The sequence below is a fragment of the Eulemur rufifrons genome, chromosome 19, assembly GCF_041146395.1.
Source record: "Eulemur rufifrons isolate Redbay chromosome 19, OSU_ERuf_1, whole genome shotgun sequence".
Taxonomy (NCBI): Eukaryota; Metazoa; Chordata; class Mammalia; order Primates; family Lemuridae; genus Eulemur; species Eulemur rufifrons.
Genome location: NC_091001.1, coordinates 113,628,153 through 114,203,478, shown reverse-complemented (window position 1 = coordinate 114,203,478; position 575,326 = coordinate 113,628,153). Strand labels below are relative to the sequence as shown.

The 575,326-nt window shown below is 51.9% G+C and overlaps 6 protein-coding genes and 1 pseudogene across 11 annotated transcripts in view; 2 read left to right on the top strand and 5 right to left on the bottom strand.

Annotated features, from left to right (window-relative positions):
- Nucleotides 1–134,517: 134,517 nt before the first annotated feature.
- Nucleotides 134,518–519,778, top strand: TRAPPC12 (trafficking protein particle complex subunit 12). 2 transcript variants are annotated; one of them, XM_069494185.1, is made up of 14 exons: nt 134,518–134,524; nt 448,120–448,224; nt 455,734–456,501; nt 456,784–456,965; nt 463,325–463,441; nt 479,661–479,774; nt 480,982–481,120; nt 491,800–491,912; nt 504,466–504,538; nt 508,426–508,499; nt 513,324–513,422; nt 518,346–518,446; nt 519,112–519,199; nt 519,418–519,778. In XM_069494185.1, the coding sequence occupies exons 3-14, from the start codon at nt 455,739–455,741 to the stop codon at nt 519,658–519,660; spliced, it is 2,106 nt and encodes a 701-aa protein (XP_069350286.1). In that variant the 5' UTR covers nt 134,518–134,524; nt 448,120–448,224; nt 455,734–455,738; the 3' UTR covers nt 519,661–519,778. The 2 variants fall into 2 exon arrangements, with proteins under 2 accessions (XP_069350286.1, XP_069350285.1); XM_069494184.1 differs by having other exon boundaries at nt 455,734–456,965.
- On the bottom strand, nt 236,702–236,789 carry LOC138400484 (small nucleolar RNA U13; annotated as a pseudogene).
- Nucleotides 324,379–445,852, bottom strand: EIPR1 (EARP complex and GARP complex interacting protein 1). Its single transcript, XM_069494059.1, has 9 exons — nt 445,678–445,852; nt 433,552–433,635; nt 423,794–423,926; nt 365,613–365,769; nt 343,442–343,541; nt 329,474–329,610; nt 326,833–327,000; nt 325,314–325,481; nt 324,379–324,876 (listed from the first exon to the last, which is right to left on the bottom strand). The coding sequence occupies exons 1-9, from the start codon at nt 445,717–445,719 to the stop codon at nt 324,702–324,704; spliced, it is 1,164 nt and encodes a 387-aa protein (XP_069350160.1). The 5' UTR covers nt 445,720–445,852; the 3' UTR covers nt 324,379–324,701.
- On the bottom strand, nt 504,905–506,524 carry LOC138400076 (mucin-6-like). Its single transcript, XM_069494881.1, has 3 exons — nt 506,489–506,524; nt 506,004–506,369; nt 504,905–505,894 (listed from the first exon to the last, which is right to left on the bottom strand). The coding sequence occupies exons 1-3, from the start codon at nt 506,522–506,524 to the stop codon at nt 504,998–505,000; spliced, it is 1,299 nt and encodes a 432-aa protein (XP_069350982.1). The 3' UTR covers nt 504,905–504,997.
- Nucleotides 519,779–528,831: 9,053 nt separating the features above from the next.
- On the bottom strand, nt 528,832–538,321 carry ADI1 (acireductone dioxygenase 1). 2 transcript variants are annotated; one of them, XM_069495135.1, is made up of 4 exons: nt 538,100–538,321; nt 534,160–534,279; nt 530,821–531,000; nt 528,832–529,461 (listed from the first exon to the last, which is right to left on the bottom strand). In XM_069495135.1, exons 1-4 carry the CDS (start codon nt 538,217–538,219, stop codon nt 529,345–529,347), a joined length of 537 nt encoding a protein of 178 aa, XP_069351236.1. In that variant the 5' UTR covers nt 538,220–538,321; the 3' UTR covers nt 528,832–529,344. The 2 variants fall into 2 exon arrangements, with proteins under 2 accessions (XP_069351236.1, XP_069351237.1); XM_069495136.1 differs by lacking the exon at nt 538,100–538,321 and adding an exon at nt 535,495–535,548.
- A 15,018-nt stretch (nt 538,322–553,339) lies between these two features.
- Nucleotides 553,340–562,961, bottom strand: RNASEH1 (ribonuclease H1). Of its 4 annotated transcripts, none has more exons than XM_069494538.1 (8): nt 562,757–562,961; nt 560,976–561,091; nt 559,572–559,736; nt 557,802–557,901; nt 556,000–556,039; nt 555,409–555,493; nt 554,732–554,856; nt 553,340–553,772 (listed from the first exon to the last, which is right to left on the bottom strand). In XM_069494538.1, the coding sequence occupies exons 1-8, from the start codon at nt 562,882–562,884 to the stop codon at nt 553,677–553,679; spliced, it is 855 nt and encodes a 284-aa protein (XP_069350639.1). In that variant the 5' UTR covers nt 562,885–562,961; the 3' UTR covers nt 553,340–553,676. The 4 variants fall into 4 exon arrangements, with proteins under 4 accessions (XP_069350639.1, XP_069350637.1, XP_069350638.1 ...); XM_069494536.1 differs by having other exon boundaries at nt 553,341–553,772; nt 556,000–556,054; XM_069494537.1 differs by having other exon boundaries at nt 553,341–553,772; nt 556,000–556,054; nt 557,802–557,898.
- A 10,827-nt stretch (nt 562,962–573,788) lies between these two features.
- RPS7 (ribosomal protein S7) overlaps nt 573,789–575,326 on the top strand; it is a 5,127-nt gene continuing 3,589 nt past the window's right edge. The window contains exons 1-4 of the mRNA XM_069494006.1: nt 573,789–573,837; nt 574,037–574,120; nt 574,290–574,361; nt 574,624–574,767. Coding sequence (XP_069350107.1) covers nt 574,046–574,120; nt 574,290–574,361; nt 574,624–574,767 — 291 coding nt within the window. The 5' untranslated portion in view covers nt 573,789–573,837; nt 574,037–574,045. The remainder of the gene's footprint in view (nt 573,838–574,036; nt 574,121–574,289; nt 574,362–574,623; nt 574,768–575,326) is intronic.

Below are 575,326 nucleotides of genomic sequence, written 5' to 3'. Positions count from 1 at the left end.
CACGTCTTTTCAGCTCATGGACCCCCCAGCGCTGTGCAGAGTCAGCGCAGTGACGGGCTGTGGACAAAGTGAATGTGCCGGATACACGGACGCCTGCCCGAGGGGAAGACGGACTTCGACTGTTCAGAGGACAGGCAGCAGCTGTAGCGTTTGGAAGACTCCTCTTCCCTTCGTACTGGCAAACACAGAACGGAGAAATGGCTAGAGCGAAAGCAGAGGGTGGGAAGGCGATTCTGACGTCCGGGAGGGGTAGAGACCACCAGGACCTTGGTGAGCTCTCGGCCCAGGCTCTGTTGCGGACGTGAGAAAATGGAGGCCCCTCCGGGGGGGGAGAGAGCAGGAGAGAAGGGGAATGGGACGGAGGTTTGCCAAGCCCTTGCGTTTTTCCCGAAGTCTCGTGGGATCTTCCCGCTAGCTCGGGGCCCGGGCAGGCACTGCCACGCGTGGTGCGGTGGCGCAGCTGGGCTGGAGCTGACCCGAGCCCCTCCCGGGGGGACCCCAGCAGCCGCCCTGGACTTCACGCCCCAGCAGCGGCCTCTGCGAGTCCAGGCCCGGGACTCTGGCCGTGGCAGCAGGATGCCGTGGGGACAGACCCCCGTGCTGGGAAGGGGGTCTCAGAGGCCGTCCCTGACCCTGAGGGGCTCATCCCAAGGCTGACACCTGGCTGGAGTAGAAGACGTGCCCCCACCACACGGCCAGGGGGACGGGCTGCTGCTCCTCCCTCTGTCTGCGGACACCGGCTGCCTCCCGATGAGCTCGGGCTGCCCCGGCTTTGCCGCACTGCACCTCGCGGTCTGTCTCCACCATCTGACCTTAGCTCCCATTGCGAGGTGTCTGCCTGACTGCAAACTGTCACTGCCCCAGACCCTTCGCCCTGTGTCAGCGTGGCCAGCGGCCTCCTGGTCATCCGCTCGATGTTGAAGACACAGGTGAAGTTGTGGCCTCTGCCCAGCACGGCTTGTGGACGTGGTTGGCCGGGAGGTTTGGCCCCTAGAACTCACTCCAAAACCCATGCAAGAAGCTAAGCAAAGCAAGAAAATCGGATGATACTTCTTTATAACTTAAATTTTAGAGAGTTAGGTCGTAGCTCGAATCTCCTGACTGCACTGATGATGCTTATTTCCTGTGATACAAAATCGGGAAACTGGAGTCTACGTCTCCCAAACCGCAGAGCCATCAGCAAAGCCTCATGCCACGGAACACGTCTGCAGACGCGCTTGAACCAGCCTGGCACGCGCTGCCCACTTCTCACCAGTGCTCGGAGCCACTGGTTTAAATAAGAGACCCAGACACTGAAGCAGTTCTGGGGAGACATTTGAAAGGGTTAGGCGAGGAGAGGCCGCCTGGTAAGGAGCAGGGACTCTGCATTCTCCTCCCTCTGCAGGGAGCTCGGAGCCACACGCTGGAGTCTCCCCTTGATGTCCAGGGACGACCCCCGTCAAAGCCGGGATCAGCCCGGGCTCGGCTCTCTCCGGAGGGAGAACGGGAGCTGGCAAGTGGAGTCTTGGCCCTACGTCACGCGTGTTCTGTCAAGACGGTTCTGGCGGGACCCTCTGCCTTTCGGCCCCTCTGCCTCCCCCGCAGCGGTCCCAGCCACTCTGTGTCAAATTACACATTCAGGGCTCTGGAAATTGCCAGATCTTACCAGAGTGAGACCCGGGTACGATATAAACGTGGGGGAGACACGGTCCGTTGGAAGACATCTCTTTTTATTTCACCTGTGTGAAATAATGAGGCTTTTAAAAATTGCTGTAATTTTCTTGAAAAATAATAGAGTTTCGGGTGATACCAGTAGAGGGATTAATAAGGACGATAAAGCATATTTTGTGGGCCGGAGTGAAGGGATGGAGGCCCGAGGGCTGTGCGGGCGCCGGGAGGTGCGGCGGGCCGGGCCGCGCTGGAGGTGATGAACATATGGAATAAATGAACAGACAAGGCAAATGTAGCAAGAAATTAATTCAAGCCCCGGACTTATTTCCAGGGAGGGAAGGCACGTCGACAGATGGCAAAACATCAGGAACGTGAGATTAAGATAAATTTTAAGAGGACAGGTGTGCAGGACAGAATGGCCTTCTCTGTTCTGAGATGCTCTCCCCGCTTAATGTTTCATTGCCGGTTGGCTCCCGAGACCCGGCGCCCACCCGCGCCCACCGAACGCGCCCGGAGGGAATCACGAGTGTCTTGTCCCGCTACGAGGCCGGACTTCCTCCATTCCGACAGGGATGGACGGCTCCCCCCTTCCGCAGGGCAGCTCAGGACCCTAACTTCGTGGAGGAGCCCCTCATTTAAAGAGAGCCCTGCTGTCACAGCTGGCTTCCATTAGAAGTCGGGACAATGTTTTGTGCACAAATGCCAGTAGTCATAAAGAGAGAGACGACTGGACTATATACAAATGTAATAATTTTATACATCAAAAACATCCCGACCAAATTAAATGACCGGTGGCAAATGAAAAATATCTGCTACATGTGACAGATCAGTATCCTTAAATTATAAAGAAATCTAACAAAGAAACAAGAAAAAATAACGCAAAGAAAATGAAAGGGAAATGGAAATACAAATGATCCATAAATATGTGAAAATATTTTAATTCATTAGAATCATAATTCCAGTGAAAAGTTATATGCTGTTTGTACCTATCAAACTGACAGACATGAAAATAAATTCAGATGAGTATTTTGGAAGAAGTGGGAAAATCAATGTCGTTCTCCCATACGTTGGTGGTAACAATACAAGTTAGTGCAGCATTTCTGGGTGATAATTTGTCAGTTTTTATGAAAAGCCATATACATGTCCACACCTTTTGACCTGGAAACACTGCAGGGAAGATTTGCTCTAAAAATACACCCAGAGATTTATGTCTAGTGCAGTTTACTGCACGGTCACTTAAAGTGCCCGCCAGCGGAAGACGGTTAAATCCACTTCTTCATCCAGCAGGCATTTGCTGACCGTCTGCCAGGTGCCACTTACTACTCTGCGTCCTTTGAACACAGCAGTGAAAACACTGGTGCGTCCCCTTCCTCTTGGAGCCTCTAATGTAGAGGAGGAAACAGACAAGAAACCACCAAATACATTACCCAAGGGCAGACGGCAATGCCTGCCGTAAGGAGAAGTTTAAAAAGGGAAGAAGTGGAGAGCGGTAGAGACTGTTCTTTTAGCAGAAATGCTCAGCAGCCACTAAAATAATGTCATGGAGAATATTTAACAAATTGGAAAAAAGCCTGGGATGGTTTAAAATACAAATGGATTTTATAAAGCAGTAAATACAATACAATTCTATTCAAGCACATGTAGAAGATAAATATATGCACAGGGAAAGAGGTGTGCTCTGAAATGCTGACACTAGTTATCTCTGGGTGATGAGATTACACATGGTTTTTTAAAGTATTTCTTATATTTTCTAAAATTTCAACTTAATTGTGGATTTTTTAAAAAATAAACACATAAAAAGGCTTAGGTTCTTTTTAAAAAATAGCAATAGAGCTCTCTAGTAAGTAGCTTGTTTTATGCATGGAATGATCTGATATGGGTGTAAGCAGAAATGTGCAAAAAGACCAGGGGTGAGGAGGAGTTGGGGGCACATCGTGCTCATCCTCACAGGTCTGGGGTGTTTGCTGTCCAGGGGTGCAGCCCCGCTGCGTGGTGTTGGGGTGAGGCAGAGACCTCGGGTGGCAGTGAGGTTTGAACCAAGGGGCCCCCAGCAATGTGTGGGTACCGGTACAGGTGGGACCCCCAAGATCACAAACTCCGGGACACAGGAGGATGATTCTCATTGTTTTATCCGTGTCTCTGTGCCTCAGCTCAGAACGGTCTCATCCAAAGAACCTTCACCTCTTGGTTTCGGAGAGCATTCTTCAAACCTAGACGTACGGCACCATCACACAGGTGAGCAATGTTCAGGCTGTGGGAAAAGTTAAACTAAAGACTTGTGGATGGAGCCAAGACCAGCTTTTAAAGAAACGCACCTGTGCAGGGACCGTCTGAATCCGACAGCAGACTCCACGCCCCAACGTGCGGCGTTAGCAACGCCTTGGTTACGATTTATAGGACATTCACATTCACAATTGTGTTCATCTTTCAGTCTCCCCGAGTGGAGCAGGTGTGTCTGTCCTTCTCTGTCCTTGACAGGGAGGGAAAATGCCCCTCAGAGAGGCAGCTGCCGCCCGGGCCCGACCCCTGCACCTGAGCCGTGCAGGTGGCCGACACAGCCCCGCACGCGGCCGCCGGCGCTAGCTTAACGCTAGAACAGGCGGCAGAATGACCGGGGGCTCTTCCAGATTCCAGACCAGAGAGCTGTTCATCTTGCACTTTTGTGCCCTGCAGGATTGGGGTTGGCATTTTTAATCCTTTAGATGCAGCCTCGCAGGGCTCAGCCTGAGGTCTACGGGAGAAGGATGTGCGGTCGGCAGCCTGGGCAGGGGAGGAACCACCCAGAAGGGGCTTCCTCCCATGCCGTACCCAGCACCCAGGCTGCAAATGCGTCCCCTGGCGGGACGGCCAGCCTGCCACCACGGTGCCTTGGAAAACCGCCAGCCCCTGCTGCCCGCTGACGCTTTGTGGGAGGTGACTCCTAGCAGTGGCTGCGGCGCTTTGGAGGAAGAGGAATAATCGACAGACTGCAAAGCCGGGAGGGGAACCGCAGGATGCAGTCGGCCCTGCAGGCAAGGACACGTGCGTCGGGACATGCAGGGACCTCTGACTGACCGCAGTGTCTGGCCCTGTCCCACCCTGCTGGCAGCTGTCCCCAGACTGCCACCGCCTGGCCCCCGACCCTCCCTGGATTCCTGGCTCTGGGCTCGGCGTGGGCGACGCCTCCTGGAGCCCGTCCCTCCGTGTTTGCTGCTCACCCGGCGCAGAGTGACGTGTCTGCTCCGTTTTACTCAGTTTCCTCTTCTTTCCTGCATTAATTTATCCTCAAATGGCAAAAAGCCCCTGGCGTATTTTAGACAGTGCAAGGCCACAAGGAGGCTACTGCTATTTATCTTGAGAGAAATAAGCTCAAAGTCCTCTCCATAGCCAGATGTGGGACGTATTTATAGCACAACACTGAACTTCTTGAATTTCAAGAGGAAAATAGGCAAACTGAGTGACCGTGCCCCTCCTGAGCGGGGAGGCTGCGGTGCCCGGGCGGGAGCTCCAGCCTGTGCCGGACGGAGAGGACCTCGCTGCCGTCCTGAATGTGGGCTATTTCCGTCACCCCTCGACGTCCGTCGTGGCGCTTTAGGGACCCCCTGATGTTTGGGTGCTGAGGTGACGATAGACGATTACCTGAACCTAAGGGAAAGCAGAGCGCACAGACACGCTGTGTTTGCTAGTTCTGTGACTACCTGAACACACCTGGGGACAGGTGCTCTGACAAGGCTCCCCTTCCTGGGTGGCTGTGGGTGGCCTTGGCACTCACATGCACAATCTGGCACAGTGAGGACCCCGAGCGCTCGGGACAAGCCCTCCCGGTGGGACGGGGGCACAGACCTGAGTTCTCCAGGCCCGTGCTGAGGTCTGTGGTCGAAGGCAAAGGAGGGCGGCCACGAGCCCACCGTGGGGCAGAGGGGACCCCGCTGGAGCCCGTCAGCGCTGGCCCGGTAAGCGGAGAGGACGCCTCAAGGCAGCAGACGGGTTGTGGGTGTCGAGTCCAGGCTCAAAGGCAGGGACGTCCCACCCCAAGCGAGGGCTCAGGGCCGTGGGCCTTGGGAACCGAGGGCGGGTCGGGAAGCCGGCTCTGCAGCAGCTGGGGTGGTGGCGTGTCGGCAAGGGGACGCTGCTACCCAGTGGGAACACACACGAGTCATAATAGGAACATGTTTGTAACCTTGAGAAGAACATAGCAGGATGAAATCCACTTGCCAGATCTCAAAGCATCCATTAGGCAGGTCAAGATAACCTAGAACTTTCTGAATGGTCTTTCCTGGGTTGGGCAAAAAGAATGCAACCATTAGCAGCCCAATAAGATTGTTTTTTCTGTGGTGATCAAAACCAAGCATCTTTAACATCATGTAAATCCTCCTTTGGAAAATAATAGAAATAAGGTTTTCAACCTCAGTGGAATTCAAGACAGCTGATTTTGCTGCCCGATAAGCCAAGCTGTTTCTTTGGCCTCCTCGACGCCAATTTTGAGTGCCCAGAAATTCTGATCACAGCCAAGGCAGATGGAAGTAGAATTGAATTCAATACATTAGTGACAAAAGTTCCCTTTTCCATTTGGTTCCCTCCAGAGGTTGAAAATCCTTAGGCACAGAGATCCGCTTGCTGGGTCAGCAGCCGTCGGTGTCAGGCCGCTGCACTGTCCCCGACAGCGGTGGTGGCACACCCTGCGTGACTCCCCTCCGCTGTCCACCGCAGGTGTGGCGTCAGCAACCCACGGACCCTGCCTTTGATCCGGGATGGTCGTCAGCCAACTCCAGGTGTCAGAGCTGGTCAGCTGGACTTGGACGGCCCCGAGGCTCCTTGTCCCCAGGTAGGGCAGGTAGGGTTCTGGGCTAAGACTGTTGCCCAGGAAGGAGCAGTATGAGACGCCCACAGCGAGATCTGGTGAGCCGTGCGTCTGCTCGGGGGAAGATGCCGCGTGGAGCTTCCGCGGCAGGAGGAGGGTGGGCGGGGGGAGGAGGGCCCGTGGCTGTCTCTCTGGAAACGTGTCACAGCCACCGTGGCCGGTGCAGGCCGGGTGGGCGTCCCTGAGCGACCGGATCTAACTGGTGACTCTGCTAGCCCAGAGGTCTGTGTGAGCTCCGTGTTTGGGGGTGAGGACCCAGCACACTTCCCTCTCTTTCATGCACAGAACGGAAGAAGGGAAGCTGGCAATCGGGGTGCCCTAAGGCAGGAGGACTTAGACGTTCTTCCTTCAGTTGACAGAAGGCCACATTCTCTTCCCAGCCCAGGGGTCTGGTTTGCTAGATTTTAGAGCCCTGAGCTGGCAAAGACACATCTCCGTCCTCACCACGGATTTCCTCACGGGCCGGCCGGGGGGTTGCAGAGGCTGGGCCGAGGCGCTGTGAGAGTCTCAGCTTTACCTTATTTCATAACTGGTTTAATCCATGAAGGAGCTTCAGGGCTCGGGGCACTGCCCAGCATTAGGAAGCAGCTTGTTTGGGTCAGTCAAATCTTTATTGGGGAACCAAATGGATCTATGCAATGTCTAGTACGGATTTAGCCCAAAGTTCCTCAGGAACCTCTTTTAAAAGAGCTAAACTCTCAGCATTTTTGTAATTTAGGTTAAGGGAACAAATGGGCAATGTTGAAGAATTTTTGCTGTTGTCAGTTGTAGCTATTTCAAGAATTAAGTCAATTTCAAGAATTATCCGCCCCTTTTGGGAAGAGGAACGGCAGCAGGTGGGTGTTTTCCTAAGAAGCCCCTTCCAGGGGAGTGAACTGGGCTGAGGTAGCTATTAAAGGAGAGAGGCTGTCCCAGACCTGATTGAAAAAGCCAGCGTAGAGGTTTGGAAACTGCTAGAAGCATATTAGAAACTCCCACCGTTTGAATTTTTCCAGTTCTCCGAGGAGGAGGCGGCGGTGGCGGTGGCAGGTGGGAGGGTTGCCGTGGTGTCGCTAAGGGCAGCACGAACCTCCTCTCCAATCGTCGGAGACGTTCCTCCCAAATGACTAAGGGTCAGGACCGCAAAGATCCCCTGTGGTTCCTGGGAGCACCGTCGGTCCGTAAGAGACACAGAAGGTGGTTTATTTAGGAGTCGTGCAGCACATTTTAACTATATACATTTTCTCCCAGTGTCCAGGCTTTTTGCAGCAGTAGCAGACCCCGTTAGATTGGGTTTTATGGTGTTAGACTAGCTCGTTGTGTTTTAGGGGTAGAAAGTTGTCGAAATTGTAGATTCATTATTTTCCCCACCCTTGCTTTACTGCTCTTAGAAATTGTCAGGCTAATCGGTTGGCCAGATTAACCAAATCACAGATGGACAATGATTCCCAATTAAGTGAAGCCTGTTTAACTAGAATTGCAAAATCTTCTTCTAAGCCATTTATGAACATGAATTAAAACCCACTTTGGTACATTTGGCATCTAAGGAGAGTCTAGAGTTTTCCTTGAAAACTATTTCCAGTATTTATTGTAAATCATCATGTACTGCCTCACCTTCCATTTGGGTACGATCTTGTTAAAATCCACTGGTTTAGAGGATGCTAAGGGAAGGTCTCTGTGCAAAGTTTACGCTCTTTGGGGGGCTTTTTCCTACTGGGAGACATGTTACGTTGAAGTCTGTCAGAGGCTTGCTCCAACCTGCTTTTGCCATCCGAGGTTGGGCCAGACTTCTCCAGGGAGCACGTGTACTAACTGGCAAAGGTGAGGGAGACGAGGCTCCTAAGTCTGGGCAACAATGTGACGTCCTTTGGCATGTCCTTGAGAGTCCTAGGTGTCCCCCGGGAGCTCTTTGGCTACAGCCCCATTCGGCTTTTGTCCAGGGTGTGCAGGACGTGTTTAAGAGACACCCCCACTATTTGGATGCAACTTGAAAGGGAGAATTTGAACAGGTTTAGCAGAAACAAGGGAATCAAGGACGTTTTGGGTCAGAAGGCAGAAGGGCGGGTCGGCAAGTGTAGGACGTGGAGGAAGAGGAGCCGACAGAGGGGACGTGAGAGTCGGGGAAGAAACCCGGGCCTGGGGGGCTTTCCCTTTTATCGTTTATTAGCCTCTGTGAGTTCAGAGACTGTGTTTCGGGGAGGGGCAATTTTAGAGCCCTGAAGGCATCTGGGTGCCTCTAAATGCCAACTAGAATGTGCACCCCACGCAGGCTGTTTTGTTTCATAACCAAGGTCTTCTAATTTAATTTGGAGAAAGCCTAGTTTTGACATATCAAAGAAACCACCATTCCATATAAACACAGGTGGAGGGCTCATGATTTTTAAACACATCAGCATCGATAGTACTCACTAACGGGAAAACTAACAAACTGAGAAAACCTCTTCACAGGCCAAAAGCCTGTGTCGACACAAATGGCACAACCATCCCCAAATTCCCAGAAGGGTGTCGACCTCACCCACAGGTCGGAGGCCGAGAGGACGCCAGAACGAGGCGTCTGCAGTGTGAGGCTCTTGCCGCGGGACCTCCCCAGTTCTGGAGAATTCTGGCCCGGTCCCAGCTAAGACAGCCTGCGTCTCACTTCTGACGTCAGCTAAGTAAAAAAAAAAAATAAAATAAAAACGCTTTACAGGGAGGTCAGAGGAAACAGCATTTATTTGGAAACGGAATGTAATCTGTGCACACGTGTCGGGTGGCCCCGAATGGCGCCCCGTACGGCAGGCGCAGGAAAGGGTTTTGGGGGGATTTTCATGGACAGTTGTTTTCAGAGCAGTTCACCGGCTGGGCAGAAATCCTACATCGCAAACCTACGCTGATTGGTTAGTTAGGGGTCTCCCGCTGAGAGATGGTGACTTGGGCTGTTTGTCCAAGCCTGTTGGAACCTTCTGGGTTTGGCCTCCGGCAGGTGTGAGCACAGCCCTCCCCCAATCTCCCGACTCCACTTTGGGGAGCCTGAGCCTTGGTTGCTCCAGTTTCGTTCACAACACACACAGACACACACACAGACACACACACCACACGTGCTCTCTGCCCGTCTGTGTGCGATGGGAGTGATCTGGCGCAAGGCAAAGGTCATGACTGAGAAGGAAGAGATGGTGGCTGGGAGGGTGTGTCTGAAGGTCCCTCCGCAGTGGGTGTCAGCGGCACATTTTCTGTTGTAACCTTCTCAGGGCTGCGGCAGCAAAGTCATCATCCAAGATGAGACGAGAAGATGTAGTGGTGTGTGCGGGAAGGCATGGGGGAGGGGGAGGGGAGAGGGAGGGGGAGGGGAGGGGGAAGGGGAGGGGGAGTGTGACCAGACACCGCAGGCAGCAGCTGTCAAGGCCGTGCAGGTTCACGGCTGTGACTCTAAAGGGGGCCGGTCAGCGTGTCTTGTGTGTTTCTTCAGACTCAATCGGCTGAAAGGATTCAGGCTGAGCGTAGACAGAAAACCAGGTTTGCCCAGCGCTGTGGCTCTGCCAGGGGAGTCCTGTGAAGTGACAGAACAGCAGGAGATCGGGCAGGTTTGCGAGGAGTGATAATAGCTCCTGGCTGGGGAGCTGATCTGGTCAGAGGAGAAGAGACGGCAGAGGGAAGGGTTGGCTGCACCGGCAGCTGGGAGTTCCCGGCAAAGTCAAACAATTTTAGGGTTAAATCCTGGAAGAAGTGAGCTGTGAAGTGGGAGATAGCAATGCCAGCGTGGGGTGCAGGGCGCTGGGCTCGGGGGGTGGAGTGACTGGCAGTGGAAGGAAGGAAAGCCGAGTCTGCGGCCGGCACGGGAGGGGACACAGCCGTTGGAGAAGAGTTCGAAGAACCGAGGGTCTAGATTGTTAGAGTCACCATCCACCGAGCGCTGAATCTCCGAGAGATTCGAGACAAGAGGGTGCTGGGGAGATGGGCTATGAGTCGGGGTCCAGGAGCATTCGGGAACGAGGAGCAGGGGTGGGACCATGTGTGTCACAGTCACAACGGGGACCCAACACCAGCAGCTGATGACAAGAGCGACACAGAGGGGTCTGGGAAGAGGGGCTGGCAATGGGCTGGGAGTGGCAGTGAGGATCCCAGTCGCCGACTCTGCTCCCAAGCCCAGGCTGGGTGGAGAGGAAAAGCAGAGAGAGACAGAGAATCCTCCACCATTGGGGACGGCTGCAGGTGCAGCAGGGCCTGGGGGAGAAGCAGGTTTCTGCCAGCACAGGGGGGTACAGGGACCACTTGGAGTGGAAGGCGAGGAAGGAAAGATGCCCCCCAGAGGGGCCTGTCCATGGCAGAGGGCACCTGGGACAGAAGCTGGCGGGGCCAGAACCGTGCAGAGATGACAGCGTGGATAGCAGGGGTCCTGCCAGGGTCTTGTGGAGCACGGGTGCTGGTGAGGTGCCGGTGTTAGGGGTAGGGGTACCGGCAGGTGGGGTAGAAGGGCAGGGGGCCAGGGGAGGTGTGGAGTGTCCGGGTCCTGTGCGGGGGACTCACTCCCACTGCGACAAGCTCCTCCTGTGGTTCTCGGTGCCAATGGGAACATCGGGAAGCTGGGGTTGCCCTGGCAGGGATCACGGAGCCCCCGAGGATGTGTAACCCCTGCCCTGAAGCCAAACCCTGGGCTGAGCCCCCTGACTGTGCTGGAGCTGCATCTACTGGTGTCTCCACCCCTCCCTTGGCCAAGTCCTCCCGGAGGTTTCACTGTGGGCGGTGCCCACGGCAGTGTGTCTTTGACTCAGGGATGTCCTCTCACGTCCCACAGGTACCTGTCTCTTCCCCCTGTGGATTCCCCTTAGTCTCCCAGAACCTCGCCTCGGTGCCAGTAGGTGGCCAGAAATAGGTGAGAAGAACAATCCGACCAAGCTGCCACCCAGCCCAGCCCCTTGCTTCGACGTCCGACGGGACAAGAACTGCACCCTGGGGGCGGGGGGGACGCAGGGCTCTGACCTCCCCCTCAGCCCGACAGCTCCCACGTGGTCTCCAGGCTCTCAACTCCGACTTGCCTTTGGCTGTGTGCCAGCTGCTCTAAGGGGATGTCCCTCTGCCACCTCCCCAGCCAGCGGGCGAGGCTGGACAGAGGCGGGCCTGGCTGCTGTCTCTGCACTGCACGGCGCAGACTTCCTTGAACTGTCTTCTGCTCTCCGTCTGCTTTGTCTGTGTTTACTCCTCGGCGTCCTCTGCGGCCAGCCGGCTGCCTCGAGCTCATCTTTAGCTTGCAAGAGGCACCCTCCCTCCCCCACCCTGCGTGGCCTCTGCAAGACTGTTATCTTTGCAACAATCAATGTCTGGCAACAGCCCAGGTGCAGGGCGGCTAGGTCTAGAGACCATCCCTCAGCTCAGAGCCCAGGATACTATTTTAAATAAATGTGCAGATTTAGAAAAAAGACAAATATCAACTAAATCTTGTCTATGATGGCCCATCAAGTAATACCTGCGAAGATTAGCTGCTGGAACCTATGAATCTCAGGACCTATAAATAACCCTGCTTTTGACAGGCAACACATATACATTTTCTGTAAGAGCTAAATGTCAGGAAATTCATTTCTGGAAATCTACAAGGAGACATGCACATCAACATGCTGCTACCTCTGTAATAAATTTGGAGATGTAAAATACAGATCGTATCTTTGAATTTTTCACATCCTCATCAGCAACCTCAAAGAATCCAAAGATTGGGAAGTCCTCACTTAAATCAATGATTGCAACATTCTCTAGAAGCAATTTCCATTCTGATGTTTTCTCTCCCCAACCCCGACTATTAAAATTGGAAGAGGAATACGGAATGAAAAATCAGGCTCGAACATTTCACAGATGAGCATGTGACAAGAATGGAGTTGGATGACAGTTTGCATTGATTACGAACGGCGGTATCTATAGATATATCGATAAGTTCCCACAGGAGAAGCAACTGGGTCGTGTGGCCGTGGTGATGTGAGTATTTTTACATCCGCCCTGTTACCAAGTGCACAGGAAGTGGATGTCCTGAGAAAATGCAAAGCACGAATCATTTCACTCAACACCATTCTCAAGTCCAGACTTGAGTCTAAATCCAGAGAGATAAAAATAATTCTCAACCTAAAAATTTGGGTAATTTCTAATTCTTATTTAAAGGCTCTAAGACTTCTGACACCTGCCCTCAAAAGCCTTGACCCTCCCCTGTGTCTCGCCCGGGCAGAGGAGAAGATACGGAGCGCTAAGGAGCTCTCTGGAAGGACTGTTGAAGGTGTCCATCTCCGCCTGGTGCCGCTGGAACAAAACACGCAGACAAGGAAATTGGCGAAGAAAAGGCACTGATTTCCCACCGTTCCGGGGGCCGAGCAGCCCAGGTCAGGGCCGGCGTCTGGCGAAGGAGGGGAAGGGGCGGAAGTGGGGGCAGACGGGTGCTGGGAGAGCCGGAGCGGGGAGGGCGGCCGGGCCCCCCTGCATCAGGCCCACTCCCAGGACCACACCCTAGTCCCTTCCCGAGGGCGGCCCCTCACGGTCCCACCTCTGACACTGTCACAACCGCAGTTAGATTTCACGTTGGGGGGGGACATTCAAACCACGGCGCAGGGACTCCCTGATGAGCTCACGTGAGATACATTTGCTTTAATACAGACACACTTTCAAGAGTTGCTGCCGTGGGGCCGAAGTCATAGAACCACAGGAAGTTAATTGGCCTATCGGCTGGCTACTTTGGGGGTTGTTTACGTACTTTGCTGTGTGTGTTTGTTTTTTCCTATGTTAAGGAATTTCCTCATACATTTGTGCACCACCCACCCTTCCTTTTGTCCATTTAACACATGTTGTTACCTGCCGTTGCTAGTGACAATAACAGCAGTTGCTGCGTTTATGGAATTCTCACAGCGTGCCCGACATTGTGCTGGTGGGTCTATGCGTGTGCTGGTGAGTCTATGCGTGTGCTGGTGGGTCTATGCGTGTGCTGGTGAGTCTATGCGTGTGCTGGTGGGTCTATGCGTGTGCTGGTGAGTCTATGCGTGTGCTGGTGAGTCTATGGGTGTGCTGGTGAGTCTATGCGTGTGCTGTCTCGTTACATCAGACCTGAACGTGCTTGTTACGTTTCCCTTGTACCCGGGGGGAGACTGAGGGTCGGGCCTGGGCAGGTGTTGGCTGCAGGGCTGAAGGGGGGGCGGAGGGCCTCCCCCTCACGCGTCTTCCTGGACTTTAGTGGGACCACAAAGATGAATGCGTCTTGTGCTGCCTCTGAGACGCGTATGCAGATGGAGATAACCTGTCACTTACAAGTGATAAATGACATAAGAGAGTCTGATAAAAAGGTCAAGGAAATTCAGAAGAGAAAAGATCATTTTCTACGGGGGGCATTAGGGAAGGTTTTCAAGAAGGGAGATTTGGATAAAAGGGAGGGGCAGAGCAGAGGCCGACAGCAGAGAATACAGACGAATTTCTCCTGACCAGGTACTCAGAGGTGCGCGCGCAGGTGTACATGCGCACGATGCTACGGGTCAGCAGAACGTAATTAAACAGCTAAATCGTCATCACAGGAGAGGCGCTGAAAGCCGTAGCAGGTTTATACAGACAGATCACGACGCTGCACGTAGAGGCCAAGTGAGGAAGGGCCTTTGCTGGAGCCAGAGAGGAGGAGGACGGCCGGGACGTCTCAAGGTCGCCCGGGTCAAGTGCAGAGGACGTCAGCACATCTAAGACCAGGGCACGTCCGCTGCCGTTGCCATCAGAGAGATGCCAGTGGGCTTGGCAAGCGCTGTGCTGACGGAGGCTGGAGGAGGAGGGCAGAGGGGACAGGTGAGGACCTCGTGGGAGGGAGGTGACGAAGGTGAAGACAGCAGGTGCTGCCGCCCGGAAAGACGGCTGTGAAGGAAGAAACAGGCTGCGCTTGGCCGGGGCGTGGGAACCAAGACGAGCTCTTGCCTTCGCAGGTGTTGTGTAAGTGGGGAGACCTGGGCATGCGCGGTGCCTGCGGGGTGGGCCGTGGAGACAGGGCTGCAGGTGCGGAGGGGCTGGACCCTGGAGCAGGCGGGACCCACGGGGGCAGGAGCTGCCAGCAGGGGCCTGGCCTCATGGGGGCCCCCCAGTAACGTGGGTTTGGCAAGGAGAAGATGGGTGTCCTTGTGACGTGCCTGATTTCACCTGCGTTTGCCGACGTAGTCAGTACAGACCGTGCACTATCCCGAGTTTGCGTCTCTGTCCCACGTCCCCGGCCACTCTGGCCTGCAGACCGCCTCCCTCCTCCACCAGGACAGGCCCCGCCCGCCTGCTCCCGGGACAGAAGGGACAGAAACTCTCTGGGGCTGGAGCAGCGGTGGCTCCTCACCCGCCTCCAGGAGCTGCCAGGGCGCAGAGTCCTCTTCCTGAACTGTCTTCACCGAGTGGACAAAAAATACTATTAGAGGCATTTTATTTAACGGTAAATAAAACTAACAGCTAGCAAGGATGGACTGTTTAGATTAAAAGAGGCTTTTTTTAAGGAGTAAAACTCAAGAGAAACTAGAAAATTTAAAACATACGATTGCATCTCAAAACATAACCGTGGGATTCAGCTTGCCCGGGAGACGTCAGAATCGCACGTCCTGAGGATGGACACCATGCCGAGACTGGGCACAGGCCAGGTGGCCCCCCTGAGCCCACCCCCTGGTGCTCCCGCCCGGGAGGGTCGCCTCCCCTCAGCCTGGGTGGGAGCTGTGGCTCACTCCCAGCCCCCAGAACGTGCCGGGTCGGGGCATCACCGCCTAGTTAGGAGACGCGCAGGAGAGGCTGTCCTGGGGCTTGATGAAGTGCCAGAGCCCTGCTGGGAAAGCCGCGTGGCAAGGAACTGCGGTGGCCTCTAGGAGCTGAGGGTTCCTGGAGCGCAGCTCGGGGCTGGGTGGAGGGTGATTCCCACAGGGGCAGCGAGCTGGGTCTGCCCCTAGGCCGTGCCGGCCCCCGTGCGGGGTCCCTGGCTGGAGCCCTGAGGAAGCAACCGGGGCCTCAGACGGGCTCTGGGCCAGGGCTGTGTGGCCCTGGGGTCCGTCCTGCCTGGCTGGGGCAGATGTGCGTTCACGGTCACCTCCGGCAGCCGCCCCCTGACAACCCACCTGGCCACCAGCTCCGGGGAGGGCCACTCCGACGCCAAGAGGACACACTCTGGGAGGAGAAGGTGGGCGGAGGGAAGGGGGTGGACCTGAGGCCCAGCCCCCTCTGAAAAGGACAGGCTGTCACCGCAGAGCCACAGGGCAGGCAGGTCAGCCGGGGCAAGATGTTGCCGGTAGGGCCTGTGCCCACCAGACTCTCTGGGTCCGTGCTCCGGGCTGAGAGGGCCACGTGGGGGACCCCTGGGCCCACAGGCCAAGGCCTGGCACCGCCCAGCTCCCCCCGGCACCCCAGCCGAGCTGCCACTGTCCCGTGTGCTGCCTGGGCTGCCGTGCAGGGCACGCCCCGGGCCCTGCTTCCTGGGCCTGCGGTCACCCCACAACGGACCCTTCCTTCTTGCTGTCCTCCCCACGGCCCCCGAGCACAGAACTAAACCTGCTATTCTGAAATCTACGCTGGGCTTGGCAATTGAGATGTTTCTGTGTTCTGAGGTGTCAGATAATTAACATCTCTCTCAGGAGAGAGGACGTGTTTTATCCAAGGACAAGAAAAGAAGCAGCTGTGTGCTGGTGCCAGCACAGGGCCTGGCGTCACACACAGCTGTGCGACCCGAGGACAGTCACTCAGGGCCCAGCTCTGCCTCTCAGCACAAAAGAGCCCCGACCCCTGCCTGTGAGAGCCACTGCAACCCCGGCCTGCATGTCCCCAGCTCTGAGTGTCCCCAGCCCTGAGTGTCCCCAGCATGAGTATCCCCAGCCCAGAATGTCCCAGCCCTGAACGTCCCCAGCCCAGAGTGTCCCCAACCCTGAATATCCCCAGCCCTGAATGCCCCAGTCCTAAATGTCCCCAGCCCGGAGTGTCCCCAGGTCAGAGTGTCCCCAGCCCTGAGTGTGCCCTGCCTGAGTGTCCCCAGCCCTCCCCACCAGGAGACCCAGCCGGGACCTCCCCAGCACAGAGGCTGCTGTCACTGTGCCCAGGACTGGCTCTCACGGGTGCCCAGGGGACGTGCAGTCAGTCGAGGCCCGAGACGCCTGCCTCAGCCGACCATTCCCCAAGGTGCGGAGGCGCCGGCTCCCCGGGGCCAGAGCACCCAGGGCCAGGACTGGAAAGCTCCTCCCTCCGCTCTGCCTGTCCCGGGACTCAGGGGAGACGCAGAGGCGCTGGCCTGCTGGGTCAGAGCCCGGCAGCGGCCACGGGACCTGCTCCAAGTCTGCAGCCCACGTGACCACGGGGCCCGGTAGGAAGGCCCGGGTCTGCCACCGCGTTGCTTAGCGACCTGGATGGAGGACGCCCCTCCACCCCCCTCCCCTGTGAAATCGGGGTGGACTCTCGACTGGACCCGTGGGCGGGGCTCTGGGGCCCAACCCGCTTCTGTGCATGGCCCGGTTGCCCAATTGTATCTATTGGGCTCCACTGTTTACATTGTTTGATCACCGTCGGACCACACTGTCCTGAGGTGTCTTGGAAGGGCGGCCTTCACAGGCTCCAGCTCCAGGCCCTTCCAGGACGCAGTCGCCTCCCGCTTCCTGGGCCAGGTCTGACGCTGCCTTCCCTGGGCATCCTGACGACTCGCACGCTCCTCCTTCCCGGCCCTGCACACTCTGCTCCCCCGTCCCTCTGCAGAGCTGCCTCAGTGTCTGCGACGAAGCAGGCGCTCACAGGCGCTCATGGACAAGGTGCCGGGAGGACAGCCAGGACCGTTCTCGGTGGTCTCTGACCCCAGACATGACCGTGGAGGGATCCGAGCAGTGGCCAAGGGCCCACCTGAGGCGCCTTCTGTAAAGACCTTTCCTGTTCTTCTTCTCAGCAGCATCTTCTGGACAGAGCGGGGAACAGTCTGGGGTGTCACCAGCCCTGACACCACTTCCCTTTCTTGGTGGACCCAGATCTGCGGGGCAGGTTCTCAGGGAGGTTCCAGGTGTGTCTCCTGCATCCTCCCCTCTGGCTGGAGAGCACAGCCAACCAGCCGTCTCGAAAATACCCCGGGCTGGGTGATGGGACCTCAACGCCCTTCTGGTGCATGGTTAGAGCTTTGGAGACTAAGACCCACCTGTTTTAACCTCCCTTCCCAAGCACAGGCCCTTCCGCTGAAGGAAGCTGGGCAACTGCTACATTCGCATTCCTTTTCTAACAAACCTAAATAGCGACCTCCTCCCCCAGCGCAGAGGAAGATGAGAGCATCACAGAGCAATTGGCTTTTACTTCTCAGATTATATTCCCCGGGCCTTGGCTGCTGGTGGGAAATGGTCCGATAAAGAACCATCCAGGCAGGACACAAGGGCAAGGCCCAGCGTCCCCTCCTCGGACCCAGGTCAGCACAGTCCCACCCACAGCTGCTCTGCACGGGCGCAGGCTCCTGGGGGATTTGCCGACCAAATTCGCTGCCCTCGACTCTTCCTTCAACTTGTGTTTCTCATCCTTAAAACAGGACTCCTTCCTTGCTCCCTATAGTTTTCCTGGAAGGAGAGATTATGTAACAGAAAACAAAGGAGGAACAGGGAGGAAAGAGGGACTCGGAAGGGGGCAATGGAGCAGAAAACGTGAGTGAGGTGCACCAGGAAATTCTAATTGAAGGGAGGTTGTCTCCATGGCAACAGGACCACGGGCTCGTTCCCAGCCTGGTGGGTGCAGGGAGCACCCTGAGCAGCAGCTTCTCTGCAAAACCCCCTCCTCCTCCTCCCGGCTGCAGGTGCTCCCTAGGCCTGTGCTCTGCTAGCCTGGGCCTCCCAAGACGGTGACACCCAGCCCAGCACATGTCTACGCAAGCACGGCTGACCGGGTGCAGACTCGCTCCGCAGAGCAGAACTGAAACACAGATCAGGTGCCACCTCGGCCTTCACGCTCTTCCCCTGCAAAGCGCGAAGCCGATTCCATCCAGTTCGGGAGGTCCGGGAGGCTCTTTCCTATTCCAGGTCCACTCTCCCACCATTGCTCTTCCCAACACACCGGGAGAGTCAGCAGCAGTAGGAAGCCCTCTTGGGCAGATTCTGCCAGTTCTTCAGCTTTTGTGAAGTTTCCTGCAAAGTCATTGGCCCCTCACAGCCACCCGTCTTCCAAACCTGCCCCGTAGGTCTGGACACGGTTTCTGCCTGGAACACCCAGCCCGGGCAGGCGGAGGCCGGAGGATCACCCGCTCACCGCAGCCCGGTGTGGGCGAAGGCCACGGTGAATGTCCCCTCCCGGGGCTGCCACGTGTCGCCCTGACTGTACCTTCCAGAAGCTCCATAATGCAGTACGCTGATTGCAACACTCTGGCGCTGCCGCGGTTTGCCTCACAAAGAAATCTCTTCTGTCATATAAAAGTGAAACGGCATTCACAGAATGAAACCAATCCTCCCACGCACTTGTCAGCAAATCAGTACACTTTCCAGCGGGCAGTTTGACCTTCCGTGTAAAATATGCATGACCTTTGACCTAGCAATCCCACTCGGGGAAGGTGTCCTGGGGGAATCAGAGACGGTGGTTAGAGGAGGTGGATCACAGGGCGTTAATCTCTGCTCTCTCCTCAGCCCTCTCTGGCATAGTGACTGAAGGAATAAAGCGCTATACATAAGAACAAAGAAAATTAGACAAAATGAGAAACTATGACACCAGGTGAAGCTGTCAGCCGTTTCCGAAAGACGAGAGTGGGGAAGGCTGAAGCCCAGTGCCCGGGAGGGGGACGTGGTGGAGAATCCACCCTGGGGGACCAGGGCTGGGGGCGCTCAGGCCGCACGGCGGGGACCTGGGTCAGGGTCTGCATGAGGCCGCCTACGCCCCGCCTGGGTCCTTCCGTCTCCCTGCCCAGCCACACAGTAGGTCGCCTCCCGCCCCAGGCTGCTGCTGCTGACCTACACGGCCCAGACACGGAAGCCCGAGTTCAGGAACAGCCCAGGCGGGGCTGAGGGGCCCAGGTGCGCAATAAACATCCACGAGACAGACGTGGAGCCCCCAGGTCGCCCTGCTGCTCAGGTCCCAGTCTCACCCTGAGCACCGGGGAGAAGGCCTGGCCTGTTCAGAGCAAAGATGCATAAAACAGGCAGCTCGCTCCGGCCCCCCCCACCCCGCACCGCAGAGGCGCCGCCCGGGGCCCAGACGGAGGCCGGAGGCCGGAGGCCGGTGTGGGCCCGCCCGATGCAGACAGGGGGCGCGGGGACGGCGAGGACGCCGCAGAGGAGACCAGTTTAGAGGCAAAAACAAGAGAACGCCCGGAAGAGTGGAAGAGAAAGCACCAAGTGGAGACGGAGCGGGACCTGAGCTGCCCGGGAGACGCCGAGGGAGGACGCGGGGGCACCTGCTCCTTCCTTCTCCCGCAGTCACGGTCACGCAGGCCGCGCGGGGGGTGCGGGGCGGGGCCACGGCGAATGCCCCGCAAACTCTAGCGAACCCCAGCGCACGCATTTTCACGACTTTCCACTAAAACCCAGCGACAGCCACCTGCGTGAATCACCTAGGAGCCCAGGACGGATGCCCAGCCCAGAGCCAGGAAGGTGGGAACCCGCTTCCGAAAGCCGCGCTGCTGGGCGGCTGGCGCAGGGGACAGACGGCCGCACTCCCGGAGGCCAGCGGGGATGCCGGCCGGCCCCACGGAGCCAGTGTGCGTGTGACGGGGCCGGGACGGGCAGGCGCGGGCTCCCGGCAGCGGCACCGAGCGCAGAGCACCAAGCCAGAGCTCAGGCTTGACCCCCGGGCCGGGGGCGTGACCCGGGAGAGTCACGCCGGAGCTCTGCCGTCACCGAGCGGACTCCTGGTAACTCACGGGGCTGCGGCCCTCGGGCCAGCGTCTCCAGAGAGGGTTTATATGTTTCACCACGAAGAAACGGTGCTAGAGAGATGCACGTGCTGGGTAGCCTGATTCCATCATTCCACAGTGTACACGTGGGGGAAACACCACCTTGTGCCCATAAAGGTATAATTATTGTTTGTCAGTTAAAAAACTTTAAATAAAAATAAATTAAAAAATAAATATTTATACCGGGAAGGTCTTTGACTCTACCTGTGATAGATTTGAGGAAACTGGAACTTGAGGAGGGTCCTGGGGGGGCTGTTGCGGTTCTCTTTTCTTTTCTTCTGTTTTATTATTATTTTTTAATTCTGCTTCTCAATGGTGAGGGGCACGTTAGAAAGACAGTGGGGGGATTTAAAAGGGAAGGAAAGGATGCCGGTTCTGTCGGGAGAGGGTGGCTCCCCCCACACCCCGAGGTGCCCGCCCGGCCTGCTGAGGGTGCAGGGTGAAATCTCGGGCTGGGGACAGGGAGGGCCGCTGGGGACAGCAGCAGACAGGGTGTAAAGACCCTGCCCCGCCACGGCTGCGGGAGAGCCCGGCGGGGGCCCGCGGCTGGCGTCCCGCCTTCTCCAGGGCACAGGCTGCGGCTGCTCCGGTGACAAAGGAGGCTCCTCCAGGACCAGCCTCCCTGCTTTCCCCGCTGGAGACCCCTGCCGGGTCGATTGCAGGTTGTGCATCCCCACACCTGTGCGCAAAGCCGGTGCAGGGTAGGGAGAGGCCGGGGCGAGGGCAGGGCCAGAGCGGAACCGAGGTCCCTCGGCACAGAGCGCGGGCAGCGCTGTCAGCTCATCTCTTCCAGGCTCATTCCCTTCCGCCTTAGAGCTCATCTCTTGCTGTCCTTAGAAATGCAAAAAGGACAATTAATAATTAATGGAGTGAGAGCCTCTCGCCTGCATTATTAAATGCCCAGATGCTGGGGCCGACCAGCCCGGGTGGCGGGAACCGTATAGATCCTGCAGCTGCACTTAGAGGCGTCGCCATCTCCTGTCTTCCCCTTCCCTGGGAACAAGGGCAGGTCCAGATGCCCCTCGGGGACACGCCAGGGGGTAGCATGTGCTGTGCTGCCAGGGCGCAGCCGGGCCCTGGTGACCCAGTGGCCTGGCATCTGTGGACAGTGGCGACAGCTGCAGCTGGCCCTGAGCTTCCAGAGGGTGCACTGAGGGTTGCAGACGGGAGCCCTTGTGCCCTTGGACACCGTGTCACAGCTCCTGTGACGCACACGGGCCAGTATGCGTCCATCTCTCCCATTTAACAGACAGCTAAAGTGAGGCACAGCAGGGTTTGCCCAAAAGGCACTGATTTACCCCAAAGTCACCCTGCTAACAAGATATCCCATCGACTCCAAGGTGTGCATTTTCTTTTTTATATTTTGACATCAGTGGCGTGTCAAATCCAGTTGGCGCCATCCTCCCAGAGTGACATAAAACAAGTATCTCACAACTAACAGAATCGACTGAGCAGATCCGGGCTTAGCACCCCCCACACACACCGTGCCGAATTCCTAGGCCGGGCTCCATTCACTGCGAACACAAGCAAACAGGCAAATGTGGCCTGGCAGTTTTCCCTGCCGTTCTCTCTGTGGGGTCACCTTCTCCCTGCAGCGCTCGCTCCCTCTCAAGAGGAAGAGGAAGGTGGGCACCGGAGGGGGCGGGAGGCAAACTCTGCAGCCCACAGGAGGGGCTGGCTCCCCACTTCCCCTGGCTGCTCTGTGCCTGGGGGCTTCCTTTGCAGTGGGATTAGTGACAGTGCCTCCCGGAGGGGGCGTTGCAGATGAAAATTTCTCCAAACCTTTGTCCCCATGCAGAGCGGCCCCTCCCCTCCCAGCCCCCCTCACACTGTCCCAGGCACTCAGCAGAGCAGGCCGCGAGGTCCCCACCTTGCTGTGAGCACCCCCAGGGCGGGGCCTTTGTCCCTCACCAAGCCTGGAAGACACTGGCGACACGTCTTTCCTTGCGATTAAAGAAAGGGAGTTTTCACATCCGTTGTTTCGTTTCCCTCCTGGCCTTCTCCGACTAACTGGGCTGTGACGTTCGTTCGCGTGTCCGGGAGGGACCAGGCCCCGGCGGCTCAGGTATCTCAGAGCACACAGCACTGGGCCCAGCCGACCCTCCGGCCAGACCGGCCCTGCCCTGCCGGGCACAGGTGAGGTCCGTGGGGTGGTTGTCACTGTCAACGTGGCCAGTGGAGGGCCCTTGGTGGCCCAGGTGCCAGCCCCTCTCAGTCGTGGTCGGGGCGCACAGGTGGTTTTAGAGGAAATGACGTGGAACTGCCTGTGACGACCTTTCCATCAGAGAGGAGCAGGGAAGCTGCGGGCCCCTCGGGGCTGCCGCTCGGCCCAGAGTGTGACGGGCGGGAGGAGTCTCGCAGCTCATCCAGCACACCACGGTCTAACGCCAAGGCCCACGCCTGCCTTCTGGGTGCAGCTGGCTCTGAGCTCAAGTCACACCAGACCTGGCACCGAGGCTGTGGGGGCCGCGCTCTCCCCCTGCACGGTCCCCAGGGCACCTCCTGGCTGGAGGATTAAAACGCCAACTCGCTGGGGTGCTGCGAGGTTGCGCAGGGCGCTGAGTCAGGGTGGCAGGCGGCAGGGAGCTTGGGAAGGTTCTCCCGGTGGTGGCCTGTGTCCCAAGGGGCAGGGAGGGGCCGTGGCCCTGGGAGCGGCTGGGCTGCAGTTTCCCAGCCTGGGCCTCAGCCAACGCCTCAGACTCCATCCTGCCGGCGACCAGAGAGGCTCCGCCTGGCTCCTGCCGGGGCTCTCAGCCCAGCTGCTATCGATCATGAGAGGCTTTGAAGGAGGCAGTTAAGACAGGAGGGGAGAAAACGCAGCAGCTACCCAGAAATAATGAGGAAGACAACGCCCCGACCATCTCCTCTCCAGAAAGCCAAACCAGCCCTCCCGCCTCCGCCCCCCGCGTTCTCTCCTCTCTGTCTCTCTCACACGCCTGGTCACGCACACACACCCAAACACACACACACACACCCACCCACAATGACTGAGAAATGCGTGTTTACAAGTCAGGTTAGCCGTGGGGCTGGACCCCGACTTCCAGCGTCTCTTTGGAAGGGCCCTGCGGGTCCAGGTGTTTCCAAGTGCTTGTGCAAAGCACAGCGGAGTCGGGAGCCACAGGGAAGTGGCCCTGGGAGCAGGGGAGTGGCCCTGGGAGCACAGGGCCTGCAGGAGAGGGTGGAGGCTGGGCAGGAAGAACGAGGCTCCTGCAGGTGTCTGCGCCCCACCCTGGGGCCTGTGACTATGTTACTTTCGGTGGCAACAGGGAATTTGCAGATGTGATTAAATTAAGGGTTTGAGATTGCGGGTGACCCTGGACAACCCCGGGGCCCTCGGCAGGCCCGAGTCGTTGTACGAATCAGAGAAGGAGGTGAGGACAGGGCAGAGGTCGGGGGAGATTGGAAGATGCTCCACGCGGGCGATGGAGGGAGGAGCCTGAGCGTGGCGTGCGGTGGCACTTGGATCGGGACGGGTGCAGACACCCCAGAACCTCCGGGGGAGCATGGCCCGGCTGACGAGCTGCCATCAGGAGCCTGATGCCCAGGCCCGGAGACAAACTGGTGTCGTTTCATCTACTCCACTGCGGTTCCTGCTGTGGCGGCCGTAGGACACTCACGCAGGGGCCGTCAGAGCGTCTGCCGTGGGCGGGGCCGCAGGTGTGGTCACACACAGCCGGGGCAGGGAGGACGTCCCACTCTCCACACCCCAGATGCCCAGCCTGGGCTCCCTAGTGCTGTCCATGGTGAACCAGCCAGGAGCCAGAGCCCAGGGGTCCCTGGACGCAGAGCAGGGGGAAGGGGCAGAGGGGGCCGGGCCCAGGGCCGGTGGGGCGTGCGGAAGCCCCAGTAGGGTGGAGTCACACGCACAAACACACTTGCGGGAGACAGCGCTGGCCTGCGGAGGTTCCTGACACTGGAGCAACATCGGTTTGGAAACCGTGTCTGAGTGTCAGGACGGAACGCCTTTCCTCCCCGGAGGGGGTCATCCCCGTCACTGTCCCCGCTGCCCAGGCCTGGGGGCCCAGCTCCCATGTCAAGGAGCTGTGCCTGCCGTGTGCGTGGCCCTCACTGTTGCAGCGATGGGGAGTCGGCCTCTTCCTGTGTTTGCACAGCCACCGACATCCAAGGCAGGTCCGGGAATCTGTGCTTGTCTCTGGCAAAGCCGTCGGCTGCGCATTCTAGAGCTGAGGGAAGAGCCTGCAGGCGCAAAGGCGCCCACCACAGACGGGGCCGGGGATGGTGGGGGCCGACCGGCTGGTCCTCGGCCGGCAGAGCAGCTCCAGGGGGTGGGCAGACACGGGGCTTCCTCCAGCCGTGGCTCCTCTGAGATCAGAAGACCTGGGTCCTAAGCCCATCTCTGCCCCGCGGTGACCTCGGACCCATCTCCTGAGTCTGGGATCGAGGGGCACCTCTTACACACTCCATGCCTGGCCCACACTCGCCAGGGGAGAACAGACAGGGGTCCGCAGCAGAGAAGACGAGGGTCTCAGGGCTGAGGAAAGCAGAGGTGCTAAGTGGGAAATCTCTCTCTCACACATGCACACAGGTGTGCACATGTGCACACACATGCACATGCACACACACGCACACATGCACTCACACGCACATGCACACATGTGCACACACATGCGCACACGTGCATACATGTGCACACATGCATGCACACACAAACATGCACATGTGCACACACATACATACACAGGCACACACATGCACGTGTGCACACACTCACACACACTCACACACACATGCACACACACACACCAGGGCCACCCTCATGGTGGGCTCCCTCGCTCTGCCATAGCGCCCACCCTTGCTGCTGCGGCGTCCCTATCAATTACTTATGTTCACAGATGTGATCTCAGTAAACTCACCCCTTATTCGTCCCGTGGAGAGAACGGCTCAGGGAGCCCGGGCGGCTCAGCGGGACGAGGGGTGCGTTCAGAACGAGCTCATTTGCATGAGCAGACGTGTCCGTGTCTGCGGAGGATGAAAGTCTGCCTGGCGCCTCTGATGCCCCCTCCCAGGCATCAGCCCAGGCGCTCGCTCTTATCAAAAGGGAAAAGGCGACATCAGCAAACCCGCTCGCTCCCCCTCTCGCCCAGAGACTCTTTGACTGCATAATTGAAACCGGGGAACACAAACGCACAAAAGCAAGTGGCACAGATGTTCTCATCACAGGTACCTCAAATAACTCCAAAGGGCCCTCGCTGCGCGGTGCCTGTGCGTGCACTTCACGCCTGGCTCGCGGGGAATTGGCACTGGAAACCGTCGCCGCGAGCTCAGGGAGCTGGACGAGTTTCAACCCAGCGCAGGAACCAGCCGCTCTGTCGCCGGGTGTCAGCGTCCGTCACATCGCGCGCAGCTCTTCTGCAAGACCAGCAGAAGCCGGCGTGTCATTTCTGACAGGGCAGCGTGTCCCTTTCCGCTGCTCCGCTGACAGCACGCCCGGCGCCCGCCTGTTGCTCCGCGTGGAACAGACCCAGGCGCCCAGGCGGCTCTCTGGGTTCTCGGGAAGTTGTCAGCCCGGCTCCGAGCTGCGGACGGCACAGCTGCCCGACTGTCTGACGGCCTGCCAGCCGCGCCCGCGTCCAGGAGGGGAGAGTGCTGGGCGCAGCGTGGAAGCGCAGGCATCTTTCCAGGACAGCGGCTCTGACTCTGGAGAGGAAGTCTCGAGGAGGCCTGGCCTCGCCAACGCCGAGACTGTGCCCCTGTGGGGAGCCCCACGCTCAGCCTGGAGCCGCAGGTACACCCGGAAACCGGACCGGTGTCCCTGTGGCTGTGACCTCATGCAGGGCTGGTCACCTCACTACCTACCTTCGCCTGCTGATTTATTCGCCATTTTTAATCACACGGGGGAACTCCAGGGTGGAGGGAGGAAAAGTATCCACAAACAAGCTCACACGTGTCTCCTCTCTTTCTGTGTTTCCACTGGTCAGATGAGACGACTCCGCCTCGCCTCGAACAGGCCCCAGACAGTGTGGGCCGGGACAGCCTGGCAGGGCACCCACCGCATGCTCACGCTGCTGGAGACACGGGCGGGCGGGGCAGGAGGCCTGTCCTCAGGGGTAGCCGTGCGCAGGGCGGACTGAGCACACAGACAGACGTGCACGCTCTGTGCGCACGAAGTGCATGCACTGGTGTGTGCCTGTGCAGGCTGCTCAGACTGCTCAGACTGCTCAGACTGCGTCACGCCCGACGGCCTGTGTGGCCCGTGGACGGGTCTGGACTCAGGCCAGGGCTGATGGTGCCCAGCGTGGGTGCCCTGTGTGGCCTTGGGCCTTCCTCTGCCTGCACAGCTGGGACAGCCCTGTGGCCTTGGGCAGGGCTGCCGCCTCTGTGAGCCTCCCTTCCTCTGCCCGCAGTTCACACTGCGGCTGCACCGCCTGGGCAGCCTCTGGGGACGGGGCGCTGGGCGTGGGTCTGCAGCCAGGCCGGGCAGGCCAAGGCGGCCTTTGGAGAGAGGAGGTGACTTCTCAGCCCGGGCAAGGAGAGCAGGGCCAGCACCGACCCAGCTGGCCCTGGTGGCAGCAGGTGCTCTCAGGGTGGGTCTGAGCTGGGGTCCTCGTAGCTAGCAGGGCCGTGCCCAGCCCGCCTGGCCCTGCCTGAAGCCAACCGCACAGATGTGCATGGTGTCAGTGGGCTCCTTCCCTGTCCCTGGGGTTGGGTTTGGGCAACAGGGAGTCCTGGAAGGAGGCTGGGGAGGGAGCAGTGCGGACGGGCTGTCCTCCCGGTCCACCACTGCACCGTCTGGGTGGGCTGCTTCTCACCCGGAGGTCATTGCCCCACTCCAGGAGCCCCTGCATGACCCCGGGGTCTCCGTCCCGGCCAGGCAGTGGTGCCGACTGTCTGCTCGGCCAGCCCTGTGGCTGGTGACCCGCACTCGCCCCACACCACCTTCCTAAACAGACCTGGACTGAGCGTCCTCAAAGCTCTTGACCTCCGTGTTCCCCTGTTGCCTTTGGGCCCCTAAGGACGTGAGCTGGGAGCCAGGGAGCAGCACCTGGCTGTGGGGACACCAGCTGGCCGGGGAGCCCAGGGAAGCCCGGTGTCACCGTCGGGGCCATGAGGGGTCAACGTGATGCCGGAGCAGGAACGGAGCTTGGACTCACCGAGTCCCGGACAAGCCAGGGCAGCTTCTGGCCCTTCCCCTCACCCACCTTCCTCCCAAGTCCTCCCTTCCTCCTGACCCTTCCTCGTTGCTGGGCCGGCCCTCAGCACGGACTCTGCTCTCCCCAGCGCTGCCTGCGGGGTCCGGCCTGCCGTGGGGTGAGGGACGCAGCTCCGCGGCCGGCTCGGGGCACAGGTCTCCGCCGTGTGCTGAGCTGACCCGGAGGCTCCTCCTCCTGCATCCTGTGAGGCTCCCACCTCCCCTCCGCCTGCCTGGCTCTCCCAGCTGTCCTGGGGACAGGGCGGCTCTCTGCCGCCGCAGGGGACACAGCTTGACACGGCTCCTCAGATCAGGAGCCCGGCGCAGAGAACGGGATTTGCGTGGATTTCTTCTCTTGGCTGGAAGCGGCTGCCGGTTTCCCCAGAGTCGTGCTTGAGGATGTAAATAGAACTCGGGAGCGAGAAGAGGGACGCTGTCGGAAGATGATTCGTTCTGTCGCGTTCATTAACGAAGAGAGTTTGGACGGGGTCGAGGCGGGAGGGGGAGGCGGGAACATGACTCTCCACACAGGAACGTACTGTTACGGTGAATGTCCACCTGCCCCTCGGAGGGCTGAGGACAGTCCTTAGCAAATAAATATTTAAAAAAATAAATATAGTCCAGTTGCCTGTTGGAAGGGAGGCGTCTTGGCCCCTGGGGCCGGGGCTGCGGTGAACACCTGCCTGTCTGCGCCGGGACCCCTGAGCCCCTTCCCGGGCAGGGGCTGTCCGCACAGCGCAGGGCCTTGCAATCTCCCAGGGCAAAACGGAGATTGCATTTTGACAGAAGGAGGTCTTGCAATAATAGGAATAAGAGCCTCTATCCTCAAACCATCCCTCTCTACGAGCTCTGGACGGCGTCCTAAGAGCATGTGTCTGTCTTTCTCATCACGCAAACACAGGAACAAAACAACCCACTTCGCGGGGATCTCCGTTATTCCTGGCAGCCGTTCGTGTCTCTTTGTGCTTTCAGCTGAGCGTCTCAGGCCACGCCTACCGCGGCACCCTAAGTGTGAGAAGCCACCTCTGATCCTGCGAATCCAACAGCCACTGGGACTTCCAGACCCCTCAGAGTCCACCCTCCCTCGTGGCCTTGTCTCCCCGGGCTCCTGTGTTTAGGGCACCGAGGGAACCCAGTGGCACCTGCAGCCCGTCCCTTCCCTGGCCTCCTAAAGAGAACGTGTAACCAAGAGAGAGACCTTGTTCTCCCTCCTGAGTAGGGAACAGTCTCTGTCGGTGGAGAGCCCGGGGCAGTCACAGCAGAGGATCAGAGACTGGCAGGGAAAACGGTAGAAGGCCCGAGATGAACCTGGGGATGTCAAGGAACTGGGGACGCTGGGAAAGGAAATGCTGTGGAGTGCAAAACGGGTTATAACGTGGGCTGAACTTCGCTGGAAAACTCAGGCACGGGATCTGAGTAACTTCCAGCGACTTGATGTCATTAGGTTCATTCCTGGGGCTTTTCATCTGCATGAGACTGGGACAAAGCGGTCTCTGATCTGCGGGGATTATGCCCAGCAATGCCCCCCAGTGGATCCCTCTCTTCTTGTCCCCTGCCTCTGCGCACCGTCATGCGGTTCCCCATGCTGTTCCCGGGGCACTGAGGCCTCTCTCCATGCTCTCATCTTGCCTCGTTGGTTTAACTGCACCTCCATGCTGGCCACGCCTGTGCTCTGGCGGATGCAAAGCACAACCGTACCCCAAGGCGCTTCCAAACCCTGCAGCCTGTCCCACCTTCCGTTTTTATTTCCCTAAAGACTGACTTCTAATGCTGTTTAGCCAACTTAAGGATCATGCTTTTTGCTCATTGTCTGTTTCCCCCCCTGGATTGTAAATGTTTGAAGAACAGGAAACTTTATCTCTGTTTTGTTTTTGTAACTTATCCCCGACCGCCAGGAATATTGCCTGAGGTGCTCAGTGGGGCTCTTTGGAAAGTTGACCTAGTGCATCGCGGCTGGCACCTGCCTGGGGAAGGTGCCGGCAGCCCCCGCGTGCTCCCTGTGGGAGGGGACGGGTGCGCTGAGACCCGAAGCGTCCACGGGAGGACGGCCACGGCTCCACGCTCCATGGAGAAGCTTCGCCCCTGATAAGCCATTTCTTACTGCTCCGAGGGTGGCCTAACATTAGAAAGTCAGACAACGCGAATGACATCCTGGTTGGGGTCATCTGTGAACCACCAGCTTCTCTTCGGCCAGAAACTGGAACCAAGAGCAAGAAATCTGGAACGTTCCTTTGTGGGGGGAGAGAGCAACATTCGGCTGAACTGAGGACTAGGCCAGTCCCAGGAGCACGGAGCTCAGATGACAATGTGGAGGCCACAGGGGGATGCGGAGGGCCATTGCGAGGGGACAGTCAGGACAGAGCCCACGCGAGGGCCTGGAGTGCTGAGGGACAGAGACGCTGAGGGACGGAGATGCTCAGGTCCCAGCCCAGGCGGCCAGGGAGGCCCCACCCGAGGGGCCAGGGTGGCATCCAGGCGGGAGGAAGAAGGACGTGGTGGTGGCCTGTGAGGCCTGCGCGGCCTGCTCGAGGGGGGGGCCTGTCCCTCAGTAAAGGTGCCTGCGGGAGGGGCAGTGGCTGCCAGAAACGCTGTCAGGAGAAGAGGGAGGAGGGCCCGGCTGTCCCTGGAGTCCTCACCACCTGCCACCAGGGCCCCCTGTGCGGGGCCTCCCAGGAGGGGGGCAGCTGGGGGCCAGGGAATCCCCCCAGGGAGGGAGGGGCCACGGCCCTGGGGCAGCAGGACCCGCCAGGCAGGGCTGGGGCGGACCCGCCAGTGCACACGGAAGGAACACGGACTGGGACAGGCAGGGCTGGGGCGGACCCGCCAGTGCACACGGAGGGAACACGGACTGGGACAGGCAGGGCTGGGGCGGACCCGCCAGTGCACACGGAGGGAACACGGACTGGGACAGGCAGGGCTGGGGCGGACCCGCCAGTGCACACGGCGGGAACACGGACCCGCCAGTGCACACGGAGGGAACACGGACTGCCAGGCCGCCCAGACACCGCGGGACCTTGGAAGTGCAGTCAGCTTAGGTCGAAACCCAGCGCTTTGGAAACTAGACTATTTTTAACCTATAATCTTTCCCTCCGGCTTCCCCTTGGAATTTGTCAAGCAGTTTAAAAATGTCACCCTGTCACCTCAGTGATAAGGAGAACCAAGAAAATGGGATTTTGAGGGAGCAGCAGGGCCCTCCCGGGGCGGGGGGAGCTGGCGGGAGAACAGCCCTGGGCGGGGGTCTCGGCGGCTGCCTCGCGGCTCCGTCTCTTTGCACCGGGAGTTTTCTTACCCTGCTGAGTCCTTCCTTCTGTGCTCAACATGGAAGCGTTTAGTGCCTGTCTGTCCTTCGTGCCTGTGGCCGTGGCCCTTTCTCCAAGGCCGGTGGTCCTGCGCCCCCTCCGATGCCTTCCTTAGCCGAAAGCGCCGCTGCCAGGCGAGGTCGCTGAAGCATCGGATGCCGGCCCTGAGCCTGCGGCTGCGTCCAGCTGAGACCAGTTTTCGCAGCAAGAGTGTACGGAGTAGGTTGAACACAAGTCCCCCTGTGAGGAGATCCTCTGGCTCTGGTCACTGGACATAGGAAAATTGTGGCCTTGAAACCTCAGGAGCCAAAGGAAAAGAGTTAAAGGGTGTTCCAGCTTCAACACCCCCCGCACCCGCACCGTTCCTGGGACCTGAGCTCACGGGTGACTCCCACTAAACTCGCTTTACTGGAAGCTTTGCCAGGCTGTGGAGTCTCTCACGGTGGAGCCCTGAGTCATCTGGGCCCCGTCCCCAATCTGGGGAAGCTTCACAGCACAGCAGAGCTCCTTGGCATTGGTGACGATTTACGAGTGAGGCAGGAGGTCTTCTCGGTTCTAGGAGCCTCACAAATGTGACCTGCATTTGTAATCACGTCGTCCCCTCTTAAACGGATTCACCCCTAGATTCGCACCTGTCGACACCTTGCCTTCCTTTCAGAGACGTTTCTCCATGGAAGTCGCTCCTGCTCCAGGCTCCCCCACGGCACTGTGTGGCCCCCCTCCCCCGAAACTGTCATTCCTCTGTCTTCCAGGAGGGTGTCGCCCTTTAAGATAAATATTTACCACTAAAGGACAGTGCGTAAACTACATCTTTTACTTAAAAATCAGAAAAGTAGAAAGAATAAAATAAACCACCCCTAAACCTACCTTTAAAAAGTTGCCAACAGCTTGTCACGAGAGAAGAAGGAGAAACTTCGATGAAACTCAGACGTCATTCGCTGTTTCGGTCGTTCAGTGCGTGGAAAAACGGCCTCACCAGTTCCAGAGCCACCGAGGGTGACTGTTTCATGGGATTTGGTCGACATTTGTGACATCATCAATGAATGATTCAATTCAATTTCTCCTGTTATGTGTACAAGAAAGTGTGTAATCTGTTTTAGAAATATTTCAATTCAAAACGATTTGTGTGTGTTTAAGTTTTGCTGCTGGGACCGGTGAGCTTCAGTCATCTGCAAACTGCACCTGAGCGCGGCGTCGGGTCACCCCGCAGGGCCGGGCAGTGGGGCAGCCCCAGAACGGGGACAGCAACAGCAAAGAGAACGTGTCTGGGCTCTAACGCAGGTCGGTCATAGAGCTCCTCGGAGTTTCCTCGGTCGATGGTGACTGCATTTATAACAAATACAGTGTGATGAACCGGGAACCGGCCACCGTGCCGAGCGGGTGACACAGTCACACCTGAGTGGCAAAGGCCCTCGTGGCACAGCAGGCTGCAGCTGCCATTTTCACTCATGATTTGGAAGGAAGAGCGAAGACACAATTAATTTCAAACCTAGATTTCGAGATGATCCAAGAGCCAGTGTACTGAAGTGACACACCCTTACGTTTGTAGGGGGTTCCCAGTGTCCCCAGGTACGCTGTCATCCTCTTCCCACCCCACGATTCGAATGTCTCACTCCTCTGCCCCCGTGCACCGCACCAGGCACCTGAACGCAAGGACGCAGCTCCTGCGATGGCTCCCTCTGCGGAGGGGACTTAAAACAGGCAATTAAGATGCGGAGTCAGGGAGAACGTCTGGCAGAGCAAACGGCGAGCTCCGAGCTGGAGCTGAGCGGGGACACGGCACACTTCATTAACTGGGCGCGATCGGCGTGGCTTTAGCAGCGCATACAGGGGCCTGGGAGTGGGAAGCCGGGAGGGACGTGGCTGGCACGTGAGGCTCAGGGCAGGGAGGGCGCTCGTCCTCAGGCCATGCGAGACCCAGGACTCGATCCCGAGGGCAGCGGGGTGGTGCTCAGCTGGAGAGTGGCCTGCGGAGGGGCCGCTCCGGCTCCAGGGTGCTTAACGGCTGAACAGTGACAATGGAGACAGAAGACCCTACGTGGAAGCTATTGCAACAGGGCAGACAAAGGAGTGTGTGGTTGGCCAGGCGCGGTGGCTCAGGCCTCTAATCCCAGCACTCTGGGAGGCCGAGGCGGGAGGGTCGCTTGAGGTTGGGAGATGGAGACCGGCCTGAGCAGGAGCCAGACTCACCTCTACTGAAAATACGAAATGTGGCCAGGAGAGCTGCCCAGTGCCTGCAGTCCCAGCTACTCGGGAGGCTGAAGCAGAGGGCTGGCTTGAGCCCAGGAGTTCAAGCCTGCAGTGAGCTACATGATGCCACTGCATTCCAGCTTGGGCGACAGAGTGAGACTCGGTCTCAAAAAAAAAAAAAAAGAAGAAAAATGCTGTGGACCCTTGGTCACACTACATGTAACCCACGCCATGCCAACATCGGGGGCTCTGATGGCTTCATTTTACTTCTTTGAAAATAAAATATCAACATACCATGTGAAAGCCAGTTTTTTAAAAAATTCTCTTTTTAAGGTTTATTTGCTTTAGTAATCTTTTTTTTATTTTCAAGTACCTTTAGATTTACAGAAAAGTCGTGAGGACACTCTCCTTGCGTGCAGCTTCCCATCACTGACACCCTACGTGAGCATAGCACGGCTGCCACAATTAATGAACCAATATTGGCACCCTGTCAGCTCATCCAGGTGCACTTAGTTTCCACCTGGCGTCTCTCTCCGAGCCAGGTCACCGGGATCCCCCGTGAGCTGCGTCCTCACGTCTCCTTGGGCCACGTGGCCGCGGCAGTTTCCCAGACCCCCTGGACTGCCGACCTTGACAGTGAGGGCAGCGCTGCTCAGGCCTGTGCAGAACGTTCCTCCACGGGGATCTTTCTGAGGTTTATGCTGCTGACTGGACGGGGCTTACGGGCCTGGGAGGGAGGAAGGTCACAGGGTTGAGGTGCCCGTCTCCCCACGTCCCGCAGAAGGTATTTGCCACCAACAGGACCTGCCTCTGTCCCTGTGGCCTGACTCCCTGGTGACGTTTGCCCGGTGCCTGCCCTGGGAAGCCACTGTCCCTCCCTTTCCACACTGCGCTCCTCGAAGGAGGTCACCTCTCAGCCCCGGGCAGCCCACAGTCGGGGTGGGGGGGCCTCCACCTCCTCGAGGGTGGGGCAGCTTCAGCAACCAGAGCTCTTCTGCATGAGGGATGTGTCCGTTCTCCTCCGTGCATTTATTCCACCATTTATTTGTATCCGTATGAACTCATGGATACATTTTGTATACTGTGGCTTATAATCCAATACTACAGTATTTATTTTGTGGCCCTTGGCGGGCTCCTTCAGTCGGCTCCTGTGTCCCTGTGACATGCCCAGCTTTCATGGATTTTGTTCTGACCCTGTTCCAACCCCTCCTCGCTCTCTGGCGTCGTAAGATGCTCTGGGCTCATCTCACACATTTCCTGCCTCAGCCCTAGAGTCAACCATTTCCTCAAGAAGTTCAATTTCCTTATAAAGTACGAATTTCCTTGAGATTCTCTAAGGGGGCATAAACTCTGAAAATGCATACGTGATTGGTAGTTTCAGGAGGGACACCCTAGGTTTATTAGCAGGGCAGCTCTGCGTAGGAAAGCTCCGAGCACAGCCTTGGCCAGAGCTGGCCTGTCCTCTGCCAGCCCCTGGGCTCCACGGAGACGCTCGGGGCGATATGTCTTCATTTGGAAGAAAGCACAGGACTGCTGCTTGCTAGCAAAGAGGTGTGGTTTGCACTTAGTCTACTCCAGGGTTTTCTACTCCGCTGGTTTCTTGGAAGAATCGGTGAATAAATAAAGCTGACCAGGAATTGAGTAAGTCTTTTAGTAAAACAGGTCTCCTTTTGAGTTATGACTCTGCCATTGACTAGCTATGAGATTTGGAATATCACCAAACTTCCCAAACTGCAATTCCTTCATCCTAACGCAGGGACAGCCATGCCTGCCCCATGGATGTTACGACGGATAAACTGGAAAAAGTGACCAAGGCACCTAGCTGCTCACTGAACAGCCGGCAGTTCTCCCGTTCCCCACTTCAATGAGCACTGATCCAACACCGTTGGCAGGAGCCACGCTGGGAGCACCGGCCCTGCAGCAAGAGTCGGGGGGCAGCTGCAGACTGTGGGAGCAGCCTGGGCTTCCCATGGACGTCCTGGGCCTTCCAGGGAACTGGATGCAGGGACACTCATCTCAGGAGGGCGGTCACGCCAGAGAACATGTCCCCTTCGCTTACCCTGGGTGGGGCGTGGCGCCGTGGCTGGGTCCATGCACGTCCCAAGGGTCAGCCTGTCCTGGTGGACAGCCCGGGCGTGGGGGCCACAGCCTGTAGCCAGCCCGGCTCTGCACGTCCTCGGCTCATGGAATCTCTCCGAGACTCCGTTTGCTCATTTGCAAGTGGAGCAATTGGTGGGATTTGTGTTAAAGTTAAGTCAGGCCGTGGGCACAGTGTGTGGCAGAGGACAGAGCTTCCTGAGGGCGCCAGTGCCTCTCCCACTGCGCCGCGCACGCCTGGACGCCCGACTCCTTCCTTCAGAACCAGAGCGGCCGCACCGCCCCGGAGCCTGTTCCACCCGAGGCTGGGCCACCTGCCCGGCCCTTGCCCGGATGACAGCTGTTTAATGAGAGCCTCTGTGTGAGGAACCAGCCCAGGTGGCTGAAGTTTGCAGAAGCCAGGTCCACTTCGCCGTAGGCAGGGCCGTTCTGTACGTCTTTCTCCTTGTGGTGAATCTTCAAGGACAGCTGTCATCCCCCAAGGAAGCAAAGCCCGGCCCCTGCAGAGCCGCCTCCTGCCCTGGCTCTGGGCTGCAGGGGCAGCTGGCCGGGCGTGCGGGAGCCCTGAGGCCGGAGTCGCGGGGGCAGCGGGGCTGGAGGAGACCTTGGCTGCAGGAGGCTCCACCCAGGCCTGAGGGCGGGTGTGGGCACCACCGCTCAGAACCAGGGGCAGCCAGGGAAAAGCCACTCATCGCCACCTGGGCAGAGGTGAGCGCCAAGCACGTGGCCCTGGACCCTGCAGCGCCAGTCTGGGACTCTGGTCCTGGCACAGCTCGGAGGACACAGAGTCCCCAACTTGCTGTGACGTTCGTGCTAAGCTTAAGGGCTGGAGGCGGCTTCCCTGTCTGCAAAATCGGACCGGCTCTCCCTCAGGGCTGGGATTAAGTGGGATAATCTGTGAACAGCCTGGTGTCCCTGGCACCTTGTAAGTACTCAGGAGAGGAGAGCCAGCCTGGAACGCTGCTTCTCAGCCAGGCTGGGGCGTCCCGAGGATGCAAAGCCCCCGCGGCCGGGCGTGAGGTCTTAGGCTGCTCCTCTCCTCCCGTCCTGGCCAATCGCCAGCAGTCGCAGCACCGCTTGGGACTCTGAGCCAGGAGCCAACGGGTGTTGGGCGACTCTGGGAGTCCAGGAGCCCCGTGAGTCTGTGCCCTGGCCACCCTGCCTCCAGCTCCACGCAGTCCTGCCAGTGACCCCACCCTCCAGCCCCGTCCCTGCACCGTGGAGACAAACCGGATACACCTGTCGGCCTGCTCAGCCTGCAGTCGGGGGCTCTGAGATGCTTCCCTGCAGCTCTGTTGTGGCCTCATAAATTCTGATTCCTGGAAATTTAATAGGTTTTTGACTTTACTAGTGAATGTATGTGTGTATATGTGTGGTGTGTGTATGTGGAGGACTGCAGGTATCTGTATACATGTATGAGCATGTGTGTGTGGGGTGTGTATGTGGGGGTATGCAGCTGCCTGTGCACATGTATGAGCATGTGTGTGTGGGGTGTGCATGTGGGGGTATGCAGGTGCCTGTGTACACGCGTGAGCAGGTGAGTGGGGTGTGCATGTGGGGGTATGCAGGTGCCTGTGCACACGCGTGAGCAGGTGTGTGGGGTGTGCATGTGGGGGTATGCAGGTGCCTGTGCACACGCGTGAGCAGGTGTGTGGGGTGTGCATGTGGGGGTATGCAGGTGCCTGTGCACACGCGTGAGCAGGTGTGTGGGGTGTGCATGTGGGGGTATGCAGGTGCCTGTGCACACGTGTGAGCAGGTGTGTGGGGTGTGCATGTGGGGGTATGCAGGTGCCTGTGCACACGCGTGAGCAGGTGTGTGGGGTGTGCATGTGGGGGTATGCAGGTGCCTGTGCACACGTGTGAGCTGGTGTGTGGGGTGTGCATGTGGGGGTATGCAGGTGCCTGTGCACACGTGTGAGCAGGTGTGTGGGGTGTGTATGTGGGGGTATGCAGGTGCCTGTGTACACGTGTGAGCAGGTGTGTGGGGTGTGCATGTGGGGGTATGCAGGTGCCTGTGCACACGTGTGAGCTGGTGTGTGGGGTGTGCATGTGGGGGTATGCAGGTGCCTGTGCACACGCGTGAGCAGGTGTGTGGGGTGTGCATGTGGGGGTATGCAGGTGCCTGTGCACACGCGTGAGCAGGTGTGTGGGGTGTGCATGTGGGGGTATGCAGGTGCCTGTGCACACGCGTGAGCAGGTGTGTGGGGTGTGCATGTGGGGGTATGCAGGTGCCTGTGCACACGTGTGAGCAGGTGTGTGGGGTGTGCATGTGGGGGTATGCAGGTGCCTGTGTACACGTGTGAGCTGGTGTGTGGGTGTGCATGTGGGGGTATGCAGGTGCCTGTGTACACGTGTGAGCTGGTGTGTGGGGTGTGCATGTTGGGGTATGCAGGTGCCTGTGTACACGTGTGAGCAGGTGTGTGGGGTGTGCATGTGGGGGTATGCAGGTGCCTGTGTACACGTGTGAGCAGGTGTGTGGGTGTGCATGTGGGGGTATGCAGGTGCCTGTGCACACGTGTGAGCTGGTGTGTGGGGTGTGTATGTGGGGGTATGCAGGTGCCTGTGTACACGTGTGAGCAGGTGTGTGGGGTGTGTATGTGGGGGTATGCAGGTGCCTGTGTACACGTGTGAGCAGGTGTGTGGGGTGTGCATGTGGGGGTATGCAGGTGCCTGTGCACACGTGTGAGCAGGTGTGTGGGGTGTGCATGTGGGGGTATGCAGGTGCCTGTGCACACGTGTGAGCAGGTGTGTGGGGTGTGTATGTGGGGGTATGCAGGTGCCTGTGCACATGCATGAGCAGGTGTGTGGGGTGTGCATGTGGGGGTATGCAGGTGCCTGTGCACACGTGTGAGCAGGTGTGTGGGGTGTGCATGTGGGGGTATGCAGGTGCCACAGGAAAGATCAGAGCACCTGGGCCTCAGGGGCAGAGGCGGCAGCTGGAGGCAGAGGTGAGCCCAGGGACGCCCGGCCCCTTTCAGAGCCCCCACAATGGCAGCCTGGGTCTCAGGGCCCTTTCAGCCCCCAGCGCACGGTTTGTGGTTTTCCTGGCGGGGGCTCCACCCATCAGCTGGTGTGAGGGGTCTGGTCTGCCCCAGCCTGACCCCTGCGCACGCTGTCTGGCCGTGCTCTGGAGCACGGAGGATGCCCTGAGGCCCCACAGACAGAACTCGGGCGCCCCAGGGTCTCCGTGTCACTGGCCTGATACGGCCTCCGGCACTCCTGCGTCAGCCCCAGCCAAGCGCAGCGACCGCAGCGGCCCAGGCCTGCACACCCACAGCCTCGCTGAGGCCCCGCCTGAGACCTCCTGGGGCGGCTTCAGACGGACGCCGCCTCCCCGGCCCTGCCATGGAGAGGGGCTCCCAGGCAGGTGGGGCCGGTCACCTTTCATCCTTCCGGCGATCAAAGCCGGAGGCCCCTCTTAGAGACTTTCCCCGTCTTCCTCTGCTCTACGAGGATGCCAATACCGGGGTGACATGATGCATTGACCTATTTCTCTCGGAGGCGTGGGCCATTTATCAGACCCACTCCCCTCCGCGCAGCAGCGCCCGGCTGCCAGATGCACGCTGCTCCCCTCAGCCACCGGCGCGGGCGGGCGGGGCGGCAGGCGACTGTTTCTGGGCAATGGCCCCCACGGAGCCTCAGGGCAGCAGCTGACGGAAGGGGTGCCCGAGCCCCAGCCCTGCCTTGGGTGCATTCTCTGTCTCCGAAAAGGGCCGCTGGCCTCTGCCTTTCCTCCCGACAACCCCAGGCTGGGATTTTGTGCTTGACGCAAAATGAATTCAAGCCAGACAGGAAGGTGCCAGCCGCTCTGTGGGGTTTTTCCACTGGTGGTTTCTGCTCTGTGCTCGGAGAGTCCTCTCCTTAAATCCAAATCACCAGTGCTGAGAAGGCCAAGTAAGCCGCGGTGGGAGACCCTGTCCAGTCCGGCCTGGCCACCTTCGACGTGCTTCTTGACAGTGTAGACACAGGCAGAGGGAGGCGCGTGAGGGACCCCAGGGCTTGGGAGGGGCTGCCCCACCCCCGCCCGGGCCCCGCTCAGCGTCACGCACTGTAGAGAGGAGGATGCCACTGACAGACAGTGATGACGGATCCCTCTGGTGACACTCTGGGAGCTCTGAGAGCGAGTGACTCACAGTCCCCTGGCAGCGTGTCCGGGCCGGGTGTGCAGTGGGTGACTTCCCCCAGGGAAAAACACGGGCATATGGGACTGTCTCAGGCAGGAACACGGCTCGGCTGCGTCGTGCGGGGGCGGCCGGGAAGCCAAGCGTCTCTGCCGGTGACAGGCTGGGAACGCCAGTCCCGCAGACGTCCGAGCCGGCGCTGGGCTCTCTGCGGTCACTCGCCCCCTCCCCGCAGGGAGCATATGGTGCCCCGGCTGCCCCTGCCTTCCAGGGAAGGCTCTGGAAAGGCTCACACAGCTCACACAGAAGGGGGCCGGGCCTCACCAGCAGTGCTGTGACGCCTGCTGAATACCTCCCTGCCGGGAGTCAGCATTTACTGAGTGCCCGGGGTTGGCCCTTTTTATTCTACCCTTAAAGTCACCCTGAAAAGCTGCACTTGCTCATTTGATCCCCCACCCCATTTTACAGATAGGGAAACTGAGGCTTCAAATGGCCGGCTCTCCTCACCAGAATCTCAGCGCCCAGCGGGGTGGGCATAGCCAGGGTTGCAGGTTCCAGCCCAGGGAACTTGACATCGGCTGAAACGACCTTTCTGCCCTGGTTCGGGTTTCGTCTTCTCACCCGGTTCCTGGTACAGTGAGGGCCCTGGGGCGGGGGGGGGGTCTTCACATTTTCCTACAAACCACTCCTTCAAAGTGACAGTGCTCCTCGGGGACGGAGGAGGCACAGGTGCCCCCGGCAGGACCCCGTTGTGGACGCTGACCCCAGACCCACCCACATTTACTGAGCGGCGGCCCCAGAACATGTGGCTCCCCCGATCTTCCACTGGCAGCTTCGTGGGCCTCTGTGGCCTCCTGAGCTCCCGCAGCCAGCGCCCTGCTCTCCCCACCTGACTGTCCCCCCTTCTCCCCACTTCTTATTGAGGACCAGGAATCCCCCAGAGCCTCGACACCGTGACCAGCCGGAACCCGCCCGTGCTGGTGTCCTGCGGCCCTCTCTGAGCCGGCCAGACCAGCACGAGGAATGGCCACTCCCAGTCGGTGCCCTGGGGACACTCCCCACGCTCCTGGGGGGGCCGAGGATCCTGCCCAGATTCCTGAGTTCCCAGGCACAGAGTCTGGCGGGCCCAGCTCCCGTCCCGGCTTCTGCTCTGGGGACGACAGCTCGTTTCCTGCTCCTGGCCCAGCCCGGACCAGGGTCTGCTTCCCAGGGCAGAGCTGCACGGAAGGGTCTCCCACCGGACTAGGGGCTCCTGTTGGAGCTCTGGCGCCCGCTCTGCCTGGCCTGAGCCACGTGCTTCTTCCTGGACCCTCCGGTGGACGACTGTCTTCCCCAACTCATGGCCCAGCTGCACCTGTGACCCGAGACAAGTCAGTTATCACTGCTGAGCCTCAGTTTCCCCTGCTGGGACAATGCTGCCCTAGCAGGAATTGTGTGAAGACTAAATGGGTCATGAGACGCGTGTGGCGCCTTCCTGGCCTGTGGGAGTGTTGGTTTCATTCCCTCCCGGCTCTCCTGGCTGAGTCTCCGGGGCCAGCGGCCAGCACACGGCTCGCCCCTCCAGCTGGGCCCGCGCCAGCTCTGACTCCCCAGCCAGCCTGTCCGCGAGGGAGGCTGCGCTTGCCGGGAGAGATGCTCCTTTGACCTCTGACGGGCCCAGCCCGGCGCCCTCCGCCCTCCTGGCCTGTGCCCCTCCCTAGGGCCCTGCCGAGGGGCTCCCCACATAGCTCTGCAGTCCCGGCTGTGCCCGTCGGTCCCAGCCAGGCGCAGACGCCTCCTCCCACCCTTCTCCTCCAGCCTCCTTCACCTCAGTGCCGGACACTGCTCCCTACAGATGGTCCCAAATACTGAGGCCACCTTCCAGGCCCTGTCCCCTCCCTCGCTGAGAGTGCCACGTCTGCGGGGACCGCGTCTCGTGTGCTCCGGTGTCCCAGCCTGTCTCACAGCACATGACGTGGCCCGTGACAAATGGACGTCTGTGCGAAGAACGGATGAGCAAACACGCATGGTGGGAATCTCGGTCTCCAGCAAGGCGGTGGGAGATGACTGGAGCCCCTTGTGTGTCCTCAAGGACGCAAGTGACAGTGGGGACAACGTGGAGGGCGGGCTCTGCAGGGGCCCTGGGCCTCGTCTTTCTGACCACACTGTGGAGGGATCAGCGTAGACCCTCGTGCCGAGCAGGTTCTCAGCATTGGCTCACAGGGCACAGGAGGGGAATGTCACACCTGCCCACGCCGGGTTCCTGCCCCCGGAGACCCCGAGGCCTCTGGACCAGGTGTGGCCTGGGAGCTCCCCGCGGTGCCTGACCTGCAGCCGTGTGACCCGCCCAGGTCCTCAGTGGCTCTGACAGCAGACTCTTGTCCCTCCTGCCGGGCCTGTGCTCCCTCCACGCCCCGGCTCCCCTCCAGCTCCCCCTCCTGCGCCTACGCCCCTCCCCCCACAGGCCACCCCTATGTCTCCCTCCCCCAAGCCCCTCTCCCTGTGCAGAGAAGCCCCACACCTGCCCCTGCCCTCACCGCCCCGGAGAGAAGCAAGAACAGCCGCTGGGTCAGGACCCCGGCTCGGCTGCGAGGAGGCGCCAGGCCCGGCCGCAGGCAGATGGCGCCGGGGCGGGGCGGGCAGTGCGGCCCTGGCACCCCTGAGCTCGCCTCCCCCCGCCCCGCAGGGCAGCTCCGATCAGCTCCGACAATGAATCCCAGACTTCCCGACTTGGCTTCCAGCCACGTCCCTGATGCCGGGAATACAGCGAGCTAATTAACGGCTCTCATTAATCAGGGCTCAAACTGGGCAGAACTGGAGACCCAGACCGGCGGGAGCGGAGTGTTTGCTGCGCTGACAAAGGCGGCAACTGCCCCGACTGAGGGTCCACCCTGAGCTCAGGCCCTCGCAGGCTGAGACCTGGGGTTTGGCCGGAGGAACGGGCGGCACAGAGCCCCTGGCCTGGGAGAAGCCCGACGCGTTCCCGCAGGAAGGCTGGCAGGCGCGGGACACAGTGACCTTCCATTGCTTCGCTGCCCAGAACCTCCCAGCAGGATGGCACAGCCCCCAGAACCAGACCCAGGCTCCCGGCTGCGCACGGCGCACGTGGCCCAGGACAAGCACAGCTCCGCCCCGCGGCCCTACTGGGCATCGCACCATGTGCCTGTGGGGCTGGCTGTGACCCCTGCGTGTGCCGCCTGCCCACCTGGCCTGGGTCATTGCTAACGTTCCGCCCCAGCTGCTGCTCCTCACGCCCAGGGGCTCTGAGCTCAGGCTGCCCCTTGGGCTGCCCAGGCGGGCATAGGTTTTGGAAATTCAACCTCGTCTCTTGAAATGTGGCTTCTGCCAGGCCCTGAAGGCTCCAGGCCCAGAGCCGCCTCCCCCGGCTCCCCACAGTCCCTGCGCCAGCCCTGCACCTGCACGGTGGCCTCCACGTCGGGAATGCCACCTCAGGAATGCCACCTCCGTCCTGCAGCTGGCCAGCCCCAGGCTCCTTCTCAGGCAGGATTATCACTGTGGCTCTGTGATCCCAGAGACCATGTCTCACGGTGCTGGCAGGTCTGAGCCGTGTAGCCGGGCCTCTGTGGGCAGAGCATCCCGCTGCGTCGGGAGCTCCGGTTCTGAGCACCTCGGCCCCCGGGCGTCTGGCAGAGAGGAGAATGGGCTCGTACAACACTGAGGTTGCCACCAGGACCAAATCAACTCGGGACTGGATACAAATCCATGCTCACGTGGTGTGCCGCTTTCCCCAACAAGCAGCGGCAGCCTAAAATACAGGCTGCTTGAAACGTCTCCTGACACGTCTCTGGGTGCTACGTGTTTGCCCAGCAACACCAGAGAATCTGCATGGATGCAACCACAGGCGTGTCTCACCTGTGGAGTCACAGAGCCACATGGAATGTGAGGGTGGACATCAGTGTGGTCCTGGCTCTGCCATTCTATTGGTTGGAAGACTTTGGGGAAGAACCAACCTCTTTGAGCCTCATTTTGCCCATCTGGCAATGGGTTTGAAGACGTCCATTCTGCCTATCCCAGATTCGCTGCAAATGTCAAGACAGGATAAGGGAAGCAGTACTCAAGCAGCCCTCTGCAAGGAGCAGAAGACAGAATCTAACCAAAGACCGCGTAGCAAACAGTGGGTTCCAGAATGTCAGTTCTTCCCGTTATCCCCATGGAAACCGTACGTGACTGGCGCAGGCAGTAGAGTGGAGCCTCGGATCCGGCGGGATCCATGGGCGGACGCAGGGCTGGAGGCATCGAGGAAGCTCCCAGACGCTCCTCAGAGGTGCTGCTCCTCCCTCGGTTGGTTGCTGAGCCAGAAACAAGTTTCTCTGGGCACAGAGAGCAGATGGGGAGCATGTGACACAGGAAGAAGACACCCCACGTCACACACAGGGACACGCGGCCCTGGCAGAAGTCTCCGGACTCCCCGTCCCACCCTGGTCCTCGCAGCAAGCACCCTGCCGGTGGCGAGCGTGGGACTGCCCGTGCGCTGCACCTGCGTCACTGTTCTGTCTTCCGGGAGGTGGTCGCGAGGTCTCTCCTCATTGCCCGTTTCCACTCTAACGCCGGGTCATTGGCTCGTGGACCCCCCTCAAAAAGAAAAGCATCGCGGGCTGTCGATCAGCTCAGGTGCACTGAGCTTGAGACCACCACTGCCCTAAGTGGAGGAACAGGTGTCTTGCCTTTCTATCCCCAAATGGCGGTTTGAGTTTCCTCCCAACCCAGCCGTTGGCCCAGGCATTTTCCAAAGGTTGTTTGCTGCCTCCAGCCGAGCTCAGCCCGGGGCTCCGGAGAGAACTCTGGCCGCCTGTGCTTCTGTCAACCTGGCCCGCCTGCGACTCAGTGACAACACAGTCTCTCCCGGTTCCCTGGCACAGACCTCTCAGACACGTGGGTTTCCTGAGTGGGAGGAGCCCCTGTCCACCACGCGTGAGTTTGTGCCAATGAGGTGACGTCAGGGGGCAGAGACCGAGCACTCAGCCCCACCCACACCCGCCTGCAGGGAGGAAGGACGGACAGTCGAGTCCCGTCACCAGTCGCCAGTGACGCAGTCACCACGTCTGCACAAGGGAGCCCGCGTGCGAGTATCGGAGCCATGAGGCTTGGGGGCTGCTGGCGTGGCGGACACACGCGGGTGCCGTGAGGGGGCACCCAGAGAGGGCGCGGCTGCCCTGCGCCTCCTCCAGGCCCTCCCGCCTCGCCTGTGCACCCCTGCCTGGCTGTTCCCTCGCACCCCCTGTAATGAACTGGTAACCACGGCTGCCATGCTTTCCTGAGCTCTGTGAATGGTTCTAGCAAGTTGTCAAGCCCGGGGACGCCACGGCAACCCCAGACTTCACAGACGCTTGGTCAGAAGCGCTGGTGGTCCCCGGGACTGGCAGCCAGGACCTGAAGTGAGTGCTGTCTTCCAGGCCTGACCCTTAAACCTGGGGCTCAGCGCTAACTCCTGGTGTTGGGAGCTAGTCTCGGAATTAACTGACGGTGGACATGGCTGGTGTCCGAGGACGACGGCTGGAAAACGTACCCCACACCTGGTTCAGAGCCCACCCCCAGCCGCCAGCTGTGAGCGCCTGCCCAGCCCCCGCGTCGCCCAGGGTGGACCCTCGCCACCTGCCCACCACCCCCCACCCCGGCCTTGGCAGAGACCCCAGGACACAACTGCCCTGCTGGCCTTGTCCCTGTCCCTGTCCTTCCCGTAGTTCATGGTGCCTGTCACCTGGAAGACGAAGGCCAGCAGAAGACCCCTTGTCTCAGACTGCAGGGGTACCTCACAGCTCTCGCCCGGGGGGTAGGAGGGAGCACAGGGAGCCTCTGCCACCCACCCTAGACCACGTGGTCTAGGCAGCCACGTGCTCCCTGGGAGGCTGGGCCGTGCCACGGTAAACCTTCCAGAAGAGTTCCAGTGGCCAATCCCAGCCACCCAGTGTGAGTGCTGGGCAGATGGCCTAGGAGGGCAGGGTGACGTGTCCTCAGCCAGCTCGGGGCCTGGGAAAGGAGGACGTGTCCCCAGCCAGCAACCTTGACCCCGTGCTATTGACTCCACAACCTTGACTCAGCACGCAGTGGGAGGAGAAAGGGTTACTGAAATCATCTATTCTTCTCAGAGCTTGTTTTTTTTCTCTTTTATTGTTCTCCAATGTCTTAACAACAAGAACAGAATATTCATCTCAAATGGAGAGAATCATTTTTTTCTACAGCCCAAACTGCTTCCCTCTGGACTGAAATACACTAAATTAAGCCTTATATGACCTTGGGGTGCATTGTGACACCATGGCCTGGTGACAACACTGGAGGGAACAGCTCCAAGCGTCCCTCCCCAGGTCCTGGGCATCCCCAGAGGTCAGGGGTCGGGGTGGATGCTCAGCTCGGGCCCTCCCCAGCCCCCTGTCTCAGCCCGTGGGTGTGTCCCTGACACACCTGCCCTGGCCACCAGCAGGGCTCACCCAGCCTCCTGCACCCCATTCCCGGGGGTTCCCCCAGGCCAGCGCGCACCAAACATGGCCTTTATCTTTTCAACTGAAGGTTTCCCTCTCGGCTGTAGCTCTTTGGGGACAGAGACCACACTCTCTTTGTGCCACCAACAGTAACGTTTAACTGGTGTTCCCTAAGTGAGTTTTACCACCAAGCATTCAACATCTACCTCACAACAACCTTCATTTTACAGATGAGGAATCCAAGAAAGAAAGAAAGTGACTTCCCCCGGGCCACACAGTCAGGAAGTGACCCAGCCGGAGTTTGAGCCCAGGTAGCATCTTGCCCTGGGCAGCAGGTGACTTGGAGCACTGGGCCTTGGTGCCAGATGCCCTTGCAGTCGTGATGTCCACACACTGGTGACCTTGGCACTCTGTCATCAGAGCTGGTGTCCGAGCAGAGAGCTGGCTCACACACGCTGCTGTCTGCCTCCCACGGTATTGTCATGCGTCATGCTCTCCAGTGGACTCCTGGCAGACTCACAGGACGCTCTGGGGGGTGACTAATGGAGGTCCAGTCCCCGGAGCCGGGCTAGGGGTGGAGGAAGAGGAGCCCAGAGGGCTAACCCCAGACAGTGTATGAAATAGAAAGAGCCTGGGATTTGGAGCCAGACAAAGGCTAAAACAGAGTTTAAAATCTGATCTGCAGGCCACAGAGCGAACCCTGCCTGTACTTGTGCGTAATGAAGGCGCGGCCATCCTCGTGTCAACTCCGAGAGCTGCTCCGAGTCATTGCTGTGCAAGAGAGAACAGGCCTGGGAGGTGATGGGCACCATGAATGAGCTCTTCTCACTTCTAAAATTACTCTTTCATTGGGTTTATTTTCACATGCAAGCAAATCATCACCTGTGGATGAAGTCAAGCTGCATGGACCAGTCATGACACACAGACCAGTTATGATATAACACATGGAAGTCATGATACATGGGCCAGCCATGATGCATGGAAGTCAAGATGCATGGACCAGTCATGATATTAATACATGGACCAGTCAAGATGCATGGGCCAGTGATGACACATGGAAGTCACGATGCATGGACCAGCCGTGATGCATTGACTTCATAACCTGGCCATACCCGTCCCTTTAGAGCCACCTTCCTTGGTCTCAAGCCCGCAGTTGCCCCTGGACCCTGACGTGTTACAGTCCCACAATACTGAGTGCTTGGAGTTCTTCCAGCTCACCGTGTTTCATGTCTCTTTACCTTTTCAATGGAAGTTTCCTCTACCAGGAGTTCCCTCTGCTTCTTCCATTACCTCTGATCCTGCTTACTTTCCAGGTTAAGCCTGAATTTCAAAGTCCTTCCCGGGTCCTCCCAGACCCATTCCTTCACCCTCTCAAAGCTCCTTGAACCTACTTCCCACTTGGTACCTACGGGGCTTAGGGACAGGGGCACCTCTTCCCCGTGTGTTGACCTGCTGCACATATGAGATCCTTGAGCGCGGACACAGGCCTCGTACACCTGTGAACACCTGTGTTGAGAAGTGAATGCTACTTTGTTTCCTGGCAGCTTTCTCTGAGGGTGGACATGGAAGCCACTGGGCTCAGGGACTGTCCACACGAGCCTTGCTGCGGGGTGTCCAGGTTTTGTTCCAGGAAACGCCACAGGGGGAAGAGATGTAAGGAAGAGTGGGAGGTGGGTGGGCTCTGGAGACCAGAATTATGAGCTCACAGAATAGGTTTAAAGCATGGGGCCACCTGACCAGGTGCTCGCAAAGGAGCTCACTGTCAACAGAGAAACCCAGAAAAGCACGTTGGAAATAGGAACCCGCTGTGAGCACCAGCACCCGGGCAGGACAGCCACACCTGCCACTCCTGAGAGACAGGACCCGCTGTGAGCACCAGCACCCGGGCAGGACAGCCTCACCTGCCACTCCTGAGAGACAGGACCCAGATGTGAGCACCAGCACCCGGGCAGGACAGCCACACCTGCCACTCCTGAGAGACAGGACCCGCTGTGAGCACCAGCACCTGGGCAGGACAGCCACACCTGCCACTCCTGAGAGACAGGACCCCGCTGTGAGCACCAGCACCCGGGCAGGACAGCCACACCTGCCACTCCTGAGACAGGACCCGGCCGTGAGCACCAGCAACCGGGCAGGACAGCCACACCTGCCACTCCTGAGAGACAGGACCCGCTGTGAGCACCAGCACCCGGGCAGGACAGCCACACCTGCCACTCCTGAGAGACAGGACCCGCTGTGAGCACCAGCACCCGGGCAGGACAGCCACACCTGCCACTCCTGAGAGACAGGACTCGCTGTGAGCACCAGCACCCGGGCAGGACAGCCACACCTGCCACTCCTGAGAGACAGGACCCGCTGTGAGCACCAGCACCCGGGCAGGACAGCCACACCTGCCACTCCTGAGCGATCCTCGGCTCTGCCTTCAGCTGCAGAGCAAAGTGTGGGCAAGAAGCCACCTGACTTAAGGTCAGAGACCGGGGTGCAAGTCCCAGCTGGGCACCTGCCGACAGGGGACCCAGAGAAAGCCACTCAGCCTGTCTGAATCTCCGTCTCCCTCTGTCGCCCCCCACGCAAGCTGCCATGGGCTGCAGCCACCTGAGCCACGGTGCTCTGCAGGTCACTCCAGGCTCTGCCAGGGAACCGAGTCCCTGCCATCGATCAGAGGAAGAATCACGTCCAGCGTCAGCGACATCTGGTCTGGGAGCTGCCCTCGGTCCGGCGGCGGGTTTGTGTTCTCGCTCCGGGTGAGCAGGGCCGGGCGCTGGCGTTCCCGGCAGGGGCCCAGGTTCCGATCACAGCACAGCCCTGCAGGGGTCAAGCGCGCGGCTCGAGTGACGGCCTCGCCTGACACGAGGCCCGGTTACTTCTCTGCGCTGCACCCACCATGATCACGTAATTAATATCCGAGCACAGTTCACTCACCGACACGCAATATGCTACGATGCCAGACGTTGCCACTTACGGCTCGATCTTTGCAGGATTCATTAGGCTTGGTTGTTCATAGAATCTGCTTAATTTCCAGCTATGCCCTGTCCTGTTGAAAAGAAATTATCATCTGTAACAATTACACAGTTCACTTGTTTAATGGAAAATAGATTTGTCATAATTCTCTTGCTAAAAATGGCTTCACCTCCAGAGAAAGCTTTGAACACCCCCGGCGGGGCCTGGGGGGCTCTCACTGTCCCGGGGAGGGTCCCGCCCAGCGGCACTCGCCAAACCCAACTCCCCCTCCCCCGTGGGGGTCCACCTCCAAGCCCCTTTCAGAGAGCGTTTCACGTGGAAAGTCACCTACGACGAACATTAAACAGGTCTGTGAAGAAAGGACTCCAAGGCCAAATAAGTTTGGGAGAGACTGATTTGAAATCACGTACGTGTATTTAGAGCAACGCTTATCAGAGATCTCACTCGCAGTCTCAGTGCTCGGCCCTACCAGGGTGGGGACACAGGATGCAGCGGTTGCCAAGCCCCCCACCCTCCTAGGGGCCCAGGGGTGGCACGGTGACCTGCCAGCGTCCCCTCGGGAGCAGGGCTCCAGATGCTGCAGAAGGGAACTCAAGGTCACCGCGGGGCATCTGCCTCCACCCGACGGCTGGTTCTTTCCACAAAAGGAAGCGTCCCGTTCATTCATTCACCCCCCACTTCCCGAGCGGCTTCCCCGTGCCCACGGGAGGCTTGCTGGGGTCAGGGTCTCCAGCAGCTGCCCCTGAAGGACAGGTGTGTGCGAGAGCCTCCAGGGAAACGTGTCGAAAGGGGACCAAGGACGCCACACAGGGACACTGGGCCAGGCCCCTCGGGGGGAGCCCAGGTTCCTCCGAGGCAGGGAGACGGGCACCCATTCTGCCCCAGGGGTCTCTGGGGAACCTGCCGGTCGGGGGTGTGACGTCTCCGGGGCGCTCAGCTCTGTGCCAGCCAGAGGCCAGCAGGCTTCCAGGCCGAGCGCCAGCACTGGGGTCACCTTCCTCCAGGGGGCAGAGGGCACAGGAAGCCCCTCCCAGGCCTGAGGCCACATGTCTGCCCCACCCCTGCCCCCAACTGCCACGCTAGAGCCCTGTCGCCAGCCTGCAGTGCCCTGGGCTCCTCCCCTGCCCGCCCTCTGTCCTCTCCCAGGACAGCGGGGCCCCCAGGGCTCACCCCGCGCCCACGACGCCTCATCCCGATCAGTCCTGACCTCGGCGTCAGCGCAGACCCCGGCGCACGGCAGGCGAGGCACCAGCGTGGCGAGGGAATGGGTGGGTGGACGAGTGTTTCGTGTTGCGCCCTCTGCAAACACCTCCGATAACTCCCGCCGAGAGAGGAAACAGAGCCGGCCCTGGGACGGCTTCAGACCCCAGGTCCCCGTGCACGCGTGACCTCCAGCAAAACCGCGGTTCAGCAGCCGTGTGCCGCGGACAGGGAAAGGGGGAGACACAGCCAAGGATTCTGCAGTGGGTTAGATTCGTCGTAATTACACAGTCCCCTCCCCTGCCCCGGGGACCTCTGGGTGTGACGGGAAGGCGACTTGGCTCCACTAGCGGAGGGGCTCGGGGAGACTGGGGACATCACGGACAGAGGGAGAAAGGACAGACGCGGTAGGACGAGGAGCAATGGATGGAAAACAAAGAACCACGGAGTGGGGAAAGGTCGGATCTGCTCGGCAAATGCCGCAGAGAGAGTCGTCTAAGTGGGAAAAAGTCAAAGTACAGTTTCCCTTCATTTTATGCCAAAACCTAAATTCCAGAAAGTACAATAGAAAAATATAGAAACAAATGAAAACCCTAAAAACTGCAAGTAGTTTGCACACGTTTCCTGAACAGCCTCTAAGGTACAGAGTGAGGTGGGAGGCTGGGCGCTGGGCCAGGCGACTTCGGGTTCAATTCCAGGGTCCCCGACATGAGCTGATGTCAGGTGAGCCACGGAGCCTCTTTCTAGCTTAGCCTTCTCGTGTGCAAGGAGAAGAGAAAAATGCCATGAAAACTAAATTAAATGTTGCACCCACAGCATTGAGCCTGGCACGTAGAAGCACCCAGGTTATGTCAGCTGCTTTACTGTAATTTATGGATTTTATTACAAAAGGGTTTTGATACTAGTGAAGAAATGCTTTTTTTCTTTTCCTGACCTCAGACTTTCAGAACATTCCATCTCTCAGGATGTCCCCTGGGTCGTAGGCACCCAATGCCCCGCAGGGTCGCAGTAAACAGGTAAGAGCCCAACCCCCCCCCCCCCGGGAGGGGTGCAGGGCCTGTGTGGCGTGAATGGCGGATGGGAGCCGGGGCAATGGTGGCTCCACACGAACACGGATGTCCCCGAGGACGCCTGGTCAGGGGACTTCTCATACCACTGGACATGGGGCCGTGGGCGGTCCCTGAGGCCGTGACCTGCAGGCCAAACGAAGCTAAATCCCCACGACAACCAGCCAGGTGGGGAATATGATCTCCCTTTCACAGATGAGGATGCTGAGATCGAGGTCGGTAACCCACGCAGAGCCAGAATCTGGCAGGCGGAGCCCAGGGCTGAGTCAGCGAGGCTGGCCTGGCTGTCCAGGGAGTTCTCTTCTGTTTGACACACGGCTCTCATCCGTCGGTGGAACTAACACTCTGGCCGGGCACAGAGCCAGTGGCGTGGCGGCTCACAGAGCCCGGACTCCGGCAGGGACAGTCGGCCAAGCAGACGCCGCACCACGTTTGGTAAGTGACGAGCCGCGGTCAGGGAGAACTGAGTCTCAGGGAGGGGGCGGTGCAGGGAAGGCTTCCTCTCCAAGGGGATTTAAAAAAAGAAAAAGCTAAGCTTCTTTTAAATAGAAAGATTGTGTAGTGCATACAACAGGCCTGGAAACACGTCAGTGATGTGCAGACGCAAGACGGCTTTATTTGCCCAAGAGGAGCAACTTGAGCGCTAGTGGCCCCCGGTGGGGCCTGACTCATCCTGCCTCCGAGCTCAGCTGCCGCAGGTGAGAAGACGGGGACACGGTCTCCAGGTGCACCCCGATTCTAAGCCCGAGCTGAAAATGAAATGAATCGAAGGCCCACACCAGGCATCTCAGTGCATAGTTCTTATTTCCCAGCTGCAGGGGCGACAAGAAACACAGCACAACCGCTGCAGGTAGGAGCCGAGGGACACAGCCGGTGTGGCTGGGAGCACGGCTGCCCGGTCCCGCTGCCCTGCCCTGACACTTAATTAGAAAGACAACTCGTCACCGCGGAAGAAAGGCAATTGTCTGAGCCGCTGGGATTCTGAGACTTTCACACCTGCGTCTGAGCCATCAGGCCCAGGTGGATGTCACCTTGATCAACCGAAACTCCACCCCGCCGGGCACAAGCCACCGGAGGGGGCACAGCAGGTCCCCACTGAGGCCCCAGACGGTGACTTCACCCTAATCTGCTTTCCAGACTCCCTGTGCCGGGGCCGCGTGCGCAAGCCCGCGTCCTATCGGGTGCGTTATCAGCCTCCCGCACGCCTGCGCCGGCGCCCAGGTTCCGAGCAGCCGCGCTCGGCTGACCCGGCGCCCGCGCAATCTCCCCCACAGGACTGACCTTATTTAGGTGATAGAATCTCATGACTTAAATAGCCGGAGGATGTCCTATCTGAACATGACAGATAACACACTTCCTGTCAACGACACCATAAACCAGTTTTCCACCTCATTTTTTTTAGATCAGAAATAAATGAAAAAGTGGACGATTCGGTAAGATATTCTGTAAGTGGTGCCGAGTGTGTGCTCCGTGGGAGGCAGGCGGCTCCCGGCGCCCTGAGCGTGCGGAGGAGCCGGATCCAGGCGCAAAGAGTGAGGCTCGGGCAGAGCCCACGGCGCGGGGTGGGCTCCTCCGGGGCTGGAGAGAGGCCCGGGATGCTGACCTGAGCAAGGTGAGAAACAGCATCTGCGGCTGGAGGCTAAGGACAGACACGCTGTGGGCACTCAGGCAATGTGACACTGACGGGGATTGAACAGCCTCGGTTGAGTTTCACTGTGAGTTTACCGAGGAGTGTACCCGGCCACGCCAGGTGGTGAGGAGTGCGCCCGGCCACACCAGGTGGTGAGGAGTGTACCCGGCCATGCCAGGTGAGGAGCGTGCCCGGCCATGCCAGGTGGTGAGGAGTGTACCCGGCCATGCCAGGTGGTGAGGAGTGTACCCGGCCATGCCAGGTGAGGAGCGTGCCCGGCCATGCCAGGTGGTGAGGAGTGTGCCCGGCCATGCCAGGTGAGGAGCGTGCCCGGCCATGCCAGGTGAGGAGTGTGCCCGGCTATGCCCGGTGATGAGGAGTGTGCCCGGCCACACCAGGTGGTGAGGAGCGTGCCCGGCCACGCCAGGTGAGGAGCGTGCCCGGCCACGCCAGGTAAGGAGTGTGCCCGGCCATGCCCGGTGATGAGGAGTGTGCCCGGCCACACCAGGTGGTGAGGAGCGTGCCCGGCTATGCCCGGTGATGAGGAGTGTGCCCGGCCACACCAGGTGGTGAGGAGTGTGCCCGGCCACGCCAGGTAAGGAGTGTGCCCGGCCATGCCAGGTGAGGAGTGTGCCCGGCTATGCCCGGTGATGAGGAGTGTGCCCGGCCACGCCAGGTGAGGAGTGCGCCCGGCTATGCCCGGTGGTGAGGAGTGTGCCCAGCCATGCCAGGTGAGGAGCGTGCCCGGCCACGCCAGGTGAGGAGTGTGCCCAGCTATGCCCGATGGTGAGGAGCATGCCCGGCCACGCCAGGTGAGGAGTGTGCCCGGCCACGCCAGGCGGTGAGGAGTGTGCCCGGCTATGGCCGGTGGTGAGGAGTGTGCCCGGCCACACCAGGTGAGGAGTGTGCCCGGCTATGCCCGATGGTGAGGAGCGTGCCCAGCCATGCCAGGCGGTGAGGAGTGTGCCCGGCTATGGCCGGTGGTGAGGAGTGTGCCCAGCCACGCCAGGTGGTGAGGAGCGTGCCCGGCCACGCCAGGTGAGGAGTGTGCCCGGCCACGCCAGGTGAGGAGCGTGCCCAGCCACGCCAGGTGAGGAGCATGCCCGGCTATGCCCGATGGTGAGAAGCGTGCCCGGCCACGCCAGGTGGTGAGGAGCAGGTGTCTGAAGACAGTGTACTCAGAAGTGGCCTGAGACCAAACCCCAGCCCTGCCGGACACGGGCTTGCTCTGCTCCCGCGAGAAACGAAAGGCTCCTCTCACCAGCAGCTCCTCTGGGGCTGTCACCAAGTCACCAGCCCTTGGACTAATGTCCCATCGGAGCAATGAATGGGCAAGTGGCCTCTGAACGCCAGGGACCAAAGCTTCACGTGTGACCCTGGACCCGGCACCCTGAGACGGCGCTGAGGTCCTCCGTGGTGCTCACTGGTGGGAGACGGCTCTGCCTCGATGCAGGAACCCTGACAGGGACTGGGATGGATTAAAATAGCTCCGTGCGTTGCCGTGGAGAGCGCGGCGGCGAGGAGTGGTTCCCGGCGCCTGCTGGCTCCGTCCTGAGCGTTTGTGGCTCCTGTGCGCACAGGGAAGGAAGTGGCGCCTTTCCGCCAGGAGCGCGGCTGGCGAGAGCGCGAGTGCCAGGAGGCTCTTCCTTTGCTCGGAGGACAGACGTCTTCTCGCCACCAGCTCGTCTCTGCCGCCGCTCACGGCAGCCTCCCCTGTGCCCTGCCCTGGGCCGCGAGGGGCTCTCTTGGCCTCTCCTCTGTCTTCCTGCTCTGCTCTGACCAAACGGGGCACGTCCTCGTCCTCGCACCGCAGCGACTCACCGCCTGCTGGAGACTCTGCTGCCAGAGCCGCCGCAGGGCTCCCCTCGCCTGAGCTAGCCAGGCCGCTGGGCTGCACCGGCCTCACGCAGCCACCTCCACCCGGACGCAGATGGCTGTTTCTAGAGGTTTCTAGAAGGAAGCATGGTTTTAAAAGCATTTGGCGCTTTATGGAAGACTGTCCGGCTTTCCGGAAGTGGCTGCTTCTAGCTGGGGGAGGGGCGGCGAGCACTGAGCACCCACCCGGCGTTTGACATGCAAAGGGACCCCGTCTGGGACGCTGCTCCGTCAGGGCTGCCCCTGTCCGTGCTGTTGGCCATCAGCACCTCTCGGTTTCAGACCTGGCGTCTCACCCGACCGTCGCAGCCCCCGAGTGGCAGGTGAGGCACACGCTGTTGTCCTCATTTGCACACGGGGCACGCGGTTCCCTCAGGGTCACGCACTGGGGCACACACACGCTGGACTCTGGTTCTGGTCCCTCCCGGTGGCCTCCTAATTCCACGCCAGCTCTGCTCGCGCTCAGGCTGGGCTGGGCCTGCTGGCGTCTGCTTCTAAGCCAGGCGGCTGATGCCCCTCAAAATGGCTCCATAATTATTTTCTGATTAATTAGTTCACGTTAGTGAGAGGCCTCATATGCACAGGGAACTACCACAAAGAGAAACACGAATGACGAACCGGCATCCACCAAGTCCGCCCGGTGACCGTGAACTCCACGGCTGAGTGAGAGGAGGCGCCGGGGCCGTCCCTTCCCCTGCAGACACCAGGCCTGCCGTGAGGCCGGGGAGCAGGTGCGCGTCCCAGCACGGCCTTTCCACGGCAGGAGGGGGACGAGAAAAGGGTTTGTAATGGACCCGGGTTGTGTCGTGGCTGGAGAGCTGCCACCTCTGCTCAGCGTCACACGAAGCTGTGGGGACATCCCGCCGAACACGCGAGGGCAGCCCTGGTGTGTGATGGGGGACGTCACCTCCTCAGCACGGGGACCGACAATCGCAGGATTCTCAAGCGGATGGGCCAGGGCTCCTCTGCCAACCACGTCACCGCCTCGGCTCACCGTGGGGGACAGGAGGCGGGACGGAGGGTGGTGGCCGTGGCCCCCGGGGGGGCCGGGCCTGCGGGTCCCCATGTACCTCCTCGGCCAGGGCCAGGACCCAGAACCTGGCCGGAAAGGCGTCTACTGGATCTTCCTTTCCACCTTCACGTCCTTATTCGACCGAGAAGGACTCGGAGGGACCGTGACCCACAAGCAGGGCCTGGGCCCCCCGCTCAGCTCCCGCCGTCCAGCGTCTGGGCAGCCGGGCGTCTCGCGGGCCCAGATCAGAACAGACGGTGGCACCTGGTTTCCCTGCACGGCCACAGACGCCACGCAAAGTCTCTGACGTTCTGTACCCTGAAAGTAAAATTCGGAATAGTGCGGCAGCCCCGTTACCATTGAACCGCACCCACTCTCCCATCCCCCGCCCCCCACTGAGCCCGAGCGGGCAGGGACCCCTCTCATCACCCAGGGTCGCCTGCCTGGGCCCTCTGAAGGCCACCCCTGAGGGGGGGCGGGGGGGTGAAGTGGCACCAGAGCCACAGGCTGGGACTCAGACCAGCCTGCAAGGTCGGGCGCTGTCCTGCCCAGCACGGCCCACCACGGCCCCGGCCAGCCAGCGCTGCGTCCCCCAGAGCCTCCTCCATCCCCCAGAGCCTCCTCCGTCCCACAGAGCCTCCTCCGTCCCACAGAGCCTCCTCCGTCCCACAGAGCCTCCTCCGTCCCACAGAGGCCCCTCCGTCCCCCAGAGCCTCCTCCGTCCCCCAGAGCCTCCTCCGTCCCCCAGAGCCTCCTCCGTCCCCCAGAGCCTCCTCCGTCAGGTGTTGTCCAGGACGCTCTGATTGGACTCAGACAACAGCTGATTCTGGATGAAAACATTCTCGCATTTTCAGATGAAATGATATTAATTTGGATAGTGAGCATCTGATCAGAATTCCTTGTCAATATTTATGTCGAGTGCCCGGGGAAGAGAGAGGCCAGTTAATTGTGATTAATCGGGGGTGATTCATCGCTTGCAGTACACAGTACACACCGCGGCCGCAGCTCCACGGGCTCCTGGCCGGGCCTGGCGTGCAGAAGGCGGTGCCTCCCCGGGGCTGTCTGACCACGACAAGCGGACATGTGGGCACCCCCTGCCAGCCGAGGGTGAAAGGGGCACAGTCATGGCCGTGGGTGGGCTGTGATCACTCTGAGACTCAGCGCGGCTCAAGCTCAGGGGCGCAGAGGCCGGGGCTGCACTGCCAGGGCCTCTCCTGGGACACCCCCTTCGGCGGGGCCTTCAGGGGCAAAGGGTCACTTCACCTGGAGCCCCCGGACAGTGACAAGGCTGGGCCTCTCCAAGGAGCACACCCACTGCTAGGAGGGGACACTCCAGGTCCTCCGGGCTGACGCGGCAGAGCCCGTGCCGACTGCGGGCAGACACAGGGCCGCGCGGAGCTGAGCCTCAGGCGCAGCAGGAGGCGGCTCCCGCAGTCCCCACGGGACCCGAGTGCCAAGGACGCCCGGCCTTCAGATCCCTCTTTCCATCCCTCAGTCTCGGGGACCAGGAGCTGAAACTCCAGCTCTTAGACGGTCTTAATGAGTAAGTCCAATTATCACATTAACACTTACCACTTTTTAAAAAATTTAGTTTTTATCTTCTATCATGTCGTAATTCCAATTAATGGTGTTGGAAAACACTGGGCCTGAGCTTCAAAGAATAAGGTGCTAGTTTTTGAAGCATGATGCTGTTTGATAACAGGAACTTCTCAAGCCTTTGGCCTCTGAACACGGGCTGGGATATTACATGATCGTTTAGATCCGGGCATTACTGATAATGTCGGCCCGTACGTACAAGCAAGTGGGTAGACATGTTGTACCGTCTTATTTCTCGTTGGACAACCATTGGTATATATTTCCATATTTCTGTTCATTTGGCTGGCCTCTAAGCACCACTGGCAAATATACATTAAAAGGTGATCATTTTGTCATTTATCTCTACCAAAAATCATAATATTGGGATTCCCCTGGAGTCTCCTTCAGCGACCTCTCAGCATCACGGAGTGGAGTCAGCACCATGTGACTGAACAAGCGGCCACTTTCAAATCGTGGTGACGATGTCGCCTTCCAGTGTTGGCACCTGGTGCTCCCATTCCTCATTGCTGACAGTGGCGGCCACCCTGTCCACTGGACAGCCGTCACCACCCTCGCTCACGCCTGTGGGGATGGCGGGAGGACGGCTGACACTCACCTCTGTTCCTGGCACTGGCGCCACGGTGGCGCGAGGGTTCTGTGCAGGGGGGGAGGGGGCAGAGCAAGGCTGGGGCTGGGGGTGGCTCGGCCGGGTGCTGTCCAGACCACACCCTTGGCAGTGTCCAGACCACACCTGCCTCTGGACGGCAGGGACAGAGCAGGTCACCCGAAGTGTGAGCAGTGAGAAAGGCCCAAAGCAGGTTCCCTGTGGGAGAGAAACCCCCCGTCCAAGTCCCCCCAGCGCCCCCCTACAAACACCACATCCTGCGTTCGACGCCTTCCTGTGTCCCTGTGGACTCTGCTCCCGCTCAGTCACTTGCCACAGCGTATCACGCTTGCCTCGCTTGTTACTTCTCTCCCCAGGAGGCTATGGCTTATTTGAGGAAACTATGGCTTGTAGTCATCACCTATGTCCTCCTCAGCCCCCAAATTATCTGAGGCGACTTACAGGTCTCCACGCGGCTGAGAAGTCTCCAAGTAAATCAAGGTGAAAAAAATAATGGTAAAAAAATAAGAAGCCAAAGGTAATGTTCTTACACAAACTCATTTGAAGATGAATGACATTAAGTTGCCAACATTTGACCATTCTCTAAACCTATAAATGTCATATTTTCCTATGTTTCAATGCAATACTTTACCTCTGCTTCCTCAATGTCTAATGACGTATCCCACATCCAGTAGGTCCTCAGCACAGCTGGAAGGAAAGGAGGGAGGAAAGGAAACAGGGAGGAAGGAGGGAAGGAGGGAAGGAAGGAAGAAAGGAAGAAGGGAAGGAAAGAGGGAAGGAAGGAATAGATTAACACGGTGGTTTTCCATGCCGACAGGGAGAGCGAGTCTTTGAAGCCCAGCTAATCCCTGGGCCCGCGGTCCTGTCTCTGTGCTGTGCTGGGAAAGGCGTCCTGAGCAGGGAAAAGCCGTTGTGTCTATTCACTTCCCCACCAAGAGGAAGAGCTGCATCGCACAAAGGAAAGATACAAAGAAACAGCAAATTCGGCCAGTCAGATTCTGACAGACACACATACAATCAAGTGAAAATAACTGCAGTGTAATACAAAGATAAGAAAACAATACTTGGTATTTTGCTGTACTGAGCAGGGTCGTCTTACTGTTTAACATGCAAAGCACCGGAAGTGCCCTGGCTAAAGCAAGGTGGCAGTTCATTTCTCACCCGCATGTTAGAACTTGGACGGTCATCAGACCGGCAGGGGACTGCCACTCAGGGGCTCAGGCTGAAGAGACCCTGCCATGTTCAACAGGTGGCTCCCAGCATTGCCCAGGGGCCTGTCCCCAAGTCACTGGGGGGCGGGGGACAGGCGTGGAACTTACCCAGAAGTTGTCCACAGCACTTCTGCTCACGTTCCATGAGCCAGTGTGAGGTCACCCTGTCCCCCCTCATTGCACAGGGGGCTGGAAAACCTCGTTCCACTGTGTGCCTTAGAAGAAGAAAACATGCATTTTGATGAGCAACCAGAAACCTCTGCCTGTTGCCCAGCCGGACTAGAGAGACCGGAGTCCTCCTTTGATTGAATCACAGGTAGTAAATGCACATTTTCATGACGTAGAGAACCACTTAGTGAACCTTCAAGCAGCCTTACGAGACAGCTAAATCACATAAGTATTTGCCAGCAGTAAATGGAGACTCAGTAAGTGAATGTAAGAGCTCTATGGTGCATTAAGGCATCACTGCAGAGAACGACGGGACTAAAACCTCCCGGGTTTAACTCGTTACTTCCTCAGACATGGACTAGCAACTTCCATGCTGACAATGTCCTATGTGGCAAGGACAGAGGGAACCAGCTTACAGTGGAAAAGGGCTTGAGTCACAGTGGCTGACAAACCCGTAGCAAGCCTGGGTCACTAAGGCCGTGCAGCTTTCCTTGGAGACATCTCGAGTCCGGTTCCAGACCATCTCTGTAGAGTGAATACGGGAATAACCTCACACAAATTTTCTTGTTTCACAGAATGGATAAAAATTATGTTCACTACACTGTAGTCCATTGAGTGTGCAGTAGCATTTATCTAAAAAACCAGTGTGCATTCCTTAATTAAAAAAGTTTATTGCTAAAAGTGTTAATGATCATCTGAGACTTCAGGCTGTCAGCTTGTTGCTGGTGGAGGGTCTTGTCTCCATGTTGTGGCTGCTGACTGATCAGGGTGGTGGTCACTGAAGGCTGGGGAGGCTGTGACAATTTCTTAAAATAAGATGATGAAGTTTGCCACAGCAGTTGACTTTTCCTTTCATGGAAGCTTTCTCTGGAGCACCTGATGCAGGTCGATAGCCTTTTACCCACAGTAGAACTTCTTCCAGAATGGGAGTCAGTCCTCTCAAACCCTGCAGCTGCTTCATTGACTGAGTTTATGGAATATTCTAAATCCTTGGTTGCATTTCGGCAATGTTCACAGTATCTTCACAAGGAGCAGATTCCACCTCAAGAAACCACTTTCTTTGCTCACCTATAGGAAGCAACTCCTCATCCATTCAAGTTTTATCATGAGACTGCAGCAATTCAGTCTCATCTTCAGGCCCCACTTCTAACTCTAGTTCTCTTGCTGTTTCCACCACATCTGCAGTGATTTCCTGCACTGAAGTCTTGAACCCCTCAAAGTCATCCCTGAGGGTTGGAATCAACTTCTTCCAAACTCTGGTTAATATTGATTTTTTTTTTAACCTCCTCCCATGAATCACAAATGTTCTTAATGGCATCTAGAATGGTGAATCCTTTCCAGAAGGTTTTTAATGTACTTTTCCCAGATCCATCAAAGAAATCACTGTCTACGGCAGCTATAGTTTTGCAAAGTGTATTTCTTCAATAACAGGTCTTGAGAGTTGAAATGACTCCTTGACCCGTGGGCTGCAGAATGAGTGTTGTGTTAGCAGCCATGAAAACAGCATTAATCTCCTTGTACACTCCATCAGAGCTCTTGGGAGACTAGGTGCCTTGGCAATGAGCAGTAATATTTTGAAAGGAATCTTTTTTTCTGAGCAGTAGGTCTCAACTATGGGCTTAAAATATTCAGTGAACCCTATAAACAGATGTGCTGTCATCCAGGCTTTGTGTTCCATTTAGGATGTGTTTCCATCCAGGCAGAGTAGGTTTAGAATCATTCTTAAGGGCCCTGGGGTTTTGGGAATGGTACATGAGCAGTGGCTTCAACTTAAGGTCACCAGTTACATTAGGCCCTAACAAGAGAGTCAGCCTGTGCTTCTAAGCTTTAAAGCCAAGCACTGACTTCTCTCCAGAAATAAAAGCCCTAGATGGCATCTTCTTCCAATAGAAAGCTGTTTAGTCCACTGGGGAAGCCTTCATTGATTATGTTAGTTAGATCTGGGTAACTTGCTAGCACCTTTTATGTCAGCACTTGCTACTTCGCCTTGCGTGGTTATGTTACAGAGACAGCTTCTTCCCTTAAACCTCATGAACCAACCTCTGCTGGCTTCAAACTTTCATTCTGCAGCTCCCTCACCTCCCCCAGCCTTCAGAGAATTGAAGAGAGTGATGAGGGCCTTGCCCTGGATTAGGCTTTGACTTAAGGGACTATCATGGCTGGTTTGATCTTCTGTCTGGACCACTCAAACTTTCTCCACATCAGCAGTAAGTCTGCTTCACTTCCTTTACCGTTTGTGTGTTCACTTTTAATCTCCCTCGAGAGCTCTCCTTTTATGTTTACAACTTGGCGAACTGCTTGGTGCACGAGGCCTAGCTTTGAGCCTGTCTTAGCTTTCGACTTGCCTTCCTAACTAAGCTTAGTCATTTCTAGCTTTTGATTTAAAGTGAGAAATCTGCAACTCTTCTTTTCAGTGAACTCATAGAAGCCATTGTAGGGTAATTAATCGGCCTAATTTGAATATCCGTTGCATCTCAGAGAACAGGGAGGCCTGAGGACAGGGAGAGAAATGAGGGAACGGCCAGTGAGTAGAGTAGTCAGAATACTTTAAACACTTATGGATTAAATCTGTTTTCTTCCATGGGTAGTTTGTGCTTCCCTGAAACAATCAGAATAGTAACATCAAAGGTCACTGATCACAAATCACCATAACAGATATAATAATAATGAAAAGGTTTGAAATATTGCAGGAAGTACCAAACTGAGACACAGACACTCAAAGTGAACACATGCTATTGGCAAGTGGCACAATGCAGGATTGCCACAAACCTTCAACTTGTAAAAAAAAAAATACAATAGAATGAAACACAATAAGCAAGGTGTGCGTGTGCTTGCGAAGCTACCTGCAGGGAGCTTGGAAGCCTTGGCGGGTTTAAGAACAGAGAAGTGAGCTGCGGTGGAGGGAGGAGCATATTTGGGGTCAAAGAACTGGTTTCAATCTGGTTCTGCCGCTTTGTTTCTTCCATCATTCATTCACTCAACAAGCATTTGTTGTCAGCCATATTCTCGATCTTGAAATAAAAGCAAGACCCCTGTTCTATTGAGCTTAGATTCTAGTGGGAGATAGACAGCAAACAACACGCAAACACACACACACACATATGCACATACACACACACATGCATCCATGCACACACACACACAGGGAAAGAGATGGACCGTCATGTCTCCTGGGGAACATAAATAGGGCCTGTGTGGGGTCTGTACCCAGGTCCTGCCAGCCCAGAACCAAGTCTTCAATCTCATCATTCTCCCTCTGAAGACCCGTCCTGCGGCACCCTCAGTCCTCATGGATCAGGAGCTGCCCACGCTCTCGGCCCTGCGGGAGGCATGAGGCCTGGTCCTGGCCAGTGAGAGCTCAGCATCACTTCAGCCACTTAGCTCCATGCTGGACAACTGAGGCCACAGGCCAGGCCCGTGACATTCCTGCCCAGGGCCTTCTCTGAGGCACCAGGAAGAGTCACTTTCCATACGGTTTGCTAATCAGGGTGGGTGTAAACCTGAGGCTGCCGACAGCCACTGACTCCGAGCACAGGAAGGAAGCCCCCCTGCAACAGGAGAAGACGTGGCCAGTGCCCAGGCGTCCAGAGGAGAGATGGAGAAGGCAGCCTTCTGGGGCCACACACAAGCCCCGTTTGCTGTGTTGCACAGTCTGTCTCTGACTCCCCAGACACAGGAGCCAGAGGGTTCCCATCTTCCCCGGGCCACTTCAGGTTGTATGTTTGTCATTTGCAAGCAAAAAGCTGCTTTTTTTTTAATTTCAAAATATTAAGGGGGTACAAATGTTTTTGATTACATGGATCGCTTTTGTAATGCTTGAGGCCCAGCTATAGGTGTGCTGATCACCCAAATAGTGCTCACTGTACTCATTAGGTACATTTTGCCCCTCCCCTCCTCCTACCTCCCCCTGCTTGATTTCCACTGAGTTTTACTTCCCTCTGTGCACATGTGTGCTCATCAGTTAGCTCCAATTTAATAGCGAGTGCATGTGGTGTTTGTTTTTCATTCTTAAGATACTTCCCTTAGGAGAATGCTTTCCAGTTCCACCCAGATTGTTGCAAAAGGTATTAATTTATCATTTTTATGGTACACATACACCACATTTTGTTAATCCACTCATGAAATGATGGGCACTTGGGTTGATTCCACATCTTTGCAATTGTGCATTGTGCTGCAATACACATTCAAGTGCAGGTGTCTTTTTGAGGAAAAGTTCACTTTTCCTTTGGGAAGATACCCAGTAGTGGGATTTCTGGATCAAATGGTGGGTCTGCTTTTAGTTCTTTGAGGAATCTCCATACCATTGTCTATAGAGGTTGTACTAATTTGCAGTCCCACCAACAGTGTATAAATGTTCCTTTCTCTCTCCATCCATGCCAGCACCTATTGTTTTTTGAACTTTTTAACAAAAGCCATTCTAACTGGGGTAAAGTGATATCTCATTGTGGTCTTAACTTGCATTTCCCTGATGATTACTGATGTTGAGCATTTTTTCATATGTTTATTGGCCATTTGTCTTTCTTCTTTTGAGATGCTTCTGTTCATGTCTTTTGCCCACTTTTTAATGGAGTTGTTTGTTTGTTTGTTTGTTTTTCCTTGCTAATTTGCTTGAGTGCTTTATAGATTCTGGACATTAGCCCTTTATTGGATGTATAGCTTGCAAATATTTTCTCCCATTCTGTAGGTTGTGTATTTGTTCTGTTTATTGTTTCCTTAACTGTGCAGAAGCTTTTTAGTTTACTCAAATCACATTTATTAATTTTTATTGTTCCCAAGATTGCATTCTTTGCCTAGGCCGATATCTAAAAGAGTTTTTCCTACATTTTCCTCTAGAATGCTTATGGTTTCATGCCTTAGATTTAAGTATTTTATCTATTTTGAATTAATTTTTGTGAGAGTTGAGAGGTAGGGGTCCTGTTTCATTTTTCTGCATGTGGCTATCTGATTTTCTCAGAACCATTTACTGAATACAGTTTCTTTTCCCCAGTGTGCATTATTGTCTGCTTAATCGAAGATCAGTGGTTGTAGGTAGCTGGTTTTATATCTGGGTTCTCTGTTCTGTTCCATTGGTCTATGTCTCTATTTTTGTACCAATAACATGCTGTTTTGGTTATTATAGCCTTGTAATGTAGTCTTCTGAAGACTTGTAATGTGATACCTCTAGTTTTGCTTAAGCTTGCGTTGGCTATTCGGGCTCTTTTCTGGTTCCAAACAAAGCATATAATTATCTTTTCTAGGTCTGTGGAGTATGCCATTGGTAATTTGATGGGGATTGCATTGAATTTTTAAATCAATTTTTCTATTTGTTTTTGTCCTCTGCAATTTCTTTCCTTGGAGTTTCATAGTTATCCTTGAAGAGATCTTTCATATTCTTAATTAAGTATATTCCTAGGTATTTTGTTTTCTTTGTAGCTATTATGAATGATATTGAGTCTTTGATTTGATTCTCGGCCTGACCATTATTGGTATATAGAAATGCTACTGATTTACGTACATTGATTGAGACTTTACTGAATTTATTTAACAATTCCAAGAGACTTCGTGGAATCTTTGGCATTTTGTAGATACAAAAACATATCGTCAGCGAAGAGTGATAGTTTGACCTCCACCAGGACCAAGTAGGCTTCATCCCAAGGGATACAAGGATGGTTCAACATATGTAAATCAACAAATGTGATTCAGCACATAAACAAAAGCAAAAACAAAGACCAAATGATCATCTCAATAGATGCAGAAAAAGCATCTGACAAAATCAAGCACCCTTTCATGATAAAAACCCTAACAAACTAGGAATAGAAGGAACATATCTCAGAATTATAAAAGGCACATATGACAAACCCACAGCCAACATCATACCGAATGGGGAAAAGTTGAAAACCTCTGCCTAAGAACTGGAACAAGACAAGGATACCCAATGTCACCACTTCTATTCAACATAGTGCTGGAAGTCCTAGCCAGAGCAATCAGGCAAGAGAAAGACATAGAGGATATCCAAATCAGGACAGAGGAGGACAAACTATCACTCTTCACTGATGACGTGATCTTATATCAAGAAGTTTCCAATGTACCAGCCATCGGGGGAGGGCAGGCAGCCAAGAATAACGTGGTCAGGGAAGGCCATCTAGGGGTGATATGGGCTCTGGGGCATAAAGATAATAATGAAATAGCCCTGTGATAAGCTGGAAAGAGAAAATTCAAGGAGAAAAGCAAGGAGCAACAAGGGCAATCCTAAAAATTGGGAGAAAGCTAGGGACATTTGAGCAACAGAGAGTCCTAAGCAATGGACACAATCTGGAGGGGGCGGGCAAGACAGACTGGAGCTGGAGGAGGCAGACAGAGCAGGTGTAAGAGCTGACACTTCACCAGAGTTGTAGGCAGAGGATGGACATGGGCTCATTTATGCTTTTAAATGAGCAGAAGCAGAAAAATCACTTCAAAGACTATAGCAATACTGGGCAAAGATGGATCCTGAATTGGGTTGGGTTAGGAGGGAGGAAGGGGAGTTGGGTGGATTCCGGGAAGCTGGGAGGCAGAGCCAATGCCCCTGTTGGTGGTCTCGAGGAGACACAGGAACCAAGGGGATGCCAGGCTTCTGCCTTGAGGACCTGGGTGGTGCCACAGCTGAGAACGGTGCGGCATCACCCCACACGGCGCCGCCTGGCACGTCAGCCTCAGATCCTGCCAATCTGTCCATCGTCACAGTATTTGTCACTCAGTCCACAAATCTGATACCTTATTAATCGCTCTGAATCTTGTTTCCCCAGTAATAAAAGTGTAAGCTCTCTTATGATAAGGTTGAGTAGAAAATATAAGAGTGACAAATCAGAGCCCGGAATACTGCTGATGCAACACTCAGTCGGCCTTGGCTTGAACGTGACCCCAGCTTGCAGGAGGGCAGGCTCACGCCTGTACTCCATGTCTCGGCTGCCATCAGAGGCTGCAGACACAGGGCACAGAGGCCAGGGTGAGTCAGCGCTGCTTTGGCCCCTGGGTCGTGGACACATCTGGCAGGCGGAGCAGGCCTGCCTCGTGCTGTTTGCGTGAGGGGTTGCGCAGCCTCTGGGGAGAGAATTCACTGAGAGAAGAGGGAGTTCGGGCAGACAAGTTGTATGATATTGTTGCTTAGATTCATCTCCAGGGATAAAGTCTCACAGACCAAAATATCAAAATACGGGTCCTATGGTGGAAAGAGACAATATAAGCAAAAACCAAACAAACTTATTCCTCTCCCGTAAGCCCTAGGTGGGGAATGCCCGCCCCTCTATCAGCAAACGTCCTCGGCTCCCCCAGCCTGCGTGGCCAGCTTCAGCAGGATGCCAGGCAGCACCACAGCCGCTCTCAGGGTCCAGCGCAATCCAGGTGGAGGAGCAGGGGTGGCCAGAGAAGGTGCGGAGGTCTCAGAGCAGCCAGAGTAAGTGGAGGGCGCCCGTGAAGGCGGGGAGGTGGGGGAAGCAGCCCCTGCCGATGTGTGTTTCCTGGAGACCTGTGCTTCCAGGTGGGACACCTCTGGGAACTCCAGAGAAAACACGCCCGGGGGAGACTATGCAGGGAGCAGGGTTCCCACACCAGGAGGTGCGGCTGGAGCCCGAGATCCAGAGGCCACGGACACGGTGGTGGCACCCTGTGGCCAAGTTCCACCCCTCAGTAACCCTCCAGCACAGGCCCTGCCCCAGGACCCCCCGGCATCCTCACCTCTTCCTCTTTCTCAAAAGGTCGTTTCCTTCCGTTCGTGCTGACTGCTTTCCTGATGACTTGTCAGTTGCCATCGCTCTCTGCCAAGAATTTCACATCTAATTCCAAAAACAAGATAATCACGTCCCAACAGCTTTGCAGAAGTACATAACTAACCACTTCTGCAAGTGTCTTCCCTTTATATATATTTTTAAAACTTTCAGGGATTTTATTTTTAAGTTCTTTTGTAATAAAAAAGCTATTTTTAACCAAATGTGAATACTGGACATTTCATTGTCCAAATAGTGTCTTTTTAAGCAGGTTGCAATGCTTCCCCACAGCAACGCCTCAGCTGAATGCTGCGACCCGGCGCTCCCCGAGGGCGCTGACTCGCGCTCAGCTCAGCGGGGCCACCCACCCGCCGCCCCACCGCACAACACTCTCCAGAGCCGCAGGTGCAGTTTGTGTCTCCAAAGCATCAACCCCAGAAGCTCCTGAAGGAGATGTAGCAGAGAAACTCCCTGATAGAGTCTTGCTTTTATAAAGGCCACATTTGCTCACAGCAGAAAGTTTAGGAAATAAAGAAAGAAGCATAAGCAAAAAAACACAAGTTATCCCTGACCTCGGCATCCCAAAGTAACAGTGAACCTCTAAGAGCCTTGCTCTCCCTGACTCAAAATGGAACGATGAGTCACGAAGGGCTATGGCAGATCCCGTAGCAACGTCGGGGGCGCAGACCCAGCTCACCACGGCGCATCCTGAGAGCTGCTCGTCCCCTCGCAGAGGTGGGTCTCAGGGCTTCTCTGTGCTGGGGACTCGTGGCCCCGGCCGTGCCGACTGGACGACCCAAGAGGGCCACACCCTGTTCTGTCTCTCCAGTGGCTCCTGGCAGGGCCTGGGCATCTCAGGGTGGGAGCTGCCTTCTCTTGCCACGCATGCAGGGCGTCGGAGAGCCGGTCTCCTGGGAGGACCCCGCAGACACGAAGGAGGCCAGGAGGGACGGTGTGGCCAGGAGGCCACCTGCCAGCCTCCTGTCTCTTCCCAGGCCCAGCCCTGCGTTTGCTGCTGCCGGGGACGCCGTGTGTGCTTAAGTCAACTCGAGTTGGCTTCTCCGAAGACTCCGCAGCCAGGCGAGGGTTCACGTACACGCTGGGTAATGCCCGGCGCAGTGACGGTGCCGGCACCACCAGGAACCTCTGTGCACCTGGCGCTGACCCGAGCTCCACGGCAAGTGCCGGCCACGCCCTCGAGCACGTTCCGCTTCCTCCCTTTCTCCCCACTGCAGAATCGAGTCCAAGCATGATGGAACCACTCGCCCAGGGGCAAAAATCCAGACGGCGATGGGTCTGGGATTCAAACCTAGTCCCATCCCAGAGCCTGTCCTCAAAGCTGCAGCTGCCCCACTGCTGCTCGCAGCAATGACGCCAGCACACAGAGGATGTACGTAAACGTCTTTCTTCTCCCTTTTCTAGGGTTGAAATGAGCTCCAGCTTCTGTGCCCAACCAAAACCATTGAACTCCGGTAATTAGATGAAATTATGCAGCCTGGGCGCCAGGCAACAGGGCCGGGGCAGGGGCAGGCTCGTGTCACCCACGGTGTGAGGGCCGGGGGAGCGGAGGCTGGGGCGGGGGTCCAGGGGCCGAAGGCTGGGGCCCTGCGAGCGCCGCAAGCCCACCTCCCGGGAGCCCACCCCCAGGGCCGTGTCACAGCTGGACACCGCGGGCCTCAGTCTGTCAACACGTCCCCACGTCAAACGGGAGATTCTTCAGATCCCTCAGTGACACCCCAGAGAGTCAGCCAGTCCCAGGGGAATGATCACTCCAACAGCTTTTTCCCACCACGTCAATATTTTCAATAAACAGCCCTTTTGCTTGAGTGCTCTTAGGAATACGATTAACATAATTTCCTTCACTTTCTCAAAATTTGATGTTTATAGGCTATTTTGGCAAAAGCCTCATGCAGGCTGACGGGACGTGGGGTTGGACTGACGCTGGGATTTGCCCTTGCTGCTGGCCGGGAGCGTGGTGCTCTCTCGCCAGCCCTCGGCCTCCTCCTTGGGGCATCCAGATGAGAAACGCGGACATTTCCTGGAGGAAAGAGCCCAGTAAACTCTGCAGTTTGGTCCTAGTAAGCTCCGCCCAGGATTGGGGTTAGCTTATTTATTTTGCAAATATCAGTTCAAATTTCACCTCCTCCAGGAAGTCTTCTCTGCTTTCTCTGGCCCCACCCTTTGGCAACAGAATTGAAAATTCTTTCTCTGAGCTAACATTATACCTTTTATACATTTGTGGTATTGAGCTTATAATACTGTATGTTAATAAAAATGATTTTTTTGTTGTACCTGCTTCTCATACTAAATTATTACTAAATTACTTGAGGCTGGAACAAATTCATACTCATCTCTGCAATGCCAGCTGCCGGGACACAGCAGGTGCCTCGGTCACCGTCTGCACGCCCCTGTGCAGTCCCCTAGCCTTGCCTGGGGGCTCAACCTAGTGCCTCTTTTCCCATAAATGGAATAGAGCAAAGAGCGGCTGGATGGCACTTCTGAGACTAAGTCACAGAGAGGTGAGGACTGGTCCTTCTCACTTGCTCACGGCTCTCGGAGCCTCGCTCTGGGGAAGCTGCCATCTCCTGAACAGCCTCGCGGAGACGTGACGCAGCAAGAGACCCTCCTTCCTCCAGCAGCCAGCCAGGACCCGCGCCTGCCAAGCGCCGGGGGCTGAGTCTGAAGGAGGCTCCTCCCTCGGTGCCACCCGGCTGACACCCTGGACGCAGCCTGCAGGACCCTGGACCAGAGGACCCAGCTGAGCTGTGTTGGGGTTTCTGGGCTGCAGAGACTGCGAGACGCTATGTGCTTTTTGCTTTAAGCCATTAAGCTCTGGAATGATTTGTTATACAGCAATAATAATACAGTGCTTAACTGTTCATTTGAATGGAATGAAATTGGAGGGAATCCACTCCTTATGTGAGGTCTGGAGATCACTAGGCAGACAGAGGGTGAGAGGGAGATGTCCAAGTCGACTAAATTCCCAAGACTGCCAGACACCAGAACCCGAAAGCATTCTTTAAAACCCAAAGGAGGTTGTTTTAGGACAAAGAAAATCTCATTATATGGAGACCAGCCCGATAAGCTGGAAAAGGTCCTAACATAGGGTTAAGCACCACTGGGTTCAAGCCCAAGTCCTGTCCCGTGGGCCTGTGACTCTGAGGACGGCACCTGCTCAAATCCGCTGAGTCTCAGGGCAGCCCACAGCCTTCTTGGCCCAGGGACCATTTTCATGGAAGACAATTTTTCCACGGACCAGAGAGGGGGACATGCTTTGGGATGATTCAAGCACATTACATCCATTGTACACTTTATTTCTATTATTATTACATTGTAATATATCATGAAATAATTACAATTATACCATAGGTTGGGGACCCCTGTTTTAGAGGCATCTGTAAAATCCAAAACCTCAGATTATAGTAACAATTGCTCAGTCGATACTGAAGAAATTTGCTCATAAACATCAGTTACAGATCCTCTATTAAGAGCTCAGTAACGAACAACATACACCATCTCTATCCCCAAGGACCTCAGAGGACCAGAATGACAAAGATGTCACCTGGTCTCTAAGACCCCCAAATGATCAATAAACCCCAGCTCACTTTATATTCCCTTTTTGGCACAAAACATTCATCAGAGATTATATGGGCCAAAAATGAAAATTAAAATAAATAAAGTAAACTTCTGTTTACCAAGGTTTTTAATAAATTTGAGGGTGAGAGGCCTAAACAATGTTATTAATTACCCAACCCTCCGAGGAAACACGGGTGAGGAGACTGTATTCTCTTGGCCCTGCCCTGGGAGATGAGGAAGTGAGCGGGTATTCTGTGCGTCTAACTTAGGGCGCAGTTTCAGGGGGTTCTGTCTGCGTGAATTTCAGGGTTCAGATGGACTCTGGAAACCATCTCACCAACCTCCCTTCTGAGACCCACTGTCTGCTGCTGTGGCTTGAAGTGCACCCCCAACTTCCGCCCACCGGGCCCCCTGGGACGGCCCCTCCTCTGCAGTCTGGCAGCTCCCTGTCCTCCCGGCTGAGGGAACCAGCCTTCCACGCACCCCCACGTGCCCCCACGCACCCCCATACACCCCCACACGCCCCCGCACACCCTGCTGGCCTCCGTCCTCTCCTGGGAGACGCAGCCCAGCGCTCTCCCTCGGGCAGCCTTGCGGAAAGACCCCTTCCGCGACCCCCACCCACGTCTAATCTCTGCATGAAACATCCTTCCTTCAAATATTTTCACTGATTTAAACATCAGAGACGGAACATGCTCCAGCGAAGAACAACGGCGCGTGCGTTTCAGATCCTTCGGCTCAACTGACGGCACCACCCTGGCGACGGAAGATCTGGGTATGGCTGATTCCACAGAAGAGTGGAATGAACCCGCCCCAGGTCTTCAAATATGCCTTTGCCACATTCAACTTCAATTACGTACTGAATTTTATACCTAAGAAGGTTTTTGATTATTTTGTCTACAATCATAGGATATCTTGGAACAATGCCTTTCTTTTTTATGTCCAAGTAAGACTTGAGAGCCAACTTCCACCCCAATCTAAGCCAAGTGGAGGGGACCCGGGGGGCCTACGTAGATTAAGACCTCCCCACAGTGTAGGAAAGAGATTACTCACCACGTAGAATTCAGCATGGTGTCGGCAAAGTGGCTTCTTGATTCTTCTCGGGAGCTGTTAGCCAAGTCCCCTTGGATACAGATTTCCAGGACAACCTCAACCCCTTGGTCAGGGCGGAGGGTGAGTGTGCACAGGGCTCCGGACAGGTCAGTAGCAAAGCAGAGCTCGCACGCACCGGGCTGGCCTTGGCCTCCTGCTGCAGCTGGACTCTCCCCTGAGACCGTGGGCAGCAAACGTTCAGGCCGTGCCTCCTACCTCTGCGGGTGGCTGCAGCCGCCTGGAGACAGCGTGGAGGACAGAGGCTCCCGCCGTCTCTAGGACAGCTGAGAACCAGCTGCGTCAGGGGCAGGAAGTGGGGAGGGAGTGCTGCCCACCAGGGGCCCAGATGATGCCCCAGCACCCCAGATCCTAAAGGCAGGTGACTGAGGACGTTGGGAGAGGAATCGCACCACTGGTGACCCGTCCCGTGGCCACAGGGCTGCAGGCATCGCACTGCACTCCCGGACAGTCGGGCTGGCAGTAGGTTTCTAACATAGAGTCTTGGGGAGTGAAAACTCTTCCAATGCTTCCTGTCATCCCAACACGCACAGTTCGTAATCAAATCGTGACAATGACACTTCAATACCTCCAAAGCGTATTTGACCGCAGGTCTCATTTTCACGTACCTAGTGAGTGGGAGAGTCAGGACTCGAAAGCCCATGAGAAGGGGGCGTGGCGGGGCCGCTCCTGTGTGCTCCGTGGCCGCCCTCTCACCCCACAGCGCCCACCGCTAAGTGTAGCAGCCTCGCAGGGAGGAAGTGACGACACTGCCCAGGAAGTGGCTCTCGCGCCGTCCACGGCCTCCCCACACGTGGTGCTGGAGACTCAGCTGAGGTGGGAGCACAGAATGGTGGAGGGATGAGCCTGGGACTGGGGACCCGAGACTCCATCCTGCTCCGACCATGTGACTTTGAAGCCTTCACTTTCTGCCTCTGAACTTGTTTCCCACTCTGTGAAACAAAGTTGTTGAAACTCCAGTTTGACAAGAAAGAGGGCCACACGCTTTTATCTCTTCTCTTCCTCAAAACCTCACTGAAACCATAAAGAAAGTTTTTAAAAAGTTGAAAATTATAACACAAAAATAAGGGAGGAAGAGAGAGACATCAGTGGGAAAGAGACTTCAAGGAAGTTTTGGAAGACACAGACCAGTGGAGGAGGTCTAGGAGAGAGAACATCAAGCCCCTCTAGACAGACAGAGATAGAAAGTGATCCACGCCCGTCTCCCCCCAGGAAGGCCACAGGGGCTGAGCTCGTGGTGGCACCGGGTGCCAGGGCAGCAGGGATGAGGCTGGGGGAAGCTGGAGGGTCCCTGAGGGAGCCACACCTGCTGCCTTCCAGGCAGTGTCCCCTGGACGGACAACGCCGCTGTGAGCACAGAAAGTCCCTGCTATCCCCGAGCTTATATCCTAGGTGGAAAATCAGTCCACAGGCAAACCCAAACTTCCATCAATAAGAGTAAGAAAAACAAAGATAGTGTTAAAGTACTAAAGGCAGAGAATTTAGAGAGGGTTCTGAGTGGGAATCGGGTTCAGAGGCAGAAAGCTGACATCCCAAGACCAGCGAGAGCAGGACTCGACTCGGGCCTTAAAGACAGCATCTTGGGGCTTATGCTAGATCAATAGTCAGAGAACCCGTCTCTGAGGAGGTGACATTAGGCCAAGGTCGGCTGGAAGGAAGAAATCAGCTGTGTGGCAGTCAGGGGGAACAATCGTGCAGGGGGTAGGAACACCCAGCAAAGACCCCACACAGGGAATGTGCCCAGTATATTCAGGGACCTAACGCAGGGCCAGCACCCGTAGGACCTCAACACATTTCTGTTAAATGAATAAATAACTCTCCAGAAATTTCAAGAAGGTGAGTGGCATCAGTGTCATGGCCAAGGCCAGGCCATGCAGTGATGTAAGCCAGAGTACGTAGGCTGAATTTTATACTACATGGGAGAGGAAAACAGTGATGATGGGGGTCTCATTACGTTCCTAAAAGACGCCTTTGCCCGTTGCCTGAGAATGGAGTGTGAGAGATAAAAGTGCAAACAGGAGCATCAGGATAGCTCAGGGTTCCTACTGTGGAACAATCTAGAAACTCCAGCTACTGGAATCTGAAAAAGTACTTACTGAAAGGATAAGGGTAACTAATTATTGCCAGCAGCCTCCAGAACACCCAGGTTCAGAAGCAACAAAGCCAGGGACAAAGCAACAAAGCCAGTCATGCCCCCGGCCTGGTGGAGTAGCAATCCTGCCACACAGCTGGACACTGGACTGCAGGACCCCAGGAGCCCCACCATCCACAGCAGGAAGGACATTCCTCCCTCACCCTCCGTCCTGCCCTGGAGGTGCAGCGCATGCCTCTGACTGTCAAGACCCGCGGTGTGCCTCCAGGGGAACTGCCACAGTCATCGCCATTCTTGGCCTCTGGAGTGGGAGCCTGGGCCCTAAGGTGGGGTCACCTCAGTCAGAAGAGTAAAAAAGAAGAAAGCAGAGTGAAAAAATCTGAAGAAACTTATGAAATCCCATCAAGGGGATCCATATACACATTAGGGAAGTTCAAGAAAGAGGAGAGAAAGAAGGAGAGAGAACCAAAAATCTTATTCAAAGACATTAACTGAAAAGTTCCCAAATATAAGGAAGGAAAAAGACATCCAGATCCACAAAGCTCAGAAAAACCCAAAATAAGATGAACCCAAAGAAAGCCACACCAAGACATGCTGTAATCAAATTGTCAAAAGTCAAAGACAAAACAGAAAAAGAAAAGCAACTCCTCACATAAAAGGTAAGCTCCACAAGAGCATTAGAGGATTTTTTTCAGTAGAAGCCTTATGAGCAAGAAGGGAGTGGGATGATATAGTGAAAGTGCTGAGAGAAAGAATTGGCAACCTAGGGTACTATACCTGGCAAAACTCTCCTTCAAAAATGCGGAGACATAATGATTCTCAGATAAATGAAAGCTGAGGGAGTTCATCACCACTAGATGTGCATTAAAGAGAGGTCCAAAAAGATGCTAAAAAGAAACATGATAGCATGAGAAAGTATGAAACTCATTAATAAAGCTATGTGTGTGTGTGTATATATATATATATATACACATATGGAGAGAGAGAGAGAGAACACCATAGTGCTATGATAGAGGTGGGTAAATCACATTTAATTCTAATGCAAAAGTTAGTAGAAAAATCTGTTAAAAATAACTATGACTTATAAATATGTAAAAACATACAAATAATAATAGATATAAATTATGACAATAACAGGGAAGTGTGGGATGTGGAGAAGTTAAAGTGTAGAGATTTTGTATACAATTTAACTTCTAATACTCTATGCTTAAAATATAATTCTGTAATTATAGGATATTTTATGTAAGCCCCAAGGTAATCATAACACACACACACACACACACACACACACACACAAAACTATAGAAGTTACAAAAAGAAAAAGAGAAAGGAATCAAAATATATAATACAAAAAAGTCAACAGAACACATAGGACGGCCATAATAGAGGAAAAGACAAAGAAAAGAACTATTAATATAAGACTAACAGAAAGCAAATTTAAAACTGGCAGTTATAAATCCTTCCCTATCAGTGATTACTTTAAGTATAAATGATTTAAATATAGAGTGGTTGAATGCATAAAAAAAGAAAACCCAACTATATTATGTCTACAAGAAACTCACTTTAGATTTAAGGACATACATGGCTAAAAGGAAGGGATCGAAAAAGATATTCCATTCAACTGCTAACCAAAAGAGAGCACACATGGCTATATTTATCTTAGACAAAATCAGCATTACATGAAAAACTGTCACAAGAGGCAAACAATGACATCTTATAATAATAAAAGGGTCAATCCACCAGGAAGGTAGTACAATTACAAATATGCATGTGCTCAACATCAGAGCACTTAAATATATAAAGCAAACATTGAAAAAAAATGAAGATAAAATTAAACAACAATACAATAATTCTAGGAGACTTTAATGCCCCACTCTCAATAATGGATAGAACATCCAGACAGAAGATCAATAAAGACACAGAAGACTTGAGCCACCCACACTATAAAACAAATGAGCCTAACAGACTTATACAGAACCTTCCACCCAACAGCAGCAGAATGCACATTCTTCTCAACTGTACTGGATCTTTTTCCAGAAGAGATTACATATTAGGTCACAAAACAAGTCTTAACAAATTTAAGAAGACTGTAATCAAACCAATTATCTTTTTCTAACCACAATGAAATGAAATTAGAAATCAATAGCAGAACAAAACTGGAAAATTCACAAATATGTGGAAATTAACACACTCCTGAAGGAGCATTGGGTCAAAGAAGTGATAAAAGGAAAATCAAAAAAATTCTTGAGACAAAAATGAAAACACAACTTACCAAAACTTATGAAATGCAGAAAAAGCAGTACTAAGAGGGAAGTTCATAATGATAGCTACTTGCATTAAAAAATAACAAAGATCTCAAATAAACAACTTAACTTTACATCTCAGGGAACAAGAAAAAGAAGAACAAACTGAGTCCAAAGATAACAGAAGGAAAGAAATAACAAAGATTAGAGCAGAAATAATCAGAATAGAAAATAAAATAACAGTGGTGAAAAAATAAACAAACCAAAAAAGTTTTTTGAAAAGATAAATAAAATTGACAAACCCTTAGCTAGACTAAGAAAAAGAAAGAGAAGACTCAAATATGTAAAATCAGAAATGAAAACAGAGACATTACAACTGATACCACACAATTAAAGAGGATCAGAGAGGCTTCTATGAACAATTGTACACCAACAAACTAGACAGCCTAGTAGAAATGGGTAAATTTCTAGAAATATACAGCCCACAAAGACTAAATCATGAAAGAACAAAAGTTAGAACAGACCTATAACTAGTGTGGAGATTGAATTAATAATCAAAAATCTTCCAGCAAGAAAAATCCAAGGCCAGATGGCTTTACTGGAGAATTCCACCAAACAGTTAAAGAAGAATTAATGCCAGCCCTTCTCAAACTCTAACAAAAAAATTGAAGAGGAGGGAGCCCTTCCAAACCCATTTTATGAAGCCAAACAAAGACATCACAAGATAAAAAAACTAGAGGCAAATATCCCTGATGAATGTAGATGAAAAATTCCTCAACAAAATGCCAGCAAAGTAAATCTAACTGCACATTAAAAGGATCGTATACCATGATCAAATGGAATTTACCCCGGGATGCAAGTATAGTTTAAGATATGAAAATCAATTATTGAGATACACCACATTAATCTAATAAGAATAAAAATCACATAATCATCTGAACAGATGCAGAAAAGTGTTTGAAAATTTCAATACTCTTTCATGATAAAAAAAACTATCAACAAACTAAAAATAGAATTAAATTACTTCAATGTAATAAAGGCCATATATAAAAATCCCACACCCAACATCATACTCAATGGTGAAAACTTTTCCTGTAATATCAGGAACAAGGCAAGAATGCTAACTCTCATCACTTCTATTCAACATGGTACTGGAATATCCAGATAATTAGACAAGAAAAAGAAATAAAAGGCATCCCAAATCAGAAAGAATGAAGTAAAATTTTCCTTGTTTGCAGACAACATGATCTAACATAGAGAAAACCCTAAAGACTCTGCTAGAACTAAGAAACAAATTCAGCAAAATTATAGGATACAAAATCAACATACAAAAATCAGTTGTATTTCTATAAACTAAAAACAAAATATTTGAAAAAGAAATTAGGAAAATATTCCATTTACAAAAGCAACAAAAAATAAATAAAATACATGACATAAACATAATTAAGGAGAAGAAAGACTTGGATACTAAAAACTGCAGTTTTCAGTAAATGAAGTAAATTAAACAAGACACAGACAAGTGGAGACACCTCGTGTGCGTGGACTGGAGGCTTAGCACTGTTAACATGTCCTTCCTATCCACGATAATCCACAGATTCAGTGCAATTGCTACCAAAATTTCCATGGCATATTTTACAAAAATAGATGAAAAATAATTCTAAAATTGACATAGAACCATAAAAGACCACCAATAATTAAATCAATTTTTAGAAAGAAGAACAAAGCTGAAGGCATCATACTTCCTCGTTTAGAATCTGCTGCAATGCTACAATAATCAAAACAGTATGTAACTGGCATAAAAACAGACACATACGCTAACAGAACAGAGAGTGTGGAAATAAGTGCACATGTATATAGTCAGCAGACCTTCGACATGGAGACCAAGGACACCCATGAGGAAAGGACAGTCTCTTCAACCAATGGTGTGGGGAAAACTGGGTATGTACATGAAAAGACAAATAATTAGACCCTTATCTTATACCATAAACAGAAATAAACTCCAAATGGATTAAAGACGTAAATGTAAGATCCAAATCTGTAAAACTCCTAGAAGAAAACATAGGGGGAAGCTTCATGATACACATCTTAGATATTATTTAATAGATATGACATCAAAAATGCAAAACAAAACCAAAAATAAACAAGCAGGACTACTTCAAACAGAAAAGCTTCTGCATAACAAAGGAAATAACCGACAGGGTGAAGAGGCAACTTGGACAATGGGAGAACATGTCTGCAAACCATGTGTGTGGTAAGGTTACCTACCATGTATCTACGAAATATTAATATATAAGGAACTCCTACAATTCAATATATTTTTTAAAAAATCTAATAACCTGATTTAAAAATTGGCTAAGAACTTGAACAGACATTTCTCCAAGGAAGAGAGACAGATGGCCACCGGGTATATGAAAGGATAGTCAACATCGCCAATCGTCGTGGAAATGCTGATCAGAACCACAGCACGCTGTCACCTCGCACCAGGCAGGATAACTGTTGTCAGGAAAAACAACCAAGTGCTGGTGAGGATGTGGCAGAAAGAGAGTCCTTGCACACTGTGCCAGTCCACTTGCATTGCCATAAAGGAAATGCCTGGGCTGGGTAATTTGTAAAGGCTTATTTGGCTAACAGCTCTGCAGACAGTACAGGAGGCTTGGAGCCTCTGCTTCCGGGGAGGGTCTCGGGGCGCTTCTGCTCAGGGCAGAAGGGGAAGGGGGGGCAGGGGTCACACGGCGGCGAGGGAGGGGGCAGGAGAGACCCCACCCTCTCTCAAGCAGCCAGTTCAGAGCGTGCACTAGCACAGTGCGAACTCACTCGTCACTGTGGGGAGGGCACTGCGCCACTCAGGAGGGATCTGCCCCGTGACCCAGACACATCCCATCTCCGACACTGGGGACCACATTTTAACATGGGATTTGGAGGAAGCGTATACGCAAACCCACTGTTGGTGGGGGCGCAAAACGGTGCAGTCCCCGAAGAAAACAACGTGGGTGTTTCTGCACAAGGAAAAAATAGAGTATGTCTCAGCAACCCAACTTGTGAGCACTGAGTCAAAGGGATGGAGATCAGGATCTCTGAGGGACATTAGCTGTACTAATGCTGTTCACAACAGCTGAGACGTGGACACAACCCAATGTCCATGGACGGATGGATGGAGAAAGAAAATATGGCACACATGTATACACACATATACATTATATACACGATGAAATAACGTTCAGCATTATTAGAAGGCAGTTCTGCAACACGTGACAGCATGGGTAGACCTTGCGGGCACGAGGACATTATGCCAAGTGAAATAAGCCAGTCACAGAAACACAAAGGCTGCGTGGTTCCACTTCAGCCATCTAAAATGGTCAAATTTACAGAATGGGAGGGTGAGACGGTGGCTTTAGGGTCTGAGGGAGGGAAGATGGGAGACACTACTCAACAGGCGTAATATTCAGTCGAGCAATGGTCTATACAACATGGTGCCCGCAGTCAGCAACAGTGCAGGGCACACTTAAAAATTTGTCCAGAGGGCATATTTCACGTTAAGTGTTCTTAACACAGTAAGATATTTTAAAAATACTTAAAAATTATCTAAATCATGTGTGGATGATCCTCAAGACACAATTCATCCCAAGGCAAAAACCGTGTCCAGCGAGAACCTGTGAAACCGGATAAGCCGTGTGCTTCCAAACCTGGTGACAGGGCAGGAGGAGGACAGACGTCCCCACCCCACGAGGGAGGAGCAGGGGACGAGGGGAGGCGGTGGCCCCAGGCAAGCGCCAGCCCAGCAAGGCAAATTCCCTGGATCTTCAGTCTCGGGGGCTGTCCTCCTGGCACACGCTCCGCACTCCGGGCCATCGCCCTGCCTGGGCCCCCCACCCCCCCCAACGCCCCCCCCCCCGCCACCATGTCTGTGGGGCGGAACCCCCACCCCACCCCTCGGCAGCTGAGGGGAACAGACCGGGCTGCGGTGGACGGGCAGCCCCAGTGCTCTCCGAGGGGCCTCTGAGTCATCCTTCCCCTTCCTGAAAGGATAAGGGACGCTGCAGCTCTGTCGTTCCGTCCTGCAGAGCCCAAAGCCAGCCTTCCTTCATCCTGCCTCCTCCTCCTCTGCTCTCTTGGGTTAGACTGGCGTGTTTCTGCCAGCGCGGTCTGCCCCTGCCCTGGACTGCGGGGACCGCCAACTGCGCGGCGGAGGCTCTTCCTGGGCGGGTGTCCCACCACTCGTGCTCTCCTTTCTGCAAGGTGCACAGGCTGGGAATTTTCCAAATCTTCAAACTTGGGCTCCTTTTTGTCAACAATTCCTTCAATCTCTCTCTCTCCTCTCATACTTAGCAATAAGCTGTGAGGAACTACCAGGCCACACCTCAGCATTTTGCCTAGAAATCTCCTCTGCTATGTACGCCAGGCTGCGACGCACAGTTCCACCTCCCACAGGACACAACACACGAGCCAGCCAAGTCCTCTGCCCTTACAGAGGGGCGGCCTCACCTCTGTCACCCGCTAACCTGCTCCTCGTTTCCTCTGGGGACCTCACCGGAAGTTCTTCTAACATTCGCGTTTCTGCTGACACCCTGCTTGTGATGGATCATGTGTTCTCTGAGACCACAGAAGTTTTCTCTCCTGTGCTGCCGTCTTCTTTTAAGTCCTCCCCTAAGTCCTCCCCACCATCCCCTGGGCATCGCATGTCCGCCAGCGCCCCTCACGGCTGTCCCCGCTTTCCCAGCCAGCGCCCCAAACCCTCCCGCCAGCGCCTGGCCCCAAAGCATGTCCATGTTTCCAGGGCTTGGCGACCGCAGCGCCCTAATGGCGGTACCCAAATCCGTGTCAGTCTTTCGGGCTGCCTTAGCCAAACAGCCAGACCGGGTAACCTGAGCACAGAGATGGATCTCCGCATCGTTCGGAGGCTGGACGTCTGAGACGGCGGTCGGGGCAGGGCTGGGTCCTCCTGACCCGCAGTCAGCCGCCGTCTCACTGGGTCCTCACGCGGCCTTTCCTGAGTGCACACGCTCCTGTGTCTCCTCTTCTTATAAGGACACCATCCTATGGGATGGGGGCCCCACCCCACCCCATTTAACCTTAATTACCTCCTTTAAAGTCCTGTCTGCAAAAGCAGTCATGCTGGGGACTAGGGATTCAACATACGAATTTTGGGAGCACAATTCAGCCCACGCCCCTGCTCCGCCGTGTACGTGCGTCATGCAGAGGGTGTGTTACAGAACTGTCAGGGAAGAGCAAAGACACGAACACTGGGATCAATGACATGCAGGTCCGTGGCGTGTGCACAGGCTCAGTCTCGGGGGAAAGCTGGGGTCAGGGCTGCAGTGAGGTGGGCTGAGGAGAGAACGTGAGGTGAGGAGGCAGAGATGATGGTGCCAGAGCAGAAATCTCAACCCTCAGGTCCTTTTCAAGGTCAGACAGGGACTCGCTCTCCCCCTCCCCCTGCCAGTGCTGCTCGCCCAGAGACGCCTGCCGTGGATCCTCCGAGTGGGTGGCAGGAGCTCTGGTCGGAGGAGCACAGAGGAGGCTGCTGGGACGAGAGTCAGGGCCGGGGGAGGCGGGAACGGTGCCCCACCTGGCACTGCCCACCCTGGCGAGACCCCCTCCACCGAGTCCAACCCGCCCACGTGTCCTCTCTGCTGTGCTCACACGGTTCTGAGAGCCGGCACGCCACGTGGTGGGGAGAGGCCGCAGTTGGGCTCGTGGGCCTCTGTCCGACATGTGAAACCCCGGGATTGGCATGTCACCGGCCCAGCGAGCAGGGGGAGACCCAAGACTGCCTTGTTCTCGGCTGCCCGCTGGCGTCCCTCGGTCCCTGTGACGGAAGTGCCTTCCGCTCACGGAGAAAGGCACTCACTGCACCAAACTGAGATTGATGAGCAATTAACGTGAAAATCTTGGAGGAATCTCCACTAATTAAAAAGCAGATGGAGTTTTAAGAAAAATCTACCCGGGCTTCAGGCTTCAAATTATTGCAAACTCAGATTCATTTCGTGACAAAGAGGCAGCCTGGAAATGCAGCATAGAATGAGACCTGCTTTAAAATAAGGCAGGATGGAGCACTGTGCACAGGCCCAGCACGAGGCGCTCTGCTCACCTGCGCCCTCTCTCCCTGCCCCCGCGGCTCCCGCACCCAGCCCCGACTGGGCCCTGCGGCCCACAGGCTGGGCGTGGTCTCTGGCACAGCTGGTGCCCAGCAGCCGTTAGCAGGAGCTGCTGGAGCGTGGGCTTGGCTGGGGTGGCCGCCACGCCAGGAGGGGCCGCTGGAATGCTCAGGCGGCACGCAGGTTTCAGCCAGGTATTAAATACAACTTTCTAAAACTGACGCTGACCAGGGAAGGTACTGCCTCACCACTGAATGGCTACAGCCCTTGAACGTTCAAGGAGTAGCGGACGGCACTTTCCAGAAACATCGCAGGGTGACGCTTGAGCCACCTGGGAGGGCGGGAGGGTGCCCCATGGTGTGTTGCCATCAGACTCTACAGTCTGTGTCTCCCTGGTCACGACGTCTCACGTCCCGGGGCCGCCTTTTCCTGCAGTGAGGCCTCTGTGTTACCCTGGAGCCCACGTCCCACACCTGAGCCTCTCGGCCCAGCCCCCAGTTCTGGGTTACCTTGTGCCCGAGGGGTGAGTCGGACACCCCTAAAGCCCCAGACCTTGCCGTCGGCCCCTGAACGGAGGCCCCGGGGGACACGGAACCATGCGGTGGCTGCTGCTCCGTGGAAGAGGGAAACCGTCTTCCTGTGGAGCCCAGATGAGCAAATGAAGGCGCAAAGTGCAAAAAGCCAGTTTGAGAGTCAACCGCAGAGCCCTTGCTGGAGTGAAAGCCGCCCAGTCACAGGACAGTCCCCTTGTCAACCGCGAGCAACTACCACGGAGTGGGGACTGGGCCGCGGGGTTCTGACTAGGCCAAGGGCCTCTGCCTGCAGGCCCCTGAGTCTGTTTCCGGCACCTTTCCTCTCCCTCCCCCTCCCTGTGATAAAGATTTGCTACGTGGGAGAGTTTGAAAATGCTCTTGAACAAAGCATTTGCACACTTCAACAGCTGCTTAAAGATTTGCTGGTGGACCCCAAAACGCACGCAGGGTGGGCAGATGTCCTTATAATCCTGGTTTCCCGACATTGTGCAGAGCCCGTACTTGTTCTGCGGTACCGGACTGACGGCCGGTCTGCCCGTGGTGTGAGCAAGGCCTCTCGGTAAATCCAACCCGAATCAAACCGGGAGGGGGAGCAGGAGGACCCCTCGAGGCACATGAAGGGGTCCCTGAAGGCAGGTCACCTCCACCCCCGTCAGAGGCCCAGGTTTCCGTCCCCCCACGTCGCCAATCCACGCGCTGTGTGCCTGAGCAAGTGACGCTGCCCCTCTGTTTCGTCTCCTCCCCTAACGCCAGGCGGAGTGGGACGGGCGTGCAGCATCGCGGGAGCTCCCCTGTGGCTGTGAAGGCACGTCGCTAGCACCGGCCTGGGATCAGAGCTGCTGCCTGCAGACAGCCTCGCCCACGCTGCTCCCGCGGAGATGGCCACCTCCGGCCCCCTCTCCCTCGTTGCCATGGAAAGATGAGAGCAGAAAGCCAAGCTCAGCATGCGGGCGGATTCCGCCGCTCTGTCCCTGCAGAGCAGAACCTGCAGCCGCTGGGCCGGGTCTGTGGCGCTGCAGGCCCCATGCAGACTCACCGCGGAGGAGGCGGCAGGTGGCCGCCCCACAGCGTCTCAGCACACGCGGCCCCAGCTCCCACCCCCGCCTCGCCCGGAGGTCACCTGACACGCCGGGTGGGCTTGCAGTCATTGCAAGTTCCATGTTGCCATGTAAGCCCTTCCCCCCCAGATCCCAGCCTGAGTGCCAGGGTGATGTGAGACAAGCTCTGGGGGCGATGACAGGGCACCTCGCCAGCCCCTCAGTCCCAGCCGGGGCCAGGAAAGGAGCTGATGTTCTCCAGGGCTCAGCGTGGCAGCGGCTGCACCACATGCTGGGCTCACGTGATCTCGCGAAACCCACAACCAGCCTGAGAACAGGGCAGACCATGAGCTCCACTCTATGGGCGAACAAATCAAAGTTCTGACAACCGAGACACGGCCCTGGTCGGACAGCCAGGGGTGTCCCGCTCGACCCCGTTAGCCTGGGAACGCGATTCCAAGGCTGCGCTCACCACGCGCCAGCTTTTCCTTGGCACGCAGCGCCTCCCCGAGCGTTCCTTATGCAGCCGCCTGAACAGCAGCCCCGGTTAGCGGGTCCCAACCCTGGAGCCGTGAAGAAGGGTCTCTACAAGACTGTCCTAGGATATCTGGGTTCCTTAGAAAAGAGGCCGAGATGGATTCCACACACGCAGGTGCAGGGTCACGGAGGGAGACACGCCGCGCAGCCACGGTCCAGCGCTGCCTGCATGGACCAGACGCTGGAAGGGGTGGGGACAGTCTGACCTGGAGCCCTCGGAGAGAGCCTGGCCCTGCAGACATGTGGATTGGGGCCCCGGAAACTGATCTGGGACCTGTGGCCCCCAGAGCTGTAAGAGAATAACTTCTTGCTGTTCTAAGCCGGCAGGTCTGTGGTCGCTCGTTAGAGCAGCCACGGGACACAGACCAGAGGATAAAGGGGACCATCGAGTCCTATGGGCCCCCAGCCTTCATTGCCACCTCCCCAAAATGACTCTCATCCTCCACCCTGTGTCCTAACCCCACCCAAGCCAATGACACCTGCTTTCTCCAGCCTGGGACGTTCCTCTGAGCTCCAGACGCCCCACAGCCAACTTCCTGTTCCCGATCAGCTGTCCCAGCGCATCTACATGACGAGACAAAAGGAGCCCTCTGCTCCCCACACCTCACGAGCCACGCGGCACTCAGGTTTCTCCACGCCTCCCATAGTGTGGGTTTGTTTCTTACTCCTGCACTCTCCTCAGACCCAACAGCTGCTCCAGGGACAACTGTGATGGTCCCCCTCTTCCTGCCATGGTCCAGCCACACCACCCTGAGCAGGACACTGTACCCCTGAGACCCACGTGGTCCAGCCCCACCACCCTGAGCAGGACACTGTACCCCTGAGACCCACGTGGTCCAGCCCCACCACCCTGAGCAGGACACTGTACCCCTGAGACCCACGTGGTCCAGACCCACTCCCTGAGCAGGATATTGTACCCCTGAGACCGACATGGCCCAGCCACACCACCCTGAGCAGGACACTGTACCCCTGAGACCCACGTGGTCCAGCCCCACCACCCTGAGCAGGACACTGTACCCCTGAGACCCACGTGGTCCAGCCACAGCACCCTGAGCAGGACACTGCAGCCTCCTGATGCCACTTCTGGCCGCATCCTCCGCAGGGCAGCTGGGAGGATCACCCCCAAATAGAGATCCGAGCGTGCCACTTCTTTGTACCCAGAATGATACCAAATTCTTCACCAGGGACTATGACCCTGCCTGTCACCCCTGAGCCAGTCCCCGAGCTCTGTGGCTCCCACACTCCCCTCCCGGCCCTCAGACTCCTCGAGCTCTGCAGGGCTCCTGGCTTTGCACGGCTTGTCCCGCAAATGGAGATGCTGTCACCCAGATCCCCACATCAGCCCCGTCTCAGCCTCCAGGTCCCCAGGCTCTGCCTGCACAGAGACCTCCCCGTGTCCTACGTCGAGGCCTGTGCACCCCACTGTTCTCTAACACCATCCTCAGTTTCTCATCTCGTAATGACGGTCACAGTTAGTGCACTAGTCGTTTATTTATGCTAATCCTATGCCGTGGTTTGAATGTGTCCCCAAAATTTCGTGAGCTGGAAACTTAATCCCGAGGCAGCAATGTTGGGAGGGGGGCCCAGTGAGTGAGACGGTCAGGCGGGCGCTGGTTATCGCGAGAGCAGGTTGTCAGGAAGCGAGCCCGGCGCCTGGGGCCCCTCTGTCTCACGTGCTCAGGTCCACCCTCTGCCCCTCCGCCATGGGGGGGGGGGGGCCTGTGACGCTGAGACCACCCGGTGAGTGTGCACAGGGTGCAGAGAGCCAGGAACGGGGCTGTGGGGAGCAAGCGGGGAGAGGTTGGGAAGGGGGTGGGCTGGTGGGAGTGGTCGTGACGGCCCCAGGAGAGTGGGCTGACCCCGACACTGTTGGGAGGTCCCCAGGAGGAAGCGTCGGCCCCAGGGCAGCCTTCGATGCTCCTTCCCGTCTGGGCACCGTTACCCCCGACTTCCAGCAGCTCCGCCTCCTCTCTCCATCTTCTTCAGCACCCGCCGCAGTCTGCAGACCTGACACCCAGGAAGTCACGCTTCGAGAGTCAGGAGCGAGGGAGTGGGTGGTTGGCCGTGTGCACTGCCCCTTGCCCTCGGCTGAGAACCCCAGGGCAAAGGTCACCTCCTCTGCCGGGCACCAGCCAGCCTGCAGCTGGGACTGTCCACAGAGTCCAAGGTGACGGGCACAGCTCCCCGACCATGGCGATAGCAGGGCCTGGAGCTGTTGGCACACGCCAAGGTGAAGGTAGAGACACCTGCAGACTCCAGACAGCCAGGGACAGTTTAATGCCATCCTAGGATGTGCACACGCATGCACATGCCCACACACGTGTACATGCACACACACACACATACACAGCCCGAGGTGCAGTGTCTCCAGGAGCAGAGCGTCCTCCCCGCCCCTCCTCTGCAGCCTGCAGAACCTTCTGGCCTCCCCACCTCCGAGCTAAGCTCGCTCTGCACGCGGGGACGTTCCAGCCTTCCCGGCTGCGCGCTGCTCTCCTGTCATCTGGTCACAGAGGCTGACAAGCGTGGGCAGGTCGCCAACTTGGCCCCGACTCCACTTGGAGGCTGGACTGGCAGATAAATTGGTCCTGGAGGGGGACGAGGAGGGGGGACAGAGAGAGGGGGGCCCAGAGGGAAGATTCCAAATTCGCTCCCTGCTGCTCCGGCTCCAGCTTCCCGAGGCTCCCGGCTGTGCTGCCAAGGCTGGCAGAGCGCCGGCCGGAGCAGGCAGATGGCGCCAGGGGGGAGTGCGGCCACGCAGGGTGGGCAGGGGCCCGTCAGAGCCCGGACAAAGCAGCGGCTCTGGGAGGGACGGCCCAGCCTGCCGACCTCAGAGCAGCCCTAGAGGCCACTCTGGCTCATTCCAGCTCATTCTGGCTCATTCCGGTGCTGTGAGAGCCAGAGGCCGGAGGGGGACCCTGTCGGAGAGGGCCTGGCCTGCATCCTGAGCGCTGCTTCCAAGAGGCCGTGGTCCATGCCACGTGCTCAGCCAGTGACCCCGCCTTCGCCCTTCACACGCATGGCCGTCAGCGTGTGGCCAGCACAGTTCAGAGCACGCTTGCCACTGTCGTGCCAGGGCTCGGGTGGAGCAGTGGGGACTGTGTCACAGGTGTCAGCAGCGTCACCCTCATGACTCAAGGCTGCGTAGTGACATGCACGTGGCTCTCACCCCGTGCAGCGAGTTCCATCACCCATCAGTCTGTTGTCACTTCCCTGAAGCCCTAAGAGGAAAGAAGGGCACTGTGGGAACTGCTGCGTCCGGCTCTCGGCACGTGGAGGGCAGGGGCGACAGCCGCCAGCCCCATTGCTGGGTCTCGCGTGAGCGAACCAGGCAGACGCCGCTCGCCTCCGGAGAAGGCGGCCTGGGTTCCTGCCCCACCTACCTCCCCCTTCTCCGAGGGCACTGCTCGCTGAGGTCTCCTGCGAATCACAGGGCCGTGGATTTGGGGGTGCTACCGCAGAGCCGCCGGAGCCCCCCGCAAGGTCTGTCCTGCGTGGGCAGGTGCAGCCATGTGTCCCTGAAACCTGCGTTGGGCACTCAGAGAAGGCACGTCAGGGGGGACCCGGCAGGAGTCAGGAACGTCTGCATCAGCGTGCATTACAGCACGTGCAATATCACCTGTTCTGAGACCTGATTTTCCCCGTTCTCGGCCTGACACGCTGTGAAATGCAAACGGCCTCATGCCCTTTAGTGGCTTCCTGGACGCCAGACAGTCTCCACACGTAGCAATTTACTGAACAGAACCAAACTGAACAAACACAGGCCACCTGGATTCCCTTCGATCCAGGCGTGTCAGGCAGATTGAAGAGGCCAACGTTTCACAGAAGGTGTTTCAAGTCTGCGTGAACAAAACCGTCTGAAAATTAGTACGATAACATGCCAAGGCCAAACACCACGGCCGACACCCTGCACCTCTCCCGGAGCAAACTTCACAGGGAAGTTAGATGCTTGCAAGGACAGCAGCAATTGCACATCAAATTCGACCCTCAGAAAACGGTGAAAGTGAATTTTTAAAGATGCTCTAATTCAAATGTCCTTGGAGGCACAGTACGTATTGGAAGAGTATAAAGATACCACTGGCTCCAAACAGACTCGCCTGCAAAGGTGGTTGCTGTGGTCTAGGAGCGTGCACCTGCCCCAGATTCCTGCCTTGAGCCCCTGACACCCCAGGTGAGAGTGTTTGGAAACCTGGGAAGTCGATGGCGGCCGCGGAGCAGTGTGCTGGGACACAGGGCCACACCCTCGAGGGACAAGCCCGAGAGCTCCCGTCCCCTCTGCACGGAGGACACAGCAGGACGACGCAGACACGCCTCACCTGGACCTGCCGGCTCCTTATCCTGGGACCCTCCGGCCTCCAGAACTGCGGGAGATGCATTTCTGCCGCGTCTGGAGTGAGCGGAGGCTTTGGGGTGGTGAGAACGCCAGGCCCACCCACGTGGAGGGGGTCGGCGCCCTCCTGGAAGAGGCTCCGGGGGGCTTCCCGGTCACTGCTCCTCGCCTGCCGTGTGAGGACCGTGCTCAGCACTCTGCCACTCCGCCTGCGGCCACGTGTGGGCACAGCCACAGATGCCACCTCGGAGCAGGGAGCAGCCCTCGCCAGACACCGAACCTGCCGGCACCTGACCCTCGGCCTCCCGGCATCTGCTACTGTCGAGATGAACTTCTGTTATTTATGAATCACAGGTCTGGGATACCTTGTCAGAGCAGCACGGTCGGACTGAGCCAGTTACTTTTATGTGTTTGTGAAAACACAATGTTGCACGGGGGTCCCCAAGGGTGACGACATAATCCCACACCAACCGTGGGAGGGGGCAGACAAGCAGGTGCCTCCCCGGGCTTTTAAAGAAGCTTGAAGCCTGGTCATTGCTGTCCTGGCCACCCTAATTAAGACCCTAAAATCACTCTAGCCCGGGCAACAGAGCGAGACTCTGTTTCAAAAAAAAAAAAACCCTAAAATCACAGGCTGAGGAGAGCACGCCAAGGGCCACTTCTTCCACAAGGGCTCTGTGCTCGGGGGGGCAGGGGGGGGAAGTCACGCTATGTAGATGTGTCCTCAGGTCTGTGTAGATGTGTCCTCAGGCCTATGGACACGTGCCCTCAGGTCTGTGTAAATGTGTCCTCAGTCTGTGTAGATGTGTCTTCGTATCTCTGTAGATGTGGCCTTGGGTCTGTGTAGATGTGGTCTCAGGTCCCAGAGCAGAGAGGACCTCTCTTCCCCTTGGTCTGCCCATAAAAATGAAACAGAATGTCCTACTTCTGGAAACGTCAGAGACCCGATAAGGCTGCCAAGCCTTCCACAGCCAGGGCGGGAGCCTCTGTGGGAAACGGAGCTCTCTGAGTTTCCCCAGAGCAGTGCGAGGGTCGGTGCCGCACGGACGCGCCGAGGAAAGCAGGTGCGTGCTTGCTGACGCCTCTCTGCAAGCGCACAGACGCGTGGAGCAGATGCGCACGGCCACTGCACGCTAAGGCAACTTCCAGAGGCCCCCAGTGTGCCACTGGGCCTTACCCAGGGACCACGCGTCAGGGCTCCCAGGAAGCACCCGGCCTCAATGACGTACGTACTCACCTGGCCGAAAGCTGCCACCAAGGGGCAAGACCTACTCTGCAATCAATGCGGAGACAGGGCACAGCATGATCCCTCACCTCCCGTGGGGACGTGCAGGCGTCAGGGTGGACCCTCTCCTTGCTGGGAGCAGGAGAGAGGTGAGGGCAGGAGTCCCGGGAAGGAGAGGCAGGCAGGGGCGGCCAGGCAGGGTGTGGCAGGGCCTGCGCCCAAATTGAGGTTCCTGGACTTCAGGAGTTGTCCAAGTCTTGCCTCGGCTACAGATAAAAAACTGTACTTCAAACCCCAAATACGCTGAGACCCTCCTTGTCTCTGCGTCGCACAGCCTTTAGACTAGGTCTAGGGTGTCGGGAAGCACATCAGGGTGGCTCACAGCCGGCACCAGCCTGGCGGGGAGGGCACACGAGCACCAGCCTGGCAGGGAGGGCACACGAGCACCAGCCTGGCAGGGAGGGCACACGAACACCAGCCTGGCAGTAGGGGCACACGAGCGCCAGCCTGGCAGGGAGGGCACACGGGTGCCAGTCTGGCGGGGAGGGCACACGAGCACCAGCCTGGCGGGGAGGGCACACGAACACCAGCCTGGCAGTAGGGGCACACGAACACCAGCCTGGCAGGGAGGGCACACGAACACCAGCCTGGCAGGGAGGGCACACGAACACCAGCCTGGCAGTAGGGGCACACGAACACCAGCCTGGCAGGGAGAGCACACGAGCACCAGCCTGGCAGGGAGGGCACACGAGCACCAGCCTGGCAGGGAGAGCACACGAGCACCAGCCTGGCAGGGAGGGCACACGAGCACCAGCCTGGCAGGGAGAGCACACGAGCACCAGCCTGGCAGGGAGGGCACACGAGCACCAGCCTGGCAGGGAGAGCACACGAGCACCAGCCTGGCAGGGAGGGCACACGAACACCAGCCTGGCAGGGAGGGCACACGAGCACCAGCCTGGCAGGGAGGGCACACGAGCACCAGCCTGGCAGTAGGGGCACACGAACACCAGCCTGGCAGGGAGGGCACACGAGCACCAGCCTGGCAGGGAGGGCACACGAACACCAGCCTGGCAGGGAGGGCACACGAGCACCAGCCTGGCGGGGAGGGCACACGAGCACCAGCCTGGCGGGGAGGGCACACGAACACCAGCCTGGCGGGGAGGGCACACGAGCGCCAGCCTGGTGGGGAGAGCACACGAGCACCAGCCTGGCGGGGAGGGCACACGAACACCAGCCTGGCGGGGAGGGCACACGAGCGCCAGCCTGGCGGGGAGGGCACACGAGCGCCAGCCTGGCGGGGAGGGCACACGAACACCAGCCTGGCGGGGAGGGCACACGAGCGCCAGCCTGGCGGGGAGGGCACACGAACACCAGCCTGGCGGGGAGGGCACACGAACACCAGCCTGGCGGGGAGGGCACACGAACACCAGCCTGGCAGGGAGGGCACACGAACACCAGCCTGGCGGGGAGGGCACACGAGCGCCAGCCTGGCGGGGAGGGCACACGAGCGCCAGCCTGGCAGGGAGGGCACACGAACACCAGCCTGGCAGGGAGGGCACACGAACACCAGCCTGGCAGTAGGGGCACACGAGCACCAGCCTGGCGGGGAGGGCACACGAACACCAGCCTGGCGGGGAGGGCACACGAGCGCCAGCCTGGCAGTAGGGGCACACGAACACCAGCCTGGCAGGGAGGGCACACGAACACCAGCCTGGCGGGGAGGGCACACGAGCGCCAGCCTGGCGGGGAGGGCACACGAACACCAGCCTGGCAGTAGGGGCACACGAGCACCAGCCTGGCAGGGAGGGCACACGAACACCAGCCTGGCAGGGAGGGCACACGAACACCAGCCTGGCAGGGAGGGCACACGAACACCAGCCTGGCGGGGAGGGCACACGAGCGCCAGCCTGGCAGGGAGGGCACACGAGCACCAGCCTGGCAGTAGGGGCACACGAGCACCAGCCTGGCAGGGAGGGCACACGAGCGCCAGCCTGGCGGGGAGGGCACACGAGCGCCAGCCTGGCGGGGAGGGCACACGAACACCAGCCTGGCGGGGAGGGCACACGAACACCAGCCTGGCAGGGAGGGCACACGAGCACCAGCCTGGCAGTAGGGGCACACGAGCACCAGCCTGGCGGGGAGGGCACACGAGCACCAGCCTGGCAGTAGGGGCACACGAGTACTGTGCCCGGTTCTTTCAAACTCTCCTCCTCCATATCTGAGATTCACACGGCACCGGTGAAGTCACGTCAGTCCACGGACACAGGCGCAGAGGCCCAGGGAGTGGGAGACTTGTCCCAGGAAGACACCGCAGTGACCTGCAGGCAGAGCAGAGCTGGGCGAGGGCCAGGCCTCTGCCCTGACCCCTAGCCGTGTGGACGGCAGGCCCAGCTGTCCCTGTCGCCTGAGCCATGGGAGAGTCGCCCAGGTGCTGAGGATGAGTCTGGCTGTGGATTGTGCTCTGTCCCCCGCTACCCCTCACCCAGCACTCAGGGTTGGGCCGGGACCTCTCCTGCACCCCTGTGCATGGCACCAGCCAGCCGGGTCCCCTGGCCTGGCTCGGTCCAGGCAATGGAACAGACACATCAGGAGGACCCACAGCAGGAGGGCTGGGGTCACCTTGCCAGCTCCCTCCCTGCGGGGCCAGCCCTGGCCCTGCCTTAGGCCAAAGGACACAGGTCCCAGCGATGTCTCTCCCAGCCCCGGGATCTGGTGCTCACGGCAGCCGCCCTGCAGCCCAGGCTCCTGCGCCTTGGGCAGCAGACCCTCACATACCTCCCACGGCCAGGCCGAGCCTGCCCCCACCCCTGTGTGACCCAATGACACTCCCGGCTCGCCCAGCTTCTTTCTGCACCTTGGACCTGAGGTCCTAGAGAGGGAGAAAGGTGTGCCCAATGTCCCAAAGCGAGACAGTGAGCAGGCTGTCCCCATCCTCAGCATGATTTGGGGGTGGCATTTGTGCAGGAAAAATCTGTGCCCACTCCCCACATTGCTGAGATAGCACGTGTGGTGTGTGTGTGTGTGTTTGTGCGTGTGCAGGTGTACAGATGTGCATACACCTGTGTACACATACAATTATGTGTTGTCTGTGTTTACGTGTGTGTGTTCATGTGTGGGTGACTGTTCACATGTGTGTTGTGCACATGTGTGAACACATATGTGCCCGTGAGTGTGCATGTTTGTTCATATGTGCACATGTGTGGGCATGTGTTTGCATTGTACATAGGAGTATGTGTTTTGTGTGTGCCGGTAGGTGGGCACATGTGCATGTGTTGTGTGCATGTGTGCACATGTGTGTGCGTGTGCATGTGCGTGTGAGTCGGAGGAGGCAGGGTGCTGGGCCCGGCTTCCCCAGGAGCAGGAATTCTGGGCCTAGAGCAGGGGTGTCTGAGGGCCCAGCACCCACCCACGGGTGAAGATGGGAGCCCACCCTGCTGCAGGTGCCTTCCACCTGCAGGGCACCTCTGCCACCTCCATGCAGCCCGTCACCGTCACCAGCTCTGCAAAGGTGGAAAGAGAAGTGCTACTGACCGTTCCGAGGACGGTAAAACCGAGGCCCAGACGGCATTTCCCTCACGTCACCAGCACGTGAACAGGGAAGCCAGGAACAGAGCTGTGCTGGCTGCTGCCTGCCCTGGATACGACTCTCCCGGCACCCAGGTCTGTGGGGGGGTATCGGCAGCTATCGCCTCTGCCTCAGTTTCCTCATGTGTCAAAGGCAGGGACAGATTGTTTCATGTCTAAGGCCTCTTCCAGGTCACAGTACCCTGGAGCTGACCTAGCAGGAGGCCAGTGGCTAGAGACAGAGGGAAAGACTCCCGGACGTCTGTCTTTGTCACACACAGGAAGGCCAGCGTCAGCTCCGGGGTCGCCTCTTCTGCCCGGAACCGGTGCCCAGGGAAGAGCGTCACCACGGCCCGTGGGGTGCAGTGCGGACGGCTCCCCGGCCACGGCTGCGTGTCGCCTGTGCCCCATGCTGCCGTCTCCGAGACGTGCTGCGTTCTGGGGTCTGTCCTCCCCGCCTCCCGGGCAGAGCACAGAAATGCCATACGGAAGCCTGAGACAGGGGCATCTGGGACGTGTCCTTGTCCTCACTTCACTGTGGAAAGGACTCTGAGGAGCAGAAGGCACAGAGCCCCACGCGTGGTGGTAAAGCCAAGGCAGACAGAACCCAGGGCCCGAGATAAGAACTGATTTCTGTCTCCGCCCATGGCCCCCCGACCCTCCGTCCGCATGACTCCCGGCTACGGCCCCCGCAGAACCCAGGTAGAAAACAGAAAGCCAAGGCCAAACGTCAGCAGCAACACCCCAACATGTCTCAGAGCCACTAAAAAGAGAAAAGACACAAAACAGCCCCCGACCGCTCAGGGCCAGGCCCCGCAGACATACTCAGCCTCCTTCCCACATACCTTGCGTAAACTGACCATTAACTCTTGACTAAGCACGACGTGTCTGAGAGTGAGCAGAAGGGCAGGCTGCCGTCGGCAACTGCGCTGGGACAGCAGACCCGGCTCAGGACGGCCCCGGCAAGCAGGACACAGGGTGCCCTGCACGGACACCCACACACAGCACATGCACCCCAATGTGTCCCCAGCTCATGATGCCCACACACAGCACATGCACCCCAACACATCCTCAGCACATGCACCCCAACACATCCCCAGCTCATGACACCCACACAGCTCTGCACCCTCAGTGTGGGCTGTGCTCCCCTCTCCAGGCTGGTGCCACGCGTGGGCAGCGCACAGGCACACGGTCAGTAGCTCCCACACGCGTGGGAGGGTCAGTCCCTGCCACTGACATCCGCATCCTGTGCGACCCCTTGTCTGCACCCCGCCCCCGCCCTTGCAGACTGGGAGGCGGTGAGGCCCCTAGTCCTGCAGCGGCCAGCACGTTTGGTCGTGCACCCCCTCCCCCGCTGCTGGGTGCTGGCAGGCAGTGGGGCCCGTCCACACTGGTTTACGGGCTGCTCGTCCTGCTGCCCTTTCTAGCACGGGGAGCCCGACAACCTTGCTGCCCAGCAGAAGTGTCCCTGGTGCAAGGGGGACCTGGGATCTTGCCTGCTGGCGCTGGAGCCAGGGCCTCTGCCAGCCCCTCCCCAGGTGAGGAAATCACCGAGAAGCACAGGTGAGCTGGACCCTGCGCCCTGCCAAGGTCACAGTGCACGGTGGCACCTCAGGGGTGGCCCTGCTCCAGCTGGTGCTCCCCACCCACCGCTGTCCTGTCACAACACAGACCTCCCCAGTGGAGGGGCCCCGGGGCTGGCTGGCGCCTTTGTCCTTGTTCTGAGAGGCGGGTCCAGCTGCTGACACTCTGGAGCGCATTTCAGAACAAGCACTGACAGCAGCGTCTGAGCCAGACACGCCAGGCCCCTCGCGTGACTCCTGGCACTGGGAAGACTTCCTCACCGTCATCCCGCAGGGGTGGCCGGCGTGGGGGCGCTCTGTCCCAGCCTTCCTCACCATCATCCCGCAGGGGCGGCCGGCGTGGGGGGGCTCTGTCCCAGCACCCGCCAGTGCCCCAGCTGGCACCGCCCCCATCCCCGGGGTGGCTCTTGCCCCTGCCATGGAGATACACATGGTGTCTCATGCCTGCGTCACGGCACTGCATGGCTGGGACCAAGTCTGTGCCGCCCCAGAGGCTGGCACTGCTCCTCCGCCCGCGCTCCCTCGGCCGTGCCCCACAGAACCAGGTACCCCGTTTGTTTTCTGGGGTCACTGGAGATATTAGAGGGGCTTCTCACAAGACGGTCATGATGTCAGGGTGGATGGAGCTCGGGGACCGTCCCCCACCACCCCTCTTGTCACGCCCAGCCTGAGTCACTGCTGACAGCCACGGCTGCCGCCGCAGGGGACCAGCATGTCACAGCTAGGCCCATCCTGGTAATAAGACTCCATCTGTGTGAGGGCTTCGCGGCCCCAAGGGCGACGCTGCCATCGTCCTCTGCGGAAAGGGAGTTCGAAGGGGCCGCGTCGCCCCCGTCACTGTCGTCAGGCGGCTGCTCCAGCAGGGAGGTGCCGGCCCCCGGGCAGATGTGGCCCCTTCTTCCCTCCCGGCATCTTGTCACATTAACCCTGTGATGGCCCCGCACAGACACACGTGCTCTCCTCTCATAAGAGTGTGTGTCTGGGCCACCGTGAGAAGGTGCGGTCACATCTCCTGTCAACAGGGGACGGCCTCCTGAGCTTGGTGTCACCTATCGTCACCACCCACAGAGCTGCCTGTCCACACGGACGCCTGCGTGTGCTGTGTGGCCTCTCCAGACCAGCTCTCCCTGGGGTCTCAGCCTCCTCGCCCCCCCGCCCCCCTGCACGGCCACAGCTGCCGCCGGACCACGTGCCCAGACCAGGCATGTGAACGCGCCGTGCGGGCTCGGCAGGCAGCTCTGCTCCGTGTTCCCGTCCTCCCGAGCCAGCGCTGGCCATTACGGGGTGAAGTGTGTCCCCAGAAGGGACGTGTCGAAGCCCGAACCCCAGTGTCTGCACACAGGACTACACAGAAGTAGGGTCTTTGCGGGTGTGACCAAGCTACGAGGTCCCTGGGGGGGGTCACCCCAAACCCCTGGTGTCCTTGGGAGAGGAGACGCGCAGGGAGGCGGGCACCGTGGCACGGAGAGGACGCGCCCTGCACGAGGGCTGGGCTGCCCGCCGGGACCGCAGACGTGGCCACCAGCCAGCCGTGCTGCACCCAGGCACAGGCGGGGCCCAGGGAGCGGCCTGAACACAGAGCCTCGACCCCGGCACCGGGCAAGGCCGGGGGCACCTGCGTCTCCTCCCTCTGCGCAGTGAGCCCAGCGCGGGGCCCGCGGCCACCAGCGCATCTCCCAGCCTGTCACGGCGCCGCGGTCAGCTGAGAGGCCGTTCACAGAGGGGTCTCCTCCCCGACTGCCACACACACACCACGGCGCGCACACACAGCCACACACACACACAGAACAGCACACACTCACACATACCACACATACCACACACACACACACACACAGAGAACACCACACACACACACACATATCCCGCACACACCCACAGACACCACATACATAAACACATCCCACGCACACCTCAAACACACCCCCCACACACTGCACCACACGCCCCGCGTAGGCTCCGGTTACACAGAAGGGACTGTCCATGCACGTCCAGGCACTGCCTTCTCTGTGCAGAGAACGTTCTCCAAGGCCACCTGGGACGCGGCCAGGCGGCCCCTGCTCATCTTTCCTGTCTGATTTTGGGGCTTTCTTTGTCTCCACAGCTTTGAGCACCGTCCGTCTCCGACCCTGCCCGTAACTCCAGCAGATCTGACGCGGGGGCCTCCCGGGCTTCACTGCGACACACGTGTTCCGTCGCAGCTCTCTGTGCAGCGTGGTCTCCCAGCGGCACGATGACGCCAAAGGCCACGGCGGGGCTCTCTCGTCTGTCTTCCCAGCAGATACACACAATAGGGCCCAAAATAGTAAGTCAGTGAAACACCGGATAAATAAGATAGAGAATGAACACCCGGACAAATACATGAGTTAGACGCAAAATGAGACCGTATCATAGCAGAGGGTAAAAGGCAGCTTTGTACGTTAAGGAATTTTAGAAATAGATAATTTACAACAGACTAGAAACAGATCTTTGAAAAGGGGCAAGGTTTGCAGAAAGAGGGGGGATAGACGAGTTCTAAGGGAAACATCTGTCCTCGTGAGGACCGCGGACGACCTGCAGTGGACAGGACCTTTTGGCCGTCGAGCTCAGCAGGGCGAACCGGAGTCCTGGATCCGGTAACAGGTCACGGCAGAGCCCTCGCCTGGCAGGCTGCTCCCTGGAGCTCAGAGCTGGCTGCCTGTGCAGCCTTGAGCTGGTCACTCTGCCCCTCCCAGTCTAGAGTCACCTCCCGAAAACACAGTTGTCACAAGCAAAGGGAGACAGCAGTCAAAAGCCCCAAGTCCACGCCCGTCGTGGAGCTGATCCCAGGGTTGCAGGACCCCTTGCTCCCCCGCCCCCCGGCACACTCCCTGCAGCTCCAGGCAGCTCAGCGTCTGTGCCCTCACTCCGACTGAATGAATGAAGGGCAATCATACCTTCCACATCCCTCTCCTGGTACCAGTCCCGGAGGTGGAGGACGGGACCGGCTGGACCTCATGCTGACTTTGGGATGCACTTTTGCAGTTTATACTTTTAGGACTTCATTTAACCCTCCAGCCACAGGGCAGACTCTGGGATTTTGTCAGACATTGCAAAGAAGTTTTTGAGAATTTCAAATTCTCAGTGACTGCAACTGAAGACAGGTTAAGCTGCAGTCCCACGCGGGGGCCGTGGACTGGTACCGGTCCTGTTAGGAACAGGGCCACACAGCAGGCGAGCGAGCGAAGCTTCGTCTGTATTTACAGCCGCTCCCCACCGCTCACATCGCCGCCTCCTGCCAGATCAGGGCACCATCAGATTCTCACAGGAGCACGAACCCTACTGTGAACTGCACAGGGAGGGACCCAGGCTGTGCTCCTTCTGAGGCTCTAGTGCCTGATGGCCTGAGGTGGAGCTGAGGCTGTGATGCTAGTGCTGGGGAGCGGCTGCAAATGCAGAGAGGTGTGACTGCACAGTAAACATAACACGCCTGAATCATCCCGAAACCAACCGCCCCCCCAATCTGTGGAAAATTATCTTCCATGAAACTGTCCCTGGTGCCAAGAAGGTTGGGGACTGCTGTGCTAAAGGGTAAAGGTCAGCAACACAGAGGCAGACGGGGTGGATTGTGACACCCGCAGTCTATATAGTTGCTTTTCAGTTTTATTTCTTAGATCCCGTCGTGTTGTCCGAACTACAGCTAAAACAATGACTTTGAAAACTACGAAAACTTAAGAAATCCACATGCTTCTCTTTGCATGAAGACCCAGCTATGTTAATTCCCAACATTTTCCACTTTCACACGACAAAACCAATTTTCAATTATTTTAAACACACAATTCATGCTATTGCTAATATTGCTGTAATTAGCTCTTGGCACGTTCAATTTTCACCCTACGAACATCAATGAAGCTGGAGATGCTTTATCTTGAGAAAGCGGAGAACGACTTTCCTGTTATTGTCACAATTGTGCAGAGCGATTATAAAGTAAGTCTGGGAGGCGTAACCCCTTAGAGCCACCCGAGAACGCGGCTGTGGGACAGGGAGGCCGTGGCGGGATTTGGGAAGAGAGGGAGGAGGGGGACCCGGATGCAGCCACCCTGGCATTTACTGTCTGTCTGACCCATATCCTCTGAGCCTCGGTTTCCTCACCTGCAACACAGGTGAGACCTTCACAGGCGGCAGGTAGACAGCATGTGCAACAGCACTTTGTAAGGAGCTGACTGTGGAGACGGATGAGCCATCGTGGTGAAATTTAGGGGAGCACAAAGCCCCTTGTTCAGTGAGCACCACGCTTGTCGTCCCCGGGCCCAGCTCAGTGGATTCTGCACCAGACCCCACATTCTCCTGCCCCTGGCTGGTCTCACTGCCCTCGCGATTCACCTCCACACACGTGCCGAAGATGACACGTTCCGTTGCCAAAGTCCTACTGCCGCCCCGAACTTGAGACTCGACAGTGATGGGTCAAGTCACTGGAACGCCCCACAAACACTTCCGGGTCCACAAGTCCCAAACCCAAGTCGTCGTCTTTCCCAAAAGCCTGATCCTTCTTTCATTTATTCCAAGTTAATGGCGCCACGTGGGTTCATCCGAGCCAACCACCGAGGGTCCACGGCAAACTCCTCCCTCTCCCGCCTCCCTGCCCAGCCCGTCAGTTTGGACACCAAGCCCGGCCATTGGCCCCCAAAGTGCTTGTGAGACGTGTCCCCGTCTCCACGCTGCCGGCCCCCATCATGGTTCGCGAGGACGGCTGGTTCCCGTAGCTCCGGTCTCGTCCCGCTTGCTGCCGGCTCTCCCAGGAAAGCAGCCACAGGCACCTCCAGGAAAAGCCAGATCTCCCTTCATGTCCACCCAAGCAGTCCCGTCTGGTTTCCGGATCCGAAGTCCAGCGCCCTGTCAGACTCCAGGCAGCTGAACTCTCAGATCACACTTCACCCCTCCGGGAAGCTCCCAGGTCAAATGGCCGCGGACCCGGGAGGGCGGAGGAAGCCCCACCCCCGACTGTCACACCACAGCGATGACTTCTGTCACCTCGGCCAACGCCACCACGCTGTCAGACCTACTTAGGTTAAAAATAGATAAAATAACCCCTTGAAGGACCAACCCCACATACGTAGGCTGCTCTGTGCTCTAAAATAGAAACACCGAGGGGAGAAATAGCCGTCGGGATGGATGCTGAGCCATGTCAGCAGGACGTCCCTGGCGTCACGTCCCGCAGCTCAGCTCCGACTCGGAAGACTGAGCCCCGGGCCCCCCGCAGCCAGGTGCAGACCCCGGTAGACCGCAGACCACTGGGTGTGCGAGGCCTGGGGTCCCCGCCCCTCTGCAAGGGGGGACCACAGACCACCCAGAAAACCTGACGGACGTCACCACCCTGCCCACCCTCGAAATCCACATTCGTACCAACACAGCTTTTCACTGAATATTGGGGTCACACGGACGCCCTGTGGCCCCAGAGTGGACTCCCTCGGGAGAAGGACAGAACTGAGTCCGGGGCGTTGAGCCTCACAGGCGGTGCTGCCTGCTGGGGCTGCGTCCCCCAGGCTCTGACTGTGCTGTCCAGCTCAGGAGGAATTTAAATGTCCAAACAGGAGAGAACAGCACAGCTAAGGCAGGTCAAAGTTTACTGTTTTTGCAGGAGTGAGACTGTCGTGCAGGCCGCCCACCAAGGCAGCCAAAGCGGAGCAGGTCTTGGCAGCAGGAGGGGCCACAAGGGACCCCAGCCGACACTACCTTTCCCAAAGCCTCAGTGCTGGTGCCAGGGCTGGTCACTCAACCCGCAGAGTGTTGGAAAACCGCTCTGCAATTCAGAAAGTCAGGCAGCAAAATAAAACCAACGCGCCGACAGCCCCAGCGCAGTGAAGGATGGCCACACCGCCCAAGACTGGGCAAAGCCATGATCACCTGACTGCAGTCGCACCGTGAAACACGGCAGCATCACAGAGGCCAGCAGGGAACAGGAGCCTCGAGGCCCGGCTCTCGGTGCCCATCCTCAAGCAGGGACAGTGGACGTATTTTTCTCAGCAAAATCAATGCAAACTTGATCTCTTTTTTCCCAACCAACGGAAACTTAAGGAACAGCGTGCTAGTAACAGACGCAAAGCTGAAGTAGTGACATCTTTAGGTAGCAAGGAAAAATTTCCTCCTTAAAACCAATTCTCCCTCATAATAGAATTATGTACAGAGAATGATAAAATCACAGACTTTCCCACAAAAGGGACCTGGGAATCCATCTTCACAGGCCTCTCGTGGTGCAGATGAGGAAGCCGACATCCGGGGAGACGGATCTGCCCACGGCCACGTAACCACTCCGTGGCTCAGCTCAGACACAGCACCTTCGAGTCCTGGGCTAACCGGGAGTGGAGGCAGCAGGAGGATGGAATTTTCTGGTGGGATGCAGAGCACATGGACATGAAGCAGAGGGTGTTTACATTTCATAAAAGTACTCACATCTGCTGGGCACGGCGGCTCACACCTGTAGTCCCAGCCACTCCGGAAGCCCAAGGTGGGAGGATCACTTGAGGCCAGGAGTTCCAGACCAAGCTGGGCATCACAGTGAAACCCCATCTCTAAAAAATTCTTTTAAATTACCCGGGCTTGGTGCACACCTGTAGTGCCAGCTACTCGGGAGGCTGAGGCGGGAGGATCGCCTGAGCCCAGGAGTTCGAGGATGCAGTGGGCTGTGATTGTGCCACTGCACTCCAGCCTGGGCAAGAATAGTAAAAATACTCATATCTGTAATAACCAGTGCATAGTGTGTGCTATTGTGTGCCAGTGCTGCGATAAGCATTCCTAATTATCTCATTCAGTTCCCGGCAACCGCACAGAGAAGGCGCTATTACTCATGCTATTGCACAGCCAAGGAAACCGGCGCCGTATGCAGGCCACACGGGTAGGAAAGGGCTGAGTGAGCACTCAGACCCTGGCTCCCTGCTGCCCAGCCCGACCCCCAGAGACGATGCTGCCATAGCACTAAGCATCGGTGCCCAGACCGACGGGATTGTCACCAGGACCTACACTTGCGGATCATGCACCAGCCTGGGTTCTGAGCCTGCGTGCAGCCACGCAGAGGTCCGCGCCAGCCCTCCCTTGATGGGCTGCGCTGGCGGTCTGCCCAGCACCTTTTCCTAGCTCAAAATAGCACTGCACCAAAAGGGACGGTGTTGGGTGCCGTGAGCAAACCTGAAAGTCACACAGTTTACTTTGCACACTGGAGGAAACCCCGAGACAGCCCATCTGGGATGGCGTGGGGTCCCCTGGTGCCGTCAGGGTCCCGGGCCCTCCCCTCCCTTTCTCCCTGCAGCTGCATTTTTTTTAGCTGTAATCAAATAAAGCAGCATTAAAGAAATTTCAATTCGATATACTTAAAACCGTACATTATTTTGTAAAAATCTAAGTACTATGTACTTAATAATTTCAAAAAATGAAAACTATTTGTTAATTTTAAAGTTAACTAACCTTCTAATGACTTTGTTGTATCTGCTTTCTGTTGGAAAAGCGCTTGAATATTTGGTCGCAGCCGGAGGTCTGAAGGTTCAGTGGCTCCTCTACACGGTATCAGTCACTTGTGACTTTAACGGCATCTTGATTTGGGTTAGGTAGGAGAATGTAGATTTGCAGCAATAGATGTTGAAAAGCAAGAAAGCATTTTTCGGTCAGGTTGCCAGTGGCTTGGGTGTTCTACTACATTTTTCCGTCTTTCAATTGGATCTTTTTTAGCATCAAACAATGACTTTAAAATGTCATCTACTGAGAGCTCAATCAATTCCATCGGTAGTTCCTCAGGTGCCTTGGTGATATCAACTAGGTGAGGCTGAAATGCTAATTTGAATGTGATGTCATGATTCTCAAAGTCAGTGAACCTTTTACTGTGTTCTCCAATTAATAGGTTATTAAGTATGAAATGTCCAATTTCTTTAAGTACTAAGTTTGATAGCTGGTATCTCTGACATTTCACTTTGACACTTCTTGTTTTGTTTTTATTATGAAGGTACATCCTCAGTCTTTCAAACACATGTTTTGGCTTGTGATTATCTTTCAAATTTTTCAGAGGAATTTTTTTGAAACCATGGATAAGTCAAAAATTCGCATTACTTTTTAATATGAGTTCTGTCCTGGAACCAACACAGCACAGACAGCTCAAAATATCAACAAAGTATTGGGGAAGGATGTGGCTAATGAATGCACAGTACGTCTATGATTTGAGAAGTTCCGTTCTGGTGATTTTAATCTTGAAAATGAGCCACGTGGGCGACCTGAGACCAAGGTGGATAATGATGAGCTGAAAGCTGTAGTGGAAGCGAATCCATCTCAACCTAGGCGTGAATTAGCAGCAAGGTTTGACATTGCTATTCCAACAACATCAGGCCATTTGAAACAGATGGGCAAGGTAAAGAAGCTGGATAGATGGCTTCTGCAAGAATTAAATGAGCGTCAGAAGAGAAATCATCTTGAAGCTTGCCTTTCTTTGCTGTCACAACACAAAGGCGAACATTTCTATACTGTATTGTTACATGTGATGAAAAATGGATTCTTTTGACAATCACAAGCGTCTGGCACAATGATTGGTTAAAGATGAAGTGCCAAAACACAATCCAAAACAATATTCATCAACAATGCTAATGGTGTCTGGTGGTCCATTGCTGGTATCATCCCCTACAGCTTCATGAAATCTGATCAGTCAATCACAGCTGGTGTCTACTGCAACCAACTGGATGAAATGATGAGGATGCTTGCGATTAAGCAGCTGAGATTGGTCAACGGTGACAGGCCAATCCTCTTGCAAGACAACGCTCGACCACATGTCACACAAACAATGCTGCTCAAACTACAGAGGCTGGACTTGGAAACTCTCTGTCATCCACCGTATTCACCAGACCTTGCACCAACTGACTCCCACTTCTTCCAGGTTTTGGACCACTTCTTTCGAGGAAAAATATTCAATTCCCAACAAGCTGTGGAAAAGGCCTTTCACGATTTCATCGCCACTTGCTCTCCAGGCTTCTTTGCTGCTGATATAAAGAAGCTACCGTTAAGATGGCAAAACCGTGTCAATAGTTTAGGCGCATAATTTGATTAACTGTACTGCTTGTTTGAAATATAATAAACTACACTTTTGATTCCAAATCAGACATTTCATATTTAATGACTTAATATTAGGTCTGTAATAGCAGCATATTCTTCAAATGATTCTCATATGTCATCCTGCTCATCAAGAACCTTTGCTAACTGGGGAAAATGTTCACCTGAAATTTGCTTTTGAAGAAGAAGTATTTTGAAAAAAGATAGCTTTTTTCAAAAAGATAGATTTTTTTCAAAATGCCTGGATTTTTTGCCACATATTATATACAGATTTAGTTTCACCTTGCAAAGTAATATTTAAGTCATTTTGATTTGACATGATATCACACAGAAATGCTGCATTCCTATAGCAATCTTCTTTCAATAATTCACATTGCTGATTCTGTTCTTCATAAAATGTAACTAGCTGTTCTCACAGAAATAAAATTTTGGCTAACACCTGTCGCTGTGATAACCAATGCACTTCAGAATGATACAGCAAATCCATACTGAATACCTCATCATTCAACTTTAGCATGTTATGAAACAGACAATGCTGTGTTGCATTTGCGGGAATATAGTTAACAATACTTAACAACTTGTTGCAAAGTGTCACTTAAAATAGTAGCTTTAGCACAGAGATTTTGCTGATGCAAGATACAATGAAAAGAAATGAGAACATCTGGATGTGTTAATATTCTTTTTATGTGTGCAATAAACCCTTCATGTTTTCCTGTCATGGAAGGTGCACCGTCTGTACATACACTCACTAAATTTACCAAATTCAGTCCAACTTCATGACATTCATCTTGAAAGTTGTTGAAGATATCTATTCCCTGTGTTCTCTTAGCAAGAGTGCCCAAAGCACCTGGGTTATCTCAAGATGCACCTTTCCTCTAAGCCCATGTGCTCTCTGCCCTGCAACCTGCTTGGGGGTGGAGTGGATGTCTCCTTTGCATCCCTATCCCAGAAGCTTTGAGCAAGGACAAGGACTCTCACACCCAGAAGGAGCTATGCCCTCCTGTGATGGTGGCTGATTGGACCCCAGGGGCTGAATGAAACGGCATCAATGATGGAATGAACAGAACCGTCGTGGGTCCCCACATGGCAGGAACACACTCTCTGTGGCCCTGCTGCCACGAAGATGAGCTGGTGCAAGAAGAACGTGATGTGGCCAGGGCTTCCCCAAAGTTTCTCCCACTCTAAAATCAGTCAAGGAGCTAGAGCTTCCTCTGTTCCATGGAAGACTCATTTTATCATTCAAAGCAGTGCTTATATACTTCTACCCACTCACAGGATACGTACCCAGAAGGTTAACCCAGCACAAGCCTTCTCCATCCATTCCTTTTACTGAGAAGAACTCGGATAACAAGGCAGCTCCAGGCAGCAGGGAGCAGGTTCGGGGGACCCAGACTCCACGCTGTGGGGCAAAGTCCAGAGTCGTACCCAGAATGAAATACGTCTCTGTATTTGTTAAATGAGATTTTTAAAAAAAAAAAATGAGAAGGAACCTGGTGTTGCCTGTGATTTTTATCACTAAATAAGGGCATCAAAAAATTATAATAGTATCCACTAGCATAATCACTTCATAGAAAGGACACTTCATGCCCACAAGGAATCGGGAGAACATACTCTCAAAACGCCCTCTGGATGTACACTTCTGCACCATGAAGAACACGGCTTGTCCACACCTTCAGCGGGGGCTGCATCAAACAACACCAAGCACTTTCTCCGGTCCCTGCATCCTGTAAACTCGATTACATATTATCTCATTTAATCCTACAAGACGGTGGTGCAAGTACTAACAAGCCCAATGCACAGAGGTGGGACTCGGGGAGAGTCTCGTGGCTGGCAGAGGGTGGGCTGGACTGTGCTCTCTTTAGCATCGCAGGGCAATGCGGGCGCTGGGCCACCAGCACTCAGAAGGGAAAAGCCCTACCCAGCCAGCATCCTGTAGGGTAGAGCTCAGGTCCCTAACTGCTGTGATTCCCGAGTCTGTTTGGGTTAAATTGTTCCCATAACTCTTGTTCCCCTGGTACCACGCGACACTATATTGCAAATGCTGGCTTCAGATCTGCATTATTTGCATTGCTACAGAGACGAGAGTCTTTTTTTGTTTTAAAGCAAACTGGCTTTGCAGACTTTTGAACTTGTGGAAGGGGCAGCAGGGTGGGCAGAGAGGTAGCCCCACCTGGAGTTCCTGCTGTGCGCTAATCACTAAGCTAACTTCGTCTCGTGTCCGGGCCTCTGGCTCTGCAGCCCAACCTGGTGGACGGGACATGCAGAAACGGTAATGACCTTATTTCTCTGGTTTGGCCCAAACCTTCCCAACCTCGGGGAGTCCAGGGCCCTGAAGTCTTTCTCCAGCATCCTGGGGCTCCCTGAGCATCTCATACTTGTGGAACTTGTCCCTGCTGCCACGGCAGTGAGCCCTCCCACAGGCTCTGAGTCTGTGGCATGTGCCATGGAGGATGTGGCCACAGTGCCAGAAATGCCACGCAAGGCCCCGACCTCGGTCCCTCCGTGAGCAGAAGGTCACTCCGGACTAGGCCTGGGGTCTCTTGACTCCTGCAGTAGATTTTCTTCCACCCGCCCTCACTGTGTCATTTGTGGGACTTAAACCCAAATACTCCACAATGGGATTTTAAAATGTCACCAGCTTCCCAAAAACAAAGTGACCTTTCATTAATGATCTTGGTGACCGCTGGTAGAACCTCTATTTCTGGGAAATGGCGCTGAACGGGGAAATGGAAACCGTCTGGGTGTGACTGGACACTTCCTAGTGCACAGCGCAAGGCCGGGAGCAGTGGGAGGAGCAGGCCCCCTGCGGCGCTGCCTCCTGGGGGCCCCAGCAGGGCAGAGCGATGTGAGCTAAAGTAAGACCTTAAGGCTCCCCCACCGGCTGACTGTGTGGACCCCCTTCTGGCCAAGAGAACACCCTAAAACCGAACTGGCAGCCAAGACAGGGAGGTCAGCCCTGCCCCATCACGCCCCTCCCTTCTTGCACACATCCTCTCCTCCCTGCGCCTGCGCCGCCCTCTGGCTCCTGGACCGCGTGGCCCAGTGCACCTGTGAGGCCCCAACACCGTGGGTGTGATTCTCCCCGTTCTGGAAGGATGAGGCTCCCCTCCATGGCCTGTCTCTCTGTGGCAGCCCCACCTTTCTCTGGGCTCATGACCCAGCAGAGCAGTGCTCATCACGGGCATGACTCCCAGGGGGTCTTTTGGACCCCTACTCCATGCCCCTAAGGAACATGGAAGCGCTGGCTAAGGTGGACTGGCATTGGATAAGCCTGCTCTGTTGGTGCCGTGCACTGGGGCCAGCCCCGCCCTGGCACACAGTAGGTGCTCAGCGTGTGCTGGGGGAAGGGACAGATCTGGGTTCGGGCCCAGACGAGCGTCGCAGCTGAGAGACTGCCGGGGCCCCTGGGCTGAGGTGCAGGGTCCCTGGGGGGAGACCGTGCGCAGCCTGGGGCAGCGTCTGCGAGGCTGGAGCGCACGGTGGGAACTGAGTCAGCGCTTGTCATCATCTGCACCGCACCCCCGCGGAGCCAGGCTTCTGGAACACACACAGGAACAAGAAAACAACCTCCGTCCCAGGGAGCGACAGAGCGTGGGAACATGGACCAAGGGACAGAGGGGAGGACGAGGGGCTGGCCTGGGAGAGGGTTCCACCCAGCCGGGCCGGGAGGCTCATTTCGCAGCGGTGCGTGGTGTTCACGGGGCACAGTTTGCGTTTGATGCACAGATGTGTCGTATAATGATCAAGTTAGGCTGGTGCTCGCCCATCGCCTCGTGCAGGTATCACTGCCCTGGGTTCAAAAGCCTCTCTTCTGGTCACTGTGTCCTCTGTGATACCTCACTGCTAACCACCCTCTCCTGACTGCAGTAGAACTCCAGAACTTACTGGAACTTTCTGTGTCTTAAAGTGGACTGAGACGGGGAAGAAGGGGCAAGGAGCCCCTGGCAGCCAGGGCGCAAAGCAATGGCCGGAAGGTGTGAAGCTCCACACCTGACCCATGGGGCGGGGGATGGGTTCCAGACCCTGTTCGTCATCGGCAATTGCTTCATGTCTGGGGGGACAATGGAACCTTCCAGAGAAGTGAACTAGCGAGAGAGGTTAGCTCAGTCCAAATGCACCCAGAGGTGCGGAGTGGCCCAGGGAAGAGAGTGGCACCTGCACAGAGCAAGTGTCCCTGACAAGGACGCCCGGTGACACACCAGCCAGCCGTTAACCAAGCGGGATGGTCGGATAACCCGAGGCAAAGGGCTGACGGGCACCGGCCCCCATCACGGCTGGGTCCTAGGTCCAGGCTGGGGTCTTCGTGCTCTCTGTGCCCCTTGCTGTGCCGGGCTGAGCCAATGAAGCAGCGGGCACCTTCGCTCGTGAGTGGGTTTTCTCAGCGGCAAAAAGGTCTGGGGAGAGGCCTCAGGCTCCTTCAGAACTCACACCCCAGGGTCCCCCCACCTTCACCACCTGCTCTGGTCCCCCCTGCCTGGAAGGGGCTAGACCACACAGGCGGGAGAAGGAGAGAATGTCTTTTCCTCCGGAACTCGAGTCCTCAATCAATGCACAGGCTTGAGCTCTTTGCAGCACGGTGATTGAAGACCTTAAAAAATCCAATAAAACATTGCCGTTCCTCGGAGAGGGAGCGAGCCCGATGCGTCTGTCCTCACCTCTGCTGTGCACAGTCTGAGAGCCAGACAGGAGAGGACTGACCTGTGGGCTGACCCGCCTGGACAGCCCCGAGTCACGGGTCCCAGCAGAAACCCCGGTGGCCTCGCCTGGTCCTTCTCCCACCCTCCCTCCCTGAAAAAAAGTAAAAGCATCCCTTGACTGGGTATGGAATAGGCTTCTTTCTGTGATAATTTTCCCTTTTCCTACTAAAAGGGGTTCAAAAGTTGAGAGCTGATTTGTATTCCAAGCACCAGGCAGGCTGCCGCAAGCCCGGCTCAGCGGGGGGCCGCTACTGAAGGCTCAGCCGGGCCCTCCGGCCCAGAAAGACCCACTCCAGGAGCCGGGCGCTTCCTGGGTGGAGCCGCCGCCTCCCCTCCCCCAGCCCCCTTTTAGCCTCCATGACAATCACGTCCCTGTCCCTGCTGTCCGCAGTTCCTCTTCGTGCTAATAAGGCCAATCCACAGGCAGCCTGGAATTCACGGGATCTCCAAGGAATTTCATTCTGGGGCCTTCCAGAGGAGCAGCGGGCACCTCATTTGCATACATTTGTATAAGTTATGCATCAGTATACACTTCTCTTTAACATTGCAACCTAATGAAATCACTCAGACAGGCACATTAAAAACACGATTTACTCTGGGAAGTCTGACCCTTTTCACGCTAAATCATTTGAATGATCATTTGAATATATTTGCACAAGTGGCACATTAAAAGGGCCCTCACCATGTTTTCGGAATTAATGAAACAATCGTGCTACCTCCAGGGAGGGGTGGGGGGACATATTTCATCAGCAGTTTGCCTGCCGGAAGCCGTCCGAGGCGCGTAGAACCTGGTCTGGCACAGGACAGCCCGGCAGGAACACCCAGCCGCGGTGCCCGGCATCCTCAGGCATCAGGAGACTGGCTCAGAAATTATGAAACACAAATTAATTTCACTGGCTCTCAGGGTAGAAGACCAGATCTGTCCCTTTGTGGAGACATGAGGGAGTCGGGAAGGACGGAAGCAGCAGCAGAAGAGGCCACTGCTTCTGAGCTGAGGGTCGTCCCAGCATAGAAGATTCTCTCCGGAGAGCTGATCCCAGCCCTGCAGTGAGCGCCGGTGGGGGGCTGAGACACCTGGGCTGGACGGGCAGGTGCCGGGCTCATCATGCAGGAAGAACTGGGAGCCGGCCAGCAGCTCTCCTCCATGATTTAGGTGCAGCCCGGTGGCTTTGCAAGGTCACGCAGCCCCGGCTGTCCACACTGCGAGGAGCAGATGGGATTCACACTGTGCCGTGAGGGGCAGCAGCGCTGAGACAGGGTCTTCGCAGGAGACCCCAGGGCAAAGGGGCCTAAGACCCATCTTCTCACTTCACATTTTACAAACTGCATCTTTTGCATACATTTTTTTCCTCAGTCTTCTCTGCGTGTGTCTTGTCCAGAGTGGGAGCTGCGCGGTTTGCACCCACCACCTGGTGAGAATAATGTCTTTCCCGGGAGCACGACCTGGAATTGGCCCCAAAGAGCGATGCTCCCTCAGACCACCGGCCTCTGGGAAGGCCCAGCCCTCGGCCTCCCCCTCCACGCCCAGCCAGCTTCCCTCTCAGGGCATGGAGGGCACCTCCAGCTGCCAAGCTCGTGGAAGTTCCCTGGATCAGATTTAGGAGAAGAGCAAGCCGACAGCCTGTGTCTGCCCAGAGTTAGAATGAATTTCTCGGACCTCTGACCTCCCCAGCCCTGAGCCTGGATGGCCGGATCTCAGAGCAGCCTCCTGAGCCATCAGTCCGACCAGGTCTTCGCAGATGCACCAACATCTTGGAAATAGCACCTCTTCCCTCCTCGTCCGACCCCAGCATCCTGCATGGCCCCTGCCCAGCCTGTCCTCGGGGAGTCCCACCATGGCCCACTCTGATCTCACGCGACCCAGCAGAGACCGATGGGCCTTGCGATGCACAAGGTGCCTTAGCCTGGGACCGAGCTGGCCAGGTGAGAGCGATGCAGATTGTGGCTGTGCAGCCGTCGGGGGGCGGGGGGCTGGGTCTCCCTCAGGAGGCTCCTGCCTTGACGGACAGGTGTTTCCCGGCAGCTCCAGCCCTAAGGGAGCATTTCCTCTGGCAAAGTCTCCTCCTCGCCGCTCTGTCACTCACCCAAGCTGGCTTCAAGGAAGAACGTGAAATTGTTCCTTTCATTCTCCGCTCACCTGTCAGCTAGGATTTCATTTCGCCTTTTTTCTAACACAAAGTGACGACATGTTTTGGGTTAAAATCATTCATTCTCCTTTCCAACCAAAAGACCTGAGTGTGGGGAGATGAGGTCAGAGGCCACCAGGACCGCCTTGTCCCCCAGACTTACGGAGTCACTGTCCCAGAAATGCACCCTGGATGCCACCCAGTCCCCTAGCCTGATGGAGCCGGGCGCAGAGTGCAGGGGCTGCCTGCGGCAGGAGGGGCAGCTTTGCCCGGCTGCGGGGCTCTTGTATTCCTGCCAGCCCCCATCCCAGAACACAGGCCTGGCTAAACTGAACCCATAGTTCTGTGTGCAATTAAGTGTTTTTATTTACCATGTGGAAATGCAACCATTGTGCCAATTTCAACTGCTGCACGGGCGCTGTAGGAGTGTAGCACGGACAGCACTTTTGCAGGAGCAACAAATACTAGAGTGTCGCACCAAAGAGATAGCTCTGGTCGCAGATGAAATGATAAGAACCGGTTTTCACTATTGGGTTGGAAGTTTATTTCCTCCATATAAACTGAGCTGTGATTCCACACGAGTGAATTCTGATGCGGTCTCCACATGTGGGCTATTCAGCGCCACCTCCAAACGCAGGTGCCGTTCGGGGGAGAGACAGGGTCACTCTGGCGGAATCGTCATCAGACACGGCGGAAAGACTGTGGGGTCAGAGGGAGGTGGCCTGGCCCAGGCTGAACGCTGTCACCGCTTGACCTGTGCACTCCTTGGGCCTCATCCGTGGGTAGCACCCTGGGTCAAGGCGCCCAGAGGCCCAGGGACCTGGGCGCAGTCCTCACCGCTTTCCTGAGAGCCGCTGCATGGTTAACTCTGGGGTGTGTGGGCTCCGTGAGGATTTCATTTGAAATCACCAATTTCGAGTTGTTTCGGGAAAACCTCTCACTTACATAAGATTTCTAGGGTCCTTCTGAGCTCTGACAAGGCGTGACGTGTCCACACCACACTTTCTCACGTAGAGCACGACCTAGATTAAATTCTCACCCCCCGGATTCAGCATCTCATTATGGAAAACGAGCTCCCAGTTATGGAAGGAGAGAAATGTAAACAGAAGACAGCTCTCCTCCTCTCCCCTCAGTCCCCTAATCTAATCGCCCAGTGTGCACAGGCTGCCTGCAGACGTCTCTTCAGCCACCCAGACGGCCATTCCCACCACCGCCACCCCGCCCGGACTCCCCCTCCCACTTGGATTATCCACACCCTCCGTCCGTGGTTACCTTCCTGCCCGGTTCACATGGGCTGTCACTGCCCTCTCCCCTTGGACAGCCCCGACCATGCCACCAAACCGTCCTCCTAAAACGCAGACAGATCACACTTGCCTGTTCAAGGACCATCGGTGCTGTCTGACCCCCACCCCACCTGCTGCACGGGGTCAGGACAATGCACCCGCCCCCAGGCATCCTCCCACCCCCTCCCAACTGTCTTTGCAGCCTCCGCCCTCCCCACACTGTGCTGCTGTTTCCCAGCTCACCGCCTCCTTCCCCACTCGCAGGGCCTCGCCAAGGCCTTCTCTCCACAGCCAAGGCCTTCTCTCCACAGCCAAGGCCTTCTCTCCATAGCCAAGGCCTTCTCTCCATAGCCAAGGCCTTCTCTCCACAGCCAAGGCCTTCTCTCCACAGCCAAGGCCTTCTCTCCATAGCCGAGGCCTTCTCTCCACAGCGCAGGCCTTTGAAAATCCCACGTAGCCACTCAAGGCCCACGTTCACACCCTGCCTCGCACAAGCATTGATGACCTCTTCCTCTGAGCTACCACCCGTGACTCATCCTTCTCTTGATCTCTCCAGTTTTTGCTTTGTTTACATTATAATCGTAGATTCATATCTGGCGTAGCTGAAGAACAGTGAATTTTAGAGCTCTCAGATCTGGCCAACACCCATGGCCATGGTGTGCAGTGCGGCTGGGCTGCCGGCCACAGGGAAGCAGGGACCCAGTCTCCCTGGATGACAAAGCCACGCCCAGCGTTTAGCACATTTGTTCAGCTGTCACTGTGTGCCTCTCACTGTCCCACGTGCTTTGCGGGAATTCTTTTATCCCGTGCACACAGCAACCATCATAGAACGATACACACAGCACAAGGATGACATGCAAATTCCTGTAGTGTTTCAGATTAAAAAGATAAAAAAAGGAACTATGCAAACACCTTGCCTTGTTTTGTTCTATTTTATCTTTCCACCTCCTCCTCTATGTCCACCCCAAAGTCCTTTCCTACCTGCTGCCCACCTCCAGAGCCCTTTCCTGTGTCTTTCATCGTGTGGTGTGTGTTTGAAGAATATAGAACGGTTTGTCTACTCATGTCTGCAGTTGCCTGCGAGTATCGGGCTGGAGCCCTCCCGCGTTCCGTGGGCAGTTGGCTGAGTAGGGCTTGCGTGTCTGTCACGTGTAGGCTGGTCTGCTTGCTGCTGACACGGTGTCCCCGAGTAAGCCTGGTGCCAGCAGGCTGGTGGTTCCATGCTGGCTTTTGTCTCAGGGATACTAAAGCTTCTCCACTTGCGTAAAAACAGTAAAAATAATTTAAACCAGGAACGACCAACTAAGAAATAAAATAGAAAGTAAAATTCCATTCACAATAACAGGCATAGCTACAAATGATGAAGCAACTAACATTAAATGTCTAAGATCTTTACGAAAATAATTTTCTAAAATCTATTAAAGGACATGAAATTATATATGGAAAAAAAGCCAAGATATATACCATATTCATGGATAAAGCAACCTGGCCTTGTGAAGTCCATTTCCCTCCAACAAATCTACCCATGCACTGCTCTTCTAATAAAAATCATAGCATAATTATTTTTAAAACCAAACTATTTCTTTTAAAAACATTTAGAACGGCTCAATGGAACTAATTAACATATGCATTACTTCACATACTTATTTTTTGTGATGAGAACACTTAAAATCTATTCTCTTAGCAATTTTCAAGGTACAACACATTGTTAACCACCTAGACCAGGGACAGCAAGGCTGTTAGGGGCAGTACTGACCCTGCTGTAGTAACACAACAAAAAGGTCATGATGGTTACACGTGACCGTTTAATAACTATACAGCAGACGGTATCACACTGCAGCCAAGAACCCAGACCTTGTGCTTGGACTACCTGAGCCACCCACTTGTGGTTGTATCTCCCGGAGAGAGCATTTCTTTCTCTTTGAGAGCTTCAGTCTCCTCCTCCGTAAAATGGGAAAACTAGTACAGTCATGAGTCACTTGACGATGGGGACACATTCTGGGAAAGGCACTGTTAGGTGCTTTGTTGCCGTGTGAGCATCGTAGGGTGAACTCACACAGACCTAGATGCCGTAGCAACACCTGGGCTATATGGTGTGGCCTGCTGCTCCTAGTGCAGGTGTTACTGTACTGAATACCGTAGACAGCTGTGACACAATGGTGCCATTTGTGTATCTACACACATCTGAACAGAAAAGGCACAGTAAAAATACAGCATTGTCATGTTATGAGCCACCACTGCGGATGCAGTTCATCCATGACTGAAACGTCACTCTCTGGCACATGACAGCGTAACTAGTCCCATAAGGTTGACTTGGTGGTACCTTTGTTGGGACTCAGAAACTGATATCCCAAAATACAGTCCTCAGACACGCCGAACGGAAGCAGCCTCCCTCTCCATTCCCCGTCTGTCCCAAAGCACACGATGGAGCTGTTCCCTGAAGTTCCCTCGTCTGCCTAAAGTGCAGACCCACCAAAGGGGGAACGATGCCCTCCGGCCCCCGCAGGCTCCCGCACAGCCTGTCCCCACCACCGTCGGCTCTGCGGCCCAACAGCCTTCATCCCAGGCCATCGTGTGTGCTTCAAGCCCATCAAATTCTCCTGCAAATCATTTATTATCGCCCAAACTGCCAGATTTCTCCCATCTCCCCCCTTCCCCTATGAAGAAGGGCACGTAAGCATCCGCACCCCAACCCCGTTCTCCCGCCATCCTCCCGAGCTAGGCATGTAAGACAGGTTTGATGCCGCCTCTCCCACCAGGCTGCCTGTCGTCAGCTGGTTCCAGTGAAGCTTCAGAGGGGGGAGGGGAGGCCCCTGGGCCTGGCACTGTCTAGTGACCCGATGTCCGTTTCTCTCCGGACGTCGTGTGAGCTGCCTGGTGCACACTATTTCCTTGCCATCCTCACGGCCACCCGGCAACACAGCTGCTGACGTCTCCCCTGACAGCGGGCACAGGCTGAGGCCCAGGAGGGTCGGGGACTGGCTGAAGGTGGCAGATTTAGGAGGTGAGGAGCTACATTTCAATCTCGGGTCTGCTTTACTCCATGGACAGAGTCCTCGTCTGGTGCTACCTGACGTTTCCATCAAGGTGAGACACTCGGGGCTCCCGTGGCCCTGTCTGGCACTCCCTCTCCTCTCATCCTCATTCCCAGCCACCCTGCCCCACGACACCATCCCAACCTGCCTCCTGGACACCGGCAAGGCCACGCTCCTGCCATCCCCGGAGAGGGACATGGGGCTGGGCTGTCCCACTAATCATCAGTCAAAGTAGTGCTGTCGTCACCAGGTGGGTCCTTTCTAGACCAGACGTCCCCTCCCAGTCCCGCTGGGCCCTCGGAGAGCTGGTTCGCCCTGTCATCCCTTCCAGCCACAGCCTCTCAGCGTCGCGGCCTGAACTACAGTGGAGTCAGAGCCTGAGCGCAGCGCGAGAACCAGCAAGGGAACGAGAGAGGAACAGCGGCGGTTCGGTCCTTAGAGACCGATTTGCGGCCAGACGGAGGCGATATTTGAACTCTCAGAACTCTCAGAACACACGATCCAGATGGATCACTGAGGCCCAGCAAGTCCCTTCTGTTTTTATGCAAAAACTCAAAATATCAGATGAGTTTGTGGATAGCATCTAGAAGCAATACAGATCTGGAATCATAACAGGGGAAGAAAGTCAACTGATTTTACTTCCTACTTTTGCTTAAAAAGATCTACCCCTTCTCAATGCGCCCTGACCCCAGATTCTAGACCGGTACCCTCCACCCTCCTGACGAGCAAAGGACGTAACGGGTCTTGGTGAACAGGAGCATGAAAGAGGAGTGAAAGAGAGAACATTCTGAAAGGTGCTTTTAGAAACACTTATGCTAATTTTATAGGTTATTTAGGCCAGTAATTACAGAAATAATTTTGACAATTAAAATTCAGGTAAAGTAAAAATGACACGAAGTACATGCTCAGCATAGAAAAACGAGCGGGCCACAGGTGCTGGTGCGGTGCCATGTCCCTCCGGCAACCGGCGGGTCGTGTTTTGACTTGTGCACCTGGGATGTGATGAGCGTGTGCCGGAGAGGGGGGCCCATAAGTGCGTTTTTTGGTCGTTGGAATCAAGTGTGCAAGGTGTGAAGGCGTCTTCTCTTCACTGTATTTCAGTAACCTACCCTGTTATTGGCAACAAACACCTGAACCGTGTTTTTTTCTTTTTTTCATGTTCCAGATCTAAGAGAAAAGTGAAGGTTTGCATTGCAAAGGTGCCTCAGCGAAGAGACCCCCATAAGAAAAGGAAAGTCAAGTGCTTCCATTTCGAGGTTTAATTACAAAGAATATTGGGATAAAAAATAGCATCAGAACAAATGCGACTCATCTTTGTACAGTGCAGTGATTCACGGGGCATAAAACTAATCACGTCCGAGTTTCGTTCCATCCTCACAACCGCCTGAGGGGGGGATCACGGTGAGGCCAGGTCCACACCCAGGTCCCCGCCTGGACTCTGCCTCCCTCCCTCTGCGAGTTAGTGCCCACTTCCTCCTTCCTTGTCCTGCCATCTGTCGGCACCCGTCTCAAAGGGGCCTTGTCTTCACTTGCAACAGACCAATCTGACCAGGATTCCTTTGCAAATGCAAAAATAAAGCACACTCCGAATGACAGAATCCTATTTTTAACATTGTGTGTATGTGCAGACATTCTGCCGGATATGCAGCCTCCCATGGCTTCCCTTCCTAAGCCCTGGTCTGAGCACCCTGCAGGGGGAACTGAGCTCAGGAAGAGGAGCTGCTGCACAAGCCCCTGAGGACAAGGAATGCCCTGGCTCTGAGCAGGGAGGGGCCCCTGGAGCCAGGCCCCGGGAACCTGGTCTCCGGGAGGTTCTCCCTCTGTAGCTGACTGCCCCCAGAGCGAGACGCCAGGCTGGCAGGAAATGCTTATCAGAAGGAATGTTCCCCCAGCTGATCATAATTGATGCAATGTGCTGTGGCAAATCACTTCCTGTTTCCTGATTGCAGATAAGAAGAACCTGATTGAATCAGAGCGTTTGCAGCAGTTCTGAGCCCGGGCAGCGCCAGGCAGCTGCAGCTTCCCCTCCCTGGCTCCTGCCAGCCCGGCGACCCTCCCCTGCCAGCCTGGGCTGGTCTGGGCGCAGCAGCACCATCGCAGGAAGCAGCGCAGCGGTTTGGGGAGAAACTGACAAGGAGTCCACGGCAAACACTCGACCTGTCTGCATCAGCCCATCAAACCCCGGCTTCTAGAAGATGCTGGAATCTATTCTTCTACGGAGACTGCACAAAGAGCTATAACTTCTAACAAAGCACCTTGTTCTCACCCCCCAAGGGTGACCCCATCTGTGTCCCGTCGACCCCCTACCTTTGCTCCTAAACACTCATCACCATCCACACTGGTTCCCTGAAAGCTGCCTGGCACCCAGGTGCTCACACGCTGCTTATGTCACCTCCGTGTCCCATGTAAACAAAACGGGACTCAGAGAAGGGGCTTGTGAAGTTGCACAGCTGAGAGCCGGGAGGCCGGCCTGGGAACCCCCCCCTCCATCTGCCCCGCGCGCCCACCAGCCCCCCACTGCGGTCAGAGAGGGGCTCAGAGGTAGAAACCAAGAGAGGATCCCTCCACCCAAAGCACTTTCCTGGGAGACTCGAGCGTCCTCTGTCCCTTCACAATGTTCCCCGAGCCCCTCATATGTCCTGGGCATCGTCACAAGCGCTAAAGATGCAGCCGTTTTTGAAAGGATGAACAAAATCTCTGCCTCATAGGAACAGACATAAACAGTAAACCGGTAGCGGAGGGGTCGTGGTGGGAGCAAAGCCGCAGTGTCGGGGGAGGACCGAGCGCGCAGGCACCTGGCAGGAGAGCAGAGCCCGGCGGGGCCCATGGCGGGGTACCCGCGGCCAGCGAGGAAGCCGAGTGGGCCCAGGGCCAGACCCCGGGAACTGGCAGCGCGGAGGACCCCGGCTTTTACCTGAGTGCTCAGGGGCCCTGGAAGGCCTTGCGCAGGAAGGGGACCCCCTGACTCACCTCCCAGGGGATCCGTCTGGTCTGCAGGGGCCGCAGAGGGACCTCCGGGGGCTCTGGCCACGGTCCGGGTGAGGCCGGACTGAGGCTGGACGGGGCGGGGGAAGCGCATCTGGGGGCCGCCCTGCGGGACGTGCCAGGGCCGACGTGGGTGAGAGGAGGAAGCTGGAGGACGGCTGCGGGGCTTTGACCTAAGCAAGGGGAAGGGTGGAGCTGGCGTTGACTAGATCGGGAAGGGCCGTGGGACGCCCGTTCCCCGCAGGCGCGCATGGTCCCCGTGTCCCGGCCTCCGGTCCACGCCCACCGCGGCGCGGCTACTGCACACAGCCGGTTCTCCGCCAGCACCACGCACAACACAGTAACGGCTTTTTAAAAGTCTAAGTTGTTCCATTAGAAACAGAAACGGCATCTTTTGGTTGAAAAATAACCCATAGTTATTTAACATTTATATGGTGATGGTTTTCAAGTGGAGATCATCATGCAATATCATGAAAACAAAATGTGCATGTGGAAAAAACTGTCAACCGTGCAATCTCCTCTCAATAGAAGTTAGAAAGAAAAATTATTTGATTCTACCAATCTTCATAAATTCTACTTATTTTTCCTGTGTAAGCATGATAAGGGCTAGAAGCCCGCGGTTCGGACAGAGAGGCTGATTCAACAAAAACAAAACTCAGAGCCCTGGGGGGGTGGGGAGGCCCATTCCCCGCCCGCCCTCACCTCCCACACCCACGCGAGGTTCCCTGCAGTCCTGACCCCGGCTGGCCTCCCTCGGCCCCACTGTTCTCCCCGGCCCACTGCAGTAATCGGCCCAGTTCACTCCCTTCCCGCTTTAATCCAGCCTATATGATGCCACCAAGTGTGACTTCCCAAAGTGCAAATGACTCTCCCCTGATTGGTTAGGACGCTTGATCACTTCTTATGGCTGCAAAATAAAGTCCAGACACGAGTCCCTCATGGGCCTCAGCCGACTGTATTCTGCCCCTAAATACAGCTGGTCAGCTCATCCCTCGGAGCCCTGATTCAGCTGCACCTGGCGGCTGCTCCCCCGTCCCTCGCTAAGCCCATCCTCGACCTTCGAGGCCCCTCCAACAGACGGCCCTGGGAAGCCCTGGAGACACGCGTGAGAGTCAGACGCCCCCGCAGCCGCCCTGCCTCTGTGTCACACTCGCCGCCTGCAGCCGTCTGCGTCCTTGTCTCTGACGCATCCTAGAAGCACCACTTCTCCCGAGGTCCAGACGGACACACCTCGCTGCCACGCAGGTAACGATTGTGTAAATGCCAGCAGAGGAAACAAAGCCTCAGGCCCAGACACCGCCGGTGTTACGCAACCCTCTCAACGCAACACCCGTGTTTCCTGAGCCCTGAGCTAGGACACGTGTTCTGAAGTTTCCCTGACGGAAAGACCAGAGCTTGCCAGGAAAGCTGTGCTTGAACAGCTAAGAACACAGCTCCGGAGCTGCTCCAGCACCTTCGCTCTTAGCAGAGGTGGGTGACCGACAAAGAAGCCTGTACCGCTACAATTTATCACTGTAACAAGTATCTTTCGGTTACAGATGCAATTTTCCAGGGAAAAATATCTACAGACTCCTGAACCTCTTTTCCAGAATGCACAAATGCTTACACCGGTAAGGATTTTAAGCATTTCAAAGATCATTCATTAATGAAGCCATTTATTCGTTCTGGCATTCAAAAAGTTTGTCGTGTGCCAATTACTCGTCAAACCCTTACTACAGTTTATGTTCACAAGATAAATAAGAGCCCCCCGCCCATCATACCTGGTATGTTAAGTGCCAAGACAGGGGACAAGGCCCATCCGTGCGATCGGTGGGCGGAGATCCTGACCTAGCCTGGTTTCCCTGCAGAGAACGCGCCGTCGCGGTGGGTGAGATTCTGTCTACACAAGTGGGCTCCTTTTAAACCAGATGAAGAGTCAACACACTGGAAATGCAACTTAAGTGAAATTCAAATATCTGTTTGCAAAACAACTAACTTTATTAAGCACTTACGTGTTTACTACCCATCATTCCTGTCCCGGTAACAAAATACCTAAGATGGGGTAATTTATAAAGAACAGACATTATTTCACATAGTTCCAGAGGCTGAAAATCCAAGGTAAAGGCTCCGGTGGATTTGGTGTCTGGCGAGAGCTGGGTCTCTGCTTCCAAGACAGCACTTTGTTTCTGTGTCCTGTGGAGCGGGGACCACTGTGTCATCGCAGGGCATGGGGGCCTGGCTGTGTTCTCCAGCCCTTGCGTAAAGCACTGATCCATGTGTGAGGGTGAAGCCCTCGTCACCTAACCACTGCCCAAGGCCACACCACTTAATACTGTCATTGCATTAGGAATTAAATTTCAACCAGAGTTTTGGAGGAGACAAATATTCCAACCCTAGCAGAACCTTTAATGCTTTGTCATTTTTAGCCCTCACTACACTCTCGTGATGTAAATTCCCTAAATTGTTGTCTTCCTTCTGCAGATAAGGAAACTGATGCTTCAGAGAAGTTCAGTCTTGCTCCCAAGGTCTCACGGTGTCAGCACTGAGCCGGGTAAATGATGATTTCCTCCCAAAGAAACGCAGGAGATAAGCATGTTTTGGTGGCTCTCAAAGGCAAGTTTTCTATTCTGCTATCAAAGCAAAGCTAATAATTCCAAATCATCTCGTCTTGATTTCAGTAGGGTTCCACTAGCTGCAAAAAGGTGTAATTCTGAGAATAAGCAAAGTATATCAAAAATATACTGATATGCATGCAATGAAACATGCATATGAAACCTTTTGACACCCAGAACATGTATATTGACATTGGAATTTGTTCTTGAAAACCCCTAGACACGAAGAACATGTTTCTCAGTAACTCCACTTGGCAGCCCCCATATTATAGGCATCTTAAATCCCTCCTTCTACAAAAAAATGTACTGGCTTCAGCATTGGCCCCACTGCTGGAGAGCTCCCAGAGCTCCAGGCAGGGCCAAGTGGCCTCATACAGTGTGATCACTGATGTACCCTGAGTCTATTACACAGATATTATATCCTGGTCAAGCTATGGGATGTCATTTTATAATGTCATATGAATGAAATATGAAAGTCTTTTCCATTTATTCCCCAAACTCTCGTTTTATAAAGCTCCAATAATTGTCAGCGTCCATCCAACCATGGCGGAGCTCAGGGGGCTGGCTAAGCGCAGAGGAGGGAGCCCGGCCCTGCAGTTCAGCCTGGCACACAGCTGTCTCTGGGAAGAAGGTCAATTAGAGCCCGAGAAGAACCGCACAGTCCCTGAGGCTAAGAGGCCTCATAAAGCTAATGGATGGGCGGGAAACTCCCTCAACTAGAGGCGAGGCGCAGAGGGCCGGATCCAGAAGGCCCCCAGCCCATCAGCCGGGCCCTGAGGACGAGCTTTGGTGGCTAAGTCCCCTCTGCTCCCCAGCACGGAACAGGGTGCCGCACCTACCCGAGATGCAGGAGGCACTTTCAGAGGTGGCCTATTTTTGTTTTAATATAAGGACTTATTTTAGCACAGAAACATCTAAGTAACAAAATATCAAACACCGTTCCACACCACCACCAAGGACTAACGATCTCTAAGAACCGGGCAAAATGTAACAATTTTCAGTGTTGTCACAGTGGACTTCATTTCCTCTGTGATGCCTATTCCAAACTTAACAGAACCATGAATTTGGGACCTGGCCTTCCCTCTGTTTTTCTCCTTATACTGAACTGACTATGTATGTACAAAGATGTCTATGTTTGGGCAGGGTTTTTTTTAATCTAAGAAAATGGCAATATAGTCTGTATACCTTTCTGCATTTGCTTTTTTTTTCACTTGTAATTATATTTCAAGATTAGCCACTGGTCCAGTTCTCTAGCTTTTTACCATTAACACTGTGTGTTATCCATTCTGTGCATGGACAACTTGTCCATGTCCCCACTGGTAAACACTTAGGTCATCCCAGTGAGTCACAGAGATACAAAGCAGTGATGAGCATTTTTGTATATGTGTCCTTATTTATTTTATAAGAATTTATTATCATTATGAACCAAGAAGAATCATTTCTGGTCAGCGGTTCTGCATACACTTTCCCAGTTATTGCCAGAGTCCGCACCAGTGTGGTGGGACTCTGTCACTCTCGCTGGCAATGAAACTTCTGCTTCCTCTTATTCTTTCTAGTATTTACATATTAAAAATTTTGTAAATCTGATTATAAAATATATCTCATTGTTTCATTTTTAAATTTGCCTGCTTACTAGGGAAGTTGTGTGCATGGTATGAGGCTCTAATTGCATTATTTCTCAAATAGATTCCCAATTTTTCCAGTAGCATTCAATGACTTGTTCTTTCTCTCCAATCTTTGCAGCTGTTTATTTTTCTTGTCTTATCATATTGGCTAAAGTCTCCAGGACAACGTTCAACAGTACAGGAGACCATCATGTTGTTTGTTACTTTAATTTGAATGCATTTAAAGATCTGTCATCAGATATCATATTTCTTATAAATTTTTGGTAGTTTTTATTAAATGAATGAAGTATTACACTCTTCCTAGTGTGCTAAATGGTTCCATAATTAAGTGGTATTAAATTTCATTGAACACATTAACTATATCTATTAAAACATCAAAAACATTTTCAATATTATGAAAACTTATATCAAATTATTTTCTGATGTTAAATCACCTTTCCATTGAGGGGATAGATTTTACTTTGTATTAATGTAGAATTACTTTTTACACACTAAATTCATTTTGCAAAATTTTAACATATAGTTTATTCATCCATATAAATGAGTAATATTGGTCTAACCAGTTATTTTTTTCATGGACATTTCTAGTTTATTATAAAGGTTATACTAGTCTCAGAAAGTGATTTAGTTACCTTTCTTTTTCTGTCACGTGAGACATTTTTAGGTGGTAAAGATTTTCTACTTGAAAAAAAAACTGCATAGAGCTATTGGCTTTTTCAAAATTTTGTCAACTACAGTTTCCATTTCTTTAATGAGTATTGATCTATCTTTCTATTTTCAAGTAATTTTGATTACTTATATTTTTCTTAAAGACTGTCCATTTCATCTATTTTTCAAAAATCTTGGCATGTTCCGCATAATTTTGATTCTTTGGAATTTGTGACCTTGTTCAAGATCAATTTTTACAATGTTTCTTGTGTGCTTGAAAAGAATGTGTACTCGTGACTTATCTGATACTGTATTATGTACGTATTTATAAGATCAAGTTTCTTGAACATGTTCTTCAAATCGTCTACAGCTTTTTTAATGTTGTGTCTACTTGATCTGCCAGTTTCCATGGAAACCATTTTGAATTCTCTCACTGTGGTTGTATTTGTACATATTATATATGTGTTTAAATACCCATGTAGTACATGAACACACACATATGCACACTGTGGCACATACTGTAGCGTGTGTGGGCGAGTGGAGAGAGAGAGTGCACACGCTGTGTTGAAAGATGCACGCAGCTCATGATTATTATAGATTCATTAAGAGTTTTTCTCTTTAGCATTTAATAATGGCCCATTATCATTTAATAATATTCTCACCTTACATCATATTTTTCTTGATATTAATGCCACTAAACCTCTCGGGACACAGTCTGTCATGGAAAGGACACGGCACCAACATGCAGCGTGCTCTCACGCTGAACACACACTTCCGTGTGCAACAAGGAGGTCAGTGGAAAAGACGGGTGACAAACAGTGGGGATGGGACGATGCCACCTGCGTAACAAACACAGGTGCCCAAGAAATAATCGCCATGAATTTACCTCCTCACACCTACCTCTTTAGAGGACAAGTAAGGAATTTTTTAGTTGTGTTTTTGGGCCACTTTTTCCTAATTTTCTACAATGTATATTAATAATTTGCAGTCCTACTGGTGCATGGTTATGGAACCCAAATAGAACAACTTGACTCAAGCTGGTATTTCCCGCACCCTCTTCCATACCCAGCTCTACTCCAGCCTCTCAGGAAACAGCCGGAGAGAACAGGAGGGGTTCCGCGTGCGCGTGGTCCAGTGGCTCCTTCGCGCGTGAGAAACGAGAGCCTCAGGGAAGGCGAGTGACTCCACCAGGCGCAGGCAGCGCGTTCAGGACTGCACCGGGTTTGCACCTCCACCTGCAGACTTACCCGGCCTGGCCAGGCCTCCGCCCCAGAGCGCACGCGCTCCCGCGGTGTGATTAGACAGCAGGAGAGCAAACCTGAGTGGCCCTGGTCTCGCTGGAACCCTCTCTGGTCCAACCCCCCACTCCCGTGAGTGACATATGACAGGGGGAAGGACCGTCCTGAATTGTCTCTGCAGGAGAAAGGGGTTCTGGAGCCGGCAGGGGCAGCAGCCCGGGGCGTGTCCCCTCTGGCTCGCGAGCGGGGCGCTCTCCGCCCGTCTCACCTCCCGCCCACGGAGGCAGCGGCTTCAGCCCGGTCTGCAGGCCCGGCTCCGTGCTCCAGCTGCGGGTCCAGCCGCCGCGTCCCCCAGGGTGGGGGTGGGCGCAGCGGGCCACACACGCGCCAGGCGGCCGAGCGACTCTGCGCTCCGGGAAGCTGCGTTGCCATCACCAGATAAAGGACGGTATTTGCTGTTTTTTTCATGACACTTCTCCCCATTTGTTGAGTTTTGAAAGTCATTATGAAAAGAGGGGCCTTGAAAAAGAAAAAAAAGTAAAACTTCACGGAACAGCCTTTGTGGCGGCTCTTGTTGCGAGCGGGTCTCCATGGCGACCAAGGTCTGCTCCGAGTGCGGGAGAGGCCGGCCCCGCATGCTCCCGGTCGGAGGAGATGCACGTTGCCAATGTTAACACGAAAGACAAAGACTTTCAAAAACTTTTGTGGGTGTCGCCCTTCACTCTAAAGCCACAGCCAGGCTGCTCGCCCCTGACAGGCAGCATGAGACTCAACCCCTGAGACCCGCGTCGTTCAAGTGGGATGTCACGAGCGCCTCCTCAGGGGGCCGGCGAGGTTCTCTGAGGATCAAGGCTGCAGAAGTGTCTCTCCAAGAGCTGTCAGTGCTGGGAAGTTCAAAGGCACCCACACATTCAATATTTATCCAACAAATACACAGAAACAAGAATCAGACCAGGCCCTGGTCTGGCAAGCTGGGGGGGGGGTGGACAGGGAGGATGGGGTGGGGGGGTGTCCGAACAGGTGGCCAACATCAAACGGGAGGGGAAGGATCAGGCGTCAGCACTCAGGAGCCCAGAGCCCAGGGAGCAAAGGAGACCTGGGTCCTGGTGCCTGAGGCTGGAATTCTGTGCTCCCTGGGCAGGTCCCAGGCAAGCCAGGAGGGGCCCCAGGTGCAGGAGGAGGGAAGGGGCCAGCCAGAGCCCTCCTGGGGGCAGGGCCTGTGCTCTTTCTCTCTGTGCCCCAAAACCTTCACCTGGCCTGTGGGAGGTGCTTGGCAACCTGGGTCTAGATCCGCTGCAGCCCTGACTGAGTCATGTCCCAAGATACCCGCCGTCGGCCTGGCTTCTCTTGCCCCCGCCCAGGGACACCTCAGTTTCCACAGGGGCGGGGGGGGGGGGGGCAGAGCCTCAGCACAGCCTGTGCCCACCACATGCCCCGCTCGCTCGGTCCTGCACGTGTGTGCGCTGCAGGCCACACTCCAGCAGCGAGACCGCTTAGTTCCGGGGCAGGCCAGTGTCCGGCGCTGGCTGACTTCCGAGCGGTTCCCACGCACCAGGGCGTGTGCGAGGCGGGTGCTCGAGGAGTGTGTGTCCACTGAACAGCGGGTGACGTGTGGGTGACCCTCCGACCAGCCGTCAGAAGGAAGCAGGAGCCCTGCCGCTGGCCGGCCCTGTGCTCCCAACTGGGGCTGATGACACAGGGCAAGTCAGTCCCCATTTCCATGTCTCAGTTTTCTCAATAAACTTGGAATAATAACCAACCCACACTCCTCTGGGGTTCCGTGTGGATTTCAAGGTAAGGCCACATACGTGAACAGCTTTACACGCACTAGAGCCCTGTCCTTCCCGTGTTCAACAAATGATGTCCACGTACCACGTGTGCCGGCACTGTTCTAAGCAACGGAAGCACAGCTGTTTCTATACAGTCCCCAGACATCCCTTCCCTCTGAGCTTCTACACAATGCAAACCTGCTCAAGGCCTGGACTGCTTTATGATGAACACGTAGAATATGTTCATTAAACATGTGCTGAGAAATCAATGGGTACTTGCAACAAATTCTTTTACAGTGAATACATCTTCTCAACAAAAGCTTTTTTCCTTATCTGAGGTCACAAAGAACTCACTTGCTGTACTCACTCGGCAGGTGTATGCTGAGTGCCCACTGTTTGTCAAGCGCTCTGCCAGCACTGGAGGGAAAATGAAAAGGGGGAGCATTCCCTACTTTCGAAGACCACACGGTCTGTCCGGGAGATGGACAAGCGCTCAGAAAGTAATCCCAGCACACAACGACCCTGGACACGTTCATCAGGGCCCGGGGCCAGGGGCGTCTTCTGAGTGGAGATGGTCCCTGAGCTGAGCCTTAGGGGATGGACTTGGAGGGAGAGTCGGTCAGTGTGGACAACAGTGTGAGGCAGGCACAGAGGAACCGATGACAGTGGCCACTGTGCCTGCAGACGCCCCACGAGGACAGGACGAGGTCGGCGGAGAAGCAGCCCACAGCCGTGAACCACCGAAGGACTCTCGCATCACCTGGCGGCCATGGGAGCTGCAGGAGGGTCCGAGCAGGGGAGAGACCGTCCAACCTACAGACCAGGGCAGTGTCTCTGCCGTGTGAGGAAGGGTGGTCGGTGTCCTACGGGTAGGCCGAGGAGAGACGTCTGGAGCAAAGAGGTCAGAAATGAAATGATTTGGGAAGAGCCAGATGCTTTTAGACTGACCAACTGGGGGCTAAACTCAGCTGCTCACGTTTACTCTCCTGTCTTCAAGAGAAGATCAAAGAAATCTCTATTCAGCTTCTCCTTCCCATCTTAAACAGCCCGACCACTTCAGCTCTAGAACCCCCAAATCATCCTCAGGCCAGAATAAATTCATGTGGGAGGTCTGGGACTCCCAGCACGGGGCGAGGGCACACAGAGTCCCGGCCTCCCTCCCCTGCATCTGCGGCTGTTCTGCGGTGGAGGAGCTGGACCGTGGCTGGGCCCTGGGCCCTGGGTCCCGGGTGTCCCCCCTGCGTGCTGCCACCCCGCGTGCAGCCTGAGGCCGCCCCGTGCCGTCTGTTACTAGCATGATCAACCAGGATGCAAAAGCAGGTTCATTAGGGCTTGTAAGAAGGTTCCAAGCCCAGCACCAAACCCTCCTCAGCATGCGTGGAAGAGAACAGGTGACCACAGGGAGCCAGACACCTCCTCCCGTGGGCTGGACACGCAGTCATCCACGGGTTCCCAGACTCTGTCCCCACGGAACACCTGTGCTCCGAGCCTGGCCTGGCCAAGGCACAGTGGAATCGAAAGCCCTGGGGCTTGCACCCCGCCTCCACCTCTTTCTTTAGGGCAAATTATTTAACCTCTCTGAGCCTCAGGTTTCTCATACAGAAAGGAGGGATAAAATCACCTTTCAGGGACATTAGAAAGATCAGTTGTAAAAGAAGTGAAAACCCAGAAGGGTCCCGGAATATAGCAGATGATTGATAAAGTGCACTTGAGTTAATCTTTCATCTTAAATCTTACAATGATGCCTTTTATCTAGTTAATACAACATAATTAGTAAATGGAACATTCTAATGGAAAGTTTTATGATTTCTTTTTTAATTTTAGAGCCTGCTACCATTTTTCCTGGTAGAAGTTAGTACAAGGTGGTGTTTGGTTCAGCACAGAACTACAGACTGTAGTCACCCTGGGTGTCCTGTGTCACCCCGCGTGAGGTGAGCTCCACCAAGGGGAGCACCACGGCTTCAGTGCTCCGCTTCCTGGACAGGTGGGAAACCTCACCCTGAACGAGAAAAACACAAAGGTGCAGGATAACACGGTTGAACTTCGCTCTCTGCTACAGATTCGTTTCAGGAAAACTGTACGAGATGCCTTTGTGTGACTCCAAACCCACTTCTGAACAGTGCAGTGCGGGACGCATCCGGCCTCAGCCCTGGCGTCACCGAGAAGGTGCTGGGGACACCTTGTGTCCTGCTCTTCCTCACAGCGGATCCCTCTGTCCCCTGGACTAGAACGTGCACCTGTTCCCCGGGCCCATCCATCCGCAGCCCACCTGTCCCTCCGACTCAACCCACAGGCCGCCCAGCCCTGGACTTCCTTGCTCATGTCTTCCATCCACCACGAGACTGGGTACAAGTGACTTTCCCACCAGTGAGCTCCCAAAGTGCCTATCGTGTGAGTTGTGATCTGAGTATGCAGGTCTGTTTAATGCAGTCATTTGTAGCACGTTGTTTTTTAATTACTGGTTTCCAAAAAGAAATTGTGTAGTTGAAAACAAAAATGCACACTCATGAGAAATGTGGACCAGCTATGTAGGCCAACGCCTTGGAACTTCTTCCCAGACAACCAGGAAAACACAGGGTGACTTTGTGGGCCTTGAAAGGCAGTCAAAGCTGCCACCTCCGGCTCTCTTGACAACCCCACACACCCACCCACGGCAAGAGCCCCCGGTTGCACCACCCCCACCCAGCCATGGTCAGAGCCACTCGGAGACCACCCCTTTATCTGCCGGTGCCTGAACTGAACCTCAGCCCTTTCTGCTGGACCTTCTCAACGACCGTGGAGAAGACTTCAGAGTCTTCCAGAAATGTGCCTGCCAGGCCCAGCCAGCCCGTCTTGAAGACTATTCCCGATATAACTCAGAAACCAACTTTGAGGTGGTGCAAACACTGAGGCCCCCGTGCTGAGGAGCCCTGGGCAAACCAGGAGGGGCTGCCTGTGTCACAAGCTCCAACACTCTCACGTTATAGCCCAGAAAAACGAGGCCCAGAGAAGTGAAATCGCCTCCCCAAAGCCAAATTCACACTCAGCCGACTTTGGTTACAGAAGGGCTGGACACAGCAGGCAGATTTCCAGCCTCACCCCTGACTAGCCGTGAGGGCTCTGAAAGCTACTCAGGTGCTCTGGGCTTCCACTTCATGGTCATGAAAGGCAGTTAATCCCCTGCCCCGTCGTGGTGGCGGTGGGCGCTGGCCGTGCATCGCGGGCTCAGATCCGGAAAGCGCCGTTACTCCTGTAAAACCGAGTCTCCTTTGGCTCAAGTGTGCAGGGCTGTCGGGACCGGCTCTCCCCACCCCCGCCACCTTCCTCACTCAGGGGCTGGTCTGAGGCTGTGGCCGGGGTGCACGTGGAGAGGACAGGTTCCACATCTGCTATCAACCTGCCCGGGTGACGGAAGATGCGCAGGAGGAGTGGCGGGTTCCAGTCTGCCCGGCCTTCAGGGGCGGCCATGAGACACCCCAGTGTGGCAGAAGGCGGGGGCTGAGTCCCAGGTGACCTCTCGCTGTCCGGGATGCCTGGAGGTGCCATCAGCGCCTCACTCTTGCCGTCAGCCATTCTTCTGTGCAACGCACCTCTCGTTTGCTTTTCTTTTTTCCTCCATTGCTTTTATACCCAAGGTGCTTGGTTTCTAACAGGACTCTGTAGATTTGAGGGGGGATGGGCTCTGAGTTAAAAGTGCAGTCAATGCTTGTGAGGATGAGGAATGACTTTTGTCCTTCCTCCCACCCGAGTAGGCCCCGGCCAGCCATCTCCGTAGATGAGCCGGCGGTGAGTGCCGTGAACACACGAATGTGCCGTGCACTCCCGGCCATGCCTCCTTTGCTCAAATAAGCCCCTGCAGAGACTGTTTGCAGCCCGCACAGAAAAGAGTTAAAGTTCCACAGGGGAAACTCCATCCTCCTCCTTCCCAGCTCTGCAGGGTGAGCGCTTATTTGGCTATTACTTTAATTACAGCCCCTCAGCCACAGCCGAGAGCAGCAGACACGGTGGCTGCCTGGCAACATCGCACGATGGGAAGCCACAGCCTGCAGCCTCCTCCTGCACCAGTGAAAGGCCCGGCGGGAGCTGCAGGCAGAGCCTTTCCAGAGCTGGGGCGGGGCGGCCGTGGCAGGGCGCCGAGCAGGCCCTGGCAGAAACAGATCCCCCAGCTGAGGACAGCGTGAAAACTGGATGCCCACCCTGCAATCCATTTCTCTACCGTTCAACACATTTTTCTTGAGTACTCGTGTTTGCAAGAGACACAGTGTTCCAGACACTTCCGGGGGACGCTGGGAGGAAGGCAAGGACGTGACCTCAACGAGGTTCCTGCTCACAAAATAAATACTCATGCCCCGGGAGGGAGATGCCACACGTCACGGCACACACACCGCAGGGCTAACCATGACGCGTGTGCTGGACATGCCAAGGAGGACTCCGTACACAGGAGAGCTCGCTGGACATCGTCTCAGAGAGTGGGCAGGTTTTGAAAGGCAGCACTCTGGGCAAGAGTGCCGATGGGCGTTGGAGGAAGTGGGCGCACAGTAAGTCAAGAGCCGGGGCAGGAACGGGCAAGGCGAGTGTGGGTCCCATCGTGAGGCTGGGGGAAGGGCAAGAGCGAGGGAGGGCATGCCCGAAAGGGGGTTGAGGCCAGCCTGGCGGGACTAGCAGGCTGAGGGCTGCTGGTCGTTGAGGGTTTGGGCCGTGGTATGAAATGATCAAGACTATTTTTAAAAGATTCATTCCCATAGCAAGATGCAGAATGGATTGGAGGGGGCAGTCGTCAGGGTCTCTTATGAGACCAAAGGACTGAAGCGTTGAGTCCCAGAGTCGAGGCCGTGGCCTCGGTGAGCAGGGGACCACAGCAGACCACAGCCAGAGTCCTGGTCTCGGCTCCACCCTGCAGCTGGCCGGAGACCTGGCCCTGCAGGAAGCTCGAGACGGCACTCAAGGCTCACACTTGAGAGGGAGCAAAGTGGAAGCACCTACCAGCACAGAAGATGCTCGTGCCACGTGCTATCCATGCAGAAATCAGAAAAATCATGCAAAATGGCTTTTCTGCTGAGCTTTAATCACTGTCTCCTGAAGGACTAAATGGAGGGAAAACTCACTATGCATAAAAGACACCACCATCTTCTATATGATTAAATGGTACAAAGATGGAAAATTTATGGCCCTGAATCTTCATATCTGTGAATTTTTAAACTTGATGTGAGAAAGCACTTCGAGGTTACAAATGCTGCCTTGGCTGTTTTTATGCCCCCAGCACCTGGCTGTCCCTGGAACCTACTAAGCGCTGAATAAATGGTCGATGAACAGATGGAAATGCCTCGAACTCTAATTATATGACGCTATAGCTGCCATTCACTGACCACTTACTCTGCACCAGGCATATGTCTTAGTCTGTTTTGTGTTGCTGTAACAGAATCCTTGAGAGCCGCTAATTTACTGAAAAATGCAGTTTATTTGGCTCACAATTCCAGAGGCTGGGAATTCCAAGAGTGTGGCGCTGGCGTCTGCGCGGCCTCACACACGGCTGCGCGAGAAGGACCAACACGAGAGGCAGCCCGGCTTCGAAACAACCCACGCTGGAGGAAACCAGTCCATTCTGGAGAGAACCCATCCCTTCCCACAGGAACTGGCCCAGGCTTGAGAAAGAGCGGATAATGCATATTCATGACCTAATCCCTGTTTCGAGGCACCACCTCCCAGCACCACTGCATCTCAGACCAAGCCTCAGCGTCTGTTTTGGGGGAGACAAACCATGTTCAAACCACAGCGGCATGTAAGTTATTTCTAACCTCCAAGACAGTCGAACAGGGTAAATATTATTCCAGTTGTGCAAAGAGGAAAAATAAGTCTCTGAGAATTAAACAGATCACCCAAGATCACACAGCTGTGGAGTGGCTGAGCCGAGACTCACAGAACCTGGTTTGGACGAACCCAGCACCCTCGCCCACTTTGCTGAGCCAGGCTGCTCCGGTGCGCTGATTCGAAACATGGGTCTGCAATGACAGGGCTAACGACGGAACGAAGACAAACTTCAGGAACTATGAAGAGTGTCAAGGCCTATGCACTTGCCCTTGTCAGGGCAAATCACCTATTTCTTTTAGGCAGAACTAGGTCCTCATTCAAACCACACATAGCGGGGCTGTGTCTAAGTCTCTTCATCCTCTGAATATCCCGAGAGGAGCTTCATCCAGCCAGACGTCCAAGACAAAGATTTTGACGTCCTCACCTGTACCAAGTAGCACCCTTTAAATAAATCTCAAGTAAAAGCCTGGTGTTTTCATGGGCCTGTCTCCACCCAAACATCCTCATTAAATCTTTAAATTTCCCCTTTTAGAAGTAAAGTGCAAATCCCCAGATGTCGCTGGCGTCATGCTTGGCTTGGAGGTCATGAAACTCAAGGGATTCCTGAGGACAGAGACCCCGAAAGCTGCCCTCCCTGGACTTGCATGGAGGCCTGTTTGCTGCTCTCCTGCCTCTGCTGGGTGGGGCCTCTGGCCTCCTGGGAGACGGACACCTCACCTCACTGGTCCCTGAAGCCCTCAGCGTTCACCGGGGGAAGTTCCAGGGGCCAAATGTATCTTCACCCTCAGCTTGCAAAGATCCAGTGAGGCACAAGAATAGAATGTCATAGTGATTAACTGTCTGGAAACAAGTTTAATTCATATCTGTTGTTAGGATTGGTTTGCACGTGAGTACATAATCTATTGCAATGGTCAACAGACACATTCTAGAAAAAATAGGCCCCCTCCCCTAACACATGTCTAATACAAGGCAGGCAGAGTGGGAATGAAAAATTCCTTTTCTTCAAGCCCCAAATTCCAATTCTGTGCAGTGGTCTTTTCTCAAACATCAGCTGTTTTGCTCTGTTCTTTCAAATGAGCCACCATGACCAGCGTGCCAGGGCCGGGAGAGCAGGTCCCTGTGCAAATGGGAAGCTTCGCCAGAGTCCGAGAGCGAGGCCTGGTCCCACTGGCATCCCGGGAACGCAGCATCCACCGAAGTAAAAAAAATTAACCTTGCGGATGTAAATAGGATTGAAATGCATCTCACCAGTCCATTAGCTGGTGACTTGAGAACGTGCAAACTTTTGAAAATAAATCGTGTTCGTGTTATTATGGGCCAGAATGCTGCCCTGTGCAGGGCAGCACTCAGGGACACCGGCCTCCAGCCCGGAGGTGTGCACGGCCGCCTGTCCTCAGCAGACGGCCACAGGCCTTCGCGCTGTCGAGCTGGCGCCTGTGCTCCCCTCACTAGCAGAGACCACCTGCTGGTGCTGCCGCAGTCTTGCCTCCAGAAGCCTCTCCTCGTGCCCTGGCTTAGTCGCTCCCGCTCTGCTGGGCGGACAGGGAGCCAAGGCCCGGTGGGGCAAGTGACAGAGACGTAGAGAGCTAGAGGTGGATCCCGCCCCGCAGGGCCCTGTGCCTGGGCCTCAGCCTCCTCCCAGCCTCGCTAGAGCGTGTCCGTGTGTTTCTGCTTTTGCACATACCTCCACCCACCTGCAGTCATCTCGTGTGATCCAGAGCCAAGAAAAGTTAGCAAATATGCAAATTCTGAAATACAATATTCTAAATAACATTTTCACCTGTTCTTCTATTCATATATCAAAACTTGATAATTATTGTCAAATTCCAATTGATATCCTTAAACAAAACAATCAGAAGATTATCTTTTGATGTGTATTTTACAAGCAAGTCATTTTTCTTTACTACTGTTCTCAGTAAGTCAAAGTATGCAGATATTTAGGTCATTAAATATGAAATGTCCGATTTCAAATCAAAAGTTTAGTTTGTTGTATCTCAAACAAGAAGCAGTACGAGTAATCAAAGGATGCGCCTAAACTGTGTTCATTAGCCACGTCCTTCCCAAACACTGCGTTGATATCTCGAGCTGTCTGCACTGCATTGGTTCCACAAGGGAACTCATATTCAAAAATAACACGAATTTTTGTAGTATCCATGGTTTCACAAAAATTGCTCTAAGAAAAATTTGAAAGACAATCACAAGCCAAACCATGCATTTGAAAGAATGAGGATGTATCGTCACAATAAACACAAAACAAGAAGTGTCACAGTGAAATGTCAGAGAGAGTAACTGTCAACTTAGTACTTACGGAAATCAGACATTTCATACTTAATAACCCTTATACTTTGCAATGCATTGGGATGCCTGCTTTGTGTTCTATTTTTTTTTTTTTTTGTACTAGAAAGTTATTAGTTAGATGATATTAATGAAAACCATAAATGAGGCATATAATTTAAAAATACATAAATAGTTAAATATACAAAGAGATTGATGAACAGAAAGCCGATGCACGTGTTTGATCATCGATATTTCCCCCAATTAGGGTCTCGGCGTAGAGTTCAGTCATTAGCCAAGATAACACAGCTGAGAAGACACAATTACTAAAATGCCACATTACAAAACAGACGTGCTGAGTGCTGTGGGGACAGGTCCCGGGTGCTCCCCCAGCCGGGCACGGGCACGTGGAGGCAGGAGGGGGCAGTGGTCAGGGAGGGGTCCTTGGAGGTCAGCACCGGCCGAGCCGGGCGGGGGAGTGCAGGCAGGGCAGAAGGGACGTCCGGGCTGGAAGGGAGGGGATGTCTAGACCGGAAGGAAAGGGCCGTCAGGGCGGAAAAAGGGGACGTTTGGAGAAGCCGCCGGGCACAGGCTCAGTCCTTCGGGGCCCCCCACTGCCCAGCAGGAGTGGACGGGGGTGCGGCGCTGGGGTCAGGAGGGTGAAGCCACGGGGAAACTGAGGCCGCAGGCAGAGTCAGGTGCGTTCTGAGTAGCGCCGGGAGGGTTTTGGGGCAAGACGGACTGAACGCATCTGGTGAAGAAACAGCCCCGCGCTGACGCCAGGTGCGCGGCGTGGGGGGCCCCGGTGCGCGGCAGGTGCAGCTCCGAGCACGCGCCCGAGTGGCCCCAGCGTGGCTCCGCGGGGCGACAGTCTCGCCACCCGGGAGGTGCGGGTGCCCCTGGGGTTCATCGTCCCGGTAGTTTTCCCTCCGTGAATTCCCCGGGGACGCGCTCGTTCTGCGTCCCCGCGACCTGCGGCCGGCGCTGGGTCCGGGCCGGGCTGGGGGCACCCGCCGGCCCCTCCGCGCCCCCCAGGCCAGGTGGCCCCGGCGCTGCGCGTCTCCATCTCTCAGCGCCTCCGGCAGCTCAAGTCCCACCTGCCTCCCCTTTCTCGGTTGCTCTTTTCCAGCCATTCCATTCTGAACTAATGACTTCATGCATTCACTTGTTCATTCAGGACATGCTCCCTGAGCCCCGACAAGTGTCTGGAACTGGGATTAGGTGCCAGGAGTCAGCATTTTAAACAGGCACCGTTTCTGTCTTCGCAGAGCCCAGGCAGGGCAGCGATTGTAAGGTAGGACTGTTCCCTGGTATTTCAGACCTAGGTTGTGTGTCCCGACAGCTGAGTGGTTTTCACTCTGTGGTTACAGGACCACTGATAGTATAGATCCCTTTTCTAAGGACCTGTCTCTCTCACCGGTCAGAATCAGGAACCGGCTCACACACTCCCCTCCCTCCCAGCAGGGAGCCCCGGGCTGGGGAGTCAGAGGCCGGGGCTGTGGGGCTCCAGATAAACAGCTTCCTCTCTCAGGACCCCAGTTTTCTCACTTGTAAATTAAGGTGACCAGGCTGGATGATGTCTAAGATTCATTCTAGCACCTTCCATGAGCCTTCTATGAGCCCGAGGGCAAGCCACAATGCTAATTGCTGTAAGAGGTTAAAGAAACAAAAACAAAACAGACAGAAGAAAACCAGCAAGGCTTCCTTTAGAGGCCGTGCAGAGGGTCCCTGTAGCTCGCACTCCCTTTTGATGCTGAGACAGCTCAAGGCTCCGCCTGCTACATGAGCTGGAATAGGAGCCGCAGAGAGCTAAAGAAAGTTAAAGAACAGAAGGGTCCTCCTTCAGCACCAGTTGAACACACTGCCATAAAGAGGCATATTTAAAAAGCATCTCAGAGGAGAGCTGGACTTTTACAGCCCAGATGGTCAGGAGAGAGCAGGGGCACAGGAACCAGATGAGCAAAGCCACGGACGCAAGGAGGAACCAGCTCTGCTCAGGAACCTCAGTGGGTTCCGTCGGCTAGAATGGCGCCTCGACTGAGCTCTTGCTCTGTGTCAAGCTGGAAGCCATAAGCTGGCAATAGTCAGATAAAAGAAACATAGTCAGTAGGATTTTAAGGGCAGCTGATAATAGCAGCTTACCAAGGGAGACAATGCAGAAATAAACAAAAGCCCCTCTGTCCGTATGGAGTGGGCATGTAAATCACTAATATTTCCAAAATACTCTCCTTTTCTTTCAGTAAGCATCAGGTGACTGCCAGGCACAGGGCAGGTGTTAGGGACACAGAGCTGACTCAGATGTGGGGTGCTGGGGACCCCGGGTTTCCAGTCGGGCCCCACTGGGAAGGGTCTGTCATGACCAAAGAGAAGTTTCTGCCTAACTCCAAGGGCAGCAGGGAGCCACGGACGATTTCTGAGCAAAAGCATCACAGGAGCGAGGCCGGAGGGTGGGCCAGGAGTGGAGACAGTGGCAACAATTCAGAGGAGACGAAATTCAGGGGAGAAAACGAGGAGGGTGGATTGAACGCTGGCGTGGTCAAATTCGTCATCCTGAATCCTCCCAGCTGATGGACTCCCTGGGCAGGCCAAGGCCCCTCCGCGGGGGGGGGGGGGGGGCGGGGACGGGAGGCGCACAGGTGCATGGTCACACGGAGGAGGTTTCGGAGACGCGCTGAAACCCCTACATTCATCCCTGCACTCCCAGACTTAGCGTCTTTGACTGTGCTGGATTCGGCTCAAAGTACAATCAATCCTGTTTTCAAGTACTCAGAAAATACAATAAATGCACATAAACTGGCCACCGTATCCGGGGGGAGGGAACAGAGCAAACAGCACCGACACCCTTGTTCTTCCCACTGGCATTCGTGTCTCTCCAGATGGGAGCCCCGAGCATCGATGTTTCAAAAACCCCAGTCCCTGAGTGAGACGCCCACAGCGTGGCCTTGGCGTCACCTGGGCAGCAGTGCACAGCCCAGGACAGCCCCTGCCGGCCTGCTCGCGCGCGACAGAGCAGGGCTCGCCCGCCACTGCCCGGGGAGACGGCGTTAAGGCTGATGCACGAGAACGCGGAGCCTGTCGGCGTCTCTCACAGCTGCCTGCAGCTCCACTAAGGAAAGGCCTCCATTGTAAGAGGGAAAAACCCAATAGCCTCACTTTTCCCCCTTTAAAATACATTACACTTTTTTCTTTGGTAAATGACAAGCTTTACCAATTATCTTTCCTTTATCTACAGGTAGATTGTTCCTTTCAGGGTGAAACACTGTCATATTTTTAGATGTTTGCTTTTAAGTTGTTAGCTACACAGACATCTTTCCTGAGGGTCCGGCAGTAGTACATTTGTGACACTAAAACTCACGTGCAGAAACCCCCAGACGTGCCAAGTGGTGACTGCATTGGGCTGGCACAGCTGGCCAGCTGTCACCAGAGCAGGGGAAGGTGACCCTCTGCACATTCTTCTGGTAGTGTGACTGCTCAGTGAGGAGAAAATTGTTTTTTTAATAGCAACCAGAAAGCAATCTGAAATCAGCAAGCAAAGGAACAAAATGAGGAAGTTGTGTGGCGTTTTGGTGAGGTTTCTTGTTGCCACTTTCCTTTGCCAGAATTTCAGAGATGGAGTTCAGTACGCCGGCGAGGCCGCCAGCCCTCCCGCTCCACAATGGGAAGGAGAACCGCCAGTTTGCTCGAGTCTCAGATGCACCATCTATTAACAGCTTTTCAGGAAAAAAAAAGACCACGTTAAAAGCATCCATCAATTACAAGCTGTATTCAGCTTTCAGAAACACTCACAGGTGAAAAATATGCATCTCAGAATCAAGAAATATGGTGTTTTAATTCAAAGGTCGCCATTAATTAATCATTTTAAAGGACTTAAGCAAAAGGAGCTCCCTGGAATACAGGTCATCAGGAACAAACAATGGCAGGGCCCTACTAGAAACAGAATTTAAATATTTGTCAGGTAAGCCAAGGAAAACAAAGGATCCAGAGAAGAAAACTGCAAACACTTTTAATCCTGTCTCTTACACATATTTAGATTTGCTCTAGTTTATAACTTACTATGAACAGCCATGACTATAAAAGGTGAATTCACATCCAGGCGTTCAAGGAGGGAAAGAAACAGCGTCGGTCCCGATCGCTGTTCTGTCTCCCACGTCTGGCTCCTACCAGGTGACCCGCGGTATTTGTTGAATGAAGATGTATTTGCAGAGCAAATGGCAAAATCAAGCATTGGAGTGATCATCAAGGCCAGTGATTTTACATCCTATGTATTTTAGGGTTTGTTCTTCCCTAGGGCAGGCCAGAGCCTCAGCGTCCTCTCCTGGGTGTGACCGCTCGGCCCCTCCCCGCCCCCTGGTGCTCCAGCCCCTCCCACCTGGCCGCAGGGCCCCGCCCACACAACATGAATCTGCTTCAGTCAGGTGCAGTTTTTGAACCTCCCATGAATTCCCATGAAAACAGAGTAACTTGCACAGCAAAACAGGAAACCCTCAGTCAGCATCTTCAACAAGGCTGGCTAACAAAGAGGTCCCTGAGGACCCCAATGGGGCAGGGCCGAATGGATGTGCTGAGCCCTTGGGCCTCTCCCAGGGGTGGGAGCTGGTGGCTGGGAGGGCAGAGGGGAAGGCACTGCGGCCCACCGAGGACAGCAGCCCGCACCTGGCAGGTGAGGTGGGGGGCATGAGCAGGGCTGGGCCTGAGACCCCCACGGTGCCCACACCCTCCCTGGAGCAGAATCACAGGCCAGGGCAGGGGGACCTGGGACAGGGGAAGGTTTGGCTCGAAGTGCAGGGGAAGGACCAAAGCAGGTGTTTGGACCTCCTCGGTACCTGGCCCAAACGAGCCAATTGTTACACAAGTACACTATATAAATTTGAAGTGTGAACTAGATATTTGATAAAAGAAATTATTGTCAGTCCTGTCAGGTGTGATTATGGTATTGTGGTTTTGGTTTTCTTTTATTAAAAACATGCGTATCTGACAGAGCGCCAGGGACGTCTGGGACGTGCTGTGAAACCATGGCTGCGGGGACAGAAGCAGGGAAGGGAACAGCCCAGTGGGATGCCTGGGGCTGGGTGTGAGTACCTGGGAATGCAACTTTCTGTTCTTCTGGATGTGTTTGAAATTTTCCAAACAAAAGGTTTAAAAAAATGAGTCACAATTTCGGCCATGTCATTTATTTACTAAAACCACTTTATAAACCCCCGAATTCCCCAACTATTTTGCACCCTACAGAAAGTCTTACCCAGGCTCTGCCCCCAGCCTCACTGCGGGCCACTGCCTCGCCCTGAACCTACATGACACACTCAGGGCTGTATCTGACACTCTGCCCTTGCCCACCTGTCCCCGCCACCTGGAACGCCCAGCCAGCCTAAGCCCTTCCCCCAAGTCTGGCTCAGACCACAGCTCTGCGGAAGCCCCCCAAGCCCCGGGCTGGCTGCCCCCCGTCCCCGGGGGCGGGGGCAGGGGGGCCACACCTGTATGCATCTGCCCACCACTGGGCAGCGCAAGGACGCAAGTCTTCTGCTCATTTTCAGATCTCTGCACTTAGCAGCACCTCAGCAAATCATAGCTGCTCGGTTACTGTCTGTTAAACTGAGAGAAGTTTTTGTTGGCGTATTTTTTAATAACTGTGTCTAACTCACTGTGCTCTTTAAAGCTCACAACTTAGAGGGAGTGTGAGTTGGTAAAAATGAAGGCAAAACAGCAACATGGATCAAAAGCCCTAAAAATTTTTATTCCTTTTGATCCAGAAATTCCACTCCTAGGAATTTATTTAAAGGAAATTATCAGGCCGGGCACGGTGGCCCATGCCTGTAATCTCAGCACATTGAGTCCAGGAGTTTGAAACCAGCCTGGACAACATAGCAAGACTCTGTCTCTACAAAAAAATTTAAAATTAGCCAGGCATGGTGGTGCACACCTGCAGTCCCAGCTACTCGGGAGGCTGAGGCAGGAGGATCGCTTGAGCCCAGGAGTTCGAGGTTACAGTGAACTATGATCGCAGCACTGAACTCCAGCCTGGGCAACAGAGTGAAACTCTATCTCTAAAAAAAGAAAAATACTAACAAATTTTTTTTATCAACATTTTATATGCTTTATCGAAAGTTGACAAGTGCAACAGTTAAATACAGTGACACCTTGCAACTGTGTAGAGAACATGCACAGACACATATGCAAATAACTACTGTACAGGTAATACGCAGAAACCCCTACTGGGAAAATCCATTTCATTAGCTAGAACTGATCATTTTTCAAAGTATTCAACCAGCTCAATAGAAAGACTTCAGTAAACAGGGCTTTACTTCAGGATATTCAGCAGCTAGAAGATGTCGGATTACACAGTGTGAGTAACTGTGCCAAATTCTTACAATTTCTCTAGGTGTGGTTTTTGTCATGTAGCAGTTTTTATGTGGATTGGTATAGAAAAGACAGCCCACACCTCTTCAGACAGCCAATGAACATCTAAATTTCAATCTGTACAACCTAAATAGTAGTTACAGTCCTCTATTGTACAAAAATTATCAGAAACATACAGAAATTATCAGAAACATATAAAAGAATGTTCAGTAACAAAAGCATCCTAGACTTCAGTCTATAAAAATCATTCATATAATGGAATATCAGGCAACCATTAATAACCATGTCTTAATAGAATATTTAGTGGCTAAAGGGAATACTTAATATTTATTATAAGGATTTATATAAAGCAATAACATTAGATTATGAATCAACATATTCAATACCGATACAATTGAATCATAAAAAATTCACCTATAAACATACTTGAAAAAAAGATACCTAAATATTCAGAGCTTTATCCTGAGGTTTTTAAAATAGAAGGGGTTTTTTTAAGTTAATAAATCTTATATATTTAGAGCAGTTTTAGGTTTACAGAAAAATTGAGCTGAAAGTACCGGCAGTCCCACCCCCTCTCCCCACCGCACGGTGCTCCGTGTCCTGCACACCTGCCATGAGTGCCATGGGCGAGCCAGCGTTCACACGTACGATTAGCTGAAGTCCTTGGTTTACATGAGGGCTCACGCTTTGTGTTGTATTAATGCAAATCTGTGGGTTTTGACAAGTACGTGATGTCAGGTACCCGCCGTCACAGTGTCCTACAGGGTAGCGTCTGCCCTAGAGACCCCTGCGCTCCTGCTCCCACACCACCCCCTGTGCACACACGGAACCTCCACGCTTTTTGCAGTCTGCATAGTTTTGCCTTTTCCAGACTGTCGTATAGCTGGAATTGCACAGTGTGCGGCCTGCTCACCCTGCCTCTCCTGCTTAGCAACGCACTCACTGCTCCTCCTTGTCTCCCTGTGGCCTGCTGGCTCCTTCTTGTATCGCGGGGTAATATTACATTGTGTGGAAGTACCGGTGTGTTTATCAATTCACCCACTTAAGCATATTTCTCCCCTCAGTTTTTGCTTTCACTTTTTGGTAATTATGAATCAAGCCATGTACAGGTTTTTGTGTGGACGTAAGTTTTCAGCTCATTTGGTAAATACCAAGGATCACACATAAGAACATGTTTACTTTGGTAAAAAAAAATTGCCAAACTGTCTTCCAAAGAGGCTGCACCATTTTGCATTCCCTCCAGCAAAGACTGAGAGTTCCTGTTGCTCTAAGTCCTTGTCGGTGTTTGGTGTCGTCAGTAGTGTGGATTTCAGCCATTCTAATAGATGTGTGTAGTGGTACCACTGTTTTAGTTTCCAGTTCCCTAACGGCATGTGATGTTGAGCGTCTTTTCATGCTTGTCATCTGCACATCTTCTTCTATGGGGTATCCGTTCAGATCCTTTGCCCACTTTTGAATTGGGTTGGTTGTTTTCTTATTGTTGAGTTTTAAGTTTTATATATTTTGGATACAAGCCCAAAAAGACATCATAACACATGTCTTTTGCAAATATTTGCTCCTACTCTGTGGTTTGTCTTTTCATCCTCTTAACACAGTCTTTCATGGAGCAGAAGTTTAAATTTTAACAAAATCCAACTTATCATTTTCTCTTTCATGGATGAAGCTTTTGGTACTACATCTAAAACTCATCACCAAACCTATTTTCACATAGATTTTTCCCTATGTTATTTTCTAAAAATTGTTTTAGGTCTGCATTTTACTGATAGAGCTATGATCCACTGTGAGTTAAGTTTTGTGAAGGATGTAAGGGCTGTGTCTAGATTTATTTGTGTATTTATTGCCTACAGATATCCGTTTGTTTCAGCACCATTTGTTGGTAAGGTTAAACTTTCCCCATTGAACTGCTTTTCCTCCTTTGTCAAAATCCGTTGACTGCACACGTGTGGGTGTGTTTCCAGGCGCTCCGTCCTGTCCCATTGATACACTTGCTGTTGGTTTGCAGACCTGCACTGTCCCGCTCGCTGGGCTTCACAGTAAGACCTGCAGTCAGGTCTTCTGACCTGGGGTCAGTCTTCCAGCCTGGTTCCCCCGACTGCCGTATCGGCTATTCTGAGCCTTTTGCCTTTGCACACAAAGTTAAAACCAATTTGTTGATATCCACAAAGCTACTTGCTGGGATTTTGATTGAAATTGCATTGAATTTGTAGATCAAGCTAGCGGAAAACCAGTATCTCAACAATCTTGAGTATTCCAATACATTAACATGGATTTCTTCACTTATTTAGCTCTTTGATTTCTTTCGTCAGAGTTTTATAGTTTTCCTCATATAGATATTGCACATATTTTGTTAGGTTTATACATAAATATTTCTCTTTTGGTATTAATGTAAATAGTGTTTTTATTTCAAATTATAATTGTTTATTGATGATCTACAAGTGCTATAGACTGAATGTTTGTGTCCTTCCTCCCAAAATGCACATGTTAAAACCTAATCCCCAATGTGAGGGTGTGTGGAGATGGGGCATTTGGGAGGTGCTGAAGTCATGAGGGCAGAGCCTTTGGGAACGGGATTTTTGCCCTTATAAAGGAAGCGCCAGCGAGCTCCCTTGCCCCTTCCATGGTGTGAGGACACAGCAAGATGATGGCCATCCATGAACCAGAGCGTAGTTTCTTATAAGACATCAAATATGTTCATACTAGTGCCTGAACTTGGATTTTTGAGCCAACAGAATGATAAGAAATAAATGTTTGTCGTTTATAAACATTCAATCTATGGTAATTGGTTACAGCAGCCCAAATGGACTAAAACAATAAGAAAATAATCAACTTTTGTATATTAACCTTGTGTCTGGCAATCTTGCTATAATTGCTTATTAATTCCAGTTTTTTTGTTTTTGTTGATTCTTTGAGATTTTCTATTAAATATATAGACAATTATGTCATCTGCAAAAACAAATAGTTCTATTTCTTCCTGTCCAGTACGTACGCCTTTCATTTCCTTCCCTTCTCTTGTCTTACTGCGTGGTTAGGATGGCAAGTCCATGCTCTGAGGGAGTGGTGAGAAGGGACAGTCTTGCCTTTTTCCTGAGTTAGGGAAAAAGTATCTAATTTCTCATTATGAGGCGTGATGTTAGCCATAGCTCGTTGTTATTGCCGTTGTTGTAAATGCTCTTTATCAAGCTGAGGAAGTTCCCCTTTGTTATGGACTGAATTATGTCTCCTTAACGTTCATATGTTGATGTCCTAACTCCCAATATCTTAGAATGTGACTATATTTGGAGATAGGCTCTTTAAAGAGGTAATTAAGTTAAAGAGGGCCCTGATCCAACACGAGAAGAGGAAATCTGGACATAGACACATGTAGAGGAAAGTCCATGTGAAAATACAGGGAGAAGACAACCATCTTCAAGCCAAGGAGAAAGACCTCGGAAGACAACAGCCTTTATCAACACCTTGATCTCAGCCTTCTGGCCTCTGGATTTGTGAGAAAATAAATTTCTATTGTTCAAGTCACCCAGCCTTTGTTGTGGTGCTTTGCCACAGCATCTCTAGCAAACAAATATATCCTCTATTCCAGTTTGCTGAAGACTTTTTACCATGAACTGGTGTTGGATTTAATCAGCGATTGTTCTATACCTATTGATATGATCGTGTGATTTTTCCTCTTTAGCCTTAACATTAACCAATGTGATGTATTACACTGGTTAGTTTCTGAATGTGAAATAAGCCTTGCACACCTGAAATAAATCCCTCTTGGTCATGGTATATAATATTTTTATACATTAGACTCAATATGCTAATATTTTGTTGGGGATTTTTTTGCATCCATGTTCAAGAGAGATACGAGTCTGTGTCTTTCCTGTCTTGTAATGATTGTCTGATTTTGCTCTTAGGTATGTAAGGGGTTATATTTCACTCATATAACGGGTTATGAAGTGTTCTCTCTGCCCCAATATTGTAGAGAATTGGTATTTCTTCCTTAAATGTTTGGTAGAACTCACAGCGAACGCATCTGGGCCTGGTGCTGTTTTGGAAAGTTATTAATTATTGATTCAAGTTCTTTAATAGATATAGGCCTATTCGTGTTGTCTATTTCTTCTAGTGTGAGTTTGTCAGATTGTGCCTTTAAAAGAATTGGTCCACCTCATCTAGGCCTTCAAATTTGTAGGCATAGAGTTGCTTATAATAGTCCTTTATTATCCTTTTAATGTACATAGAATCAGTAGTGATGGCCTCTCCTTCATTTCTGATATTAGTAATTTGTGGTTTCTCTCTCTCTTTTTGTTTTTGTTGTTGTTTTCTCTGTCGTTTTCCTGCTTTCAATTTCACTTACAGTAAGTCCTCCCTTAACAGCATGGACAGATTCTTGGAAACTGACTTTAAGCAAAACAATGTAAAACAAAGCCAAGTTTTTCTCATCAACATTATAGAAAAATGATGTTGCACGAAACAACATTATTTGATGACCTGCTGTATTTTTCCTTAGTCACGGTTTCCAAGAACCTATTGATGAAGTTAAGTGAGGACTTACTGCATATCTGCTCTAATTTTTAGTATTTCTTTACTTTTGCTTTCTTTAGATTTAATTTCTTCTTCTTTTTAATTTCCTAAGTTAGAAGCTTAGATTACCGATTTTAGATCTTTATTCTTTTTTGATATAGACCTTAAGTGGTATAAATTTACCTCTAAACACTGTTTTCACTGTATCCCACACATTTTGATAGATTGTATTTTCACTTTCATTTTGTTCAAAACATTTAAAATTAATTTTGCGACTTCTTCTTTGCCTCATGTGCTATTTAGAAGTGTATTTTTAAATTTCCAAATATTTTTGAATTTTCCAGCTTTTTCTGCTATTGAATTTGGTTTAATTCCATTAATTCCATTCCACCTCAGAAAAGTTACCTACTAAGATGCTACTAAATTCCCATCTAATAATAAGATCAGATACACTCTATCCCTTACAAATCCATTGTGTGTGTATTGTCTTACTGAGCTTCACAACCCTGCAGTATGACAGCCAGGAATGTTGTAAATTTTGCAGATTCCTAAGACACCACAGCCTGGGGGTGAGGAGCTTGCCAAAGGTCACCAACCCATGACAAGTGTCCTGGACTTTCAGGCTCTTGAATCCAGACCCTTGCTGTGCACACAGAGCGAGAAACTGTGCACAAAGTAAGTGAGGTTCTCGTTGGGCTTCACCCAAGGAAATTTACCAGTGAAAGCCCAGGCGGGCCTCAGCGGACCATTTCTGCCTCTCCAGTGTGACCCGATTTGGGGAATTCAATAGAGAATCAGGGCAGTCTGTTTCTCCCACTGGGATACGTTTTTTGGGGTCAAGGAAGTAGAGATGCCATTTAGTGTTGTTAAATATCCAGATGGCCCCATGTAACTAATCACCAACCATTTCTATTTTAAACTTGGGCAAGATATCTTGGCAAAGCACCATCGGTTCTATTGGCAGACAAAGTAAATTATTCCTTGCTATATCAACATCACTCTTTTGTTATTAAAATTCTTATTTTTATTACAGGAGATGGGTAAGTTATTAAAAGCCACTTGTCCCTTTCCCATTTCCTCTGACTGCATGCTTCCCCGGGGGCCAAGCCGGCCAGGGCCAACTCATCACCTCAGCACGGCAGACACAGCGCCTGGAGCCACAATACTTGTTAAATCAGAAAATTAAAAAATGAACTTTTAGGTTGGAGAAAATGTTTTAATGTATAACACGAATATGTTCATCTTTATGCCAATAAAGTCATAAAATACAGTTTTGACTACTGTTATTTTTATTGAAAGTCCTACTGCATCCTTGAAGACAGCATCTCCCTGGTGTCTGATGCTTTGGGGGGTAACTATGGGCTCCCTGAGTCCCACACTGCCAGGCAGTGACAGGGACGGCATGCCCCTTCTCACCCTCACCCCGGGAGGCCTCGGTTTCCCTGCTCAGTGACAGCCTGCCCTGCCCTCTCTATCGCCACGTAAATGGTGACCTGCTAATATTTCGCTGCGCGCTCCCCTGGCCACCTGGGAGCCCTGCTCTGTGCCTGCCACTCATTATCGATGGCGGGTTGGCTGGGGTTGGCGGGGAGAAGGGAAGGGCAGTCCTGATAGTAGGAGATGACTGTTTCCACGTTTCTGTGCGGCATTCTACGGAGACCTTTGAAGTCAGAGCTGAGCCTGTTCATGTGCTCCCGGGAGGTTCAGGGCGAGCACAGTAGCCTCACGTAATTATGCAGCAGGTGAAGGCAAGAACTCTAGTTGCGCCTTCACTGCTAGACACTCCAGGGGTACAGAACTCAGGCGATTACACACTGGATAATCCCAAAGAAAAATAGTGAAATGAGATCAGGCAATAGTAGCACTAATCCCTCCAGCACCCGGAATCCAGCTCTGGCTGCTGGGACAGGTGCCGTCTGCAACAGGGGAGTAGGAATTCCCACCTGCAGAGCCGCGTTGCACAGGAGGGCCTGAGCCCTGACGCACAAATTGCATCACTTGATCTAGGAATCCCCCAAACTTCCCACAATACCCAGAAAAATGTGTGAAATCAACCAGCGTGTCAGTGGGAGGAGGGGGTCAGTGCGGCAGATGATACGGAGCGAGAGATGCGGCCTGCGCAGCCTGGGTCTTGTTCTCATCTTGGCAAAGCCACATGATTAACAAATCGGGCTGTCCCTCGGGGTCCACTGCTGTAGACAAGCAGGTCCCAGCATCACCCCCTCGGCAGACACCACCCGGCCCTTGAACTCAGGCCTTGAGGACGAGGTGGGGGGATTTCTCCTCTGGGACCCACCACTCCACATGCTTCCGGGTCACCGCCCACCCCACCTCTGGACGGCTCTGTGCAAACACACGGCAAAAGCCGCCAAATCAAAGTGCTAAGGTCACTGCTTCACCCAGAGCTGCACGTTTACATATGCAAGGACCTTGTATACATGTGTGTGCACACGTGTGTGCACCTGGGTGGCCACACGTATGTACTTGCACACGTGAGTGTGCATGTATTCGACTCGTTTCCACAGCAACACTAAAATGTCAATATTCTGATGGTGCTTAACCACACATGCACTGCCACACCGGGGACGGCATCCTGGCGGAATCTGAACCCAGACCCCCTGCCACAGCCCTGCAGCACCCGCCGCCCCGGCTCCCGCCGCCCCAGTGCCGTGGCCGGCTCACCGCTCTGCCCTGAGCATTTTTGCTTCCTCGGCCCCTTCCTCCACATGAAGATGACAACTATATTTTATGACCTCATTGTTATTAATATATATTATTAAATATACTAATATCATCAGCTTAAATATTTTATTCAAATTAAAACTTCATTTTTTAACTTTTGCCCCTGGAAATAAGCCTGTTAAAGAACACTAATCATCTATGTAAAACAACAGCAACAGCCTTATACAGCAGAGCCTGAACCTAAACCACCATCCAGCTTGGGAAAAAATTCCAGACATCAGGCTGCAGGGGGGAGACCTGTGTAGGCTCAGCACCCACGCAGGGCCCTGCCCAGAGGGGTGAAGGGGTGACTGCCGGGCTGTCCCCAGTGTGAATTCTTAATAAAGCTGCCTTTGCACTTGTGTCTCATGAGAAAAACCAACCAGACAACGGAGGCCTGGAGGCCGGACCCACTGTGTCCCTCCATCCCTCCCTGGCGTGAGTTCCTGGCCCCCAGCTCCCCAGCCCCGGCGTCCCGGCCTCGCTGCCCGCTCCTGCCCGTCCCCACCCCTGGGAGCTGCTGTGCGGGAGCCTGTGCGTGGGGTGTACAGCACGGGGGGGGAGGGGGCAGTGACACCTACACCCCTTGGCAGCAGTGCCCCAACATGTGCAGAGGGAGCTACATCCTGTCACCCCTGACCCAAGTCCCGAGCATGTCCCCACACGGAGGTTTGAAGACCCTGGGGCCGCCTGTGTGCTCCACGGTGCAGTGGGCCAGGGAAGGGGAATGCCTGGCTGGACGTGCCCAGAGCCTGTCCCTGACGGGGATGCAGGTGTCCAGGTGGGCGCGGGGCACCTGTCAGGGTTCACAAGCACCTGGGCAGTGTCCCTTGCCAAGCAGTGCTGGGGCAACGCCCCTCACTGGCTCTGCCCCTGGGGACTGTCCCTCCTCCAGCCTTCCTGGCCAGCGTATGTTGATCCTTCTGGCCGGCTGGAGGCACCCACCGGGGACAAGCTGAGAAATACAAACTGTATAGTTTCATGATTCTCCATGTGAGTTAAAGTCTCTTATATTTGCATCTAAAACTAGCACTGCATAGTATAAATATGAAAAAGAAAACTTATGCCAATAATTCAAAATTTTAATTTTCTTTATGTAGAATTGTGTTAAGTATCAAATCAAAGCAAGTTGACGAGTCAAGAGCAAGACCATGGAGGAAAGGAAAGGGTTACCTTCAATGTCCCTCTGTCCTGCTTTTTGAACAAGGGCCCCAAAATTTCATTTTGTGCGGGGCCCTGCAAATCACGTAGCCAGCCCTGCTAAGTCTCCCCCCACGCCAAGTGGCCGGTGACCACCTGCCCCAGCCTCCCAGCGGATGAGGATCAGCGCCAATGCGTCTCGCACCAACCTGGTCCTCAGGCCCCAAAGTCGTCAGGTCAGGGAGCACCAGCTCAGAGCAGACTCCGCATCACAATGGCCCCAGGGCTCACAGACGGACGGCTCTGCGGCCTGATTAGATTGGCCCAGACACTTTAAACATCAAGCGAGCTGACCCTCAACGTGAGACAGGTTGATTTATTATCCTTCGGGCGCTGCTGACAGCCAGCACGGGGAGCGGGCTCTGTCTGGTCATTTTTCAAGCTCTGTGCACACTCATGGCACCTGCGTCCTCCGGCACATTACCGCAGACAGCCTGCTGGAATGCTAAGAGGCTCCTATCAAGACTTTTTTAAGAGACTGAAATGAGGAGTCTAATCGAGGGCAACCAAAAAGTCTGCTGTGTGTGCAGATAAATACATGCTGCATTTTTAAGAAGCGAGCAACCCTCAGCCAGGACGTGGGGGCGTGGAGGCCACAAGGTGCCGAAGCCCGAAGAGGAGCACCTGTCCAAGGTCGCCCCGTTTCTGCAGCTCCCTGCCCAGCACACTGTGCTGCTCCAAACAGACCGAATGCCTCGCACTGAAAACATCCTAAATACCTCCCACAGTTGATGACTATTTCAGCCATTTCCATCTCACATATTTTACAATAAGAATCTATTCATTTAAACATCACTAGTTCAGAATTTATGTGAATGCAGAGTGGAGGACAAGTTTATCTGCAGCCTTCACGACGAAGATATCAATAACACAGACCACACTGCAGAGGACACATGTCACCCGCGCGCCACGGAGGGTGGGAACTGCTCACATGTACCGCAGGACCCGGTACTGCCAGGTAAGCCACATCCGTGTGCTCACTGTATCATTTCTCCACTCATTAAACCAGGGCCCCAGGGATTCCTTATTGTTAACTCCACACCAGCCTATTCCGCGTCTTCCTACGCGCCTGATGTTAAGGAAACTGCCTTTCGTTAATTCCGGTGAGTCTAACCCAGGCTGCAGTGCCAGATCCCTCCTGTGCCACTTGCAAGTATTTTTATTAAAAAAAAAAACTCCCTTAATCTCTTGAGCCTCAAAGTGCCCAACATCCAAATGAGGGTCACAAAATACATTGTTTCTGGCTCACAAGCCACTGGGGAGGATTCACAAGATGACGGATCTCCAAGAGCTTGGCAAAGTGCCAGGCCCTGTGCAAACACAGATGGTGGGAGGAAGAGGAGAGCTCCTTCTTCCTTGCTGCTCGGCCGCACCTACGTCTCCCCAACACGGATGCCTTTTCCCTCTGACCATTTTTCATCACTTGCTGTGGGTACAGACGAGCTCTCTGTGTCTAGAGGAGAGTCTAAGCCTTAAGCCACGTTGGCACAAGCACACATGCAAAAGCAAAGCAGGGACTACTGCACACTCGCCAGGGGGAAGGTCGGGGCTGAGGCTTCGGCAGAGCGACCTCTTCATACCTGCTATTGCTTCATAAACCCGGAGCAATTGTGAGCCTGCACTCGGTCTCGGGGCTTGAAAGAAGAAACATATAAAAAGCTTTTGCTCTAAGATTGAAAGTGCAATATTTGCACTCCTAGGAAGCTGATGGGAAAGTAGGAACAAGGCCACACTGCAGAGCTTAATAAATCTTTTAAGTCTATTTGGGCATTTTAAGTAAGTACCAATGTTCCTATTTGGGAAAGGAGCAATAAAGAAAGAGAGAGGAATAATATTCCAGAAAGACATTCATAATGTCCCCATATAATTTAAATGAAATACTCTGGAATAGGCATACTCAGCTTCCAGGAGGCTGCCAGACCTGTTTTTTCCACACGGGAGGCTGGAGGAATCTCCTCTGGGGACTCTGATCACCACAGAGGAAAGAATCAAGAGACTGACATCAGAGGCTCATATCAACCCCCCGACCACTCATCACAAAGCCACAGTTGACCGGCTCTACTTGAGCTTTCAGAGCTGCTGGACTGACTGCTGGCCTGTCACTCTTAATCATGAGCAATGGTCAAGGAGGACCAGACATCTGAGACGTGCTCTAACAAGAAAGCCAGTGACCAGAACAATCAAACAGAACAAAAGCAATTTGTAGGAAGCAGAGACTACGTGGGAAAAAGGAAACTTAAGAAGGAGACACTATCATTAGTATTCACAGATAGGAGAAGACGCTGCATCCATGTTACAAGAACAGGATGCTCAGAAAGAAAAAATTTAGAGAACAAAAAGAGCTATTAGAAATTTAAAATATGAGGGCAGACTTCCGGCTTCCACTTAAAATGTAGAAGGCTAGATAGCATCATGCCCCCCCTTGCAACGATACAAAAAAGGATGTAGAATCTATGAAATAATAACTTTCCTTGAAGCCAATAGAGAGCTGAAGTCAGAGAGAAACCAATTAACCCAGATCCTAAGGAAGCACAGCCCTAGGGGAGCGATGGAACGAAGGATTTGCTTATGGTGGCGGCATAGAAACCAGCAAGGATTCAGCTGAAATTCTGAACAAGTTGCTAGAGAGAGGTGCGGGCTAAAGTGAGAGTATGGAACCCCGGAAGCCAGAAAGCAGCAGAGGAATCTACACCAATTTGCAGGCTTTATTTTCCAGCCTTGGCAGATGGCCTGAGGAGGGGGGACAGAAGCCCCTGTGGGTGAGGCAGGAAGTGCCCACAGAACAAGAGCCCCACAGCCTGACACTTTGAGATGTTAGGGGAGAGCCCTGCACCTGGGAGAGGAGCAGGAAATGCCTGTTAGATACCCTTATGGTGGGAAGGGGCAGTACCACTGTGAGGACCCCACCCCTTAGATGCAAGGACACAGGGCCCACCAGAGACTGACACTAACCCAGAAGGGAGAGAATACCATCACCTTCCTCACCCCAACACCGGGCCGGGGGCATCCAGTAATGAGAAAATGCAGTTCACTGCTAGGGAGGGACAAGGTCATGGAGAGGGCTCTCTCTGAGGTGCAGATGTAAAGGGAAGATCTCAAGCTCAAGACAGCACAGACACTGACAAAAATCTCCCAGTAAATCCTCCAGAAAATCCTCCCTAAACAAAGTGACCAGTGCAAGCCTGAGGAACACCAACAGTGACCATATCAACAAGAAAATCCAAACCAAATGCTACTATTGACCGGATTAGCTCAACTCCCCACAGTAAAGGCATAGCAAAGGAAATTGTATGTTCATTTCCCAGCATAAATTCTGTTTCCTCAGACTCTACTATTCTATGAAAGATGTCCAAAAATTATAAGCTATACAAAGAAGCAAGGAAAACATACACATACAGTCAAGAGACAAAGTATACAATAGAACCAGACATAGATATGACCTGGTGCTGAAACTATCACATAGGAATTCAAAATAATGATGAATAATATGTTTAAGACTCTGATGTAAAAAGTGGACAACATGCATGAAGAGGTGGGAAATTTCAGTAGAGAGATGGAAACTCTAAGAAAGAATCAAATACAAATGCTAGAAATAGTGGGGGAGGGGCAGACACAAAAATGAAGAATGATTCTGATGGGCTCATCAGTAACCTGAGGCATCTCAGTAAAGAATCAGTGAGTTGAATGTCAACAGCAACCAGACAAATTAAAACAAAAGGATAAAACAGTGACAAAATAGAAAACAGCATCCAAGAGTCATGGAATAATAGAAAATGGCCTAGTAGAGACAAATCAGAATCCTAAATGAAAAAAAATGGTGACAGTATGGAAGAGAAGAATTATTTTAATAGATAATGACTAAGTATTTCTCAAAATTAGTGAAACATACCAAAGCACACAACCAAGGAGCTCAAAGAAAACCCACCAGGACAAATATCAACAGAATGAAATAAAAAGCACACATATTCAAACTACTGATAACTAAAAGTAAGAAAAATACCAAAGAATTCTGAAAAAAAGGCAGAGAAAAAAAACACATAGCATGTACAAAAAAAAAATCAAAATGCAAAGAATTACAACAGACTTCTGCTCAAAAACTATGCAATACAGAGACAAGAGAGTATAATCCTTAAATTGCTGAGAGTACAAAGAAAACCCGTCAACCTGGAATTCTGTACTAAGTAAAACATTTCCTTCAAAAGGAAAGAGAAATAAGGATTTTTTTGAGACAAATAAAAACTGAGAATTAATTGCCACAAGAATTGATCTATGAGAAATACTCAAGAGTGTTCTTCAGACAGACTTGGATTTAAACAAAGAAGTAGAAGACAACTTAAAATGACACAAATGTAAGTAAATAGAAAAATATTTTTTATTTTAATTATTCTAAAAGGCAGTTGTCTAAAGCAAACATAGTACCCATGTTTTGTGGGTTTGTAACGGAGGTAAAAATAAAATATAAGTCAATAACAAAAAGGATAAGAAGAAACCAGGAGTGCCGTGTTACAAACTCACTATAAACAGAGTGGTGTTATGTAATTCTAGGGTAGACCATGATTAATGAAGGTGTGCATTGTAAACTCGGGGGAAAACACCATGCAACATCGTAAAGAGGCACAAACGATAAACCAGTGAGGGATTCCCTCTCTTAGCCAAGGTGGGCAGGTAGGAACTGGATTTACCCCCCTGCCTGAAACAGCCAATGAACGGGCAAAATATTTGAAGGAGTAAAACACTGGACGTTGGACAAGTGCCACATTCCACAGGGACTGCGGGCTGTCTGCAGGGATCCGTGGTCACCTTCCACAGTGGAAGGTTGTCACTGAAAAACAGCTGTTGAGCAGGGACTATGTTTTCAGGCCTCCTTGTGTCCAGGTACGGCCATGTGACCACACTCTGGCCAAGAGAAGTGGGCAGAAGGGATATACTCTGCTTCCGGGACTAGTCCGGAGAAAACACCCACAGAATGCTCGATACTTCCTCCCTCCTTTGCAGATGCATAGCGGTGCCTGTGGCTGTGGGAGCCACATGTGGCATTGGTGGAGCTTCCGTGGGCTGGTTCTGCAGGGACCAGAAGGGTGGTGCTAGCCCTTCCCTCCTCCATCTTCCACCCCCTCAACCCAGCACGCAGCACATAAGGCAAATGGACACGTGGTCGCCATGGCAGCCCGCGGCTAAGCACCAAAGCCTTGCTGAAGGAGAAGCCAGCAACGGCAGGGGAAAGTGCCCGGTCCAGAGGTTAAGGCACACAGGACAGGGCTGCCATTGGCTTTGTCCCAGGAACCGGGGTTGACTCGAGGGAACACAAGTCAGTTACCATACCCTGCCCAGGGAGGAGGTGAGCGGCCATGCTGAGGAGCCGTGTTCTGGGGAGCACACACCTAGCAAGAAATGGGGATGAAGCCGAAACAGCAGAAGCCACTGACTCAGATGCATCCAAAGGCTAAGGTGAGAGAAGGAGGTGACAGAGGTTGTGTGACACCCACACTGCTGGTGACTGCCGCAGCAGCAAGGCCCGGGGTCGGCCAGTCCTGCAGAGACCGGGAATGAATTGCTTGTCTTTGTGGCCCAGAATGCACGCTGAATGAACAGATGGTGAGGAGGATGAAGAGTAATGATCATACATGGTAGCTAGACTATTGATCGCTGATAGATAGGTAGACAGATGATTGGTATAGATAATTTATGGATGATGGATGGATGGATAGAGAATTGATAAATAGATGATGGATGAATGGATAGATAGCTAGATTACAGGTCGATGACTGATAGATAAATAGATAGATAATAGATGATTTATAGATGATGGATGGATGAATGGATAGGTAGATAATTGATAGATAAACATATAATAGATAGATAGATAGATACTAGATGATTGATAGGTAGGTGATAGATACGTGGATAAACAAGTAGGAATGCGTGCGGAACACAGGATAAAAGACGGATTTTGGAAGAAAGGTATGAGGTTCCAGTTCTAGTGCCTGCCCTGCCCTGCCTGGCTGTATGATCTTACAGTCATTTCCCACAGAGAGTCATTTCCTCCCCTGTAATCTACGGTGTCAGGTTAGATCTGCATTTCCAGACCACTGATCAGGGTGACCAGGGTGGGAGATGTACAGTGTGTGGGAGTTTAAGACCCTCCCCCAATTTTAGCCAGATGAGTTTAGTGTTTTGGCTCTTTTATCAAGTTGTATGTATGATGCCATTTTAAGACTTGGTTCCACTGCTAAAATAGTAACTAAAATCACACATCAGATCATCTTAAGGCTTTTCCAGGACTGAGTTTAAGGATTGTCTGCTTGGCCATGTCTGGGTACCCCGTACCTTAAAAGAACCTGAGACAGAGACCCCAGGGATGGGGGTTTTCCCTCACCACTGCCATGAGCCACCAGAGTCTCGTTAATGTCGTGGCTGCACCTGGTGCCTGCAACACCCAGTAACCTGGTGCCTGGCACATGGTAGTTGCCCAGCAACTGTCAGATGAACAAAGACAAGAAATGCCACAAAAGAGCGTCTGTTCCTTCAGCAGTTCTTGAGGATCTATTATGTACCAGGCAGTCTGGTACATGCTGGAGTTGGAGGAAAGATAATTCCTGCCCCAAATGGAGTCCAATAACCTGGGTGCTTACAATATGGTGTGATGAATTCAAGCTAAAAACAGCGTGTGCAGGAGCAAACAGGAGTGACACCCGATCCTGGCGGAAGAGGTGGTCAGGAAGCCATCCCGGAGTGAGGCTTCCTGGACCCTGCATCGGCCTGATCCTGGAGGGAGCTGGGGAGGGGCTGGGGCGGCGGGGAGTGGAGACGAGGTGGCACAAAGGACGCAGGCGCCAGGCGGGGCAGAGGCGGCACAGCTCCCGCAGACCAGGAAGGGCTCCCAGGGCTGGAGCAGAGTGGGGAGGCGAGCTGGGGGTGGGCCAAGCCCAGAGCCTGGAGTGTTAGGCCAGGAGGGGACTTCACTCCGCAGGGGGTGGGCCCGGAGGGAGGGCGGAGAACAGCGCAGGGACAGGTTCGGGTAGCCAGTGCTCACCCAGCTCCACCGTGCAGTCTGGGTCAGACAAAAGGCTGGGCAACTCCAGTGAGAGACGACAGTGGCCCCAGCAGTGGAGAAAAAAGGGTGGATTCAGGAGATATGAGGGGGAAAATGTATTGCTCAATCGTTTATACTGAGATAGAACTGATTCTGGTTCTAAGACCAGCCTGTGTGTTTATGGAGCTATCACCAACTACTCTCTTTAAACTTAAGTTGATATCTCTTTAAATAGAGAGAATAAGCCTTTATCAACCACAGGACAACAACAAAAAAAGCAGTTTCCTTTGTTTTTTGATGCTGCTGTTTTCTTTTAGGCAGAAGCTCTACTCTAACTAAGCTGATTGAAAACCTGGGGCCATGTGTTACACATGAATAATAAACAGGTATCTGGCCCCTGTGGATACGCCAGCGCCGTGCTCAAACTGTAGTCTGCAGTGAAGACGGTGTAGCTGACAAAAAAAGAGAAAAAGGAAAAAAGAGGAATTATCGCTGCTTAACGCTGTTCAAAGAGCCGCGCTGACATGAGCCGCGCGGTGCAGCAGAGTAAGACCGCACAGCGGGAAACGGAATAGAAGCACCTCCCGTTCTCCTTTGCTCTGACAAGGCAGGACCCTGGTGGGAGAGCACAGACCTGGTGCCGTTCCAGTCCCAGGGCTCCCTCGCATCCCCATCCGTGACGGGCACCCAGTTCGCGGCGTTGTCTGAAAACGCGAATCCAGTGGGTTGCGAAGCAGAGAGCAGAAAGCGCCTGCCAGACACTAAAGCTCGGCAGACGGAGTCCAGATTTCCCGCCTGGATGCGGAAGGGGCTCCTCTGCGCGTCCTGAAGGATTGGAGATGCCCGCCCTGCACGCGATTTCCGGGACCGTCCTCCCGTGCCCGGGGAAGCGGCATGAAATCCAGACCCAAATCATTTCCCTCCCCTGTGGCACCGACGAAGACAGCTTTCCACCCTGAACAGGGCGGCAACGCGCTCCAGGCACAACTGGATTCCCGCACCTCGTGAACCCACCGCGACTCCTGCACCCGCCGCGGAATCTCTGCTCTGCAGCGAGGCCGAGTCACCGCAGGAGGCCGCGGTGTGGCTGGTCCTCCTGGGAGCACGACGGAGCCACCTGACGTGCAATGCCAGGAGCACCGAGGGTCTCGCAACCAGCGCGTTGGAGAACACACAAAATAACAGAAGTGTCAGTCCTGACCGCCTTCCAAAACCATGGCCAAGAAGCCGGGCTCCCTGTGGCCATCACATGCGATGACTTTTCCGGGCGCAGTTGTGTTCCCCGCCACCACTGGTCGGTTTTCTCCTGGAGCCTGTGCCTCCTCCCCCCCTCCCCCAGCAAGCAAAGACAGCATCAGTGGAACTTCTGAATATTTCCCAGCGACATTCAGCTCAGCAGACATTTGCCAAGCACCTGCCACGCTCGGGGACCTGGTGCCAGGTCAGTCCTGCAGACACGGGGACTGGTGAACACACCTTTGGCCTGGGGCACTAGGAGCTGCCTGGCAGTGCTTTACCCGCCCCGCACTCCCGCCAAGAGTGCGCTGTTTTCTCAACACACAGAGGAGGAAACGGAAGCTCTGAAGGTTAAACCAGGAGCCAACGCCAATAAAGCAGCCACGTCCGACTTGAGCCTGCGCGGCTGCCCCGTGACCGCGGTGGCCCCACGCAGACGCCCTGCCTGCCCCGCAAGCAAGGGGGGTCTCACGGGTCCCTCTGCTGATCGACGAGGATGCTGGAGCACCCTCTACATCCGACTGTTACCAACTGTGACTGTCACTGTGGTCACCATGCAGAGGGGCTGCGTGGGGACTCAGATTCCCGGAGGAACGGAGGAGGGTGGCAGTCCGTGCCCGGGGCTCCGGCAGGTGGGGAGAAGGACCCCCTGCGGGTCCCGGCCCACCCCAGGGCTGCAGGACCTGCGAGAGCAATTCCACCTCTCCACATGTTCCTGGCCGATTAAAACGGGACAGTGACCGGGAGAGATCCCGCCCCCTTTTGGGTTCCCCGATTCTGTCGCTACTGATGCAGAGAAGGGAGATTAATAATTACGCCAGGGGAGGGGCCCGGGAGCAAAGAGCTGGGCCCGCCCTCTCCTCCCAGACACCTCGAGGGTAGCCCCACTCTGGCCTTTGCCCTTGACCTCAGGTCAGCGGGCACTGAGGGCACGTAGGCCTGGCGCGCAGGTGTAGGGAAGGCCCGCGATGGAAGCCGGCGCCATCCTCTCCACCTGTCGCCTGAAGTGGCACCTCCCCACCTGGGCCCCGTCCTCCCAGCCACCGTGTCCTTTTGCCTACAGCCCGTCTGCCAGCTTGGAGCCCACACGGATGTGCCTGTGCGGAGCCAGACTAATTCTGTCGGGAAAAGTTTCCGGAGGCTTCAGCAGGAGTTTTCCAGAGTCTGGACACACATCTCTGCTCACTGTGCACAGTCCCGGGACATACAGGAAGGAGAGGGGGAATTTGAGGGAAAACCCGGCTTCCCCCAGCCTGACTCTCGCCCCAAGCCCCAGCCTGCTGCCTTGTTGAGCCCCAGACACAGTGGGGTCCTCGCCGCGTCCCTGGCACTGTGGTCAGGTTGGGACGGCCGCGTGGTAAGCTGAGGGTCACACTGTGCTTTTCTCTAACAGCCGCAACCACTGTCCTTCATAATAACAATTAAGATAAATTGTAAAAGCACACATCCCTGTTCAGTAACAACAGCACTCGCACTTTGAAAGCCGAAGGTGTGGAGGTTTCGTGAGTGAACTGTCTTGGGATTCCCTGGGGACAATACCTGCTGGTGAAAGCTGTCATCACTACGATGTCCCCTCGTCTGCTGTCAGCCTGCCTCTCTCCCCAGCTTGGGTCCCCACGCTCTGGCCCTCCAGCCCCTCCCGGTTCCACGGACAGTCGAGCAGAGCGGCTCTGCCCGGCCTGTACGGAGCTCCCGGAAGGCAATGCCCTGTTCTCTCCTTCCCCACACAGGCTCTGGCGTGGCCCCGCCTCAGAGCTCTGCACCACGTGTGCACTTCGCAGTCACCTCATCATGACGGGGCCTCCGCAGACCTGCCCCGTGCGCCACTGACATCGCGCCCACAGTGGTCCCATAATTGCATCATCGCAGGGTCTGCACAGACGGGTGATCCTTCTGCCACCACTTCTGCTGGGCTAGAAATAGCTGCGTCCTCCTCTCTCACTTCCAGGGCCGTGCTGACCCTCTTGGCTGGGGGGGATAATGAACGCCGCCTTGCTCGCACACGGAGCGCAGGCTGCAGGGCTCATTGGAATTGCAGTGGAGTGGGGGTCCCCACAGCGTAGATTCCCCTGCCCACCCCTTCCTAACCAGCCTTCCCCAGCATGCACACACACACACAGGCCACACACCCCACAGACTGCAAAAAAAGTCACTGAAGCCAAGTGGGTGTAAGAAATAAGCGACAGAGTGGCATCAATACATGATAATCCCATGAACCTGAGAATATGATGCTAAAAGGAAGAGAGAGAAAAGGGCAGACCTTACTGATCGCTTATGGGTGTACAGGTAGGTGACAGTGTACTACGCTAATTGTCAGAACAACCTTCATTTCACAGACTGGGAAGCTGAGACCGAGAATCTGAGTGGTTTGTCCACGACAGGAGGTGGTGGGTAAACCAGTGTTCTGAGCCCGTTTCACGTGACTCCCACAGCCATGTGTGTTAGCTGCACCTGCTCTACGAAATTCTCCACTGAAGCTGGGCGTGGCCCCAAGGCATGCGGGCAGGATGGACAGCAGAGCAGTTTCCCAAAGGAACCTCGGTGCCCAAAGCTCAGTAAGATGCAGGTAGGTCACGCACGGCACTGACCGCCCAGGGGCAGGTGACAGGGCTTTGGGTCTAAGCCCCTGAATGGAACCTACACTTTCTTCACTATTTTTAACATCAGTAGCTTTCATCTGCACCTTTTTAGTCATTTCAAAGTATTTGTATTTTCAGTCTTTTTAGGGACCTGTTGAACCATGAATATGTTCCAACCATAAATCATGAACATGCTTCATGTTAACAGTGAGCACATTTCTCATTCCTTTCAGGTCTAACTGATCTCATTAGTTCATTCTCAAGCAGCCTTTGAAGAGTATTTGGCATTGCTTTTTGATAAATGAAAATTCACCTAGAGTATGTCTGCTACCTTGTTTTGACTACTTAAGTGGTCTTGCTCTAGCTGAAATCGCATAGCTGGTATGGGAAGAATCTTCCCATGGAGAACAACATAAAAAGCTGAATAATTTTTAAAGTGTGGAAATAAGGGAAACATGGAGAACCGAATCCAATTTCCTGCATGCAATTTCCTCTTCAAGCATTTGACCCACTTTTAAACCGAGCGTGCACAGTGCAATTGGCCAAGAAACAAACACAAAGAGTCTGCTAAGACGCTAAAAGGCTCTATAGAAGTTTCAGAAACGCCATAGTGCTGGAGAGACGAAAATGAGAGTATAAGTCCCACTAAGGTGGAGACAGAGTCTGATGGGTGCTCCGAGCTTTGATTGAAATACCTAAAAATCTACATTCTCAGAATAGAACGCTTGAGGCATAAATACATACAATGCACAAGACACCAGGAAGCTGTCTAACACACAGGTTCTTGGAAACTCAGAAAGATAGGAGAGAATGGATGCAATATTTGAAGACATACTGGCCAAACATTTTTCCAAAACACATGAGACATGGATCTACAAATTTGAAAAGGTATGTGAACTCTCTGCAAGATTTAAAAAAAAAAAAAAAAACAGCAAGCACAATTTAAAAACACAAATAGTTTTCTTTTGCTGTGTAAGAAACCACCACAAACTTAGAGGCATAAACAACAGGTACTGTAATCTCACAGTTCTGTAGGACAGAACCCAGGCAGGCTCCAGGGGGCTCTGAGCCCGGTATTCACGAGTCTCCAATCAAGGTGTCACCCAGGCTGGGGTTCTCATCTGAAGCGTGGGGTCCTCTTTCGAGCTCTTTTGGGGTGTGACAGAACTGAGTCCCTCACGGTCACGTGGCTGAGGTCCCATTTTCTCCCCAGCTGCTGGCAGAGGACCACTCTAAGCCACCAATCCACAAGCAGTTCCCAGCATAGCTGTTTGTGTCCTTCCTCCAAGGCCAGTGAGGAAAACTCTCTGCCTTTAAAAACTTCACCTGGTGGGCCGGACCCACGTGGGGTGATCTACCCCTTGACTAACTCAATGCCAACCAACTTGGGGCCCTGATGACAGTGCGAGAACCCCCTTATCTACAACATGACAGAACCCCAGGAGTGCATCTCATCCCATGCCTAGGGCCCGCCACACTGGGGGAGAGGGGATTCCACAGGGGTGAGGACCGTTTCAGAATCCACCTGCCACACAACTATTCACATCAGAGCAAAGCTGCTGAAAAACAAAGAAAAAATTTAAAATCTTAAAAGCAGTCAAAATAAACCTTTCCTTCAAAAAAGCCACAATAAGACTGACAGCAATTTTTGTAGCATAAACAATAGAAACCAAGAGACAATTAGATGACAGTTTTAGATGCTGAAAGAAAATATTTCCAAACTAGAATTGAATACGTAATAAAAATAGTTTTTAAACATTAAAGTGAAATGAATACGTTTTAGACAAACAAAAAATTGAGAATTCATTATGAGTAGGACAATATTAAAAGAAATGAAGAAACAAAAAGGAGTTTTTCAACAGAAAGGAAAATAATCCCATAAAGAAGCTCAGAAATACAGGAAGAAATGAAAAACACTAGAAAGGGTAAATATGTGGTTGACTCTAGTTGAATATAGAATATCACCAATATGATTAAAAATTCTTTTGAGATTTAAATTATATGAAGAATTGAAATACAACAATTGCACAAAAAAACTGGAGTCAAAGTATTGCAATGTCATTGTATTAAGCAAGAAATAGTAAAAGAAGTATTTTAGTATACACTCAAGTCAGTTAAGGATACATGTCACCATCTCTACTAGAGTCACTACAAGAACAGTGAAGGCATGTATAACCAATGAGGTAATAAATATTAACTGTAAAATTAAAAATTGTTGCAATCAATCAAAAACAAAGCTAGAAAGAAGAAAAAGAGAAAAAAGAACAGATGGTACAAATAGGAAAAATTAGTAAAATGCTAGATTTAAATACTAGAATATAAGTAATTACATTACATGAAAATTTAAATAATACAAATAAAAGACAAAAGGTTTATAATTGGTACCTTACAATCCAAGTATATGTTGCCTACAATAAATATGTTTTAAATACAAGAATATAGAAAGTTTAAAATAAGGGAATTAAAAAGATATAAATTAAAAATATTAACCATAGTATAGCTCAACTTAGATAAAGTAGACTTAAAACCAATAAGTATTTTTAGAGACAAAGGGGAACATTTCAAAGTTAAAAAAAAGTACAACTTAGCAGAAAGGTTAAATCCTAAATTTGTATGCACCTAATAACACAATTTCAAAACATATAAAGCAAAAACTAAAAATTGACTGAAAAGAAAACTAGAGAAATCCACAATCACAGAAAAATTTAAAACAATAAAAATGAAAACAAACAAATAGTATTAATGTGTGAAAAACACAGTTATCAAAGTGGACTTAACTTTTCAAGTTCACGTGGAATAGTTACAAAAATTGTTTATATTATGGGCCAAAAAGCAACTCGAAGGACATCTTATTTAACATGTTTTCTAGCCACAGTGAGATCAAACAAGAAATTAGTAATAAAAAAATAACTAAAAAATTTCCAGAGTTTTAGAGATTAAGCAATACATTATAAAATAAATCATGAGAAGAGAATAAATGACAAAGGAAATGAGGATATATTTTTATCTGAACGGTAAGAAAAATGCAATGTATCAAACTTTTGCCGTACAGCCAACGAAGTGCTGGAGAAAAACATGTCAGCGTAAATGCACGTGCTGTCACGGACGTAACGCTGACATCAGTGAGCGAGGAACCCAGCCAAGGTGTTGTCTGATTAAAGTGAAAACCACACTCAAAAAAAAGTAGAGATGAAGAAATAATAAAAATAAGAAAAAAATATAATAAATTCAAAAATATAAAAGTTAATTTTTTAAAAAGGCAAATAAGATTAATCCCTAGAAAGCCTTGCAGTGGATAACAGAGAGCAGACACACACCACCAACGTGAGAAATAAAAAGTCAGATGTTCACGTAGATATGAATCTTCATGACCTTGGAGGTTAACAGTTTCTTAAGAATAACATCAAAAGCACAAGGAACAACACTGCCAAGGAAATGAAAAGATAACCCCCCAGAACGTGAGAACATGTTTGCAAGTCATGTATCTGACAAGAATCTAGTGTTCCAAATATATAAAAGACTCATGTCAATCAACAAACTAAAGACAAACAACTCATGTAAAAAATAGGCAAAGTATTTGAATAGGCATTTCCCTACAGAGGATATGCAAATGACCAATAAGTACATGAAAATATGCTCAATATCATCAGTCAAACAGAAAAACACAAATTAAAACCACAATGACATACCAGCTCATTAGGCTATAAACCAAAGAAACAGAAAATAGCAATTGTTCAAGAGAGTGTGTAGATTTTAGAAACCTCATGCGTATTCATTGCCAGTGGGGATGTATAGTGTAACTGTGGAAAACAGTTTCTCAAAAAGTAAAACACAGAGTTGTCATCCGACTCAGTAATTCCATCCCTAGGTATATACCCAAGAGTAATGAAATCATATGTCCATACAAAAACGTGTACGCAAATGTTCCTAGCAGTATGGCACAATAGCCAAAAAGTGGAAACAGCCCAAATGTCCGTCAATTGATGATTAGATAAACAAACAGTGGCATACACATGCAATGGAATATTATTCAGCCATAAAAAGGGATGAAATACTTACACATGCTACAATATGGAAGAACACTGGGAACATGCAAAGTAAAAGAAGCCGGACACAAAGCCCACGTGTTGTAGGATTCCACTGATGTGAAATGTCCAGAAGAGGCAAATCCTGTAGACAGCAAGGAGATCTGTGGTTCCCAGGGGCTGGAGGCAGGAGGAAATGAGGAAGGGCTGCTTAGTGGGTCTGGGGTGATGACAGTGTTCTGGAATTAGGTAGCAGGATGCTTGTGCAACATTGTAAATATACCAAAAAACAATGAATTGTATACTTTAAAGTAATTAAATGGTTAAAATGGTGAATTTTATGTTATGTAAATTTGATCTCAAAAAAATTAAGACCTATATACATGGCAAAATATATTAGGTTTATGGATTTAAAGATACAATATTTTAAATCTATTAATCTTCCCCAATTTAATGTATAGGTTCAATGTAATCTCAACAAAAATTCCAGCAGGAGAGTTTACAATCCCTGATTTCGGCCCTATTATAAAGATACAATAATTAATCTAATGTAGTTTTGGTGTAAGGATAGACAAATTGACCAAAGGAACAGAATAGAAATTCCTAAACAGACTCTCACATATGTAGCCACCTCATGTACCACGAAGGTAACACTATGATATGATGGACAGGACAGGAAAATAATAATAATGCCATTAAGTGACCACCCATGTGTTACAGATCCACAGAAGCAAACAGTGAATCTCGGTCCCCACCTGACACCATTTGCAGGGTATCGATGCGTGTGCATTGCGGGCCTAACGTGAACAGTGAAACAGCACCGTATCTGGAACATACAATATCTTCATAACCTTTGCATATGCAAAGGTTTCTTAAGCAGAACACAGAAATAACATTAAACTTAAGCTAGAATATTGATTAATTCTACTTCTTGGAAATTAACAAGTTCTGTTGATCCTAAGACGACGTTAGGAAGCAAGCCACAGTGAGAAAGATCTTTGCAGTACAAATGTCCCAAAAAAGGCCTGTATCCATGATACTACAGAACTCGCACAAGTGGTGAACATGAACTATGGCCTTGATCAGGCCCCTTGCAAGGTGCTCCGGCAGCAATGAAAAGCCGCCCGCAGCCGCAGCCATCCTAAACACGCACATTTGAATTGCAGGTCTGCGCTGCTCCACAGCCACCAGAACGGCTGCAGTGAAAACGAGAGACCACAGCAAGTGTTGGCAAGGACACGCAGCAACCAGAGTGTTCATGCACTGCTGGTGGACGAGGAAATCGGTACAGCCGTTCTGGAAAACCCTTCGGCAGTGTCTACAGAAACGCAATGCGTGCACACCCAGCGGGCGTTGCGGCTCCTCTCCTGGGTATGCGTCCAACACACAGGCATCAGCGCACTGAAAATGCCTCCCAGATTTCCACAGCAGCAGAACTGCTAATGCCCAAAAACCAAGAAAACAGTTCATCAACCACAGAACAGATAAATTGCAGTATTAATAAATTCAAACAGTAATTCTTCATGATGATGGCAAGAGCACGCCACTGCCACGTATGTACATGATACAGATGACTGTCACAGATGTCACCGGAGGGAAGGAAGTCAGGTATGTAAGAATACACACTACATAACTTCATGCGACTTAAGACGGCAAACTAATCCGTGATGCTGGAAACCAGGACAATGGGTGTCCGGGTGGGGGTGTCAGGTGGGACCAGAGGGAGCCTGAGGCCAGCGTGGGGGGACGGGGGGGTCACAGTGTCTTATATCTCGACCCGGGCTGTGGCATGTGGATATGGTCACTTGTAAAAAAGTTCACTGGGCTGCATACCAAGGTTTATGCACTTTACTAAATGTATGTTATATTTTATATAAAAAAAACTTTACCATGTAAATATTTTGGAGGAGGGAAACCTAACTTTCACTGGGAAAAAATAAAGGCCTCCTTCAAAAAATAATCTTCATGCGTCGGAGCTGCTGCTAATATAACAAACTACCAGAGGCTGGATGGTTATAAAGCACAGAAATGGATCTTGCACAGTTTTGGAGGCTGGAGGTCCACAGTCAAGGCACCAGAGCGTCGAGCGTTTGCTGAGGACCCGCTTCCTGGTTTATACAGGTGGCGCCTCCGGATGTGTCCTCACAGGCAGAAGGGGCAGGGCTCCCTTTAATTAACGTGACGGCACTAATCCCGGCGTGAAGGCTCTGCCCGCACAACCTCACTGCCTCCCAGAGGCCCTGCTTCCTCCCACCACCACCGTGGGGGGCAGGATTTCAGCATTGAATTCTGGGAAACACAAACCTTCAGACCCGTCACCTGCCTCCCCCTGACGGATGAAACGTGATCATCACAACGCAGGTCATTGCTGAGGCCGAGTTTGGATATATGAACTATTGATTATTGATTATTTAAAATTTAATCTGTCTACTTTGTGCATGTTTAAATTTTTCATAGTATTTTTAAGCTATATCAATTATTTAGAAAATAAAAAAAATCCCTCCCTAATCATTAAAATTAACAAATCCAAAGTCATTTGTTATCTGCAGACAGAAACCTTTAATATCTTCATCTGAAACCTCATGGAAGAAACTAAACATGAAACCCCGCCAGAGCCAAATCCACTTGTGAGCCATCTGAGCTCCCCGAGTCCGAGCGAGCAAGTCTGGAGTGGTGTTCCTGGAAACATATGGCCCCGTTCCCTGACCGAGCGTGTCACAGCAGTCCCCTGATTGCTGCGTGTGGAAGGCCAGACGCGTAATGGCAGAGAGAGGCAGAAACAGCACGAGGCGGCCCCAAGAAGGCAGCGTGAGTCATCGGCACAGTCGGGCAGAGACTCCCGGCTCGGGGCCGATTTCCAGGGTCTCCTGGCATCTCTGAGTGCCCTGAACACAGACGTGCCCCGCTGGCACCTGCGGGCGCTCTGTGCAGTGTCATTTCTGCCCTTACAAATGTCAGACGGCTTGGGATGAGGGCGGGAGCAGAAAGATGTGGTCACCCGTCAACCTCAGGTGAACACTTTCCCAAAGCCGGAATGCGAGAGACCAGCAGCTGTAACTGGGAGGTGGTGGCCGGCAGCTCCCGACACCTGCGTGCTGGCCGGTTCCCGCAGTGGCAGGAGGCAAGCTGGTGGCTCTGTGGGACAGAGAAGTGACGCAGCAGTGACAAAGCCTCACGGCCCTCCCAGGACACCCTCCTTAGTCGTCGTCATCCTCAGGAAGAAAGACGAGTTTCCTGAGTGTTAAAGGGTGGCAAAAAATAGCTCTTGGGGATGAGTGGCTGGTTTTGCGCGTCTTGTCTGAATTAGAACCTGCCGCTGCGTCACTGTGAGGACCAGAACTTTGACCCCAGCTGACCGCTGGGGGTGCTGGGCCCACTGGGACCCCTGGGGCCATGCGGGGTGGATGCCGTCCCCCCTGCTGATTACTGGGGGTGCCGGGGGTACCAGGGCCACGTGGGATGGATGCCGTCCCCCCCTGCTGATTACTGGGGGTGCCAGGGGTACCAGGGCCATGCGGGGTGGATGTCGTCCCCCCCTGCTGATTACTGGGGGTGCCAGGGGTACCAGGGCCATGCGGGGTGGATGCCATCCCCCCTGCTGATTACTGGGGGTACCGGGGGTACCAGGGCCATGCTGGGTAGATGCCATCCCCCTGCTAATTACTGGGGGTGCCGGGGGTACCAGGGCCATGCTGGGTGGATGCCATCCCCCTCCTGATTACTGGGGGTGCCGGGGGTACCGGGGCCATGCTGGGTGGATGCCATCCCCCTGCTGATTACTGGGGGTACTGGGGGTACCAGGGCCATGCTGGGTGGATGCCGTCCCCCTGCTAATTACTGGGGGTGCCGGGGGTACCAGGGCCATGCTGGGTGGATGCCATCCCCCTGCTGATTACTGGGGGTGCCGGGGGTACCAGGGCCATGCTGGGTGGATGCCATCCCCCTGCTGATTACTGGGGGTGCCGGGGGTACCAGGGCCGTGCTGGGTGGATGCCATCCCCCTGCTGATTACTGGGGGTGCCGGGGGTACCAGGGCCATGCTGGGTGGATGCCATCCCCCTGCTAATTACTGGGGGTGCCGGGGGTACCAGGGCCATGCTGGGTGGATGCCATCCCCCTGCTGATTACTGGGGGTGCCGGGGGTACCAGGGCCGTGCTGGGTGGATGCCGTCCCCCTGCTGATTACTGGGGGTGCCGGGGGTACCAGGGCCATGCTGGGTGGATGCCATCCCCCTGCTGATTACTGGGGGTGCCGGGGGTACCAGGGCCATGCTGGGTGGATGCCATCCCCCTGCTGATTACTGGGGGTACTGGGGGTACCAGGGCCATGCTGGGTGGATGCCGTCCCCCTGCTAATTACTGGGGGTGCTGGGGGTACCAGGGCCATGCTGGGTGGATGCCGTCCCCCTGCTGATTACTGGTCACAACCCGTTCCTGCCAGCACTGAGGCAGTTGTCAGCAAGGGTCTCATCTTTGAATATTTTTCTTCACTGTTTTACTGGATAATTTTACTTCCTCCCACGGTTCCAGACCAGAAAGATGCGAGGAGGCCGCGTGTCCTCAGATGCGATAAAACCAGGCCAAGCCCGTGACCTCATCTCACCAGCTGACATGAAGCTGGGCCCAAACGCCTGAAGCTTTGAATGTGGTTTGTTATTAATTCCTGTCAGAAATACATACCTGCCCTTTTGGGGGAGAACTTGTTGACTTTGTAGATTGCAGCTTTTACTTAGATAATACCGTGAGTGCAGGAAAGTTCATTAACAGCTTTTCCAGACGCTTGTTAAGTGAGCAAACCTTCCCCAGGCCCTACTGTGGGGAAGCCAGCCCGGCTGGCAGAGCCTGTTCCCTGGCGACCTCAGGATCTGAACGTCCAGGGGGTGAGCAGACGCTCAGACAGACAGGTCGGTGTGGTGAGCCGTCTCAGGGACGCTGAGAGGGGACCACGTTGCTGTTTCCAGGTTCCTCGTGAATTACCAAGTGCCACTGGGAGAGTTGGCTTCAGCGACACCATCTCGCTTCGTTTTCGCCGGGGAGAACTGCTGGTGAGGCATAAACCGTGGCCCCCACTCCCACCGCAGGGCACAGTCCAAATCTTTCGGGTTTTGTGTGTTTCCCCCAAGGTAAGTAACATTCTGACTCTATGTGATTTCACGTGTTCCTGAATGCGCAGCACTAAGGACCCCACAAAGAAGAACGAACGCTGAGTATCTCGGTTCAGAACATGCCTGGGCAGGGGACACCTCTCCCACGGCGCACGCACAGACACGACACGCACACGCACAGACAGGACACGCACACGCACAGACAGGACACGCACACGCACAGACAGGACACGCACACGCCACGGCCTGACTCCAGGCTGGACCCCACGCCCACTCCCGCCATAGCCACCGTGGAGTCGGGAGTGGAGGCTCTAAAACTAAAACACAGTCGTGAAGACCTACGGCTGTACATGAGTGAAAACTTGCCGATATCCGTGGACTCGCGTGGCGGGCGCTGGACGAGGAGGGGAGGCACATCCTTCCGCGTCCGGCTGGGTTTGTCTTTGTCGGCGCGAGAAACACACGCTCTGGATTCAGCGAACTGGCCCAGGGGGCTGAGTGCTTCCAATAGTTTGATCAGCAGTTAATTGAAACATGAATTAAATTATAGTCCTCATTTAAAAAAAAAAAAAAGAAGTTGAGGTCCCAGTAATGCCTTGAAATGAGTGGAATACATAGAATGAGGAGCCCAAATATGTGTAAGATGTGCTGGTTTTGGTTAACTTTACAGTTCTGTCCTACGTTGAAGAACTGTGAGGGGATGAGTCTGAGCTGGAAGGACAGACAGGGCAGATCACGCACCGAGAGTGGTGCCGTGACGGGTGCTCGCGTGGAGGACACGGGGGGAGCACAGTGGCCCTGTGTCCACATGGGGGGGCCGGGGGGACATGGGTGCTCCTCTTTTGTTTTTTGCTCTTCAACCTCCAGTCCTCTCTCCCTTTAGATAATATTCTCACATTTAATATATTAAAGCCCAATTAATATATATTAGTTATACAATTGTATAAAATATACAAGATGATGGAATTGTATAACTATTATATAAAAACAGGATTAGGCAGTAATATACATGTCTGCACTCTCCGCCTCCACAACTGATGAGGGGCCACCTTCTCCGACCGCCCGAGCCAGGCTGGGAGCAGCGGCCTGTGCTCACGGCGTGGGTGCTCCGGCCGGGTACTCTGCACCTGGAGAGGGGGCTCTGGATTCTCCAGGGCAGCAGGTGCTGGCCTCCCAGTCTGCCCGGCCAGCCGTACGGCTCCGGCACCCCTGCAGTCTGCTGTCTCCACTCGTCTCCTGTGGGTTTTGTGGGCCCCTTGTATCATTCTAATAAACTTCCTCTGTGTTTAAGTTATACAGAGTTGGCTTTTATTTCTTGCAATCAAGAAATGTTGTCTAACAGACATTGAAGAACCATCAAGAAAGATCTGGGGCGTCAAGCTGTACGCCCTGCTTCCTGTGTGTCCCTGGGTACATTACTGAGCCTCTCTGGGTCCCGGCCCCCTGGCTTTAACACAAGGAGCTGTGAATTGGTCTCTCTAGTTCTTCACCACCTCTAAGACCACGTGAGCCCACGATTCTGAGCTGACAGATTGTATAATAAAATTTCAAAGGTATGATTTAAAGAAGGAAAATACAGAACAGTGATCTTTGGTGAAGCCTCATCCGTGTGGTCCTTGTTTCTTCTGACAGCAGTGTAGACGCTGTCTACACTACCAGCTTCTAGCAGACTCACCAGGAGTCATGAGATGCTCTTGGTTCTTGGAAAGTGCACAGAGTTGAGCCTGTGACGGGGGAGTGCTTGACACTACAGGCAGGAGTTTGTTATTAAAAATACAGCAATGGTCAAAACAGCAGAAAGCCCTCACGTTTGTGTGACGCTTTCAGTTTCCGAGACCACCTCCCATCCATTATCTAGTTTGATTCTCACAATAACCCTGTAAATTATTATCCCCATTTCACAGCTGAGAAACCAAGACTCTAAAGGTTAATTTGCTTGTCCAGGGTCACCTCACTAGTAATTGGCAGACCCTCGACCAGGACCTAAATCTTCTGGTTCCGGAAGTGGTGGCCTTTCCCCTGCACCTGCTGCCCCTGGGCGGGGTCTCCGAGAGGAGGGACCGCAGAGCTCTCCCCTCCCTGTCACTGCGGGGGTCACGCGTTGCCGGCTTCCATGCTGCGCCTGCCGTGACCTTCCTGTGATTCAGACTACCACGAGTTCTACGTTCCTCTCCAAACACAGTCCAGTTCCTGCCCAACAATGCTTTGCTTAATCAGTCTGGATTACAGAAGGAATTAAAACCAATATTTCCTTTCTGATTTAATACAATCTATTTTATCCTTTTTTAAAAAGAGATTATTTTGTAGAAATGGCATGTAAATCCACAAAATAAACACAGTCACCTTCCTTTAGACAGTAGACAAATAACCTGAAAATAGTCCTGACCAGATTGTGTTTGCAGAGCCGAGCAAGTTCTGAGCAACGTAAATAAATAAATAAAAAAATGGCTCCCAGCCTCTGGGGCAGTTCTCCTCCTCCTCCTCCTCCTCCTCCTCCCCCCCCACCCCCTCCTCCTCCTCCTCACACATATGAGAATTTATGACTTTCTTCCCAGGTCAAAGTGGAATGAATTCATGAGTGGAACCTATAATTAGTGTGAGTGGCCAATTCTAAAGACTTCACTGCACAATCTCAAAGACATTTTGCAGCACCGAGGGTGGCCGTTGCGAGGAGGTGCGCTCAGCAGTGAGGCTGCGCTGAAATGAGCGCTCGAGCCTTGCCGCCCCATGTCACATGCGATTCCGCCTGAGAAGATGACAAATGGTAGGACGGACACTGCAAATTCCACCGCAATGCAAGCGTGTCTGGGCTTTGTGGAATATTCATGTTTCACCCCCCTTTAAAAATGTTCAATATATAAATTATCTCCAAATAGAGAAATTAAGGATGCATTGTTCATATGACAATGAATTTCATTACACAAATATTCCAAATAGCAAGTTACTTATTTCCAAATTTTTAAAAAAGCACTCTGATTTGTATCCATCTATTAAGGAATAAAGATAATACAGTAGCACAAGGGAGAAAACAAGGCAACTAAGTATCATTCAACACAACAAACAACAATATATCACATATTAACACCAACATTGAACATAAATGGTCTTAATGCTCCATTTAAAAGATACAGACTGGCTGAATGGATGAAAAAAACACAACCCAAGTGTCTTCTGTGTCCAAGAAAGCCATCTAACTCATGAAGATACTCGTGGACTCAAGGTAAATGGATAGAAAAAAATATTACACACAAATGGAAACCAAAAGCAAGCAGGAATAGCTATTGATTGGCATATCAGATAAAACAGACCTTAAATCAACAATGGTTAAAAAAAGAGACAAATTCTGTCATTATATAATGATAAAGAGAGCAATTCAGCAAGAAGATATAACAATACAAAATATATATGCACCTAACATAAGAGGTCCTAGATTCATAAATCAAATTCTACTAGATATAAGCAAAGAAGTAAATGGCAACACCATAATTGCTGGGAATTCAATACTCCACTGACAGAACTGGACAGATCATCAAGGCAGAAGATCAACAAGGAAACACGGAACCTAAACAAGACTCTGAACAAATTGCTTCAGCTTCCTGATAAAGGTCTTCCTGTTTAGAACATTGGCATAATAAACAATTGACACATCTACGCTCATAACTCTCTTCTCTCTACCACCTTTCCAGCTAGGAATAAGCCAGGACTAAGGCCTCAAGGCACCATTCTGGACAAAGCAAAATGACACAAATTGGCTGACTGGGGCTTTTGCTTTCCTGAGAAGGGGAATATCCCCCGGAAGACCCCTCTGGTCCCTGGGCGTTACCATCTCATTCCTCCCTGGAACGCAGACAAGATGGCTGAGGTTGCAGCAACCAAGTTGAGACCATGAGGCAGCAAACATGAGGACAAGGGAGACATGACGATAGGAAAGCCCTAGATCCAGGAAGGCATCGCACAGTAGCTGCAGGAGCCGCATGTGGGCTGCCTGCAACCTGCTTCTCTATGGGAAAAGCCATCCGTTTCCGTATGCCACCGTCACTGTGTTCCCTGCAGTAGGACTGTTTCCTAACCAGTAAAATAAGAGCTACACTTCCAGGTTGTTACAAAATTTAGAAATAGCCAGCTTAAATCTTGTTATGTCCTTAAGATGTATTTTAACCTACATTTTAGTATTTCTCTTAAAATTAAGAAGTAAAATTTCATTTGTGTCCTTTAATGATTCCCAGCAAAAATATTAACAGAAGTTTCGTTACTAGTCAGTTACAGCTGAAGTTAACATTTGCTTAGGTTATTTCTCTCCAAATAACTATAAAGGCTCCAAAAGTTTGACAGATGTGCTTGCTATGGCAACCTGCACCCCAAGAAAGGATAGAGCAAAACAGAAAAGTTAGTGAACTCTGAGGGAATCACCTGGGTTTGGCAAAGGGCTTCAGAGGCAATAACAAATATGTATATTAACATATATGAGACATAGTCACCTTAGGCATGTCTTGCCCCTGAAACTCAACCGTAAGAAGTAAACTCCTTTCAAATTAAAATTAAAATACAAACAAAAAAATCAATTGCCCTGAAAATTAAGATGAAATTACTATATACACAATGCTTGAAAAGCTCATAAAATTATGTGAATTTATAATGTTGCTTTTATCACCTCTATGATTAATGATATGATATTAAATGTGAAAATTCTGCAAATGTTGGAAACTTTAGCAGTGCTAAAACAATAACACTAATATTGCAAACATAAAAATCAGAGGGAAAGGAAGGAATTTGGCAGTAAGAATACTGATTCTCTCACCCTTCATAGCTAGAAGTTGTTGATATCTCACATTAAAACATGGAGTTAAGAATATAATAATTCCAATCTCTTGTTGAATGTCTCATAATATTTTTTCTTAGCTTTACATTAATATTTTAGGATATGTAGGATATTAAGCAAGGTTTCTGGATCTCATTTCTTTTCTCATCCATGTTTCTTGATTATTTTTATAATGTGCACAGTATTTATATAAAAGCAATAAAGTCATTAAAATTTTTAAATAGGAAATTAACACTTCTGGTTAATCTGGGTTCTCCAGAGAAACAGATCAATAGGAAATAAGTGTGTGTGTGTGTGTGTGTGTGTGTGTGTATGCATAGACAGAGAGATTTACTATGAAGAACTGACGTGCACGATTATGGAATCTGAGAAGGCCAAGTCCTGAAGTCATGAGCAAACACTCAGGACAGCTGACGGTGTAAGTTCCAGGCCAGGCCTGAGTCGGGAGGCAGGAGAAAACCAGTGTCCCAGCTCAAAGACCGGCAGGCAGAGAGAGAGAATTCTTTCTTCCTCAGCCTTTTGCTCCAGGCAGATCTTCCACGGACTGGGTGAGGCCCACCGTCATGGGGCGGGGCCGACCGCCTGACTCAGTCTACTGACTCCCACGTCAATCCCATCCAGAAGCTCCGCCCAGAACAATGTTTAACCAGCCAAGTTGACACAAGTTTGACCATCACAACTTCAAAACAACAGAACTCTCCCCTGCGCTCTGGCAAATTACAAAGAGAGTGCTTTGGGGCTGCCCCTCCCTAGGGGACCCCTGTCCAGACCCTGGAAGGAGCACCAGGAGGGGCTCCCAGTTCTTTGGGAAATGCTGAGCATTTCACTGCCTGTCAGAACCAGAACGTGTCCTCGACGTTCTTGTCTGTGTCCTCTTTCTTTGGTTGGTTGGAACTCTGCTTTGTAAGGACCAGGGCTGTGAGCGCCTTTGTCTTTAATCGAGGTCAGGGACTGCAGGAGGGCCAGTTTCTATATTAAGACGGGATTGTCTGGAAACACCCATCAGCCTCTCTGTCTCAGCCTGAGGATCCACCAGCAGCGGCGACTGACCTGACCCGAGGAAGAGCAAGAAAGGGACCTAGTCCAGGTGCACAGCCTCCTGCAGGGCCACTGCGAGACACCCTGACCAATTCTCCTGCCGCCATCCCCGCTACAGCACAGCGACAGGCTGTCTGCCCAAATCACAGAGCAGTTCACGCACTTCCTCCACCCAAACCTGCGATGACTCCCCTCATCGCCACCAGAAAATGTAGTTACAGAGCTGTGGTGTCCTGTGCACTGTGACCCACTCTACCTTTGCAGCCACCTCCTCACTGGGTCCCTGCTCAGGCCCCGCCCTCCAGCACCTGGCACAGAGCTGTCGTCCAGGTACACCACGCGGTCCTGGGCGGCCACGCCTTTGCTCAGCCCGACGGCCGCTTGCCCCAATCCCTCCCCTATTAGAGTTATCCTCACACGAGAGACCAGCTTGGTCTTCCCCTTGGAATCCCGTTTTCCCAATCAGAGTGAGCCCATCCTGCCTCTGCGCTGGCAGGGTCCCACCCGGAGCCCGGTCAGTGCTGACACCCCTGCCTCGGTTTACCCGCATGTCTCCGCGCCTCCCTGAGGACAAAGGCCGAGTCTTCTCTACGTGTGGCTCCCAACGTCACCCCAGTTCCTGGGACAGACCAGGTAACCACAGAATGCTGATCTGCTAAACTCAACTCTCAGAAAGAGAATTTTTATTTGGTATATGAGCATCTATATAAAGTACCTAAAAATCTAAATTATATTCTTTTTCCTGTCATTTTAATCACATTATTTTAGACATGGCATTTACTAGTTGATTTTCAGGTAAATATGAAAAAGTGTCCTCTTGTCAATGTAGTTCATAAGTATGATGGGAAAAAATCTATTAGATTAGCAGAATAACCTTCAAAGTCCTCAAAATCCCTTAATAAAACAATAGCTATAAAAGCAAAGGAAATGCACATTTCTTTTTTATTCTAACAAAGTAACCAACTCTTCGATCGGGGGTGTGGGGAAGGGCGGGGTAAATACCCGGGCACCCCCGTCACGCGCCGCTGTCCGACTGCGGGTGCGGAACGAGGCCCTGCTCGGCGGGTCCCCGCGAGCCTCCGCCCACCCCTCCCCAACGCACTGCGGGAGGGGGCTGGGCTCTAATTGCAGCCGTATCAATCAAAGGGATTTCAGACTGCAGCACAACCTTCCCTGGCTGGAGTTAATTAGAACGCTGACATTTCCCAGACTGTCAGCTAAATGAACGCTTAGGAAGATGTGCGTGTGTGTCCAATGGGTAAATACAGGCTGTCAGAGACTCCTCCACAAAACACACCCCAGCCCTGTCTGATTCTGTCACCGTACACGACCAGTACTCGACTCATAACCTCCGGATATGCAAACACAAGGACCCGGGATGTCCTGTGGCTTCCCCGGCAGTCTATTTGAGATGTGGTCAATGGGTGGACTCGCCCACATAATACGAAGCCGTGTTTTGGACAGTCGTGTTCTTTGCGATGCAATGAAAATATGTCCTGATTCTCATTAATATGTATGCTTTAAACACAATAACCATAATACATTAATTACAAGGTTACTAAATTAATATTCTTTTCTTTTTGTTAGAATCGCATCACGGGAAGATAGTGAACGGGTAGACGTCGCTGCAGCTGTACCACGAGAAGAGGAAGGACGAAGGGACAGGTGGGCAAATGCAGGCAGGGTTCCAGTACCACAGCTGATCTCACCGTGCCAGGATTGAGGACCAAACTCCAGACTTCTAGTCTTTCAAACTCTCAGTGGAGGAATGCACTTGAAAGCGAAAATTTTATAACAGCTAATGAAAGAAATAAATGCTTTATTCTATAGAAGAAAAAACCTAAACCCTATTTAAGTTCACATGTTCATCTCAGCATTATTCACAATAGCCTAGATGTGGAAACAACCTAAGTGTCATCCATGGATGAATAAAGAACTTGTCTCTCTCACACACGCATGCACACACATGCACACACACAGAGGAATATTATCCAGCCATTAAAAGGAGATCTTGCCATTTGTGACAACATGGATGGACCTAGCAGACATTATGCTCAGTTAAATAAGCCAGATAGAAAAAGAAAAATACTGCCTGATCCCACTTACATATGGAATCTCTAAAAGAAAAAAAAAAATACGTAAAAACAGAGTATAAAAGTGGTTAGCAGAGGTGGAAGAAATGAGGAGATACAGGTCAAAGGGTACAAAAATGCAGTTATCTTGGGTGAATAAGTCTGGAAATGTAATGTACAGCATGGGCACTATAGATACTGAAATTGTAGTGTACACTAGAAATTTGCTAAGAAAGTAGGTTTTAGGTACTTGTTCCACGCACACGCAGGTAACTGTGAGACGATGGACTTGACCTCAGTAGTCACTTCACTCTGTGTATGTGTATCAAAACATCGTGTTGTTACATCTTAACCATATACAATAGAAAATAAGGGGGACAAGTGAATAATGCAATTTTTGTGGTATATTTACCAGGTTGTGCAACCATCACCGTGATCTAATTTTAGAACATTTCATCTCTCTGCAAAGAAATCTCTGCACCTGTTGTCAGTCACCCCCCTTCCCACCTCCACACTTTCTCCAGCCGTGGCAACCACCCAGCTGCTTTGCCTGTTCTTGACATTTCAAATAAATTGTTTCACACATTATGTGTCCTTTTGTGACGGGCTTCTTTCACTGAGCATGACGTTTTCAAGGTTCGTCCATGTTGTAGCAGGAATCAGTGCTGCGTTTCCTTTTATTGCCAAGTAGGATCCCACCGTAAGGCTGATGTGTGTTCATCCCTCACCGGGGAGTATTTAGGGTGTTTCCTCATATTGGCTGTTATGAATAAACTTCTATGAACATTAACATATTAGTTTTTGTGTGGGTACATGTTTTCATTTCTCTTGGATATATACCTAGGAGTGGAATTCCTAAGTCATATGGTAACTTTAACCTTTTGAGGAACTGCCAAACTATTTTCCAAAGTAACTGCACAATGGACATTCCCATAAGCAGTGTCTGAGGGTCCCACATTCTCCACATCCTTGCTGACACTTGTTCTTATCTTTCTTTCATTACAGCCATCTTAGTAAATGTGAGTGGCATCTCATTGTGGGTTTTGTTTGCATTTTCCTAATTACTAATGATATCGATCACCTTTCATATGTTTATTGGCCATTTTTATATCTTCTTTGGAGAAATATCTATTTAAATATTTGCTCTTTTTTTGTTGAATTGCTTGTCTTTTTGTTATTATTTTAGGAGTTCTTTATATAATCTAAGTCTCTTATCAGATACATGATTGCAAATATGTTCTCCCATTCTGTGTGTTGTCTTTTTGCTGTTTTGATGAAATCATTTTCAACAGAAATTTTTGTTTAATTTTGGTGCCATCAAATGCATTTATAATGCATTTCTTTTGTTGCTTATGCTTTTTGTGTAATATCTAAAAAACTACTGCCTAACCCAAGGCCATGAAGATTTATTCCAAAGTTTTTCTTTAAGAGTTTTATAAATGTAAGTTCAGTGCTTACATTTAGTTTTATGATCCATTTTGGGTTAGTTCTTTTATATGGTGTGAGGTAGGGGTTCAGCTTCATTTTTTTCATGACTACATCCAGTTGTCGCAATACCATTCATTGAGACTATTCTTACCCCCCATTAAATTTTTTTGGCATCTTGTTGAAAATCAAGTGATCATAAACATAGGGTTTATTTCTGGACTATAAATTCTATTCCATTAATCTATATGTCTATTCTTATGCTAGAACCATGCTTTGAAGTTAGTTTTGGAATTGGGAATTGTCAGTCCTCCAACTTTGTTCATCTTCTCCGAGATTATTTTAGCTCTTCTGAGTTTCTTACATTTTCATATGGACTTTAATACCTGCTTGTCAATTTCTCAAAAAATAAAGCTGGCTGGGATTTTGATAGGGACTGGACTGAATTTGTAGATCAATTCATAGAGTATCGTTGTCTTATGAAAGTTAAGCCTTCCAGTCCATACCCATGGTGTATCTTTCCATTTATTTAGAACGTTAATTTTTTAAGTAATATCTTGTAGTTTTCATTGTATAAGTCTTCATTTCTTTTGTTAAATTTATATGTAAGTATTTTATCCTTTATGATGCTATGGAATTGTGTTTTTAATTTTCATTCCAAAAAGTTGGTTGCCAGTGTATAAAAATATAATTGACTTTGTCTACTGGTTTTCTATTCTCTATTTTATTTATTGACTTTCTAATCTTCATTATTCTTTTTCTTCTGGCTTTTGGTTTAGTTTTCTCTCTTTTTCTTTTTTTCTTTTTTTATTTCTATAGTATCCTAATGTGGAAAGCTAGGTTACTGATCTGAAATCTTTCTTCCTTTTTAATGTAGGTATTCTGCATCCATAAGTTTGAACATGTTGTGTCTTTATTTTTTCTTATCTCAAGGCATTTTCTAATTTCTCTTGTGATTTTCTTCTCTGATCTATGTTGTTTACACATATATTGTTTAATTTTCACATATGTGTGAATTTTCATAATTTCCCTTTGTTATTGCTTTCTAATTTTATTCCATTGTAGTCAGAAAGTATATTTTGTATTATTTCATCTTTTCAAGGTATTGAGGCTTATTTCATGGCATAGAGTATAAATGATCCATTGTGAAGGTTATTCCACGTGCGCTTGAGAAAAGCACATATTCTCTTGCCGTTGGGTAGGTGTTCCTTGGATATCCATTAGGTGTAATTAGTTTGTAGTGTCGCTCAAATCTTCTATTTCATCACTTATCTTCTGCTAGATATTCTATCCATTATGGACAGTGGGTGCTGACGTCTCCAAAAACTATTGTTTTTGGTTTGTTTGTTTTGCTTTTTTTTTTTTTTTTTTTTTTTGAGACAGAGTCTCACTCTGTTGCCCGGGCTAGAGTGAGTGCCGTGGCATCAGCCTAGCTCACAGCAACCTCAAACTCCTGGGCTTAAGCAATCCTTCTGCCTCAGCCTCCCGAGTATCTGGGACTACAGGCATGTGCCACCATGCCTGGCCTGGCTAATTTTTTCTATATATTTTTAGTTGGCCAGATAATTTCTTTCTATTTTTAGTAGAGACAGGGTCTTGCTCTTGCTCAGGCTGGTCTTGAACTCCTGACCTTGAGCGATCCACCCACCTCGGCCTCCCAGAGTGCTAGGATTACAAAAAACTATTGTTGAATTGTCTTTCTCCCTTTAATTCTTCCAAGTTTTACTTCATGTATTTCAGAGCTCTGTGGATATACATAAAAATAATATATGCTATGTATATTTTATAACATTAAATTTATGTATATTTATATGGTATATCCTCCCAAACAAATGACTCTTTTATCACTACAAAATGCCCCTGTTTTACTATGTCTGGCATCATTTTTTGTTTAAGTCTATTTTTTTCTGGTAGTACAGCTACTCCAGCAATTTTATAGCTGTTTGTTATATGGTTGTTTTTTTTAATCCATTTACTTTCAATCTATTTGTACCTTTGAAGTGTGTCTCCTGTAGACAGAATGTATTTGGATCTTTTTTTATTTATTTTTTATTTTATTTTTTATATTTGGATCTTTTTTAATCCAACCTCATCATCTCTACCTTTTGTCTGGATTGTTGAAAACATTTACATTTAATGCTGTTATGAGATGGTGGGATTCATGTACGCATATTTCTTTTTTCTATATATCTTGTGTCTTTTTTGTTCCTCTATTCCTTGTTTAATATCTTCTTTTGAATAAAGTGATATTTACTAGTTTACCCTTTTAATTCCTTTTCTGATTTTTAATTACATTTTTGAGTTATTTTCTCAGTGATTGCTCTAGAGTTTACAATATACATCTTATTAGCACATACTTCAGATTAGCATGGACTTGCTTATGTCAAGCTTTTATCATGGAGTCACTCGCCATCCCATAACCTCTCCCACACTCTGTCCCTGTTCGTCCTGGAGTAGAGATTCTGCACACAGGCGGACTCTGTGTGGGGAAGAGGGACTGGTCCTCCCTGCTGTGCCCACGAGTACCTCTTCCCCAGCTCGGTCTGGGGAGCCGAGCAACCGCAGCCTGCCCCTCCCAGAGCAAGACCACTGGCCCAGACGTGAAGCCGGAGGGAGAGAGGGTCCCTTCTCTGCATGTGCTTGGGATGGGGGCTGGGGGAGGTCGTGGCACAAATGTCACCAGCTCTCCCTGTTCCTGCTGAGACTTAGTAGTTTTTCTTCAATGAATGTTTCTCCATTTGCTGTAGCCCTCAGGACAATTTCCAGAGACTCATATTGTTTTTTTATGATTTTCGCCAGTTGAATAATCGTTTTGCCGGGGAGAGGGTTTGCCAGATCCTTCGCTAAAGAGCTCCTTAAACTTCCACTAGTATTTGGAATGACAGTTAAGTAGTGTTAGCACCATGTACACCTGTCTGGCACTGGGCACACCTGGTTTTGGATTCCTAGGTGTGGGCAGTGAGACGACAACCCACACAAGGTGGTCTCTGACGCTTATGCTTCCCCCAGCTCCATTCCCTACCGCGTGACCGACACCCTGCGTGGCAAGAAGGGATGGTGCAGACAGAAAGGGAGTCTGAGCCGTGTGGGACCCTAGGGAGGAGAGCAGAGGTGCAGGCTGGGCGGCCAGGGGAGGCGGCAGGCGGGACAGAGACAGAGGGGTGGGAACAGGGAGGCCGAGGACAGGAGGAGCCAGCATGTGCGAGTCACACCCCCGTCACTCCGGGCACCTGTGCTGGGCTTGAGGCAGCAGGGATGCCCAGCCGCACTGGACACGCAGCGCCGAGGAAGGGGAACTCCAAATGGGGATCTGCGGTGTTCCGGAGGGACGCGGAGCAGGGAGCCCACGGGCGCCTTTTCTCCAGGTGATTTCCCTGAGAATCATCTCGTCCAGTCTCGTTTCTCCCCAGACTGTTCCATCCTCCTCCGCTTCCCCGGGCAAACCCCCTCATGCCCGGCGCTGGTCTGCACACCCCGTTCCTGAAACCCCGCAGGGCCTCTGCGCTCACACCGCTCTCGCCCTGCAGCCCCCCTCCTCAGAGGAAGGACTGCCACCTGCCCTCCACGTCCCTCCTCCAACCATGGGGCAGCGCAGAGACCCAGAAAAGGCCTTGGGTGACAATCCAGACCTGCCACTCCAGCCGCGTGAGCTCCAAGTGGCAGTCAAGACCACCTTCTCACCCGGAACACCGAGATGGGACCTCTCTCATGGACTTGAGAAGACTGGAAAAGACGCCTCACGGGGAGGACCCAGCCCAGAGGTGGGACGAGATCAAGGCAGCCGGACGGCAGCCGCGCACTCCCAGATCCGGAGGGGCTCACCCCGACTCTGGTTCCTTTCCTCTCCTCACGCCCACCAGTTACGTTTCCTTTGCCAATAAACATGTCTAAATAACCTTTTCTTAAGAACAAACAAAACCTTATTGCTTGCTTTTTTTTATTAGAAGAAATTGAGCGTGCAGAAATTCGGGAACTCCCATGATAATTTCCCTTTCTGTTAAGATGAGATTTTTTTTAAGATGGTGGATGCACCACCTGCCAGAGCCTTCTCCATTGTCATTTGTTGATGAAACACAAGGAAGGGAGGGAGGGAGAGAGGGTGAAAGAAAAGGAAAGGCAAGAGGAGGGACAGAAGGGGAGGGGAGGGAGGTAGAGGGAAGGGGAAGGGACACAGTGGCGCAGAGCAGAGCAGGAGGGACCTCCCACCGCTGCCACCTGCTGTGGGGCCCACCCCTCCAGCAGCCCGTGGGCCCATCCCAGGATGTGTGCAAGAAACAGTTGCCTGCCGAACCCCCACTCCCCAATACTGCCAGGCCCACCCTTTCTCCAGATGTCAACACGTGTGTTTCTAAAGAGGGGTGAGTAACAAATCAGTTTCAAAAATGCTCAGTTAAATGAAGGCAAATAGCTTACTTTGCTGCAGAACTCAAAGTCCTCCGTCCTTGCTGGCACTGGGAGTGACACAGAGGCCAATGTGCTCTCTGCTTCCTGAACTGACCTGGCTGTGGGGTCATTTGCTGTGGGACATCTCTTGGTGCACGTGTTCTCTGGAATGTTTTGGAAAACACAGGTCCCCATGCAAGGGGTTACTCGACAGCACGCCCGCCTTGCGCATTCGCCGCGTTTTCACAGATTCCAGAACGACTCCGGCCCAGGGGCAGGCTGCTAAGACCGTCCCCCACACTCCCGCCTCTCGCACCTGCCTCGCCAGGTGCCAAGGAAAAGGCGGACTGTGCACCGACCAGCGCCAGGCGGGCCGGGCGCTCTCCTCTCCTAAGAACACTCTTACTCCTCCCAGCCCCGGTGGGGCCACCCTGGGCGTGAGGGCAGCGCACTCCCTGGTGCAGGACCAGCCGCCAAGGCCCTGCAGAGGTGAGGAGATCCTCGTGGCCGGGACGATGACGGCGCTGGCCCTGGAGGAGGGAAATCTGCACACACGTTCCCCCGACCCTGACGCGCCTTCCAGCACACAGAGACGGCTCTGGGATCCGAGACAAGCTGGTTGGACAGGAACTCACACAGAGGTGACTCGGTGAGGTGACCGTGTCAGATCTGACCCTCCTTAGAGGAGAACTCAGAACCACCCCCCGTTATCCAAACCCCTTGCTGTTTCCTCAAAGGCACGTGGGTTCCATGTTCATCCGGGTGAACTTCGTGCCCCGCAGGCTTCTCCCGGCAGCAGACACGTCCCCACACACCCTCCACGCACCACACTCCTCCTCTGTGACCCCAACACACCCAGAGCTCAAACCTTCCACGCTAAGTGAGGGAGAGGGGACCCTCCGCCGGCGCCACACATGAGAACACAGAAACGCAAGCGACATCTTCCCAGCCCGTCGGCCGTGTATTCACCTTCCACCTCCTTGTGTCACCAGCAGGGTCACGAACTCTCGCGATGTGACCCACTTGGAGTTATTCCTGCAGAATCCAACTTTTCACACCCAACAGCCACGTAGCTTCCCGGCTCTCACGTTCCACATTTACCTGCAGCCACGAGAAGAACCACCTTGGCTGGCAACAGGCAGAGCTAGAGCTACAGAGGAGCACAGCCCCAGCCATGTGGATTAACTCACCGTCCTCACCCCGATCTTGCTCCCCTTGGGGGTGAGCTGGTCCCCCGCTTGGATCTGCGGGCCAGTGCTAATGCGCTGGGATCCGATTAAGGGCAGGATTTACTTTTCTATCAGAGATAAAAGCTTAAGTCTCCCAACCTCATACCTGAAGGTGCCTTGTCCTCAATTTCCCATAAGCTCTTTCAGCTGAAACCCCATCATTCAACAACCTTTCTGCAAAAAAACATCTTTTGGACTTCTGTTAAATTTAAAGAGCTGAGAACATAAATTTATATCTTCTCCCTCCTGTGACCCCACCTCCAAAAATGTAAAGGAATAAAGTAGCGTAAACCCTCAGTCACGTGGGAAAGGAGACTATTGGCAGACAAGCGGTTTCCGTTGGCCTGTGGCGGGCAGGTGGATGAGGACGAGGGGCTCAGCACAGGGAGAGCCACAGAGGAAGTGCTGGCAGAGAGAACACCAGGGCCCCTAGAGCCACTCACACCAAGCTCAGGGTGACAGCCAGGGGTGGCTGGAAACCCAAGCCCTGCTTGCCCCAGGGCAGCAGCTGGACGGCGACCACTGGCCGGGAGCCCAGACCCTCATTTTCTAGAGAATGTGAATGGGACATGCATGGCACTGGTGGCTGTCGTGGGCAGGACAGCCAGACACCCAGACCACCTCACGTGCGACCACAGTAGGTGGTCCCACCATGTCCCACTGGAGGAAGTGAAAAGGCTCAGGGGGAAACAATCTCCAGCCACTGATGTCGAGGGTCTCCTGACGCAATGACCAGCCACAAACTGTCAACCAGAGCGACACGCAGGACATCATGCCACCACCTGTGGGCACACAGAAGACCCCGCATGTCAGTAGGCAGTGGATGGACAGACGATGGATGGATGGGTGGATGGATATGGAGATAGAGAGAGAGAGAGAGGGAGGGAGGGAGAGGTAGGTAGGTAAATGAATAGATAGATAGAACCTTGGCATACCAGAGTTTAAGAAAAGTCTCTAACACAAAAGACAGAAAAATCAAAGAATAAGGAAGGAGACCCAATGTAGAGAACAGAAGAAAACCTGAAAAACATCTTAATGTCTTCAGTGTTACAACTAAATATTTCCTCCACAAAGCATCCAGGTCCTGAACACTGGAGAAAAGAAAGAAACATCAGAAACCAAAATATGATAGCATAAATGTAAAAATTTAATAAATAGTTGAAAGATAAAATTGAAGAAATCTCTCAGAAAATAAGACCAAAAAAATGGAATTATGTGAGAATATGTTAGAGACTTAAACAATTAATCCGGGAGATTTAACATCTTACCAAAAGATTTGTAAAAAAGAGAGAAAGCAAGAGGAAGTAATTATGGAAAAAATAATTCAAGAAAAGTTCCCATATTTAAAAAATATAAATCATGAGCTGGCATGGGCCGGCTGAATGCCCAGCAAAAGGATTAGAGAGAGTCTACAAGCCTGGACACCTTAATTAAATTCAGAACATGAGAAGTAAAGACAAAAAAAGTTTAAAGAATTCCGGAGAACATGGAGGAGGTGGGGAAGTGTCCTCAATACATGGGGAAGAATGAGAATCGTGGTGAGATGCGATCTCTCCACAGCAACTCTGAATTACAAATGCAAACTGAGGCTGTACTTCTTTAAAGCAAATGCTGAATTAAAAACCCTAAGGGAATTCTCTGCCTGCCAAGCTCCCAACCAAGGGTGCAAGCTGATTAAAGATATTTTGAGGCGGGGAAGAATGCAAAGGGTTTACCTTCAACACGCCTTTTCTTTGGGAGCTGCTGGAGGGTGTGATCCAGCAAAACAAGAAAATAAATCAAGTAAGAGCTCCAGAGAACGGAGCGAGTGTGGAGAGCAGAGAAGTCCTAGAGAGACAGCGCGGCCCTGATGCCCGAGGGCTGCGGGGAGCCGCTGGGCAGAGCGGACGCCCCGGGAGCTGAGGCCGCAGCTCGCCCGGAGTGAAAGAGGGCATTTGTTCAGGAATTAAACACAACGGGGGAAACGAGGCAATCGTTAAATCAAGGAAAAACACAACATGTGACAGAAAGAACATAATCCTGGTTCACCACCTGGTTGCACCCAGAACAGTACTTACACAGTTGAATAATACAGTAAGTGATGAGACAGGGCATCTGGAAGAACAAGCAGCAGAGTGACCGGGCCAGCGCAGGACAGAGCAGCTGTGGTCACAGCGTCAGGTCCTCCCAGCGCAGCATCTACGCGGTCCAGTGCTGCAAACGCTCATCGCTGGTTTAACCACAACAGTGACTTGATAATATGGGAGTTCGGGGCCAGGAAGGGGGGCTGAGAGCTAAACCTTGCACAGGGACAGGGCGGGCCACACCAATGCCTGCAGCGGGGGCCAGTCACGCAGCTCAAGCACGCCCCTGAGGGACACCGGGACAACTCCAGAAAAGGCAGAAATAGTCTCTTCTTGGGGGCGTAACTGAGCTAAGCAAATAGTGCCACCGAGGTCATTGAAGTCTTGTCTGGTTATCCGATATTAAAGTATTGTTTTATTTCTCGAACGGTGTGCAAGTATTGTTTTTACCGAACATTAGATTCAAAAAGAGAGAAGCCACGAAGCCTCGGAACAGCGGGGCCACAGCCGGGCCGTGCGGGGCTTTCTGCATGTTCACTCCTTTCCGATTCACAGACGCTCTGGGATCTACTCACTTTCTCGATTCTCACAACGACCCCCGAGGTGGCCACTACTTTCTTACGTCCGAACCAGGCCAACGAGCTCGGAAGGACGAAGGACAAAGGACGGGTCCAGGCTGTGTAAGGGAGCTGGGACTTTGCCTCCAGTGCGCGGCTTCCGTCCTGCCTCCCTGGGACAGACACGCAGCAACCCACCCCGCAGCAACCCACCCCGCTGCAGCCCACCCCGCTGGAACCAAAGGATCCGCCTGGGAAACGTCTTTGCTCTTCCGAGAAACAGGTGCTCAGAAAATTTCTCAAATTTCAATTGTCTCGACGGCCCGTATTTCATGCCACTGGGCCTTACTCCATTCCCCAGAAACCGTTTTCTCCGCAAGTTGCCCTCCGGGACTCTGCGTGACCATGCCCAAGTCACCACGCCGAGGACAGGGTCCCCCACCACGGCCCACTTCTGAAGAGCTTTGCGGGGGCTGCGCCGGTCCTCCCGCATCCTCACACGTACTCCACTTCCTTCCGCAGGATTTGCTCCCGCGTCCCCTGCCTCAGCCACCACCCGCCCCCGACGGCTCGAGCGGTTAACACGGTCAGACCGCCCGCCTGCGCCCACACCGCCTCCTGTTTACCTGACGGTGCCGCTCGGGTACCTGGACTCCAAGGCCGAGTAACGGTGACTCCATCCCAGGTCACGGACGTTTCATGCCCCGAAAACTCGGTCTCGGCCGCAAAGCGCTTAGGCCGCAGCGCCCACAGTTTAGTGAGAAGAGAAACCAGCAGGCGGACTGGCCCGTGGCCGCGGCTGCCCTGCACGGGCACAGCTGAGGAAACGCAGGTGACGGCAGCCGCCCTCCAGAACCTTCTCAGGGCTCCCGCGCACCTAGGCGGCCGCGTTGGCAAGCCGCCCTTGCGTGGGGACGAAAGAGCAGTGTCTGCAGGGTGCGGGGTGCTCTCCGGAGACAGGAGTGACCAAAGGGACTCAGCTCCCGGCGGATTCCACGGAACAATCCATTTCATTCTGCACATTGAGGAGGAAACCTGGGAAACCATCGCGTCCCAGGAAGCGCACCCCCATTTATTTTCTCCCAAAATACGATAAACCAGCCAAGGCCCGGTGACCTGCGGGCTCCGAGTGCCGGGTGCGGCCGACCAGGCGGGTTGCGGGGAGGGTCCTGGGGGCCGCGGCTGCGGCAACCGGCCTCGTGCGGGGTTGTTAGACAAACAAGCGCCAGCAATAAGGCAATTGGCTTCGTTTAAATCAGTCACAGCTGATTAATCTGTTACTTCACTATCGTTTCTCAAATGTCTCTGAGCAGGTGTTCCCTGAAAAACCATAAAGCTTCAAAAGAAGCGTCGGTCTTGAGGAATCTGATTATAGGTATGAATATGTCCCTGTAGCAAACCAACACGAAGTGTTCACCATATAAAATTGTTCACAGCAAAGAAAATCAGTAATTCCATTTATAATTAAAAATATCATCTAAAACAATTAAGAGCCGTGTCCTGCGCTGCCCTCGGCTGCTGCACGTGTCCCGTGCAGGCAGGAGGGGCCACGAGAGGCGCGTGGCGCACGCTCCCCTCAGCCCAGCCACGGCGGGAAACAGACGCGCATTGGTGCGATTTTAAGGCATTTTTCATTTCTACAAAGAGGAGAAAAATGATACCCGTTAGGTAGCAACAAGGGCTCCAAATCTGTCCCTGTGCCCTAATCTGGTCTCAAACAAAGGACGCTCATGGGGAAGCCGCCCGAGGGGCTCCCAGCCCGAGAGTGGCAGCAGCAGGGGGCAGCTGGGGAGGCCCCCGGCCGCCCAGAGCCCCTCGGGAAGCGGCGCTGTCTCCTGAGAGCACCGCAGTGGCAGCAGTTGGCCACACTGCATAACACAAAGGCACGTACAGGGCTAGAATCCGTCCCACAATGTGTCTTTAAAATCCTGTCTGTCTGAATGTTCAGCTCCACTGTTAAAATTCTTCAGGGCTTCAGTAATACCGGAGAGTGCAGAACCCCAAGAGGGAGAAAATCGCGTAAAGTGGTTTTCTATTTTCTCCTTAAAATCGGAGGAAAAAGTCAAAGCACTTCTCGTACGCACTCGCACACAGAGTGTGCTCCGGGCTCCAGCTACCACCGGGTTCCGCGCTTACGGAGCAGAGAGAAACATTTACCCGAGCCTTGGACACGCCCACACCTGTACAACGCACTGTCCACGGCGTGGACCACTCGGTCTTCACGTCTGCACGGTAACCACGATCACATGGATAGCCGTAGGGAAGAGGGACACAGGGAAGGGAGGAGGCACACGGGGCTCGCCCCCAGGGACATCCTGGCTCACACGTGGACACGCGCCCCAGAACCCCAGCAGGCACGAGGGCACTGGCCAGACCACCCCCGCAGCATCCCTGCCCCAGGCGTCCTGCTCGAGGCGGGGCAGCCCCTGGACTGTGGCAGCTCCAAGGACGAAGGACGAGGAAGCGCCCTGAGTCCTGTGTTCGGGCCTGAGGTGACAGCTGCCACCGACAGCGTCTCCTCCGAGGACAATAGGGCGACTAGAGGTCAGGCGGGTGGAAAGCCCAGCCCTCAGGCCGAGCGCCTCCAGGCAGCCTCTTTAAAACCGTCACCGTGCCTGATGGAAGGTACAAAATTGTGTTGACAGTTTAGCAGCGACAGATGCCAAAATGGTAGCCGTTTCCCCCTTGGACCATAGTCATCGCTTCCCACTGGTCTCAGCACCCAGATGGCTCCCCTTCCCGGTGGCCTCCCCTTCCCAGTGGCAGGCTGCCCAGGAACCCCTCCCACCTCTCTGTCCTGTCCTTCCCCGAAAGGCCCTGTGACGCTGCAGCTGGGCAGAAGTTCGCCCAGCCAGGGAGGGCGGCCTCGTGGCCCCTGAGCAGGACGGCGGCACGCCCGGGTCTGCAGGTGCAGCGGGGAGGACATGGCCCCTGAAGTCTCTGCACCTGCACTTCAACCTCGTCTCCACCACGGGGGCGTGAGGATGGCAAGTCCCAGGACCAGGCCACGCCCTGACTTTCTCCCATGTGAAACAGATGTGGGAAGGTGTCTTGATCAGGGTTCCTGTGAGAGATAAATGACGACAGGTGAGGACAGGCCTGGCGGGCCGGGCACCAGGTTCTTCCCTGACTGCAGGAGCGCAGTGAGCCTATCTGCAGTCTGCTTAGTGGGGAACCTTAATAAAAGAAGGTTAACACAGTGCATAAAAACAGCTTGCTTTTCAAAGTGTGGGAGACCTCTTGCTTATTGTTGAGTAGTCAGGTAGTGGGTTAGTTTTCCTTTGCTGTGTAACAAATACCGCCAACATAGGTTCACCATCTCGCAGTTTCCGTGACCCGGGAATCTGGCGCATTCAGCTCTGCTCAGGGGCCTGCAAGGCTGAGGTCGAGGTGTCTGCCGGATGGGTGGCGGTCTGCAGCCTCAGCGGGGAGAGCTCCCCCTCCCAGCTCCCCGGGTTGCTTGCAGAATCCAGTTCCTCGTGGCTGAATGCCGAGGTCCCGTTTCCTCGTCTGTCGACTGGGGACCAATCTCAGGTCCTGCAGGGGCTCTGGGGCCCTGGCTCGCGGCCCCTGCATGGGTCACACATGGCTGGTCCTTCAAGGCCAGTGGAAGAGTCTCTGTGAAGCTGGAGTCTAACGTGACACAGTCACGGAGTGACCCTGCTGCCACCTTTGCTGTAGGGAGTGACGGGATCCCCCCCAGGAAGTGACTCCCACCAGCTTCACGGGGAGGAGGCCATGCAAGGTCATGATCTTCAGACCCGTCTGGGAACTCTGTCCTCATTTTGCCTCAGAAAATGCCTTCCTAGTTGGTAGCTTGCTTTCCCAGAACTAGACTTTTTACCTACATGGGGAAAAAATGTTACCAGTTACCTCTCTCAACTCACAGTTAGGAGGATCAAGCCTTTATGTTTGTAAGCAATGCCCTGCACACAAAGTCGTCACTAGCACAAACATATTTGTATTTCTTTAAATGGGAATTTGATACTTTTTTTTTTTTGGTCAGGAGAGAGTTTTTCCCTTTAAAAGGACATGGAGTTCTTTGCAAAAACGCTACCTGACTCTGGGCATTGATGCCATAAAAGCCATCCTTGCTTTGAAAGAGGACAGCAACAGGAATGTTTGGGAATGGTGCAACTTTTGGCTAAACGAAATTTTTGTTACCATATATATTTTTCAAACTAAAAAAAATCTATATAGCAACAGAAGAATAAAGAGTATAGATCAAAGAAGAATCAAAGATGCTGTATGCTCACCTACATGCCGATATAAATTTGTAAATTTCCTTTGGCATTTGAACTCTGCAGGGTCCGGAGTGTTAGAACAATGCTTCCCTCTGCTCCAGCACGGAGCCCTGGCGGGATTGTAGGGGGAAGAAAAGGCAGAAACCCACTTAAAAAAACAACTAAGTCTATTTGGAAAATAAACTATTAGAAATTGGTTACTAACATTTTGCATTTTGAGTATTGTCAAGACTTTTCTTAATTCTGATTTTCTACGTATCAAAATACATTTCATTATGTTAGACAAAGAAAAAAGTTTTTCCTCCCTCAAAACCTTGTACGTGAACACCACTCCCCACAGGACTGAGACGGAAGCTGTTCCTTGTCTTCACTCTTTCCCTTATGAGGGGGTGGTGGTTTTCTCTCAAACACTGGCCACCTTCCACCCTGCCTCCCTGCTCAGAGATACTGGGTTTCTCTCAGTGCCTTACGTTTTTGCATCAAATTAAATTAACTGGTTGGATGCTGACAGGCCACAGATCAATAGTAGACCAAAATCCTTAAAATATTCATGTGCTAGTCATCTCTTGGGCCTGGTGTTCACGTGCACAGATTAGATTGCCTGCTGTGGTATTTGGAGATAAATCTGCTCTGGTTTCTGGACTTTTCCTCCCCTCCTCACTTTGTGACTTCTTCGTGGTCAGCTATGCTCATTAATTCCTGCTCAAAGACAGTGGAGATGGGGCATCTCAAACTACCTGGTCTACAGGTAGGGATAGGGAGGAAAGGCAGGTCTGGGAGTCAACTCTGAGCTTTGCGCAATTCAAGACCGACCGTGAGCAGAGAGCTGGAGGGGCAGGTGCACCAGCAAACCCTTCTCAGACGACGTGTGCGGCAGCCCTCCCTGCACCCCGAGTGCCGCGGCAGGACGCGGGAGCCCAGACGTGGGTGAAAACGTCCTTGGCTCAGACAAGGAGGCCAAGAAAAGTCACTATCCGCCATCCTCTGTTCTGGTTAACGAGCCTGTATTGTGTGCCTGCAGGAACTGACACTATGTAACCAGCCCCGGTAAGGGAGCCGTGGGGCGGGAGCCAGCCCAGGGAGGAATGCCCGTGTCCTCTCCTCCTCCCTCCAGCTTCCCTGGAATCACGGTTCCAACCCCCAGGTGTTTGTGTGTTTCTAATATAGGTTTGCATTTTCTTTTTATTTATTTTATTTTAAACTTTTGGAAGAACTAATTTTGGAGCCATCTCTAGTGATTCTTTGTTCACTGTTTTATTAATGTTGCTTTTACATTTGTTATGGAATTATTCACGTGTTCATTTTCTACTTTCTTCAATTGAACAGTTTATTAATTAATCATTTTAATACATGTATTTAAAACTCTGAGTTTTCCTTAGCTATTTTCATGCATATTGGATTCATTGTTGTTCAATACAAAATATGTCACTTTTTTATTCAACTTGATCTTTAAATAATAAATGAATAGTTTAGAATTATTTTCACAATAAAAATACTATTTAGTTGTAATAGATATAAATCTAAATTAAGATAATATGAATATTAATAGATATATAGATATATCTGTATATAAATAGATATAAACCATGTTCAATGTAAAAACAATGACTAAATAAAAGCACAATGAAGAATGTAAGAAAAACTAAATTTCACACTCTGACATGACCATCTACTATGTTGGTAATTATCCTTCATGTACCTTTCATGTGTCCTTATGCACAGAGGCTCACGTACACACCTGTACACACACACAGACACACACACACACACACACGATAGGATGCGATCCTATCATGAACAATGGGATTTTTTAATAATTGTAAGTTTGAGTTTCAAATATATGCTTTGGGTGGGGGCAAGTGTAGTATTTCACCTTCTATATATAATCTATTGTACTATTGTGAGCAAGGATGGTCTTTATTATATAAATCCCTTGGATTTATAGAGAATTTTTTGTGGCCCAAGTCATAAAAAGCTTTAAATCTTCCATTTATTAATGAACATGTGCACTAATTATCTGCTGCCTGCATGTGTGTGTACAGTCAAGATTAGTTGTATTATTCAAGTAATGTATAACTTTGTTTTTTCTCAGCCTTCCCTATCAGTTGCTGAGTGAAACTTGGTAATAACTGCCTCTATGATTAGTGATTTTTCAACTTCTACTTGTAATTCTGTTGAGTTTTGTCACATACTTTGCAAGACTGCAAAGTTAGGTGCATAAAAAGTTGTGACGACCCTAAGTAAGTGACGAGGCAAAGATCTCTATCAATGGAGGCTTCTTAAACCAAAGTTCGAGGACATGCCCAGGAAAAATACAAACCACAGATGAATTTGTGACTGATTTTGGAAGTGGGATCTTAACTTAAAACACTCTAAGCCTTTAGAAAAAGCTTCATTTCTTTAATCAATTACAAATCAAAGAATCTTTAAACCCACCTTTGTGTCCTGCCTTTTCAGGCCAAACCAATGTACACTCTCCACATATTGACATGATCTTACGTGTAATTCCTGTCTGCTTAAAATGCATAAAGCCAAGCTGTAACCCAACTGTGGAGGGACCACTTGCTCAAGGCATCTTGGGAGTGGCTCTTGGGCCATGGTCACTCATGTTCAGCTCAGAATAAACCTATTTAAATCATTGTACAGAGTTTGGGTTCTTTTCTGTTGATAAATGTCAAGTCTCTGTCTTTCAATAAATGAATTTGATCTGTTTTCAGTTATTGTCATTACTGATATATTTCTGCCACCTTATTCTGTATTTTCCAGTTGCTATTTTAAATTTTTTATTTTATTCTTCTCTTCTGCCTTGTATTAGATAAATCATTGTCTTTTCAATCCCTGTTTTCCTTCTACTTGCTTAGAAGTCTTAATTCCATTCTATTATTTTAGTGATTACTTTTAATTTTTTATAACTAGTAGATCTTTTATATTTCTCTAATAAAATATAAAGTTAATAAATTTTCATATGCTCCCTCCAAATAAGACTTACAAACCCATTATTTTCCTGTAAACTCCTTCTCCCAAATTCTATGCTATTATTGTCTAGTATGTATTTTTAATCCATCATGTTTTAAAATTATGACAAAATGTCTCTTACATTTTCATACTGACATGATTTACTTATTTCTTTAATCACTACAGCTTCTTTCTGCCAATTCTTCTCATCTAGGTTTGCTTTTCTTCTTGTGGAAGGACATCCTTTAGTAGTTCTTTTCTTTTGTATGCAAGGACCTTTTGTGTGTCTGAAAATGTTTTTATGTTGCCCTCACTTTGAATGATTACGGCGTTGTTCAGTATTTCAAGGAAGCTATTCCCTGCTCTCAACCCAGTGAGGATGTTCCGCTGTCTTCCACCACCTGTTCTCGTGTTGATAGTGGAGAAGCAGCTTTAGTTGTTATTGTTATTCCTTTGTAGGTTACCTGGGATATTGTTTCTCTCTCTCTCTCTCTCTCTCTCTCTCTCAACGTTTGTGATTCACTGTGCTCCTCATATTGCCACTGCAGTGCTCCCGGCTACATTTGCCTTGATTCATCTGCTTAGGATTCAGAACGCTCTCTCCCTGCGAGGACACGTGGAATCTATCCACAATTACCTCTTTGATTCCTCGGTGGTTCTGCACTGGTATCCACATTAGCCCCAGACCACACTGCCAACTCACACGCACTTGGCTTTCCTCCAAGCTGGGCATGCGGTGAAATTCTAGCTTTTTATTAAGTCGTCCTCTTTCCTTGCCCCACTCCGGGGCAGGGGCCATGGCGGCCACGGCAGAGCCATGGCACAGTGGCCCCTCTCCTGAGCACCTGTGTTACAATGTGTGAGTGAGGCTGAATGTCTAGTTGTTGCCATTTAATGCATTTGCTGCTTTCTGCTTTATTTTTTTCTTTTTTTTTTTTTTTTTTTTTGAGACAGAGTCTCACTCTGTTGCCCAGGCTAGAGTGAGTGCCGTGGCGTCAGCCTAGCTCACAGCAACCTCAAACTCCTGGGCTCAAGGGATCCTCCTGTCTCAGCCTCCTGAGTAGCTGGGACTACAGGCATGCACCACCATGCCCGGCTAATTTTTTTTACTATATATATATTTTTAGCTGTCCATATAATTTCTTTCTATTTTTAGTAGAGATGGGGTCTCGCTCTTGCTCAGGCTGGTCTCGAACTCCTGAGCTCAAACGATCCGCCCACCTCGGCCTCCCAGAGTGCTAGGATTACAGGCGTGAGCCACCGCGCCCGGCCTTTCTGCTTTATTTAATTTGGTATTGGAATAACAATTCTAAGATTCAGCTTCTCTCTGTCATTTTCAACCTGACTTCCCTGTGTCACTGTCATAGTTCACGTTAGTCCCTCCACTAAGATCCTCATGTGGAGAAACACCATAACCCATTACCTTTGAACCTTGCCCTACCGACCCTATCACAGGGCCCGCAATAGGTCAGACACCCGGGGAATGTCATGACCCTGCTGGGTAGCATTCTGCAGACTGGAAGCCCCTGGGTCCCACCGGGGCCAGCGATGGCTGGAGCGGAGGACGAAAGCCAGCACGTGACCCACCCGGGTGAACGTGTGAAGTGAAAGTGACGCTCGGGAGGGAGGGGCCACTTCAGCCTCAGGTCACCCACTGAGAACCCGACCTGCAGGTCAGCCCCCCGGGGGCGAGTCTTTCCCACGAGAAGGAACAGGGCTCAGCATGACTCAGGCCACGGGACACCCAACCCAGCGGTGACTTCTGCTCCCGATCAGGCTGTCGGGGGTGGAGTGTCTGAGACTCTGTCTGTGCAGCACCAAGTGGGGACAGGCTGGCCAAGGCGTGACTGTCTTGGCCAAGAACGGAAGACAAACCTCTCAGAACCCAAGCACTTCACACTGGGGAGATAAAGGGCAGTCCACAGTATGTTCGATTCATCATGAAGGCCGTGTATTAACACACGCATGTGCACGCACACACGTGCGCGCCCCACATTCTCTAGGAAACTCAAATGTAGTCAAGCATCCCACGGTTCAGAAATTAAGTGGAATAATGTATTCTGCTAAATTGCAGGAGCCATGCTTCAAAAAGCGCTCTCTGGCTCTCAGTCTGCCCTACATGCTAAGTGCAAAGATAATTTTCTAATCAATGTTTCTTCAAGACATTTCCCCAAACTGAAGGGCACGGAGTGATTCGGCGTTAACACCCATCAACATAATCCGTTACATTAGACTGCAACTAAATGTATCTCTTCACTAGATAGTTTTAGCAGGAAATGTGCTTTTTCAGAAGTCATGAGGTCTCAGTTCTTCATCCTGTCTCTAGGTTATGGTTTCCTTATCAGAAAATGGGGTCTTCAGGCTAAGAGGCTTCTCTGGCCGCCCCCTGCGCCCCACTCTGAGAGTCTGCTAATTTCCTCTGCAGACATTAAGAGGTCAATAAGTTCCAATTTCCATTGTTCGAGATGCTGAAATGGAAATCCCTTCTTACGGAAAAGGCCAGCCCCCTGTTTCTCGTGGGCATCTCACGTGTCTTTAACAGTTGACAACTGCAGCAGAAACATCTCACCCTGCGGGTGCTGACCGTGTACCGTGCACGGAAGGAACATATGTTAAAAGTGCATCCTCCAAGTCAGGCCACATGTTCATGCTTCCATTGACTCAACACGTATGTCTATAATCACAGTATTTCCAGCAGCGTTCCAGGTGCTGCGGGAGGTGCACAGGCGGCCCCACACACCCTCTCCTTGGACAGGGTGTACACGGCAGGGCTCGGGTGGGATGGTCCACGGCTCTGCCTGTGGCTCCGCAGTGATTATCAGGAGTACTCTCACTGCTTCCCAAAACTGTCTCAGTTTGGACAATAACGTAGACGGTCACCTTAACTTGAAGGGACTCCCCGTCTAGAACAGGAGGTAACAGGCGTGTGACAATGACCCTAATACAAGCCACAGAGCACGCACGGCACGTGAGACCGGCCAGCCGGTGCTGGGTGCTGAGGGAAGGCAGGACATTCCCAGCAGGGGCTGCAGGAAGGTTTTACGACCTGCGGACGGTGGACACTGAGAATACGGCGGCAAAGAGAACACCATTCAGCAGAGGCAGGAACGGAATCGGACGTGAGGCCCGAGGCTTGGGTCGGCTCAAGTCACCTAGGCTACCAGTGACAAGTCCCAGTGGGAGGTGTCAGACTGGGACGGAAGCCGGGATCCAGGCATCCCCTGCGCATGTCCCTCTCCTCACCCGTCAGTGGGGACAAGGGTCGCACCACACCTCAGCAGGGTGTTCAGAAGACATGAAGTCAACGAAGTGCTTAGAGGGGAAACAATGGCAGTTCTGGGTTCAGAGAGACGTTTCTCAGGCACCTGGTGCCCGAGGTTAATGGCCAGAAGGTGAGAAAGGGGTTCTGCAAAAATTTAAAGAAGGAGAAATGCACAAAGAGACAGGAAGTCGCTTCCATATTTTTAGGTGTCATATAAACTATCCATACCATCAATATTTCCAGAGACCTGGCACAGCACAGGCACTGAATAAATATGAACGTGATTGAGCTAACAGTGCGCCGTGGGATTTCAGCCCCAGAAGAGCCTGAGAGTCGAGGAGACCGGGCTCTGGGGGGCTGAACGTGCGCCCGCCGTTCCCCAGGCCCCGGAGCTGGGGGTGTCGGCAGCTGCCACCCAGGGCCTTCGCTACAGCAAGAGGCTTGACGTTCAGGTGTGTGACGCCACGCGACTTCAGCGGTCTGCTTTTCTTTTTAGAGAAGAATAATTCAGTCACCCTGCATCTTAACCCTCCTAGAGTCCTGACACTTTGATTTTCGTAACATTTATCTTAGACTCAAAGTGGTGTATAGCCTTAAATATGTGTGTGATTACCGCGAATTGCAATTAACTCTGTTTTGAAAACTCCCGACCCCCCTTGGGATGATGGGAGGCAGGCGAGGGTTTGGGAACCGCATCTCAGCCCCTCCACTAATCCTCCCGGAAGGTGTGACACGCATGCCAATGCGGCTAAAATCATTCCAGCGCGGATCTGGGGAAGCCGCTGGAGGCGTCTCAGAAAGCCCCAGTGAGGCTGCGATGATCCCGCAGCGGAGTGGGGGGAGGCGGGAGGGGGCGGGTGGCACAGAAGCCGGGTGGGAGCCGCCGGGCGGGGGAAGGGCTGGCAGATCAAGGCAGAGCCGGGAAGACAGGTGATGAAAGGGAGGTAGCCTCCGGCGCAGGGCAGAAAACAGCAGCTTCTCACCACAAGGTTGTATCGCTTCTCCCTGAACGGAACGATTGCACTCAACATGCTAATAAGGAGAAGCAGGAAATACCCAATTTTAATAAATAATTATTGAGCGCCTTCTTCGTGCCAGAAACTGTCTCAGGTGCTGGGTGGGGAGAGCTATTGGGGAATAAAAAGATAAATAAGTTATAATCCTTATCCCAAAGGAGCCCCGGGCTGCGCACATGCATAATTCAAGGCAGACAAGCCCCATCTTGCACAAGGAAGGAATGTTTATCCCCGACTGGGACACTTCAGGGAGCACAGGCATTTCGCCCGGATCTGGGAGAAAAGACGAGGCTTCAGCTCGCAGCAGGGAGGGGGAGCAGAGGCTTTGCAGACACAGTGAACAGCGGGAGCGGGGGCAGGGACACGGGAGGGAGAGGGCGGGTTCCCGGGACAGCAGGGGACCCAGTGAGTGCACAGAGCCGGGGACACTGTAGCAAGGCACGACCCCCCCAAGCAGGGCCCACCTCTGGTCTCCCTCCACAGCCACGCACACATGCACACACACATTCACGTGCACACAAGTGCACACGCTCACCCATGCACACACTCCCTCACAGGAACACGTGATCTCACACACGCACACACCCTCTCACATGCACACATGTGCAGATACACTCTATGGCATGCACACGTGTGAATAACACTTGCACATTAACCCATGTGCACACACATGTACATTTACTTGCACACATGCATACTCACATACTCTCACACACGTACACACACACACATGCACATGCATGCACACACCTGCTACAGCAGGGAGAGCCGCAGCATCCAAAGGAGTCAGGCTCCAGCCCTCCCCTGTGGGCTCTAACACAGCCTGGGGCTGAGAAAGCAAGAGCTCTGTGGGCACAGTAAGAAAATGTTTGTTGACAGGAGTTGAAGTGAAAATTGGAGGCAGCCCTGAAGACAGTCTGGGCAGGAGATTAATCCTCGTAGTGCTGGATGCGTCTGCTCTTGTAGACACCTAAAAAGAAAGCCAACAGCAGCTGGCAAGGCAAAGCCCCGTCCACACACATCTTCCCTGCCCCGCTGGGGTCCTCAGAACTCTCCCCTCCCTCCTCAGAGCTAAGTCTGGGCAGAGCAGAAGGCACAGCGGGGAGCAGAGACGGCAGGTGACAGGTGACAGGCACAGGCGGAGGGCAAGGACACCTGAGAGGAGAGCCTGTGGCCAGGGCAGAGAGCCCTTTGGGGTCCAGGCTTCTGAATGCCACCGGGGCCAGGCCCAGTTTTCCAGGTTCTTCCTCCTCTGCCACGTTGAGCCCGTGTGGCCTGGACTTGCCACCGGGGGACACGTGGATCTTACTCAGAGTCCTGGACACGTGGCGGATGTGCGTCCACTGAGGAAATTCAGTGTGTTCTAAACTCCGCCCCCTTCCCCTCCCCCACAAAACAGATCCAAGGTATCACCACACCCTCTTCATACATTCAAGAACAGAATACACAAATCGTGGAAATACAAATTATTTCAGGCAATCAGATTATGAAAAAAGAGAAGAATGTAAGAAAGGAAAAATATAAGCCAATCTCAAGTGTGAATGCAAAAGGCTAGATAAAATGTCAAAATAAATATACAATTATATTTAAAAATATCAAGTAAGGTTTATACCAATAATGCAGGAATGGTTCCCATTTTAAAAATACTATTATAATTTGCCACATCAATATATTAAAGGAGAAAAAAGTATCATCTTAACATATACAGAACAAACTGTTTGATAAAATTCATACCCCATTCGTGATTTTTTCAAAATCTTAGTAATTAAAGAGAGAGAGCGAGAGACCTGCCTTAATGAGAGAAATGATACTAATTAATAACCCAGAACAAACATATTTAATGTGAAGCTTCAGAGTGAGGATGAAGACGGTAATGTCTGCAATTTTTTTGTACATAGGAGATTCTGGGATCTCAATAACCAAAGAAGTAAGTAGATAACTGAAAAGAGTACAATTAGATTGTGGTTATGCACAGTGTGACTATCAATACAGAAAATTAAAAGAATTTCCAGGCACCGTGTTGGAGCTAGTGGAAGCCCAGCAAGGTCACCAAATGCAAGATCAATATCACAAAATCAGCTACACAAGCAACAAGCAAATAGAAAAGTGCAGTTTTTAAAAGATATCACTTATTTCTCCGCTTTGGACTTGCAAAAAAGACTTGGAAGCCAGTGTGCAGAGATTCGCATTGACCAAATTTGGGATAATTTAAACATCAAAATGAATAATAAAAAATGGGTTATTGTTCTTTAAATTAAAAAGACAAATCTATTAATCTACTCTGAGCATAAAGTTACTTGAAGAGGAGACCGTCGGGGCGGGGGGGAGGGGGAAGGGACGCTGGCTGGCCAGCGGGCTGGAAAGGTGGAGGCAGCAAGACCTCGTCACGGCGGCCGGGTGGCGGCTCCGGCGCCGCCTCCTCATGGCCAGGACCAAACGGCACACAGATAAACACGCCACAGTGTCCACGCGAGAACACGGCATTCAGCAAAGAAGGACAGAGATCCTGTGCAGGACGGGAGCTCAGGACGGCAGCCCAGGGAGCGCAGCAAAGCACCAGTGAGATCGACACAGAGCAAGGAGGGTCCCCAGGAGGGGAGAAGGTAAGTGGGGGGGTCCCCTGCCATCCACACGCCCTCCACAGACAGCCGCAGGAGGGCCCTCCGCCCTCGCAGGACCTGCGCCCAGTGTAGGAGCTGCCTGGAGTCCACACCACCGCGAGGTCCCAGGGAGAGTCCATGCTGGGCCTCCTGTCCCCGAAGACCCAGCTACGTCCTGCCCTGAGGCCTTGCAGCACACGTACGTCTGCACGTCCAGGGCTATGCCAATGTCCCCCCACACGCGCTCAGAGGGCTGCGGTGACGCGACACCAGCTGGGCTCCGCGGTGCAGCCACGTCCCTGGCTCCCGAGCCCACACGGCATCCCTCACCCCGGGCTCAGCGGCTGGCAGAGAGGAGCAACCATGAAAAGATGCTCACAACCGGCGACTCCGGGCAAAAGGTGAATGTTGGTATTCATCGTGCAATTCTAGTGCCTTTCCTGCAGGGTTTAACTTTTTCAAAAAGTAGGGAAGGAAAGGACACTATTTGAACAGCAAAAAGAAATAAGATATCTAGTAAGAAATGTGATAAAAATTTCAAGGCCATTATGGAGAAAATTACACAGCCTTTCGGAAACACATAAAATTCAAATATATGTGTGTGTATGTACATACATACAGCGTGTCTGTTTAAGAAGAGTCAATATCGTAGGGATAGCAGTCGTTTCTAAATTAATGCATAAATTCATTGCAGCACTATTGAAATTCTATAGACTCTTTCATAGAATTTAATGAGCTAATCCTAAAATTTATAGGAGGATTAAGGAGCCAAGAATTGCCAAGAAAGTTTTGAACACATAAAAGCAAGCGAAAGCAGGGTCGTGTGGAGGGAGAAGGAAGAGTTCACCCCACCAGGTCGCAAAATACGTGACACAGCCACAGCCACGGAAACCGCCGCGCTGGAGCGGGTGGGCCCCCTGCTCTGCGGCCCGGGGAGACCCCTGCAAACTGCACGTATATGTGGAAGGCGCTACGTGCTCAAGTGCAACTTACTCTCCCCACAAGTCCCCACTCCCGGGCAGGTACCCTGAGGACACCCCGGGTTGCAAGTGCGAGGAGACGTGTGCGGAAACGTCCGGAACAGTGTTCTTTGCAATGTCACAGTAGTCGTCGGTGGGCCGTAGAGTGGATGGACAACCCATCGTGTCACGGGTCACTAGTGGGTAGTGCTCCAGGTAACAGCACTGATAGTAAAAATGAGGCAGCCCAACCGCACAGACAACACACGTGATTCACGGCAGCACACGCTGAGCAGACACAGGCCAGTGGGGACAAAAACATTCAGCACCGCTCGTTCCACTTACAGGTCAAATGAAGCAAAACTAAATAATCGAAAGCTTGGAACATTATTACTCCTGAAAGAAAAGGAAGGAGATGTTTAACCCAAAGCTTACAAGAAAGACCACTTCTCCTCCGGAAGGAGAGAGATGTCGGGATACAGAGCCTTTCAAAGGTACAGATGACGTTCCATCTCTTGTGTTAGTGTTTCCTGTGCTAGGACGGTTTGTTCTTTAAACTGCACATAGAAGTTACGTGCACTTCTGTAGGTGCCGTAGGTTTTACAGTAATTCTTACGGGAGGTGCCAGGGGCTTCCTGTTGGAGAGGCCATCTCGCGGGGGCTGCAGGTGCAGGGCTGGGGGCTGGGGGCTGTGAAGGGGAGGCTTTGCCCTGCAGAGAAGCTGCAGCCGGGACTGCCCACGACAACGGCCCCTCCCTGAAGGTGCTGTGTGCAGGACACTCCATCAGACACTTCACGCACTGGAGTCCTCACGTCGAGCCTCACAACCTGGGTGGTGTGTTGCTATCCCTGTCTCTGTCTTAAAGATAAACAGGTGATAAACAGACCCATCCCCCGGCCTCCCACCAGCCGCCCTCTTGAATCCCGCGCCGCCTGCGTCTCCTGTTGGATGTTCCCCTAAGCACGAGCCAAGGGACCAAGAAAGCATGGGAAACTGACAAAATAAAAATGGAAAGGCCAGTCCTGGGGCTCTACCAGTGCCCGAGGGCACCAAAGCAGAGCCACCCACATCCACACAGTCCCAGAAGACTGTCCTGTTCCTTCTGACCACAGCCCACCCCACACCCCACCTGGGAGAGGCTGCGGTGGGCTGTCCCATGGCCCTAAGACACCAGGTCAAATCCCTGGGACCTGAAAACATGCCCTTTTATGGAAAGGGAGACCTTGAGATGGGGAGGTCACCTGGGGCATCCAGGTGGGTGGGTACAAAACGGAACCGCAGGGTCAGATACTCACCCCTGTAAATGAGTCACACAGATGAGACTCTCCTCGTGCCTACAAGAGACTAGCAGACTTTTCATCATTTAAAACTAACCAAAGAGTTAGAGCAACAGCCCACAGTTTCTTCCGACGTGAGGGAGGCTGGGCAGGGCTAGGCGGGCAGGGGTAGGCGGGCAGGGGTAGGCGGCAGGGGGAGCCGCGTCCACAGGCGGGAGGGCGGGCAGGGCCGGGCGTCCACAGCGACTGCCGGGCGGACACGGTGGGGCTGCAAACCCATCTAAGGTGGCAGATGCTTCCAGGAGAGCAGGGAGGGGGACAGAGGGAGAGTATGGCTGTAGCTATTTATATAATAAATAAATGAATTCCATAATTCAATATATATCTAATAGTCTTGATTCTCGTAGGTCAGTTTTAGATTTGAGCAGAAAGCACAGAGAGCTCCGTGCGCCCCTTTTCACACACACACACAGTCCCCCTGCGGTTAACATGAGTGTGTCACCCCTGTCACAACCGAGGAACCAAAGCTCACGTTATCAGCTGGAGTCCCCAGTTCAGTTTAGGGCTCACTCTTGTGTCGTGCGCGTCTACGAGTTTGGACAAATGTATGTCATGTATCCACCATTATAGTATCGTTGTAGCTATGTTTTTAATTTGTTTAATTTCTGTTAAAATAGACAGGTAAAGAATATATGTCAAAATAACAACATCTGCTTAGTCACAATGGTGAATACTTACACATCAGTGATTTTTGTACTGTTACATTTCTCAAATATTTCATTTTTTAAGAAACGTGTTGCTTGTGCATAAACATGTGCCTCAGAGAACAGCTGCGTGAAGAGCATCCATGTGGAGAAGTCACAGCCCTGTCCCCACCCAGCACCGGGTGGCACAGACAGAAATCCACCTTTGCAGAGACAAAGGCCCGGGAGGCCTAAGGCCGACTCTCTGATCCTTCCCGACTCCCCCGTCCAGAGCAGGCTGCAGACAACCTGCGGGGCTGTGGGAAAGACCCCCACTGCAGGAGGAGGGTCTCCATGTGGGGTCTCCACAGGCAGCAGGAGCAGGACCACACCACTGGGGCTGTGGGTTTGGAAAAACGCAGCCAACGAGGCAGAGTGAACCCTGCACAAGGGTGACGACCCCAGAACCTCCTCCCTGGGTGAGAGTGGTGGGGGGGGGCCATCTCATCAGCTCTGCAGCCCCAGCCCGATCCCGAGGGGCCATGGCAGCTCGTCCCCGGGCAGGCAGAGTCACACTGAGTGGCCGTCACACTGTGCCCTCCCAGTACTCCCACAGGAGATCTCAAGGGTGGGCTGCAGGGCGGGGTGCGGAGCATGTCGTCTCTCGTGGACATTTTTAAAAAATTAAAACAGTCCCTCGGAAAGCAGAGGTTCCTGGGAATGTGGCCATCTGGGGGCCCCGTTCTCAGCCACCCACATGGCAAGGCTGGCCGTTCACCCACGGCGGACGCTGCTAGATTTGCGGAACCAAGCGTACAAAGCACAGATTTAGCATCAAGTGAACAGCAGTGCAAGACAGGAGCTGAGCGTGAGGCAGGCTCGCGCAGAGCTCGAGGCGGCCACGACGAGGACTTTGGGAACGGAAGATGCTCTGGGCCCCGGGCTCTGTGCCTGTCAGTCTCACGAAGGACTTTCGCAGCACAGAGTGGCTGCCCTGGCTGAGGAAACAGATTTCTGGCCCTGTAATAGGAATGTAAAAATCAGTATTCAAGGCAGTAGGAAGTGTTAAAACTAGGCGGCCACTCAACTGTCACTAAACAAGTCAGATTTCATACAGGAGTTAGTGCTGCACCAGGACCACCGACCGTGACGAAGGATTTGGGAAGAAAGGAGAATATTGGGATCAGTAGTCGTGGTCCCCGGGGTCCGAGGTGACAGGGGAGGTTGGCCCTGGACCGAGAGTTTGCTGATGGGCCACTTTCCCTACAGGTCCGGCACATCCCCCAAGGACAGAACCACTCTGCAGTGTGGTGGGTTCTCAAGTTCAAGTACAAAACACATCTCACCATTCTTATTTTCAACTTGATTTTCTCAAGTTCTGTTTCAAAGCTTCCCTTCCTGCTCTAAGCAGACGATTTACTTAGAGCCACTTCTTCCTGGATTACACCGTAATTCCAGAGGCTTCTTGGGTCAAGCCATGATTTCGTGGCATTGGGGCGGCGTGGCCTGTTTGTGCCTGGGCCAGTCCTCCTGGTCCCCTCTGAGATGTGTCTTTGCACTTCCAGGACCTGAGTGAGACAGGAAACTTCTGGAAGCGGCCAGCACCTATCTGCATCCACACCCCAGTGGTATTGCGGGGAGTGGGCCGGGCGTTTCCTGTCTCTCCCCAGCCTTCCCCACGCTCTCTTCTATTCTTATCATCCCCAAGCCCGGGTGAATCTCTTCTTGCTGCTTGTGTCCAGATATTCTGCTTCCAAGGTTCCTCGCCCGCTCCAGACTCAGGCTACTGGGGAGGGAAGAGCCAGGGAGGCTCGGCTGTGTCACCTTGTCACCCTGAGCACCCTCCCCGAGGCGCCGAGCTCGCGCAGAGACCTGCCTGGGTGAGAGGACGGACAAGCTGACCCCGCAAAGCGTTTCCCCGTGGCTGTGTGGACACCATGCCCGGCTCCTCCCTGGGTCCACGTGGTGTAGGGAGGGGTCCTGGGTCCAGACGCCTTGTCACAAGCCTGAACACGCAAGGATAAGAAGCCCAGGACCACGTCCCACTGGCACAGGAGGTCCGTGGGCAGAGGCCTGTCCAGCTGTACGCAGCGTGCCGGGCACTGCACCCTGAGTGGGGGATGGGACCCCGGCTGGTGGCTTTGCTGACGCAGGCACAGGGTCCCAGAGGGCGACTGGGCCAGCACCACGGCCTTTCCTGGCCCCTGAGGGACCCCAGGAGAGCAGGACAAGAGCAGCAAAGACAGAGCCACATGTCAAGGGACACAGACCCAGGCAGGTGGGAAGGGAGAGTTTGCTGGAGCCAGACGCCCTCTGAGGTGCGGAGCAGGAAGGAGCAAGGGGATGAGTGTCCCTGGGGACGGGGACGCCCTGAGAGGCCCGGGCACTGCTTCCGGGCGTGGTGTAGTTGCTGCTTCCCAGTCAGGGGCCCTGGGTGAACCTTATGGCCCCGGGAGGCCGGGGGAGGCGGGAAGGACGCGGGATTCCAGGAGACAGCGAGGAGGGGGAAGCAGGAGGGGTTGAGCCCGCAGACATTTCGCTGGCGCCTCCCACAGAGCTCTGCCAAAATGCCAAGCACAAATATCCGCTAATTTTTACTACCAGACACCTCTGACCGTTCTGTTACTGTGATCGCCGTGGCCTGGCCTGCCATGGCCTCTCTGCATTGTCCCCACGACCGCGAGGGCCGCGGCAGCTCAGGGGTCGGGCACGGGCAGCGCTTGCCCTCGTGTGGCTGGGCCGTGGCTCGGACTGGAGTGTTAATTACCGGGATTTTCTAAGTTACATGAGCTGCCCTGTGCTGTGGAGGGAGCAGGGTCCAGGGACTTGGGGGAAGCGTTCTCCTGGGACTCGGGCGCCGGGCGGGGGACCAGCACGGGGAGGGGAGAGGCCGCTGGAGGAGCAGCCCCAGCCACCCCCCACCCCCGGGGCCGTGCTGGCCGGGCCACTCTCCCCCCGCCCCACCAGCCCAGCCGCTGCCTGTCACAGCCGGTGTCGATAAATGTTTGCTCACAGAATTAATACCTTCACCGGGGTTTTCTCAAGCGTCTAAATGCTCTTCACAGCTGTAACACATACATAGGCTTAATTAAGCATATTTATTTTACTTAATTAAACACACTTGCTTATAGCCTTTTCCTGCGCATCTACTTGACACGTGCGATTGGGAAGACGCTGGTGTTGAGAACACAGGATTTGTGGGACAGTCCTCGCCTGTGGAGTCAAGACTGTAACTGGGCGTTTTCTTTGCTGTAGACCAGGCTCGGGACGGTTCCCACGGCCTCATTATGAAGGAAAGAAACATATACGAGAACAACATATTTGAAAGGAATGTTCCAGAAGCAAAATAAAGCTGTGGAAATCGAGAAGGAAAAGTTATGTTTGACTCACAATGAGGCCACAGACGCCGCCGTGGGGTGAGGGTCAGTTTCTCCGCGGGGCACCGGCCAGGGGAGCTGCCAGGCGGGGCCCACACTGCGTGGTGGCGTTTGCTGCACGTCCTGTCCCAGTGCCCCGTCTGAGCAGCAGAGGCCTCTCTCTCCCAGCCCTGGGCTGAGAACTGAGGCCCAGCGCAGTCGCTGGAAAGACGAAAGTGAAACAGGATTTGCACACGCGAACTCGGTCCCCGAGTCCTGCCGCCTGGCTGCCCAGGCCCCACCGTGCACAGGTGGGTTAGCGTGGCCTCCGACACCGCGGGAAACACGTGTGTGCAAAGCTCAGACACCTGGCACCACAGGAGAGGAGGGGAGGAAAATTTTGAAAAGGGCTTTGAATTTCTGGATACAAAATTTTAAGTAGAAACAAAATATTCTACCCCAAGCCCCGTTCTTCTGCTCAGAATTTAATTTCTTTCTGGGACAATTTTAGCAGTTTTCTAATTCAGTGGAGAGCCGGGACTTTCACCGTCACCCAGCAGTGACAAGGCCATCGCACCACCGCAGTGTCAGCGGAGGCCCCAGGAGAAGAGTGACCAGGGAGCACCAGCCTCCAGGCAGGGCGGTCCCGACAGCAGCTGCTGGGAGTCAGAGGTGGGCACTGCCACCCTGCCCGGCAGCGCTGGGAGCTAGGGCACCCCCCTGGGCGTCCACAGAGGCCAAGTGGGGACCGTGAACTTGTACCCCGACTTCGCAGTATGGGCGGCACCCTCTTTCCCTCCAAAGCAGGCTGAAACGGATTTGAATAGCATCAGGCATTATACCATCATACTCAAGTTGTCTATTCCAGTTAGAAATCGCTTGTCATACCGAATACCAGTAATATCCCAAATTGAACAAGAAAGACACAAACAAAAATAACCAGATGACAGACATGTTAGAATCACCTAACAAAAATGTTTAAATGGCCGTGATAAAAATACATGAATGAGCAATTGCAAAAACACCAGAAAATTACCACACACACAAAAAAAGTTGGATGTTTTTTCTAATAGAAAAATACTTAATGCTTCGTAAATTTTAAAGTAGTCATATGAAATAATTATGCTACCATAAAAAGATGTATATTTTATTTTTTGCTTTAAAACTCAAATGATATAGTATAATTTATGGGGCAATTTATTTGATAGTATTGCAAATTAACCAAGGAATTCCAAAATATTTATGAAGAGTTGTCTTTGTTTTAAATTTAGGAATTGCAGCTGTAATTGCCTTTGTAAAACTTCTTGTACAGAGTAAGAAGTTAAAGTTTTATTGGAGTTTGGTCGAAGAGAGATAAAGTAAGTAGTTGGCAATCAAGGATACTTTTTAATGTGTTATTAAATTTTTAAAAGTACCAAATAATTTAAAAATAAGAAAAGTTGGGAACATATACAAATGAGCAAGAAAAAAGGGACGAGGTTAGAAGCTAAGAAAACCTCAGACTGAGATTCATACCTATGGCTCTTTCAAGCATGAGGGGGAAAAACAAACTAAAGTCCGGAATAAAGTTTACACGTATGTCTTGTTTTCCTCCCAGGCTGGTGATTTACAAATAAATACACGGTGGCCTGTTGCAGGGATGCCTTCCAGAAGCCTCTCCGTGTCTCTGCTTACACCAGCCCCGGCTGCTATGTCCCCGCCCACGCTGGCCAACAGGCAGACGGAAGGCGACACCCGTCCCTGCTGGTAGTGACAGCCACCGGCTGCTGCACCCACCCTGCTGCCCGAGGCCTCGTTCCTCGAGTCCCTGACCCGCTCTACCACGCAAGACGCTCACGGAGGCCCCCAAACTGGGCCAGCCTGACGCGACAGTTCTCCCAGCACGAGTCGGATGCGTTATCAGAATTATTACACGTACGTTAAACAGTGACGGAGAGAGCAAGTCAGCTCGACACTGTGCAGAAAACAGCGCATGAAGCTTTAAATTCCCCACGGACCCCGCCCGAGTCAGGGAGTGAGCCCGCGCCACGCAGGCCCTGAGCACTAGAGAAACCTTCCCTCGTGTGGACACCCCGGTGGCCCTGCCCTGCGTGTGGGGCTGCGTCGTGGCCACCCCAGCACCTCCGCTCAGCTCTCCTCCCTCCGCATGGCCTTCAGCCACGCCCTCTCCCCAGCCCACGCCACTCTCTCACCGGCCCTTGTCACCCTCAGGCAAGGCCCTTCACGCGGCCCTGCGCCGTCCCGTGGACCAGGCCACCCTTTCTTCTTCCACCACGTCCTGACGACGTGACCTCCCTGAGGAAGCACCTCTGTGCCTCCAGTGTTTCACTGGGTCCCCTCTGCCCAGAGCAGGGCCGGGAACCTTCTCCGTGGGGGCCACAGAGCCCTGACCATGAGAGGTAGGAGACGCTTCGTGGGCCTGCGGCCTCTGTGGCAGCTGCTCTGCTCTGTGCGGGGGAGGAAATGAGCCATTGCCGGGTGTCACCGCGGCGTCCGCCAGGCCCCGGCAGCGCCAAGGAGCGCCCAGCAGACGGGAGAGGCAGAAGCAGACCCGGCAGCTGCACGGCCCTGCGGGGAGCATTCCCACGCGGGCTCCTCTGAGCAGCTCACGCGTGAGCTCCTGTGACCCCTCTGACAGCGTGACTGGGGTCACAGGCCTTTCAGAGCCGCCGGCTCCGGCTGCAGCGGACGTCCGAGGCATGCACGGGGCACCAGGTGTGTCCACTAGCATCCCCTCCGTGCTCCACTCACGCGTGTCCCGCCTCACCAGGTCTGTCTGCTCCGAACCCAGTCTGCATGGGACGACCAGCTGCCTCTGTGGAACATTCCGGGCAGTGGCCCAGTGAGCTGGTGCCAGACCACCCTGGTGCTCGCCATGTCCCTCCTGAACGCACTCACGCCCCAGCACGCCGCTGGCCTGATTTGTTCTCCCATTTCTCAGTGACCTACGACCCCACGCCTGAGGGGCCTGGGCCCCGGTGTGTGACGCTGGCCACTGCCATCACGGGCGTCGGAGGGCCTCGTGAGTCCCAGGTCCTGGAGGGAGGACGCAACACAAACACCTCGTTTCACACTCACCGCGTTCTGCAGGACGGGGCCCTGGCGCACCGGGCGCTGCCCTGAGCGGGCCGCTTAGCTGAGCCCTAAAACCCACTCTACCGTTACCTAGACCCCGAGGCTCCAGGGGGTGCCATGTAGGGCAAGCCCACCCATTGGCCACGTGCCCTGGGCTGTCCCACAGCCCCCACCAAACTGGTATCTCATCTGACCCACGTTCCACAGGGTCACTTTTTGGCTATCAGGGACTCAGGGGCCCTTCAGATTGGTGAGCTAATGGGCCACTGTGAACACAAAAGGCAGCCTCGCGTTCGGAACAGGTGCCAGTTCCATAAAACAGACCACTGATCCTCCCCCAAACATGGAAAGGGTCGGATAGGATCACTCTCCCGGCCCTGTGAGGACGCAGCTCGTGCTCAGAGAGGAAGCGCGGCCCTGGGGGCCTGGGCAGAGCGTGGGACCCGAGGACTCTGGCAGGATGGCTCTGGCTCTGAGAGCAAAGCATAGGGGTGAGGTGTGCACAGGGGACCCGGAAATTGCACGAGTCCAGGAGAGACCGTGGAGGGGAAACAGTGAAGGAGGTGGTACCTGCATTCTAGATATATCTTAAAGCTGCAGCCCACAGTTCTGGGGAAATTATTCAGGAGAAAAAAGAAAGTCTAGCCTAAAAGCCTGAGGTTTCTACTCCTGAATCAAACAGTGGCCCTTAAGCCCCAGGCAGGAAACAGCTCCCAGAGGTTCATGGCACCCGGGAGACCCCACAACCTGATGCCCCTTCCGTGCAGTCATGAAGGATGAAGGGCACGAGGACCACACCGCCACAGCGGACGGCCACCCAGGGCCAGCCCTGTGGACCAGCGACTCTCACGTCTTCAGCCCCGGAGCTGCACCCTGACCTGACAGCAGACGGAACCTGGCCAGCACCCTGGACCTGCACACACACGTGCAGGGGAGACTTCAGATGGGTTTCCTTGGGAACGTGGGGGCCAGGGACCGCGGGTGGCCCATGCTCGATGGCCAACGGTGCCAGGGTGCCCCAAGACAGCCACGCATCTCTTCCTAAAGATGTTTCTGCCTGATTTGGTGCCGTGCCACACAGCGGGGGCTGCAGTTCCTAACCTCCCTGCAGCCAGATGTGCCCACGTCATGCCTGGCTGACAGGTTTTCAGGGTGACGGTGGCGCAGTGCAGGCCGTGCCCGTCCGGGGAGCAGCGAGCCTGCTCTTTCCCCTCTTCCTCCTCAGCAGGCTGCAGGAGCAGGAGTGGTCCGGCTGGACCACAGGTTTCCCCTGGGTCATCAGAACCTACCGACAGCTGGGAGGACCTGGGTCCCCAACCGCTACGGAGCTGCTGGGCCACCCAGGACCGCACGGTTGCTCTTTGGGTATTAATTTCTTCTTGTCCAAGCGCTGTGAGTTTGGTCTCTGTCCCACGGTAGCCCCCATCCTGACAGTGAGGCGCAATGGGCAGAGGGGAGGGTTGGGGCTGTGCCGTCATCTGTAACGGAAGGGTCCGGCCACTGGCAACAGCAGGGATGGGGAGGTCTCAGGAGAAGCTGGGGCCACTGCGGAGGGGGAGGGGTGGGACAGGGGAAGGGGGACGGTGCTCAGAGGAGTGGGCAGGTGGGGCCAGTGACATGGGAAGTCGTTAGAGAATCGTGAGCAAAGAAATAACACGATCCTATTCGAGTTTTTACAGGATCTCTCTGGCTGCTCAAAGAATAGACTGTTGGGAAATGGGTGGGCCAGGGAGAAGGGAGGACCAGGGAGGAGGAAGAAGGGAGGATCAGGGAGGAGGGAGAAGGGAGGATCAGGGAGGAGGGAGAACCATAGAGGAGGGAGGAGGGAGGACCAGGAGGAGGGAGGAGGGAGGATCAGGGAGGAGGGAGGAGGGAGGATCAGGGAGGAGGGAGAAGGGAGGATCAGGGAGGAGGACCGAGGAAGCCAATACAAACTCCAAAGCAGAGAGGACAGTGACCGGGCAGGGTGGGGCAGCGAGAGGGGAAGGAGCTGAATTCCAGCGTATTCTGGAGGCGGCTGGCTCAGCCTGTTCCGGCTGCTACATCAGGATACCTGCATGGCTGGCTTGTAAACTAAAAAATTAATTTCTCACAGTTCTGGAGCTTGGAATTCCAAGATCAAGGCCCCCAGAGCAGGGACTTTATACATTTTTACCTTATTTAACCCACAGCGACTCACTGAAGCTGGCACAATGACCACGTTTTGCAGGCAGGGAAACCGAGGCCCAGGGATGCTATGGATTCCCCGAGGGCCACGTAGTTGGGAGCAGGAACCTGATTCCCACCCGGGTCGCCGGCGCCTGCACCGCTGGGAAGCGGCAGCCTCGGCCGAGGAGAGGCTTGTGCGCGACGGATTCCGCGGAGGACTCCTGATCAGCTCAGCCGCGGAGGTCGGTCAAAGACCTGCTCTCACCAGTCACTGTCCCCAGGACAGGCGCTGCAGGGCCGGCTCTGCACTGTCGGACGACCTGCTCTCACCAGTCACTGTCCCCAGGACAGGCGCTGCAGGGCCGGCTCTGCACTGTCAGACGACCTGCTCTCACCAGTCACTGTCCCCAGGACAGGCGGGCTGGCTCTGCACTGTCAGACGACCTGCTCTCACCCGTCACTGTCCCCAGGACAGGCGCTGCAGGGCCGGCTCTGCACTGTCAGACGACCTGCTCACACCAGTCACTGTCCCCAGGACAGGCGCTGCAGGGCCGGCTCTGCACTGTCGGACGACCTGCTCTCACCAGTCACTGTCCCCAGGACAGGCGCTGCAGGGCCGGCTCTGCACTGTCAGACGACCTGCTCTCACCAGTCACTGTCCCCAGGACAGGCGGGCTGGCTCTGCACTGTCAGACGACCTGCTCTCACCAGTCACTGTCCCCAGGACAGGCGCTGCAGGGCCGGCTCTGCACTGTCAGACGACCTGCTCTCACCAGTCACTGTCCCCAGGACAGGCGCTGCAGGGCCGGCTCTGCACTGTCAGACGACCTGCTCTCACCAGTCACTGTCCCCAGGACAGGCGCTGCAGGGCCGGCTCTGCACTGTCAGACGACCTGCTCTCACCAGTCACTGTCCCCAGGACAGGCGCTGCAGGGCCGGCTCTGCACTGTCAGACAAGAACTCGTTCCCCACGGCAGAGGCCAAGCTCCGCGGAACTCGGGGAGAGGGAAGCACATTATGAGAATGCATGTGAGTCTAAAAAGTGCTGGTAATCCCCATGTTCGTAGCCGAGACTTTTTAATGCTCTGACACCTTCCTGTTGGCATTTTTCTCAGTGACCGACCGTTTGTGCTCCCGTCCTTGCGAAAGCAGATCAGCCGACGCGATTTCCCTCAGCTCCGCGCGCGTCTCCAAAAGAGATTAAGCCTCGCTGAGCTGCGAACAAAGGAACATTCGGTTCTACAGAGAAGGGACAAGTCTTTATTTGACTAAAAAAGATTTGTGAAAGAGAAAATCACATTGCTTAAGTCATAACAATGTGAGGATTTAAAAAAAAAAAATAACTAAGGGATTAACTGTCTTCTTAATTCCCCAAGACACTTTCTTCTCCATCTCTGCGAGGGAGCCGCCCGGCGGTGGGAGCGGAGGCCACTGTGGCGTCTGCTCACGGCCAGGGACGCCCCGGCGGTGGTCACCAAGCTGAGCCCCCCTGAGCCCAGTTTCGAACTGTCTACTGCACCCTTTCTCAGCCAGGGTTCCACGAGGCAGCAAAGCCCTCGGAAAACGATTCCCGTGGTGCCGTCTCGCTTCGCCTGGGTGGCGGCGTCGGTGCGGTTTGCCCGCGAGAGCAGCCCGCTGGTGCCTCCCCCAGAGCCAGGCCGACGTCGCCCCCCGGCCTGCTGAGCAGGGGGTGCCACGGCGTCTACAGGGGTCACTGCCTGGGCTCCTCACAGTCGTCAGTAGGAAAACACAACAGACTCGTGCGCTGTTTTGAGATGACAGCCTGGAAACCCCGTCACCGTCCCCTGGACGTGGGACTAAAACTGCGAATGTCGTTGTGTGTGTATAGCCAGAAACAAGGTTTTTCTCGGAGTTCTTGATTAAAGCCCTGGATCTTTTGCTATTATTAATGATTTAGAAAAAAAGATAGACTCTCTTCTTGGTTGTCTTTTTAAACATATATTCCCCGGCAGGTGGGGGACACAACCTGGGGGTATGCAGGGTGTCCTGAGGCAGCACTTTGTCCCTCAGGACCAGGGGTGGGACGCCCGTCCCTTGGTGCTGGGAGTGGGTCTCCCACCCACTTTCTGCGCGAGGGTGTCTGGGGTGGGGTTGGATTCCCGTGGGTCGGCCACTCCCTCCCTGGCCCACATCACCCCCGGAACCTCTGCTCCATCCTTCCTGTTCCTGCCCAGTGCCCTGCGACCCGTGACCCCAGGGCAGGGGCATGTGGGGCAAGTGTGGCCACAGACGCCCCTCTGTTTGGAGGGGACCTGGGGGCCGGTGTGAACGGGGAAGACCCCACAGGGGCATCTGCTCCTTGTCTCGGTGGGCTCAGCCTGTCACCTTCCCGTTGGGGAGAAACCCAAGCTCATTTTATTGAAATCTCACAGAGGCCAAGGCAGTGCAACAGAGAGAGCAGGACTGTGACTGCAGTTCACAGAGCCACACAGAATTCCTCACTGCATATGAGCCTCAATGGAAGAGCTAAACCTACAAATTCTTGCAAGAAAACATAGACGTAAATTTTCATGGCCTTGTATTAGGCAGTGGTTCCTTAGGTACCACACCAAAAGATCAGAAGTAACAAAAGAAAAAATAGATAAACTGGACACCATGAACGTGACAAACATTCCTGCTTCCAGGCTTGCTATTCAGAGCACAAAGAGAACACAGAATGGGAGAAACGGCCGGGCGCGGTGGCTCACGCTGTAATCCTAGCACTCTGGGAGGCCGAGGCGGGTGGATCGCTCGAGGTCAGGAGTTTGAGACCAGCCTGAGCAAGAGTGAGACCCAGTCTCTACTAAAAATAGAAAGAAATTATATGGACAACTAAAATATATATATATACAAAAAATTAGCCAGGCATGGTGGCGCATGCCTGTAGTCCCAGCTACTCGGGAGGCCGAGACAGGAGGATCCCTTGAGCCCAGGAGTTTGAGGTTGCTGTGAGCTAGGCTGACGCCACGGCACTCACTCTAGCCCAAGCAACAGAGTGAGACTCTGTCTCAAAAAAAAAAAAAAAAAAAAAAAAGAATGGGAGAAACTGTCTGCAAATCACACATCTGATGAGGACCCAGTATCCAGAATATATAAAGAGCTCTTGCAACTCAACAATAAAAAGACAAATAACCGAATTATTAATAAAAGATGTGGCAGAGAAACTGAATAAACATTCCTCCAAAGAAGATACAAAAGGCCAATGGCACATGACAACATGCTCATCCTCTGGGCCCTCTCCCCCCCGTGGGTCAGTCTCCCGTGGTCAGAGCCGGGCGTGGAGGGCTACGGGCTGGGCGCTGCAGGGGGCTTCACCGAGGCACGTCCCTCCTCCCTCCTGGCCAGGGTGGCCACACACCCTGCCTGGGTGTGCCAGGGGGTTCTAAGCCAGCTGTGACTCTTCAGGGGGACAGAGGATTTAGGGGGCTTTTCCACACCCAGATATTTCATCCATCAGTGCACCGCTGTGGCCTTCAGTGCTGCTTGGCTGTCCACAGTTGACTGTCACTGTCTGTGACATCTGCCGTACAGAGAAGGGGGAGACAGGGTGAAGAGAAGGCTGAACACCCTACGACGCAGGAAGCTCGAAGTCTTGGGCCGCGGCGGCGGTGGCCACACATCTCTGCTCGCTGAGCGGAGGGACCCGCCCGTCTCCGTGTCCCTGCTGGCCGCCCCTCCAGAGCTGGTCCCCTGGCTCCCGGACAGCGCCGTCTGCAGCTCACGGCTTCCTCCACACGGGAGACAGGCTCAGCCGCCGCCTTTCTCTTTCTCTCCAGAGCTGCACCTCTGAAACACGTGCTGTAAAATTATTTCATCCCAGGTGAAGAGAGCACAGCGGGTGCTGTGTGTGTGCATGCGTGTGTGCTGTGTGGTGCATCTGTGTGTCTATGCGTGTGTGCTGTGCACATGTGTGCTGAGTATGTGTGTGTGTGCATGTGCTAAGTTTGTGTGTGTGCATGTTTGGTGTGCATGCATATGAATGTCTGTGCATGTGTATGGTGTGTGTGATGTGTAAGTATATGAGTGTATGCATGTGTGTGGTGTGTATGTATATGAGCATGCATGTATGTTGTGTGTGGTATGCATGTGTGTGCATATGTGGTGTGCATACACGTGTGTGATATGTAAGTTTGTGAGTATGTACATGTCTGTGGTGTATGTTCATGTATGTGTTTGTGATATCCATGTGTATGTATGTGTGGGATGTGTGTGGCATGTTCATATGTGTATGTGTGTATGTGGTATGTGAGGTGTGTGTTCATGTGCATATGTTTGTGGCATGTATGTGTTTGTGTGTATGTGGTACGTGTGCATGTATGTTTCCAAGCTGCCAGGTGACTGTCGCAATGAAGCATCTGTAGCTGTAACTGGGCAGAGCACGTGTGACCTGCTAGGAAACATGTCTGGTGGACGTCAGGCCTCCCTAGTGCTGGTTCAAAGAGAACCCTGCGGGCCTTTGCTCCTGTCGTTTGACTCGTAAGCAGGAGGCGGAGACAGATCATGTGCACACCCGAGGCAGCCAGCGCAGGACTCTCTCATGGAAAGTGCTGAATCTGGAGCCAGCTTGGGTCCAGTTCGTCCACGTAGCAGCACGGTGACCTTGAGTGTGTTGCGCTTGAACTTGCTGGAGGTCTGTCTGCAGAGTGGGAATAATGAGCTACGCATCACTGGGCTGTAAGATCCCTCAGGTAACGTGTGCGAAGCCTCTGCGAGACAGACAGCAGCCGTTCCCAGGCTGGACTGCCCCCAACACGCGGGCTCAGGAGCTCTGGGCAGCCGTCACGCCAGCACCTGGTCTTCCCCTGCACATGCCTCTCCCAGTGCGAGAGCCCCGACGCCTTCTGAAAACCAGGATCTCCACAAAGTAAGCGTTTGCCAAGCAGGAGGAAGAGACAGGATTGTAAACTATTCAGAATGTAAATTCTGCGCGGGCAGGGAGTTTTGATGAGTTTTCCACCACTATGTCTCCAGTGCTTCAGACAGCACCACATGGCACATACTCAACAAACAGCACTCATTGCAGGCACTCAACAGCAGCACCACATAGCAGGTACTCAGCAAACAGCACTCATAGTGGACACTCAACAGCAGCATCACATAGAAGGTACTCAGCAAATGGAACCACACAGTGGGTCCAAAATAAATACTGTAGCATAAATAACTGTGTGAATTAACTGGAGCCACTTACCCCATATACAAAAGCAAAACTTTCCATCACCTTCAGCACCGCTGCACTATTTCTACATAAATAATTGCTATGCTCACTGCAAGTCTTTCTTAACAATGCGTTAAATTAGGCTCTGAAGGACTCTGACGGAATGTCATGTGATTAGTGTTCCTCAAGGTTTATGTTAACCTCCCAAAATGATAAAATGGTATTTATTTTTAAGGTATTTTTTATAATTCAGATTTCTAGTACCAAAATCAGACCAACCTACCCCGAATGTGGTGTGTATATGTGTTGTATGTGTATATGTGGTGTGTATGTGGTGCATATTGCATGTGTGGTGTTTGCATGTAGTGTGTATGTATGTGTGGTGTGTATTGTATGCATGGGGTGTGTGTATGTGTGGGGTGTATTGTATGCATGGGGTGTATGTGTGGGGTGTATGTGTGGCATGTATTGCATGCACAGAGTGTATGTGTGGGTGTGTGCATGTGTATGTGTGAGGGGTGTGTGTATGTGTGGTATGCATTACATGCACAGGGTGTATGTGTGGGTGTGTGCATGTGTATGTGTGGGTGTGTGCATGTGTATGTGTGAGGGGTGTGTGTATGTGTGGTATGCATTACATGCACAGGGTGTATGTGTGGGGTGTGTGCATGTGTGGCATATATTGTATGCACAGGGTGTGTGGATGTGTAGGTGTGTGCATGTGTGTGCACGTGTGGAGTGTGTGTAGGGACAAAGTGGGGACCTGCCCCTCCCAGGCACCCCGCAGTGTGCTTTCTTGTCTCCAAGGCGGGGTCACTGTGTTAGCGCACGCACTCACCAGGGTGGGCTGCGGTGGGTGAATGGGATGACACACCTGTACTGTGTGGTACAGTAACACCAGGCATTCTGTATCGGCTGACAACGCCTGCCATGTGGTAAGCGTGTGACAAATGTCAGCAGTGATCGTCCTAATTATCACCATTACCACCACTGCCTGCAGCTGCCCAAGCCAGTCAAACGTACCCCACGCTTGACCTGAGCACCCTTTCTGCGGGGGGCACTCCCTGACTCTCCCGGTGCGTCCCCCACCCACCCATCCCTCGCTGACCTGGACCTCTCCTCCCCCTGGACCCACCCACCTGGGTCTTCCCCCCACCTGCATACACTTCTAGCTCACCTGGACCTCCACCAGCCCATCCCTCCACCCCACCTGGATCTCACCCCCCCTGTCTCCACCCACCTGTTGTTCCCACCTGATCCTGAGCCCCAGCCCCAGGGCCATCCCCACTGGGGAGCTGTCCAAACCCTGCAGGGGACAGGTGCCCGCCCCAGGGCCTCAGGCCCTCCGTGAGCAGCCGTGCGGCACTCACCACACGGCACGCCACCCACGTCCCCTCCCACTGCATCCCATGCACCATGGCGAGCTCAGGATGGGCTCTATCTCCCTGAGCCACCAGCTGCAAGCCGACACCTCCTGCGTGGATGTGCGCTGTGTGCCGGGGTGCCCACACAGTGCTCGCCTCTCTTCCTAGGGGGCCGTGTGCCCTCGTTCTAAAGGGAGCTGCAGGATCACGTGCCAGTGTGACCCAGCGCCCTGCCCGAGGCACAGTCGTTAAGCGTGAGCAGCTGCCGGACACTCAGGCCCCCGGCTGGCCTGCGGGGTGGGGGTGGCTCCCTGCCCCACCAGACCAGGCAAGGTGCTGGGAAGCTTTCTTCTTCACCATCTAATCCTCCCAATCATCTCCTCTGGGCTCCATTTCATCTTGTTTTATGCCAGAAACATCTTTTTAAGAAGAAAGAAAATACTGTATTAACATTCCTGAAACACTAGATGCACACGATGTGGGAACAGGAGCCATCCCTCATGACTGCGGCAGTCGCCCAGCGTTCATTCGTGCACCTGTCTGTTCCCTGCATTCTCCGTTGCCATAGCGATGCTGGAGCCAGGGCTGGCGCGTGCTGGCTGGAACACATTACGGAGGAGGGCTGCGAGCCTTCATCTCGAAGATCCCCAAACCGAGAGAGACACTTGCCCTGTGGGTGGCCGGGGTCTCCAGGTTCTCTAATCCCCATCTCGCTCCGTGTGCAGACACCAGTGAGCTCGGGACACCCCGGTCAGCAGGGGCACCAGGCTCCACGGAAACTGGGCTCCCCGTGGAAACCCCCCTCCAGGCCTCGGCTCCCAGGGGCGACCTCTGCCCATCACAGAATCATCAACCTAATTACCTAAACTGACTTTAAAAACCTGCTTCCTGCCTCCGTTTTCAGGCAGGCACAGTGTTATTCTCACACTAACGAACCAAGCGCCTGGGCCCAGACACGCAACCGTCCAACCAAAGCCGCCCAGCGCCCGAACGGTGGCACAGGGCCCACGCTGCTCAGCTCCCAGCGCCACCTCCTCCTGGTCCCCGCTTGTCCTCGCCTGCGAGCCGAGCTGGTCCTCAAGCATGTGTGTCTGCGCAGGTGTGAAGTTGCATCGAGTCATCTCCCAGGGACGGCCCGGGACAGTTGGGGCAGGCATGGGCGACATTAACAAATTGCTAATTTCAGTAGGTGCCATAGTGTCATGCTAACATTTATCCTCTAGAGACACACGCTGAGGTATTTGCAGGTAAAATGGTGTGTGTGGGACTGGCTTGAAAACATTCTTACGAAAGGAAAGAAGTGGCAGGTGGATGGAATGAGACCGATGACATACGACGATCCCTGAAGGTGGGTGACGGAGGCGATGGATGGCGAGTTTATTACACTGTCCCCCTTTTGAGTATATGTAAAATTGCCCATAATACACAGTTAAAAAGAGGTGAGCAACGCACAGAATAAAACAGGAACCACCTCCCGGGGTGTCCCAGGCAGGAGTTCAACGTGTGCCCCACACGCTACCGAGCGTCCGCTCTGTCTGGCCCCAAGCCAGGAGCAGTGGCCTCGAGGCTGAGGGGGACACAGGCAGGTCTCAGAAGAATATTAAAGCAAAAGTGTGGTTTTTATAGTCAACGAAAAGCGAGTTTGATGAAATGTGCTGTAAGGGTCCAGCTCCCTGCTTGGCCAGAGTGCGGGGAGGCGGGAATCTGAGAATTTGGGGCCCTCGGAATCCTCTCTTTCTAAATTCCTTATTTTTAAAAGACGGCCCCTTTTTAAATAACTAGTATGGTTCACGTGGGGGTTGTCTGTCCGGAATCCCTTCCTCTGGGGAAAGTCCCCCGGAGCAGCCCAGGCTAGGATGGCCCTGCCCGCCCTGCCGTCCGGGCACGGCCAGCCCTCGGCGCTCACCCCCCTCCCCCCAACCCCCCCCCCGGCCGTCCGCGTCCAAACAGGGCCAAGCAGAGCCCCCTGAGGACTTTGTCCAGAACTGACGGTGAGGGGCTGCCTCTCTCCTCCGCGCTCTGCCTGGGCACGACTCACACTCCGCAGCTGGAACCATCTCACTGCTGCTCGGAGAAGCTCGTTTGAGAACGAAGCCAAGCAGAGGTGAACTGCTGTCCAGCGTGGGCAGCAGGGTCAGCCGTCCAGGCCTCTGTCCCCCAAGCGGACAGCCTGTGCTGGAGGCAGCAAGACGAGGACACCGTCAGAACTCGATGGCAAATGCTATTAAGAAAATGCAACAGGCCGGGCGTGGTGGCTCACGCCTGTAATCCTAGCACTCTGGGAGGCCGAGGTGGGCGGATCGTTTGAGCTCAGGAGTTCGAGACCAGCCTGAGCAAGAGCGAGACCCCACCTCTACTAAAAATAGAAAGAAATTATATGGACAGCTAAAAATATATATAGAAAAAATTAGCCGGGCATGGTGGTGCATGCCTGTAGTCCCAGCTACTCGGGAGGCTGAGACAGGAGGATCCCTTGAGCTCAGGAGTTTGAGGTTGCTGTGAGCTAGGCTGACGCCACGGCACTCACTCTAGCCTGGGCAACAGAGTGAGACTCTGTCTCAAAAAAAAAAAAAAAAAGAAAAGAAAATGCAACAGAGAAGGGGAGGAAGCACGGCCAGGAGTCTGTGGCTGGGAGGACAGGTCACATGCCCCGGCTCCAGGGCTGCACGAGCAGCGGACACCCAGGCACCCTGTCCTGCGTCCACAAGCTGAGCTGGGGGTGGTCGGGCTGCGCCACTCTCGGCGAGTCTTCAACCAGACGTGAGCAGCCTCCTCGCCCCAGTTGCTCAGGGTCAGCCGCTGCCCGGGGGAGAGCGGAGACAGCGCCTGTCCTGGGCAGGGGTCACTGAACCCAACACGCCATGTGTTTTCACAGCCTCTTTGTGCCTGGCACTCGTGCTCCCATCGAAAGAGCAACAGTGGGCGGGACAGAAGGTACAGATAGGCACCAGACCGAAGAGGCCGCACGACGGGGAGAAGGACAAAGAGCCTTTCCCGGGGTGGGGGCAGCCCAGGCGCAAGGCAGCTGGGCCGCGGGAGGCGGAGGCTTGGCCGGGCCTCCCCGCATGCCCGTCCTCAGGCTCTGCCGAAGCCGAGGCCAGATGACTCTTCCGTGTCCCTCAGCTGCTCTGTTGTGAGGCTTTGATTCCAGTTACACAGACGCTCCTCAACTTACACGGTTATGACCCACCAAACCCATTGGAAGTCAAAACTATCATAAGTCAAAAGTGCATTTAGTACTTTGATAAATCCATCATAAGTCAAAAAATCATACGTCGGGGACTATCTGTGTGCTGTGCCTGTTCTTGCTGCTGTGACAGTGCTGCGTAACAAAGCGCCCCAGACTCAGTGGTTTAAAATAACCACTTATTATTGTCCACAGGGCTAAGTGTCTGCTGGGCAGTTCTGCTGCCTTTGGCTGGATGAGCCGTGCACCTGAGCCCCCCGTCCTGGGCCCGGCTGTCGGGACGGCTCGGCTGGCAGGACTGGGCTGTCCTCCCCTCGTCACTCACCTCTCTCCCACACGCAGAGGCCGAAGGAAGAGTCAGAAATGCTCAAGCACCTTTCAGTCCTCGGTGTACATCGAGATGCCTCTGTCCCATTGGCAAAGCAAGTCCTGCGACCAAGCCTAGCATCCGACGGTGATGATGGCGATGGTGACAGTGATGACAATGATGATGGTGCTAATGATGGTGACAATGGTGATGATTATGGTAGCGATGATGGTGATGGTGATAATGGTGGTGATGGTGGTGATGGTGATGGCAGTGATGGTGATGGCGGTGATGGTGATGGTGATAATTGTGGTGATGGTGATGGTGATGTAATGGTGATGGTGATGGTGATAATGGTGGTGATGACAATGATGGTGACGTAATGGTGATGGTGATAATGGTGGTGATGATGATGATGGTGATGTAATGGTGATGGTGATGGTGATAATGGTGGTGATGGTGATGGTGATGTAATGGTGATGGTGATGGTGATAATGGTGGTGATGACAATGATGGTGACGTAATGGTGATGGTGATGGTGATAATGGTGGTGATGACGATGATGGTGACGTAATGGTGATGGTGATGGTGATAATGGTGGTGATGACGATGATGGTGACGTAATGGTGATGGTGATGGTGATAATGGTGATGACGATGATGGTGATGTAATGGTGATGGTGATGGTGATAATGGTGGTGATGACGATGATGGTGACATAATGGTGATGGTGATGGTGATAATGGTGGTGATGACGATGATGGTGACGTAATGGTGATGGTGATGGTGATAATGGTGGTGATGACGATGATGGTGACGTAATGGTGATGGTGATGGTGATAATGGTGATGACGATGATGGTGACGTAATGGTGATGGTGATGGTGATAATGGTGATGACGATGATGGTGATGTAATGGTGATGGTGATGGTGATAATGGTGGTGATGACGATGATGGTGACGTAATGGTGATGGTGATGGTGATAATGGTGATGACGATGATGGTGACGTAATGGTGATGGTGATGGTGATAATGGTGATGACAATGATGGTGATGTAATGGTGATGGTGATGGTGATAATGGTGGTGATGACGATGATGGTGATGTAATGGTGATGGTGATGGTGATAATGGTGGTGATGACGATGATGGTGATGTAATGGTGATGGTGGTGATGATGATGATGGTGATGATGGTGATGGTGATGATATCACACCATTTTTTCCCATCCTGATTTCCTCATCCCTTGTCTCCAGATCTTTAAATTCTGTTTATAGTTCCAACTCTTATAATGTAGGCATGATTTTTTAAAAAAGGATGTGTACATGCACACATTTCTTTTCTCAACAGGAGCGAAATGCCACTAATTAATGGGCAAGGGATTAAAAATTGCTCATTATTTCATCCAATGAAAAAGATATTAAAAGTTAAAGTATAGCATCTCAGCAGAGAGGTCTGCCCAGCAATCCCAAATTAAAGAGACGGGGCTTGAAAGATACAAAATGATAGGCTTTTTGATTTTGAGCATGGTGAATTATTGTTAGGGATAATCACATATAGCTTTAAAGTCTCTAAAATGGAAAATACAAATCGTATTACCCACGGCCACAAACAATAGGAGAAATGTTATGAGCATTTTACGCAGCTGCCCTTCCTTTTAACGTAAGATAACAGGTACGGCTTTCCCGTCTCAGCACGCGGCTTGACAACCATGACACACATGTGGAAGAAATTCACACTTTGACAACCTTCTATTATTAATGGTTTAGTTTCTATTGAACGTTCAAAGGCAGTAACTAGTATTTTACTTTGTTACTTCTATGCAGTAACAAAGTTGATACTGGAAAACTGGTGTTGGAGAGGAAAATCACACACTGTCATGTCGGAGCCGGCAGACCACACCTGGTCTACGAGAACCTGCAGTGCAGGCACCTAAACGTTCCTCTGCGGTGCCGACCCCGGTCCTGGAAAGAGGTAAAATTTGGCGTTGGCGTCTCCTCAGCCTGGGCACTCATTCGGCAGACTTCTCCTGGGCACGAATCCGGGAGCCGGCTCTTCACCAGTGACTGGGAGGGCAGAGACGGGCACCGCTCCGCCCCGGAGGACTCAAGCTGGAGGGGAAGGAGGCCGGCGGTGGCGGCAGCCCCGCAGCCCCGCGAGGGACAGCGGGAGCAGGCGGGACAGGCCTCTCCTGCCTCTGCACCCGAGCCTTGCAAGTCGGGTCCCTCCTGGCTTCTTGTGTCACCTGCAGTGCTGGGCACATTCTCAGCACAAAACTGAGTCACTCGAGGACCCCGAAGGAAATGGGGACGTTACCTGGCAAATCTGGCCATCCACAGAGAGCACTGTTTCCTCACCACCCTCCTAAGTCCGTCTTCGCAAGGGAGTAAAATAAGCATCTTCTGGGGGGGAAAAAAAAGCCTGGATTGCTAATTGTGTTGGTCAGAATCTCAGCAAGAAATGGTGGCTCACTCCAAAGCGGTGACTGAATGAAGTTTACTGAAGGCTGTGTTCACAGCAGTGTGGACAGGGTTAAAGGAAACAAAGTCAGAAGACGGGGCACCAGGGGTGGGCACAGACTTAGGGGTGGGGACCGGGGAGGCAGTTACCAGGAAGGGGGCTGTGGCCCTGCGGCCCCGCCTGGCTGGGGGGAGCCCGGAGGACCTGCGCCCCTTCTCCCCCTGCCCTGCACCCCCAGCGGGAGGCCACGGGCCAGATTGAGGCGGTCCACTGAGGCGGCCTCCCCAGCACAGAGCTGAGGGTCCCGAGGGGGAAATGAACAATGTCCTGCCCATTAATAAATTATGAATTCTCAGAATTACGAATCTTTCCTATGTGCCAAACACTAGGCTTGCTCATGTAGGCAGGAAAAGTAACTGATTTCCCAGCCCGCGGGGCACACAGCACACACCCTGCTCTCTCCACCGACTCTCCGCTGTCACTGATGGGGGGGTGAGGGTGGGGCACAGGCGGCTCAGACCCCGTGTCATCAACACGTCCCTTTCCTGAAAGGCAGCAGGGCCAGTGCCCGGCCACCCCTCATCCTCCTCACCTTGCAGAGAGTGGGTGGCCCAGGGCATTCCGTGGCGTGTGGGTGCCGTGTGCGTCACAGAGAGAAACAATAAACACCAAGGCTGTTTAATTATTGTCTACAAATAATTCGCAAGCATCCTCTGAGCAGGTGGTTTTAGGGACCTGACGTTTATCTGCTGAGACACTGAAAGGGGCAGAAGAGACGGGCGAGCAGGGGGGGCTCCCGCTACTCACGGCTTTGATTCTTTCTTACCACCCACGGGGAAGACGTTCTTTTTTTGGGTTTTCTTTTTAGGAAAGACCAGTCATGTGACAAACGCAATGAGAAGGGCGAGGTGTTGGAGGAGGTGACTGAGCACAGAGCAAGGGCCGAACTCCGGCTTTGCAAGACGCGTGGCCCATCCCCAGAGCCCTGTGCCCAGAAGGACAACCGGGTTCAAGGCTAAATCCCTTTAAAGAAGGTGGAAATCACCAGTGAGTCGGCTTCTACCTTTTCCTAACGGCCTGCTCGAGAGAGACGGTCTGTCAAAATGCTCCCTGTGCTCCTGGGTTCTGCCCTGTCCCTCCCCTGGGGGCACATCTGCCACCGTAGGCAAAGGGGCTGGCGACATGAGAACCCCAGGAAACGGGAGGGACAGAGAAACACAAAGTGGCTCATCCCAAAGGACTGTATGATGTGCTATGACAGCGACTCTGGTAATGCGATATGGGAAAGGAAGGCGCAATTGGTTTAGAGAAAGGCACATTTTTTTCAAGACTTTTTTATATTAACCCAAACTCTTACATTAGTTAACTACAAGCACAATTAGATCCCGAGACAAACAAGCCATTTGTCACTGTAGGGGTAATTTTTCTTGGGGACACTGAAAGCAATTTTAAAAAGTAATAAAGTATTTAAAGGGGAATTGTCAGGCCAGAATAAAACTTTTAAAAAAAAATGTCTCTATTTCTTTATTCTACCGTGAAGTACTGAGTCTGCATAAAGTCACTGGTTATTCTAAGTTTCTGATTTAGAAAGGTTTCCACCGCTGCTGTTGTGGTCAGGAAACCTCCGCCCTCGAGAGGGGACTAGAAATGACGCCCTGACGGGGTCCAGTCCTGCCGACGCCTGTCGGCCGGCGCAGAGCCGCACACGACCTGTGGGCCGCTGAAGGAGCCCCCACCGGGACGCCCCCCGAGCAGCTCTGCCCGGGCTCGCCGGACTCCCCAGGCCTTCCCAACACACACGTCTGGGGGACACACGAGGGCCACTGTCACAGTGTCCGCAGGACACTCTCCCTCGTAAACGGCAGAAACACACTCGAAGCAGCCTAAGCAAGTGAAGACAAGGGTGCTGGTTCCTACAACCAGCTGCCGACAAGGCAGGAAGGCTGAACCAAGCTCCGGCACTTGCAGAGGTCGGGTCAAGGTCAGGCATGTGGCCTGGGCCGTTGGCCGAACTCTCGGTCTAGATCCCAAAGCAACAAAAGACGCACAGACAGCCCTGCTGGGGGAATTGGATGAAAAACTACAAAGCTACCCTGCAAACCACACAGTGTTTTACAACATAAAACATTGTTTTGTATCATTCATGTGTTGCGATCGATTACTTTCAAAAACATAAATCCTTGACAAGGGGGCAAAATATATAAAAAAATATATTTGTAAGGGCTGACTCAGTGCAGAGAACACAGACTTCGGAGCCAAGCAGAGCCAGACCTGGCCGAGGAGTGTTCTTGCCGCCAACCTGGCAAGTTTCTTACCCGCTCCGGCCTCAGTGAAGTGGGGCCGACACTGCCCACCCTGCAGGGTAAGCCGGGGCGGCGTGTGGGCGGCACAAGCGCTCGGGCTCCGTCTTGCACTCAGCCACGCGGCTTGGAGGAAACGTCTTCCGTCCCCTGCACGGGTGCCAAATGTGGCTTGCATGGGCTAACATGCGTGAAATTCCTAACACGGAGCAGACACTTGTCAGGGATGTCTCCCTCCCCTGGGGAGCCCAGCGGTCCGACCCCTCTGTGGCGGCAGGAAACGCAGCCGGGTACGCAGCAGGAGGCCGGGTGTGCGCGGCTCTGCGCCCACCAGCCTGGACGGCGTCGTGGCAGACGGCATTTAAGACCCCTCAGCTTCCGCATCTCCTGAGCAGGTGGGGCCGGGGGTGTGATCTCTACAGAACCCCTGACTCTGACGCGTCTCTGATTCTGCACAATCGGTTAGGAGACGGGTAGGCGCACTCGCCCCTGGTCCCACCTTTGGAAGACGAAGATCGCACGCTGCCTGTGAGACCACCTGGCCGGCAGCACGCAGGGAGCCCACCCCAGCCCCTCTGCAGGATGAGGCGTCCTCGCCGTTCGGTCCACACGGCACCCAAAGTCCCCAAGGCGGGAGGACGACAGGCAGACGCGGCTCCACCACGTGCTGAAGCGTGGCGTGGCGTTGACCTGACTACAGGGAGCGTGACGTGGTCTGAGCCCCGGCTCCGCTCACCTCCACCCCCCAGCACAGACCACCCACCCACGAGGACCCTGCCAAACCCCCACCTGCACGCGCCATAGTGAACCCCCAGTGACGTCTGGTGGCATCTCCCCGGTTTCAAACTCCTGGTTGCTGGAGCACATGCGGTCTCCGTGGTGATGAGTCCCAGGGTCGCCACCTCCGGCACACCTGGTGTCCTGCACGGTGCCTTGCACTTCACAGCGGCCGCGCGAATGCTGATGAAGGAACGGACGGTGCAGGGAAGCACGGGTGTGTGGGTGTGTAGGTGCAGGTGTGTGGGTGCGGAGGTACAGGTGTGTGGGTGTGTAGGCGCAGGTGTGTGGGTGTGTAGGCACAGGTGTGTGGGTGTGTAGGCACAGGTGTGTGGGTGTGGAGGTGCAGGTGTGTGGGTGTGTAGGCGCAGGTGTGTGGGTGTGTAGGCACAGGTGTGTGGGTGTGGAGGTACAGGTGTGTGGGTGTGTAGGCGCAGGTGTGTGGGTGTGTAGGCACAGGTGTGTGGGTGCGGAGGTACAGGTGTGTGGGTGCCGAGGTACAGGTGTGTGGGTGTGTAGGCACAGGTGTGTGGGTGTGGAGGTGCAGGGGCGCAGGTGTGCGGGTGAGCATGCTCAGTTCAGGTGAGAACGTCTGGCCCCTGGCACTCCGGCCAACTTCATAGCCCAACAGTCAAAATGAGCCTAAAACAGACAAAATCGTCAATAAGAGCTAATTATTTTATACAAAGAAAATACTTTTTAAAAACCGATTAATGAAAATAACACTTCGCGAACAAAAGACACTTTTTTTTTCATTTTGCTTGTTCCACCTGTTTTTTTCCCATGTGCTTGTGGCAGGGAGTGTGCACGAGCATAAATGCAACGCGAAGCCGGAAGCCCCGGCACGTGGGGCGGCCGATGGCTGCCTGGTGGGATTGCGGTTTGTCTCTGTTTTCTTCTGTTTCCTCACGTCTATTTCATCAATATTATATAAGGGTGTGTATTACTTTTTACAATTCTATAAACTTTTTAAAAGTTTCCTCTATTTACATTTTAGCTTAAAGGAAGGTAGAAGGAACTTGGGGAAAGGAACAGTGTATAACTAAAACTATTTTTTTCTCTAATCCGTCAACATTTCTCTGCATTGGGCCAAGCCAGAGCTTCCCCGTGTCAGGCTGGCCGAGCAGAGAACTCAGCCTGTGGACATCAGCCAAGGACGCCATCGCAGGGACCTCTGTCCTCGGACGGTCAGGCCGTCTGTCCCTGGCCTCGTGCCTCTAACTGCAAAGGGAACCTGCGTGACAAGTGCCTGCTGCCTGAACCCCGGCACCTCCGCCGTGTATCCTGGGAGCCTCCACAGGCTCATTAAAAACCCGAATTTTTCATACTTGAAAGCCCGACACTCATCCTTCACAGGTGCAGATGTTTTCCTCCATTTCCTCCAAAAAGACCTCTCTCAGTGCGGTGCCAGCTACACTGGAAAAGAACATAAATAATAAGTCGAGCGTCCCCTGGTGCGCTGTCATTCACAGCAGCATAATGAGAGCGGCTAACGGCGTAAGTTTGGAGAAAAGGAGACCCGGGCTCCCCGCTGAGCAGGTATGAGCAGGGACCGTGGACGGTTAGGTTAATCCCTCTACTCCTCAGCGCCCACAGCCACCAAGTGCAGGGTGAGTCCCACCTCGTGGGGCCTTGGGACACAGTGAGAGACACTGGCGCCCGGGGCAGGAGAGGCACTCAGTCCTCCACAGCTGCTGCGTCAGCTGTGCTTCCTTCCAGAACACCTGGCTTCGTTCCCCCAGTTTGTCTGAGACTGACACCCCGTCAGCTTTCTCTTGGCAGAGGGTTTCCGCGGCGATTGCAAACTGTGGAGGGAACTGCTGGACCAGACCACAGCCTCCAGCCTCGGAGCCCTCCGCCCACCGGAGCCGCCGCCGCTGAGAAATCTCCCCAGGGCAAAAACGTAAATGAATAAGCACATTCCAGCCGCTCTTGGGAAAGAAATAATTTAAGAAAAGTCTTCAAGGAGTTTGCTCTAAATGAAAAGGCGGTTTTCCCTGACTACATATCTCTGAGTGTCGGCAGCAATGACAGGGCCACCAACCACGGCAGGCAGAGGGTGGGCACCAGGTCACGATCTAATTTAAGCCAAACCAGACCCCCTGCACTGAGGGACACATCTGTCCCCTAGGGCACAACCACAGACTTGCCGAGCAGAGGAAAGGATCCCGTCCTTTCACTGTCTGGGATGGTGGCACCCTGCTCGTTCCATGTTGGATTAGAACTGCATTTAGGGGCTGATTCCCGTACGGGGACCACTGAGCACAGGTCGGAATGACGGACACGGTGGAGTTTCTGTGTGTCACGCTGTCACCACTCGTGCTTCCACAGTCTGTGGAATGTCTGGATTTTTTGCCCCGAGCAGACTCTCAGGGAGACTCTCCACCCCTCGCAGCACAGCATCGCTGAGCACCTGCCGAGAGCCGCCCCCGCCCGCCTGCTTCTCCACGCTTCCTCCTGTCGCCCTGCGTCAGCCGAGGCCGGCTATTGCCGTCTGCAGCTCCCAGCTGGGGACACGGAGACTCGGAGGGCGCAGGGAGGACGTCAGGCCCTCAAGGGAGGAGTCCTGGGCTTGCTCACGTCCCTGTCCCCACAAATCTGAGCTGGTGTCAGCTGAAAAATGCGTGATGAGCAAATGGCGAACCCGCCCGGGCGGGGACCTGGCTCACTGCCCTCCCCCACAGAACACGCGGTCCCCGTCAAGGGCGTGCGTGCGGGGGAGGGGCCGGCGCTGTCCTCCCCTCACGCCCGAGCCTCTCCCGCCACGTGGACCACAAGCTCATGAGGGCCGAGCAAACGCTGAGGCTGTAAGTGCCCATCGTCGACTACCAGAACCTGTGAAGATATTTTTTTAAAAAAATTGATAGAAAAGAAGTGAGCACATGGAGATGAAAACAGGAGAGTACCTCTGAGGTCACAGAGTCCAACCCGCCCCTTGTGCAGGGGAGCAAACTCGTCCCAAGACGGGCAGTGGTTTGCTCTGAGCAGGTCACTCAACCTTAGCACGTCTGACACCCGGGCCTGACGACCCTTTGTTGTGGGGGGTCTTGAACAGCATCCTTGGCCTCTGCCCACTAGACAAGAGTTCCCCTACCCGGTCGTGACAGCCGAGCTACCTGTAGACCCTGCCAAAGGTTTCCTGGGGCAAAACTGCCCCCAGATGAGAACCACTGGATACAGTAACACAGCTGTTAGACGATGGGGCCAACACCAGAAACGGGGCCTCCGGGCACCAGTCTGGAATGTTCCTAGTCCAAACAGGGTTGGCTCACAATATGTAAAGAACTCCTACAACTCAACAATAACAACAGAAATATTCGATTTAAAAATGGGAAAAGGACTTGAACAGGCATTTCCCCAGAGAAGATACACGAATGGCCAATGCACACATGGACAGACACTCAACAGCACAAGTCACTGGGGAAATGCAAATCAAAGCCTCTGTGAGATACCACCCAACACCCAGGTGGAGGGCCATTGTCAAAAAAAAGACAGAGGTCGGGCGCGGTGGCTCAGGCCTGTCATCCTAGCATTCTGGGAGGCCGAGGCGGGAGGATCTCTTGAGCTCAGGAGTTCAACACCAGCCTGAGCAAGAGCAAGACCCCATCTCTACTAAAAAAAATACAAAGAAATTAGCAAAACAACTAAAAATAGAAAAAATTAGCCAGGCATGGTTGTGTGTGCCTGTAGTCCCAGCTACTCGGGAGGCTGAGGCAGGAGGATCACTTGAGCCCAGGAGTTTGAGGTTGCTGTGAGCGAGGCTGACGCCACAGCACTCTAGCCTGGGCAACAGAGTGAGACTCTGTCTCAAAAAAAAAAAAAAAAAAAAGACAGAAATAAGTGCTGGTGGGATGTGGAGAAATTGGAACTCCCGCGCACGGCTACTGCTGTTGGTAAAGTAAAAGGTGCAGCCGCCGTGGAGACAGTATGGTGCTTCCTCAAAACTTTAAATCTAGCATCACCATCTGATCCAGCAATTCCACGGCAGGTACATGCCCCAGAGAAATGACAGCTGAGTCTCAAAGAGACATGCGTGTGCTGTGGCCACAGCAGCATTAGTCACACTGTCCCCAAGGTGGAGTCAATCCAAACGTCAGCAGACAGAAGGACAAATAAAATGCACCATGTACACACATTAGAATATTGTTCAGCCTTAACAAGCAGTGAGTGTTTTGCTAAGAGACGGGGTCTCCCTCTGTTGTACCTCCCAGGTGGTAACTTGGCATTCAGAAGGCGCTCAAGAAATGCTTATTCCCATGGATAAATGCATGAAGGAATGGATGGCTACATCAGGGAGAAAGGGGCTCAGACACTGATGGCCAGAGTGACAAATTACAGGGACAAAAAGAGGAAGGCATTATAAGGAACTCAACTCTATAGAAAAAAAAAAATAACCCGATTGAAAAATGGACACAGGATCTGAACAGACATTTCTCGAAAGAAGACATACAAACGGCCAACAGGCATGTGGAAAAAACGCTCAACATCATTAGTCACGGAAGAATGCAAATCAAATCTACAGTGAGAAGTCATCTCACCCCAGCTAGAATGGCTGTTCTCAAAAGGACAAGGGACAGTAGATGTTGGGAGGTGGCAGAGACAGGGGACCCTTGTACAATGTTGGTGGGAAGGTGAATTAGTGCGGCCACTGTGGGGAACAGTGTGGAGGCTCCTCAAAAAACTAAAAATAGGACTTCCATATGACCAGCAACCCCACCGCTGGGGATATACACAAAACAAAGGAGATCGGCACCTGGAAGAGGTACCAGCACCCGCATGTTACTGCAGTGTTAGCCACGGTAGCCAAGGTGTGGCATCAGCCTAAGTGCCCATCAGGGGACCATGGGTACAGAAAATGCAGTGTATACACAATGCAATACTACGCAGCCATGGAAACAATGCGGTCCTGTCACTTGCAACAACATGGGTGGAGCTGGGAACGTTACGTCATGCAAAATAAGCCGGACACAGACACAGACAGACAAATAGCGAATGTCTCACTCGCTTGTGAGCTAAGAAAAAGTTGATTTCCTGGAGACCAAGAGTAGAGTGAGGGTTATCAGCAGCTGGGGAGGGGCGGGGGAGGGAGGGACACAGCGGGGATGGTTGACGGGCACGAAAATACAGCTAGATAGAAGGAAGAAGAGCTGCTATTTGGTAGCACAATACGGTGACTATAATTAATACTAATTTATTGCATATTTTAAAACAACAGGTAAAATTGGAATTTTCTCAACACAAATAAATGATAAATGCTTAAGGTGATGGATTCCCCAATTGCCCTGATGTGATCACCACCCGCTGTGTGCCTGCATCAAACATCACATGTACCCCACAAATATATACAATGATTATGGACTCATGATAATTAAAAAAAAAATTTAAAGAGGGTGGCAACAGAATATGGTGGAGTCCGTGGAACCAGCTTGCTTGGGTCTGGATGCCTTGATCTATCAGCTGCGCCTTCCACATGCCTCCAGGGAAAGCTACCGCCTTCTACATGCCTCCATGTGTTCATCTGCAAAATGGGCGCATTGGTGCCCACCTTGCAGGGCTGATGTGAGAACTAAATTAGTCTATACAAAACGGAACTCTGGGAGCAGGGGCAGACCCAGAATGTGCACTGAACAAGCCGTGGGTCCTGCTCCCACCCCACTGCCTACGTCCTGGGCGACCCGGGGCCAGTCTGGGAACATCTGTGGGCCGTGACAGCCTCCCTGTGGGCCCACAAGGGCACAGCACATGTCAGCTGTGACTGGGGAGGGCTTCAGGCAGATTACTTCACCTCCCCTTAGCTTAGACCCTCCTTCCCTAAAAGTGGGTATAATCCTAGCACCACCCTTAAAAATTGTGAGGATCAAATAGATAATGAGTAGAAAGTACCTGACCCTGTGCCTGGCACAGAGCAAGTGTTTGGAGACAGTCGTTGGGGACGTCATGTAGTGAACCAGAGGGACAGGCTGCCCGTGCACGCAGCGAGAACTGGCTCGGGGAAGACCTGGGGTGGAGGCGAGGGAGGGGAGGAGACGGGGGAGAGGGAAGCCCACGGCCGGATGTACTAATATTTCCGTTATCTGTGCAGATCTCAGGGTGTCGGCCAGTCAAGTCCACGGTCAGGGTGCCAGAGCCCAGAGACGGAGGAGGCGGCAGAGGACAGGTGAGACGGAGGATGTGAGGACAAGCACCCCGCAGGGGGACTTTGGCGTCTCTTTTCCTCTTGCCGACTGAATCCGATCAGTTCATCAAACCTGTTGACGTCAGCTCTGGTTGTAATCGTTGCCTGGCGTTAGCCGACATCTGTAATTTAAGAGCCACATTCTGGAAAGACGCACCCAAAGGCCGATTTCCCCTCGAGGTAAACACGGGTGTTAGACCGTGAGAACCCAGGTCTCGGTTACCTCCCGCCTTCCTCATGTTCCCCATCACGCGTGTCCTCCGTGTCTCCCTGCCTCCCATTTCTCCTCTCTCATCGTGCTTCTTCCTGTCTTTCCCTCTCATTTGGCTCTTGAAAAGTTTGGAGCAAAAATGTATCGTTCAATTTTAGCAACTACCTTTCCCAATCAGCTAAAAGATACTGTCACTCCTCCTCGTGATTATTAATTTGTTACTTATCATTACAGTTGCTATTTCACATGTGATTTAACATTGTAAGCTATCTTGAGCTTTTTCCGGAATGAGGCAAATATAAAGAAACAATAGATTATTATTGAATGCAATACAGCTTATTAAACGTAGAAAGAGAGAGAGAAAGAGAAGAAGGGAGGGAGAGGGAGGGAGGGAGGGAAATCCAGCCATGATATGAACTTCACACAATTTTTATTCTTCCCCTAAAGTTACAGCTTTTAAAACATTGTTGATAAACTAAGGATTCAGGATATGTCCCGTGAGGTCTTTCTCTATTAAGAAATTCTATGACCTTCTTGAAACCAAAGGTTTTGAAACACCCAAACATAAAAGTTGATGGAAGGTGTTATTATTTGATGAAGGTGGCCACAGTTCAAGTGTAATAGAATTTCAGTCCTGCAGGGCAGGTTCCGGGCCAGCAGAGCCCGCTCGCCCTCGCGCTCTCCTCGCCCTGCACCGCGGGGCGCGAGCTGAAGGGAGGTATCGACTGAGACCTTCTGACGAACCCCCAGACGCTCCGCAGGCCACAGCCGAGCGAGACAGCTGCAGAATCGATTCCCAGCCCCGGGGGCCAAAGAAACACCAGTGGAGGGAGCTTGTTTTATTTTGTGTTTCTAATTATTGTGCAACTCAGAGGGGGAACTAGATGACCATATGAACATTTTCTCAAATAAAAGGCAAAATCTAATCAATGCAAATAACCAGACACCGTGTAGAAAGTGTCTGAAATACGCATGAGGTCGAGTGGGAAAGGCCCCTCTGCCCACCCAGACTCCCACCTCGCACAGCCCATGGGGAGGGCAGAGCCTGCCCAGCCTCAGAGGTTGCCCAGCCACGACCACGTGCACCGCTCAGGACTCACCCTGCCTGGACCGCGCAGCATCATTGATTTTGCAGAGGCAGAAAAGCAAAACCTCAGCAAAACAAAGAGCTCCATACCTTTAATTCCTTACTGTTAAACACCGGGGATTTTACCCAGACTGCAGACAGAGGAAAAGGAGATCTTTCCTCGGAAGCGCAGAGGGACGGCCACAGTGTGGGGAGGAGAAACCATCCTCATAGGACATACTCTTTCCCCCCAGACAGCAGCGCCCTGAGGTCAGCAGCCCCTTGCTGCACCTGTCCACCTCGACGGCCCCCAGGCACGGCCCCCACGGCAACCTTGGGGGCGCCGTCCACATGGCCACGTGTGGATGTGCAGGACACGGCCTGGACGGCCTCGTGTGGCGGCTCAACACCACCGGCCGGTAAAACCAACCCACACTTACACTTTTGTTTAACAGCATTTATTAATGACATCACCCATTCTGCACGAGATGCTGTACTAGTGTTGTGGGAAAAATAACTTCCCCAATTCTAGGAGTTTACAGCCGTAAATTCAAAAGCAATAAGGCATGTGTAAGTAATACATGTCAGAATTTGAGCAGGACAAACAATGAAGAAATCCCAAAGAGGAATTCGGAAGAAGGAGCGGATGAAATGCTCCGGGAACGCGTCGGAGCCCCGGTGAGGGCACCTCCCGCAGGCCAGCCCGGGAGCGGGTGGACCAGGGTCTCACTACAGCCTCTCCCCTGGCACAGCAAACGCCTCTGAGCTTTGAGTTCTTCGCCCATAAGAGGAGGAAAAGCAGGAGTGACCACTCTACAGAGCAGCCGTGAGGGCTGAGAGGGACGGTGCACGGGAAGTGTCCTCACACCTGACAAATGCCGATCCATGTCATTGTCGTCATGCTGTTACTACGAGTCCTACCCGTGACCCCAGACACTCTCCTCGAAGGAGGTGGCATTCGACCTCGGGCTCGAAGGCTGAGCAGGACTCAGACGGGTCCGGGGAGAAGAAGGGACGCCCCGGATGCAGGAGCTGCAGCCGCAGAGGCTTGGCGGCCGGAACGTCACGGTGCGGCAGGTGCTCCGAGTCGAACTGCAGGAACCCAGGCTGGAAAGGCGAGGCGAGCCCTGCCCGGTAGGGCCTCGCCCTTCGTGTGAGCTCAGGTGAAGAGCTCTGTACTCTCGGGAGAGCGGAGCTGCCCAGGACTGCTGGACGGGGACGTCTCCCAGGCTAGCACCGTGCAGGGACCCGGCTAGGAGCCGGCCGTGGGGGCAGGAAGACGGGTGGTCTGGGGAGACATCTGAGGCCTCCCCTGGACCCTCAGAGCAACTCAGAGGCAGCCCTGCCTGCAGGGGGTTCACGGTGCTGCCAGAAAGGGGCCACCTAAGCAAAGGCGCCAGAACCACCCAGAACCACCCAGCACCAGCATGGGCCATCAGCACCGCAGGGCTGTGGGCTCTGGAAAGGATTAGTCACCATGCACCAAGCCCCGAGGAGGCCCCCCCAGGTGGAGACAGCCCACTGGCAGTGCCAGAGAGGGTGAGGAGACCTCCCCTCGCCAGTCCCCACCACCCCACAGACACACACACACACACACACACACACACACACAGTTACCGGGCGTCTGTCTCACACAGGTGCGGCGGCTGCCGCGGGGAGTGAGATGAGGTCCCTGCTTCACAAAACCCACGAGCCCCGGAGGGAAGCCGGGGAGACACACTGACGCACATAAACAAGGGAGAAGTCGTCTGACAGTGATCACAGCAGGACGCCACGGAGCCACGGGGACCGAGGACACAGCCACGGCAGGCCCCGCCCCCTCGCCTCTCTGGACTGCGGCGTCCACGAGCATCTGCTCCTCGGAGCGCTTTGCCCTACGACAGCCAGAGCCGCTCAGCTCCCCCTGCCTGTGCTGTAAGGACCCCAACCCCGCGCACCTCTAGGACGTGAGACCAGCCCCGCCAGACCACTGCTCCTCTCCGCCGGCCCAGCAGCAGCCGGCCCAGAAGGTGGGTCCCGAACGGGGTCGGGAGAAGGACCACGGTCCAGGTCCAGCTCACATCCTGGAGTGGACTTGCCGGGAGTCGCCCTTTAATCTACTTATATTTTTTCCTTTCTTGTCCTCCCCACCCCCATTTTTTTCTTTCTCTTTTATGTCGGTCAGGTAACGTGGTTTGAGGGAGGCATGTCTCACACGAGCACGTGAAAACCCAGTCATCACGCACGTAAACCACAAAAGGACCTTAACTGGCTTGTTGAGGGGAGATTGAGTCGTCGCCGTCTGGGAACTGCAGATCTGGACGGACACACGGCACAAGCTGCAGACCCAGCCCTTCCCCTGCCGTGTCCTGGCCCAAACCATTCGCACCCGGGTCTCAGTGTGGGGAACAGGGACTTCCTACCGGCCGATTCCCTCCCTCATTCTATAGACGAGGAAAGGGAGGCAGAACTTGGCCGAGAAAACTGGCCTTGGGACTCCGTTTTCTTTAAGATTTAGGAAACTAATCTCCTCCTCACCCCAGAGAAGGTGCAGAACTAGACACCCGGGGTCGGGCCAGGCCACAGCTTTGCCGCAGACCCGGCTGAGAGGACAGGTCGGCCAGGCGGGGCGGAAGGGGCAGGGTCCAGGCACCTGCCGGCTCCTGCTCCGTCGAGTGTGCACAGCTGCCACTTCCTTCCGGGAAGTGGATTTCTGGAGTGGACAGCTCGCTCCTGCTTGCATGGAAAGCCGAGTGCACGGCCACGTTAAGCCACAGCGGGTCTGGGCTCCCCCATCACAGAGTCATTCCTGATCCTGCCCCTTCCGCTGCGGAACACGCTCAGAGTGTCCCTCGTCCCAACACAGATCGCCCCAAAGTCACACGTACTCAGCAAATCGAGCACTCTGCAATCAAGTGCAAATTCCAAGCAAGGAAGAGCTGAGTCACAGCTACACTGCAGTTAATTTGAAATGTTCGTTTCTTATATAATGCAAAACATGCTGAGCAGAGACACAAAGACCAAAGAGATTCTCCTTGTTTCTCCAAACAGGCTGAAAATCTCGGGGTGGCTGCGCACACCTTTCGACCAACACCCGGCGTCAGTGAAGTGGAGCCATGTCACTTCCTGTTCTCTGCCCGATACCAGTGTCAACGGGAGGCGAGACGGTGACGCGGCCAGGAAAGGAGCGAGAGGCAGGCAACGTGGCCCCAGCCTCTTCCCACAGAGCTGCAGGACTCAAATCACTGGGCTCAAAGCAGCCAGCACCGTCCCTCACAGGCAAAAAAACATAGAGAAAAAGGGAAAGGAAAGGAAAAGAAAGAGAGAGAGAGAGGGAGAGAAAGAGAGGAGAGGAGACAAGAGGAGGGGAGGGGAGGGGAGGGGAGGGGAGGGGAGGGGAGGGGAAGAGAAACAGTAGCTTAGAGAAAGGCGATGTCCCCCAAATCCCGGCATCAGATCAGCCTCGGGAGGAGAAGGCATCCTCCTTCCTGTGACTTTGACCCAGCAGCGAAAGACACAAGCCCCTCAGACGTCCTTTCCAAGCCACCAACAAGACAGTGGGGCCCAGGGACACAGTGCGGAGGCTGGCTACCCCACCCCCACCCTGCCCAGATGTCAGGTGCGCCTCCCGCCACCCCATCCCAGGGTGCTCCGGCCTCCCGAGCTCTGCAGGCGGCCAAAGGGACAGGCAGACTGGGGACCCGCGGGTGTGGAGGGACAGCGGCTGCCTCCCGCCCGGGCTGCCTGTTAAACCCTGTGCTTTTATGGCTCCTTCAACTGTGGGTGGACGGAGCCTCGGAGGCCAATGTCACGGGCACAAAAGCTTCAGGGAAGACAAAGAGACTTCAATGTCATTCTCGACACGGGAACGGAAAGATATATGGGCCTCCTGTGACAGGCCGCGGGCAATTGGAGCCGGGGACTTGGGCTGCGGAGGAGCGGCTATCACCCGAGAATAAATCTGAGCGAGCCGCAGAGCAATCACTTTGGATTAGGGCCACTTTGCCAGGGCCAGGAGGAACAAAGGCCGTTCCCAAAGCCCAGGGAATGGATATCAGCTGTTTTTCCTGACGAGCGCGGCCTCTCAGAGGGAGCCAGCCGGCTGTGCACGCACTCACGCGCCAGGTAGCACCGCTGCCCGTCCCCTGCGGGCTCCGTCCCCTGTCACCTCCAATATTCAGTCCTCCCGGGTCCCTGAGCACAGGGCCTGCCCTCTGCAATTGCAGACCCCTTCGCCCAGAGCCATCCGCCCCGGGGTGGGGAGAGGAGGAAAACCAGCCTGAGATTGTCTCCCCAGCCTGGCTTCACTGCTCACTGGGGCAAATGACCCCCAGCCTGGAGTTTTCTGTTCATGTTTCCGTTTTTCCGAAATCACCACGTACTGTTTCCAAACAAGAGCTTGTTGTGGCTGCTCTGTTCCCTCAGTAGTTCCCTGGGATCCACCGAGTTGCTGCGTGTATCGGCAGTTCATTCCCTTTGATTTTTCAGTGGTATGCCACGGTGTGGATGTGCCACCCCGTGTGACCACACGCCACTGAAGGACACTGGGTTTTTTCCGGTTTTTGTTTATTACAAATAAAGCTGCTATGACCGTTCATACACAGACTTTGTCATGAACATAAGTTTTCATTTCTCTGGGGTAAATTCTCATGAAGGTGTCAGCTGCAGAATGACGAGGTTCATAAATTTGGAGAGGAGGGTTTTATTTCTCTGTGGGGTGCAGCCTGCAGGCGCCAGAAGCCAACGCGCTTCAGGCGGAAGCCAAGGGCAGGCACCGGGAGGGAGGGTGAAGGGGACAGGATTTGCTCTGGGAGGTGGCCAAATAGACATGGTTAACGAGCTCCAGGAGAGGAGAACCGGGCGTGTGCACAGCTGAGCTTCGTGCCTCTTCGTGGGACGCAAACTCTAGAACTGGTGGCGACAGCACGGTCTGAGGGTGCAGTTCTGGGCCCTCTGATGTCAGCAGGGTGAAGCAGAGCACACGAGGCCCCCTGTGCATGGCCTCTGTGGACTGGGCAAGACCACCCCATGGCCGGTGGTCTCTTATCAGGAAGGAACATGCTGGTCGGTTGTGCCGGAACCAGGGAAAAGGGAGGCGCAGTGGTGGGTTGGTTGAAGTCGCTGGCGGAGCGAGTCTTCCCCAGGGGGGCTCCGTCCAGCCCTCAGGGAAGAAGGCCCCACGCGGTTATTCAGGGCGGGTGTAACGAGGTGTCAGACCTCCGTCCTGTCGTGGCTGGGCCTTCAATTTTTAAGGTTTCTCTGGGTCCCCTTGGCCAAGAGGGAATCCATTCACTTGCTTGGTGGGCTTAGCATTACATCGTTATTTCTCAGATGCAATTGCTGGGTCATATGGTAGTTGCATGTTTAGTTTTTTTAGGAAACTGCTGCTCTGTTTTCCAGAGTAGCTGCACCATTGTACAGTCTCGCCAGCAGTGAATGAGTGACCCAGTTTCTCTGATCCTCACCGGCAGCTGTTACTGTCATGTTTCGATGTCACAGGTGCCGGAAGGTGTGCAGTGATACCTCACTGTGGTCTAATTTGCATTCTCCTCGAGGTTCATCATGCCGGGTATCTTTGCATGGACTTGTTTACCATCTGTTAACCTCTTCAGCGAAATGTCGGTTCACGTATTTTGCTTATTTTCTAACTGGATTGGTTGGTTTTTTATGTTGTTTTGTTCTTTACTTGATCTTAAATATTTAAGTCCTTTCTCAGACGTGTGGTTTGCAAACATTTCCTTCCAGTCTTTCACTTGTTTTTCATGATTTTAACAGAGAAAAGTTTTAAGTTTTGATGAAGTCCAATTCAACTGCATAAGAAAAGGATAATACTTCATAACCAAGTGAGATTTATCCTAGGAGTGCCAATGTTGTTCAACATATGAAAACCAATTAATGTAATACACCATATTAATAGAATGAAGAAAAACACATGATCATCTCAATTGACACAGAGAAAAAACAATTGACAAAATCCAACACCCTTTCGTAATAAATGCACTCAAAAAGTTGGGAACAGAAATGGACTTTCTCAAGATGATTAAGGGCATGGGTAAAAAATCCACAGCTAATCTCACACTCAGTGGCCAAAAACTGAAAGCTTTCCCTGGATATCAGGAGCAAAACAAGCATGCTTACTTTAGCCACTTCTATTCAATGTTTTAGTAGAAGTTCTAGCCAGAGAAATTAGGCAAGAAAGAAATAAAAAGCATACAAACCGGAGAGGAGGAAGCAAAACTATGTTAATAGTTGATATAATCATATATGCAGAAAATCTTAAAGATTTTCCACAAAAAAATTATGAAAGCCAATAAACAAATTGAGCAAAGTTTCATGACACAAGATCAACCCAAAATTCAGTTGTGTCTCTATACAACAAACAGTTCAGAAAGGAAATAAAGAAAACAATTCCATTTATAATAGCATGAAAATAAAATATTTAAAAATAAATTTAACCAAGGAGGTACAAGACTTGTACACTAAAAACTATAAAACAATTTTGAAAGAAATTAAAGAAGACCTAGATAGACAGGAAAACATCTCATGTTCATGGATTGGAAAACACAATATTGTAAAGGTAGCAACACTCCCCAAAGCCATCTACAGAATCAGTACAACTTCTATCAAAATGTCAATAACATTTTTTGGCAGAAATAGAAAATCTGATTCTAAAATTGATAGAGAATTTCAAGGGGCCCTGAGTAGCTAAAACAATCTTGAAGAAGAACAAAGTGTGAATATTCATACTCCTGATTTCAACTTACTTCAAAACTACAGTAATCAAACAATTGGTATGAGATAAGAATAGACCTATAGACTAATGGAATTGAACTGAAAGTACAGAAATAAACCCATCTATCTATGACTAATTTTTGACAAGGGTGTCAAGACCCCTAATGGGAAAGTATAGTCTCTTCAACAAATGATGAGAACAGAGACAGACAGAGATGGAGAGACAGAGAGAGAACCACAGAGTGTTTAGGTTCATTCATTTTAACTACTGTAAAACTATCCTCTCAATAGTTATATAACCATGATCCATTTGCCTATCATATAATATATAATATTGCCTCTCATATAATATATTATATATCATATAATATGTAACCATTATCCATTTTTCTATCAGTGGCCGTCTAGACTGTGTCAATTTTTTGTGATTATAAGCAATTCTGCAATACACAATTGTATGCATGTTTTCTTGTGCACATGCCTAAGAGTGTTCCTGGGGGTACAAACCTAGAAGACGATCACTGAGTTGTCACTATTGGGCATTGCCAAACTCATCCCCAAGCAGCCGTTCTAAGTTCTACCCTACCAACAGTCTTGGGTGGCTCCCAACATAAACTCCCACTTTGGCTGCACTCCTTGTTCTCTGAGCACCAGCCACCTGGCCACATCATCCCTATGCATTCTGTTTCTCATACAGGCGGGGAAATCCAGACCTCTTAAGCGGATCTTCCTACCCTTCCCTTCAGCTCTACCATCCTGGAAATGATTTAACTTTTTATAACCAAGTGTCTGCTATGGATCCCTGCCTATCTAAGCATGTTGGCAAATATTTATTTTATTTTATGTTATCAAACTTATTGATGAAATGTTATCATTTTGTTTTATTAAATGTTATTCTTTAAGTTGATTTATTTAGGCATCTCTTTTTCTGACCTCTCTACCGATAATTCCGCAGTTTATATAACAAATGCTTGTTTAGTGCTGCTACGTGCCAGGTGCTGCTCTGGACAACGGGACGGCAGATGACAAAGACAAAGTTCCTGCCAACATGCGGCTTTTGATTTAGTGGGGTACATAGATAACAAAAAAAAAAAAATCAAATAAATCAATAATGCAATTTCAGGTAGTGATAAGTGCTACGAATGAAGATAAAAGAGGGCGAGTACCGAGAGAATGACCAGGACTCCAGACAGGGCATCTCCCTAAGGAGACGGTGCCGAGCCAGTCGGTTCAGGTGAACTGAAGAAACAAGCCGTAGACAGACAGGAGAGAACTTTGGGGGCAGAGGCAACAGCCAGAGGAAAGAGTCTAAGGCACAGAACAGGCTTGGCAAAGTCAAGGAGCACAAAGAAGGCCAAACGGCAGACAGACAGACGGAGGGGAGGCAGGCAGGCAGGCGCGGGTGCCGGGCTGTGAGCCCTGGGACATGTTGGCCTAAGGAAGACGTGGGCAGCAGAACGATGTGATCAGAAACACGACCTGAAAGGTTGCTGTGCTCTGTAGAGGACACACTGGCAAAGGCAGCACAGGAGAAGCCATCTGAAGAGCACCTGGGGACGTGGGCATCACCCAGACGAGAGACAGTGACAGCTCGGACTGGGGAGTCAGCGGAGGGAACTGCGGAGTGGTCAGATGCGGGACGTCCTTGGGAGGGAGCTCAGACAGAACCTATCGATGGAGTCACTGAATCTCTGACTCCCTTCTAGAATTCCTGGTTTTCTAGGATGATTGCCTTCCAGGGAAAAATGGATCCTGAGGAGTCTCTGGTCTGGACCCGGTCAGTGCTCGCTGCTCCTCCTGGCGCTGCCCCACGAGCCTCCACAACGTACATGCTCAGCTCGTCTGCTTCTGTCCCTGGGCCCCCAAGACAAGTCTCAGCTTGAGGGGACATGGACGAGCTTGTCCTCAGGGGCCGTTGTCAGTCCCACCTACCCCTGAGTCCTGTGGGGCCACATCTCCCAGGGCCCCCACGCACTCCTGCTCTCCCTCCGCTGAGCCTGCCCCACACTCGGCGCAAGGTTTCTCTCCCTCTACAGAACCCCCAGCCAGCGATTAACACAGAAACCTGCTCTGGTTTCAGCTGTGAAATAAAAATACAATACTGAGCCCTCCCAACCAAGTGAATGACCCCCCCCCCTTGGCTACAGAGACTCCAGAAAAAAAATGTAAAATCAGGTTTCCCAGCCACGACAAGATGAAGGTTGGTCACACCTCAGTACACCCCCTTCCTCACTAACTTTTTACCAGACTCTTTCCTAAGAGTTGAACAAAAACCAGCCCTGACAGAACAAGGGACAGAAGAGGCATTCTTCTGCTAACATCGAACAGCCACTGGATGCCCCAGCCAGGCTCGCCTCCTCTTGACAGTTTCGCCATAGCAGTTACCCGGTTTCACGATGCACTCCTTCCTGGTAGATAACCACCAGCCACGGACCGATTCTGGCTGGATTACAGCAGCCGTGCACAAAGCACCTTCATGCTCTCTGCTTCACCTTTTGACACATAGAGCCTAATTTAAATGCGTTTTAACGTTAAGTCTCCAACTCAAAGTGAACAGGAGACATGTGGATCGTGCATGTTTGCTTACTACACATGCATACAATCCCCCTCATGAATATTCACAGCTTCTCTTGAAACCTGTTGAATATGTATGTTTAGCCAACCTGTTCAGCATAACTCTCCTGCCCTAACCTTCCTCCTTTGAAACGGCTGCTTTTGGTCTTTGCCAGAGGCTCTGCTTCCCAGCCTGAAGTTTGTAACCCTTTTACGAAATAAAGCTCTCCTTTTCAAATTTATAGATTTCTGTGATTTTTAAGTCGACACAGCCAATGATCAACATGATCTGGAATCAATAGCCTCATTCACATGATGGGTAAAAGGTTAATTTGACCCTTTCCTGGCCAATACAGAGGTATGTGGGGGTGAGGTCGGGTTTCGGGTGATCTGATCCCCGATTCACACCACGGAAACTGGGAGCAGGACGTCCATGGCTCTTGCACAAGCTGGGCCAGCTGCTGCAGTAATGTGGTGAGGCTCCGGTAGCCACAGTGACAAGTGTGCGAGATTGCTTGGTGGTGTCTGTGTGGGCAGGGAGGGGCAGGGCAGCTCTGATACAGTCTGCTTTCCCATCTGCGCATCATTCTGGCGTGGTCTGCCCAGCGACACTGCAGCTGGGAGCATGCGATTCACCTCACGCTCTCCAGGTAAGTCACAGGCACGAGGACACGTGCTTTCTGAATCAGCAGGAACGTCTACCAGGGACAGTGGCTGGAAGTCAGGACCACAGTCTCTCAACAGGGGCTCTGGTGACACTTTAAACTCAGTAACTCTTCATAGAGTGGCTGCCTCGTGCACCGTGGGGTGCTTGGCGGCATCCCTGGCCTCCAGCCCTCATACCAGCAGCATCCCCTGCAGCCGTGATCATCAAAGACGCCTGCGGACATCGCCAACGTCACCTGTGCGGCAAAGTCTCCCCCAGTGGAGAACCACTGGCCTGGTGAGTCATTGCACCTATTGGGGTTTTTTCCTGTTGGTCCAGTTAGTCCAGAGTGGCCCTAAGCCCTCCTGCACCCCACTGAACCAGGCGAGGCTCCCGTCTTTTGTTGACAACCGTCCTCTCCTGCAACGCTGTTGCGGCCTCATACTCAACACCCCGAACGCTGTCTCCCCGAATGTGGCCTGGGACCATCTGCCTCAAACCACGGGGCCCCACCCAGGGACTTGCTCCTGCCCCGGGTCCCCCACGCTGCACACGGATGCCCGAGTCTCTGTCCAACCTCGACGGTGCTGGCTGCCTCGCTCTTTCAGAGCCCGTGGCCTGAGCCTCCCGTGCAACGTCTTTTCCGTAGAAAACTGCATGCAGGCGCGTGTTTCCAGGCCTGCGAGGAGATGCAGGCGGAGCTGGAGGTGTGGGCATTATCTCTTATTTTGCTTCTTCAAATGCTTTCGAATTAAAGGATTTCGTTTTACTCTGAAAAGTCCTCATTCCTTTTTTAAAAATGTGCGTACAAAATACACAATTGTATAAGCATAAGCCTGTTCATGAAAAAGAAATCCCCTGACAAAACCTTATTCCCTTTCAAGGGCTGTTTTTCTTAACCTTCATGCTTAATAAACATCATTTTTCAGCACAAGTGATCTCATTCGTATGGCACATTCTGAAACAAATGTGAAAGTTCTCAAGAGGTAACTTGGACGGGCAACTGGGGAGTCCCCACACAGCCTTTGAGCACCTGGGGGGTGGCCCTCTCCACCTGGAGCACAGCTTGCCCGCGATCTCAGGTGACCACAGAGTGGGACCCTCGGCACTGCGTTCCCTAGGTGGCCCGGCTTCTCAGATGACCACCTGCCTGGGGCGAGGGGGGACAGACAAAGGCAAGGTCCCCACTCTCCCCTGGGGACAGCCTCACACTCACCAGCCTCCCGGGATGAGGCGGAAGCTGGTGCACAAAGAGAAACACTTCAGCCCTGTTCCCGGGAACTCACAGCCTGGGCGAAACCATGTGTGTGTTTGGGAGCAGCTTCCTGTCCCAGAACTGTTCACCTTCACAACCCTCCTGCGTTTGAAAGGCGAACTGGCTTCATTCACCTCGGGCAGCAGCCAGGAAGGCCGAGGCAGACGGTCTGGCTCCACGGATCCGCACGGATCCGCACGGATCTGCGGAATGAGGGAGGACTTCGGAAATCCCGGAGCAGCTCTGTGCAGAGGAGGAGTGAGAGCGAGATGATGGGCTGGCGCCGGCCCCGGCACACGGTGGGAGGAGAGGAGAAGAAACTCCATGGTAGATGAAGAATTTTTAATAACCAGGATACCTATCATTCAAGTTTAGGTCGTTTGGGGAGGGCATTAATATGCTGTGTGGGTTCTCTGCCCAGTGGAGCCTCCTCCGCACACAGAGCTCTGGACGTGATGGGCTGGGGGTGTCCCCCTAGTGAGGGGCAGCTCAGAGCAGAGGCAGCACCCTCAGTGTCGGGGTGAAGACTCACGGAGAGTTGGGACGATTGGTCTGTAAGATCTGCATGGCTGAGGTGCGGTTACTTTTGGTTAAATACAGGCATATCTCAGAGATATTAGGGGTTCAATTTCAGACCACCACAATAAAGCTAATATGGCCATCAAGCAAGCCACCAGAGTTTTTGGTTCCCAGTGAGTACAAAAGTTATGTTTATACTGTACCGTAGTCTATTAAAGTGCAATAGCATCATGTCTACAAACACCAGTACACGTGTCTTCATTAAATACACTTCACTGCTAAAAAATGCTAATGATCATCTGAGGCTTCGGTGACCCCTAATCTTGTTGCTGGTGGAGGGTCCTCCCCCCACGCTGTGGCTGATGACGGATCAGGGTGGTGAAGGCTGGGGTGGCCGTGGCTATTTCTTAAAATATGACAACAGTGAACTTTGCCACATCGACTGACCCTTCCACTCACTGAAGATTTCCCTGCAGCAAGAGACGCTGTTTGACAGCATCTTACCCACAGTAGAACAGCGTTCAAAACTGGAGTGGTTTCTCTCAAACCCTGCTGCTGTATCAACTAAGTTTATGTAACAATCTAAATCCTTTGCTGTCATTTCAACGATGGTCACAGTGTCTTCTCCAGGAGTGGATTCCGTCTCAAGAAACCACTTTCTTTATTCATAAGAAGCAACTCCTTATCTGTTCAGCTGTTATCCTGAAACTGCAGCAATTCAGTCCCATCTTCAGGCTCCACGTCTGACTCTAGTTCTCCTGCTGTTTCCACCACGCCTGCAGTGACTCCCTGCACTGAAGTCTTGAATCCCTCAGAGTCATGATGAGGGTTGGAATTACCTTCTTCCAGACTCCTGTTAATGTTGATACTTTGACCTTCTCTCGTGAATCACAAATGTTCTCAATGGCATCTAGAAAGGTGCGTCCTTCCCAGAATGTTTTCAGTGTATTTTGCCCAAGTTAATCAGAGGAACCACCGCCTGTGGCAACTGGAGCCTTGCAAAGCGTATTTCTTCAGTGATGAGCCTTGAAAGTTGAAATCACTCCTTCATCCCTGGGCTTCAGAATGGGCACTGTGTTCACGGGCATGAAAACAACATTCATCTCCTTGTACGTCTCCACCAGAGCTCTTGGGTGACAGGTGCATTGCTAGTGAGTAGTAATATTTTGAAAGCAATCTATTTTCTGAACAGTAGGGCTCAACAGTGGGCTTAAGATAGTGACCCGTGCTGTGAACAGACGTGCTGTCATCCGGGCTTTGTGTTCCATTTACAGAGCACGGTCAGAGCGGGTTTAGCGTAACTCTAAAGGGCCGTTGGGTTTTCAGAACAGCAAATGAGCAGTGGCTTCAACTCGAAGTCACAAACTGCATTAGCCCTGACAAGAGAGTCAGCCTGTCCTTTGAGGCTTTGATTCCGGCACTGACTTCTCCTCTTTAGCTATGAAAGTCCTACACGGCATTTTCTTCCACTAGAAGCTGTTCCATCTGCATGGACCATCTGTGGTTTAGTGCGGCCGCCTTCATCAACGATCTGGATAACTCGCTGCAGCGTCTACACCAGCACCTGCTTCACTTTGCACTTGTACGTTGTGGAGACGGCTTCTGTCCTTAAACCTCAGGAACCAGCCCCTGCTGGCGTCAGACTTTCCTTCTGCAGCTTCCTCGCCTCTCTCAGCCTCCAGAGAACTGAAGAGCCAGGGCCCTGCTCTGGACTAGGCTCTGGCTGGGGGACACGGTGGCCGGTCTGATCGTCTAACCAGACCAATGCTTTCTCCTCGTCAGCACTGAGGCTGTTTTCCTTTATTACTTGCGTGTTCACTGGGGTAACACTTTTAATTTCCTTCAAAAACTTTTTTTTTTTTTTTTTTTTGACAGCTTGGCTGACCGATGCGGGAGACCCAGCCTCTGCCCTAGAAGTCTCCAATCCCGCACGCTCAGGAGGGGACGCGGCGGCCCCCAGCGGGAGAAGGTGGCCTCCCTGGCCTTGGCTGACAAGGCCTGGAGGACGAGCTTCTGCTTCACCTCGTCACCGTGCGGCCCCGCTGCCGGCTGCTGGCGTGCACACCAGCCGTTCCCTCCATGTGGAGTAACCTCGTCCTCGTGTCTCTTCCTGAAGCAGCTACGGCGTAATGATGTCATGTATTTAAGCCTGATAAACATAATTACTATCAACATTTAATTGATTCTTGATTACAATCAATTATATTTCTGAAACAATCAAGCATCCTACAATTAAAAATAATTGATTCATTAGCACACCCCCTTACTTGACAATTACACAAATGCATTATTTATGTAATTAGACACATTTACAGTTCATTATTCCACATTTTATGCTATTGTTACAAAGCTACTAAACTCTCCAGCTTACTTTTTAATCTTCCTTTGGCTGATACTGACATAGAACACCAAGCTTATTCAAATGGATCCAGCTAAGAATTGGAAGTTACCTAAAGCAGTACAATTAAGTTATAAATCAAAAGCCTGAATAACATGTCAATTCGAAAACAATAATTAACTAATTTACCTCCCGTATTTCCCGAGGAGGATGTGAGGGCCCATGTTAGTTTGGATCCGACAATGTATTTTACCAGTTAAGCAGAATAATTGCTTCATGGAGACAAAAAGCTTCTCCATGTGGAGTTGGGTCGGGGGCAGGAAAGAAACACCACCAGCCACTCGGGGCTATGGGCTCCGGCCCAGCACGGGGCAGAATCTCCCTTTGACTCTTCTTCACTCCTCCCTGCAGGGCCTCTGGCCTTGTCCCCCACGTGGGAGAGTCTTTCTGTCCAGTGAGTCGTCACCAACTGTCACTGACAGCAAACTCCAAGGAATTCCCTGTTCCCCAAATGCCCATTCTCCCGTCTCTGCCAATAACCCCGGCCCCACCGAGTTCTCCTCTCAAAACAGAATTGCCACATGGATTTTTCTTGTTCCCTCCCAAATTCTATGGCATGACAATAAAAGTTCACCAAGTACATGAATCTCCATAGAGCTAAGGAATGAGAACTGGAGCCACAAGCAGGCGTGCTTCTGTAAGCCAGGGAGTGATGGCATCACGTGACAGCACGCAGAGCAGACGAGTGACGCGCCATGTGCACACCTGAGAGGGCGGGGCGGGGGTGGAGGCCGAGCTGCGGCCGCTGGGCTGAAAGCTGGTCAGTTAATCGAAGGAAGGTCTCCGCAGTCCCCAAACCACCCCCTCCCTCCCACAGAGTCCCTCAAACCAAAGAGCTAAAGAAGTAGAACCAAGCTCAGAGGAAGACGGGAGTCTCCCGCCAGGGGTTGGCACCTAAAGAGAGAAACAGAGTAGAGACTGTGCTAAGTCCAGACCTTCACGACAGACAGGTGAGAGGGAAGGTGGGGAGGGAGGTGGGAAATGCTTCCGGGAGGGAAGTGTTTTCAAATACACCAGGACGTGGCATCGTTCAGGCAGGGTGTTCCCGGTCTGCCATCAGACCCGGCCTGTCGATCAGTTAGCCCACCCTCTCCATGGCGGCTGTGGCCGACCCTCCCTCAAAAGAAAGTCCTGCTGGGAAATAGACATTAACACGTGTAGAAGAAACCCATGAAACCCACCTGTATGATTTGATCTAGTTTTTCAATTATAAATACGAAAGCACAACCAAGGGCCATCAGATATTGAAAGAAGATCAACAGCACAAAAGACAAAAACCAAGATAAACAGATTCCACCAGAGGAGAAAAGAAAAGGATAATTCAGAAAACAGAAGGTACCTTTTAAAAATTACTTAGTAAAAAATATGACATGGTACTGCGTCCAGTGAAGACAGGATGCTGCGAAAATGAGCAAAGAGAGAACGTGAACATTTCAGTGCCAAAGTGAGTAACTCTGAGAAGATTTGAAAAATAAAATAATCAAAGATTATGTAGCTGAAGACTGAATTCATTTTCTAAAAGACAGAGCTGAAAAAAATTCAAAACGTAAAGAGAAAAACGTTCTAGAAACTATGAGGAAAAAGTCAAGACACAAAGGATCAAGCTGGAGTGTCCTTCAATGCGTGTCACATAAAGAGAACAGCAAGGAAGGAGGTCATGAAATATTTTCTAAAGAATAGGATAAAATTTGTAAGAGTTGAAGGAAAGCATGAAACATTAGCTTGTGAAAGTCTACACAAGTGCCTGAAAGGATGAAAAAAAGAGTATCCACACTTACATATACCCTGTGGTGAATTTCAAGATTTCAGGGATAAAAGTTCCATAAATAAATCATAATACAACTGTAAATGAAATGCTATGTAGCTGCAAAATAAATAAAAAACATTAATACATTAAGTTATCTGAGACATATTAAATTTTAAAAGCCATAAGTAGCATTATGTGTGTGATGTGCCTATTACATAACAATAGCTGAAAGTCTATGCACACGTTGTGTATGGCATGTTTGCTACAGACTCATGAAGACCCTCTGGAAAGATACGTGAAAAAACCAGTGATCAGGGTCGCTAGGTGTGGGGCGAGATGGTAGTGAGCAGATGGAGATAAGATTGAAGGAGACTGCATATTTCTTAACATAGCTTTGATTCTTAATTTTTGAACTATTTAAAAAGTATCTCAAGAATGGAAAAACAAGCACCACATGTACTCACCAGCAAATTGGTTTCCCTGATCATCACCTAAGTGCACATTTGGGAATGACACCAACTGGGTATCGGACTGAGGTGGGGGCTGGGGGGAGGGGATGGGTGTGTACCTACTTGATGAATGCATGCGCACTGTCTGGGGAATGGACACGCTTGAAGTTCTGACTAGGGGGGATGGGGTGGGGGAGGGGATGCGTGCATACCTACGTGATGAGTGCGTTGTGCACTGTCTAGGGAATGGTCACACTTGAATGTGCTGACTTGGGGGGATGGGGGTGGGGGGAGGGGATGGGGGTATAACTACATGATGAGCTCGTTGCGCACTATCTGGGGAATGGACACTCTTGAAGCTCTGACTCAGGGGGATGGGTGGGACATGGGCAATATACATAGCCTGAACTTTTGTACCTCCATAATAAGCTGAAATTAGAAAAAAAATAAAAATAAAATAAAATTACTACAGCCCCCCCAAAAAATAAATAAATAAATAAATAAAAGTTATTTGCTACCAAAAATTACATTTAAAAAGTTACTACAATAAAGGTGCATTTGTCCTTCACGTTGCAGGTAGCCTGGGAGTTGCCACTTGGTGTCACCACGTTTGCCCTCACACTGGGGTCCAGGCCACTATCTGGAGCATGGGCAGACGCAGGGACAGAGAGAATTCGTAGAAACATAGTGAAGCACTCGTTGTCTCTTAAATGTCCACCCAGAAATGACAGGTACCATTTCTGCTCACATTTTCTTGACCAACTCACATGGACAAGCCTGACTTCAGGGGCAGGGAGGTGGAATCCCCTTGCAGAAAGGACACTGGGAATGAGTGAACAGTAACACACCCTACCACATTAGTCCACTAACCCAAATGCTGCAAACACTATGGCCATATGAGAGAAAGAGGAAAAAGAGCACTCAGGATTTCTGTAGAAAACACAAATTTCAAGCAGCATCTGTTTCAAACTCTGTAAAATTCAAGAAAATGTGGGTGCTATTTCTTTATCTTCAAAACTAAGTAATGAAATACTTTGGGGTATGTTTAAAATTCCAAAATAAGATTCTTGCCAAGTAAAACTTTTTTTAATGTGGAAAAATGAAGGAGAAATAAAGACATTCCCAGATAAATAAAAATGGAAAGAACTCATTGCTGCCAGACATGTCCTACAAGAAGGAAGTAGAGGACATCCTTCAGGCTGAAGTAAAAGGGCACTAGACAGTAAGTGAAATCTGTGTGAAGGAATAAAGAACAACAGTAAAAGTAACTACTTTTTTAAAAAATAAACATAAGTGTATTTTTGTTTGTAATTTTAATCTGATATAAAGGCTAATTGAATAAAGTAATAATTATAAAACTCTGTTGAAGGGCTTATACATACAAACATGAAATTTATATGAAATAATAGCACAATGAAAGGGATATGGAATGGAGCTACATAGGAACAAAGTTTTTACATATTACTGAAATAATTTGGTATTAATATTAACTAGATTATTATAAATTAAGGTGTTCATTTTAATCACAATGGCAACCAATATGTATAATAAACAAAGGTATTAAAATGGTACACTACAAAATATCTACTTAACATAAAACAATGCAGTAATGAATGAATAGGGAAACAAAAAGGACGTAAGATACAGAAAACAAATAGCAAAGTGGCAGATGTAAATCCTAGCTTATAAGTAATTACATTAAATGTAAATGGATTAAACGAACCAATCAAGAAGCAGAGATTGACAGAATGGATCAAACTATATGCTGTCTACAAGAGACAGTTTAGATTCAAAGACACAAATAGGTTGAAAGGAAAAGAATGAAAAAAGATATACAGTCTCCCTTGGTATATGCAATGGATTAATCTCCATATATACCCAAATCCACACATGCTAAAAGTCTACCAGTCAGCCCTGGAGAACCCAGGTATTCAAAAATTTGGCCTTACATATATGTGGGTTTCACATCCTGCAAATACTGCATTTTTTATCTGTGTTTGATTGGGAAAAATCCACATATAAGAGGACCTGCACAGTTGAAACATATGTTGTTCAAAGGTCCAATGCACAATGCAAACAATAACCAAAAGAAGGCCAGAGTGGCTACACTTAGACAAAATGGACAGTAAGGAAAAAATCATTACTAGAGACAAAGAAGGACATTTTATAATGGGAAAAGGGTCAATCCACCTGCAGGACATAAAAATCATAAACCTATACAACCAATAGTAAAGCCCCAAAATAAATGACACAAAAACTGACAGAATTGAAAGGAAAAACAGGCAATTCAACAACTATCCAATATCCCACCTTCAATAATTGATAGAATAACATGTCAAAAGATCAACAAGGAAATAGAAGACTTCAATAATGCTATAAGCCAATTAAACTCACATCTATAGAGTATTCTACTTAAAAACAGCAGAATAGATGTTTTTCTCAAGTGTACATAAAACATCCTTCAGGTTAGACCATGTTAGGCCCTAAGACACACTTCAATAGATTTAAAAGGATTGAAATCATACAAGGTATATTTTCCAAACACAGTGGAATGAAATTAGGATCAATAACAGAATAAAATTTAGAAAATTAACAAATAAGTAGAAACTAAACAAACACTATTAAACAACCAATGAGTCAAGGAAAAAAAACACAATGGAAATTATAACATATTCTGAGATGAATAAAAACAAAACACATTGTACCAAAACATATGGAATGCAGCTAAAGCAGTGCTTAGAGGTAAATTTATAGCTATAAATGTTTATATAAACAAAGAAGAAAGAGATCCTCCAAAATAATTTAAACTTTCACCCTAAGAAGCCAAAAAAAGAAGAACAAGCTAAACTCAAAGCAAGCAAAAAAGGTGGAATAATAAACATTAGAGAGGAAATAAATGAAATAAAAAACATTAGTGAAAAATCAATGAAATAAAAAGTTGGTTCTTTAAAAAGGTCAAACCTTTAGTTACACTGACCAAGAAAGGAAGAGAGAAGATTCAAGTTACTAAAATCAGGAAGGTAAGAGGGGATTTTTATTTGACCTATCAGAAATAAAAAGAATTATAACAGAATGTTATGAACAATTCTATGTCAAGAAATATTAACAGATAAGTGAGATGAAATGTATAAATTTCTAGAAAGACACAAACTACCAAAACTGACTCAAAAATAAATAGAAAGTCTGAATATACTTATAACAAGACATTAAATTGATAATCAAAAAACTTTCCACAAAAAAAAAAAAGAACAGGCCCAGATGGCTTCACTGGTGAATTCTACCAAACATTTGATGAATATTTAATACCAATTCCTTCCAAAGTCATCCAAAAAATAAAATAAGAGGGTCAACCTTCCAACTCATTCTACGAGGCCAGTATTACCCTGATAGCAATGCCAGACAAAGACATCACAAGACAAGAAATTCATCTCTTGTGAATGTAAATGCAAATATCCTCAACAAAATACTAGCAAACCAAAGTCAACAACACATGAAAGCTATAGACCCAAGAGAACTGTAAACAAGTATCTGCACAGCGTACAACATGCAAACAAATATTCACAACAGCATTATTTATAATAGTCAAAAAGTAAAAACAATCAACGTGTTCATCAACTGAAGAACGGATAAACAAGGTGTGGTGTATTACTCAGCAAGAGAGGAAGTAAGTGCTGATATGATGGTCCCACAGCTCTACAAAGATGCTGAAAAAGTCACTGAATTTTACACTTTAAAAAGGTGAATTTTCTATTCATGTCCTTTGCCCACTTTTTGATAGGGTTGTTCGATTTTTTCTTACTGATTTTCCTGAGTTCTAAATAGATTCTTATTATCAGTCTTTATCTGATGTGTAGTATGCGAAAATTTTTTCCCATTCTGTAGGTTGTCTGTTTACTCTTGTGACTGTTTCTTTGGCTGTGCAGAAGCTTTTTAATTTAATCAGGTCCCATTTATTTATTAAATGAAAAGATGTTCAACATCTCTAATCATCAGGGAAATGCAAATCAAAACCACAATGAGATATCACTTAACTCCAGTGAGAATGGCCTTTATCAAAAAGTCCCAAAACAATATGTGTTGGTGTGGATGCAGAGAGACAGGAACACTCGTACACTGCTGGTGGGACTGCAAACTAGTGCAACCCCTGTGGAAAGCAATATGGAGATACCTTAAACAGATTCGAGTAGACTCATTCGATCCAGCAATCCCATTATTGGGCATCTACCCAGAAGAACAAAAGTCATTCTATAAAAAAGACACCTGCACCCGAATGTTTATAGCAGCACAATTCACAATCGCAAAGATGTGGAAACAACCCAAATGCCCATCGATTCATGAATGGATTAGCAAAATGTGGTATATGTATACCATGGAGTATTACTCAGCTATAAGAAATAATGGTGATATGGCATCTCTTTTGTTCTCCTGGATAGAGCTGGAACCCATTCTATTAAGTGAAGTATCCCAAGAATGGAAAAACAAGCACCACATGTACTCACCAGCAAATTGGTTTCCCTGACCATCACCTAAGTGCACATTTGGGAATAACAACAATTGGGTATTGGACAGAGGTGGGGGTGGGGGGAGGGGACGGGTGTATACCTACATGATGAGTGCATTGTGCACCATCTGGGGAATGGACACGCTTGAAGCTCGGACTCGGGGGGATGGGAGGGGCATGGGCAATATATATAACCTGAACTTTTGTACCCCAATAATAAGCTGAAATAAAAAAAAAATAAAAATAAAATAAAATAAAAAGGTGAATTTCATGATGTTAATTATATCTCAATAAAACTGTTATTTAAATAAAAGAATATGTGTGTTCTAGACTAGGGATTGAAATATGAGTTAATAAGATCGCAAATTGATATAAAACAGAAAATAACTTACGGTAACAATGCATCCACAGAATTAAAAACACCTTTGCAAGTATTAATGACACAAATAACTACATAAAAATTAAATTGATGACGTGGACGGAGGGTTTGGGAAGCCAGACCCGGATGCGGGCGGGAGCACGGAGCTGACATGCTGAGGAAGGAGACGCCAGACACACGCAGACACACGCGCAGGGGCCCAGGCGAGTGGAGGAGAAGTAAGCTGGCGCTGGAAGTTGCACCAGAAGGAAATTTTCTCAAACTGAAGAAACAATGAACTCCGGACACCCGTATGCCAGTGAAAACTGATGGCAAGATTCTGATACCCAAGTCAGAGCCTGGTGAAATTTTCCAGTTTTGAGGGTAAAGTTTCCTTCAAAATTCCAGTCAGGAAGAATAGGTTTCTTTTAACAAACAAATATCAGCCCAGCCTCAATTTTTCTTCCACAACCTTAAATACTGGACAGCAGCGAAGCAACTACTTCAAAGTTAAAAGGAAATTTTATGGCCCCAAAATATGCCCAGCTAAGGTTGCAAAACTCACATCCACACATCTTTCCTCAGGAACGTCCTCTAGGCCGTCAGCGAAAGAAAGTAAAGCAAAAATCCCTCAAATATGGGAAAGTCATGGCATAAAAGTTTGGCAAAGCGTATTTATATAAAACCATTTGCTCAAACACATCTAAATAATTGTTATAAATTAGATGCATTGGTCACACGTAATTTTCAAAACTGGAAATATTTCACGTAGAAGATAATAGCCTAGTGACAATATAAGGAAGAAACACACAGGAGGCCAGGGACAGTGGCTCATGCCTATAATCTTGGTACTGTGGGAGTCCGAGGCAGGAGGATCGCTTGAGCTCAGGAGTTTGAGGCTGCTGTGAGCTAGCCTGGGCAACAGAGTGAGACTCTGTCTCAGAAAAAAGAAAAAGAAAAATTTAGCTGGTCATGGTGGCATACTCCTGTAGTCACAGATACTTTGGAGTCTGAGGCAGGAGGATTGCTTAAGCCCAGGAGTTTGAAAGTTTGAGGTTGTAGTGAGCTATGATGACGCCACTGCACTCTACCCAGGGAAACAGAGCCAGACTCTATCTCAAAACACACACACACACACACACACACACACACACACAAAATGCAAGGGCTAGAAGGAGAGGTAAAAGAAAATAAATGGACCAATCACCTGAATTTATACAGGAAAGATCAATAAATATGTTTCATTCTTGATGCTGATATTTAGACAATATACGTTTTTCTCTTCTCTAAGAAAATGAGTCACCATAATTGAATCAATAAGCAATAAACAAAAAGCCATGTATGAAATTGAAAATGTTGTTCAAGAATTATTTCTCACAAGTTTCCAGCCACAGATATTTTCACAGGCTAGGTTTTCAGACTGCCATGGAACAGATAATTTCCATGCTAGATCAGTGTTTTCAGGGAACGCAAAAATACAGCATGCTTCCTAATAATTCATTTCCCAAAGCCAGCGTATCCTAGAGACCCAAGTAAAGGCAGGTTAAAAGGGAAACAATGCAAATTTTTTTATGAGTACAAATGCATAAATTATTAATATATATGAAATACTACTACTGTGTACATAAAATGCTATACTATAATGGTTTGTTAAAGATTGCTACACACAGTGAAACAAAGTAAGGTTTAACCTAAGAACAGGAATCTTTTAATAGTGAGATAGCTCTCATCACAAATACAAACCCAAAGAGAAAAACACTATGATTATATCAACATAGCTGAAAAGACATTTGCTGAAACTTTTTAACACATTAGGAAAGAGGAACAGTCTCTTAACATGATTAAAAATATTAATATCTACTCAAACTACAAAGCCGAAAGCCAATACTTAACAATGAACACTTAACAGTGCATCTGGTAGGATTCTCACGGAAATAAAGGGAAAGTCAAGGTGACTTACGGTGGCCAGCGTTCTCCCAGCCCCACAGCAAAGTAAGAAAAGGTGGGCGGAAATACATATATATACATATATATACTATTGGAAGGGAAGGTGCCAAACTCACATTATTCAAACATAACGTGATTATCTACCAGAGAAAAATGAAATAATGTAAAATACTCTAATTTTTAAAATTCCATGAACATGAATATAAAAAGCAATAGTCTTCCTACATGTCAGCATGAATAGGGAAACAATGGACAAAGAATCACGTCTGCAATAATAAAATTAAGACTCAGGAAATTAACCTTAAAAGAAGTCTGTGAGGCTCCAATGATCAAGGCCCGCAGGCCACCGTCAGAGAGGATGTGAACCAACGGAGAAGTGCGGGATATTCCATTTCTAAAGATCCATGTTAAGATGGACATTCTTGCCAAACTAATTTAGGAATGCAACGCAACTCAGAGTTCCGATAGAATTTTACACCAAAGATCGATTATGAAGGCCATCTAGAACAACAAAAGGAAAAAAAGAAAAAAGCGAGGGGACTTCCAGAAAGAATCACACCACGGATGCCCACGGGACACCTCAGGGGAAGCAGCGCAGGATGCACACGGTGTCGCTGAAACAGAAAGGAGACCCAGAGTGAGCCCGCACACGCACGAGTAGTTCGCGTGTGCAATCGACGTCCACCAGGGTCTGTTCCAGGAACCTGGCAGACACCAAACTCGAGGACACTCGTCCCCGGCATAGGGTGGTGCGGAGTCTGCGTGTGACCCAGCACTTCCTCCCGTGCACTTCGGGTCGTCTCTAGCTACGTGCAAGACCTAACGCAACGTAAATGCCATGTGGTGGCTGTTTCAGTGTATTTTTTATTTGCATTATTGATATTTTTTCTGAATAGTTTTGCCGGCCGTTGGTTGAATGCGCCGATGTCGCAGCTGCAGGCAGAAGGGGCGGCTGTCACGCGGTCTGGCCCCCGGGTCCGACGGGCAACGCGGCGCGGTCCAGCCCCGGGTCTGAGGGGCAGCGTGGTGCCCGCAGCCCAGAGCCCACAGCCCCGCGGGCTGGTTGCAGTCCCGTCCCGCCGTTCAGCAGCTGCGGGACCCTGAACAAGCTCCTGCGCTTTGCTTTCAATTTCTTCATCAGTCCAACGAGGGTGACAGTGCCTACCTCCCAGGGTCGCTGTGAGGGTTAAGTTAAAATGCATAAAGCCCTTAAAAGAAGGCCTGCACTTGCAAGCTCTACGTGAGAATTTATTAAATAAAACAAATAAACTGTGTTGGAAAAATTAGTTACTTGGGCAGACAATGAACAAGACCCTGTGTGCTCACACTACCTGCTCACTAAGACATTCACAAACTCTAATCATTACGTAATGGGGACAAAGAAAATTAAAATATGGAATCTTCGGGGAGTGAAATGTTTTTAATGTGAGGGAGAGACAGAGAGAGGCAGGGTGGTAAAATGCAACGCGGGAACATTGGGAGAAGCTGCAACTCGCGCAGTCAGACACGCTCACGGAAGGGCCGAGAGCTCTGTCTACGTGCGAGGCGCAGACCACAACGTGTAGCGTCCACACGGACCTGAATAAAGTACACGCAGGTCTGGACAAAGGCGATTTCTGGCACGAGATGCGGTTTTCCTGCATGCGTAGTCTTTACTCCATGGGAGCCCTCAGGAAACAGAAACAAGGAAACTAAAGTGCCTCCAATAGATGTCATCCTCTTTTCTAAGGTTAAAAATGTTTCCTAAGAGACCGAGTCTCCTCATGACTGCCACGAAGCCCACATGAATACCAAAACTGTGTGTTTTGTCCAAAAGGAGGACAAGCCTGGACACGGGGCCCCAGCAGCCGTGACGAGCGGGGGCCTCGGAGAGGGAGGGGCTGCGACTCAGCACAGCGAACCGCAGGGCGTGAGGCCCGGGCGCCACCGCGCCATTCGCTCACTGCCCTCATTCGCAGGAAATACGAGGCCCTAAAATCCTGACACCACATTGCGCAGAAAGAATTGCAACAGGAGGGAGAAACGGGACAGCATGAATCCAGGCTCTCAAATGAGTCGGCCAAACCCTGACAACTGATCCAGTGCCACTGTGATTTATGCCACGAGATGCCGACCCTAACGTCAAGCCGACACCCGGAGCGTCTGGGAGGCTGCGCGGCCCCGTCACACCGGGGCTACGAGGGGAGCCGCCCTTGGCAAGGACTCGGGGGGGTTTTAAAGATGACTGCACGGCAGCCATGCCACAAAGCCTGTCCCTGGGCAAAACGGAGAAAGAGGAAGAGTTTGTCTCCAGAGCACGCTGCCCACCCCCACCCCACCCTCCGACACCGGCCTCCTTCGTCCCCCGCCCCGTGCGGTGGCTTTTGCTGTTCCCAAAATGACTTGTTTGCAGTTGAAGACGTGTCACCAGGAAACGGGCACTGCAGACCGACTGGCACGCGCGTTTCCTGGCCACAGGGCAGGAACTAAGCCTCCGGTCACTTGCCAAGCCTCCGGTCACTTGCCTCCCGCACCAGCCCAGGGCCAGGAACTGGGGGGCTACCAGAGACGCCAGGGCCCGTGTGGGCATGGAGCCCCGCACCTGCCCCGTGTCCAGGCACCACACGCCTCCTCCCGCCTGCCCTACCCCCGGGGCTTGTCAGACCCCCTGACCCAACTTGCCTGCCGTGTTCTCTCCTCGGGAGGGTCCTGCTCCCTGGTAAGATCACAGCGACCTTCTGTGTGAAGGCGATGTGGCACCTGGTGGCTCTTCATGCCACACACTCGCCAGCATCCAGGGAAGGCCTGTCCCCCTGTCACAGAGAGAGACAAGGTGGCATGGAGGAGGCAGGCAGGCGGGGAGGGAAGGACCCTGCGTGTCCCAGCATCAGGGAATGTGTTTTGGATACGACGATCTGAGCCCCCTCCTGCTCTTCCAGGCTCCATTATAGATCCCGGTGGGGCCACATGATTTACATTTGCTGGAACCCTTCATCTGTAAAATGGGCTGTGGACACCCACATTGCTACTCGACAGGGAGGCTGTAAGATCCTAGAGGCCGTGCAGACCGGAGAGGGAGGTGGTGCAGACCTCAGAGGGCGACTGTGTGGATTACGGGTAGAGCATGGTTCCGAAACTGCCAGAAGAAGCGGGTGCCCTTGGCAAAGTGGACGTTGCTTTCAGAGCGGGGAGTGACGGGGAGCTCTCAGTTGCACACGCCTCTCACCTGAACAGGTGGCAGAGGAAGGGGCTGAGCGGTCATCGTGAGGTCCCCTAAGGGAACAGGGAGCCAGCCCTGCCTCGCTCTGTCCTCTCACTACTGATGAGACCTTGGCCACGTCACTCAAAGTTTCTCAAACTCGATTTTCTCATCTGCAACTGGGGTTCTAGCCCCGCCTCGCCTGCCTCACGGGCGGTGGGGCCGTGTGAGCGGGCAGAGAGGAAATGAAAGGTCCTCCAGCTGGCGAAGGGCCGGACGTTAAACGCTTAGTTTGGGCTGGAGACGGGGCTGGGTGAGACACTATATTATTCTCCTAGAGATACGACACTTCCAATCCTGCCGGAGTCCCTGGTCTTGGACAGGAAATCACTCGTCCATTGTTATCAGCCAAGGAGAGGAAATAAGGGCCACCATCTATGTGCTGCTGTCCTGAAATCTGACTTATTTGCAACGGTGGGTGACAATGGATGATGGAGACAACTGAGCGCAGTCCTGGGACCCCCGGCGCCCCCGGCTCAGCCAGGTCCTGGGACCCCCGGCACCCCCGGCTCAGCCAGGTCCTGGGACCCCCAGCGCCCCTGGTTCAGCCAGGTCCAGACACACAGACACCAAACATCCCAGGCGCGGCCAGGCGTGTCATCCTCCTCATCCCACCTGGGCCACAAGCCTCAGCTGTGACGTCACAAGGGCTTATTCAAATGACTGTCCAGTCCAGAGTCAGGGACACTCAAAAAGAGAAAAAACAGCGTTGGAAAAGCCAAAACTGGAGCGTTGCTCTTTGGCGATGTCTGTCACAGATGCCAAAACACCAGCGAGCAAAATGGACGCTGTCTCGCCTAGCATCTGCCACTGTGCCCACAATTGCCACTTCGTGTGGACACTCGCACGGTGCAGAACACATAAAAGAGACACATTTTGCAGAACAATTTCGTCCGGATTTTCTAAGCAGAGTGAGCGTTGTTTCTTAGCTTTCACAACTGCATCTTTTGGAAGGCAAAATCCCCCTCTGCAGAACTGGGTTTTGATTTGCTGGTGTTTCCCTGACAGGAAGCCTCTCCCCAGAAGCGGCAGCTCCTGACTCTGTGGTGCAGGGTTGTCTGTCTCCTAAATGCCCGACCAGCTGCAGCTTTTAGTCCCTCGGAGACCACCCAGCTACCAGGCGTCCCTCCCTCCCTGCAGCTGCTCCCCGGACAGCCTCAAACGCAAGCAGGAAAGGCTGCGCGTGGAGCTGCAGAGGAGGGTGGGCGGCGGGGAGGACCCCCTCGCGGGACGGCAGGTCTGGGGTCACCTGCACTGACCAAGCCTTTGCAGACCGCGGCAACGAGCCCAGGGCAGCCCAAGTCCGTCATTAGTGCAAAAAGCAGCACAGCTCCCCCCCCCCCGCCCCCCGCTTCCAAAGGTTGGCAATTACTGGCCCCCAAGGAGAAAATTAAGAAGAACTCAGGGGAGCTAAGACCCCCAAGATGGAACCCCAGGCCGTGCCCCAGGAGCCTCCAACAGCTGCTGCGTCCCCAGCCTGTCCCAAGGAAACAGAGGCAGAGGACACAGCCCCAGCTCCCTCTTGAGCATGTGGGGCCCCGAGCCAAACCCCAACACCCAGCTGGTCTGCGGGGTGCACCCCCTTCAAGCTTCTCCCCTAAAGGTGACTTACAAAGCAACTGTAGATACTGGGGGGCCGTGTCTGAACCAAAAGTTAGGACATAGGTTTTGACAATTTAAAAAAAAAGATATTTTATTTGTGAATTTATTTATTTGGGATGTTGTAAAGAGGTTTAACAAATCATATTAATTTGTATGTGAATGAATAAGTTTTATTAAAAATAAAAGATTGTGAAGTCAGAAAAAAGTCATTCACTTCTTTACTTATTCAGTATGTCTCTACTGTGTGTGCCTACTCTGTTCCACGTGCTGCAACTCTATTCCACGCACTGGGGACTAGCCATGACCAAGCCCTGCTGGCAAGGTGGTGTTTTAGATGCGGTGCTGGTTGGGGGGTGTCTGGGAGACACGCAAGTTAACAAGAAACAATGATTTTTTGTGTGGTAAAAAACACACAACATAAGGCTGGGCACGGTGGCTCATGCCTTTAATCCTAGCACTCTGGGAGGCCGATTTGGGAGGATCACTTGAGTCAGGAGTTCAAGATCAGCCTGATCAACAGTGAAACCCCATCTCTACTAAAAATAGAAAAAATTAGCTGGGCATGGTGGTGCATGCCTGTAGTCCCAGCTACCCGGGAGGCTGAGGCAGGAGGATCGCTTGAACCCAGGAGTTTGAGGTTGCTGTGAGCTAGGCTGACACCACGGCACTCTAGCCCGGGCAACAGAGTGAGAGTCTGTCTCAAAAAAAAAAAGTAAGAAAACACACAACATAAACTCACCACCTCAAGCGTACCGTGGTGCTAATTCTACGCGCATCACTCTGCACACGCGGCCAGAGCTCTTCCACCTGGCAAATCTGAAACTCTGTTGGACCATGAAGCAACTGCCCACACACACTCCTCCCCGACCCCGGCACCCACCGCTCCACTCCCTGTTCCCCAGAGTCTGTCTGCTCCACGGCCCTCGTATGACGTGGAATCACACGGCACGTGTCCCTCTGTGCCCAGCCCGGTGCACCAAGCGTAGCGTCCTCGAGGCTCATCGTGTTGTGGCAGGTGTCAGAAGAAACATCACTTTTGTTTCAGAGAAGAGAACCAGCGGACGGGATCCAAGGGTGGGGGCTGCGTCAGCTTGCTGCTTGCTGCCGTAACCAGGGACCCCAAACACAGCAGCTCGACCCCCACGGACGTGCCGCCCCACAGTCCTGGCTCTGCCCGGGCCGCAGCCACGGTGCCTGCAGCCTGCCTTCCTTCCGTGCGGTGCTCGGCGGAGCTCGGCTCCTGTGGCTGCAGGACTGAGGCTTCCCCGCGGAGGGCGGCTCCCTGCTCCCAGACCCCGGGTCTCCGGGCCCCTCCTCCACAGCCCGGCCAGCGGCAGCGAGTCAGCACGTCTCACACGTGGCCGTTCTGCCCGCCCTCCTGCCTGTCTGCCACGTGTAAGAACACGTGTCATGGCGATGGGCCCACACAGACAAACCAGCGTGATCGCCCACCTTAAACTCTGCAGCCTCCGCTCCCTCTGCAAAGCCCGTGGCAGGGGCTACCTCGTATTGGGGGCCACAGAAGGTCCCCCTCAGATTCTGTGATGTTTACACTGAGCCATGGATGTCCTGACAGAGTGGCCACGTGAGGACGTGGGGAAAGCCACCACTGCAAGGCCACAGCCAGTGACCCGGGCAGGACGAGGCCAGCCAGCCTGGGAACAGAGGACAGGACAGAGGGGCGCCAGGCCTGACACCAGACAAGTTGCTTGGGCTTACTAGACGTGCAGGCAGAAGCCACTGGAAGTTTTAAGCACAAATGACAAGGTGTGGTTTATATTTTTAAAAGATCCCTCTATTACTTGACATTTGAGATGGTCTTTGAGACGTGTCCAGAAAGCACAGGCGGGAGCTACAGGGACGATGAAGAGAGAAACGTGTTGCAGGGACTCAGAGGGGGACACAGGCCCGGAGCCGGGAAACAGACACACAGGCGGTGCAGGCCATGGGGGGCTGGAGAAGCCCGGGGTGGTGGGCAAGTGCTGGGGGGTCCTGGGGAGCAGAGATGGAGGGGTCTTGGGGGGGCAGACTGGGGGTCCTGCAGGGTAGCAGCTGGGGGGACCTGGGGTGCCCTGGGGGGGCCCTGCTTGGCGAGGCGTCTGCAAGGACCTGCCAGGCCAGCACATGTGCAGACGGGTCCCTCCCGAGTGGCTCCCTAAGGAGCGATCGATGTCACTGAAGCTCCAGGCTGGCAGCGTCCTCACGTCAGCATTAGATGCCATTAGAGAATCAATAATTGGAATAAAGGGAATCTTTGCGAAAGGTCAGCTGCGGCGCTGCAGGGACCATCTCGCCAGGGGACCCGGCTCGGGGCACACAGCGAATGCTCTTCACAGACATTCTGCTTAAGCAGAGAATTAAATGGGAAATTAATTAACTTGGAAATCTGCAAGAAAAAATGCCCAGCCCTTTGCTCCCAGCCCTCCCTTTTATAAATTTTTCTTGCCTCCAACATGCAGGAAACTCTGCCTCAGAAAGTCAGCGGGTCCCTGTGGGCTGCAGCCCAGGGAGGCAGGTGCCAGGTGTGTGGGACAGAAGCCAGACCTGCTCCCCCTCGAGGAGCCCGGCGAACGGGAGTGTGAAGACCCTCAGCTCAGATGGGGAGTCCCGGGAAGGAGGCAGCCCCGGTGTGCCCGGCCTACCCGGAGCTTGGCTCTGGGTTTCTGCCTTTTGGTGCCACCAGAGTCATGGGGCACGTTCGTCTTTCCCCTCTTGTTAGCAATTCAAAACTGTGTGCCGGGGTGGAAGCTGGTGTCATGGTGATTTGTCACAGCAGTAAAATGGAAAATGGAGAGACAATGGCAGAGTGGAATTGTGACTCTGCCTCTTTAAATCCTGCCCTCCCTGAGAGCAGCAGGACAAAGTTCACACGCTGCACTGCGTGATGCCATGCGTGATCTCCCTTGGAATTAGTCCCGTTTGCTCAGAGGTGTCAGCCACCGGCCCCACGATGCCCACTGTATTTGGAGAGAAAAATAAAATATGAAACCCTCCTCTGTGATCCACGGGCTTTTCTATATTCTGCAGAACTGCTGGAAGCTGAAATTAAATGAGCAATCCAGTGTCTAGCAACGTCTCAGGGAGGCTTTGCCTCTGCCCGCACAGATTGCACCGCCACGCCGTGTTTGTCTTTCTTATTAAACGAAAGGATGGAGAGGTGATTCAGGACGATCTGCTCTCAGCAGACAAAGGGACGTGTTAACCCCTCCTTTCCTTCCAAACGCACAGGTGACAGACACAGCGTCCTTGGCTCAGGGCTGTGGGCCGTGAGCTCGCTCTGCGTCCCCGTGGGCTTCCGCCAGGCCTTCCCCCAGGAGCGGGCTGTGCCTCCCCGCTGGGCTGTGAAATGTGTCCCGGGCAGACTCCTGCGGTCAACCTCAAGAATCCGTCCTCCACACCTCACTTACGAGAGCCCACTCGCCCGTCAACGCCTCCCTACACGTCCCCAGCCTCCAGGAGGGACAGAAGCTGCTGGCCCTGGTGCAGGGAGGAGGCCGGGTCGGGGCTCTCCGGGTCCAACCGAGCAACTGGTCCCACCGTGTGTCGTACAGAGCTGCCGTCTGGTCGGACAGGAAGGAGGTAAAAACCCGGCAGCAGCCTGGGGAACCAGCCACGCCCAGGGATTGAACTCGTCACAGCCACGGCGGCAGAGGGGACGTGGCATTGAATGCATGGTAGGGCCACACTCCCTCTCGCACACCCTGTCGTCATCCAGGGGACCTGCGAATCTCGCCAAGGGCAGAAGGTGACATTGCCCCTGCCTGTCAGAGTCACCTGTGCCCCGTGGGTCCTGGACTCACATGGCTGATCTGAGACTATGGGTCCCGAGCACCCCAAGTCCTGGGATGTGGCCGTTTCTGTGTTTCAATTCCACCTCTAAGAAGAAAGCCGGGTCCAGGTCCTTCCTGCACTGCTGGCGAGAGCGTGAAATGGTCCCTGCAGTTCCTGGGACAGCTGAACACGGAATGTTCATGTATCACCAGGCCGCTTCTAGGTGTACCCCAAAGACAACCAGAAGCAGATGTTTGGGGTTCATAGCAGCGTTATTAACAACAGCCCCAAACAGCCTGAGTGCCTGTCACCAGACGGACAGATGAACAACACGGAGCATGTACATGCCGTGGAATATTAGTCAGCCCCCAAAAGGAAGGAAATTCTGTTGCATACTACAGCATGGAGGACCTTGAGGACATTATGCCAAGTGACATAAGCCACACCCAGAAGGTCATACACTGTGTGATTTCCCTTACGCGAAGTTCTCAGGGTGGTCAGACTCACACAGACAGACAGTGGACAGGGTCGCCGGAGCTGGGAGGAGGAACGGGAGACACGGATTTGCGGGGACAGAGTTTCAGTTTTACAGAAGGAGAAGTCCTGGACATGGGCGGTGCTGACGTCACACAGCAATGTGAATGTGCTCAATGCCACCGAACCGCACCTATAAAAGGTTAACATGCTGAGTTTTACGTTACATAGATTATATCACAATACAGAAAATACAAGACGCAGAAAGCCAGGTCTCAAAAGCAGGGCCTTGGAGGAAAGTGCCTGTGCCGTAAACTTGTGTTTGTCCAGGGCCTTCTGCATGTGCAGGGATGAGAACGTGCGTGGGTCAGAGGTCAGGTCACTGAGTGACTCTGGACACACCTCAGGCTCCTCCTGAACAAAACGGGTGAATTGTCACCGCCTCCCTGGCCTCCCAGAAAACCGAGTGATGCCACGTGTGGAAAACCTGGTTTTAGGCTGTGGGTTGCTCGTTCCTGTTCAGCACCGTCACGTGTCTGGGTGGGAGGGGGGTGCACAGCCCGCAGGTGCCGGATCCACCGCGGCTCCTGCTGCCAGCCGGAGCCCCCACCGGCTCCCTCCCTGCAGGCAGCTGCCACCGAGCAGGTGGTGACGAAGGCGCCCGCTGAGACGTGGCACAGCCCCTCCTCCCACAGCCCGGCGCAGAGACGGCGCCCGGCAGGGTGTGAAGGGCACCACGTTCGCGGGACTTGGAGAAACCTGCCGAGGAAGAGTCCCGACTGGTGGATCAGTGCGTGGAAGGACGCTCAGCATCACCGGCCGCCAGGGACGGGCAAACCAACCCACAGGGAAGCCACTTCACGCCCACCTGCGCGGCTGTAATAAAATCACGGGAAATACGAAGTGTTGGCAAGGACGGGGGAGCCGGAACCCTCGCACACCACGGGGGGACGTACGACGATGCCGCCACTCTGGAGGGCGGTCGGCACAGAGCTGCCATGTGACACAGCAAGCCCACGCCTGGCCATACACGTCCCTAGCATGTGTGCACAGATGTCCACGGCAGCACGACGCACGACGGCTGAAAAGGGGAAACGACCCGAACATCCGTCACACGGCGAGGTGGTGACACGCGGACACTCATCAAACGAACGTGATTTCACAGTAAAAGGGACACAGCCCTGGCACCCGCTGCGACGTGAATGAGCCTGGAAAACTCGATGCTGGGTGAGGAAGCCAGACACCAAAGAGGACGCGTTGTGTGATCTGATTTATACAAAGTGCCAAAAGACGGGGGGGGGGGACAAAAAGTAGATCCCAGGGCGGGAGTGAGATGGGGCGTCTGCAGGCTGGTGGAGTGTCCTGGAGTCAGAGCGCGGGGTGGCCGTGTCCCTCTGTCCAACCTGAAACCCGTCATCGAACTGGACACCTAAGACAGGTGAACTTTGTGGTGTGTAAGTCATATCCCCATAAAGCTTATTTTTAAAAGCACTTTGAACGTTGCGGTCAGTTTTAAAAACAGCGCATTGATTGGATCACGTCCAGGTAGTAAAGTCACCTTCATTCCTTATCTCCCGCCTTCCCGGCCTCTCCCAGTGGCTCCCACCCGTTCAGAGACAGACAGACGTGGGAAATCCCACCCGTTTGGAGACAGACGGACGTGGGAAATCCCACCTGTTCGGAGACAGACAGACGTGGGAAATCCCGCCCGTTCGGAGACAGACGGACGTGGGAAATCCCGCCCGTTCGGAGACAGACGGACGTGGGAAATCCCACCCATTCGGAGACAGACGGACGTGGGAAATCCCACCCATTCGGAGACAGACGGACGTGGGAAATCCCACCCATTCGGAGACAGACGGACGTGGGAAATCCCGCCCGTTCGGAGACAGATGGACGTGGGAAACTCCTGTATTGGCACATACCTGGCAGCTTTGCAAACGCCTGTCAATATTCACCAGGGAGCCTTTCCTCAGCATTTACCATGAATATTTCTTATTAACCAAGTCTGGACATTTCCCCAAAAAAACACAAGTCAAGCTACAAGTGATATCTCTTTTTTCTCTCTTTTTGTTTCTTTATGAAGCCTTAAGAAACAAAAAATGCATCATTCCCTGAGGACCAGCACTTTAAATATTACACCAAATTGTAATTTTAAAGCCAAATCTAGAATCCAGGACTTTCTGGCCCTCCTGGAGCCAGACCTGACATTATTCAATTCTCCTTAATGACTAGGTAACCCAGAAGGGCTCCGACGGACACGCACATTTGCAACCTCTTTGAAACTCAGTTCTCTCCCCAGGAGAAAGTGACGCTCCCATCGGGACCGGAAACCAGCACAGAGCTGGTGCTGCTCAGACGCTCCCGGGGTGGGGGTAGGACACCGCGTCTGCAGGGCAGGGAAGGGAGAACCGCGTGCAAGGTCGCCTTGTGCGGGGTCGCCTGCTCCGCCCGGGCACCTCACTCCACAGAAGCCTCGAGACAGCCCTACCGGGGCAGCATTCTCATCTCCGTCTCACAGATGGGGAAACTGAGTCGTGAAAAATGTGAGTAATTTTTTGACCAATGCACAGCCTGTGTCTGCGATTTCCAGCCCGTGTTTCCCTCCACCAGACCCTGTCGGGCGCGTTCAGATTCCCCGTCCCATCTGGGACTCACAGCTGCCATCATCCTCCCCATCTTACAGAGTGGCTGTCCTCAGCCTTTTTGGCACCAGGGACCGGTTTTGTGGAAGACAATTTTTCCACGGACTGGGGCAGAGTGGGGGTGGAATTGCTTCAGGATAATTTAAGCCCATTACGTTTATTGTGCACTTTATTTCTATTATTATTACATTGTAATATATAATGAAATAATTATACAATTCACCATGACGCAGAATCAGTGAGAACCCTGACTTGTTTTCTTGCAACTAGACGGTCCCAGCTGGGGGTGATGGGGGGCGGTGGCTGATCTGACAGGAGGTGGAGCTCAGGCGGTGATGCGAGCGATGGGGAGCAGCTGTGAATACAGAGGAAGCTTTGCTCGCTCATCTCCTGCTGTGCGGCCCGGTTCCTAACAGGCCACGGACCTGTGCGGTCCATGACCCAGAGACTGGGGACCCGGTTATAGAGGACAACCAGGGTGCTGCCGGGAGAAAGGGCCTGAGACAGCGGGTCCGAGTGGCAGCCAGAGGGGAGTCCCTCAGGCCCCAGGAGCTGCGGCCACTGCCACATTTCAGGCTTTATGCTTCTTAAAAAATCAAAAAGCCCAAAACAGGTTATTAAAATGGTGGTACAACTTTAATGTTTACATTAGTAAATAAATATCTTAACACAGAACGACTGATTCGCTGTGATAATTGTGCTATTCAAAAGAAAATTATAGAACTTATTTTCTGAAGTATTAACTCACAGGGCCCTGCTGGCGGAGTGGCCCACCCAGGATGCAAGCTCGCAGCCGACGGCCAGCACCTCCCGCACCGCTGGCGCAGCCTCATCCGAACCTGAGGCCAAAGTTCTAAATGCAAGGCCCTGAGGCCGAGGCAAAAAGAACCCCCTGCCCACGCCACGCCACACACACACACACACACACACATGCAGTCACACACACCCCACATACCACACCATGCCACACACACGCACACACATACAGTCACTCACACACACCACGCCTCGCCATACACACACACACACATGCAGTCACACACACCCCACATACCACGCCTCGCCACACACATGCACACACATGCAGTCACTCACACACACCACATACCATGCCCCACAGACATACACATTCACATGCATGAACATACGTTTGGGCGCATGCACAGACGCACGCCATCTGCCGTGCGCGGCTCTGGCGGATGCAGCTGTGAGACGCCGACTTCCCGCACTCCCACGCGTTTCCTGCAGGGTGGCCACACCTCGCGCTGGTGCCATGGCATCCGTCCCACCCGTGCTCAGCCCCGGAACACTCCCAGATCTCCAGCTTTCTAAGCGTAATGAACAGTTTCCTCGAGTTTCTGGAAAGCACCTGTGTGTCCCCATCAGAGAACCAGCACCACGGCAGGAAGGAGCGGAAGTGGCCACCCAGACCCTTCACAGGATTGTAAGGGGCTCCCAGGGAAATGCGGAGCTCCGCCGCAGTCTCGGGCTTCAGCCTCTCTCTTCTTTGCTCATAACTTCCTTCCTTCCCTCCCTCCCTCCCTCCCTCCCTCCCTCTCTCCCTTCCTTCCTTCCTCGCGTGAAATGCATCTTTCATGACAGAAGAGGAAAAAGTTACAGTAAAAATCACAGCACGGGTTGCAATGAGGAAAACGTGAGGGCCCAGCCCCTACTCTCGGACAAGCCCAGGAAAACATCAGCGGAGGTCCAGGGAGGTGGTGTCCGGATTCCTTCATTTCCCTGTTTCCTCATTTTTGTCTGACCTCCCTTTGACAAGGTCAATGCTATCAAAATCTAGATGCAGGACGGCCTTTCAGACAGTGTGGAGTGTGCGAAGTCGCCGTAGCAAAGCAGGCTGACGTGTCGGGAACGGTGATGAGAGGGCACATTTGCTGAGTGTCACGTGTCAGGCGTGGTGTGAAGGCCTTTCCATGCACTAATTAAATTAGTTTATCTCACTATTATTACTGCATTTCACAGAGGAGAACACTGAGGCTTAGTCATCTGGCATTCAAGGTCAAATACAGACGTCATGGCGATGGCCCTGCTGCCGGCCCCGGCACCCCTGGAGATGTCGGCAGGGGAATGTCGGCTTCACCAAAGGGTCGGACGAGCTGAGAAAACAAAGGAGCCGAGACACGGCACCGAGAGCAAACCCGGAGCTCCCCGTCAGGCAGATTTCTAGAACACTTCTAAGATGACAATGAGCACGTCACAGACAAAAACAAACCACAGTGCTAAGAAACTCTAGGAAATCCTAATCTAGGGTTTCTTAACAGATTTACATTACTGGTTCAAGAACTTTGAGCTTTTTGTTCCGTTTTACCTTCAGAACTGAACCTCATCGATAACGATCACCAGGAAATCACCTTCCCCCCGAGATCACGTCATCGTGAGAACAAAGTAGCTCGAAGCCCAAACCCTCACAGTCGTCCCGTCCTCCCTGACCACGCGGCTGGCCTGGATCAGTCTCCAGACGGGCTCAAATGCCAGAGCCTCCCAGTCCTGCACTTGCCACAGCGCTGCCCTTCAAACACCTCTGCAGTCCCCTCCCGAGCTCCCGCCTCCTGCCGTGAAACCTCCGCCTCCTGCTGTGAAACCTCCTCCTTCACACACACATTTCTCCCTCCCAGAGCATCACCATAGTGAACAACAATAAAAAAAAAAAAAAAATCAAATAAGAGCGTTTTCCCTTTTTCCATTCTACAATGCAACCGTCATGCACAGAAAGCCTCCTTCTGCACAGATGCTGGGCACCGAGGCACATTTCCCTGGAACGGGGCCACCTAAGCCTTGGTGACAGGCTATGAAGCTGAGAGGCGCAAACATTCTCACCGTCGTGGGGAGAAGGCCCTGGAATGCAGGTGTGGGTGCAGGAGAGGAGCGGCGTCTCCAGGCCACACCAGTGACACCTAGATGCCGCCTGAACACCCCAGACCACCACCCCACAGGCTCCTGGACCAGCCTCGACAAACATGAACCCCTCTCCCCAGCCTGTGTCTCTCTTGAGCATCTGAGCTCACGCAGTGCCCGGGCTAGGCACCCCCATGGCAGCCAGTGCTGCCCTCCTGCCCCCCCACGCCAGACGCACAATCTGCCCTCAGAGGCGTCCTTGCCCCTCCCCGCCCCCCATGTGAGCCTCCCCACCTCCCTGGACATCCGTGTCTCCCCCTCAGTCAGCCGCCAGAGTGACTGTCACAGTAACGTTTGTGCCCAGCGGCCCGGCGAGCACGCAGCGCACTGTCTAAAGGACCTACTGCAGCCACATGTGTGCACCGTCCTCCCCTCCAGACAGCAGGCAGACAGGGACACATCACCATCACCTTCACACCCCACCCAACCCGTGCAAACCCCACGCAAGGCTGGCACCCAGCGGTTGCTGTTGCCATTGTTTCTAATTCTTGCTAGACGTGGTCAAAAGATCTAAGTAATTCTGAATACCATAGATCTGCCATCCCCAACCCCCTCGTCTGTGGCCTGTTAGGAACCAGGTCGCGCAGCAGGAGGTGAGCAGAGGTCCAGGGAGCGAAGCTTCATCTGTATTTACAGCCGCTCCCCGTCACTCACATTTCCGCCTGAGCTCCACCTCCCGTGAGATCAGGGCAGCATCAGATTCTCACGGGATTGAACCCTACTGTAAACTGCACATGGAGGGACCCAGGTTGCTCCTTGTGAGGATCTAATGCCTGACGGTCTGAGGTGGAGCTGAGGAGGTGATGCTAGCGCTGGGGAGCGGCTGCAAATACAGATCATCATTAGCAGAGAGGTTTGACTGCACAGAGACCATCATAAATCAATTGTTTGCAGACTCATCCAAACCCTGTCAGTGAGTGGCAAGTGACAATATAATAATAATAGAAATAAAGTGCATAATAAATGTAATGTGCTTGAATCATCCCAAAACCATCTCCCCCACAGTCTGTGGAAAAACTATCTTCCATGAAACTGGTCCCTGGTGCCAGAAAGGTTGGGGACCTCTGCCTGGTAACAGGTCTGGCCAAGCGTAAGTAGGAATGTATGTGAGCACCCGAGAACACTGCCTTCACACGCCAGCTCACATTCCCACGGCACTCGGGGTTCCAGCCTCACGGGAATGCCTGAGAGTCGTCCTCATCCCGATCGCTAACTCCAGAGATCCTTGGAGCAGTAGCTTGAAACCGAGAGAACGTTACTAAGCACGGTGACGGAACTTCCTCTTGAGACACCAGCTGGTCATCGGTGGGAAGAGAAGCAAAGGTCGTGTAGACCTGGCGGGAAAGGCTACCCGCAGAGGGGCGTGTGTTTGGAGCTCCCCTGGAGGGATGTCCCGGCCTGGAGGCAGGGCCCCCCCAGCAGAGCCCGGGAGGGAAACAGAGGCAAGCAGCATTAGCGCCACAGCAGGACGCCACTTCCATCTCCCTGACCACAGCGGGAACAGGGGGGAGCAACAGGGCCCCTCCCACACCAGGGCTCAGTCCGGGCCAGCTCGTTCTTACCCCCCTGGGGCCTTCAGACAGCAGAGGGTTTTCAACAAGGACAAGGACTTGCTGAGGAACGGAAGTGAGGCACGCGGGTCCCTGACCAGTCCTGAGTCCTGCAGAACTCCCAGCACACTGGACACTCCCGCTCCCATGGCCAGGCCGGCAGGGCCTCTGCCCCAGCTCTAGGGTCCTAGGTGACCAGGTGACAGTGGGGCAGATCCAGACCCCTTGCCACCCCGCATATGGCACAGGTGACCAGGTGACGGTGGGGCAGAGTCTGGACCCTTGCCACCCAGCAGACAGCACAGGTGACCAGGTGACGGTGGGCAGAATCTGGACCCCTCACCATCCCGCATACAGCACGAGTGACCAGGTGACAGTGGGGCAGAGTCCGGACCCCTCGCCACCCCGCATATGGCCCAGGTGACCAGGTAACAGTGGAGCAGATCCAGACCCCTTGCCACCCCACATACAGCACAGGTGACCAGGTGACAGTGGGGCAGAGTCCAGACCCCTTGCCACCCAGCATACGGCACAGGTGACCAGGTGACAGTGGGGCAGAGTCCGGACCCCTCGCTACCCCGCATACGGCCCAGGTGACCAGGTGATGTTGGGGCAGAGTCTGGACCATCCCACATGCAGCACTGCCCCTCAAGCACACACACGCGTGCACACACACACACACGTGTGCACACACACCCCCACCATGGTGGGCACCCAGCAAGTAGAGGAGCCCGTCTTCCTGGGAAAGGCCTGGAGCTCACGGGGTGAAGCCCCTCCTCCCCCGACCCCGGCCTCAAGGGTTCTGCTTCAGCTTTCTTCTTGGTAAACAAGGACAGCAGCAGTCACGCTCTGCCTGGCGATGGCCCCGAGCATAAGTTGCCACCAGAGTCCCCATGGGGACACCCTGTGGGGACTCCGTGCATTGAGCAGTTTCAAGGGACGACAGAAAGGCTGCAGCAACGCAGCAGAGTCACTTCCAGCGACTCCCTGGAAAGGGCGTGGGCTCCGTGCAGCTCCGTCCCCACGGGCGAGGCGGGAGAGGCCCTGGCCATGGGGCAGCCCCGCAGACCACACGTCTCGGCTGGCGCTGCAGAGGGAACAAAGGCAGAGGTGGCAGAGCCGTCCCTTTAGGGGAAGGCGGCAGGATCACACATGCAGGGCTGACATTTAACGACAATTATCTGCGCCAGGAGCTTTCATTGTTCACTCTAAGCCTGCACCTTTCTTCTTCCCCTCGTTCCCGACACTCAGACATGGGCACTAGCACACAAGCACACACACACACACACATGTGCACACATCAGCTCACAGTGCATGCACATACATGCACATGCATGTACTCACACGCACGCACCAGCACACACACAGGTATATGCACACATCGGCTCACAGTGCATGCACATATGTACACACATGCACACACCAGCAACACGCACACGCATGCACATACTTCCGGTGTTCTCATGGCTGGAGAGAGACTCACTAACAGGGTCCCACCCCGGGTCTGGCCAGCTGATGGCCTGTGGCCTGGACCGGGCTCCCTCAGAGGCCATGGGAGGAGGCAATGTGGAACCAACGCACCATTAACTTAGAGTTAATGAGCCAAGTTCTCCCCGCCTCCTTCCCAATGAGACATAACCACGCTCACCTACGCCATCTAAACTCGGACTCGTCGGCATGACTGCAGATCAGCGCTGCCGGACAGGAGGAAAGAGGCAAAACACAGCCCATTTCTGTTCAGAGTTTACCTGAAACTTGGGACTTCACAGCTTCCAAAACAGAGAACATAGCCTAGTCAGGTCGAGGTTCGCAGAGGGCTCCCCGAATCGCATTAGGAACCATGAACAAAGCTCCCCGCGGCATAGGGGTGGGCTTTGGCGCCAGGTGGGCTTGGATTCGCTGTGCAGCCCGTCCTCGCTGGCGAGTGACCTTGGCCTCGTGGGCAGGACACACAGCTCTCAGCTTCCGCTTCCTCAGCTCTAAACATGTCAGTAGGAATACCCACCTTGTGGGGTTGCTGAAATCATTAAACAAACTGGGTGACACATTCAACGTTCCCAGCACAATTTCTGTCACACGGGGGGCTGTCTGCGGGGGACCCTGCTCCGTGGGGAGGACGCAGGAAAACCTTAGGAACAGAGTCCCGTCCCCCTCCCGGCCTGCGGGAAGTGGGGTGACGCTGGAGCGGAAGCAGGTTTCCTCCACTTTGTCTCCCCGATCCCCAGGGCCACGTGAGTAGCCTGCTGCCCAACAGTGGGGAGAGCCCCGAGTCCACGTTCTCCCGGCCCACGTGGCCTGTGGCTGGAGGCTGTCGGGGGACACGCGTGAGCCCTGAGAGTTTGTCTGCTGACGTGTCCTCCGCTGTCAGAGCCTGGGTTTGTACTTCCCTGTAATAAACAAGCGCTCATTTGAAGCCTGACTCTCGTTTCCCCCAATCCTTTGGTGTTCAGGGAAACAGCCGCTAGGAGGTACGTTCTCTGTTCCTGCCAAGTTTCAGTCACTTCTTCCAGGACAGTGGACCCCGTTCAGCCTGTACCCACGGTGCGGCCGCAGCAGCCACGCACAGCCTGGGGGTTCCAAGCCGCCCCCCCCCCCCCCCCGCCTGCCAGTCCTCGCCCGACCTGTCCAGCCTCCAGCCTGCCGACACGGGGCTGTGGCCTGTCCTCCCTCGGGGACCTCACCGGGTGGTCACAGGTCTCTGTGCAACCGCCCAGAGCTGGTCTGTCGCTCTGCACCCTCAGGGCCAGGGATCAGGGATCAGGGCTCCCCGAAGAGGGTGCACCCCGAGTCCCGTGGTGCCACCGGCGTGGGTGACCTGGGGCTGGAGGCTGCAGGTGGGGCCACCTGGCACACAGCTCTTCCACCATGTGGCCCCTGGCTCTCCAGCGCCTCCCTCCAGAGGACAGAACGGACTTGCTCACGTGGCAGCGTGGGGACAAGAGCAACGTGGAGGCTGCCCAGGTCTCTTGTGAGCTTCCTGCCGCCACACCGACTGGGCGGGGCAGTCACAGGCCGCCCGGTCACTCGGGGGTGGCCCTCCACGGCCACCCCGCAGGTGGCTCACCACGTCCACCCTTCACACGGATGCTGGGCCCACCTCCCGAAACCCTGTCTCCTGGTGACACACGTCCTGGCTCGGACTGAGGAAAGGCCCCTTCAGCACGGACGCAGCCCTGGGAGGTCAGCCGCGGAACAGACTTCACAGCCAGACAGACTCAACCCCCAGGTCTGCCGTCACCCCGCTGTGCAACCCGGAGCAAGGAAATCAACCTCTCTGAGCCTCAGTCCCCTCACCTGTAGAAGGCCTGTGACTGAACACACCCCCAGGGCTGTCGGGAAATTAACTGAAGCCATTTCTGTGAACTCTCACTGCCGGGAACTCCCACTGTGAGCAGGATTGGCCCCCCACCACCATTCGGCAGATGTCACTCCAAACACACTGATTCCAAAATGGGACCTGGGCGCATTCATGCAAACATTTGGGACACTTTCTCTGAGCCACTCAGCTGGACAGGCAGGTGACTCTGCCCAGGCAGCCCACGCTGGAAAGATGGTGCGGAGAAGTCCTGGCACCCTCACTGCCGCTGTGTGGCCCTGGGCGGCCGTGTGACCCTCTCTGTGCTCTGCTGTAACTCGGGAATGAAACCCTGGCCCTCGCTGCCGCTGTGTGGCCCTGGGCGGCCATGTGACCCTCTCTGTGCTCTGCTGTAACACGGGAATGAAATCCTGGCCCTCGCTGCCGCTGTGTGGCCCTGGGCGGCCATGTGACCCTCTCTGTGCTCTGCTGTAACTCGGGAATGAAACCCTGGCCCTCGCTGCCGCTGTGTGGCCCTGGGCGGCCGTGTGACCCTCTCTGTGCTCTGCTGTAACACGGGAATGAAACCCTGGCCCTCACTGCCGCTGTGTGGCCCTGGACGGCCGTGTGACCCTCTCTGTGCTCTGCTGTAACTCGGGAATGAAACCCTGGCCCTCGCTGCTGCTGTGTGGCCCTGGGCGGCCGTGTGACCCTCTCTGTGCTCTGCTGTAACTCGGGAATGTCATTAGTCCCTCAGGACTGCATTAGAGGATGTGCGTTGACTGCTTGGAACAGGGCCCGGCACGTAATAAATGCTTCGGTGCATTTGTCATCATTGATGTGTGACAGAGAGGAGGACAGTTTGTCCCATGTTCCCCTCTGACCTCTGCCTCTTCCAGCTAAAGGCGCCCCCGGGCCTGGCGCTGTCCGGCTCGTGCACATGGCTTCCCGAGGCAAGTTCCTGGTGGGCCGGTCGCACCCGCGGGGAAAGCAGAGCTGGGCACAAGGACAGGAGCAGCGCGAGGAGGCCCCGGCCGGCAGCTCACCCTCCCTCCTCCCAGGCGTCCTCATCGATCGCGCTCTCCGACCCCTGGCCCCTGACCTCTGCCCTGGGGGAGGAGAGGTCACAGCAGCACCACTGGGGCCTCCATTGCTGTCCCTGCTGAGACCTTCCAGGCGCCTCCATCTGGACGCAGGACCCCGATCTGTGACTTACTCGCTGGAGCCGTCAAGCTGCCCTGCAGCCTCCTCCCAGGGGCTCCAATCCCTCACAGCCTGACTTGGGTTGACCGTGGAAAGCGTCCCTGGACTAGGAATTGCCTTGTCCTTTACGGGGAAGATCGATGCCCCAGGAGCCGCGCCCGCCGTCTGCCCCCAGACTCCCCAGGGAGCCAAAGCCCCCGCGTGCAGGTCCTCAGAGCACGGTGACAGCCACGGGCCACAGTGGCAGGGGGTGGCAGGGTCACACCCACAACCACAGGACAGCAAGACTGGGGACCCCTGAGACTGGCTCGCCGGGCCCCTGCCTCTCACTTCCAGCCGGGACACCCAGCCCTCCTGGGAAGCCCCACACAGCCTCAGCCCAGGGCCGGCCAGGAGCCAGTAGGATAGGCCGGAAAGGGACCTTACTCTGGTCCAGAGCCACTGTGGCCAGGCCACGAAGGTCAGAAACGTCACGGGGAGGGGGAAAACCCAGCTCACCTGGCTCACGGGGGTTTCTGTCACCCGTTAATGAAGTGAATGTGGCCCCTCTCGCCCTCCAATTGAACACCAGAGGCTTCCCTCCATTCCCCACACACACCTGCCTGCGAGCCTGGCCCGTGGCCTGGTGTCCCCTGCTTGGCACGAGACCCGGCACAAGGAGCCCCCATCATCTGTCGGGCGGGGGGACAGAGGGACAGATGAGTGACGGGTGCTTTAAGGAGATGAAAGGGATGCCCACGTTTCTTTAAGAGATAATCAAACAATCACTTGGTAATTCTCCATGGACTCTCCCTTACTCCTCCTTTCCTTCCGTTTGGTTACTGTCCTTGTCCTCATGGGCAGCCCTGCCTCGGGGGAGTCGGGACCAGGGCCCCGCGGGGAGTCTGACGCTGGAGGACGCTGCAGAGCTGGGGACGTCCCGGGCCCTGCTCTGTAGCTTCCCAGCCGTGCAGCCTCGGACTAGTTATCTCCACCCCAGAGTCGTCCTAAGTAGCTCTGACCTCACGTGGTCACCGCGAGGGACAAAGGGACAAAGAAGATCACAGAAGCACTTAGTGCGGCACAGTCCACAGCTGCTTGCTGCTGTGTCCGTGTTGCTGCTGTGTCCGTGTTGCTGCTGTGTCCGTGTTGCTGCCGTGCACACTCACGGGTGCACCACGGTCTTGGCACGGCAGTGAGCACCGTCGTCGGGGCTCGACAGGGCTGGAGCCTCGCGAGGGGCTGCGGGGACGGAGGGAGGCCGGGCACAGCCCATGTTTAGCGCTGAGTCTAGAGAGACATTAACCTCTCTCGGCCACTGTTTTCTCATCTGTAAAATGAGGATGATTAAATCTATTCCACCAGGTCATTACACGTAAAGACAAAGACACACCAGGCTGTCAAAGCGCTTCCCAGCCTGACAGGGCGCTGGGTGAGGTCGGGTGCCGTCTTGCCCCACCTGCGACGCACAACCCCCGGGGATGGCGGCGAAATTCAGGTTCCCATCAAGAAGGTCTGGGCGGGGCCTGGGGTTCTGCCGCAGGTCCAGGGCCACACTGCCCAGGCCAGGACACCCCGCTGCCGCGGAGCAGAAGCTGTCGTCCCTGCTGACGGCCCCTGCTCGGGAGGGAGGGAGGAAAGTGCGGGCCAGAGAAACCCAGGTTGATTTGTGGTGCCGGCTTCAGGCGCCCGTGAGTGGGGTTTGGTTATGAGACGCTACCAAGGAGCCAGTGTCTGGGGTGTGTGAGGGCCCGTGTCCCCCCTCTGCAGCGGGTGGAGAGGTCCGGGACAGCCCATGTCTCGGTGGAGCTCCCAGGCCTGGTGAAGGCCCAGGGCCCCTCCGATGCCAGACGGCGGGTTTGAGACGCCGTTACCCAGCGCTCTGGCCCCCTGGTTTCAACCTCCCGATCCCTTGATCTATAAGAACAGGGTTCTCCCGGAGTTACTTCCTGCCGCTTCAATTGTTGAAAACTAAATATACGTTCTTCTAGTGCATTAAAACAACGGCCAAGTAAACCTTCCAACACAGCCCCCGTGCCCCTCTCGGGCACACAGGGAGGCCGCAGCTGAAGGCTGAGCGAGAGTTTTGCCCAGTGCACGCCCGGAGTCCAATGAAGCTTTCCCACCTCACCTGCAGCAGCTCACGCCGCGGTTTCCAGCCGGTTTCCCTCTCGAACATGGTCCCAGTCCACGTTTTCTCAGTTAAAATCGCAAGCGCACAACTACATCACAGTCACTGGGGAGAAACTTTCCTGAAAACAGCCTTTTCTTACCCAAAGTGAATGTGAGTCAGGGCCCACGGCCTGCCCAACGTCTGGACGAGTCATAAACTCAGCCCTGGTGTGCGCCACGCCAGCCACGGAGGCCCCGGCCACCTGCGCCCTGACGGTTCTGGGTCTGACCTCCTCGCTCCACCGCACGGCACCGCCCCCCTCCGGAGCCCCGAGACCCACGTCCCTCCCTGGCAGACCACAGCCTCGCGGGCTCCTGCCTCCCGACTCGTTCCCCTGGGGACGCCGAGCCTCCTGTCTCCCCACTCGTCCCCCGGGGACTCGTCCCCCGGGGACACATCCCCTCTGGCTGAAGATGTCTCTGCTGAGCTCAGTCCTGGGGCCCCAGCAAAGGACCCTCCGCCGCCCTGGCAGCTGACACAGCAGAGCACACGGAGCCTCCCGTGTGCACACGCCTACGCCTGGACGCTCCCACCTGGAGGCCCGGACGTGGCCCAGTGGCCGTGTGCTCAGGCCCCAGACGGCTGCCTGGCCTGGCGTCCTGGCCCCTGGCCATCACCCCAGACCTTCTCACGCAGACGTTTGCATTCAGATATCAGTTTCCTCGGTGACACAGATCTGGATTTCTCTTCTCTGTGGGACCCGGTGAGGTTATTTCATTGTGATTCTTTCCCAGGTGATCTAGGAACAGGATCTTTCCTGGCTTGGCCTGCAGAGGAGGATGCTCGGCCCTCCCAGCCCTCCCCACCCCGCATCCCACCCACGTGCCCGTCTTCAACGCTACAAACACAGGCCCACTGAAACCTGGCAAAATCCCACGGGGCCTGGGGGCAGAGACGATCAAGTGGGGATCTTTCCTCAAAGGACGGTGACCTCAGTGTTCCCAGGGGCTCACGGGACCCAAACTGCGCCCAGTGCGTGGAGACCTGCGCTGACCATAGACCAGAATGGCACATAAGTCGCATGTCAGTCACTGAAAACCGAGTGCCCCTCAGGTACTCAGGAAAAACTTCACGTTTTCTCACATAACTTAGTTGTTAATGTTTATTTATTTAGTAAACCTTAAAATATTTTCAATTTTAACAAAAGTAATAAATGCATGTGTCTAACATGTAAAAGGACGACAGGGCTGATGGGGCTGCGGAAAGGAGGGAGCAGGCCAGGCCCCACGTGCCCTACCTGCCCCGCCTGCCCCGCGTGCCCCGCCTGCCCCGCCTGCCCCCCGTGCCCCCCGTGCCCCCCGTGCCCCCCGTGCCCCGCCTGCCCACGTGCCCCGCCTGCCCCGCCTGCCCCGCCTGCCCCACGTGCCCCGCCTGCCCCGCCTGCCCACGTGCCCCGCCTGCCCCGCCTGCCCCGCCTGCCCCACGTGCCCCCCGTGCCCCCGTGCCCTACCTGCCCCGCCTGCCCCGCGTGCCCCGCCTGCCCCGCCTGCCCCCCGTGCCCCCCGTGCCCCCCGTGCCCCCCGTGCCCCGCCTGCCCACGTGCCCCGCCTGCCCCGCCTGCCCCGCCTGCCCCACGTGCCCCGCCTGCCCCGCCTGCCCCGCCTACCCACGTGCCCCGCCTGCCCCGCCTGCCCCACGTGCCCCGCCTGCCCCGCCTGCCCCACGTGGCCCGCCTGCCCCGCCTGCCCCGCCTGCCCCACGTGCCCCGCCTGCCCCGCCTGCCCCGCCTGCCCCACGTGCCCCGCCTGCCCCGCCTGCCCCACGTGCCCCGCCTGCCCCGCCTGCCCCGCCTGCCCCACGTGCCCCGCCTGCCCCGCCTGCCCCGCCTGCCCACGTGCCCCGCCTGCCCCGCCTGCCCCACGTGCCCCGCCTGCCCCGCCTGCCCCACGTGCCCCGCCTGCCCCGCCTGCCCCGCCTGCCCACGTGCCCCGCCTGCCCCGCCTGCCCCACGTGCCCCGCCTGCCCCGCCTGCCCCACGTGGCCCGCCTGCCCCGCCTGCCCCGCCTGCCCCACGTGCCCCGCCTGCCCCGCCTGCCCCACCTGCCCACGTGCCCCGCCTGCCCACGTGCCCCGCCTGCCCCGCCTGCCCCGCCTGCCCACGTGCCCCGCCTGCCCCGCCTGCCCACGTGCCCCACCTGCCCCGCCTGCCCCGCCTGCCCCGCCTGCCCCGCCTGCCCCACGTGCCCCGCCTGCCCCGCCTGCCCCGCCTGCCCACGTGCCCCGCCTGCCCCGCCTGCCCCGCCTGCCCCACGTGCCCCGCCTGCCCCGCCTGCCCCACGTGCCCCGCCTGCCCCGCCTGCCCCGCCTGCCCCACGTGCCCCGCCTGCCCCGCCTGCCCCGCCTGCCCACGTGCCCCGCCTGCCCCGCCTGCCCCGCCTGCCCCACGTGCCCCGCCTGCCCCGCCTGCCCCACCTGCCCACGTGCCCCGCCTGCCCACGTGCCCCGCCTGCCCCGCCTGCCCCGCCTGCCCACGTGCCCCGCCTGCCCCGCCTGCCCACGTGCCCCACCTGCCCCGCCTGCCCCGCCTGCCCCGCCTGCCCCGCCTGCCCCACGTGCCCCGCCTGCCCCGCCTGCCCCGCCTGCCCACGTGCCCCGCCTGCCCCGCCTGCCCCGCCTGCCCACGTGCCCCACCTGCCCCGCCTGCCCCGCCTGCCCCGCCTGCCCCGCCTGCCCCGCCTGCCCACGTGCCCCGCCTGCCCCGCCTGCCCCGCCTGCCCCACGTGCCCCGCCTGCCCCGCCTGCCCCACGTGCCCCGCCTGCCCCGCCTGCCCCGCCTGCCCCACGTGCCCCGCCTGCCCCGCCTGCCCCGCCTGCCCCACGTGCCCCGCCTGCCCCGCCTGCCCCACCTGCCCACGTGCCCCGCCTGCCCCGCCTGCCCACGTGCCCCGCCTGCCCCGCCTGCCCCGCCTGCCCACGTGCCCCGCCTGCCCCGCCTGCCCACGTGCCCCGCCTGCCCCGCCTGCCCCGCCTGCCCCACGTGCCCCGCCTGCCCCGCCTGCCCCGCCTGCCCACGTGCCCCGCCTGCCCCGCCTGCCCCACGTGCCCCGCCTGCCCCGCCTGCCCCGCCTGCCCACGTGCCCCGCCTGCCCCGCCTGCCCCGCCTGCCCCACGTGCCCCGCCTGCCCCGCCTGCCCACGTGCCCCGCCTGCCCCGCCTGCCCCGCCTGCCCCACGTGCCCCGCCTGCCCCGCCTGCCCACGTGCCCCGCCTGCCCCGCCTGCCCACGTGCCCCGCCTGCCCCGCCTGCCCCGCCTGCCCCACGTGCCCCGCCTGCCCCGCCTGCCCCACCTGCCCACGTGCCCCGCCTGCCCCGCCTGCCCACGTGCCCCGCCTGCCCCGCCTGCCCCGCCTGCCCACGTGCCCCGCCTGCCCCGCCTGCCCACGTGCCCCGCCTGCCCCGCCTGCCCCGCCTGCCCCACGTGCCCCGCCTGCCCCGCCTGCCCCACCTGCCCACGTGCCCCGCCTGCCCCGCCTGCCCACGTGCCCCGCCTGCCCCGCCTGCCCCGCCTGCCCCGCCTGCCCCACGTGCCCCGCCTGCCCACGTGCCCCACGTGCCCCGCCTACCCACGTGCCCCACGTGCCCCGCCTACCCACGTGCCCCACCTGCCCCGCCTACCCACGTGCCCCACGTGCCCCGCCTACCCACGTGCCCCACGTGCCCCGCCTACCCACGTGCCCCACCTGCCCCGCCTACCCACGTGCCCCGCCTGCCCCGCCTGCCCACGTGCCCCGCCTGCCCCGCCTGCCCCACGTGCCCCGCCTGCCCCGCCTGCCCCACGTGCCCCGCCTGCCCCACGTGCCCCGCCTGCCCACGTGCCCCGCCTGCCCCGCCTGCCCCACGTGCCCCGCCTGCCCCGCCTACCCACGTGCCCCACGTGCCCCGCCTGCCCCATGTGCCCCGCCTGCCCCGCCTGCCCCGCGTGCCCCGCCTGCCCCACGTGCCCCGCCTGCCCCGCCTGCCCCACGTGCCCCGCCTGCCCCACGTGCCCCGCCTGCCCCGCCTGCCCCGCCTGCCCCGCCTGCCCACGTGCCCCGCCTGCCCCGCCTGCCCCGCCTGCCCCGCCTGCCCCGCCTACCCACGTGCCCCTCCTGCCCCTCCTGCCCCTCCTGCCCCTCAGGGGAAGTCACCCCACCAGGTGCTGACTCCAGCTCTGTTCTCGTCTCCAGATTGTCTGAAGGTTCAACTAAGTACTAACCAGCTTTCGACACTGTGTACGTCCCTACTGTGGTCAGTAAGAATTTGCCGGCACCTTCCACAGTTGTTTCAGCACTTTGAGCTGTGCTTTGCACTGTCCAACTGCAGTGACAAGCAAGACACCCAACGCTCTCCATGGACTGTGTGCAGCATCCCCACGTCCCCCCGGCAGGGGATGCAGTTGAGGGGCTGCTGGCATCTCCACCCTTCCCTGCCCGACCTTGACAGCTGGACTCCACGCTCGCCAGGTTAGGGCTGGTAACACGTCCTGTTTTTACTCATGATTACGTCTCCTGTGCTTTGTCCATAGAGTTTGAAGAGCTGAAAACCAACTAACCTGAATTAGCCTGAATTAATTCCTGTGACAGGTAAACCCCGCAATGTAACTGGAGTAAACAGGTCGTCTGTTTCTCGCTTCTGCACCTGTACCTGAGGGTGAGCAGGTCAGGGCCCTGCCACCTCGGGCCCGGGACTCCATGGTCACTGGTCAGCCCGGGCAGCGCCCAGGGCCCAGCGGAGCCGCCAGGGTGTCTCATGCCAGGCCTGAATGTGCTGCGCATCATTTCCACACTCATGCTTGGGACAGAACCCGTCTCGTGGACGCACCCAGATGCAGAAGAGGGGACGGTAGCCTGGGTGGCATCCACTTTGCAGCCGCTGGCTGGGCCCACGTCCCCTGCACCTGTTGGATGACACACACTGATTGCCACAGGGCCCAGCGCTGCCGGGGCTGCTTGTCTGTCCCTGGACGCCCACCCTCGCAGGGTCAGTCGCCAACAGGACGCCCCTGGTGCCCACCTCGAGTGGCCTTTCCTTTCTTGCATCACCCGTTACTCAGAACCACCCTCGCTTTTGTGAAACTATATCGGGGCCATGTCTTCAGTTTGCTGTTTCCCCCTGGAATTCCCAATGGGCTGCTCCTTCCTGAGAAAGAGGGAACAGTAACAATCGTCACTGTCTCCCAGTTACGCTGTCACTTCTCTGCGTCCCATGTACCGCTTGGAATCTGTTCCATCTTTCTTCTGCAGTTGTCATTTTTGTTAACTTATTTTAACTCTTGTTCCAGTTTGGACCAGTTGCTCCCTCTTTGGGCCGCAGCTTCATCACGTGCTTTGGCGAGATCGACTAGGCATTGACTCCTCTGTTTTTCTCTAATTGCTTCTCTTTTCTCTTTTTTCCTTCATCTTCTGCCTTTACCGTGTCCTTGCATGTCCCAGACTCTCAGCCTCCCCACTGACCTCCCGTGCATCCCTCCTGCCCAGGAACGCCTGTCCTGGGCCCTTCCAGGGCGCACTGTGCGGCCGGGGCACAGCAGGCCAGCTGCACCCCCGGGACCCTGGGACTCGCCGTCCCTCCTGCAGAATCCGACCCGTGTTCCTCTTCTCCTGTCCACTGCCCGTCTCTCGTGCCCAGGTGACTCTGTGAGGAAGGGTGCCAGTCAGCACTACAGGCACCTCGGGGGCTGCTCTCGGGGCTCCGCTGTGTCACCTCTTTGTCTGGACACGTGGCCGCAGGCTCTGTTCCCTCCACCCACTTCTCTGCACAAATGTTGTGCAACAGTAAAAAAGTCTAGTGGAAAATAAAGGGTGTTGGGACACTTCTAAGTCATCGCTTGTCTGAAAATCATATTAATTGATAAATGTCCAGATGTAGAATTTAGGCTGAAAAACTCATTTTTTAGAACTTGAAAAATATCTATCGCCCTGTAGAATGCCGGTATCCTGTGTGGCTGCTGAGAATCTAATGCCAGTGTCGTTTTAATTCCTTTGTAGCTGAATCATGTTTTTCTCTAAGAAATAATTGAGTTTCTCTTTAAACTTGGTGTTCTGAATTTTTACAATAATGTGTCCAGGTGTTTTTAAAACCCCATCCGGCTTCAGTGCACAGGCTTCTTCAGCATGAGCACTCCAGTCTCCCCGACAGCTTCAGGAACTTTTCTCCTACTATTTCTTTGGAAATTTTCTCTACTGCATTTTCTGTTTTCTTCTCCTGGACGTCTATTAGCTGGACGTTCCATGTCCTGGAAGGGTCTGTTGGTTCCAGCATCTCTTCTATTACTTAACTCCCTTTTTGTTCTACTTTCTAGAAAATTTCCCCTTTTATTTTGATTTTTAATTTTAGTAATTACATTCCAGGTTTCCAAGAGCGTTTTTGAGGTACAATTGTTCGTTTCTCATACTGTTCGTGTTTTATGTCCACGTTACATTCTTAAATCTCTCTGGGGATTCTAATTATTGGAGGATTTCATTTTTTTTTTTTTTTCTAACTTGTTTCCTCACAGGCTATTTTTATTCTATTTGTTTACTTTTTAGCTTTATGGATTGCTGATGGGCAAATTGTGCTTTAGGGAAATGAGCCGGAGGCCCCTAAATGTCATCATCTGAGGATCTTTAAGGTGCCAAAAACTCACACAGCCTGCCCTGGACCTCCCCCAGACGGTCCCTGCCAAATTCTCAGAGTAGAGCGACATCGGCCCGTCAGGCAAGCCCTGGACGCCATCACCGTGGACTGCAGTGGGGGGGATGAGCAGGGCTGACCTCCCCAAGCACGTTCAGTTGACCCCCAGTGTCCCCACACCCCATCCATCCTGGCCGCCACCCCTCAGCTGCAGCAGCTCTCTGTGCCCGCACGGCCCTCCCTCCCGACGCCCACCCACGCCGGGTGCAGCTCTGCTCTGCAAGGCCTCCTCCACCCAGACTCCTCCGGACGAGTGTGCAGCGCGCTCGTTTCCTGCTGACGCCTCTCCCACGTGCTCTTACCTTTGAATTGTTCCTTACAGCCCCTTAAAGGAACGTAGCAGGGACAGGAGAGGAGCGCCCTGCTCTGTCAATCGTCTCGGACCAGAAGTCTAGCAGCCCTCCCAGAGCTCTGGCGACAGGCGCCTGGGCCCTGCCCGGGGGCCGCTGAGAAGAGGCGGTGAGAGAAGTGGGCGCCCAGGCCCCCGGCTGCAGCCACGCCCCCGGCGTCTGGGACTGGGAAGGGGCACAGCAGCGTTGGGGACGTCAGGCCAGCGTGTCCTCCTGGCTTGGGGAAGAGAAGGAGCAGAATGTATCTCGAGTGCTCGGCAGCGTCCACGGTGTAGGGTTTGGTTGCAGGTTTTGGGATTTAATGATCCCTGTCTGTGAGAGCCCCTCACCCTCCAGACCCTGCTACCCGTCACGATGCCCGATGCCCCCATGTAAGGCGAGGTGCTGTCACCCACTGCAGAGGACCCGAGACTCAGTCACACGCGTGTTGAAACACATGCAGACCGATGCCCACCTGCAGCTATGGAGGCCTGTGCTGTCCTCTGTGACAGGCACCTCTGGGAAGCCTAGGTGCCCCCTGTCCTGACGATACGAGTGCAGGACTTGAACCTGTGTCCGCTTGGCTCCAAACTCAGGGCCCTTCCAAGTGTGTCACAGCTGCCTCCAAATCACATTGACCCCACGCAAATGCCACACTAACACCGGGCTGAGACCACGCAGACAGCACGCAGACACGGCGCCCACGCCACACTAACGCCAGGCTGAGACCACACAGACAGCACGCAGACACGGCACCCACGCCACAGTAACACCGGGCTGAGACCACGCAGACAGCACGCAGACACGGCGCCCACGCCACACTAACGCCGGGCTGAGACCACGCAGACAGCACGCAGACACGGCGCCCACGCCACAGTAACACCGGGCTGAGACCACGCAGACACAGCACGCAGACACGGCGCCCACGCCACACTAACGCCAGGCTGAGACCACGCAGACAGCACGCAGACACCGCATGCACACCACACTAACACCAGGCTGAGACCACGCAGACAGCACGCAGACACGGCGCCCACGCCACACTAACGCCAGGCTGAGACCATGCAGACAGCACGCAGACACCGCATGCACACCACACTAACACCAGGCTGAGACCACACAGACAGCACGCAGACACGGCACCCACACCACACTAACACCAGGCTGAGACCACGCAGACAGCACGCAGACACGGCGCCCACGCCACACTAACGCCGGGCTGAGACCACGCAGACAGCACGCAGACACGGCGCCCACGCCACACTAACGCCGGGCTGAGACCACGCAGACAGCACGCAGACACGGCGCCCACGCCACACTAACGCCGGGCTGAGACCACGCAGACAGCACGCAGACACGGCGCCCACGCCACACTAACGCCGGGCTGAGACCACGCAGACAGCACGCAGACACGGCGCCCACGCCACAGTAACACCGGGCTGAGACCACGCAGACAGCACGCAGACACGGCGCCCACGCCACACTAATGCCGGGCTGAGACCACGCAGACAGCACGCAGACACGGCGCCCACGCCACACTAACGCCGGGCTGAGACCACGCAGACAGCACGCAGACACGGCGCCCACGCCACACTAACGCCGGGCTGAGACCACGCAGACAGCACGCAGACACGGCGCCCACGCCACACTAACGCCGGGCTGAGACCACGCAGACAGCACGCAGACACGGCGCCCACGCCACACTAACGCCGGGCTGAGACCACGCAGACAGCACGCAGACACGGCGCCCACGCCACACTAACGCCGGGCTGAGACCACGCAGACAGCACGCAGACACGGCGCCCACGCCACACTAACGCCGGGCTGAGACCACGCAGACAGCACGCAGACACGGCGCCCACGCCACACTAACGCCGGGCTGAGACCACGCAGACAGCACGCAGACACGGCGCCCACGCCACAGTAACGCCGGGCTGAGACCACGCAGACAGCACGCAGACACGGCGCCCACGCCACACTAACGCCGGGCTGAGACCACGCAGACAGCACGCAGACACGGCGCCCACGCCACACTAACGCCGGGCTGAGACCACGCAGACAGCACGCAGACACGGCGCCCACGCCACACTAACGCCGGGCTGAGACCACGCAGACAGCACGCAGACACGGCGCCCACGCCACACTAACGCCGGGCTGAGACCACGCAGACAGCACGCAGACACGGCGCCCACGCCACACTAACGCCGGGCTGAGACCACGCAGACAGCACGCAGACACGGCGCCCACGCCACACTAACGCCGGGCTGAGACCACGCAGACAGCACGCAGACACGGCGCCCACGCCACACTAACGCCGGGCTGAGACCACGCAGACAGCACGCAGACACGGCGCCCACGCCACAGTAACGCCGGGCTGAGACCACGCAGACAGCACGCAGACACGGCGCCCACGCCACAGTAACGCCGGGCTGAGACCACGCAGACAGCACGCAGACACGGCACCCACGCCACAGTAACGCCGGGCTGAGACCACGCAGACAGCACGCAGACACGGCGCCCACGCCACACTAACGCCGGGCTGAGACCACGCAGACAGCACGCAGACACGGTGCCCACGCCACACTAACGCCGGGCTGAGACCACACAGACAGCACGCAGACACGGCGCCCACGCCACACTAACGCCGGGCTGAGACCACACAGACAGCACGCAGACACGGCGCCCACGCCACACTAACACCGGGCTGAGACCACACAGACAGCACGCAGACACGGCACCCACGCCACACTAACGCCAGGCTGAGACCACGCAGACACAGCACGCAGACACGGCGCCCACGCCAGGCTGAGACCACGCAGACAGCACGCAGACACGGCGCCCACACCACACTAACGCCGGCTGCGGGCGCCCAGCAGGCGCAGGGGTTGAGGCGCCGGCTGCAAATGAAACGCGTCTGAAAGCACCAGGATGCAAACGCTGCGCGCCAGGCTCTGTTCTCAGTGAACTGAGTCCAGGTCTCACTGGTACAAACCAGCAAGTGCCGAGGAGCAGGCGGCGGATGGTGCGGCTCAGTGAGCTGCTCACACGCCCCTTGGAAGCTGCCTTCCGTGTGCGGATCAGACACTGCATCCTGGGGAGTCCCTGAAGCATCTCCCAGGTACCGTGGAAATGCCCCTGCCAGGGGCCACCAGGCTCAGTGTGACTGGACAAAGTAGCCCAGGGACAGCTGTCGGGGTGGGCACCTCAACATACTTTCATATTATGTTTAAAATGTAATAAGGACATAACTGTGTCCTTGTCACATTCCACATACAGCAATACTCAGGTGCAGAGCAACAGCCACACGTCACACCCTGGGGACCACACAGATCTCATTTCTCCAGGACCTCCCACATTTGAGACGTGCTTCCTTGTCACTTCCTTGCTTTGACACAAAGTCCTACGTCCACTCCAGTGGGGAGCTGACAGTCCATTCACAAAGGCTTGTGGCATCCTGACCACGCCCCAGCAGCTCGCTGGGTGCCAGAGGGACGACGATGGAACCTTTCCGTGCCTTGACTACGAGGTGGCTACACGGGTGACAAAACTCCACAGAACTAGTGCACCCAGCACAGGTGAGCAGAATAAAACCGGGGAGCTCTGAACAAGACTGGCGGTGTGACGATTCTGGTGACGCTTACACCAAAAGCCTTGACTTAAGCATGATGCAAGGTACCCGCTCAATATTTTGAAGTAAAAAATAAAGACTGTGGGTCTGTAGCAACGCTGCTATCCCGGTTGTGACATCAGACTGCAGTCTCACAAGCTGCTACAGAGGGGGACTGGGACGAGTGCTGAGGTCTCTCTCTCTTATTTCTCACGAGCATGTGTGAATCTACATCAAAACGACACGTTGAGAAGTGGGGGAGGGACATTTCTTTGTCCCCTAGCGAGTCTGACCCAGGTGTGGCCAGGCGTGGGGTGGGTGTGAGTGACAGGCGCCCAGGGCTTCGGCGGCGGCTAGGGTGAGAGCCCCCTCCAGAGCACTGCCCCCCGCAGCCGTCTCCCTCCTCCCTTCCTGGGAGGTGAGGAGTGGCAGCCTCCCAGGAACGCCTTGAACGGGGCGCAGTGCCCCTCAGCTGTCACTAATCTAATCACACAGGTGACTGACTCCCTTCATTTATACCACCTGGTTTCTTAAAGGAGCTTCCAAACATTGTAACCATCACACAAATCAAAACACGGGCAGAACTGCCTTCTCCACGGTGACCCTCCTTGCTTAATTAAACCACATGGAGCAAGTGATCCGGACGGGCCGTGGTGTGCTGTTTCCCCGAAGCCGGTGCCATGAAATCCCACCGACAGAGCGAGCTGCGCCGAAGCGGATTTGCTCCTCGGGCCGATCCTCCCGCAGTCAGACGCACAGAGTCTGCGAATGATGGGACCCGAGGGCACGGCGACAGTCAGGGGGAAGGCGGCGACTGGCAGGCGGAAGAGTGCACTTTTAATTACCTGCAGGTCTCAATTGCAAGGATGATACTCGTGTTCTGTCAAAGTCAAACGATGATGAATAATTTTCTCTGTGCACTTGGCAGAGTGGTGCTCAAAATTGCGATAATAATGGTACCTTGTCTTTATACACTCTTTGTTCCAAAGAGTTCAACATCTTCCAGAGACTGCTTCCATTTACCTTTCAACGTTGCTGTGGAAAGAAATAACATGAGTGGGTCATATTAATATACCCCCATTTGACGGGGGGTTAGACTGAGATTGATGATGAAAAGTCTGACATTCCACTCAGTGGTCAAGCCAGGGAGAGATTCAAATTGCCCATCCGAGACTGTATTTGTCCAGCAATCAACTCCAGCTGCCGGAACAAACATCTCGGTGTTGTAACCTGATAAAACCTTAGTGCTGCTCAGGTCACCGTCGGATGCTGGCCAGGCAGCAACCCCGGGACGCAGGGCGTCTGCACCTGTGGACCGACCAGAGCATCCGGGGAGACCCCTGCCGAGCCTGCGCGTTCAGCCGGCCAGTGAGCACGGACCGCGGCGGGAAGGACTGCACGGCAGTTCCAGCAGGGCCTGGAAGTCGTACACGTCATTGCACTGGTTTTTGGCCAGAACTCGATGGCCACCACTGACCGCAATGTAGAATATGCAGGAATACGGGCAGTCTCTGAACCCAGGGCGCCGCACCCACCCTGTCTCCATCTGTGGAATAACTACCCACCACCCTTCCTCAGGAGGAATACCAAAGGAAAAGAATAAAGTTAAAAACACAATACCTCGTGCCAACCAACACACCACTCAAAGTAGCATGAGAAGAGACAGACAACGCTGCCCACTGACTCTGAAGAAAATCACTGACCACCCAGACCTGCTCGCTTTCCTCCTTCCTGCTCTTTCTTTAAAAATAAAACAAATGGCCCTGGCGCTGGCCGAGACCACAGGCTCTGTGCCACCGAGTACAGCTAAAAACTCCAGCAGAACGCAGAAAGCTGGTGTCTGAGGACTCCAAGAAGCAAGCGACAGCAGCAGGCTGGAAAGAAGTCAAACCTGGCAAAGGCAGGGCCGGGGGAGCTTAGCGGGTCCCCCCTCCATCGCGGCTTGTCCTACAGGCGGTCCAGTCTCAGCACTGCTCAGCGAGCAGGACAGAAGTCACTCAGAGAGAGTCCCCCTCTTTTGGCCAAAGGACTGGGAAAGGGGCCTCTGAGAGCCGGAGAGTGCTGGCAGGGACTAGGGGCTCTTTTCCTTTCCCTCTCCCGGCCCTATTCCATGGCCAGCCCCGGCCACGAAGCTGCCGCCGTGGCAGTGGTGCAGACACCTATAATGCCAAGAGAAAAACCATCTCTCTGATTGGAGGAGCTGAGAAAACGGGCCCCTGTGTTCTAAAAATATTGAGGGAATCCCACCTACTCTTCCTCTTTCTCTCACCGCTTTACCCTGGAAACCACCCCGGTCGGGTGGAACCGCAGCACAGCGCGTGGGAGGGGTGAATCTGAGACTGAGAAACCAGACGTGCCCGCCAAACGGCCGGGAAAGGCATCCCTGCACTCCAGAGAGTCTTGGGGAACCCCTGGGGCAGACGGTTTGAGAAGAAGGTCCCCCGCTGATGTGTGTGAGCTGACGTGGCTCCTGGGCTCACTTCCAAGCTGTGAACGCGTGGGACACACTTGAAGAGACGTCATGGACCCATTAGCTCCAGCCGCCATCACAAAATGCCATCGACTGGGCAGCGTGCAGAGCAGACGTTTATTGTCTCACAGCCCCAGAGGCTGGAAGCCGGAGATCAGGGCGTCAGCACGGTCCAGTGCTGGGGAGGACACCACCTCCTTGCTGTGTCCTCGATCGGAGAGTGCCTGGTCTGTCTCATAAAGGCTCTAGTCTCACCATATCCCTTCTGACCTCATCCAAACCTAGTCACCTCCTTAAAGGCCCCTCCCTCCAAATACCATCACAGTGGGGGTTGGGGCCTCAACTTACGAATTGGAGGGACACAATTCAGTCTATAGCACAATCACGGGTTTTGAAAACTGAACTGATACTAAAATCTCTTCCCAAAGAAGATGAGACTTCACTGTGGTCTGAACCCAACATTCTCCAGAAGATTTCAATCCAAGTTTCTCAACTTACACCCTGTTGACATTTGGACAGGGTGATTCTTTGTTGGGAGAGATGGCCCCGTGCAGTGTAGGACACTTAGCACCATCCCTGGTCTCTGTCAACTAGATGCCAGTGCCACCCCACCGTTGGGACAATCAAGATTGTCTCCAGGCATTCCCAAATGTTCTCTCTCATGGTTCAGAACCACTGATTGAACAAAACATCATACTCAATATATTTAGGATATAATCCAAAATTACTCAACATACTGAGAGCTAGGAAAATCTGACCAAAGTTAAAGACAATCAGCACGTGCCAGCCTTGAGAGGACCCAGATGTCTGAATTATCAGACAGGACTTCAAAGCAGCTACTGTAACCATTCTCCATGAGTAAAGGTGAGCACTCTTGAAACAAAGAGAAAGACGTCCCAGCAGAGAGAGAGAAACTATAAAAGAAAATGGAAATTTTAGAACTGAAAAAATAAAACACTAGAAGAAAAAAAAATACAAGGCAGCTGCAATTGTGGAATTAAAATAACAGAAAAAAAGTCAGAGACACGGGAGATAGATAAGTATAAATTATCTCATTTGAAGAACAGAGAGGGAAAAAGGAACATAGCCTCAGAGAGCAGGACAATTCCATCTCCCAACATAGAAAACTCCCAGGGAAATGCCGACTGAGACCACAATTAGACAACACTGCACACCTACCAGAAAGGCTAAGGTCAAAATGACAGGTCACATCCACATCGGCAAGGACGTGGGGCGTCCAGACTCGTGTCCCTTGCTGGTGAGAATGCCGAACCGCACAGTCCCCTTGGAAAAGTGCTGGCAGTTTCTGACAAAGCTGCACATACACTCACCAGGGGACCAGCACCCTCCCGCGGGGTGGGAGAGGGAGGCAGACGTATGATCACACAGAAACCTGTATGAAGTGTTAGCACCGTGTTCACACTCACCCAAATCTGGAAACAATCCAAACACCCACTGACGGGCGAGAGGGTAAACCGTGGTCCCTCGCACAGCGGAGCTCCAGTGCACGGTGAGAAGGGCGGTATCGACCCTCCGTCGACAGGGAGCAACCTCAAAGGCGCCAGGTGAGGGCAGCCAGCTTTGAAAGGCTGCGGACTGCATGGTCCATTGTGTGACATCCCGGAAAAGGCAAATGGACCAATGACCAGACCAGTGTTGTCTGTGGCTACGGCGGGGGACGTGTCTCCGGGGGCTGCACAGCTGAGCCTGGGGTCTGGTGCAGTCTGCATCCGGATTGTGGGGGCGGTTACATTGCTGTGCACGTGTCAAAAACTCACAGGTTGTACACCACAAAGAATGGATGCAAATGTTAAAACTGGATTTTTTTTTTTAAAAAAGACAAATTTTAAGATTTCCACATGCAGGCAGCAGTGCAATGGCTAAGGGAGTCCAAAGAGAGTCAGTCCTGAGGGTCCACATGGTCAAGGCAGGTCTCACCAATGAGCCCTGAAAGGTGAGCTGAGCAAGGGCAGGAGAGGGTCTGTGGGTGGGGGGTGGGGGGTGGTGCGGGGAAGGCCCTGGAGCAGAGAGTGGAGACCCTCGGTGTGGCCGAGGGCCATGGGAAACCAGCTCGGGGGGCGGAACGTGGCCACGCGGGTTGTGGGGGGCGGGACACGTGTCCAGGCTGGGCTCCGGCGTCCTGCGTCCCCTGTGGCTGGATCTCGGTGCCTGCTCTGGCCTACTCTAGCTGACGTAGGCTCCCAGCTGGCCATTCCTTCTGCACCAGGCCTGCTGTGCAGCCAGGGACAGCCGCCCGCTGCACAGGGACCCCACCGTCCGTCTGCTCACAACTGATGGCACTTTTAGAAAGTTCTAGTGGTGGTTGCTACCTCAGAACAGAAAAACAAGACTTTAAAAATAGATCATCCACCATACACTTAGCTAATATCACCTGCCCTAAAAGAGGCCCTGCATCTTCTAGCTGTTCAGGACAGAAACGGGGGGACGCGGGCGCCTGCTCCACACCTGCTCCCCCTGCGCCTCTTTGGTGATGCCCCCCACCGTGCATGACGGGGTGAGAGGGCTCCAGCCCCCTGCAAAGGGTCAGGGCCAGAACCGCCTGTTTAAACACGTCTATCTCTTTTGAAAAACTGGGGTTCAGTGTACTGTCTACCATGTTACCCTAAGTCCATTACAGCAGCGGTCCCCAACCTTTCTGATACCAGTGACAGGTTTCATGGAAGACAGTTTTCCCACGGGCTGGGGGGTGGGGTGTCGTGGTTTGGGGGGCTGTGGTGCTCTGGCGGTGATGTGCCCCCCATTTCCTGACAGGCCACGGACCGGTGCTGGGCTGCAGCCTGGGCATTGGGGACCACAGCGTCACAGAAGAATTTAGCTCTGGGAACTGGATTTTAGTTCCAAGAATAAGTTCATTTTTGCAAATGAATCTGTTTTGCTTTTGTGGGTTCCCCCCCCCGTTTTAATCTAATTAAAGACTAAATTTCTTGTCTGGAAGGTAAAAAGCTTATATCACTACTCCTCTAAACGCGTGGGCCCTGGCACAGAGAACACAGACTCACCAGATACGGGCACAAGGGGAGAAGGCTTTCGTGCAACTCTCAGCCACCCCTGGACCCCGAGGTGTCCCCCGCGAGGGCCTTGTGCTGTCACAGGTGGAAACGCAGGTCTGAGCTGCGAGTCACGCGCTGCTTCTCGGCCTCCCACGGTGGCTGGTCAGAGAGACCGGTCAGTCCCACCATGGGATCCGAGGGTGGAAGGTGACAGCTGGAGCAGCACGTGGCTCCGTGGCCTCAGGACGCCCAACAGCATCCGTGGCCAGCTCCCCACAGCCGCCTCGCGTGGCCAGGCGTGCAGCGGCTGGGCCGTGTGCACAAGCAGCCCATGGTCCTGGCAGATCGGTGGCCGGAGACACAAACGCGGCACTCGTGGCCAAATCCAACCTTCTGTGACACCATCGAGTCACACTGTCCTGTTCTCAAGTCATACGGGCTCCAGGTGATTCATGAAACATTGGGAGGAGCGCGGGGAGGTCCTGCCGCCGTCAGCTCTGGGCGGGAGGGCCTGGGTACCGGCAATCGCCCGGGAGCTGCCCGGACACCTGGGCTTGCAGGTGTGTGGAGCTTACGACCACTGCCACCAACCTGGTCCCCACACTCACTTGTGAATTCTCTCTTCTGCTCTCGTTCCCAATCACAGTGCTGTGTATTCTGCTGCAAATGCCTACAGGTGTGACAGAAATGAAAGACAAAGGAAGAGACAAAGAAAAAGTGAAGGGAGAGGTCTGAACCCTCGCCATCAACTCAGAATAAATGACAATTTACTGGGGGAAAGACCAGCGTTTTCCACGAGATTTTAATGCATTTTGAGGTAGTCATAGAAGTATGGAATATTTAACCACCTTATTAAAATCTCCAACTTGTTTGAGGTTGACTCACCTCCGGGTCATCCCACAGCAAGATTTCTAGTCGACACAATGTGTCATTTTGTGAACAAAACCATTACTGGCCTGCGGGGGTGGGAAGTGCCAGACGAAATGACCTCGGATTAAAAGGAAAATAATATCAGCCCTCGTGAACGTGCCTTGCGATTTACCCACCTCTTGCTGCACAGGGTCTCGCTTTAGAGAACGCTAATGGGCTGCCGTGCGCGGCGCCTCCCCGACTGGCCACCCCTGGCCCGCCCCCGCGCTCCGGGCACCCCGGGCACCGTCTGCCGACCGGCATCCGGGCGGACGCGCAGACATCACACAGCCCGCTGGGACAGGGCACCGTGCGGCGGGGTGAGCACTTCCGCTTAATAGACCCGCGATCCTGCCCACGCCGTTCCCAGCGTCCTCCAGCACAGTAGCTTAATTTATCGTCGCTGGCAGTTTAAGTGGACGGCGGCTTAATTTGTGGCCGAGGTCGCCTGAACTTCACTCTGTAATCTCCAGAGTTTGCTCCGCAAATTTAGGTTCTATTCTTTGCCTTGTTCCAAGGCAGCAAATTAGAAGTCTCTTTCCTTTATAACAAGAAAAAATTAGTTTATACACAGAGGGAAAGAGAAATAAATTACAATCCTCTGTCTTCCTTATGGAGCGAGAAGGGGAACTATATTGATTTATATATGAGAATAATTCACATGACGTGGGTACTGGTTCTGTGGTTGTAATTTAGAGAGTGAGTGTCCAGCCTCTGGCCGGGACGGAGCCTGCGGGGGAGGGGGGTTTCGGCAGAGCCCACGGCGGCCTTGGGCAGCGCCCGGCTTCTGTAGGTGGAAGCCGATTCCGTGTCGCGCCGACGCCTTCTGCACCCAGCTGCCGGGCTGGCCGTCCCCAAAGCAGTCACCGCGTTCTGCAGAGGGAGGGGTGGAGGGCGGGATTCTGACCCGTGAGGATTCGATTCTGTCACATTGTAACCATCACAGAAGGAGGGGGCTGTGCGTCTTCTGAGAGGCGAGGTGCAAGGGCCTTTTAGGGTCCTTCTCCTCACAGACGCAGCCTTCGTGTCCTCCCTCCTCTCTGGCCCCCCAAACCAGCCCGTGCAGACCAAACCGCTTCACTGTGATCACAGCAGCCTCCCGGGAGGCTGTTTTTGCAGGTGAACCTACAATTTCCCATCTGCGTACAGGCTGCACCACCCCCCCACCCCGGCGCCCTTCCCGTCCAGCTCCACCCTCCCGCGGCACCTCTGCAGCCGCCTGGGCTCAACCCTGTTTCCTGCCTCAGTCGCCTTGGCCGCGTCCAGCCCGCACCTCCCCAGGCGTCTCCAAACGCCAGCATTTGCCTCTTTGCCAAGCAGAGCCTCGCACCTCTCTGAAACTCCTGATACTGACCTCGTTTGAATTCAATTTCGCATTAACTTGCCCGGTCAGCAGCGAGCCCCCGAGACAGGGAGGTGTCACGTTCTCTGCGCACCCCCAGGCCTAGCGGTGCCGGCACAGGCCAGGCCCTCTCTATCAAGGCGAGAGCACGTCGTGACTTGCTGGGTTTGCATGCCGTTTCCCTGACCAGCAGAAAGACACTCTGTCTGCTGGTCCCCAATCTCTGGGGGGCACCCCGCACTGTGGGTGCCGAGCTCCTGCTTGCCGGTGCTACCAGGCTGTCGGCACCGATGACTGTTCCCTGGGGTGAGTGAGGAACTACACTCGCTCACTTACACCTCGATTAAGAACAGGGAGGCTGAGCTGAGAACCTGGGCAAGAGCCGGGAAGAGGCCTGGGCCCACCGGGCAGGAGTGAGAGATATTTCACCAGCACAGCTTGAGGGAAGGGAAGTCCCACCTCAATGTGCCTGCACCAGGCCCGAGGCAGTTATTACATGCAAATTTACAGGCCGGTGTGGAAACCACAAACTACAGATCACAACGAACCCGTCACGGCGCAAATGGAGGGAGAGAGCCCGCGTCGCTTTCAATCTGGAAATGAATCTGCTCCTGCGACAGGCGGGGCTGTTCCACACACGACTTCGTAGGAATCCAATCTGAGTGGCTTTTATGCCGCACAATATAAAACGCGCCAGGTGGCTGTTCTGGAAGAGTTACAGGCAGGGCATAGCAGCAGCAAGTTCTGGCAATTACAGACCTCCCTCGGGAGCGCCCAGACTTTCCCGTAATCACCCCGACCCCTGCACGTCCCGGCTCTGCAAAGGGCCTTCTGCACCGTGGGCCGTAGTGACGGTGACGGGGGTCGTGGTAAGAGCAATAATGACGCTGTCACTGGAATAACTTTCAGAGCAGCTGCTGTCCCTGGAGGCTCTGCGCTGGGCCGGGCACCAGTCTTTTCCCATAAATTATGACACTGAGCCTGAGAACACCCGCGTGTAAGTAGGGGCCACTGTCGCGACTTTCCACTTGCAGAAGCGAAGGCACAAACAGGGAAAGTCAGCGGCCACGATGACCCCGGCAGGAAGCGCAGAGCGGAGCACGAGCCCTGTCAGTCTGACGCCAAACCCCGGCTCCGCAGGCCTCTCCCAGCGCCGCGCCTGGTTCTGCCGTGGCCCCAGCAGGCAGGCAGAGCAGCTGTCCCCTCCGGATGCCGACCGAGACACAGGCTTGGAGACGTCACACAATGGGGATGTGCAGGATTTTGACACCCCCAAGTTCTCCTGTCCCCTAACCCAGGCCTTTTCCTTTGTGACCCCCGCTCTTCGAGTGGACCCCTGAATCGACCCGCCCTGAGAGGGGACCCCCTGGAGTCTGTGTCTGGGGAACAAGGAGAAGGAACCCTTGTTTAAAGACAAGGATTTCCCATGATGCAAATGGGCATGGAAGGGAAGGGGGACGTCTGGCCTTTAAAGCCTGGTCTATCAGCCGCTTTGGCCGCGGCCGGGAAAGGCTGGGAGGACCTTGGTAGGAGCGGAGGCGCTCAGTGCCTGGAGGTGCCCGGCTGCCCCAGAGCCAGCCAGGTCTCCCGGGTGCCACCAGAGATGCAGGCGGTCAGGTGACCGGCCAGGCTCTGTCCAATCTACGAAGGGATGACGGCTTCATGGCACGAGAACGGATGCCACCCTGCACCGCAATACACCATTTCTAGAACCACAACAGGCCCTTCGTCCTGCTGAATTTTTAAGCACTTTAAATCCCTTCCCTAAGCAAGGCTACACAACAAGCCAAAGTTTAAACAAAGGAGTAGCTCACCTTAATCTTTCTTCGGTTTAAGCACACCCAACATCTTGCATATTTCAGAAGGAACACACATTAGCGGTTTGATACATGAATGCATGAAGGTCACACAGGATTTATTCCTCTCAGCAAGATGAAGAGCTCTGCGTGGCTGTCACGAAGACAGAGTGCTCTGTTTGCTGCAGGCACCGCGCGAGGGTCCCGGCCCTCGGAGCCTCCACGGCTTCCCCTTGAGGGGCCTGGGCTGACTTCAGGGGTGTAAGTGTCTGTGAGCGCCCCACGCCCACCGGGCTTCTGCACAGCCGTTGGGGCTCTCGTCCTGCTGTTGGGGGGCCTGTGCCGGGCATCTGCCCTGGGAGCCCTCCCTGGCCCTGGCTGCAGCAGGGCCCAAGCCAGCCTGGAGGAGGAGACAGCCGGGGCTCCATGGCCAGCTTCCCCTCCCAGGGTTGCGTGAGGACGTCACTGCAGGGGTGTGGGGACCCAGTTCTGCACCCTGGCTGTGAACAGCCCGACTGACATCCTCCTCCACCGTTTTGAGTGGATGGACTAAATTGTGAGCACTTCCCAAGCAAGACAGCGCTTCATTTCCTTTATATCCTGGCACTCAGCTCGGGGCCCAGAAGCCCAATATTTGTTGCTGGGTGGCCTCAAATACATCTTTGCCGAGGCCTCGTGCGACAGATCACACACCAACCACTCTGCTCTAAACGCCTGCGACAGACCAAGCTTTAAGAGTAAGTCTGATTGTTGTCATTCCATCGTTTGACAGTCTTCTCTTGACGTGTTAAATTTTTTTGTATAAGATAGAGATCATTTTTGGAATTAAATTTATTTATCACTTATGAACACCACTTATTAGAAGCCGAAGGCCCAGGCACAGTGCTGGATACAGAGAATTCAGGTTATGCACCAGCTTCGGGCCCCGGAACCAAGCAGAGCCGGGAGAGCCCCGGGGGCTGCAGGTCAGCTTCCCTGTGGGCACACGAGGCCGGAAGGCAGCAGGCAGAGAGGTGGACGGGACCACGGCTCACGGCTGCGTGGAACCACACCACGCCCGCGCTGCTCCTGGCCACGTGCCGTCCTCCGCTCTCCAAGCCCCGTTTTCTTCCACTGTAAGTCGGGGCAGTTGTGCGGCCGGGTCGGGGGTGGGTCAGTTCGTGCATTTGAAAAGCATTTACTTGGATGCCGGGTGTGGGTCTGAGCTGTCACTGCGGTGGGGAGAAAACACTGGGCCTCACCGCTGCCTCAAGCTGCACAGAAAACATTTCTTGCCTTCATTTCTTCAGATAAAAAGTCCAAACTGTGAAACTGCCCAACCTGCATTGCTGGCGTAGACCATGGGTTCGTTTTGTCCGTGTGACCACACGCTCTCGTCCACAGTGACCGCTCGGGAGGACGCTCTTCCTCAACTGATGTGTATAGTTTCAGGGCACATGTGATAATTTAGTAATTATTGTATAATCTGTAAAGATCAAATCAGTGTGCGTGGGACACCCGTCACCTTAGATACTTGTCTTGTCTTTGTGCTGCAGCCGTTCCGAGTCCCCTCCCCCAGCTACTGTGGGACGTGAGTCCCCTCCCCCAGCTACTGTGGGACGTGCAGCCCTGTGCGCCATGGTCACAGCACTGAGCTGTGCCACACTGGGTCTGCTGTCGTCCCTCAAACCACACGTTTGTGCCTGTCGCCAACTTCTCCTGTCTCCCCAGCCCCTCCCCACGCTCCGGCCTCCTTTGCAGCAACAGGGATGGAACTGGAGGTCGCTGTGGGAAGTGGAACAGGCCAAGCTCAGGAAGACAAATGCGGCACATTCTCACCCACGTGGGCGCTAAGCACGTGGCCCTCGCTCTCGTGGGCGCTAAGCACGTGGCCCTCGCTCTCGTGGGCACTAAGCACACGGCTCTCGCTCTCGTGGGCACTAAGCACGCGGCTCTCACCCACGTGGGCGCTAAGCACACGGCTCTCGCTCTCGTGGGCGCTAAGCACGTGGCTCTCGCTCTCGTGGGCACTAAGCACACGGCTCTCGCTCTCGTGGGCGCTAAGCACGTGGCCCTCGCTCTCGTGGGCGCTAAGCACGTGGCCCTTGCTCTCGTGGGCGCTAAGCACGTGGCTCTCACCCACGTGGGTGCTAAGCACGAGGCAGCCATGAAGATAGCAGACTGATGGCCGCCAGAGCTGTGCACTGTTGATGGTGGATTCTAAGGTGAGCACGGACGGCCTCTGACCTCAAGGAGCCCAGGGTCGAATTCCGAGGTGAGCCCTGACCCAAAACCACAGCAAGGGGAGGAGACAGGGCCAGACCACCTGCGAGTGACCACCCCAGGGAGCCCCGCCTGTGCCCCGTTGAAGCTGGGCTTCCACCAGCCACGCCCTGTGCTGCAGAACCCAGCCGACACCCAAGCAAAGGAGAAGGGCGCTTTCCACCTGCAGCTCGACGTGGACTTTGAGTCACGTGTCCAGCGCTCAGTCTGACGACTGCTCGTCAATGGCTGGACCTGAGGAGAGAAGCTGGAGGCTGTTCTACAATATAAAATCCCTCCGTTTTTGGTGGCAGAAGTTTATTTTTCCTGCCTCTGGTACTGCGGCCCCTGCACTCTCCTCGTGGGGGCCCTGACGGCTCCATCAGTCAGGTCCCGGCTCCCCCCTCGACCAGCGGCACGCGCGATCGCCACGGCACCAAGCCACGACAGAAAGGCCGTTCCGACATCACCGTGTCCCATGCGCTTATTAGCAGCAAGACACAACAGGGCGTGAATTATTATGCAATAACTCATGCCTCGAAGCAATTTTAGACACAAAAGTGGAAGGATTCATCATTATCATATATTCAGTTCTATTTTTCTTTTTTACGCTATAAAAAATCATGTCTAAATCTCCTAAAACCATCAGAGTCACATCAAAAAGTGGATTGGGCTATCAGCTTTGACAGCTCAAAATAAACCAGCTGCGGAGCAGGAGAGGCTCTTGCGAGTGCCTCGCTCTGGGTGTGGGTTCCGCTCCTGGAGACGAGGATAAATGTCCCGTTTGTTATTCCTGCTCGAAAGAGAAAAAGCAGCAAGAACGGAAGCTGCCGGGTAAAGAGACCTGCAGGTGCGCCCTGGGAACACAGGGGCCACCGCCGCCCGCCCCACTGGGGGCAGGGAAGACCCCAGCAGCGCTATGGGCCACACTCCAGGAGTGGGCACGCCGTGGCCTGAGGGCTGTCATGTGACTGGCCCCGTGTCCCTACAGCGAGGCCACTGGGAGGCCACTCTGCCCTCCCTACTCCCGAGGGACCCCAATTTTGAGCCCCCAGCCGTGTGGCTCTGTGGGCTCAGCCAGGTCGGTCATTCGACAAGAATTTTCGAGGTCCTAATGCATGCCGAGCGGGCTGCTAGGCCCCGGGGACGCAGCAGTCAGCAAAAGTGCCCACAGCGCCCTCTCGGGGCTGACACCAGCTGAGGGACGTCAGAGAGAAGCCCACACTGGTGTCTCAAGACCCGGGAAGGCAGGCGAATCCCACCAGAATCCCAAGCAGGGCCCACCCTGGCCTTGGGCAAGTCACTGCACTTCCCTGACACCCTCCCCACCCAGTAGGACCAGGAGTCTCAGCTCTGTCCCTCTCTTTCCTTGGACCACGACAGCTGCAGAGAGGCCACCTGAGCCTGGTGGCTGTCACCTCCACTCAGACTGTCACTGATCCATGAACACATGGAAAGCAGTACCACGAGGTGGGTCCTCCACAAGTCCTCAGCCCACCCCAGAAAACAGCCACCAGCAAGCACGAGCAGGGAGACACACTGGCCACCAGCCCATGGCCGGGTCCCACCCTGCCTTCCCTGACGCCCGGGGAGGACGCATGTCCTGCACGCAGGGACACTTGCTGACAGCTGCCACCACAAGGCTTCCAGGGCAGCGCCGCTGCGGGCCCAGGGTTCAGTCCTGCTTCTGTCCCTACGTGCATGTGGCCGTGGCGCCTCACCGGCCCAATGACGAAGGGACAGCAGTGATGAGCTGCAGCGTCCCCGTGGAGACCTAAGGGGCAGTTCAGGGTTCTGTAGGCTGGAACCCTGGGAAGCTCAGGACGGCCGTGGGCAGCTGGAGGACAGGGCCACCCGTGGCCGAGGTGGCTGATTCCAGGAGACGCCCAGGCTGCAGGGCCAGACTCAGAGAAAGCAGCAATGCAGGACAAGTGGGAGCTCCAAGTCCTGAGTGCCTCGCAGAGAAACGGGCCCCCTTCCCAGCTGGGGTGACCCCGAGGTGGGAAAGGGAACCTCGGCCCAGCTCGGCACGGCGGACACTGACGCTGACGCAGCGGCTGGGATTTCAGCCCCGTGAGCTCCTCCACAGCGGCCCCGCAGTCCCCCGGGAGGGAGAGAAAAACACCGGCCCCTGTGCCCACCGCAGGGTCCACCCAAAACCCTCCCCGGTGCCCGCAGGGCCTGCAGCCAGGACAGCCCCTCTCACACCCTGCGGAAGTCACCTGGGCTGGGGATCCCTTTAGGCCCTGCCTCCATCCAGCCCTGACTGTAGCCGACCCCGTGACCTCTGGCCTAAGGCCTTCATCTGCCCCAGAGGACTCTTGGGTGTGGCTGGGGAGGGTGGCCTGGGATCACAGGAGGTAGGAAACAGGAAATGCCTGGCACAGAGCCAACACACGGCAGGCAGAGGCCATGATGTTCACCGTGGCTGCGAGTTAAAATCACCAGTGGGGCTTAAACCCCGCCCAGCCCAGCAGCCCTGGGGCGGACCTGCCGGTCTGAGGGGCTCTGTGTGCTGGGTTAGAAGCTCCCCAGGTGACTGCGGGGCCACCAAGGCTGGCAAGGAGACTAGCTCATCTCCAGGGCACTGCCCCGAGTGGGACTCTGCTCCAGGCACTGCTGACACTGCTGGGCTGAGCACCTGACTCCTTCCAGAACGGTCTAGAATGGACCAAGGCAGGTCCATTTGTACAGGCACCCCAAAGAACAAAACACCAGCAAAACCTGAAGCGGTGGAAAGTCAGTCGAGGGCAGACTTCTGAGCCGGAGACCTGCCCATTTCTGGAGGATTCTTCTCCCCCCATGGAAAAACCCGGCTCTGTCCAAAACTCTCCCGCACTTTCCTATCAGTAGCAGAAAAAAAGTCCACGTTCCACGCCAGGACGGTGAAGGCCCCTCCACGGATCTGTGCTCCCCTGTCCTCCAAGCCCCGGCCTCTCCCATGTCCACCCGACACCCACCTTCCCCCAGGGTGTCAGCGAGCCTCAGCGACGTCCCTGTGCTGCCTCTGTTGGGCGGCCGTGGCAGTCCTTCCCACACACCTGCGAGCACTTGGCGGACCCTGCTCCTGCCCTCCGCCGTCCACTCTGGGCTCCCCGGGGCTCCCTGCAGGGGGTGACCTGTCTGTAAGGAGACTGCAAGCTCTTGGGACAGGACTCTACCATACTGACCGTACATTGCACACCTGTAGGACTGCACACTTGCAAGCCTGTATACCTGTGCACCCGCACAGTTGGCACCCCTGCATACCTGCCACACTTGCACCCCTGCCACACTCGCACACTTGCCACACCTGTATGACTGCACACTTGCAAACCTGTGTACCTGCACACCTGCACAGTTGGCACCCCTGCACACCTGCCATACTCGCACTCCTGCCACACCTGTACAACTGCACACCTGTATGACTGCACTTGCAAACCTGTGTACCTGCACACCTGCACAGTTGGCACCCCTGCACACCTGCCACACTCGCACCCCTGCCACACCTGTACAACTGCACACCTGTATGACTGCACACTTGCAAACCTGTGTACCTGCACACCCGCACAATTGGCACCCCTGCACACCTGCCAGACTCGCACCCCTGCCATACCTGCACACCTGCACACCTGGCCTGGTGCTGGGAACAGGTGGATGAGCAAGACACACAAGTGAAAGAAACTCGGCAGGGAAACCCTCAACCGCTCTGTCCCCTGAACCCCGACTGGCCTGGGTCCAGGGCCTGCTTCTGCGTCTCACCACCTGCTAAGGGCCACTCGGGAAGGACAGGGTCATCGCAGAGCTGTCACTCTGTGCTGAAGTCATCCCTGTTCACTGCACGTGGAATTCAGCAGGATATAGGAGGTCGGGTCTGGGTGCAAGTGTCACCTCCCACACACCTCTGCCCCCACCCCGGGGCGACCCATCTCCCCACTGCCAGGGCTGCGCCAGAGCCGCACACGCCCCTGGGGTTATGATGCGGGAGCCATGCAGGGTCCCCTAAAGGCAGGTGGAGGCCACAGCCCTGCCCCCCTCGGGCTCCCCAGAGCCCCGCTTCTCTGGCTCTCATAGGTGACACACCGTGACAGGGAGGCGCAGCCCACGGCAAAGCCAGACACAAATGCATGGACGGGGACACCTCGGCAGCCACCACTCCTGCCCAGGCCCCTCCAGGCCCCGCGGCCCCTGCGAACCTGTCAACCTGGACATCGGCCAGTGACCCCAGCCTGTCTCTGACCCCCCTGCAGCCTGCAAGGCCCCTTTGCTCAGTGCGGTTAAGAACCCCACTCTCGGTGTCCCTCCCGGGGCCGTCCGTGTAAAGGTGAGTATGCACATGCGCACACGCACACCTGCACTGCCCTGTGGGCGGGGCTACCTGGAGAACACGACGGGGTGGCCGTCAGCGAGCTCGCGGTCCAGCGGGGATCAGTGTTGGTGGCCGGTGCACCGAGGGCCACGGGAGCAGCTCCTGCCCGCCCAGGGGGTCAGGGAGACCCCAGAGGGCTGGGGGCTCAGCCCGACCCCCGACCCCCGGACGCAGGCGCCGGAGGAGGCCCGGCCGGCTCGGAGCGTTCAGCGCGTCTCAGCACAGGAACAAACGCGCAGGGCGTGGAAAGGGCGGAGCCGGGAAGGCCTTGTCCCAACAGCCAGGGGACCCGACAGGTCCTGGCCTGAGGCCGGGCTGGCGGGGGCCTCAGGCTGGGGTTGTGGTGAAGGGCGCGGCCCCCACCGGGCCATTCCGCAGCAGGCCCTTCGCGGCACCGAGAGCCGCCAGGCGAGCCCAGGAGGAACCGAGAGCTGTTGGCTGCACCTGCGCTTCAATGGCCTCGCGGGGACGCGCGCTCCCGCGCTTGGTGCAGGGGGCGCGGCGGCGAGGTGGGCCTGACCGGCCGGCGGCTGACCCCGCGGGACCCGGGAGGGTCTCTGGGGGCCCCCACCCCTTCCTGCGTGTGCTGCTGCGTCGGGTGCCGTGAGTAGACTCCAGTCTGGGGGGGCAGCCAGCGCCCCGCCCTCCCCGCAGAGGATGCTGCTTCCCCAGGAAGAAGCCGGGAGCCGACAGTGGTCCTTGGAGGTGACCTCGCAGTCGGCAGCGGCTTGTGCCGCCCTCACCCGGGATCAACAACGCTGGCCCCTGAGCGGGGCGTGTCGCCTGTATGAGGTCGGGGTGCTTCTGGCTGTCCCCTCTACTGCCCCCTGGCACCTGCCCCTTGGCCTCTCGCCCTGCCCTGGTGTGTACCCACGACGGGCCATTCCATGCACGTTTTCTCCTCCAATCTCGTGCAGACGCCCATGAGCGGCAGGGGAGGGTTTGCGATTTCATTTCCCAGAAGAGGAGACTTGGGTCTGTGGTCCTCACACCTTAATCTCCTAAGAAGCACCTGGGTTTGTGTAAGTGGCAGGTTCCAGGCCCCGTGGACAGGCAGCCCACTCAGCCTCCCGGGCTCTGTGCTTCTCCGGACCTCAGAGAAAACGGGGCTTAGGAGCTGGTTCTCCTCCCCCTAAGTGTTCACCCTTCCCGGGGTCCTGGCCCCTGAGCACTGACGAGGGCCCCGGAACCAGGGTCTCTCTGCCCTGCCGTGGGGCCCAGACTCACAGCACAGGCCCAGGGCACCCCAGCTCCCGCAGGCCTGGCCGCTGCCTTCCTGTCCTGCACTGGCCCTGACCCTTTCTGCCCGAGGCCTCAGGTCCACATTTCTTCATCTGGCCTCTGCCTGTTATCTTTTCATTCTTATTTTCTTCCTTTTCTTTTCCTTCTTTCTCTTTCTTTCCCCTTTTTCTGCCCCTGGGGCTGCAGGAGATGTCTGGGAAGGGCCCTGGCTCCCCCCACACCTTGCCTGGGGCTCCTTCTCCTTAGAGCACAGCCCGCCCTGCGGGAGCTGTCCTGTGTCATCTGTGACACCCTGACAGCCTGTCAAGTGTTCTAACATCTCGCCCCTCCCCTAGCTCTCGGCATCCCGGAGGAAGCAGCCAGGGCCCTGTCAACCGAGCGGGCTGCGTAGATGAGGGGACAGAAGTGGCTCCCAGCGCCCTGCTGTGGTCCACGTGTGCCCCAGGCGGCAGGGAGGACAGCCTGGGGACGCCGCACTGCTGGCTCCATGTGTGGGCCGCAGTCGAAAACAGATTCCCTCTCCATGAGCGTCACGGCCTCCCCCCCATGGTCACCTGGCCTGAGAGCTGCGCCCACTCGCCAGGCAGCGCCTGCCGGAAAGGGCTGGTGAAAATGGTAAACCCGGAATCGCCCATTGTTCCTGTGAGCCTAAAATAACAATCCCCCCCAGGCCCTCTGCTAACTGAACAGACCCTCTCAGCCAAGGGACGCGAGAAACACCTTACTGCCCCGGCTCTCAAACACAGACCCTGGATTCTAGGTGTGGTCCTGCCAGGTCCCTGCTGCAGAAGCCGCCCAGGTGGAAAACGCCGGTTACTGATCATCTGCTCTCCGAGCTACACGCGGCGCCCAGAGCGCATCATGGGCGGCCTCCGCCTCTCGGCACTGACCTTGCAGCCAGCAGCCCACAGGCCACTCGGCCTGGTCCTGGCGCTCACAGAGAGCCCGGCGTGGGCCAAGGCCGGCTCCCTCCCAAGTTCCCCTCTGCAGGTCCCCGTAAGGAGCATCAGTATTAAATCCCATCCTATCTGCTGCGGGACCTCAGCATCATGAAGGAAAAGAAGCTGGATTTTACAAGCAGCTGCCCAGGGCAGCTTCTAACCTCCACACATAAGGCGCCAGAGGCTCAGCTCTGAAACTGGTTTGGGTAGCCGTGGATGCTGGTAATAGAACCCAAACAGCATTCCCTCCGCAGGGCCGAGAGGCCCCTGGGCTGCGCCGGGTAGGAGACGCCTGGAGGCAGAGCCCCAGGGACTGGTGCAGGGGTATGTGGCACAGCACCCGGGGCTGCCGGACAGACCCCAGCAGGTGCCACTGGCCAGTCTCTAAGCCTTGAAAGGGAGATACTTGCTCTGTTTATCTCACAAGATAGCATTAAACTGTGTCCTGTGTTTCACAGGTAGAAATACTAATGACCTGCCAGCACTGGACCCATCTGATAACGGTGGTTGGCCACCCAGCTGTGTCACCCGCCCTCCACTGAACAAATGTCAATGACCGCCTATATAATCCTCTCCTTTAACCTTGACCTTCGAGTTGCTTCCCAGAAATGGGAGATTTTCATCTGCAAGACAAAGGAGCTGAGATCCTGGAGGCCCCTGGGCAGGCTTCCTGACAGGGTTCACTGTCCCCCACAAGCTGCCCGCCCCCACTTAGCTTTGCGACCTGCCCCAAGGCCTGGGGCCCCTCCCTTTTCAGAGACAGATTTGAGGCAGTTTCTCCTCTTCTCCTGACGTCTGTCCTATTGAACGTTCCTTTCTTCCTTGGCAGTCCTCGTTGTCTCAATAGTTGGATCTTTGTGTGAAGAGCAAAGACCTAGACCTGGACCTAGACTGGAACCCCTCGTTTTCTATGGTAACGAGGGGGCTCGTCCAGGACGGTGTTGCTGCTTCCCCTTGGCAGCTGCCTGGCCAGACTGCCACCTGCCTTGGTGACTTCCTTCTTCCTTGGTGATGGCCTCCTGGCTGCCTGGGAAGGAGGAGGCTCTGGGCGTGGATTTCGACTCCTGCGTCCAGGTAGGTGAGCGGTATTTGAAGGTACCGCAGGGTGGGGGATGCCTCTTTCAATGTGGCAATTATGAAGGAATTCCCGTTTGTCTGGGGTTGGATAAGCCCCAGCTGTCTGGTTTGTGAGAGTGGGAACTAACCTGTTCTGATCCGACACTCTCGGGGCTTATTAGGTAAAACTGCAGTTCTTCTGTTTGAAACCCCTTGAACGTCTCTTTGTATTGAGTGTCTGTCTGTACTGCTGTGCGGCATGTAAATGGGGAGTCTGCTGATCACTTTGTCTCTATTTTCCGTTTGCTACTTTAAACTTGCTGTTGATGGTTTATAGGCACAGTCCAAGGTCTGGGGGGTCAAAAGACACTTTTGATGGTGGTTTCTCTTGCGACAGGTTCTAAGGTCTAAAAGGTTAGAAGACACCTACGTCCTGAGGTGGGGAGATTACAAGACATCTCTGCCCCAGGTCCAGGAGACCGAAAGACATCTCCATCCACCAGGCAACCTGGCCGAGGTGCTGGGCGCCTGCAGCTGGACGGGGACAGAGGGATGGAAACAGGACGTTCCCAGACTCACGTCGAACCTCAGAGATCTCAGGGCTGCAGTTCTGAGATAAAAGCTACTGAAATTTGTGTGCATGCGTGTGTTTAGAGTGTTTTGTGCATGTACATGTATCACATGTCTACATGGTACCAAACTGGCTTATAAATAAAAGGAGCTCTCAGAAATTAATAAGCCCAAATGCTTTTCAAGTTCACGTGAATTTAGTAATCTTTGGTAAACAAGCTGGCTTGTAAGAATTATTGATAGGATACCAATAAAGTATCTTCAAAATTACCAATACACATTTTTGCCTGAGTTTACTGGTCATTTTTTTATTTGAAGGTGTCGTGGTTTGACACAAAGGTTATAAACTAAAAACCCAGCCAAAACAAAATGATCTGTGCTTGTATGATTTTTAATAAGATGAATTTAATATTGCTGGTTTAATAAAAACAGCTAAATCTCCTGAGTCATCAGCAAAAATACTTTAAGGTTCTTACTCAGGTAACAATGTAGACATGCCCAAGCAAAAATAAGTGCCAGTAAATTAGAATAAATGAAACTCGAGGTGAATGACAGCACAGGACAGAAACTTACAGTCAGGGCTGAAGAGGATATTTTTGGGTTCTGGTCTCTCCGAGCGCCGGCTGAAGCCAGCCTGTTCTGCGCACATCGTGTTGCCACAGCAAAGGCCTTTGCCTAGAAAAATTTTTAAAAGAATCCTTGAACTGTTTATTTTTGTATAGTAATTTATTTCAAAATGTTTAGTCTTAGAATCCGAAGATAATCTCAAAACAATCTTATTCTTTGGAAGTATTACATATGATTGAATTTGTACTTAAGTAGAAAAATGTTTTGAGACCAGTTAGATTGTTTTTAAAATAGCTTGATCTTGATCCTTACGAAAAAAAAAAATGTTATGACTTTGTGTCATTATTTGAGATGCCAAGGACTGATGTTAGAGGTTTATTAACTCTACCGTCCGGTGATGTCATGTCAATAAGTTTTATTTTGGGATATTGGTATTTTAAAAAGATCAAATTCATTAACATCTTTAAGTAGGATGTGTTCTAAAACTTCTACTGTATTTATAAAACTTAAAGATGTTACGTTGTTCAGAATAGCAAGTCTTACTAGAATACATACGTTTGTTATTGTGGTAGGTTTTTTTAAGTTTAAAAGTAATAGTTAACACTATACTTTGTGATTCTTTCTTGGCCTGTGTTTTAAAATTCATTTCCCAATTTTGTTTATGAATATGTTTAGATATTAGATTCGTTCAGACATTAAATGACTTTATCGAGGGCACAATTAATCACATTGGTTGTATATCTAATATTGACAGGCTATCAAAGCGGTTAAATAAACTGCTAAAATAAATTAGGCAAATGTAAATGAAATAAATGTAATAAAATTGCAAGAGGTTTTCTATCATCTGCTTCTTTTGAAGCATCTCAGGTCTATATCTCAGTTCAACTTCTGCAGTGTCTCACTGCTCTCAGCCTCGCCTCCCGCCGGGACGGCCGGAGATGACAGCGCCCTCCTCCCTTCCCTCGGCTCCTGGAGCTGTTCCACCCTCTGGTTCTGAGGCTGCTGCTGGAATGTTTACCTTAAAGGTCTGAAAAGCAGTGTCTTAGCTTCTGTCACCGCCCAAGCAGGCTCAGTGCCCTGCTCAGGAGGAAGCCAACACGCTGAGACGGGAGGGTGACAGCAGAGAAAGGTTCAGCATCGCAGGCGCCACATGAGGAGACGGGACTTTAGGAGAAAGGGTTTCTAACGATAGTTTGTCGGGCACAGGGCTGGGAATCGGACCTGCTGATTGGCAGGGGAGGACTCATAGGGTCGGGAAGCAGAAATCAGTGCTGAGGCTGTTCCCAGGTTGCAAGGCCAGCTGCGCTGCCTCCTTGGGCCACTGGTCTGGCTGGGTCAGCTGGTCCACCCGAATGCAGGGTCCAGAAGACATCTCAGAGGCCAGCCTTAGGTGTCACCAGGGTGATGCTGTCTATGACAGCAATGGAGAAAGCTAAGAACCTTCATGACCATCAGCTCTGTGACTCCTGAGTAGTGAGCAGGTGTAGGAAGCCAGCTGGGGGACGACAGCCGGAGATATACCCCTCTCTGTATATTTTACCTGTGCACACACCTTTGCACAGTTCAGGCCCTCCGACTGTTCCCACCTTACGGCCTTTTCCTAATTTTATAAAGGGCAGTTTCACTTCTTGATATGTCTGACTTGTTCAACATGGTTAAAAAGTCTTCCCGTGAGTTGTATATTCCCCTTCTCAAGGTATTACTTTTCTAGTTTCTTCTTTCCTTTATAATATAATGTTCACTCAGGACCCTGGATACGGTTTTCTTATGACTGATAAATAAATTCCGGTTCCTTTTTCATGAGGTTTGACTTCCAAGTTGTCCAGATGAATTTCCCATAAGAAAAAACAATTGCACTAAAGAAAGTTTTTCTTTACCTTTTAGTACCTGGCCTAAGAAACAAAGATTTTATGTTTCATCAAGATAATTTCTACGTTGTCCTTATTGGCCTTTTGATTACTTGGGAAACCTGAGCCTTAAAAAGTTAAGGATTTCCTGTGTTGCCTTTAAAGTGTTCCAACCACCGCTCTTGCTTAAATGAACTGCTGTTATTTTGCACTGGCCTGTGATTCTGCTTTGATCAAGTGTTTCAAGCCTTTTAATATCTTTGACAAATGTCCACAAAATCTAGATAATTTGAATGTTCAGCTACCTGCAAGCTTCCATTTTCCATCATTGCCAGGACTTACAACCTTTAGTTTAGGATGTTGTTTGTTCTTTCTGATACAAGAGTCTCTAGATCCTTAGCTCTAACGGTTGTAACAAATGCGTATGTTTCGTATAGCGAATTCCCGAGTCCCACAGTAGCTTGGTGCTTATAGATATTTTATAACCTTGCTTTTGGCATTTGGGTTTTTGTGCTTATGTTGTTTGAAACGTTGTAAAGGTTGATAAAGCCTGTCCACTCCATTCCCTTCTGGCCCAGAGCATTTAATTGGCTGTAAGTCTTTTGACTTTAGGTTCCTTGGCCACAGGGTCCCACTGAGGGACAGGATGGAGCTGGGGCAGGTGGCCACACCACCCCAGGAACGAAGGGACAAAATAAAAACTCAGCCATTGATGCTGCCTCTGGCAAATCTTGGCCAAAAAGGGAAAATGTAAACTAAAGTAAGGTCCTAGGCTCCTCCATCATCAACTGAATGGACCCCCTCTTGGCCAAGAGGACCGCAAAAAAGCATAAAACTGAGTTCCTGGCCATGAAGAGGCAGGAGGTTGGACAGGCCTTGTTACACCCCCATCCTGTTGGTCAGAAAGAAAAAAGACCCGGAGCCCGGGAATACTGGTTTTTTCAAGATTGAAGGGAAACAAACCAAATTGAGGAGGATATTCCTCCTGTGGTGCCCGACTACTGCCTCCTACCCCTTATCTGGAAATTTCACCTGATTTCAGTAATAGCTTTAAAAGGTGCTTTCTTGTGCATTTCTCTCGTTCCTAGATCCCTAATACTATTTGCTTTTGAGCGGGAAGACTTAAAGTCTAAAGCCAAATGCCAGTACTGCAGGACCAAACTTCTTCAGGGGTTTAAAAAACAACTCCCCAACAATCTTCAGAAAGTTCTGGCCAGAGAATTGAGGAAAATAGTTTCAGGCAAGGAAATGATTTCACAGTATGTAGACAATGCCCTGATAGCCAGTGAGACTGAAGCGGAACATCAAGGTGACGTGTCATAATCGTAGCAGTAGCTGCTACTGATGACATGTTACAGGAAGCTGAAAAGTCTACCCTGGGCAACAGGTGACTGTTCACACCATGCCTGTGTCACCCCTAGTAGAGGTGACGTCTCTTCACTAACCGAGCTCACTGCTGGATCAGCTACCTGAAACTGTGGTCATGAATGACCAGGGGAATTTTAGGATGGAGATTCCATGTGGGGAACGAACATTGGACCAACATTTCCTGGGCGGGATCCCAGACACGGTTGGGTACTTCCTTTCATTACTGCCTTTGTTGGGAGAGGGTGATGACTCAGCAACGTGCGCTAGAAAGGTTCGACTACAGGCCCAGCATGTTCATTCTTCCTCCTGGCCTAAGTATGTCCCATTTCGGCAGGAAGCAGTCAGACAGACTGAAGTCCTGATTCCCCAAGATTGAGGAATGAACTAAAAAGAAGGGGGGAGTTGTAGCTGCCCCCCACTGAACAAACTGCAATTACACTTATATAATCCTCTTCCTTAACCAGTTGACTTTTGAGTTGTTTCCCAGAAATGGTGCATTTTCTGCAGACAAAGGGGCTGAGGTTCTGAAGGCCCCTGGGCAGACTCCTGACGAGACGCGCCGTCCCCATGACCTGCCCCAGTGCACTTGGACATCACAGCTGCCCAAGGAACTCGGCCCCCCTCAAAAGCCCGTGATCTCCATTAGTCAGAGAAGTGATCTGAGGCAGCTTCTCCCATTCTCCCGACAAGACCTCTGTCATATTAAATATTCCTTTCTTCCTTGGCAATCCTTGTTGTCCCTATAATTAGAAGTTCGGGTGACGAGTGACTGAACCCAGATGAAATCCCCCTGCGATTTCAATGGCTGGGGTTGAAGGAGCTTCTCCCGTGTGTCTGGACTCACTCGCACAGTGGTGTCCTCGCCTTCCTGCTCGAGGACGTTTCTCCTCTCTCTGTCCTCAGATTAGTATATCTGAATTCCAATGAAGGAAACCAAACTATTTTACCCCAGAACATATCTCTCTGACATAATTGGAGAGGGCTGTCAGGGAGCCAGCAAGCAGGAGCCGCCCCGCAAAGCTGCCTGTTGGGAGGTTCATGTCTGCGGGGCGTCTGCACCACCGCGGCCGGGCCTCGTCCAGGGCTGGGCAAGAGTCACTGAGGCTCTGACAGCTTTGAAGGTGGGAAAGAAACATCTGTCACCTGTTTTCTCTGAGGGCGGCTGCCTGTGAGGTTTTATTTACATGACAGGACCACCTCTGTCAGCCAGGCCTCATCCCTCCGTCTGCTCTGCCATGACCTAAGCCCCCCAACCCTGTTTTTTAGCCTCAGAGTGGTGTGTGGGCTTTTGTGCGCACTGGGGGTTGGTCCTCACCGTGATGTTCTCCGTGTGCACGTTAATAACTTTTGTGTCTTTTCTCCAGTTAATCTCCCTTTTCTGAGTTGGTTTTTCAGCGAAACTTCAGAGGCAATGGGGAAGTTACTCCCTTGGCACTGACAGTTTTGGCACAGCAAGCAGGACACCAAAGCTCCGCTCTCCTGGAAGCCACAGTTGAACATCCAGGGCCCGACAAGCTGGTCAAAGGGTAAGAATTTCCTACCAGCCGGGTTCCCAGCCGCGTGTTCTCTGCAATCTGGTTGAGCAGACAGTAAAAATCACTGTTTTCTCCACAAAATTTTGATTAATTAGAAGAAAGGATCTGTGTGACCAGTCTGGGCAGAGCAGGTCTGGTGTACTTTCTGGCACTTGGTGGTGTGAATAATCAAATTGTTTGAGTCCTTTCCTCCCAGCAATATTTCCCTCTGTCCCTCCGTGGTGTTCTGTCCTAATGAGGGGCTCCGGGTGAGGCTCCCTCTGAGCACTTATCTTGTGACCAAGTGGGGGTGCTCTCTCTTGGTCTCCACCCTCAGGAGGGAGTGACCTTTGGGTCACATCAAGTCTGAAAATGGCTGGAAACCTGAGACTTTCTATTCCAACTGTGTCAAGCTCTTGCAGTTGGTCTTCATAAGAAGTCCCACTCACAAGGGGCTTTGGTCAGCTCAACCCCTGTTGCCTGGTTGGTGCTGGGAAGGTCCAACCTGGGGTGACTGACAGCCCCCAACACATTGGTTACCAGAGGCAGACACCATCCTTAACCACCTGTGAAAACCTTTACTACCTTAAGCCTATACCTGAGAGTACATTCTGGGGGAAGCTCTTTAAGATTGTCTCGTCTACACCCTCTCCAGAAAAGCACCTCATTTTCTAAACCTAAAAGATTACATACTGGACTTTATAAAGAGGCTACTGGATTGAGTCACTATTAAAATAAATACACCATTAAGCATTAATCAGCCAATAGGTAAATCCTTTAAGTTAAGAAGACCCCTAAATTAAAAAAAAAAACATTTTAGAGATCGCTGATTCTAAATAATTGCCTTATTGATATTTATGAAAGAGCAAACTGAAAATAAGACACATAATAGTGTCATGGCTAGCCTTACAATTTATCTTGATAATTTTTTTTTTAAATTTGACCTAAAACAAAGTTAAAATCCTTTGTAAGCTCAAACTGTCTGCTTTAGAGACCCTGCAAGATTGACAATACACGGTGCTCCACCTTACTGCCCAGTAGTTAAAATTCCACACTTTCACTGCCACCTGGGTTCAATTCCCAGTCAAAAAACCTCTCCCTTTTGTTTTGATATTTGTGTGACAACTGTTTATCCCAACTGAAATGTAATAATAAAAACTTTTTTTTAAATGTTTTGAAAGCTCTATGGTTAAAAGCTAATATTCTATCTATCTATATTAAAAGGACTTTCTGCCTTTTCTCTATTTAAATCCTGTTTTTAAAATTTTCTTTTCAGTAGACTAAAGCCCCACTTTAAAAAAAAAAAATTACACACATAGTCCCTCCATTCTCCCCTTTGCTCCTGCTCCTCCCCCTCTTTCTCCCTCGTTGCCGTCTTTGGACCACACAACAGATTCAGGAGACTCCCAGTGACCCCGAACCCTACAAAACACAGGCAAAGTGCCACTCTCCCCTTCCTGGGGTCGTCTGTCTTCCTGGGGAGTCCAAAGAGCTGTAGACAGGTTCTCCCAGGTCTAAAACTCTGTTTCCTTGTGCACTGTGTTACCGAATCCTTGACTTTGGGAGATACGGGAGGTCACTGTGTGTGGCGAGAGCACTTGACCTTTGAGTGTGGGATGCGGTGAGTCACTGGTGGGAACTACAGTGTTAGAAATAAGTGACGACAGTCATTTCCAGTAAATGGTTATTACTAGACAGGGGCTACTCACTTCTTTACATTTAGATAAGAAAGATGCAGCTTAAGCACTTAAGAAAAGTCTCACAACAAAATACGCTGTCAAAGCACTGTGTTGCCCAGTCCCATGGCATTCCCCTCTTTTTGGGGACCTGAGATTCAGTTTAAAAGTGACATCATTAATTTTTAAAGGTCTAGATGCGCTGCCTTCCAGCTGTGCCTGCTTTATAAACTATTAGGCCCTAAACACTACACAGGCTGTGTCAGCCCTTCCCTAAGGGGCTCCGCCCTGAGCTCAGTGGTCCAGCTAAAAAACAGACTAAAATAAAAGCTACCATCTAAATAAAATTGGTCTCCTTACAAAATCCTGTAGTAAATTTCTATAATTTTGTGTTACCTTGACATCCATTTTCAATTTTCCTCTAACACACCCAAACTCCTTCTTTAAAAAATAAAACTTAAAATTTCTCTCTCTGTGTCTGTGCCCTGAGATAGAGATTTGCTGCCGTTTTCAATAAAACTCAGTAAGGGCTCACGCCCTATGGGACAAATTAACTTGTTCCATTACAAAGGACACAGTTTAGATCCAACTGTCCTTTTAAGCTACTGAGTTTTACCAATGTCACGCCTAAAATTTTAAAATCAAAGCTATCAAGTCTTTATTTGTGTTCATCTATATTTTTATGTGTACACGTCTACATGCCTATTTATATATTATCTATATGATGTAAAATGGACTTATAAATGAGTACTCATAAATTAAATATGTAGCCCAAATGCTTTTTGAGTTCAAGTGATTTTAGTAATCTTTGGTAAATAAAAATAGTTTTAAAATTGCTGGTAAAATAAACTAGAAACATCTTCAGAATTTTATTTAGACATTTTTGCCTGGATCTACTGGTCAGATAGATTGACACTGTCTCTGCTAAATATTTTAAGGTCATAAAACTGTTGCTTTCATAATATTTTTTGATATTTGTTTAATTTGTCTTTGATCCTATATCTTTGGATCCGAGCCTTTAGGTTCTGAGGTCTGGACAAGTAGCCATGCTGAGGCCTGGTACCACATCCGGCCCGTCCTCCCGGCCCTGCTGGGTCTCTTGGCTGTGCTGGGAGGGGTAAGATCCTCCGGATTTTGTCTTCACAGGTCAGCTCTTCGTCCTGGACTCTATGTCTGCTATATAATCAAAACTGCCTACTTCCTAGATTTTCCACTAAAAATCAGGGTTACTAAGAGTTAACATTATAATTTATATCTAATCGAAACTACCAGATATAAGAAAAAATTCTGTACACAAGGTATATATGAAAAGTAGGAAGTGATTTTGGTAAACAAAAAGTTATAGGAATAACATTTAATAAAAATGTTATTGTTAAAGAGAAAGTAATTTTTGAAGTTGTTTTAAATTAAAAAAAAATTTTAAATAGACCTAGGAAGTTTGGAAAGACAATGGGAAAATTTTAAGAGGTTATAAAAGGTTGATGGAAATCTTACCTTGTGGTCAAAACTGAGATTGGATAAATTTGTTTATAAGGTTTTATTAAAATTAGCTTTAGCATTAATAACACACTGGTACAATGATAGAATTTGGCTTTCTCTTTTAAATAAGATTTTCATATAGTATTAATAAGAGATGGTAAAAGACTTTTGTTTACCTTTTGAGTAAACTACAAAAAAAAAAAAAAATGAGAGAGAGTGAGAGACAGATTCAGTTTCCCTGATGGTGTCTTAATAGGTCTTGTAACCTCGGGGAACTGGGTCTCCTCTCTACCAAAGAGTAAAGGGTTTTGCTTTTAAAAATCTTTAAATTAATGTTTTGGCTAATCAAATGACTATTATATTACAGTGTGACATGTGATCTCATTTTGAAAAAGAGTTTTAAACTTTTGATATTTGACAAACTTTCCAAAATCAAAATTTCAAATTCCAAATTCAGCATTTTTGACTACAAACTAACTTTTTGAGTATTAGGGTCCCTGGAAGTCCAAGAGAGACATATTAGCCTTATTTGGTATGTTAAAATCATACAGGGATAGTTATTTAACAAAAAATGGTATTTAACTTTCTTTAGGTTATATTTATATAAACTTTTATTAATATGAGTTCCAAAATTATGTGAGATTCCTAAAATTCTGGTATGTCTTAGTATATGTTATCAGTAATTATGATTATTAGGTTAAATTACTGTGCCACAAAAATTACCAAATTTCCTTATCAATTGTGTCTCTACCCATGACTATTCTAAGATTTTTGTCATTCACAATTATTGTTTTACTTTAACTCATCTCAAAAAGCAGTTTATAATCAACTATAGTCTAAAATTTGCTGCTTCTTTAAGGAAATTCATAAAAATGACTGTGACGTGTACTCTTAAATACAGGTTTCTGGTAACTTTAGAGATCACACCGTGGGACTATGTAAAAACTTCCAGGACTCTGATTAAAAATCTGATGTGTTCAGGTAGCTTGCTGACCCAGCATTAAGTGGAATAAAATTAATTACATGGGATTAAACTAATAGAGAACTAAAATATTTTTTATGACTTTCGTTTAAAACTTTAACTTCGTTTTGTTTTCCAGATTTTTCTTTTGAGCTAAAGTATACCTTTGTGAGCATTTATCTCTCTTTCTACCTTTCTCCAAAATTTAAAAACTATTTGTGAGTATTCTTAATTTATGACAATATATTTATTTACATAATTCAATAAAAATCCATTTTCTTTTGCAACAGGACACAATTGGAGACGCTGATTATTTTACCAAGGCTTTGCCTAGAAGGACATATTTTCAGATACGACCAGACTACTTTAAAGAACTGAGGTTGAGTTTACAGAGCCGATAAAAAGCGCCTTGAGAAGACCGGCCTGGTACCTCGCCTGTGTGGTTCCTTTACAAGGTTCCTGACCGGTGGCCAGTAAAGGCCTGGGAACCTAGAGTGATTTGGGGACCTTGAGGAAAAAAGAATCACGCAATTCATGTGGTTATTACAAGCACAGTCTGATGGCAAAACCTTGGCTTGGCTTCTTAGCCTTTTAAAAGTCTAATTTGAGACTATTAAAAAGTTCCAACAAAGCAATTTAACAGAGTCTATATAGCCAACCACTCTTCTTACTACACTTTATACAAGTAATCAAGCCAAGTATAAAGGACTAAAACTTATTTTACAAGTAAATTGGTCCTTCTAGAATTTGTCTTTGGTAAAAATGAGAGACTAGAGAAAAAATATTATGTTTCAAAAAATCTCAAAACTATAATATAACTTTTATTAGAGTCTAGCCTTACCCATTGTTTTTGAGTTTTTATCATTTGCCTACAATTTAGACTAAATTCTAAATTATTTCTTGGCTACAAGTCTCCTGTTTTCAACTTTTCTTCCATTTTTCTGACTTCAAATCACTAAAAATTAAAACTGTGCTTTTCTTAAGGCCCTACATACTAAAACTAGACAGCTTAAATAAACTTTGAGAAGAATCACAGCTTACGTATAATCAGACTTCTTGCCTACTGACGTATAGATCACCCCAAAAGTTCACTTAACCACCTAGTTTGGACTATAATCCAAAAAACCTGTCAAATGGCCACTGCAATCCAAAGATACTTCAAGACTCTAGAAAAACTAGTTTATTGACCACTCCACACATTAACCTTTGTTTTTCTTCTGTTTCCATAGAAACGCCTCTTGGCAACGATCTGTTTGCTGGCGCCATGTCTGCAGGCCTAGCCGTGTGCAGCGTCACCTCCCAGGCTGGGACAGTGTTTAACCAAACCGACCTGTTCTCGGGACTAAGAGACGGATTCAAAACGATATGGGGCAATGTACTTAAATTTGCTCTTTTCTGTTTATCTCAATTTATTTTTCCACTCCTTTGTCTATCTAACAACTTCTAACCCAAATCTCTCCAAAGCTCCGTCACCGTGGCTTCTAATATGTGAATTTAAAGTTTCACAGTGGGACTGAAGGAAATGAAAATATTTTACCCCCAAATGTACTTCTGTGGCATATGGTGAGAGGGCCGCGGGGAGCCGGCACAGGCGGCCCCGCCAAGCCGTCCTCGCGGGGAGATTCGCGTCTGCAGAACCCGCTCCACGCAGCCAGGCCCTCCCCGTCCCGCTCCAGGAGAGATTAACTGGGACCCGACACCTTTAAAGGTTGGAAAGAAACACCTGCCATCTCTTCTCTGCCAGCTCTCCCTGAGCTTCTGTCTGCGAACGAGACCACCCTGGCGGCGCCCTCCCCACGGCCTGCCTGGCCACGCTCCAGCCCTGTTCTCCCGCGACCTCGGGAGGGCGTACGGGCCCTGCACCCACTGGGGGCTGCCGTGAGAATAAATTTTGTATGCCTTTTCTCCAATTAATCTGCTTTTTCAAAGTGATTTTTCACTGAACCTTAGGGTGAAGGGGAATTTTTCTCTTGGCCTCTACGCAAGCACAGACAGATTTCTCCTTAAAAAGAGACGGAACACCTTGTGCCCACACGTCCCTGGGCTACCCCTCGAGTTCTGCTCCCTGTGGTAGCAGGGCCACGAGGAAGCTGTTCCCAGACGTCCTCCCGTCCCTCCCGTCCCACTGCTCCGGCCTCGCCCACGGGACTCCCGGTGCTGCCACACTGCCACACTCCCTCCCCACTGGGTTCTCACCCTCACCTGCCACCCCGGCAGCAGCTCCAGAAGAGCCCCCATCCTTCTGCAGGAGACCCCCACTCTGCGTGGCTCCCGGACGCCGCCTGCCTCCCTGACGCTCCTCCCCACGCCCCTGCGGGCTCCTCGCCCCGGCGCAGCGTGGGCTGCTCTGCACGGATCCCTGCGAGCTCCCGGCCCAGGGCGCGGCCTTCTGGAGACAGCGGGCAGGGGCTCCCCTCCCAGTCAAGCGGGCACCGCGTGGCGAGCCCTCCGCGGCGCGGTATCTGGGACAGCCTGGCAGTGAACGCTTAGAGGCCACAGGTCGCCATCTGCTGCTGTCCCACAAGCAGCCACGACACACACAAACGAGCGTTTGCAAACATGGGTGGTCCTGTGGATCCGGCCTGCGGGCTGTTTGCCAGCCCTGCCCTAGAAGATACGCTTACGTTTATGTAAATGTTAATACCTGCACACAGGTACGCGCACCTGTTCATAACCGCCACGCAGTAGAAATGACACACACGCCCTTCTCTGGGGAGCGCCGGGCACACCGCGGTCGGCTGGCTGCGAAGGAGGCAGCGTCTCCACCGCACCACAGACGTGACCGGCAAAGCAGACACAGCCCAGCAGAGGCAGTGACCCTCCACCATGACTCCAACCTTCCGTCCGTGCCTGTCTGTTGGCTTCCTGTCTCAAAGGCAGAGTCCCTGCCCTGCCCTGCTCCCCATCCTCAGTCCTCTACAGCCCACCTGTGTGGCTGGCCCCCCGCCCCCACCCGCACTCCTCCCCGAGCACGGGCTGACACCTGTGGACGCCAGGTAAGCCGAGACTCACCTCACTGTGGCATCTGCAGCACCTGGAGGTGCCTGGAGCCCAGGAGCCCTCGGCTAATGTTGCTAAGCGCACACCCAGCTCCCGTCAGACCTGCTCTGCACTCCCCACGCACGTCCCGCCTGGACGCAGAAATGCCGGAGGGCCTGGGCACAGCTGGCCAGCACCCTCACCCCTCCTGCCCGCCCACGGTCCCCACCCTGCTGGGGACGCTCACAACATCCAGGATGTGCCCCTCTGGGCTCACAGCGACCTTAGACAGCACACAGACAGTCCGGGAGAACAGACGGCCCCAGCCAGAATGTCTCACTGTCTCAGGCTCATTGTCTCATTTTCTAACAACGGTGAACCTTTCAGACGAGGCCTGAGGGGGAAGCATCACACCTTAGAGCTGGCCGGGCCTGTGAGCTCGCCCCGCCCTTCCCTCCCACCACAGGTGAGGAGTGGCGCCTGCAAGGACACCTGGCCAGGGGGGCCCAGCGTCCCGGGCCCAGGGCTGCTCGAGTGGGACCCTGCACCAGGCACGCGCAGAACTGACCCTGCGCATCCACGGAGGGAGCAACGGGCCAGGGCTTCGCGGTCAGTGTTTGGGGGTCCCTGAGGAGGGGCATCCATGGAGGATGTGTGTGGGAGCTGAGGGTCCCCAACAGCTGAGAGACGGGAGCCCAATCCTGACCTGGGGGATGACAGAGAACAGCATTTCCATGGCCGCCAGCCAGCGGGAGCAGGAGCAGCACGGACGGGCAGAGACGTCCCAACAGTGGACACGGCTCGGGCCCAGGGCGCGCTGGGAGCCACCTCCGCCGGCCAGCAGGACCCGCAGCAGTTCCGACAAGGGCGGCCATGGAAAGGGCACCTCTGTCCAGCCGCGTTTCTGGGTCAGGAAAGGGAAAGTGAACGAAGACCCAGGTGACGTGGCCACGAGCAGCGGCGCCCCTGAAATAATGAGCTGGCACCTGTGCAGCGGGGGCTCATTTTATTCTTCAACCTCAAGGGGAAGGTGAGCTGACATGTAAAAGTGAGACTCCCCACACCTAGCAGAGGAGGGACACGGAGCAGCGGTCGGGAGGCACTGACTCGCCCAACGAGGTCGGGTCCCCACCTGCGAGGGGGACCTGGTTCAGGGGAGGCCGGGCCGTGGGCAGAAGCTCCACCGTTGTTTATAAACGCTCACGTTGGAGGAAGGCAATGTGGGTTCTCCCGGAGCGGGATCTCTTTGGAAAACTAATTACTTCCAAATAGCTGCAGACTGTCACGGATCTGCCAAGAGGGTAAATCAGGAATGCGGGAGTGCTAGAGCAGTATGTGGTACTTCAGGGCCCGGGGCACCCGGTTGATAACCAGCCTCCCGTCGTAACTCAGGGAGGCAAAGAGCCACGGGTCGGCGGAGGACCACTCCACGGCGTACACGCTGTCCTCGTGCTCCTCGTAGGTGGCGATGACGTTGTCCTGCAGCGGCTCCTTACTCCTGCAACGCAACAGAGACGTGGCGTGAGCAAGGCGGGGAGGCACAGGCTGGGCGGGCAGGAGAGACACAGAGGGGACGTGAGCGCTCCCGCCAGGGGACATGGCCAGCACAGCCTGAGTGTCCCCTCCGCACGCTGGGAAGGCCTGCGGAGGCTGTGCTGAAGGGCGGCCTGGCTCCTGCAGCAGTGCAGCCCTCCCTGCAGCGGGGTGGGGAAATCCTCGTCACTGTCTGATGCTACCGTGGTGTCTCTGGCCCTCAGACCGTGGGAGCCCGGGGGACATCCTGTCAGAGGTGGCACAGGGGCCTCCCATCGTGGGTGCCAATCCCAACACCCCGAGTTGTGAGGAAGGAGAATGTCACCTTAGCCACATGCTGGCTGCTTTCTGCATAAACCACCTGCACCAAGACACCATTTGCGAGAGCGGCTGTGTCCTTACTTCTCCTCGGGTGGGTGGTCCTCCTGGTCACTGATGTCGTCATCGTCCACCAAGTGGCCAAAGGGCTCCGAGGAGATGGACACCATGTTGGAGAGGATGACCCTGCTGTCGCTGCTGCCGGTGAGGACCAGCTGGTCGTGCGAGTGGTTGTAGCGGACGTTCCACACCCTGCAAAAGGCGGGCACAGGGCTGAGCCACGCGTGTCCCGTGGACGGCTGGCACACTGAGCCCGCGCTGGCACTGCCAGGCCACCAACTCCCAATCCTGCGGTCTGACGTTAGGTGGTTTTTGGCAGAGGATTAGGTTTACCGTATGTTTCTCTAAAACATTCTCGTAAGTCCCAGCAGACAGAGAAAAGAAGACTAAACGTGAGCTGAAACCTGCAGGAGGAAAAGGCTCATTGCTCAGTATTTCAGAAAACTTTCTAAAATTCTAAAAACAAAAACTGCCCCCTAGTAACATGTGGATTACTGACAGCCTATAACATCAAACAAAGGCCTGTGACATCTTCCCAACCAACAGGGGCACAGGCCCTGAGACAGGAGCAACGGTGGTCTCTGAGAGCCCAGGGGTGCGTCCTGGGGTTCCGACCACACAGGACGGGCTTCTCACCCACGCGTGCCCTGGGTGCAGGGAACACAGACACCGTCCACACGGAGGCTCCCGCCTGGCCAAGGGCACAGCTGGGCATATCTCCTTGGCCTGCAGGAAATCACAGCAATTCACTGCACTTATCAAAACTGCACGCCAGTCTCCTGGGGTTTTAATTTTCTGATTGCAGAAACAATAGAGCTTCTGATAAGTAATTCAAACCATTCAGAGACGTGGGCCACGGGACGCAACATCCCTGTGACGGCCCCTTCTCGCCTGGGAGAGGACTTCTGGTGACAGCGCGGCTCTCACCCTCTCAGCCTTTCCTTCTGCGTATGCGTGTGCGTGTACACCCATGCATGCGTGGCACACATGCACACACGCACTTGACGTGAACAGAAATGGATTTACAGTGCACACATTAGGCTACGACTTGGTCTTTTTACCTGCTTGGCAAAGATTGCCAGCACACGGCAAACACTCAGACAACACTTCAGAAATAGTGAGCGCTCTGGGGCCTGCGTCCACAGCACACACGCATAAATGTGCCTCACGCTTCCTGGCGCTGCGTGATCTCCCTGCACGCACGTCACCTGATTCACTTAACCAGCCCCTACTGATGGACACTGGGGTGGTTTCCAGCTTTCCGGCATTGCAAACAATGCTGCGTGAACATCTGTGCACATTTATTTTTGCATACTTCAACCGGCACTGTTTCAAGAGAAAACAAAATTTAATGTTTTTCTTCTTTTCCTATGTTTATAAATCACAAACACTGAGATTTGGCATTAGCGTTTCTTTAGGAAAAATAACACTGGGTTGACTGAATGATTCGCAGCAGCACAAACTAAGCTGGTCCGTGGCTGTCTGATGGTAATTAGCAAAACAACCCGCACAGCCCCTTCCCGACGGGCAAACAGGCGCCCACCAGTGGGAGTGCTCCTCCAGGGTCTTCACGGGCTCCGTGACATTCCGGGTGTCCCAGAACTTCACCTTGCAGTCGTCCCCGCAGCTGGCCAAGTAGTACTGCTTGTTGGGATTAAAGTCGAGGTCCCGCACCAGCTGGCCGTGGGCGTTCTCGATGCAGTAGATCTGGCTGCGGGAGGAAAAAGAACAGCACAGAGAAATACCAAACGGGCTACGAAAAGCCACCGGGCTCTGCAGGCACCCACCAGCTTCCCCGATCCTGCCCGATCCCCTGGCCCGGGGCGCGGGTCCCCTCGACGTCCCCCTCGGACAGGAGGCTGGCACTGGGCGCCCCCAGCCCAGCAACACGGCAGTAACACGCTCGCCTCTCCGGGAGCGTCTCTGGCCCTCCTGGCGAGCTGTGGAAGTGACGCTGGTTTGTGGCCGTCAAACACGTGACTTGGTGTCTTGAGGATGAGGGTGCCAGAGAGGCTGCGATGCCACAGAGAGGCTGAAACAGACTTTTGCACGGGACACCTGACAAGTTTTTGGAAGGATACAGTGAAGAAAGAAAGGAAAAGGGAAAAAGACAGGGGACAAGGGCAGAACAAATTGTGTTGTTGGCATTGGGAGATACACAGAGAGAAAAGGTTAGAAAAAGTTGGAAACCTATGAAAAAATGAAGGAGATGGTGTTTGCCACCAGGAGGCCTGTTCTTCATCTGGTCACAGCACCTCAGGGTGCCAGCGCCGGGGGTCCAGGGCGAGCCACTCGTTCCAAAGACGGGGGGCGGGGGGTTGACATAGTGCATGCGCGTCACGCAAACCAGCTCACATGTACACACATATGCACCTGTACTCACACATGCACACATGTACATGAGTGCACACATACACACGAGTGGAGGCACATGCTTACACACAGTCACGCATACCAGCTCACATGTACACACATATTGCACACACGCACCAGAGTGCATGCATGAGAGGGCAGGCACACGCTTGCACACACACCCAGCTTAAGCCTGGATCCCCTCTCCTGGCTGCTCTTCACAGGGTCTGAAATCACAGTATCTGCCTGTCATGGCGCCTTCCGAGGTCACGAACCCCAAACAGAGGGCAGACCGTGCAGGGAGGTGGGACAGGGCGCCCTGACATCTCTCCGGCATCACCCGCCTCCCTCCCTCGCCACGGCTTCAGGGTGGACGGTGAACCACCAGGAACTTCTGTGCCTGCACTTCTCAGTGATTCTCTTTCAGGCCTCCAAAGACCATCATGGTTCGCTGCTTTCCAAGGTAGATAAACTCAATTTCTTTCACCTTTCTTCTCCCACATTGGATTTTCCAACCCCAAACCATCCTTAAATCTTTCAGTTTTTATATCTTGTGCCTTTTAAATATCCTGATTTTTTTCCTTAAAATAAGATACCCTAAACCTCAAGATCTTTCAAGGGAAACAGGCAAAGGTATGAAATTAAAATTTGGCAAGTTCTAGGGAACTGGTGGACGGCCACACACACTAGGTACTGGCAAGGCTCCTGCGTGCTCCCGTGGTGGGACCTTTGACCCAAGAGCAGAACACGATCTGGAAGAATCCCCAGTGGCATCCTGCTAAGTAAAAACCAAGGCTGCTCGCAAAGGAGAAGGCGCTGGGACGCTCCTTCACGGGAGCCAGCTTGTCACACAGACACCATGTGGGTGAACGAGGCGCCGCGGGGCGCCGATGTCACCAGCCGAGCCAAGCGCATCCACTCTTTGGTCTGTGATGTCAGTTGTCGGGTTTCTGGTCTTTAGACACTGAAATTCCTCACATCCTTCAAAGCACAATGGCACAAAGGGAGAGGTGGCCACAGGACACGGAGGAGCCACTTCAAGGATGTGCGTCGGGGTCTGAGCCTGCGGCTTCCAGCTTCTGCTCAGGAAACGGAATAAGCCCTTCACGCCCACAGCCCGGGCTGAGGAAACGGCGATTATTTATTAGCCTGAATTTTCAGAGGGGCCTCGGAACTGAATTTAAAGTTGCGTCCCCACCCTGGAAGCCACACAAGCTATTACATGACATCCGTCTTCTCAGCTCGGTGATAAATTACGGTGTGCCGAGGGGATAACTGTATCTTAAAAAAGCTTGTGTGGGCTTCTGTTGTCATGGCAACAGACGTGCCACCATCACTCCTTTGCCTATCAAAATCACAACTGGAACAGAAAAATCGCTCTTATTTGTTCCATTAGTATTGCTGGTGGCTGTGTATAATTACTTAAATGACAAAATACGATTACCCGACGGGCAAGTCTCTGGAAGGCACAGAAATGGGCAGACAACTCCACAGAGAGACTTAACCAGCGGTCGGCAACTGCCAACCTGCAGTGGCTGGTCCTGAGACAGAGCAGCCATGGTCACCGTCCTGCTCACGGCGTGTCACAAAAGCCCTGGCTTTGGTTTTTATCATAAACCGCGGCCACTGCAGAGACACCAGTGTGGGACAGCAAAGACCAACCGAGACGGACACTCTAGCGGCGGGCGGGTGAGGGACCGAGCCGGGGTCTACGGTTTCCTGCGGACAGGAGATGCAGACAGACAGACCCCGTGCCCCGCGCGCTGGCTGATGGCACTCTCGGTCACCGTCACGACGGGCAGGAGGTGCAGGCGTTGGCGCGGCTCACTGACCTCATGCTCCGGGTGTCCCAGCCTCGGAGGGCGGTGTCGTTCGCCGTGGCCACCTGGGTGCAGTTGTGATGCGGGCTCCACCGTCCCGAGGTGAACTTGAGCTGGCCCTTACCTTCCAGGGATGCCGAACTGGCCAGCTGGGAATGTCGTGAGGTTTTCCAAAGGAAGGAGAAAAGAAGAGTAATTAACTCGTTTCAGAAAACTCAAAAGGATATCCTATATTCAAGGATATTATGGAAAAAAATTATTGAGAAAAATTAGGAAGCTCTGTCTTTGTTTTCTTCCCTTAAAAGGCAAGACTGTTTGAACCTTACTTGGAAAAGACTATAAAACTGAGCACAGCAAAAAATAGAACGCATATTAATAGACGTCTATTAAAGAGGACCCGCTTGCGAGCGTGTGATTAGAGACAATCAGCTCGAACTTGGAGAAGACAATACGGAGTAGCTCAGACATCTGCCTGTCCCCAGAGACAGAGGACACAAGCCCACAAGATCAGCTCTAGAATAACAAAGGGACACGCATATTTACTGATCCAATACTGTTTTCAGTTCACATCCTCTTCCTCTCCTTTATCTTGAGGATCTATGAATCCTTCACATGGAGGTTAATTAAACCTCGCAGGCCAGGCAGCTGATAAGGAAGACTCCCCAAGACCCTGGGGACCGCCCGCTGGGGCAGACACCTCCTTCTGCAGAGAGGGGTTGGCCCTCGTGAGCCCCGCAGAAGCGCGCTTCCCCACCCACCTGGGACTTCATCCACAAAGCCTGTCTCAGTTTCTGGTTCGAATGTCGGTTCACACGGTGACTGCTCACGGTGGAGAGGACCCAGGCCCGCCCCGGCGGCACTCTCGGCCACGCCTGCCCCAAACCTGCCCACATGCACGAGCCCACTGCCACTCAGCTCACTCAACGTCCAGACCAATGTGCTCTTCTGCGCCCCCTGAGAGGGGCCCTGAGCACCAGGGGGCCGGCGCCCAGCAAGGCAGACTGGGAGGGGTCGGAGTGAGCCGGGAGGGGTCGGAGTGAGCCACGGGGACGGCGAGGCCCCGAGAGGCGTGCTGAGGTCATTCACCGTCTTACGAGATTCGTCCAGGGCCCGTTGTAGCAGCCGGGCCCACCCAGGCTCAAGCAGAACCAGGCCTGGACTCCCCGACAGAGTGTGCAGCTATGCCAGGGTCTGGTGAGGACCACGCCTGGGAAGCTGGTGGCTCACAAAGTGGGAGAAGGTGGGGTCCTTGGTGAGAACACAGAGGTCACCACCCACCTGGGGTGTGTGGATGCTGTGGTTTATAGCCCACAGGCCCCGGGAACACCTGTGCCCTCCATAGCAGAAGGCTCCCAACTTGGAAGGTGGCCCCCTGGAGGCTGGAGTGACAACACCTGGTGTCCCTCCGTCCTACGGGAACAGACTGCGGAGCGACCAGAGAACCCAAACAGTCCTGGGTAGAAGCTGAGAGGGACAGTCACCACTAAGGGATGCACAGAAGCTAAGCTTGGTCGGGAGGAAGAGGTGTCAGGCCAGGAAGGGTCACAGGTCCATCTCCCACTTCTAAATCCTACCGTGGTACTTAGGGAACGCTTTTAGAAACCGAAAGCCACCAGCTTAGCAGAGACTTATGGTGACAAGAGGCCGAGAGGTGGGAACACGAGAGACCCACAGGGGAAGACAAGGCAACCATGACCCCGTATCTGGGCAGAGGCAGGGTGGGTGCGTTTCTGGAAGTCGGGGTAGGACCACAGGGGTCAGTCAAGGCTCTCTGGGGACAGGCCTGGGCAGGGAGCACCTGCAGGCTGGCGCAAGAAGGACCCTGAGGCTCCCCCTGGAGCTCCAAGCTGACAGCTCCCACGTGTCTGGGAGCTCCTGGGTGCCCCCAGCCCCGTGCCCAGCCCCTGCCCCCCACCCACCCTGTTCTTCCCCACAGCCCAGGGCCTCATGGGAAGTCACAGGATGTCTCTCAGGGAAGGCCCAGGGCCTGTTTCACACCGTCCCAGTTAAAATGTGTGCTCCACTATCACATATACCAAGGATGACTATCGGTCCTCTCCACGAAAAGCTGCCAGGCTGCTCCTGCTGCAGGCTCGCGGTGTTAACTGTGCTCCTGCCATGCGGGACATGCCGTGAGCGTGCCCGAGAGTCCAAGCAGCACACACACGGAGGACGCAGGTGGGGAAGAGAGAAGCCGGCGCTGGGGTTCAGAGGGACGTCACCCGCAAGCCATAGTGGAGGGGGCCTGGGGCGCCGGCCGCACTGAAAGGCGAAGCCAGGCTGGGCAGTGCGGAGAGGCAGAGGCGACCCCACGGCAGGCGCCACAGCTGGGAAGGCACGGTGCAGCCAGCCGCCCCAACCCCACGCCAAGATGTCTGCGGGGAGCCAGGCCAGGCGGCAGCGGCCGCGTTCGGGGCAGAACTGCGGGGACAGAACTGTAGGGACGGGTGGGAGCCAAGTGCTGCCGGGCGAGGAAAGCCAGGGCCCGGGCCAGGTGTCAGGAAGGAGAGCCACGGACACAGAGGACATGTAGGGAGGTGGCCGGGGCCTGTACACCCTCCCCAGGACAAAGGCAGCACACGCAGCCACTCTGACATAGGACTGGAACCGGCTGGAGCACGAGGGAGACCGCACCTCCAGGACCCGCAGCTGGGCCCTCCCGCCCAGGCGCCGCTCTCCGTGTACCTGCTCCGACGCCCCCTCCAGCCAGGCTTCCTCGTCCCCACAGGGCAGGAGGCAAAGGTGCCCAGAGCAGCAGCCTGACAGCCCCAGGCCAGATGCCCGAAGAAGAGCCGGCCAACCCGCAGACCTCACCCCAAATTCCAGCTGTGCCGGCTGCCACCAGGAACAATCAAGAGAGAGAAAACAAGAGGAGAGGGGACAGCTCTGCTGACAGGGTGATGGTCTCCTGCCCGCCCTTCCCATGGCACTCTAGAGGATTCTACAGTGTCTCTTTCTTTTCCTTACCTGCACGGCACAGGAAAATTCAGTTTGGTTGCAAGGGTGCGGTTATTTTCCGTGGCACGTGGGAGTCGGGCTCCTTGGAAACGCTCAGCGCGGATAAACAGCGGCGAGCGTGGCGGGGGCGCCTCTGGCCTGGGGAAGCCCAGGCGGCCGTGGGAGCGTGCCGGGCGGCGCTGGGGGTCTGCGGAGCCCTGTCGCGGAGCCACGGGGGCGGAGGAGAGCACGGGCAGGAAATTCTTGCCGCGGCCCCAACTCTAAGCCACAGATTGTGCCTGGTAAAAGCCAACTTGGGAGCAGGTCAAAATAAGTCTTCCCAGCAGCAATGACGGAACACCGTCGTCACCTAAACACGGCATCAGCAGCAACACCACGTAGAAACACCAGAATGACTCTAAAATGTACATTGTTACAGACTCTGGGGGAGCTGGTTTTTGGCTTTGCCTTTCAATGTTTTAACCTCCACAAAGACAGATGAATGAAAAAATATTTTTGTAGCATCCCTTTTAGGTGAAAAAAAAAAAAAAAGCAAAACTAGTCACAGTGTTCACAGGTGCTATTTAGTTTTTGAAGACCTAGGTATCAGGTAATGATTATTGACTGGTGACAACCAATATGCTAAAAACCATAGGCTCAACAAGCAGAAATAACAAAAGGCTTGGATATATTTCCTAACTAATCCACACTGTGTTCTGATTCATTTTCTATTAAGCACACTGGCTTATAATCAAACTCTTCAGAAAGAGAAAAATATATGTTCACACATCTCGAAGGTAAGGCAAGCTCAGCAGAGCGAGCTGGACAAGCCAATTCGTGACGACGCTTTTCTGGGAAGACGCCACGAGCCACCCCAACAGGAGAAGGTCCGAAACCCCAGCACAACCCGAGTTCAAGCCTCAGAAGAGATTCTGTCGTCTGAAGCTCCCGCACTGACGTCCACTTCACCTCGTAAGGTCTCCCGGGAGCAGCCGGCGACACCGCGACCACCTGCTCCCACACCCACAGAGCGCGGGACATGCTCTAAACTGCGCCATAGACTAGTCTAGAGTTTTGAAATAGTAAGTTTGTTAATTAACTAGTTCATCAACCAGCCACCAGTGAACCATGCAACTGATCGACAAGTATTTACGAGTGAGGCCCAACTGCGCAGTCACAGAAAGCCGGCTCACAGGGGACAAGCCGGGTAACCACCACCAACGTAGGCTCAGAGAGTCCAGAGAAAGGAGAGCGTGCCCGGGCTGGAGGGAGGACCCACGAGGTTCAGGACTAGGATGGGTTTTCCACGTCGAGCAGAACTTACATCATGAAACAGGGGAGTGAGGCGTCCCCGGCAAAAAAGCGCACGCGAGGCAGGGAGATGGGAACACAAACAAGCTGCCGGAGGGGACGGGACGCGCAGCCAGGGACGAAGGGGAACAGGAAGGTGGCCCAGGCCGGGCGGAGTCAGGCTGAAGAGTCAGCAGCCGGGTGTCCTTGAGCTAAGCGCAGACCGCAGAGAGGGGGCAGGTGGCAGGTTCACCTGCCGGCGTGAGGCGGGCAGCGTGCCCAGGGTCCGATGCCTGCCTGTCCCCATGAGAACCTCGAGACGGCAGAGGTGGGCCGTGCTGAGCAGGTACCCTCTGGCCACTTGTTAGACGGCACCGGGGGACTCACAGGAGGCACTGACAGAGGTGATCGGGGCCCTCGAGTGAACCCTCCATCGCTCAGAGACGGGCCCTGGACCCCCGCACTGCGCAGAGGGGAGGGCGGGAACCCAGAGAGCGAGTGACGCCCCCGTGGCCCTGCGTCCTGACCCGGATCCTCCTCCCCTGACCGAGAGGACTCCTGTGTGCACGCCCCAGGCTCCCAAGGCTCCGTGCCCACAGGTGCAGAGAAGTCTGAGGGCGAATTTTAATAAAAGCCTGAGAGAGAGGTCGCCGTCAATTTGTGAGGTCTGCTCAGGGCGGACAGCACGGCGCAGGATGCAAGGCTAATCAATCACATTTTTTGGCTTCCTGGTGACACGGAGACAGAACTCAGCAAGCGCTCCACGGGGTGTGGTGTGATGCGCGTGGTAATCTGTTTTTCAGCATTAAAGAGAAATATTCAGGGCTTGTCCAGGGCCCGGAGAAAGGGATGATTAAAGGCATCCCACAAACCTTTCAGACGAGATGTTACTAATGCCGGGACGTGAACGAGAGAGAACACCTTCTAATGAACAAGGCGATGTGACCTGCATCCCCCGCAGCAGCTCGCGTGGGGCACGTCTGAGTGGAGTCTCAGGGTGAGATTCCCAGAGACAAAGAGCTGTATTCCTGCCAGCAGGAGCCGCAGAGCCGGCAGGCAGCCAGATTTGGGGGGGAGGAGAACCCCGGGGAGCACAGAACTGAGGTCACAGCAGGGAGGAAGCGCGGACCAGCAGAGGAAGCAGGCACCACCTCCCACCTTCCCGCAGGAGAACAGCGGGATAAAGAAACGGCCGGGCTGTGGTGTTTGGGGCACGGGAGACACACAGCACCCTGCGAGGCATGTCCCAGCTGTGCACCCTGACCTGCAAGGCAGGCTTGCGAAAGGCTGGAACCACCCACCCTGAGTCCCTTCCCATCCTTAGGGACAGACACTCTCTGAGCCAAGCACGAGGGACTCGTTCCCCTCGCCAGGGACCAGGCCTGCCAGGACAGAGGCACTTCCAGGAGAGGCTTTCCTTACAGACAGATGCACAGAGAAATCTGCTTTCTCTTCGCTGGTGTTGCGGAGTCTAGTTGTGATGGCTGGAACCCCTGCAGTTATCTTGCAGTCACACGGCAGTGCCAGGTGGATGTGGCAGAACAGGAAGACATTACTGAGACACCAAATTAACCAACCCTGGAATCGCTTTATTTCCACGTGCCTGGTTACATCAAATAACAAAACTTCCTCACTGCTCAAGCCCTTTCTTGTGTCTTGCAGCCATCTGCATCCTACCTGCCACACCTACAGTGCCCATTTGAGAATGGCTCCTACGGGAACTCCCTTCCCTGTCTGCAGCTGGGAATTTCACCCCAGCTTCGAACGTGAACTTCCTGAGTGTGAACCCAGCTCTGCGTCCGAGCGACTCGCCCCAGGCAGGCCGGGCCCCCTCTCCTGTGACTCACGTGCACGATGGGGACATTAAAGTTTCCACCCTGGAGGGTGATGCGGATTAAGGGAGGTCATACACGCCACGTGTCCAGACAGTGCCCAGCGAGTGGCCAGTGCCTTAAACATTTTTTTCTTCATTTTTACTGTGACTCAAAATCAACACTTAGGAACACTGAGAAGCGCTCTGAGCTGTCTTGGGGATAAGGACGCAGGTGAAGGCTGACGCTGTCTTCTGGGCACAGAGCATCATCTGAGAGCGTCACCGCCAGGGTCTCACGGAGGCAATGTAAACAGAATTCACTGGAAAGCCCGAGGCCAGCGCCACCTTCAGGACCTGAAGGAAAGAAGAGCTGGAGGATCTGGGAGAGCCGGCTCGTGTGGCGGGACAGCGGGAGCCGTGTGCACTCCAGCCGGCAGGCGCGGGTAGCACCGGGGCCCGGAGAAGGAATGGAGGTGGGGTCTGCCAGGGGCACGCGGGCAGCGGGGCACTGCACACCCGGCTCCCCGGCACACACAGGCCAGGGGCGCCGGCCCCCGGGGAGGCGCACTCTGAGCCACATGGAGCTCACCACTGAGGGCTGACATGACGCCGGCTGGAAAGCCAGAGTCTTCCTCATTTAGGAAGTGCACACGGGGCCACCACTGGGGGAGAGAATTTGATGGCATTTTAAACTTAGTTTATTTCTAAAAGGACTCTATTTGTAGGAGGAATAGAACTATAAGATTTTTTTGCCCCACTTTACTACACTGAAATCCAAGCTCTGTTTCTGGAGAAAAACGTGTGTCCTAAAACCACAAATGCAGAGGGGACCTCAGTTCCACAAAACCAAGACTGGAAAGGCCACGAGTGCAGGTTTAAATTATTTTACCACGATGGACTAGGGCATAAAAAGTATTTCTGTATCACCAATGAGACATCAGTGATCTGCTGGGGAGACGGATCTAATTATAGTCAATTCTCCAGAGAGGGAAAAAGATCTGTTATAAAGAATAACGAGGACGTGAGAAACCGGGAGCACAGCAATAACAAAAGCACATCGTGTCCCCCGTGCTTGAATTATGACGATCACTTGCTGACTTTGGGAAGTAATTTAATTATGGAGTAAACACAGTTGCTTTACGGTACCTCAGCTTCTTCCCTCTGTACTTCCTCCCTCTGTACTAGGATCTTCTTGGTGACCCTGTTGGGGACCCTCACCCATCATCTAGTTTTGGAGACCATGAATTACAGCTGCTCCATCATGCATCCTTGCACCCAGGTACCCATGAGCCACGCACCCACCCGTACATCCGTGTATCCGTGTACCCCTCCATGTATCCTTGCACCCATCCATGTATCCATGCACCCATCCATGTGTCCATGCACCCATCCATGCACCCATGCACTCATGCACCCACACACCCAGCCATGCATCCTTGTGCCCATGCACCCACACTCCCACCCTTACATCCACGCATCCATGCACCCATCCATGTATCCATGCACCCATCCATGTATCCATGCACCCAGGCACCCACGCACCCAGCCATGCATCCTTGTGCCCACGCACCCACACACCCACCCCTACAGCCATGTATCCATGCAGCCATCCATGTATCCACACCACCCAGCCATGCACCACCCATGTATGCATGCACCCATCCATCATGCACCCATGCATGTGTCCATGCACACATGTACCCACACATCTATCCATGCACCCATCCACGCATTCACCCACCCATCCATTTATCCAACAGGCACATACCAAGTGTTTGCCACCTGCCAGGCACTATGGAGTTATGCTATCCCCACATAATCCCACTGTTAAAGTGTCTCAGGCTCTCTACTTCACAGGTGTAGACATTGAGGCTTGGGCAGGCCAGAGAACTTCCGCTGGGCCACACTGTTCATGAGGGGCAGATATAGGACTCGATTTAGAAGTCTGCATTGCTGCCTTGACAATAGGAGTACTCCCTGCCTCTATGCCCCTCCCATGCCCCCTGTGGCTCAGGGCCTCTTGAATGGCATTCACGGTCCCTCTGGCCCATGCCTGTCCCAGCCTGTCCCAGTGAAACTTACAGGTTTAGATCAGAGGCATCATCTAGTTCCTGCACGCCCTGTAGCTGGACGCACATCACAGAAAGCCAGAGGCTCTCTCTGACCGAAGCTACAGCGGCATGTCCCTGTCCAGAGCCCGGACGCGCAGGCGTGCAGAACACGTGCTGATGACAAGCCTGTGCCAAAGCTGCCCGAGTTAGCAGCTCCTCCTCCTTGAACATACTCAGCCCTAAAAATGTTTAATTCACTTTTTATCATCAGAAAGAAGTCTTTTGCGAGCTTGGGAAACAAATACTTAGTTGCTAGATACCAACACCTAGCCAATTTTTTGTTAATTATTTTTTCAAGATTTAATTGGAAGACCAAAAAAAAAACTAGTTATCTTCAATTTTTACAAAAGATATGTGTAGCTATTATATTATGATATTAAGATATGTAACATAGTAAATTACCAATGCTATATTTTTTCAGAAATAATGGCTTTTTAAAAAAGAATATTGAAAACATAAATTTAAATGACTACTATCTGAAGTCTGTGGCTCCAAAGGTGACGTTTGACATAATGGTGCAGCCATTGCTCAAAATATTTTGGGATGTCATCTTATGAGTCTCACAAGAAAACCAGTTTTCACATAGTTTTAACATGTTTTCCACTAACCAGCTCTACAAAGCTTGGTTAACTATCTTGTTTACTGCATTTTGTTCCAGTTAACTTTTTTCAAAAATCAAATTCACCCTCACAAGACACAATGTTACTGGCCATTCCAGATACTCAAATAATGAGCAGGGTATTAATACTTGAGCACCTCACAGTGCCGGAGGAGGGTGGGCAGGGTGCTCGGCGTGGGCCCTCCGGGAGCACCTGCGGGTGGGTGGGGCGGGTCAGACCCGAACTGCAGCCCCAGCCCCAGCCTCAGACTGTGGCACCTTCAGAAACTGCCTTCGCCTCCGTGGGCCTCCCTCTCTCCTCTGCCAAGGAGGGGTCAACCGCATGATCACGAAGTCTGCGTCTTTGTTTAAATGGACTACCTTGAAACTAGTGACAAATGACAATTTGTTGGAAAATATTTCTTACCGCCTGCGAATGAGCTCACTGATTATTTGTGGAATTCACCTGGCCACAAGCAGGCTGGCGTGCTTGGCACAGGGCTGGCTTCCCATAGTCCCAACTGCGCCCCAAACCCCACGGCAACGCCCAGCGAGCCCTTCTCACGTGAGCACAGGACACAGTAGGTGCCATGGGGACCCTGGGCGGCCTGCTGGTCCCTCCTGCTCCCCACACAGCAGCCGCACTTGCCAAGCGGTGGCACGTCACCAGATTGAGCCACACTCATCTGGGAAGTTAGGACGTTTCCCTCTAATTAGACAGTGGAGGAGTTTTCACGTCATCGAGTCTTCAGACATTAGTGAGGGGGAAGGGGGACAACTAGCGAGGGCGGGTGACCGTGACCTTCAGGATCGCTTCAGGGGAGTCTGCTGCCGGGAAGAGGGGGTGCTCACCCTTTTCCTCTATTCCTCCCGCTAAGTACAACAAACACCCAGATGTTACACACAACACACAGACAGTTCTGAGGTGGGGAGAAGAGGGCAGACTCGCGAGCCCGTGGGACACAGGGGCCACGCGGTGGAGCTCCTGGGTGTCCCTTCTGCCTCAGTCGCCCCAGGCCTGGCGCCGAGAGGCTGGCAACCCGGAAACACCGACAGGTGCGGCCCCGGAAAAGCCCCAGCGCGAGCGGCTCTCCTTCAAAGGGGGCAGCTGAGCAAGAAAGAAAACTTCTAGACAATACGCACTCTAACTCCTGGCAGTCGCCCCAGAGAAACCTGTCTGAGCCCAGTCAGGCCAGCGAGGGCCAGGTGGGGGCCTGGCCTCGACTCCCACCTGCCAGGGGGTCAGTGAGGGCCACAGGGACCTGCACGCCTAATCTAAGATGGATCAGGCACGGAGACGTAAAACGTGCAACTAACAAACTCTCAGAGAAGAACAGAGGAGAAAAGCCTTAGGACCCAAGGCCAGTCACAGCCTTCTCAGCCCCGGTACCAAAAGGACAATCCTTAAGAGGGAAAATGGATAAACTGAACTTTATCAAAATATAAATCCTTCCAGACAAGGGGACATCATTCGGTGATGAAAAGAAACAGGCTGTCAGGCCACGAAGAGACACGGAGGAGCCTTGAATGCACACCCCAGTGAAGGGCGCCGGTCCGAACAGGCCACGTACTGTGTGACGCCAACCCCGGGACATTCTGCAAAAGGCAAAACTGTGGTAACAGTGGAGAGATCCGCGGTTGCCGGGGCTGGGGGAGGGAGGGAGGAAAGAATACTAGGAGGGACACGGGATTTTAGGGCCACGAGACTAGTCCGTGTGACACTAAAACACTGGCCACATCACTACACATTTGTCCGAACTCACAGAATGTGCAACATCAGGAGGGAATCCTGCCAGAAGCCCTTGGTGACGGTGGCGTGTCAGTGTAGGTTCATCAGCTGTCGCAATGGTACTGACAGTAGGGGAGGCTGTGTGAGCACCGGGGCCAGGGCTATGCGGGAAATCTCTGTATCGGCCACTCAACTTTGTTGCAAACTTAAAACTATTCTAAAAATTAAAAAATGAGAAACTTTTGCTCTGCGAAAGACGCTACTGAAAAGATGAAAAGACAAGTGACAGAACAGAGGAAACATCTGCAAACTGCATCCACGTCCCAGGAGCAGGACGTGAGAAGTACAGGGAACACCTCATTTAGGGACATTTCCCAGAAGCTGGACACACCCGTCCCACACACGTCCATTTGTCCCGAGCTCAGCCCACAGCCACACCGAGCTGCGAAGGAGGCTGGGGAGGGGTCTTATCCTGGTTCGTGCTGCCAAGGAGGACAGAGAGAACAGACACGGGGACTGCAAGCTGTCCCTGCACAAGCCTGCGGCAATCCCAGCCACCACGCAGGAATGCGCACAAGAAACCCACGTGCAAGGGTGAGTTATTCCCTGTGGCCACACTGCCTCAGTGGCGAGGTCCCTGCTGGAATCCAGACATGAAGTTCTAAACTTTAAGACTAACAGACAGATGCAACGGACTACACAGGTCTCCTTCCTCTACGCCACACTCTCTTCCCTCAAGGGGCTCAGTCTGGAGGAAGAGGAGAAGGAACCGTGACGCCAGGGCGTGGTGGCAAGGTGCGATTAACACCCGCCAACACCCAGACAAGTTCTAACCCCCCAACGAGCCCCGAGATTAAACTCAGCTTCTACCCACTGTCTCTCCGTCCCCAACACACCCGATCTCTGTTTACAGGCACGATGGGCTCGACATAGTTGCACTGAACAATTTTCCCACCCTAGTAGCTCTTCCCAGACTCAGGGTGATTTAATCCTCCTATGGTGCATTTTGAACGTCTGGTAAGAGAATTTCTAGCAAAAACCCTGTGCTCAGAAGCACACGCTCTCCCCTCAAAGGGTGAGGGTGCCTTCTCTGTGCTCCGCCACCACCCTTCCTCGACAGAACCCGTTTATTTCCACGGAGGCAGAAAGCTGCTCAGAGGTGAAGATGAATGAGCACAAACGGAGACACAGCAGCCATCCCTCTGCCTTCACCGGGGTCCGTGGGCCCAGGGAACCCTCCCCCAGACCCCCCCTGAGCCTGCTAATGATTATAAATGGCAAAGAATCTCCAATTTAATTGCAAAAGGTAATGATGCAGGGAGCATAAGATTAGATTCACCACAGAAGGCAATATCCTCAAACAAAAAAAAAAAAAAAATTGAGAAGCTGGGTGTGAAGACGGCTGAAATCGATAGGAAGGTTCTGTATTAAACACCACGGTGAGGGTCACAGGCGATATCGACAGAACTGCTGACAGCAGATAAAAAACGCGGGAGAGAAGACTAAATTGATCTCTGCAGAAAGTAAGTTACAGATTAATCACCCTACCATGAAATCCTTTTGAGATGACTTAGGGTCTGAAGATGTGCTCACAGCTTGGTTACGGGCTGGGACTGCAAAGCTGGGGCCAGTGAGGACCTGCCGTGCCCCAGGTGTGGCACTGGAGGCCTCCTCTCCTCCCGCCCCGCCCCACCCGGCCCCGCCAGGCCCCGCCAGGCCCCGCCAGGCGAGCACAGCAGGCGCGCAGACGACACCTCAGCTCTTCCCACACAGGGCTCTCCCCAAAGCCGCCGTGAGCCTGGCATTTTAGCAGCAAAGATTCGTCCTCTTCCTCCAAGTGTAGTTACGCAGGAATTCCCCGCTGAAGTGCGAGTGTTGGAAGGGGGGATTGGAAACGGGGGCCCTTCGACCGCGACCCAGATTTCCCGCCAGGCCTCCCAGAAGGTGATCGATGGGGACACATCTCCAGCCACTGCCAGGCCCGGGGGTGGGCCAGAGGGGCTGGACTCAGGCACTCCGCTTCCTTCAAGTTTCCTGTTTTGTTTTAAAAGTTTGTGCGAAATTTGTATTCTACTCCAGGATGTGGACATACATCTTATTTTTAAAGTTTTTAATAAAAATAATGTTTTTCCCTAAATACTATCGATGCTGTAGGAAGATGGGCGAGCACTGAATTTCACACTGAAGGCTTTGGCCATGCAGAGGTTTAAAACTTTAACGAGGCACTTCATGTTTTTAAAAGTCTCACTTTTGTGCCACAAATTAATAATGATAAACCATTACTCATGCCACCTCTTCAACCTAGAAGGGTCAGGACAGGATTTATTATACCGTAAGGCTCCACGAGGGAAACACATCGTAGGGACAGGTAAACAGAAGACGGGGTCTCCACTGGGGAAACCTGCCCAGCCACGCCCCCACTGCCGGGACTGTGTGCAGGTACCTGCCCCAGGTGTAAACGACATCGCAAACTCCCCAGGTGTAAAGGACATCGCAAACTCCCCAGGTGTAAAGGACATTGCAAACTCCCCAGGTGTAAAGCACATTGCAAACTCCCCAGGTGTAAAGGACATTGCAAACTCCCCAGGTGTAAATGACATCGCAAACTCCCCAGGTGTAAAGCACATCGCAAACTCCCCAGGTGTAAAGGACATTGCAAACTCCCCAGGTGTAAAGGACATTGCAAACTCCCCAGGTGTAAAGCACATTGCAAACTCCCCAGGTGTAAAGGACATTGCAAACTCCCCAGGTGTAAAGGACATTGCAAACTCCCCAGGTGTAAAGGACATTGCAAACTCCCCAGGTGTAAAGGACATTGCAAACTCCCCAGGTGTAAAGGACATTGCAAACTCCACCGTGTCAAAGTTCTTGCTCTTTCTCTTTTCTACAGTTGTTACTCTGACACAAACAAATGTAATAAAATTATGAATGCATGAAAAAAACACATTTTAAAAGAGAAAATTTTAAGAAATCAAATAATGAAAAAAAAATATTCATACATACTCCATGAAAGACAAAGCATTTGAAATGATGCACACTTGAAAGCAAAACTGGTTCCAAAGAAAGTAAATGCTAAAAGTTACTTTTATAACTCAGCCAAATGTGTTCAAAGAGCTAGTCAACACTATGAAATTAATATTTTACAACTGTTCCTACTTCAAGGTGTGATTTTAACCAAATATACTCTAAAAATCCATTCATTAAAAGCACAACACACTTGAAACAGAAGAATACACTGTTAGACTGGACACAGTACGGAGAAAGGCAGGAGCTCTGTCACCTGCGGGGCTCTGTGTGGCATCTCGCGTGGCCCTGGCACGGCTGTCCCCTGAAGGACCCTGTCACTCAATTCTTTGATTGATGATTCAGTATGTTCATCTGTTATCTCACAATTAATGTCAATATTCTAAGCACATGTGAATCGAGAGGCGTGTTCTGAATTTAGCCTAAAGGCCCAGAGTAAAAATACAAACAGGAAACCTCCGCCATTCTTTATACTCACCACGGCCTGGCTGGAGCTCTCCTGTAAATCCCACAGCAGGATGTGGTTGTCGGCCAAGGAAATCACCTTCTTCCCGTCTCCCATGGGCTCCCAGGCGACACTAAGAGAACGAGAAGTATCAAATATTATTAACACGGACACTGGAGACACCAGGCTGGTAGCTAAGAGCTTTTACACACTTTGTAATTCAGCAAGCTGCTTTCCTGGCCCACAGCCACCCTGAGTGTCTGTTAACATTATTATCTGATAATGTCTGTGGGGGACACTGTTGTCATCTCACTGCTGTGGCGTGAACTGTGTCCCCAAATTCACATGCTGAAGCCCAAACCCTCAGGGTGATGGTGCAGATGTTCCTCGAATCACGATGGGGTTGTGTCCTAATAAACCCAACATAAGCTGAAAATATCATAAGCTGAAAATGCATCTACTACACCTGTAAAATTAAGCTCAATCTAAAGCTGCCTCCTTACATACTTTAAATTCAAGGTTTCTGTGCAGATAGAGAAATGTAACCTAACGGCATGTGTAAACAGGCCGTAACCTGCTCTTGTAACAGGCAGCCAAGTCTCGGCCAACTGCTCGAACCGTGTTCCAGTGAGGCCAACGCTGAGCTGTCACCAACCCGGCTGCTTCCGTACCTCGTTCCTGTTTTCCGAACGTCAGTTTCTTTTCTGTCCGTAAATTCTCGCAGACCATGAGGCAGCGTCAGAGTTGCAGAGTTGTCTGGTCCGGGGGCTGCCCAGTTCCAGAATTGCTCTTTGCTCAGTTAAACTCTGTTACTAAAGTTTTCCTTTTAACACACCTGACCTGCTGACAACACCCTGGCTTAGACACACCTTGAACGTGCTCAGAACACTTAGCCTGCAGCTGGGCAAAATCATCTAACACAAAGCCTATTTTACAATAAAGTGTTGACTGTCTCATGTAATTCACTGAATACGGTTCTGAAAGTGAAAAGCTTTTTCTTAGGTTTGGGCCAATCTGAGCCATGGTTTCTCATCATCTGCAGCCAAAATCATCCTAACCGATGTAATGCATTCATTAAAAAAAGACCAAAAAGCGTGTCTCTGTGGTAAAGCCATAAAGAGAACAAAAATTTTTTCAACTTGGTCACAAATATGGACTTTTGTCTTCCCTGATGAAATTCTTAGAGTGCTTATTTGTAAGGAAGAGAATTTTGTTCCACGCACCCCAACACAGCAGTAGCTGCAGACGTCAGGAGGGGAATGTGCTATTTCTTTTTTTCTTTCTTTCTTTTATTTCAGGATATTATAGGAGTACAGATATTTCGGTTACATGTTATGACTTTGCCACACCCAAGCCACGATTTGAGGCATGCCCTTCCCCCACTCCACAACGCTCACCGCCTCCATTAGTTGGAGTTTATTCATCCCCAACCCCCCAACCTCTAACGAATATCACCACCGTGTGAGCACCTGAGTGTTGACCAGTCAGTGCCAGTGTGATGGCGAGCACATGGGGAGCCTGTTCTTCCGATCTTGTGATCCTCCCTCGCTTCGGAGGATGGGCTCAGGCTCTATCCAGGAAAATACAAGAATGTGCTAGTTCTTTCCCACACAGAACACAATGCCACCTGATTAGGGCGTGTCAGGCATGCTTCCTATGCCATCAAGACTGTCAGCGGAGCTATTATTACTTTTAATCACAACATTAATATAATTCAAAACCACAATTTCTTTCTCATTTATAGTGTAAGGAACACACAGAAAGCTCAGAGTACTGTGATCACAGGTACATTATTCCTACATTAGACAAAGAGTTTACTGAATCTTTTCTAATAATAACAATAAAAAACACATAATATCTAGTAAACAAAATAAAAACACCACAGCTGGAAGGGATGCCAAGAAACCTGCTCCCAAATCTGCTGCCCCTGTGCGGTTCAGACAACGGCCAATCCTAATTCTGAAGATTCTCCCTCAGAGCTGGGTGATGGGACTTCTCCCAGTAGTGTGCTTTGCAGGTGAACAGAGTTCAGGCGGTTTGACAGTGAATCCCAGGGAACACCCAACATGGGGAGAGGAGGAGACGGGCAGCCACAGCTCTTGTCCTGGTGCAGAGGAAGACACTCAGCCGTGCTAGACATTTTCTGTACGTTAGGGGCAATAAATTTAGACGGCTTTATAAGGTCCTCACCAGGTCTCACTAATAACATGCATGCCCCCCATTCTCCTCACAAAATTGGGGGGAAATAAAAAAGGCTGAGTCCAGGAGAGCCTGCGTGGACCCCGCCACGAATACAGGGACGGTGACTGCTCGCACGGTGCTGGCGAGACACAGTCTGACGGTCGCACCAAGACACTTGGAACTTTTAACAGAAAGCCCAGAAAGCCAGACGTTCCCAACTAACCCACAGATCACAGGATAAAGGATCGGCCCATCTGATGTCAAAGACTGACTGTCTAAGTACCTAATGATGAAGCAAAGTTAACAGCTCCTACATCCCCCGCCCCTTTCCCACAGCCCAGTTTTATCGACACACACTGATCTTGGCTACCTTTTCTCGTCCCACGAATATTTCACTAAGGTTTCCCCAGACAGATTGAAAGTCTCTGAAGTGTACATTCAATTTACTAAAACTCTTTAATGACCAGCAGCGTTTGGGGTCCATGAGATTTAACTGATACATGCCGATGAATTCTAAGGGTGAGGAATTCCAGGTAAGAGTGGACACACCACACAAAAATGGAGACCGTTTTAATAAATTCAGTTAATCATTGGTACATTTGGGTTTGGAAATGAGCCGACTACCCTAGAATGAGGAAAGTGTTCAAGGCCTCCGAACAGTCCGACTCCATGTGCATGGCCAGGACTCAGAGGCCGCCTCTGCCCACGGATTCACCCACGTGCCGACCTACGTGGTTACCTGATTCCCAAGTCCACAAGAGAACAAAACTGTGGACGATGAGAGGAGGGGGCGGTTTCAAACAGAAGTGTGGCTGATAGAGCAAGCTATAAAAAGTGGTTACTTGAGAGCAGTGGATTGGGAGGAGGGAGCAAAAACACAGGAATTAAAAAGGCCGGATAATCTGGGGCAGTTCACATTGAGTGGAATTTGCAACAGTAGTCTGTGCGCTGCGGGCAACACTGTATCGCAGCGTGTCTAAGTCCCTGTCCTTACCCACCCAGTAGGATGTGGAGGCATCCTACTGGGTGGCTTTTTAAATGCTTCCTCCGGGGTCATCTGCTTCATTCCCAGTGGGTTTTGTCTTAGAAGCCTCTCGTGTTATAAGCTGACGTGACTTCCCGTTCTGCCGTGAGTGCACCTGCTCCAGCCCTTCAGTGATCCCAGCGCACGTTTCCACCACCTGCAGGCACTTTGCAGCGTCCACAGCGTCCTCTCCATCGTCACTGTCACCACGATCATGGTGATTCAGAATAATTTTGGCTATTTCATCATCGGTCAATGAATGGACAACTGGAGGGGCATTACTGATGTTAAAAACCTCGATATCCACATCTTGCAGCTTACTGACACACTGTGAAGGTAATTTTTTTACATATATAAGGACTTTAGGCATCATTTTTTTTTTCCTCACTTGACACATGGAACCTTCAAAATCACCACTTTGTTCATTCATCATCATCACTGGACACAGGCACACGCAGACACTGTCCTGGACAGGCACAAGTCTTCAGTCACCGTGTTCCCAGTGTTGGTGGCACCACACAGGGCAGCCTTCGGGCTAAACTCCTTCCCCAAACCTCCCACACACACACTTCTGCTCACTGGGGCTGGCAGGCTGCTCCAACAAGTGTTTTATGTCTGCCCTTCGTTGATCTAAAGATACCCTGGCCATATGGCGGAACCAGCGATGTCATATTTGGGGAAAGTACACGGCATAAACATTATTTCTGATGAGAACTTCAGCTGGAGGATGAGCAGAACAGCTGTCAAGGAATGACAACCCTTTGCAGTCATGACCTAGGCCAGCATCTCTGCAGTGAGCACAAGCCACTGGTATAAAATGCTGTGAACCCATCAGAAAAGATGCCCCTGGCGGTTTTATGCCTTTGTGGAAGGAAGCACAGTGACGGACTGGAAGAAATTCACGCCCTGAGAACGCTAAGGACAAAGCGTTGCCTCTCACGGCAAGTCTAGGCTTACGCACGGTAGTCGGTGTCTTTCTGGAGCAAGAGCACCAGCAGCAATATTTCATTTCATCAGCTGAACACCAGAGCTGTTCTGAAATCAGATGACCCTGGCAAACTTATCAATAAGCTTTTCCATTGCTTGATGATCAGCAGATGCTTTATCACCACAAATCTTTAAAAATTTAATGTTGTGGCTTTTCTTAAATTTCTACAGACTATTGAATCTTCACAGCTCCCTTCTGTTTTCAGTTAACTGTGATACATCTTTGCTTCTTTCATGATCAGAACACCATTAAGTGACGTGTGTCCACAGTGACGCTGATGGATCCATATTGCGATACACGATTGAGATCTTCGTTTTCAGCTTTATGCCGTGTTTTCTATTATTGCTTAACTTCTGTGCATCGCACCCAGCACAGAACCTGAACAGCCTGTGCTCTGTTTCTTCAGGCTGTCTGTGGTGGTCCCTCCAACGCTGTGCCTTCTGCAGGACATTTCACACCCACTGTCCAGCTTCTCCAACAGCTTCACTCCTGCGCTCAGGATACACATAAACGCTTCCTCCTTTTCTTATCCCTCTTATCCAAAGGGGTATCTGAGGACCTTTTTGACATTTTCAAGACTATCTTTATACCATAGAGCAGAGAATAAGCAAAAACACGCAGTAAGCGCTGCACATAGGTCTTGGCCCCCCGTGGGGCATCATGGGGAACCTGCTGTTAGTGCATCTGGCCCACACATGTGACATTTCATTATCCTTTGTGGGATGTTTTTGTGGGGGAATCTGGGTGTGCACAGAAAAGATATATTGCAGCTGAAGGGGGCTGGGAGGGTCCTATTTCCTTTGGGGATGCTGAATAATCTGTGTGCTGAGCACCTGCATTCTGAGTTGGACCCATCACATGAGGTCAGGTGTAGAATTTTCCACTTGTGGTATCATGTCAATGTTCAAAAAGTTTTGGATTTGGCAGCATCTAGAATTTTAGATTTTCAGATTAGGGATTCTTACCCTGCACCATTTATTGAAGAGACTGTCCTCTCCTCATTGTGTATTCTTGACACCTTTGTCAAAGTTAGTTGACCATATGTATGTGGGTCTATCGGTTCTCTATTCTGTTCTTTTGGTCTATGTGTCTGTTTTTAATGCTGTACCACACTGTTTTGATTACTGTAGCTTTGTAATATAATCGGAAATCAGGAAGTATGATGCCGCCAGCTTTGTTCTTCTTTCATAAGATCACTTTACCTATTCAGGGTCTTTTAGGGTTCCGTATAAATTTTAGGATAGTGTTTTCTATTTCTGTGAAGAATACCATTGGAATTTTGGTAGGGATTGCATTGACTCTGTAGATTACTTTCAGTAGTATGGACACTTTAATATTAATTCTGCTGATCCATGAACACTGAGCATCTTTCCATTAAATATTTGTGTCATCTTTAATTTTTTTCATCAATGTTTTATAGTTTTCAGTGTCCAGATCTTTCACTGCGTTGGTAAAATTTACTCCTAAGTATTTTATTCTTTTTGGTGCTAGTATAAATGGGACTGTTTTATTAATTTCATTTTCAGATAGTTGCTAGTTGCATAGAAATGCAAATGATGTTTGTATGTTGAATTTTGTATCCTGCAATTTTACTGCATTCATTTATTAGTTCCAACGGTTTTCTGGAGAGGTCTTTAGGGTTTTCTATATATGAGACCATGTCATCTGCAAACAAGAATTTAACTTCTTCCTTTCCAATTTGGATGTCTTTTATTTCTTTCTCTTGCCTGATTTCTCTGGTTAGAATATCCAGTACTATGTTGAAAGGAAGTGCAAGAGTGGGCATCCTCGTCTTGTTCCTCATCTTAGAGGAAAAGCTTTCGGCTTTTCACAGTGGATCATGATGTTAACTACTGGCTAACATATACATCATATGTGACCTTTATTATGTGGCGGTACATTATTTCTGTATCTCATTTGTTGGGAGTTTTTGTCATGAAGAGATGTTGAGTTTTGTTAAATGCATTTTCTGCATTTAGTGAGATGCTCCTATAATTTTTGTTCTTCATTTTGTTAATCTGTATCACATTTATTGATTTGAGTATGTCAAACAATCCTTGCATCTCAGAGATAAATCCCCCTTAATAACGGTGCACAGTCTTTTTAATGTGCTGTTGGATTCAGTTAGTGTTCTATCGAGAGTCTGCATCTATTCATCGCGATACTGGCTTGTTGCTTTCTTTTCTTGTAGTGTCCTTGTCTGGCTTTGGCATCAGACTAATGCTGGCCTCGTAAAATGACTTTGGAAGTGTTCCTTCTTCTCAATGTTTTGGAATATTTTGAGAAGGATTAATAGTCATTCTTCTTTAAATGCTTGGAGAAATTCAGCAGTGAAGGTATCAGGTCCTGGGCTTTTCTTTGTTGGAAGATTTTTGATTACCGATTCGATTTCCTTACTTATATATGTTCAGATTCTGCATTTCTTCATGATTCACTCTTGGCAGGTTGATGTTTCTAGGAATTTATCCTTTTCTTCTAGGTTATCCAATTTGTTTGCTTGTAATTGTTCATAGTAGTCTCTTATGATCCTTGTATTTCTGTGGTATCATTTGCAACGTTTCATCCTTTGTTTCTGACTTTACTTCAATTTTCTCTCTTTACTTAGTCTAGCTAAAGGCTTGCCAATTTTATTTATCTTTTCAAAACCCCAGGTTAGTTTTATTGATATTTTCTATTGTTTTCTCCTCTCTATTTCATTTATTTCTGATCTGATCTTTGTTATTTCCTTTGGGCTTACTTTGTTCTTTTTTCTAGTTCCTTGAGCTATAAAGTTAGGTTGTTTATTTGAGACCTTTCTTTTTTCTTCATGTAGGAGTCTATCACTATTAACTTCCCTCTTAGAACTGCTTTTGCTGCATCCCATGGTTTGGGTATGTTGTGGTTCCATTTTTGTCTTAAGATATTTTTTGATTTCCCATTTTAATGTTTTTATTTTAAGCATTTGGCTAGAATCTACTTCGGGGTGTATCACACCTTTTTCCTTTTTTCAGGAGCTCCCTGAACACAGACCAGCTCGATGACTCACTTTCACACTCTGTTTTAGGACAGTAGGGCATCCCTGTTCCTCCTAGGAGACAGGACTGTTTGCCTCAAGTGACCCTAAATCGCTTTGTTCTTTTTTATGGGGTTTTCTTTTATGACAAATTCTGCCTGTAGCAGTGCAGACAGCGTCCCCTACCCTCTCTGTCACAGTGTGTGGCCCTGTCAGCACCGACTTCTCTCTGTTGTCAGGGACCTTGAAGGGCACATGCACTCATGTCTAACAAGTTTTGTTAACAAAATGATAAATAACCCTAAGTGGGCACTAAAAGAGCTCTCCTCTGAGTAAAATATCAGAAGCCCCTTGCCTTTGTGAAATCTGATGTTAAGTTGCATTATTTTGTATTGTAAATGTATAGGCACATATGTCCATTAAAAATATAGAAAAGTCCAAGTCTCCTGTATTCTCACCCACTGAAAACTACTGTACAGCTTTCCAGGTCTTTTCTTTAGATATATGTAAAATAACATAATTATTACTTATAAAAATATGATCAGGCTATTAATATTATTCTGCAACTTGCTTCTTTTTACTTAAAACATATCCTGGGTAACTTTCCATGTCAAATAGATATAATTCTTTCCAAAGGCTACACAGATTTCTACTGTGTGAATTTCCATAATTTTTTAATTCAATTCCCTACAGTATGACATTTCGGTTGTTTCCAATTTTTCACACAATTGACTCATACAATGAAGCAATAAGTATCCTGAAGATGTACTTCTTGGCGCACTTTAGGATAAGTTCTTAGAACTGTAATTGATGGGTCAAAAGACGGACATGTCTCCCAAACTGTCTTCCCAAAAGGTGCATTTCACACACCCCCGTCTACCCATGTGCACTAGCTTTCGGCCATAACTTGACCTTGGCCATGCTGACAAAAACTCCCCAGCCTGCCTCAGAAGGTGGTCTTTGTGGGTTTAATTTGCATTTCCTTGACAACTAGGGAGTTTGCCCATCCTGTCTGGTGTGTGCTGGCTTCTGTGAATTGCTGGTCACTTACAGCATCTACATTGACAGTCACACTTGGGGGCCTTCAAAGGAACGTTTGCCGACTTGTGAGGACCAGTCCTGCATCAGGGTCCCATCGAGGTACAATTCCCAGCGAGCTGCAGCCCAGATGGCAAAGAACTGCAGTAATAGAGAAATCACTAACTTTTCCTTTAGAATTTTAAATATCTCAGTTAAAGTCAGAAGTCAATATTCTAAACACCTTGAGCAGGCATCAGAAAGCTTTTCTATTACTATAAGAGGCTAGAGGACAAATGTTTTAGGCTTCGTGGGCCAAACTCAGCTTTTGGAACCACTGAGCTGTGTCACTGTAGTACAAACCAGCCACCAGTAACACACAAGCCAACATCAGTCGTCGGGATCCAGTAAAACTGAATCCACTAAAGCAGGAAGCAGGCCGGATCGGCCTGAGGGCCACAGAGCGGGGGTGTGGGTGAGCCCATCTGTCTCACTGCTGGCGTGAAAAGGAACTGCTGGGAAGGAGGAGACCACATGCGTGTGGAAGTGCTCGTGCTCACCAGGGGGGAGGAGCACCACATGCGTGTCGAAGTGCTCGTGCTCACCGTGGGGGGGAGGAGGCACCACATGCGTGTGGAAGTGCTCATCCTCACCAGGGGGGAGGAGCACCACATGCGTGTTAAAGTGCTCGTGCTCTGCTGAGTCTTTTGCCAATAACTGTGGTTTGTGTTGCTGAGTGTCTGAGACGGAAAATACCCAGTACCTCAAAAACTTAAATTCTGAAACTGAAAAGCCAGCTTCACCCTTTCCCATCTATCTTTTCCATCTTTCAGAGCTGGCATGGATCCCCGAGTGGGCAGGCATGCTCCGTGTCAGCTGGGGACAGCCACGTGGGGGGACCACACACCACGGCTCCGGCAGCCAGGGCCCCACGTTAAGATGCTCCATATCACATAAGGGAAATAAAAAGCCCAGGCCCAGGCTGGCGTGGTCCAGGGACATGGTGGCCAATGTCCACAGAAAGAGAAAAAAGAAGGAGCATGTCACTTGCTCATCTGTGTGTCTCTACAGGCCGTGCCGCACACCCGGCCCACACCGTAAAAGTTCAATGATGTACTTGCTGAATTAAAAGTGGCATCATTCATGAAACCAACAGCTGCTCCCTGAGAGCCTCTGCAGCCCCTCCCCAGCCCTGCGCCTGGGCTTGAGGACTCCACTCCTGCGGAGAACCGCTTTCCTGGGTGTGGAAGTCCTGGGCTCTGGGAGAAAAGCGTTCACCTCTGCAGCCACAGTGCCACAGCCTCCAGGAGAGAGTCCACATCTCAGAGACTCATCTACCCAGCTGGTACCAGGCCTGTAGCCACGTCCTTAATCTTCCATCATTCCTGGGTAGGAACCTGAATCTTCATGAAAACAGTGTTCTCCTTCCATAAAGTGTGAGTTAAGAATTGCAGCAAAATGATTTTCATGCTAAGTGTATACACATTTTCTATTGGCAACTTAGAACATCTTAAGGCTGCCGTGCAAACTTGTAAATCAAAAATTCTCGTAGAAAATGTAAATCAGAAAAGGAAAAAGAAAACGAAAATCTTCGATGACCATTTACCTGTTACTAACTCATTTCCGTCTTCACAGATTCAGCAGTAAACCGAGCACAGCACGTCGCTGTGGTTCCGACATGGAATTAGGGGGCATTACTTCAGCTACTCGCTCTTCGTTCCTTCTGCCTCTGTTAGTCTGAGATTCCAGCGCAGTGATCACCCGCACGCCAGCGGCTGGCTTTGTCTCATTGAAGGTTTCCTTTAGAAACACACGTGAGTACACACACGTGCACACCATAAACTGGAGCTCCCTGAGACTCCCCGAGGTGGCTGGCAGATGCCCCATAGGCTGGGCCTTCAGGCTCACGCTGTGAAGGTGCTTAATTTCCTAAAGCACCTGATGACAGTGGACACTTTGGGTGCTCCTGGCACTAAAGCTCTTTGAGGAGGCTCAAAATGGTCTTATTGCAAAACTCCAAGTTGTGGCAGAACTTATTTTAAGTAAAAATTTGATAAATTTATCATGTAATGGAAAATTTTAAAGGTTTATCACATAATACAAGTGAATAGAATCACCAGAAAGTAAATTAAAGTCCTTTCCTTCGAGCAATAATTCCTTGCTGTTACCGGAATTCCCAGCAGAGACTGACCCGCAGCAGCGTTTGGTCTAGATGCTAAGGAGCCTTTCACCCCATGTCCGGCCTCTGCATCCCGAGCCCCACGTGAAGGCTGGAGTTTCAACACAGACCGTCCTTCTGGCGAGACCCTCACTCAGATCAGGACTTCCGTGGAGAGAGTGTGTATTGCCAACGAGCACTGGCGATCAGGCCGCATGGACACTCCAGACTCTCCCAACACAGCTGGGAAAGCACTTCCCGTGCGTGTGGCCCTGGTCTACACCGCCGTCTCCCTAACCAGAGCGGGGCAGCTACAGCTCACAGCCCGACCTGCCCCAGTGCACACAGCCGGCGGGGCAACGCCTCCGCGACTCACACCCACTCTTGGTTCAGCGTTTGCAGCTGTTCGGCCCTCATGGGGCACTTCTGGGACCAGCTTCATTCTGAACAGGGCTGCCCTGAATGTGCCATTTGTTTCTGAGAGGGTCCACGTTTCAACCTCTGCCGTTTCCACGCTGCGAGAGCTGGTCTTGCCAGCCTCACGTGCGTGACCCAGGGACTCCAGCAGCCCCCGGATGACTACATCAATCGTGTCATTAGCTGTTTGCTCACTTGCCTTTAAAAAGCCCGGCCAGGGAGAAAGGAACTAGCGCTCTGGGATGGATGAGAAGCCCACGGATTTCTCCTGCTGGGTCTGGTCTAAATTCGGCATGAAGACTCTGACAGAGCAGCAAGGGGGGAGTTCGAAGTCCCAAAAGCAGAAGACGTGAAACCAACAGACAACACAGCACACCCCATCTCCACGGGGGCCATGTCCTGGCTTCTCACTGCTGCCCACGCACTCGCCTGCCCCGAAAGAGCACAAGAGACACCCACGAAGCCAAGAAATTAGAGCCGAGCACCTGGGCACCTCTGGTGACAGGCTCCCACCGGCTACGTCTTCCGACCTCAATATCACAGGTGAGTTGGTGCCAGCTCGCTAATTAAAATCTAGAAGAAAAACAAACAACCCCCCACCACACACAGAAGGGGGAGTACATAAAAGCTGCCATCAAACAAGAAATGTCACGATTAGAGAATCTTCAAGTAGGAACAACCTAGGTTCACTTTCTTTAGAAAACTACGATTCTGCAGTTGATGTGTAGATGCTTAGACATAAAAAGGACAGCACAGCCTGTGCCTGCAGGTTTTCCTTCTGATCTGGCCATTTAGAGGGTGCCTGGGACAGCCCAGCGACACGTCCGTGCCCTTTCAGTCTCAGCGTGTGGCCACACCACCCCCTGCGCAGATGCCCGGGGCACACATCCCTGTCTGCTCATTAACCCCACCCTCGGCTCCTCCTGACTCTTGTTTTCTTTTCACCTTACTCCTTGCATGTATTTGTCTTTTATCCTATAAAGTATATGCACATAAGACGCTCTAATAAACAAACAAACAAGGTGTCTTTGTTCTTCTCCAGGGCGGTGTAGAACTGGAACACTGAGCAAAGCTAGCAGATCCGTCCTACAGAAAAGCATTTCTCGGGTGTCTCTGCAGAGCCGGAATGCAAATGAGACGCTAGATGTTTCACGGGGGCCTCATCACTGAGTAAAACTCCCATGGGGAGAGCTCCTCTGTCATACCTTTCATTATTTATCTGTGGGTGACACATCTGGAAATAACGGCTGTTGTTTTATAGGTAGCAATCCCTATAATCATTACTGTTTGCAACAAACCTTGGAATAACCGGAGTATGCAAAGTGCAATAAAAAGAGAAATTGTATTTTATCATGGATCATCACCATGAAACTAGTACTATAAACGTGAAGAAAAAAACCTAGAATTTCAGCCACACTTGCTACTCCAAACTAAGAAGTTTATTTCTTTGTTCGTAAAAATCATCCACTTTTCTGCTTTATCACTCTCTACTAGTGAATTTGAGAGGCCGTAAAATGATATTAACAAGTCAAGAACAAAGTAGTATGTACCTAAGGTAAGTACACTACAGCCCTTCGTAATCATTGAGAAAAACACAAGAGTCAGGCTGCCTTGTGTAAATAAACCCACATAAACTAAAACAAGGAAATAAAAAAATCTAAACTTCTTTGTGGCAGTTAACAAGGGCCATGGTAGCAGAAGTGATGGTTCTAATTTGGCAGGTTTCATGCTGATCAAACAAAATACATACTGCTCTTCTTCAAACAAGTGATTCCAAAACGAGTGGCTCACCGTTCTGGATTTTAGCACCCGGGGTGAGGATGGCTCAAGGGACGCCAAGAAGTTCTCAAAACAACCTCCATGTAATTAACTTCAATTCACGTCATCTGCAGATGCTCACTGATTTCCCCACAGCCATTCGGGATGGGAAGCAGAGGTGCCAGGACGTGTGACAGGAGGGGCCCAGCTCCTGAAAGAGCGGAAGCCACGGCTCCACACCACACACCAGGCAGCAGCCGCAGCTGCGGGAACAGAGATTTCAGATGACACGGGAATGCTTCTGTGAAGACTGTTCCAAATGCATTGGTTCCAAATGCATAAACTCTTCAAGTTTATTACTTTACTGAAAAAGGAAAAACCTTAAGAAAAGACATTATCTACAAAATGGTGATTAAGTCATTGGTTACCAGTCAAATTTTGAAAAACTCTTTAAAAAAAAAAAAAAGCATGTAATGAAGTATTTCCCCAGCCTAGAAATCTCTCTTACAACATACAGACTTGGCAATGTGGTTAATTTCTTCCTGCTTGAAAATGCACCATCGAGCTTATGACAGCTTTCCATAGCGCCGCAAGATTGAAAAACGGAAGCCGAGGGTCACGTCGCACCACCCGGTCAGCGAGCTCCTTTGATGAAACCTACAGATGCACAAGTTCTGTATGCGGTGACACAGGGACACTTCCAGGACCAGAATCCCGTTTATACACTGCCTGGTAACCCTTTCCGACAGTGACTTTTGATACTGGGGGACTTAAAAGTCTGTGTTTATTCTGACATCTCTCACTGGGACAAATTTATAGCTCCAACAACCAAATAACTCCAATTAAGTCAGACAAAGAGCAAAGGGTGAATACAGGCTGTAATTAGGGGAAAAGTTTTTTTTTCAGATTTTTTTTCTTTTTTGTGGCTGCTCACATCAATAGTTAGCCTGAGTACATCCACAGCACATGTCCATAGGTCCACAGAAATGCACACTCCAGCAACTAAGAATTCACAAGTGACAAGGGGCCTGTTTATTGAGTGTGTAGACACAAAAGCAATGACACTGACACCTGGACCTCAAAACCCTGCTCCTGGTGGACCATGTTCCAGGGTCGGGCACACTTGTCCATGGGACAAAGGTGGGTGAGGAGTCACAGCGCGTGGCTCTGTGCTGGTGGCTCTACCATCCTGAGGCTCTGTCGCAGAGAGAGCGGGAGGGCAGAGCCGGCCCAGAACGTCATTGGAATGGGTGGAATTCACACCAGCCCCAGCCCATTGGCCTCCCGCTGGGTTCACGGTGCAGTCATTCTCTCCCTGCAAGGTGCTCCCTAGACCGGGCAGAGGAGAGCAGGCCTGCTCACGTCCACCCGACTCTGTAGGGCAAGTGTAATAAACCAAACGTTCTTCTCCCTGGGTCTTCTCAGCAAGTTCAAAGGCACCTATTTTAAATCATAATATATTTTGAAATGAAACATTCTATCTAGAATCTATCTAAAATTTGAAGAGCAGTTTAGTCTTTCCTTCTTTTTCTTCCACCACTTCTCCTTCGCCCCACCCCTGTTTTTTAAACAGCAGAAGAAAAGTCAACCATAGTTAAAAATTCTTACACATAAACGTAGTATACCTACAGGTTTTTTGATTATTTAAACCTCAGGTATAATAGAACATTTAAAAAATATTTTCTACTCTAGTCTTAATGTTTGTGTCCTCCCAAAATCCACATGTTGAAATCCTAATCCTCAGTGTGATGCTATTGGGAGTTGGAAGCTTCAGGAGCTGATGAGGCCGAGAGGGTGGGGCCCGAGGAATGGGATTGGAGCCTCATAAACGAGGCCCGGGGGAGCCCGTCCTTCCTTTCCCCAGGTGAGGACACAGGTGGAAGGCACCCTCCGTGAACCAGAAAGAGGGACCTCACCAACCCTGCCAGCGCCCTGATGGATTTCCCAGCCTCCACAGCTGACAGAAACGAATTTCTGTTGTTTAAAAGCGACCCAGTTTGTGGTATTTTGTTAAGACACCTTGTAAGCCATGATTCTGCTGGGCAGGCTGGGATGCCTTTCTTTGCCTAACACACTCTGGGAAATACCCATTTGGTTCATAAGAGGATTGACAAAAACACACTTTGGAACCATTTTATTTAACGGAAACTTGAACTAAAATCTTAGGGAGAACATGAATTTCCCTTGCGATACAGATAATTACCTACACCTCCTGCACCGCGTGCTCAGATGTTCACATTCCGAACCTTCCTCTCTGGTTCCATACAAAGTATAAAATTATTTTTTCTAGATCTGTAAAGAATGATGATGGCACTTTGATGGGGACTACATTAATTATGTCGATCACTTCAGGCAGTATGGATATTTTGATGATATTCATTCTACCAATCCATGAGCAAGGTAGATTTTTCCATCTGTTTACATTCATATCACGCTATAATACCCTACTCACGCCTGTGATCCCAGCACTCTGGGAGGCTGAGGCAGGAGGATCGCTTGAGCTAAGGAGTTCGAGACCAGCCTGAGCAAGAGCGAGACCTCGTCTCCACTAAAACTAGAAAAATTATCCAGGCCTGGTTTCGTGTGCCTGTAGTCCCAGCTACTAGGGAGGATTGCTTGAGCCCAGGAGTTTGAGGTTGCTGTGAGCTATCATGACGCCAGTGCACTCTACCCAGGGCGACAGAGAGAGACTCCCTCAAAATAAATAAATAAATAAATAAGATAAATCTTTAATGATGAGACTTGACTTTCATAATTACGGACAATTCTCTATGGTCATTAACAGCAGAATAACAGCATTGGATCCCTGAAAATTCCAAGCACATTTTCTTACGACTTACCCTCAAAGTCAACTTTTGCAAGATGTTATGGAGAGCTGTGAATTTACTACTCTTTGTAACATTTAACCTAAGCCAATTTCCACTGTCTGTCACATCAAACTAAAAAGAAGAAAAACGAAGAGAGATGAGGCCCATTCTTTTGTCTTCTAGACAAAATGCGTCCAGTGCTGGTGGACCCACACTTACTGCTTCTCTTCTCCCTCCTCTCCCATCTCGGCACCACTGTCTGCGCCCTTGTCCTTCCTCCCGACCAGACCTTAACACGCACACCCGCGTTCCCAGGCCTTCCTGAACCCTCTCAGCCTTCCTGACATTTCTCTGTGCTATCTGCCTCCGTCTGCATCGAAGGGGTATCTTCCCCTCAGAAGCAGGCTCAGGAAGCAGAGCTCAGCTGGCCACCGTGTGGTGTGACGGGCCCTTGGACACGTTAGGGAGCGTGTGGCACGCTGAGCCGCGTGGCTCAGCTCAGCCCACGTGGACCCTCCCCGTGCTGGGCCACGTCGGGGCAGGCTGGGAGGGAGCCACAGCCGCTGTCGTGAGCTGTACCCTCTCCCTTAAGAGCTTCTTGTTACTGATTTTAGTAACTTCTCTTTAGGGGAGGTTTTCATCACCCGAGAAACAAGGCGACATGTATGACTCCTCTTGATACGCCACTTGGGAAATGGAGCACAACGAGCATGTGCCCGGGTTTCCATTAGTTTGACTTTGCTTCCAGTAGCCAGCAGGGAGCATTAATCTGCAGCCAAGGTGCGCAGCTCTCGAACAGCTGGAGGGCCTCTTCATCATCACAAGGAGATGGAGAACCGTAAAATTACCCTGTTGTGGCTAATCAGCCATCGAGCCGGTGGTGACGATGATGCATTGTGGAGACTCCACATCACAGCCTCACAGCGAGCTGACACCGAGACGTGCTGGCGGATGGTAATTACCTCCTTCCTGCTCTCACCTGCAGAGCTCAGGAAACCGCCCCTTTGTCAGGCTCCAAAAGCCTCTGGTATAAACATGAGCTGGAGGATGTCAAGTGCAGGAAGCGCGAGAACGCGGCGAGTCTGCAGCGACTGCCCACGATTCACTGTCAACGTGTTCGCCCTACGTGTTGATAAAACGCATTTCGCTATCGGTTTATCACTGATTCGAGGAGAAACCTGATTCTTTACATAAGAATAACCACATGCAATATAAACAGAGTGGGCTTTAAGGAGCTCTTCCTTATCTACTGCTGAAAAGGGAGAAAGTGTCATCGGTTACAAGGGTGACATTGGGATTAACCTCTTTTAGACTAGTTTCTTTAACGGTAAAAAGCCCACATTTTATTAATTCCCCTTATTTATATCCCGTCTTGCTCCAGAGAGAATTTAAAGTAGCCAACACTCACAATCTAAAGCATGACAGCGTGACATGTGTGGAAACAGTCAAAGCGTCACGCTAGACGGGTGCGCTGTGGTGAGAGCCTCCCCCAGCTCAGCTGCCTGCTGACCCTGCTCCACCACGGAGGGAGTTCAGTGAAGGACTTCTCCAGTCCTACGTGGCCGGAACATTCTGTGACCCTGTCTCATGCAGGCTCCTCTCCTGTCCGAGGCCGGCTGCCCGGGCCACGGTGGCAGGTGTGCCGTCCATGCTGACGGGAGGGGAAGAGGGTCTGCAACCTGTTTTGTTTTGGTGTTTTGTTTGTTTTGTTTTTTTTCTTTTTCTTTTTTTTTTTTTTTGACAGAGTCTCTCTCTGTTGCCCGGGCTAGAGTGCCGTGGCATCACCCTAGCTCACAGCAACCTCAAACTCCTGGGCTCGAGTGATCCTCCTGCCTGAACCTCCCGAGTAGCTGGGACTACAGGCATGTGCCACCATGCCCGACTAATTTTTTCTAATTTTTAGCTGTCCAAATCATTTTTCTATTTTTAGTAGAGACGGGGTCTCGATCTTGCTCAGGCTGGCCTCGAACTCCTGACCTCGAGCGATCCACCCGCCTCGGCCTCCCAGAGTGCTAGGATTACAGGCGTGAGCCACCGTGCCCGGCCTGCAACCTGTTTTTGATTCGTTAAAAACAACGTTATGTGGCACTAAGTGTTGAAGAAAGCCCACTACATCTAACAAATTTAGAACTGGGGAGACTATCAGAGACCCCTACAATCACCCACACTTTACACACCAGGAAACGAGGCCTAAACCGGAATGACTTCCTGAAATTAGAGCACTACAAATAATCAGCCATCGGAAACTAGAGCGTGGACTGCGACCTCAGAGTCCATAATCTCGTCCACAAATTATTATAGGCTGAGTGAAGAAGCAAGTCGAGAGAAGAAAGCATGTCAGAAAAGAAGGTGGCTTTACTACCTTCAAAATGAGTAATTCCTCCATAAAGCAAAATTTCTATTTGCCATCCAAAAAGACCAGCTGGAAGTACTCCAACATCCTCAAACTTACTCTGATGAAGACAAGTTTAGATTCCCGGCAACCGAAACGATGTCCACACCATGACGCTATGACCACAGATGGCCCCTTCTGCTCACTCAGCAGGGAGGTGACTCTGGTGTTTCTGGGGTTCTGGGGTCACACCACCCGGCTGAGTCCCACACACTCCACGCGGGAGTGAGCAAGCCCGGGTATGATCTCCTCCGTCTCTCTGGACCTCAGGACAATGACAGTCCGTCCTTCACAGGATCACCGTGGGCAACAAATGAGGTAATGAGCACAAAGCCCTGGGAAGTTGCTACAATTCATTTACCTTCTCACCCACACACCTGGCCTGCCCGCCTGCCAGGTGCCGGCGCTGTCCTGGGTGCTGAGGACACGGCTTCGACCCCAACAGGGTCAGGAGCTTCCGAGAAGGCTCAGAGTCCACAGATAAAAGTCACACCTGAGTGTAGCCAGACACAGGGCAGTGCCAGGCGGTGACAGCTGCTGGGAAGAAAGATGAAACTGGGTGAAATGACAAAATGTTTCAGGGTGGGAGGAGTGATTACTTAAGAGAATGGTTAAGAAAGACCTCTCTGACGTGGGGACACAGGGCCATGAAGCCACGAGCCACAAAGCCACGCAGCTCTTTAATCAGACGCAGCCTCTGAGCTGCTGGGTGTGTGGCAGCTGCTCCAAGCTCAGCCCAGGGGACTCCGTCCCCACGATGCAGAACTGCAGAAGACCAGGCTGGAAGAGGTCTGAGCGGGTACCTTATACTAACCCCTTCGTGACCTTATTTTTATGATTTTCCTTAACAAATACAGTAAGGACCACATTTCCTACTGCGTAACCATCACAGTAACTGTGCAGCATCACCTCCATTGCGGAGATGTACGTTTGATCTGGAGAAATGAGGGACTTTCCCGGGCTCCTACCACTACCTGGAGCAGGTGAGGACAAGAAACCGGGCCCTGTGCGTCCCAGGCCAGACTCCATCGGCTTCCGCAGGCAGCCTGGCTCTGGAGCGTGTCCGGTGAGCGTTCAGCGGACACGCTGGGTCGTGAAGCTTTCCAGCCCACTCGCGTGGCCTTCGTTGTGCCCACCGACAGGACGATGGCAGTGGAGGGCCGGCTGTGGTGAGCTCCACGCAAGCTGCTTATGGGCGGGGGGCGGGGGCGGCCTGGCCCAGGGCTCAGACGGCTCCAAACAAGCAGAAGCAAAATGGCCTTGGGGACGGGAGCCCTGACACTGCTCCCTGCGGCAGGGGGCACACGCCAGCCCGCAGGCACGTGCACCGCGGCCGACCTGAGTACAGGGAGCCGTGCGACATTCCTGGGCGCAACCCCACAGCGGCAGGTTGCTCAGGAAATGTCTCCTGGAGTTGCTCTCAGCTCCAACTTCACACCCCAGGAAGAGAAGCAAACAAATTAAAAACACCACGATCACCTTGACTTTGACCCCAAACAGCATTCTTCACCTACACTGTATTCACCAGACTGAAATTTCCAAAAATCAAATACCCTATCTAATAATAAAACTTTGACATCATTGAAGATGCCTAAAAGACAACGCCAAGTGCCGGTGAGGACAGAGGCTGGGTCCTTACACTGCGGCGCCACATCAAGTGTGTGGTCACCCTGGAAAAGAGCGGCAGCTGCACTTCGGGGTACTGAGACCTTACGTTCATGCAAAAACCTGTACACTAATATTCACTACCGCTTAATTCATAAAAGCCAAAAACTGGAAAAAACCCAGCTGTCCTTCAACAGGTGAACGGGTAAACACACCATGGGACGTCCACACCGTGGAATACAACTCGCAGCAGAGAGAAATGAGCTCCTGATGGATACACGCAACAACCTGGGAAACCAGCTTGGAAGCCAAGCGACCACGCGCCCTCCAGGAAACTGAGCTGAGTGAAAAGAGTCGATTATCAAAGGCCACACGGCATGCGCTTCCATCTGCATAGCGTTCTCGAAATGACACAGTCCCAGAGACAGAGCACAGATTAGTGGCTGCCAGGGGTTAAGGATAGGTGGGGGGAGGGAGGTGGCTGCAGGACAGACGCTGGGGACAGAGCTGTCCACACCTTGACCACAGCAGTGGCTACGTGAGCCCGCACGTGTGACAGAATGGCAGAGACTAAGTGTTCACACACAACTGCGTGTACAACTAGTGAAATGCGCACAAGGTCAGTGGCTGCATCTACGCCAACTTCCTGGCTGTGACACTGCACGGTCGTACGCAGCGACGCTGTCAGGGAAACGGGGTGAAGGGTGCCCAGATCTCCCTGCGTGTGAATCTGCGACCTCAGAGTAAAAAGCTCAAGGGAAAAAATGGCGGGGAGAAAAGAATCTGCAATAATATATTGGAGAACAAAACAGAATTCAAGAAATACTCTGAACAATGGCAGCAAAATCAGAACAAACAGCATTCCAGGGTGCATTTGAAGAGGATAGTTAAATTCGCCTATATTTAAACATCAGCAACTACTTTCATGGCTTTGTGTCCCATTTCAGTCTAACGCTCAGTGCCCTATGACACACACACGTGGCTGCCTTTCTGCATGGAGTATGTGACAGAGGATCTGCACACGGGGGAAGTCGGGGAGTGGTCCCGGGCTCCCCACCCCGGGCAGGGCAAGGCCCCTGCTCTGAGCACACCTCTCTGTACTCGCCAGTGGATCTCACAGCTTCTGCACACGTCAACCCCTGAAAGTGACCACTGACCTGCTCCCCCAGTGCCACGGTGCCTCCTAGAACACACGTGCATGCTACATACATGTGTGTGATGCACACGCATGCAAACAAGGAAAAACACATGTGCACAAATGTGCTTACACATGCATGCACACACCCCTGCAAACACACATGCACACTTGCACAAAGGCATACACAGACACACACACGAACGCACACAGCCATGCACATGCTTGTTTGCTGGAGAACGTGGCTGTGGTCTGAAATGTGGAAGTCTGAATGGTGCTGTGTGATTGGCACAGAGACCCCGTACTCGGATGGCCGAGGGACAGCATCAAGGCGATCACCCCTGAGGACTTTAGGATTCTCCAACTGCCTCCCCTCACTCTGCAAGACTGCGTGTGATTGTAATACTCAGAGCACCTCTGTGAGAAGAAATAGCCATGACCTGGTAGAAGCACAACAATTACAGAAATAAATCACCACAGACTGACATGCAAAAGGCTTTCTAGAGCCACGGGCGGTGCCCAGCCTGCAGCACTGTTCTTCGCTGCTTCAAGGTCCACACCCGATCACAGACACCTGAACTGGTCCTCAGTCCCCGTTCCAAATAGCACCTCCTAAGTGACCCCTCTCCAGCTCCTCCAGTAATGAACCGCTGCACCCTCTGGGGCAGAGCACATGGCTCATCACGGGTCGGTGCATGGCAGCACAGCCCGTCCCGCCATGGTTAGCTGTTTACACTCTGGCCTCCCCTGGGATCATGACTCCTTGAGGCCAGGTCCCCTGATTTGTCACCTCGGTGCCCCTAGAGGTGAGTGCAGCAGGTGCTTAATAAGTATGTGTTGGATTAAATTTATTTAATTGGTAGAGTTGACTAAGACAGAACCGACTGACTGTACAGAGAACATGAGTCTCTTTCCTGTAGACACACATACACACACGCACACATACAGACATACACACATACAGATATACACATGCACACACACGCGCGCGCACACACGCACAGGCGTGGACCAGTGATTCTATTAAGTAAAATGATAATTACTGTTATTGTAAACACCCATAACAATGTGATGTCCCTGCGATCCTTCTAGAAAACATGGCTTCCTAATTTTGCCACGGTTTCAGGACTCCAGAGATGAGCCATCGCTGCTGTTCAGAGGGCCCCTGGCAGCAGTCGGTGGGCGGACACAGCAAACCCTCCAGCCAGGCCGGGGAGCCCCCATGAGCAGTGGTCACATCTCTCTGTCCCTTGGCACTCTGCATGGCTAATGGGAGGGCTTGGGGACACAGCCAGACATGCACACCGTGTGCTCTTACTTAGACTACAGGAGGAAGAAATTATAAGCCTTCAACCTGAAGTGACAAATAATTTATGCACAAGTGCTGAATAAAAGTATATTTACAAAGTTGAAAAGCAATATTCGACTCAAGTGCTATGCGGTGCCTGACAGCTTTGTCACTCCGTCAGGGAGCCGTGGGCAACACTCGTTTTAGACAAAGAGGAGAAAGAACTGGACATTCTCCTGTTACACATGCGGGTGGCTTCTGCAAATGGGGGTGGTCTAGAAAACACCGGGGCTGAAAAATAATCAACTTATAGCAGCTTTTTAAAAGAAAGCAGCATTTTAAAAGTGCGTGTGATCGCGTCTGCAGTATGAACCTGCGCAAGCTCCAGCACCTGTCCAACCTTCAGGCTTGTTCTGGGCAAATAAAATATGCAAAATCCTACCAGGCCATGTTGCCATGGGCTGTGTTGTCAAGGTGACAGAGCAGCTCCAGGGTCTGTGCGGTGCTTGATGAATCATCAGGGGACTCGTGGCTGCCTGATTCCAATTCCTTCGGCATCCTCCACACGGCTGCACATGTCAGGACTCTGCTGTCTGAAGCTGCGCAACAGAGGATAATGTCAACAGAGCGCGGGGTGCAGCCACGGTCTGCCCGCAGCGCCAGCATTCACACACACTCACAAGCAGGGCACATCTGCTCTTTAAAATATTTAAAATCTCAGGCAGCAGAGACAGAGCAGAGAGGAAGACACAGACCGGAGTCAGCAAGCAGAACGAGGCACAGCTCATAATTAGCATCCAGTTAACCCACTTTCTCCTTGTTTCAGAAACCACCATTCTGTTTCAGGAGAAAATTTAATTTCCTCAGAATCGATTTCCTTCTGTTCTTCTTCAACAGTTCTTCAAAAAAGGGAGCAAAATGGGGGACGAGAGATATAATTGCCGCACACACAGTTCGTGTCAAAGACTGGCATTAAATGGGTTCTTTCCTCACAGCTTTTAGGGACCATCTTAAATGGGTATTGAGCACGCTGAGAAACACTCCATTTGAAAATATGGTCATTAGTGTTATTCTGCTGCATTTTACCTAAGGCGATGAGCGTTTAGGAGCAGAGGCAGAACCACCGAGAAGTGCGGGGCTGAAGCTCACGCGCTTTGTTCCCCGGGCCTGGCAGGCGAGGGGACAGCCTGTGCCCCGCAGTGTCACCCACTGTGCCAGCATGGTGCGTCCTCCCAGAGCCATCGGCTGTCCTCTCGGTCCTGCTGCCGGCTGCTCAGTCTGCCTCTCTTCCCCCAGAGTCTCAACACTCTTCATTTTTAAGATGCTCCAGGAATCTGTGCAGTTTGGAGCACCTAGAAAAGCCACTCTGTGGATAAAGAAACTAACCTTACATAAGGAAGCCTGGGTGGGGCCACTTGTTCCCAGGGACGGGACCAGGCACTAGGTCTCTGCCCCCCTAGAAAATTTCTCGGTATGACAAATTTTTAAAAAATCAGATTCAACATTAAATTCCTAAATATAACTCCTTTTAGAATTTGCTTTCCATTTAGTTTTAAATTGCATATAAGCTGATAAATTGATAAACACCTTCCTCTTTTAAACATAGCCTTTAATAAATGATTATAAAACAATCAATAGGTTTCAACATTAAACTATCAATTGATATCAAATGAAGAATATAAAAGTATTAAATACTGTTAGAACAAGGAAAAAAAACCAGTAAGTAGCATTTCCTACACATAAACTAAGAAAAAAACAAACATGGCATTATAAAGGGAGAATGACCGTATATCACATATGAAAATGTGTCACTTATTAGCTACAATAGTCCTTCAATCAGTGTATCAACTAATCAACCAAGAAATACAGCAGTAAACACATGACAAATTGTCCAGCTTTATGGGCATTATTATTACAAATATTACCCACGATCAAATAATAGTAAGTGAAAGAATTAGGTTTTCAACCAGAGTTTTCTGATTCCAAATTCTGTGCTCGTTTGATATACCCTGTTTGGTCTAAAAAAATACGTAATTGTGGCTTAAACAAACAGAATCATACATATCATGTATATATGTATGATGTTATTTCCATCTTTACAAAAATGGAGTGCACAATGGTTTCTGTCTATACGAGATTTTTTTTTTTTTTTAATGAAATTTTCAATTACCCAGTCTTTCTGCAGAGCCTGTGAACCTGGCAATGGCAGTCTTCGAAACACAAAAATAACCAAAAAGAAAGTTGGCCACTCTGAGTTGGAAAGAAGAAATCAATGCCTGGAACATTAACCCAGTAGAGGCACAGATTATATTGATCTTTCTAAATGACAGAAAAAGAAAGGTCTAATCTGAAAAGCGTTAGAACTAATAACAGGAGAACTAAATTGTGGCTGAATTGCAAAATGAATGAAATACACAAAATGACAAAGGTAGGGAATAATAAAAATTGCTGCTATATGGAAGACTCCCACTGAACAAACTCCTTCTTTGGAGAATTCTATTCAGGTATCTAGAAAGTAACTTTTCCTATAACTGCCAGCTCACCAAGCTTCTTACCTGCTTCCATGTTACCCTCAAAAAGGGCAAAATGGTGCTTATGAAATAAGATTTTTCACTCTCTAGTAAACTGTCTCCCTTCAAAGTCTATAACAGATACTAAACTTAAAGGACTGGCAGGACATCGAAGTCCCCCTACATCCTGCTCACCTGCACGAGTGACCGCCCCACCCCAGCGTCCATCAACCCCATAGCGTAGGGAAAGCTCAGGGGAAGCTCCAAGACAAGTTAGCAGAACATACACTCACTTCCACTTCACCCCACCCTGAAGCTCTCCTAATATTACTACAAAGAGGGCTTTTTGGTTCTATTTTAACAACACAAGGATAAGAAGAAGAGCAATGAAATTCTGGAAGCTGGAAAGCAAATGGCTCAGTACCAGGTGACTTAGCATACCCAAAAAACTGAATACTGAGACAGCAGAGGAAGGCTTAGAAGCAACCTCATTCGTATTGTCCATAAGGTTCAGGAGCTGGTGGCACCAGGCTCCCTCCAGAAGAGGGGGTAAACAGGAAGGGGAGGGCAGCTTTAAACAAAAAGAAAAGATTGGCTGAACATCTGTTCCAAAAGCATTTATGAGGTGCATAAACTATCAATGTCAGGAATAAATAAACGAACATCACTACAGATCACACAGACATTAAAAAACACCAAATGAAATGCTATGCACAGCTTTAGATTAAAAATGTTTAAAATTCAGATGAAATGCTACATTCCTAGAAAAAGTAAAACTTAACAGAGTGGGTATCAGAAGAAATAAAAATACTTAATAGATCAATATCTATTAAACGAATTGACTCCAACATAAAAACTTCCTACAAAGAAACCACTAGGCTCAGATGCTTTCCTCATTCTCCCAGGCATGCACTTAAAGAAGAAGAAAACAAGCATATACAAACTCTTCTAGAAAGAAGAGGGAAAAAAAAAAAAAAAAGAAGAATATGAGGAACATTTCCCTGATATCAAGAGCTACAAATGGCATTAACAGAAAGAAAAATCATAAGCCATTCATTCTCATCAATATAGATGTACAAATACTAAACAAAATACTAGCAAATCAAATCCACTGATGTATAAAAATACTAATATTTGCCATTTGAAAAATCAGGCAATATAATTTATCACAGTAATAATCTCAAGAAAAAAATATATGATCACCACAAAAGATGTAGAAAAATTTGATACAATTCAATGTTCCTTTCTAATACTCTTAGCAGACTAGAAAAAGAAGGAAATTTACTCTGATCCAGAGATCATCAAAAACAGAAAAAAGAAACAAACAAAAAAAGGGGGAAAGTCCTACAGCACACATAACAGTTGAGGTGAAAGACTAAATGCTTTCCCTTGACGATGTGGATGAAATAGTGCCTTGCACCACTACTTCTAGATAGCATCACACTTGAAATATAGCCACTTCAGCATGGCAAGGGAAAAGTAAAAGTATAATAGGAAAGCAAGAAATAAAAATGTCATTACTTGCTAATGATTATTAGAAATAAAACAGGAAATTTAGCAAAACTACTGAGTATAAGTAATATATAAAATATCAATTGGATACCTACAGCAACAAAAACTTAGAAAATGAAATTGGAAAAATGACATTAACAATAGCATTAAAAAATCAAATACCCAATAATAACTCAAACTGAAGATGCACAAAAACCCATAAATGGTAAAACAAAGAACACTGCTGAGAAAAGCTAAAGAGCTAAATAAACAGAGGAGATAGACCATGCTCATGGATTGGAAGATTTTGTATTGTAAAGAGTCTACATGCCTCAATCAAAGGTCCAGCATGTGTTTTTGGTGGAAATCAACAATCTGCTTCCAAATCTGTAGAATCTGCATGGAAATGTGAATGACCCAGATACCAAGACAGTCATGAAGAACAATAACAAAGCTGGATGATTTATAAACCAGGTATAGTATAGTATTGGCACAAAGATAGACAAGCAGCCCAGAGGAAGAGAATAAGTCTAGAAATAGACCCTTACAAATATGGTCACTTCATTACAACAAAAATGCCATTGCATTAGAGTGGACAAAGGATGCCCTTTCCAATAAATGATGCTGGATCAAATTTATATATATGAAAAAATAAACACAGACTACCTCACAACATATTAAAAATTTAATTCCAGATAGACTGAAGATGAAATGTAAACGAAAGTAATAGAAATCTTTTCTAGAATACATGATAGAATATCCTCACGATCTCGGGACAAGCAAAAATTCTTCAATGGCAGGGGAAAGAAAGCAGACCATAAAGAAAAGACTGGGGGCATAGACTACCTTAGATTACAAACTTCTATTTGCCAAAAGGCACTATTAATTGGACTTCATCAAAATTAAAAACTTCTGCTCTTAGAAAGATGCTGTTTAAAAAAGGGCCAAATTGGGAGGAAATATTCATAATACATTTACCTGACAAAGTGACAAAGGGCCTGTATCTAGAATATATAAAAACCTCTTACAACTTAACAATAAAAAAAAAAACCCAGATTTTCAAAAAGTGCAGAAGACTGAATCAGACGCTTCACAAAAGAAAACACACGAATGATCAACAAGCCCCAGAGAAGATGCTCCGCACTGTTGGTAACTGGAGGATGCAAAACGAAACCAACACATCTTCCTAAAGTGGCTAAAATTTAATTCTAAAAAGATGAACAATACCAAGTACTGGCAAAGATACAGAGCAACTGGATCTGTCACAGATTGTTAAAAAGAGCATGCAACAGCACACACATTTTGGAAAACACTTTTGCAGTTGAACATTCACTTACCAGACGGCTTGGTAACTCCACTCATAGGAGAGGCCGAGCAAAGCGTGGCTTGTGGATAACAAGCGTTGTGGCAGCTCTGACTCGGGCAGTGAAACGTGGCCCCAAAGCACTCGTGGCCGGGTGACGGTACGTAACTGCCAGGAGTCAGGGGTAGCAATTATCATAATGACCAGCGAGGCCAGGGGGCCGTGGAGACAGTAACAGAATTGGTGGTCCTGGGGCCAAAACAGGCAGGCGAGCACGGACAGCACCATCTGCCTGACACGCGTGTGGGCATGCGTGCCTGTGCACACACGCATTCAAAGGAAAACAGGAGGGAATGAGGAGGCTGAGGGAGGGAGCCCCATTAAAAGTCACAACCCCTCGCCCAGTCCAGACCTGAGCCAGGGTCAGACCTGGAGCCCACTGACCGTAAAGATAGTCAGGGGCCCCGGAGACAGGAACCCGCAACCGCAGGGCAAGTATATATCGTAATAATCACGCCAGTCTGTAGCCAAAGGGACCTGCTGGCATTTACTTAAGTGCCTGCCGTGCACTGGGTAAAAGGTATCCCCAGACATTTCAAGGTATGCTGCACACAAAGTCTGTGCACACACTGACACCTGGTGACCCAAAGTGTCATCACGTCCTCCCGCCAGACTGGGGGCGTTTGGACTCCAGGTAACACGTAAAGTCCTGGACAAGGCCATGAGTGAAAAATGGGATTGACATACCGGGCAGCTCGTGAAATACCGACACTGGGGTCCGTGGCCAGGGAGTTAGCCGGGAGGAGAAATGGAGGCCTCTGAAAGTGCCCTCCCCCGCCCAGCCCATCAAAGGGTGGCGGAGACCCGTGCCTACCTTGAGGTCACGGATCTGCGGGGCCTGGCACCCGGCCCCACAGACAGCCATCGGCCCCGCAGAACGACTGTAAGTCACGCTAAGCTCAACAAAGCAGGGGCCCTGCTCACTGCCACGGTGCCGGACACGGACTCTTGTCAGAGCAGATTCACACGGCCTCAGCTACGTGCTGCGTGAACACTGACCTCCAAGTGCGTTCTGTCCCACCCTGGTGAAGAGAGGATCAGAACCATCTGCGTTCACGAGCAGAGGAAAGCAGTGTCCAGTCTTGCCAGATGGCAGCGCTAGCTCTCCTGCCCTCTATAATGGCCCAAAGCTGCCTGCACATCCCACAGAACGTCACATGGACCCATCGCGCTGTCGGCCTCACGCTGACGAGCTGACGAGGCAAGAGGAAGACTCAGAGGCCCTCGGCCACATGGTGGGAGACACGCCCATCTAGACTCAGGGACCTGCCCCTCCTGTTGCGGTTCAGGATATGCTGAGGCTGCCCCTCCAGAGTAAGAGCAAAGAAGGAGGTGCAGTGCCTGGCAGGCCTCTTCATTCTGCAGGTGACGCCGTACACACCTGGAACACGGGCCGGCGCACATGCCGGGTGACAGGTAAGGCAGGGCTGCCAGCTCAGGGCCGAGAGGCTCTGCAGCAAGTTTGGGCTGTCCCCTGCTGCTGGGGACACGCCACCTGGCAGACCACTGGTGTGGTAGCTGTCGAGCCCAGGGAGCCACATCCAGCCCAGGGAGACAGTCACAACATGGTGCCCGGGGTTCCGGAGCACGGCCATGCCTTCTGCCACAGAGAACCATGTGCCTTTCGAAAAACAGCTGTGACCATGCTTCTGGGCCGTGGCAGATGGAACTCCTGACTGTGGGGCACCAAGTGCCATGTGTCACGCACGTGACGGGCTCAGTCACCCACCAGCGTCAGGGCTGGGCAGAGCCGGCATCCATCGGCTGTGAGAGAGACAGCGCACCGCGACAGAGCAGGTGGGACCGAGGGCACAAAAAACTGTGTGGTAGGTGTGCGGACCACACAGGAGCCCCAGCACCCCCCCTGCACGCGCGCCGGTGGCCATCTGGGGACCCTATACGCTTAGCTGAGGGAGGAGGAAAAGCCTGAGGCGCTTCACAGATGGAGGGGCTCGGTGTGGGCACAAGCCAAAAGCGGGCAGTGGCTGCCACCAGCTGTGCTTAGGGGAGACCCCTGCAAAGAGCTCACTGAGAAGCAAGGTCGTGAGGCACAGAGCCGGGGGCACCGCTCCGGTCACCCTCTCAGCGTGCAAGCAATGGCGCGTGCTCAAGGCCAAGGCTGACTTCCTGGCTGACCGGTCAGTTGCCTGGGAGGACAAAGACTGAAAGATTGGAGACAAGGACTGGAGACCCACGGTCCACCTGGCAGCAAGGTGACACACTGAGCCCCTGCCATCCTTAGAGGGGCGTCATTCTCACAGGAGGAACACTGGCGGGTACACCGGAGACACACACGCTGGCTCTGAAACTGAGGTTTCCACAGCGCTACGAATCTCAGCAGAGCACTCAGCGCACGTGCAGCAGCTGTCAAAGAAACTGCGGTGCTTTTCAGACGGAAACCCCGACCTTTAGAGGGAAAATGCTGCAGCACGCAGGGAGGCAATCATCTCTCATCTCTGTCTGCGGCACCGTCCTGAGGTTAGGGCCCGCAGTGTAACTGGCTGCCTGTGCTGCAGTGACAAGTGGCATTACGATGAGGAGGAGCCCCTGGAGGGCAGGGCTCAGGCCGCCATATGAAACCAAGCCTGGGGCACAAAGCACAGCCCCGCCGCGCACAGCGACCCCACGCCGCTGCCGGGACAGCCAGAGAACCACAGACGCCAGGGCTGGAGGAGAGCTCACGCAGCGTGCGGAACGAACGCAGCCCCTTCGTTTTACAAACGAGGAAACCGAGGCCGGGGAAGTTAACTGACTTCTCCAAGTGCACGCAGCTCATTAGCACCAGAGTCGGGGTGAAAGGAAGCCTCTTGAGTCACAGAACAATCGCTTTGAAAGGGAAAATGCCAAGTTGTATCTTGAAGGCCAATTTGACGCCACTCTCTGCCTTTCACATGTTAATACACAGCTAAGGCACTTAATGAGATAAAAAGATAATCGGGGCAGAGTGAAGGAAGAGGCGCACTTGAGGCTCCCGGGCACCGGGAGTGCAGGCTTGCTGCAAGGGATTACCCGTCAAAGGCCGAGAGGGACTCAGAGGAGATTAGAGCCTTTGTGCGGAGAACAGCAGCGCCAGGCAGCTCTGCCAAAGGGCTAACAATGCCCTGGCTGGGGACATAGTCTGACCCCGCTGGAGGGAAGGAGGCCTCAGGGCCTGTAGCACAAGACCCATGTTAAGACTCTGAGGCTAATGTCGGATGGCAGCCATCTCCAGCAGCCTGGCCCAGGCGGAGCAGAATGAATGAAGCAGCGCATGGCTCCAGTAAGCAGCCACCTGATGCAGGTGTACCTCGGTGTGCACGGGGATGCCTGAAACCTGTGCCCAAAACACTCTTGCATATTGGCCTTGGGGTGGCATCGCGTCTAGAACACACAGCCCGAGTGTGCAGGGGTAGAGCCCAAGGCTGGCCAGGACACCGGGCGGCATCAGGCGCCCCTCCAGGTACTCCCTGCCCTCCCGCATCCTCCTGGCACCGGTGGGCACCAGCACCCAGCAAGCTCTGACACCAGGAGGAGGTGCCAGCCTTCCCCGCTGCCAGGGAAAGGGGACTGAGGAGTGGGTGTGCCGGGGACTCACCGGCCATGAGCCCCAGAGACAGGTGGGTGCGGGAATGAAACGCCGGTCAGAGTAGTTAGCCCAGGTGGTCTGTGGCAGTGGCCAAAGGAGAAAAAGATGTGGGCAGGCTGCTCAGGACCCCGATCCACACACCAGAACAGCCCGGGCGGACACGGAAAGCTGGCCCAGGTGACCACAATGCAGGCAAGGCCCTCAGCTCTTCACCTGAGACCGTTCACGGACCGAGAGCCCCCTGAGTTTGAGTCCCGCTGGGGATACAGGACAGCTGTATCCACCCCTTAGGGCTGCAAGGGGGGACCGTGCAGGGGCCTGGACCCTGCAAAGGCACAGACACAGTTAGGGAAATACCCCGCCACGCCCCCTCGCTTGCCTTCCTGCGATGACCTGCTGCTTGGGGGTCACGCGTCCTTGCCTGGGACAAGATCTGTGACTTCCCCAGTCGCTCCTATGATAACACCTCTACTGTGTAATAAAACCTAAGACTGTCCTTTGAGGTATCTCCCAGCCTCTGCATTCACGGGACCAAATGACCCAACCGGACCAGTGGTCACACGTGGGCACTGTCTCCACATGTCCTGCAACCTCTGCCCATGACCTGTCCTCAGCCAGGAACACGATTTCTGCTTCCCAACCCTGTGAGCTCATCCCCAGCCAATCAGCAGACCCAATTCCCTAGCCCTGTGTCCACCAAACTATCCTTAAAACCGTTAGCCCCCAAATTCTCCGGGCGACAGATTTCAGAAATTCTTCTCCTCCCCTCGCTGGGTGCCCTGCGATGCTACACTCTTTCTCCGCTGCAGCACCTGCCGCCTCGGTGTCCTGGCTTCCTCCTGAGCCGCGGGCAGTGAGCCGGGTCGGGCGGTAACACGGCCGTGGAGAAAGCAGAATGGTCCACACCTGTGAGAACTGCCACATAGACCCTGAGTCGATGCCGATCCCCACGGACTGGACATCGCTACAGTCTGTGGCCAAATGGGGACCCGGGAGCTGTGGCCAAGTCCACCCCACAGCAATTACTTTCCCGAAGCCTGCGTGCACACTGGAATAGGTGGGCCTGGCACTGGCAGGGTCCCCACACAGCACTCACCCCATGGTCTGCAGAGCCAATTAGGACAGGGAGGACCAGATGGAAGCCCCAGGAAGTTTCCTCACCTCTCAAAATAGCCAACCCAAAGCAATAACCCAACCCCGGGGAGAAGAGAGAGCTCGACCACCATCAAAGCCCTGAAAGATGCTGAGCAGCTGAGTTTTATCAGATCCCACTAAATCTACATGTTTGGCCTCCATAGTAGCAGAAGGTTCTTGGAGAATGGAAGCACGTTATCCTAAACTTCATCAGGAAGGTGACTCCAACCGCAGCTGCTACTGCTACAGAGGCAAAACCATGCCGCCCCTGGCTTCTGATTATAGAGACCGATCTAGCAACTGTATTTTCACAGCACCCTTTGCAGGGTTGCCTGAAGCCATGGGCCGTCACCTGGCAGGGACAGCAGTGGACGCTCACCTCCTGCTGCAAACCGGCATCGAGACTCCTGAGCTCACCACCAACTCCCGTGGACAGGCTGCCCACTGGCCACGTCTGGCCTGCAGCCTGTTTCTGTGGGAGCCATGAGCTAAGAATTGTTCTGCATTTTAAAGAGACATAAACGGACACAAAGAAGAAGAGTGTGGCCTACGACACCCAAAATATTTACCGACTGGCCCTTTACGTAAAGCGTGCTGACTCCACCTGCCTCAGCGCTGAAAGCAGCTACAGACTGTGCTCAGAGACGAGCCACAGACTCCTCTGAGCTTCCCTCCTTGAAGGTGAGCTCCATGTTCCCAGCAGAAGGGCCAGGACAGACGCTGCAGGAGGAAGGGGCTCCCACAGCGTGGTCCCGTGAGTGGCTGTGACAGTGGCCAGGGGAGCTCACCCAGCACAGGACCCTTGGCCCCTCTGTGACCTCGCTGCTGCGGCCTGGTGATCACCTCTCCACGGGTCTCTCAGCACAGAAACTGGTGCCACGAAGCTTCCTGCCCAACTGGCTCTGGAAGGCCTCGAGCCCATGCCAGCGTTCTGGTTCCCTCTGAAGGTCCCTAGGTGGCCCGTCTGCACCGTGTCTGCAGCCCTGAGGGTTCCCACCCTCTCTGCACGCCCAGGGCATACCACGCCACCAGCTGTGGCCGCCTGCTCCCCACTGCATTCCGGGGTACAGCACCTGCCTGCCAGCGACTGCAGACCAGCCCCGGCCTGGCCAAAGCAGCAAACTTCTCCGCTGCCCGTGGGCCGAGCTACACCTCCTCCGGGGAGGCCTGTTTCCTTCCAAGTTCTTCCTGCCTTGGCTGCCCTCGCTCAGTCCTAGGGTACCTGAGCAAGTGTCCTCACATCTGATACCAGTTGCTCTTTGATCATCCTTCACACTTCTTCACACTAAACTTCCCTGTTTAACCTGCTACCTGGTTTCCAGATGTACGCAGCCTGACCTCACCCACAGAGACCTCGAGCACATGGACAAGGCACTCTGAAGACAGCTGCCGACGGGCCTGCTGGACAACAGGGACACCTTAGATGGCCAAGAAAAACAAGTGCATAGAGGGTGGAAGTAAGCCAGGGCCGCTGCCTCAGTGGGGCTTCAAGGGCCCAGTGATCTGGAGGCATCTTCACCACCAAGAGGCTGACTCTGGCGTGCCTTTGTGAATCTGGGAGGCACCGTAGGACATGCGGGCAGAGGGGCCCCACCCCGCGACCCGCAGGGCTGACAGTGCTGCGGCAGGTCCAGCACACAGCACCCCCATTGGCAGCCGAAACGTCAGGGGCAAATGAGAATGCTGCATGGATCCCTGGGACCCCCAGTGGGACAGTCACAGGCCAGCCTCTGGGTCCCTTCTGCATATAGTGAATCTCCTGTCAAGAAACAGCTCCTGCTTGCTGGTTGGCCCTGCTGGGTGAGGTGGAATCTACGCAGCAGGCACTGCCTCTGCTCTTGGACACAGCTCCGATCTGCTGGGCAGCTGCCTAGGACCTGACCAAGGAGGGGCACCTGCCCCGGCCTGCAGGCAGCTCTGCCTGGCACACAGCACCAGCGGAAGGTTCTGTGCCGGAGTGTCCCTGAAAGCAAGAGGTGAGGAGCAATCATGGCAGGAGGCAAAGCTCTGAGCACTCCGTTGTCCACGTTGTCCGGATGGGAAGACGGTCAGAGACACAGATCTTTATCTATTTATGGGCAGCAGCTTCCATTCTGGCCACAAAATGAGGACTGGGAAAGCACAGAGCAGGAGCAGACCCAGGGAAGGGTGCAGATGGGGGATCGGGACGCACGCAGAGTGTGAGCCCACCTGTGCCACGTAGCAGTCACCAGGGTCTCCCTCCGGAGAGGGCTCGTAGATCTACTCCACGGACGCCAGCTACGCCCCAGTGGCTGCAGGGTGTGCTCTGCAGCCCCTTCCAGCTCCCAGGTTCTGACGTCCCGTTTCCTAACCCCAAGCCCTGCAGGGCGCTAGTGGCTTCCATGCGTAGAAAACAGAGTCTACCCTGAGGATCTGCAGACTGAGATGGTCCCAGTGGGATGTACGTCCGTCCGAGAACACAGGTACCACGTCTTAAGGGAGAACACCTGAGCAGTTTCTAGAATTGAACAAAAATGAAATACACAAATTCTCTGATTCTGGAAGCATAACAACTTCCAAGTAAGATAATTAAAAATAAATCCATTCTGGACACACTGTAGTAAAAATGCAGAACATTAAAGACAAGGACAAAATCGTCACAAGCTGGCCTCGGGCCGACTCCTCCAGGGCAACAGAGGGATCCCGAAAACAGGAAACAGCGAAGTGCTGGAGAAGAACCGTCGGCCAAGAATTGTGCGGTCGGGGGACGATCACTCAGCAATAAAGGCATCTGCAGACAAACCAAACCGAGAGACCTACTTGGTCTCTAAAACACGCTCAACTCTCTTTCTCTCTGTGGTTCAAAAAAATAAAAGTCAGAATAAATAAATAAATAATTAAAACACCTTCAACTAATGTGGCTTCTAAGGTCACTCTAAGGTCACACTTGGAAAGAAGGAAAGTGACCCCGGAGGAAGGTCTCAACCTGAAGTTTAAAAAGTATCAGAGAAGCAAATGGCGGAGCTCTAGAAAACATCTAAATACAGATGATGTTAATAACGGTGATACTAATAGTATTTAATTTTGAGGTTGGTAAAAAGATCCAAAGGTAAAAATAAAATACAGGCCAATAAATAGCCAAGATGGGGGGAAGAAAGTAGGTCGAAAGAGCTCTTAAGTTCTCACGTTGTTGGGATGGAGAGATGCCGAATAATTAACTTCACGTTTTATGTTAAATATGAATGATAAATGTTAAGAGTAAGCATTTAAAGAGTAGAAAAAGAGCACAGAAATTCTTAACAAATAGAGGGGGTGAAATGGAGCAAGATTATAATCATTCAAAAGAACAGGAAAGGACCAAAAAAAAAAGCATAAACTAAGGTGATAGAAATTATGACCAGTCATCACAAAACTGTAATGAGCTAATTTACCAGCTGGAGATTGTTAGACTGGATTTTTTAAAAATCAGCAAAATGCTGTCTACAACAAACACCCCTGAAAACTACAGGCGCAGAAACGCAAAGGCTGGAAAAATTCTTAACTATATGCACTTAATAAAACTGCACCAAAACACGTAAAGCAAAAATTGATAGGGCAATCAAAACAGAGAAATCCAATATCACAGTGGGAGACTTTAACTCAACTCTGTCAATAACTGATAGAGCCAGTTAGAAAAAAATAAAAATGGTAAAGTTACAAAAGAGTCTAATACAATTAACACAATTTTTCTTAAGCATAAATGAAACATATAAAAATTAACCTTATAATAGTCCATTAAAAACTCAACATAGTTCAAAGAATTAATATTAGACGGTCATGTTTTATTTTTCACTGATGTCCCAACCATAGACATGAGACTCCACATCAGTATCCGAATTTCTGAAAACCACCAAGAGAGAATGAGCAACCGAGAAACAGCTGACTCCTCACAAGCGCCTTCCTGTGAAAGTTCACGGCAAATCCACGGCTAAACGTGAAAGGGCGGAATTGAAGGCCATTGAAACCCTCTAAGGCAAACACTGCTGATTTAAATTATCTGGCTGCCAAGGACCACGCCCTCGAGTAGATTGTTACAGACGTCAGGTGAGAACAGTGCTGCCCGCAGCTACTCAGGCCTGAGGTCCCACAACTGCTAACAGCAAAGCACAAACAGCAAAAGTCTAACGTTTTTTCTATTCCGTAACACCTGTATGTATTGATGACCTTGATCAAATAAATATTTAAGAAATTTGCCTAACAGTAGGGTAGCAGTGAAAGGACCCCACTTACGTGCAAAAACCATTCAATTCTATAGGCATTGCTATTGCACACAGATACATTTTCAAGATAAGTGTACCCCAATTTTTTTAAATTGCCACTTAGGGTGAAATTCAATCTAAGGTGGACTGTTTACTTCCTTGCTCTTGCAAATGTTACACCAAAGATTTTTTTTAATTCTTCTTTGATGATTTATTGGCAACATAATTAGCTATTTTGACGCTCCAAATACTCACCTACAGAGAGTGGGTGATGGGAGATCCCACAGTGAGCAAGGACTGACTCTATCCACAGCCCTGGAACTTCCGTCTGTGGAAATGATTGCTTTTACATAATTTTTCCTATAACATGTAAGAGGTAGACCACAGCCTGTTTAAGAGCCGTCTTTCTGCAAGATTGCTTTCCTAACGCGGTCAGAAGTTCAGACCACCACCGTCTTTCCCGCCGCAGCCCACAGCCACGGCCAGGGCCCCTCAGCACAATGCAGACCGTGCCTCTCCTGCCGGCGGGAGCACGCAGGGGGTGCCTCGTGCTGCGTGGGCCGAGACTGCGGCCACTTCCTCCACAATCACTGCTGTGGAAAAGTAGGAAGATGGTTGCAATTCTCCAGTCCTGGGATCGGGCTGGGACACTTTGGGAAGATTTACTCAGGTCTACAGATTTCGTCTATCAGAAGATGTTTTTAGTTGAGGTACACTGATTTAATAGTTTTAAGTTCTGGTTGTTTTAACAAGGAACATAATTCCAGGTGTAAGTAATACTGAAATGATAGCATCCATATTATTAGGTTAAAAATGCCAACACCTGCATTGATGGATTAGTTTATTGAAATTTCTAAATTTACATTTTATATTTTGAGTAATGCCTTAAACCACGGAAAGGGTCACCTGGGAGCAAAGCTGTTGCGCCTGTTTTGTGTACGGCTGTGATTCAGCGCTGCAACATAAAAGAGAGAAGTCGCCATGAAAACTGAGTTGAACGCTCTAGAAAGCCTCGATGAAAGCAAGTTAACCAAAATCCTACCTGTTCAGACGTAGGCAGGACAGAGTAAAATGCGGGGAGGACCACACAAACACAGACTCCACACTGGTCTTCGTGTGTTCTCTCCTCGGTGTTTGAAACTAAGACTGGCAATCGTAGTGAGGTTTTATGGGAATAATTTATCTAAGGATGACACAGAAGCCGGACACTCAGCTGCATGAAAAGGCCCTGACCCGACATCAAAGACGAACAGCGTCACAGTGTTGACGAGTGACGGAGGCGAGAGCACCTGCAAATGTTTACGCCGCGCCAAGTCTGCGCCCGTCACCCACGTGCTTCCCCACGTTAACTCGCTTACCCAGTGACAACCCTCCCCCCGGCGCTTCCTGTGCCGCCTCTTTGCCACGAAGAAGAAGAGTCCGGTGAGTGAGGCCTCCTCCTACGCCACGAAGACAGCTCCACCTCCACTCAGGCCTGGACCCACGTCCCAGCCCACCTTTTATGTCCTGGACAACCTTGGGTAGGCCGTCTACCCTCTGGGAAAGCCGCTGCCTCTCCAGTGAATCCCACAGACTGCAGTGAGGGTGAAGGAGGTTAAACGAGAACGCACACTTGGCGTCAACTCTGACGCACAGACGTGCTAAGCAAGCGACACGTCCTCTGCCTGGTCCTTGGCAGAGGCCCATGACGAGCAGAGCCAAGCGAGCACCAGCTTGTCGGGCTGCACCACCGTCGTCACGGCATCACCGCCGTCTCAGCCTCCCCGATTATTCCTGAGAACACTGGAGTGTTTGCACCTGCAGCAGAACCTTACCTGGGTCCTGTCCCTGTGCCCAGCCTCCTTCAGTCTGTCCCTGGGGCTCGACTCCAGGTGCTAGTGACAGGCCCCAGAGAGGAAGGCGAGACGCGGTCATGGAGAGGCATCTGCATCCTCTCATCCTGCTCTGCCAGCTGCCACCAACTGTACCACACACACTGCCCCTGGGCCGTGCTGCACCACGGGCCCTGGGGTGGCTGCTGCTCTGCAGGAGCCAGAGGAACGCGTCTTCCACCCCGTAGCCAGCTCTCTGCGATGCCCTCCACTTGGCGCTGCTCTGCCCCGGGGCACTGGCCCTCCTTCACCCGGGGCCCTTTCCTCCCCAGGCCTGGCACCCAGGCGGGGAGCAGGTCGGGAAGCGGCAGGCCCAGCTCAACCTCTCCTGCCCCACGAGTCCCAACCCCTGCAGCTCAGCCCGGCCTGCTCCACCACAGGCTTCTCTCGTGGCCATTTCTTTAACCAGGGTTGGGGGGCCATGGACTCTCCTCTTCTAACCGAGCCTGCTCCAAGGACCCCCAGACTATCAGAGGGCTGTGCCCATCTCTGAAACCCAGCTGTGTCTAGGGTTCAGGTGTTCCCAGAGGATCAGACAGACAGCTGTGTCTGTGTTTCGTATCTGCACCACGCCTGGGATGCCCCAGTGACGTCCCCAGGAGGCCGCCTCTCTCTGGGTGCAGGGGCCGCAGGGGTGTTGCCCGGCCACCAACAGCCCAGCAGCCTCACCTCGAGCCAGCAAAAGCAACCTGGCACATAACTTCACTTGTGCTTTGAATATATCGATGCACTTTTTATCCCTATAAAAAGGAAACTGACATTTGCTTGACATCAAACTGCTCCCTGGGCTGTGACCCTCCACGTTCTCATTAAAACAGAGAAAAAGTGGATTCATCAGCATTAGCTAAAGCGAAAATGGCATGCATCACCTCAAGGGATGGGTTTTCTAAAATCAGTGTTATAAATCCGCTCCCGCACCCCCTCACAACAGAAATTAACACCCTGCCCCCCGAATCTTCATACCTTCATCCTATGAAAATCTAATAATTTGCTCACTGGCGTGTTTAGGTTTCTAATATTTTTTCCCAGACTGGAATATCAAAAACACCCACCCATAAAAATATCCAATCAACACAATTTATATATAAAAACACTTTTTCTGGTAAGTACTGGGAGGGGGGATGTCTGTGACCTTGAGCCCAAGCAGGCAGCATGGGGCAGCCATTAATTCCAGAACATTTTTCTTTCCTACCATCCACCTTACGCAGCAAACACTCCTTTAAACCTGAGGTTTTGAACTTCACAGCTGGGAAGCACCTTCGTTATCATCGCATCTACAGGCAAGAAAACAAACCTCAGGGAAGTGGCACGCTCACCCTCGTTCACACAGGGGACCTGGAACCCCGTCCCCCAGCTCTTGCCTCCGCCCTCGTCCCGCTGCCTCAAGGTCGCACCTCGGGCTGAACAGCCCAGCCAGCGCGGGTCTGCAAGGGACTCTCCCAGCCCTTGCGGGGGGAAAGCAGGGTGGGCGGAGTGGCACTGGGGACCTGGCACCATCTCCCTGCTTGTCCGGTTGTCCGGCCGACAGCAGCTTCTACCCAGGGAACGCTGCGAGGGAGCATGCGGGTTCTGCCCTCCCCACGCGGGTTCCAGCTGCTCCAGGAGAACACGGCTCTGCCCATCTCACCCACGACGTTGAACTCCCCGTTGGCAGGAAGGACGTGGTGGTTGCCTGTTCCCAGTCGGGGAAAGCACCCGCTCTGACGTATTAGCAAGCAAGCCCTTTTTGTTGGGGGGCAGCTCTGTCCCCTACTCCATGAAAGCCATGGGCATGGCTTCCGCAACGTGGTTCCCTGAGTGTGGCATCGCTCAAGGGACGTAGCCGGCGCCACGCCAGATGCCATGCCTTCCGGGGTGGACGGGGACTCCATTCAGCCGCTGGGACAAGACCAGGAAAGCTGCATGGCCAGTACACGTTCCTCGCGCTGCCTGTGTGGTCACCTCTGGCTTCTGTTCGCCCCCCACAGTCATTTCTAAGGGCCACCTGCATGGCCACCACTCCTGGACACTCTTCCCCTTCCTGGGCTGCCTCATCTCGTCTCTCATGCTGTGTCACTGGCCACCTGCTCGGGGGCGCTGTCTCCTACACAGTCCTCTCAGGGAGCCCAGGCACCATGCCCACCCCCCCCACAGACCCCATGCTCACCAGGGACAGCACCCCGTCCTTGCCTTCGTTGGGGGGGGGGTCCTTATGCACTTTTTACTCCACCTGCAGTCATGGTTTGGCTCACACTGACTAATGTAAAAATTTAAAGTTTCAGCAACTTGAAAATAAAAGAAATTAAATTTCTCTTCTTTGCTCACAGGTGCCCTCTGGGTTTGGTGGCCCTGCTCTGCTTCTTAGCATCCCTGCAAGAAGGCTGAAGATTTTTTTTATAGATATCACCTGCCAGGGTGCACTTTTCTTGAGGAGGAAGGAGAGAGAAAGCAATTCTAAGGAAAAAGAAGTCTTCGTTATGAAAGCTAAAACAGCTCCAGGATTAGGCACCTGAGAATATTTATATCTGTTTCATGAAAAAGAAAAACAACACAAAATAATGAAAAAAGGCAAACAGAAGACAGCAATCCAAGAGACAAGATAAAAAAAATGAGTAAAAATTCAGAAATTCGGTGAGCTGTTCCAAAAGTCCCTACCGTCGAACGGCGTCTGTGGGCAACGGCAGCGTGTGCAGGAACAAGGGTCCAGACATGCTCCCATTAGGTGGCAGCTCCCAAATATCACTTAAATTCATTACATTATAGTATTTAACCACGAATGCTTCTGTCCAGCCACCCCAAATTAAAATTCTATGTTGAAACTGGATTTGAAAATAAATTATTTCCAGATCTTCAAATGTAACTGTGCTTATTTCAAATTCCTGTAGATCAGAAAGAGGGAAAAAAATAGAAACAAACGCTTTTAAAAGAAATGAAACATTAAAACCAAAGTTTCTATGGGATGGTACGGAGACCGTTTGTAAGCGCTAGAGGGTCTTTCACTAATTGAACCGAGTTAGTGTTACGTGGCAACGCCAAGTTCAAATACCAGAGTGCTCTAAACGTGCGCTGCTTGAAAACGGGGGTTTAGACTCAACACTGCAGAACAGGTGACTGGCGGGAGCCAGCTGGTGCAGCCTTCATCTGAGGGGGAATCTCAGCAAAATGAAACGAGCAAGTTCATGGAAATTCTAGGGCAAACCCTGCCACGTGAGTCAGTGCAACTCTCTGCCGGGTTGGTGTCAGCGCCGGGCTGCTGGCCTGTCCCACCTTTGTCCCTCTGTGCTGGGCGAGGCAGCACCTGCTGGCAGGGACGTCCCCTCCTGCGATGGCTGTGCCCACACTGCAGCTCACGTCACAGCCACAGCTCGCTGGACGTGCCTGACGGGCCACTCTGCAAACGTGCTTCGCCCTCAGACAAGGGACACAACCCTCCGTCCTTCCCAGCCTTTTGTCGAGAGCAAACTCGAAACAGCCCGGCAGGCTCCGGCAAGCCAAGCGCTTCCTTTTCACTGCGCTTCATTCCCCCCACCCGGTGCATATCTAAACACACGCAAAGTGCGGCCGCTGTCTAGTTAGTCATCTCGCTCGTTCCCTCGTGCTTAACCTTGAAACCTGCCTGCGAAGGCCCGACCTCAGAGCCTGCAGACGGTCGCAGGGCTGCAGCGCCGGCTCCTGGCAGGGTGCGCTTTGATGGGCTCAGGGCAGCGCCAGCTGGCTGCGCGACGCCGTTGCCCGGGGAACAGCCACTGAAGTGTGCGCTCCAGAGTCTGCACCAGGCGGGGCGCCGCTCGCCGTGCTCGGCTGAAGCGTGGAGCTGCAGGGGCTGCGTCCCAGCTGGTGCCATTAGTGCTCCAGCTACAGGGCGAGGAGCAGTTCCAGAAGCCTCCTCTTCCCACTGACACACCGGCTGACCTGGCTGCCTTATTAACGAACATAATATCCCTCACCCACCCAAATAAAACGCTCAAGGATGAGGAAATAGCTGTCTCAAGGATGTGCTCTTACTATGTTTAAACAATGCCTGTCGACTAGAACGAGAGCAGTAGCCCTGCACACCATGGAATGATCCACCCTTTTACTTAAGCGCTTTAAACGCCTCCCACCCCAATTCAGTCCTCCCCCGGCCTTACAGTCCTAACAGGGAGATTATATAAAATGCATACGCCCTCGCCGCTTTGAAGAGTCAGCAGGAGGCCAGCTGCCCTGGCCCGCAGCTCCCAGGGCTGTGTCCTGTCTTGGCGACAGGCCCTCCAGAGGCAGGGACATCCCAGGGGTCCACTCACACAGCCGCCCCTCCGCCCGCACTCCAAGGCTCACCTCCTTCCCCACCAGGGAAGCACAATGCACTGGCCAGGACGGCCAGGTGAGGCTGCGCTAACAATGACAGGAATGCACCTGAGGGGCTCAGCACAGCCAGGGCCACCTCCCACCTGGGGGCCCTCCCCTGCCGGGGCCCAGCCTGCTCCTGTCTCCTCGCTCTGCAGCCCGCCTGAGTGCGGTGCAGAAGAAAGAGGGCTCGAGAGGACCTTGTGCCCTAAAGGAAAGTGTCACCTTGGCTTCCCCCACCACAAAGGATGCTCAGAGGAGAACCAGACACCAGCTAATGAAAGAGGGCCACACGTTAAAGAGGAGGAGAAAAGAAAAAGGAAACCCACTCGGGGGACGTGTGAGGGACGTGCAGAGGCCCCGGCCAGGAAGCGGGTGGAGGAGGCCGACCCATCAGTGCGCAGAAGCCGCGCAGCACGGAGACCTGGCCCAGACACTGGGCCACCCGACCAGCGTCCAGACCACACACAGTAGCGTGAAAAGGGGAAGTGCAGTAATGCTGACTCAGTTTCCGTTATGTGACTGCACTTTGCATTCCTCGACCCCACTAAGCTCGCTCCAGGAGGCAGGCGTCACTTCCAGCCTGTCGATGAGGAATCAGGTGCAGAGAGGTGCACTTTCTCAGGACACAGAGCAGCTAAACTGCAGCAGGATTCAAACTCAGGCCCTGTCCAACTCGAGTCTCTTTCTCCGTTTGCTGTTTAGCCTTTTGGCTGACGCAGGGAAGAGCACACAGTGGGGAGGGCCCACCAGTGGCAGAGTCAGAAAGGAAGACGCGGCGGTTGGGAGTGGCAAGGGGGGAGCAGAGGGCAGCAGGGAGGGTCCCGCGATGCCCCACGGAGGGAACACGGGCATCAAAGCCACACAGAACACCCAAAGACCCAGCAATTCTCCCCGAGAAACCTGTCCAAAAGAAAAAAGTCAAACAACAAAAGACGTGTGTGTGTGGGTTTTCAGGATAGCATTGTTCAAAAGAGCAAATCATTGAAAATAAATATCCCTCAAGGGAGAACTGGCTAAACACATGGGGACACGTGACACCACCACTGAAAAGGGCCTGTGAGGGACTGTCTCCCTCTGTGACAGGGCAAGCCGGACAGTCGCCCCCGGCCCCCAAGCCCATGCCTTCCGTGTCCAGCATGTCCCTTCCTCACACGTGCCACAGACCCCCGCCAGGAGAGGGAGCAGCTGGCAGCAAACTCTGAAATCTGGTTTCGGGTCACACTGAGGGCCGGAAAACAGAGCCCGGCCCCTGACACAGATAACCGCTGCGGTGGGCAGGGAGCAGCGGGGCCCACCACCCGCCAGGCTGCGGTGCACAAACACCGTCCCCGGACTCCACCCAAGTCGAGACTCGGGGCCCGTTCCATGCCCGACGCTGGGGATTGAGTGCTTCTAACTTCAAACCACGAGTCTGCTTGTTTTCTTTCAGAACTGCTCCAAAGGAGCTTGCAAATGAGAGCAGTTTGCTTCTAGGTTCCAAAAGGTTCCACAGAGGCCAGGCGTGGGCTGTGCCTCGGGCCTGACACCACCAGAGCTCCTACCCACGAGGACTAGAAGTCGGCCAACTCCCTCTGTGCTCTCGTCCCGGAAACACGGCGCCCGTGCACAGACCAAGCCACCACGGTGGGGGCCACGTGCAGGTGCTGTAGCCTCAGCTGCCACACGCGGGCGTGGACGAGGCTTCCTATGATCTCAGCTTCGTCCAGCGGGGCCCCAGCCAGGTGGACGGCGACAACCCGATCCCGCCTGGTTGCTGACCCTCTGTTCTCGCGAGCATCATAAGAGGTTGTCGTTCTAGTAAGAGAAAGCACGCCAACCTTATTTACAAGCCAAGGGTAATTTTATAACTGCTGTCGCTACATGTACCTGTGTATGATGTACATATGTATGCTATTCATATTTAACGTGTTTTACTATGATACGTCTTCCATTAATCTCCAGTTGTCAGATGACAGATTTCAGAAAGCCCCAAGAGAAGACACAGAGGAGCAGGACAGAGGACATCCAGGAGGTGGCAGCTAGCCTGCTGGGCACGGGAAGACCTAGGGCTGAGGGACATTCTGGTGTCCACGACCAGGACAGACCCAGTGCCAAGCTTGTAGCCTGTGTCCCGGGACGTCGACCATATTTGCCTTGGTGGCTCTGGGGGCACGTTCCTAAGCGTATGAAACAGGTGGTGTGGGGGGGACAGGGAGTGTCCTGGAGTCCAGTGAGTATCACAGAGCACCTAAGACAGTGACTGGCAGAGCACAGCACCGAAGCCCACTGAGGAACGCACCCGACGGTGTCCCGGGCGCTGCGCAGTCCATGCTCCCAGCAGCCCCGGGGGGCCACGTCACTGTTGTCACACGCTGACGGGGAAACAACAGCTCGGCGTCGGAGCGGCCTGTGCAGAGCACACCCGCAGTGAGGAGCAATCCAGCCTGGCCTGACCCCAAAGCATGGCCCGCCCCAGGTGCGGGGTCTGCGGAGGGCAGGGGCCGCGTGTGGAGGGTGAGCTCCCTCACAGCAGGGGTCTCCCCGACTCCTATTTTCCCAGCATCGAGGGTATTTGCTGAACAAGTGCAGGAATGAATGCCGACATCTATGTTTTCCTAAGGGGAAAACAGAGGGCCCGTCCTCGGACGGGGCTGGGAGGCGGGCAGGGCTTTCCTCTACGTGCCCCACCTCTGCTCCCTCCCACACGGGCCGACCGTCTCTGCACTCTCAGGGCCACTGCCCAGTCTCCCACTTGCCTTTCCCCGGAGCGATTCCTGCAAACCCCCTGGTGGCAGCTGCCGTGGTCGGGCAGGGGCTGAGGCCGACTGCCCAGGGACCCCTCCCCTCCCGGCCAGCCCTCCTGGGACGCGGGTGAGGGAACAGAGGCGCCTGGTCCCGCCAGGGCGACGTCGCGCCTCCAGGGGCAGCAGCAGCCTCCGTGACCTTGCAACTCGGCTTGTGATTCAGCCCCCGGGTTCCTCGCTGGAAAACGAGGCGTGTTGTTATATTCTTCAGCCACGGCTACTTCTGCCAACTAGGAACACAGGTTCTCGGAAAGCAGATCACTGTCACACCTCCAGACCAGAAAGGAATTCAAACGCTGGATCTGAAGCACATTTTGGGAGTCCTCAGCAGTTTAAGAAATTTTTATTAACACTGTCCAAGTCCTTCGAGAGTCACCATGGGGCAGACAAAGAGATGACTGAAATGCCACATGTTACAGCTGAAAATAGGTCTTCCATCATTCAGCCTGCCAGGGTATTTGGAAGTCCTCTCGCTTCTCTGACTGGCAGTATCTGTAAACAGCAGTTACTAATGATGTAGGAATACTAGCAATTACAAAAGGACTTCCACTTGCAAGGCTAGGGCATCACTGTGGTCCTTGAACAAATGCGGACAGGAATCCGTTGCTAAGCAACAGCCCGCCCTCCGCCATGGCGGGCGCCCCCCTCCCGTGGGCGCCCGGTGTCGCTGCTGGACCTGTCAGCCCGTGTCAGAGGGTGGCAGCCACTTGACTTGAGTCCAAATGTGCAGATCCCAGGAGTCAAGATCAACCTTTCACTGTCTCTGAGAAAGACTTCCACCCAGAAAGCACAGCCAGACTCTGCGGCACCACGAAGTGCACACGGTAACTCTGGCCCATAGATGTGTCACATTCAAAAGCCAAAATGCAAGGATGCCTGCTTACTGAAGTCATGGTGGGGGCCTTTTAAAGGAGATTCCGATCAATCCACTGTTCCTGCCCAGGATGAGGCACCAGGGCAGGCGGAGGCTCTGGACGGCACCCTCGGGCTGCCGAGTACTGTGGCCCCCTCTGGCGCCCCCTCCAGCGGCCGCTCCGGCAGCCCTGGCCCACGCAGGTGGCCTGGTGGCACAGGAGTGCTCGAGGGCACTGCCCTGCCCCATGGGGAGGGCACCAAACGCATCCTCCAAGGGCCTTCACATCCATTATCTCGTATGATTAAAACGCAGTCTTTCAGATCCGTGATTTTCACGCACTACGCAGCCTTTTGGAGTTTTAACTGCCCATTTTGCTTTCTTCCCAGGCAACAGACTGCTCTGCTAATATTTCCCACTGGCTTCAGGAGAGGGAGACTCGGGGAGTGCCGTGCTCATGCTAACTGGCAAAGCTCTGCCGCGTACTTCCCGACCTCTCGGGGTTCACGTTTTCTGTCTCTTCCTCTCGATCACTCCCCTGTCATTCTCTTCTGTCTGCATTAGCTTCCGCATTGTAGCTTTAAAACAAAGAATGCCACCCCCAGGGTGCGCTTGCTCTCCGTGCAGACAGAGATGGGCACGTGGCCCAGAGACCTAGGTATGTTCTTATGTCTCTAGCACCTCCACAGCCGACAGGAGGAACAGTGCGTCTGAGAAGAGGGCAGGTACAGCTGGCAGGTCCAAAGACACACCCTCCGTCCTCACCACGCTGAACCCCGAGGAACATCAGACCCCAAGCCGTGCCCTGTTCCCCGCCCTGCACCAGCCCCTGCCCCCGTGCCCATTTCTGCACTGGCTTTCTTAGTCCCGGGCTGGTGGGCACCGCATGCCAGGGCCCCTCCGTGACTCCTCCTTTCTGTGCCCACTAAGGCCAAGGGACATCTCATGGCTTTGAAGCCCGAGGGTACGTCGACGACACACCAGTTCACGTCTCCTGCACTCACCTCCAAAGCAGGCTCCCAGAGCCACCTGCTTCCTCAGGTGCACAAGGTGCAACTGGCACTGACTGTGACCAACCTTGAACTCCACCTCCCGGCCTCACCCTGCTCAGGGCTTCCCAACCCCATACACGGTGCCACGGTCGGGCACCTGGTCCCCTCCTCTCACGCCAGGACTCTGCGAGCTGCAGCCACCACCCCACTTGCCGCTGCCTCTGCAGCTGGCACCCGTTTCGAGCTGCCACTGCTGCCCCTGGCACTGCACGTCCTGGGATGGGCCCCACTGCTCCGCTCCAAGCCCCGGCCGCCTCTCCTCCCTGACCCCTGACCATGTGCGTCCTCCCTGACCCCACAGCACACGTCACAGGTGTCACTGTTCCCTCAGTACTGTCTGCTCCCAGCCCTCTAGACTGCGGGCTGCGAGGGTGAGGCTTGGTTGCTGCCGCGTGCTGAGAGAGCAGCTCGTCTTGCTCACTCAGAGGCGGCTCCGTGAGGGCACCTGCAGGCTCAGGGCTGCACCCCAGGTCTAGAATGCTGCTTGGTACAGAGTAAATGCTCAGGAATAGAGGTTGAATGCGAAATTTCAACATGCTATATGCAGTACACAAAAGAGCATGAGACATGCAAAACACTTTTTTAAATGCAAAAGGATACAACAAGGATGATTTAGTTTTAAGGATGCTATTTTACCACTAAAATGTGATGGGGGTGGGTATGGCAGGGTTGGACTTGAGGGAGTCACATGTTCCCAGGAACCTAAGCCACAGTCGAGAAAACTCTTCTCCCCTAAGACGTGGTGACAGCAATCAATCGTGGCTTGTGCTTCTTCGGGAATACAAAGAATTCCTAAAGGTTGGGAAGCGTGACTCTGGCTCTATAACAGGACTTGCCATTTGGCCATTTGTAGACTTCATTTGGCCTTGAATTTAGGGTGTGCAGTGCCACGGCCCTCCCTGGAGGAAGGTGACAGGGGAACAGCACAGAGGGAAGGCGGGACACACCGACCCCTTAACTGTGGACGAGGCAGGTGTGTCCGGCCATGCAGTGGGGCCGAGACATCTGCTGAGACAGGGAGAGGCTTTCTGACGTGGACGTTGGCATGTGGGGTCCTTCTCTAACTGCCATCAGATTGCGGGTGTCAGCAGATACGGATGGTGCTTCTGCCACTGCTGAACAAAGCAAGAGAGCATAGAATGTTCATCTATTGCTACGGCCAGGCAGGAGTGAGGCGAAGAGGCCAGAGTTACATGAACTTCACATTCCAGGAGCCGACCTTCAGTTTTCCCAGCAGGGAGCAAGCTGGGTTTAAAATCTGGCTTCTGGCCCAGTTCCTGGGAGATTCTCCCACCTCTGGCGTTGCTGAGGATGTGGTGGACGCCGAAGGCCAGTGTCCAACCTGAAGGGTACACCTTAGACGCAGGATGGACACCAGCCCCACAGCAGTGGGGACATCGGGGGACAGGCAAGACGGCTCGGGATGGAGCCACAGTCACACCCGGCCTCACTACACACACTTGAAGGTCAGGAATTTGATTTTCTTGGGATTAGGACACACATCAATGCAAAACAGGATGCTGTCCTACGTGAATGGTGCACAGTTCAGTACACACCTGAACGCCTTCTGCGTACCAGGCCCTGCCAGGTACTGAATACTGATGACTCAGAACCTGTCTGCTGTCCAGAGGGACCTAGGAGAGATGGCCAGTTGCTAAACACATTACGATGTAGATCAAAATTATATTATAAAAAATGTCACATTTTAAAAGACAGTTTTATTTAAATAAAATGCATACCTCCTAAAACAATGGCTTTAAACATAACCAAATAAGTTTGCATCCATTCATCTTTGGCAGGGAGCATATTAAAACGTATGTGGGGTGACACCACGTGGAACCGCAGACAGAGAACTCATCCCGGCACGTTCCACACTTTCTCTCATTTAATCCGATGTCAGATCTGCACATTACTATCTTTTTACATGACAGTGATGCTATCATTTCATAAAGAGCAAAACCAAAATTCTTAAATACAACTATCCTGCCATTTTCCCGATTTTCCTGGAGAAATACAACTGGACGTTAGGTGAAGGTCAGTTGGACACAGTCACGTGGCCACAGCCAGTGCCCACAGCTGGCAAGTGGCGCAGCTGGGCTTCTGTCGGCCCCAGGCCACTCTGTGCCCTGTCCGCTGGCCATCGGGGCTCGGCTGGGCCACACGCCCCAGGGGCGCCGTTCACTTGGGTTCACCGTGGGCTCTCCAGGGCCCTGCAGCCACACGCTCTGCTCTCCACGGAATGTCTCCAGTCAACAGTTTCCAGTTCTGGCTACATGCAAACATCACTCGGAGAACAGTTTAAGCCACCAACACCTGGGCCTACTGGGGACGCTCTGTGTGGCGGTGAGGGCTGGGGCACCAGGACTTCCTCAGGTCCTCCGTGCCCGGATGTGCAGGGTGAGGAACAGTCCAGTGAGTGGCTGGCCAGTCCTTTATCTCATGTCAACGTGTGTCATCCTCAAGCGTGCTTTATAACATGTTCATCCAATAAAGACCAAGAGCCTTACGGGTTCCAGGTATGTCCCACGCTGGGGACGACGACAGCCACGGCCACCCTTGATGCTGGCTGACACTGCACACCTCATAGGCAGGTCTCTTCGGTCCCCGTAACAAGCATCCCAAACAGGTGTCTATCTCCCTTTTACAAACGATGATTCTACGCCTTGGAGAACCTAAGACACTTCCCAACGCCACACAGCCCCCAAGTCTGCCCTGGGATTCGAATCCCGCTGCGTCTGACTCTAACGTCTGGGCCTCCCCTGATGCAGAGGTGACGGCCACCAAAAGCCCTCAGCCACACAGTGGTGACGTTCCCCAGGATGATGCCAGGAGCACGTGGAAGATTAACATAATGCCCAGTTCTTTATAATGGATCCAACTGTTACCGAAACCAGTAAGATACAAGGCAGAGATGAAAAGTGTTTTGCCAAAAGAAACTAAAATGAAATGTAGGGCTTAGGGGCTAAATCTAGAAAAAAAATTGTCATTGGTAGAAAACAAAAACAAGAGTTGCCGTCCCACATTAAACAAAATAAGCCATGCATACCTTCTGAACCTGTTTCAAAAAAGGAAAGAGAAAAGAAAACAAAATAAGTCATGCTGAACCAATACTACAAATCCTTTCAGTTCAAACACAGGCTTCCAGGCCAATAAAAATGGTATTCTTCTTCCACTGTGTGAGTCTTCCTAAGTCCTCTGCCATCCCTTCTCAAGGCTGCCTTTTTCTTCTCATTCCAGCACCGAACAATCTTGAGAAATCACCACACCCAAATCTACAGGATAATAATGCGATTCGCTCAGCGCCTCCAGTTTACTCAGCAACCTTTGAGCTCGCACCCAGGCCTCCCCTTGCGCCTGCCTCCAGCATGCTCTGACAGGGTCCCGGGATGTGTCAGCAGGCCCAGGGCAGATGTGGTAACCGGGCCAGCGGCTCCTCCAGAGTGAGACCCTTGGTGGCTTCAGCAGTTGCGTGAGAAGGACAGAAGGAAACGGTGCTGCGCAGGGCCTGGGCAGGACCAGATGGGTGGTTCTGCGCCTGTTACTCCTCGGCAAGGCTGCGAGCCCCAGAGCGGACAGCACTGCCTCCGCAGCAGTCCTGGCACCCGGAGGGTGGCTTGGGCTGCAGGAGGAACACCTGCTTCAAAACCAGGGGCGTCAGCAAGGGTCGCACCAGTCACCACGGGCACCTCGACCCTGCAGCCTCCACTCTGCTTCTGTGTGCCCCTCCCCGCCACCCCACTCTGCTTCTCCCCTGCCCCAGGGCACACTCCGCCCAGGTCCATCCTCCAGGGTTGGCAGGTAAGTCACAGTCCCAACAGGTGTTGAAGGCAGGTGGCGGCAGCAGTGGGCAAACTCTCTTAATATGCTCTGGGTAGGCCGGGCGGCGCGGTGGCCACGCCTGCAATCCCAGCACTCTGGGAGGCCGAAGCGGGTGGATCGTTTGAACTCAGGAGTTCGAGACCAGCCTGAGCAAAAGCAAGACCCCGTCTCTACTAAAAATAGAAAGAAATTAGCTGAACAACTAAAAATATATAGAAAAAGTTAGCCAGGCATGGTGGCGCATGCCTGTAATTCCAGGTACTCAGGAGGCTGAGGCAGGAGGATCGCTTGAGCCCAGGAGTGTGAGGTTGCTGTGAGCTAGGCTGACACCACGGCACTCTAGCCCGGGCCACACAGTCAGACTCTGTCCCCCCCCAAAAAAAATAAAATAAAATATGCTCTGGGTAAGACCTACCTCCATGAATCAGAAAGTAGCTGTTATTGTATTTAGGAATGATCAAGCCATCTTGAACTTGGTTATAGACAACTCTGAATTGCTCGGGACGGCGTCACTGTGATGTTTAAACATTGCCTGTGACATGCGGTGAAGTTAACAGAAACCACATGGACTATTCAGTAAGAAAAATGCTTCTTCCTTGGACTTAATTAAATGAAACAGTGGCTATTTGAACACCATAGACTCCACACAGATAACAACCTTAATAATGCTTTGATGGTATGCAAAGTGCAAATGATGTTTTCCCTCTTGAACAAAAAAATTATATATAATAAACATTTAACAAATATGTTTAAAGACACAAATGAAAAATTTTTATCATATAATAGGGATGTTTTTTATCAGAAAATCCCACAGGAGGAATCATTATAATCATGTGACTGCTTTCAACCAGTTCAGCTGAACTTGTGACCTGGCTTTGACCTGAAACTTTTTTTTGTTTTTTTGAGACAGAGTCTTACTCTGTCGCCCTGGGTAGAGTGCAGCAGTGTCAGCCTAGCTCACAGCAACCTCCAACTCCTGGGATCAAATGATCCTCCTGCCTCAGCCTCCCAAGTAGCTGGGACTATACAGTGTGTCACAATGCCTGGCTAATTTTTCTATTTTTAGTAGAGATGGGGTCTCACTCTTGCTCAGGCTGGACTCCAACTCCTGAGCTAAAGCGATCCTCCCGCCTCAGCTTCTCAGAGTGCTGGATTACAGGCGTGAGCCACCGTGCCTGGCCTGACCTGGACTCTTGAATTGTTGTGCGCACACACCCTCCACCCAGCCTGTCCTCCCCCCCTGCACACACTCTCCATCCGGCCATCCCAGACATTTTTTCCCTTGCACGTGACCCAGGGCTCTGCACTTTCTTCCACCTCAGCTGTCTAGGACCAAGCCTCTCACAGTCTCTGACTTCCGTGTTTAGGGGTTGCCAATTTGAGCGCTAACCTTGTTCTTCTGCCTAACCTGGAAGCCACAAGAAGCAAATTGTAGCGTCCTCTCCCACAGGCTTGTTGGGTTCTTGATCTGCTACATTGCAACGCACACTCGGGGGTTCAGAAACGCTTCACACCAACACTAACAGCCAGGCTGTGTCTCCCGACGTTCAGGCTGAGCTTGAGAGAGCCCCAACCTACCCACCCAGCCACGGTCAGGTGTGCGCCCTCCTCCTGTCCCGGGGAGGCCCCAGTGTTTACCTGAAAGCTTCCCAGAGGCAGGGGAAGAAACATGCAGCTCGGGGCGGCTTCCATATTCAAGCCCCGCCTTGCAGGGCCCCTCTGGACTCAGCATTAATCACTCCCTTGCCCACCTCCTCGCTCCTGTGCCCCATCTTCTCTCTGGAATCGGGGAGAGAAGCCCCAGTCCTCTTCTGCTCATCGGTGCTACAAATGCAATAAAACCCCACCATGATGCTACCAGTGAGGTCCAAAAACCTCAAACGTTTAAAATGGGGTTCTCCTTTTTCAAAATTAATGAGATGACCAGGGTGGGCTCTGGACTTCAGGAAGCCGAGACCATCCCTAATCCCATTAAGCCCCAGCGAGCACAGTGGAGAGGGGGTGATCGTGGAGTCGCACTGTCATCGAGAATGGCCACTGCGTCTACTTGCAGGTCCTCTCACGGGACCCTCCACCACTCCCACCCTGCCCTGGAGCACTTGGCCTCAAGTGGTCGCCGTCCTGGCGGCTGTGCCCGGTGTTCGTCCAGTGCTGCTCTGAGAACTGGATGCCACCAGGGGCCGGGTGTGGCCCCGGTATGAGCATTTCCTGCTCTAGAGTAGAGCTCTCGGAGCATACTGGCTTGTTTTTCAATGGGCAAATCATACTGACTTTTACCCTATAGCCAGGTAAAATCTTCTTTGTATGTATGTTTTAAATTGCAGAAATGAAAATATTCTCTCTCTCTCTCTCTCAGACACACACACACACACACACACACTCTTCAAGTTACAGCCATACGTGTGACACAGCTCTTCTTAGGTTTTGCCAAATCGTGGAAGAGAGACATCTTGGCAGTCTTTGTGCAACGCTATCTGTCCCTAAGACATCATTCACTAAGCGACGTCCCCCATTGTGACAAGCTGTGGAAAGCCTGGTTCTGACAGTGAATGAAAAGGACCTTGGTCCCAGCGCCAGTGCCACCAGGTCCCATCAAGTGCCCGCAGGCCGGTCACTGCAGCACTCAGCGCCTGGGTGGACAGACACGCGTGAGAAGGTCAGACCATCTGGTCCCCAAGTGCCTTTCGCCAGTGATCCTGAAATCCCAATACCGGAACGCAGTCTGCAGAGCGGCACGCTGTGGACAGCAGCGCACTGGGAACTGTGGCTGCATCACCACGTGAACATATGCAACTGCCATTTTTATAGGTCAAAACTGGCCGAATTTTAGGGATTTCATACAGTACAACCTTCTAAAATCTCAAGCAAGCCTTTTAATCTCTCAGTTGTCACATCTGCAGAATGAATGTCCTACATTACGGTAAGGTATTAATAGTTTTCAGACGTCAAAATTCCAAAATTCCACTTGGTCTATTAAAAAGACGGTTTTCCCTACAATATATACATTCTTGTTTGTACCTAGACGGTGGTTAGGTGTGAATAACTGACGTTCAGGGATTTTCTGCTTCCCACGGCCCCACTCCACCTCCTCCTTTCTGTCAGTGCATTGGGATGCACCCTCTCTCTGCTCCCGGACACGCCCCGTCTCTCTGCTCCCGGACACGCCCCGTCTCTCTGCTCCCGGACACGCCCCGTCTCTCTGTTCCCGGACACGCCCCGTCTCTCTGTTCCCGGACACGCCCCGTCTCTCTGTTCCCGGACACGCCCCGTCTCTCTGCTCCCGGACACGCCCCCTCTCTGCTCCCAGACACGCCCCGTGTCTCTGTTCCCGGACACGCCCCGTCTCTCTGTTCCCGGACACGCCCCGTCTCTCTGCTCCCGGACACGCCCCCTCTCTGCTCCCGGACACGCCCTGTGTCTCTGCTCCCAGACACGCCCCCTCTCTGCTCCCAAACACGCCCCCTCTCTGCTCCCAGACACGCCCCGTCTCTCTGCTCCCAGACACGCCCCGTCCCTGCTCCCAGACACGCCCTCTCTCTGCTCCCAGACACGCCCCGTGTCTCTGCTCCCAGACACGCCCCGTGTCTCTGCTCCCAGACACCCCCCGTCTCTGCTCCCAGACACGCCCCGTGTCTCTGCTCCCAGACACGCCCCCTCTCTGCTCCCAGACACGCCGTCTCTCTGCTCCCGGACACGCCCCCTCTCTGCTCCCGGACACGCCCCGTCTCTGCTCCAGGACACGCCCTCTCTCTGCTCCCAGACACGCCCCGTGTCTCTGCTCCCAGACACCCCCGTCTCTGCTCCCAGACACGCCCTCTCTCTGCTCCCAGACACGCCCTGTCTCTGCTCCCAGACACGCCCTCTCTCTGCTCCCAGACACGCCCCGTGTCTCTGCTCCCAGACACGCCCCGTGTCTCTGCTCCCAGACACGCCCCGTGTCTCTGCTCCCAGACACCCCCCGTCTCTGCTCCCAGACACACCCCGTGTCTCTGCTCCCAGACACGCCCCCTCTCTGCTCCCAGACACGCCCCCTCTCTGCTCCCAGACACGCCGTCTCTCTGCTCCCGGACACGCCCTGTCTCTGCTCCCAGACACGCCCCCTCTCTGCTCCCGGACACGCCCTGTCTCTGCTCCAGGACACGCCCTCCCTCTGCTCTCGGACACGCCCCGTCTCTGCTCTCGGACACGCCCCGTCTCTCTGCTCCCGGACACGCCCCGTCTCTGCTCCCGGACACGCCCTGTCTGCTCCCGGACACGCCCTCTGTCTGCTCTCGGACACGCCCTCTCTCTGCTCCCAGACATGCCCTCTCTGCTCCCAGACACGCCCTCCCTCTGCTCTCAGACACACCCTGTCTGTGACACCAGTAAGTCCTCAAAGGCTTTTGAAAGTCTTGATAATTTAAAAATAAAAATGTACCTAAACATCATAGTAAGATTGTATTATGTTTATATTTAACCCCCAAAAATCTTTAGAGTATAGTTGTACCTGTGTGTGGCATTTCTCAATGGCACACAAATATTTCTAAATTATTTTTATATATTAGACTTTGGTATACTGCTAAATGTTTTATGATTCTTTTCCCCAAAACACTGATTTTTTTTCCAAATAAGCAAATCAGTGTAGTTTTCTGTACGTTAGGGAAAATAACCACTGGGAAAAAAAGTAGATTTTTCTTGGAAACTTGATGCTGGTATGTTATCTATGAGACCAAGAAAAACTCCATTTCTATGAACCTCTACTATTTTCTTGTTTTTAAAACAGGGTATATGAAGATGTCTACTCTCAGAAGATTACCAGAAATATCAAATTGAAACAGCTTGAAAAGTGCTTTGAAAACGGAAAATCAGTGTGCAAACATAAGTTACTACTTACTTAGACCTATTATGTGTACGGATGGAAGTGTCCCTATCAATAGAATGCCTCTATCTTCTAAGCTTTAATATTTATAGATCAGGAAAAAAAAAACAAGATTTTATTCTCTTTGGTCTCGTGTTATACACTCTCAAAAATCTGGTTCCTCTAAAAAAAAAATATCAGTTTCAATAATTAATTATAATTCCTTATCTTTTTAGTAAATCTTCCCCTAAAAACAGTTTGCTAACTCTTTAGATTAATAATCTAGGCTCTATAATCCTATATGGATGTTTATAGAAAATTTACATAGGTTTTGGAAATCTCTATTTCTCTATCCCTAGGTTCTCATCTCTCCACTTGTTCACCTGTCAGCTGGTGCTTTCTTTCTAGGGTCAGCCCCGCACGTAGTTCAAGGTGTCTGCTATAAACAACCTTATAAAGCAAGATTCCTTATCGAATCTTCTTTCAAAATCAAATGTAAAATGCATGCAGAGACCCCAAATTCCTAAATTCTTCAGAGTATCATCAATTTCATGTGAAATCAACTTGGTAATTCTGACATAGCTCAGCAACCAAAGGCAACACCCCTAACATCCTAAGTTACTGGATATGGCAAACTCAACACACTTTCAACAATCTGAAGACTCTGGAAATGGTTTCTTCTCACATTAAAAAAAAAAAAAAAAAGATTTTTAGAATTTAATTATGAACAATTTTGGGGTGGGACTTTTTGTTCACAATTAGAACACCTAGGAGATAGTCAAATATTTGAAATCTGGACGCATCTGATATTCTCTTATAACAGTTTCATTCTCTTTCATTTAATTCAAAAAATGTTGAGACTTCAGATAGGCCAATCTTCTCACTAACGCCTGCCCCGCCATCACCCTACCAAGTGCACAGGCAGGCGCGACGTGGAGCTTGCAGGAACCTGGCTGTGAAGACCCTGCCGTCCAGGCCCTGATGCTGGGGTCTCGTGGGCAGTGGGGTGTGTCACCCAGCCACTGCTGAACCCCCTGGGACAGGGCTTTGGAGGTGGCTGAGGACAGAAAAGCAGCACTCAGTTTGTTGCATGTAGGAAGAGTTACTGAAAAGATACAGAATTAGCAGTTACAATATCATTGAAAATCATGTATCTTTGGGAGTGAACCAGTTTGAGAGTGTGTAACACAGACCAGGGGAGTGAAATCTGCTCGCTTTGTTCTGCTCTATCAACTATTACAGCACATATGGTAGGGGCACTTCTACTGATGAGACACTAAACACCGTGCCTCAGTGGTTCCAACGCACAGTCCCACCCCCCCGCCCCCACTCTGACCCAGGATCACCCCTCGGGGGGCCACAAAACACCACTGTCCCCACGTTCCAACACCCAACCAGTCTCACGAGCTTCCCAAATGTTCTCCAGGCCTTCCGCTCCCAGTCTGTCAACCACTCTCCTCCGGAGATGACCTGAAGCCATCTCAGCCCCGTCTGTCTGCTCTGCCTGTGGCCTCCAGGGACGTCCCTGCCATGCTCTGACCTTCCAGCCACCGCCCGCTGACGGCAGCGCCTCCACAGGAGGCCCAGGCTGCACCAACTGTCAGGCGGCTGTGGCATAAATCAGAGTTTGCTGGCAAAGAAAGCCCTGCTCGGTTCCGTGGGCTTGCTGAGGGGATGAGGCTTACTTCCTACGTGTGCAGCTCATGTTTTGGACTCACGACGGGACCTTGCGGTCGTCCCTACCCAGATACTCTCCGTCGTGCCCAACTCCAGCTTCCCAAGGGCCTCCCACACTGCCCCTGCCTCCCACCACCCGGCGCCTGCTTCCAGCAGGTGTCTGTCATCTGCGAAAGTGGAACTTTTATGCCTGGCTTCACGGGTGAAGGCCACGGGTGACAGAGGAACCGCAGGCTCCCGGTGCAGAAGGGCCATGACAATGCATCCAGGCCAGGACAGAGCAGGGCCCTGCTGCGCATCCCCAGAAACAGCTGCATGGCAGCGGACAGAAAAGCACGCTCGGAGATCTCAGTGTTCCATCATCAGTAATGAGAATGGACGGTGTGGCAGACACTGGTCTCAGCCACCACGTAAGGTGACCGTGTGGTCTTCACATGATGCTGCGGGGTGAGCGCCATGCACCCGGTTTTACAAACGAGGCACGTGAGGCTGGCGGGGTGGGCGCAGGACTGGCCGCAGCTTACCCCAGTGCTGAGACGCAAACTCGGGTCTGACTGCAGTGCTCCCCTCACGCCAGCTTGGAAGGCCCTGCGGAGAGCACGCCACAGCCTCCCACTCACGCAAGACCTGGGGACCCTGACTCCTTCTAGAAGGGGAGGCACCAACCGGAACACCAGCATGCTGCCCACCGAATCATCTCCAGGGTGACGGTTCCGCCCTCTGGTCCCTCACCCATCACGTTCTTCCTCTTGCTTCCGTGATTTGGTAGGTGTGGCCTGTCCTTTGCTCCCATGCCACTTCACATCCTCAGTGGCCAGGACTGTGCCTAACAGGGAGCCCTGGGAAAGTGCTGGCGCAGGGACAGAGGGGTGGCAGCCTGTGGGCAGGCTGAGAGCCAGGGAAGGAACAGCCAGACAGCAAGGGACAGAGACCACGAGGATGACCCCAAACTGCGGGCAATGCCCATCTGCCTGGCACCCCTGCTGCCCCTGTCCCCGCCTAGAGGGACCGTATGTGAGCTGAGACCTGACTGGCAGCTGATCCCCGCCAGGTACCGACTGGGAACAGCTCCGGGCAGGCTGGACCAGGGACACAGAGATCCTTTTCCTTCTGAGTTCTCCAGCGTGGTTGCTTCCAAGGACATTAGCCTAAAGACGCAAAAGGAAAGGCTTCCAACGGTGACATGTCAAGTTCCAGCACAGACAGTGGGGAGGCACTGAGGGCAGTGGGACCTCCACTCAGCTCAGACTTCACCACCTACTCCCCGCCCCAGCCACTCCTCTTCCCAGAGCTGGGCAGCCATCAGAAAGGTGCTGAGTTCTGCGAGTTTTTGTTTTTGCCTTCATTCTCAGGCCCAAACAGCATGCGCCCCGTCAGATTCTCAGCTGGGGTGAGTTAAGTCTCATTCCAAACAAAGAATGGTTCATTCACTTACACACTCATTTTCAGGTGTAATAAAGCATGTTTGTTTTTAAAATAATGTCCAAGTTCTCAGGCATGGTATGAGAAAGCATGGTTCCCTGTCCTCCAGAGCAGTGGCACACGGGCCCGACACTACTGTCTCTCAGGTTAGCCCTAACGCGTAACCTTGACTTACCGACACCCGTGGGGGAACAGTGGCTGCCCAAGGCAAAGGGACCGGGGGGTGGCAGTTAGGGGTGGAGGAGAGATCTCACGTTTACTAATACACAGCCTCGTGCAGTTTGAGCTTCTAAGCAGGTACATGATCACCTTCACAGAAACACAGCTGACCCTGAACAACACGGGTTTGAACGAGGCAGGTCCACTTACACCCGGATTCTCTCCCACCTCTGCACCCGAGACAGCAAACCAACCTCTGCCTCCTCCTCAGCCCACACAACGGGAAGACCTTTGTGATGATCCAGTTCCCCGTAATGAATAGTAAATATATTTTGTCTTCCTTATGGTTTTATTAATAACATTTTCTTTTCTCTGGTCTACTTTAATGTAAGAATAGAGTATGTAATACATATAAAAAGTATGTGTTAATCAACTATTTATGTTATCGGTGAGGCTTCTGGACAATAGTGGACTGTTAGTAGTTAAGTTCTGTGGGAATAAAAAGTCATACTCTGATTTTCGACTGCCCAGGGGGTCAGCGCCCCGACCCCTGTGTTATTCAAGGGTCAAATGTATATTTTTATTTAAAACAAATAAAATACAACCTAGACATCGCAGCCTTTCCAGAGCTCTTCCGATCTGAGCACAGCGGAGCTCCCGACACAACTGGAGGCCAAACACCGTCACTGGAAGAAAAGAGCCACGCCCTCCAGCGAATAGCCACGCTTGGCCTCCATGTCCGGGGGTTCCACAGATCCAACCAACCACGAACAGAAACTATTCGGGGGGTGGGGGGGAAGCAGTAAAAACTACAGCAATACAAATAATACAAATTTAAAAACAATACAGTATAAAAACTACTTGCCTATCATTTACATTGTTCTAGGTATTGTAAGTAACCCAGAGATGATCTAAAGGCCATGGGAAGATGAGCATGCATGACGTGCAAACACTACACCATTTTATATCAGGAACTTGAGCACCCACAGATGTTGGCATCTGCCAGCGGTCCTGGAACCAACCCCCCATGGGTCCGGAGGGACAGCTGTCATTATGATATGCTCATTCATTCAAGTACTTACTCTTATATCTAAGGATCTGCACTGGGGACACAGCCACATCCGAGAGCTGACAGTCATAGAAGTGGGACCAGCAGAGCAGTCGGGGACCAGCTGTGAAAGGTGTCGGCGCCCACGGCAGAGGCCGCCAGCCCAGGCTTCCCAGAGGAGGGACCCTCGAGGACGAGGCAGGGAGAAGGGCCGGGATGCCCACCGCCACTGTCCCCTGAGAATGACAGCGGAGGTGGGAAGAGCCTCCACTGGGCACTTCAGCTAATCTTTGGAACCCCAGGCTCAGGAAAGCTCTCGATGGGTAAAGTTGCTTGGTCTGCCTTTGCTGGTCTGTGGCATGGGTTCACCGCAGGCTGACCCTACAACGGGCGGTGTCTGACCAGGCTTCCTATTTGGGGTGTGCCCACTGGTTAGGGTCACCGGATTGAGAAGTAAAATTACTTAGCACAGGACATACTTGTTTATCTGAAACGCCAGTTTGACAGGGCATCCTGCGTTCTATCTGGCAACCCCAGGTCTGATGCACAGACCCCACCTCAGCCTCGACACGAATCTGCAGGAAAGGTACCGTACTGCACCAGCCCAGGGCAGACTGGCGGCCAGGGAGGCCGGCGGCCACCTCCACTCAAACAGCCAACAGGACGCACAGCTGGGACGAGGGCTCCGCGTCACCCCACTGGGGGCCAGAAAGCAGCCCTTCCCCTACACACAGTCTCACACAAGGAGGACAGCTGAGAGGGGACATTGTCTTGATCCCTGAAAGATGAAATGGATTCTGACAGGCAAAGATTTGGAGGAAGCACATTTAAGTACCACGAAAAGCCACCTGAGAATGACAAAAGTGCACGGGGGGAATTTGGGCCACACACAGAGCCCAGGGACTGTGGAGAGACGTGGCAGGAGGCTGGGGGGCGGGGAGGCAGCTTGGGGAGAGCTCGTGGAAGGAGGACGTGGTCCAGACTTTACATGCCAGGGCATTAAACACCCACCGTGGTCCCACAGGCACCATGCAGAGGGGCCACACGCTGCTCAGGCCTCAGGGGAATAAACGTCAGGCCCAGGGAAATGTCCCCATTCGCCCAAACATAAGTGGCCGCTGTCCCTACCAAGGTCAGGCGTGCTTATGAAGCCTGGGCTCGACCACACCAGCTTCTGAGTTGAGGGTCTGGATCTGTGTTTTAGGAAAACTAGTGGTGGGAGTTGAATTATATTGGTTCCCATGAGACCCCCGAGGCCCAAGCTGGGTGGGAGAGAAGGAAGCAGAGAGGCTGCTGACCGGGGAGTAGGGTGGGAGGTGGAGAGGGGGGACCGCCATGTCACGTGCCTCTGACCCTCACCCGGGTCCTCGTTAGCAGGGTCACAGCAGCAGCGTGGGCCAGCCTGAGCCAAGCTGCACGTCCGGGTCAGTGTCCCTGAGCCCTGGGACTAGGGAGGGCTCCCCCGGCCAACGCTGCCCTCCTGCCACACTCCCCGGGAGAAGGATTTGGGGACACAGAGCACGCGCCAGCCATACTTCACGGGGACCGCCGCTCTGACAGCTCTTCGTGGTTCCAATTTCCCGAGGACGCTGCGCGGGCATGATCTACAGTCCTCCTGACATTTCACCTTCCTCTGCTGAAAAATTCATCCCAGTGCTAACACGGGACGCGCTCTCACAAGTGCAGAGGCAGGAGATTGATCCCGGCTGCCGCTAATGCCAGCTGCCACTCAGCCACCCTTCCTGGGGCCCCAGAATGAGCTGCGGCCTGCATGTCGCCAATTACACAGAAAACTTTAAAATCTTAATGTATCAACTCTTTTGCTGCATCTTTTTACGTTTATTCTCCAACACGGGTGGGTATTTATCATTTTTAAGCATATAATTCCTTTTTTTGGTCTTCCCGAAATTTTACCAGCATGTTGAAAGGTTTTTCTCATTTTCATAGCACATGCCTCTTTTTTTTAAAGACTGTCTTTGCATAGTGTTATGTCTGGTGAGTCATGGGACCACAGAGTGACAGGGACAGGCAGAAGAGGAGCAGGAGGTGACAATCCCAGCCAGGCTCTCGGCCTGCAGGGGTCTCACCACCCAGCCCCTCCCTGGCCCTCAGTGACCTTCTTAAAATGCACATCTGATCCCAGAAATTCTCTGACTCTGGGCTCTGATGTCATCCTGATGCCTCCAGAAAAATCCAGCCCCACCCACTTCCAGCCACCTCTCCCAGGCCCAGCACAGGCTCACCTGGGCCAAGAGACAGCAGGTGCCCACTGGCACTCTCGCCCTGGCCCGGTCACTGCCACTGCCCGTCGGCTCGAGTTCCCTTGCTCCTCGCATACTTGCATGCCCCACTGTCAGCCCGAGCCCCCCCACCATCACCCCCACACTCCCCACCCTGTTTCTACCTCGGCATCCCCAGCACCTGCCCCGGCACCACACACAGAGAATAACCCTCAAACACACAGAAGGACAGGCTCCTCCCCATTCGTCTGCCGTGTTCTTGCAGGGCCACTGTGGCACACCCACTGGCTTAAGTACACATTTAAGTGACATACTTAAAATTCCTACGAGGCAATCCATGGACAACCATGACACTCGGATTTGCAAATCCACGAACATCGAGACGGAACCCTGTCCTCTCCCACTCACCGGCCAGACACACGTGTTTATGAGTAGAGCCCATTCCTCAAGCTAACTGCTTTTCAACTTTTACCACGTTTTTCCATCTTCCTTCACGTTTACTTTTTTCACAAGGAAGCTTTTTAATTTTTACTCTCCCCAGAGGGGTCACTGCAGAGATAACCTCAAGGAAAGGACCACACAGAGGGCTGCAGGCCTGACCCGGTCCACGCCCCTCCTGGCCACAAGGACTCCTTGCCCCGTTCCAGACACAGTCTCAACCGTGAAAAACTCAAAATGCCTCAGCAAACCAGAGCCCAGGCCTTCAATGCCACCTGTCATCAGAACCACAAAAGCAGAGTGCGTGCAGGCCGAGGGCCCACCGTGTGGTGATAGGCAGGCTGCCTCTCGTCCCATCGCGTATGAGAGCCAGATCGAGACAGGGGCCCATCCCCAAACCTCTCACATAAATAATGGCATCAAAGAATCCATGGCTGCATGGACTGCATGGCTCACAGGTTGACACCCTGACCTGACTCCAGGGTGGCTGTACCGGAGCCGGGGCCTTTACGATGGTGATTACCGTTAAATGAGGCCGTAATGTGGGTACCGACCCAACAGGACTGGTGTCCTTACGAGAACAGGGAGGGACACCTGGGATGTGCGTGCACAGAGGGAAGGCCACGTGAGGACACAGCGAGAAGGTGCTGTCTGCGAGCCACAGAGAGAGGACTCAGGAGAAACCCACTCCACCAACACCCTCATCTCAGGCTTCCAGCCTCCAGAACTGGGAGACGATGAATTTCTGTTGCTTGAGCCCCCAGGCCGTGGTATTCTGCTGCGGCAGCCCCAGCGAACATGGCGGCAGGATGCACGACACTTCAGGCAGGGAATCATCTCCAGGCCACCGTGCCTTACGTGGGGTGCCAGCCGCACAGAGCCACAGCAGCAAGCTGCTCCCTCTCCGCACCTCCAGGGCAGAACTGCAGGTGTACTGGAGGAGGGCGAGGGCCAAGGGCAGAGCACAAATCACCAGGCCGTGGGGGAACACGGCAAATAACATCTGGAGGTGAGGGAGGAATTTGGCATGGTGTTTTTACAGTCTTATTGGAAAAATTAATTCAAGCTGGGCTCCGTGCAAGCACTCCCCTGTGGACGGAAGCCTGGGAAAGGACCATAAACAAGGAGCGCTGATGAACGACAGAGCGTTAAGCTGCAAGGAGGTGTCCGGCAGGTGCTCTGGGATCAAGTCTTATTTAACATCCTCATTAGTGATCTGGAAGGAGCAGTAAACAGCACATTAATTAAATTTCCAGATGATACTAAATTTGGAGGTGCTACAGAAAGTCAATGAGGACGCAGAAACTACACAAATGGGGTCCGACGAGGTTAGTGGGAAGCATGAGAAGCAACACAGAATTCAATCTCAAACAGGGAAGCTAATCAAAAACTTTCCCTGTGTTCTGGAACTCCATCCAATTTCCATAAGAAGACTGTATTAAAAAACGCAGAGGCGATGCTCCTTGCTGTCGGGACTCTCCTGCTACTCAAGTCCCCACGCCCCGTGTCAGGAAGCCAACAGAGTCAGCAACGCTCTGATGTGTCTCTGGCAACCAGAGTTCTCCTTATCCGACATTCAAAACTCAGAAGCCAGAATAGACTCTGGGAACGTGCTACACCGTGATCCCCAAGCTTGCAGTCCAAACTCAGGAGGGGACTTGTACGTATAGCACTGTTGAGCTCATCTGCCACCTGTCCAGCCCAGTTTGGAAAGACAGGACATGCTGGCACAGTATGTTTCCAATCGTGGCACTCAGAGCCCAGAGGAAGAAGGTCAAGGGACAACATTATGTCCTCAAAAAGGACAAGAAGGAACTAAGACACTTGGAACTTACCCAAACAACAAAATATTTGGGTCTATAAAATTTAAGTGTATTTCTAAAGAGATAAAGGAAACAAGTGTTTGAGATCTTTAATCTCACTGGCCTCTAAACTCCAATATTTGAGTGTCGTTATAAACATCACTCAAAAGTAACAATTATATTTCCATCCTACACAACAAAGACCAATAATAAGAAAACATTTTTATAACAAGGCAGTTTACAAAATTCTTGCCTCAGAAGCAAAATCCTTGGACCCTAATCCCTGTGGGTCAGGTGCTCTGGGGCCGAGCTGCACAATTCTCACCTAACCATGCCGCTGCCCGGCAAGTCACCTGGCCAATCCCCAGGCTGTGAAACGCACGCGGTAACAGAGGACTGAACTAGGTGACTCCCGCCAAGCATCCCAGGGCCTGGCACACGAGTGTTACATGGGAGCTGCCACTGCCATCATCTTGCTGTCATCGTCATCATCATCACCCTATTTCCTCACACGTAGCACAAGGATGATAAAAATGATAAGGTCAAAAATACCAGGTGACCTTTCCAAGCACCCACCACTAGCAATGAAGCTGTGGCCTAAACTCGAGTCTTCCAATGTCTCCTCCTCACCCTCCACGCCGCCAAGCACCTTCCACCCATGCCGCTTGTCTACACCATGCCCTGGCGTGGCCTTCCTCCGTCCTGCGGGGTGGCGCTGCACCCTGCGTGCTCTGGTCCTGGACACAGGGCCCTGCAGGCCACCAGCAGCTCCGCCTCCTCTTACGCACAGAGTCGGGTGGGCAAACAAGCTGGCGGTGGGTGGAGCATTCATTTCTCCTTGCTAGGCTACGTTATATTTATCATTAACAAATAAACCATAAAGCAGAATATGCAGCAATGAAACTCACAGTTTATGGCGATGAGATTTAGTAAGCCGTGCCCTACAGGAAGACTCACTGAATTGAAACAATAACTTCTTCCCCCAAATCACCATCGACAGAACTCAGGCGGACTGACACTTGATACAGTTCTCCTGTCGCTCACCAGACAAAGTGGCCCCAGTGAACTATGTCCACGTGAATCCCAAACCAGAGAGGACCAGAAGAAATACAACTTCTAACATTGCCACAACAGGTGATGCAACTTCAGGTCTGTCTGGGCTGACGCCTTGGAGGCGAAATCCCCTTCAGCAGAGGATGTGGTTAGCACAACCCGGTTAGCACACGGCTGTTCCAGAGAAGACAGGTCAACTATTTTTGTTAGTCATGAAAAAATAAGAACCCACAAAATATTTAAGTTTAAAATGGAATACAAAATGTTTTCATTTCAAAACATATTTTACTTGGTTTGGTGTGAACATTAAAGACAGGGCTGGCGCCGTTGAGCTGCTTTTACGAGAAACATCTGCAGAGGGCGGGGGCTCTGGGCGAAGCTGCCCCACGCGGAACAGCAGAGACGCCCAGCAGTGGGTGTCTTCCTGAGTGGGCTTCCCGAGCGGTGAGGGCTCACGGGGAGGTTCTCCGACACGACAGCTCTCTAGCGATGATTTCGTGACTTCCTTCTCTTTTCGAGGTGCTATTTCTTGGCACCAGCATCATAAGAAAATTTAATTCTCACCTTTCCTAGCTGAGCACCTATACCCTAAAAAAAAGAAAGTATTCAATCTTTTAACATCTGCACAGAAAATACGGAGTAAACATCAACCAGAGACACACAGCCAGTGTGTGTTAGAAATAGCAGGATCCCAAGTGCAGCAAAGCGTCCTCCAGCCCCTCTTGGATTAAGCAGCACTTGAAAACCAGCAGGAGACGGACCCTGATCTTTCTCGCTGCCTCTCACGTGCTTCATTCTCTCAAAGGAACCGCAATCATTTCATCTCAGGATTCTGGCTTCACAAGGAGGAGCCTTAACATACTCTTTTCCAGGAAAAACCCACTTCTCATAGCTTATTTTCACAATGCAAAGTAACCATTTAAATTCAAAAATGCAATTTTGTTCTAATTTGGTGCAGAGATAAATGGGAAACTGTGGCTTTAAACAACAACTGTGTGCTGAGCCGGTGATATACTTGTTGGTACCATCAGAAACCCTCAGTGGACCCGCCCACCCACCTAGCGCTGCAGGGGAAGCTGACTTGCTGGAGTTTGAGTCCAGGACCAGAGCACGCAGGGTGGGGGGTCACCCGCAGGGAGGAGGAAGACCACACCAGGGCACGGCACAGACAAGCGGCCTGGACCGAAGCCCGTGCTTGGAGGCGAGGAGGATGATGAGGAGACACCAGAAGACTTGAGTTCAGGCCGCAACTCCACGGCTAGGTCCTTGCAGCTACCAGGAATCTCAGGAACCACCTCGTTCTGCTCCTTCGTTCCGCAACTTAAGGACTGTCCTGCCCTCGAGCAGGCGAGGACCTCAGACACTGCCGCTCCAACGAGCTATCCCATGAGACGCCAGGGCCCCGGGGAACAGAAGGCGCAGACACCGCACTCAGTTATTTGTTCTCAGCAGTGAAAACCTCCACAAGGTCCACCACGTCACGCAGGGCCACACGAGCTCAAATGATATCGGCTGCTCTTAAAAAGGAAGGTTCTGACAGCCAACTACTGACAGCATCTGCATTCCAGGGGTCAGTGGTGAATCTCACCCTCACGTCACGGGAAGATGTCCCAGGCCCAGCCGTGGGGCGGTCCAGAGCCAAGGCCGGGGTGGGACTGTGAAACCCCCTCTTCCCCAGGGGGTCAGAACAGCCCTCCCCTCGCACGGCCTTCCGTGGTGCCTGGGCTCCAGGGCTGATGACCTCAGGCTGCTTCCGAAACGCGGCAAGGACCCTTACACCACACCGCCTGGCCGGGCTCACCACTGGCCGCATCCCTCGTGGCCGCCCCGCTGGACCCAGGTGCCGGGTGCCTGGGTCTGGTTCTGCGCCTTCTCACCTCTCAGCCCAGTACTCAGGGTTGTGTCTTCACCACAACAGAAACTCAAAAAAAACTTTTCAAAACTGTAAATAACAATGAATGTCTAAAGTGGGGAACAGAAAAGGGTCTTAGCCATAACTGAAGTTAAACTTCCTTTTTTGCGGATGACAAAACTGGAGCCTAGAAAGTTCCAGTGTCAAAGGTCACAGTATTAACAACCTGGATGGAACTGGAGACCATGCTCCTAAGTGAAGTATCACAAGGATGGAAAAAGAAACACCACAGGTACTCACTTTTAACCTGGAACTAAATGATCAACCCTTCATGTGTACGTATGGTAGTAAAACTCAACAGAAATCAGGCAGGTGGGAGGGGGAGGAGGGGATGGGTAAATTCACACCTAACAGGTACAGTGTGCACTATCTGGGTGATGGACACACTTATAACTTTGACTCAAACTGCACAAAAGTAATTATGTAACCCAGAAGTTTGTACCCCCATAATATTCTGAAATTTTTTTAAAAAGTCACAGTATTAACTTTGGGCAAAATCAGAGGGAAAACACATGTCTCCTAAACCAAACCCCAGGTCTTTGTGGGTCAGCACTGACTCTGAAGAGCGAACGTGGTCTGCAGCTGTGGATGAATTAGTCAGAGCTGCAGAGCCCCTCGCAGGTGTACCTGCCCTCGCCTGAGCACAGAGGCTGCCCGCGCAGTTAGGGGTGCAGCCGGGCCAGGGTCCCGGCACCAGACACGTGCCTTGAGGAAGTCACAGCCTCACCGTGCCTCCGTTTCCTCCTCAGTGAGACGGGAGCTCCGCGAGCCAATGCTCACTGACGTGCTCAAAACGGGGCCTGGCGGAGTCCGCACCCAGAATGCCCGCGACGTCTTCCCTGCAGTTGCTGATGAGGGCGGGGACACGTTGGCTGTGATGACTTTCATCAGCTTAAATGCAAGTCGTCACTGTCACCACCAAATACATAAACTAAAAGTGGTCAACGTTATTAAAATGCAAGGACATTAAAGCCCCATAACCTCTGGCTCTTTCTGGAGATTCAGAAATTGGCAAATAAGGTAACTTATATCACAGTTCCTTTCTATATTTAAAAAAATAAAGCCTGGCCACTGAAGAAAATAATCTCTCACAGGTATAAAAATTATAAAATTTCATTGCATATTTGAAACCATGCCATATGGACATGTCAGAAAGTCTGAAATTGAGAGTTTTAGGCCTAAGAAATGGCATCTCCGATCAGACCAGCAGTCTGCCCATGCAGAGCATGCTGACGGGAGCACCCAGGAACCACGCAGCCTCGGGAGGTGGGAGACTGGCCGCGACACCCCTGCTTCCTGCCCAGCGGCCCACTGTGGGCCTGACACCCACGCGGGTAGCTGCGCTCTCCCTTCATCACTGAGCGCAGGGAGTTCCTTAAACCTTCGCCAAGCCCCACACGTGACAAGGTCTTCGTTCCCCATTGGATGTGGTCTCTCCGCCCACGATCACTGCACCTGCCGCCTCGTGACACGGGCTCACATGATCGGTGTCCTCCGTGGTGACTATGTTTGGAGTTCCTCCTCACAGAGGAGAAGTACCGTGTGTGAGGGAATCTGGGACCTAACAAGGCAAAACACAAAGAGCGCAGGGCACAGTCTCCAGACGGGCCACCCAGGCTTGAACCCGGCCTCCAGCCCTCGCGCACGCACCGAGGCAAGTCACGCACCCGCTACAGACCCCTGTTCTCTCATCTGAAACACCGGGATTACTGGTGGTGTCCGCTTCTTAGTTTTGCTGGGATTAAACAATCAGTCCGAGTGAGGAACCGAGCAGTGTCTAGCGGAGCCTACAGACAGAGCTAGACATCTGCTGGCTGGGGCAGGTTTGCTTCTGATGCTGTTTTGTTACAGCACACAGCAATCACCAACCTGGAAGTTCTCGCTAGATCTGGGAAAGAAAACTAAATTAACAGCACTAGTGTTAAAATAACGGCAGGACAGAACAACAATGTAAAAACCTACATAGTAATAGTCACAAATACTACGATTTTCAAAGCATTTCGTGTATGTGGGCTTCCTATGAATCCCAACCCTAAAGCAGTCAAGGCAGACATAATTCCTCCCGTTTTATAGATGAGAAAACTGAGGCCCAGAGGCAGTGGCAATGCGTCTCCAGGTGCTGGGCGGTCTCTGGCTGCTCTAGCCCAGGACCCCCCATCAGAGCCCACTGCCTCTGGGGACAGGATCAATGGCCACCTGTGAGGGACACATGACGGTGCCCGCGGTGACCATCAGGAATCATGAGGCTGTTCTCAGGACCTCCCAGCTTCCCCACTTCCTGGAGGGGCAGTGACTCCAAGTGGAGACATTGTATCAATATCTAAGGTTCACGCGGAGTTCCCAATATCCCTCCCCAGGACACCGTCCTCCAGGCTGGAACTCCAGGCCAAGGCCGTCCCCCGACCCAGCATCTTCATGCAGCTGTCCACACCTCCCGAGAATTCTTTGCTGGGCTCATGACTCACAGTTAGGGCAGGTGTCCCGGCACACCCTGCCGAATGCACAGGTTCTGCCTGCCCGAGGCATCCGCCGCCCCGCACTCAGGCGTTTTCTGAGAGCTGCCCACCCCGACACTGCACTGGGCACTGTCTATGAAGCACTTGGTGACCTCTCCTTGCTACAGTAACCAGTTCCTCTTGTGCTCCCTGGACCCGGGAATGACCTCTACAGAACGTCCTCGACTTTCCAGTCGACAGAATGAAACGGCAAGAGGAGACCTGCCAGAAAGTCCCCGGGGCTCAGACTCCTGGCCTGGTCACGCCTGGCATGAGTGCACTGAGAGACCCGACCCCATCAGGCTGGAGCTGGACGATGTAAAAAGCAGCACGTCCAGGTTCCCACGAGGGGCAGGACCAGCTACGAGAACCACCACGCTCAGGCCCACAGAATGGCCCCCAGGAATTCAGGAAGCCGGAGCACCCAGTCTGCATGCAGCTGGCCAGAGATCTCCTTTGTGGTTCTTTGCACCACAGGCAGTGTGGCCTAGAACATACACAAACACTGCCCTTACCTGGTTCCCAGGGAAAAGAGGAGACCTGGGCCAAAGAGGAAAGCTACCAACAGAAGGCCCCGGCTCCGGCTCGCTGCAACGGCCAAGGCGTTGGGACCCTCTGGATCACTCTGGATCGGCGCTACCACTCTGGATCACCCCCTATCCCAGACACGGTCCCCATGTGACCTCACCCAGGCCCACTGTGCAGACCCGCTGGCTCTCCGGGGTCACGGTCGGAGGTGAACCACAGATGGGGGAATCCTCCCGCAGGAGAGAAGCCAAGGGGGGGACCTCAGGAGAGGGCACGGCCTGTCGGCTCGGCCCCTGGGACTTGGCAGAAGAAAATCGAGACAGGTAAAGCTGCCGAGAACCTGGGGCACCTTCTGCTTGAGGGAGCCCCGTGAAAGGGCCCCTTTCATCACAAATCTTCCCTGTGTTCACTCAACCTCCCGTGTCCCCTGTGCAACATCCCCTCCCATCCCCCACAATCCCAAGAACAGAGCATCTGTGTCCTCAGGGAGCCACACCACTGACCAAGGACAGGGGAAGCACATCCCACGTGGCAAGATCCTTACAAACTGTCATGTGCTCACATAACAGGACCTGGGGCCTTAGCGAGGGGACCCTCTGGGAGCCTTATGTTTTATTCATGAGATTCCTGTGAAGTTTGCATTCTGCGTCCTAACACATCTGCACTCATCTCAGGCTACAAATGCTGTCATTGTGTAAAATCAAATAAAACTGACACTACAGAAAGACACACCACATTTATCCTGTGGATTCGAGCACGCCGGGCACTCTGCCACCTACTCTGGAGGGCGCCGTGCCCCGTTCAGGAAGCGCGAGCACCAACGGGTTCCCAGGCTGGCGGGTGCCGCTGACGGGTGCTGCCGCCGCGAGCCAGGGGCACCCACGCCGCTGTTCTCCAGTGCAGAGGAGGCCGGGGGGCACCACCGCCCACTACTCCTGGGCACCAGGGGCACCACCCAGCGCGCGGCACAGTCCAGACGCTCAGAGCCCCGCTGTTCGGGACTGCGGTGCAGCCCCCGGGCCCTGTCCGTGCGGAGGGCACAGATGCAAGGCTGAACTGCATCCACTCAGCACAGCCTCATGTTTTCCCATCATTTGCTTTTAAATGACGGTGTTAGTTTAATTGTGCCCACTTTACTGATGAAAGCCCAGAGGTCACTTGCCTGGTCCAGGCTCAGAGAACGAGTAGGGGGAAAGACGGGTCCAGGTTTTCCAGCTGCCAACCCCGGTGCCCGTCCCCTCCCACCTCCGCCGCCCAGCTCCACCTGCCTGCCTGGCGAGGTGAAAGGAACGTCGGAAAGTAACTGGGCCGTTTCACACGTGGCTTCCCTCTTTCCCCTTTCGATGCGCTTTGACAATGGCTCTCACTAAGTCACCAGACGCCTCATGAGGGGCACAGAGCAGTGTGTGCTGGAGGGAGCGAGACACAGAAGGAAAGAAACCTGCTTCGGGTCCTGCCTCCTCCCGCCAGCGCGCTGCATCCCGTGGTTGCGGGCCGCCGTGCACGCAGCTGTCCAGCTGTCATTTCTCCTCTTGTTCCCTCCCACTGATTTACTCGGGACTCTTAGCACCACAGCTCCTAAACAAATCCACTGTACCTTCCCAAATCTCACCAAGACGATTATTTTGAGACGGCTTAACTCAGCCAATTCCATCTGTCAATCCTGTCTGAGTAGCTGCTATGTCTCACAGCAATACGGTTTCTCATCCAAACTGCGCCACATTTCAGAGAAGAGGGTGCCAGGACGAGAGGCGAAAGCCATGCCGCCCCCCCCAAGCCAGGGCACCCGGGCACAGAGACGAACCACGCGTGCCCGGGCCCTCTGGGGTGTCCCATCCACAGGGAAGACGTGAGAACTCAGACGATAAACACAGAGATGGCCTGGGAAGAGGTGGCCGTGCGCAGCACTGACATGGAGCAGAGACCCCAGCCAGGGCTGGGGAGGGGCTTCCAGGAGGAGGTGACTGTGTGCTGTGTTTCTTTCTTTTTTATTTTTTAATAAATTTTATTGTTTAAACTTAAGGTGTACAACATGATGCTATGAGATACATATGGATAGTATGTATCTCATAGGTTACTGTAGTGAAGGAAATTAACATACCCATCATCTCGCTAGCTGCTAGTTTTTGGTGTGTGGCAAAAGAGGCTACAATCTAGTCATTCAGCAAAAATCCCGAGTCCGATACACCTGCCATCCCCAACCACAGACCAGCACCATCCGTGGCCTGTTAGGAACCAGGCCGCACAGCAGGAGGTGGGCAGCTGGTGAGCCAGCGAAGCTTCGTCTGTACTCACAGCTGCTCCTCATCACTCGCATCACGGCCTGAGCTCCACCTCCTGTCAGATCAGTCACCGTCTCCCACCACCCCCAGATGGGACCATCTAGTTGCAGGAAAACAAGCTCAGGGCTCCCACTGATTCTGAGTTGTATAATTGTTTCATTATACCTTACAATGTAGTAGTAATAGAAATAAAGTACACAATAAATGTAACGTGCTTGAATCATCCCAAAACCGTCCCCACCCCACCTGCCTGGTCCATGGAAAAACTGACTTCCATGAAACTGGTCCCTGGTGCCAAAAAGGTTGGGGTCCCCACGATACACTACTATTAACAGTGATCTCTACACTTCTTCATCCTATAGGTCTGCTACTTTGTATCCTTTGACCTACGCCTCCCCATTTTCTCCTCCCCCACCCCCACTGTCTCACTCCCTATCTCTGCACAACCTTTTCTGTTGTTTAGATCCACATGCGAGGTTACCCCCTGTTTCTAAGGGTGAAGAAGAGCTCACGATGGACAGAAGGGAGGGCAGCAAGGGGACCAGGGACACGGAAAGGCATGGAGGTCGGGGGAGGGCACAGGGGGACCCCTGGGGAGCCGTGTGTTGGCATCACTCCTCCGACCCAGACCTCCTGGTCTGAGCATCCTCTGTGCTCGCACACCTGTGCCTGCACAGTACACCTGATGGGAAACGCGAGACCTGGCCCACACAGAACAGCCCCTCTGAGGACCACTTCTACCAGGGGCTGCCTCTTCTGCCTGCTGACCACATGCCCACCATGCTCCAGTGACCTGAGGGTGCCACCTGGTCTCCCCTGGACCTGAGGTCTGTCCACCACACCCCAATGACCTGGAAGTGCCACTTAGGGCCTCTGCTGGACCCGAGGGCCATCCACCATGCCCCAGTGACCCAGGGGTGCTGGCCTGACCTCCCCTGAGCCACAGGTCTGTCCACCACACCCCAGTGACCTGGGGGTGCCAGCCTGGCCTCCCATATGAGGTCCTCAGATGTTGACGAGGGTTCCCTGTGTGAGTTCCTGGGGTTCAGGAGTCGGGAACTAAACGGAAACCAACCATCTGCTCTGGGGAACACCATCTAACGCATATCACCTCAGCTGTATGCAAGGAGTCAGTCCAACTCTGCAAACGTGTTTTTTCCAGCAAGGTCTAGAAGTCTGTGAAGATATTCAGAGAACACCAAGAGAAGTGGAAAAAGGGTTTAAAGATGGCTTGTGTCAGCACAGCGGATCAGGTCAGGACGTGGCCCCCACGACAGGAGGGGACCACGGAAGGACCACAGTGGGCAGGACACAGCCGCACCGCTGGTGCCCTCTGCTGCCTATGAGGCCACCACGTGGCGTGTCGGCAATGACAGTGTGAGCAGAGGCAGACACACACGCAAACACACAAGCACAAAGACACACATCACACATGCGACAGTGTGAGCAGAGGCAGACACACACGCAAACACAAATGCACAAAGACACATGCGACAGTGTGAGCAGAGGCAGGCACATGTGTAAACATACATGTACAAAGACACACATGGCACATGTGACAGTGTGAGCAGAGGCAGACACACACGCAAACACACAAGCACAAAGACACATGAGACAGTGTGAGCAGAGGCAGGCACATGTGTAAACATACATGTACAAAGACACACATGGCACATGCGACAGTGTGAGCAGAGGCAGGCACATGTGTAAACATACATGTACAAAGACACACATGGCACATGTGACAGTGTGAGCAGAGGCAGGCACACGCGCAAACACAAATGCACAAAGACACATGCGGCAGTGTGAGCAGAGGCAGGCACATGTGTAAACATACATGTACAAAGACACACATCACACATGCGACAGTGTGAGCAGAGGCAGGCACACGTGCAAACACAAATGCACAAAGACACATGCGACAGTGTGAGCAGAGGCAGACACATGTGTAAACATACATGTACAAAGACACACATCACACATGCGGCAGTGTGAGCAGAGGCAGGCACATGTGTAAACATACATGTACAAAGACACACATCACACATGCGACAGTGTGAGCAGAGGCAGGCACACGTGCAAACACAAATGCACAAAGACACATGCGACAGTGTGAGCAGAGGCAGACACATGTGTAAACATACATGTACAAAGACACACATCACACATGCGGCAGTGTGAGCAGAGGCAGGCACATGTGTAAACATACATGTACAAAGACACACATGGCACATGCGGCAGTGTGAGCAGAGGCAGACACACACGCAAACACAAATGCACAAAGACACATGCGGCAGTGTGAGCAGAGGCAGGCACATGTGTAAACATACATGTACAAAGACACACATCACACATGCGGCAGTGTGAGCAGAGGCAGGCACATGTGTAAACATACATGTACAAAGACACACATCACACATGTGACAGTGTGAGCAGAGGCAGGCACATGTGTAAACATACATGTACAAAGACACACATCACACATGCGGCAGTGTGAGCAGAGGCAGGCACACGTGCAAACACAAATGCACAAAGACACATGCGACAGTGTGAGCAGAGGCAGGCACATGTGTAAACATACATGTACAAAGACACACATGGCACATGCGACAGTGTGGGCAGAGGCAGGCACATGTGTAAACATACATGTACAAAGACACACATGGCACATGCGACAGTGTGAACAGAGGCAGGCACATGTGTAAACATACATGTACAAAGACACACATCACACATGCGGCAGTGTGAGCAGAGGCAGGCACATGTGTAAACATACATGTACAAAGACACACATCACACATGCGACAGTGTGAGCAGAGGCAGGCACACGTGCAAACACAAATGCACAAAGACACATGCGACAGTGTGAGCAGAGGCAGGCACATGTGTAAACATACATGTACAAAGACACACATGGCACATGTGACAGTGTGGGCAGAGGCAGGCACATGTGTAAACATACATGTACAAAGACACACATCACACATGCGGCAGTGTGAGCAGAGGCAGGCACACGTGCAAACACAAATGCACAAAGACACATGCGACAGTGTGGGCAGAGGCAGGCACATGTGTAAACATACATGTACAAAGACACACATGGCACATGCGACAGTGTGGGCAGAGGCAGGCACATGTGTAAACATACATGTACAAAGACACACATGGCACATGCGACAGTGTGAGCAGAGGCAGGCACACACACCATGGCCTAAGCAGACACACATACACAACATACTCTAATTCAGAAAAATAAAACAGATATTGAAGCAGCAAAGTCATTTTTTAAAAACAGTTTAACTATTAAAGTTTATCTAAAACATATGCTTTTTTCCCTCAATGAAGCTTAAGAAAACCTTGGTTGCGCACAAGAATCTGAATCTAGGAAGTGTGATATACAAAGACTTGTACGGTTTACCGGCAGCACATGTGGAAGTGGAAACAAATCGGGGAGGGAGGTGAATTTAAGTGTCCGACAGTTCCAAAGGCAGAAACAGCGACGAGAAATAGACGTCATTTAATCCCTGGAGTGACCAGGCTTTTTCCTGGTGGCAACAACAGAGCTCAGGGATCCAGGCGTCCTCCAGCCCTGAAGTCTCACTTTTGTCTGCAGGGGGTAGAACCCACCCCTCCTCGGGAGCCCACCCATCACCCACCCCCCTGCACACCCACCGGCAATTCGCTGCCACGTGCCAGCTACTATCAAGATCTCTCTTGTCACTCGCAGGTTTGAACAGTGCTCTGGAGACACCTTCCACCCTGGCCACAGTCCCTCATTTTGCTTTCAGAGTGATGCATTTTTCGTGTAAAATTATCAGAAAGAAAAGCTAAAGTTGTTTTTTTCAATCTCATCATCCATGTAGAAAAAGTTACAAGAGAGTTTGCCGTACATACGACTCCCCCCACGACACAGAGAACGTATTTTTCGGTCATCACAGAGAATGGCTGAACAAAGATCAATGGCAGTTATAAGTCCCTATCAATAATCTGTGACAATCGGTGTCCGTCACTTAGTCTTCACATGAACAGAGATTTAAGCTAGGATAGACGGGTGCATAGTTTGATCTGAAAGAGTTTGAATTTTTAAGTTACTTAAACCTACTGCAAATTTTCTATCATTTCTAAGGCACGGCGGAAAGAACGTCACTGAGCGAGCAGGCTTTTGCCTGTGAGTGGCAGACACTTAAGTTGTGCAAGGGGCATTTAACATGGCCTTGCCCACCACCCCTCCTAAGGCCAGCCGTAAAGGGGACAGAGGAAGGTTTTCTCGCTTGCATTTAAGAAACCAAGTTGTGAGTCCATCCAATTTTCCTTATTTGTTTACAAGGCCATTGAGATATTTATTCCAGCATGCGTGTGTGCGCAAGTGTGTGCCTAAGAGTTCTATCACATCGTAACGTTCTTGTTTATCACAAACCAAGATTCCTAAACAAGAGCAGGCCCCTCCAAATGAATTCTGACCTAGACGCTCTCCCTGGGGGCCACTTTTCTATGATTCCTTTCTCCTTTCCTCCCCGTAAGATCCATGGAAAAGAGTGTCAGGACCCCTGTGGAGGACGACGGCACAAACAGGCTTGAAAGAGGACAACTGTCTGCTGGAAGCAGGGCGCTCCTGAAACTCGCGGACTGGCCCTGCGACATGCCCCCTCCCCACATGTGGTCCTACTTCCCACGCACCGCCCACCGGCCACCCCCGGGTGTGCGGCTAAAGGCAAGTGTCAGAGGCCCTCGGCCTCTTGGCTGAAAGATGCTGCCGCTAACCAAACTACCATGCCAACTAACCAAAACAAAAAAGAGGGGCCCCAAAAGAGCAGGGACACAAGAAAGCACACATTGGGGCGCCAGGGACATCAGACTCGGCACTTCTCATAAACACGCACTAATAAATAAGCGCGAGAGGGAAAATACGCAACACACACCTGCGAGAAGCCTCCCCTGGCCCAGGCAGGGACAGAGACGCGCTATGGAAGACGAGGAGGATCTGGTCTCGACCAAAGATCTGTCATCAGGAGGTGGCAACTGAATCCAGGTTTGTGGTGCTTCTGGATTTAATTCATATTTAATTTACTGAAACATGGAGGCCTAGCGATTTACACGCAAGCTAAGTACACAACACGGAGCAAAAGTGTCTGTTTGCAAAACATACTAAGTCCCTCTGAAAGGTGTCTTCCGTATCACACCGCACAGCAAGCTTAGATCTTTAACCCCAAGCTCTTCTGAAGGCCTCTGAACAGGGCAGTTTGTACCTGGTCCCACGAGAGCGACTATTGGCAGATGACTTGATGTAGATTAGGCTAGAGTAGGCGCGACCCTAGGAATGGCTCCAAAGGGCAAAGGGCTAAGGTTAGGCACAAGCAGTGAAGCTGTGCTGCTCCGTCCTGCTCCGAGCGGAAGAAAGAACCCGGCATTTCACATCGGAAAACCGCCCTCCATACGGGACAGAATCTCTCAGTGCTGCCTGTGGCAGGAACAAAATAGAATTCCTGGAACCTAGACATGACTGTTGTGAGACAATTTTGTCTTTCTTCCTAGAGAGGTTGACAGATTAGGGAAATATTTAACAGAAGATCTGTGCCCTCCAAAGACGGGTGGGAGGAGCTGGTCTCCGGAAGCCCCTGCCTCGAAATCGAGGGATTTGGGGTGACTTGAAGGAAGCAATCAACTTACACCTGTGAATAACCAGAACAAGACTAAGTAGTGCTCAGTGACTGTATTGGTTTTCTATCGCTGCTACAAATTACCGCCAATTCAGCAGCTTAAGTCAACGACCACTCACAGCCCCTAGAGCTGAGCGGCTGCTGACAGCCAGCCAAGCAGTGGGGGCTCAGTCCGACAACCCCAGGAACTGGATTCTGCCAGCAACCCAAGCCCAGATGGGGATGAAGCCTGGCTAATGCCGGGATGGCAGCCTTGAGGCCCCAGGCGAGGACACGGCTAAGCCGTGCCAAGGCGTAACCCATGGAAACTGGGAGCAAAGACGTACGTGCCGCGTAGGCTGGTGTATTTGTAGTCATTTCTCGTGCAGCATGTGACAACTATGGAAGTGGCTGCCGCTCTCACAAATGCCCAAATGTGGGAGGAGCTTTGGATCCTGGCAGCAGGTGGAGGCTGGGAGGCCTGGGAGGAGCAAGAGAAAAGCGTAGCCTGCCCGGAACGGTACGGGAAGGAGGGCACTGGCGACTGCAGGCAGGAAGCTGCAGTGACTCGGGGCCAGGTCTGTCCCGGGCGAGCCGGTCACACACACACACACACACACACACACAAACACACACATACACACACACACATACACACACGCACACAGGGGTTTCCCAGCTCAGGGGGCAAATGAGACAGGAGAGACAGATGGAGGGAAAAGCTGTTAAGTACAAGGGACGACGGCTGGATAGCTTTGAAAACAGCCTCTGGTTCTCTCCAAGAAAGGAAGGCTGCAACCTCCCTTGAGAGGGGTGGGGGCAAGCACCCGCCTAGACGAGCGGAGGCAGAGGTGCCAGCAATGCGGGGGCGCCGGGGCAGCAACGGGGACAACACACAGGGCACAGGCCGCCTCCTGGGACGGCACCCGGTCACCAGCGGGAAAATACTCGAAACCAAACACCGAGTGGGGGCGGGGGGGCCACTTGCGTAGCGTCAGGCAGTGTTTACCCCTAGTTGTCAAACACAACAGCTGTACAACAGCAGGTGCCTACGACGTCACCATCTCAAATGTGCTGCTGGGAAGACTTGGGGGGAACACCGGTGGTCACAGTCCAGTGGGCGGGGCTGGCTGTCCCCAGAGACAAAGACACACAGAAGAATAACTGGGCTCGTCCTGACGACAGGAGGAAGAGGAGTGAAGCTGGGCTGGGAGACACGTCCCCATGAACGAGTCCTGTCACTAAAACTAAACACGAGAGAGAAAGCGTACAGGGAAAGACCCTTCAGTAAATAAGTGACTATTTAACTTTACAGCTACCTTTCTTTTTTTTTAATGTAGTTAAAGTAGAAAGAAACTTACACAGGATTCTAAGCAGCAGAGAGCCGAAGCACAGAATGCTCTGGAAGCGAGGCAGTGAGAGGAAAGACAAGACCGAATGCATTAAAAGTGTCTTAAACAGCATCCCAGCATGTGGGACAAAGGAAACGTTTTAGAAACTACATAAAGAAAAAACACAAAGACTTTATTCTGGCTTACATAAGAGAAAAAGAGGTAATAGATATTTTTTCCCAAAGCCAGAATTTGGAACGTAGCTACTGACAATGACAAAATGAGGAGCACTGAGTCAGTTCAGCGTCTCAGATGTTTGCGTGGACGTAAATGTAGCCAGTCCCAGAGGTGGACCCAGCAGCAGGGGGAAGACGCTATTTGGGTGCATTAACACGCGACTTGCACGTGTCCCTGGAGCCGTTGCCACCAGGAGCCCTGGAGGACCCCCACAGCCTCTCCTTGCCACACCTGTGCCCAGGCAATGAGAAAGGGTTGAATCCCTGCTATGCCCCAACTGCTGTGGTCAACATATCAGGACACCTGTGTCCACCTTCCCAGAACCTCCAGCACGGTTCTCCCCTGCTCTGAGAAGTGGAAGTTCCTGGAATAGCTGTGATTCTAGCTTCAATTCTCAGAATCGTAGGATTGGAGTGATTTCTGCAAACATCTACTCACAGTATCACAGTTTCTCTCATGCACACAGCATCTTCATTAACGCTCAAATCTTATAAGTCAGCGTTGACCCATCAGCAATACAAAGCCAGTCTTACGCAAGGAGCTCTAGCTGCAGAACAGCGCAGGACAGCCGCACTTACTTCTGTTGTAGCAGGTCGCCAGCACGCCCTTGTCCGCCGGGCTGGTGCTGATGTGCCAGATCTCACCCACTTGATGCAGGAGGACGTTTTTATTTATAATGTTATTTTCATCATCAAAATCTATGATGTGGATCTACAAACACAAGGAAAGAGCACATCAGGATCTCAAATGCTTTCCTCAGCGTCTTAATTAAATATTACGATTACAAAGAATCATCAAATGCATTTCATGACAGACACATCTTTGATTGTTATTCCCATTATACTAACAGGATGTACTTCTGTAATTTAATTCTTACTGCACTCCTCTCCAAAGACAAGGTACGGAATCCTTGCACAGTAGTTTTGGATGACAAGCTACATAACATTGCACTCTGGTCACATCCAGTCTTAAAGAAATTAGGCCCCAAAAGCTCTGTCCTCGAGAGGCTCCAAGGTTGGGCCATCACTGGTGTTGGAGCCAGAGTTGTCCAGGGCTGTCCAGACCGGCCAAGAACCTCTCAGACCTGCCGTGAGTCTGCCGGGAGGCAAGGACGTGGCAGGGCACCGCTGCCTGGTTAGGTCTGAGACTGAGCGTGTTCGGCCTCCTCTGTAGTGGGCAGAACTCCACTCACATATCAGAAGTGATTAGGGTAGGAAACAGTAAGAAAAGACTGTATATTAGCACACTTTAAGCTTTTTATTTTATTTATTTTTAATTTTTTAGACATGGGGTCTTGCTGTGCCAGGCTGGAGTACAGTGGCACAAGCATAGCTCACTGCAGCCTCGAACTCCTGGTCTCAAGAGATCCTCCCGCCTCAGCCTCCCAAGCAGCTGGGACTACAGGTGTGAGCCACCACACCTGACTCTCGACTTCTGATGGTCCAAAAAGCCATCAGGATCTATCATCATGTTAATTGTAATAGTATTTTATTTTAGCCATTAAATGAAAAAGTTAAATAATGCTACCTCTATGTTTTTCATGATAATTTTTAGAAGAATTAAAATGATTTCACATTCAATCTCTTATCAATATCCAAGTCAATGATAAAACATAATTCTTCTTTTAAAAATAAATTTGTACTGAGAAAATATCCCTGGATCTGTACGAAGATTTATATTCAAGAATGTTCAGGCCGGGCGCGGTGGCTCACGCCTGTAATCCTAGCACTCTGGGAGGCCGAGGTGGGCGGATCATTTGAGCTCAGGAGTTCGAGACCAGCCTGAGCAAGAGCGAGACCCCACCTCTACTAAAAATAGAAAGAAATTATATAGACAGCTAAAAATATATAGAGAAAAAAATTAGCCGGGCATGGTGGCACATGCCTGTAGTCCCAGCTACTCGGGAGGCTGAGACAGGAGGATCCCTTCAGCTCAGGAGTTTGAGGTTGCTGTGAGCTATAATGACGTCACGGCACTCACTCTAGCCTGGGCAACAGAGTGAGACTCTGTCTCAAAAAAAAAAAAAAAAAAAAAGGTATTCAATGTTCAGACAACAGAGCTAGCAGGAAACTGGTCATCTTTGGGTGGTAGGATTGTAAGTATTTTTCCTTTACTTCTTGTGATTTATTTGTATTTTTAACATTTCTTCATGATTAATATATATTACTTTTGCAATCAAAACATTAATGCTATTTTAATACATATTTCTATGACAGCCACTAGCATCTGCCTGCCACGTTGCTTCAGGCGGCTTCTTGTTAGACCTCTGACTGCTTCCTCTCATGCAACGTTTTCATAAAAAAACAACCTCCCGTCCTCTTAAAGACTTGCTCTGGACTCACTCAAAGTAGAATTCAAACCTGCCCCTGCACAGAAGGGCTGTGTGACACTGAACCACAGTTTCCCCCTGTGCACAGTGAAGACACTGGCACTGGCCTCCTGGGATTAACGAGAAACCAGGCGTGGCAGGGAGTGACCTCACGCAGAGCTAGAGCCTGGTTGAATACGAGTGTCTTCCCTTCGCTTTTGGAGAGACACTAAAAATCATTACTATTATTTTTAGAACTATTTTCAGCAAGTTTTTCCCTGCACTCATAGCCTAATGTGGTAGGTTTTTTATTGTTTTGGGGTTTTTTTGTTTGTTTGTTTTTTGAAAGAGTCTCAGTCTGTCTTCCAGGCTGTAGTGCAGTGGTGTCATCACAGCTCACTGGAGCCTCAAACTCCTGGGCTCAAGTGATCCTCCTGCTTCAGCCTCCCAAGTAGCTGGGACTACAGGTGTGCGCCACCACGCCTGGCTAATTTTTTATTTTTTGTAAAGATAGGGTCTCACCCTCACCCAGGCTGGCCAATGTGGTTTCAATAGTGGGTTTGGAAATATTTCTAGTGGACAGCTTCTGAATTACAAATTATGCATCTAAGAACTGGGGAAACTAACACAGCACTTTTTATTTAAAGTGAAGGTTTATTGTATACATTTTCCTTTCCACACTCAAGGAAATTTTACCTACAAACACTCTTTTCCTCCATGGATATGTTACACATTTGAAAATCTATTGATCATTAATTACTAAATAATTATTAACAAAAACATTTGGCAGAACTTCAGAACTCACTAAAGCTAAACATACACATACATGTCCTCTGACCTGGCAATTCTTTTTTTTTTTTTTTTATTTTTTAGAGACAGGGTCTCAGTCTGCTCTATCACCCAGGCTAGAATGCAGTGGTGTGATCATAGCTCACTGCAGCCTTGAACTCCCAGGCTCAGGTGATCCACCTGCCTCAGCCTCCCATGTAGACACTGGAACTACAGGCGTGCCACACTTGGCTAATCATTTTTATTTTTTGGTAGAGAGGGGGTCTCACTATGTTGCCCAAGCTGGTCTCAAACTCCTGGGCTCAAGCGATCCTCCCACCTCAGCCTCCCAAAGTGCTGGGATTACATGGTGTGAGTCACAGCACCCAGCCTGATCCAGCAATTCTACTACTGGGCACAGACTTATCTAATGCCAGAGAAAGACACGCGCAAGAATTCTCACAGCAGATTTATTCATGATAGTCAAAAATGGTAAACATGCCTAAATATCCGTCAACAATAGAATGGGTAAATAGTGGTTGATTCACAAAGTGAAATACAATCATGAGAAAAGCAAACACATACACGGACAGTGCTGAGGGAGAAAGTCAGACACAGGAACAACACTGTATGATCTCGTCACATGAAGTAAAGAACGGCCAAAACCATCTGGAGAGGGAACGCTGGCCACTCACGGCCCAGACCCTGAGGGGGCTGCTGGGCTGAGGGGGATGGTCTCCTTGGTGGTGACACAGGTGCACATGGTACACAGCTGTGGGAGAATGTGTGCACATGTGTGTAAAAATGCATCAAGCTGTATACTTTGGATACGTGCACTTTAATATGTGAGTTACACCTTGTAAGCAGAAATCCACTGGAGTAAAAACAAGTAACAAACAAATAGGTGAGGGCCAGGCGTGGTGGCTCACACCTGTAGTCCCAGCTACTCAGGAGGCTGAGGCAGGAGGATCACTTAAGCCCAGGAGTTTGAGGCTGCAGTGAGCTCTGATCACACCACTGCACTCCAGCGTGGGCAGCAGAGTGAGACTCTGTCTCAAAAATATAAAAGAAAAGAAAATAAATTTTAAAAAATAAGTAGGTGAGGAAAATTTATTCTTTATTATAACCAATCACTTAAAATTTTTAAAATAAGAATTCTGTGATACCAATATTCAATAATATTTATTATATTAGCCAGTTTTTTTTAGTAGTGACAAACAATACTAAAAAGGCTTTAGTAAAACCTGCATATGTTGTAATCTGTATAATTCTTTTAGAAGGTTTACTATAATATGTAAATGAGAACTATATAAATGTTGAAATTGAAACAATAATCTGATTTTCTTGAAATCTGCCCCAAAGAATAAATGAAAAAGGTAGGTACATCATGGAATATTATGTAGCTCTAAAATTATGATTAAGGGCAATTATAAATACCAAAAATGGTATAAGAGTATTAAACTTTAAAAGCAGACTATGAATGATTAAATAAAACTGTCGCATGTGAACACAGACTAAAAGGTTAGATACAAATTCTGAAAAAATTTTGTGTTGTTCAGGAATTTTTCTCTTCATTATTTGACACATTTCCTACTTACCAGGAAATCCATTAACACTAGAAAAAAGAATGCACTTAAATGTACTATTTCAGCAAATCTCTGAAACGCTCGGCGGGTGCGGGAGCAGGAGCACCGCCCGGCAGGAGCGCGCATCTGGGCCACGTGCACCAGCCTGAGGACAGCGCGTCCCTCCCGGAAGTCCCGCCCCTGCCTGGCACGAGGCTCCTCCGCGCCTGCCAGTCTCGGGGCCATCTCGCTGGTCTGGGCCCGCCTCCCTTCTCCCCACTCCCCACGAGCTGTTCCCCTGCCTGCGAAGACCTGAGTTTCCAATCGGACGCCGCTGCTCCATCCAAGCGCGTCTCCCTTCTGCTCGTCCTCCCACCCAGCGAGCGCAGGGGACAGCGCGTCCCGGCAGCAGGGACAGCGGAGCCCGCGCTCCTGGTACGCTCTGCCGATGGCCCTTCACCTTCATTTCTAGGCCTGAGGGGTCTTAAGATCTTTCCACAAGTCCTTAACTTTACAGTAGGTCTACAGACAGGTGCCAGGTGCACATTTCCCCGGACTATGTGGAAAGGATGGGAAGACAGCAACCACCACAAGCAAATCATAACGAAAACAGTAACGGCCGAGGTTTGCAGTCACCAGGTACCATGCCAAGTATTTTACATACACTCACTCCTCTAACCCTAACATAGCCCTGTATCATTATTGACCACAGTTCACAGGCGAAGAGACAGGCCCGCAGAGGTGAGGTGCGCGGCTCACTCCGTGGACACAGCAGCGCCAGGGCTGGGCGCACGTGCTCTGCAGCCCGGCGCCACCTGCCCGTGGGCTGCGTGACAAGGACAGGGCCCGTACCTCAACCCCGTCCACAGGGCACCACCCCTAACCCGCTCACACGGAGGTACAAAGAAATGTTTGCTGGATAAATCCGTGTAGCTCTAGGCCAGCTGCAAAAACAAGCAACACAATGCAGAAAGCGCCGTAACTAAGGCGAGTGCAGAAGACTGAGGAGCAGAAAAGACAGACCCACGGTGGTGGGCTCGCAGGTCGGGGAAGACGGGGCATCCCGTGGCTGTGCCTAAATGCTACCCTCAATTCCTCGTGCCATATCTGATTTTTAAAAATGTTTTAATCACTTACAGTGAAGATCAAACTCACATATTGTGAAGGACCATTAAAATTTTTAAAGTGGAATCTACTAGTGCTGGGCTAAGGCCATAGCTGACCGTCTAGGAAAATTTACAGCAAGAGTTATAAAATGTATTAGGAAGCCCACCAAGATGAACGTAATCAACCCTCCCTCCTTTCTGGAAGCATCGGGGCTCGCAGAGAAGTGCTCTGTCTCGGAGCCTCACCGTGAAGGCTCCCCTGCCTCACTGCCTGTTACTGAAGCCACGCTGTGCAGTTCCTTAGGAACAACACAGAATGCCACCTGCGGTGACAGCTCGAATAAAGCAAGTCATTTTTATGGTCTTGTATGGACAATTTTCTTTACTCAGTTGAAGTTAGTATCCTGAAAATGCATTTTCTATTACAGTCTGTTTATCTTCATCATGATATGATGAAACAAAAGTGATCTGGGGGTCAAGAGACCTGGGTTCTAGTTTGGATTCTGCCACTTCCTGGCTGTGTTACTTCAGGCAAGTTACTAACCCTTTCTGGGCCCTTGCTTCAACAGTTGTAAATCCTACGATATCAAGAGGCGTATGTCACCGAGACAGGAGAGAGAAAAGATGGCAATTACTTGCAAGCTGGGGAACTAGAAGAGGGGCTGACAAGGGAAAGACAGAACAGATGACACGAGCTGCAGGTAGAAGAGGTGAAGACTCAGAAACCTCGAAGAAGAATCACAGATTCCACTCCAGCTGAAGAACCGTCCAGGTGGATCGGCAGGAATGCCGACGGCCCCAAGAGAAGCCAATGCTTCAGAGGAGTAAGGAAAAGGGTAACACCAGGGAGCGCCTCAGATACTGCATCTCAGCCTCGCTGACCTGAGAGAGGGCAAGGGCCCCAGCAGAGCTCCCCAAGTCCTCAGACACCTGGGCGTGCACCGACACACAGGCCCGTGGGGACAAGGCCTATGCTGAGGCCGCCAGGCCAGAAATGAGAGTGATGGGTGCTTGTACCAGGCATGGGCCTCTGACCCGGCCTCCAGGGAGGAGGCCAGGCCATCTGGTGACCCTCCAGTTACTCAGGGCAGCAAAGGCCTTTATCATTAAAGAAAGGGATGGGTGAGTGGAGGAGGAGGAGGAGGAGGAGGAGGAAGGAGGAAGGGAGGAGGGAGGGAGGGAGGGAGGGAGGAAGGGAGGGAGGGAGGGGGTGGAAATGGAGGTTTAGTTAGTCTGGAGTGGGGCTGGGAGCCTGAATTTTTGCCAGTCGCCCTGGTGATTCTGAGCACAGCCCTGGACAGGGCGTGCAGGAAGAGGGGCTACAAGAACGAAGTCATCATTAACCAGAACACAAACACAGAACAATACAACTGTGGCCAAAAACTTTAAGAGTTATGGGGGAAAGGAGCTGTTCTGTCACCGCCCTGCAGCGCCATCAGCCTTTGCACTGATGGGGACCCTAACCATGGGGCTGCGTGAGAAGAGGGCAAACCCTGGGCCTCTGTGTCACCCTGGCACACCCAGACGTCTCCGGAAGGAGGACTGGGACGCGTCCCTCCTCTGTGTTAGGAAGATGAGGCAAACTGGAGAAGGCCCAGTGCATTAGCACAGGAACCCGTCTGCAATCCCCCGCACCACACCTCCCTGCTGTGCAGCCCACGGCACCCACCTCCAGGAGAAGCTCCACCTTCCCCTTGAAAGGCGAACCCCAGAAAGAGGGGAAAGAGCCCAGAAACCCTCATCCCTGCTCCCACCACAGATGGCTCCAGCACAGCCCTGCACAGCACTGAGGGTGCAGAATGAAAAGTCCACACCACAAAGAAAGGTCAGCAGCTGTGACCTTCCTAACAGTGTCAGCAGAACAGCACAGCTGAATTAAGTAGTGATGGTGCAGGTGCCGGCATTTTCCAGGGAGCTAATGAGCACCCGGGAGGGGACAGCCTGAGGCAAAGCCAGGGGCATCAACCCTTCCATCCAGCAATCCCGGGACAGGCCCCGAGAGCTCCAGCTGCGAGGCAGGGGCAGGAGGGCTTCAGTGTCTACTGTCACAGGCGTGGCACGGGCTGCAGCCCACAGCCAGCCTGGGCCCACCCCGGCACTCTCCCGTCTGTTCAAGTGTTCACAGCTGGACACCAGGGGGCCCAAGCGTGGGGCTGGGACAGAGCTGTCCTGATTCCCAGGACATCTCATCTCATACAGAGACACTGCACAGCAACAGCACATGTGCACTGCTGACATGTGTCTCTGAGCAAAAGTGCACACTAAAGCTTCAGGTACACGAGCATAGCTACTGCACATGCCTTATAGCTAATCTGCAGATTTCAATGACAGGGAAGGGAGGAAGAGAGAGAAGTAGATGTGTGTTTTTTTCCTCAATTCTGCTACATGTCAGCTCCACACCCTTAAAAACCAGGTAACTGCTTACGGCCAGCTTTCTCATCTGTTTAAAAATGGGGACAATAAAACCTGTCTGTCAACTGAGGCATCAGAATGGGAACAGCCCTGACTAGCCTGCAGCTAACTCACCCACCCCCTGTCCCAGGAGCACAGCTCAGTCACCTGTGGCCGGGAAGGGGGCAGGGCCCTGTTTCACGAAGCCACGTGCCCGCACAGCGCCTGCTCACTTGGCTCCAGATGGATCCATAACACTCAGCTGCTAAAGAACCACACAAACACCACTGGGACACGACGGGGACACAGGAGATGCCGTGAGGTGATGGGGACACCGTGAGATGGGGCCAGGGAACTCCAGGAGATGAGGGGAACACGGGGACACAGAAAATGCCGTGCGATGGTGAAACTAATGCTACTGTGAGTATGTGCGTGTCAGTTTCACCATTTCATTGCACACTCAACTCAGGGCACATGTATCTGTTCAACTTTTGTGTAATTTGCCCATTAAAGAGAAGAATTAAAGAGTTCTGGGGCTGGGTGCAGTGGCTCATGCCTAAAATCCCAGCATGTTGCGAGGCCAAGGTGGGAGGACTGCTCCAGGCCAGGAGTTCAAGACCAGCCTGGGCAACACAGTGAGACCCCTTCTGTAGACAAAAATTTAAACAACAAAAAATAAATAAATAGTTCTGTTAATTTACTAAACAAGCATTTGGTGAGTGGATGGATGGATGAATATCTCAAAAACGTCACACACCTTTCCCAGAAAGACAAAACCAGTATGTCAAAAACACATTCTCACACCCATCATATGGGTTCACAGACAAAAGAGAACTGTAGGTAAGTGTGGAAATATGAAGTCATATTTCCTTTAATTCAATCACGACTCAAAAACTCTCACTGCAGCCAGAGGCTACGAGCCTGAATGAGCAGGTTTGTAGGGAACGAGAGGGCAGAGAAACGGCAGTTCCGCAGGCAAAGCGCTCAAGTCTCGTGGCAGATGGGAGGGTGTAGAGAAGGCTACCAAACATTTACACACTTGTTACCATAAAATTTAAATCAAATATACAGCTTTTTTTACCCTCAGAAAGTTGAGTTTCTGTGTAAGACAGATCATTAAGAAGGACAAAAATCTCTCATTTAATGTGAAAACATTTCTGTCACCAGGTCCAAGGATTGACAACTCGCACAATAGAAACCAGAACCGCAGTCCTCTCTTCCTCGAGGTTTTGCTTCCTGAGGTCTCAGTTACCCGTGGTCAAATGTAGTCCAAAAATATTAAATGGAAAATTCTGGAAATATAGCATTCTTAAGTTTTAAACTGCACACCTGAGGAGCGTGATGACATCTTGAGCCAGGAACGTGAGTCATCCCTTGTCTGGTGGATCCAGGCTATAAAGCTACTTGCCCGTTAGTCATCGGCATCGTCCGTTCCTGACATCCGACCACCAATGTCACCACGCGTGACCATCCGGGATGGCCCGAAGCGGACGACCCTCCTTCCACCCTGGGAAGGTCGACAGCCGCCCGAGACCACGCCTCAGAGCCTGCGTCACTCACCCCACCGCACCACGTAGGCACTGTGGCACCTCACGTCACTGCCCAGAGAAGACTGTATATCTTACATGTATCAGTATATCAAGATATACAATTAAGATATTTTGAGAGAGAGAGAAAGAGACCACCATTCACGTAACTTTCCTTACAGTATATTATATTTGTTCTATTTTGTTAGCAGTTATGGTTGTTAATCTCTTGCTGTGCCTAATTTATAAATTAAACTTTATCATAGGTATGTATGCATAGAAAAAACATAGCATATGTAGGATTCAGTGCTCTCCGAGTTTTCAGGCATCCACTGGGTGTCTTGGCATGTACCCCTGCAGATAAGGGGGGCTACTGTATTCCCACCACCTGAAGATAACCGTTGGCTCAAATGTAACAGCAAAAGCAAAACAAAACTACAAAAGTAATGCTCAACAGAATAAGTTTTAAGTTATTGAACTCGATCATTATATATAGTTGGATAATACTCTTTGATTTGAAAGATACATTTAAATCCAATGAAAGCTTCTGTTTTGTTTGTGTGGCGTTAATTTTTGTTCTCAAATGTTGCTTGAAAAATCAAGAGCAAAATGGTTATAAAACTAAGAATAGGCTTAGTAATTAACATGTATACATTTGTCAAAAATAGTTACCTGATTATCATATTTAAGAGACTGCGTCCCAACCAAAAACCGAATGGCATCTGTTTCTGCAGTTTGAGGTGTTAAAGCACGTGCCTGCAGGAGGGAAGAAAAAGGCATACACATTTATGAAGTTAGATTTAATAGAGATTAAAAAGGCAGTTTATTCATCTACTGTTGATAAAGTACAAATTAGTACACTGTCTGGAAGGCAATTTAAAAACATGTATTAAAAGCCATAAACTTTTGTACACTTTTAACACAACAGTTCTACTTCAAATTTATATATGGAAATAATTGTAAATAGGCACAAAAATTAAGCAACAAGATGTAAATTATTTAAATAGCAATGGTTAAATTACTTTTTTTTTAACAAAACCATTATTTTAACAGTAATAGATTGGTTAAACAAATTATACTTCAACAATACAGTAGAAAATAACTTCCAGCAATAGCAAAGTAGAGCGTTTAAACCAATTCTTCTGCAGAGAACTGGAAAAACTAAACAAAATACTGTGAGTCTGTTTCAAGGCCTCGGAGAACTACCAAGGCAACAAAGAAATGCCAAGATCCAGGAAAGGAGGGAAGCCTGGAGAAGCAGCCCAAAATCTGGCCACTTTTTACCTAGAGGCATTTGTCACTTTGGAGATTGCAGCTAAAAGGCTGACGCTGAGGAGCTCTGGCAGACTCTCGGATCTTTGGGCACAAAAGCCAAAGCACAGGGCTCATAAAGCGCTCGGCTAACGCCACAGGCTTACAGCCCAGGAGTAGGTGAACTAGATCAGCCTGCACAGACTACAGCTCCAAATCATCTCAGTCCCCCATGGGATTCAAAGTGAGCCAAGAAAATGGGAGGGGGAGACAAAAAATACAAAAAGAAATAAAGAAATAAAGTGATCTGAGCAGCCCAGTGCTCCTAGGCCAGCAGCCTCCTGCCAGAAGAAGTCAGTCCTCCAGAGGAAGGCAAACATCCAAAGTTTCTCAAGTCTTGCACATATAATGTCTAACGTTTAATCAAAAACAGCCAGTCATACAGTAAGACAAAACCATATGACCAAAAACCAGAAGAAACAACCACCAACAAAAAAAGACCTGCAAAGGATCCAAATAATCAGGTGCCCTGGGAAACAAGCTCTAAGTTAATCCTTTGTTAAAAGGCTTTGTTCTGTAAAATTTGGATTCAGTCAGAAGGCCACACTCAAGGATCCAGAAGGCCACATGTGGCCCCAAGGCCGCAGGTTCCCCGCCCCTGCAAGCTCCAAGATGTGCGTAGAGGAGACTTCCTGGCGAGTGCTCCTGGGAGCTCTCCCACACGAGGGTGAGGGAAGTGGGGTGGGGCAGGGGGGAGTCCGACTGCACTGCACCTCAACCTCTGCCAGCCCAACGGGGGCTCCGCAGCTGGACAGCCCTTCCGAGTTGAGGCCAGATGGCCAGGCCTCCTAACCCCCACCCCCATGGGTCACCACTGGATGCAGGCTGCCCCTGGGGACGGCATGTGGCGTGGGCACAGGGACTCTGCTCGGCTGAGGGCAATCCTGGCGCAAGACCCAGCTGAGAGCTGTCGCCCTCCAGCAGTCTCAGAAGCTGCTGGATTTCCTGAAAGAGAAGTCTAGGCAGTATCTGACAGCATAAATTACAGTAACTATACTTAATGTGCTCAATAATTAACAGACAAAATTAAGAATTTCAGGTGATGAATCTGAGGCTTAGAGGGGAAAAGATTAAACAACTAGTTATTAGAGCCGTGGCTCATACTTCAGGCTTATAAATTCAAACCCAGCTCTGTTTTAGTACCTAGACCAAGTCCCTGAGGTAGACATCATAATGGCCCACCCAAAACGCCCACTTTCTAGCCCCAGAACCTGCGGATATGTTCATTTATATGGCAGAGGGACTGTGCAGATGTAGTAAAATTAAGGACCTTGAGCTGAGGAGATTATCCTGGATTACTTGATCACATGGGTCCTTGAACACAGAAAACCTTTCCAAGCCCCCGTCAGAGAGAGACGTGAAGACAGAGGAGAGAATCAGACAGGTGGTGGCCGAGGAGGACTCTGCAGCCACTGCTGGCTTTGCAGATGCGCAAAGGAAGACACAAGCCAGGGAATGTGGATGCTTCTAGAAGTCAAGAAAGACGAAGACACCGATTCTCCCCTACAGCCTCCAAGAAGTAGGAAAGACTTACTGATGCCCTGATTTTAGTCTGGTGAGACCCCTGTTGGGCCTCTCACCTACAGAACTGTAAAATAATCAAATTATGTTGTTGTGAGCCACTCAGTTTGCAGTAACTTGTTACGGCTGCCTCTACCCACGCGGACCTAGAAACACACCTACTTCTTCAACCATCACGTCAGTTCCTACACATTGTCCCCAATTTCTTGATTCTCCCGTTTCAAAACAGGGTAAGAGAAACAGTTTAACAGTTGTCCTGACCGCTTGGTCTATCTCATTTTGACTTGGTTTCCACAGCTGGAGCAAAACAATCAGATCTCTTGGGTGTCCACTGAGAAAATGTTCAGGATAACAATTTCATGACCTATTCTTAGAAAACGAAACCACGCTATATATGTTCCCACCCTTCCCAAAATAGTCCGCAGCGCAGAAACATCAACCACTAAAATACATTTCAATAAAACCAAGAAAATGTATGTCTAGAGCAGTATTCACATTTATTGGACATTTAAAGAAAAAAAAATCTATTTGAGCCAATTCAACTATTCAAAGCAGCTTTAAGGTTCCCACCGTCAGTACTCCTCCACCCTCTTCTGCAAACTCGGCTGAACAATTTTTGGAGCCTTAGACCTCTTTGTGAAACGCTGAATTCTTTGTGAATCTATAGGCCTTCTGCCAAAAATGTGCATACACAATACATAAAATTGTGTATATGGTACCGGCAAGTTCATGGAGCCTCGGAACTTCACCCAACTGAAACCTCTGGCTTACAAAGACAGGACCTGCGGGAGGGGGCCGGCCACTCCTGAGACACGGGCCGGCCACTCCAAGGTGAGCCAGGACAGCGGAGACGCAGGGTCAGGCCCGTCTTCGGACAGGACATGAAGACCTTCAAACACAGGAACATGCTGTCACCCAGATGACAAAGGCCTGAAAGTCCCCCCAAATGGGACCCAGGAGAGGACCTATCTGAAAGGAAATGATACTTTGCGTTACAGGACTTGGCCGCGCTTCGAGGGAGTGCCCACCGTGGTAGGTGCTCTGGGGGCACCCAAGAGCGAGAGGCGTCATCTCTGCCCTCGGCAAACGTGGCCTCGCGTGAGGAGAGAGGAGACAGAGCCTCAAAGACGGAAAGACAAGATGAGATGTGATTAAGTATCAAAAACACTGGAACAGACCATAATAGCAGCAAATTAGCATTTATCAATATGCACCCACGAGCGCAACATTAGACACAGGCAGGATTAAATGCCATCACTATAAAATAGAAGGAAAAAATAAGCAGATTGTATTAGTAGCTATTATATTGAATAAAGAAGGGCAATTCAAGAATGCAGAAGCTACTTGAGTGAAGATAATGAACCGGCATTCAATTTGCTTCATTCTAAAGCAATTTGTAGAGCCAGGAACGGCATACCTGGAGAGGAATAACGGTAGGCACGCAGGAAAAAAGCCTAAATAGATCATCTGTTTCAGAGAGCTCAAAGCTGCCACAGTTTTAGAAAAGCACGACAAATTTGGAACTATCTTGTTCAAGCTCACACAAGAAAAGACACTTCTTTTTTTAAAAATGGAAGAGGGAAATCATTTGTATAGACAAATCTAAAATGTATCTTTAAAAATCACAGTGAAATCTCATAAAAGTTTAATTCAAGAGCTTTCCAAAAATTATTTAATTCTGGCCATTCTGGTGAAAGACCTATAGACATGTATCCATGTCTGTAATTCTGCTTCTTTGATTAAAGCAATGATAAAATGACCTCCCCAAGTCTAGCAGTGTGATAGTTTCATAGGTGTTCCAATGACTCTATCATAGTATCAAATTGTATAGTATAATAGGTGACAAAGCGTTTCCACCTGCTTTGTCTTGGTTCATCCCATAATTCAGCGAGGTAGACAGGATGGACGGCAACATCCCCACTTCGTAGATAAAACATCTGAGGACCAGAGAAGTGCAGTGACGCAGCCTCTGTCACCTGCAGCTGCCGAGGAGGAAGAACCCAGACTCCCTGGTGAAGCCCAGTCATCCTTCCCTCACCGTGAAGCAGGGTCACTGGCAACACAAGTGACACATGTGGCCACAGTCAGAACAGAAATGCCATGTGTTCTCCCCGTTCTCGTGAAGACGGGCCAAGGAACTCTCCTAACAGAGCCCTGTTTCTAGTCTGTCAGCCCCATGAAGTGAACCCAACCAGCCAGAGCGCCGGGACATGCGGAGGGGCTGAGACCACAGCAGGAGAGAATCATCAGGAATGTCGGGACATTACAGGAGCCCTAAGTACCAGAACCCACAGGTGTGGGCTGAGCACACGGCGTCCTTGGAAAGTCACAATCACATGCACTTGCTCACCGGACTAAGCAATACCAGGTAGCAAGCCGTGCCCGTTACCGTTCTTCACCTGATCTCCCCACGCACAGCAGCACTCAGGAAGCCACGGGGGCTGGGGGGGGGGCGGGTGGAGGGGACTTCGCTTTAGCAGTGGAGACCCAGGGCAGGGCAGCCGGCCTCCCTCCTGCCGCAGGCGCCTCCCTCCGGAAAGGACCGCTCACGAGGCTCTGCTCCCACAGCGCCAGGAGGGCAGGTCAGAGGGCGGGGAAGGGAGGGAAAAAAGTAAAAGAAAAAGGGGGACATCCCGACTTTTCATTCTGTGCTACCTAAATATCCGTGTCTCACCTCCCCCACCCAAAAGGAAAAAGCAGTCAAAGGTTGGGAGTGCATCAAAGGAAAACAAAACCTCTGAGTTACCCAGGGAGAACTGAGGTAGCGACACTGTTTCGAGGAGCCCCCAGGCTCCACCCCTCACAGTCACATATTCACTCATTCACCCCTGCAAGGCCAAAGGGAAGCCCCGGCCTTTCCCCGGGGCCAAGGACCGTGCGGTCACGGCACCACTCCCTCTGCACGGCCTGCGGCACAGGCTGTGTATCGTCTCCTCTCAAGCCCTTGGGGCAACCCCAGCCCCCTGATTTTCACCAACAGAGGTCACCCCACACCTCCCCACAGCTCTCTGCTCTTTCACCTCTCCCTGCTCTGGCTTCTGCCCCTTACGGAAAACAGCTCACATCTCCCCTTACCCCTGACTCTCTCTCCCTTGGTGACGCCACACCTCCATTCCTCCATTCACAGCCAGACAGACGATGGCGCGAGAACACAGGGAATGCCCTCCAGCTGCCAGGAGCTCCTCACCTCTCGAAGGCCTGGCCTCCGCTCTGGCCACCGGTGTCACCCAGTTGCCAGATCTCAGAGCCACCTCTGGCCCCCACCCTGCTCAAGCCCCCAGACGCCCTACCAGGGGCCCTCCCATCAGCTCCCACCCCCTTCCCTCTGCACCCTGCATTGCTGGCCCCGGCTGCATGCCAACCTCTCTCAGTCCACGCCCTCCTCGTAGGCGGCTCACTTTCCCCCAAGCATGATCATCATTGATAGGCCGATGATTTCCAAATGGGACTCTCATGGCCAGACCCTCGCTAAGCCACTGTGAGCCAGCTCTGCACTAGGTACCCACAGGCACCCCTACAGCAGCCCTGCCAGCCTCCCCAGACCTCCTGCTACACCCCCACTCCACACCTCCAGTCCTCACCTGGGTCCTCACTCCCGCACGGCCCCTTTCCAGTCTCGCGCCCCCTCCTCCCTCATTCCCTGCTTAAATTACATTTTAACAGCCTCGTAGCCAGTTTTCCTGACACAAGTTCCTCCTCAACCTTGCTACAAGAGCTACTTTACCAAATCAAATCTGGACCTTAGGTTTTCAAACAATGGGCTAAAGACTCCATTTCTCTCCTCTCAAACTGGGAAATCACAAAAAAGCAAGGAGAATGAAAAACAGAAATGGAAACTCTGTTTGCAGTGAAACTCGTAAACACCCATGATGCAAAAGCACAGCACCTGAAGACAGACAGCAGAGGCCACGAAGGTCAGAAACAAGAGAAGACGCTGGAGGCAGCACATCCCAGACAAGCCCCAGACAAGCCCCAGGAGCAGCTCCGCGGACTGACCTTAAGGGGCAAGGCCGGAGCCCCCGGATGGGACCACAGAAGCAGGTGCGCAGGCCGGTGGCAGGCGCGTCCCACACACCATGTGGTGGGAGTGAAGCGGGGCAGACAGGGCCACCAGTACCTTCTGGGGAAGCAGAGTCCAGGACACAGGCACTGCATTGTGGGCCGCCTGCACTGACCAATCTCCTCTGGCTTGCAACAGGTGACAGCTAAAAGAATTCCTCACAAACAGCCCGTGCCACAGCATCCCTGCCAGCCTGCGACGTGGGCCTGGCCCGACTCCATGGATAGAGCCTGCAGGGAGCCAGACCAGGAAGGACTCGCCACTAAAAGAGCAAGGATCAAAAGGAACTAGCACGAGTGCTAGGCAAAGGCACGACAAGGAGAGAGGAAGGGAAGACAAACAGAAAAGACATCAGAAGATGGAAAACACAAACCAGAAAACGTTGCCACAGAATAGCTAAAAATTGTGAACAAACATATGAACATAAATTCATAAAAATTAATAGAGCAATCATCTCTCTAAAAAAAAAAAAGGAAAAAGAAGAAAAGAACAGAAAGGAAAAAGACTCACAGAGTGGGAGAAAATACGTGCAAACTATCCCTCTGACAAGGGATTAATAACCAGAGTATGGGGGGAGCTCAAGCAACTCACCCACAAAAAACATCAAGTAATACGATTAAAAATGGGCAACAGATCTGAATAGACATTTCTCAAAAGAAGATATACAAATGGCCAACAGGTCTATGCAAAGGTGCTGAACATCACTAATCAACAGGGAATGCAAATCAAAGCCACAATAAGATAGCATCTCACCCCAATTAAAATGGCTTTTATCAAAAAGACAGGCAATAACGAATGCTGGAGAGGATGTGGAGAAAGGGGAGCCTTCGTACACTGTTGGTGGGAATGTAAATTAGTGCAACCACTATGGAGAACAGGACGGAGCCTCCTCAAAAAACTAAAAACAGAACTCCCATGTGACCCAGCAATCCCACTGCTGGATGTATATCCAAAGGAAAGGAAATCAGCATATTGGAAACAGTATCTGCACCCCCATGGTCATTGCAGCATTAATCACAATAGCCAGAATATGGAATCAGCCTAAGTGCTCATCAACCAATGAATGGACAAAGAAAATAAGGTATATATACACAACGGAGTATTATTACAAAAAAGAATGAAATCCTGTCACTTGCAGCAATGTGGATGGAACTGGAGGTTATAATGTTAAGTGAAATAATCCAAGCACAGAAAGACAAATATCACATGTTCTCATTCTTATGTAGGAGCTAAAAAAGCGGACCTCATGGTGATAGAAAGTAGATTGGCGGTTGGTTACCAGAGGCTGGGAAGGGGGGAATAAAGAGAAGTTGATTAATGAGTACAAAGACACCATCAGACAGAAGAAATAAGATTTGGTGTTCGACAGATCTATAGTTTACAATACTCTATTGTACATTTCAAAATAGCTAGAAGAGAATAATTTGAATGTTTCTGGCACAAAGAAAAGACAAATATGGAAGGTGATGGATAACCCAAGTACACTGATTTGATTGTTAAAAATTATATGAATGTATTAAGTTATCATATGTACCCTGAAATTATATACATCCATTATACATCAATAAAAAATTGTTTTAACAAAAATGAAAAAAGAAAAAATTCAAAGTAGAGATCAGAGAAGATATGGCAAGACAACTCGAGAGGACTGAACATGAGCTGACAGAGCGCATGGAAATAAGAAACAGAATGAGCACAAGAAGGAAGTCTGCACTGGGAAGGACCCACAGACAGACGCCCCCAAAACACAGCAGGGAAAGGGGACAGAGTTCAGAAAGATCTCTTAAACAAATTTCTCATCACAAAAGAAATCAAATTCAAAACTGCAAGATATCCAGGAAACAATAAAATCAAGAAGTCAGCGTTCAGAAGAAAATCCATGGGTCGAAAATGGCTGTATTGATAAAAAAAGAATGAAAACAAATAAATAAAGCACCTAACTGATAAAGTTAAAAAAACAAACCAAAAAAAGGACCAAACCAAAAGACTACCTGCATTCCCAGATGCTCCACTGCGCCACAGGAACGCCCTGCACCTTGGATGTGCAAACCCACAAGGGCTGGGATTTTGTCTTCTTCCTTCTCTGTTGGTTTCCAGGTGCGTAGAATAGTGCCTGGCATATTGCAGGCAATAAATAAATATTTCTCAACTGAAAAATGAATGCATTTTCCAGGAAAATATAAGTTACCAATACCGATTTCAAAAGAAACACAAGAAATCTGAGTTGCCATGAACCAAAAGGTCAGCAGTATAAGAACATGAAGCCACAGAAACAGGCAACACCAACACCACTTCAGCTGTTTCAAACACAGAAACAGAAGGAAAACTCCAAGTGCTTTTCATGAAGCCAGCATAGCAGTGAAGCAAAACTCAACCAAGAAAATACACAGAAAATTACTTACAAACATTAATGAGAAAACGCTAAGTAAACCGAATCCGGCGGAGCACCCTTCCACGATTCGGTGGAATTCTTTCCAAACATGCACTGGGGGTCCAATGTTTAGAGAGCTATTAATGTGACTGACAAAAGAGATCAAAACAGAAAAATCATACAACCAAATGATCAGTTCCATGGATGTAAAAAAGCATTTGAAAAATTTAATCTCCATCTTTGACTTCAAAACTCTGAAAAGGTAAAAATCTGCAGACCCTCCAGGGTAGGCGTGATGGCAAAGGGGTTTCCTTACTTGGCAGCGAGCAGACCCTTGAGTGATGGCCTGGCCCATCCATCCCTCAGCCCGACGGCACAAAAGGCAACAAGTCCACATTCTTTTCACCCTTCTGACCTGGCTGCACTGACCTCAGGACTTCAGGAGAACCTCCCAGAACGCAAAGGGAGCACTCATATCTTCGTGTGGCTTACGGCCTTGGCTCTGCTTGCTTAGTGATGTTGGTGGTAAACCCAGGGGAAAGAGACTTGAAATGAGCCAAAGTCGTCTCTGTCACCCACCCTCCAACTTTGACCACCCTTTCTGGTCTGGCCCAGCTCACTGGGGCAGCACTGGACTCAAACGGGAGCTGACAGATGTTCCCCACAACTCCGTCCACACCTGCAGTACCTGCTGGCTATGCTGGGCCATCGTGAATCCCACCAAGCCTGCCCCCGGCAACTTACACGTTGGCACAGCCACCACTGGCTACAGGCTCACTCCTCCCATCGCTCTCATGTTTACCATGTGGAGATGTGACCCACACAGCTGAAGGTCTCTTAATGTCAGAAGTTCAAAGAAATAAGATTGCAGGAAAGAAATCAACCTGTTTGTATAGACTTTGAGATAGTCAGAAAAAAACTACTGTTAACTGAGAACTATTCATTAAACTCATATTTAGAAAACTGCTACTGACCAGTATACTAAAAGTGTGTAAAAGCACCTGAAATTTCATTTATACTATAAAAAATTCAAAACAATTACCACTAATCTGCTCAGCACTTTTCTAAATGAATGACCCTTTGTGTTGGTCATCTGCCTTTTATTTGCAGTTGTGGTACCTTGACTTTACCTCTCAAGCCTCTTTCCCTTCAGTCAGTGGTCAATATCAGCTCTCCAGCTTTTGATGTAAACTGTTCTCCATGTGATGTGAACGTCACTGATGACCAAAACACTACTATCACTTTCAGTTCTTTTTATGCTTACTGCAATGATGGTTCTTCAAATTCAAAAGAGTCATGGCCCATGGAACTGTCTAATAAGTGCAAAAATCAGCTACTTCTTTTAAGATGAAGAAATTCCAATAAAAATTTGACTCCCTTAAGAGGATCGATTCTCTTAGTTTTTCAAATCTCAGGAAATAACATTTAAGTTAATCTCAAAGATCCAATACTGGAGATCAAAACCTCTGAGTTATCTGGGAGATTTCTGAGTGAGATCAATATGTTATTAAGTAGCATTGGCAGAAATAACTGTACTACATTAGGTAGTAAAAGATTATGGAACCTTATATCTACCCATATGGTCCCACCCTATGTAGCCCCATGTGTACCTAGTTAAGGAGAAAGCATAGAACTTAATGGTCAAGAGGCTTTGAAGTCAGCTTGGTTTTAAAGTTTAACTAGGTCAGAATCCCAAGTGTATCATTTACTAGCTAAGTAGCCTTGGACAGCTAACTGTTCTCTCTCAGCCTCAGTTTCTTCATCTATACAGCAGGAATAAAAACATCTACCAAAAATGATTGCCGTAAGAATTAAATGAAATAGCTGTTCAGTGCAACGTGGAGTATCTGACATAGCTCAGTGCTCAGTAACTGGTAGTTTAGCCGTCACTCTCGTGAATGTGACATAGCCACCAGTCAACCCCTGTAACACAGTTTATTACCCATATGACACTTAGTTACAGCCTTGTATGGTATTTATTTGTAAGAATTTTGTCTGATTATGATGATTAGAACAACATTTATTGAACACACTGTATGCCAGGCATTGTTCCAAGTGATTCAACTACATGTATTAACTCACTGAATTTTCATAACAGCCACAAGGGTGGGGGTAGATGCTTATTTTCCCATTTTATTGGCAAGAAAACTGAGGCTTATGATTACATAGTAAGTGCTGGAGCCAGGATTTAAATCTTAGGAGTCCAGGTGGCATCCATGCTTTTAGTAACTAACAGTGCTGCCTCTCTCTCTGTAACCTACTTGAAAGCAGGTATCAGCCAGGCATGGTGGCTCACACCTGTAATCCTAGTACTTTGGGAGGCTTGAGGTCAGGAGTTCGAGACCAGCCTGAGAAAACCGAGACTCCATCTCTACTAAAAATAGAAAAAATTAGCCAGGCGTGGTGTTGCGTGCCTGTAGTCCCAGCTACTCGGGAGGCTGAGGCAGGAGGATTGCTTGAGCCCAGGAGTTTGAGGCTGCAGTGAGCTATGATGATACACCACTGCACTCTATCCAGAGCAACAGAGTCTCCAAAAAAAAAAAAAAAAAAAAAAAGGAAAGCAGATATCATTTACATCTTTAACACATATTGCTGCATCCAATTATGTATCAGGTACTTTCCATAGCAATGAACTGTGTTTTTTATCTATCCCTCAGTGCCTTACGCGTCGTAACAGATTCTCAAAAGCTACTTGAATAGAGGAAAACGAGTACAGGGCTCTAACAGCCCCTGCACAATTCTCACCTATCTACCCTCCCATCTCATCTCCTACCTCATTCCTCCCACTCATTCACTCTGCCCACACCAGCTTTCTTGCTGTCCAAAACTGCCATGTGCATTGCTTATGCTGTGGGAGCTGATTGAGTTCGTAATCATTTGTTGAGCACCTGCTATGTGCTAGTCACAGTGATTAGGCACTAGAGAATACAGGATGATAAAGAAATAGTACACTAGTGAAAAAACAGGTAAACCCAAATAAAGTCTTTGACTTATTTTATTATACCAAGGTTAATTTCTAAGCTTTGATAAATCTACCGTGGTTATGTAAGACGTTACACACACTGGGGGAAGCTGGATGGAGGAAACGCAAGAACTTTATGCGCACCTTTGCAACTCTTTTGTGTACCTTAAGTTGTTTCAGAATTAAACAATTTTTTAAAAACCAGACACAGTTCTAGCTTTCAGGAACTCAAATTCTAGAGGAAAAGGTGTACGTGTAAACAAATGAGTACATGAAGCGAGCGATAATTCCCAGGCCAGAAGTAATGTTCAGGATGGGATGGGAGGTGAGAGGAGGACGGCTGTGCCAACCCTGCTGTCATCCAGGACCCAGCCGAAGGGATCTGGACTCGGTGCTAGCTCTGCAACCGTTGGGCCTCCCGAAGCCTCGGCTCTCCCCTCTGCAAGAAGGGACCCCGGGGGCTGCCGCGAGTCCACGCAGAGCTGGCGGAGGGTCTGCAAAGCCAGTCCCTGGGGGACTGCGCATGCCCTCAGCAGCCGGGCCGAGCGCACCTGCGCCCTCCGAGTGACCCACCTGGAACTCCAGCCCGTAGATCACCGGTGCATCATCCTCCATGGTGCGGGAGGGCAGCCCGACCCCGGGCGCTCACACACTGAGGCTCTTGCTAGGGCCGCGGCATCAGCACCTCGCAGAAGTGCTCCCAGTGCCCATTCATTCACTCCGCACAGCAAACGGCTCCGAACGGGCACCCTTTACGGCCCACACCAGCTCCCGTACGGTCCACTTCCTGTTTTTCTCGTGCGTCATCAATGCGCTCCTCGATGGAGGCCAATGGCAGCGGCGCAGAGCTTATACGCAAGTCCATTTGCGCTCCCATCCGGGCTCTCAGGCGCGCTGGTTCCTGGTTGGTGGGCGGGGTGGAGAGACCGCGGAGGCGGCGCTCAGCGAGCCGGCGGGGAATGGGCGGGCGCGGACCTCAGGTAGCTGGGAAAGGTTGCTCAAAAGTCTCCTCCCGAGTTTTACCCTATAAAGAATGATCAGTCGCGGGAGAAGCTGTCGCTGAGATGCTGCCATGTTTTGTCATTTGTACTGTTGCGTGGCATTCCCGAGCGCTGGGCCCACGCTTTACACAGCCGTAAATGTCTTCGCTCTAACCTACGAATAAGCGTTAGACCTCGCTTTACAGATGAGACGTGCAAATTTGATTAACAATTGCAGGTGCGCGGTTATTCAGGGAGCTAGGATGCGCACCTGAGCCGTCAGACTCCCCTAGGCTCGGCCTAGGATCCCCAGGTCAGAGGTCATGCCTGATGCGTTTCCGCGGGCGCCGGCACCGGCTGTGGCAAAGGGTGCACTACGCCGAGTGGGGTAAAGCCGAAAGCCGGCACCTTGCCACTGGCAGTACTGGGCCAGCTTTTGCCTTGGAATGGGAGTCGGAAGGGAAGACCGTGGGATCCCCAGAGGTCGCCCCTCTTGTGCAGCAGACCCAAAGTGCCTGCCTTGACGTTGGGCAGTGCCCTTGGAAGGCAGGAATGACATGGCATGGAAAACGAAATAATCATGTCATAGCTGAACCCCCATCACTGCTTCCACCAGGGTGTCCAGGACCACGCACCTTTCCTCCATTTTTGTGATTATTTAGTTTTTCCCTCTACCCTTAATTGATCTCCATGACAGAAATGGCTGGGTCTGGTTTTGCTCAATGGTACCTGACACCCAAAATGAGTGACTGAGGCAAGGATTTCAATCAAGATTTATTAAGCCAGCTTTAAGGTCCTTCCAGGAAAAACGCAAAGAAGAGATTTTCAAGATGTTTAGTATTTATACATTTCTTTAAAGCAGGGGAAGGTGTATAGGAAGAAGGCAGGTAGAGGGTAAGGCAAAAGGTTGCATTTTTATGAGACTTTAGTTAGTGTCCAGGAAATGTACATTTTACATAAGATAAGGTGAATGTATGGGGAGAAAAAGAGAGTAAAGGAAGAATCAATTATGCAGACATCTCTACATGGATGGAGGAATGAGTGACCTCATCTTGTCTCTGTTCTGCACTTGGGAAGATAATCTTGTAATCAACATCAGCGTGAAATCAAACAGACTTTAGTTTCAGGAGCTGGACTTAGACTGCAGACCTAAAGTTACAATTGGCATGTCTTTGTTTATGAGAGGCCAGCAAAGAATTTACTTATGAATGATCTAGGGGGGCAGTCCTTTGTAGATGCCTGTAGCTTTGACCTTTCTGTGGGGATCTGACTAATGCATACTGTTAGTAACAGCTAGCTACTCGATAGGAAGCGGGCATTTTATGACTCAGCCTCCAGGCTTGACCTTCCCTTTTGCATAAGGAGATTGGGGGGATCCTGAAGTTCTTATTTTCCTTTACACACCCAGTGCCCAGCACCCTGCATGGTATAGAGTTAGGCGTGATGAATATCTGTTGAGTGAATGAGGAGACTTCAGAGATTTATTAGAAATCAAGTAAGCAGAGGTCCACACCTAAGAATAGTACTCAACCGCTGCATCTGCCCAAATTAACTTGCTGAGAGAATGCAGGGTCTTCATACATCTAGATTAAATCCACCCACCAAATCTACCCACCTATCATTGATATTATTACTACCACTATCTTTATCATCAATGTCATTATTGTACAAATACAGGTGCATGGTAGAAAACACAGATAAGCACAAAGATAAATTCCTAGAAATACTGGCCAATACAAATAGCCTAAGCGTCTCCCTCCACCTGCCCCTTCTGCCACAGGTTTGCCTGTAGCCTCCGAGTGTCAGAATGAATTCAGAATGAAGCTAGACAGAGGGTAACTAACTCCCCCCGCCCCACTTCCCAGAATACGGCCGCTCCCCACCCAACCCCGACTCCTCGCCACGCTCCGCGTTCACACCTTGGGCTCCAAGTCCCGCCCACCGCAGACGAACCGGAAACGCGCCGCGCTTCCGGCGAGGACCGCCGGTTCCTGCACTGGGCATGCGCGGAAGTAGGCCCTCCGCGTACCGGCAGGTGCAGGCGCAGAAGCCGTACTGATCCCCGTGTCTTCTGCCTGCCTCTTGGCTTCCGTCACCTTCTTCCCGGAGCCTGGTCACGGCCCCAGTGGGCGGGTGGCAGGTGAGGATCAGGGCCCCGCAGTCAAGAGGGAATCGGCCATGCCGAACCGCCTCGGGGCTGGAGCCCGCCGGCTCTCGGCCCTCGGCCCGGCCCCCTGGGTCTCCTCGGAGTCGTTTCCTAGAGACGGGCGGGCTTCCCTCCTCCTACCTGGGGCTTGTCCCCCTCACAGGGCCACTTCGGGGCTGGAGCCCGCCAGCCCTCGGCCCGGCCCCCGGGGTCTTCCGTGAGTCCTTTCCTAGAGAGGGACGGGGGTCACTCCTACCTGGGCACCTCTGCTCCGCCGGCCTTGGGCCCAGACCTGCATGCCGCCAGCCGCGCTCCTGCCGTTGCTCTCCACGTCTGCCCAGGGCTGGCACCTTCTCCCCAGGCTGCGGTCTCTAAAGGGAGGGTGAAAGCCAGATGAAAGTCAGTTTATAAACGATCAGCCGGCACACACGCGGAGTTGTCACTCGGGCTCTGCACAGAGGCGCTCGGGTCTGGAATTGAGACCCCCGGGTCTGGAATTGAGACCCCAAACTCTGATACTGTGCGGCCAGCTTGTCCCCCAGCAAGCCCCTCAACTTCTCCGATGCTTAGTTGACTTTCCTGTGAAAAGAGGTTAATGATAAGTTGCCCTACCTAACTCTCAGCGTTGTGAGGTTACAATGCAATTAATGTAAAACCATTTGTTACTGCGTAAACGTTGGCTGTTATTACACATCCTTACTGTAGAGTATATATACTGTGAGTACTGAAAAAGCATTTATTTAGAAAGAAGCATAAGGTTCAAAGATGTGTTTTAACGTGTGTCTGTTTTTTTCACTCTTGACTATAAAAGAGTTTAACCCCAAGGAAAATTTTTCTTGGACCTACGGTTTCAACCTTTTTACAGCTCCTTGAAGATGTGGTGTCTTTGGATTCAAACACTTTACTCCCTGCTTCTTTTCATAAGTTCGAAAGATAGTCTTGAGTGGCAGACAATGAGCCAGGCCCTTGTGTGGATTGGGTGGGAGAAGGATGTGGAACGCAAGTGGAGTCCATAGTTGCAGCATTATTCATTCAGCTCTTACATTTTGTGATTTCTAACAGGATCTTCACAGTTCCAAGACAGTGTGTTGACTACTCTGCTTTATCATTAAAATTCTAATTACTTTGCTTGTATTTGTGCAGCTCTTCACAGTTTAAAAGGTGCTGGTGCATGGGTGCTATTTAATCCTCTTTATCCTGATGTACCAACCTCATCTGTGAGAATGAATGATTGACAGATGTCACTTTACCCAGTAGTGAGGCCAAGACTCAGCATAGTTGTTACCTCCCTGCATTCAGGGCTCTTTCTGCCCCACTCTTGCTGCTCTGGGTCATTATCCACCCGGCGTCTTACAAGGACAGCAGGGAGGTGACCAGCACAGTGGAAAGAGCATGCGCAGAAAGTTCTGTGTTAGGATCCTGTCACCATCAAGTATCGGCAGTGTGACTTTGGGCAGATCACTTGGCTTTCTCTGTAGTGTGATAGAAGTAATAATAGTACTTGATAAATTTATTGTGAAAATTAAATAAGATAATACAGGTAAAACACTTGATCTGTTGTAGGTGTTTATTACCTGGAGAGTTTTATAAATATATGCTAATTAGATTCCCACTACACAGCATAGTACTCTTATGGAAAGGTTTACATTGCTGCAATTTGGTAAAAGATTTCTGTTTACAAGATGTCTGTGTCCAGGAAGTGAACCTGGAAAACCAAGTTTTAATTGTTCTTAGGAATGTTTTATTTTTCAACTATATAATTACTCAAATTTAATACTTAAAAATTTTAAAGAGTTAATTATGTACATTATTGTGCAGAGCACTCAATTGGACAAGGAGAAAGTCAGATTTCTTTGCTGTGCTATGATGCTTATGTAAATTTAAAATCATATCTATGGTTTAATAAAAATGAAGCCATAATAGGAGGGAGTAAAGATGTATATCACATACAAATCAAGAACAGATGCATGTTTTTCCGTTTTTTAGTTATGAACTATTAAGACTACCTATAACGTACATGTAAGATCTAAAGATCATTGTAAATCCCACCCAGGCTTCCACCACCAGCGTAAGATACGGAGTTACCCCTTGCTTTGAAAACTCCCTCGCCATTGCCTCCAGCCCTCTCCTCAACTAAAATGGGTATTATTCTATCCTTGCTTTTCTTTGTAGTTTTACCAAATGCTTTTGTGTTCCTAAAACAATAATTACTTAGATAACATATTTTTGAATTTATAGAGTCATGCTCTTTTCCTACTCCTTTGTGCACAATCGTATTTGTGAAATTCAGATGTATTGATGTGTTAGATGAAATGGTTCATTCATTTTTACCACTGTTTTAATACTCCATTTTTTAATATGCCACAATCTGTTTGTTTATTATTATGTGTACAGGCAGTGGCTGTTTTCAGATTTTTTATTTTTGGGAATTTGAGAGAAAGGTATTTTGATTTATTGTTGATAAGCATTGGCCATGGCAGCTTAGGGCGCTCACGTGCAGGAGCTGCTCCAGGGTGCGTAACTGGCAGGGGAATTGCTAGGGCGTAGGACCGTGACCACAGGTTTAGGGTCTCAACCAAACTCCTTTGAGAGTGAAAGGCAGTACCTGACAATTTCACTGAGACCATAGGTGAAAAATGGAATTGTCATGGGAAAAATCAAGTATTATGGGATATGTGCTTGTTAAGCTTTTCTAGATAGTACCAAGTTGTTTCCCAACCTGGACATTCAGATGCCCCTTTCAACATGTGCAGCTCTTATTTTTCTAGTGGATCATTTAGTGTCCTGTTTATTTTTAGGAAATCCTCACATATTCTTGATATTAATCCTTTCTCAATCACATGTATTTGTGTTTTACTTTCTTTGGGCTACTTTTATAAGAGTTTTTAATTTTAATACAACAAATTTATCGATCTCTCCCTTTATGATTTGTGCTTATTTATTATGCCTAGTGTAAGAGGTTTCCCCACCTTGAGAATATATTCTCTTGCATTTTCTTTTGAAAGTTTTCAAGTTTTGCCTTTCACATTTAAGTTTTTAATGTGCCTGAAATTGATTGTGTGTCTGACGTGAGGCAGCGTTCCAGTTCGCTTCTTCCCTTGTGTATCACGAGTTGTCTGAACGTCACTTGTGAAAATCCACGTCCTTCCTCGGTCTGTGCTCCGTGTTCCCTGACCAGTGCTGCCCCTGCCGTATTTTGATCTTCACACCCTAGATTTTTGGTGTATTTTAGGGAGATAATCATACACATAAAGAATGAAGGGATTTTTGTTTTACCTTTTAGTTATTTTTCTTGTCTTATTCTGCTGCCTCGGGCATCCACTGTTAGACCAAAAAGAAATATTGAAAGAGGACGTCTTTATCTTTTTCCTACTTTTAAAGAGAATGCTCTAAGCATTTCACCATTTGAGATTTCCTTTAGGTTTTTGGTAGATACCCTTTATTGCGTTAAGGAAGTTACTTTCTATTTCTAGTTTGCTAAGAGATTTTATTTGATCAGATGTTGAATTGTATCAGATACTTTGTTCTGCGTCTGCTAAGATAGTAGTTTTTATTTAGTCTATTAATGTGTTAAAGTGCATAAATAGATTTCCTAACATTAAGCCTACATTACATCTCTGGGATAAACTCAGTTTATTTTAAAAATAAATACATTGCTGGATTCAGTTAGCTAATATTTTAAGATTTTTATGTCTATGTTCATGAGTGAGATTATAGTTTTCCTTCTAGTATGGCCTGTCAAATTTTGGCATCAAGATTATATTAGCTTTATAAAGTGAATTAGTTCATGCTCCTTTTTTTCTCTTTGCAAGAATATTTTACAGTAGGGTTTTGGGTAGAATTCACTGGCAAACTATCTAGACCCTGTATTTTCTTTGTAGGAAGGCTTAACTACTGATTCTGCTTTTAAAAAAAAAAATTTAATTTATTTACTGTGTTACTTTTTTTTTTTAATAGGGGTGGGGTCTGGTGATATTGCCCAGGCTAGTCTCAAACTCCTGGCTTCAAGCGATCCTTCCTTCCGCCTTGGCCTCCCAAAGTGCTAGGATTACAGATGTGACCCACCACCATGCTTGCTCTACCCAGAGAATGTTTCAATGTCAGAAACAGTCAAGGAGGCCAAGGCTGGGAGGATCGCCTGAGGCCAGGAGCCTGAGACCAGCCTGGGCAACATAGTGAGACTTTGTTTCTAAAAACAAACAAAAAACAATAGAAAAAGTCAAGGAAGAGACTGTGAATAAAGAATAGAGCAACAAGATTGAACCTTGAGTGCCTTTATTTGGTGGAGGGCGTGGAGAAGGAAAGGAAGGACCAAGTTATCTCTAGTTCAGACTTAGACAAAATAGCAAGAGAGAGGAACGGCAGTCAGAGATAGGTTCCTAAAGATCGGGAAAGTTGCCAAATCTACCAAATATAAATTCTAAGAAGTGAAACATATTCTTATTATACCTTTTTAGTGGTTGTGGAACTATCCTGGTTTTAGGTATATGGTTAATACTAGTGTCTACATGTGAATAAGGCTAGAGCAGGGAAACCCTTAGACATGAGGAAGCTGTTTTGCTACAGATGGTACGTGCCTTACCACAAAATGTTAGGTATATAGTTTATATATGTGTATATTTTTCTATATAATGTCTTATGTATATATAAAATCATCTAAATCATGTTTTATTATATTATTTTCATTTGATCATTCCTCTTAATTTTGAAGAGGTAAACCTTCAGATCCTTGCTTACAAGCATTTTACTTTGTAAGATAAAATGTAAAATAAAATCTAGATGATTTTATTTGTGTAAAAGGGAAAGTGATAATCCCTTTATGGCAATTTATAACTTTAATATTTACTGAAGAATAAAGTTTGTTTTTTCCTTTACCTGTCTTCTCATGAGTGGTTTGCAGGCACTAATGAAAATTTTAGAAGTTTGTATTTTATCATTTCTCTTTATCAATTTGTAAAGTTTTTAAGCTATATAATTGAGAAGCATTTTTATCTTAGTTTTTATTATTTTGGTGATGTTTTCCTAGACAGTGTTCTTTCTTATCATATTTTTGGCAAACAGATTTCCCCAAATCTTAGAGGTATAAAGCAGCAGCATCTTCATAGTAGTAATTTTTTTTTCTGACAGTTTCTTCATAAAAGGAAATTAAATTGTTAAAGCTATCTACGAGACCGAATCAGAATTAATCTTAGAACCTGAAACCTTATTAGGGCTAAGGGGAGATGAGAGGGAGGGAGAATCTCTTTCTCTCATTATAACCTTGTCTGGAACAGACTCTTATTTCTGGAGTACGGTGATGAAAGCACTGGAGTGGTGTGGAGTCCCGGCCGGGAAGGGACAGGGCACAGCCTCGGGCCTGCTGTTGGTCTGGTCTCTGCACCCACCCGGCCTCCGCTTCCTGACAGGTGGCCCTGACAGAACTGCCTCACCACGTAAAGGCACGTCCCCTCTTTGGTGTTCTGGGGTAGCTTCCTCCCTGGGCTCACTGCGAGACATTGCAGGAAAGGGGTCTTTTTGTTCCTTTTCATTGTGTGTGTGTGTGTGTGTATATGTATATATATATATATATTTTTTTTTTTTTTTTTTTTTTAAGAACAGGGTCTCATCCTGTCTCCCAGGCTGGAGTGCAGTGGCGTGATCATAGCTCACTGCAGCCCCCAACTCCTGGGCTCCAGCCTCTCAAAGTGGTAGGATTGCAGGCCTTTTCATTGTATTTTTGACTCATTTGTAACTAATAATTATTGGGTAAGTATATAAGTAATGGATAATTAGTAACTGACTGTGCTGGACCAGAAACTTCTTCAAAATGTTTGCCTTTGATTATCTACTTTAAAATAATGTTTTCAGACCTCAGGGTGACCCCGGCTATACAAGGGGGGCAGCTAAGTAGGATACTGTGATGGAAGTATTGGGAATGAGGAAAAGCGGCTCTATCTAAGGGTCAGCCAAGTGTGGTTTTTGATGTCAAAAAGTTATGTCGTTTGGTTTTTGTTTTGTTTTGTTTTTTTTTCTGAAAAAACTCTCATCTATTATAATAGTCTCTTAGATTTCCTTAACTTGAATTTATTCACTGTGAGAGTAGGACTATATAAAGTAACTTTTGCCAGGAAAAAAAAAAAAGTTCTTCGAGGAAAGGAACAAATGCTTTCTTAGAGTTCAAGCTCTTTGTCTCATTCTGTGGCCTCCACCGGCCGGTGGCAACCCAACGTTTCAGCCTCGGCGAGTCCTGGTTTCTCCACTTACCAGCTGTGTGATTTTGAGCAAGGTCTATAGCCTCTCTGAACCTCAGTTTCCTCATCTGCAAAATGTCACAGGGCTGGTCTGAGAGAGGGGAGCGAGCGAGTGCGCACACGCATGCACACGCCAGGCACACGCCAGGCTCGTGCCAGTAAGTGCTATCTGGTTTTGTTGTCTCGGCTTCGGCGCTCAGGGAGGATACCTTTGCTTTGTCACCGTTTAACTTTTGCTTGTGTCGTTCTCACTGCCTCAAATTTCCAGAATTAAGCAGACGATATCGTAAGTTTTCAGGGAAGAGGCAAAGAAAGTATTATAGGATGGAATGTCTTGGGAAAGCTTCATGAAAGAGGGGTACTTCAACTGAGTTTCAAAGAATTAGTGTTCAAATGGCTGGAGACCTCACACCTATTAGAATGGCTACTATAAAAATAAAAACAGAAAATCATAAGTGTTGACAAGGACGTGGAAAAATTGGAACACTCCTGCACTGTTGGCAGGAATACAAAATGGTTCAGCCACTATGAAAAATAGTTCTTTAGTCCCCCCCCCCAAATTAAAATAGGATTACCATAAGATCCAGAAATTCCACTTCTGCTTGTATACCCAAAACACTTGAAAGCAGGGTCTCAAAGAGATATTTATACACCCATTTTTATAGCAACAATATTCACAATAGCTAAAAGGTGGAAGCAACCCAGTGTCCTTCAATAGATTAATGGATAAACAAAATATGGTACATATATGCCATGGAACATTATTCATCCATAAAAAGGAAAGAAATTCTGACATAAGCTACCACAGGGATGAACCTTGAGGGTATTATGTGAAATGAAATAAGCCAATCCCAAAAAGACAAATACTTTATGATTCCACTTCTGTGCGGTCCTTCGAGCAGTGAAATTCATAGAGACAGAAAGGAGAGAGGCGGATGCTGGGGCTGGGGAGATGGGTGTACAGGACGTGGTTCAGTGGGGATAGAATTTTAGTTTTACAAGATGAAGAGAGTCTGGAGATTGTATAAGAATATGAATGTACTTAACACTACTAAGCTTAAAAATGGTTAACATGGTAAAATATTTTGTGTGTATTTTCCCACAATTAAAATTAAATAGGTAAGAAGCTGGAGAAATGGATTTTTTTGAATTTTGAATCTTTTGACTATATACCCAATAAGCATTTCTTCAATTGAAAAACAAGGTAAAATTAGTTTAATGGTAACTGAAAGAGAAAGCTGATGAGGCCAATTTGCATTTTTCTTTGTTTCAGGCACCATGGAGACTGCTAAAGGTGGCAGGCAGACTGAGGAGTCCCCCCCGGCGCAGGTGGGCACTGAGGGCATCTCTCCGCAGGGGCCTCCGGAAGGACAGGGACAGGTTCTTTACCACGAGGAAACCATCGATCTGGGTGGGGACGGGTTTGGATCTGAAGAGAACGAGACCGTGTCAGAAGACTCCACGAATTTCGCGGGTAAGCTGAACGAGCACATGATGGAGAGCGTGCTCATCTCCGACTCTCCCAATAACAGCGAAGACGACGCGGGTGACCTTGGTTGTCTGCAGGACGTCATGGAGCCGGTGGAAGGCAGCGCTGACCACAGACTGGAAAATGTCACAGATAAGGAAGAAATGGACACTCTGAGTAATGGCAGCGAAACTGATGGGGACGACACACCCAAGGACGTCTCAGACATGACCCCTGATAGCAGAGCATCTTTGAAAGAAGACTCGGCACAAGAAGACGCGAAAGGCATGCCCGAGTTCGAGGGCGAAGATGCAGAGGACCCGGTGCCCAGGGATGATGAGGCTCCCCAAGAAGAGCAGGTGTCGGGGACGTCTTCCAGCCAGGCCTCTTCCAAAGACGAGCCTGTCCCCGTGTGCACCATTTTCAGCAAGTCCAGTTCGGCTCCTTCCCAGCCTCACCTGTTCCTGCACGACGGCTTCGAGTCTCAGATGGTGAAGTCGCCGAGTTTCAGCAGTGCCAGTGAGACGGCGGCCAGGACGCCCCCTCAGGTGGTGCAGCCCAGTCCCAGCCTGAGTAAGTTTTTTGGAGATACGATCAACACTAATTCGCTGGCCTCTGACTTCTTTGATTCCTTCACTACTTCCACTTTCATTTCTGTCAGCAATCCCAACGCAGGCGCCTCAGTTCCAGAACAACTGTCTTCACTCACTGCTCCAGTGGGAGAAACCTCCCCGGACTCCACTGACCCTTCCTGCTCAGCAGGCGCTGAACGGTCAGAATCAGGTGTTTCCACAGCTTCTCTAGAAATTCCCGAGTCTCCAAAACCGTTTTCACAGATACAGGCCGTGTTTGCAGGGAGCGATGACCCCTTTGCCACGGCCCTGAGCATGAGTGAGATGGACCGAAGGAACGACGCCTGGCTGCCCAGCGAGGGGACCAGGGACATCCTGACGGCAGTCGCCACCCAGCAGTACGGCACCGTGTTCGTAGACAAGGAGAACCTCACCATGCCGGGCCTCAGGTTCGACAACATTCAGGTAAGACGCAGAACATTTCTGTGTTTACATCTTGTCCCTTTTTATCTCTCTCTGTAAAATATATACAGTACCTTTCAAAGGATAGGAAAATCCTTATTTGTCAGTAGTTCCTAAAATTTTGGTTGTTAGAGTCTATGTAATTTTGTCACTAGGTAATTAGGAACTCTAATTGGTTTCCCTAACATAACGTATTGAATGTACAACTTAGAGTCATAGAGATAAATACCAGCAAGGTAGATAGTTACACCGTAATTCTCTGAATTAGTTCTACACTTTGTGTGATCAGTTTATGACATCTGAAGTCTAGTAAATGATAAACCCACTACTTTTTATTAAATATGGAAAACATTTGTATTACATATAACATGTTTGATATAGAAAGTTTTTACAGTCAATAAAAAAACCAAAAAATAATAAATATTTAAATGTTATATATATGCTAAACGGTGATACATAATGTCCAGTCTCACTAGTAATCAAAGATAATCAAATTATTTCCATTTTCCATCTAATAGATGTTTTGTTTGTAATTATTTATTGTTTGTTGAAGTGTGGGCCAATAGCCTAAGGTAGCCCTGGTGGGACCAGAAGTTGATACAAACATTTTAAGTAAAGTTAAAACACACATTAAAATATGTATGTCCTTTGACCCAGAAATTCCACTTTTAGGAATGTATTATAAGGAAATAATCATACTTGTATACAAATAATGAGCTATTGTGATGTCACAGTGAAGTGTGTAATTGCAAAGATTCTGAAATAATGTAAAAGCCCGTTATTAGGAGGCTCGAATGCTAATGAGATGACGCCAACTCCTCTCAGCTTTACAGTGGGATATTTGTGCAGATATCAAAAATGATGCCAGGAGTTGGGGGGAGGGAGGGATGAATAGGTGGAACACAGAGGACTTTTAGGGCAGTGAAACTACAGGGTGTCCCAAAAGTCTCCACACAAAGGAAAAATTTTATAAAATTTTATAATGAATATTTTGTAAGTAAAGGTACATTTAGCTACAATTTCCCATTTTCCCTATGTATGGTGACTTTTGGGACACCCTGTATGTACACTGTAATGGTGGAGACATGTCATTATTCATTTGTCCAAACCCATGGAATGTACAGCACCAAGAGTGGACCCTACTGTGATACGGACCTTGGGTGGTGCTGATGTGTCCGTGTAGGTTCATGGTTGTGGCCGACGCACCACTCTGGTGAGCGAGGTCCGTGGTGGGGAAGGCCGTGCATGTGTGGGCGCAGGAGGCATCTAGAATCTCTGTTCCTTCTGCTCAGTTTTGCTGTGAACCTAAAACTGATCTAACTGCTCTAAAACCAGCTGACAGGTTTCCTCTGCCTTTTAAGATGCCATCCCATTGTCCTCCAGTTTGCATAGTTTCTGATGAGCAGTCTGCACAAATTCTTACCCTTGCTGTTGTGTACCCAATGTGTATTTTTTCCCGTTTGCTTTTAAGATGTTATCTCTGATTTTTCAGCAGTTTGATTCTTGTGTGCCTCCACATGGTTTTCTTTTCTGTTTGTCTTGCTTGGAATTCAGTGACCCTCCTGGATCTGGGAGTTTATCATTTTTGTCAATTTGAGGAAATTTTTTGGTCATTAGTTCTTCAAATATTTTTTGTGTTTTCCCTCTCTCTCCTCTATTCTGGAAGCTGCAGTTACACATACTGCTTGATATGGCCACAGCGTTACTGAGGCTATGTTTTTGGTATTGTTTTTATTTTTCTGTCTCGTGTGTGTGTGTGTGTGTGTGTGTGTGTGTATGTGGTTAAGTTTGAAATTTCTGTTGCTATGTCCTTCGGTTTTCTCTACTTTGTAGTTTGCTGTTGATCCTGTTCAGTGACTTTTCCACATTTTTTGTCTCCAGAATTTTTATTGGGTTCTTTTTTATATCTTTTATTTTCCTCGTCATTTTCAAGTTTTACTTTCGCTCCTTGAGAACATTTATAAGAGATGTCTTCAAGTTCTCTTCCAGGCCAGGCACAGTGGCATGAACCTATAGTCCCAGCTACCACTTGAGCCTGGGGTTTTGTATCCAGCCTGAGCAATGAAGGTCTCTTAATAAAAGAAAAAGTTCTTTCTGAAAACTCCATTAATTTCTGCGTCTATTTCTGTTTAATTTTTCTCTTAGTTATGGGTCACATGTACTTTCTTGTTACATGTCTAGTAATTTTTTTTTTTTTTTTTTGAGACTGGGTCTTGCTTTGTTGCCCAAGCTAGAGTTGCATATGGGAATGCATCACAGCTCGCTGCGACCTCAAACTCCTGGGCTCAAGCCGTCCTCCTGCCTCAGCCGCCTAAAGTGCTGGGACTACAGGTGTGAGCCACCATGCCCAGCTTCAACTCATTTTTCCCTTCTCTCAAATGACAGCCTTTCCCGTGTCTGAAAACAGTTGTTAAATTTTGTTGTCCATTGTTGTGGTTGTTCACATTAGGACAGTAAAGTCCAGTCCCACTTACTCAGAAACAGACAGAAGCGAAAGTTGCTGCTGCTTTTGTTCACCACACTCACAGGTGGGCCTCTGTTCTCCTCCTCCAGCCCCCAGTCTAAGGAACCCTCCATTGAACCGAAGCCTGTGCACGGAGCAGGGGGGATTGGAGAGGCTGGCCCAGGCCTCTTTGTAACGTTTACCTGTGAAAATATTTTTCAAAATCCCCATTTGTTCAGGGCCTCATAAGAAAAGAGGTTTATGTTTGTTTTTGGTTCTACAGTGTTGAGATATATTAATAATTCATATACCATAAATTCACACATTTAAAACATGCAATTCAACCACTGTTAGTATATTTGCAGAGTTGTACAACCATTGCCACAATTAATTTTAGAATATTTTTATCACCCCAAAAAGAAGCCTCAAACCCATTAGCAGTCATTCCCCATCCTCCTGCCCCCACCCCAGCTCCAGGCAACCCATCTCTACGGGTTTTCTTGTTCTGGACATTTCATATAAATAGGATCATACAAGACATGGTCTTTCCTGACTGGCTTCTTTCCGTAAATATAGCATTTTTAAGGGCCATTTATGTTGTAGCATGGATCAGTATGTCATTCCTTTTTATTGACAAGTAATAGTCTATCGTATGGATATTCCATATTTTATCCATTCATCAGTTGGTGGACATTTGGGTTGTTAGCATCTTTTCCTTGTTGAGCAGTGCTGCGGTAAACATCGTGCACAGGTGTTTGTGTGGACATGTGGTTTCGGTTCTCTTGACGTGTAGCCAGGCGTGGAATTGCCAGGTTGTCTGTTTTCCAGAACGGCTGTCCCATTTCCCATCCCGCCAGTGACGTAAGAGGGTTCCAGTTTCTCCATAGCCTTGAGTTTGGGGTTTCGTTTTGTTTCTGTTTGTTTGTAGTTTTTGCTCAGGTGTTTCCACGTTGCCTGGGAGAAGGCAAGCGCTAGAGCCAGAGGACAGAACGCTCCCAGGAGGGACAGCGAGTGGCTCCACCGGAGACCTGGCAGGGAGCTCAGCGTGCTGTGTGCCAGGGGCAGGCGCTGCGTCTTTTCAAGGACACGGCCCCGTGACCCCTGTTTCTTTAGGTGTCCCGGACAGCATGGCCCGTACGCTCTGAATCAGCTGCTCTGGGTTCTGTTTTGTCTTTGGCCGTTAAAATCAAGAAGGAACTACTAAGACCCTGAGACCGTTCCGCATTGCAGGAGGGGCTGCAGGCCCACCACCACCTGCTGGCTGTGAGAACCAGCCGCTTTGTCTTCCATAAATACCCGACCAGGAGAGTGGGGCCGCGTTCTACGTTGTCAGACTGTGATGAGTCCCAGACTGTGACACGTTCCCGTCAGATCCCCTCCGTGTTCCTCAACCTTGCCTTGGGTAGAGCAGACCTTCACTTAATGGTTTGCTGATTTTAAGGATCCGCTGGTTCTGCCTGGACACCCTCCCGGAGTGACAGCGCCCTCTCCACACGTCCCCCCACACTCCAGTGCCCGCTGGAGCATGTGCATCCAAAATGTCTCGATCTCATTGTGCCACGATTGCCCTCAGTTTAGTGACACAGCGAGGGTTAGGTTTGTCTTAAGACATTTGTCACATCCTTGGACTTCTAAAGGGAGGATATTTGTTAGTCATGTGCTAACATCTCAGGAACTTCCTGTGGTAACTACAGTGTTAACAGAGAATTTTAAGGACAAGAGATTTTTGCCGTGTGGTCTCATTAGTTGAGGGTGTTGCAGGGATGGGGGTTCAGATTGGCCTTCCCTCTCCGGCATTCAGATCTGACTTGCTCTTTGCCCGGCCCTGGTCCTCTGGCTAAGATAATGCTCTTTGTCTGACACGAGTTGCATTTCTGCAAAGCTTTATGGAGCCATATGTCTAAGCTCTTTTATTTTGCCCTTTAATTATGGCTCCTAGATCAGTTAGCTGCTTCCGTGGCTCCGGTATTTGAAGTACTTCACCTTAACTCTCTGAAGGCAGAAATTATAAAACTGCTGCTCCTAGACCTTTGCCCGGTGTGGGAAGATGCGAGGCCTGGCCGCTGCAAGCAGAAGCCTGAGACCCAGGGAAAGGCAGGCCCGTGACCTGGTGCCACCGCTCCCGCCCCACCCCCGCCACAGGCTGTCAGTCTCTCCATGGAAGGGCGTCAGCAGAGCGGGAGAAGCGACAATGTCAGCAGCTTTTCTGCATCTCTTGCTCACATGGTCTAGTTATTGCTTTTCTTTTAAGTGTCACCATTTTGAAAGATAGCAAAAGATTGAAATAAGCTTGCTTATTAGCAGAGCTGCTTCTATGCTTTTTTCCCCCAGCCAGCATAGAACAATGGGAAGGGATCTGAGCCAGTGGTGAGGTCCGTGCAGGGAGCACCTCCACATTGATTTTTCTCCGTCCTCGGTGGCCATGTGCTCCCTGTTGTCCTGCAGCATTGGCATTAGCCTCCCTGGGGCTCAGGCTTTGTGCTGAGACAGAGATTTAGGCTCCCTCCGTGCCCCCGCCCTTGCCCCCCACCTGGAGTTGTCCTAGTTTTAGAGAGACCCTGGGGCCCTGTGCTGTGCTGCTTTATCAGCAGCCGCTGCCCCCAGGGCACCAGGGCACATGTCAGGGAGGGTGGGGCCGATCTGGGGCTGCTCCTATCTCAGGGATTCCAGGGACCTCAGCACGGCCTCTCCTCAGGCTCCAGTAGGGAGAGGGCTGTCCATAGCTTTGTCCCTGTCACAGCTCTTTGTCCTGGGCTGCCTGCGGCGGGCCATGCAGTGGTGAGTGTCCTTGTCACAGACCTCTGAGGGGCGTGGTGTGCAGCCAGCAGGCCCCGCCCTGGGCCCCCACGTCAGCCTGCACTGCAGCCACGAAACAGCACTGGAGACCGCTGGTGTGACAGTGGTGCCTACCAGCTTCTCCCCCTATGGCATTGAACTTGGTAACTTGCAGTCGGGCGTGCCTCACCTTTCTCTGTAGCCACAGGGAGTTGTGCAGGCTCGGAAACACCGATCACCTGGCTGCTTGCTTCGCACGTCCCCAGGTCTCCACCCCAGCTAAGAGACTGAGCCCTGGTGGGTCCCCCATTGGTACATCTCTTCTTTCCCGGCCCGTACAAAAGCTCCTCCTTGCTCCCCCTGCCCTTCTGTGTCTTCCCTTTAAAGTAACATGTTTCAGATTCCACTTGCCATGTTCTTTAGCACGGTCTAAAGATTGGCATCATCTGAAGAGTCTGGTTAGGAGACAGAAATGGCCCCAGTGCAGAGGTGAATGTGGACCCGCCCTGGCCTGCAGCACTAAGTGCCGCCACTCCTGTGAGCAGAGGGCCTGGCTGAGCAAGGCCGTGAAGGACCTGCTGGGAGAAGGGAGGCCCCGTTGTCCCTGGCCTGGCTAGTGACCCTAGTGTCGAAAGCAGGGTGGCCGCTCCATGCCATTGGTCACTCACCTTCCGCCCTGTCCCTAAAGCCTCTCCTGGACGTGCAGGCAGGCGTGGTGAATGGAGGGGTTCGGGCAGACGGGTCAGGCCTGCCTGCCCCAGCGTGGGCCCGGCCACTGCAGGTGGTCCTCCCAGCAGCCGTGGCTCGAGCCCCCAGCGGTGTCGCCTCACACTCTCAGGCCTCCCAAGCCCTCACCTGCAGCCCCTCTCCCGGCTTCGTTTTGGCTCTTACCGTAAGCTGGTACAGGTGGTGATGATTTAACATTTCTTCTTCAAAATGAAGAACAATTCTAAAATTATACATTTTATTAACAGGTGTGGTAATTTGGCTTCTGGTTGATTGAAGTTTTATGATAATGTAACCAACATTTTTACCTCTATAAGCTAATGGAGAAAAGAGGGATTTTGTTTAGTTATGAGTTCTGGTTTGCTGAGTTTAATTGACATTTTATTGTCTTGACATATTTTTCTTACATTCTTTCCAGGGAGATGCAGTTAAAGACTTGATGCTTCGCTTTCTGGGTGAAAAAGCTGCGGCAAAGAGACAAGTCCTAAACGCCAACTCAGTGGAACAGTCTTTTGTTGGATTGAAACAGCTCATCGTAAGTAACAATGTGTTTGATTTTCAGTTTGTTTTTTGATAAGTATTACCTTCCTTCATAATATTTTCTCTGGAAGTTAATTACTTTGAATGTGTTATGTTATCCAGAGCCCTGCACATAAGTGAGAATTTTGTTGTATTAGATACCAGTCCTGCAACAGCAAAAAGCATCATATTAATACACAGATATTTTAAAGTCTAATCCCATTGTTTTAAATGATCAAATTACTTGAAGCGGCATATACTTTGATCACGTATGCTTCATCAAATACAACAGAGATAAATGATTTTATGTTTGATTTTTAAAATATACATTTTCTCCATTTCAGGTAGAAACTTTATTATTGAATAGGTGGAGTTCTAAACATTTTTAAACTTTGCCAGGAATTCCATAAGTGGATTTTTAAAAATTCATTAATACTGGATCACCAATACTGTACATGTTGATTTGTTTCCAGGGAATTTCTAATCTATAAGACAGCTTTAATAGTGTTGAGTTGCCTTCCTTTATTAAGGAGAAAATACCGGAATTCTCTCACCTACGTTTCATTCAGGAATCCTAAGGCAACCACCTGGTAGATACTCTGAAAGGACAGCCACGTCCCCCACTGCCCCCTTGCCGCAGCGTGGCCTCCTCCGTGCGCTGTGGGGTTGTTCCCGCAGCTGGTCCTAGCGTGGGCTCGGCCACGCCCTGCTCCGCGTCTGAGCACGGTCAGCAGGTGCTTTGTCGGAGGGGTTTGGAGAGTGAGGTGCGTGACTTTGGGAACAGGTCCCACTGGCCGTCAGAAACTCCCGTGTTGAAATTCAGCCCTCGCCCTGAGTATCCAGTGGCTCATCGTCTGTGCTCATCTTGGTTTGGGTGAACAGTCTGAAGGACGCGTATGCACTTTTCAACCTTTGCGAAGGAGAATGGAGTCTCCTACTTCGCTTCACTTCTCTAAGAGTTGCTCAGCTTGTTTTTCTTTGTTGTGACTAATTCTTCTATACGAAGCTCCAGATTTCACCTATTGTGAGTAAGCTTAAGTTCTACAAGATACAATAGTTGAGAGGTGTAGAAATTTATTGAGGATTTAAGTTTGCCGCCCATTTAAGTCAGAGGGGAAAGTGAGTCTGTGAAGTAAAAAAGAAAATGCGATTTTTTAAATTTTGTCTTGGAGAAGCCTGCGGTGCAGTCTCCACGGAGAGGCGACCATCTCTGGTGTTAAGACAGTGGCATGTAAATCACTTGGCTGCCAAAGACTTCACAGTAAAACTTAGAATAAGATAATCCTAGTTCCCTTCTTGTTACATGGCCTCCACCTTTCAGTCAGTATCCGAAAGTCAGGTGTATTCCCGTCCTCATTCTGCCAGAGATCACTGATGTTTGCGAGGCCAGAGTCTCAAACCAGAACCGCAGGAGGGGAGTTGTGTCTTGATCTCTCACAGTAGCAGTCAGCAAAGTAACGAAATTCCTTTTCTTAACTGACTAGTTCTCTTGAATTCAGACATCCTCATACCTGTGTGTGGTTTTGTGACTTCTGTACCATTTTAGAAGCTTTCCTGGGCTCCAGACAAGTCGGGGCTGCCCCTGCAGTGACAGCCCAAAGCTCTGTGCGGGGCGCAGCACCCAGCTGTGACAAGCAGACCCCAGTGTCTGCCACGCGCAGGCCTCTCAGGAAGCGGAGCTGGGCCACCAGGAGGTCAAGCGGGGCCTGGCTCCCTCAGTCACTGGATTTCCTGGTCTCTCTCTCTTGACTTCACAGCCCGGCTTTAATTTTCTTGTGTTCTGTTGTCAGCAGATCTCTTGCTTCCTATAAAAGGAAAAAGAATTAAAATCCTCTCCATTTCATTGAAAGATTAATTTCTTCAGTCTTGATTGTTATCTGCCTTTGATCCCTGATCTTTTTCTTGGAAAATCTTTTTTGGGGTCTTGCCAAAAGAGCCTGTTTTGGGAAAAGTCCTGAACATTGGCCAAGTGCTCTTAGTTACGTGGATTTTATCCTGACTCCCGTCACGTGTCTGCACTGGAGGGTAACATGTCATCAGTGTCAGTAATAAATGCTGTAACTCAGGGTGGAGGCAGAGCCAGACCACGACCGTTACAGACCTGCGGTAAGTGCCGTGGCAGGCGGGAAGGCGTGTCCTACTCACCGGGGGATCTCTGGGCCTGCACAGCCGGGCAGCAAGGGACGCACGTTTTTTGAATAAATAAAGGGGAGAATGATGGGTAGAGAAGAGCGCCCCAGGGAGGAAGCTACTCTTTCGAGACAGTCCAGTCGGACTGTTGGTTTCAAGAAATGGATGCAGGAACTCGTACGGGGTCTGGGGTGCGGGGACTGCCAGCAGAGTCCCCAGAAGAGTGAAGAAGAAACGAAACCATAGTGGAAGATTACTTTCGAAAACGATGGAACTTTTCTTCCTCCACCATGAGAGGAGAGGAGGATTCGATAGGAGTTGAAGTCTAATCTGGCGTGTTTTCAAACTGTGTTTCCAAGAATGCTGGGGTTCCAGGGAGGGCCTCCAAGTGGCCGTGGGCATGGCCGGGGGGTGAACTGGGAGGGCCAGGGCCAGCGGAGCATTCAGCAGTGTCTGCTTTGTGTGTTGAAGTCTCTCTTGAGATTGCTTTTTGCGGGGGGAGGGATGGAGGGAGTGGTGGGTGAGTTTTGCTATTTAAAAATTTTGAAGACTGGGCGTGGTGACTCAGGCCTGTAATCCCAGCACTTCAGGAGGCCGAGGAGGACCACTTGAGACCAGGATTCAACATAGCAACGTAGCAAGACCCCATCTCTACAAAAAATAGAAAAATTGGGCAGGCCTGTTGGCGTGTGCCTATAGTCCCAGCTACTTGGGAGGCTGAGGCAGGAGGATCACGTGAGCCCAGGAGTGTGAGGTTACAGTGAGCTCTGATGATGCCACTGTACTCTGGTGTAGGCCACAGAGTGATAGATACCCTATCTCAAAAAAAAATTTTTTTTTCTTTTGGGAAATTAATAATAGTCCAAAATCTCACTTTGCAGATTAGAAAACTAAGCTAGAAAAGAGAACAGCTTGGCCCAAGACAACAACCCAGAGGTCCCAGCTCCTGGTCGTCAGAGCCGTCCCTGTTGCCCTGTGTCCCCGAACAGTCCGCACAGCCCAGTGAAGACTGTACTTCCTGGGGGTGGTTTTTGCTCACTGACTGCTTCCTACCAGTGACTTCGTATTTCTGAAACACTGAATATATGCACTGGGGGAATTACATTTTGCAGTAGCTTCTAGGACTGGGTTGTATCCAGGAGTAGGATTTGCCCATAAGAAGATTGTTTCATATCTGATGGAATTGAAACGAATTCTCAATTGTGTTTCTTCAGTTTTTGTATTCATTCAGCAAACACATTAAGCCTCTTATTTCGAGCACTAACAGTAAAGGTTGCTAAGATACGGTTCTTGCTGCATGAAGTTCTGCCTTCTTAACCACTTACGGAGTTTACTCAGATTTAGAAGTACTATGCTGTTATTTTTTTTTAAGGAGGGATACATTCCATATTCACAAATTTATTATAACTCAAGGGTGATTTTTTCATCAGTGTCTTCAGACACAACAGAACCGCAGCTGCATCCTGACCCTAGCAGTGAACTCTCCCTTTTCCCTCCCCTTACTCTGCGTCCACCTCCCGCAGAGCAGCTCATTATCCTGGAACTTGAATCCTGGTTCTCTAACTCTCGGGAATCCTGAGAGCCCAGCAAGGATCCTTAAGGCCTGTTTTTGCCACAGAGCAGAGTTCCCAACTGTTCACCCTTGAATGGACTGAAGGACCCTCCAGGGTCTGTGAAGCCAAACCTACCCCAGAGACTCCGCCTCTCCTCCCTCCTCCCCACTCTCTCCGAGTCATGGAAACATCACTCACATGGTCACCAAAATACACACTAAATATAAAGTCTTTATTCATTAACTCGGGTAAATGCAAAACCCAGGCAGAGACCCTGCCCTAAAGCAGAGGTAGGAAATTATCGTAACTGTGGGCGTCTTCACGTGGAGTGCTCAGATGCTCTGGCAGCCTGCGGACCACAGGAAATTGTGTGCCCCCAAATTGCCTTCCTTCTCAGCGTCTTTTATCATATCTACAGAAGTATGTGTCCTCAAAAAGGTAAATAAGAATCACTGTTTAGGTGGTCAACAGGCTTTTTATACATAACACAAAGTTTAATTTTCAGTTAATGTCAATCAAACTCTTCACTGAGTTTCTTTTACCGAAGTGATTCTACAAGCATCACTATGATTGGAAAGCTTTGGAAAGGAAAGATACGGAGATACTCTTTTTTAAAGGGGGAAAGAAACAACTGATTTTTAAAATCTTTACTTGAGAGTTTGTTAATGAAGTTATAGGTCCTAAGCAGGGGTGGGGGGACCTGCAGCCTTAAGCCCACATGTGGCCTTCCAGATCCTTCAGTGTGGTGTGGCCTTTTGACCGAATCCCTCGGCCTCAGGTTCCCACCCCTGTCAGGTGCCCTTGCCCGGCCCGTGTGAAACTGATGACGTGAACCGACCGTCCCTTTGCTGAGAGGGTGGTGGTGGTCCCTTTATTTGGCCTTGAAAAAACTCTCATACATCGTCAGGAGTAACAGGCTGTGTTTGAAGTATGACTTTATTTTACAGTTGATGAGTTTAAAAGTCACACACACAGCCATGCGTGTTAGCTGTAATTAACCCGTTCTGCAGGCTGTCTTTTTACCTGCTGTGGTTGTTCCCAGTATTAATAAATATATACAATGGTTCCCTTTTTTTAATACATTGAGAATACTTGAGACCATTAGAGATTTTATTAACAGTCCTAACAAGGAAACTTATGTAAGGTAGGAAATGTATTCATACAAAGATCATTACCTTGCCCTGGTATTTTAATTACAGTATGTCCTAAAATAATTCCTCTTGCCTTATGGCCAGGAAAGAGATTCTGAATGTATTTTCCTAAGTCACGTCAGAGTGTTCTAAGATTGTAATTTACGGGGAAATGAATGTCACAGCCCGGGGAAGAGGACATTTTAATCACTTCAGTGGTATCATACGTAGAGTTAATGATTCTGTTTGAGTCTTAGATGGAGAAAAGTTATGTACATATTTTTAGTTACTTGAGCGATTTTTATTAGACTATTTTTCTCATCTTTTGGAAGTTGTAGAATGCCTGTTTGGTTTTTCAAATACAGTGTATGTCTTAATCCTAGTAAAAGAAAGTAATATTTATTTAAATTTAGATATTTTTCTCTTCTCTAGCTTTATTATCAGAGTTCCACATGTTGTAATTGTGAGAGTTTCATGAGATTTCCTTCACAGAGCTTAAAGTTTTATGTGGTATAAATTCTGATTTTAAAGATGATTTCTCCATTGCGCATGTCTGACATCTGTCATTAACAGTGTAGGAAAACCACCAGGAAGGGGAACAAGAAGGTAGAAAACAAATGAGATAAAAATAACAAAAATACGCTGAGAAAATAAATAATTATGATTTCAAACAGCATGTGGCTGTGTCTCTCACGGTGGCCAAAGTCACGTCCCACTTTAGAGGAAAACAGTGCCAGGCATTCCAGCTCCGTGCCGCGCGGGTTCCTCTGGCCTGGCCTCCGGGCTCCCTGTCCCGTCCCCATAGCTCCCGGCTGACTCGCCAGGGGGTGCCCAGAGCTGCGCAGGGAAACTGCAAGGAGCGGCGTGGACAGCCCCTCTCTCCTCTCTGCGTGTTTGCATTCACCGAGCGCCCCGGCCCTCCGCTCCAGGTTACTTCACGCGCAAGTCCGAAGATCAGCAGGCTGAGGCTGTGCTCTGCCCAGGCTGGTAAAATAAACCCCCAACACGCTCGATGTGCGTGGGCAAGCCTCCAGTGGGAGGCTCCTGCCGGGGAAACGCTGGCGAGGGGGGAAATGGGCGAGCCCGTCAGACCGGCAGCCCCGCGTGGCAAGGGCAGGCGGCGTCCTGGTGGGAGCCTGAACTGGCCTCACTGCCTTGCAGAGCAGCTGGACAATCGCTAATAAACGCTTGTGTAACCTTTGGTCCAACGATCCCACTTCCGGTAACATACTTTAGAAAAACTCTTGTACATGTGTGTAAGAGGGCATGTTCAAGAATGTTTGTTAGGCCGGGCGCGGTGGCTCACGCCTGTAATCCTAGCACTCTGGGAGGCCGAGGCGGGTGGATCGCTCGAGGTCAGGAGTTCGAGACCAGCCTGAGCAAGAGCGAGACCCCGTCTCTACTAAAAATAGAAAGAAATTATATGGACAACTAAAATATATATATAGAAAAAATTAGCCGGGCATGGTGGCGCATGCCTGTAGTCCCAGCTACTCGGGAGGCTGAGGCAGGAGGATCGCTTAAGCCCAGGAGTTTGAGGTTGCTGTGAGCTAGACTGACGCCACGGCACTCACTCTAGCCCAGGCAACAGAGTGAGACTCTGTCTCAAAAAAAAAAAAAAAAATGTTTGTTGCCATATTATTTGTATTGGCCAAAAATTTTATTGAAAACCTTAATGTCTAATAACAAGAAAAAGAAAATTATGTTATATACAGTCAAATAATTTGGAACAATTTAAATAAATTAACTAGAGTCACATTCATCAGTATGGATAAATTTCAAAACCAATGTTAAGCAATAAAAGTAAATTGCGAAAGGCTGCCCCCAAGGTGCTAGCTTTTCTTAATGTTTGAAACAGGTCAGTGATCCCTTAGCCATGGCTCTGAAATCCAGGAAAGCCCTGAAAACTGAAAATTATTTTTGGCCTCAAAATGTGACCTGACCAAACTCCTTTGGCGCCTGCCCCATGAATCTCTTCCCACGCACCCCCTCTGCTGCTGTGCTCGGCGCGGCCCGAGTGGTGTGCGCTGCACTCCCCATGCCCTGCCTCACCTGAGCAGTCTCCTGGTGGCCCGGAACCTCCTCCGCAGGCTGTGACAACTGTCCTGTACCCTGGTCCCCTCGGCACAGGCCTGCCCAGGGCTTCGCTCTGTTGCCAGACCCCGGGGACATCACTGTCCCTTCCCATCCTTTTCCAGAGTCCCTTCATCAGACTCTTCAGGAGACCCCATGGTGGTGCGGTGGCCGCCGTGTCCCGCAGGCCCCTGAGGGATGCGATGGCAAAGCCTGACCCTGCGGGGAGATGAGTACGGTTCCCCTCGGTGTGAGCAAAGGTGTTCCTGTGCCTGGAAATGGTTTCAAAATCCACGTAAACTTCAACTGTAGCCAAATAAGTATTGTGTATCCTCTCATCAGAAAAAAAGTTATTTGGAAAAGTATTAATTGTAAATGGTAGGCTTTCTAACATAATTTTTTTGTGCTCTTTTCTTTTTTCCCTTTAATTTTTGTTTGTTTATTTCTAATTATGATACAAGGAAACATCCTCATCTCTTTGTTCCCTCTACTGGCATGTCTGACTCTCAAACCAGCAGATAATTCAAATCTGAATTAGCGATTAGAGGTCCTGAGTTGCGGTGGGGCCCTGCGTGGCTGGGCTCTCCCTGGCTGGGCCCTCCCTGGCTGGGCCCTCCCTGGCTGGGCTCTCCCTGGCTGGGCCCTCGCTGGGTGGGCACCGGGTCTGGGCCTGGGCCTTGCCCCCTCCCTCCCACACTCAGTGCCTCAAACGGGTCTGCCAGCTTCGCGCCCACCGAGTCTCCATCCGAGAATGGAGGAGGAGAGGGCCGCCCAGACTCCCTGCCACAGGGTATATTTCGTGTTACTGTCTCAAGTAATCGAGTTGTTCTGACATCTGGAAAATTGGCTATCAGGTTAGTGTAAGTTTGTTTAGATATGACTCCATGTCATTTATAGACCAATCAATATTAATCAGAAAATTGCTTAGCCTAATAGTGCACACTTAATCAATAGCAGCAATTATCCAAGTAAATCTTTCATACTCAGTCATCTATGGGAAAATTTTATTGAGGGAAGCTGTTATAGGAGCATAAACATTTCTGCTTTCTATTGTTCAGTCAGGAGAGAAGCCACTTTTTAAAAGATTTACATTTGCAAAAAAATGAACAATTGAGATGGTAGATTTTTGCTTCATTTTTAAGAGTAGCGATCTAGTTTGAGATATAGAAAACCACATCATAGTATATGAAATCATAGCAAGAGCTGAAGGCTTTTTATGTGATGTATTTTACTATTTTTAATCATTTATGGAACACTTTGTATTTGCAAAGTCCTTGCAAGTAATTTTATTATACATTTAAATATTTTATTGGTGTATCTATACATATGGGATGTAAAATGAAATAGGAGCCTTTACTGTGTTATATTTCATATTTGTTTTCAAAAATATATAAATATTCATAATCAAATTTTCTCATTTATAAATTTTTGCACCCACACAAATTCTAATTGCCCTTGAGATCTGTCAGGTAGGTAACAAATTGAGTTCCCCGGAAGCTGTGCAGGCGTCAGGGAACTGAACGTCGGGAGACTTTGTATCTACTGTATCTAAATCCTTATGTTTTTCAGAAAAAAACAAAACAAAACTTTCCTCCTGCTTTAGCTGCCAGACGTATTAGTAACCTCTGCCTCCCATGCTTGGTTTGAAATACGGTGGTGTTCCAGCAAGCATGGGTCTAGTCCTTGTATAGCCGGTGCTGCCGGGGGCACAGGAGTGACGGGTCCCTCCGGGCCGCCGCTGCGTGGACAGAGTGGACACGCACACAGTCCGTTGCCAGAGGGCCAGGAGGTCGAGGCCTCGTCTACACGGGTGCTATTCCAGTGGGTGCACAGCATGGCTTCTAACCCACAAACCTCTTTCTTCCTGGTTTTACAAATAGCAAGTTCTTACTTGCTTCAGAAAAACTGGAAAAAAAAATTTGTTTATTTAACTATTGCCCTTAAAAATGAAAGCTGCCAACTAAAAAAAAATACATAAAAAAAACTACTGCTCTTTTACATTTTAGTATATATGAATATATATACACATATGTGTGTATATCTGAAGGATGAATGGATACATATGTATTTGTGCAGATATGCCATACACAACTTTCATATTATGTTTATATAGTTTTGTGGTTTTTATTATTTATCATATGGTAGACATTTCCCCATATTAAAGACTCTTTTAAAACATTTCAATAGCTGTATAATCTGAAGTTATTATAAATAACCTTGCGATGAATCCATCTTGTACAGAAATCTTTTCTGCATGTATGTTCATTCCTTTGGGATAAGTCTTAGAAAGCAAATTACTAGGCCAAACAGTACGGCCCTTTTTGAGTCTCTTAATATTTATTACTCATTGTCTTTCAGAAAGATTATTCCAGTTACATTCATCAACAACATGAGTGTGCTAGCTTTAGTATCTTCTTGCCTACCCTGACTTGTATCTTTAAAAAACAATTTTTTTCCTAATTTCTTAGGCTTGCAACAGCATTTGCATTTTTCTTTTTTCTTTTTCTTTTTTTTTTTTTGCTAGTGAAGATCAACTCACTAGTAAATTGTAATTTGCTTTATTTTGGTTACTAGTGTGGTTAAATATTATTTTTTAACTGTCTTTTTGTAATGCTAGGACTTTACTGTCTGTTACACAATTTTTGTACATGCCAAATGCCATGCAAAAGAAATACTTTTAGAAATTTTTTTTTTTTTAGCACGTTAAGCCTAGAGATGTAATTTGCAGAAGTTAAAAAGCAATGCAGTAGATAAAGCCACTGCTCCAAAGAGCTTAAGGAGAAACAGGAATTAAGAATAGGAAGGTTTCAGCATGGGCAGGAAAGACATCATTAAGATCAGATTTGAGCTCAGTTTGAAGGGTCGTGATCTCTGAGTGAGCAGTGACAGGTGAGTTCAGACTGGGAGCAGCAGAGGGTCCCTAGGAGCGTGGCAACACAGGCCACTGTACCTTCACCCAGGGCACATTTCACCATCGTCACCAACTCTAGCACGGCCAGCTCAGAGACTTGGAGGCATCATCTGTTTTGAATAATTGATATAATTGCGGTTCCCATGGCCTGTACTGTTATTTCAGACCTGATCAGCACTCTTAAAACTTCGCTGAAAATTAAGGATGCTTTTTACACAACGGTAGGCAAATAAGTTGATAAGTACAACCGAAAAGACCTGACTGAGCAATGAATATTGGATACAAATAGGAGTTACATAAAAACAAAATAAGGAAAATATACTGGAAATCACTTTCCATGCACTTAGTAAGTGTCCACTGTGTGCAGAGGATCATATTCATCTATTACGCAAAGATGGACAGTGGTCTCTCTCCCAAGCACACATCCAGAGGAAAGCAGTTGGCACTTTCAGTGCACAGGGACAGCAGGGGTACTGGTAAAACTTAACTGTCACTTGCAGTTTCTTTTCTTAACTTCTTATAACTTCTGTTCACAAAAACTGGCAGTTTTAATTTGTCTAACCGGCACATACCTTGTCACCTCATTTAGCACTTTTCGATTTTCTGTGACTTTGTGTGCTGCTTCCATTTGTGATAGTCAGAAAGTTGACTCCTTAGACTGCAGGGAGCCTGATCTTGATTTCTTTTACCCTGAGACACTCGTCATCGTAGTGGCAAAGGGATGATCTCCTTGTCTTAGCGACCCATGGTCATCCTAGAGACGCGTGCTAGTCGGATGTCATTGGCCAGGTCGGTGGGACCAGCAGCTCTCGGTGAGTGATCAGTGTTACGGCTTCTGACCCGTGTGCAGACATCCACAGCAGGGAACCAGATTGACAAATGATGTCTGCGTTTGTGTCATTAAATATCAGGCACCATTAGAAATCATGTTTTAAGAAAATACTTGAGGGCACTAAGAGTCCTGTGCCGTGCCCGAGGGGTGGGTGCTGTGTAGTGGGTGTGAGCTGACGCCGCCTGCGTGGCAACGAGATCGGTGTTTACAAGGCGTCAGCACACGTGATAATCCCACCAGCACCCACCGCCTCCACCTGCTGCTTCTCCAGGGTCCCCTCCGCTAGCTAACGGTCAGAACCTGGAAATTTTACCTCCAGAATGTTCACCATAATTGCTTTTCTCCTGCCGTGCCCCACCCCGTGCTAACTCAGGCCCTTGTTTCTTTGTGCGTGATTCACTAATCAGCTTAGAGCCCTTTTTGTTCACGTAATACCCCCAAAAGAATCAGTCAACTAGGTACCCCCTCACACATTTCTGAGTTACTTAAAACGTTTGATCATAAATTTAAACTGTTTCAAGAATATAATTAATTTTTAGCACATAGTATGTTGCATGTGATTGAATTATATTTCCATCAGCGCGAGGACTGCAGATTAGGCTCACTCAGTTTTGGGAAATGTGACCCACTTGGCAGCCAGAACACATCGTGCCCAGTCACTCAGAGCAGGCACGTGTTATCTCAGAGGAAATTGCACTTCATTTTGTAACCCAGATCAACACATCGGCGTGATCCTAGCAGCAGTCACTCCACGCTAAGGGTTAATCCTTGGACTGTGTCTCCCCACAGCCCTCGGGGATCCTGTCATCCCCTCCTGCCCTCTGGCTTCAGCCAGCCTCACCCCGGCCATGCCTCCAAACAGTTGTGACTGCTCTGGACCGTCTCGGGGCCCCTCCCCTCTGCTCTGGACCCTCTCGGGGCCCCTCCCTTCTGCTCTGGACCCTCTCGGGGCCCCTCCCCTCTGCTCTGGACCCTCTCGGGGGCCCCCCCCTCTGCTCTGGACCCTCTCTGGGCCCCTCCCCTCTGCTCTGGACCCTCTCTGGGCCCCTCCCCTCTGCTCTGGACCCTCTCGGGGCCCCTCCCCTCTGCTCTGGACCCTCTCGGGGCCCCTCCCCTCTGCTCTGGACCCTCTCGGGGCCCCTCCCCTCTGCTCTGGACCCTCTCGGGGCCCCTCCCCTCTGCTCTGGACCCTCTCGGGGCCCCTCCCCTCTGCTCTGGACCCTCTCGGGGCCCCTCCCCTCTGCTCTGGACCCTCTCGGGGCCCCTCCCCTCTGCTCTGGGCCCCTCCCTTCTGCTCTGGACCCTCTCGGGGCCCCTCCCCTCTGCTCTGGACCCTCTCGGGGCCCCTCCCCTCTGCTCTGGACCCTCTCGGGGCCCCTCCCCTCTGCTCTGGACCCTCTCGGGGCCCCTCCCCTCTGCTCTGGACCCTCTCGGGGCCCCCTCCCCTCTGCTCTGGACCCTCTCGGGGCCCCTCCCCTCTGCTCTGGACCCTCTCGGGGCCCCTCCCCTCTGCTCTGGACCCTCTCGGGGCCCCTCCCTTCTGCTCTGGACCCTCTCGGGGCCCCTCCCCTCTGCTCTGGACCCCACATACAGCTGTTTGCTTTTCTGTTCTTCTTGGATGTCTGAAAGGCCCATCTAATTCAGCACCTCAAGAATCAGATCAGATCAGTTCCCATTCCTGAGCCGGTGCCCTCCCTCGTCCCGGTCTCGGGGCTGGCACCCCACCCACCCGCCATACCCAGCAGAAGGCCGAGTCCACGCCCTGTGGCAGACCACTGCCCGCTCAGGTCCCTGTGCTCTGCTGCCCTGCTCAGGCTACCCGCAACCATGCTTTTCAAGCTCAGTGCTGAAGACACTGGTACTTTTTAAAAATTTCTAATCTGTAGCAGACTACAACTTCTGTAAAACTCAGTATAGTGAGCAATTAATTACCGGAAAATGACAAGGAAAACATATACCAAATACAGGCCTCTTCTTTGTTGTCCTTGCGTTCAGCAGACAGAGCTCTGTCTCACTGCTATGAAAGTGTCAGCTTCTCTGCTGTCCTCACGGACCTGTCACAAACCACTTCGGGCCGACACCAGTCCACGGTCCTCTTTGAAGTAAAAGGCAATGAGCTACTGACCCAGTAAAAAGTCTAGACTGGGGTCGGCCAGCGTTTTCTGTAAAAGATCACAGCGTAAATATTTCAGGCCTTCTGCTTATGGGGTCTCTGCTGTGACTACCCATCTGGTCCATGGTGGCACGAGGCCTTCGACAGCTCGCACACAGACGAGTGAGGCTGGGTGAGGCTGGGCTCCAGCTGTGTGGGCAGAAACAGGTAGTGGGTGGGTTCGGCCACAGGATGGGCACAGACTGCCAGCGCCAGGCCTGGCCCCTGACTCCTGGGACAGTCTCCTAACTGCTCCATTCACATCTGCTCAACTTCCTCAATGTCACCCCTCACTGCAGGGGGACAGGTGTGGTGACGTGACGCTACTGTGACCTGTGCTCCCAGAAGCCTGCAAAGGCCGCAGGGCTCAGCCTCACCGGCCTCCCACGTGCCCTGGTCCCCACTGTGTCCCCTCAGGCCATGCAGCCGTCACGGTGCTCCCTGTGCCCCTCCCCACCCCCCGTGCCTGCTCAGGCTTTGCGCACACTCCCTCGGGTCTCTACTCCTCCCTCCTCCCTGGCTAACTCCTCCCCATCCGCAGTGGGGGTCACTCCGGAGGGAAGGCGCCCAGCCTCTGTTGAGAAGAGATGCCACCAGCAGGAGAGGCCAGAATGTTCAACCTAGGGAACCGGGGAAGGGAGCAGTCATTAATCGCCCCTGGATACAGGATCTGCTCGGATACATAAATAGAACTGGTTCACACTTGGCAGGGTATCTCTCCCTCGCACTTTTTCACATTTGCAATTCAAAGAGAATATACATAGCCGTTTGTATTATATAAAGTGATTATTGCATTGCATTTAGACCAGAGAAGGCATTTGGAGACAGTTTCAGTAAACTATCTTAACCAGTCTAAAAATATTTCTGAACTGTCAACCAGAACACAGAAATCCTCCAGTACTTGAAACTGTTTTGCCGTAACTTGGACAGGTTGGGGGAAGGCGGCACCGATTTCGTCTTCACGTTTGACCAGTGCTGCTCAGCCGCGGTGAAGCGGCCGCACCCGCTGGTGAGGACGCGCAGGCGTGCGGTGCAGGGGACATGCGCGGTGGGGCAGTGTCGGCCGTGGGAACCGCACTGCATGTGCTGTGCAGGCTCCTCATCACCAAAAACAGAAAAAACTACAAGATACGTTTGAAGGGATCACGTGTGAGTGGTCCGGTTAGTATCTGCAGCTGGCTGGCTGGTGCCGCGGAGGCTGCCGCTCACCCTCGGGCTGCGGCAGGTACCGTACAAGGAAAACACGTGGGAGAAAACGTGGAAAAGCCCCCCCGACAGTGAGATACCAGCACGCCTGTTAGCGTGGCCCAAACCCAGAGCGCTGGCGGCGTCCGGAGCTGGTGAAGATGTGGAGCCGCGGGAGCTGTCATTCGTTCGTTGCTGGCGGGAATGCAAAGCGGTGCAGCCACTTGGAAAGGCAATTCGGCAGTTTCTTGCAAAACCAAACATTCTCTTGCGTACAGTGAAGCAATTCGGTTATTGCCTCATATTCCTAGGTGTTTCACCTAATGAAGCTGAATACTCACACTCACACCGAAGCCTGCACACACAGTGAATAGCAGCTTTATTCATGGTTGCCAATAACTAGCGGCAACCAAGAGAGGCGCTTGGACAAACTGGTAATCCATACCATGGGACGTTATTCAGCCAAGAAAAGAAAATGAACTACTGACCCGAGAGGAGGGCTGGAGGAACCTGAGATGCCCCCAGCCCAGGGACAGCCGGTGGCTCGTCAGGTCACAGGGCTAATCACCAAGAGAGCCGGCTGTCATGAGGTTCCTTCCCTCACACGTGTGGTTTCACTAAGCATGCACACGCCAACACATACTCAAAAGATAGAAAAGAGAAAAAGATTCTTCCACAAGGTGGTCATGTTGGTCCTTGCTGACAGGATTATAAAAAGAAATCATTGATTCACACTAAATGGGAAGAACAGGCTGGATTTATGTAGCAACAACTTGGGAATTTTTTCATGGCATTGTTAACATTTCTGATGTCTGCTTCATACCTGGCACTGTGGTGTTACCTCATTTAATCCTGCTATCCCTGAGGTGGGATGGACAGCTCAGCTCTGTAAACTCGAGCCAGCACTGAGCCCGCAAGGATAGGCAGCGCTGAGCCCGCAAGGACAGGCAGCCCTGAGCCCGCAAGGATAGGCAGCGCGCCACGGCCCCTAAACGCGCGAGCTCCGGCTCCTGACCGCAGCACGCTCCCTCGGCCACGGCCGCCTCCTAGGAAGTTAGAAGACATCATTAGCTCCCTCCGGCCTGGGAGTCCCGGAGAAAGGACTGCAGAGCCACTTCAGGGAGAAGTGGAAAACCATTTTCCCTCACGAGCCTTCACTAACAGAGGCCCGCATCCTCTGTGTCCTCGCATGCCATGAGGAGATGTCGAGAGGGAGCAGGGCACACGGGAGTTAATATGCAGAAGAGGTGTGTGACATGCTCTAACACGTTTTAAGTATGTAAATTCCTAAACTTCTTACTAAAGAAGCACATGGCTGCACACAAAATCATTTAATTAATCCTTGAAAACCAGCCTGTTTAATGTCTGTCTTCCTTGCTAGATCCTACACTTAAGGAGTTAGGGACATGGTGTTCATTCATACTGTGATCCCCAACCCCGGCCTTGTGGTCTCTGCCAGGCAGGAGACACTGAAAGGCTGTTTGTTGACTGCGTAAATGGGCACGTCTATGGTATTCAAAGATAGTTCCTATTATATTGAGAAAAATACATATTGAGTATCCAGTTCTAGCTTCTTAAAAGATTTAAACATTCTTTCCAATAATATTTTCCAATACGTTTGTCCAGTAGCCCCTCCCTCCTCTACTGCATAAGGGCAAAGATAAACACACGAGTCCAAGTGAATGCACCAGTGTGTGACACCAGCCAGCCTTTCCCTGGGTGAAGCTGTAGCAAGAAGTCGCATGAAGAATGCTCTGTAGTGACCCACTGGCCTGTCACATGTGGCATTAGCATTGTTCATTGATTTTTTTTCTTATTGATAAATTGGAATTATGTTGAACACATAAAACCACTTGTAGTCACCTGCAGATCTTACAGATACAAATAAATATATCTAACACATAGCATAAAATGAAATCATTGACTTTCAATTGACTACAAAGGAAACCAGTCTTACAGATTGGAAGATGGGGGGCTTTCCAGTAAAAGTCTCCTGTCTGTGTTCTCTCAATTGTTAAATTTTAATGTTTTTATGATTTTATCTCAAACTGTGTCCCGCTTGGCTCTCTTATTCCTGATTACACGTGCAGTGTTGACAAATGGCACCGTCCTCCATGCCGGCCGGCTGACCGAGCTCACCACGTTCACCTATGGCCGGATGGAGCTGCTCCGGCAGGGCGGGCAGCCGTGTCTGGTGGCTGTGTTGGGTCACGCCTTCCGTCAAGTCCTGCACGTGTGTTTGGGTGACACATTCCGTCGTGTCTTGCAGAGCTGCAGGAACTGGAGGGCGGCGGTGGACCTGTGCGGACGCCTCCTCACGGCCCACGGCCAGGGCTACGGCAAGAGCGGGCTGCCCACCAGCCACACGACGGATTCGCTGCAGGTTAGAGCACCGCTGGTTGCTGTGCTTTTATTTGGGCTTATCACAATTTGGAGACACGCAAGGGACCGTGGCCTTTCATGCCAATAGAACAAGCTGAGCACAAAAAAATGGATTTTCATATCCTGAGCTTAATCTCAGTATGAAATGGCCCTGCTTCTTCCTTTGTTATTTATCTGTTTATATTATACCCACGGGAACTGGAATTCTCAGTGTACCCTATTATGAAGTAGCCTTTGTGCACCGCAGAAGCTCACTCCCTGAGTGCTCAGCATTTGATCTCACAGTGGAGATGGGCTCTGGCTTAAGGCTGGCAGGTAGGTTCACCTCTCCCAGTTGGCAACAGCCGGCGCAGGACTCGTGGGAGTGTCTGAACCGGGTGGAAACAGCGGCGTGGGCTGAACACACTTCATTTTTCTCATCGGTAAGGTGAGAATGGATTGGGTCATATTCGACGGTACCTACAATTCTAAAAGTCCTGACCCGGGAGCTCTCTAACGTGCATTCCCAGTTTCCTCCCTGCACGCCACGTGCTGGCCATGTGGGAGCTGCCCTGCTCAGGTGCTTCCCACGCCGTCCTTGCTGGGCCTTGGTTCTCACCATTCCCTGCGCCTGTGGGCCCTTAGCCGGCGGCCTCCGCAGTTCTGCACCCTTCAGGGCTGTGCTCCAGCACGGCCAGTCTCCACAGCCCCTCCTGCTCTCCTGCCCCCCCAGCCCATTTTTGCCATCAGTCTCCACCCCTTCCAGATGATAAACTCTGGAAGGGGCTGTGCTTGTTTATCTCCCTAAACCTGGCCTAGTGCTTTGTACACACACTCGGCTCAATGCAAATTGTTTACTTACTGAGTAAACAATAGTATAAAATTGTTTACATTGTTATTAACCTCAAGATTTTTTTCTTTTCTTTTTTTTTGTTGGAGATGGGGTCTTGCTGTGTTGCCCAGGCTGGACTCGAACTCTTGGGTTCAAGTGATCCTCCCACCTCAGCCTCTCAAGTAGCTGGGACTACAGGCGTGTACTGCCATGCCCACCCAGCTTCCAGAGTATTTTTATAAACATGGTTATACAAAGCTGCAAAGATAGAAAGTGAGATTAGCCCCTGTGTTAATATATTAGAGATCAACCTCTGATACAGATTAATAGGGAATAAGAATTTCTGAAATTGATACATGTAGATAACCTATTGTTCCATTCTATTTTGCGTTTTTAGCTTTGGTTTGTGAGGCTGGCACTACTAGTGAAGTTGGGCCTCTTCCAGAATGCTGAAATGGAATTTGAACCCTTTGGAAACCTTGATCAGCCAGATCTGTATTATGAATACTACCCTCATGTATATCCTGGGCGCAGGGGTAAGGCAGTGCTGTTTACTATTCGTACCTTTGCGTGTATTGTGCTGTGCTTCACTTTGATTTATGAATAATTAGGTATCCTCCGTTCTCTTTATTCACCCAGTCCTGAAAAAGCCAAATAAGTACCTCACAACAAGCCTTGGCTCACAAAACCATCTCGCCCAGCTTTATAAATACCCTAACCTAGCGGTGCTCACTGACGCATTCTGTCTGTTCATTTAACAACCGTTCATCACGCACCTGCTGCGTCAAAGCAGTGTGATTTGCTGCAGGGACTTTGGTGGTGGCCTTTCAAACCATACTGCACAGTAAAAAGTAATTTCATGTCACCACCTAGTACGTATATCTGCATATAAGTGAAACGAAAACATTCCTAAAACAACACTCGTCCTTAGCACGTGGCACTCTCTGTGATGTTTTCTATGAGTGTCTGTTCTGATTTAATTTATTTTCAGAGTCTGTTTATGGCCCCCCCACTGGGTTACGGTTACACCATTGTCTGTAAAACACGGGGCCACAGCATAGGGCAGTTTTAGGAGGGGGGCAAGAAACAAGAAGTGAGGCAGGGAGGCCAGATTACAGAGACCTGTGGGCCACCGGGAGCCTTGAAGTGGAATGTACGTCCCTGGTGGAGGACCTTGTAAATACGTTTGAAACCCCGCACAGAATAGCCAACAGTCTCGGAAGGATGTCTCTGGAGAGGCAGCGTAAACTCAGGCACTGGAAGCCTGGGCTCTGCAGGCAGACTTCCTGGCTGACGCGTGAAACTCGGGCTAGTTAGCTGGTGTCTCTGTGCCCAGCATCCTTATCAGTGGAGCAGGTGATGATCCTGCTTGCTTCCTAGGGCGTCATGAAGATTAAATGATGTCATGTATGTAACTTGCTTGGAACAGTGGCTGGCACATAATTATAATTGCTGCATTTACTGTTTTTCTTATTCTGTTCTGAATTAATCAGTAACACATGTGACATTCAAATACTGCTCTTTTTTTGTAAGATCAACTAGTCAGCATTTGTTGGATGCAGCAGTGGAGCTACAAAGAATGGCCTTGGTTGTCAGGAGACTTAGAGCCTAACTGGAGGTAGAAAATACAAAATAATAACATACAAGAGAGTACAAAGACTTGCTCAATAATAACGAAATAATTGCTATAGAGTTTCAAAAAATTTAAATCAATATTCTTTTTAACTTGGTTGATATTGGTAAGTAAATAGATGAACTAAGAAGGCCAGAAGTAAAAACACGCCTTTCAGCTGCTTCTCGTGCTGTTCTTTCCGTAACACTTGGGTCCTGCTTCCTTGGAGGGGGTACAGGAAAGGACGGGGTCAGCGTCCTCTGTCCTCCACGCTTTGTCCTCGTCAGCTGTCCCTTTCATGTGGCGTTGGCGGGAACTAGTCGGTATTATCCTGAGTTACCCCAGAATGGCAGGGGATTTTTATCATTTTGGGTGTGGGATGCTTGTTGACCTTTAGCCTCACTAGTATCAAAAATGTTTCTCCTTCTGATTAAAGGAATTTACCCCTTGTAGAAAAGAAAAAGTAAAAAGGTAAGTTTTACTACCTAGAAGAGCGCATGAACCGAAGAGATTGTCTTGGCTGGGCGGCATGATTTAGCGGACGGGAACCAAAGCCAAGTGGGCAGATGCAGTCAGGAGGGACCAGCCACCGCACTGTCATCCACAGAGGGGACTCCGCTGCACTGTTATCTGTGGACGTAGACTCAGGCCTTGGTTTGTGACACTTCTTACACCCAGTAGTCTGTCGGGCCCGTCCTGTGCGCCTTCCACACGCCCGGGGAGGACAGACCAAAGCCAGGAGCCACGTGAAGGAGAATGCTCAGAAGTGTGGCCCATCTGCCCAGGCCAGGCCTGGCCAACAGATGGAAGCAGTGAAGTCAGAGGGGTTCTAGGACTTTCTGCGGGGCCCCTTGGTGGCATCACTGGCCTGGTCAGGTAGACACGTCTTTACTTCCTTCCGGGTGTTTCTTCTCCCGCACGCTGGCTGTGAACACGGTCACTGGGGAGCAGGGCTTTCCCCATCCTCGTCTCCGTGAATACATCTCATCCCCGTCCCTCCCTGAGGCCCACCCGTCCACTCTGCACGCAGGTGATTCCCACACCCCCGTGCATTCAGGGAGGTGCAGCCACCGCTGGCTGTTCAAGGAATGCTTTTCTAGCTTGTAAATTAACAGGGCTCCCTGACTGTGTCATCGCCACTCTGTAGCCATTGGAGAGTCCTCCTTTGCATTAAGGCCTTGAGCAAACTTCCAGCCCAAAAAGAGGAGTGTGTCTTTCCCTTCTTAATAGTTGTGATGAAAAGATAGAAAGGTTTAAGCCATTGTTAAATGGGGAAGTTTGGGGATGTTTCTATTTAATCAGTTATGCCTGGTGTCTCTGATAGTCAAGAGACAACTGTGCCCATATTTCTTAGAAGGGGCAGCTGTGTTTTCCTTCAGTATAAAAAAAAAACGTTTTTTCCCTCTAAGGCTGACTGCAGCCTGGCGTCTCTGCCAGCCCTGCCCTTCCCGCCCCGTTCACACTCACAGGAGAGCGTCCGGACCCACCTCTGCGGGCTCTCTGCCTGGACCTGGGAATTGGCAGCTGGTTTCGATAGGTGTTTTGTCTGCTGCCAGCAAAAACTCAGGACTAAGCACACAGGCCCATGTCTTACTGTTCTGACCTCCCAGGTGCCCCGGCCCCCGGCTGCGTGACACGCTCTGGCGTCTTTTCCTGTCGAGGTCCACATACAACAGGACTGTGCATTCAAAACAATGCTGCATGCGTCAGCTGCTGCTGAATTTGTGAGTAAGAGTAAAAGGCGGCGTTTCCTCTGGTGGCCAAACCAAAACCTCCAGCTCCCTTCTCTTTCTGGTCTTTGCCTCCCTGAATGCTCAGCATCCCATTGTAGGTCCGCGTTATAACGTGCTGAACACGCTGCTGCGCGTTCACCCGCCTTTAAGGAGAGAAGTTTGACGGAGAGGACACTGAGCTTCCTTTAAGATAAGGAATAAAAGCTCTTAGTTCAGGTACGGAGCTACCTGGCCTCCTTCCTCTCCTCTTTGAGAACTTCTTTCCTCAGGACGTGCAGTCTGGGCTGGAACGTATCTTCTCATTCTGCCTGACATTAAACTGCACTGGTAAGTGGGTAAAGGGAAGATAGTAGCTATGCATCATTAAGCAGCTAATTTAAATTATGAGATAGACATAAATCATACATATGTTTTAGCTAAAATGTATTAACATTCATCCACAATAGTACACCGAATGTTTACTAATTCTTCTCATTTTGTGGTATAACAAGCATAAATGCAGGATTTTGATTCATTCATTTCATTTTAGCCTGCAATACATAAGCAAAGCAAGTCGTTAAAATGTGCTTTAAAAAGGAGGCTATAATGATATAAACAAATAATTTTTATGAATAAGCTTTAATATATTTCATTTAAATATGGGGCATAATTTTTACCCATTCAGAATATTCATAACAAGACATGTAATGAATCATGCGTAAAAATCATTGTTTTTTTTTTTTGTTTTAAATTTTCATCCAAGAAAGGAATGAACGGTATCATGGCCGATATAGTTCTCTGACATTTCTACCAATTTCAGTCAATTACTTTTAGCCTCCCTTAAAAAAAAAAAAAACAGACAGATTTGCTTCCTCATACTTAGCACTGTCTTTTAATTGGGGGTTTGGGATTCTCCCTCCTGCTCCAGGAGGGGCAGTGAGGACAGTGGCACAGAGCTGAGGTCAGAGCCGCACGAGGTCTGAGTAGCAGCCGACTGTGACCTCGGTTTCCCTCTCTTTACTGGCTCTTCCTGTTTCCTCTGTTGCTCTCCTCGCGCTCCATGCACTGCTTCCGCTCCTGGGCTGGACAGCCACCCCTAGAACCCAGGGCCCAGGAGGCTGGGTTAGAAGCTGCATCAAGCTTTTTGTCAGACTTCATACAGTGGGCGGAGGGGAGGTCCTTGCAGCTCAGGTTTGGTGTTTAGGAACCAGCTGGCTGAGGGTTGAGCAGACTGTCCACATCTTTTCATTAAGTGGCAGCTCCCTGCATCCGTGCGAGACACACGTAAAGGCCGTGCAGCTTCGGTGACCTCAGACGTGGCACGTGAAACTCAGCGACTGAGCTCTTCTGTCTGTGGTTGTCATACGGCTTCGGGAAACTCAGGATCGTGTTGGTCACGCTGGTAGAAGATGTCAAAACAATAAAAATAGTTTGCGGTAAACTTGCTCTTAGCCACTGTCTTATCTCTAAAACTTGAACTTCAGTTGCATAGTGATACCGTGTATCATGTGTCTCCAGGGACAGAGAAGAAGATAAGTTTATCTTCTCTCCTGTTTGTAGTTCTCTGACTTTGAAACAGAGTCCCCTGTTTGTGAATCCTAATCACAGTTCAGGTAGAGCACTGCTTAGCTACCCAGGATCCAGATGGAATGATTTGTGCACATTCAGATATTTTGATTTTTCTGTATTGTTCACATCTATAGACTATTTACTTTTATTTTATTTTTTTTACTATTTTAATAGGTTTTTAAATACAAATATGTTAACACTCAAACAATTGACAAATATAACCATTCTTCATGTTGGCTTCAGACCTTTTTGTAATAATGGAAGTGTCCATTACTGTTCCAGCCTGTGCCACAATCTCATCCCTTCCCGGAGGCAGTCACAAGTGTGGAGTTGTGTCTCCTTCCAGATCGTGTTTTTATGCACTCACTTCATACACACACACGGAAATACAGACATTTTTAGATATCTCAAGAGAGTATTGTCTTACGTGCTTTTTAAATGTAATTCACAAGAGCATCTTTCTTCATTTTGCTTTTCCTTTTCCCACTTAACCTCATTCATATCCATCCACGCCCATGAGGATGCACAATTAGGATTTTCCAGTCTGGGCTCTCATGAACAATGGTGTTACAAACATCCTTGTACATTTCTCTTTGTACACACGTTCAAGAGGTTCTCTGAGGTATTAATATAAATTAAAAGTGGCATTGTGAGGTAGCATGGCATTTGTGTTTTCAGTTTTGTAAGAAACAGTCCAATTCCTTTCCAAAGTAGCGATATGAATTTCCACTCCCAACAACAGTGGATGTTTTGTTTCCCTACTTGTATATCACTAAGTACGGTCAGACTTTTACCTGGTGGGTCTGAAATTCTGCCTCTTGTTGTAACTTACGTCTTTTGACCCCTGCCCGGTTCTCGTGTCCTTTGTGGGAGTGTCCTTTCAGGGGCTCACGCGTTCATAGTCGTGGCCTGAGTTTCTGTTGGGTTATCTTTCTGTTGTGGATTTGTTGATGTTCTTTCTATAGTTTAGGTATTTAATACTTTGCTATGCATTTTGGAAATATTCTTTCCAACCCTGAAAAAAATTCTAATTTAAAAATACCAATGTAGGCTAGGCGCGGTGGCTCACGCCTGTAATCCTAGCACTCTGGGAGGCCGAGGCGGGAGGATTGCTCAAGGTCAGGAGTTCGAGACCAGTGTGAGCAAGAGTAAGACCCCCATCTCTACTAAAAATAGAAAGAAATTATCTGGACAGCTAAAAATACATATAGAAAAAATTAGCTGGTCATGGTGGTGCATGCCTGTAGTCCCAGCTACTCGAGAGGCTGAGGCAGGAGGATCGCTTAAGCCCAGGAGTTTGAGGTTGCCGTGAGCGAGGCTGATGCCACAGCACTCTAGCCCGGGCAACAGAGTGAGACTCTGTCTCAAAAAAATAAATAAATAAAATAAAAATACCAACGTAACCATTTCTGTTTGAAAAGTAATTCATTTTAGGAGTATCGTCTTGATTCCACGTACCATCACATCAGGAATAATAGACCGATGTAAACTGACCAACCGTATGTCACGGCCAAGTGAGAGAAGTAAAGGCACCTGTGCACAGCTTTCTGACACGCTTTCCTGTCTGAGCTGCGGCGCACTGTTGCTCAGCCCCGCTTGTGCCTCACTGAAGAAGAGCAAAGCTGCTAAGGTTGGGCAGAGGGCACGGCGGGGTCCCTTCACGTTCTGCATGCAGGTGGCACCAGCTTGCCTGTGTCCAGCCCAGGCTTCACGCAACCTGGCCGCATCTATGTCTTCTGGTTTGCACAGGAAGCTCCAGAGATGACGCGATCCGCCAGCACGGACGCCCAGGAGTGGGAAGGGGCGGGAAGCGGCCTGGCTGCTGCGATGAAGCTGAGCTGCCCCCTTTTCCCTTTCACTTTTCACCACCCAGCACGGAGGCCTGGGTGATGTCTGGCACGTTTGTCTCCTCTGTAGTGGCAGTGTGAGTCTTCGGCACGACAGGGGACTGTCTAAAATAAATTTTGTAGGAGTATTTTCATTTAATGTTTTCTAAATGATTAATGAGAACGCTTCTACAGTATTTATAGCAACCTAGATTTCATCTGGTCACAAGGACACGTGGTAATATCCAGAGAAACAGATCCACTAGGAATTCTCTTTCCTTACAGGGTTTGACTACCCCTCTCCCCCGCTCCCTGCAGGAGAGAGACAGGCCCTGGGGCTGCTGCGGAGCCCTGCATGTGTCATCTTGCCTGACAGCCGTCCTCAGCACCAGGGTTTTACTGAGATTCCCAGTGTAGCTCTTCTGAGACGGGCTGGGTTTGGCCACTGAGAGAATCAGTTTAAAGATACTTTTATGTGCATTTATGTAAAACAAACAAAAGTGTGAATTACATTAAAGCAGCTTGTATATGTATTTTATTAAAGAGAAGGAATGGTTTCCTTGAGAAAGATGACCATGTCTCTCATTTTGCATATCCAGTGCCTAGCCTTGTGCTTGGCACTTAAAACAAAACGTGCTGAATAAATGTCTGTTGAAGTAACACGTTCCACCTAGAATTAATAGGCAGTGTTTCTTCAGCTGTTTTCTTGTTTTGATTCTACGAACAGCATATTTTTTCTAGGCAGGGGTGTTTTTCTTTCTGATTTGATTTCCTTCATTTTTCTTTTTCGTATGAGGCTGTGTATGTGTGTTCCTTTTGATTTTTCTTCTTTAAGATTTTTAATCTATACAAGACCGTTTCACTGACTCAAGTCAACCAGGAGGAAGCCACCTTCCTGCTTCAGTCGCTGCTTTGTTCCGGGTGTTTCTAAGAAAGACACAAATACGGCGAGGTGTTGGAGGAAGAGACGGCCCAGGCTGCCGGTCACCGTCTCCCCTTGTGTTTGTGTCTGCCGGGGAGAGTCCCGTGTCCAGATGCCAGTCAAGGGAGCCCGTTAGGATCGCTGGCTGCGGCTTCCGCCCCGAGGCTGGGAGGGATGCTGCCAGAACCTTCCGGCTGAGGCTGACATTCGCGGCAGAGGGGCCTGCGTGGTTGCGTGTTGGCAGGTTTTGATGAATTGGCAGAAACTAGGGAACGTTTCTGTGCACACGGAGAAGACGGGGAGGGGACAGTGCCGGCACTGGGGAAACGGCCGTCCTCCTGCCACAGGGCCCAGGCAGGCGCCCTCAGGCCGGGTTTCTGTGTGGACCGCAGGGCGGGACGGCGGAGCAGGCGCCTGTCACCCTCCATGGGACGCAGGTGCCCAGAGTTCCTTGGAGACACTGTTGACTTTCAAGTGTTGTGTCAGGAGCGGGGGAAGAGCTCATTAATATTTTTTAAAATAATATGTTAAAATTATTTTCTTTTTAAAAAATGTGTTTTAATTCTGAAAGAATTTTGCTACATTAATATCAGTTTTATTTGTGATTTTATTCAACATGCCCCTCAAATTCAAGGAGGAAAGGGGCAAATTTTGTTCACAAAATGTCCTGCCCAGGCCCTTAACAGGCAGTATCAGTGGCAGCTCCTCAGCACGTGTGAGATTTCGGAAGCGCCGAGAAGGTGTGTTTGTCGCAGAAGCACCGACCACAGCTCATCCTCCTGCTCTTGGCGGCAGAGCAGAGCCCGTGGGGGGCCCGTGTTTGGCCCCCACAGCTCTCTGCTGTCCAAAACTAAAGTTCAGGCAGAATTTCTCCACTTTCCTTGCCTTACCCCCGTGTAGTCTTTAAATGCCTGTATGGTTGTTTTTTGGGGTTTTTTTTTTTTTTTTTTGAGACGGAGTCTCACTCTGTTGCCCAGGCTAGAGTGCCATGGTGTCAGCCTAGCTCACAGCAACCTCAAACTCCTGGGCTCAAGTGATCCTCCTGCCTCAGCCTCCTAAGTAGCTGGGACTACAGGTACACACCACCACACCTGGCTAATTTGTATTTTTTTAATTTTTTTTTTTTTTTTTTTTTTAGAGATGGGGTCTCACTATATTGCCCAGGCTGGTCTCAAATTTCTGGCCTCAAGGGATCCTCCCACCCTGACCTCCCAAAGTGCTAGGATTACAGACATAAGCCACCATACCCAGCCTCTTTTTATATATTGTTGGATTTGATTGCTAATTTTTTGTTGAATTCAATGCTATTATATTTGATTTTCTAATTTTATTGAGGATTTTTACATTTATGTTTATAAGTGGCATTGTTCCACAGTTTTCTTGTAATGTCTTTTTCTGGTTTGGGTATTAGAGTAACGAATGTTGGGCACACATGGTAAATTCGTATGTGTTGCTCTGCCTCTGTTTTCTGTAGGAGATCGTAGAGAATTAGTATCATTTCTTCTGCAAATGTTTGGTGGAATTCACTACTAAAACCATCTGGAGTCTGGGGCTGGGGCTTTTTTTTTGGAAAGCTTTTATTTTATCTAGGTTACCAAGCTTGTGGACATAGAGCTGTTCATAATAGTTCGTTATCCTTTTAGTGTCTATGGGATCAGTAGTAATGATCTCTCTTTCGTTTCTGGTATTAGTAGTTGATGTCTTCTCTTTTCTTGGTTAGCCTGGAGAGAGGTTGATCGATTGTATTAATCTTGTCAAAGAATAAGCTTTTGGTTTTGTTGCTTTTATCTATTAATTTCCTGTTTTCAATGTCATTGATTTCGGCTCTAATTTTTATTTCTTTTCTTCTGCTTACTTTAGGCTTCCATTGCTCATCTGTCTCTAGTTTCCTGAGGTGAAGACTTAGATTATTGATTTTAGATCTTTTTTTCCTAATTTATGCATTTAATGCTAAAAAATTCCCTCTGGGCACTGCTCTTGCTGCATCCTACAAATTTTGATAAGTTGTACTTTTATTTTAATTTAGTTCAAAGTATTTTCACATGTCCTTTTAAATGCAGAAACTTGCCCAGGTTTGTGGGCAATTGTCATGGTAAAGTGCGGATAACTCGGGCCACCTTTTCATTTATACAGCTGATTTACAAATTGGGTTTGAGAACTTCCAGTGGAGTCTTGTTCTGTGCTTAGCTTATAGAACTCAAAGGGTTCTTGGTACATTCTCTCCCTAGAGGTAAATTCTAACTGTGTAGGAGCGATTATTGCCTGTTCTCCACTTGGTGCAGAGGGTGGAAATGACACGATGTACATAGGACTTGCCACATAGGGCCAGTCCCACATTTAGTCACACTGGTGGCCAAGAAACTTTTCTTCCTGGGAAACTGAAACGGCTCATGCCATAAATTCAACTCAGTCATTTATCCTCTTCAGACAGAAATCATTTTAAATTCAACAATTATCTTTCTTTTCTCCAGACTTATATTCACAATGAAACTATTTTCCATAGTGTTCCTTATTTTTGACTATCCTTTCTGAACCTTCTTATTAAAGACCATAAACAAAAAGCTGCCCCAGTGTGGTTCGCGGTGCACCCTCGGTGCTGGTTAACGAATAGCCCGACGGATGGAGGCCAGAGGTTGGGCCTCCGGCAGACGCCACACCGCTTGTTTTCTCAGCATCTTCCAGACTGTGTTCCGGATCTGAGCATTAACAGCTCAGGACTATTGTAACAAGTCCTTTGCGGAATCTGTGTGATTGCCGTCTGCTGGCGTTTCCATGGTTATCTCATTCATGTTCAGCGCAGGCTGTGTGATGGTTTGGTGTACTTAGTATGTATCATACGGACCAGATTCCGATCCTATTACACGAGAAAGCTCGCTCGCCTGGGAGGTGACACAGCCACATTTGGACCCTGTCGTGCGTTCTCCTCCCTCTGCCCCACAGGCTCACAGAGCCAGGGCAGCCCTGGGGAGGGACTTCTCCCATCCAGCTCCCCCGCCTCCCGCCGGGATGTCTCAGAGACAGAATATGGGCCCCCGGGGCCCCACTGAGAACAGGGGCCCATCTGCCCTCCGCAGAATGTGGCCTGAGACGCACCCCACTCTGCTTCCCTGCTGGTTTCCCCTGAAGCACTTCTGGAACCGTCACTTGCTCACACGTTCTCCCTTCGGAGTCTCTGGGGAGCCCAAGCTAAGCAGCCTTCTACCTGAGCGTGCTGTGCGGAGGAAATACTAAGGGTTACCTGAGCATGCTCTCTTTTATCTTATTGGAGGAGGGGCTGGCTCTACTGTTTATTCGTTCTGTGATAGTTTCTACATGTTCGCAGTGTAGCTATGGGAATAGTGGTCACATCCACCTGTCTCCTTGGATAATTTTCTAGACATACACAGATAGCGCTTTGTAGAGAAATGCAGCATGTATGTTATAGCTGACACCATTGAATATCTCTCACCAAGACATAGAGGGGTCTGTCGTCATTTCCACTGGGACCTCTGAAGACGCCTCTGTCAGGTGTGCCAGGTATGAAGGTGTGCGCAGTCACAGCAACAAACTGCCTCAACTTTGGTTTTGCTCCTAGGCTCCATGGTCCCCTTCTCGATGCGCATCTTACACGCGGAACTTCAGCAGTACCTGGGGAATCCACAGGAGTCGCTGGACAGACTGCACAGGGTGAAGACCGTCTGCAGCAAGGTAACGGTGGCGTTTCGCACCCCCACCCCCGCCCAGAGAGTGCACCCGCGGTCCCCTCCTCAAGAGCGCACACTGCAGGGTCCCTACACATCCCACCCAATGACAGTGACACCGTCGCCACCTCTTCCCTCGGAAGGCGAGGTGACCCTACTCCTACAACCAGGTATTCCTTGTGTATTCCTTGCTCGTGCTGAAAGCTTTCTTAGGGGTGGCGGATGGTTTTTGGCAGAGCTTGAGCCCTGAAATCCTTATTCCTCAGTATTGTCGGTAGATGAAAAGCAGAAATGCTTTCCGTGTGAGGGAATCACACACGTGAACACGTGCCCGGGCAGCCAGCTGAGTGCTTGAGCATGTGGGACCCCTCGTGTGTCCCGGAAGTGCTTGTAAGCACCTGCTCCGTGCCAGACAGAGGCACTGGAGCAATAGGAAAGAGACGGTGGTCTCATTTCCCAGAGTCAAAGCAGGCGGCACTGTGCGCCAGCCACAGTCACTCGTAATACTGATGCAAAGGCACGTGCAGTTCAGAATGCCTTCCCAGTTCTCGGTTGTGAAGTGACAGTTACGTGGAAGGCACCAAACTGGCATCAGCAGAAGATCAAATTACGACATTAAGTGATATTAGGAAGAAACGTAGGGTTTAGATTCGTTGCTGTTTACAGTCTGTGGGCATCACTGCCCTCTTGATTCTTTGTCTCAGATTAGGATAATACTGCCTTGCTGCCCACCTCATGGGGTTCCCGTGCAGGGTAAATGAAATAGGACATGCGCAAGTGCTTTGAAAACCATGAAAAACAAGCAGTTATTAAGAGCCAGCAGCATATTGTAATTTTTGGAAAAAATAAGGTCATATTTGTCATTCCCCCATTCATTTCCCAGCTATTATGGAAGTTTCGTGGGGTCCCAGGGTGGTGGTGGTGTCGTATCCCAGCAAGGGAGCAATGGCCTTCCTCACCTGTGCGGAAGGCAGCCCTCCCTAGGGCAGACGCAGGCATCTCTGGGCACCCACTACCCTTGGGCTTTCTATCTGCTTCAATTTTTTTAAAAACCATAACTTAAAAGATAAAAAGAAAAGTTGGCTTTTATAAGTTTTATAACTTTTATAAGTTACTTACTTATGCTATGATCAGTTGATCGGAAATTGTGTTACCAACTTTTTTTTATATTGTACCACTTTCTTAAATCTTAAAACAGTTAAATTATTTATTTTCAAAAATAGGAAGCACATAAATTGAGAAATTCTAAATCAGTGACTTTCTAAATTGTACACAGTTGATTTTTTCATTAACCTCGATATCACAGTGTGGGAAATTTTTATAGTATTTGAGAGAAAACTCTGTGTCATAGGGTGATTTGAAGTTGGAAAAGACAAATCAGCTGAAATAGTTTTGCAAGTCAGTTTTCCTGGTCCTAAAGTATTTCCTGTTTACAGTATGGAGCTCCTTGAATGCATGATGCAGTGTAACCATCAGAGGAACCACTCAGCACCAGCTGTGGGGGAAGGGGGCAGTAGAGAGCAGGGGAGGGGCAGAGAGTGGGGTCCGCCTGGGCCACGGCTCCAGCACGGGCACTTATCTGCCGGACAGACACCTGTGTGTCCTCATGAGTCTGCTACTGTTGTTAAGCATTTTTCAAATACCTGCTCATTGAATTCTCCTAGCAGCCCTATAAAGGAGGGGTGGGGGGAGGGGGTTCTTCCCAATTTACAGGTGGGACGTGAGCAGGGAGGGTGGCGCCTGTCTTAGGCCGAGCCACGTGGCTTCAGAGACCTCGTCCTTGAGCACCGCTCTGCAGTTCGGTCTGCACAGGTGAGGAAGGCCATTTGCTCCCTTGCTGGGATACGGACACCACCACCATCCTGGGACCCCACGAAACTTCCATAATAGCCGGGAAATGAACGGGGGAATTTGACAAATATGACCTTATTTTTTCCAAAAATTACAATATGCTGCTGGCTCCTAATAACTGGTTGTTTTTCATGGTTTTCAAAGCACTTGCACGTGCCCTGTTTCATTTACCCTGCACGGGAACCCCTGAGTGGGCAGCAAGGCAGTATTGCCCCTTTGAAATTCGGCCGCCAAGATACTGTATTTCTTCTCCCCCAAATACAGTTTCTTCCCTGATGCCTTGTAAAGCAGCAGTTCTAAAGTTTGGTCTTATCCATCAATTTGACAGTGCCGGAAATTTTAGCAACTCTCTACTGCACTTGCTTTTGCCAAAAATCGAGCTCCCGTAGGTTCAGGGAACTGTGGACTCTCTAAGTGGGTGCGGAGCGTCCAACAGAGTGAGAAGAAATTAGTGGAGAGTGTTAGATCTTATTTCCCTCAGTGCCGTTTCCCATCACGCCTCCTCACTTTATGTGCCCCCCTCTGCCTGCCCTGCCCTCTGTCCCTGCCTCACGCCTCTCAGCCCAGCGACGACAGCGTCACACTCCCCGTCCTGTGTGCTCGGGCTGCTTAGGGAAGCCAGCACCGTGCAGTTTGCCTGGCTGTTCCCAGCGTCAGTTGCTGAGCTGGGCCACACCCAGGCTGAGCTCACACGTCCTCTCGCGTCTTTAGGGGGGATTGGAACAGGCAGGAGGCCAGTACTGGGGCTGCACGTGTGGCCGCTGGCTGGCCAGGAGCCTCAGTGTTGATCTGAGATGCTTAACTCAGGGACAGTCTGCAAAACTGGGATCGTCGTTTCTAGAAAGCAAGCAAGTAAGTTATTTGGTCGATATTGCCCAAGAACTCTCTGTCCCATTTGTTTTCATTGCTTGTGTGGCATCTGCTGTTGTTCTTCAAAGCAGTTTTCCAGGCTGGAGGTCAGGAACGACTGTGGAATCAAATGCTTTGGACAGGGGTAAATGATAGAGCAAGCACCAAACCAGGGCAGTGGCAGGTTTTCATCCCGAGGTAATCAGACGATGCAGGCCGCTCAGAGCACGAGCGTGCTGCCGTGTGCGCGATGTGCTCTGAGCCCTGCGGCCCGACGACGGCCAGGTCTTCTCGGGCCCGTTCCCAGCGTGGGTTTCCCACACCCACTGTGACTGCAGAGCGAGGTGCGGAGAGGGCGGAGCAGCGCGGGGGGCAGAGGGCAGCGCAGCACCCGCACCCGCTGGCGCCTCCTCCGTGCAGCGCTGAGATGGCGTTCAGCTCTTGGGGAGCGGCCAAGCGGAGTTGTCCCCTGTCACTTCCGTCATGGGCGGGTCACAAGCCAGAGTTGCACAGTTTAAGATGCTCAGGTAGCAGAGGAGGAGGCTGGTCATGACGCGAACTGCTGAGCGTGCTGTGGTGTCCACGTGGCCACCCCACGCCACGGCCGTCCTGTGGGCAAGTGTCTGTGACATAGCACTGATTTCCACAGCCAGCCTGCAGAATCACAGTTACGATGTGACCCGCTGAAATGGCTGACACGTGTTGGAGCAGAGATACCGATGTGGGAGTGAGGGAGACCAGGTGACCATTTTAGTTCCTTTTATCTTCAAGTCTTACACAACACATGTATTAATTTTATAATTAGACTTTTGTCTATTGAAAAAAATTAAACGAGGTCCATGGGGCAAAGAGAAAGTGAAATGAAGCCAGCAGTGCCGCTGTGAGGTAGAAGGGTGCCGGGGTGAACGCGGAGCCGGGGTGAACGCGGAGCCGGGGTGAACGCGGAGCCGGGGTGAACGCGGAGCCGGGGTGAACGCGGTGCCGGGGTGAACGCGGAGCCGGGGTGAACGCCGTGCCGGGGTGAACGCGGAGCCGGGGTGAACGCGGTGCCGGGGTGAACGCGGAGCCGGGGTGAACGCGGAGCCGGGGTGAACGCGGAGCCGGGGTGAACGCCGTGCCGGGGTGAACGCGGAGCCGGGGTGAACGCCGTGCCGGGGTGAACGCGGAGCCGGGGTGAACGCGGAGCCGGGGTGAACGCGGTGCCGGGGTGAACGCGGAGCCGGGGTGAACGCGGAGCCGGGGTGAACGCGGAGCCGGGGTGAACGCGGTGCCGGGGTGAACGCGGAGCCGGGGTGAACGCGGAGCCGGGGTGAACGCGGAGCCGGGGTGAACGCGGAGCCGGGGTGAACGCCGTGCCGGGGTGAACGCGGAGCCGGGGTGAACGCGGAGCCGGGGTGAACGCGGTGCCGGGGTGAACGCGGAGCCGGGGTGAACGCGGAGCCGGGGTGAACGCGGAGCCGGGGTGAACGCGGAGCCGGGGTGAACGCGGAGCCGGGGTGAACGCCGTGCCGGGGTGAACGCCGTGCCGGGGTGAACGCGGAGCCGGGGTGAACGCGGAGCCGGGGTGAACGCGGAGCCGGGGTGAACGCCGTGCCGGGGTGAACGCGGAGCCGGGGTGAACGCGGAGCCGGGGTGAACGCGGAGCCGGGGTGAACGCGGAGCCGGGGTGAACGCGGTGCCGGGGTGAACGCGGAGCCGGGGTGAACGCGGTGCCGGGGTGAACGCGGTGCCGGGGTGAACGCGGTGCCGGGGTGAACGCCGTGCCGGGCTCCTGGCCACCAGCGCAGGGTGGGAAGCAGACCCCGCGGCAGAGTTCAGCTTCCGCACGCGACTCGGCAGTGACTGGCGTCCGTGTGCGCGGCGTGTGAGTGGTAGGCGTCGTTAGGACGATGTGGTGCGTGTTCATGTGGGGCCCGGTTTTAGCAGGACGTCACTTATGATCTTTGCCAAGTGCTCCAAAGTACTGGTTTTACCTATTGTCTTTGCGCCATTTAGTGAATCAGTAAATGTTTGGTGCAAATATAATTACATCAGTGAAGAAGAAAATACCATGACTTAAAATAAATTTCCCATGCTGCCCTGGCGTGGGAGAGTTAATGGCCGCACTGTCTGCAGCACCAGACGCCTCTGTCCCCGACCTGCTCCTCTCGCCTGCTCTGCGGGCGTCTCCACCTTCAGGTCCAAGAGAACTTTGCAGACCGTTTGGGAAGAGCCAGGCAGACACAATTCTAGAAGCCGTCTGCGTAGACAGACACAGTCCAGACACAATGTGTTGCTGGTGTGGACATGCAAAGTCCCAAGGGAACTCCCTTGTTCCCTCCAACCCTGCAGCCACCACCTCCCCAGCTCGGCCGGGCCGAGGGGCCCATGTTCCAAGAAGCGTTTCTTCAGCGACTCAGCCCTGGCTGGGGGAGGCAAGGAGACAGGACGTGTTTGTGCACTCGGACAAAGAAAGATACTCAACGTCAGCATGGTTTGCATCTCTACTGATGATTGCTAAAATGGTAGCAGTGGGAACTTGCTTTTTAGGAAGGGTTAATATCTTTCCTAGAAGGGACTTCTGACAGATGGACATCTTCAGTTCTGCTATTTTATTTGTAAACAAAGTTAGAAATGCTACTGAGAACAGCCATTGTTGGCCTCCAGTGTGCTCAGGGCCAGCTGCTCAGTGGGGTGGTGGTCAGCACGGCAACGGCAGCCTCGGCTGACCCGGAGGTTCCGTTGCCCAGGTCGTCTGCTGCTCCGGCAGAGAACAATGTGGCTTGCTCAGATGGGATGGGGCGACTGGCGAGCAGAGAGAAGACAGGAAAGACTGAATGAGGATCATTCCTGTGTCCTCAGTGGAGGCCACGTCCCTGCCCTTTGCCATGGGAGCCCGTGCTCCTAGTGCCCCAGCTGTGCTCAGAATTGGGGAACCAGAGATGCCAAATGGGGTGGGCGTCCCTTGTCATGGGGTTCGCAAGATTGATATTGTGACCCAGCTCACGATGGGAATTCACACCTTCAGAGCCCTCTAGAGTGCAGCATTGCAAACCCAAGGACGTGGCTTGGGAACGCCCAACAGTGCCACGCGGCCACTCCAACCCAGCGCTAAATCTGATGCCCCGGCCGTGAACCACAGGGCCGCGGAGCCAGCAGATGATCCAGCCCTGAGCGTCATGATGGCGCAGAGAAAAGCAGGCTTTGATGTGATTTAAAAGGTCCTACATTCTGCATTCTTTGCTTCGTTTTTCTTGGCACTGTATGTTCTCTCAGTCTGTGATCTGAGTGGAAAAAGAATGTATTTTCAGGGCATGAAGGCCCCAAAGGACACTGCCCCCTCCCCCTAGGCAGTGTTTGTGAGAGTGGCTTTGGAGCCAGGCTGGCAGCCTGGAACCTTTCGGGTATGACCCTGACCCCCTGGCTGTGGGACGGCTGCCCAGCCCGCGCCAGCCGCGCCTCCTGTCTGCAAACGCGGCCCATCACTGACCGCCTGCGCTGCCGAGAGGCTGGGTTAGTGGCACACGCAAGTGACTGCACCAGCCTGGTACGTGGCAAGTATTTGATAGCTCTTTAAGTGCCTTGGAGCAGCTCCAAGAAACCTCTTTTCACTTTGGAAAGTGTCTTTTCTGAAAGGTCCCCCAGGAGGCTTGGTGGGGATGGGAAGGTCCTCGGACTCCAGAGAAATCTGAGGCTCTCGGGGTCGGACCGTCTAACCGTTAGGAGGGTCTTCGGGTTCTTGCATTAGCGCTGGCTTCTCAGCAGTCTGTATACCGGAAGCCTCGTGAATAAAACCAGTTCCCCACACCTGTCTCACCCCAACCCACAACCCCTGACAGCCGCCAAGGGGACAGCCTCCTCCAGTCTGCGGTCCCCAGACCAAAGGTGTCAGATACCTACTAGAACACCTGCTTCACCTCCTCCCCAAACCACTGCATATGATTCAGAACATGGATTTGGGTCTCTTTAAATATGAATAGGTTACAAATTGCTTTTTTAAATACGGTTTGAGATCAAGCAGTATTGGTTATAAATGGAGTCAGGCAGCTGGGATACTCATTCAAGGCATATAATTTTCTCTTTGGACAAAACACAACCAGGTTTTCTATTTTGAATAATACACCTTCCCTCCCCTGCTGTGGCGGGTGTTGACAGCTGTCTGCGTTGTTCAGCAAAGCCCGTCCCTCCCAGAGCCGGCCCAGGGCATTCTCCCCTCCACACTGGTCGGCCCCTCCGCGCCACCCAGGACCGCCGAGTCCGGCACCGTCTCTTCCAGCCCGACAGTGTCGCCGCTGTCGTCTCCTCCTCACTCCCCCCCTTCAGTCCACGCAGCTTCTCGTGACTGCAGCTGCTTCCAGAGATGAGCTCATTCTAACATACCCAGTGAGGAACCCATTTCAACATTTCCAAATTAGAGAAAACTAAGCCTCCAAAGTGATTGAGTACATTGACCTTAATACACCATTTCTCATGGGAAGCCTTAAATAAAAAGTGCTGGGTAGCTTTGATTTACCTGTGTGTTGATTACCTATTGCTGCATAACAAATGACTCCAAGACTCTGTGGCTTAAAACAGCGGCGATCCGTGGTCTCACTGCGTCTGTGGGTCTTGAGTCTGCAGCAGCTTCCAGGTGGTTCTGGCTCAGGGCATCTCTTGAGGCCGCAGTCGGGATGTCAGCAGGGCCACATCATCCGAAGGCTCGGCTGGGGCTGGAGCATCAGCCCCCGGGTCTCCCTCACATGCGTGTCGAGCTCTGCTGCGCGCGGGCAGGTGGGCCTTTCCTCGGGCTGCTTGGGTGTCCTCACACCGTGGCTGCTGCTCCCTGCAGAGAAGTTGAAAGAGAGAGGGAGGGAGGGAGGGAGCAAGGAGGAAGGGACAGTGCCTTTCCTGACTTAGTCTTGGAGTCACAGTGTCACTTCACCTGATGGAGTTTGTTAGAAGAGTGCAGCCCACATGAAGGGAACGGGAATGAGGCTCCGCATTTTGAGGAGTGTTCCAGAATGTGGGGAGGTGTTTCCAACCACCTCGCCTTGATCAGTCAGCTGGGGTCTCTCACGCTTCAGGACTCACAGGCCCCGTATTAGCCTTCAGGAGAAGAGCCAGTCCCCACCCCCGTCCCTTCCCGAGGGTCTGAGCTTGACCCTGCAAGGTGCAGGCCTGGGCGGGCGTTTGGCCGCTGGTGCCAGGCTCCTGCTCCAGGAGGCCCCCCTCAACTAGAGCAGGTCTGGTCGGGGGCCCTGAAACTGCCTCCCAGCCCCCTGCCCCCCAGCCCCCTGCCTCGAAGCCAGAGCTCAGCACAGCTCACAGGTCTCCCCTCCCCCGAGGCGCAGCCCACAGCAGCCAGGGACGCTCCTGGAAGTCTCAAAGATCCACTTAATGTTTGCCAGTCAGTGCAGCATTGATCTCATTGCTCCCAAATCACACACATCTAAACCTTTCACGGTTTATTACAAGGATAAGGGTGGAAGAGAAACCACAGTGAAAGCCTGAGACAGTGGGATTTTTAGATTTCTGGTTGCTTCTCCTCTTATTTGTAATTAATCTTCATTCAGCACTTTTAAAGTTTACGAAACACTTCAAGTATATTCTCACTGGAGTTCCATAATTTGTATTATGGGCATATGAAAATGGGATCTAAGGAAATAGAAATTTGGAGAAGTTAGCTTAAAGTCAGCCTGACCTTGAACCTGCATCCTCGGATGCCAGACATCTCTGTTCTCGGTACTGTGCCACTGTGCTCTGCAGGTAGAAAGCACGAAGGTGCTTCTGCAAATGGGTGTGGCAGCGCCTCCTCCTCAGGTTTATTTCTGTGATTAAACAAACACTGCTTGTGCTTTGAAACCATCATGCACCCACATCTCTAAAACATACAGTGCCCAGTAGTTGACGGTGTTTATTGAGCCCTGCCTACACCGATGGTCAAGGCCAACAGCTCCACAGAGCTCTCCACCCATCCAGAACCAGTCAGGGACTGCTCCCGTGTGACGCGCAGGAAGGCGTCTGCAACACGTGGCCCTTTCTGCAGATTCGGACTCACTGGCAGTGCAGAGATGCCGTCCCTTGGCGTGGGGTCCCATCATGGTTACTGCTCCTGATTCCCCGAGACGATAACCGCTTGCCGTCCCTGGAAGCCAGAAGGTCTGGGTTACCAGGCCTGGCTCTGCGCTTCCCTGCTCCTGCCGATGGTGTCCTGCCTTGGTGTCCCACCACCGAGGCTGGTAACCCTAGAAACCAGCCAGCACTCTGTCCCCTGCAGGGCTCCGTCCCCCTGGGCAGGTGAACTGTGCTCCAGCTGGGAGCGCAGGCACTGTTCCTGCGTCCTCCCTTCCCTCGCCACCTTCCTGCCCCGTCTAGTCCACACCCAAGTCCTGGACGTGGACTCAGAGCTTTGTCCTCCCCGTCTCAGCTGCCAGGGAGGGCACAGATGCACCTGGTGTGAGTGCTGGCTCCCCCTGCCTCAGTCTCCCCATCTGTGTGACAGTGTGACAGCAGGACCCACTCCTAGGGTTGTTACAGGATCAAAGGACATTTGTGCAGCACTTGGACCAGTGCCCGGCACACGGAAGCTGCCGCCAGGTGTCTGTGTGATCACAGCGGACGCCTGGGACACCCGACTGCAGGGACCCGGTGGCGCTGTGCCCCGCGCCTGCCTGCACGGCTCCTTCCTGAGCTCAGCACCTGGTTTGTCTCTGCAGCTTCCGCCACAGGCCGGTGAGACCTTATCTGAGGCCGTCTCTAGGGCATTAAAAGCCATTAATCTGTTGATGGGATTTTGTCTTAAAAACACAGATTGTGTATCTTTTCCATTTTTTTTTTAATTGCAAAACGAACGTAGAAGCCACCCTGCAGTGCGCATCTTTGAGCCCCGTGGCCTTTGTCATCATGCTCTGGCAGCCGGCTGTGCTGCTGGGTCCTGGGCAGAGACAGGCACCCCAGTACCTCCCTCCTTACCCCACACTGGTCACCTGCAGTCACCGCTGCTCCTCGGGGGTGTGCGTCCCTCCAGCAGCGAGCAGCACGGCAGTCAGGGGTGCCAGGTGCAGGAGGCCTCCGGGGAGAGGGGTGGCCCCACGGAGCCGACATTCTAGTGAAAGGCACAGGCAGGTCTTCACAGCTGCCACTCAGGCCTACTCGGCCCAGACAGCCCGGCACCTTGGGTGGCATGTTCACCTGGGTCATAACGTCCTTTTTATTTAAATTGGGTGGAGCTGAAAGAAACAACTTGGTCTTTGGGGCTTCATACCAAATAAAGCAGAAATGGCAGCCATCTGTGCACCTAGGTCCCGTGTGATGCTGTTCTGCCACCCAGGCTCAAAACATGCTTCCCCTTTCCAGGGCGTCTTCTAGGATTAGCGGGGCCGGTGCGTCGTGCCTTCATTCTTCTGGGAAATGCAGGACTAATTGGTGTCTGATTTAGACTTGGACTCTGGTCCCTTTGTCCAGGGCAGAAGGAACCAGGGAGGAAATGACAAGCACACCACATTCGCAGACTATACACTTTCAGGCTTTTCTTGCAATATCTGCATTTCCTAAATAATTCAATCTTTGAGTTGAGAGTGTCTGTCACTTTCCTTTACAGAAATAACCTTTTGTAAATCAACGTACTGTCACTGTTCAAAGCCAGACAACTGTCTCTAGATAGACAGTGACAAAAGCTACTCACTGGGCACTGCTGTTTCGTTCAGTCCATTCGAAGATGCCCTTCTGAGTCACACTGGGACCTATTAATTGGCATCATTGAGTAATATGTCCTAAAAATTAAAAATAGTCACTGAGGATCAGAAAGTCGTTGCTACAGTGTCTGCGCATCTGCGCTGGGCGCCTTCTCCAGCTGCCCTGCGCCTGGGCTGAAGCGCGGCAGTGACCCAGGTCCCCACACTCACCTTTCTCGCGCACCCTCCCCCCCAGCCAGCAAGAGCCTTCCATGTAGAGCGAGGGCTGCGGCCGCTCAGGGTCTCCGGCCCTCACCTGCGAGCCTTCCTCAGCTGCGTGGGTCAGCCCAGGAGACAGGCAGGACTCCCTCCTCGTTTGTGTGGCTTTGGTGCCTCGGCTGCAGGCGCAGCCCCTGCTTCCGCCAGGGCCCGGCACCACTGGGCTGGGCAAGCCTTCCTTCTTTCCAGACCCTCCTCTCCTGCTGCCCCTCTGTGGGACCCCACTCCTCCCGTCCGCCGGGGGCTTCGGCCTGTCAGTGCAGCCCAGGCTGAGACCACCACGCCCACGGCGGGGGTCTTCCCTCCCAGCCAGGCACCTCCACAGCGTTTCCGCCCCATCCACAGCGGGGAGGTCATCCCCCCGGCCTCGGCGTGTGGGGCTGACCTGCAGTGTCGAGGCGAGAGGGGCAGGCCCAGACCCCACGCTCGGCCGTCTACACTCCACCTGAGCAATGCGGATTGTCTCAAGCCCAGGCGAATGCCTTCCCGCCCGTCGTGTTGGCTCTGCTCCGTCAGGCACTAAGCCCGGCCAGTGGAACCCGGCCCGCTGGAGTTTGCGGGGGCTCCTGGGGCCCCGGTGCACGGCTTTCCCCTCGCCTCTTCCCCGTGCACCCCTGGCCCATGGGGACTTAACTCCGTGGTAACACCAAGACTTTCTTTCCTGTCAGTTTCCGTGTTTATGATTATTCTTCAGAAGACAGACTTGCTGAAAACTGTCATTTGACCTGGTTTAAACCCACTAGATTCTTTCCAAGGTCACAATTTTGAGCCGCAGGTGTGTCCTCTGAAGCATTAAGGTGACACAAGATAACCACTAAGAGGGAAAAACCCTTTCTGTTCACAGCAAATTCAGGGCTCTCGCTGGTGAGGAGACTTCCCGCCCCCGGGCCCCTCACCTCGCAGACCTGGCTAGGCGTCCACAGTGGCTTCCCCAGCAGGCCGTGCCCTGGCCTCCCAGAGCGGTCGTGGGTCATTTGGGGACGTGGTGATTGACCCACTAAGTGCAAGATCTTTTCCCAAAGGCTCGTGGCTGCAATGTCACCTCCTTTCATGTAAGATTTCTGTGTTTTTCTCCCTAGCGGTCTTCACGCTTAGGACTTCTTTTCCCTCACCCTGCCCTCAGAAAAAGTGAATTTTCTACCCAAATTACAGAATCTTTTATTTCAGAGAAAACCAAAACACAGAAGCAGCAGCCAAAAGTTACTAACCAAACAGTAAAAACCATGGAAGTGACAGTTCCACCTAATTTATTTGGTACATTAAAAAGGCCAACAAGGCCAGGCAAGATGGCTCACGCCTGCAATCCCAGCATCTGGGAGGCCGAGGCGGAAGGATCGCTTGAGCTCAGGAGTTCAAGACCAGCCCAAGCAAGCTTGAGACCCCATCTCTACTAAAAATAGAAAAATAAGCTGGGCGTGGTGGTTTCGTGTGCCTGTAGTCCCAGCTACTGGGGAGGCTGAGGCAGGAGGATCCCTTGAGCCCAGGAGTTTGAGGTCGCTGTGAGATACAGTGACGCTACTGCACTCTAGCCTGGGTGACAAAGTGAGACCCTGTCTCAAAAAAAAAAACAAAAAAGGAAAATGCCACAGCACCTTGCTTTGCCCTGGAGAAATAAGACTGATATTTTCACAAAAGTTACTCATCATTCTCACGTGTAACATGCATGATGCTTTTCTACATAGAAACAAACATGTTCTACGTATGATGTCCGAGATGCTTTATGAGCGTCATGAACCCCAATTGCACCGTCACCTGGGGGCAGAGTCCCCATCCACTTGCCGTCACCCCTCATGACACTGATCAGCAATGTGTGAAACGTGCCCCTGGGAACATCCCTTGACAGACTGTTTCCATGCAGAGAAATTTGCTGTGCCAAGAATGCATTATGACAGCGTCTAGGCGCAAGTTGCATTTCCACGGTTTTGTCATTCTCATTTGAAATGATTGCAGATCCTGACCAATTTGGAGCACGGCTTGGCCGAGGACGGCAGCATGAGCAACATGACCCCGGAGAACAGACAAGGTGAGCAGGCCATACGCAGCCAAGCAGGCAGCTGTCAGACGGTGCCCGCAGGCTTTGTTCTTCTTCTCAGCGCATGCACGCACACATGCATGCACACACACGCACACACTCCTTTCTTGGGTAAGCCAAGCACTGTTGTTGGTGCTGTTGAGTCTGATGTACACAGACCTGAGCCCACTCTCGGGGAAGAAGATGCACCTTCACCACGTATTCGCACACACGCCTGGCGATATGCCACACTCAGGAGGGGTCTGGCCAGTGGCCGGGCACTGGGGAGGCCTCCCTGCATGGTGTGTGTGGAGCCTGGGGACAGAGGCTCGAGGGGCTGCTGCAGGAGGAGCTGGAGGGGAAGGTGGGTGCTGCGTGCAGAGGCTGGGAGGCCAGGCTGAGGATGCCCAGCTGTTTCACCCAGGGGCTTGGGGGCCGACACAAGCAGATTTGCACTACGGGAAGAATGTTCTAATTGCCGTGTGTGGAGTGTATGATGTGTGCAGTGCAGCTATGTGGAGTGCAGGTGTGTGCAGTGCAGGTGCGTGGAGTGTACAGTGTGTGCAGTAAAGGTGTGTGCAGTGTATAGTGTATGGAGTGTACAGTGTGTGCAGTGCAGGTATGTGGAGTGTACGGTGTGTGCAGTGTACAGTGTATGGCGTACAGGTGTGTGGAGTATACGGCGTGTGCAGTGCAGTGCAGGTGTGTGCAGTGTACAGTGTGCAGTGCAGCTGTGTGGAGTGTACGGTGTGTGCAGTGCAGGTGTGCAGTGTACAGTGTGTGGAGTGTATGGTGTGTGCAGTGTACAGTGTGTGCAGTGCAGCTGTGTGCAGTGTACGGTGTGTGCAGTGCAGCTGTGTGCAGTGTACAGTGTGTGCAGTGTACAGTGTGTGCAGTGCAGCTGTGTGCAGTGTATGGTGTGTGCAGTGCAGGTGTGTGGAGTGTACGGTGTGTGCAGTGTACAGTGTGTGCAGTGTACAGTGTGTGCAGTGCAGCTCTGTGCAGTGCACAGCGTGTGCAATGTACGGTGTGTGGAGTGTACAGTGTGGAGTGTACGGTGTGTGCAGTGCAGCTATGTGCAGTGTACGGTGTGTGCACTGCAGCTGTGTGCAGTGTACGGTGTGTGCAGTGTACAGTGTGTGCAGCATACAGTGTGTGCAGTGCACGGCGTGTGCAATGTACGGTGTGTGTAGTGTACAGTGTGGAGTGTACGGTGTGTGCAGTGCAGCTGTGTGCAGTGTACGGTGTGTGCACTGCAGCTGTGTGCAGTGTACGGTGTGTGCAGTGTACAGTGTGTGCAGTGCAGCTGTGTGCAGTGTATGGTGTGTGCAGTGCAGGTGTGTGGAGTGTACGGTGTGTGCAGTGCAGCTATGTGCAGTGTACGGTGTGTGCACTGCAGCTGTGTGCAGTGTACGGTGTGTGCAGTGTACAGTGTGTGCAGTGTACAGTGTGTGCAGTGCAGCTCTGTGCAGTGCACGGCGTGTGCAATGTACGGTGTGTGTAGTGTACAGTGTGGAGTGTACGGTGTGTGCAGTGCAGCTATGTGCAGTGTACGGTGTGTGCACTGCAGCTGTGTGCAGTGTACGGTGTGTGCAGTGTACAGTGTGTGCAGCGTACAGTGTGTGCAGTGCAGCTCTGTGCAGTGCACGGCGTGTGCAATGTACGGTGTGTGTAGTGTACAGTGTGGAGTGTACGGTGTGTGCAGTGCAGCTGTGTGCAGTGTACGGTGTGGAGTGTACGGTGTGTGCAGTGTACGGCGAGTGCAGTGTATGGTGTGTGCAGTGCAGGTGTGTGCAGTGTACGGTGTGTGGAGTGTGTGCAGTGCACTAGCAGGCCTGAACTTCTACTCATGTTTCCCCAGAGTGGCCCCGCCCCTTGTCCTTGCTCCCTGGTTCCTGGGGCGGCAGCTCCCCGGGCCTGGCTGCCCGGCCGCCTCCCCTCCACAGCGCCCCCCTACTCCACCTGACCTCCCGAGTCCAGGGACACAGCCGTCTGCATCTCCGCAGGCCTGACACGAGGGGGGCTTCTCAGGAACTTTGGGCTGGTGGGGCTGCGCTGGCAAGCTGGGGGTTCCCTCTGCAGCCAGCTCTCAGGGGACTCAAGCCAGAAGTGGAAGAGAAGAGGACCCGGGTGGGCACCAGTGAGAGGGCCAGGCCAGGAACCGGGGCCAGCACTGCTGTCGGGGAGTAGGGAAGGGTGCACGTGGGGCAGGGGAGGTGCTGGCCTGCCAGGCCCGCTGCCCTGGGCCCCATTTATGCTTAAATAGTGTGTCCTTTGTTTCAGAAACCCACATAACTGCCAGGTTTGGGTGTCTGTGGTGTGGGGCGTGTGTGTCGGGGGGGAGGGCGTGTGTGTGTGTGTGTCTGTGTGTGTAAAGGTGTGCACTGGCTCTTGTGGAATCTGAGTGCAAGCGAATCACCATGGTCTGGAGGAGAGAAGCCGCCATGCACCGGGACGTCCCATTCCCAGCATTGGTGGCACCTCGGCCACTTTACTCTGCTGGGGCGGCTGTTGTGACCATAATGAGGACACAGTTATTAGACATCAGAGAGCAGTTCCTAGAAATCTAACAAAAAGTCACACAGATCATCAGATTTATGAGGAGAATAGGGGAAGATTTAGGGCTGGAAAGGAATCTTCAGAGATCATCAAAATAAATCTGCAATTCGTTGAGACAATACAGATTTTACATTCATTAAGAAAAGATTGTTCAAAATTTCTTTTCACAAAAATAATGTTATAAGGGGAATACAAGCAGCTAATGTACTTTTAATTGCTGAAAGGCAAAGCGAGTTAAGTTTTTAATTCCAGCAATTAAGTGTTTTGTATGCTCGTAAGCCCTCCAAGAATACACATAATTTCTAGGTGACTTTCACCTCAAAATTGACGTTTGGTGCTGCAGCGGAAGGTGAGCTTCAGGAGGCAGGCAGGTCAGCGTCGGCAGAAATAGGTTTAAAAGCAGCTCAATCCCCCGCCAGCCCTCCTGGTCATCGCAGGCATAAACAGAAGAGCCATTGCTCAGCCCTCCTGTCACCCACGGCAGCTCCTAGGGGACCTTTGCACCCCAGAGTCCACAAAGACAGCTGGTCACTACCGGATGCACAGGAGACAGCGGGGCCTGGCCGGGCCCAGGCCACGGTCGGCTGCTACCCGTGGCAGCACATGCCACGTGGGCAGGGCGGCGTGAGGCCCCGTGGACGGTGTGGGGCAGCATGGCACCACCGTGCAGACAGCCAGGAAGGGCGGCTTTGGCCCTGCACCGTCATCCTGCCTGACAACTGAAAAGCACTTTACCCTTGTCGTAGTGCTTTTTACCCACTATCGTGGCTAATCCTCGCAAAGCCCCGTGAAGGAGATAGGACAGGAATTGGTTCCTTCCGAAAGATGAAGGAGCCAAGGCCTTGAGAAGGTTGGTCCCTTGCCCAAGGTCACAGGTACCTGGAGCAGAGCCCCAGCTTGGGTCTCGCACCGGGGTGTAGCGCTCCTCGGCGAACTGGCTTCTCCCCCTGCCCTGCAGCCGGGCCGGGGAGGCTTGTGGCTGGACGCCGGTCAGCTTGGGGAGGTGTTGCCGCCACTCTGGGCCTTCCCAGACGAGTCACAGCTGCAGGCAGAGGGTGGTCATGTTTGTCAGATTTGCTGTTTTTCTTGGGGTTCCATGGAAACATGGCTCAGGTTGGATTATTTGGTCTTTTGTCTGGGCTGAAGCCGAGCCGTCGCCCTCCTGGCTTTTGTTGCTGCACCGTTTATGCAGACGGTCTCTTCCCAGAGCCCGCACCAGGGGTCCCCGTGTGAGTGCCGTTTCTGTCACAGAGCGGCTTGCAGCACTGAACATCCCAGGCTGACACCGGGGCGGCAACGGGAGGACTGACAGCTCACTCACAGGCTGCCTTGCTTTGCAGCGTCCGTCCAGCTGTGGAGGTCGCGGCTGGGCCGGGTGACGTACTCCATGGCCAACTGTCTGCTCCTGATGAAGGTACGCGGGTGCGGAGGGGCGTCCTGGTCGGGCTGGCCGGGAGGCGCGAGGGTTTAGTGCGCAGGGGACGCAGCCCTGTGCGGGTCTGTGTGGCGGGGGGGGGGGGGGGGGGGGGGGGCGGGTTCGGTAACGCCCCCTGGAGCCAGATTTACTTCCATTTCTCCTGAAAGAAATTTCAACAGAGTGTGGAATTGACATTATCAACCTAATTGTTTAAAATGGGTCTGAATCGTTTAATTAAAAGCATCGCTTGCCCCCGTTTTTCTCTGAATTCCATCCCGAAAAGGTGTCCTTTGTTCTCCCTGCCTTTGTGGAGGGTGTTTTCCTTTTCATCTCAATTTGATTTTATGATTGATGCTTGCGGCATCTGAAGACAGGCTCTCCCACAAGACCTGCTTCTTAGGACTTCACCCCAGAGCTTCCAGCCCCCTGAGGAAACAGCTGAAAAATCAAGGCGCCGCACTGAGGCTGTCAGTCAAGTGTTTTCCAGTCTGTTCTCTGCCCGGCCCTCCCCAGCCTGCTGCAGCGTTTCCGGCTCCTCTTTGTTTGAGACGCGCCCGCGCCTGGCTCACCTCCCACCCTGGGCACCGGGCTCCCTGCCGCCGAGCGTGGCGCTGCAGCTGCAGCGGGCACCGAGAGCGGCTGTCTGGAATCAATTAGCAGCAGATGCCCCAGAGCAGCGCTCTCAACATCTTCTGGGCTATTCTGAGACAGATCATAATTCCTCCCACACCCGCCCGGCGTTCAAGCTGCCCAAGGTCATTGCTGAGCTTGATTCCAGCACCGCAGAGCAGCCGTGCGCCGGGTGGAGACGTGTGCTCCCAGGGCTCCGTGCTCAGCCCTGAAGTGGCAGCCCTCTTCTGGAGTGGGCCCGCGGCAGCCCTGGAGGTGGCCGTGTCCCTGGGCTCCGCTTCGCAGGCTGGGTGTGGGTGTAGAGTCACAGCCGCCAGCAGCCTGGGGCCAGTCAGGAAGGGGCGCAGCCTGCACCCCGGCTCCAGAGCAGTCCCAGGGCCCAGCCTCCGCCTCTGCAGGTGTGTGATGCTGGCTGCACACGGAGAGTCAAAGCGTCCTGTCCGTCCTCGGTAGCAAGTGACCTTGACACACAGCCTCGCACATCTGCAAGCCTTGGCCGCTGCCTCTAGAATGAGGGCCTAGGCCCGAGGCTGTGAAATGCCTCCCGGCTCTCACGTTCACACGGCTTTCCTGTCTCCTGCCACATGCTGGGTATGGAAATCACAGTTTGTAAGTTCGCATCTTTGCCCAGAACAGGTTTGTCCCTTTGTTGCCGTGTCTGAGACATCCCTTCTGAGGCCAGTTGCCTCAGCGTCACTGTGGTCACTGTCCTCACCTCCTTCCATGCCCCCCCCCGCCCGTGCCGCCTCCTCCCTGAGTTCTTCCACGGGGCTTGCCCCTCTGAGAAGAGTGAGGGCGGCCCCCACACGCCCCTGACCCAGGCGCTCCAAGGACTGGGGACGGGGGAGGCTTTGGCAGTAACCGCAGCCCCGGAGCACCGTCCCCGTCCCCTCTGCCCCCGGCACAGGCCGTCCTCCCAGTGCTGCTGTGCCAACCCCGAGACCCCCGCCTAGTGCTGAGCAATCCACAGTGGCCCACCTGAAAGCACTGGTTTGCCAGAACATTCTTATGCAAAGAAACAAAGAACAAATCATAAATTCACAGGACTGATGTCTCAATCGTGGGGCTGAAACTCCTCAGGGAGGAAAGTTACCTGTTCCACTCACAGGTTTTTATTTGCTTTTTTAAGACACATTAATAGAAAATTATGGAATAAAAACACTTTTCTTTATTGTAGTAACAACAGCAGGCACCAAGTGTTAAGTCTCCTACCTGTATTTTTGGGACTCAGCACTGAACATATTATTGTGTTTCAAAAATACTTTTACAGTGGATGTAATTTAATGTGAAAGTTTAGCTTAATCTTTCATTTTCATGAGTTTAAAAAAGGAGTGAAAAAATTCTGCAATTAAGGCTGATTGAAGCACATGCATTCTGGTGCCATCTAGTGACCATGCCTGCTATTGCAGGAGTGTGTGGTCTCACTATATGGGGTGTCGTTAATTAAATTATGGACTACCAATGAGTTATTTAATCAGCCATTTAATTGTTTTGAATAACATTATTATTACAGTGAAATAAATATTAATTTAACTTTTTAATGATGAGAAATTTATTCATATGTTCAGCCCTGAATATCTGCATAATATACTGTAAGGCATGGTCGCGTGTATTACAGAGCTTTAAAAATTTCACCTTTCCCACTTTTTAAGTGTTGCTTCCTCTCCTTAGGCTTCAAGGTGCCTTAAGGTGCCCACACTGGCAGACCACCCAGGTGCCCCCCAAGGGGCACTTCCCTCCTGGGGTCCCCACTCCGCATGGGCATCACCACATGCTGTGGCTTCTCACCTTGAAAGGAGCGTGCAACTGCATGAACCTCCTTTCTTCTTGCTTAAATTGCACTGCAGCAGGCATGTCCGGTTGCAGAATGGTTGTAAATCTAGTTTCACAGCCACTGAACAAGCGTGGCTGCTGAAAGAAAAGGGTGAAGATTGAGCTAAAGTAGGTTTGTCCCTGGAAGCAAGTCATTCGTGTCCTTTCCAAAGTCAAATACGTATAATCTGGAGAGATTAAGCTGTCTCTGAAGAGCTACTTTTAGCCATTTTCCCTTAAAGGGGCTGTATTTCCTCCATCTTCAGTGAATAAACAATTTCATTAAATAATAATCAACTTAAAGAAGCTCTCTGACACAATCTTAAATCCTCATCTGGTTTATTTGATGATAGGCTCCTTGAAATGTGCCAGAATTCATTCCCCCGGCTGCAGCCGGCTCCTGGACAGACGTCCTGTCTGCCCCTGCGGGACGACCTTGCGGGGTGGCTGCCCATCAGCCCAGAGTGCAGCCTTCTCGTGGATGCCAAGCCCACGCGTCTGCTCAGAAATGTGCTCCTGGGAGAACAGTGTTTTAAAATAACTTTTCCCATCACGGATCCTTGTTTGGTTTTTTAAAACCTCTCCTTTGCTTATCAGATCATCTTCAGAAACCCTGACCCCTGGCCCCAGGCACCGACAGAATTGTTAAGGTGGTGACGCTGCCCTTGGCCTGGCCCACTAGAGTGGGCGCCTCAGCCCCTCCACGCTGCCACCCGGCTCTCTGGGGCCAGGAGTATCGTTAGGGCGGGACTGAGGCACAGGCATGACCCAGTGACGCTTCAGGCCTAATGACAAGAAAGCCAAAATCTGCCTTTGGTTCACTGGACACTAAGTAGGGGGTGTGTGTTGGATGACAGCGGACAGTTACCAGTGTGATGATGCCACCCCCATCTGGAAGCCGGGCTGCTCTCCCCACACTTTCCAGAGCAGGCAGGCGGGCAGGCCCAGCCGCAGCCTCCGCTCCCCCGCGGCCCGGTCTGCGCGCGCGCACACACACACACACACACACACACACACTCTCGCACAGCTAGAGGCAGGACAGCCCAGCCGGTCAGCAGTGACAGGCAGCAAGAAGTCATGGGAAAGGAAACCGAGGCACGTGCTGTCTGGTTCCAGAGCGTCTGGCCTTGAATGAAATTAGTTTTAACGAGCTGTGCTGGAAGGTACTAGAAGGGAGAGAGTCTTTACATTTTGTTTCTGCCAAACTGGAGTTTTACTTGTCGTCTTTGTTTATAACATCCCAATTAGCAAACTGGTAACTCTAGTCCCAGTTTGGAGGAAATTGAAAATGTGGAAGAATAAAAAGTAAAGGTGCCTTCTGGGGTTTTACTCGGAATAAGTCAAAAGAAACCCCACCGGGGGCCCTATTTATTGCTGACTGTGCTGTCACCCGCACGATGGCCTGGAGACGTGCTGAGCACAGCGCCTGCCTCAGTGGGCCTGCTTGGCGAGTGTCACGATGGTCACCGTCACTCTGCAGAGAACACCAGTTCGGTAGGCGCTTGACACGGGCCGCCCACTGTGTCCCCCGCCTTTGGCAGGACCTGTCTCTGAGACCGACTTCCTCACACCTGGGAAAGGTGACTGGTCTGCCTTTGTTACCTGCCGTCTGGAGCTTTCATCCGACGGGCATCGGCCACGCGCCCACAGCAACAGGTGGACCGCACGACGGTGGCCACCGGGCCTTGCCCTCCCCGAGGACGGGCCACACAGGCGACCAGGGTGACACGTGCAGGCGCAGGCCCTCGCAGAGTGCGGATGCCAAGCAGGGCAGCTGGCACAGCCTTTTAAGAGGTCCCCATGCAGCTGTCGCTAAGGCAGAGGGACGCGCCACACCGCAGAGAGCAGCGGCACAGCGCTCTGCCACGCAGGGACGACCTCTCCGCAGAGTGTTTGTGGGTTGTTCACATTGAAAGGTTTGACCTCAGTTCGTAGCACAGAGAATGTTCTACCCAAGAGACATTTCGAACTTTCGGCTTATGTGGTTGGAGGACGGAGACTAGACGGACCTCACCAGTTCATTAAATCATCGGTCAGGAAACGGGGGGTTAGAGACACAGTGCAAGTGAAGTGTGAATCGCTGCTCAGAAGGTGCAAGCGGGAAACGGACCCTCAGGCCCAACTTAAGCGACCAGCGCGCCGTGACCCGCAGAGCCAGGCGAGCGTGGCCGCTCTGCCCCGCACAGCGCCCAGCCCCGCACAGCGCCCAGCGGGGGATGGTTCTGTCCGGAGGCGCCGCTCCCTCGCGGGCCGGAGCCTGTGCCGCTGCCCCGTTTCCTGTCCCGCAGAATCAGCGCGTCCTCTCCGCACAGACGTGCCCGCGTACCTGTGCCCCTCTAACTGGGTAAAGCTGAGAGTGCTTTGTGGTCTCCCCCGCAGGACTACGTGCTGGCGGTGGAGGCCTATCACGCGGTGATCCGGTGCTGCCCGGAGCAGGAGCCGCAGCTGCTCAGCGGCATCGGCCGCATCTCCCTGCAGGTACCTGCGCCGCGGCGCGCGAGCCCGGCAGGCGGCGCTGTGGTGGGAGCGTTACCCTGGGGGTGCTTCGCTTGGGTGGGTGATTGCTTAGTTTCAATTTTGTAAATATACGAAATGGTGCAGAAAATATTCCAGTTCACATGCATGTGCGGGGAGGAGGTCTGGCTCCTGCAGTCGTCCGGTCGGAGTGTGGTTAGTCCCGGCCTCTGTGGCAGCCGCTGAACGCGAACTCAGAGGGGGTCGCGGGAGGGGCACTGAAATGGCCCCTGCGGACAGCTCCTGTCGCAGTTGAGCAGGGATGACCACACCACACAGAATTTTATTTCAGCAGTCGCTCGCTGATCGTTGCGGGAAAGGACTCTAGAACCGTGTGTGCTGGGCTCAGGGAGGTCCAGACTGCACGGAGGCCGCGGTAGCGCGGAAAGCTGGGACGGGACCCTCTTTGCCAAGAACGTCGTGAAGCTAGAATGCATTTCCCTGGAATATCTGGTGACAGGAAGGTCCCTACCTCATCTCTATCAGTCCCCCCGCCCTTGCAGGCCCAGCACAAGGCAGCCTTCGCCCCTCGCCCTCATCTCTTAGGGCTTCCGAGGTGACAGGTGACGTCCCAACGTGGGCAGGGAAAGCGGACGAGCGAGGGTGACGGTGCGGGGAGGAGAGCGCCCCGCTGGCCGGGAGTCAGGCGCCGCGCAGGGCTGCTCACCCGCACGGTCCGCCCCTGCCGGGCAGGCCAGCACACCGGGTCTCGAGTGGTTAAGTGACGGTGGGTGGGGGAAGGACAAGCCGACAAGCGGGGCGCATCTGAGTCCCTCCTGGGACGCGTGGGGGCCCCGCCACGAGCGGAACAGAACGGCCTGCGCTAGAGGCCAAGGGTCGTGCGCTCAGAGCCCACCAGCCTTGGCGCCCTCCCTCTGTGTGACGGGCAAGACCCCGAGCCGTCAGCGTCATCTCTTTGGCCATACTTGGGGATGCTTGTAGAAACCCTTGTCACCCACAGGAGAAGTCACAGCGCGTGACTGGTATTTTCAGCTGACTGTAAATTTAACGTAATCTAGCAACCTACTGCGGCTGTTAAAATAGCGGTGCTGTCTTTGGATGTGTTTAAAATCATCTGATGCCCGTACCACAGAGAAAACTCGTTTCCACCATCCTCTTCATCAGGCAGCTCACAGCTTCAGCATATAGGACATTCCGTGTTGGGAACATGTTAAAATGGCCACTGACAATCTGTAAGGGCTTCTGTGCAACCGAGATGGTGAAGAACCCAGCAGCTGGGGCAGAGGGGAAAGGTGAAGGGACTGGGATGTGGCTCTCGGGACCCGAGGGCTGTCGGGGTGAGGGGAACAGCGGAGTGAGACGGGGCGTCCGTGGGAGCAGACCGCCGCGGTCGGCTGAGCGAGACAGCCGCCTCCTGCCCAGGCAGAGCCCCGGGGCTGGGGCAGCTCCCTTCCACGTGGTAATTCGGGATCCACGGCTCCCTCTTGCAGCTGCACAGTCTGGAACCGGCGGCTGCGGAGGGGAGGAGAAAGCCCACCCCAGCCCCAGCCAGACCCACGTGGAGCTCGTGTCCACTCGCCCTGAGGATCTGTTGCTCCACAGGCCAGACCGATCCGTTAGAGCTCGAGGGGTGCATTTCCCCAGACTTTGGCATTATAGGTGAAATTGGTCTCTGGGCCCGTGTGTGCACATGAGCAACGTCTCAAAAGCATACGGTGGGTTTTCTGTCTTCATAAAAGTAAGAAGTGTTCCTTCTTTTCTCTGTTCCTTGAAAAATTTTGAATAATTATCTATTCCTGAAGGTTTGAATAATTCACCTAAGAACTGCCTATGCTGAGCTCTAGGGCATTTTTCATAATTTATTGTTGTTACTAATCTGCCTTAGTGTTGTTCTGTGCCTGTGGTTTCCTCTTTCTGTTTCTGGGAACAATTTTGGTAATTTAGAGTTTTCTAGAAAATCACCTCTTTGGTCCTATTTTCACATGTCTTTGCATAAAGTAAAATATAGTCCTCTTTTGTCATGATTTCCATTTCCTTTCTACCAGGGGTGGTTCCCCTTTTGCATTTCTAATTATGTTTGTTTATGCTTTCTTTTTCTTGATTAGTTTTGATACCTGTTGTTTGTTGTTTTTAAAATAACTAGTGTTTTATCGATTTATTTTTCTAGACATTCTGTAAAACTTATAATTGCCTTTTTATATTGCTTAATTCTTTTCAGCTGCTTCTAACTCTTAGCAATCGGTGGGATTTTAAATCCCAATTACATCTTAATAATTATGAACATGTAAACTTGCTTTCACATCATCAGACAATCCGTGGGTGGCAAAGAATTTACCAAGATTTCTCTGTTCTCTTCCCCCCAAATTGTTCCTGCCGACCCTTGTTGACCTGGGGGGCCTCGTGGTGCAGGGGTCAGTGTGGTCTGGGAGTTGGGCAGACCTGGGTTTTGAGTCCCAGGTGTTAGGTGTTCGCCGTGTGACCTCCAGAAATTGCCCAACCCTTGAGAACCTCATTCTCTTCGTCTAGAAAATGAAGGCAGTAATCACATCTGTGTCACAGGTTGTCAGAGAGTCAGATGAGCTGTGTTTGAAGCACTCAGCACAGTCCCCAGTGCCTACTAAAACTTGATTATTATTAAATCTTGATTATTAGCTGTAATAATCTCCAGGTGAATACGAAACATTGTCCTGTTAAACGGGATTTTAATTAACACGAACACGTTGCAGGAAATTTAGGTGTTCAAGCTGAGGGCCGTGCTGTTGAGCCCACACTGACTCGGGTTCTTTTCAGTCCGTTCGTAAGTGAGAAGTCAGCAGGAGGAGACTGCAGCCTGCCTGCACGCGGCGGATAAATGCCGTTCTGCTTTCTCTTTGTGGGTGTTTTCTCGTGTGTTTCATTTCGTTTTGTTTTTCTTCTTCCTCATGTGGTGTTTCCTTTTGCGGGATGACGTCGTCGTTACAGCCTTGCCAGGTCCATTGCCCGCCACTCACGGGGAGGCCAATACGCTGAGCCGGCAGGGTGACGGCGGAGAAAGGGTTTAATATCACTGGCGCCGTGTGAGGAGATAGGAGGGGGTTCTCAAATCCGTCTCCCCAAGACTTGGGGGGAAAGGGTTTTTGAAGATACTAATAGTTTGTCGGGCACAGGGCTGGGAATCGGACCTGCTGATTGGCTGGGGAGGACTCACGGGGTCGGGAAGCAGAAATCAGTGCTGAGGCTGTTCCCAGGTCGTAAGACCAGCTGCGCTGCCTCCTTGGGCCACTGGTCTGGCTGGGTCAGCTGGTCCACCCGAATGCAGGGTCCAGAAGACATCTCAGAGGGCAGCCTTAGGTGTCACCAGGGTGATGCTGTCTATGACAGCAATGGAGAAAGCTAAGAATCTTCATGACCATCAGCTCTGTGACTCCTGAGTAGTGAGCAGGTGTAGGAAGCCAGCTGGGGGACAATGGCCGAAGATACACACCCTCTGTGTATTGTAACTACGCACACACCTCTGCACAGTTCAGGCCCTGCGACTGTTCCCACCTTACGGCTTTTTATTAGTTTTATAAAGGGCAGTTTCACTGTCAGCTGTGAAGGGTCTGAGGTTTTATCCTACTTGTAAGCTATGAAGTTAGCTGCCATTGTCATGAATGCGGCAAAAGATGTGAGATTCCTGGGTCAGAGACAAAGGATATTTATCACAGCAACAGCAGTGTAGCCAGACTGTCATTTTTTTCACCAAACACTGAGCCCCAATTTCCTCGGGGTACTTCCAGGATACTTGTGATGGGTTCTGTCGCTGGAGAGCGGGTCTGAGCTTGGAAAACCTAAATCCTTGCCACTGGGCAATAAGCACGTCTGCCCTTGGCCCCCCGAGGGCTGCGTTCCAGCCTCCCACGCTGTGCTCTGCACAAGCATCCAGGCAGCCGGGCCCTGCGTGCAGGACACGCAGACGCACGATTCCCGGGGAGAACCGTCTCCCGGCCAGCCCTGTGAGCACCTGGCAGACCTGTGGGAGACTGGCAGGTGCTCGCCGTGAAGCGCGTGGAGCAAGTGAACCCGCACTGCTCAGTCACTGCCGCCCGAGCTCCCCCGCACGTGCGGGTGAGCAGCACACGTCCCCCTGCTGTGTGGTGTGACAGAGGACGTTGTGACGCAGAGCTGGGCCCTGGGACGCGGAGGCCTTGTGTGCGAAGCTTTTGACATAGGATTTTTTCCTTGATTTTTTATATATTTTTCATTGTAAGCCTTAGATCATTTATTTCCTTCCCTGTGTTTCTGACGACAAAGGAAAACCCGAACCTGCCTTTTAACGGCCACAGCCACGCTGCGCTTCTGCAGGGACGGCAGCAGGTCCTCTCGCGCCCTGGGCCGCCAGCCCTGTCGGCTTAGTGTGATTCAGGGAGCCGCTGGTTTTCTTACCCGTCTGATAGAGTGGGGTTATTGTTTTGTTATAGCAGAATTCTGTATTACTTGGTCAAAATATTACTTTGAAATTTGCAAATTTGATGACAACTACCATTTTACTAGGCATAAATAACCAATAAAACTGACTTGAGGCCTGCCCATAGTCTACCAAAATTTTAAGTTTTTTTATTATTTTATTGTCATTCATTTTATTTTTTTTTTTTTTACTTAATGTTATGCCAGAATTCATTTCAAAGGGTACAAGTTACTGAGCTGTAAGACTTTTAAAGAAGGCATGGATGTTAACAACTGAATCTCTGACATATAGAACGTTGGCATTCCACTATATCTTGAATGTCTCTTGCCTTTTTACCAAAAGTAATGATTACTGATTACTAATGATTAAAATGGACGTATTCCGCTGCCCGAAACATGAGTGTCTTCATATTATAATGGGATATGAGGAAACTGTATATGTGGGTGTAGAGTTACATTTTATTCGTCAAATAAACTGACTAAATAATTTTGTCAAAGCAGATTGGAGACATAAAAACAGCTGAAAAGTATTTTCAAGAAGTTGAGAAAGTGACACAGAAATTGGATGGACCACAGGGTAAAATAATGGTTTTAATGAACAGGTAAATATTTTGAAACTATATATATTTTTTATCAAATTTCCCCAGAGTTTAAGTTCTACTTACTGATCTGGAGAAAATGTCCCTCTTTGTGTCTCTTCCCATCCTGTCTCTCAGAATTGAGAGACCCAGGAAGTACATGGGTATTTTCTAGATTTTCAGTGTTGCTCTTTTACTCGTAAAAACTGATTTTTTCCCCTTTGTTCTTCAAAGTACTGCATGTATTGCCCCCACCGTCAACATAAAGGTGCATAAATGTTTACTGCCTCTCGTGCACCAGCCATTTTGGACACGTGTGTTTTGTTCCATGATTGGCTTCTCTGAGTAAGACAGCGCGTGACAAAGTGCAGCTTTGTGTGCGTGTGTGTCTGTCAAGAGGAAGGCTCGCCAGGATGAAGCTCACACGCAAGAGGGGAGAGAATGGCAGGCAGGAATTTTAGGTGAAGTTTCCTTGCCTAAATTAATACAAACCAGAGTGGTTTTAATTTGCGGGCCAGAATTCGTGATGCAGGTTAGGCAGCGAGCGCACCAGGGCCTGCGTCTGCAGCGCAGGGCGGCCACGCTGGGAGCCACCGTCCAGGCAGACGTCACGTGTGCTGTGTGGCTGGTTTCGCTGTGTGCACCAGCACCTGACCCCCGTAACTGCATACGTGTTGCGTGTGTTACAGAGCCTTCCTCCACCTCGGGCAGAACAACTTCGCAGAAGCCCACAGATTCTTCACCGAGATCCTGAGGCTGGAGCCCACGAACGCAGTGGTAAGATCCAAGCAGACGTGCGTTCAGTGACCACAGGGCCTTCCACCTTCTGCATTTCGCAGGCGCTGGAAACGTACACTAAACGGATCGGGAGCGGCCCTGCGGCCTCTCTGCAGCCCACGGGCTACAGGCGGCTGCCGTGCTCGCCGGGGGAGGTGACCCGGCAGGGCGGGCGGGCGTCTGCCGACCCCTGTGACCCTGCCTGTGCCCTCTCCTAGGCCAACAACAACGCGGCCGTGTGCCTGCTGTACCTGGGCAAGCTCAAGGACTCCCTGCGCCAGCTGGAGGCCTTGGTGCAGCGGGACCCCGGGCACTACCTGCACGAGAGTGTGCTCTTCAACCTGACCACCATGTACGAGCTGGAGTCCTCGCGCAGCATGCAGAAGAAGCAGTGCCTGCTCGAGGCCGTGGCCAGCAGGGAGGGGGACAGCTTCAACACGCAGTGCCTCAAGCTGGCGTAGTTCACCCCCGGCCGCTGCGTCGCTGCCTTCCGGAACAACCCGGATCTTTGCAAACTGTGTACATAGAGCTAACGTATTCATGCAACTTTGGGGGAGTCAATAAAACATCTTTCACGGGTGTCTGGGAGTGTGTCTTCTTGATCCTGAGCCACGGCCCAGGCCGGGACTGTCCGGCAGTCTGTTGTGTGTCGTACTCCGGCCAGCTCCATCCCTGCGGCAGAACACGACAGGGTGATCACACGGCCGGAGTGGGGCTGCAGCACTGGAAGTCCCTGGCACACACTGATCCTTGAGTTTGTTCCTGGAGACGAGCCTGGTTTGTTTATTAATTCTGAGCATACTCAGAGAAAGGCTGGAAGGTGTCATATGAGCCCTTCTCGACACATGCCTGAAGGTTCTAGAGGATTTATAAATCCTGGAAGAGAAACCGCACGCGTAGACGACCCTCATCTTGCTCTCGCTTCCTCTCCACACCCAAAACTAAACGCACCAGTTTTATTCAGCGGATTCTTTCTCAGCCTGATGCCAAACACCTTGGCGCCCGGTGGTGGGTGAGAGAGCCGCCAGTGTCTCCCCTGGACTCTGCACACCACACAGAGTGACAGGACAGCCAGTGTCCCCTGGGCTCTGCACGCCACACGGAGTGACAGGACACAGGCGCTCCTGTGTGTGATGGAAAAAAGGAGACCATTCACTGTTCAGACAGGCAGGTGGGCCGGGAGGCGTCCTCCAGCCCAGGTGCACAGTATTTGTATATTCTTCCATGCCAGAAAGTCAGGACATTTGCTTTAATATTCACAGAGGTACCCTTAAAACATTTAAAATACCTGAAAATTTCTTCAGTTTATGAAAGAAGTCTGGCAAAGGTGCTTTAAATATCTAGCTTTTCTAATACATTTTTAAATATAATTCATTTTAAAGACGCTATAATATAAACATCTATTGCGGAAAGCTTAATTTCTATTCATTCCTTTAATAAAGTAGCAACATACAAATACACCATCTACTAGGCAGCCTCAACCCATTTGTTGAAATATGGCACAATTGCACATTAAGTAGGAGAAGAAAGAGACCAGACCACCAAAAGGACCACTGAACACCAGGGAGGTTTTAAAATCTTTCTCTTCAAAAGGAGAGAAAAATTAACCTTTAATTTTAAAAATCCCAAAAAGCTGATGCCATTTAAAGCCCTTCACGTTGAGAGTTTCCCTTCAAATCTGGCCGCCGGAATGAGTGACAAGACCTTTCCTCTGCTCAGACCTGGCCCCCACCGCAGAGAGACACGGCACTGCCAGTGGATGACAGCACCTGTCCCCCGTCAGTGGCTCAAAACCAACCCAGGTCAGTCTTGCATAAAAACAGCTGACATTGCCCAGGCTGGCCCTGGACGCAAGCCCAGCAAAACCAGTTCCACCAGCCCGCGGCTGGCCGGGGCGGTGAGGGGCCCGCTCCAGAGCCAGCCTGGGGTAAGGCTCAGTTCACCAGGGTGACGCATCATCATTTGCCTCATTCCTCCGCAAGTTCTTAAAGATAGGAGAGGAAAGCGTTGCTACGAATGTCTGTCATGTCTGGGATGACAGTTGTAACTGCAGTTTCCCTTTATTAAATAAATGCATCCCTGAAATCTTCTCTGGAGCCAAGCGGAGTGAACGGTTAACCGTCACAGAGCTTGTATTAATGTTCCAGCTAGGAAATTGGAACCTCATCAGGCGGGTGGTGGGCTAGCGCTGTGGGATTCCTGCTCTCGGAAGCACCGCGCAGAATGACAGTCCAGCGGCGTGTGCCACGCCTTGCGCAGGCGCCGTGTGGGCTGCGCCGACCTTCCCAGCGCGGCCCTCCCCCCACCCCGCGAGCAGCTGGCCACGTGCTCTCGGGTAGCACACGGTGGCCCGGTGGCTCCGGGCAGGGACCCGTCGTGCGTCAGGCCTGTGGGCGCTTCATGCGCTGCTTGGACTGAGCGCCCTCCCTGGGTCCCGGCCCAGACGCCTGTGTCGTAGTGTCCGTGCGTCCTTCAAACTTCAGACCCCGCCCGCTGGGGCCCTGGCGTGGAGGTGGGTGCGGCGCCTGCGCAGGCCCTGCCCGTCTTCCGCTTGACTTGCGCTGTGAGGGGCGCAGCCCGGTGTGGCTGGCAGGAAGGAGGAGCGCACGTCCAACGCTGCCCGGCGGCTCGGACTCGCGCAGACGGCTCCTGCTCCACGCGGGGTGCCCCCCGGCCGCGCGTCCGCCTGCCTCGGCCTTTCTGGGGCCCCTCGTGCGGCAGACACAGACCTGGGCCTCGGGCTCAGCCTACATCCCACGCCCAAGGCTGGCTCTGCCACGCACCCAGGCCCCTCAGCACGCATGGGTGACAAAGGGAGCCGAGGGTCTGCTGCTTGCAACGCGCTCTGGGTGTGAGCCCTGTGGCTTTGCACCCACCCCGTTTCCTTCTGTCAAAAATCTGGACTTAAACTAGAGCAGCTGGCAGATATCTCCGCGGATTCTGCTTCCGTCGTGGTTTCCATGTGGTCGGAGCCGCCCGCCCCGCCAGTCACCAGGGCAGTGCCGGGTCCTGAGCTGGACTTTTCCCCCCGAGTGTGTCTGTTCAGCTGAACCTGGGAGCCACCCACACTTCCCCAAGACGCAGTGTTAGATCAGTGGTTCTCAAAGTGGGGTCCCCGGACCAGCAGCTTCAGTGTCTCCTGGGAATGCGTCAGAAATGCACGCCCTCAGCCCCAGCCCAGCCCACGGGTTCAGACCCACTGGGGCCTGGGCCCAGCAGTCTGGGCTTACATAGCTTCCAGGACCTTCCGGTGCTCGTGCAAGTGTGGGAAGCCACGTCTGAGGGCCGCAGACAAGACGCCAATTGTGCGGCAGGCCTTGGAGCCTGGGGGGCTTGCGTCAGCCTCCTACCACTGCCCAGTCTCCCCCACTTCCCCTCGAAGGCCATGCCCCCAGCTGCTGTCTTCTCTGCCTGGAACCTCCCCCCATGCATCTTTCCAGTCCAATATGGCTCCCCAAAGCCAGGGCTGGGCACTTCCTGCCCACACTCCCCTCTCGTTCTCCTTCTGGGTCTGACCTTGGGACCTTCCAGGCTCCGCTGCACCTGCTGGCCGGGCAGCCCTTGCACAGCGAGCGTTGCAGTCTCAGGCTGGCTGGCACTGCCTTCAGCCTTGGGGAGGGCCTCCCCTTCAACACCTGCTCCAGTGCCCCCAGCCTCTCCGGGCCTCCCGTGCCATCCCGACACGCTGTGCTAGACTGGAGGCCCCGCAGGGCCGATGTGCAGGCCCCGAGCTTGCAGGACAGTTGTTGAGATGCCAACTTGTGCGTCTTCTCCCTGGATCTTGCTGCGCAGGCCCGGCCTGTAGGTGGTCCTTGGCGTTCACTTGGCTTCAGGTGTAAACCCACAGAGATCACGCTAAGAACTCCTGCTTTGTTGCCAAGGACAGAAGAGAAGCTGCCCCACCTGGGCTCATCTGCAGGTGCTGCTCTGGCCGGGCTCTGGGCCCTGATTCCGCGGATGAGGCAGGACCCAGAATGTCCTTCCTCACGTTGAGCCTGGGAGGGGGATTCAGGCCACCGGGTTCCCAGGCCTGGCCCTGGGGGCAGAGGGCGGCCGCCTGCGGGTCGGGGGCACTGTGTGGTTGGACAGCCAGCGTGCCAGGGCCACAGGATGTCCTGACGACACAGACGCCTGAGCCTGGTGTTTGGGGCTCGTCCTTTGCAGGGGAAGGAGGCCCAGTGGCCACAAAACTGAATTCCCACCAATTCAGAGGCCAGAGGCTAGAGACAGATTTAATTTGACTTAAAATACGTAAGAATGGACATTTCCTGCAGTCCTGAGATTGTGGCCCAAGATTCGTGCCCACTCGAGCGGTTGGTGTCGGGCCTCCACCGTCCCTCTCTGCCAGCGTGAGCCTCGCACGGGCGGCTCAAGACCCTGCCTCCTGTCTGTTCTCTCCGGTGCTGGGCACATTTTCAAACACAATGCGTGCGTACCTTCAGAATATGTGAACAGGAATAAACATCGTGCTGCGTGCGGGGCTGCTCTCCGGGCAAGGGAACTAAAGCAAAACCGCACAGATTTTCTTGCTACACACACTGGAGGGATTGCTCAGTATCCTAAGAAAGCCGAGCCGTGTTACCCCCCGGTACATGAAACCAGGGATGACATGCTGTTCCCAAAGGTGTGTGTGTTAGAGTCACGGAATCCATTTCCTGTCACCGTCACGGTTACAGTCGCTCACGATGAAGCCACCACTCTCCCCGCCAGGAGCCTGCTGCCTTCCGCTTCTCCCCCCGAATGTGAAGGAAAAAGCAACCAGACTAACACACCTTCAAACCCTGGCATCTCCTGCACAAATGCTATTTCAGCATGTTCTCTCTGTTTTATTGGGGAACACAAGTACTGTTCAAATAATACCGTGACAGGGGTAACTACATTTGTAACCTGCAAACACAACGAGCTGTTGGACTCAGGTGTTCCTGCCTCGGGCTGGAGCCGCCGGCACAGCCAGGACGGGGTGGGGCCTCCGCTCATCGAGACCCTTCTGGTCTTCTCGGGCCATTTGAACACCACCACATCCACGAAGTCCTGCCTCTCAGAAGAAGTGACGAGCCACCTTCTGAACACCCCCCTCCCCACACACCTGTGTGTGGTGCACAGCACCAAGACAGCTCTTGTGCATACCTCACAGACAGCTCTCACAGACTCGCCTCCGCCCCGCTCGGCGGGTGCATGGTGCTCCCTTTTACAGGTGAGAAAACTGAGGCACAGCAGGGTTAGCAAAACTGCCCAGGTCACACGGCTCTTGGAGCCGCAGCACCGGGACTCGCCGCCTCCTGGAAGGATTCCGGCATCTGAGCCTCCGTCCACTCCGACACCTTCCTGCCTGCGCAGCCCACGGAGGGTCCCCGTCCTGCTCTCACGCCAATGTCCACGCGGAACCTCTGCCTGGGACCGCCAGGCCAGCTGCGGTGCCACCACGTGGCTAAGCCCTGCTCGGAGCCTCTGGCCCTCGGCCTGCCGGTGTCGTCCCTGTGTCCTTGGAGGCCCCCGTGCCCTTCTGCAGGGAGTCAATAAAGCAGGCGCCAGAGAGCCGGCAGCATCGATCCGCGGCGGGCAGGCTGGAGAGTGTGCGGCACTGAAGCAAATCACACTGATGTCATCGATGTGTCCCTCGCCCCGCCCCTGTGTAACTCAGGTGGGATTCGACGTGGATTGTTCCCTGTTCCAGACGCAAGAGCAGCGTTACACGCAGGCCACGCTTCCCTCCACTTTCACCTCGAAATCCCTAGAATGCTGGACTTTTTTGCAATTAAGTTTTCATTGTGTAAATCATGAAATTATTTGTGGTTTCTAGAAACTTTTGCATGAGATACTTTCCAGATGAAAACAGCTTTCAGAAAAATGACTGTTTTTCAGAATGTAACATTCTAGATACTGACTTCTACCAAACGCCAGGCACCAGGAAACATGCAAGAAACCCTCACACTGGCAAGCTGTAACCCAAGAATGGAAAAATAAGCACCACGTGTGCTCACCATCAAACTGGTTTCACTGATCAGCGCCCAGGTGCACATATAGGAATAGCAGGAATAGCATTAATTGGGCGCCGGGCAGATGGGGTGGGGGGGAGGAGATGGGTGTATACACACCCAATGGGTGCAGTGCGCACTGTCTAGGGGATGGACATGCTTGCAGCTCTGACTCGGTGGGGGGCAAGGGCATATACGTAACCTAAACATTTGTACCCCCATATGCTGAAACAAATAAATAAATAAAGTATATCAGCTGCTTTAAAAAAAAAAAAATTCCTCGCTAAGCCCCTCCCACCTTGACCCCCACACTGGGCGAGGTGTTTTGCTGTGGAGTTGCACAATTCACAGCCACGCGGCACCATCAGAGCTCTCAGTCCGCCGGACAAAGGCCTCACTGTTTGAAAACCAGCAAGCCTCGAGTGAGCAGAAGGGCTTCACTTTAGCTGTCAGAGCCGTGTTAGGAAAACGAAACGTCTGAAGCTGAAAACCGCGCTGCGTAATTAGGATAAAACGCCCCCATCGACAGGACTAGCTGCTCTTCACTGGAGGCGAGGTGCACTTCTGGGGGGGGTGCGGCGTCTGCTCCTGCCCAGGGGGCTCACAGGGAGAGGCCAAGGAACCCAGGCGCGTCCTTCACGGCCCACATTGTCATTGTCGGCCTCACCTGGGCTCTCCAGAGAGCACACGGAAAGCCCGCGCGTGCACGCATGTGCACACACACACACACACACACACACTCGACCGATGCGAGCACACAAAGCTACATTCATCCGGGACTGGGTTTGGTTTCCTGCAAATCAGCAAATCAACAGCCCTTTGTGCCGTCCGGTGCCCACTGCAGCCGCGGTTTGCATCTCTACTGTGAAGTTCTTACCTCCCTAAACAAACAGTAAACCCCCACTCCTCTCCGGACACTCACTTCTAAGGAGGCTGAAAACCTGTCTGGCTTGTAGACACATATTAATAAACAAATATTTCTCCAAATTCTCCGAGGAACTACCACCAGCTTTGGTGGCTGACAGGAGAGTGGGGATGTTTCGTGAACCAGGTCACAGCGGTGTTAGTGGCAAGAGGCGGCCAGCGTGGAAGCCTCTGGAACGGATCCGTTGGACCACAGCAGAAACCATGCAACTACACATGGGATCACACGTGGGCTTTGTATGTAAACAAAGCAACTAGCCCATTCTGGTAAGACCAATAATCGACTACATGTTTAGATTTTAAAGTACTGTTTTGATGCAAGAACTGAATTTAGTAGCTGTATTTTCTTAACCAAACAGTGGATGACGTGGTCTGTGCGTGGTGGCTGGAGCACAAGGGATCGGGGCGGCCGCCATGAGTCCAGCTCCTCCCTGGCTTGTGCCTCAGCTTAGCCCGACGAGCCTCTGCTCTCCCTTCACTTCTGCAAGATGTCAGCTCAGGACCTTTTAAAATTGTGGGTTCAGAATTGTAAGTTGGCTGTGAGGATGCTGTGGCTATTTCTCACGAGCTCCCGCGACAGTCGCCCAGGTGAGCAGCGCCTCCCAGGGTGCCCCGGACCCCCACTTGCCCTGCTCCTCCCCCTACACCCAGCGACAAGGATGAGCGGACAGACGGCAGGAGGGAAATGGAACCCGAGAGGAGCCCGTTCACCTGGGAGGTGTGGGCAAAGCCAAACGGACGCGGACACCACGGAATGAAGGAGTCTTGAAAAGCCACATTTCCGACAGGTGAAGTGTCTTGGGGCTAGGACTTCATCAGCATAAAATGTTTAATCTGGATCAAGAAAGAGCAAGGCTGGAATTTCCTGGATGATCCGTGTCTACACCTTACAGTGAAGGACCTGCTGGCCTGGGCTCCCCGTGGTGTGGTTTTATCCCCAGCATGATACAGCAGGAAAGAAACGCAAGTTTCTCTAACATGCCAACACGTTAACCAGTGTGACACCACACCTAAGTACAATAAGTTGTGTTCTGATTTGTCGATATCCCAGTCATAAATGCCACTGCAATAAATGCTATGCAGGTGCCTTTAAAAAGAGGATACATTTGAAAAAATAACATGTCCAGGTGTATCTTCCTCAGCCAGCAAGCACAGCCCTCTCTGAACTGGCAACTTACAAACCGGGAGACTAACGATTGGGCTCCTTGGGAAAAGTACCTGATTTAGAGCCCTAGTGAACGTGGGTTTGTAGAGGATGTCTCTTCTCTGACGCTCAGCGTGAACCAGAAACCTCGGCTATTTTGCAGCGATGCCTCCAGAAAGAGCAGCCCTCATTTCCTGGGCTCCGCTGCCTGGCTGCCGTTCTGCCTTGTTCCAGTCGACGTTCCCTCGCTCACGTGGCGTTTGCCATCCCTCGAGCTCCCTGAACCCACCCGGTGTCTGCTGTCGGGAGGCTGCACTGCCAGAGACGGCGGACAGGCGTTAGGGGGTAGAAGCTGCAACACAGGAAGCCGGACACACAAGCACAGGCTGTGGCTCCACTTGTATCAACACTAGCAAAGGCAAAATGAACCCACTAACAGCGGCTGCTCGGGATGGGGTGGGAGAGGGACTAACAAGGGACTCAGGAAACCTCTGGGGCAATGAAACTGTTCTGTGGTTGTGCTACACTTGTCACGCTGTAAAAACTCTTACAATGTCCGGGCGTGGGCGCGCCTGCAGCCCCAGCTGGCTTGGGAGGCCGAGGCAGGAGGATCGCTGGAGCCCAGGAGCCTGAGGCCAGCCTCCGTAGCACAGCGAGACCCTGTCTCTACTCTTAAAAATAAACATAAACAAATACACTTAAAGCGAGTACACTTTATTGTGTGTAAATCGCACCTGGGTAAAACTGACTTTTAGGAAATGCAGGTGTGAGATGCTCGGGGAAACCAAGCCACGCAGCGCCCGACGTGCTCCGCGGAGTCGTCCCCCGCCCGACTGCCCCTGCCCGTGAGCACAGCCCTGGCGCCAACAGCCCCAGGCACGGGCGAGGAGCTGCACCCCAGGGCCCCCCGGCCGGGGACGGCCCTCAGCACCCTCTGGATCCCAACAGCAAAAAGTTATATTAAGCAAAAAAAAAAAAAAAAAAAAAAGCCATTTAAAGTGATCATCTCTTTTTCATGTTTCATCTGTAAAAATGAACAAGTTCCATTTATAATGACCATTTAGAAATGAATCTCTAAAAAAAAAACCCAAAAACCAGTAGATCAGCTCATATTTTAATTATTAAAATAGAATAATACTTGACAGAAGAAAGCGCTGGGATATTTGTGTTATTATCGTGCTACCTGTGTACATTTTAATCCTAAAATTGAGACAAAAGTTTGCTAAACATCTAAGGCTTGAGTTTCCTCTGTGTAGTGGGAAACAGACCCCCAAGACCAGTGTGGAGGCGATAAAAATCCTTATAAAACGTAAGGGGAATTTGGGGCTTTTCTATGATTATAACAAACTAGGCGTAATTGTATCTCAGAATTGTTAAGTAGAAACACAATGTACTAATTCTCTTGTTAAAATTTAAAAGCTTGATTTCAAAATAACGTAGACATCTCACACCCAAACAATACTAACACAGATAATACACAAGTTGATTACACACATAACACGATCATACAAAGACTCCCAATGGGTGATTTTAACAAACCAGGTAAAATGCCACATGTACTTGAATATAAGGTAACTCCAAGCCATGAGCACAAATCAAGGTGGTTCCTTTATTTTGAACCAGACAGTGGCATGAGCAACTCAGAGTGTGCCCCTAACGCAGGAGCTCCTCCTCCACACCATGCCCCACCCAGGCATCATTTTGGGAGAAAAAAGCGTCTTCTATCTGGTTAGCTGTGTTATCTGCTGTGACACCTCCCTGCAAGGCCGAGTCAGCGCCCGGAGTGGGCATCTGAGGAGCTGCATGTGGAGATGAAGTGCCCAGTGTGCCTGAGGTGGATGCTGTACCAACAGGGCTACTGAACTAGTGTTGATTAAGAAAAAATGAAGGTGGCTTGCTGACATTTCCAGGTTGCTTTCATATAAAAATCATTTTTATAGCTCCATTCATAAAAAGAAAATTCTGATCAAATAATGTTGCAAAGGAAAGATGATCTAGGCTCATATCTACCATAGAAAAGCAAAGAGAAAACAGCTGATTTGCCGCTCAGTTATCCTGTTTCGGGCCGTCACAAGGCACGTGCTAGCTGCCAGGGAGCGCCGCTACGCCTGTGCCAGGAACTTCACGTACTGTGCCCGGGCTTCGAAGTGGTCCGCCGGCCGGTTGTACGCCGTCCACACGGGGTCTCCCACGAACAGCCGCATGGCCTTCACGTAGTTCTAGAAACCAGACAAGCACATCCAGCAGCTCATTAAACCGGGTGGCTTTCTACTTATTTACAATAATTTATTAACGTAAATGACTGTGAATACTTCTGTTTTTGTTCTGTGTCTCCACGGTTTCAGGTGACAAGTCCTTACGCTCAGGCAGCCCAGCTCCTGCAGCGGAAGCGCAGTGCGCACGCTCTCCAGAAACACACCCTTCATGACAACAAGCACTGCCTCCAGCCCGCGGGGCGCTCCCCTTTCCTCTCTGTCTCCCTTGGGTGCAGCTTTCTAAGAATTAGCACTGGGGCCTCGTGTTGCCAGCAGGCAGGAGTGGAAAATTTGTTACTGTTCATCAAGACAAAATGCACGTGCCTCTTAATCCAGTTTTCACTTTCAGGAATTATTCCTACAGAAAAATACACTTAAGTACAAAATGACAAGCGTGTGGGTTATTTATGGTGGCCCTGTTTACAACAGCAAAAAACAGAAACCATCTACACGCCCGTCATCAGGGACCAGCCACTCAGTGGAGTAAATCAGTGGTCAAATGAATCCGCGTGCAGCCACAGCGGAGCAGCAGGCAGCCGTGCCAGGGAGAGGCTCCTGACACGGGGACAGGAAATGGTCCCCAAAGCACAGCGTGCAGAAGAAAGCAAAATGCACGCAGGTGTAGTCCGCTGCCCCTGCGTGAGGAGGACAGAAAGATACTGATGCACATTCTCCTGACTATGCATAAAGTCTCTAAAAAAACTTCCAAAAACAACTACTGTTACCGTCAGGGAGAGAAACGGGGGCCTGGGGAACTTTCCACTGTACACCCTTTCACAATTCTCAATTGTAAACCATGTGCGTTTACTGTCTACTCCAAAATGACACTTAAATCGCAGGTTTAATCCAAATCACATCCGGAGAACCCAAGAACTGCCTTATTTCTGTTTTTATTGACAATCCTCATGACTGCAACTACTGTTACATTCTAAACGGAAATGCTCTTAAAAATGACACAGTAACAACCCGACAGATGCCTCACAACGTGCCCCTAGAAGTCACAGCAAAGTGCGGGTGGGACACTCTCTGGACGCAGGAGCGGGACCTCTGTCTCTGACCACAGCGGGCGCATTAACGCGAGTGCCGCCGCCCGCCCGGAGCGAAGGTGGAGGCTGCTGACGGCCACCATGAAATACACAGCGGTCACCTCGCGCGTCCCAGCGCCGGCTCCAGGTGATCTGTCTTTGAAGCACAAAGCCAGCACCCACAGGGTCTGTCACTGTCACGCGGCACGGCTGGCGGGACAGCACGGCCAGGGGCAGTGTCGGAGTCTCTGACACCCCCGCGCAGGCCAGACCTGAGGACGAGCCCGGCCGCTCCTACCTTCTCGTCCACCGTGAAGCGGTGGTAGATCCCCGCGGGCAGCGTTATCATGTCTCCCTTCTCCATGGAAATCCGGATCCACTTGTCCTCCGCGTCTCTCACGTCGAAGTACCCACTGCCGTCCAGGATGTAGCGGATCTCATCGTCCAAGTGCAAATGCTCCTCATAAAACATCTTAATCTAGTGCAGGAGGGATACTTTTGTAAGTCTCCCGGAGCCCAGTCATGCAAAGTAGCCCAGGTCCCCCCAGGAATGAGCCTTTGACAGCCAGAGCTGAGGGGAGTGGACCTTCTCTCTGTAAAAACGGAAACGACACTTGCTGAGAGTTATCATTACAGGAAGGCCAAGGGGTGGAGCTAGAATGTTTTAGAAAACCTACCAATGATCGGGCAGGAATACAAAGAATGAACACTCACATCGCACCATGCACCAGGCAACGTTCTAAATACGTCACTACGCACTCACAACCCCATGAGGTAGGCACTCTCTGCCATCCGCATTTTACAGATATGGTAATGGTGGCACAGAGAGGCTAAGTCACTGGCCCAACCTCACACAGCGAAACTGCCCCAAAGACACATCAGCCCCATGCTTACACCTACCCTGGTGCATTGCACATAGCTCATGCTCTACAGCATGGGCAACACAGCAAGACCCTATCTCTCCAAAAAATGTTTTTAAAAGTTTGGCCAGACACAGGAGCTCATGCCTATAATCCTAGCACTCTGGGAGGCAGAGGCAGGAGGATCACTTGAGCTCAGGAGACCAGCCTTAGCAAGAGTGAGACCCGTCTCTACAGACAATAGAAAATCTAGCTGGGCGTGGTGGCGTGTACCTGTAGTCCCTGCTGCTCGGGAGGCTGAGGCAGGAGGATCACTTGAGCCCAGGAGCTTGAGGTTGCTGTGAGCTACGATGACACCACTGCACTCTAGCTGGGGCGACAGAATGAGACTCTCAAAAAAAAAAAAAAAAAAAAAAAAATTAGCCAGGCATGGTGGCATGTGCCTGCAGTCCTAGGTACTCAGGAGGCTGGGCCAGGAGTATCGCTTGAGCCCAGGAGTTCAAGGGTAAACTGAGCTATTATTGAGCCACTGCACTTCAGCCTGGGTGACAGAGTAAGACCTTGTCTCAAAAAAAAAAAAAAAAAGTAAAATAAAATCTTTTATTTTCTTTCTTCCTCATGGATCTAGTAGATAACTGTATACTCAAAGTAATGAGAGCAACAATGTATTGGCTGATTAAGACATGTGGACGGTGAAATAAATAACAGCAATGCTCTAAAGCTGCGGCCCCAACCCCCAGGCCACAGACAGGTGCCAGGCCGTACCTGTTGGGGACCGAGCCACAGAGCTCAGTGCCACTCGCGCCCCAGGCCATGGAAAAACCGTCTTCCATGAAACCAACGAGTCCCTAGTGCCAAAAGGTTGGGGACCACTGCTCTGAGGGACAGGAGGGAGGAACTGGGGACGCTCAGGCACTGGGTGAACACGTATTACAAACTCTAAGCCAACCACTAGAACATTTTTTTAAATGACAAGCTAAGAGGGGAGAAAAGGGAATTACATAAAATGCTCAGTTAAAGCCAGACAAGGCAGAAAAAGAGGAGAATATTAAAAAAAAAACAACAAAGAACAAAGAATAGAAAACAGTTACAAATACAGTAGATATTAAATCAACTACATTAGTAATCCATAGAAATGTGAATGACCTAAATATACCAATTAAAAGAACAGAAATGGTCAGAACAGATTTTTTTAAAAAGCAACTATAGATACTGTCTACAAGAAACCCATTTTAAATACAAAAACGGGTTTAAAGGAATGGGATGGGGGAAGATACACCATGTTAACACTAAGCTGAAGAAAACTGGAGGAGCTGTATTAACCTCAAACAAGGAAAAGCACCAGGGACAAAGGGGACACTACGTAATGACAAAAGGGCCAGTTCTCCAAGAGGACGTAACAGTCTCTACCCTGCACGCATCTGACAACAGAGCATCCAAGCATGTGAGGCTAACGCGACAGAACCGCGTGCAGAAACAGACAATCCGCTGCTTGCTTGTTTCTTTTAATTTATTTAGAGACAGGATCTTGCTCTGTCGCCCAGGCTGGAGTGCAGTGGTGTCATCGTAGCTCACTGCAGCCCCAAACTCCCGAGCCCAAGCGATCCTCCTGCCCCTGCCTCCCCAGGGCTGGGATTACCAGCGTGAGCCACCAGGCCCAAATCCGCTGTTACAGCTGGAGACTTCGACACCCCCCATCAGTAACTGACAGATCCAGCAAGCAGAAACTCAGTAAGGACACAGTTGACCCGGACAGCACCATCAACCAACTGGTCCCGACTGCCACTCACAGGCCACTTCACCCAGCAACAGCACAGCACGTCCTTCTCAAGCCCACACGGATCACTCACCAAGACGGATGACATGCTGCGCCACAGAGCAAGTCTCAGCGTGTTTACAAGGACTCAAATCAGACCACGTATATTCTCTAAATGGCATTAAATTAGAAACCAATAAAAGAAAAATCTCTAGGAGAAAAATCCCCAAATAATTGGAAACTAACACATATCTTAGAAAAAACCGATGCGTAAGCTGAAGATAAAATCAAAAAGGAAATTAGAAAGTCTCTTGAACTGAATGAAAATAAAAACAGAACATATCCGGATCCGCATGATGCCACCGAAGCAGACTCGGAGCAAACTGACCACCCCGAACAGCTCTCCTAAAAGAGGAGGATTCACGTCAGTGACCTCAGCTTCTACCTCAAGTAAACAGAAAAAGAAGAGCAAAATTAAACCCAAAGTCCATATAAGAAGGCAAATAACAAAGAGCAGAAACCAATGAAATAAAAATAGAAAAAGGGAGAAAATCAATAAGACCAACATTTCTTTGAGAGAATCATTAATGTTGATAGGTCTCTGCCCACACCCAGGAGGAGAGAGGACACAATGTCCACACCAGCAAGGACAGGACAGCACTGTATGCACCACGGATGTCAAAAGGACAACAAGGATATTCCAAATAACCTGCCGGCAGAAAATCTGACAACTCCCAGGAAAGCACAAACGCCCTGAAGGACACAAACTACCGAAGTGCACTGGAGAAGCAGATCACAGGAACAGCCCTGCATTTCTTGTAGAAATTGAATTTATAGTTAAAAACCTTCCCATGAAGAAAAGCCCCAGCCCAGATGGCTTCGCTGGTGAATGTGCAAACGTAAGGAAAAGTAACGGTCCATACACTCCACCAGACTGAGGAGGAGGCCCACCTCCCAGCTCATCTGATCAAAATCCAAGCGAGGACACGACCCCCTCCCCAAATACCCAGGGCTCCCGCACCTTTTCTTCGTAGTTGGGGAGCTTGTCTCTGGTTATGGTTATGATGTCCATCCACGAGTAGTTTCTCTCTCTCCGAATCTTTTCTAATTCCGGGTCATTCTCGTACTTGTCGGCGTCCAGCTACAGGAGTTGGAACAACAAAAGCAGGCCACGTTAATACCAGATGTGGAACCACTTTCTTTCTGGGTCTCCAGTATGACTACACTCCAAATGTACCATGTGTCCCCTTGTCACCCCAAACTCGTCCTCCTCCACCTCCTCTCCACTTCCTTCAATGGACGTCCCAAGCTCCAAACACCAGCTACAAGTCACGTAGTTCTGTTTGATTGTACCTCCCTTCCCGGCTGCAGTCCATCCTGGGGGACTCTTTCATATTTTGAGGTGACATTCTCATTGCCTCAAACCTGTCCAACCTGTCCACGGGTCCCTCTCTGTGTCCCTGTTTCTCTGCCACCACCCTCCTTGGTGGGTCTCATCAATCCTCTATGGCAGTGGTCCCCAACCTTTTTGGCACCAGGGACCAGTTTCATGGGAGACAATTTTTTCACGGACGGGGGTGGGGTGGGGATGGTTTGGGGATGATTCCAGCACATTACATTTATTGTGCACTTTATTCCTATTATTACATTGTAATATATAATGAAATAATTATACAACTCATCATAACGCAGAATCAGTGGGAGCCCTGAGCTTGTTTTCCTGCAGCTAGATGGTCCATCTGGGGGTGACGGGGCGACAGTGACTGATCTGACAGGAGGCGGAGCTCAGGCCCTGATGTGAGCGATGGGGAGCAGCTGTGAATACAGACAAGCTTCGCTGGCTCACCGCCCCTCCCCTGCCACTCACCTCCTGCTTTGTGGCCCAGTGGTTCCTAAAGGGCTATGGCATATCTTTGCTGAGTTTGTTTCCCTGGGCCAAAATGTCTCATGCCCTCACAGCCTATAAATATTAATAAAACTCAAGTTCAATAGGCTGGAATGAGATGCCTTCTATGATCTGGCCCAAGCTGACTTTTCCACTTCTATCTGTCCCTAGTCCCCTATTTTTAAAGAAATCTACATTCTAAGAACCAAGTAGGGTGATTCACTGCTCTTGCAGATAGTTGACACCTCACGTTCTCACACTCTTACTCACAACAGCTTTCTGTGCCTGAAACGCCCACTCAACACTTTCATTTATTACAGGCCTTTCTGCTCCATTTCAAGGCTGCCTTCTTCACGAAGCACTTCCCTAGAGCCCCAGAGGGAATGAATCTGAACTCCTACCTAAAACTACTGGCAATGAATTTAGCATGCCTTTTGTTTTGCAATACAATGAACATTTTATCGCCACTACTGAACAACAAACTCCAGAATATCTCAAAGCTCTAGTCATCAACATATTATTTTCTACAAAGATGACTCCAAAAATGAGCGAATCCACTGCATGATATGCGTAGCACTATTTGCTACGGTCTGACTGTGTCTCCCCCCACCCCACCCCATTCCTATGCTGCAACTCAACACCAATGTGACAGTATTCCGAAGGGGGCCTTTAGGACGTGATTAAGCCACGAGGGCCAAGCCCTCATTTAGGGGATCTGTGACCCTACAAAAGAGGTGCAAGGGAGTAGCTCACCCCTTCTGCCATGTGAGGACACGGCAAGGAAGCAGCCGTCTACGAGGAACGGGCCCTCACCAGACACGGACTCTGCCGGCACCTTGATCTTGGGCCTCTCGGCCTCTAGAACTGTAAGAAATAAATTTCTGTTGTTTACAAATTACCCAGTCTAAGGTACTTTTGTTATAGCAGCAGGAACAGACTGTAACACTACTCCAAACTGAAACCATCTTACTTCCAATTGTGCGTGTGTCTATGAGAAACAGCTGTCACTCTACTATGTCGCTAATACAGACAAGCAAACATGCTCCCCTCTGTCCCCACTGTTAAACACAATCTGTGGGAGGCCCGCTGTTCTGGACCAAGCTCCTGCACTGGGCCCAGCTGACCAGACCAAACCAACATGGAGTCACTCGTGCCAAATGCCACGTAGTCCAACTGAAGCTTTAAGGCAACAGGGAGATCCCCAAACAGACCAAATTTTCCTGAAAACGGGAGACTCCAGTCTACCTGAGTCAGTGTAATAAGGAAATCCCTTCTGCTTTAATCCTTACCAGAAAAAGTAACCTGAACAGTTGAAGTTAACTTGATGTTAAAAAATCAGCATTTTTTTCCTATTGTTCTGTTTCTTTGGGGTTTTCTGTTCTTTTCTGTGGCTGTTTCTTTGTTCCCACCCTACAAAACTCGCTGTTCTGCTACTGCCCAGTGGAGCTCTCATTTTATTTAGTAGAATAGAGGCTGCCCAGATTCATGAATTGAGAATAAAAGTCAATTAGATCTTTAACTAAATTTGTTGCAATTTTGTCTTTTGACACCACTGATCCAGAATGGTTATTAAGAAAGCATGCATAAATACAGAGAACAACAAAAACACAGACCATACAATTTCAGCCGGGCATGGTGGCTCACACCTGTAATCCTAGCACTCTGGGAGGCCAAGGCAGGAGGATTGCTTGAGGTCAGGAGTTCAAGACCAGCCTCTACTAAAAATAAAAAAAAAAATTAGCTGGGCATGGTGGCATGTGCCTGTAGTCCCAGCTACTCAGGAGGCTGAGGCAGGAGGCTCGCTTGAGCCCAGGAGTTAGAGGTTGCTGTGAGCTAGGCTGACGCCACTGCACTCCAGCCCAGGCAACAGAGTGACTGTCTCAAAAAAAAAAAAAAAAAGAGTGGGATAAAATAAATAAAAAACAAAATAAACCAAAAGCTACCATTTAAAATAAGTCTTATTTTACTCTTTGGCTACATTTAGAAGTCCACCTGTAATCTCATTCTTGTTTTTAAACTGTCAAGCGCGCAAGGAAACTCCTGAAGTGCATTACTTTGAACCCTCTGGTTTTTGGATTGTGGATAAATTAACTTTATTATAAATCAAAACTTATTTTCCTCTCATAATAGAAACTATAAGCCACTTGAGTGCTTTGGTGTTAAATCTTAACCCAGGAAACGACAAAAACTAACACGCAGGCCCCTTCATAGACTGGCATTTGGTACGCAGAGGCGAGCCCCTCCACCCACAAGAGGTACGAGGGACACGGCCACTCCCCTCTTGTGCCACCTAAGCGGGACCAGGCATCTCTAAGGATGTCATGCGGCAGTACCCGACGATCCCCTGCAGGGAACGGCTGGGCCCCAGGGCAGCACTGTTTGTACCGATCCAGACATTCCCAACCAACCTTGCCTGTCCTCCCCCCTCGGTAACATGTTATCTCAGAGTTATTCGAAAACAAACAAGCTCGTCGGGCCCAGGGCTGTGCAAACGCAGGAAGGACACCAGGCCAGGGCCTGCGCGGGCCGCTGACCCCCACCTGGGACCGCCCAAGAGCGATGCCCCCCGGAGGGGACGCCCGCCGCCCAGCCCCTAGCTCGGCCTGCGGGGCGACACCGAACGCCCGCCTGGTGGGGGGGCCGGCTCCTCCCCGCCAGAACCCGGACCCGAGGTCCTTAAACAAGGGAGACCACGCGGGCGGGGAGGGGTCGGACCAGCCCAAGGACCCCGAGACCCCGCCCCTCCCCGGGCGCTGGCGGCCCCAAGAACTGAACATGCGCAGGGATCCGCGCCGCGACCACCCAGCTCACTACTGAGCATGCGCAGCACGCCCGGCTCCCGGAGCCGCGACCACCCAGCCCACTACTGAGCACGCGCAGCACGCCCGGCCCCCGGAGCCGCGACCACCCCACCGACCCACTACTGAGCACGCGCAGCACGCCCGGCTCCCGTAGCCGCGACCACCCCACCGACCCACTACTGAGCATGCGCAGCACGCCCGGCTCCCGGAGCCGCGACCACCCCACCGACCCGCTACTGAGCATGCGCAGCACGCCCGGGCGCCGGCCCGCGTACCTTCCAGTAGAGCACGCCGAGCCGGCGCAGCTGCTCCAGGCTCACCGAGAGGCAGTGCTCCGGGCGGTGGGGCAGCCGGGGGTCGTCGGGGCGGTCGTCCATGTACCAGGCCTCCACCATGGTCGCGCCTCGCCGGGCTGTCGCGGCCGTGCCTGGGGCCCGCGAGCGCTGGCGGCGGGCGAAGGGCGCCCTCACGGGGCGGGGCCGCCCGGCCGGTGATTGGCGGCTCGGGTCGGGGGCGGTGGCCCGGGCAGGGCGAGGCCGGGCGGACCGCACCGCGTGGTCGTGAGGCGGGGGCGCTGTGGGGGGTCCGTGCGGCCCCGCCGTGGGCACCCGAGCCCCACCTCAGCCCCTCGTGCGACGGCCGGGCGTAAACAGTGTCTCACAGCGGGGACCGCGTCCGCTGAGGAAACGAGGAGGCCGCAAATGCCGGAAGGAGCGATGCGTTTCCCGCGAAGGGCCGCGTGGGCCGCGGCGGCGGGGGGCGCGAGAATGCGGGTCTCACGCTGCGGGGCGAGCCGCGGTACTCGTGCACATGCGCGTGTGCGGCTGAGCGTCGCGCCCTTCGCGGGGTCCGTTCGGAAAATGCCGGCGTAGCCTGGTCCGAGCGTGGAGGGTGGGACAGAGGGCGGCTGGCCACGAAGGGGGTCCGTCCGCAGAACGGTAGTTCTGGTAGTTCACGGAAGCAAATGCAAACTGAAGTGACTTTGTTAAGCACATGCAGCCCACGTGGAGCACAGTGTGGCTTACAGCCAGACCAGGTCGCACAGAGGACCCCAGGTATCACGTGGGACATTTCCCTCCCCGCGCCAGTGCCCAGATTTTTGCAGGATCAACAGTCTGCAGCGCTATCCCACAACTTTTAAAACTTACTCGTTTTTCCTCTTTTCATCCTATCTTCCTCCCCCCATACTGCAATGTATTGATATTATGTCCTGGGGGAAAAAAAGCTTCGCCTTCCCAATTCTGAATTTATTATCAATAGAGCGAACAAGAAAAAAAAATCCAGCTCCTGGATCAGCCTAGATTTGTCTTCTAAAAGCAATCAGCTAAAAGAGATCAGATTATCTCAGCCATTCTCTTAGTCTCTTTAATGAATCGAGTAACTGTAAAATCTACAGAATTTAAACTAGAGTGCTCTAAGAGGGCGCAGCCCCAAAGCATACAATCAACTCTAGAACTTCCAGAAATATTGCACCGAAAGCACACATGTATTTGTGCTCTCTTGCTCTGGTGACTTTGCAAACAGTGTAACCACTTCCTCTTAGAGAGCTTATCCCTCCAGCTCTGCACCTGGCCAGTCACCACGCATCCTTCAGGATGCCACCTAGGACATCGTGGCCCATTTTTCCCCTGCACTAACCGCAGTCTCTCACCTCACATTGTCTCTCCCTGAGCCACTCCAACGAGGCTTCCCTTTTCAGCACGCGGTCGAGACTACTCACAAGGTGACCAAACACTACCCTATCGCTGGATCCAATCTCCACACTCTGTTCTTGGCAGCAGCAGGCATGGCAGTTGCCCACGCCTTTCCGGAACTGTTTTCTTCTCCTGTTCCTTCCGTCTCCTGGCACTCCCCCCGAGGTCCCCGCTGGCCCCTGCTGCTCTGAACCACCACTACGTGGTGGACGGTACCGGGTGGACTCCGTGTCCTGCTCTTAGCCACACACACACCACGTGACCTTAGTCCATGATACGCTGCTGACCCCACAGCCACGTCTCCAACCTGGACCTGCCTGATTCCAGAGCCTCAGACTCGAGGATCAGCTTGTATCGCACATAATGGCTAGTCAGTCAGTCAAACCCGACAGGGCCGGCACAGAACTCCCGATCCCCCCACTCACCCCAACACGCTCATCCTTTCCCATCTCAGTGAACAGCAGCACTGACCACCCAGAGGCTCGATCCAAAAGTCTCAGTGTCTTCCTGTCTTCTCTCCCTCACCCTGGACATCCAATCCAATCTATCAAGTCACGTTGTCTCAGAGCACACTGAATCCATTCACCTCTCTCCAGCCCAACTCTTTCCGCGTCTCCTCTTGCCGATGGAACTGACTACTGAAGTTGCCCACTTCCACCTTCGCCCCAGTGCCAGCCATTCTATGCAGAGCAGCCGAGTGAACCGGGCCGTGCCTCTTCTCTGCTCTAACCCTCCTTTCTCCAGCCTGGCGCTGACCGCCGCCCGGCCCAGCTCCCTGTGCTCTGCCCTCCAGACACTGGCTTTCCGGGGTCTCTGAATCTCCTGCTCCTCCTCGTCTCAGGGCCTTTCCCCAAGCAGCTTTCCCACCTAAAATGCTCTTCCTCCAAGTGCGTTTTTCCTGTACATACTTCTAATTTCAGCTAAATTTCCCTTCCTTAGAGAAGCCTTCTCTGACCGCTCCCTACACAACTAGGTGAGATCTCCCTGTTAGACACTTCTGTGGGGCTTGTTAGAGTTTTAATGATTTATTGGACTGATGTCGCTTCGCCATAGGACTGACAACCCCATGTTTTTGGTACTTGTTGAATGAATGAATTTATCTTTATTGCTGAATACGACACATACCTTGAGATCGGAGAGCGTGTTTTATTAGTCTTCAGTGCCTGGTACAGAGCAGACAATTTTTCTTAAAAAGTTTGTTGAGTGAAAATTGAGCCAGGCACATGGTGTGTGCCTGTAATCCCCCACTCGGGAGGCTGAGGTGGGAAGACTGCTTGACCCAGGAGATTGAGACGAGCCTGGGCAACATAGTGAGACCCTGTCTCATAAAAAAAAAAAAAAGACAGAAAATTGAAGAGATGGGATGGGAAAGACTCCAAGTAGTCTTCACAACATACCATAACTGCCCTCCTGTCTCATATCTAAAGCTTCTTTTGTCATTCCCTAGAAAATAGTAATAGAAACAACAATAATAGTGGTGTGTGCTGGGTGGTATTTTAAAGACTTTGTGTATATTATTCCGTCAACTCCTGACCGCCCTGTGAGGTCGGTGCTGCTTGTTACCCCATTTAAAGATGAGACAACTGAGGTGCAGAGAGCTTAAGCAACTTGCTCACGGTCACATGGCCAGGAAGTGACAAAGATGGCATTTGAACCCAGGGCACCTAGCCCAGCACTCTGTACATAACTGCTGAAAGGCAGCGCAAGAAGTAGTGATACGGTTTCACTCACTTGTAGCATCCACATCCTGGAACCACGCGAGTGTTTCCAGCTCCCCGCTCGGCTGCAGCAGCACACACAGTGGTGTCGCCACCATTTCTTGGCCCCTGTCTTCAGTCAATGACTTTTTCCCACTGGGGAGGTGAGAGGGGAGAAGTTTCATGCCATAGGGAACATACTTTAGGCCTGGTGCAGTGGCTCACTCCTGTAATCCCAGTATTCTGGGAGGCTGAGGTTGGAGGATCGCTTGAGGCCAGGAGTTCGAGACCAGCCTGAGCAACATAGCAAGACCTTGTCTCCACAAAGAAACAGAAAAGTTAGCCAGGCGTGGTGGCATGCACCCACAGTCCCAGCTTCACGGGAGGCCGAGACAGGAGGATCACTTGAGTCCGGGAGTTTGAGGTTGCCGTGAGCTATCATGGCACCACTGCACTCTAGCGACAGAGTGAGACCCTGTCTCAAGAAAACAAAAATGACAACAAAAACCCATACTTTAGAAAAGCAACGTGCTTAAGATGTCTGAAGAGTTGTCAAGGAAACCCAGCGCTTGCTGCCAGCACCGCCCAAGCAGGCAGTAGATGAGAACAGCACTCGTCATTTCACTGGGACCTTGCTGGCCCACGGGATTCTTCCTTTGAAGGGGGATCTTTTGAACTTGAACTGTTTCTTCCAGAAGAATAGCCAGCAGCAGCCCAAGAGTATGTTTACTGAAAGAATTTATCTCCCGGACGCAAGACACCTGGGAAGAATCTGCTTAGGTGTTTTGCAAGGCAGATGGTCTGGTCGCCGCAGCCCGGCACAGATGTTCTCGCTCTAGGCTTCGTGAAGTGCCCCCGCCCAGGGCCATCAGCAAACCGCTAGAGAAGCAGCAGAGCCACAGGGGACCAGGGAAACCCAAGCCACAGAAAGGTGGGACACGTGAATCTTTTAGGCCCTGCAGGTCGGGAGGCAAAATTGAGGATAGTATATAGGTACTTAGATAACAACCATTGTAAAATGTAAACACCAGTCAGGTGCGGGCGCTCACACCTGTTATCCCAGCACTTTGGGAGGCCAAGGCAGGAGGATTCCTTGAGTTCGAGACCAACATTGGCAACATAGTGAGACCCTGCCTCTACAAAAACTAAAAAATATACCCGGGCGTGGTGTGCGCCTGTAGTCCCAGCTACTCAGGAAGCTGAGACGGGAGGATCCCTGGAGCCCAGGAGTTCGAGGTTACACTGATCAGGCCACTGCACTCCAGCCTGGGTGACAGAGTGAGACCCTGGCTCTAAAAAAATAAATACAGATAAAATGGAAAAACCATCTTAGCTCGTGGAACATACAAAACCAGGCTGCACACTGAATTTGGCTCACAGCCTGGCGTTTGCTGACCTCTGCTGTGTACTTGTAACAATATTTAAATTTTATCTGATCAAGTGCATCTTCCTTCAAGTGTCGTTCCTTCCCCTGGAAGGAACTGTGAGGCATCTGAGGTTTTACCCTACTTGCAAGCTAACAAGATGGCCTGCCCCAGACTCTTGGGTGTTGACAGAAGTCATGAGACTCCTGGGTCAGAGCCAAAGCACAGCGTAGGCTCCGGAGCAGCAGCTGTAGCAGTTGCCAGATGCCGGCGTCTTGCACAGGTTCCTGAACACCAGTTCCCAGCAGGCGGAGGACGAAGACGGATGATACCTGCATTCTCGGTGGGTTGCACTACGGGAGAACCTTGAGCTTGGGGAACCGGAATCCCTCCCCCAAGACGACTGGTCACATCAGGTCCGCAGCAGAAATGCTTCCTGCATACTTCTCATTTGGTCACAGAGAACATTCAAAAGTGTCTACTCAAGGGTCAAGATTTTTGAACAAAATCAATCATTTTTACTGCTTCAACAAGGACGTTCCTAAGAGAAACTAGGGCTTATTTTTGTTTTTGTTGTTTCCGCGCAGGTGCGTGAAGAACACAGTGGCTGGTGCAGTCTGTATGACAGCGTGGCTCGTTTCGGGCACCGACACCTGAGCCCACTGTGGACTCTGCACTGTTATGCAATGTTCGTCACATGAGCAAGACAGATGTCATCCTGGCATTGTTACAAAAACAGTTTTGACTTCGAGCACCCCCCTGCTTTAAGAGCCACAGCTCTCAACTTACTGTCCAGGGTACTTTAGGTTGCAGGTGACAGAAATCCAACAAGATGCTTAAGCAAATAAAACAAACCAAAACAAAGATATGCTGGATCACATAACCAAGAAGGGTGAGGGTGGATCTGCTGCCTCAGTGGAACTGGGTTCAGGGCTCAAGGGAGGCCCACAGCTCGCGCTCCCCTCTGTCTCCCTGCCCCTCTCGTTCTCCCTCCCTCCCTCCCTCCGTGTCTCCACCCCCTTTTCTCTGTGCATTGGCTTAATTCTCATCTACCATAAGGAGCTCTCTGTAAATGTCAGGAAACACACCCACCAGTAGCTCTAAAACTGTGCTTGCTTATAATTCAAGGAAAAAGGAGCTCTTTTATGTAATATCCGGATATCCAGTCTCTTGGAAGATTCCAGGTGGCCCAGCTAGAGCCACATGTCCGCCCCTTAGATCTCCGTGGGAGCCAGAGGTGGAGGCGCCACAGCACAGGCCTGGCCGTTGGTTGTCCAGCGGGGGAGGCGCTCTGCTGGGCACTCACGCAGGGCAGGGAGAGGACAGACCAACTCGGCAGATGGTCACGACAGATACCAAACTGCCAAGGCATCCTGCTTTTGAGTGTGTTTCTAAAAGACTGAGAATAAAAGAGATGAGCGGAACTGCTCTCAGCCCCTGTTTCCAGGTCCTGCACCCCGGGCTGTTCCCTGCAGAAACCCGGTCTGAGCAATGTAGGAAACCAAGTCTCGGGGAGGCGCCTCCCTGGGCCCTAGTTTCCCTGCGAGGGCCAAGAGGGAGTTCACGGCTTCCAGTTGCAACGCGGTGCACGGTGCGGGGGAACCGCAGAAAGTGTCAAGGGGCGCAATGGATAACAGGAGACATGGTGACAGCTACAGGCCACTGAGGAGCAAGTAGCACCTGGAAACAAGGATTGTTTCTGGAGCCCTCAACCACAAAGAGCTAAAAATAAACGGTCCCCCTGTACATAAGGGCCAAGAAAAAGGCCTGCGTAAGAACAGCCAGTGAGACTGTCCTGTCCAGCACAGGTCCAGGAAGCCCGGCAGGTTCCCTAGGAGATGCCCAAGATGCCAAGAGACTTTAATACATTCCTGTATCAGAGACACACCCAATACTAAATATGAAAAAAACCCTTCAGAATATTATTCAAAATTAGGTTGTTAAATGTTGATAATTATTGAGGCTGGGTGACAGAGATACTGGGATGTTCATCAAACCATTCTTTTTGTGCATATATTTGAAAATTTCTAATTTTTTTTTTAAGAGAGAGGGTCTTGCTCTGTCACCCAGGCTGGAGTGCAGTGGCTCCCTCATAGCTCACTGCAGCCTCCAACTCCTGCCCCGGCCTCCCAAGCAGCTAGGACTACAGGCACACACCACCACGCCCAGCTAATTTATCTTTTATTTTCTTAATTTTTTGTAGAGATGGAGTCTTGCTATGTTGCCTAAACTGGTCTGAAACTCCTGGCCTCCAGCGATCCTCTCCCCACCAAGTCTGGCCCCCAGTAATCTTTTTTAAAAGTTATATCATTTATGAATCAAGAAACAACCCATCTGTGCATGTAAATTTTAATTGAAGAAAGGAAGTACGGGTCTGGGTTTCTTAACAAAGAAGCAGCATTAGAAACAGCTGCCTGGAGGCCACAGCCAGTAAAATTTTGTTCAAACTAATTAAAAGGAAAACATTTCTCTGGATCTTAACACATCGCGGAAGTAAAGATGGGCCACAGGGTACCACTCTGGGCCCTTGTTCCTGGGAGGAAAATGCAGGCTTCTTTACAGCACTTCCGTGAGTCATCCCAACCCCGCCTGCTCCCAGGATGAGAATCAAACCAGTCGTTTATTCCAGTGAGGGGTGGCGATCTCATTCTTCATTTGTCATCATGTTCAGGATCACGTTGTCCCCAAAACACTCCAATAAGACATTTCCCAAAATGTGTTCCATGTCACATAAACAAAACGGTTTTGGGGTTAAAAAATTTGGGGCTCTCTGCATATACCAGCTCCATTCTGAAAAGCGGTGACTTGTAATGAAGAAGTGGTTTAATGCTAACAAAAGGTTTCGCAATTTTTGGAGAGGCATCTCCTACTTTCAAAACTGCTGTTCCATAGAACATTCTTTGGTAAACACTGTTGTTTGGGGCACCTGTCCCTTCTCTGCTCTCAGCCTCTGCTGTCCCATCGCGCCTGTCTGCATGCCTCGGACCCGAGTGTCTCTGTGCCCCTGGACACAAGGCCAGCGATCTCAGAGCAGGCACCACCTCTCTCCCTCTGGCCCTGAGTCAGCCCAGCACCTCTGGGCCTGGCTCTGCCGTCACCACGGAAGCCCTCGCGCTGGGCCTGGTTGGTGGTGGGTCCGAGCTGCAAATGCTCCCTGCCCATGGCGGGGCTGAGGTGGGAAACTTTTTTTCAGAAGTACAAGGAATCCCTTTTCCTAATTTGTGCCCCAAAACTTCACTGCCACCTTGTGTTTCCAGCAATTGCAGAGATTTGGGTACAGGGGCTCTGTTTATTTTTACTTGAAGCCCCTCCAAAACTCAGGGACACTCCCCTGGGAGGACTCTCCAACTCCCCAAACCTCAGACATTTTCTTGGATCACGCTGCATACTTAGGCAGATCTAAGATCCTATCAGTTATAAGGCACATGAGCATTCTAGGTGCCATTAGGAATGGGAAAAACAGCTACGCAGCGACACATCGCTGATCACAAGACGTGCTGCGTTTGGAGATGTTAAAACGTGCAATCAGGAGCATCTTCGGGCAGAGGGAGCATCACTGTGGCTGCGCCTTCACATCTTCCTTTTGGACTCGTTTTCTCCCAAGAGGCTGGAAGCCTCCGCAGCCTCATCCAAACAGACTCCTGGCAGGGCCTCCGTGCTATTGTGACCTAAAAATGAAACCCTGCCCCCCATGGACTCAGGAAAGGGGTATAAAGCTCAACTGCACAGGCGCATGTTTCTCCTTTCGTAAATGTTCATGGCTCCTCAATAGTTTGTTAGATACGTATATTCACTCAGCCCGCTCAGTGTAAATTCCTGGTCCCATTGTCCCTGCCTCGAAACACATGTCCCTACCTTGTGGCTGGGGCAGCCTGTCGGAATGGCCACCCGCAGGCTGCAGCCCTTAATGAGAAATAAAGCTCTCCTTCCCACACTGTGAACCTCGGTATATTTTTTTGGTTAACAGTACGACAGATGACATAGGACACATCTAAGTCCTGGAAAAAACACAGATGCAACTGAGCCCCTTGTACAGAGACAAGATTAAAAAAAACAACAACAAAAACCTCCCTCAGGCCGGGCGCGGTGGCTCACGCCTGTAATCCTAGCACTCTGGGAGGCCAAGGCGGGTGGATCGCTCAAGGTCAGGAGTTCGAGACCAGCCTGAGCAAGAACGAGACCCCCGTCTCTACTAAAAATAGAAAGAAATTATATGGACAACTAAAAAAATATATATAGAAAAATTAGCCGGGCATAGTGGCGCATGCCTGTAGTCCCAGCTACTTGGGAGGCTGAGGCAGGAGGATCGCTTGAGCCCAGGAGTTTGAGGTTGCTGTGAGCTAGGCTGACGCCACGGCACTCACTCTAGCCTGGGCAACAAAGTGAGACTCTGTCTCAAAAAAAAAAAAAACTCCCTCAAACTGGGGACGCACATTGCCATTGAAGAGTCCAGCAAGAATGAAACGATTTACAGAGAACAGTAAGAAACCGCCAGGACGGAGCCCAGAGCTTCCCAGACATTTACTTACTGTCTCAGTCGCTGTTTTCACGCACCCCGGGTCAGAATAAATGCCTGACAGTTCTGTGTACGACACAGTTAGGTCTAACCAGCTTAATCAATATTGACATACTTATGCCCTAACAATTTAGTAGTCATCTGAAAAGATAATACCCCAAAATGAAACAAAAATATTTTTTATTTCATCTCTTTTTAAAAACAATTTTTTTTAAAACATATGAGGGTCTCACTGTGTTGCCCAGGCTGGTCTTGAACTCCCTGGCCTCGAGCAGTACTCCTCCCGCCTCAGCCTCCTAGTAGTGGGACTGCAGGCCGCACCACAGGGCCCGCTGTGGTTCGTTCTCAGGTAACACGGTCCCGGACTGTCGCCTGCGACCTGTTAGGGACCAGGCGGGCCGCAGAGCTCCACGCACCACCCCTCGCCCCACCCCGGCCCCCTCCTAGAAAAATTGTCTTCCATGAGACCGGTACCTGGTGCCAAAAAGATGGGGAACCCCCAGATCGGGATGTGTGCACCCCCGGGACCCCGCATGACTTTTCCGACCTGGGAATCGGAGTGAACACGCCACGCTCACTTCCTGTTTGTTCCATGCTGGACTCGCAAGGTACTTGCTTTTGATCACAGCCACCAGCGAAATGCCTGCTTCCAGAGGGAGGCCGTGACGTCACGGAAAGGAGCCGAGGATGACAACCACCCAGGCTGCGGGGTGCGGCCTCCCTCGAGGTCTCAGAGCCCCTGTGCGCGCTGGAGCGCACGGCCACGCGGGCCACGCGGGCCACGCGGGCCACGCGGGCCACGCCACCCCGTCTCAGGCAGGGCCTGTCCTCCGCGGTGGGACAGCCAAGGACACAGGCATTCCCATCCACTTACCTATGACATGCGGCTGCATTTGCACTCCCCTAGCAGAGACTGGTGTTTGCCAGAGACCCACGTGGCCCTGATTCCCTGAGATATTTACTAGCTGACTCTTTACAGGAAAGGTCTGCTCACTCCTCCTTCTCGCCAGTGTCTTTCCAACTTGGATGTGCGTATGAACCACCTAGAGAGAACTTGCTAAAATGCAGATTCTGATCTGGGGTGAGGCCCGAGGGTGTTTCTAATCACCACCAGGTGTTGCCAATGCTGCTGGTCCATGGCCCACCCGGAGGCGTGAGGATCCACTCCAGTGGGTCTCCAGGTGTGGGACCCAAACCCACAGCTCCTGGGAGGGGGCCAGCAGGAAGGCTTCACGTTGGGCAGGCACCAGGAAGATTGTTCTGGGCAGCGGGACCAGCCTCTGCACTGGGAGAGCCTGGCACGTGGGCGCCAGGGGAAGCCAGTGGGCAGCCGCCATGGCAGTGGCTGGGGAGAGGGGCACAGAGCACCAGGAGCATCCGGGGACATGGAGCTTTCCCAAAACACCGTATCTGAATGCGCAGCATAACTATTCTTGCTGCAGTGCAACTGCAGAGAACACGACGGTGCATTTTTGGATTGTGGGGAGATGCCAACGAGAAGGTGAGAGAGCGTGCTGGGTGGTAAGAGTTGAGAAGCGCATTAACGGAGCATGCTTTGCCTGAACAGGACACACTCGGGGAGTGCGAGACAGGCAGGCAGACGTGGGGCTGTCATGAGCGACACGAGAGAAGGGGGGAGATGGGCTGCTAGCCGCCAGGATGGCATCCCTGGAAACACGGGGACATCCATGGGGGGAGTGTTGGAAATAGTAAGAGCTCAGTAAGCGGGTATCATGGCATTAATGTCACAAAAGACAGTGGCTCTTCAATACATAAACGATAATCAGCCTTAATAACTGCACTAGAAAGCAGATTAACTTGGCGCAAACGTAGTAGCGATTTCGAGGATGCCGCAGGAGCTCTGTCTCCCTGCTGAGGTACCCCAGAGAAGGCGTAAATAAGAGCACTAGGCCACATTCTCCGGGTGGGAAGCCACGTACACGAGAGGCTGATCAATGTCTACAAAGATGTCCAGCCTCTTCACACACGCTCAGCTCAGGATAAACCTTTTACGGAGCTGGGTTCTTTCCGTTAACACACGTGTGTTTTGCAACTGAGCGCTCTAACTCCTGATGTGGAAATGTTTGAGTGGATGCAAAATCTAACTTCAACTTTGCGTTTGTCAATGAAAGGAAATGAGGGTTGTGTAACATTTTCATCCACTTTAGTGTACAAAGTTTCTCGTCAGTGGTGACGATGGAGACTTTGAAGAGATCCTCCTTCCAAGCCCCCGTGGGGAGCCCCCTACAGCTATTTTAATCATAAACGTGATAGGAAAACGTTCTGCTCCCAGAAGTTGATCATTAAATGTTAGAAGAGCACTTATTTGGAATTTGCATACAAATTTAATCTTTATGATCTTCCCTAATACTGTGTATTTTATTTTTTTTATAAGTACAGTCACGTGTTGCTTAACGACGGGGATATATTCTTTTTTTGTCTAATTCATTATATTTTTTTCTAAAGTCTAGTAGGCAGTTGGATAGAGTGTTAGTTTTGAAGGTCACAAAGGAGCACCAATGGGTGGATTAGAACGACAGATGCTCACTGCCTCACAGGCCCCGGGGCTGGGAGTCCGGCTGGGGACATAGTCTGAGAGATGCATCGTCAGGGATTTCGCTGCCGGGTGACTGTCACAGAACGCACTCACACACACCCGGGTGGTGTGGCCTACGACACACCTGGGCTGCACAGCCTGTTGCTTCTCCGCTACCAGCCTGGACAGAACGTGACTGTGCTGAACTCTGCAGCCACCTGTGACACAAGGAGGGGAGGGAGAGGAGGGGAGGAGGAGGAGGGGGGGAGGAGGAGGGAAGGTGCAAACCCGCCAGGGGCTGCGCTCTGGTACAAGCTGGGAAGCCCGAGCCAGCCAGCACAAGGTACTAGCTTGCTGGATCAGACTTGGGATGTTCTGAAAGTAGAACCAGAAGCCTGTGCTGATAAACCCGACCGGGGTGAGACATGCGGGCCGGGGTGTCACCACTGTCGGTCTTGGACATGAGGGGCCAGCACGGTTCCTCCTGATCAGAGACTCAGCACTTTTGCCTCAAGACAGAGGGATCTTGTGCTGCTTGGGTATTTAAAAAACAAAAACAGAAATGTCACCAGCAGAGGGCCCAGAAACCAGAGCAGCCTCTCTGTGCTTGTTACTTTACATCTCTGAAAATGGAAAATAAGGACTTACTGAAAAACACTAATTTCTTTGATCTTTGCCTCCTAGTTTTCTGACAGTTTGTCTAAATAATTTTTAAAAGGTCAACCAACTAATCGGGACCTGCCATAGAGAAGGGCGAGCCTGTGTCCCCACAGCCTCAGCAACTTTTGCATTTTTGCTAATATGAAGAGAAATGGTGTTTTGGTGTCTTTTTTGGTTTTGTTTTGAGACAAGGCCTTGCTCTGGCTGGAGTGCAGTGGTGTCATCACAGCTCACTGCAACCTCACACTCCTGGGCTCAAGCGATTCTCCTGCCTCACCACACCCTCCAACCCCACAAAGCTGCTGGGACCACAGGCATGCGCCATCACACCTGGCTAATTTTTCTTATTATTTATAGAGACAGGGTCTTGCGATGTTGCCCAGGCTGGTCTTGAACTCCTGGCCTCAAGTGATCCTCCTGCCTCAGCCTCCTGAGTAGCTGGGACTACAGGCACGCAGCACCATGCCCGGCTAATTTTTTTTTCTATTTTTTGTAGAGACAGGGTCTCACTCTTGCTCAGGCTGGTCTCGAACTCCTGAGCTCAAACGATGCTCTGGCCTCGGCCTCCCAGAGTGCTAGGATTACAAGCGTGAGTGGAGCCACCGCGCCTGGCCTGATTATAGGATATTCTAGTCCATCATCCCATGTCTTAGGAACCAGGATTCTCAGCATAGAAGGAGACACAGACGTATTAGAAAAAGTTAAGTAAAAGCCCTGGAAACCTGATTTGTATTGGGAATATCAATATGAGCTCAGAAAATATTTTATCTTTAAATGTGTGTGTGCATGTTTATAATTTTTTAATAGTTCTGTCCAATAAAAAGGCCTGGAAACAATGACCAACCCTGTAGCAGTGAGTATCCTAGATCGTGGATTTGAAATACCACTTCCACCGGAGATTCTTGGAGAACATGGATTCAGGTGGTAAGCCGAACTAAGTTTGGCCTAAAGTGGCCTCCGTCCATGGTGAACTGTAACCTAACTGCAACCGAACTTGAGAGCAAACTCCTGCAACAAGGAGCTGAGCCTCGGCCAATCGCAGGCCGGCGGCTGCCAAAACCTGTTCAGATGAGGCAAACGCTAGCAGGCAGTCAATCTGGCTATTTCCGTGTATCTTTTGTCTCTTTGGCTACAAATACAGCCTGCACACGAGCATTCTGCACAGCTTTGGTCCTGAGCGCCACCTGGTTTGTGAACCTTTTTGGTGCTCAGTGAAACTCTGTTAAAGTTAACTTGTTTAAGGTTTTTCTTTTAACACAGGTCTGAAGCAGATGTACAAGATGGGCCTAGAGCACCTTGACATGCCAGGCTGCAAGGTGGCCATCAATGGCTGTGTGCGTGTCTGCGTGCGCGCGTGTATGTGTGTAGGCGTGTATGTGTGTGTGCGTGTACAAATGCACATCAAAAGAAATCAGGAGCCAACCTAAGAGACTTCCTCTCACTGACCAAAGCTACAATTTGAGTTAAAAATAGAGATGGATTAAAACCCATCAGATATGCTTAACTCCATGAGTTCTTGAGAGAGAGAGAGATATATATATATATATATATATATATATAGTATAAATAAAAAACTTTAAGTGTTTATATTCTGAGGATGACAGAGAACTAATTCACTATCTTGAAAACTTAGTACATAAGAGCAAAGGATCAAACACTTATGCTGTCTTTCCTCTATGAACTGTACCACTGGGGAACCAATTGGTATATGTGGGGAAGCAACTCTTAGAAAAACCATCCGGCCAACAAATGCAAGCAAAATGGTACCAGTAGAGTTTCACCATTTTGCAGCTCCCAAATAACTAATGGATCTTGGCCTGAGCATCGGCAGCTGTCACCACCAAAAGACTCCTGGATAAAAGCATCTAACCACCTCTCATCTTGCCAAAGGTGTCAAACCTGAGTCTGGTCAAGCCTCTGGATCCAGCTGCAGGGAACGCAGCGGACAGGGGAACGCTGAACTGCACCACGCACATGTGATCAGCAAAATCCAGACTGCGGGAAATGACAGGACAAATGGTCCAGGTTCTTCAACAGAGAAGCTGCAGGGAAAAGAGTGAGATGGAGGGAACTGCAACTTAAGACATGTCAAGTTAAAAAGAAAGGTGGACAAGGCTAAACTGCCATCAAGATGCAAGGAAGTGGCCGGGTGCAGTGGCTCACGCCTGTAATCCTAGCACTCTGGGAGGCCGAGGCAGGTGGATCGTTTGAGCTCAGGAGTTTGAGACCAGCCTGAGCAAGAGCGAGACCCCGTCTCTACTAAAAAAAATAGAAAAAATTAGCTGGGCATGCTGGCGCATGCCTGTAATCCCAGCTACTCGGGAGACTGAGGCAGGAGGATCGCTTGAGCCCAGGAGTGTGAGGTTGCTATGAGCTAGGCTGACGCCACGGCACTCTAGCCCGGGCAACAGAGCGAGACTCTGTCTCAAAAAAAAAGAAAAAAAAAGAAAAGATGCAAGGAAGTCACTGAACTGTACACTTAAAAATGGTAAAGATGGTAAATTATGTATTATATATTACCTCAATAAAAAACAAATAAAGGAAAAAGAAATGCAAGGAAGTGATTTCTGTAAGTCAGAATTACTTTCGGAGGGGGTGGGGTGTTATGGGGGGGGCGCCTGGCAAAGGGTGGGTCCTACCAGGTGGTGGACGCCAGGCGCTCCCCTCACAGTAGTAACTCAGTGAGCTACACACTTGTGCCATTTCCTCTCTGTTTTTATTTATGACAAAAAGGTTTGAAACTAAATAAATTATGTCAAACATTTTTTAAAAACCTGCACAGTATTTTTAACAAAAAAAAGCCAAAGAAATTTTTGGAAGATTTATTTATGCCTCTTGGTCTTTAAAAGTCGTAACTCCCTTTAGAGCTGTCTAGAAGCCAGGGTGGCCTGTGTGGGCCGAGACCCCGCTCACGCTGTCCTGCTGAGCTGGGTGCCCTGACCCCGGGACGCATCCTTCTCCAACCTGCGCACGGGCACAAGTCACCTGTAAAAGCAGGAGACTCAATCCTGCAAATCCTGCAAATCGGAAGGTAAATGAACGCTTTCAGAATGTTTCTAGACTTCTGTCTGCATCTTTTAATCCATGTTTTATTGATTCCTTATCAAAACCAAAGCCATGACATTTGGGGCCAGACCGCAATAAAACAAGCAAGAACACTGTCAATAAAGGTAAAGTTGAAATCTCACACAATTCTCAAATCTCAAAGATGTTCAATTTATCATACAGGTAACCACTTCGCATCACAGAGAGCCACGTGCCTCCCTGATTCCGTGTGAGAGCCGGGTCTGCCTGTGCGCGGCAACGGCCCAGCCCGCAGTCTTCCCTTCCGTGCAGGGACAAGAAGCGACACAGCCACTGGCTCAAGTTTCCTCGAGTACCAGAGTCACTTTGCTCCATCTTCAGATTGCTTAGCTCCTTCTCTCGCTAACCTATCAGCCTCTTCATTGCCTACAAATCCTGCGTGACCAGGAACATGCATCTGTTAAAACAAATAAATTTTTCCCCATCATTTTTGCTAATTTTTACACAAGCAACATACAACTATATTCTCATTGTAAAAAAAAGCTCAACTATTCAGAGCAGACTGCGGAGTCCAGCTCTCCTCTGCAGCCCCTCTTCCCAACGGGATTCTGAACAGCACGATACATATTCTCAACGCATTTATGCGATGATGTATTTAAAAAAATACCACTGTTTTTCTACAAATTAGATTTTACTGTTCACATTGCCTTTTTTCCCCACTTAGCAATGGGACTTGGCAAGCTTTCCAGGCAAAACACGTGTGTACAGATGGGTGGATGTATATATATATACAACACACACTTTACTCTCTTTAAATGCTGTTAAAAAGAATGGATGTACTTATTTAACTATTGTTTCCATTTACGCTGCTGAATTTTACATGTCAGGTTACCAAACTGCTACCAGTGGTCCTGGGAAGGCACACAAGGTAGGGTTGAGACCATGGTTGCAGTTTATTTTGCTCTGTATTGCTTGAAAAAAAAAAAAAAAACTTTTTAATAAAAATGATTTATTATTTTAAAGTTTCCATTTTGTAATAGAAGTAGTGTTACTAAGGCTTTATCACCCAACCTTATGATAGTGTTATTTAACATTATGGCTCATTCCAAATACACTAACAGGCTGACTTACAGCTCCCTTTGCTAGTGACGAGGTGGCCTGGGCCAAGCGTCACCACACAACTAACACACGAGACGACCACAGGGCATCCCTCGAACCACACTGCCCGCGTAGTCTGTACCTAGCAATACTCTCCTCACAACAGTGTGACCCATACGATCATCAAAAGAATCAAATGTGTCTTAATATATGTTATGGTAACAATTTCATGGAAACTGTTACATCATTAACCACTTATGTAAACCATTCATCTGTAGTACGTCTGGACTATCCGGTCACAGCAGCCACGACACTCACCCACTGAATGTCCATACCCCGGGTGAGCTTCTCCAGCGCCACGAAGTCCTCTTTGTTGATCACGTCTTTCCCAGTACTCGTCTTCCACCCGTTCTTCTTCCAGCCTTGAACCCAGTTAGTTATACCTACGGGGACACACGTGCACTGGTGAGTCACTCTCGAGTGTCCCGGCCTGTTCACCTCCCTAGTCTGACCCTACAACTGCTCCCACTTATATTTGAAGTCGCCATCCTGGACTCTTCACTTCCTTGGTTGGCCTTAGTTGCTTTGGCCTTTGGCACAGCCTGAAATTCCCAAGACTCCTCCCTTTCCTAGCTTGTATTCAGCCTACAGCTCTCAGCTTAAGATGTCACTTCCTCCAGGAAGCCTTCCCCGGCTCATAACCACCCTCTCTGTGCTCCTACACACGGCATCACATTTAGACTAGAAGTGCCACGAGAGCAGACACCCCCTCATGAGCACATCTCTAGTACCCAACAAAGAAATAAGCGGCACATGGGAAATACAGGAGCTCCAAAATCCTCACTCTCCCCTTTGTACCTGGCCAGCCAAATGTCACCCCCATTGCCATTTGGGTCCTGCTCTGTTACAACACCTCCTAGTGGGGGAAAAAAACACCCGTTTCCCTTCATAGTTATCAGAAAAACACTAAAAAAAAAAAAAAAGCAAACACTTACCATTTATAGTAAACATACTGTCCGTATATAGAACCAGTTTACTGATGTTTTGAGCCCTTGCTTGTTCAATGGCTTTACAGGCTGCCTTGAAAAAACAAGTTGACAGTCATGCTACAGAAAATGTTCAACTTTGACATTACAGATGCTCAAAATTATTCAAAATTGAAAAATCTGCCCTTTTTGCACCCTTCCTTTTGCTCTTTTCCTGCTGTGACAGAGGGTCTGGTCGTCATCTGTGGCGAATGTATCACGCTCTGTAAACCTGTATCTTGCTCTTGCCCTTTCTCTCCTCAATGAATCTCATTTTTGTGCTTGCCAAAAAAAAAAAAAAAAAAGAAAAATCTCTTCTTTTTCTGTACCGTGATTATATTCTCCATGTGAAATAATGCTACAAATACAATTCTGTGTAGACACCTATTTGAAATAAATTCTTAAAATCATTCCAAAAAATTCTTATCCTTCAGAATTGTTATTACCCCTAAGTTTCTTCTAGACCTAGACTCTATCTTATATATGTAGATAGTTTTAAAAGATTGGTATGTTCATGGTCAATGCTAAAAAATGATGAAACAAATATATTTGATAACTTACATGAATTTCTGCTCTTTGGTTTGTCTGTCGCCCAGGAAGTCTAATGCCTACGTTTCTGTTTCGAAACAGTGCAAAAGAAAATACAATTATAAACCTGATTCTCAAAGTGATTCCCCTTAATGGGTAACAATAAGCTAGTGTGTATGTTCATTTGAAACATAAAAGCATCAGATAAAAACACAGCCTTTAAAACTCAAACCCACAGAGAGACTGCTAGAAGCAGGGAAGAGCAAGGACGTTTCTGCACTCGGCACCTTCTGACCTGCCTGGGCTCTCGGGGCAGAGGAAGCCCTAGTCCTCGCAGACCCGGGTTAGGCCCTGTGGCAGCAGTGGAAAGACCCCAGGGGAGAACTCGGGAATAAAAATGGAGAAAGTCAGACTTCAGACTGAAATTTCCAGATAGCTTCAGGAAATAAAGGAGGAAAAAGAAACCAAGGAACCAGAAAAACCCTCAGACCAGGTAATTAGATCTTGGAGTAAGCTGGGTGTGGTGCTGCACACCGGTAGTCCCACCTAAGTGGGAGGCTGAGGCAGGAGGAGCACCTGAGTCCAGGAGTTCAAGTCTAGCCTGGAAACCAAACTCCATCTCTACTAAAAGAAAAAGCACTAGCTGGTGCTTACCATCCCAGCACTTTGGGAGGCCAAGGCAAGAGGATCACTTGAGGCTAGGAGTTTTGAGACCAGCCTGGGCAACATAGTGAGACCCTGTCTCTAAAAAATATATATATATATTTTTAAATTAGGTAGGCATGGTGGTGCATGCCTGCAGTCCCAGCTACTCAGGAGGCTGAGGTAGGAGGATCGCTTGAGCCCAGGAGTTGGTGGCTGCAGTGAGCTCTGAAAGTACCATAGCACTTCAGCCTGGGCAACAGAGTGAGACCGTGTCTCTGAGGGGAAAAAAAAAAAAAAAAACTTTGAGTAACCAGGAGATCAGAGCTTCCTAAAAGAACAGGCATTTCTTGAATTAGAAGAGTTGAAAAAGCAGCATGAACAGCATAAAGCAATTGCCCTGTTTAATTTCTGGAAGCCAAGAGCCAAGTGTAATTTCGGGACCTGAGAGGCATTAATAGGTGTCTTAGGCAAGCACTAAACCCACGGACACTCAGTGCCACACAGGGCTGCCTCCTCTTCTGGGGTTCCAAGCCAAAATGAGAAGTTACAATAAAAGAAAGTGAAAAACTTTGTAAACTATAAGCTCACTGGAAAGGTACAGTGGAATTACTATGAGCAACTTACATTAAATAAGACTGACGGTGCTGTGGGCCCAGGACAGGGCTGCGCAGAACCCGGGAGAGCTACCAGCTACTCTGCAGGGGCACTCACGCCCAGGGGCTGGGTGTATTTCAATGATCACATTTCATATCACCTTGGCTTTGTGCCTTTTGAAAAACAAGGGACCACCTCCAAGAGGGCCTAGGACGTGAGGGCTTCCCAGCCCCCGACCTGCCCCGGGGCATTCTGCCGAGACCCGAGACCCGAGACCCGCTCCTGGCGTGCCAGGTGACTCTGCAGTTCAGAAGCAGTGAGGTCATTCTGGCGTAAAAGCTCACCAGTGAGACAGACTCATCCAGAGTCGGGGCCGGGAAGCCAATGCCGAGCGAGGCTCCCGTTCTGAAGAACAGCACTATTCCGCATCAACACGAGCCACAGCTCTGCTCTCTGCTATCTCCTGCCAACGCTGTTTATCTGGCAGGTTTTCCAAATAATCGCCCATAAGCAGATCCTGCCTCACCTTATCACAAGTTCTGGAATGTGACTCAGTAAAACGTGAAGCTCAAACGCAGCTCCCTTTGCTTACTTACAGAGGATGGCCAGGGCCCCAGTAAACACCGATGCCTGCCCGCGCCCTCCTGCGCCCGTTACTGGAGCAGCAGCCGTCAGTGTACACGACGACAAAGTCTCCTGTGGGAGGGAACAGAAAGCGCTGCTGGGTCAACGCTACTGAAAACTGAAACCCACCTCGGAATTTCACCGTGGTTGAGCCAGCATTTTAAACTCAGCGGGCGTTTTACAATGCCGTAGAAGTTTCCTGTCTAGGAAAACAGGATCGACGCCTCACATGGGGCATTGGCCACTTTTCGCTTGAAATCTCTTGTATTTTGGTCTCACGTGCCAGGCAAGTTCAGGGCAAAGGCAGACACTTTGCAAACAAGAACTCACTGCTGCTTACAACCCACACTGACGTGTCAAAGGACAAATGAGCCTGTCCTTTCTATGCAGGGTCACCTTCACTCAGGACAGCCGTCCACGCAGAGACAAGCAGCACCTCAGTATGACGGCGACCCTGCCTGCCAGGAGCTCCAGTCCTCTGACCAACACTGCTCTCATTTCCCCCCTGGCATTTCTGCCACTAGTCAAGTGTGGCCCCATCTTAGCTTCTTTCCATCAAGGCAGAGGGTGTGATCGACGTACCAAGACTGCAAAGAACAAGGTGGAAAAGGACCGACAGGGGCCACTCTCAGGCCACGAGTGACCGGCACCACTTTGAGCAGCATGATGGGGACAGAATCGGGCTGCAGAGTGTGAAGAGCAGGCCGTGGGAGCAAACAGAGGCAGCAGGGCAGGAGGCCTGTGCCCGAAGGACAGCAGACGAGCACAGCAGAGGCAGAGGGGACGGGAGCCTCGGGGAAAGGAGGGGGACGTGTCCTCACAGGAGCGGGCTGGGAGCCTGCAAGCACATGGGTGTCAGGCCGGCCTCCTCGGTCCCGCTGGAACCTGACTCTATCAGCACGACTGCAAAGTGCCTTGCCAGCCACTGAACTGTCTCAGCTGGGAGCCCCTGTTACGGGCACCTCAAACAGCTGTCGGCACACTGCAAATGGCTCGTGCCCCTGCTACTCCACAAGGACTTGCCTCAATTCCTATCCATAAATAACCAAATAAAGAATACTTGTTTGATTTTTTTTTTACATAACTGCAAAACTGATCTAAAATATAGCTTGACAAAACATTTCCTATTGGTTTCCCTTGAATTAAATTAGAACCTACAAATATATTGATTTATATAAAAAATGCTATTTTTATTTTCTGTTCATATGTGTAAAAGACAAAAAGGAGACTTATATAGCCTAAGTCACTAAACATATACAGCTGATTCCTGGGGTTAAAGGTAGAAGAAAAGTTCATTACTATTTTGTTTCTCAGGATAAGGCAGGATCGCTTATGTTTTGCAAATATTAAATATAAAAGGTTAAAATGCTGGTGCTCATTGTAATAAGCGGCTCCATCTAGGGCCTTTGTTATCTAAACAAGCTGAAATCTTGGCGTTTCCCTTACCGTAGTGACATGAGTGCCGTGTGCATGGGGATGCCTGCCTGGCTTTCAAAGGATTGCAATGGTTTTCATTTCTAGTCCACATAATGGTTTTCCCAAGACATCCAAAAGTTTAATTCTGCACTACTTGATCAATTATCATATTAAATAGTGACCATAGTGAGTTGTAAATAACCTTTACAGATAAGAATGAGGATGGTCAACAGCAGCTCAAATTCCCCCATAAGAAAGTGAAAAAAGTTTTTACATAAATATTTTCATGATTGTTATATTAAATAAAAAAATCAAAAAAAATATACCCATATAACAAAACGTGTCTTTGCTAACTGGAGGGGCGGATTCTGTGTCCTGTTTGGCATGCTTTGCACATGGCTCTGCGCTTTCATCTTCATCTTCATCCAGTGGGTCACGGGGTCGCTTGCTGGCTTTCACTGGTGATTCCTGTACATGTTTATTCTTCTGCCCTGAAAGACAGAGTCTACTCATGAGCCAGAAACAATGAACATAACATGAAATGCTTACGAATGAAGAAATCTGGCTGGGTACAGTGGCTCATGCTATAATCCCAGCACTTTGGGAGGCTGAGGCGGGAGAGGTGGGAGGATTGCTTGAGGCCAAGAGTTTGAGACCAGCCTGGGAAATGCAGCAAGACCTAATCTCTTTAAAAAAAAAAAGGAATTAACCTTTGTTAAGATTTAGAGTACTTAATAAACAGAAACACACTTATATTGGAAGAATTGAGATATGAATAAATTACTAATTATTTAAAAACGAAATATCTGTGAAAAGGAACTATTAAGAACCCAACCCCAACCAAGAAGACGAAAGCCATACTTTCAAACTTGCTTTCTGTCCAGAACTGATTTCTCCACCAGAAGTCCCTTTAGCAGCCACTGGGGAGGGAGAGGGTGAAGCAGAAACGCACGGAACGATGGTCTCCCTGCCTCCGGACGAGCCCTTAGGGGTCGGTTCTGAGCTGACCTGCCTCTCTCTGAACTGTGCTTTGTCCAGGATTGTGCTGACATTCCAAAGGAGCAGTTGGTTGGTGTTTGAGCATCTTAGTGGGCTCAACAGAGACTTTTCAAGAGACACGGATTAAAACTGTGCTCCGCTCAGTCTTAATCCGCTACAGTAAAAAGGTACGTAAGTAAAGCTAATGAAAAATCACTTCCTCAAGGTAGGTTCAGATACATTTTTAAAATTTGTGCTCTAATGTAGAGTCATCTTGCTCTATCTGAGTCCTGCATATCTGATGTCCCTTACATTAGGTCTTAAACTTCGACAGCCACACTTTCTGTCACACGTGAAACTGGAAGAAATCCAGATTGTATAGCTCTGTCTTAAATAAGAAGGAAACACCACAAGGGTGTGTGCCATGAAAGGAACCACACTCATCCCTTTAAAACCACAGCCCATTCAGTCCAATAACAGTGCAAGCTTTTTTTTTAAAAAGACAAGAAATTATGGCACAGTGAGGTCACAGAATGGAGCAGGGGACCTGAGTCCTGCTTGTCTCTAATACTGCTACTTACACGAACCACTGTTCTTAACTGCTTCCAGCCAATTTCCTAATTTATAAAACGTAAACAATCACAGTTATCTTCTTTATGTGCCTAGAAGGTAGCTATATAGATCAAATGACATCTGGGATTTGAAAAGCTTCGAATAGGTTAAAATGTCACATTGATGTGAATGGTGACTACCTTCTGAACCGTCTGGGCTTGCAGAGTTCCTGACAAAGGCCCAGGCCTCATCTTCTGTAGCAAACTTCTTAAATCTGGCAGCAGGAAACCGGTCCACCTGTGCTTTGCAGTCATTCCTGGAAAAGAGATACAGCATTATTATTACCTTTCTCCTTCCCTTTATCTGCTTTTTAATTAATTAATATCCTTTTCTCAAGTTGGGAATACAGTTGTCCCTCGGTATCCAAAAGGGAATGGTTCCAAGATCCCCCCTGCACTCCCGATGGATACCAACATCAGAGGATGCCCAAGTCCTTTAAATAAAATGGTCTATTGGTATGTATCTCTAGATTACCTGTAATAGCTAATATAATGTAAATGCTACGTAAATAGTTGTTATACTGTATTGCCTTTTTTTTTTGGAGACAGGGTCTTGCTCTGTCTCCCTGGCTAGAGTGCCATGGCATCATCATAGCTCACTGCAACCTCAAACTCCTGGGCTCAAGCAATCCTCCTGCCTCAGCCTGAGTAGCTGGGACTACAGGCATGCGCCACCGCACCTGGCTAATTTTTCTATTAAATACTTTTTGTAGGCGCAAGGTCTCACTCTTGCTAAGGCTGGTTTTGAACTCCTGACCTCAAGTCACCCTCCACCTTGGCCTCCCAAAATGCTAGAATTACAGGTGTAAGCCACTGCACCCAGCCTCCTGTATTGTCTTTTTATGTGTTTTTTTAAATTGTTTTATTTATTTGTTTATTTTTGAGACAGGGTCTTGGTCTGTTGCCCAAGCTGGAGTGCAATGGCATCATTATAGTTCACCCAAACCTTGAACTCCTGGGCTCAATTGTTGTTATTGTATTTTTTATTATTTTTTTGCCCAAATATTTTTGATCCATGGTTGGTTGAGTCCAAGTGTGTGGACTGGATACAGAAGAGGGACTGTAGTGTGAAAAAGATGGCCTGTCAGTTCCTTGGAGGCAAAGGGTCACACCTTACAGTTCTTAGTTTTATCTTGCACGTCACTCTACACCCCGTGTTCTACTGTATGCCAGCCAGACAGTACACAAGCTCCATAAGGCTTCTCTCAAACTCAAAGCATACTAAAATTCTGGGGTCTTTGTAAAAGAAATTCCATTAATCATTCCATTACAGCAAAAATTTCAACTTCTGGGATGCTTCTTCCTCAATACTGTAGCCATGCATAGGGAAACACAGATAATAAACCTGGATTTCACACAGTGGGAAGAGTTCTGGTCGTGGAGTCAGAACACCTGGGCTCCAGACCTATTTCTGTCACTTCCTTGCCCTGTGAGCTTCCTGGCCACTGGAAATACACCTGATAATGAGAACAATCCCACCCACCTCCAAGGATTGTTACAGGGATCCAATTGCAAAAACCAGTTTATCATAATTTCTGTTTTTAAAAACACAGGGAAGAATAAATAGGGTACTGAGTTCCAGCTTCAATTAAACTGATACGGAAAATCTGGCAATGCTGATTGATATCGATTACGTGTTACCTTTTGGGAATTCTCGCAACAACAAAAAGAGCATTAAATACAGGCCCCTGGCCACCCTGAAGCTTCATGTGGCGTTTCTGGTATTCCAAACAGAACTTCACCGGAGGCGCGCCGCCAGGCCCGGAGCCTCCCGGAACCCGCCTGCTGGGCAGGGAGGCGGGGCGCAGACACGACCTACCCACACAATCCGGGCGTGGCACACGCCGCCACGACAGCCGGGCTCCCGCCGCCGGGCTCACCGAGCGCCCGCAGGGAGCTGCCTCGGGGGGAGAGAGACTCACCAGGTCAGAAAGACCCCGGTCCTGCGGCCCCTCCTCACGGCATAGAACATCCCGAGCCCGCAACAGCCACGGCTGCAGTGCACGGCGGCCAAGGCGACTCTGTGGGCCAGCGACAGCAGCCTGTCCATCGCTCACTCCCAGGCACCGAGGAGCATCTTGGCTCCAGGCCATAAGCGGAAGCAGCCACAATAACCCCCAACAATCACACTTCCGCCGCCGGCGCAGGAAGATGACGCACATCCGGGCCGGTGCCCAGCAGAGGGGGCGGGGCCTAGGGAAGGGCGGAGTCTAGGGGAGGCGGAAGCGGGGCGGGGCCTGGAGCCCCATGCCCTTTGAGCGCGTCAGTGTCTGCGATACCAATTAGAAAGTGATGGCAGCTAATCCTAGCACTCTGGGAGGCAGAGGCGGGCGGGTCGTTGGAGCTCAGGAGTTCGAGACCAGCCTGAGCAAGAGCAAGACCCCCCCCCCCATCTCTACGAAAAAATAGAAAGCAATGATCTGGACAGCTAAAAATATATATAGAAAAAGTTAGCCAGGCATGGTGGCGCATGCCTGTAGTCCCAGCTACTTGGGAGGCTGAGGAAGGAGGATCGCTTGAGCCCAGGAGTTTGAGGTTGCTGTGAGCCAGGCTGACGCCACAGCACTCACTCTAGCCCGGGCAACACAGTGAGACTCTGTCTCAAAAAAAAAAAAAAAAAGAGAAAGTGAGACCCGGGGAGGTCCCGGGTTGGGGTCTCCTCTGGCGTGGGGCGGAGCCTAGAGAGGCTAGGGGGCTGTGGGCGGGGCCTAGGGGCCAGGGTGGGGCGCACCTGCCGCCGGAAGCCCCCGCCCCACAGGGAGGCTGTGGCGGGTGGGTGTTGGGCGGTTGCTCCTGTCCGCCAGGCGGCAGTTGGGGGGTCGCGCCGCCCGCGCTCTGGGCTTGGTTCCCCACCTCGGCCACGCTGGGGCCCAGCACCCGCCGGCGTCACGCTGGTCACACAACGGCTCCCCCAGGCCACCAAGTGAAAGGCTGCTCGCTTACCTATTTTTAGTGGGCAGAAAGACAAAGAGGGAATAAGTACAAACGGCGAGGAGAAGAGGGTGCCATTTTTGGCTCACACCTCTGGAGGGGTGCGGTCCCCTTTCTGCACCCCCTGCAAGTGGGCATTTAACCAGGGGGTGTCCAGCGCTGAAAGCACTGGGAGCCGAGGCGGGGGCGGGGGCGGGGGGAATGGAGTTGGGAAGGCGACGTCTCGGAATTCTGCTCAGTATTTGACTTTTTGCTCTGTAAGCAAATCAAATGCTTTTAAAAGTCTTCTCCATTGGCAAGCTTTGTTTTTCACATTAATTTTACACGACTTTTCTTTAATTTTCTTTAAATCTCAACAAACCCTTTTGAGCACCTGCTGTGTGCTATGTCAGGCTCTGGAGATACAAGGTCCAAGCGCCAAGGAATCCCCAGAGACGAACGTGTCAGGAAATAAGACTACTAGGTGGGAACACGTTGCTTGAGAAGTGCGTGCCAGACAGAGCAGACAGTGTGTAGCTGTGCCTCGAAGGTCAGGTGAGACATAACGTCATGACTCGGTGAAGTTTTGAAGGCTAACAAAAAAAAAGTTCATTCCCATGAATTTCACTGAGAGGAGGAGGAAGCATATTCCCGGAAGAAGAGATGGCCGGGCAAAGGTGAGATGTATCTTAGTGTGGTCAGATGAGTTCTTGTGTGAACTCAAGGAACATAAATTTTAAACATTTCAACTTTTCTAATTTGACTTAAAATTGGCTATGGATTTTATTCCTCATTTCTTTTTATTTATTTATTTATTTATTTCGAGACAGAGTCTCACTCGGTTGCCCAGGCTAGAGTGCTGTGGCATCAGCCTAGCTTACAGCAACCTCCAATTCCTGGGCACAAGCGATCCTCCTTGCCTCAGCCTCCGGAGGAGTTGGGACCACAGGTGCAAAACACCACCCCCATCTAATTTTGTTTCCTAATTTTTGTAGAGATGGGGTCTGGCTCTTGCTCAGGCTGGTCTTGAACTCCTGACCTCGAGCAATCCTCCTGCCCTCAGCCTCCCACAGTGCTAGGATTACAGGTGTGAGCCACCGGCGCCTGGCCTCTTTGGTTTTAAAATCAACAATTACATTTAAAAAGAATAGATTTTGGCTGGGCGTGGTGGCTCACGCCTGTAATCCTACCACTCTGGGAGGCCGAGGCAGGAGGATTGCTCGAGGTCAGGATTTCGAAACCGGCCTGAGCAAGAGCAAGACCCCGTTTCTACTAAAAAATAGAAAGCAATTATTTGGACAGCTAAAAATATATATAGAAAAAATTAGCCGGGCATGGTGGCTCATGCCAGTAGTCCCAGCTACTCGGGAGGCTGAGGCAGGAGGATTGCTTGAGCCCAGGAGTTTGAGGTTGCTGTGAGCTGGGCTGATACCATGGCACTCTAGCTTAGGCAACAGAGCTAGACTCTGTCTCAAAAAAATAACAATAAAAATAAAACCAAAGAAGCATTAAGAAAATAATGATTACTACTGACTATTACATGATTATAATTGAAAATACTTTTGTTGAACGGAGGATGTTAAAATAATCCACCGTGGGTGTCAAATAAGCTTGGAATGTTACTTCCTCCCCTCCCCCGTCCTTCCTTTTGCTCACTCCCCAGGATCCGCTCCTTGCAGAGACCCTTCCCGCTTCCCCACTCAGACCGAATAGCAGCAGAAACACCCCCTGGCAGACCTGGACCCGGATGCATCACTGTGCTAATGGCACTGTAATTGCAATCTTGGGGGTGGGGGGGACAAAGTGCTTTTGTTATTTAGCCCTTTTAGATGATGGGCCCTAAAGGTAAGCTGTGGACAGGGGCCAAGCTAGTGAAAGTTTGATGCCTGGTGCTCTTTTCTGTAAGGCTTGGTCAGGTGACGTACCCTGTCCAGACCTCAGCTTTTTTGCTGGCAAAACGGGGATAAAGTTCCAGGTGCACTGATGCTGCAGAACTGTTGTGAGGTCCAGTGGAGTAGTCGGTATCGACACCCTGGAGAACTGAATGAGGAAAACGAACCATTCTGCACCCAATCCCCTCCTGCCCTAGCTGTGAAGTTCACATACAAGCTTCAAATTCCAGCTTGACAATTTACACATTGTTCAAATCTGGTGAGTTGCTCAAAGTCTCTGTTTGTCCTATGGAAAGTGGACATAATGTCACCATGCGTGGTGGCTGTGATAGTGACCACAGCAGTGTGTGCGATGCCTCTGACAGCCTGACCTACAGCCGTTTTCGGCACCACACGCGTTCTTTCCATCCTGTACATAGCTCATGAACATTAATGGTAAGACTGGTGTTGCTTTTGAGGAAATATATGGACGGTGAGTAAATTATCAGTTTATGATAAAAATCAAAAGTGTAAGTATTTCTATATCTTAAATATTAATGCATGAGTGGTTTCCTTCGTCCACCTGACGGGTCACCTGTGTCCAACGCTCATGTCCTGTGTTAGACTGGAAAGGAGGCCTTGGAGCTCTGCAGGGCAAGCCAGCAACCTTGCTTCAACCCAGCACAGGCTGGCTCAGGAGTCTGACCTTGGCTACAGGGCCGTACGTTCATGTCACTTACGCTGGCGATAGATGACAATAATAATAGCGGCCCTGGCAGCTGCGAGTGGAGCTGAGAGAAAGGACCTTCTGCTAAATTCAATCCATTAATTCTTGGTGGCACAGACAGGCGCATAAATTCTTCTTACACACAAGGACTCACCAGTAACTCTCCTCTGTCACCTATTATTAACATTAGGATGTGGAGAGGAAGAATGACTGGAGCCTGTGGGCTCTGTCACCCTTCTGACCTCTAGGCTTTCTGCATCTCAGATGCTGAGATGATACATGCCCAGCACAGGATCCTTTTTAATGAGTACATTTACATAATAGGGAAGTAATTCATTTTAAACAGGTGAGCACGTCTTGGCTTTTTAACTGCCCTCCCCCCAGTGTCACTTGGTCCCTCCGGGATGAAACTGTAGATGCTCTAATTGGTTTCCTTCTCAGTGAAAGGAAGCTTTGTTCCTTGCTACTGCTTGTATCATAATCCCTGCCTGAGTTTGTCTCGTCCCTTCCTATTCACGGTGTGGCCCCTGGACCAGCCGTCAGCATCACGTGGAGCTGGTCAGAAATGTGAATGTTTGCGTCCCCACAGGGCGTATGTTAAATCCTAACCCCACAGTGATGCTATTTGGAGTTGGCGCCTTTGGGAGGGGAAGAGGCCATGAGGGCGGAGCCCCCAAGGTGGGATTAGAGCCTCATGAGAGGGACCCCAGAGAGTTCCCTCCCCCGTCTGCCAAGGCTGTGCTAGAACACCGTGGAAAGATGCTGCGAATCAGGAAGAGGCCCTCACCAGACACCGAATCCGCCGCCACCTGGATCCCGGACTTGGGAAGTCTGGGGGGTCAATGTCTGTTGCTGATGAGCCATGCGGTCTACCGTATTTGGTTGCAGCAGCCAAAACAGACTGAGACCTGCATTTTACCACAGTCTCCAGGTGGCTTGTTGTTTGCACATTGAAGTCGGTGAAACACTGATTCTGAAACTCAGAGATCATTTAACTAATGAGTTTAATCCCTTCATTAACAGAAGATTATCTTGAGGATCTGAAAGGTTAGGTGACTTGACCCAGGAATATTAATAGTTATGTTTGTTCTATAAAAATAATGCTAAGAGATATTAGGATCTTAAGAATAATTTGTCTGGAAAAATATGGTCTAGGCAGATATTTTAAAAAATCTGTGGTGGGGGGGAAAAGACCAAAACTTGATAGAAAAATGGTTAAAATATGAAAAGAAAATTCACAAAAAGATATAAAAAGTTATAAAATAGCCCTTAAACGTATGAAACACATGAAAAGATGTGTTTTCTCTCAAAATTAGAGAATGAAAATTAAACTACACTGAAATGTCATTTTTCACCTGTTGGATTGACAAAAATTTTAAAAGTATGACCACACATCCTGCTGGTGATGCTGTGGAAACAAGGATTCCCACATAACGCACACCCTTTTCCAGGGAATGGGGCGACACATAACAACATTACCTGTGCCCTGCCTTTTGATGCCGAAATCCCACTTCTAGGAATTTACCCTGAAGTTCTCTTCCAAAAGTGTGAAAATATATCTGCACAAGTCTGTTTGTTGAAGCCCTGTTTGTAATTACAGAGCACTGGATATGACTTGGATACAGTCTAAATGTCTCCACACAGGGCAGAGGTTGGATAAAGTCTGTTCTGACCACCCCGTGGAGTACTAACGCGGTTTATTTTAGAAAAGAATGAGGGAGATGTCCCGAACTGACAAGAAGTGATTTCTAGGAAATAGGTGAAGAACAAAATGCAAAAAAAAAAAAAAAAAAAGGAAGAAAAAATATGACCTTTGTGTAAGAATGAAGGGGAAATAAGAAAATACACATTTGAGTAAAAAGAAACATAGGAAAGATGAAGCAGAAAGCAAGGTGGGTGGGTTAGTCTGTTCTGTGCAGCTATAAAGGAATAGCTGAGGCCGGGTGAGTCATAAAGAAAGGACGTTTGCCTGCTCACGGCTCTGCAGGCTGTAGAAGCATGGCGCCAGCACCTGCTCCTGGTGAGGGCTTTGGGGAGCTTCCAGTCTAGGCGGGAGGGGAAGGGGAGCAGGCGTGTCACAGGGCAGGAGAGGGAGCAAGGGAGGGAGGAGGAGGGGCCAGGCTTCTTTAAACAACCAGCTCTTGAGTGAACTAGTAAAGCAGGAACTCACTATTTATGGCAGGGAGGGGATGGGGGTAGCAGGGGTGAGGGAGTGGCCTCTCAGAACACACCTTCTCAGAGAGCTTTGAGTTCCAGAAATGCAATGTTTCACATGTGCAAAAATCAACAAGGCTGGAGAAAAACTAATATGGAATGACAATTTAATTCAGTGAACGTATCTGGACGTCAGATGAATAACATGACTAAACGGGGAGGGATGGGGGTGCCTTAAAGCAAATCCTAGTAAGTCAAGTGACCCTGGAACATGTCACTGTATCAGGCTAAAGACACAGAGAACCCCAAATGTTGTAACTTACATTAATAGCTTGCTCTATTAACTTACTGGACAGTATCCCATTGTATGGCCATGCTGTGTTCATTCATCAGTTCATGGGCATTTGGGTCCTTCCCTGGTTTTGACTATTATGAATAATGATGCTATAAACATTCACATACAAATTTTTGTGTGAATATATGTTTTAATTTCTCTTAGCTAGATATGTAGGAGTGGGTTATATTGTATAACATTCCTAATTGGCTTTAGGAAGTTTGAATTTAATTACCATTAAGGTAAAGACTCTTATATTTATCCAAAGTCTTCTGAAAATTTGAGTTCTACATTTAGGTTTTCTGTAACAAAAATATTAGTGAGGTGTGTGTGTGTGTATAAATTCTGTTGTTTTTTTTTTTAAACAGAGTCTCACTCTGTTGCCCAGGCTAGAGTGCCATGGCATCTGCCTATCTCACAGCAACCTCAAATTCCTGGGCTCAAGCGATGATCCTCCTGCTTCAGCCTCCTAAGTAGCTGGGACTACAGGCACACGCCACCATGACTGGCTAATTTTTTTCTATATAATTTTACTTGTCCAGCTAATTTCTTTTCTTTTCTTTTTTTTTTTTTAGTAGAGACAGGGTCTTACTCTTGCTCAGGCTGGTCTCGAACTCTTGATTCCAAACGATCCGCCTGCCTCGGCCTCCCAGAGTGCTAGGATTAAATTCTGGGGTTTGACCCATAAATCAGAAGAAGATTTTAAGTGAAATTCCAGAATCTGTATTCACAATTAACAGAGGCTACTCATGTAAATTTCTAATCTACTTGATCACTCCCTGACACCTCTGCAGGAAAATGAAAAATTTTGGCTGGTCCTGGGTGAGGAAGAGAAAAACAGCCTCTGACATGTAGGAGCTGTCCGGGAACCACCAGCTGTCCTTGGTGTTGTGACCACTGGCCTGGCACCCACAGCAAGGTCTTGGTGCTTTCCTTTTGAACATAAATGATTTCAGAGAATATCAGAATCTTCATGATTGCTGAAGACAAAAACAAAACCACTCCAAAATCACATCTGAATACAAGCAAAACAGGAAAATTGTTGAAGCCACAAAATACAAAACATCCCACTCTCCTGGCTATCAGGAGTGATGGCTGCTTCTTACCAATTAGAGCTTCAGCTCTGCTCTAGTCTGTTCTCACTATATGTGAAATTTATTAAGACACCTAACTATAGAATTATTCCCATTTCCTGACAGCACCCATCCAGAGCAAAGTCCCCCTTCCTTAAGCCCTTCTCCAAATTACCTAACACAAACCCAAATCCTGGTAGTCTTTTCTAACACCTCCTTATGAGATGCCCCACGGCTGTTTAGGGTGTTGTGTTTTCTTCCCTGCAATGAGTAATAAGCCAGCTTGTTCAGGTGTATTCATGGTGGCGTTTGGAATTATCAAAATGATACTATTAAGTGAATCATTTGGATCATGTACTGCAAACCTTCATATAACAATATATGTTACACTGGTAGGGAATATTGTATATCATGAAATGAAAAAGAACTTGTAGCTTAAACAAAGATTGATAACATTATAAAGCTTGAAAGATCAAAACAGGAATTAGGATATTTAGAAATTGTTAAGAAGATGTGAAGTACTTGAGTTCTGATATTACTACAAATTTAAAAATAGGAGGCAGTTAACTGAGCTAGCAGTTATTTCCATGAATCGTGTGCTGCTATACATTAGTTATTGTAGATGGATGAGTCAGAAGGTAGCTAAATGAATCCATTTAAAGAATTTTGGAGACTGAGCTGTTGAAGTTCTTTCCATCATCTCAAGATAGAGTGGACCCTCTATCTTCTAGTAGCGGAAAGCCACCCCCTTCTATGATCTTAAAACCAATGGCTGTTAGGATGCCAAAGTCCCTAGACTGAAAACAAGCTGAAACAATTGATCCAAATTATCTATCAGAGAAGAACCAATAGATACCAGTGTGAGAGATGATGATTAAACTGTGGAACAGAGCAAACAGACTGGAGATCCCACTAGAAATTTTTGAATTTTTTATGTAATAGTATGGTTAATAGTAACACTGAATTTTATTTTGAATTTATTCTGTCATATTGTCAGATAAAACAAGTAATTGTATGTATTTATGTATTTAGGAATCAAGGTTTTCATTATAAGAGAAAAGGAGATGCAATCATAGAATCAAGGATTTCAGAAGGAACACTGTCCTATTAGGAACAGATTGGTAATATCGATATGAACCTGTATCTTTATATGAAAATATTATTTTAAAAATGCATCTCTATTAGCCCTGTCCACTGGAATGGCTTAAGAGGACCCCCATCATGCATCCTAGTGTCAAGATTCTGGTTTCCAGTATTATTTTTCCCTAAAAATAAAAAGAATCAGGCCTTTTTGGAGAAAAGGCTCATTCCATGTCTGGGGCAGAAAAGTACAAAAAGAGCCTGGAACATCTTGCAGCAGAAAGCAAGATGTTCAGACGCCAATGGAGATGACAGGACATGGTTGCTAATCTAAAACGGGGTTCTACTGGCCACACTTAAGTGAGACCATTTAAGCATCAAGGGAAAATGTTACCTGAGGTTGACTCACGTACAGTAAATCTGAAAAGTTGTTCATCCATAATGATACACAAAAGAGTTAACAAAGTTCCTAAAAGTAAGTGAATTGGATAGATTATATTTCAGAGTTGTCATTTTGGTATCATTGACTTATTGTGCATTTAAAGAATAAAAAACTAGTAAATATATAAAGAAACTAATAAAACTAATATAAAAATTAAATGTTACAGTTAGTAGGCATTTCCTAACAAATATTAGTAGAATGATCACATAAATTGTGGCTATGATCCTAAAAACACCTATTTAATATACACTGCAATGTTCTATCAGGTTCTAAGTTTTTAAAGTTACATTTCTTTAGAATCCCATGAGGTTCAAATTCTTAGAAAAAAATTTATGTATTTTAATTGCTTGATGCTTTGATGGGAGCTACAGAATTTCTAATAGTAGACATAAAAATTAGGTAATGTCTGTAACTTGAAACCAGGGAAGTGGGCTAAGTGATCACTTCTCTCTTGAAGTTACAAGATCATTAACAAAACCACCACCAGTGGCCTAGCATATTCGATTAGAGTTATGAACAAGCATCCAGGTGCCTGTCTCCTAAGTCTGTAGTAGATAATATCAATTAGCTGCTATGCTAACTATCCTCCTCAGGTTGGTAAGCAGTTTTTAATCTGGAAAGATTTAGAATTAAGATACAAATGTTTATGAGAATTAGACCTATTGTACAAACTTTTTTTTTTTTTGGTTAAGAGAGAAATAGTGCATATTTGGTCTTTTGTATAACCATAATGCGAGGGATAATTCGGCCTGTTTAGAGTGACAGCCCAGTAGCAATTATTTGAAATGTGTATTTGAGTAAAAGATTTAGACCAATGATTTTTAGGTGAAGCCTAGTTTTTCAGTATTGAAATGCCTAAAAAAAGCTTGGGATTCCTTAATATATAAGTCTAACTAACTGAATTTATAAGTTGTTGGTTTGTTCATTATATCATTATTTCTTGAAATTCTAAAAAAAATGCCAAGGTGATTGCAGCTGCTGAATCTGTTTCTCTCATAAAAAAGAGGAACCCCCACAAAGCAGGCACCTTCCCTGTGCCTCTCCTCAGCCGTGTCCTTCATCTGCTGTGAATGGCCACCTGAATGTCAGTAGGCTGCTTCTGCCACTCTGATCCCAGCCTCTAGGTCTACCCAGATAGGGGTCCCGGGGCCCCTTAATTTTTCCGCTAGTCCAGATACCCTACAAAGTAGTACTCTTGGGCATGGGGAGAGATGACAAAAATACACTTTAATCATTTTGGTTTGCAGCTGGATTTCCTAACAGCCATTTTCCATTGTGTGCACTACCTACTCATATCACTTCTAGAGCAAGGGAGCCCCTTTAAGGCTCTCCTGGCCTTCCCCAAGCAATAGGTATGTTTAGTATTTCGCCTGTTCTCTCTGTAGCCAAGAAAGATGATGATGATTAGAGATGGTGTATTGCTCTGTCACCCAGGCTGGAGTGCAGTGGTGTCATAATAGCTCACTGCTACCTCCAAGTCTTGGACTGAATCGATCCTTCTTGTCTCATCCTCCCAAGTAGCTGAGACTACAGGTGCACACCTCCATGCCTGGCTAATTTTAAAAAAATTTTTTTGTAGAGATAAGGTCTTGCTTTATTGCTCAGGCTGGTCTCAAACTCCTGGGCTCAAATGATCCTCCAGTTGCAGCCTCCCAAAGTGCTGGGATTACAGGTGTGAGCCACTGCACCTAGCAGAAAGAGCATTATGTTGCACTGATAACTGATCCTAGAAGTAAAATAGGGCCCGAGTCATAAGAAAAATAGTTCTTATTAAGTCTGCATATACTACTCTGAAGACCAGGCATGGAGTTCTTTTAGGTCTTTAGCTCTGAATTAAGAATGCAGTACAATTACCTTTAATATTGATGTAACAAGCATGGATCACCTGCTCTCCCTTGGGTACGCTTGGTCCATTTCCATTTATAAAGGGTTTACAGGACAATGGGTTGATGTTAGACAACGATATACTGACAGTAATGCCAATTTAATAACCATTGTAAGGTAGATGAGGGTTATTTACACTAAATTAGCTTATAAAGGCATCTCTGTAATACAACATAGCAAGGACTCTGTGGTCATAATAACTCTCAGTCCTCCTGAATAAACAAGTCAGAACTGTAACCCAGGCATAGTCCTGATCAAAACTGAACTCCAGGGTCTCCAATATTTCCCAGCCGCCGCCAGACTTTCGTGAACGGAACCAAAATGCGACTCCTACGGAGGAAAAGCGTTACCAACACACTCCTCCCCGGATCCACTTCCTGAGACTCTCTAGACTTCCTACCGCTTCTCAGTGGCTTTTCCGGTTTCTGCCCCTTCTACTCGCGCTGTTTCCGCCCCTTGCTTTCCGGGGCCGGAACTTGACAAGCTCTCGCGAGACTTGGGCCTCTTCCTAAGCCGGCGCTCTACAAGGTAGGTGTGCGGCCTTTACTCGGGCTGGAAGTTTTTGCCGGCATGGAGGAAAACGGCTTTCGGAGTCAACCCTGGAGCAGCGGGTCCTGCTCACCGGGTGGGGATACCGCCGATTACCCGGCCTGTGCCCTCCGATGGCTTCTGCGGGGCGGGCGGGGCCGCGCGGGGTCGCTGACCGCGGCGCGTTCTGTGCTCACAGGGCAAGGCCATGTTCAGTTCCAGCGCCAAGATCGTGAAGCCCAATGGCGAGAAGCCGGACGAGTTCGAGTCTGGCATTTCCCAGGTGAGAGGGGTTCCCGGGCCGCGGGGCAGGCAGAGACCCCTGGGGTGCCGGGGGGAGGCGGCCACGTGTGTCCGCGGGCCGGGTCCTGCGGTGGCGGCCACGGCGGGCCGCGTCCGGGCCCGGGAGGCGCGGACGCTGAGGGTCGTCCCTGCTGTTCTCTGCTTTTCAGGCTCTCCTGGAGCTGGAGATGAACTCGGACCTCAAGGCTCAGCTCCGGGAGCTGAACATCACGGCGGCCAAGGTAAACTCGCGTGTTCCGGTCGCGCGGGGAGGCGGTGGCGCGTCTTCGCCGCGCAGGGCTTGCGGGGCACGTGTTGCGTTGTTAGGTGACCGCACGTTTCGTGGTGGTCGCAGCCTGCTTCCTTATCCGAATCGCAGAGGAGCCCATACCTGCCCAGGTGCGCTGCGACTTCGCAGACCACTCGCGTGGGGTGGAGAAACGTGGAGCAGGCCTGGGGCCCTTTAGGTCCGCATTTAGCTCTAGTGGATTTTTTTCCTTTTAGGAAATTGAAGTTGGTGGTGGTCGGAAAGCTATCATAATCTTTGTTCCTGTTCCTCAACTGAAGTCTTTTCAGAAAATTCAAGTCCGGCTAGTACGTGAATTGGAGAAAAAGTTCAGTGGAAAACACGTTGTCTTTATCGCTCAGGTATCCGTTCCGTTAAATGTTTTGTGAATTTTGCTGAAATTATCTGTGTTCAGGCTGCATTGGTAGTTACTGAAAACTATTCTTTTATGAGTACAGAGAACCTGTTCCAGGTGGTAGGGTGCTGGGAAAGTTGTTTGTGTTGAGTAGGAAAAGGACAGGATTAGGAGTGGAAACAATTTAAGGACTCTGTTAAGTGAGAGCAGTGTTTTTCAGCTGTTAAAATGGCTTTAGATATGTACAATTCCATAAATGCAGTGGGTTGCTTACGGAGGTGGTTGGTACCGAGCAGTGATTTTCTACGTGGTAGAACTGGTGGTCCTGTGGTCGCGCTGCTCGGGTGAGTCAGATGCAGACTTTGGGAGGGACAAGAGATGCTGAGGGATAGTTAGTGGGAAAAGAGCAAATAGTCCAGAAAGGTGTTTTTGAAGTTAAGGTCTGGCTTTGGTGCAAACTGAAGTGTATGGGGAGTTAAGTGCCAGGATTGGCCAGGAATAAAAATAGTATTCTGGGTCAGTAGACATTTTAGTGCCTGTATTGGGCCTTGTTGAAGGGGAACGAT

What these genes read in the sequence shown, in the direction of transcription:
- TRAPPC12 (XM_069494184.1), top strand. Translation starts at nt 455,739, where the DNA reads ATGGAGACTGCTAAAGGTGGCAGGCAGACTGAGGAGTCCCCCCCGGCG. An exon ending in TCAGGTTCGACAACATTCAG is followed by an intron (nt 456,966 to 463,324) that starts GTAAGACGCAGA and finishes CATTCTTTCCAG; the next exon opens with GGAGATGCAGTTAAAGACTT. An exon ending in GACCCCGGAGAACAGACAAG is followed by an intron (nt 504,539 to 508,425) that starts GTGAGCAGGCCA and finishes CTTGCTTTGCAG; the next exon opens with CGTCCGTCCAGCTGTGGAGG.
- RNASEH1 (XM_069494536.1), bottom strand. Translation starts at nt 562,884, where the DNA reads ATGGACAGGCTGCTGTCGCTGGCCCACAGAGTCGCCTTGGCCGCCGTG. An exon ending in AAGCCCAGACGGTTCAGAAG is followed by an intron (nt 559,737 to 560,975) that starts GTAGTCACCATT and finishes TCTGTCTTTCAG; the next exon opens with GGCAGAAGAATAAACATGTA. An exon ending in CAGTATGTTTACTATAAATG is followed by an intron (nt 554,857 to 555,408) that starts GTAAGTGTTTGC and finishes GTGTCCCCGTAG; the next exon opens with GTATAACTAACTGGGTTCAA.
- EIPR1 (XM_069494059.1), bottom strand. Translation starts at nt 445,719, where the DNA reads ATGGAGGATGATGCACCGGTGATCTACGGGCTGGAGTTCCAG. An exon ending in TCTACGGGCTGGAGTTCCAG is followed by an intron (nt 433,636 to 445,677) that starts GTGGGTCACTCG and finishes TCCCTCCTGCAG; the next exon opens with GCACGTGCTTTAACACCTCA. An exon ending in CTGGAGGAGCACTCCCACTG is followed by an intron (nt 325,482 to 326,832) that starts GTGGGCGCCTGT and finishes CGCCTTTTGCAG; the next exon opens with GGTGTGGAACGTCCGCTACA.
- LOC138400076 (XM_069494881.1), bottom strand. Translation starts at nt 506,524, where the DNA reads ATGCAGACGGCTGTGTCCCTGGACTCGGGAGGTCAG. An exon ending in CCCTGGACTCGGGAGGTCAG is followed by an intron (nt 506,370 to 506,488) that starts GTGGAGTAGGGG and finishes AAACATGAGTAG; the next exon opens with AAGTTCAGGCCTGCTAGTGC. An exon ending in CACCGTACATTGCACACGCC is followed by an intron (nt 505,895 to 506,003) that starts GTGCACTGCACA and finishes CACTGCACATAG; the next exon opens with CTGCACTGCACACACCGTAC.
- ADI1 (XM_069495135.1), bottom strand. Translation starts at nt 538,219, where the DNA reads ATGGTGGAGGCCTGGTACATGGACGACCGCCCCGACGACCCCCGGCTG. An exon ending in TCGGCGTGCTCTACTGGAAG is followed by an intron (nt 534,280 to 538,099) that starts GTACGCGGGCCG and finishes CAACTCCTGTAG; the next exon opens with CTGGACGCCGACAAGTACGA. An exon ending in TCCCCAACTACGAAGAAAAG is followed by an intron (nt 531,001 to 534,159) that starts GTGCGGGAGCCC and finishes CTCCTGCACTAG; the next exon opens with ATTAAGATGTTTTATGAGGA.